The 576,716-nt window shown below is 41.6% G+C and overlaps 40 protein-coding genes and 1 long non-coding RNA gene across 118 annotated transcripts in view; 40 read left to right on the forward strand and 1 right to left on the reverse strand.

The window, feature by feature from the left end:
* The first annotated feature begins 43,669 nt into the window (after positions 1–43,669).
* Positions 43,670–51,156, forward strand: etf1a (eukaryotic translation termination factor 1a). Its single transcript, XM_074674850.1, has 11 exons — positions 43,670–43,843; positions 44,215–44,325; positions 45,713–45,888; positions 46,462–46,601; positions 46,704–46,842; positions 46,995–47,185; positions 48,060–48,189; positions 48,294–48,467; positions 48,557–48,621; positions 48,715–48,862; positions 50,419–51,156. The coding sequence occupies exons 2-11, from the start codon at positions 44,240–44,242 to the stop codon at positions 50,499–50,501; spliced, it is 1,332 nt and encodes a 443-aa protein (XP_074530951.1). The 5' UTR covers positions 43,670–43,843; positions 44,215–44,239; the 3' UTR covers positions 50,502–51,156.
* Positions 51,157–52,577: 1,421 nt separating this feature from the next.
* On the forward strand, positions 52,578–66,105 carry fbxw11a (F-box and WD repeat domain containing 11a). Of its 4 annotated transcripts, none has more exons than XM_074674066.1 (14): positions 52,584–52,736; positions 55,042–55,146; positions 57,099–57,167; positions 57,389–57,608; positions 57,988–58,174; positions 58,458–58,548; positions 58,686–58,823; positions 59,933–60,051; positions 63,026–63,275; positions 63,519–63,637; positions 63,895–64,005; positions 64,100–64,178; positions 64,573–64,737; positions 64,868–66,105. In XM_074674066.1, exons 1-13 carry the CDS (start codon positions 52,698–52,700, stop codon positions 64,732–64,734), a joined length of 1,689 nt encoding a protein of 562 aa, XP_074530167.1. In that variant the 5' UTR covers positions 52,584–52,697; the 3' UTR covers positions 64,735–64,737; positions 64,868–66,105. The 4 variants fall into 4 exon arrangements, with proteins under 4 accessions (XP_074530169.1, XP_074530167.1, XP_074530170.1 ...); XM_074674067.1 differs by lacking the exon at positions 52,584–52,736 and adding an exon at positions 54,514–54,540; XM_074674068.1 differs by lacking the exon at positions 55,042–55,146 and having other exon boundaries at positions 52,578–52,736.
* Positions 66,106–69,901: 3,796 nt separating this feature from the next.
* Positions 69,902–366,233, reverse strand: LOC141793334 (fibroblast growth factor 18-like). 8 transcript variants are annotated; one of them, XM_074673952.1, is made up of 12 exons: positions 365,671–366,233; positions 342,054–342,173; positions 284,577–284,736; positions 170,426–170,529; positions 131,499–131,624; positions 114,338–114,449; positions 111,091–111,203; positions 108,587–108,651; positions 73,762–73,801; positions 73,426–73,606; positions 71,713–71,819; positions 69,902–71,535 (listed from the first exon to the last, which is right to left on the reverse strand). In XM_074673952.1, the coding sequence occupies exons 9-12, from the start codon at positions 73,789–73,791 to the stop codon at positions 71,263–71,265; spliced, it is 591 nt and encodes a 196-aa protein (XP_074530053.1). In that variant the 5' UTR covers positions 73,792–73,801; positions 108,587–108,651; positions 111,091–111,203; positions 114,338–114,449; positions 131,499–131,624; positions 170,426–170,529; positions 284,577–284,736; positions 342,054–342,173; positions 365,671–366,233; the 3' UTR covers positions 69,902–71,262. The 8 variants fall into 8 exon arrangements, with proteins under 8 accessions (XP_074530053.1, XP_074530051.1, XP_074530050.1 ...); XM_074673950.1 differs by lacking the exon at positions 342,054–342,173 and having other exon boundaries at positions 131,499–131,621; XM_074673949.1 differs by lacking the exon at positions 342,054–342,173.
* Positions 119,862–126,475, forward strand: LOC141793039 (protocadherin-10). The gene is made up of 4 exons (XM_074673358.1): positions 119,862–122,665; positions 125,041–125,099; positions 125,246–125,373; positions 125,610–126,475. The coding sequence occupies exons 1-4, from the start codon at positions 120,143–120,145 to the stop codon at positions 125,912–125,914; spliced, it is 3,015 nt and encodes a 1,004-aa protein (XP_074529459.1). The 5' UTR covers positions 119,862–120,142; the 3' UTR covers positions 125,915–126,475.
* Positions 135,181–137,965, forward strand: pcdhb (protocadherin b). The gene is made up of 2 exons (XM_074673648.1): positions 135,181–137,719; positions 137,921–137,965. The coding sequence occupies exons 1-2, from the start codon at positions 135,338–135,340 to the stop codon at positions 137,963–137,965; spliced, it is 2,427 nt and encodes an 808-aa protein (XP_074529749.1). The 5' UTR covers positions 135,181–135,337.
* On the forward strand, positions 138,007–169,980 carry LOC141793053 (protocadherin alpha-C2-like). 8 transcript variants are annotated; one of them, XM_074673384.1, is made up of 3 exons: positions 138,007–140,615; positions 165,380–165,415; positions 166,546–169,979. In XM_074673384.1, the coding sequence occupies exons 1-2, from the start codon at positions 138,207–138,209 to the stop codon at positions 165,389–165,391; spliced, it is 2,421 nt and encodes an 806-aa protein (XP_074529485.1). In that variant the 5' UTR covers positions 138,007–138,206; the 3' UTR covers positions 165,392–165,415; positions 166,546–169,979. The 8 variants fall into 8 exon arrangements, with proteins under 8 accessions (XP_074529485.1, XP_074529481.1, XP_074529487.1 ...); XM_074673386.1 differs by lacking the exon at positions 138,007–140,615 and adding an exon at positions 147,163–150,114; XM_074673383.1 differs by lacking the exon at positions 138,007–140,615 and adding an exon at positions 154,559–157,121 and having other exon boundaries at positions 166,546–169,978.
* On the forward strand, positions 140,849–143,507 carry LOC141793586 (protocadherin alpha-C2-like). The gene has a single exon (XM_074674373.1). The coding sequence runs from the start codon at positions 141,074–141,076 to the stop codon at positions 143,468–143,470; it is 2,397 nt and encodes a 798-aa protein (XP_074530474.1). The 5' UTR covers positions 140,849–141,073; the 3' UTR covers positions 143,471–143,507.
* On the forward strand, positions 143,756–146,588 carry LOC141793055 (protocadherin alpha-C2-like). Its single transcript, XM_074673388.1, has one exon. It carries the CDS (start codon positions 143,956–143,958, stop codon positions 146,359–146,361), a length of 2,406 nt encoding a protein of 801 aa, XP_074529489.1. The 5' UTR covers positions 143,756–143,955; the 3' UTR covers positions 146,362–146,588.
* Positions 150,827–153,553, forward strand: LOC141793541 (protocadherin alpha-C2-like). Its single transcript, XM_074674311.1, has one exon. The coding sequence runs from the start codon at positions 151,082–151,084 to the stop codon at positions 153,536–153,538; it is 2,457 nt and encodes an 818-aa protein (XP_074530412.1). The 5' UTR covers positions 150,827–151,081; the 3' UTR covers positions 153,539–153,553.
* Positions 157,452–160,880, forward strand: LOC141793552 (protocadherin alpha-C2-like). Its single transcript, XM_074674328.1, has one exon. The coding sequence runs from the start codon at positions 158,202–158,204 to the stop codon at positions 160,623–160,625; it is 2,424 nt and encodes an 807-aa protein (XP_074530429.1). The 5' UTR covers positions 157,452–158,201; the 3' UTR covers positions 160,626–160,880.
* Positions 173,216–395,222, forward strand: LOC141793331 (protocadherin alpha-C2-like). Of its 31 annotated transcripts, XM_074673914.1 has the most exons (5): positions 358,867–361,139; positions 364,212–364,422; positions 380,658–380,722; positions 384,305–384,390; positions 392,489–395,222. In XM_074673914.1, exons 1-5 carry the CDS (start codon positions 358,933–358,935, stop codon positions 392,794–392,796), a joined length of 2,877 nt encoding a protein of 958 aa, XP_074530015.1. In that variant the 5' UTR covers positions 358,867–358,932; the 3' UTR covers positions 392,797–395,222. The 31 variants fall into 31 exon arrangements, with proteins under 31 accessions (XP_074530031.1, XP_074530037.1, XP_074530046.1 ...); XM_074673930.1 differs by lacking the exons at positions 358,867–361,139; positions 364,212–364,422 and adding an exon at positions 173,216–175,717; XM_074673936.1 differs by lacking the exons at positions 358,867–361,139; positions 364,212–364,422 and adding an exon at positions 183,046–185,448.
* Positions 176,437–179,401, forward strand: LOC141793815 (protocadherin alpha-8-like). The gene is made up of 2 exons (XM_074674685.1): positions 176,437–178,940; positions 179,384–179,401. Exons 1-2 carry the CDS (start codon positions 176,583–176,585, stop codon positions 179,399–179,401), a joined length of 2,376 nt encoding a protein of 791 aa, XP_074530786.1. The 5' UTR covers positions 176,437–176,582.
* Positions 179,724–182,217, forward strand: LOC141793816 (protocadherin alpha-8-like). Its single transcript, XM_074674686.1, has one exon. The coding sequence runs from the start codon at positions 179,848–179,850 to the stop codon at positions 182,215–182,217; it is 2,370 nt and encodes a 789-aa protein (XP_074530787.1). The 5' UTR covers positions 179,724–179,847.
* Positions 186,406–190,005, forward strand: LOC141793817 (protocadherin alpha-8-like). The gene is made up of 2 exons (XM_074674687.1): positions 186,406–188,923; positions 189,988–190,005. Exons 1-2 carry the CDS (start codon positions 186,566–186,568, stop codon positions 190,003–190,005), a joined length of 2,376 nt encoding a protein of 791 aa, XP_074530788.1. The 5' UTR covers positions 186,406–186,565.
* On the forward strand, positions 196,893–202,717 carry LOC141793819 (protocadherin alpha-3-like). The gene is made up of 2 exons (XM_074674688.1): positions 196,893–199,387; positions 201,839–202,717. Exons 1-2 carry the CDS (start codon positions 197,033–197,035, stop codon positions 202,715–202,717), a joined length of 3,234 nt encoding a protein of 1,077 aa, XP_074530789.1. The 5' UTR covers positions 196,893–197,032.
* LOC141793820 (protocadherin alpha-3-like) lies at positions 221,372–223,946 on the forward strand. The gene has a single exon (XM_074674689.1). The coding sequence runs from the start codon at positions 221,535–221,537 to the stop codon at positions 223,944–223,946; it is 2,412 nt and encodes an 803-aa protein (XP_074530790.1). The 5' UTR covers positions 221,372–221,534.
* On the forward strand, positions 225,230–229,135 carry LOC141793821 (protocadherin alpha-8-like). The gene is made up of 2 exons (XM_074674690.1): positions 225,230–227,699; positions 229,106–229,135. The coding sequence occupies exons 1-2, from the start codon at positions 225,345–225,347 to the stop codon at positions 229,133–229,135; spliced, it is 2,385 nt and encodes a 794-aa protein (XP_074530791.1). The 5' UTR covers positions 225,230–225,344.
* LOC141793822 (protocadherin alpha-3-like) lies at positions 229,101–231,665 on the forward strand. Its single transcript, XM_074674692.1, has one exon. The coding sequence runs from the start codon at positions 229,251–229,253 to the stop codon at positions 231,663–231,665; it is 2,415 nt and encodes an 804-aa protein (XP_074530793.1). The 5' UTR covers positions 229,101–229,250.
* On the forward strand, positions 242,507–245,034 carry LOC141793823 (protocadherin alpha-8-like). Its single transcript, XM_074674693.1, has one exon. It carries the CDS (start codon positions 242,656–242,658, stop codon positions 245,032–245,034), a length of 2,379 nt encoding a protein of 792 aa, XP_074530794.1. The 5' UTR covers positions 242,507–242,655.
* On the forward strand, positions 250,500–253,126 carry LOC141793824 (protocadherin alpha-8-like). The gene has a single exon (XM_074674694.1). It carries the CDS (start codon positions 250,721–250,723, stop codon positions 253,124–253,126), a length of 2,406 nt encoding a protein of 801 aa, XP_074530795.1. The 5' UTR covers positions 250,500–250,720.
* On the forward strand, positions 254,393–256,933 carry LOC141793825 (protocadherin alpha-7-like). The gene has a single exon (XM_074674695.1). It carries the CDS (start codon positions 254,531–254,533, stop codon positions 256,931–256,933), a length of 2,403 nt encoding a protein of 800 aa, XP_074530796.1. The 5' UTR covers positions 254,393–254,530.
* On the forward strand, positions 268,999–275,801 carry LOC141793828 (protocadherin alpha-3-like). The gene is made up of 3 exons (XM_074674698.1): positions 268,999–270,254; positions 274,288–275,499; positions 275,781–275,801. Exons 1-3 carry the CDS (start codon positions 269,112–269,114, stop codon positions 275,799–275,801), a joined length of 2,376 nt encoding a protein of 791 aa, XP_074530799.1. The 5' UTR covers positions 268,999–269,111.
* Positions 270,417–273,678, forward strand: LOC141793580 (uncharacterized). Its single transcript, XR_012598414.1, has 4 exons — positions 270,417–270,754; positions 271,597–271,640; positions 272,490–272,622; positions 273,070–273,678. It is a non-coding gene; the product is annotated as an uncharacterized LOC141793580 (long non-coding RNA).
* On the forward strand, positions 312,131–314,539 carry LOC141793829 (protocadherin alpha-3-like). The gene has a single exon (XM_074674700.1). The coding sequence runs from the start codon at positions 312,131–312,133 to the stop codon at positions 314,537–314,539; it is 2,409 nt and encodes an 802-aa protein (XP_074530801.1).
* On the forward strand, positions 322,671–325,058 carry LOC141793830 (protocadherin alpha-8-like). The gene has a single exon (XM_074674701.1). The coding sequence runs from the start codon at positions 322,671–322,673 to the stop codon at positions 325,056–325,058; it is 2,388 nt and encodes a 795-aa protein (XP_074530802.1).
* Positions 395,223–406,067: 10,845 nt separating the features above from the next.
* On the forward strand, positions 406,068–408,948 carry LOC141793161 (protocadherin gamma-A11-like). The gene is made up of 2 exons (XM_074673649.1): positions 406,068–408,606; positions 408,940–408,948. Exons 1-2 carry the CDS (start codon positions 406,222–406,224, stop codon positions 408,946–408,948), a joined length of 2,394 nt encoding a protein of 797 aa, XP_074529750.1. The 5' UTR covers positions 406,068–406,221.
* Positions 408,949–415,087: 6,139 nt separating this feature from the next.
* Positions 415,088–576,716, forward strand: part of LOC141793146 (protocadherin gamma-C5-like) — a 290,533-nt gene continuing 128,904 nt past the window's right edge. For 2 of the 31 annotated variants that reach the window (XM_074673602.1, XM_074673606.1), the window contains exon 1: positions 415,088–417,563. In XM_074673602.1, coding sequence (XP_074529703.1) covers positions 415,179–417,563 — 2,385 coding nt within the window. In that variant the 5' untranslated portion in view covers positions 415,088–415,178. Of the gene's footprint in view, positions 417,564–420,602; positions 423,102–461,761; positions 464,296–499,841; positions 502,255–504,807; positions 507,246–511,175; positions 513,652–526,739; positions 529,229–537,788; positions 540,342–572,786; positions 575,353–575,948 lie in introns of those variants that run through there. The other 29 variants (XM_074673622.1, XM_074673625.1, XM_074673599.1 and 26 more) reach the window with 18 other exon arrangements.
* Positions 425,733–428,676, forward strand: LOC141793831 (protocadherin beta-15-like). Its single transcript, XM_074674702.1, has 2 exons — positions 425,733–428,283; positions 428,614–428,676. The coding sequence occupies exons 1-2, from the start codon at positions 425,875–425,877 to the stop codon at positions 428,674–428,676; spliced, it is 2,472 nt and encodes an 823-aa protein (XP_074530803.1). The 5' UTR covers positions 425,733–425,874.
* On the forward strand, positions 431,285–446,075 carry LOC141793834 (uncharacterized). Its single transcript, XM_074674704.1, has 7 exons — positions 431,285–433,836; positions 435,455–435,640; positions 436,076–437,746; positions 438,854–439,031; positions 439,836–441,145; positions 442,482–442,537; positions 443,513–446,075. The coding sequence occupies exons 1-7, from the start codon at positions 431,446–431,448 to the stop codon at positions 446,073–446,075; spliced, it is 8,355 nt and encodes a 2,784-aa protein (XP_074530805.1). The 5' UTR covers positions 431,285–431,445.
* LOC141793835 (protocadherin beta-15-like) lies at positions 447,579–450,177 on the forward strand. The gene has a single exon (XM_074674705.1). It carries the CDS (start codon positions 447,715–447,717, stop codon positions 450,175–450,177), a length of 2,463 nt encoding a protein of 820 aa, XP_074530806.1. The 5' UTR covers positions 447,579–447,714.
* LOC141793837 (protocadherin gamma-A11-like) lies at positions 456,381–458,900 on the forward strand. The gene has a single exon (XM_074674706.1). The coding sequence runs from the start codon at positions 456,510–456,512 to the stop codon at positions 458,898–458,900; it is 2,391 nt and encodes a 796-aa protein (XP_074530807.1). The 5' UTR covers positions 456,381–456,509.
* LOC141793838 (protocadherin beta-15-like) lies at positions 476,221–479,047 on the forward strand. Its single transcript, XM_074674707.1, has 2 exons — positions 476,221–478,724; positions 479,024–479,047. The coding sequence occupies exons 1-2, from the start codon at positions 476,331–476,333 to the stop codon at positions 479,045–479,047; spliced, it is 2,418 nt and encodes an 805-aa protein (XP_074530808.1). The 5' UTR covers positions 476,221–476,330.
* LOC141793463 (protocadherin beta-15-like) lies at positions 531,318–535,107 on the forward strand. Its single transcript, XM_074674191.1, has one exon. The coding sequence runs from the start codon at positions 531,593–531,595 to the stop codon at positions 534,056–534,058; it is 2,466 nt and encodes an 821-aa protein (XP_074530292.1). The 5' UTR covers positions 531,318–531,592; the 3' UTR covers positions 534,059–535,107.
* On the forward strand, positions 540,994–543,851 carry LOC141793839 (protocadherin gamma-A10-like). The gene is made up of 3 exons (XM_074674708.1): positions 540,994–541,210; positions 541,295–543,631; positions 543,828–543,851. Exons 1-3 carry the CDS (start codon positions 541,199–541,201, stop codon positions 543,849–543,851), a joined length of 2,373 nt encoding a protein of 790 aa, XP_074530809.1. The 5' UTR covers positions 540,994–541,198.
* LOC141793151 (protocadherin beta-16-like) lies at positions 544,225–546,933 on the forward strand. Its single transcript, XM_074673636.1, has one exon. The coding sequence runs from the start codon at positions 544,401–544,403 to the stop codon at positions 546,852–546,854; it is 2,454 nt and encodes an 817-aa protein (XP_074529737.1). The 5' UTR covers positions 544,225–544,400; the 3' UTR covers positions 546,855–546,933.
* On the forward strand, positions 547,817–550,514 carry LOC141793840 (protocadherin gamma-A7-like). The gene is made up of 3 exons (XM_074674709.1): positions 547,817–548,357; positions 549,651–550,418; positions 550,503–550,514. The coding sequence occupies exons 1-3, from the start codon at positions 547,974–547,976 to the stop codon at positions 550,512–550,514; spliced, it is 1,164 nt and encodes a 387-aa protein (XP_074530810.1). The 5' UTR covers positions 547,817–547,973.
* Positions 551,699–554,314, forward strand: LOC141793841 (protocadherin beta-11-like). The gene has a single exon (XM_074674710.1). It carries the CDS (start codon positions 551,816–551,818, stop codon positions 554,312–554,314), a length of 2,499 nt encoding a protein of 832 aa, XP_074530811.1. The 5' UTR covers positions 551,699–551,815.
* On the forward strand, positions 555,416–558,036 carry LOC141793842 (protocadherin beta-16-like). Its single transcript, XM_074674711.1, has one exon. The coding sequence runs from the start codon at positions 555,541–555,543 to the stop codon at positions 558,034–558,036; it is 2,496 nt and encodes an 831-aa protein (XP_074530812.1). The 5' UTR covers positions 555,416–555,540.
* On the forward strand, positions 559,019–562,149 carry LOC141793843 (protocadherin gamma-A7-like). The gene is made up of 3 exons (XM_074674712.1): positions 559,019–559,545; positions 560,845–561,600; positions 562,135–562,149. The coding sequence occupies exons 1-3, from the start codon at positions 559,156–559,158 to the stop codon at positions 562,147–562,149; spliced, it is 1,161 nt and encodes a 386-aa protein (XP_074530813.1). The 5' UTR covers positions 559,019–559,155.
* Positions 562,900–565,480, forward strand: LOC141793844 (protocadherin gamma-A7-like). Its single transcript, XM_074674713.1, has 2 exons — positions 562,900–563,395; positions 564,683–565,480. Exons 1-2 carry the CDS (start codon positions 563,012–563,014, stop codon positions 565,478–565,480), a joined length of 1,182 nt encoding a protein of 393 aa, XP_074530814.1. The 5' UTR covers positions 562,900–563,011.
* LOC141793845 (protocadherin gamma-A11-like) lies at positions 565,880–568,519 on the forward strand. The gene has a single exon (XM_074674714.1). It carries the CDS (start codon positions 566,066–566,068, stop codon positions 568,517–568,519), a length of 2,454 nt encoding a protein of 817 aa, XP_074530815.1. The 5' UTR covers positions 565,880–566,065.

Raw genomic sequence — 576,716 nt, forward strand, 5'->3', positions numbered from 1 at the left:
TTAAGTGAAGGATGCACAGGGAGCAAAGAAGTCACATCTCTATTACTCATAGGTGGGCATAATATGAATCAAACCAATCAATGTCATCTTTCATTCCCTTTTAAGCCTGGTGTGCCTGCAGGCAGGTCCTTTGCTATTTTCTTGGTGGATTTCTGCTATTATTCTTGAAAATACTCCAGTCTGAGGCTGGCTCATTAGCTTCCTCGCTTACACCATGCCCATGTTCACAGAGATCACTCAGAGGGTGTATGTGGTGAAATATGGTGATGCTTAATTTGTTTCCACAGCACAAAGGAGAAGCAATGTATACAGATACACACAAAGTGTAAACTTGTGTTTTGTGTACTAAACATCAAACAGAGGAAGGCTGCAAGTCTTTAATAACTGATGCTGGATTCAGTGGCTCTATTCTGTACTGCATGCCAAACCTGGACTTCACAGTTCGTTTTAATATTTCTGAGCACGATGCATAGTGGTAGTTTGTTAAATGCTAACAGCTTTACCTTTTAAACATGTGCTGCATAGGGATGTGTACCAAAGCCTGTCTGTAGTACTAAGTACCATTTCACTTAAATCTAAAAGTACCATGATTAGGTACCAAAACACATCCTTGTGACATTTATGAGAATAGATGTGTTAAACTGAAAAACCTTGAGATTTCATCATTTAACAAATTTATATTTATTCACATATAAACACACATAAAAATACCAAAAAATTGGTACCATTGAATACAGATACCGATTGCCAGGTATCAGTACCTGGGCATCAGTACCATATCATTTCAAATGTAAAAGGCACCCATCCTAGTGCTGCAGTGTGCATGTTTCTGAATGTTTGATGGAGGCTGTGCATGATGTGGAGTGAGGTATTGCCCTTGGACGAAGTTTTGTCATCCTCTGCTTTTCTGTCCCATCATTAACTCTGATGACCAAACATCAGAAAAACTGACTGACATTGGATGGAGGAGAAGAAGCTCTACAGCTTCATCCCTGTGTCTAACAAGCAGAGAGCATTTTGATCTTGGTCATGCAGGCTCAACTTACTATTTTACTTTTTGGCCCTTGGAACAGCCTTGGCAATCTTTGTGATTACCACAATCTGGCTCTGCTCGTATCATAATGTAACACAAGATAGAAAATGCATTATTCATTTTGAGTATGTTTTAAATCTGCTTTACACCCTCCTGTCAGAGCTGAAGAGGGGGTGGGGTGAAATACACGGACATAACTCTGTTATTTATTAGTCTTCAAGAGAGGAAACAGATAGGAGCCATAAAGAGAGGATATGATCACAAGACAGTTTTACACTCTTGTAATCACTTTGAAGGATTTGACTGACATCAGGGCAAAGTCAGGGGAGGCCAAGTTAATGCTTTCAGAAAGAGCATACTGAAATATTAATGGTTTATGAAAAAGGAAAGGTCATGACTCAGGATGAGTGCGCTTGCAGTATCCACTTTGATCACACAACATGAAAAAAGTTAATGAAGTGCCACCTACATTTTGAAAAAGATAAGGAAATTTTTTTTTTTTTACTTGACAAAAAGTACATCTCATCTTTTAGAAGTGTGTCATCAGATGTTTTATTATGAAGCTCCTTAACAGAAAAGCTGAGCAGCTCACATGTAACTCCAAAGGGACTGGAGGGTTTCTGAGCTTGACCTATTTAACAACAGCCTGGGAACAAGATGAATCTGCAAGCTCACAATTTTTAAGCTCTGTGTCTAATTTAGACACATTTCTCATCGATTTGGCCCCAGGTTGAGACACTTTCAAGTCTTTATCTACTTATTTAAATAGTCTGACTTAATGTCTGTACAAAGAAGAGCATGTTAGGTATTTGTTAATATAAAAGAGCTCCCTGTCCTGTTGTAATTAGCTAGGTTTTGTGTCAATATTACACTAATTGGACAATATGTTTTCACTTAACGAAGAAAAACAACTGCGCTTGGGGCTTGTGCTGATAAGAAAGATGAGTTTAGCATCATTTTGTAAGTAAGAAAATAGCTTACTTACATGTTTTGCTTATCTTGTTGACTACATTTCGATTCAGTCAAGAGGCTTTTGTTTGTATTTGCGAATAAGCTCGCAGTGTCAGGATGGAAATAAGGACTAAAAGTGGAGCATCTCAATCTGCTCAGTCATTTTTTTTTAGCCAAACTTAGTCCAGTCTCCCTCTTGTAAGCTCTTTATCTCAATGAAGCAGGGAAACCAAAACACTGCAGTTCTGTTGGAGCGCTGTTTGTACTATGAGAGCTTGCAGGAACTCTTCACGGTACCCTACATATGGCATGCTTCATTTCAACAGGATTGTTCACCAGATAGAGAAAGATGCAGATGGTAGAGAAATCAAGCAAGACTAAAAACATTAAGTCTTTTATTACATAGCTCTGTCTCATGATTTTTAAATCTATCTTCAAAGACATACACAGCCACAACAGAATTCATTCACAACAGCTTGCTTTTAAAGAGCCACTTCACAGACTGGACACACTGTTATAGCTTTCATATTATTTCTAGTTTCCCTCTGTTTGTGTTTAAGCTGATGTAATTTGGCTTCTATGTGTTTTGAATAACATGCCACATCAGCAATGCCTCTCCAGCCATTATGTGTGTGTTTGCCTGATCATTGTCTTGAGAGTCCTGAATGAGTACCAGGGTTTAAATCTGGTAGGAATGCATTTCGTCATCAGCGCTGACCTTCCTTTTGTTTTTGTTACCCTCCTCTTCATCTGTAGCCCGCTATCACTGCAGCACTGAATAAATGTTGCTGCTTTGCATGCACAACACACACTAGCCTGTGCAGCTTGTAAGTAATAATTTGGTGCATGAAGTATCATTCATTCACATTTTCTATTAAACATGTATTGCTTGTTAAGCTGCATGTAGAACAGGGAAACTGTGAGCATGATTACATCCCTTGTGATTTACAAGCTGTATTTGTGTCTCTGCTTTCTCATGGATTGTCTATTTTACGTTCTCCATAAGACTGCATTCCCCTGTGTGCGCTTATGGGGATTTTTGCTGCAGGAACACTCTCAGCAAATCATCTGTTTACCTCTCGTGGTATTCATATCAGCATTTTCATGGTGGATGAGGAGGTGTATATTATTACAACTGCTTGAATGTATCATCGGCAATATCGTATGCATTGACTCTTTAGAGTGCAGGAGGAAAGTAAAGCATCATTTGATGGCTTATCATCATCATTATGAACATCAGTAAAAAAAAAAAAAAAATGCAAAGAGTATGAACTGCTGAACGTTTAAATCTACATTTTCTTCAGAATCTAAGTTGTATAAAGAAAGTTTGTCTACAACAGAAAACAGATTTAGTATATATGATTCACACAGTGGGCAGGTGTTTTCATATAAAACACACAAGCAAATGTAAAATGATTAGTAGGGATGGATGACATGGGACAGTGTGGCTCTGCCATTTATCATTGTACGGTTTTGAAGCCAAAATTCCCCCGTCACAGGCGCAGCCATTGGCAGCAGTTGTGCTGCCAGAGTCTGCACAGAGACTGTGAGGGATTCTGGGAGAAACTGAGTGGAGCTAGGTGACCAAAATATATATTTTTTTTTCTTTTGAGAATCTAATCACTTCTTAACTTTACCTCCCGACATATTTTACGATCCCCGACAAAAACACACAAGAACGAAGAGGACTTAGTACATGTCAGCCAAATTATGGGCTCTAATTTCGTAGACCAGGCGCAGGCGCAGGCGCACCTGCCCTGCGCCAGCCTTCGCCGTGCGCACAGGGCGTGACCGGCGCACTTTGCAAGTTTCCTGCATTGCCAAGAGAGGCGCAGTACAGGCGCACATGAGCGCAGAGCTGCGCGTCCACGCCTCCCTCCGCGCAAATGGCAGAGAGGGAGGAGAAAAGCCGTGAGTGGGTTTAACACAGCCGAGCGCTGTTTTCACCAATCAAATGAGCGCCTCTCCTCGCCTTTAAATGCCCTGCGACTGAGGAGCAGCGTCTGATTGGTCTGAGTGATCTCCAGCACCATGGAGAGAGTGTTGGTAGCGGAGACGGTCAGAGCCGCTGTCCCTGCTGCAGGTCAATGGACAGCGGGGCACATCGGAGGACACGAAGCGCGTCACCTTGTGGGCCAGCTCCCGGGACAGATTTAATCTGTTCCTTTGTCATTATCCGGAGTAAAAAATTAAGAGGTAGTTACACAGCTGGCTTATCCATTCAGAATACTTTTGATCCACCTGCACTCCTGGTTTGTCATCGCCAAATAGCAGAGCCTTTGGTGATACACTGTATACTCTCCCAGTGTCTCCACCTCATCCTCCTTACAATAATTTACTCCATCTTTTTAGATCAGGTTAAAAATAAAGACTAAAACAGAGAAATATGGGAAATCACGGGTAAATCCTGAGTGACACACATTTATTTTGTCTCTTTTTTTCTTCGTCTTTTCTCTCCCTCTTTTCTTTGAATTAAATGAAATGAGAGAATCAGATATACTCAGTATCAGATGTTAAGGCTGTTTATTGTTTAATCGTAAGATGTGCATCAAACTTCCAGCTGCCTTCAGGTTAACTTTCCATTATGACAAACGGCTTTTATCTGACATCAGATGTGACGGGACAGTTAATATAGATATAAATGTATATGCTGGTTCAGACAGTTACATTAAATAGTGATTGCTGTGATTGTTTACTGCATCAAAATGTGCCTGACAATCTGGAGACCTGCCTCTGAGGCTTTGATGACATGTGCGCACATGTGCGCCTGTCACCGTATTACAGCTGCGTGGGGTGCACTCCGCCTTGCGCCGAGGATAGACCAGGTTGGAGCTAGGGAGCTTTCAGCGCACTTTTTTGGCACGAAATTGTCACTGCGCCAACATGAATCTGCTGACACCTCCCCCTGGTGCGCCGTCAACTCCCCCTGGCGCGCCGTCACACCCACCTCTGCGCAGACGGTCTACCATTTGTCAAATTGGCAGCGCACGGCGGTGCGCCGCACGAAATTAGCACTGCGCAGGCTGCGCCAGGCTTGTGCCCCCTGCGCTGCGCCACGAAATTAGAGCCCTATATCTTCAAATCACCATAACAATGGGGCGTGAGAAACATTTCTATGAGGTGTATTAAGTTTTAAAGTTTGACCACAGCTCATCTGGAATGGCTGGAGAGCCTTTTTTTTTACCTATACTGCAGCCAGCCACCAGGGGGAGCAGTTTTTGTGGAGACCTCACTTCAGACCGAGTAAGATGATGTCCATTTTCTTTTACAGTCCATGGTCAGGTCCTGTTCAGACAATATGAATGAACCAGTGAGAGTCAACAGTTAAACTGTTTTATTTTGCACTTCAGTTTTTTTTTTTTAATTAACTAAAACTCTGACAGTTATTTTGCACTTTTGTTAATCGTTTTATAACAAATAGTAAACTCAGAGAGTTTAGTGTTTTATTTTGGACTCAACGGCAGAGTGACTGTGCTCTCTTTGTTCAACATGATCTGTCGCTGTTGATTGAAGTTTTATGTATCAAAAGGTGGTATAGGTACTTAGTATCTGTAGGTACTTGAGGGAGTACTCGTACCAGTATTGTTCTACAAAAAAGTGGTATTGAACATCCCTGAGTGGTCATAAAAAGAAGTTACCAATGAGGTGCAATTTCCATATAAGGAAGAAATTGTACCAATAACCACAGTTTAGTTGAAATATTCTTCTTTGGGAGCTCCCAAAAGGCTTCCTCTGTGGGGATTCAGACTCACGGCTGTTGGCTGAGGCATTCAATCAGATTGCACTGGGCCGAAACAAGCAGAGATCACTTTTCTAGCCCGGTTGTTCTCCTGAGTGAACCAGGCAGGCATTCAAAATGTTGAAAGGCAGTAGGTGGCTGATGGAGAAAAGCTGTGATGACTCTCACAGCTTGGACATTCACAAAGAAAAACCACTTAAACTGAGTTAATCAAGACGTCAGTTTGAAATGTTATTTTAAATACAGAAAATTAGACTAAGGCAAAAGCGAGTGTTTCACACTAAGAGGAAAGAGCTCAGTGGGCGTTCAAATCACCAAAAGAAGAGAGGCAAATTACAGAGACAGTTTTTGTTTGCCGACTTGAAAAAGTTACATGAGCTGAACAAAGGAAACAAGATAAGTGTAGGGGACTGAAGATGTGAATTTAATAAAAAAAAAACAAGACTGAACTTTCTGGCAACATGCCGACAGAGCAGTTTAATCCTTTCATCAAAGGCACAAAATTAAGGTAGTGCAAAAAACATATATATCATCTCACTATGCAACTATACCCTCAAAATTAAATCTTATTTGAAACAACAGAAATCTTCTGAGTGTTATATAATACTCATAATGACATGAACAACTTTTAAAAACTTATTTCAAATCACATGGATGGTATAACTGTTGATTAAATTCAAAGTATATAATGTTACATCAACATACACACCTGTTACAGAGACCAGGTGGCCTAGTGGTCTAGGTTGTGCTCCATGAGGTTCACCTAGACGTGGGAAGCCCGGGTTCAAATCCAGCCTGTGGTCTCTTTCCTGCATGTCACTCTCCACTCTTTCCCTGATTCCTACTCTATCCACTGTCCTCTCCTCTCTGATTAAAACCATTTAAAAAAAAAAAACAAAATAACTCCATAAAAGCCCATACACACCTGTTACAGTGCAAAACATGGAGATTGTTTAATACATGGATGCTGTTTTTGTGACATCATCCATTTGTGTCTAAAGCAGCATTTTGAGGCCTGTCAACCTCTGCTGGCATACATATATGTAATATATTGTCTTCATTTCATGTCACTATGCATCTGTCTTTTCCTCTTTGTATTCTGTTCTCAGTCTCACCTTTTGTCCTTATTGTCCTGCAATTTTCATTTATTAAAGACAAAAAAAAATTCTCTCTTTTTTTTCCAACATGTTTTACAGATGCCATCACTGCCATGTTAACATACTGTGTTATTTAACCTAAAAAGCTTGTGTCATGTCTGCCATAAAAATAGAGATAAAAACAGTTTTCATGTTTGAAAAGTGGGAGCTGTTTGTGATGCAACTCCTGAAAGCACTCATAATCCACACCTCTCCATGTAACCAGCTTACTTCCTCACTTTCACCACTCACCACTTACCCTTCACCACATTTAAAGTTGAACCCTGACCAGAAATGTCATCAAAGAGGGTAGTGAAGCGTCAGTTTTAAGTTAGCGAGAAGTGGATTGCTAAATTCAGTGTCAGGTCTAGTTTTAAGTATCTGCTTCTCCATTAAAGCCCTCCTCTATTGACTCAGTTGAAAGCTTTGCTGACCTTACAACACCACAAAATATTCTGTTTGCATTAGCAGGAGGTTCACACAGCAAGTTTAAAGCTGCAATAGCTTGGTAGAGTGGATGAAGCAGAAAACAGTTGAGACTTTGCTAAGAAAAGGTTTTAGCTCATTAATAACACCAAGCTCTGTGCATTATTTGCCCCCTGCTGTCTGAAGGTCTATTTCACCACACAATCATGCCTACAGTTTTCAAGTGTTAAAAATTTTACTACTTGTAGCAGTTTACTTTAGTTTTGTGTTTAACTGTGACTAAGAACTGTTAGCATCTCCTCTCTCTGCTGTGCAGAGCTGAGCTGTGCACCCTCATTCTGACTGAGCAGACCGCATATATGATATGATGAATGGGTGCAAAAGCTGTGCAATCCTTTTGTCGATCAGCCTCAACAGTTGCATTGGGAGCTTGTTACTTGGTCCTGTTGACAAGCGAGATCATTAAATCACTGGTTAGCACTGCAGCAAGATTATGTGGTTTGCCATGTCACAGTGCAACATAAGTTTCTTGATATATTCCTCCTGACACGTTTGTTGATTTCCTGCCTAGATCTACTGTGTGTTTGTAGCACAATTATGGGGGGTCTGAAAATGGATGTGATTAAGTGTGCCCGAAATGTCATTGCACTATGACCTTAAACATGTCACCTGTTCTTTTACATTGGACCAGAAAGACCTTTGTGTGGGTGTTGAAGGAGTAAGAGATATGCAGCATGTAAACAATCAGTGTAAACGTATCATTCACACAGGATGCTGTTTCATATTGCCAACTCTTCTGTTTGTAGTGGTGTTTTGCCCCTTTTTTATTTTTTTTTCGCTGCTGCCACCAATCACCATTTCACTATTGCACTTTTCATACCGAACATTAAGGAAGAAAAACAGCTAAGTCACAGTTCTGCTAGAATAGAAAGAGATGAAGATGTAACACTTGCTGTATTTACACACCCACAAAACAGCTCAAACCTTCTCAAAATGTTTCTGATGGGCTGTATGAATGAACGCAAACAGCCAAAACTTTCACCCTGACTTTACTCTGAACATATCCTGCCAGCCCTCAATTAAGTGCTCCTCAAGAAGGCAATGAGAGAGAAAGCCAATGTGAGAATAAAGCTGAGAATACCTGGGGAAATTCACCATGAGCAGAACTAATGATGCTGTTTATATCATGCATCCAGTGAGAATCCAGACTACTGATACTTAACATGATGGATCTAAACATCCTATCGAAGAAACCTTATCATTTTCAAGATGAGAACAGCGAAAATGTCCTAATATCCATGAAAGAGGCTAGACTCAGGATGCTTCTTGAATTATAAGTGCCGCTTACCTATCTGTGTGTGTGCTTGTATGTGTGTGCCTCTTAATGCTAGAGTAGTAAAATATTTCATTTGGCCCCAGGGCGAACAGAAGCATTAGTACCCTTCTTTCAGGGTTAAGATGGCTTTTTGCATGGCTGTCAGTGTAAAGGTTCATGTTAAAGGTTGGGCTTTAGAAGTAGTGCTATAGGAAGATGATGGGTATGTTCTGTGTAAGAGACAGACAAATTGGAGCCTTAGGCTAGAGAGGTGGGGAGGGTAAGACAAATTGCTGGTGAAATGAAGTAAAGTCTGTTGAGTTAAATCAGCTCTACGCAGTGAGTTGTAGAGAGAAGGGGGAACTGGTTGAATGGTTCTGTCATCTCACAGTGGGAGAGAACAAGACTTGCAGCCTCATCAAGAACAAACTATGTGCCCTTAAATTTTCATAAAGGGGTACTTTAGTGTTTACTGAGTACATAGAACATGTCTTTATGTTTTCATGTGCTGTGTCATTTTATTCCATAAACTTTTGCTATGCTTAAATACAAATGTACAGAATCATATACAGACTGAATAGATAAGATGCTAAAAAGTGTAATAAACCATAAAAAATGAAAGTGTTAGACATATTTTTCTAAATACATAAATCTCAAGGCTGTATCCCTCAAAAATATAGATTTTAAAGACATGCTGACATGTTATCAATGCTTTAACGATTTAAACAATAGTGGTCTGGATCGTAATGTTTTGCTGCTTACGCTTTATACTGGATTTCTGCTAACACATTAATGTAAGGAAACAGTGCTCAGGGACATGTTGAGAACACAGTATGAAAGTGTAACTGCTCAAACAGAGTGTTGGATCTGATTTCAAATCCACCATCAATCCAAACTTAATATGCAAACTGTAGTGTTGGTGCTGCACTGGGCTCGAGGGTTAAGTGATGTCACATCATGTCCTTGTCCTTGTCCTACATAGTCCTCATGTAGATCATTGATATGTTTTTGCAAAACAGAGAAAAAAAATATTTGAATGCAAAAAACAGTTTTAATTTCAGAGGATCAACACTGCCTCCTTCTGCAGCACGCCACCAAATACACAGCACATCTGTTTACTAAACAGCCATCTGCGTGCAACTTGCAACAATACTTTATGAGAGGTATTCAAGCGCCAAAACACACACTTTGATCATACACCAATTTCATTGCAATTACGCCAACTCTGTGGCCTTGAGGAAAAACAGAAATGGAAGCTGCATTAGATAGCAGGTTGTTACGTAGGTGGGTGGAGAGAGGGAATCATTTTCAGAGCACAAGCCTCTAATCAGTATTTAACTTAAAACATTTGCTTGTGGGGCTAATTGAGGATGACAGATGAAGAGAGGCTAGCCTGCTTGCAGAGTGTAATTGGAGGCTAATTCTCTGTGATTTGTCTCATCGCAGTGGGACAGATCAGCAGTCTGGGGACAGGAGATAATCAGGTGAACAAATCACTGTAGTTTGTCTCTAAATTCCTGTTGAACTACAGGACCTCGCGAGCCAATATGATTATAGATAAGAGGAGCAAAACTTCACTGCGTCACATTATCAAGAGCTTTCTCTGCTCTGTCAGAAAAACCCTAACAGCTTTGTCCAATGAGAGCCACTGTTTTTCATCTAACGTAAAGAATTGTACCTTTTTAGGCCTTTTGTGATGTCTCATATCTTATAATATAGGTGGGAATAAACCTTAGCACAGTTAAAGCTTTAAAGGAATAAAGACTGCACAGGTGACATATACCAGTCAGTATGAACTGATTTTTACTTTAAGTCTTGACAGTTAGTGTTGTAGCAGGCCATGATAGAGATACAGAGGGAGAGACTGTGCGTTTGCCTGGTACCAGGTTTAGTTGCTGTGAATCTCCGTATAATATTACACATCTAATGGGGCTGTTAGGAGTTTTAAAGTGATCTTGAAGAAGTCTCCCTTCTAAGTATTTGTCTTACTGTGATCTACACTTTAAAAGAGATTATCAGCGCCAATATTACTGATTACTGGTTATTTTAAATTGCTACTTCTTAGCTTCCTGATCGGGTCCACCAGGACCAGATCGATGTCTAGGTCTCTATGACAACACCACGCCGGCTGACGAAGTTTAGAAGTGAGCAGAGATATCTGTATTTTTCTCTGCTGAAGATGATTTCTATGACTAATTTTGTAGTGATGGTGGACACTGAAGCCTAATTGTCAGACAGAAAAAGGATAGAAGAGCAGAAGAAAGATAAACAGGAGAGAGATACAGCCCAAGCAAAAGGCAAACACAGGGGCTTAGCTGTTTATGATTATGTTAATTCCAACCCACAGTCAGCAGTTATTCTGCAGTGGTCTGTTCAAACTTGAGAGTCTATCAATAAAATGAAGAGTCAGGTTACATTAGCTCTGCTTGGAAGATGACTGGCAGGATGTAGCTAAGCAGGATTCACTAATGTTACACATTACGGACATGTCTTAGAGCACCAGGCTGTCAGCTGTGCTGAATATAAACAGCATCTAAACTACTTACAAACTGACAGTGTTTACTTGTTGTCATGTCAACCTGCAGATATGTTTGAGGACCGGGCTCCTGATGCCACTATATATAGCGGGCTATTGCTAGTTAGCTTAATATCACGCTTCAAGGCATAGCGCCACATAACTGTACTGATAAATACCTTACTTTGGCGCATAATATGTATTAAAAAGTTGTCTTGAACAAAGAAAGTTTGTTTGGATCCAATCCCCATTTAATTCCAAAACACACACTTCACTTAAAGTAATATACAACAGTGTTCATGAGACTCTGGGCCAAAGGTGGCGCGGCAGCAATTAAAACAGATCCTCCTCATAGCATCTTTGAGAAACTAGTTTTGCTTAAAATCAATAAAAGTAGTATTTGAGGGGACTCAGATTGGATTCAGTGCAGAGAGAGTAACTGTGGAAAAGACAATCAAAGGGTAAAGAGTCTTGAGCTTTTGTGTAAGACTCTGGCAGCAAAGGGATCATATGATTCTCACAGTTTCATCATGACTGGAGGAAGTGGCTGAGAGGAAACAGAAAAATGGATGGAGCTGTAGAATAAGACAGAAGAGAGCAATTACAGCCCTTCTCAAACAACCCTCACATGGGGCTGCATGATACTGGAAAACACTGATATCGTAACACTGTTCTTTTCTGAAAATATAAAAGAATTCACAACATAATAATGAAATTTGGCTTTGAGTACTTCCAAAAATTCTTAATGATTAAGTCTGTATAATAGTTTTAATAGTATTATTGGAAGCCTTTTATTAATGATGATACGGAAAACTGAGACGAAGCAAGATAAGCAGGAAATGATCTCTTCAACTAATTAAAAAAGGGCAAATATGTATTTTATTTGGAAATAGACCAATGTCCCATTAGAATAAACAACATTAATTAAGTAACCTGTGTGTTTCTTTGTCTAATCTTTTTTCCAATCTAGCTGATTCTAAAAGTTTGATTATTTCATAAACTTTCATTCCTTTAACTCATTTCAGTTGAGTTATGTGATGAGGCCTTTGAATCAATCTGAAGTTATTTTCCAGGAGATGATGAAGCTTATGCGTTAACATACAAAGACTTGTGGGATCCCACTGGAAGTCATTCCCATGAATTTCAAATAAACATAAACAAAGTGGCTTTCTCATAATGATCTCACCAGTCTTTTGTTTCATCGGTTTTACTTTGAATCATCATTAGACAGAATGAGGACTGTAACCATCTGCTCACTTTCTTTGTTCTTAGTTTGAATCCCACTACAAACACCACTTTGGAACACTTGTGGATTTTTTTGGCTAAAATTTCTGAATAAAACACCATCTAGAGATATCTTAAAAGAAATTTTGATCATGACTGCATGAAACAAACTTAACGAGAGTTCAGTGTTTATGTCTGATTCAACAGACAGAAAAGATAACAGCTGTGAGCACGTTACTGATCGGTAACAGAGGGACTGTTTGAGTTTTATTTGATCTAGTTTCAGTCTAAACAGTGTTAGTGCTAAGAACAAACATGAATTCACAAACAACTTCTTAGTTATTATGATGTCTTGCTTTGTTGTTAAAAACTGTCTGCACAACACCTGTGAAGATCTTTCTTTAGTTCCAGCCAAACAAGGGCCACTTATTTCACCTTATGCCTAGTATTTTCAGGCTTCTGGCATCAGTGTTGTGGAGTCCCAGACCAGTAAACCTAAGTTTTCTATTTAAAGGGAAATTCTGTTTTTTTTGACACCTGGACCTTATTTATAGGTGTGTGAATGCTCATATGCTCCCTCAGACAAACATTGTGCAGCTCGGAGTCTTTCAGAAGTTGTTTATATCCAACCGATTTAAGCCGCACTTGGCGGGGGGCCACGGCAAGGGAGCTTCAGCGCAGGACATAATCTCTGCAAAATCGCTCATTTCGGCTATACTTTTTCATCCATCGCCAGTGTTATCATAAAGTCAGCTTGTCTACCGTCTTCAGGTGGGTCAGCTGACCCAGAGCTGAAGACGGTAGACGAAATGAGTGATTTTGCAGAGATTTTGTCCCACGCTGAAGCTCCCTTGCCGTGGCCCCCGCTAAGTGCCGCCAAAATCGGTTGGATCTAAATAACTGAAGGACTTCGAGCTGCACGATGTTTGTCTGAGTGAGTATATGAGCATGCACACACCTATAAATAAGGTCCAGGTGTCAAAAAAACGGAGTTGCCCTTTAAGGTAAAGGAATCGCAATGGCTGAAAGGCCTTTCGTACACAGTACACAGTAACACTGTGCTATGAATGTATCTGTCTGTAAGCTTTTACTTTTCACATCATATTTATCCATTTATGCGTTATTTAATAATGATAATAATAAATTTTATTTACATGCTGAGGGCATAGGCTGCTGTAAAGCTGCCCATGAGTTTTTAGTAGTCTCATTGATGCACTGATCACACATCCGCGTTTGAAAAATATGAAAAGCAGGATCTGATTGAATCCCTCTAATTGTGAGAAGTCTGACCCAAACACAGAGCCACAGCCACACCACAATGTCCATTTTGCTGTTAACATGGTCTGAGTGGATGTACTTTCAAAGGCATCTGCAAGTGGACACTTGAGGAACTGCAGTTTTTGGCACTTCCTCCTGACTTCTTGTTTCTTGTTGACGGATCTGCCTCCGCTCTGTGTAGAAAAGAGGAGGCACTGGAGAGAGATGAAGATAGAGACAGAGAAACAGAGTAAGACGGAGACAGAGAGAGTGTGTTGGATGTGAGTCTAAATGAAGCAGTTGTGTAAGAAACTGCTGTCAGATAAGGTCTTCAAACCTTAGAGGTCACACTGTTATCATAAGACTGATCTTGAAGAGTGACAGTAGATCAGAAGCGGCGCAGATGATCATGTCACTCAGGATCACAAGGAAGGTCATATAGCGGAGGGAATATCAAGCTGTCAGACAGAAACTCCCCAAACTTTTTGATTTTCTCAATCTAAAACAGCTGTGTCTTGTTGTCTTATTTAGACTAGCTGACACTGACAACATGGAAAAATTGTTCTTCTTAGAGCTTTAAAACTGTTGATGTTCATTTGGTAAAACTGAAAAAAAAATTATTAAAAGGAAATAAATAAAAGTGAGGACCTCATTAGGATTAAATTCAAATGTCTGTCTTAATTTTATTTTGACTATAATGAATATTAACCCCTTACTGCCTGAATTAATTAACAGTTGTAAAAATAGATTGTTTCTATGTGTTTTTGCATTATTACATATGTTAAATTAAGTACCAATTGTTAATATGAGTATAGTACACACAGTTATAGCTAAGTTATATTATATTGTATTATATTATATTATATATAAATATAGACATGAGAAGTTCATCCCCTGACCATTATGTAATGACATAGTGGATCTGATCTTTGGTTCGGGTAGAATAAGAATCAATAGGTGATAATGAGATACAAAGGTCATTTCAGCTGCACCAAGACCTGACAGGATATGTCGCAAATTAGGACGGAGGGTTAACGTGATGAAGCATGCAATTTTCCTCTCTGAGTCTTGGCACCTGGAGAACAGCTGGTCCTTTGGAAAGGTTTTTTTGCACTTCTCTCTTAATGAAGTAAGATCAGTTTGCCATAACATTAATTATGACATTTTTATTCATGCACAAACCAAACACTCCTACACAAACAAACAATTAAGCACACGAGTTGCTGCTTGTGTTCCCTGCCTCCCAGGTGTGACTGACTGTAGCAATCTTAGGTTGGAGCTGCAGTCGCCTTGTAGTCATTAAAATGTCAGCCATGTCCTGACATTTACCTCGTTTCCCATTTATGTAGACGAGGAGAACACAACCTCATTCTCAAACAAAGTCACTGCTGAGAGAGAAATACGAGGATGCATGACAAGTCAATTATTCTTAACCCACCCTGTCAATCATAAGGCCCCATGTGGTAGAGATCTTGGTGTATATCTCACCCTGCCTGTAAGGTCTGTGCACCCCTCTTCCAAAATCTCAGTTTGATTCATTTATTTGTTCTTGTTTTCATCATCTGCATTATTCTCAGCTCTGTCCCATCTGTAAATGTTGGAGAATTGCCCAGAGAGACAAGAGCAAGAGAAGAATCCTTGGAAGCAGATGAGAGTTGAGCTGTCAACAAGACGTATTTCATTCTTTGAGTCTTGTCTATTGGCATGCCAAACAGCCTTGTGAGGTTGTGATTGTATTGCATTATCTGGTGAACGCAGTCACAGGGAGGATTACAAATGGCAAGCAGTCCCCCATTATCACAGCCAGTGCAGAGGAGCACCAGGGAGTCAAAGTCGTACAGAGACACAATCAGAACACACAGACAGCGAGAGAGCGCGGTGGGGGAAATGCCGTCCTCACTGTACTAGTCAGGTACCTGGGATTCCTGTTTTTTCTTGTCAAGCCTTCCCGTAGAGAAGGAGCACTTGACTCCTGAAACAGTCCTTAGTTATAAAAATGTAGTGAAGACTCGTGCGATATGTTTGCTGAAGAGTCATGCTGGGTGACAGCAGAGGAGGCTGTTCCAGCTTCTGGTGCAGAATTAGTAAATCTGGTTTAACATTCAGAACTGGGCTGTGCTTCTTAAATCTTTGAGATAACAGCCCAATGTCAACATTTTGGATACTTTGATACTTTTGCATTCCAAATGCTTTAAAACACAAATACCATGTGTAGGGATGGGTACCGAGTTAGGTACTTTTATGGGTACCGTTTCATGTAAAATCAAAAGGTACCATGTTTACCTCAATGCATCCTTGTGACTGAGGGAGTGAAAGAGTAAGTGATTTTCTATGCTGGACATGAACACAGCATTGCAAGTTTATATATTTAAAAACAAATATGTTAAATTGAAAAATAATATGTATTTTGTTATTAAAGAAACTGATATTTTTTACCACATAAACACAAAAAAGTACCAAAAATTGGTAGAATTACCAGGGTATTGGTACCGTATCGTTTCAAATGTAAAAGGTACCCATCCCTAGCTATGTGTTTGAAAAGCAGCAAAGCCTATGGAAAAAAAAATCCATGGTACTTTTTTCGTCTAAGCTGCTTCCACAAGCAGTCAATAAAATTAATTAAGAAGTTATTTCCTGATCTCAAATAGTGATTAAGCTCCAAGGAATTATAAACACGCCCATACTTTCATATTTTGTATACTGCTGTGTTTCTGCTCTGCCTTCTGTCCCATACTCTGCACTCCTTGCTCCTCTTGTTCACAGGCTGCGTAAGATTAATCAGTTTTAGAGCAACTGTGGAGTTTACATGTTACAGTTACAATACTCAAGCTCGCAGACTGAGTCAAATGAAATAAACTTTTTAATGAGGTGAGAAAAAATATTTGCCTTTTTTGTTATAATTGCAGTAACTTGTTCCCAAGTTGTGACACTTTTTTTTCCTCTGTTTTAAATGGTTCATGAGTTCTGATCGCACATAATCAGCAGCAGCCTCAGACATACTCTGCTGCATGGAGGGCTGCACTTCCAGTGCCCCAACAGTGCTGCGCAAACAAAGCCAAAGCCAGCAACAAGCTCTCACCCACATCACATTATCCTGTCACACGCCTTATCAGTGATAAGGGCTCTGCTGACACACAAATGGAGACAATGGAGAAAAGGAGAAAAAGTGGAAGCAATAAGGCATTTTGAATTGATCAGGCAGACTGCTCAAGGGAGATAAAGTCAATTAAATTCTAATCAAAGCAAAGCATGCCATGCATTTGATTGTAGGAAAATAGGACTGGGCATGTGAGTTTGCTTGTGAAAATGCAGTGATGGTGCACTAATGTACAGTGAAGCTGCTGATCCAACTGATCTGTACTAGTTAAGCTCAACATTAACCTGTGAGAGATTTGAGCTCTGTCTCTGGTGTGTAATGATAGTAAACTACATAGTTTAGATGCAAATACCCTACAGGCATTTAAAGACGCAGAGCAGATGATGTGTTTTTAAAGTTTGATTCTGCTGATACTTTATCAGATAAATTAAGTGGAAGACAAAATCCTGAGAGAAAAAACTGAATTAGAGTTGAGATAAACAGATTTTTTTTCTCTTAGGGTATCTGCAGTGAGTTTGCAGGCCGGCTCCAGAGTCCTGCGTGTCTCTGCGGGCTTTGAAGAGCCTGCAGCCAAAATGGCTTTCCAGTCACACTGTTGTTCCTCAATTAGCACAGGGTGCGTTAAGGCTAGTGTCTACATATTTTAAACCCCAGCAGCAAAAGGGCACAAGATTTGTGCCAAGGAATCAATCTTATAACCCATCGGCGGTGTGTTATTCTGCTGCTGATGAGCATTATGCTAATCAAGGAGGCATTGCAGATTAATCGGCTGGACAACAGAGAGGCGTGACACGGATACAGGGGTGTGTGCAGCGTTGGTATGCAGAGTCAGTAAATCCTAAAAAAAGTTTTAAGTTCTCTGTCACTTCTTTAATTTATGATAAAGGCAGATATTAGGACAGCTGTAAGGCAGTCTTCAGCGCAGAATGCTAAATCAGCTCAATATGCAGGAGGAACCCTGATCAAAAGTGGTATCAAACCTGTCGCATTTGCGTGCTGATTTATGCCTTAGATTGCTGAAGTCAGATGCAGGGAGCAATGCTAAATTAAAAAGGTATTTCTTAGAAGTTGTTTAATTGGCAGTTCCTAAACTAAACAAACAATTAAAAAGTAAGTAAGTTCACAACAGCCAACACAGAAAGGGGTGCTGTGTGTAGACATGAGCCACACATGAGTTGTCTATGATAGACCATCACTCATTCATATCCTGTCAGTGAAAACTCAACCATTGTTGAATTGAAGGTGAAAGAATTGCTTCAGCCTTGTCTCCCTGTCGTGCATGTGCTTCCTCTCTGGGATCTGGAGCGTGGCTGATATCAAAGCTGACTGTGTGAGAGGAAAGGTATCACCCTCCTACTCACATCCAAGCATGAGCAAACACACACACACACACACACACACACACACACACACACACACACACACACACACACACACACACACACACACACACACACACACACACACAAAGGTTAACCCTGCCTGAGGCATTTGTCTTTAGCTCACATACCACACACAGTCACGAGCTCTGTCCATGTTCTTTTATAAATCTTTCACATGGCCAAACCAATAACCACAACACAACCTTGACAGGCTTCTGCCTTATAGAGCAGGCCCTGCTCAGTTTTACAAAAATACAACGTAGTGTGCATTGGTTGATGGCTACAACATCTTGTATCCTCCCTGGCCTTGGCTTTTATGTGATATTTTATTTTGTAGCTGTGTACACTCTGGCTTCAGAGGTGTACTTAAAAAAAAGTGTACTCAAGATGAAAGACAGGAACCAACAGATCTCCTGCTGTATATAAGAAGCTGGGGCATATTTCTTGAAAATGATAGGGGAAAGTGTTTTTTTTTTTGTTTTTTTTTTTGTTTTTAAGAGCTTCATTTTCATTTGGTTTCAATTTCAAACATAGCACATAGGTAAGGTGAATTACTTTACCCTTTCTGTGGTGATCCCTGTTTTAACCAACTCTGGAGTTCCTGGTTTCCCCCTCCCCCTGCTGCAGGCTCGCCACACGTGCCTCATCAGCGCAATCAGCGCCTACTCTTAAGACCTGCACTGACTGACTGAAGGCAGGCGCCAGTGTATTCTTGCTCACCAGGAGGTATTGTGGCCAACTCAGCTTAAACTAAGTATTTTGAGAATATTTTTTTGTAATTGATGGATCTTCAGTGAATTTACCCATCTCTTTTCCCTCTCTTCCAGCGCCTCCTCTACCCTCCTGCCAGCAGCCCAAACACTCATTCATTGCTGCTTTCAGCTACTGGACTTACCTTTTGTATCAATAAAACTACCTCAAAACTGCTTCCCTGCTTCCACCTGCTTTTGGGTCCTGAATTGAATTATAACCTCACACTTTCAGCAGAATAACTGGATATCTTGTGATTGTATCAGTCTAAATTTATGCCACCCTCTACAGTCCCAACGACACCCCTTGTTATTCTGGATCCACTGCAGTGTGTTCAATATTTAGACCTTAAACAGGAGGTAAAGACAAGGAGGTATAGTTTTTGTCTCTTTTTCAACCAGTGTTGTAACATTTTAGATCGGTCATTAAAGCTCTCCTGTACACCATTTTTCAGCTTGTTTATTTCCCATCAGGAGCTGGCCAAAAACACTGGGAGCTTCCAAGCAAACAAAACCCTGAAAAAGAAATTTAGGACTTGCCAAACTCAACTGATACCACAAAATTGTGCTCACTTTCAAGGTCTACAACTAAAATATTGTTACTTTATTTGAAAGGGGTGGAAGTATAGTAAACACACACAGAGGAAAAACAGCACTTTGACCTTTGTGCATCTCTGTAGCTATTAATTAGAGGCCACCTTCCTCCCTCTGAGAGAGCTTGTTGGCAGAGTGGCCTGTTCTCCTGCTCTCTGACTGTCTTTATTATTCGATCACCGCTGGACTTTATCCAATATTGGACCTATAGTGTTTCAGGATGTCCATTTTTTGGCTCTGTTTATATCTGAAGGGATATAGATGTGAAATAAATAATAAAATGTATCACTGCGGTTTATAGGACGAAAAAAAAAAGTTTTTACTTAACCTTACTTTTAATTAAACTAGTAAGGTTAGACTGGGATTTTGTTTTCTGTTGTAGCTGGTATAATGAAATTACATAGATGTGCTTTGAATAGACCCAGTGTGAGGAGGGGATCTCTACTCTCAAGGTTCACCAGCCTCATCAGCATGTACTATGTAAGAAGGGGTTTCTTGTCTCAAGGATCACCTTTCGCATGACTTATAAATATGTAATTCCACATCACCATATACTCTGCACTACTTACAGCTGATGGTCTCAGAGGCTATCTTCAAGGTCACAATCATGCAATCTTGTTTCTCCGACTGTATATATATCCTGTTAACCTGAATAAAGTTGAGAGAGTCGTAGGACTGAACCAAGCACTCGTTTGCTGTCTCCTTTCTTTCTCCCTTTGATAAAAGATTTGGGCTAGACCCAAACTAGAGATCTCTACTGTTGTATTTTTTTACATAGGCCCAACCAAGAATTGTTTTACTTGGGCAAGGCCCAACCAAGGAATTTCTAGTAAAGCAGGAGCCAAGATAGAAGTGTGGAGGTGGAGTTAAAAAGACGAGCAAAATTGACTTGTAATTTAATTTTGTAACCAACATCCTGAACCTAAAGAGTGTGTTAGGTTAATTTCAACCACCGCCAATGAGCTCACTTATTTATGTTATGACTTTATGTCTATGCAGCTCTTTTAATTCCAGTGCTGGTCTATGTCAACTCTATGAATATAAAAAAAGGCTAAATAAAAAAACAGTGAGTCATATCTGCTGGAATCAGCTTAATGTACCTTACCTTGTCAAGTAGAATACAGCTGAGGGACAGAAATGGTACAAAAGAAAAAAGAAGTCACAAAAAAACAATCATCTGCTGTTATTTTCTTTGTGTGCCTCATTTGTAGAACTGAACCAGAAGTTTACAGCATTTTTCTTTTCTGCTGCCAATTACGGCGCCTTCATTGTCATGTTTCAGTGTGACATTTTATGAAATGTCTTTTCCTGTCTTTATTGAATTTTTCCGAATTCATCTGTCTCTGTTGTGAAAATACACGTCTCCTTGGCTCCCCTCCCTCTTACGAGAAGAATCTATCACTTTGCCACACTGATGATTCTTCTAACGACAAACTAAGCTTCAACACATCCTCATTTATCATGATTTTTTTTTCTTTTGAAGTCAGCAAATTACACATGTAATTACCCCTACCACAACAGTCATGGTTTAAAATGAATGGAAGCCACAGAAGCATGACATATTTTTTCATTACTTCCACCCATGTATGTAATCTGGCAACCCCCATACACCAAAATACAAAAAACATCAGAGATACAGACACTTAAAGTTGCACACTTCCACACTTGTACATTGAGTTTGTCTTTAATTATCAACAACAGGAGAGTGGAGATGATTCCTCAGTGGTCCTTCTCAAATTCAAAGCTAGATTTGTTAAAATATCTTTCTTGGCTTTTCAATCAGTCAGTCCATGAATCAAGTCCTGAATTTTATTTCAGAAGAAAGCAGTTCAAATCCAGAGAAACTAAGAAACTCATCCAAATAAGACACATTTAAAATCCCCAAAACAGGAGTTTCTCATTTAATCAACAAATTGTTATTATTTCCATCTTAACTGCAGCCCTAAGGTCAGTATAACGTATATGTATATATTTGCTTTTTGCAAGTAGTATTTGCTGTACTAAAGGCAAAAAAATCTAACAAACTAGTAATTGCTTTTTTCTGTGTAGCTTGGCAGTTTTTTTGATGGAGAAAAGCATGAATATTGTTACAACGTGTAGCATTTATGTTTCTTCATAAGAATCAGTGTGACACAGCAGTCATAGGGATTGATGGGTTCATTTCTCAGAAGATTTTGACGCTATTACTGTTGAGTGTCATTTCTTCCTTTTTGAACAAAACATTGCGCTCCCCGAAAATTACCTTCAAAAGCATTGAAGACGGCAAGCCACTCACCCACCTACGCAGTGTGACGTTTTTTGATCAGGTATCATTTTCACTTAAGTCATTTGGTAAAGAGTTGTCAGATTCGTTTCACACCCACATCCTTTAAGTCAGAGAAAAATATTACCTGGAATCTGCCGTAAAACCACATTTGCAAATATGAATGCCAATGAGAGAATAACATATTCTTGTTTTTAATAGAACTGTGCTCTTTTTTCTGAAAAAAAAAGTAAAATATAGAGATGTGTGTAGAGAATTGCTGGATCAGAAGAAGTGACAGAAGATTGTGAAAGAGAAGGAAAGTGAGAGGTTGTCTGAGATTGATGGAGTTATAATTGAGTTTTGGCTTTAAATGGATCCAACTGTCGTCTCTTGTAATTATCATTCATCAGAGTCACTTCTTTCATCTCTGTTACCCTTCCTCCTCACACGCCTGTCTACTCTCCTGACCTCTTCTGTTCTTCTTCTCTGCTTATCACTGTCACTACATCTTCCCTTTCTATCCACCTTTGAGGTCCAGTCATGCAGTCGCTCCTCTTCATAGACTTCCTTTGGTCATTCTTTGACTTTTTTAACTTATTCTTTTCTGCATATGTACAAAGACATCATCTATTCTGTGGGTTAAAAAGACATCCAGACTTTCAGAATTAAAGTGAGAATTTTGGACTACTTTGATTTCTTGGTGACTTTGTTCCAAAAACTGTTTATCAGTCATGGGTTTTCAGAGTTAGGCGCCTGGAATAGCATTCCTTGCTTAATTATCTATTACATCTGTCTGTTTTACATGCATGCATGAAAAGCAATGGCAAGGAGAGCAGCAGCAAAGACTCTTAAGGGTGCAGAGCACAGTGGGGATCAGTGAGTGACAATACATATGAACTCAGACGTAACATAAAAGGAGGTGCTGGAGCGTGGGTTGGAGTGTTGCAAAGCAGTGTGCATGAAAAGTAGTTTAAATGGAGCACCTGTTTTGCACCAGTAGGACGTGTAAATCTAATCAGGTGAGCTGTTACCTGATTAGATCTACACATTTGTAATAGGTTGGATTGACACAAGGTGGTTATATGTTTGGGTCTCACCTTGTGTATCCTCCATGATACACTGGAATAATTGATTCAAGTGAATGGCAGTCTGTTACCAGATTACAGTCAGTTAAAGAAGTTGTAGGTTGCGTTCGTCCTGTGTTTTAGTTAAATGTCTCTCTTACACCAATAGTGTTAGTGTAGTTATCAGGAGGCACCAGCAGAGGGTGCAACCGCAACTGAGTAATGTAAAGTGACACTGAGCTCTCTCACAGGTTAACACACAAATGATCTTAGTAATGTTTTGTGTCCGTATGTCTGTGTGTCTTGACTAAAATATCCCCTTCTACATTGTGATGACACATTTGCTTCAATCGTTTTCATTCCTTAAACTGGATGTATTTGACTGGTCTGAGGTCTGGCTCCCTACATGTTCCTTCCTGGTGGATCACTTTCTTTGACCTAGCTTACAAAAACTTTGATAACTTTTTTTTTTTTTTTTTTTAATATTTGGGATTCATTTTCTTTCTGTCATGTCCAGACATCTTTTCAATCTTAATTCTGAAATGGTAAGCTATCTTCAAAGCCTCTGTGTGCAGAGGTGTCAAGTAACAACGTAAAAATACTTTTTTACCTTACTTCTGTAAAAATTTGGGGTATCTATACTTTACTTGAGTAACTATTTTTTAAGCCAACTTTTTACTTCTGCTCCTTACATTTTAAGTCAAATATCTGTACTTTCTACTCCGCGCATTTTAAAAATAGCCGCACTACTCCTGTTTCATTCCAGCTTGTCATGGTTTAAAAAAGACACGCACCAAAAACAGTAAAACATATCCTAAAATCATTGCATCATCATCCGGAAAGAGTGAATTTGATTGAGGATGGATGACATGTATAAACATAATATCATTCCAACACCCTATTGGTTTGTACACGATCCATCACACCTGCACATGACACAAATCACGCCACACTTCAGCAACAACATAACAGACATATGTAGCATAGTTTGAGGATGTCCATGGTAGAGACTCAGGAGTGGGGATGAACTATATGATCTACAGCCCCCTGTGGCTTTTGACCTTAATGGTATTTTTCCCCCTTTAAGTTACTTTTACTTGTATACTTTAAGTAGTTTTGAAATTAGTACTTTCACACGTCTACTTAAGTAAAAAGCTTGAGTTGATACTTCATCTTCTACAAAAGTCTTTTTAAATACTAGAATCTATACATCTGCTTGAGTAATGAATGTAAATAATGACACCTCTGTCTGTGTGACAACTATAACTCAGTGAAAAGAAACAAACAGAATAGAAGCCTTAGTCCCATAGTGACAGAGAAATACTTAAGTCTTTACTGAATTACATTTTTGTGCCACACAATAAAGCACTATCAAGGAACAAGTGAGATACTCCCCTCACTTTGTACCAGTTTACATCAACGTCCTGATATTCAGTGTTGTACCTTAGCATATTGATAAATCCCTCCTTCTCTCCATTCCTGTGGTCTTTTTCCTGTGTGAACGCCTCTGTGTAATGTAACAACTACTTCTCTATTAAACCCCCTCTTGTTTCTCTTTTTCTGTCACCTTCATTTGTTTCCTCTTCCTCTGCCTGTCACCTGAGATTGGGTTTGTGCTGTTAGCCCAGTGTGAAATGACAAAATGTTCAGAGTCAATGAGCTGCCTTGATCTCTGTCACCTCTACCAGCAGCCAGCTGTGCCTCCGTGCTGCCATGACAGCGTCACCTTGGAGATTGATGAGAGATGGAGGCATTTCTGCATCACAAGACATCTTCATGAAATGTCCTTACTTGCAGAGATTCTTTATTCTATCACTTCTTTTGTTTCAGTGTTTTCTGTTCTTTTCAGTTTCATGTGCATTTTCTATGGCTATGAAACAGCCGTCTGCACAAGTCGCCTGTCTGTGTTTGTTATGACAACTCAAAACACACTTACTTTAGTGCAGGAGCCAATGGAAGAGCTATGAACAAACAACCAAAAGAGTTCAGGTCAGATATTAAAAATCAATGTGACAAACATGTGCAAAATCTTACCCTACATTTACAAACCTTACTCATTGAACATATTTTAAAATCATCAGTTTTACCAGATCCTCTGTTGTTCAAGACCTGCAAGTCAAATCCCATCCTAGGCCCCATATTCTTTAAGTTTGGAACTAAATACTTGCTTTCAGATCACACTTTTTGTTTAAGTTACATAAAGGAGTCTTGTTTTTAGATTCTTTCTGTCCCTTGGGGGTTGAAAGTTGAAACTGAGGGGGGAAAAACATCAGTTTCTTCACAAACTTTCTAAAAAACAAAGTATTCATCTTAAATATTTGAAAAGTAAGATGATGATATTGAACAATCGTGTAGTCCACTGTGTTGAAATTACCATAATAACTACACTCACCGGTCACTTTACCAGTTACACCTTGCTAGTACCAGGTTGGACCCTTTTGCCTTCGGAACTGCTTTAATCCTTCGTGGCATGGATTCATTAAGGTACTGGAAACATTTCTCAGATGGTTTGGTTCATATTTACATGATAGCATCACGCAGTTGCTGCAGATTTGTCGGCTGCACATCCATGATGACAATCTCCCGTTCCACCACATCCCAAAGGTGCTCTATTGGATTGAGATCTGGGGACTGTGGAGGCCATTTCAGTACAGTGAACTCATTTTCATGTTCAAGAAACCAGTCTGGGATGATTCCAGCTTTATGACATGGAGCGTAATCCTGCTGGAAGTAGCCATCAGAAGATGGGTACACTGTGCTCATAAAGGGATGGACATGGTCAGCAACAATACACAGGTAGGCTGTGGAGTTTAAACCATGCTCAGTTGGTACTAAGGGGCCCAAAGTGAGCCAAGAAAATATCCCCCACACCATTACACCACGAGCAGCAGCCTGAACTGTTGATACAAGGCAGGATGGATCCATGCTTTCATGTTGTTGATGCCAAATTCTGACCCTACCATCCGAATGTGGAGCAGAAATCCAGACTCATCAGACCAGGCAACGTTTTTCCTCAGTTTCCTGTTTTTAGCTGACAGGAGGGTCACCCGGTGTGGTCTTCTGCTGCTGTAGCCTGTCTGCCTCAAGGTTGGACGTGTTGTGTGTTCAGAGATGCTCTTCTTCAGACCTCGGTTGTAACCAGTGGTTATATGAGTTACTGTTGCCTTTCTATCAGCTCGAACCAGTCTGGCCATTCTCCTCTGACCTCTGGCATTAACAAGGCATTTTCACCCACAGAACTGCGACTCACTGGATATTTTCTCTTTTTAGGATTATTCTCTGTAAACCCTAGAGATGGTTGTGCATGAAAATCCCAGTAGATCAGCAGTTTTCAAAACACTCAGACCAGCCCAGATGGCACAAACAACCATGTCACGTTCAAAGTCACTTAAATCACCTTTCATTCTGATGCTTGGTTTGAACTGCAGCAGATCCTGTTGACCATGTCTACATGCCTAAATTCGCTGCTCAACTCAGCTAATGTGATTGGCTGATTCGAAATTTGCGTTAAGCAGTTGGACAGGTGTGTCTAATAAAGTGGCCAGTGAGTGTTTATCCCTCTGATGTCCGTTTTTGTTGCTAATGTATTTTATTATGATTTTGCGTGTGTGTGTGTGTGTGTGTGTGTGTGTGTGTGTGTGTGTGTGTGTGTGTGTGTGTGTGTGTGTGTGTGTGTGTGTGTGTTTTAACTGTCAGCTAACCCCTCTAACTCTCTAACCATAGTCTGAAGACATTATTACCTCCTTTAGTTTATACCCAGTGCCCAAGGACGCCGTATGTCTCAAGTAGGAAAAGATGTTGTACCGGCTAGACACCAGATTAGAATAGATTACCATAGAATGTACTTTATTAATCCCCAAGGGTAAATTCAAGAACTCTCTTCCATTCTCCTTTTTCTTATTATTTTTTCTTTCTCTTTTTATATGGCATGAACAAGTCTTTAACATTTGTTCATTAATACAAGAATTTTCTGCATGCTGATCGTGGCTGTGGTTCCATCCGGGTTTTCTCTCTCGGATGGTTCAATGTGCTTTCAACAACGCTGCTTTCGTCAGCAACTTTCATTAAGCAACATTAGCAGGCACTAAAAGGAGGTGAAGAGGCACAAATGATAATTTTGAATTGGTCTTTCTGAAAGTAAGAGTGTTGGCTGGAGAAAGCTTGCCCTCTGTAAAACATGTTTGAGTATATTAAAACCCGTTCGCAGCTTCTCAGGGGCAAACATAACCTGTCTTTGTTCTCTTTCTTCTTGACTGGGGGACTTCATAATTGGATTTTTTTTTCTTGCCCTTTGCTTACTTGAAATTGCATTTATTCTGTTAAATGTCATCCTGTGGTAGTTCATCTTGCTTCTTGCATTGCATTAGAGTTTTTTTTTTCTTCAGTGAATATCTGATTCTTAGGTTGGCTGCATAATGGATGTAGCTGTTGACCAAAGATTAACTGCCACAGCCAGAGTTGTGTGACTTGAGTCCAAGACTCTGAGTCGACTTGGACACATAGATTTATACACTGGATTTAAAGGATGGAGAGAAGGATTAAAATGTAGTTATTCTGGACTGTAACATAGTTTTGTTTGGTTTTGTTGTGTTTGGTAAGGCCCTGGTCATTTGTTCAGTTCATCACAAGATCTGGTACATGTTTTTTTTGGTAAGTTTTTTTTTTTTTTTTTTGCATGCAGGCTCACATACTGCCTCGTCCATCATCAGCTCCTCCCAGGATGCCTCAAGCGTTGGTGTCTTTTGCTCTCAAAGATTTCTCAGTAAATGCAAACAGGAGCAAAGCAACCTGTTCAATATGCAGAGGACAGAAAGGACAGGGATAAGCCAAACTTTTAACAGACAGATACGTATTAGATGCATCCAGAGAAGTAAACAAGATGTCTGTAACTTGTTTGACTGTGACTGTTTGCCTCACCGTTTGCAAACTGCTCATTATTGTACCTTATGAATTGATTCAACCTCTGGGTCCAATGTGTTTGGTTAGTTAAGTTTCTGAAAAAAAGTGAGTGGGCTCCACAGCAACATCAACAATGTGCCTGGTTACAAAGGTTGGCGATGCAAAAGATGTGACTTGATTGATATATGCTAACACACTAGTAGGATCAGTCAGGCTCTGATGTGGTTTCTGCACATCTAAATGTTCAATGAAGTAAGTCAAGGTCTGTATATTAATGGACTGAAGTGAGTTCTTATAAATCCTTTCCCAAAGGTGACTCAACTTTGTTTCACCTTCTGTTACTCGGACTTGACTCTGTCATAAAACAGGAGACTGCAGACTCAAAGCAGACCTCAACATTTAGACTCAGCTGACACTGGTCTCAACATGTGTTCTCACCAATGGGCTCAGAAAATCTCCATCAGTGCGCCTGCAGGAAAATCTGACTTTCTTTATAGTTTATAGAGATGAGCACTCAGTGGCATATGAGTCTATTTGAACTGTCATCTTATCATTGAGATGTGAAAGGGTGTGCCCTGTTTGACATATCACTCACAGTAGTAGTAACCATGAATATAATTTAAGACACAGCCAGTTCGTGCCCCCCAGCTGTGTTTTTATATGGTTGTTTTTTTATTTCATTTTACTGAGCTACAGTTTCTTAGCAGAGCCATTACCGGCTCCAGGATTTCATAAAAGTTTTCCCTTACAGTCCGAGGGTTTTACACCATATTTGACAGAGTAATAACATCTCACAGATGGTGAATCCATAGCTTATAAGAGTGCCCTTGACTGAATACAAGTTTTATCTAATCAGTTCATGACTTCTTTTGATGGAAAGAGTTTTCCTGACAAAGGAAAGAAATGCTGTATGTCCCTCAGAGTTTTTGAAAAAATTTACAGCTGGCTAATCAATATCTTTTCATTTGTCCGAGAGAAAAAGAGATGTTCAGATACCATAATGAGAATATATGAAGTTTTAAATCATCAGTATGGCGTTTTTTGGTCTGCATGCTTTCCAAAGGTCATTTTTATTGAGTGGGAATTGACTCAATCAGTAATAATGTCTGTGTCCTTGATCTCAGAGGTGACTAAAACTCATTTTGATGCATCTTTATTAAACGTATTAAACCCTGCATCTGTCAGTGCTGCGTTAGTGGTGCAAACTTTCATGCATTAATAATTATTAAGGAAATTAAAAAATAAACTAAACTAAAGCAGTGAGAGAGTTGTGAAGCTCTTTGTTTGCTCCCCATAAAAACTATTTTCTTCAACAGTACAATTACATAACAGAGCACAGCAAAGTAGTTCTGACTGTGTTTGCTTCTGTCTTCTTCTCATATCTTTGTTGTTGATGCCTAAAAATAGCAGCTTCAGGTCTTTTTTCCCCTCTTTCTTTGATGTCAGCAGCAATATTAAACTTACCTTGAGTTTGGTTTCTGTTTTTAAGTTTTGCTGGATTTGGTTTAGCTTCAGTTTGATACAAAACAGAAGTGCCCAACAGTGACCAGAGCCTACGTGAGGTCCAGAGAAACTTATGGCTATTGTATTTCCTCTGCTTTCTTTTCTTTCTGCCATCCCCTATCGATCTGAGTAAACAAATACTGCATGAATTATGGAAGAGGGAATAAGATGAAGGGGAAAAAGAAGGATGTAAGGCAGGAGGGTAATTCTTTGCCATGATCCAGTGTTTGATATCTGACTTGTAGCTCAAATCAATAGTGTGTATTAGATGACAAACATGCAGAGGGTTTAGCTTTTCCTATCTGCATGTGGACACAAACAAATGTCTTTACACTTGCAGAAAACCTCAATACTCAGTCTCAGTCTGAATGTGGACTTATCCCTTTTCCCCTGTCTGCCTCTGTTACTTCATGCCCCTCACATGATCTACTATCAGATAATCTGAAGGATGACTTGTTCTCAAGGGAGGCTTTGTCAATAACCGCTGTAAAATACATATTTAGGTAGAAAGCACAAGCATCAAATCACAAAAAAGAAGACCTGAAATAGTTAAAGGATGATTAAACTCCTTTTAAACACCTGAGAGGACAAGGTTTCATACCTTCTAACAGAGGATTCAGGTTGAGAGGATGAAGAAGAGGTGAAAGTATTGTTTAGCAACTTGCACAGCCTGAAGGTGAAGGGAAAGTAATGAAGCCCTGAGAGTGGAGGCCACAGAACCACTGTTTACCTGACATGTAAGTGGGTAATAGGCAGCAGTCTGGGGACAGTATGTTTGCCATCACAACTGTGTACCTGAGTGAGATGTTGTTACAGACTGTGTAAAACATGAAGTGTCCATTAGATCTGAAAAATAAAGACACAGAGGGCCCACTTCAGACTTTGAGTTGGCAGAAAAATGAGAAGGAAGTGGTTGTCGTTGAGCCCAAACAAAGTCACATTACTTGAAGTTTTTGATGATCAAAAAAGAAGATAGATGGGGGTTGCCATATTGGAAATGTAGGGTCAAAGTTGCTTACAGTCAACCTGAGGCACAGTCAACCTGGAGTCTAATACAGGGGTGGCCAACCTGCAGCTCGCGAGCCACATGTGGCTCTTTGCCTTTCGGTGTGCGGATCTTCGATCCATTCATAAAATTTTATAAATAAAATTATGAGTAATGGTGTGTGGATCAATCTGAAATATTGATATACTGATGCCAACGGTGGGATCAGTGTTGATCAATATTTGGGTGTACAGATTGATACTTAAGTTTCAGTTTCTCTTCTCTAGTACGCATTTAAACATGCAAACACAATAAATCTCGCTTAATTTTATGACATTTTGTTTATGTGTGAGAGGAAGTGTTTTTGTAAGACCATGTGTGGGATGTGGCTCTCCGTATTACCACGGTCATTTTTTGGCTCTTGGTCTCTGACTAATTGGCCACCCCTGGTCTAAGAGGATGAGTTGAGGCAGGACTTTGACTTTGAATAATAGCCAATGATTGCCTGCCTGTAAAGTCAGCCATGCCTCAAATTTGACTCAAAAGCTAAGTATCTTCAAATCAAATAAGTTATAAAAGCCTGTACAGTGTGAGCTACTCAGACAAAAAACAACAACTATTTTTGCAACAGGCTGTAAATGTGTATCTTATTGCTGTTGAGATGGCTTTTTAAAAATAGATAAATAAAAAAGACCCAGGAGGCATCTGGCTTCCAGGGCTTATGCAGCCAACCACAACTGGGCACTCCAAGTACTTCAGTGTTTAGCACTTCTGCATCAGCTTTATCCCAAGAGACAAAAGATTTACAGTGTGTTTTTTTCTTTGTATGCTAAGTTAAACGTTAAACAAAACAGAAACAATATGGAGGGTTTGAATTAGATTTCCAGCACTACTCGGTGCTCATGGTCGTCTCATTTTTCCCCAGTTTCCTCTTCTTCACTCTCAATGGCTCTATCCATCTCCATGTCATCCTCCTTGATCCTTTTTTCGGCTCCATTCTTATATTTGATGGTGACACTTCGGTATAAAAGGGCAGATGGAGGACTTACACATCTTGACTGCAAAGATGAATCACCCGCTTCTCTATTTCTTCTTATTTTCAGTTCTATGAAAGCTTTTCATTTCTGTTTTTTTTCCACTCTCTGTTTATCTTCTCCTCTACTACTAGCAGAGCAGAGTGTTCTTGTTCACCATATCCCACACCAGTGAAAATATACATCTTCTTTAAAGCATTTAAAGCACATCTTTAGTTGAAAAGGGATGGGATAAAATGTATAATGACCGTGAAGATGATGGTAATGTGAATGATTGTGTAACACAGGAAGAGAAACAGGAAACAGTGACTGGGTTTCATTTTCACTAAAATGCATTGGCTATGGTTGGGGCTAACTTGTATTTGCCAACCACTTAATCTGGAACTGCTTTAGCTTTAGCCACATAAGGTTACACAAAAGCAAGACAGTGGGAAAAATATTCAAACTTATACCAACAGACAGCATCATGACATGTCACCTTGTTGCAGTGGCATGTGCAGTTGTTTATCTCATTGAGTGTGTAGATATTTAGACTGTTTTATTTTCTAATGCTAATGTAAATGAATCATTGTGAACAGGGGTAAAAGTAAAAATTACTCCATGTTTTATTCATGGCTATTAATGGATCCGTTCCTCAACCATCTCTGTTCTCTAATGCATTGAGTACAGGATCAGCCTCGACCCCTCTGGGTCATTAGCACAGTGTTTTATTTGAGATGACTTCAGCAGGGTGAATGGTTCCCCTCACAGGGGGCCTGTCTGAAGGTCCCTTTTAACCACTGAGCCCCCCTGTGCTCTGAATGTACAAGTGTTCACCTTGTTCTCCCTGTGGAATTACTTTGATGTCTGTTGTGTGTCTGACTGCGGCGTCTTCACGCTGACCTGATCCTGCTGTGCTGCTGAAAAAAGAAATCAGTTAACAGGATATGTTGTCTCTGTGTATCTCGTCCCTCTATGTCCTTTGTGTGTGTGTGTGTGTGTGTGTGTGTGTGTGTGTGTGTGTGTGTGTGTGTGTGTGTGTGTGTGTGTGTGTGTGTGTTCCTCCCTGTGTGCAAATGTTTTCCGCTCCAGCTTTCTGACTCAGTGCCCAGTAAAAGGACTTCCATCACAGGCAGCAGTGCTGCTCCTGTCTAAAACAATTTGGGTCACACCGAGTAAAACGGAAAAGAGGGTTCCTTTGAGACTCATTGTTGCCCACAGTGCAGAGTCTGAAGAGAGTGGAGAGACAAAGGTGGAAAAAATTGGACGTCAAAGCAGCAGGAAGATCAGAGGGGTGATTGTCAAAGTGAACAAATGAAGTTTATATCCAACACCAAAGACTGTCACAGGAGGAGAAGAGTGAAACACAACTTTTAAAAGTGAGAAAGTGTTTGAACTGGGGGGAAGAAAATGTGTTTTAGATAAACTGTTTGTGTTTGTGAGAAAGATGATGGATTTTCACCTGAGATGTGGATGTCTCCTCTCACCTCTGACACTCCAGCTGATGATACACTGTGAAACTCTTACTGTGTTACAGACACAGTCTCCTGTACTTCCTTCACAAACTGCCATCACTGATGAGCAATGCTGCTGCTCTCTATCTCCCTCACACAAACAAACAAACAAAAAACAGATAAGGTTACTATCTTAACAGTTTTAACATAAAGGCACAGATTTTATTTCTGGATTTATAATGTGAAAAATTGGGACTTTTATCTTTTCTTTTCTGTTACATGTCTGCCTCATGTGTGCACTGACTGAGACACCTACATCCCCCTACTATTTTTTTTCTGTTACTGGTTCTGAAAACTGTTTTTATAGCTCCTCACCAGGCGCTGATCCAACACCACTGAGTTTTAAATATATGTTATTAAGATTTTTATGTTTTAATGGATCCATGCAACCAACCATTGATTATTACTTGATGTTTATTATATATAATTATTACTTTTTGTCAGGACACAGACAAACAAAATGTTATTTTAAATCAGGAGGGGGGCTGTAACATTAAAGTGTGAGATGAGATTGGCAGTAAGACTGACAAACTCGCCAGTAGTACTTTCTGTGCATAGCATTTCTTGTATCAGCATTGGTATCCAGTCAACTCTACCTTAAAACCTGTGAAAACTGTCACTCATCTATCTACAAAGCATGAGTGGATCTTCTCTGTGCCCATAAATAGATAACCCTAATTTAAAAGAATTTTAAAAAGATTTAATTTTATATTAATCACCTCTTACTTTAAAGTTGCTTGGCTATCAGCAGTCTTTCTGCGTGATCAACTGTTGTGAATAAATTCTATTAGCATTACTGCCCCCTGGTGTTCATCTTGTTTTTCTTTACTTTAAATTTGATAATAACAGTTAAGAATAAAAAATTATTACTCCATTAAAAGTTTTTTTTTCCGGTAGTATTCCCAAAATTATTTGCTTGAAACTAACCAGCCTGTAAACAGTCTTCCTTTTAGCCAAAAAGCATGCCTAAAATGTGTTGGCACCCCTGGGGAGTGACTCAAATTTGACATTTTGAAGCAGTAGGGACAAATTCTCACTGGGCTGTGACCATGACATCCTACTGGTCCAATCAGAGCTGAGAACCGTTTTCCCGAACGAGTATGTTGTGCATGAAGCCCCTCCTGTGACCCAATCAAGAAAGGAAAGACATCAGTGTGAGAATCAGTCAGTAGTTCTATTGCTAGCTGACACCTGGTGTTGAGAATGATAAAAGTTTCCCTCTGCTCAATGAAGTCTGACGAAGAGGAGTGATGTGGCTGAGGGGAGCAGGGAGGGGAACATGCAGTTGTGAGTTCAGATGGGAAAAAATGAAGGATGCAGCAGGTAATGAGTATTGAATGGTGAAGTCTTCAGAAATTGAGTTTCACAGAGTTTAACTTGCACTCATTTTCACACTCTGATACCATCCAAACTGGGACAATATCAGTGGACATTGTCTGCAGGAGGTGAAAAGTAAGTAATGGAAACCTAACTGAGTGTACTGCCTCATGTAGGCTGCTGAGGAGAGAATGATTGGAGAGTTAAAGAAGGGGGCGCAACCTGGTGAGAGGAGGCAGCACATCAGGCAGGAGGGAAACACAAGAGCTGAGCAGAGATGGGTTTTTGTTGACACAGAACTTACAGATGTTTGTACAAGTCAAACAAGATGATGGGGAGAAAAGTGGAGACAGTAAAGTGAAAAATGAATATCAAGATTTCAGATGTGCATTTGTTAACAAAACAGTGTTTTCATTTAAAGTGTGTTTTTCTGTGTTTTGGGATTACCTTGCCAGGAGAAGAAAATGTGATTCCGTCTCAGATACAGGTTATTTTAAATGAATGACAGCCATCAACCAGTCACTGCTGGCCAAGGACATCAAACAGATATTCCATCAGCTTTCTAATCATCACTAAGCATTTCAAGTCTTCCTTAATGGCATGAATAGCTTGACAAATTGTCTTTCAGTGGGGTTATGCATGTAAATGTGGTTTAAGGTGGCTTTGCTTGCCATCATTTTTCTTGGTTCACAAAAACAAACAAAACAACAACCCATCAATCTATCTCCTGTCCATTCTTTGGAAAAAATATCTTCTTTACTCAGTGTTCAGTGTTTGATCTGGGTAAAGCACTGAAAGACTGTCATCTATCTGCAGGTGTATTATTCTGAAATATATTGGTTGATAAAATCCTTAAAACTTTATTATTATTATTATTATTATTATTTATAATAGGTGGCCTCTTCTCTTCCATCTTACACATTCATTTTTTTTCTCGATGCCTTGCAATGTGTGTGCCATTTCATCTATTTTTAGAGGTGGTGCGCTGGAAGTTAGCAGGATTTTAAATACAAGGGCATGCTGATTAACTACACTTAGCCATAATCAGAAGTGACATAAGGCTGCAAGCTTAAGGTGTAGATACTTGTAACTTCACTGTATTAGCCTGTTTATGTAATAAGAAGTGGCGTGATTAAGTGCTGAATAAAAAAGAAATCAATGCACAGGGGAAATCTCTTGTGTGTGTTATTAAGAGCTGGGCTGATTTTCAGTAGCCATTAAAACATATTGAATCTTTTACCAGTAGAAAAAAAATTCAGACTCACAAGTATACAACACAACAGTAATGCTTACATAATGGTTCTAAATGCATAATAGCTTGAAGACATTAAGATGTTAAATTAATGTTATCACTTTAAACTGAGGTTGTTATGATCAAGCTTTTATATTTCAGTTTAAGGTGCTGTTATCTGCCTTTTTCTTACCTCTCTTATATTTCTATATTTATTCATTCATTCATTCATTCATTCATTCATTCATTCATTCATTCATTCAGTCATTCATTCATGCATTCATTCGTTTCATGTTTGCTGTTTTTAGCTCGTACTCTCATCTTTTCCCTTTAAAGATAAACTTTATATTGTGTATGGCACTAAAGCATCCAAACCTTGAAAATATCCCCTTGAGCAACATGTAGAAATAAAATTTCTAATTAGTTTGCTGATAAATGCAAGATAACAATAGACAATCATGCTTTTGGTAGCAGTAAAAACAAATGTCTGACAGCCTTAGTTCAGACTTGATTTGGCTTCTGCATCGCTGCAGGATTAACAGCTGTGGCTTTTAGCACTTGGACAAAAACAGTCTTTTAAAACTTGTGCAGAGACTGCGCTCACTTTCATTTGATATCATGTATTTTAAAGGGGGAAGGAAATCTGAGAAGTTGAAAATTTTTATTTTTGCTTTCACTGAGATGTGGACTGTATGATTAAGTTAACTTCTAAGAGTGCAATGGGGTATTCATTTCTCATAATGGTTAACACTTCACCATTTTCTGTGCTTCTGCTCTTCCTTGTTGTCATTGAAACTGACAGTAATTACCATCATTTTCTATAAATCTCAGGACGGAGGTTTTGATGGGTATCAAATTGCTGTTACATGATATGTACAGCTGTGAAATCTACCACCTTCAAAACTGTAAATTTTTCAACTAAAGAAGCACATCAAGTCAAATATTTCAGGTTTGCTTATTTTCCCAAATTTCTTCTCTGGAGAAATGTCTTCAAAAAAACCTAAACTGTGGTTGTTAAAACCTTGTTGTCCTGATATTTTTACAGGTCTGAGGGGAAATAACAGAAACTGGTGTTTTGTTTTCTTTTAATTGAGTCATAAAAGCATCATCACCAAAGTGCTGGAAAGAATCTGAAATTATACCAAGGGCTGTCTGTGATTTTAATCAAACAAGTTCAAGTCTCTCTGGAGTCTGCTCCTACCGGTGTGCTAAAAGAGTTTTAACTGTGTTGTACATGACACTCACTTCGTCAACAACATTTGTCTCTTGAGAAGCTATCACACCTGGAGAACATACTTTTTAAAAACTGTCTCCAAATAACAAATTTATCTGGATCAGAATCTCTATCACCACTGGCTGAAAGGGTTGTGAAATATTTACAGGGACAAATTACTCAGCTGTGACTCTGCAGCTGAAGCAAGTGGTCAAGTGGGTTCAGTGGTTCAATCCCTTATTTCTCCTCACCGCATGCTGAAGTGTCCTAGAGCAGGACACTGAACCCCAAATTGCTGTAAATGGTTTGGGTTAGCTCTGCCATCAGTGTGCGAGTGGGTGCTTGAACAGCTGAAAAGTGCTTTGCATAAAAGAGTAACATGAGTTCTGTCCATGGCCAAGCAGGAGAGAACTGCTTGTTGAGAGAAATGAGAAGAAAACCATGCAACCAGAACAGTTTAAATGGATGGATTAATGGCATCAACGCTCCCTGCATTAAAAAAAAAAAAAAAAAAGCATTCTTAACTTGTAATACTAAGACATCTTGTTTTCTCCTCTGAATAACAGAATTACTGACAAAACAAGAAGCTTGAGGAGGAAAAAGGAACAAGCAAAATAAACAAATTAAAAACTATTTGTCCTTAAAATCAGCACACTCACAACCAGCAAATAAAACAAAGTATCCACTCAGACAGAATATGCAGACATCTTATTCTTTGTGCTTTAGTTTTCTCTGACTCTCTGCTGTCAAAAGAATAAAAGCTCCCCTGAATTGTAATAACAGTCATGAAGTTTGTTGAAAAACAAACGGTCCACATCAGTGTTTTCTCCTTCTTTGCCACTCATCTCTTGCTTTTGTCTCCCTCCTGTGGAGCTTCCTTGTTCTTCACTCATGAAAACTCAGTCTTTACCTCTATCCTAGGCTTTAACACAATTTAGCCTTAATTCCTTTGAGTGTTTTGTACTGACAGCAGTGTTTTTGCTCTATCAGGGAATTTTTCAGCAAATGAGCATAAAGTTAATATTGCTGTCTTTTGTTTTGCTCATGTTTGTTTGTCTTCCTACAACTCCCCTGTCTATCTTTCCTGTTAGTCTTGTTCAGGCCATGATGCTGCCCATGGGCTACTGCTTTTTCCTTCCTCCTTTTGTTGATACACACAAAGATGTAAGCATTCACAACAATAAACAAATACTAATATATACTTCCCCTAACTAATGATCACTACTTACTTCCTGCCCCTCAGTTAGCAGAAAGTATATTCTCTGTATTATTGTTTATTTATTTTAATTTTTGTATATATATTTTAATTCTAATAAAAATTTGCTGAACTTCTGACTTTTAATGACGGTTCCACAATTTTTGTCTAAATAAACTGATGTCTTCCTTTTTCTATTCTGTGTGTTCAGCGTCCTCATTTCAGCATCCTACATGTTAGCAGCAGATATGCACAACACACCAGAGCAGATCCATGCGTAGGTTGCATACATTATTATGATCTTAATCCTACAGGAAGAGAGCTGGAGTTTGATAAGAGAAAACACAAGTCACATAGTTATATTCTGATTTAGTGCAAATCTAAAGAGTTTTTTTTTACTCTTACATGTATGCATTGCACAAGTGAATGTGTCTTTTTTTATCACACCTATCATTATGATACTCCAGAGTCAGCTTGCCTCAGCACATGTATCTTTTCCTTCATTAAACATTCTGTGTTAAATCCATTGTACTGATAATGGTCTTTCTGTAGTCGATTTGATTAATGCAGCTCAAAGAAAATCAATCTTCCACCATCATTCTCCCTGTTTCATCCCCTCTTCCCATCTTCTTTTTTTACTATCAGTCCATCTGTGAGCATAGTGGTGGCTCTGATATAATGATTGCAGACTGCTTAAAAGCTGTGCTGCATGACTGATGGCACGGATTACTGCTTGTACTGGACTCGCTGGTATGAAAACTTGATTTTCCTGAGCCAAGAATTCAGGATCTCCCTGGTGCCACTGCAGTATTTTCTTTGGCACTGTTACTGTATCTGGTGTAGATCCTTCTGAAAACAGCTTAACCAGTTGCTAACAGTTGCTAACAATCCGATGAGGAGCTGTGGTTTGATTGATATGGCAGGTGTCAGATGAACAGTTGCATTTTTACTTATTGACACTTTGCTTTCATGCATTTACAGATGTGTCCATTGATTCTAATGTTTTAACGCATATCAAAGCAGATATACCATCAGGCCCTGGGAAGCTGTGAGATTTATAGCAGCATCTGGTAATCTGTCCTTGGGGAGTGATAGGTGACATGGAGGCTTTATCAACACAATGTGTTGACTGCAACACAGCACTGTTGTCCTCCAGGCTAAAAAGCATTGACATGAAGCATATTGTATTTCAAGCACTTGTTTTATTTTTATTTATAAAAGTTATAGAAAATAAGGCGAGGAAGAGTTTGAAAATCTCACTCAAACTGCGAAGAACTCCTCACTCCCTGAGGCGTGAAAGACAATTAGATTATGCCCTGGGTCAGTGAGTGGAGTAGACAGGCCAGCTGGTCCATATTACCTCTGGGTTTAACCCCTTTCCAATGCATCATTAAGATTGACTGTCTCTCTTGGCCTCTAAATTGAGGTTATTGGTCTTAATCCACTGCACTGATAAACTCCTTATAGGTTACACAGTGTGGACATGCAGCATGTCTCGCCCTATGCCTCAAAGACCTCATTTATATTTATGACAACCTCAGCCCCCCATTCCTGATTAATCCCCTTAATATTGGGACGCAGATCCGTAAATCTCCTCATGCCTCCGTGGAGAGAGTGGGAAAGCTAGGGATGTGGAAAGAATGTCAATTCTGAGATTTGCAAAAAAAAAAAAAAAAACTCACTTGCACCCAAACACCAGAGCTGCTGCAATCCTTGCACTTGTCCTAGGAAAAAAAACTCCCTGTTGAGCAGCAGATGGTGGCAGACACCAACAGTTGTAGATTATTATACCCATACAGCACATCCTAAGAGGATTGGTTTAAGTCATGAGCAAGCTATTGAAGTGCTGACGATTATGATCCTCTTTTTTTTTTCTACAGAGAAACAGATCTCAAGAGACAGACTCATTCTGAGTCAGTGATTAGCTTGTCAGCAGAGAATATGTGCTGCCTAATTCCCTCAGATAAGTTCACAGGTTTCCTCATCTGTGTTGAGAGCTGGACACACAATGGACAGGAAATTTTGTTTCCAAATTTTGAAGGGTCTCACAAGCAGGGGAACTGGTACCTTGGAGTTTTTTATTCATTCATTTAATAGTTGTGAGTAGTTGTCAGCTTTTACAGATGCAGGCTGGATTCCTCGAAGAAGCAGAAGATTCACAACTATCATGGAGGTAAGTTTGTGTATGTCTGGAAGTTTCTGATGGATGTATCTTCTTCTCCTCTGTGTTCTTTCATTGCTTTGTGATGACAAGCCAGCCTCGGTCCATGAATACCCCAGAGGGACTCAAGAGACTCCTCTCTCCTTCAGCAAATGGCCACAGATGTGGAAATAGAGCCCAGCGAGCCCAGTGATATCTGTTTTGGGTCACATTCTCCATATGTCAAGTACACATGTACTCTACATACAAATTTATTTATTTCTTATGGCCTGGTCACTATACCACTATGTATGGCCAGACGTAAAGTCTGTGTTGTATGCTGCTATACAGACTGTAAGTCATCTCCACTATTCCACCATGACCTGTACATAGGTAAAAATGTCTCTGACAGTTTGATACAGAGAACAGAGTAATGTTATTGGGATGGTATCAACATGGACTGCACTTCGAGATAAATGAAACACTTCATGCAGATGGCTATACTGTGTCAGTAAGCAATAATTGCAATCCACATACAGATTTCAAATAAAGTTAAGCAGTTCATTGAAACAGAGCATGTCAAATCTTAAATTTCAACTAAGATAACAGATACCTACTTCTTTTACTAAAGCTGAAGAGATTCTAGAAAGATTTACAAACATGCACAAGTGGTCAAATTTCATATTTTTGGCTTCTTTGTATCAGCCAGATATGAATTTTTATTGGTCTTAATAAAATAAAAGATATGGCATCAACAAAATATGCTCTAATCTTGGTTAGGGTTTCAAATGTTGAATGAAACCTAAAATATGTTTAATGTGTTAATGCTTTAAAACTCAGATTTTGTGTCTTTGCATCTGTTAAATGAAAAACAGTGCAAATATTACCCTTAAACAGGACGTGAAAACGAATTCAACATAAATGTAACTACAAAGAAACTACTGTAAATGACAGGTAGAGGTTTAGGCAAACACGTTGTGATCACATTAAAATGGTAATTTTTAAAAGAAGACCATGATGACCCAAGTCTGTTTGCTGATTTATCTGGCATACCACGAATTGGTTAACAAGAAAACTATACATGTATTTCTCTATCTGCTGGGATTATAATGTCTCTGACCAATAAAGAAGTACAGTTAATAATGATGAATACTCTGTACGTATAGTATTTCTCAGTATTATAACAAAACATACTGTTTTGCTTATACAAACATGAGGATTTAATAACCTTTCATGTGTCTCTCATCTGATAGTTCATATGAGATGAACAGGTGAGAAGAGAAACAGGGCAGCCCCTGTCCACTGCACACCATCGTCATCCATTTTCACGTGACAGATCATTACGGCTCTGATGGGCAGCAGATGGTGATGAATTGGCACTGAAACCTGTGCTGGACAATTTTGGAGGCAGTCAGCTGCATAAACTGCTATATCACTTTTCTCCATGATGGAGTCACTCTGTAAGTGCCAGACACTGGCAGAAGCTCTGCCCGGTGAGAGTAACTCCTCCTATTTCACCAGAGAAAGGCAACTCTTCAGGGAAAAATCACCGGGGTTGTTGCTCAGTGAGAACACTAATGTTTGTTCTCATAAGAATTTTCACAACTCACAAGACACTCGTATCCAGCATATGGTGAATTAATAGTCTAAAAAGTTATGAAAATGAATAATCCACATGGATACTCTTCTGACTGTCCCATGGAAGAGGGACATGATGCTCCATTATTCACTAATAAAAACAAGTGAGATGGTTGTACCATCTATTTGACTTTTAACCAATGCTGTCATCTGGTGGTATAAATGTGTAAAAGCTCTATTGTTCAACAGCAACAAACAACAGGATCCCTAGCTCCGGTGAAAAATGGTACATTTTTGCATGTATGTTTTTCATTATTGCCAAGGATACTCATCAAATAAATACTGTGGTAAATATACCTTAAAACACTCATTTGTATAACACTGAAAAATAGCTATGGTTGCAAGACAAACTAGAAATAAAAGTGTAGGAGCCAATTCCTTAGTTAATATGTATTTATTTATTGAGTTATATTTTTAACCAAGCTGTGTGTGGTGGGTGTGCCTATTGACTGTGATCCCTGCAGGTGGGGAGCGTAAAAGGAGAGCACGTCAGCCTAGAGGTGTGGCTGACTGGGGCACAGTCTTTAGACCTTGCGGGCGTGCACAGATCGCAGTGAAATTTTTAGTTTAAGCTTCTTTATTGAAAAGTTAAAACCAGGACTCCAATAAATGTCCTTATTTATTTTTTCAACCGCATCATCTGGACTCTTTTTTCATCACGCACCACAAGCGTCAGGAACAGTCAGCCCAGGAGTGCTTCACACTTAAGGTTTAACACAAAGGATACCGTGGACACTACAAAAAGATTAATAAGGGTTTGTTAAATATTTAACAATTCCATCTTTTTTGACATCCTCATTCCTCTGATAATCCTGTACAAAATGTTTATCTGACTGCTATACAAAAAGTGATCAGAATGGTACATTCCTGCCAAAATGAGAATAAACATATTGACAAAAGGTTCAGCAGTTTAATGACATGTTGCAGGGCAACTGAAAGCCCTTTTTAAGAATAACACTATACTTACTCTGTACCAACACTGTAATCATTGGCTTATACAAGACTTTACCAGCATCTCAGCCCAATAATTTGCATCTACAAGATCATTCTCCACAACAGTAACTGGGTCACAGAGAAGGTTGACTTATAACCTTGATAGACTTGTTTATTAAGAAAAAAAAGTTTCTTTACTAGTACTAGTTTGAAAGCTGCTGAGCCCGTTTTGGAGTTACTGTGCTGAAACACTTGGAAGAATGATACAGTGAAGAAAACGCCCATATCTACATAATACTGAAGAGAAGTGTTGTGTCGGAAGATGTGAGCTGATTGTGAAAATAATGCAGCTTTCTGTTTTTGTGGTATGCATTGATAAATAAAAACAGTGCTAGCCTTTCATCTTTTTAACTTTACAACTGACTTCTCACTAATGGTATTCAGCTCTTAATCTTAAGGAAAGTTCAAAAGCTGCTAGTTTTTTGCTCTCTGATCTTCATAACTTTATATGTGGCACCATAACAAAAGATGATGAAAACATTAAGCCCATCACTGCTGAAGGAGTAAGTGGATTTAGCAAAGTAAAGAAAGTAAACTGTGTTGATAAAGAAAATTATCTTTTCAGGCTTCAGTTGAATTACCTTTTGCTTAATTTGCGCAGTGGCTAAGTTACTTCTGCTAGTCACCCTGTCCTCAGTCCACAAACTGTTTTTTCTGTGTTTTTTGAATAAGTTCTTTGTTCAGAGAACCGAAGCCAACTTGCCAGTTATTTTTATGCTCATAGCGTTGATTGGCAATGCTATTGATTTATGTTTCTTTCCGTCTTTACATCTTGAAAGGAGTATTTTGACAAAAAAACATGCTCTCTGGGAAATGTGTATGTGCAAATGTCTGATCCTGGCTTCAATACACCAAATAACGTTTTTATTATCATTATTATTTATTTATTTATTTTTCCAGAAAACTGTAGAATACAGTAGATTTATTGCTTACAACACATTCCTGTTAAAAAGTGGTTCGGTAGCTTTTAAACAGCAGATGTCACTGTGCATATCATTCATGCGAAAGACTTTATGCCATTAACAATTTAATAAGTAGGCAATGCGATTCTAAGACAAAAAATTGCAAGAAGAAGCTTGAAGTTCAAACTAATAATTCTGGTACAAATTCTGATAAATGGAAGGGTAAATATGCTTATTAAAAACTTTAATAATGGCGTCACTTCCCCTTGACTACAAATCCCATTATGTCCTGCTATGAACGACCACCCTGTTATGGCGATGGTTTCCACTTCTGTCCAATCGTTTCTTCTGATTTTATGATTGACACAGCATTAGAGGTCTGCTATTGGTTTCTATGTGGTTTCCAGGAAGAGAACGCCACAATCCTAACCACCTCCTACATGTGAGCCCCATCGATAGCACCACGCGCGGCGTGTAGAGAGAGAAACCGGTCGGGAAGGCAACGTCACTCCTCGGACCACCGAATTGACGTAGCGCAGCGGATAGAGAGTGGAGCGGCGTTGTCCGAGGCAGGTACCGTACCGGTTCCGAATATATCAATATTTTTTCAGTCCGAAAAGCCGACACTTAAATTATTTCAGGAAAGCGGGAGGAAAGTAGGTCGTATTAGGTAAGAACAGGGTGGACGCTAGGGCCTGGCAGACTCTAGGCCTAATATTCTCCACGCACTGTGCTAACAGAGGCAGCCCAGGCAGAGTCTTTTCCTCACGGTCAGTCCAGCTGCCAGAACTGGTCAGGTGCCTTAACGGACACCGCGCCACTGGTTTGAAGAGGTATCAAGTCCAGCTGATTAGGACTATTATTTTCTCAGCTTTGATCTTCGGTCTGTCTCTTTAGTTGGAAGCCACCGCATAAGTCATGCTCTTCTTTTTACGCCTTTTCAGGTGCTGAAGCGATTACAGCAGAAAGATGGCGGACGACCCCAGCGCGGCAGACAGGAACGTGGAGATATGGAAAATCAAGAAGCTGATCAAAAGTTTGGAAGCTGCCCGTGGGTAAGCGATCGTTATTTGTGTGTCGATGCTATGGCTGGGCAAACTGTTCTTTCGGATATGGCTTCGGTTGCAGGTGAGAATGTTGACCGCCGCAACAGCTGGAGATCGGATAAGTGGGGCCGAATTTGGGAGTGGTTAGCTTAGCATAGCTAACTTTGCTTACCGTTACTTTTGCTGCTAGCTAGCGGCTAACTGCTAAGTATTAGCTTAAACTGCTGGTGCTTGTTGCCTGCCTGAAGCTCCACAATGGGGTGTTCGTTTTAACAGCTGCTCACTTTGATTTCTGTACGTGTTCGAGTGAATGTTGACATTAGGCAGAATGCTACCCTTAGTCTTTGTAAAAGGTGAATTGTAGCACAATTGTGTTAGCTACACTGCCAATGAGACCCGCTTACAGACGTCATCTCTTCGAAAGAGGCCGCCATGGGTGTCTTTAACAAGAAAGCACGTTGATAGGGAAGGAAGGCCGGCTAGCATACAGCTGGGCATCCACATGATCCATCAGATTAATGCTGAGACTTTTAATGACGTGTACAAGGCCTTTGTTCGCGTTGTTTATTTGATAGTTCTTTATTCCCCAAAGATTGTTCTTGGTCGGTTGCCTCATGGCAAACGAGCTTCTCGGCGTGACATTAAAGCATTACAGGCTAATGGATGATCAATTAAACGATTTACGTTAAGGACATTTCGACTGTGTTATTATACACGACATGTGAAGTGTGGGTGTTGCTGTATTGGCTTACTGCTTTGTCTGCGTCAGCTTGCTGTATAGTGCTGCGCAGAATTTGCTGTCCTGTGCTCCACCGCCTGCCATGTCACAGTTGACCATTTGCCCTATATTCATCCAACTGCTGCTACCTGCCTCTGTGTGTGTGTGTGTGTGTGTGTGTGTGTGTGTGTGTGTGTGTGTGTGTGTGTGTGTGTGCAGTGTCAGCCTGTACTGGTATGCTTTGTCTGTTGATAGGTAGTGAATGGAGTGACAGTGTGGAGCAGTACAACTCAGTCCTCAGCTTCAAGGGCAGAAACTGTGTACTGTGTGGCTGAAAGCCCACCTGGTTTGTCCCTCAACCTTCCAGCCTCTGTCAAGGCAATATTTTGCCAGGGAAGGTTGTGTGTTTTCAAATTGAGGTGACATAAAAATGTGGTCTCATTTTAAACAAAATAAAACAAAAGGGCAAAGTCTAAATTCAACTAAATAAAGTTTGTTTATTTAAGGGTAACAATATAATGCCAGTGTCATTTTGACAGTGTTCTAGTAACATTAGTAGTGGAGCATCAATGTTCATGTGTTGCGAGACATTTCACCCTGCAGTATATTGTGTGTAGGTATATCACATGTATTTGTAAGCATAAGTATCAATGTCTTTCTTGCTCTCTCTCTTTGTAGCAATGGCACCAGTATGATCTCACTGATCATCCCTCCAAAGGACCAGATATCTAGAGTGGCAAAGATGTTGGCTGATGAGTTTGGTACTGCCTCCAACATCAAGAGCCGAGTTAACAGGCTCTCTGTGCTCGGGGCCATCACCTCTGTACAGCAAAGACTAAAACTGTACAATAAGGGTATGTTTTCCTTGAAACCTTTAACAAGCGTATTATGTAAATGTTTATTCAAAAGGGACAGCTGGATAAAAGGAATCACTGTTGGGACATCATAACACTAAAGCTATTCTGATGTTTTCACTCATGTCAGACAAACAGATAAATGTAGTGTTGATTAGTAACGATTTCACTGAATGTGGGGGAAAAAAAGCTGCTCTGTAAACTTTGCTTACAGAAGTTGTCTCACATTTTTGGGCTTCACATGGCATGAAAAAGTTTTAGGTAAAGGGTTTAGTTAAAACAGGCTGAAATGAAAACTGCTTTTGTCCTTGTTCTTCCTCAGCGTTCAATTGTTTTTGCACTTTAAAGATTATTTTTGATGTATTATGACTTCAACTTGAGAAAGCATAAAAAAACTGAGAAATCGCCTGTGTTGTAGAAAGGTTTGGGGCTTTAAGAACAAACAGAAAAAAACAGTCCCTCGTTTTAAAGGTTTTTCTGATACTGGCTCATTTGAACAAAATATTGTTTATTCATTTAAGCCCTAAGTCCGATTTGTCTAATCTGCTGGTCTCCTAATTTCCAACTTGCCAGTGCCACCCAATGGTTTGGTTGTGTACTGTGGCACCATTGTGACAGAGGAAGGCAAGGAGAAGAAAGTCAATATCGACTTTGAGCCTTTTAAGCCAATCAACACCTCCCTGTATCTCTGCGATAACAAGTTCCACACTGAGGTGAGACGTCCTGCCTGGATTCCATGACTGTTTGTGTTTTTCAAAACTTGATCTCCATCAAATTCTAATCTTGAATTCTTTTATCTCTCTCTCTTAACACAGGCATTGACAGCCCTGCTCTCTGACGACAGTAAGTTTGGCTTTATTGTGATCGACGGTAGTGGGGCACTGTTTGGCACACTGCAGGGCAACACCAGGGAGGTGCTACACAAGTTCACTGTGGATCTACCCAAGAAGCACGGTACTAATCCTTAAACACTGAGCTTTTATGATTTTCAACCACACCACAGGGATAATGATAGAATTAGTTCTATATTGCTCAATATGTGTTCAGTATTTTTTTTGTTTGAAGAGAAGTTTTAGTAAGATTCTTGTCTTATTTCTGTCTTTCAGGCAGAGGAGGGCAGTCTGCTCTGCGTTTCGCCCGTCTGAGAATGGAGAAGAGACACAATTATGTGAGAAAAGTGGCTGAGACGGCTGTCCAGCTCTTTGTGTCAAACGACAAAGTTAATGTGGCTGGAATGGTCTTGGCTGGATCTGCAGACTTCAAGACAGAGCTAAGCCAGTCTGACATGTTTGACCCAGTAAGTCTTTGTCCAAGTGTTCTATTATAAATTGTCATCAATTTTGAATCCACCCTAAAAGTCAATAAATAAAATTTGAATTTAAAGCTCAGCAAATATATCATAGAGCAATTTAGAGTTCTTTACAGGTACAGGCTAAAGACCAAAATCACATGGACGATATAAATATACAGGAGTTAGTCTGAAAAAATAGGCTCCCCATTTATGTAGAAGTTATCTGGTTTTGTAGCGTCTGATGTCCAGCAGACCAGAGTCAGCTGTAAAGTTTCTCCTAAGTCTGTGGAAACTACAAGCCGTATCATGACTTATTTATTTCTGCTTCTCAGAGACACAGCCCTGTACACTGAGCTGATTGAGCCAGCCCAATTGAAGCAGGTGTTTCTGATGCATATCACATTAAAATAATAAAAAAAACACTTAATGTTAATCAGGTATTGTGTGAAAAAAAAGGAATTTTAGCTCTTGTTTAGAGCTTTCCATAGTTGTTGCAGTTTAAATAAAAAGAATGCAGGTTTTTATCCCTGTGTTGACTTACAGAATACATCCCAGCATTAGTAATTGAAACATAAATTGTTAAGATATAGCGCTAATGTTTTGCAAATGTGTAATGATTTACAGTCATATTGACTTTTTCATGCCTTACATTTAAACATAAAATCTGTAGAAATGTTGAGTTCTAGCAAACCACTTAAAATATAGTGTCATGAATCTGAGTATCTTAGTTTAGGTCTAAAACTAAAATCGTAGGGGTTTTTTTTAAATACGAAACTTGGGATTGCTGGTCAAATCAACAAATCTGCAGTTATAATAATGTCAGTATTCCTATGTGTGGAATTCCTACAGTGTGACTTACACATGTTTTTTCTTCTTGCAGAGGTTACAGGCCAAGGTTCTGAAGCTGGTTGACATCTCTTATGGAGGAGAGAATGGTTTCAACCAGGCTATTGAGCTCTCAGCAGAGGTCCTCTCTAATGTCAAGTTCATCCAGGAGAAGAAGCTTATAGGTAAGGCATCCCGTTGACTTATTTGAACAACTGTTTTCAGGTTTTACTGGCAACAGTTACAGGGAGTATACACTTCTGTCATTGAATATTTGTTCCTGATATAGGGCGGTACTTTGATGAGATCAGCCAGGACACGGGGAAGTACTGTTTTGGTGTGGAGGACACACTCAAAGCCCTAGAGATGGGAGCTGTGGAGATCCTCATAGTCTATGAGAACTTAGACACAATGCGCTACATTCTTCGAGTGCATGGGGCTGAGAGCAACGGAGCAGAGAATGGTACACATCCACAAATATCCTATTATTAAAACAAGTCCATAAATGTTGTATTATAGTGTTGTGACCTCTGTGTCTCCCTTGGTTTTCAGATGAAAAGACTTTGTACTTAACGCCGGAGCAGGAGAAAGACAAGTCCCACTTCACAGACAAGGAGGTGAGTTCAGCCCAAAAAGGACCAGTATCTTTGACTGAGGTTAGGACTATTACCCATCGTGGCATGTGTTACTGACTCTCATTCTGTTTCTAGACGGGGCAGGAACATGAGCTGATCGAGAGCATGCCACTGCTTGAGTGGTTTGCCAACAACTACAAGAAATTTGGAGCCACATTGGAGATAGTCACAGACAAAAGCCAGGAAGGTTCCCAGTTTGTCAAGGGCTTTGGAGGCATTGGGGGTGAGCACATTGTCAATGTGACTAGAATTAAACCATTGTAAAACATCAAGTTTGTAAATTGGGACTTCTATAACAGCAAGCAGGTTTAAGGCTGATTATATCCTCACATATCGGTCATTCATTTAGGTCAGTGGTTCTCAAACTTTTTTCTGTGATGTACCACCTATAAAATTGATTTTTTTCTGACAAGTACCCCCTAACAAGCGCAAAGCAGTTTTGGTTGAGAAAAGACTTTAAACATAGTACTGTACTAAAGGTGTCTACTGGATATAACATTTAGTTAATGAACTAAAACTTTATTGAATTCAAATATTGATTGAATAAATAGTATTAGCGGAATTTTGCTTGGTTGCTATTTTTTAATTTACAGTTTTGAATCTTGGTACCCCCAGGGGCACACATACCCCCATTTGAGAACCACTGCCTTTTTCTTTTTAATTCCTTCTGTCTTCCCTCTATTGTCTGATTGTATGATAAATAGAATAGGAAACAAAGCCATTGTCCACTTGTCAGTACAACAGTTCTACAATTGAACAATTTAATTTAGCAATACAGCAATAAAAAATGGGTATTTCTGGGGGGGGGGGGGGGGGGGGGGGGGTGGCGCTTGCAATGCTGCAGGCTGTGTGCAAGCAGCTCAATCTAAATTAAATATATGCTGAGCTCAGCAACAATAAGGACATTGATAGCCAGTGCTGTGTGAATTCAGGAATGTCACCAGCTATTAATAGTGACTGGTTTTATTCCACAGACTGAAGATGAAAACCTATACATAGCACTTAACTGTTGTGGTACTTTTACTTAAAAGGATCCATTTTAAACCATTTAGAACTACATGCTGTTTGCATTTATTCCTGTCTTCAGCACAAAAAATGAATAGATCTCAGCACTTTAGCTAAATAGGTTTGTTGTCAAGGGTAGAATCACTTGATCTTGATTTTTATCCAGAAGAGTGGACGCGGTGTTCTTTCCCCTTGTACCTTGATCACTGTTTGGTCAAGAGATGTGTGGTAGAAAGGGAGTGAAGAAATTACAAGTGAAGAAAAATTAAAAACTGTCTAGAGAACAGGATACTTTGTTGTATTGACACTAAATGCTGTCCTCTTAAGTTTGTGCAGGACATCTCTACATATCCATGTAAACATGCCACTTTTGAAACATGTCTTTTTAAATCAAAATATTCTAAATACCGTGTTATTGACATTGTTTTCTTTTTCAAAAAACACTTCCATTCTCACCTATTGTCAACTTTAAACCATGTTAAATCTTAAAAAGATCTTTTAAACAAGTAAGATGTCAAATATTTAATGTAATTAGAAAAAAAGCTGGAAAGAAATAAAAGTTCCCATTACTTTTTTTTTTTTTAAAAGGTATCTTTATCCTTGTAGTTTAAAAGTCTTAGATATCCATGACTCAGAACTTTCATAGACAGTTAAAGAAGTATAGGCCATAGACCTTTATGCATAAATTCTTCTGGTTCACTAGCTAATGAGAATCATCTTTACTAAATATTCTTTTGCAACCACTTGTTCATTTGTTGTCTATGTGTTCCTCAGGTATCTTGCGGTACAGGGTGGACTTCCAGGGCATGGAGTACCAAGGAGAGGACGATGAGTTCTTTGATTTGGATGACTACTAGGTAGTCGGGGACTGATACTGGGAGAAAAAAAGAAAAGCTAAGGAATGAATGAAGAATAAAGGAAAGAAAAATGCCACCTCTCTTGCAGCAAGTGAGAGGTGCAACCGTGTTGACCATATATATATGACAGACACACCTTCCAATTTACCTGTTGCACACACAACTTGCACATACATTTCATCCGAACACAGACAAAATACATCACACAGGCTGAAGAGGAGTGAGATTTTCTTTCATCCAGAGAGGGAGAAAGCCCTTCCTGAATAAATCCCTGCCTTAGAGTGCTGGTTCCTTCCCCTAGTTGGATTGGACTTGACTCATTTTTGTTCTTTTTTTCTCCTCCCCTCCATTTTGAATGAACACAACAGCAAGTTCCCAGATTTCTCGCTGCCCCCAACCCGGTCTGAAGATAAACTTTGGACTTACTCTCCACATATAGAAAATATATTTTCCTTTCTTGCCTCCTCATGACTTTACCCTACATCTCTTTCCTCCCTTACATGCTTTCTCTCTCTTCTTTTTTTTTTTCTTTTTTTTTTTTTTGCATTTCATTTTTTTACTGGTAACTGCTGCTGTTGTATTTTATGAGAGTGGGGGATTTTTTTTACCTGGGTTTCTGTAGAGAAAGGGGGACAAAGTATTAAATTTGAACTGCTGAAAACCATTGATACCTCCTCATGTGCTGTGGTCTCAATCTTGTGCTGTGTTTGTGTTTTTCTGTGGAAGGTCTGAACTTTTCTGACTTCAAATGAATATACTTTGTGAAAGTTGTCAATTATGGCATATATGACTGTTCTCAGGAGTCTGTTGTGTCCAGATCTCATCAGGAGACATACTCGTACTAAATTTATTTTTTAAAAATTATCAGATTATTAGGGAACGGCAAGATATGCTGGACACATTTACATCACAAATACTATATTTTTAAAACTCAAAACATTATTACAAATTCATGCATTACACATTTGATTTCATTTCATTAAATATTTAACAAATTGAGGATACAGTTCTGAGGCAAATATTTCATGTAATATTTGAATGATGTTAAACTGTATTGACACCATCCTGGTTCGTCCCATACAACATAAGATAAAGGTGAGTCTTGATTCATGGTGGTATGTGTGTAGAGGCAATAGAAACAGGACTACTCAGGAAGCTTTGAGTGGTTTTGAATACCCTTTTATGTAATTGATATCGATTCTCAGGACAAGCTTCAAGAATTAAGACTGCAAGCAACTTTGTTGAATCCTACACGGACTCGTTGAGGAAAATTCAGAGGGAAAAATCTGCACAATACAGCTCATAGCAGGTCCTCAGATGACAGCACTGAAACTCAACACGCCGAGAGATGGAAGAAACTAAAAATTCATTAAACGACTGTCAGCCTTCTCTCAGCATAACAGGGAATCGTTAGGCGTTGACAAAGGTGAACTAAGGTGACAGATGAACACATGGATGAAAGTGTGCGTGAGTGCCAGGTTTCCTAAGGTTTCAAGATGACGATCAGCTGACTGTGGGTCTCCAATTATTAAGTTCCAGGTTTGTCGTAGTAAAGTTATCTGAACCTGTGGAAAAATATTTTGGTTAAACTACAACGTCGTGTGGTCCATTTTATTTGTAATCATGTCGACCTTAATCAACCTGTGCAAATAATCTGAATGTCCACTGATGTAAACGTCCTGGAACAACCCGAGCGTCCTTTGAGGAGCGTACCATCACAGCGCATTACTAGCCGAAAGCCTTCTTCACAACATTTGTTTCTGTTTAAAGTAAATGGATAAAAATATATTTCTCCATGAGTCGCAGATTGTATTAAGAAAAGCAGCCAATATCCATCAGCATCACAAAGCAGAGCTATGCGGATGATTGATTTCGCCCGAGCGTATTCCTCTTCAGGATAGCAACAGCATCTTCATCCATTTGCCCTTTTGTTTGGGGGAGTCACCGGGGAAGCCTTGGTAGCACGTTTAGCCAATCAATAAAAGGTAAAGCGATGACACCCCGCCCTCTTGACAAATTCTGTCCAATCAGAGCCCTCGTTTTTGCATGGGCGTTCCCATCCCCCACCCACCCTTTTGACACTGCCCTACCGAAGCTGTGTGGTTGAGCAAAGTGAATGACGTCTCTGCATTTGCGGGCCGCCGACGCAGGGCTGGGTTTCCATTTTCAGAGCGAGTTTCGGGGGGGATCGTCAACATGGAGCCGGAGATGGAGGACAAAACGCTGGAACTGATGGTAAGACTTTTGTCGGTAGGCATCACGGACATGAGAAGTGATCAGTATCTCTCCTGAATTGAACGGGGCGCCGAGGCTCGATTCGACGGCAGGAATGGGCTGAAGCGGCTTGTCGGGAGAGGGAGAGGAGAAAGGAGGGGGGACTAGAAAGCAGAGGGAGGGCCTGAATTTACCGATATATTTTGGTAAGAATCACCGCAATAGTCGATTTGTTGAACTATTCTTACTCGTCAACTTCAGACGGACGTTAACCACGCTTTGTTTGAGACTTAAATTGTGAACAGAGGGGGGGAAATAAGGTTGATGTTGAGTTTTCGGCCGAAGACAGCCGAGGATTCTCGGGGTAGCGTTCACTGCGGTGACGCTGCGCCACTTTAACAGGGCCCTGTCTTATACTTAGCCATCCAGCTAACACAGGCTAGGAGGCGATGAACCACCTAAATTTACGGGTATGTTGTATGATCTAGTTAATCATAAGACGGCTTTTAATGATATCGTTGTGTCTAGTAGTTGTACTGATGCCTTGATGTAAGTTGATGCTTTTAAAATCGGCAGTCTGCTGCCTGTCTGTTTATATTTGTAAAGTGCGTAGAAGGAAGTGTATTGGTTTTTCATTCACATAGCGTTACCACGATTAGCGAGGTAGCAATTAGCCTATTAGCCAGCATGCTAAAATGCTAGGTGCTTGAAAGCCATTTCTTCACCAAACACTCATTTGGTAAGGGCAGTGGACGCCGATTAGATTATGAGACACGTCATCTGTCAATTCAACATTATTTTCAGAGACAGGTAGTCTCATTTCGTTAACATGCATCACCGTTTTCTCGTGAAATAATTAGCCGTCTTGATAAACTAGGCTCTCAGGCTAACGTTAGCTTACTTACAGCTGCTAGTAATATTACCATGTTGTTTTAAAGCAGACGGCAGCTTAAACATGGCACGTGCATGTTTTGTGAGAGAATATATCAAACAGAAATAGTTAAAGTTTGAATTTGTTCAAGACCATCCAGACCTCGGGTCCGCTGACAAACCCTTCAGCTGTATTGTTATACCTTATGTTGACAAAGTAAGTAAGGCCTTGGCTGCAATATCGTTTGTTAACTGTGTGCCATACATACACAACGGGTCAGAAATTCGTCTTAAGAAGCATTTAATGCTTTTATTTCCAAGTGATAGTTATTCTTATACACCCTGGTGTTTATAGACGACAAATGACCATCATTGAGAGTGAATTAATCACAGTAAACACTGAAATTGCTAACGGAGCCAGCCACTGGATGGATGTGATCCAAACTTTGCTTCTTGATTTCCCTTCATTGTTTTTCCCCTCTCTTTCAGGGTATTCTGTTTTTTTTAGCAAACTTTTTATACAAGTGGAACAGGATTTTGCTCCATGCTTGCGTGGTAACTAAAATAAAAAATGAGTAGTGAAAATAGAAACATTCAAAGGGTGAAAGAATTTGTTGTGAGGAAACATGTCAGTCCCTACATGAATGAATCTGAAGTTAATGTCTTTAACCACACACAGCATATTACACAATGAACACTTCGACACATTATACATTTATTACAGTTTTAGTGTGAGTTTCCTCACAGGCTTTAAAATCGTCTTGGTTTTCTGTGTGTTTAGTTTAAGTTTTTTGTCCCAGTGTTATTCACTAACCACTCATAAGAGTGGGGATGGCAGAACAGCGGGTGGGGTCTCTCTCAAAGCCAGAGTGACAAAAATTGACAACTTATCCCATTACCCCTCCCTCTCCTCTACCTATCCCCACCCAGTTCATGTCTAATAATGCTTCTGTGTGTATGTTTATCAGTCTGTTTCTTGTGTGTGGAGGAGTGTGTGTTCCTGCGCTCACTGTGCCAATGTGTGTGTAGCTCTAATACTGGTTTTTCCCCTCACTATCCCCCACCTCCTCCCCTCTTCTTCTCTCCTCACCTCCAATGGTTACACACCCATCTCTCAATCTCAAACCAAACCTTTGTCATTATTTTTCCTATTATTTGTTGTACTCTTATATTTTCCACACTCTACCTGTCCTGTTCCTCACAAACTCCTCTCCACTTACATCCACATGTCCATGCGTTGACCCATTCATTCCTCCATCCATCCATTCATCCACCCATCCATCCTACGATCTCCTTTGATTTCCCCCTCCTGACTTTCTTCATCGACCCCCTTACTCTTTTCCTTTACTTCTCATCTCTGGCCTCTTGCTCCCCTCCTTTCTCTACCTCCCTCACCTTTTCCACTTCGTCTCCTCCTTCCTCCCTTCCTCCCTTCCTCTCTCTCTCTCTCACACAGTGCTCTGTGCCTCGCTCTCTCTGGCTGGGCTGCTCCTCGGTGGCTGAGAGTTTGTGTGCACTCAGGTGCCTGCAGAGCATCCCCTCCACCCGGGCTCACAACCAGGTTCTGCCTCTCTCCTCTTATTTCTGCTGCTCCTCCTCTCCCTTCCCTCCCCTCCCTCCCTCGCCATCTATTCACCTTTCACTTTTCTTCGCCCACTCCACACGACTCCTCATACCACTTTTGTGCGGACAGCACCCACTCACCCCCTCACCCTCCTACCTCCTCACCTTTCGTTGTCCTTTCTTCCCTGCTGGAAGCACATTGCTCTCAGGTTCTTCTCTGGTGTGTCCTCAAACTCTCTCAGTCTAAGACAGATTTGTAGTCCAGTGAGCTGTAACAGCATAATAATTATGTCAAGTGACAGTTACAGCCTAACTAGGCCCCACAACTTCTAAAGAATCAACAATTTATTTTGCTTTTGGAAACTGGAGGCTTTAACAGTTTAATTAATTTTAAAGAAGAGTTCAGTTTGAAGACGGAGCACGAAGGGGGTACCAGAGAATAACCCCCCTCTGAGAAGTAAAGTTTTGTGCCCCTGGAGGTGTGAGGGCTGAGGTGGGGGGGTCTGCCTTCCAGGCTCTGAGAGGCTTTATGCTTGCTTGCCTGCCTGCCTGTCCAACTTTGTCTATCTGTTTTATCTCTCCCCCTTTCCTTTTCTGCTTTGCATGATCATCAAATCCATCCTGGCTCCTTGTCCCGTCTGCTTTGGTCCTGATACCTGACCCTTTTGTTTGTCCGTTTGTGTTTGCTGTGATGACCAGAACACTACCAGAGACCATATGGGAGCAGTTTTTGAGAGGCGTTGGGGTCTAACTTTGAAAATAACATCCAGGGGTAGAGGTTATCCTGTGTTGACAGTCAGCCCTAGTTCTTCCCCTAATGTCAATTTTCAGCCCTGGTTCTCTCTATCAAAACATAAAGATCTAAGTGTCTATATTTTAGTTTTTGTTGCTGAAAGACATTGTAACACGCACCGACTTTTGAACAGGCGTCATAACAGAAAGGATGTATCACTGAACCTATCACAGGATTTTGTGTTCTATGTGTCGATAAGTGTAGATAAGTTTGTTAACATACAGGAGATCAAGAAAAAAAAGTTAAAAATAGAAAAATAACTTTGGCGGACTTTTGCAATCAAAACGATACAATAATGATTGAATAAAATTACCTGTGTGTTTCTTTGTTAAATGTAGTTGTGTCATGAAAAGTGTAGTGAATGCTCTACAGGACTCAAGGGGAAGTTTGGAAACATGCTGATTTTATGATTTGGATGTATAAGTATAACAACATGATGTTTCAAGATGGCTTCTTACATTTTTCCTTCATATACCCAGTCCAACAAAGCAAAACAAAAAAGGGTGAATAGATGTGAGAAGGGTCTAATGTTTTTGTTGTTTTCTCAATGTAAGTATTTTCGGAAAATATGAATTCTGCTTAAATGAGCTTTCTTTGTGTTATTTTAAATATCTGTTATTACTCTGTCGAATAAGTCTTAAGAGAAAGTCTAAGTAGTTTGTGCTGTAACCCTGTTGTAGCTAGAATATGGTTTACTAGTTAAAAACACTGTGCTTTGTAGGAGTTAAGTCATATTGAAGTGGGTGGGATCCAGTCACCTCCCTTTTTATCCTGTCCCCTCTACACACTGTAAAACCACTATCTGATTTTAGTTTCATTACAGTCATGCCTGAGCTGCTGCCAGTGACATACCCAAGATGCTACAGTTTAATTTCCTGTCCAGACTACTTAGCCCACATCACAGACATGCGCGCAAATAGAAACCTTTTGTTACAGCGTCACTTCTTTTCACTTCATATGTGTATGTGTATGCACGGTTGTTTGTGCGCGCACGCTTCAAAAGTCATACTGGGTACCCTTCCTTGGCTGTTTGTGGTACTCTTGTGTCCAGCGCTGTCCACACCGCTGCCCTGGCTCTCACAGTGCCTGTCACACAGAAGTGTGAGAGAATAAAACTCTAACCTTTACCTTGTTTTTGTGTTGTTGTTTTTCGACAGAACACATCAGGGATGGAGTCGCAGAACCTCGTGGATGATCTGTCGCCAAAGAAGAACACAGTTCTCAAGGTTTGTTGGTGTTAATATTTGATATTTGTGAGGTTCCTCTGTAAACCAGGACATATTGACACTTTACACACTGTGTATGCATTTCCTTACACTTGACTAACACTTAGTGTATAAATGAAAAGCTTTGCCTACGTAGTGATAGATTTAATTGATTAAAATCTTCCTTGTTACTTTCGGTCGAATCAACTGAATTAACATTTGATCCGTCTTGGTCTTTACAGCTTAGTAATGGTCCTGTTGTGGGATCCCGCAAGCGTCCATCAGAGGGGAACTACGAAAAGGAGAAGGAGCACTGCATCGCCCTGTTTGACCAGTGGTCGGAGGCCGACCAGGTGGAGTTTGTTGAACGCCTGATCTCCCGTATGTGCCACTACCAGCACGGCCACATCAACTCCTACCTCAAACCCATGCTTCAGAGGGACTTCATCACTGCGCTGCCAGGTACAAACACAGGAAAAAGTTAAAAAGCCACTCATATGTGAGCTCTATCTTAACTGCAGAGTGAATCTTAAGTTGGGCTCATGACTCGTAATATCACCTGGTGTCATTCAAAGTGACTTTTGACATACCCACACGCTTGTGTTTTGCCTTTAAGGTTTTGGAGTGGTATTTCTAGATGGGGTTGAAATAATTTTCCACAGTATGATCTTTTTACAGGCTTTTTTAAATAGAGAATTAAAAATGCAAATACGAACAGGTTATTTTTGAAAAACAGAAAAAATAAATACAGCCACCCTCAGGCACAGAGAAACACAGCAGATGATATTCCATTAATTTTGCAGTGAACGCTCACTCAGCCTCTTCTTTTTCCGCCCTCTAGCACAAGGCTTGGATCACATAGCGGAGAACATCCTGTCTTTTCTGGACGCACGCTCGCTATGCTCAGCAGAGCTGGTGTGTAAGGAGTGGCAGAGGGTCATCTCTGAGGGTATGCTGTGGAAGAAGCTCATTGAACGCATGGTCCGCACTGACCCGCTGTGGAAAGGCCTGTCCGAGAGACATCAGTGGTAAGACAGGAAAAACACACACACACACACACACACACACACACACACACACACACACACACACACACACACACACATGCAGAGGGTTATTAAACCTTCTTCAGTTTGAGGGCAGGAGCCTTAAAAAGCCAACTTTCTAGGAAATATTAAAAGTGTACCTTTTCAAGGTTTAGAGTGAGAGGGAAGGTCATACTCAACCACTCTTTAGTTTGTTCGGTCTCAGTGGTAAATATTTCCAAGCAGATACAAAGCAGATGTCATGCCGATATTTTTTCTGTCCCAGGGAGAAATATCTGTTCAAGAACCGCACGGCAGAAGTCCCACCCAACTCCTACTATCACTCCCTTTATCCTAAGATCATCCAAGACATAGAGGTAAGATACATCAAGATGATTCAGCATAAAATGAGCACCTTTCAATAGATTTTGGTTATTTTCTTCCATTTTTACCGTTCATATTTCTCAATACCTGCCTTTTTGTCTGTTTGACTTACTTTTTTATCCTCCTGCAGACTATCGAGGCAAATTGGCGGTGTGGGAGACACAACTTGCAGAGGATCCAGTGTCGCTCTGAAAATAGTAAAGGGGTTTACTGTCTCCAGTACGATGATGACAAGATCATCAGTGGCCTTAGAGACAATTCCATAAAGGTACGTGTACACTGAACGTCACACCTTGAGGTTGGTAAATTATGACTTGGCCCACACTGCTAGTTTGGCCACTGAGCCCCTCCTCCTATTGGACATTTCTGTTAGCTTAAAGAGCCACAGAGCCCAGGTAGATTTTCTCTTTATTTTAAAAATATGAGTCTTTATTGTCAGTTGAAAAGTAAAATACAAATCATATCACATAGAAGCTTTCTACCAAAAACTAAAGCTGATGGCACCTGTTCTGAACAACAGCTTGTTTCATATCTCCATTGTCTCATGAAATAAACTGTACCATCTCACAAAGATTTGGATTTTATCACATTTCTGTTTGTTACATAGTTGGGTACAATGACAGTGGTTCACTGTGGTAAAGACTGGACATGTTTTGTTCACCCAGTAGTTGATGTAGATAGAAATTGACCTGTCAGTTTTTCTGCTGATGTAGTGAAAACTCTCAGCGTGCATGTATGAGCCACGCTACTGGTTTAACATCATGTGGATGGAATTGACATCCAGTCCATTAGCACCAGTGAGGGGAGAGAGCCACAAGTGATGGCAGTGGGACATCAGTGCATGATTTGTGTGTGGTTGGTTTCTTCCAACCTGGGCTTGTGTATTTATGAATTGAATTTCTTCTTGTGGCTCAGTGCAGCTTATCGTCTTATTGTCTATGGCGCTGAGCTAAACCAGCAGACACTGAGACAGAATACAAGTGAATTAAAGGATAAAAGAGCTCAGCTCCAGACTCGATGCTTTTTTTTTTTTTTTTGCTCTTATCTGTCTGGCCTGGGAGAAGAGGAGATGATGATGAAGAGAAAGGGAGGAGAAGAGCGGATTTGTCTTCTTATTGTTCTCGAGGAGGCTGACGCACACCCAGAGAGGAGCTGAATGGCTCTTACGCAGAGAGCTTTGCACAGCAGTGGGGAAATGGGGCATGAGGAGTGCTATGAGAATAGTCCATTCTTAGCTTGACCCACATCTGAAACCTTTTCATAACCTTTCATAACCATTTTTTACTTAATTTCCTCTGTGTTGTCTCTTTCTCCCATATCTTCTGCCACTCTCTTTTCCCTCCCTTCTCCTCCTCCTGTCCTTTCCCCTCTTCACAGATCTGGGATAAGCAGTCTCTGGAGTGTCTGAAGATATTGACTGGTCACACAGGCTCAGTGTTGTGTCTGCAGTATGATGAGCGGGTTATCGTCACCGGGTCTTCTGACTCAACCGTCAGGTATGATGCACACCTTGTTATTAAGGCAGCGGGCTGTATAAAGGAATAAGAACCCAGATCAAGAGCAGAGAGAAACCATAAACTTTACAAGGCTGACTAACTGAGCAGTGTTGTTTAATATATTGAGATTCAGTGTAACGTAAATCTGCTGTAAATAATTAAATGATACATCATACTTAAAAGCTGATCGTTATGACAGCCTTTGGGCTTCAGATCAAATTTGTCCAAAAGTGGTATTTGGCTCTCGAGGTGCATCAGATCAGAAAACTCTACAAAAAAAACTTTACGCTCAGTGGCAAATGAGTCAAATAAGCACAAAGCAGTGGCAACACTCCAGGTTCATTAACTTTTGCTTCCTCATGTTAAACTTTGAGTGCAGTTATGGTTACAGGAATATACAGAGATAATAAATTGCACAAGCGTAAATAATATCAGATGATAATCACAAATTTCCCCCACAAAAAAAACTGAAGGAAGCTCAAACACTGTAAAGAGCAAAGACTTTAACCTTAAGTGTTTTCTTGTTTTCTGTGGATACACAAGCTGTCTTAAAAAGTACTCATTCACCTCGACAAGTGATTGGTTGACTAACTTTTTAAACTTTTAATACCTGTTTTCTTCCATTCAGCTTTATTTAAAGGTATTCTCAATAAGAAGAAGTTAAAACAGTGATGTCAGTGTCATCAAGCTCGTTTGATTTTAGGAGGGCTCTAACTGACACATGTACTAAAAAAGCTCAATAAACGCATATGTTAAAAAAGAAAAGTTGTTTCCATGATGGACCTTTTTCCCCCTAATGTTGTGTTCACCCTAAAACTAAATAAAAACATTCACTTGTTAAATTTGCACGCTATTTAAATGCTACATTTTTTGTTCAATTCACATGGTTATCTGGCTCCACTTGAAAAATGCAGCTTTCTTGAGAGGGCAAAGGTTTGACATGTTATCAGCGTACATGGTTAATCTTGACTTCATCTCAATGTGTAGTCAGTTCTGTGAATTTGGGCAGTGCTACTTCAATACAACCAACAGTTGGAGTCAAATGACAGACAAAGGGTTTGAAAACTTACCAGAAAATCTGACCCCTGACTCACTTTCCTCAGTGTGAGCTCCTTTTTATTCCTGTTTTTTTTTTATTATAAATGGGAGTGTGGGGAATCGTTTTGTCCCAAATTTGCCAGATGTATGGACCCCCCATTTCTCTGGTCTGTCATGTATCACCATAGGAACTCCTGATTGACTGTTGTGCCACGAATGATTTGCTGATGATCATGTTTACAACTCTTGCAAATGATGCTCGTAGAGGTGCTGAACGCGTAGCAAAATTGTGATTTACCCGCACAGATGATTTTGTTTCTCTGTTGTGAACACAACATGCAATAAGTGAACAGCTTTTTCGATCATTATGATAAAAATCATAAATGTAAATGTAAATTTTATTACATTTATTATTAACTTTATCTATACAGCCCTTTACAACAACCCTTTCGGTGAACCAAAGTGCTTTACAATAGGTGGGGGAAAAAGAGCAATAAATAAAACAATTAGAAATAAATAAAGGCAATAACAGCAATAAAAACAATAAAAGCAATAAAAGAACAACAGCAATAAGAGCAATAAAATACAATAAAATAAAGTAAAACAGAGTAAAAGTGTCACCACAATACTGGGTATTAAAAGCCATCCTAAATAAATATGTCTTTAGTCTAGATTTGAAAACAAAAATAAAGATATGAACAAAATAAATGCCAAAACCAGAAACTGCACTGCTTGTGTAAGATTGCTATTAACTTTTTCTTTTTTGCTGTTGCCCGTTTTAAAATCAGTTAACACGATGCAAATGATCTCATGCAAAGCATGCCTCAGTCACATGCAAAGTTCATCTGGTAAGAAGAAGAATCTGAAAATTAAAGCTTGAAATTAATTTCGACTGATGTAGATAAAACCAAACTTAGTCTAAAAAAAGATATTCTGATCAAAACTCAGCAGAAAGATGGAAAAAAGATAAATTGTGTAATGAGTCGCATTTCCATTCACAAAGATGGTAAACTTGGTGAGAGTGTGTGTGTGTGTGTGTGTGTGTGTGTGTGTGTGTGTGTGTGTGTGTGTGTGTGTGTGTGTGTGTGTGTGTGTGTGTGTGTGTCTCTGTGTGTCTGTGTCTGTGTGTGTGTGTGTGTGTCTGTGTCTGTGTGTGTGTGTGTGTGTGTCTGTGTGTGTCTGTGTCTGTGTCTGTGTGTGTGTGTGTGTCTATGTCTGTGTGTGTGTGTCTCTGTGTGTGTGTGTGTGTGTTTTGTGTTGACTGCTTTGCTGCTACACACAGAAGCCAGCATTAATTGTCTCATTACTTCACACTTCAGCTGAACTAGCTGAGTGGTATCCAAGGAAAATGTGACTTCACTTCCTTAGCAACAGCTTGACAGGCTCTGTGTTTGTAGGTTTGGTTGTCAGCTTTTCCAATGTGTTCTGCATTTGACTCTTAATGCCCAGAGGTGCAGTGCAGTAACATGTTCTACACAGGCGTGTTTGTGTGTGTGTGTGTGTGTGTGTGTGTGTGTGTGTGTGTGTGTGTGTGTGTGTGTGTGTGTGTGTGTGTGTGTGTGTGTGTGTGTGTGTGTGTGTGTGTGTGTGTATTGTTAAAGTAATAAACATAATTCTCTCTCATGTCTCCATGGTTATCCTTTCCTTCTCTCCCATTACACGCCTTTTCCACTCTCCCTATTATTTTCTTTGATTTTCACCATTGTCCCTTTTTGTTCTTTCACCCTTCACCCCACCTCTTCCTATCTTTCCCACTTTTCTTTTCCCTTTGTCATTTTTTCCTTCTTCATCCTACCCCCCTCCCATCCCACTTCACATCCCTATTTTACCTTCCGCTACCTTTTCCTTCCACTTGCTGCTACCTTTGCCCTATTTTTTTACCATTCTGTCATCTCTCCCTCCTTCTGTTTTCTCTCTTCGCCTCTGTCCTCTGCAGGGTGTGGGAGGTCACGACAGGTGAAGTATTGAACACACTGATCCATCACAACGAGGCGGTTCTTCACCTGCGCTTCGCCAACGGCCTCATGGTCACCTGTTCCAAGGACCGTTCGATTGCAGTGTGGGACATGGCCTCTCCTACCGACATAAGCCTACGCCGTGTCCTCGTGGGACACCGGGCTGCTGTCAATGTGGTCGACTTTGACGATAAATACATTGTGTCCGCCTCAGGGGACCGCACCATCAAGGTTACTAGAGCAGTCATTTATAAATCCAAACTAAAAACTCTCATCAAAAGCTTGTTCAAGGAGAAATGTAAGAAATGTAACATGACAGACTGGGGAAAGGAAGGTAGACATGATGGACTGAATCAGGGGTGAAGAATATTCTTTTTTATGTGATCAAGTATGAAAATGTATTTTTGTGAAACTATGGTGTGCTTTATTCAGAGAAGCTAATGAAATACTTGTTTTGGTTGTGTTCCTCTGTAGGTATGGAGCACCAGCACCTGTGAGTTTGTTCGCACTCTAAATGGTCATAAGCGGGGCATTGCCTGTCTACAGTACAGAGATCGTCTTGTGGTCAGCGGCTCATCCGACAACACAATCCGGTAAGTTTATTATATTTTATTGTGGTCTATCTAGCACCACACACAGCTAGAGTTTTGAATTATTTATAATTGATAAATGAGCTTACATATGTGAAATAACAAGAAAACAAAATTAGACTTTGTTCACTGTTGTTTTCAAAGATCAAACCCATTAAGTGTAATTTCTCCATTAAGTTCTGAATGTCCTCACTAAACACTGGATAAACGGTGTGGAAGACACATCTCGCTGTGTGCTGATCAAAGATCTCTTTCTCCAGGTTATGGGACATTGAGTGCGGGGCCTGTTTGAGAGTGCTTGAAGGTCACGAGGAGCTGGTGCGCTGCATTCGCTTTGACAACAAAAGGATTGTCAGCGGCGCCTACGATGGGTCAGTGTCACTAACACACACACACAAGCACGCAGAGGTTGTTGCACAGTCACATTTTGTTCCTGACGTTGTGTCGTCTCATGTTTCTCTGCAGTAAGATAAAGGTGTGGGACTTGCAGGCAGCTCTGGACCCGCGAGCCCCTGCCAGCACATTATGTCTGCGCACTCTAGTGGTGAGTATCACTGGTGTAGCCTCGATGGGACAGGTCTCAGCTGTTAAAATAACATCTTTTCTACACCATTCAAACAATAAATCATTGAATTTCTCAAACTGATCTTTTTTTTTTTTTTTTTTTTTTTTTTTTTTTTTGCTGAGTCATAAGATTTGACAAAAACTGGGCATAACATCCATCCATGTCAAACTGTGACTGGATGTGTGGATTTCAGCTCATACCATCTGTGGTGTCTTTGCTGAACTCTGTTGCATGTTATGAAAAGCTGTTTCCAACACTTTCTCTACAGTTACTGATAAAGTGTTGGGGTTAATAATTCACCTTATCTAAGTGCTGAACCCCCAAATGTCTTTACAGCTTGTTAATATAAAGCCTTTGTTTGTTGTGTCTGCAGGAGCACTCTGGCCGTGTGTTCCGTCTTCAGTTCGATGAGTTTCAGATCATCAGCAGTTCTCATGACGACACCATCCTGATCTGGGACTTCCTGAACGTCTCAACCAACGGCCAGTCAGAGGGACGATCCCCTTCCCGCACGTACACTTATATTTCTAGATAGCAGGTGAAAAGACACATACTCATCTTCAGATAATCTAATTTTTTTGTTTCAGGTTGTGTGCATGCAACTAATAGAACCATATTGATTCAGAATGATTACAGTGTCTGACTGCAGACTCTTTTCTGCACCCTAGGTGGCGCCATCCTCTGATCCATTTCTTGGAGGAGCCCAGGTCTGATTGGCTGATGGGTGCGTCCATCATGGAAAGGAGACCATCTCTTCTCCTTCCTCCTCGTCATCTCTCTGTCCACCTCTCACCCTGCCCCTGCCCCCTCCAGACCCAAACCCTGCTCGTTCTGACAGACTCATGAGCCTGTGCCCATTACCTGCCAGCACCGTGACATGCAATCACACACACACACACACTTACACACACAGGTCAACACTGATGAATATTCCTGACCACAGAACCAACACCACTCTCCTAAGAAGTTCACCCTCTACTAATTTATGTTTTGTGAAGTACACTAATGACAGTATTAACCTAGAAATTATGTCATTCACAAACTCCCCTTTGACCCCTCGTTACAAACTTAAAGCAGCTTCTGCTCCTCAGTTTTCAACTCCTGCCAAACAGGTTTCCATGGCGATGGAATGGCTTATTGACACATATTTATACAACACACACACACACACACAGTGATACAGACACACACACACACGGTGGCACAGTCGGACAGAAGATGACTGGAGCTGTGATGCGGGAGACAGAGACTCTTTACTCGGCTCCAGAAACGGAGGGAAGGATTGGAGATGGAGGGAGTGATGGAGAGAGAAAAAAAAAGTGTCGGGGATGGCCTTCCCGCTCCCTCTCACTCCCATTTCTCCCTGTCTCCCTCTTGCTCTCTAACCCCTTCGACCCCCCACCCCTCCCCTCAAACCCACAGAGATGCACACTCGCTTGGAATACAGGGGCACACACACACTGAAGTTTGTGTGTGTTTGTGTATGTGGACTTTTGAAACAGAGCAGAAGCGCTAAACAGACAGACATGCATGTGAGGTTACTTTGGATAGGGCATCCTGGTACACCTCTGCTTTTTTTTCTCTTTAACTCTTACTTTCTTACTGTTTTTTATTACTGTTATTTTCGCATTTTATTTGAGTATTTTGGTTCTTAGTACAAAAATCATACTAAGCGTAGTCCTTTTTTCTCTCTCCCTCTTACTGTCTTTTTCCTCTTTCTTTCTTGTAACTCAGACCCTTGTTCATCTGTCCCTCTCACTCCATCTTTCTCTCCCCCGTCATCTACGTGCTTGCTTTGGTTATGAGAGAAGCTGGAACTCAAGAGCTCAAATTTAGCTGTAAACGGAGTTGTCTTGTCAAAAATTGTGTTGTATATTAAAAATGATTTTTTAAAGAAGAAAAATGACCTTATTGTGAATAAAGTACTTGACAGTGGTGGAGTGTTGAGCCAACTGTAACATGAATGAGTGTCTAATTGTCTGTCTGTTTTTGTTTGTGTGTGTGTATGTGTGGCTGGATTTGTGCTGTGCCATGTGTCTTTACCTGACATGTTCGGCCTCTCTCCTTTGTGCTCAGACAAACAACAGGAAAAGAGAAGATGTGTTTGGGTAACAAGATTTTAAATATGCTGAATTTAAACTTGCATATGTGGAAAAACCAAAGTAGAAACCGTAAACATCACTGAGAGGAAGATGTGATTGAAAGCTCAGCGGGGGGAAAAAAAAACAGGAAAACATGCTAGATTTAATTTTTGGTCAAACTGTACCCAAGGTCTAAATCCCATTTTAGTTTAAGTTTTTACAATAAACATTTTCTGAAGCAGGTTTGCCGTCATGGACAGGACAGCCAAAGAGAGACAGGAAATGTGAGGAGCAGGGAGAAGAGGAGCTGCAGCAAATAGTCAAGCCTCTGGTGCCCCACAGTTTTCTATCAGAGCTAATGAAATGTGGTTACACGTTAATGTTGATGTGATTCTAACAGGTATTTGACCTCTTGTCATGTACCAGCCACTTACTGCAACAAGACTGCCAGAAAACTCAAAATTACTCCACTAAAACCAAGCTGGAGCGTCACGTCTGATTTCATAAAGGTGTATAAACTTAAATTAAATCTTAAATGCTATTAGATGTGACATCTCTTCCCATAATTAAAAGCAGATGAATATCACACGTGCTCCTTTTAAATATCGACCTTCAGTGACACACCTTCAGCCGGCTGGTTTTCCTTTTGTCAGCCATACTTTATTCTTCAGAAAACTGGATGAATTCAGCCTGTGCATGGAAAAATAATGCACAAATTATGAAAGCAAATAAATGAACTTAATTTACTATTTTTCCTAAACGTTTAAAGAAGAAGAATCATTTGTATCCACTTAGGATTTTTTTATTTTTTTTTTATTCGTGAGCATGTTTCATATGGATATTAAACACCATGAATGTCATATTACTCCATGCACTGATGGCTGAGTTCTCATATCTGTCAGCGAGACTCTGGTTTGACTTCAAACAGTTTAACTAAAACCAAATGTTGGTTAAGCTGCATCATGTGATGATGTTATCCACGTCGAGCAGACGGCCACCAGGTGGGAGTATGACCTCAGTTATCTCCCTCACTGTGAGGTGTTTATGAGACTCTGCCTCTGACTGTTTGGTAGCCAAGTTGTGAGTCGAAATAACCTGTTAGAGAAGATCACATACTTGGCCTTGTAAAGACTGTAACTGTGAAGGAGGAATGTATGTTTGAGATGCTAAAAGTAGAGCTCTTTGAGCTCAGACCTGGCTGGTGTGGCTGATCTGTGTAATACTCCTGTCTGGTTGTTGTACAGTGTGTATTCTCTGGGCTGGGAGAAGGAGGGGAGAGGGTTTTCTAGATTTTTGGGTTCAGTTTAGTGTAGTAGAATGTTTCAGATTCTGGGAATAAGTTGTGTGGGATGGATTTGTGCTTGGTGGAGCACCATTAGTATATGATGTGTGTATGTGTTGGATATGGGTGTGTGTGCTTCCTCTGGGTCTGTGGGATTTTGGCCCATAATTCCTGCAGCTCTCAGGTCACAGCTCCGTTCTCACGCACATATTTGGCATTCCTTCCCCGACATGATTACCATACACCTTCCACTCTGGGTTTGGCTACGCGGAATATTTCCATCATTCCCGAGTGGAGCTGCAGCAACGTTCCAGAAATGAACAACTCACCCCACCACCCTCGACTCGCTCTTCTTTATCCCACCCCCAGTCCCCTACTCTCTCCCACCCCTCTGTCTTCTTTTGCCCCCCTCCAGGAGAGATTCCTGCTGTCTTGCAACAGGAATCCTCTGGTACAACCCTCTTTTTCCCCCTGAGTCAGCTGTTTCTGTCTGCCGGCATGATTGGGTCATTTGGCAGCGACATCTCTTCAGTGACCTCCTGCTAGGATATGGAAGGAAGGGGAGGGATGGGGGGACAGGAGCAGGAAAGATGAGAGCAGTGAAACTTTCTCACTACTGCATGTTTTCATTCCACTGTCCAGACTGATCCTTTGTGTCAAAGATTAATGGCAAAACTTCACATTATTCATGTGAAATTTAGTTGTTGGGTTGAGTTGGTGCTCAGTGCTTGTTAAAGCAATTCCAAAGGGTTCCTCAAGGAGGAGGGCACTTGTTTCAGTTTTTTTCTACAGTTATTAAATATCACTATTTCAGACTGTACCAACAAGATCTATAACCCCAGAGAGTCCATTCTCCTGCAGCCTGTATGCCCTTATGCTGCCTCTGCTTTGACTGGTTGGATGATCTCAGTTTTTACAGTAAGTTCAAAAAATCACAGTTTTTCATACATTTTTGAGGAAGAGGAGAGAGAAGTTAGTTACTGCAGGTTACTGTGGTCAGCTTCTGATCCTTGATATCTGCTCAAAAACATTTTCATATCTGATAAGTTTTCTTATGTTTTCAAAGCCAACTGAAACACATCAGCTCATAATCTGTCAATTATTTTCTGAAGTTCAGGATTTTAAACAGTACAATGTAAAAGAAAAAAAGAAATGAAAATACTTTGGAAGACTGAAGATGAACTGATCTACAAAAAGATAAAACAAAGTTTTTCAGAGTTTTTAAAACCAGATGAGCTTGTGTCGTATCTTTAAGACAATGGATTTGATAACTGCAGATATAACATCATTATAAACGAGCAATTTTAAATATCTTGATGTAAATTGCAGGGAACTGATGGTTGTAAATCTCTTTTTTTGTGTGGCCCAAAAAATGTGTATTTGTCTTTTTTTATTCTACAATATCCCCAAAATTTGTCACTAACCATTTCCGTTTTGTTTTTACACTTATGCTCATGCAGCAACATGAGTGGTTTTTGAGGTTTCTGTCTTTTTTAAAAGGAGGACTCTCGTTGCCACTGTAACTTCCTAAATGCAGCAAAGTGCTGTACTCACAGTAGATTAAGCTGAGATAAAAGTCCTATCTTGTCTTGAAGTTGTGTCTTTTGTTGATAATAAAACACTGACAGGTCTAAACCTGCTGTTTTTGTCTTGAGTTACCACTTGTTGTGATTCAGTGCTCTTCAAATAAAGGTTGTTTGATCGATGCCAGCAGATAAAATCATGAACCTCGGTGAGCTTGAGTCTCTGTCTGTAGGTGAAAGACGTGTAACAGCTAAATGTCAATTGGTGTAACCAAAGTTTCTCCAAAAAAACTCTGACATCGTGCAAAAAAAGTCACAATGGTTATGATTTTAGCAGTCTACTACACTGTAGAAAATTAAATATAAAACGATTTTAAACCAACTGATCCAAAAATAGAGGAACCATTGATGTCTGCAGCATACTGATTTGCTCAGCACAAAAAAAACACTTTATCAAGTTTAAAAATGAAATATCTAAAATAAACTCTAACAACTTATTTCATCTGTACACTTGCAAAACTTCTAGGAAGGTGAATTATTTAATACTTGTCATGTTTTTGTGGTTACACCACTTGACAGTTGAATGGGACTGATTCTTGAATTGGTAGAAATGTCATACAAAAATGCTATGACACAAATAGAAATGCAAACTACACATTTAAGCAAACATGTAACATGTTGTTTTAACATGTTTAAAGCACCCTTCTTTGTCACTGTTTTCTGTGATAAAGTACCTCTGCCAGAAAAGAGGGAGGATGTGGGAAAGTTCAAAGAGGCTGAGACACACAAGAAATGTTTCCGTAAGATTTACTGAGTCAAGAAAGACTGCTGCACACAGAGCTGAAATAAATAAATGAAATAATTTTATCGTAATAATTATAGTAACCATCATAATAAGATTGCTTATTTAGGGGTTCTGTCTTCTTTTATATATATAATATATATAACTTTCAATAAATTGTTCCCTTTAATATTTTTCTCCTGTGTGTATGCATGAGACTTTGGTTTGTTCCACTGAATGTCCTGGTAGCAGCATTCTGTATCCACGGTATCACACAGGTGCATCATCCCCTGGGTCGTTTCTATAGCAATGCTAATCGACAAGGCACCCTCCTCGCAGTGCTCATCCCTTCGCTTGTCACCCTCTGCACCTACAAGCTGAAGGTGAAGTGTCCTCTGGGGTCCAGGGCAAGGGGAGGAGTCGTGAAGAAGGTCTCCAGTTGTCTTTGGTCGGTGTTTGGTTTGGTTTTCTGCGCTCGGATGGCTGTTTTTTGGTGCAGCTTGGTTTTTATACATTCGAGTTCTTTGAGCTTTCAGTCCCTGCGGTGGGTTGTCACGGGTTCATGCAGGGACTGGATGGTCCCTCTCCAGAGTCCCTCGTGATCCAGCTTCACTCATGGTTGTTGGTGCACTCACTCACACACGCAAACACACACTTCATACATTTGCTCTCCTTCTTTTTCTCAGTACAAACATGCATTTATTCTGTGGTTCACGCCATTCCCTCATTCATCCATTTGTCAGAACAATCTCACAGGTTCCCACTGATTTTGCAGTGAGAAAAATAAGTGCGTCACAAGTCAACAATCCATAATTGGTCCATTAGATCTGTGCAGACCGTTCTATCCCTTTGTCCAGTCTGTTGTTTTCTTGTCTTCACTTCTCTGTTTTCCCTTTGTTCAGAGGCTAAGCACCCACTTTCTTGTCCAGTCAGTTCCTCCCAACCTTTCTGTCTCTGTATGGTCCAGTTGTAATCCCACACTTGACATTGTTCAGCTGGTCCAGTAATAGGAAACATGAAGGCCTTGTGGTTCATGTGGTTGTGGAGTAGAGGCCTTCATAGAGCCTGGGACTCTGGCTGCCCTTCAGGTTTCTGCCCTATGAAGGGAAACAGACCATATCCACAAAGCTTCCAGCAGTGGACCAGTAAAAGTCCAGTTTGTCCAGGAAGGGAAGTGAAACTGAGAGGCAGGATCAATAATTTTGGGATTGTAGTGGCAAATTAGTAGGTGTAAAGCTAAACCCCATGAATGATTCATCAAGTTTCTGGTCAATGTTTGTCCCAACAAAGGGAGCTGTTCAGTCGTGTGTGACAGAGGAGATGACTAGGTTAGCCATAAGCAGGCTCAGGTCCAGGCTTTGGAAGACAAGACAGTGGGTGCTAGCGTTAGCCACTACTAGCGGGGCCCGGTAGCGCGAACCCTCTTGCCCCGCTTACTGATGGTGGTGAAGCGGAAGGGTGTGGTGAGGTCAGGCTGCTCCCCGGGCGGAAAACGCTTCATGAAGTGTACATCCTGCTGGTTGGGGAGCGTGTGTGGGCCACGGCGAGGACGGCCTCTTTTAGTGAAGCCCACATACCAGCCCGTGTAGCGCGCTGACATTAAGGCTGTGTAGTGGTTCTCTAGGACTTTTTCCACAAAGACGCAATCTGCACTTCGATTACTGGCCTTCTGAGAGAGCAGAGAAACAACAGGTATCCCACACACACACACACACACACACACACACACACACACACACACACACACACACACACACACACACAGATTTGGAGAAAAAAAAAAAGAGGCTGGTCAGGAAACTGTAAGCGTTTTTGGCAAATATGTCCCAAAAGAAAGAATTCTTACCTTTCCCACCAGCTTCCCGCGGCGGTTCATGCACAGGTAGAAATTTGTTTCTTTGCCCCGGATTCTCACCTGGCTACCGAAGGTATCAGCCTCCACTACGAGCTGGGCTTGTGAAGGGACAGACAGAGGGACAGACAGACATTAGAGCCACAGGCAGAGCAAGGAAACACTGTATGTTCGTGTTTGTAAGTTGTACCATGGGTAATGCAGCTCTAAAGAGATCACTCAAGAATGAGCGGCGAGTGCTCTGATTAGCAGCTTCCTTTAAATCAAAACTGGCATTAAAGCAGATAAGGTGTTGGCATTAAATAACGGTTTTAGGATTCTGTTGCTATTAAAGCTGCTGATAAATCACAGTAAGATGTAAATGTCTCCGGCTGGACAGATGGTTGTCCGATAAGCCCAGTCACACACATGGATGTTACCTCAAATGGGCCTCGTAAAAAAGATAACAGGCAGGAGTAGACGGAGCATGGTGGGCTCAGAGGAGTGGGAGTACACTCAGACTGAGTGTCTGTGATACTGTTGTTTTGAGGTGTGTGCGTGTGTGTGTGTGTGTGTGTGTGTGTGTGTCTGTGTGTGTGTGTGTGTGTGTGTGTGTGTGTGTGTGTGTGTGTGTGTGTGTGTGTGTGTGTGTGCAGGTGTATGCATCTACAGCCTCCCAGGCAAAACTGCTTCATCGCCTCCACATCTTAAGCGAGTGCTTGTGCCTGTTTAAAAATAAATCCTTAAAATGGTTCCTACATGACCTTAGTCAACAAAGGGGTCAAGAGAAATCAATACCTCCCTCCCTCTTGCCCTCTTCCTCTCTCCCCTCATCTCCCGTCTGCTCTTTTGCGTCATGTTTATACCTTCATGCACCCGCCCCTTTTTCAGAGCTTGATTCCTTCTCTCTCTGCTCCCCGTTCCTCTTTTTACAACCTCAGCGCCCACAGTTGGACACTGAGGAGTTGTATTTGTCAATAAACAGACGGGCTTTTACCTCACCGGTCCCATTTTTTGGATTGAGGCGGCTTCTTAGCAACCTGACGTGTTTGTGAATGGAGGAGAAACGCAATCTGAGCCACTGCTGGAGCACACTAAGAAATCTGAACTCCAGCTTTACGGCTGGGCTCTCTTCTGCCCATTGATTCTGTTTGCGGTTTAAGAATGGGTTGGACATCATTACAAATGGAGCAAGGTGGAGGGGAAGAGGCAGTGGGGGATGGACAGAGGGAGGATGAGAGGGAGGGAGAGGAAGCCAACTGTTTTAAATCCAGAGGAGACAACAGGGAGGATGAGAAATCAATGGAGGGATCGATGGAGGAGATGAGTTTCTAACACTCGGTCCGACACTCTACCTGCCAGGCTCTCACACTTTTTTTCACTCACACCTTCTCCCTCGCTTTCTTTCTTTTGCTCCCTTGTGAATCATTGAGTCAGCAGCCAGTCGATGAGGCCTTTGTACTCCCAAGACAAGCTCCACTGCCCCTCTGCCAAAGCCCAGGGAGGCATGTGTGTGAGTGCTTTTGTGAATATGCCTGCACAGTTGCATTCTGTATCCATTCATGCATGCACTTGGTCAACCTTCAAGTCTTTGTACTTGCAGCTGTCAGTGTGTGTGTGTGTGTGTGTGTGTGTGTGTGTGTGTGTGTGTGTGTGTAGGTGTGTGTGTGTGTGTGTGTGTGTGTGTGTGTGTGTGTGTGTGTGTGTGTGTGTGTGTGTGTGTCTTACCATATTTGTCTCCATCTTCTCCTCGAGCGCTGATTCTGCGTCCCAGTACCTGGACGTGTTTTCCGCTGGTACGGCTGTAGAGCTGGTAGACCCGGTGGTGTCGTCGACTCATGGTGTCTCGCACCTGTGTCTGGTTCTCCACATGCACGCTGAAGTTAACCCCATCCACACCAAGTACCTGCTGTAGTTAGACACACACGCACACAAAGCCAGAGTTAGACACTTATAAATGGCACATACACATACTTTAAAGAAACGACCTCTCGGTTAACTTGTGTCATGTCTGCTCTTACTCTGGACAGCCTGTCTCTCTGTGTCATGTGTGCAGACTCTCACCTGTAATGGATTGCACATCACCAGCAACATCTGGATACATCTGGGAAGAGCAGAAACAGATGAGCTTAGAAATATGTAAGCAACAGTGAAAGTTGAAAGAGTGATGTGTGACACCATCATTTCCACTCTTTCTTCTCCGCCGCTCGTCTCTTCAGCATCTCTTTTCCTCATCGGGTGATTACTCACACCGCTGGCACAGCCAGCTGACACAGCCGGCTGACACACAGACGGACAGATGTCCAGGGAGACAGACAACACCCAGAGCGGTGTTTATCGTTATGCTACCAGCCTTCTGTCCAAACCCACTTTCTGACCCGTTCCTGACTTTCACCACGCCAAAATGTGGCCTCCAAATGACCCGATTGGACTGCGGCGAAATGGCAAACATGCCGAGACAACTAGAACATGTTTTGGTTTGGACATCTGAGGGAAAAGGCTGACTTATTTGGCTGCCATGCGTATGTAGACAGCTGGACAGGGCTACAGGTGTACAGTCTGCTCTGATGTGGCTTTGGAGAGTAGCCGGCTGTGGTAACATTTAGAGAATAAGCTTTGAATAAGTGAGAACATGAGCTACTAAAACGTGAGGAAAGATGATTTATGGAGGAACCAACTGGTGTGAAATAATGCCGGGGCAGTAAGATGAATTAATGTGGACTGTCATTGTGAAAAATACCTTTCATGAATTATGTCTGATCATTTATTTCATCCTCTGACTATCTGGACTGTTGGACACATTCATGATTAAGGTGTTTACAGTAAATTCTAACTCTTTCACATCACTTCATTAAAGTGTGGCCCTCGACCTTGGATGCATCACATGTTATTTACAGCTTTAGTTAGGGAGTGACCATGTTGCGCAAAATCTCCTCTGGTAGTCCTTGAACTGCTCTGAATTAGTGGCTCAACACTTGACGATTTTCAGGACCAAGTGTGTGGGCTGAAAACCTATTCCACGAATTTTGTCTTTCCCCACCTCATCTTTTTCTATCTCTCTGCATGCCTCCTCTGTCTCTCCCTCTCTTCCCTGACTTGTTGTCCTCCCTTCCTCTCTTCTACCTTATCTCTCTGTCAGTTCTACCTTTCTCCAATCATTCCCTGCCTCCCAGCTTCCTTTCTGTTTGGGGTTAGTGGGGTGACTCCTCCACACTGTCATGGGCATGCACACAGATGTGCAGATGTGTGCTGGGCGCGCGTATGTGTACAGGAGGCTCAGGCAGCTGACAGCTGGTCCAAAGCAAAGACATACACGCTGCTGAGAGAGAGGGAAAGATAGCGAGGAGGAGAAAGAGGTGGACTGAGAGGTCCACAAAGGGAGAAAGAGAAGGCAGGACAGATGAAGGTGATGTCAGAATAAATAGAGGGGGGATGAAGACAGAGAAGGCTGACTGAAAGTAAAAGAGTTGAAAGATAAAATCAGGGGGAATGGGCAGATGCACAGATGTGAGCAGGTCAAAACCTCAAACATCTCAAAGCGAGAGGGAAAAAAGTGGCAAAATGAGGGACAGTAGTGTAACCACGGAGTGTGGTCTGGCGTGAGAAGCAGACAAAAAGATAAATAATAGGAATGAAAGAGGAGAGGGGTTCAGCTCATGCACATCGAAACATGTGCCTCTGCATCCTGACTCACACACATATACCATCTTTCCTCCAGCTTCTTTCCCCATCTCTCACTCCACATTTCTTTCCTATCGCTGGTGTGTTGGCCCTCGAACTACTCTAATAGATGGAGACACCTCGGGCAACGCAGCAGAGTGTTGGCCCTCACATTTTGTCTGCGCAGCCGAAAAAACCTGAGCGCCTGTGCATTGTGAGGACTCTCAGCTGTTAAAACACCACAGCTGCACAGCCGCCGAGGACGCTGCAGAAAAGTGCCTCGGCACTGGATTCTCCCACTCCCACAAAAGCCACAGACACTCCGTGTTATGCCAGCCACAGAGAGAAAGAGAAGGAGAGGGGAAAGAGAAAGACAGGAGCAGCCAGGGGTGGGGGAGGGATGAGAAAACGAGAGAATAAGAGAGCGGCGGAGTAAAAGTCCTGGAGAGTAAAGACAGAAGGAGGTACGGAGAGAGGGAAAGCCCAGTGCGCCTTGGCGGGCCGCCAAAACAAGCAAGGGTCTGACATCATAAACCTGCGTCCCAGCAGATCCACCATATGGAGGCTGCGGTTAGACGAGCAGGCCTCAGCAGCAAGGACTGGGCAGCAGCATGGAGTGAGAGCGGTTGGCCTGGTGGGACTCAGCACAGTGCAGCGGTTTCAGCTGTGTGTAGCAGTGGTTAGCGTGGTAGGCCAACATTGGAGCAGTGGGCTTCGGCACGGTGCAACACTTTCAGATGTTCAGCAGTAGGCCTCGGCAAAGAAAAGCGGTTAGACGAGTGGGTGTGTGAGTGGTATCAACTGTAATGAGGCCTATAGTGGAACAAGACTAAAGGAAGCAGAAGGCCTCAACATGAAGCTGCGGCTTTTAAAGAAGAGGTAACAAGTTGTTGGCCTTTCTTACAAGACTTTCATTGTGTTGGAGTTGGTAAAACAGGGTGGATAAAGTGATGTGGCTGTGGTAAAAGTGATAGGTAAGAAGGAAATGAACAGAGAGCTGATTGGCACTGAAAGAGCTAAACTAAAGCCAGCAGACTAAACAGTGGGCCTGCTCCTCCTCAGACACTGCCAGGGGCGCTGTCATTCATCAGTTATCAATTGATACTTTTTTATCTGAGCACATATCTGTGGAAAAATGAGGTAAAGGCAAGACAGTGAGACAGATGTAGGTAGTTATGTGGGTATGAGCAAAAGAGGGAGAGGGAGAGAAAGTCAGACAGACACCGGCAGCAGCAGCACACACCCTGTCCAGGTTGTGTGAGGAATGAGAAGTATCTGGAGATGACTGCCATCTGGGAGAAGTACAGCCGACACAAAGAAAGAAAAATAAATCCCCTGGCTTTTAACAAGACACACCTTGAATGGGCAAACTCAAGCCCCCTGAGTCCGTATCCTCCTCCCCTTGATTTGTTCTTGGCACTTTATCATTTTCCTATCCAGCGAGATAAAGCTGGTGTTATTTGACTTGACTTGTGAATTATTTTCAATAGGAAGGGGGGAAAAAAGCGTTTTCTTGGCGATGGGAAAATGGCCTTTTCTAAGCCAGTCTGGCCATCCCTGAAGTAAGTACAGATGGTGATGGAGATGTTTATGGCAGGTTTTATGAGTAACAGGGCCCTGACTCTGACCCAGTGACCCTGAACTGTCAGCCAATCAAAACAGGGCCTTTCGTGGCATGTTTTCTGTGGGGACTGATGAGAAGTGATGTAATCGTTAGACACTGCAACCTTCTCCTCTATCATCTTTATTTTAAGCAATAGGCTTTTGTTATACTAAATAGCTGAATAGAGGTGGATGAAGAAGATTTATACATGATGAAGTGATAAAAGTGACTTACAAGACCGTCAGCGTGGGAAGAAGGGACCACATCGCTTCCCCCCTCCACTATGGAACTCGTCCCAGAGACAGTCTCCTCGCTCGGTCTGGGCCAGTCCGACAGTCCGGAGAGTTTTGAATCCACTGGATGTTACGCAGAGTCAAAGAGTCAGCGGACACTCCCGTTGGCATCGGCGACGGTGTGCCCTGGTTCCCCCGGCGTGGGTGAATGTGCGGGCGCGGGCAGAGTGGGGTATGAGGGCGGGGTAACTGTGCCACCGTGACCGCCGGGCAACCTCTAACAGCTGACCAGACCCGTGCGGAGAGGCGAGAGGGCGGGGAAGCAAAGAAGGGAAGGTAAGGGCTTTAGAGGTTGCGCGCCCCCAACAAGGAGAGATGAACAGGTGAAAGCGCGCGCGCGCATGCACGCTTAACAGATAGCCTACTCCAATCGACCTTGCTGACCCTCAGAAGGATGCTCGGCCCCTGGACAGCTGCCGTGCGTGCGTAATCCAATGCGTAATGCTTCAGCAGCAAGCTCCTGCTCTCCAAAATGAATTCTGTTATTACTGATATGATATCAAAAATGAGTTTAGATTATGTCCCCGCACAGACAGGAGAAGGAGGCAGGTTCAGTCCCAGCAGAGCAGCGTCAGAAGCTGGTGGAGGTGAGCTACCTGTGCTGGCTGATGGAGACAACTGTGAGCTGGAGACGGGCGCTCTGAGGGCGCAGGGTAACGCAGGGCGGCCTCGCTCATGACTGCGCCCCAACGCTGGCTCAACGGGTCTGTGGCTCAGGTGACACCGACCAACAGTGTCCGACAGAGGTGGCGACAAGGTCCCAGTGCGGTCCAGCTCAGAGGGTTGTATGGAGAATGCTGAATGAGAATGGGTGGAGATAATAAAGGGGAAAGAAAGACGAGGGAGGGAGGGGTGGCTGGAGAGGATGGGAACAGCTGTGACTGGGTGGCGGACTCAGCCACCCGCGACACAGCAAGGAAATAACAGCAGCACTTTGCACCTGATTTTCCGGACTTCCCCACTCGCTTCAGCCGCTGTTTTCCGCCTGGCTGCAGCAGTCCTCCCTGCGCCCTCTCGACACAATACCAGCCAAAACACAGCACGATGACATCACCTCCAAAATGTTTGAAGGGGGAAAATGCAATCCGATCTTTTTATTTATTTTTTTTTTAAACGTAGAAAGTTTAAGCAGTCTCTCTGAAGGGGGAAAACACGAAAGTCTCTTCGCTCCGAGAAAAAACAACTCTGCGATGTGTAAGCTGAAGAGTGAAGCTCCCCAGGTTGTGAAGAAATAAAAGTTAAAAACGGGCGCGCTGGAAACGTGTTTTCACAAAACTGCTGTGACAGATCTACTCCAAGTCCAGAACCTGCACCGTCCCTCTTTCACTCTGTTTGCTCTTCATTCACACACCAGAGGAAAAAACAACTCAAAAAGAAGGCAGCCGTGCGTTTTTATCCACTTCACTGGTATCATGCAGATCCTTCTCCCTTTCAAAAATTCCAAGGTTTGCTTTCATTAAAAGCTCTTCTTGAGGGGGGCTGCACAGGAGAGGCGCGTCGCAGGCACAGACCTCACTCCAAGAAAAACCAGAACAAGATTTTAACAGACGCGGATCAATCCTCCCTTCCTCCTCTCCCTCTCCTCCCTCCCACCCCTCTTCTCCCTCCCTCCCTCCCGCTCCTTCTCCCTCTCTCTCTCTCTTTGCCTCACACACGCACATGCACACTTATTGGATCAAAATGGGATTAGTCAGTCGCTATGCCATGCCGACCCAACTTACACTGCAAAAACATTTATTTCAACAAGTGAGCTCCACTTTGTGAAAACAACATCTGCAACGAGGTGACAGATGTCAGCTTGTTTATGAGGCTAAACAATTTCTGTTGTGTTTTTTCATAATCTGGCAAATCTATTTTGGACCATCATCCCGCATTATTTCAAGTAATATTTGTTTGTAGAAATTTCTGACAGAAGTCAAAACATTGGAAACCGTCTGAATGATGTCACGGTATCAGGAGGAATGCATTCCTGCAAAACAAATGAACTGGACTTTTGAAAATATGTGAGTGAAAGAGAAAAGTGGCTGAACCTTCCTCATCAGCAGATGTCCATGAAGACACCTGTCTCAGCCCGGAGGAAGACTCGTCTTCAAACAAAGCGGACTTCTTGTCCTGCATAATCTCCAGTGAAGATAACCTCACCCCTGCACTTTCACTGGCCCCGGACTGTCCTCCACACATACACACACACACTCTCACACACTCTCTCACACACACGCGCACACACCCTTCAGAGCCGCTGCGCTTTCAAGTGATGTATTTTGACTCCCCATTTCATAACTTTTAAGTTAAACCTTAAGAGGGAAAAATGAAACGGAGAATGAGAGACAGTCGGGAGGGCGGTATGTAAGCATGAACACGGATCCAAAACGAACATTTCTCAGGGATTTCGGCAGCAACGCCCGCTCTGCGCTCCCAAAACTCCCTCTCACCACCGCACAACCGCAGACGGTCAGCCAAGCCAACACAACACTACTGCCATACCTTTCTTTCTTTCACACACACATAGAAGGGAGAGTAATAGAGTAAATTTGTGTGTGTGTGTGTGTGTGTGTGTGTGTGTGTGTGTGTGTGTGTGTGTGTGTGTGTGTGTGTAATAGAGGTGGGAGGAGGCTGGCCTCAAACATCAGGGACAGTTATCTTGGCTCAAAGTTTAACTTATTCGTTTCAACATTGTACTTTTAAATCTTTTTCTCTCTCTTACACACACACACAGACACACTCACAGACACATACACACACACACACACACAGAACTATCCAACTGGACAGGCATGAGCTGGGCTGGGTAGGGGTACTGTGGTTGAATGCCTTTCCAGTCATGCTCCATCGACAAGCCTCTGGCCTTCTTTCCTACCACTGGCTCTCTCTGTCTCTGCACCTGTGTCTGGGCGCTTTTTCGCTGCTCACCACACTGCTGCGAGGGACACGAGTGTAAATGTTGTGGAGAGGGATTTGAACCACATTCTGGTGTTGAGGAATGGGCCCGTCTGGTACTCTTAAGCCCAGATGGAAGGATCCAGGGCTGCAGCACATCTTGGTACAATGGCGTAGTAAGTAAAAGCAGGCAGAGGAGAGCAGTTTAATTCACATGTTGAATGCGAAAGCCTGATTAATTTGTGGTGGATGTATTTTCAAAATGATCAAAGTGCCAGGATGATCTTACTTACTGCTTTTAAATCTGTTAACTTGAAATGGTTTGGCTGCTTTGCTCAGAGATCTGGTAACCAGCAAACACTAGCAGCAAGTGACAGGCAGGACTCACAGTTTCCTTTTTAAGTGGAGACGTTTCACAGGTGGTTCAGTTTGCAGTAAATGTTACAGAGCAGCATTAGTTACCCTAAACTCTGAAAGACAAGTTAGGGGACAAAAAAAGCCAACAAGGTCTTCCTTTCTATCCTGTTGTCACATCACTCTTTACCATTTATTTTCTGTCCTCCCTATCTGTCTCTTTAATCTCCCCAGCTGTTCTTTATCTGCCCACTCTGTTCCTCCCTCTGTTTGCAGCCAGCATATTGATTGCCCATGTCTTTGCCTCTGCAGCTCCTGCCTATTGATCCTTGGCTAAGACACACACACACACACACACACACACACACACACACACTCGCACAAACTTGCGTGCGCATACGGAGATGTTTCATTTGACTCTGAAATCAGTGCACTTTAATGCACCTATGCACACTTAATAATAACACACATACTTATTTTGGGGGCAATACACACAAAACACACATCAGGACATCCTTTATTTATTTGCATATACCCTCTGTTGTGCTGAATAGACTTGGCACTGATGGACGCTATGCTTTTGTGCTCCTTGTCGACTCATTAAAGTGAAAAACCTGTTTGTGTGTGTGTGTGTGTGTGTGTGTGTGTGTGTGTGTGTATCTGGGGCCCTGTAGCTGCTGTAGGTCTGAGCCCAGCAGCTTTCTCTTTCTGTATCTGTGTATCTCTCTCTTTCTCCTCTTCGCCTGGGCCTGCAGGCTTCCTCATCCAGGGAGCCTGGTCAATATGGCCATTCTGTCTAGCAATTAACATCGATCAGCACTCGTCAATACCGTCAGCACCCAGACAAAGACCCAGGGTGCATTGCGTGTGCTTGCCCTTTTTCTATCACAGTCCAACAAATCCCCAAACAGCACTCTCATTATATGAGGGCATTCTGGCCTGACCCCAAGGTCACCGTGAAGGAGAGGTGTGGTGTGCTGGACTCTACGTTACGGGTGACTGGAGTGCAGCCTTATGCAGAGTTTGGAGCGTTCTGAGCCGTGGGTCTGTTGTTGACTCATGACAGTCACTCATGTGCTTGCACGTGTGAGTGGGGAGGTGTGAGTGAAGAGTCGGGTTTAGATATTCTCTAGGTTGGATATAGTCAAAGAAAAGTTGGCAGACAGGCAATATCTTCCCCCTGCTGTGTGCTCTAAAGTGTTAGACACAGTGAAAACTTTGAAGAGTATAAATGCAATCCATCATTCTGGTGACACAGAGCAGATTTGGAGTTCTTAGATGTGTCAAGTGCATTGGATTGTGTCCAATTAGAGCTTTGTCTATGAGCAGTATGGGGTATAAAGTGTGTTTGGGAAAGAGAGCAGATCCCTGGAAGGAGAGTAAGACTTGTGGCTTTGATTAATACCTGCAGACATAGACCTTAAACTTCACATCAGATGTTGAGATGTCAGCCTAACATTGGTTTCTGGGATAGATATCCCCGCTCCGTTAATCGTGGGCCAAGTTTAAACTGTTCCCTAATGTGTAAATGTATGAGACAGTTAATAAAGGCCCTTTGATGACACGGGGGCCCATGCAAAGTTGAGGAATGTGTACAGTGCGCCGGGCTTTGAAATGAGAACCTGTTCACCACTTGTCCGCGTCTGCGTGATGAGAGAATCGACAGCTGCGACTAAGCGAGATCAGGAGTTAATTAGCAGGGCCGTTTGTGCAATGGTGAGCCGCTGTTGAGATGAAGAGAAAAGCAAAATATTGTTTTTATTAGCAGCGATGTTGGTGGTGCACAGCCTGCTCCCTTCTTTCGCTTAGCAAGATTAATTCGGCGAATATGAACGTTTACTCTCCTCTATCCCAGAATCTGTTGCAGCTGTTCTATCTATACATATCCAAGCTGAAGCAGTGGAATAACTTTACTTTGACACTTTCAAGTCGGAGGGTTTGATGCTGCTTTGGACTTGTTTCAGGGTGATTATTCATGCAATCTTGGTTGTCATTATAAGGCCAAAGTCTGTTTTTTTGCAGGAAGAAATGTGCCCAGGTAGTCATGTTCTTAGCTTTGTTGAGCAGAAAACGTGGAATGACTTTTATTACTCAAAGAATGTTGTAGCTTTGGGAGTAAAATGTCATTGTTTTGAAGTTTGCCAAAAATAATCTTAAAGTTGAACTCAAATAAATGAGGTCAAAATAACACAATCCACAAATGATCCAGCAGCTACACTGTCCCATCTTTCCCTTTGTACCATCTGGGAACTGCTTGTTGAAAATTTGGACACTTTGCGCTGATAAAGTGGTATGTAAAAACATGAAGACATCAAACTTGGAAGGCGCCATCTCTGTGCACCTGGATCGTATATCAGCATAATCGGGAACTCATGACAGAAGTTCGTGCAGCAGCCAAATATTCAAAAGCCCCGAACCATCCCAGAGGAGTTAAACCAAGGACAGAAATACAACAACAACAGGAACCATGTGAACATTTGATTCGACTTCTCTGTACACAGAGGCTAAGCTAAGCTGATACAGAGTCCTGTTTAACAGAGACTTGCCGCTGTGGTGGCTCTGCGTGCTGTCTGACACTGATTGGCGGGAGCTCTTTAGAGTGCGATGTGAAGATGTAGAGAAGAAGAAGTTAATTGCTTCTGACCGATGAGGTTTTACATAAATATGCGCTGTTCAGTGACTGGGTGGATGTTTGTTTAATTATGGTCCCTGTGGTTGTGTGTGTTTGGTTGAGTGAGAGTGTCATGACCCTCGGTGACAGACTGTACACAGCTGAGTGTTTGGGGTTTGTGGCTGTAGTGTGAATGTGTTACGAGCATATGCAAAGACTGTGTGTTTTATAGCTGCAGTGTGTGGGAGAAGAAAGAGAGTTTTATCCTGTGCTGTCCATGCAAAGTGATGTGAATTGCGGCTGTGGCTTGTGTTGGACGTAGATCTGGCATGTTGTTTTTTCCCCCTCCCTTTTTATGTTTAGCTCTTCACTGATGGATTCCATGATCATGGTAACCTTCACTCCTGTCATCTTTTTCTGTTCATCTCCTACACAACGCCCTCATTTCTTCCCCCTACTCTTCAGTGTAAGTGCCCTTTACTCCTTCTCCCTCTTTGCTACTCTCCTTTGTGCTGCTTCTGCTTTCCTGTCTCATTTCTCTCATTCTTCCTTTTCCTCCCTGCCTGGCCCTTTAGCCTTGCCACCGGGCAAAGGAGGAACTGTAATGTTTATGAAACCCTTTAATGTGCTCTGTAATTACCCTGGCAACATCCACCATCATTACTCATGCCAATAAAGCACCTTCGAATTGACATGTCAAAGTTGGGTAGTGAGAGACAGAAAAAAAAGGTGGGGGGGGGGCATAGCACACAAACTTTCCATCATTCACTCCCTTTCCTTCATTAATCTCTTCTCCCCTCTTGTCTTACCTCAGTCTCCATCTGTTCATCTCTGTTTTGTCTTTTCTTTCATTCTTTCCACCTCCAGCTCCTTCTTCTCTTCCACTGCATCCCCTTCTCTTTGGCTCGCTGTGACTTCTGCCAGATGCCCAGGTGGTGGTCAATTACAGCACAGCTCTTTTTGGAATAACAAAAGCATTCTTAAACTTGGTTCACTGAGCCTATTTTAGGAAGAGCTGTATGCTGGAAACTGGGTGAATGGGCTCCAAGTAGAGAGAGAAATAGTGTAAAGTGGATGCTGTGTGTGTATCATCCGGGCAGGCTGCAGGAGTCGCCTCAATGATGCATGCTTAGACATGTTGTGAGTAACATAGAAATGTTTTCATGCTTAAAACTCGTATAAACTAAGTCAGACTTCGATGGTCTTCCTGCAGCTCCTCCTTCTTCAGCACATCCACCCATACTAGTCCTCCGGTCGATAAACCTCCCACTTAGACAGCTCAGGCCTAGACCCTTCTTGTGTTAGCACCCATGCTAAGACCTCTATCTTTTCTCAAACCCATTTCAACATCAGGCTCTTTATTGTGATACCCTTTCCCCACCTCTGTTCATCTGCAGCTGTAGCCTCTCATTCTCCCTCTGCCCTGGCAAAATCCTCATTTGTAAGACAAATATTACAACAAATTAAGCAGCAAAACAATGGGTGGGTGTCTGCCTGACGTCAGCCTGCATTTCATTAGCAATCGCTAGGCTAACGCGTTCCATATGGAGGAGCCTTCAGGGTAGCCCCCTGCTGCCCAGCCCCAGCCTAGCCCAGCCCAGCATGGCCCAGATCGACTTGGTTGCCACGGTCAGCCCCCAGTTTGGACCCCATCCTGGCCCCCGCCATTATGTCATCTTTAATTTGGACTTGTCACACATCACCTGACACCTACCCCCGTCATGCAGTAACCTTTTGTCCTGTAGGAGCGAAAAAAGCACTCCAGAGGCTTTCTCCCTCTTCTTTTCTCTCCCATTTTTGCCTGTTTTTTTATTCTCCCAATTCTTCTCATTCGTTGTCTCACGCTCCTTTCCCCTTCCTTTCCCACTCTCTCTGTCGGCTCCTGTCACTCTCTCAACCTCTCACTCCTGCCCACCTGTCTTTCCCCTTTGCCATTCGTCAGTCAGACTCTTGTAATTTATTTGTGTGTCTGTTATGAACAAAAAGAAACAACAGCAAAAGCCTCTGACAGGAATGTGATGACACCTCGGTCACCCACAGCCCCTTCTCCCTGACCCCAGACCGACAGATTCATTGACAGAAAGTGACAGACAAAGTAAAGTGAAGTGGTCTGTGAAGAGCTAAACTATAGCACATGAAAAGACTCTGGAGCTCATGTGTTAAACCAAGAATTGGACTTCTGGAGAAAAGCAGGGCCATGAGGCTGCCTCCTGTAATATGAAGAGTGATGAGTTTCTGGGATTTGATAGAAAGTGATGAGAATGAAGATGCAGAAAAGGCAGGATGAGTTATTGTATTCATAGTGTGTACAGAAACAAAGATGTGCTCTGCAGGTGTTTTGTACACAGGATGGTTATATATTTAAATGCATTAACATCTCTCTAGCCTGTGTACCTAGATTTATGATTATGCGTGTCTGCATGTGTTTTAAAAGTCACTCAGTCATGCACTGTTGCGTGTTGGTTGCTGTGCAAACCCATGTGAGTTGCTGGGTGTCTCTGGTAGCTGTCCCTCATCACTGCTCTGTTCCCCCAGGTCTATGCTGTGGTTTCACTCTCCTTCCCTCTTCTGCTGTGCTGCCATGAGCTCAGAGTTCAGCTTTGTTTAACTCTCATTTAAAGCAAAAAAAAAAAAAAACACTGTCCTTGACTGTCCTTGAACTCAATGCTGATGAACAAACCATTGTGATAAATCAGTTCCTACATCATAACACCCTTTTGCGTCTGTGCTAAAACTGAATGGATCAAGTAGTGGCAGCTGGTAGACAACCATTCAGTTAAATGATTCTCTTCAACTCAAAGGCCCAAATTAAGCACGACTTCAGGAAACTGATTTTTATTATGTGGGAGCTAAGCTGGACTCAGATGATGTCCTGAAGCTGCTCTAACTAAAGTGAAAGACGACTTCAGAGACCATAAATACCCAAACAACTTAGTTTTGATTAAACACAGAAAATCAAAAATAAAAGGCAAACTCAGTGGCTGTATGAGTACTTCTGCACTTCAGCTTTAAAGTTGTTTGAACATTTGTGGAAAACTGACAACTCACATTTTCTATTAGGTAAGTGACAAGTACAATGAATTTAAAATAAAAAGCAAAGGATGCAAATACTTTCCCAGAGGGGTCACAGCTGTATGTAGATCAATAAGACATGTTTCATGTTGTTTAACTGATTTTGGTTTTAGTCCTGCGAATTAAACTGTATGAATGTTTGCTTCAAACTAATACAGGCATCAACCTGAGGGATTTTCAGTGTTTTATCTGTAAGTTTAAAGTGTTTTTTGGTTTCAGTGTAACTCTTCCAGCCAGGTCGCTTCTGCACATGCTTTGGCTGCACCAGTACAATATGTGCACCCAGGGATGCAGTCTTTTGGCTTCACATCCCACAGCGGAAGGAAATGAAGACACTGTGTCCATTCTATACACGGACAATGTGGGGGACACTTTGAGTTAACGCTCATCAGGACACTTGTGAACTTGAATGGACGTAATGTCGTATTATCTCTGTATTGGAGTCTCACGGTGCCACACTGTATTTCCAATGAATGCTTTCTTCTTCTTTTGCCTCTTGATGCAGCTTTACAAAGCAGTAACCCAGTCAGTATTTGAGCTCATAACTAATCTCACTGCTAATTTTCACTTATCCACATCTCTGTCCCTTTATCAAGAACAAAGTTGTTAATACTAATAGCTCCTCATCCAGTTGTAAATTTAAAAAGTTATTGTAATTTTGAATCAGGGTGAAGCTATCCTGCTCCCTGCTCGTTTCTGCAGCCATCATTTCAGATGGACCACTGGTCAGTCATACCAAACAAGTTCTCCTCCTCCTCCTCTTCTTCTTCTTCCTCTTCTCTTGGCCCTGACAGTTCATTTTCTTAATCATGCGGATTTATGTCCAAATGCTCATTTCCCTGCATAGTTTAGTTGAATTTGTTATTCAACTCCAAAACAGCTGATGTGGCATCATGACTAACTGCTCTGTTGAAGAATGTGAGCTCTTGCAGATGCTGTACCAGGTTAACAGAGTAGGGACTAACAGTGAGAGAAAATGTAAGAGAACTGTAACACAAGAGTCATTGAACATCTAAAAGTTGTGTGAATTTATTTTAGAATAGATGAATGCATCTAGGCTGTGGACAGAAACCTGAGAGACTGTCAATGTTTTATCTGTAACTCAAGTTTTAAAGTGGCTGTGAGGAGTTTCTAAGTGATCTTGTAAAAGTCTTCCTTCTAGATATATGCCTGATAGTAATCCACACTCTAAAATGAGATTACCAGCACCAATATTACAGGTTATAGATTATTACTGGGGCTGGGCAACTTTTAAAACTTTTAATTGTAATTAATCGCATGATTTCCCTGATTAATCATAATTAATCGCATGAAAGTGCCATAACATCTGTCATGCAAACACTAAATCAGTACTTGTTATACAGTAAAAGTTAAATCACATATTCAGTGCAAATCAAATTTACAAAATGTAAATACAAAATTAAAGCTTATTGCCACTGTCAAGGCATTAAAGTGATAATCCGGGATGGAAAAAGTTGGGTCCTATCACAAGGTTTGGGGCAGAAATTACCCCTACAGCAGTGTTTTTGTGCAGCAGAAGCCCAGGGCGCACGCACCAAACACCCCTTCCCTGCTCATCACGGTTTCCTCTGTACTCAGACGGGGCCATATTTTACTTGACCAAAAACACAAATTAACAGACTCCCACCGAAAAACTCGGATATCGGTCTGCATTCATGCTTTATTTAGAGAATTTTCGGCTCGTTGCTTTCACACAAAAACACCACTAAATAAGGCTCTAGTTCTCATCGTGTCTCTTCGTCCTGGCAGACTACTTGCGTTTGTTTATATCTGGCACGCCGTGCTCGCGGACTGATACACTAAGCGGCGAGCGCCTTCAAGTTCCGTGGCGTTGCCCCTCTTCTCCATGCTTGTTTTGGTTACTCATCGTGTTTTTCCGCCAATTTCACTTCCGGTTCCACCGCGGTCAGCAACAGACATTTACAAAATAATAGCATGTGAGCAACATGCATTAATGTGCGATAAAATATTCAACGGCGTTAATAGATTGACAGGTTAACGCAAAAATAACGCGTTAACTTGCCCAGCACTAGTTATTACCTCTGCCAAGGAGGTTATGTTTTTGGGAGAGTTTGTCTGTCTGTTTGTGAACAACATGACTCAAAAAGTAACAAACAGATCTTGATGAATATTTTTTTAGGAAATGTTCAAAATGGGATAAGGAAGAAGTTATCAAATTTTGGAGGTGATCCGAATCACCGTTTGGAGCCAGGATTTTTTTTTAAAGGATTTTTTATCATAGTGAGATAGGGCTGTTTTCACCATTTGTGTTTATAAGTCCACAATAAATAGTCGGATTGCTTTGCAAAATAATACAAGACAAGGTCACCATAATTTCTTACAGATGTAAAAGTACGATCCAGATCCTGGCAATATTCTGGATACTATGATAAGGAATATGAAATATGTACTGGGTCATCATAATTTTCAACACTGTCAGGTAACAAATTTTCATACAAACCTGCAACTAACATCAAATTGTAGCAGACAGTCTGCTGAAAGGGAGTATAACATTAAAGTAGGACTGAAGTGTTGCGTGACAATCACAATATGCTTGGAGGAGGTCTGCGCTCTGAGTGTTTTTCTAGTTTCAAAACACTATTTCTTAGCTTCCCAGTGAGAAGATATATCTGCGTTTTTCTCTGTTGAAAACGATTTCTGTGATTAATTTTGTAGTGATGGTGGACACAGGAGCTGAACTGTCACACAGAAAAAGGACAGAAGAGCATTAGAAAGCTAAACAGGAGAGTGATAGCACACAGGCTAAAAGGCTAACACAGGGGCTAAGCTGTTTGTGATAATGTTCATTCCAACCCACATGCAGCAGTTATTCTGCAGTGGTCTGTTCAAACTTAAGAGTCTATCAATAAAATGAAGAGTGAGGTTACGTTAGCTCTGCTTGGTAGATGACTGACAGGACATAGCTAACCAGGATTCACTAATGTTACATTACAGACATGTCTTAGAGCACAGGGCTATCAGCTGCGCTAAATATAGACAGCTACTAAACTACTTACAAACTGACAGTGTTTACTTGTTGTCATGTTAGCCTACAGATACGTCAGAGCACCGGGCTGCCAATAGCGATACTTAAAGCCGGCTACTACAACGATCACCTGTAGTGCTGTATCCAGTAAAAAGTTGCCCTGAACAAAGAAAATTGGTTTTGATCCAATCTCAGGTCAGTGTGACCTGTGGTTAAAATAACTCAAGTTCTTAAGGTGTCCTGTCTGATCTCTGATCCATGAAGTTTCATTAACATTGTCCAAACGCAGATATAAACCTGATCGACAAACTTGAATTGTAGCACTTATGCTCTGTTTTTAACAAATAACTGTGAGAATGTGAGCTCTACTTTAAGCATGCAGCTAAAATCACAGTGCTAGCAGAGTCAAAGTAGAGAGGCTGGCTTATAAATGACAGTGGTGGAGTGGTAAATACCAGAGTGGCAACATCAGACATTTGTTTAGTGAGTTTAGAGTGTCTGGTTGTGTGGTGTTCTCAGTAGCAGCATGTTTTCAGTGGCCCTGTCATATGTGTGTTTGAAGGCATCATTTCTTCAGTCCACAAAGTGTTTGTTTGTGTATGCACACGACAGCACCAGTAGCTTGTGCGTCTTTTAGCCCACTATGTATGTGTGCATGTGTGTGTTGGCTCTCTGTGGGGTTGTTGGTTGCTAATGCTGGTTGGAAGTTTATGATCAGTATTTTCCGGCTTGCATGACTTAGCGTGTGAAAATCCATTCACACCCAACACAAACACACACACACACACACACACACACACACACACACACACACACACACACACACACACACACACACACACACACACACACACACAGGAGGAGACATACTGTGTGGATCTTGATGATGTTCCACGGTGTGTCAGTCACTATATGGTAGTCTTGGTAGCGTTGCAGTGTTTTGGGAGTCAGGATATGTGTGTGTTGGTGTAACTCTGTGTGTTTGTGAGTTCAGCTGCATGTCGGTGTGTGTGGAATGAGTGTAAAAGACATCAGACACCACCGTTAATGGGCTTAATCAATGACAGATGAAATTCTTGTTGTTTTTCTCACCGCAGCACTGTCTGCTCCAATAGAAACAAGGCACAGAATGTGCAGAGAGACTGATGGGGACGACTGAGGTTGGAAATCTCACTTACACTCTTAGCCACCGTTCACACACACAAACACACATTCGTGAGTGCTGGTTCTACATTGGCATTAACCTTCATGCGTTTTGCTCCAATGTGGAGTTTACGAATAACATGAAAAATGTGATTACAAATAAACTATCTGTACACTGCTCTTTGACTCGGTTTCACACATTCATCCGAGCTCTCTCAGTCACACACACATACACACACACGTACACATACACTTGCCAAAGTCCTTTCTGTGCTCCAGCTGGGGACCCAGCTGCAGTGATGTCATTGCTTGCTGCCACTTTGCTGATTGTGACTCTTATTGAAAGCAGAGCACTTTGATTTAGCTTCAAGAGCAGTCACCGTGCACAGCCCAGCTCACAAACACACACAACACACAGACACTAAAATAGATTGCACACGTTGAGCTCACACATACACGTACCCTTAATAACATCAGCATATTTTTAGTGAGAGCGCACACGCACACACACATACACACACACACACACACACACACACACACACAGGTTGGATCACATCACTTTAACAGGACTTTTCCAAAGTAGACAAACAGCTTGGATACTCATGAGATGAGATGGAAAGCAGGATGAGAGGAAAGGAGAGCAGAAAGGTTTTGCCCCTAATGACTTGATCCAGAATTAGAGGTAGAAGGAGTGAAAGAGGGAAACAGAAAGATGAGAGAGAAAGACAGATGGGAACGCAGCGTTGACAGTTTGCTTTGAGAGCAGAGATAAGAGAGATGAAGTTAAGCAATGAGGGAATGTCTCCTTTCCCTCTCCAAGCCATCCCCAAATACATCCATCTTCCTCACACGTGTACGTCTGTGCAAACAAACACTTAACACATGGCACTCTCACAAACACACACTTGTAAGTGTGTACAGATTTAGGGTGCAGATGCACACACACAGAAATAATCCATGCCAGAACTTTTTGAAACTATCAAAATCTGATAGAAAGCACTATTCTCCTCTTAACCTCCCCAGCAGATACACACATACACACACTCACTGACAAAATCAGTTACAAGACTCTGTGAAAGTCCTGCCAGTGTAACAAAAAAGCTGCAAACATATGAGAACAGTTCTGAACAGTTTCCCCATATTATGATCCATCTGGACCTGTCCCAGCACCCCCCTTTTCCTTCTGCGCTGGCCTTCGCTCTGCGTCCTTACTGCCAGTGGCACCATGTCAAGTTCTCAGCTCTCCATCACCTCTTCTACCGCCACCCTTCTACCCATTCATGTCCCCTGTCCTTATTAGTTTGCTTCTTTTTAAACCTTTCTGCCCTGTCCCCTTCAACGTCCCCCCTTTCTTTCCCACCCAGCCTCATACTCCCCTCCTCTCCTCTGCCTTGTATACACTCGTCTGTTGGCATGTCCTCTGTCTTTCCAGCCTTTGAAGGCTTTTCAGGCTGCTAATAAAAGACAGGTCCCCACCACAACAAAAGAGCTCAGCGCTGCCTTTGAATAAACAGTTTATTTCACTTTTTTTTTCTCTTCATCATGCACCCCCCTCCTGCCCTCCCCTACACCCTACCAGTGTGTGTTTTTTCACTCCTGGCTAAGGGAGAAATATGTGCACTTGCTATGTTTTTTTCCATGTGATCACAATGCTCTGGAACAGATTAACAGAGGGGAGAAGACGAAGGAGGAGAAGAGAGAGGGGGATAAAATGAGAGAGAGCAGGTAACCGGGACAACGTTGGCCTTCAAACAGTCGGTTCCTCTGTGTGTGTGCGTGTGTGTGCGTGCGCATCTGTCATCAGTCAGTCAATCTAGTTGTCCATATCTCTGGGTCGACTCTGACCATATTGCTCAGGGGTCGTGGGACACATGCTCACCTCCTGTCTCAGCATCTTATCTCCTGAGTGCTGCAGACGCACACTCCTACAAGCACCTGTAGTCTGCGCTCTGAGGTAAACTCTCCCCAAAACCACATTAGGCCCGCTGTGTACACTGGCAACACCTGGCTTTTCCCAAGGGGATTCAAATAAACATTTAGTTGAAGAGAGACCTGTTTTGTTGGATAAACTGGAACAACCTGGCTTTGAATCTGAGCGTAATCCACCACATCCAGGAGAATCACGTCAAAGTTAAGTTGACAATTTGTCCTGTTTACATGTGTAGAAATATTTCTCTGGCGAGAAATGACTTGTAAGGCATATTTGAAAGGGCATATTTTTCCCCCTGAATGTAAATATGTTCTGAGTTTGTTGGAACTGGACCCAGTGTGGCCCTGCTGGCTGGAAAGACACTCTGCTACTGAACGGAGCCACGAAGGCCAGGCCAGGAGTGGGCTGGTCAGGGCAGAGAGCTCCCTCCAGCAGACTTGGATAAACACAAATACGACTCTAAATATTTGAAAAGCATGCGGCGAGCCTTAATGGGTCTCATCAAACCTCAATGTGCATGAAAATCACTTGGAAGATCAGTTTATTTAACACTTGTTATGTGTTTTCTGGTGCTCAGAGAAAATTTAGACACTTTCATGCCCGGGTTTGTTTTCCAGCTTGTTTCTGCCCAACCCACACAAGCCACAGCCAGACTGTAACAAAACCAAACGCTACATCGGACCAAACCACAGCTTGGTACTCCACATCCACCACCAGCCCTCTATGTCAACCTGTAACTGCTGCTCAGTCACTCTGCTCTTTTTCATCAACTCCTCCTCCCACTGTCCTCCTCTGTTCTGCTCCTCGACTCCTTCTCTCTTGTTTTTTCTTGGACTGATAAACTGTGTTGCCGCAGCCTCATAGAAAGGTAAATAAATTGACATTTTTTTGGTCTCTTTCTCTTGGGTGAACAGTAACAGTGAAAGGAGATGTGTGCAGTGTTAACTGTGCAAGTATGTCTGTCTATGTGTATTCATACATACAGTATATATATGTATAAATATGAGTGTGTATGTGTGAGAAGGACCTAACCACAGGCTTATTGGAAGCTGTTAGAGAGCTGGCTGAACAGCACAGAATAGCAGCACCAGATGGGCAATGCAGATGCACGCTGCACATATACACAATGCATTTGTACATAAAACACACACTTTGTACACGGACACATGGTGCGTATTAATATTGACAGATTGACAGAGGGGATATTAATACATACAATACACCCATGCATAAACAGACTTTGAAATGATTGCAAACAAATTGATTACACACACGTACACTTGCACACAGCTGGCATGCACAGCTGCAGCACTCTCTGTAGCCCTACGATGCACCCGATGAATGATAGACGGAGTGAGAGTGAGGACGGGTGACACCAAAGAGCATCCCTTCATCTCTGTCACTCAGCTAATCCCTCTCCCCTCTCATCCATTACGTCACTCCACCCCTGCCAGACACCCCCTCCAACCTTCATCCCGCTCCGTGCGTCAGTCGCTTACTCTTCCCCTTCTTTTTTCCTTCAACCAGATCCATCTTCTTTCCTCGTTTTTTTTTTTTTTTCATTCCCTCCCGCAACTCTCGGTCTCCTTTGTTTGGTTCTGGTCTTGAGAGAAAGTCCTTTCCCTCTTGTTTTCTGTCTGGACTGTATCACATGCAGGAGTAAAAGGAGTAACCTGTTAATATTAAAATACTGCTCACCAGTAAAAGCCCTGCATTCAAAGTACAATCACCAAAGGGAAGCGCACAAGCAACTGAGAGTAAAACTTGTGCTGTTGAAGCCTCTTCTATGTCATTTCAAATCTGCTATTACTATATAATTTCATACTAACTTGTTCATTAATGAACGGATGCCTAAGCCAGCCAAGATGACGCTTCTTTATAATATTTTGTGCTATAAAATGCATAGATTAAATCATATTTCATAAGCTGAGGCTTGTTTTATGATTTCAAAATTTGCTGGGTGAGTTCATTAGGCTGTCAAATAAATGTTGACATGAAAATGTAGAGTAGAGCCTGAGCAGAAGTGTTAAAAGCTGGAGTTCATAAAGCATCCACTTGAGGCTGATGGCAGAAGAGCTGTAAACCACATACACACCCTTTCAAAAAAAGCTGATTTTTACTGCAAAAATAAACATGCTTAAAGGCTGGCTCTAAGAACAGGTTGGGCAGAATTGCTTATTGCTTTTTTAATTTATTTTTTATTATTTTTATTTGTCGGGTGATTATGCCACTCGTTTTTGCTGAGGATGACTAGCCTATAGCCAATCAGAGAGAGACACCTACAAGGGACTGAAAATGAGCTTAAGTTAACAGAGATTAAAAGTGTGACCACCAAGGAGCAAAGTGTTTGGGTGTGTAGGCCAGCAGACATGGAGCACATTCTTGGTAACATGTGGCATGGCCACAAATAGAGGTGTGAAAAAATATTGATACTGGAATATATCATGATACTTTGACCTGTGAAAAAATATCGATATTTCAACTTTTGATATAGATATTTTTGTTAAAATAAAAATGCATATTTTAGGTGAGCTAGAAGTCCAATTCATCTTCCATACCTCCACTGTGGTAGATGACGCTGAGGAGCTACTCCGCTGTATGCTGCCCATAAACCGTACAATAAGTCTAATCTCAAAGTATGTTCATTCATTCGTTCATTCATTCATTCATTCATTTTCCGAACCGCTTATCCTGTTCAGGGTTGCGTATGGCTGAGGCGTATCCCAGCTGTCATTGGAAGGCGGGTACACCCTGGTTTGTTCACCAGTCAATCACAGGGCTGACTCAGAGACAGACAACCTTTCACACACACACTCACGCCTACGGACAATTAAGTGATCAATTAACCTGATGAGCATGTTTTTGGACTGTGGGAGGAAGCCGGAGTACCAGGAGAGAACCCACGCATGCACGAGGAGAACACGCAAACTCCACACAGAAAGACCCACCGGCCAAGCTGGAAATCAAACCGGTGACCTGCAGCGCTAACCGTTGCTCCACCGTGCAGCCCCTCAAAGTATATTCATAGTGTTTCATTCCTAAACTTGATGATGTGGATTTTGATACTGTTAACGTTGATGTTTTCTCTAAATTCTTGGGTCTGTAAGTTTAAAATCATTTCAAGTTTAATTTGCACAGTGTAATAGACTGACAAAGTAATAATCATAGTCATGTTTTGTGCAGTAATATATTCTTCATGAGTCGCATGGTGACACCATGTGACATTTATCAGTTTCACCAACTGATCACGTCTTTCACCCAATAATTTTTTGCAACATTATTTTGTCCCAGTAGTTTGAGTGACAAACTTCACACACTTTATGTTTTCAAGTTAAGTGTATGTATACAACACTGCATCTAACTTTCTTTATTTTAACCACAATCATATAGAAAAGTTGTTTTCATTTTAATAGTTAACTGGGTAGAATATTGTGATATTGTGATATTGTGATATTGTGATATTGTGATATTGTATCGTGACCTAAGTATCATGATGCGTATTGTATCGTGAGGTTCTTGCCAGTGTTCACCCCGAACATCAAATGTCTACATATCTCCCCAACCACAACTTCATCAGATGCGTTTACTCTTCTTTTTCTTTTTCTCGCTCACATAGTGGCGTTTACATTCACTTCTTGGTGAGATGACGTAGGATTAGGTGGTGCTCTGCTCTGTCTGGTAGGATGATCATATTGAAGCCCTGCAGTGCGTGTTGGTCATTATTTTAAAATCTTGTTGTGTGTGTGTCTAAGATTTGAGAGAAGCCTATGAAGAGTCTCCTTATGTGTGTGAATCCAGCAGGGATGGGTACCTTTCACATTTGAAACAATACAGTACCGATACCCAGTACCTGGCAATTGGTACCGGTACTCAACGGTACCATTTTTTGGTACTTCTTTGTGTTTTATGTGGTGAAAAATATCTATTTGTTTAATAATTAAATGTACATATATTTCATTTTGAGATATTTATTCTTCAATATGTAACCTTGCAATGCTGTGTTCATGTCCAGCATGGAAAATCACCTACTCTTCCTCTCCCCCACATCACAAGGATGCATTTAGGTACCGAAACATGGTACCTTTAGTTTTACCTGAATGGGTACCTGGTACTTTTGACAGAATTCAGTTGGTACCTGTAAAAGTACTCAATTCGGCACCCATCTCGAACAATCCAGTTTCAGGAGCTTTTTAAATCCAGTGGTGTGGGCCAGGCTTAACTCAAACAAAGTTGGAGTGAGTCATCTCTTTCAATATGTAGACGATAGGATTCAGAACTCTGCTTCACAGACAGATCAGTGACTTGTGTTGGTAAAGCTCCCCTGATTTCATCCTAGTTGGGTTACACCTCACACTTATCTGTTTCCCAGAAGTCACAGCAGCTTTTCCAGAATTTCTTTTTTTCCCTGAAATGTTCTTTTTGCATCTCCCTCATGGCTAGCAGGAATTTACTACACGTTCCAGCACTACCCCTAGCGTTCTTCCATTTGTCATCCATCAGGCTCGGCAGAGTTATTGGAACGTTGCAGTTGTGCTTCCCGTGGCGTGGATGCGGCCGGCGGGCACGTTCTTGGGGTTGCAGTAAAACAAGAAGCTAATGACACCCCCTATAACCACAGCAAAGGGGGGGCACGCGTCACTGGTGCTAACCCAGGAAATGCTTTGGTTGGCCACAGGGTAATTGGGACTGTCCCATGTAATTTGGGCGGAGAGGCAGGCAAGTTTGGCCGGCACTCATGCACTTGTCTCTCTCTGGCTGTTGGTCAACCACACAGCACCACAGAAACTACCAAAGGATGGATGGAGGAAGGAGGAGAGATGGAGGAGATAAGGAACCAAGAAGTGATAAGCTGGAGTCGAAGGAGTAAGATGTAGAAAAAGAGTAAAGAGAGGCCACATGGAAAAAAAGCAAAGGAAAACTATCAAGATTGAGAGTGTGGCAGAGTGTGTGTGTGTTTGTCTAAAGGAGTGTCACAGTGAGAGTAGAGAAAGTGAAGCGTGGCGTGTGTATGGTGGGCATTATTTTTCCCCACACAGGTTCTCCTGCGCTGAGGCAGATGGAAAATAGGAAAGGGGAGCAGGGGGAAATTCAGCTTAGTCAGGTCTTCTGCTCCAGCAGTGTACTCATCGCTGTGTGTGTGTGTACACACACTTGTGTGTGTGGATGTGTGTGTTTTCTCTGTCTGTCAGGTCCTCTTCACAAGCAGCGCTCACTTTAAGTGGGACAGACAGCTCGAGGACTAAAGAGTTCTGTGTGCTGGCCTGAAACCACAGGTGTGTGTTTTTACTCGTACACTTGTACTTTCTGTTGTGTGTGTATGTGTGTGTGTGTGTGTAAATTTCATTGGTGAAGATTCTTCTGTTTTGGTGTGAGTGGGTTCAGATGTGTTGGTCATGCATCTGTTTTTGTTTGTGCGTTATGTGACTTGTGAATGGAGAGCACCGAACGTGTGTGGTTAGTTGTTAGTTATTAAAACTGTGTATGTTTACATGAGCGTCTTTGTGCTGCAGTTAAACCCTCCTGAACAGGTAACTTTGAACCTGAGTGTGTGTAACGTCTCTCTTATATTTGTAGCGGCTGCTGTGTCATACCTGTCTGTCTGTGCAGATTTTTTCGTATTAGAGGAATTAGACGGCTTGTTCCACATAAAGTCTGCCTGTGTGTGTTCTGTCTGCCTATCTGTCTGTGTTTTTGTCTCTTTTGTGTGTGTGTTGGTGTGCATGAGCAGAAAAATGTCGGCCCTGCATAGGTTTATATGTGTGTGAGCGTGCATATAGAAGTGTGCAAGAATGTGAGCGTGTGTGTGTGTGTTGCAGGCTGAGGGGTCACCGGCAGGTCCTCGTCTCCTCAGACCAGACCAGACGATGAGGAGGGGAGCGGCTTGGTGCGGCACAGAGTGTAGCGATGGTGTGTGTAGCAGTCTCCAATCTAGGACATGGCCTAGGGCTGCGACTAAATGTAAAATGAAACAGCACAGCAGTCGGGCCTTAAATGTTTGTAAATCGGAGACTGACTAAACCGCACTAAACACAAAAACACACACAGAGCAGACTCCAAACAGATCTCCCGCAGAACAGCACCCCCTGACCTGCTTTCCTGGCCCAAGTTTGGCCTGAGTCCAAACCTAGTCAGGTACACACCAAAGGCGATTTCTGCACCAGTGGCCTGCCTCGAGTTTATTTTCCTTTTAAAGGCCGCTGTGTTTTCATGATTAATCAGAGTGAGGGGTTCTCAAGCAGGATTCATGACCATAATTGAATGCATTTTAACTTCAATAAACAAAATATTTAGCAAGTGTTGTTGTTCCTCGCCCCAGATTCTTGCGTAACAGTAATATGTTTAACAAAGCACAGATGCTGTATCAGCCTGAAGACATAGGTCTGCGTTACAGAGGGAGAAAGATGAAGGGAGACTTTTTAAGAATGTCCCTGTCTTTGATTCAGACACAACACACATCCTCACCGAGCCAGAGCCAAGAATCACTCTGACCTTTCTCTGGGCATTGCTTAGCTCTTAAGTCAGCCATGTTTTTCTTTGTGGCATTACTCTGAGATTCTAGGGAAATAGAGGAACAAATAAAACTACAGGGGTGGCAACGAGGAGGAGGTGTACAATGTGATGAACCTGGAGAAAAAAAGACAGATCTGGAGAGATAGATTTAAGAGAGGTGAGGGCTATAGGAAATAAGAAAGACATGTTACCCCGGGGACCAGTAGAAGTTTTAAAGTGATTTTTTTTCTTCTGCAGGTTACAAGTTGTTTTAATTCAGGAAGGACCTGCCAAACAAAAATAGTTCCAGTATCCCTTCACCAGCACAGCAGACAACGCCAAGCCTCTGCACAGCTGGGAAAGTCCAATCTGACTCATTTGTGGATTCCATTCAAAGTCTATGCATCAACAGATGGAGAAGAAGTTCGGCAGTGTAAATACGAGTGGAAGAAGGAAATGCAACACCACGCAGCCACACTCTCCTCTCATCAGTGGTTTGACCAATGAACAGTAGCTTTCAACCAAATGCCACACTGCGGGACCTCGACTGTATGATGAGATGTGAATCAGTTTTTGGGAGGTTTGAAAAGTCATTTTAAAGAGTCTCAATTTACTCAGGAAGTGAACATAGTCTCAAAAGAATTGAGTGAATTTAGCCGGGTAAAGGACAACTTAAATCCATTTTAAGATGTGTTTGGAAGTAGCTTCTAGCTGTATTTTTCCTGTAGCAAGGATAAACACTTGTCATGTTTCCCTTCTGTTATTTCTATGATTAAAAAGGAATCACCATCTTTTATTCTTAGTTTCATTCATTCACTTGTTTTTTGTGTGTTTGTTTGTAGACACGCTTGAGTAAAAGTTACAAGAGAAAAAAGAAAGAAGCAGCAATGGCTGACACACATGAAATGCTGTATAACCCATGTGTGTCCATCCATCCATCCATCCATCCATCCATCCATCCATCCATCCATCCATCCATCCATCCATCCATCCATCCATCCATCCATCCATCCATCCGTCAGTTCAGTTGTTCTTGTCTTCTTCATTCCTCTTTTTTTACACTCTCATCCCTCTTTCCATCCTTCCTTTAATTTTTGTCCTCCTCTTTCATCTCAGGCCAAATATGCCCAACTGTAGCCAATTAGCATTTTTCTCCCCCTCTAGTTTCCTTGTTCACTGGCTCCTTTCTCTCCCCCTGCGTTCTTCTCTCCTCTCTCTGTTTGTTGTGTAAATTAGATTTGGGGGTTCTAGACGGATTTTGTGTTGTTCAAGCTCTCTCTTTCTTCTGGTCTCTTTCTCTTAACAGGAATAAACCTGCTGGCAATTAAACATTTATGGAACTGGCATCCGTCTCTCTTTCCTTTTGCTTTCACCTCTAACCTGGTGCTATCCTGCTCCGTCACTCGCGTTTTCCCCTCGTCGTGTTTTTGCTCTGATGCTCACATTGTCCCCCACCTTCTCACCTTTCAACACCTGCTCAACAGGTCACCCAGTCCCTGCACAAGGTCATCCTCATTCTTTCGCTGCACACATCTCTCTTTCTTTCTCTTTCTCTCTGGGAGAGGAATAGTGGGTGGAATAGGGGAATGATTAGTGAGAACACATTCAGATTTTCCTTCCATGTGTTGTGCCAGTGAAACGCCCGTGTGCCCGCAGCATTTGGGACAGCTGTGCCAGGGAAGAAGTGGTGTTTGCGCCTGTGTGTGTGTGGGCATGCATGAGAGAGTGAGTGTGTGTGTGTGTGTGTGTGTGTGTGTGTGTTCAGGATATGAAAAGGCAGGGTTAAATAGCAACAGAGCGTGAGACAATAAGCTGCACTTGCATAACATAAATGAAGAGCTGTGTAGCTGCTCGTACAATGTGTGTGGTAGCTGGCTGTGTGTTCAGTGTTGAACATGGTGGATGTGCACATGCTGGCTGTTTACACATCACAGATGTTTGTTTACTGATCACGGTTTATCAAGGTGTGCAGATGCATGCAAGTGTGTGTAGGCTTTCAGTCGTGGGAAATCTAATTCTGCTCTTGCAATCCAGATGTGCTGCATGGTGCTGTGAAACCTGAACCCCCCTCACCACAACCACCACCACCAACTATAGCAGCCCCCCCTCCTCCTCTCTTGTCCTCCAAACCCGCCCAGAACTCTGCGTTAAGACACATGTGGAAACAATTCAGTCAATGCCCTGAGCAGGGTAGCCCTCACACACACACAAACAGACGTATACACACACTTAACTTATACACAGAGGATACACACTCTACCCCTCTCATATACTATGCAGAGACGTACACATACCCAGCGTATGCTCACATGTTACTCTCATCTGTCCCCTGTTGAGGTGCTCATTGCATGGCATTTGACAGTGTGTTAACTCTACTGTGATCCTAAACTGCTATCAGGTTGTCTACACTCAATCAGTAAGTCGTGTGTATCCACTGGATGGCTCAGGGTTTATGGAGGAGGTGAGCTGGGGGCTGTGCTTTCAGAACAATATGTGCAGAGGGGTGAAGGCAGATATCTGCTGTTGTTTTACCTCCAGTAATAGACTGTAACACTCTATTAACAAGTACATTGATGCTATTTTGTTGTCTACAGTAATATCATGAGATGTGATAAAAAGTAGGGCTGGGATGATATGCTATTCTTGAAATTCGATTCTGTTGTGATTTTTGGGGTGCCGATTTGATTTAAATTGCAATACTTCAATAGTTGCAATTTTTGCAATTTGTAGTTTGCTTTTTTTAACACCAGACCATATGAAAGAGGTTAAATGATGATGATAATGTCTACAGACTATTTTAGGAGCCATATTTTCCCTTAAAATGCACATCATGTGAGTCAGAGAGAAACATTTCACCCTCCGCTGGAGAAAAGTGGTAACTTTTTTCCAATCCAGTTTGTACACAAAGACTGAAATGGAGAATTTGGATTAAAAAAAAAGAAGAATCTCAATTTTGATATTGTCAATCCAAAAATCCTGGTATATTTTGATTTCTTCTCCCACCCCTGATAAGAAGCTCAAGAAAAAGTTCAGATCTTTGCTGCTGCTGTGACAGCAAACAAGGGGATTCATTACTTTTAATCAAATCATTTAAAAATAGCTCAAATCCTCAATGTACAACTCTGGGATGATAAATTTATCCTAACCAGGTCACTCCTATTATCTGATTTAGATTTTGGAAGTCAAGTGTGGGTGGAGCATATGACATCCAGTACAGATAATCATCAGATAACACATCTTACAGATATACCTCCTCTTAACACAGTGATAATTATGTGATAATTATACTGCACTGCGGATGCTTTCCTGCAAGGAAAACATGAGTGTTTGAACTATTGCTGAAGACCCCCCTGACACATTGTCATGCTTTTTGGGAAAACTTACTTGTATCTTGGCAATTCTTGTGCTAAATGGACTTGGATCTACCTTGTTTTTTTTTATTAACAAAATGTTACATGCAGTCCCTTCAACATAAGCAGCATTAGCAGTTAAAAAAAACAAAAATCCAAAAGAGAGACCAAAAAATGTGATCCATTTTCTGAGCTTTGTTCTAAAACGTTTTTCTTCCGTTTTAAATGATTTGCAAAGATAACTCACTAACAAAAGTGAGACATGCCAGCCATGCTATAGAACTTGCATGCTGTGGCTGTAGTGCAGAGAAAAACACAAACGCTTTAGATTCTTTTTTTAATATGAGCAGTGGTGCATAGCAGCCTCATGTGTGCAGAAGAAAAATAAAAACTTAATTCACCTGGCATTATTCGCAGACTTAGAACATTTTCATTGGCTTAACTTTTTATCACTGGTTTCACAGATGGAAAAAAAGACTTTAATATAATTTGACCTGGCAAAACTTTTTTATTCCCATGGAAGGATTTTTTTCACCTGCACCTGCTTGATGGAGGAAAAATAGTTAGAGTCTCCCTGCAAAATCTGTCACCTCTATTTTTTTAAGACAGAAACAAACATTGATTGGTGTTTCCAAAGACTTCACCTTAAAATCTTTTTGCTAGCTGTGGTGGTGGGTGTTAATTTAGATACAGCATTTATGGAGCGTTTGAACTGAAAGTGACACTGCTTAAAAATGACATGGAATCATATCTCAATTAGAGGAAAAGTTAAACACAGACATTAAACAAATACTGAAAAGGTTCAGTGTACTTTTCTCCTTTCATCTTCCTAATAAACTCGTTGGCAGTTTGAAATGTGATTATCAAAGTGTGAGAAAATGTGTGTGTCAGGTCAGGAGAGAGCAGCGGCTGGCTTGTTTTTGATACAGCCAAAGTGCAGATTGAAGCCTATTTCTGTAATTTAATATTTCTCTGCCTTCACATCTGGAGCTGCATGTAAAAATGGAAAATAGAGGGGTGGGATATGAGACTGACATGGAGAGAGGGAGGAATAAAGAGGAGGGAAAAAATACACTCTCTTCTCCAGTACACACATTCACAGTCTTCACTCACTCACTGCTCACACTATGACCACATTTTTACAGTAACACAGGATGCATACTTGCTGCATGCTCATATACTTCTTGTCTTTCGTTTTCTTTCTCCCTCTCAATCAGTCTCCCCCTTTTTTTGCTCACACTGACACACACACAGACACACACACACACCACTCTGGGTTGACTGGTGTTGTAAGTTGGCGTGAGTGTGTAGGTGATCTGGGTGTGATTACTGCCTGGCTCTCCGACAGCTCTGATGATGACATTCAGGGCTTTGAGCTCCTCTGGCCTGGGCTCGCTCCAAACACAACCAGGCAGTACACACTCTCTCTACCTCGCGACCATGCATACATGTGGCCTAGATACTTCTGAAACACACACACTTTGTGTGTTGTACCCAATGTTCTGCTGCACATTTACGTTCTTGTTAAGGAGTAAGAAGTTTAGAATGGTGAAGGACGTGCTCACCGGTGTGTACTTGTTGCCTTCTTCGGTCAATGTGTCTCTTTGCGTTCAGAGGTGAGATTTGGTTTCTGAGATCACCTCACCTTCCTCTTCCTTTAAACTGTCCCTGCACAAACTGCAGCTCTTTCTTTGAAAGCCGAAAAGCTGAAGAACGAGTGCAACCTGCTCTTGCTGCTGCTGCTCGCTCAGATCTCTTCTATCTGTCTGTGTTGTCACAGCCAATGTCTGTATTCCATTTACTCCAAGTGTCTGTTTGCCTCATTTAAATGCCAAGCTTAGGGAGCAGCTGTGTGTTGGATCGTTGCTATCAAGACAGAGTCAACATATGTACACACACAGAAACACACACACACACACTCACAGGCACAGACACACACACTTCTCTCAGTTGCGGGGCTTCATGCCCAGATTGTGTTAATCCTCTCTGTCCTCCACATATTTCTCTACACCCATCAACGTCAACGCTGCTTTGATGAAGACACACATGCACACTCACACACACACACACACACACACACACACACACACACACACACACACACTTAGTACTCTCCATCATTATCATTGTTTCAGCTGGAGAAGAGTCAGCGCTTTTGTTTGTAATTACAGGGGTTTGAAGTGAAAGGGAAGAATTCTCTCGAAGAGAGAACAGGATGGATGGAAAAAAAGAAAGAGTAGGTCTGAAAAAAACACACCAGCATGTCTGTGACATATTAGTCACATTTTACCGTAATTGTTGTTCGACCTCATCCCACACTTGTAAAAAGAAGAAAAGAGAAATACTTTTGGAATGTGCTTAGCAGTGGAAGACTTCCAAGGTTTTGTCTGGTGTGTTCTGTACAAAGGGCAAGGGGAGCTTTGTGGCTGGCTGGTATGGCTTTAAAAACATTACAGCTATGGGTAGAGGCCTGTTCCGCTTCCTAAGCCTGGGGCTTCGGTTAGGATTGACCCCATCAAAGCAGAATAGATTGTGCCATTTGTAGAGGTACTAAAGAGTCTTCAGCTCAAGTCTTTCAGTTTCCCTAAAATCAAAAAGAATCCCTCGGTGTAAAACCCAAGATAAAGGAAACATGAAACCGACTTGATTCCCTTCCATCTGGACACGTGGTGATAAGCCCGCATGAGGATCTTTAAGACAGAAAAACCAATTGATTGTTAGACTGATTGATTTACTTCTCAACAGAGCTATCGATTCAACATCAAAAAGAATAAGCCTGTCTGTCAGGAGCGTAAGCTTGTTTGACTGAGGAACAGAAAAGTTCAAAAACGACACTGCTGAATGATGACAGGCACGTGGCACACAGCAGATCCACACAGCTTGCAGAGATCCCTCAGGGTTCATAAAACATAAGTCTCGTTAAAGCCTGCGCCCCTGCTGTGACCGGCAAGCCAAGGTCACAGCTCAGGAAAAAGGGTCGTCACGAGTGAAATAAGAGGATGAGGAGGACTAACTGTGGTAAACATCGCTCGTCTGTCCAAGAATTACTCCCTCTGTTTTGACTTTTGTATGCTGGATGAGACCACCTATCTCTTTCCACTCTCTGATGACTTGTTTCTCACACACCATCAAACGTGTTTCAGTACAGCACCGTGAAAACAACACGGCTTCAGCTTTTTGTTGACGGGTGAAAAACTTGTCATGCAAAAAAAATAAAAACATCTCACAGCTGAAACGTGCACAAAACGCACATGCACACATCAACGCGCATAGCTGCTTTCAAACTCATAGCGCTTGGGGAGGTGTGTGACCCATGTACGTCCTCTCTTGACTCCCTGTGTTGCCCAACAGGGAGTGTTTGTGTGGTATCCCAGGGCAACGGCAAGCTAGGGTGGGGGAGGTTGATGTAGAGAGACAGGGCTGCAGCCACACTTTCTACCCCTGGTTTGTTTGCATGTCTGATTACCTTGTGTGTGTGTGTGCGTGTTTGTGTGTGTGTGTGTTTTGTAGAGCATGCAGGTGGGCTGAGGCACGATGTCATTGATTGGCTATGTTTGTGCATGTCTGTGTGAGTGTGTTTCATTTGCGCATGCAGCGTGTGGAAAGTGTTGTTGTCTACAGCCTAACTGTTACTGACAAGCACACACTGACTACTGGAGTCAAAAAGTTAAACGCACTCTATGCTCCTTTCTCTCCCCGGAGGCTCCCTCTTTTTGCCTCTCTAACTTTCTCTCCTCCCATTTTTATTTTCTATATTTTTCTCTCTGTCATACTCTCCTGCTTTTTCTCTCTCCCTGACGATTTCTTTCTTTTGCTCCCTCCCTCCTTCCCTCCCTCCATCTCTGATGATTTTAGCAGAGGTGTGACTCATTGGGCATCGAGCCACAATGTCAGGTAGTGAGGGGAGGGCGGGTATGAGGTGGAGAGAGAAGGAGGCAGAGAGAATGAGAGGGGGAAGGAGAGTTGTTTTAAAAATGGTGAGGTATAGAGTAAAAGTGCAAAGGGGGGTTGGAGATATGCAAAATGGAGAGGAATGTGCATGAGGGAAAGACTGAGAGTGAAAAAGGGAGACTGGGGAGAGGGAGGGGTGTACAGTCAGCACAAGGAAAACATAAAAAAGGAGGGAAATGAATAATTTCTGCAAACGGTTTCCGTCACGATTGAGTTTTTTCCTCCTTGCATGTTTTCATGATTACTGCTCATGTTTTTGGCCATGCAGCGCTCTCTGTAAACTGACCAATGTGTTTATGTGCAAACCTGTTCCTGGGCAGGCCTCCATTCATGGCTTTTCATGCTTTTAAAGTAGCTAATTACCCAGGGGCTCATTACAATACAAGCCCAGCCTACCAGTAAAAAAAAAAAAAAAGACCTGGAGGATAGAAGTGAAGTGTAGGAAGGAGGGATGGTAGGAGAGGAGGGACAAAAGATGAGAAGTGGTGTGATTATGAGGATTTGGTACAGAGAGGGTTACACAGGCACATTCATGTTCATGAGGCTTGTCAATCAGCTGTCTTTGTGGCCCCTGAGGCAGGGGCTCTCCAGTCTCATCTCAGCCTTGGCACACACTCACTCACCCACTCACACACATGCACACACACTTGGCTGATAATACTGACATTTTTTTATTTTTTTCCCTTGTAATAAGAAATTTGCTGAATGATTTTTGTTTCAATATGACCTTAGGTGAAGGTAACACACACACTCTCACACACACGCACACACTTGAGCTTTGACTTCTGTCCTTAATAAACTCTGCATTTGTGCCAAAGCCATGTCTCTGTCTCCTTTCTGTCTCCATTCCCTTCCGTTTACTCTTCCTCGTGTTTTTCTTCCTTCCCTGAAACAGCAGATCATCTTATTGACAATCAAAACATGATGACTGATTAAACTAATCTTTCCTGAAAATCACCAGAAGTGTTACTTGATTTCACTTTTCTTGGCCTGAACCTTCCCATGATGTTATTTCTGATGCTTCAGGTGCAGCTTAAGTAAACTCCTTAAAGCTGCTCTCAACACTGCCACCTTCAGATCACTTCTCTCACTGAACACAGCATTGAATAAGGAAAGCAGAGCCAATTTTCCCTTTATCTCCACTCCACTTTGGGAAGACAAGGAGATGTAAACAAACAGATTCTCAGGATTACGATGCATCACATGCTGTTTTCATTGTGCAGCCACAATCTGATCAGGGTTTACTCCTTCAAACCTACAGTCTTGCAGCGCAGGTCTTTTGGTGTGGTGCTGTTATTACATCTTGGCATGCATCCGCTCATTATGATTAATTGTAGAGGGCCTGATCCATCCAGAGAATTTCAGCAGTGGTGACAGAGGCATGGGGAAGATCAAAGTCATCCTGATAGATTGCTATCGCCACTCCCACCTGTTCCCTCTGGAATTTCCTCTCTCCCCAGCATGAGTGCATGCGCGTGCACCTCTGTTATGTCTATCAGTCTGTTTGTGTTTCTGCATGTGTGCCTGAGTTTGCATCTGTTACCAGGTGGACGTGGACCTGTGTGTGAATGTGTGTGTGTGTAGTCTGTTTCAACACGTCTGCAACTTGCGGGAATCTTATAATCTGGAGTTGGAATATGTGCTCATGTCTGTGTCTGTCTAGCCATGCTCCACCTCTTTCTCTTTCTCTCTTTTCTCTTTTTCTCTCACTCTCTCCCACTTTGACAGCTCTAATAAGTTCAGGAGATCACGTTACACCCCTCAATACATGCCAACTTCTCCCTGTTTTTCTGTTTCTCTCCAGCTCTGTCTTCTCACTTCTTTCCTTTGCCCGTTTCGTATAAATGCTATGTCTCACCAACAGACACTTTCTCACGAACATGAGGCACACACACTCACACACACACACACACACACACACACACACACACACACACACTCACACACACACACACACACACACACACACACACACACACACTCTGAGAGGGAGTGGACACAGCACATGCACGCACTGTCTCTGCAGGCCTCTCAGGTTGCTGACATTTTCCATTTTTGCGCATATAAAGTAATAATAATAATATTAGTGGGTGTGACAGAGCAAGGGGTCCATTCACTGCAACTGCCAGCCTCCTATAAATATCCCCCTTCTTCAGGGGGAATCCGAGAAGCAGCAGAGACCTTCAGTTTACACAGCTGAGGAGCATGTGGACGAAACCCTCTATTCTCTCTCTTTCCCTCTTTTTCCCCCATCCTCGCTCTTCTTTTTCCTATCATTTCACTGCTCTCTGCTACCGTGTGTCTCCAACATTTTTCTTTCTTTGTCCTCTCTTATCTGCTCCCAGCTGCCTCCCTCCTCTATGATTTCTTGCATCCTCTATCTGGCGTGACCTCCCACCTTTCCATTAGCTCTGACATTTCTCTCTTTTTGTGTTTGTTTTCAGTGACAGACATTGTGGTGACATGCTGGGCAAAGTTCAGTGGGTTGGTTTGGCAACTGCAGAGAGTGATGAGGTGAGGCTAATTGCAGGTGGAAGTCACCTTACCTTTCATCACCTCCCTGTTTGGTTGTCTCTTCACTTCCTCCCCCTCTCTCTCTCACCCCCTCCTCCTAAACACACACAAAGAATCACATCTGCTGATGTAATCAAAATAATCTCAGGGGTCATACATGCATGCGCCACACACACACACACACACACACACACACACACACACACACACACACACACACACACACACACACACACACACACACACACACACACATTATTGCACAGGCAATTCAAACACACACATCTACACGAAAATAAATACTTCATGTATCTATTTACAGCAAGAGGTAAACACACTAAATCATAAATGTGAGTCTTGATTTATTTGTGTTTATAAGTCCTGGAGACAGACGGGGATAGTTTGAAACAGTGTCATGGTCTGTCTTTTGCTGGTCTTTAGCTCCCTCTAGTGGATTTTCTGTGCCAACGCAACGATTCAATTTTATGCCATAACGCATGACGTCATTCTGTCTCAATCCGGGTATGCCATGCTCAGTTTCATTAAAGATAAATAACAGATTAATCACTGCAGGGCGGTGTGCTCCTTTGTTTTCATTTTCTGTTTGTTTTTGTGGATGTTCTAACCACAAACTAATACGAAAATCTCGGATGAAACAGAATAGAATTTGGGTAGACCAAAGGTTTCTATTAATGTTTTCCGGACTTTCTTTATTATTGTGACTTAATGTGACAGCTCATAACCATGCATTATAAAATAAATGGCCAGAGCGTTAAACTGCCAATGAGGTCTGAGCGATCATATATCACGTGATCAGTTACTAATAAGAAAAAAGCACACCTTGTGGCTCCGCCATCCTCAAATATGAAACCACCAACATCGTTCCCCTCTTTAGAACATTTATAAATTTTATAAATTTAACATGTTTATTAAACACGTGTTTAGGGAAAAAACTGACGCCAGAAACGAGCGATACAAACTGCTCACTGACCTGTTAAGTCACTTTGTAAAGTTACTTTTATGACACTGTTTGCTCCTCTGGGCAGAGCAAAGCAAACATCAAAGCGAAAGATATACAGGAGATAACACATTAATAATTATTATATTGAAATCTACTTAGTTTATTCTATAAAAGTATGTGTACTTGTACAAATTCTTACAGCAGTCTGTTTTCAGTCCTCTGGTAGTACCTGTTGATTTTATTTTTATTATTTCATTTTCTGTCTTAAAAGTGGATGATGTCTCCCTTACACCTGCGCAAACTCAATTCACCGAGGATTTTTTAAATGAGTAGTTTAGTGTAAGGTCACTATTAATGTGATTTAATGACATCGGTTTAGTTTTATTACAAAGCATTATCCAATCCGTCATGACTATGAGACATAAGTGCAAAAAAGATGCCCAGAATATTCTGATCTCAACTTTTCATAGAGCCACAGGTGAGTCCGTGTCATTGATCTTGTGCTGGAGTATTTTATTCAGTGCTCTGTGTACTTTAAGTCATTTATGCACAAGCTGTGATTGTAGTTAGCTGTAGTAAATAAAGAAACGAGCCAGGTTTGTTACTACTGAATCCATTAAGAAAATCGGACTTCATAGTTTTATAAATGAAATCAAAAGTGATAAAAACTGAAAAAAAAAAAAAAAAAAAAAGATTTTTTTAAAGAAAGTACGGAGCCACCTTTAAAGGGTTGTTCGTTGAGGTCGTTTCCGTGTACCACGTGACATGCATAGTAGCCTACCTGTTGAGAAGCACCTGTCAGCCTGAGTTGTTACGCCATAATCTTGCACAACCAGGAAATAATCCTCTCACTTTTCTGTTTCTTAAAAATGAACTTGTCCTGTGTTTATTCTGTGCTGAGTCCTCTACGGAGCTCCTTTGAGCCAAGTTCCAGAAACACACGACACAAGTCGATCACCAGAGCTGTGATGACTTGATCATGTATTTAAAGACTTCTTGCACCTTAACCTAACGCACCGGTTTAGCTCAATGGTTACTTCTTACCTTGAAGTTTCTATCCATCGGACCGCGGACTGAAGGGTTCGACCATGGGCGCTGTCCGGTGTTTTGACCATTTTAATTCTTCATTTATTTAATCTCTATGGGTTAAGGCGGTTTCCATAAAAAGTACAAGAAAAAAAGGGTTTCAACAAAATCGAGTTGTCTGTGAAGAGGAAACTTTATATTCGTGTCAGCTTATTGTCGCTACAGTGTTTATCCTGACATTCTAACTCTCTAGAGAGATCTGTTTTTCTGCGCGCAGGACGTCATTAGAGAGGGGACCTCAAAACTGAATCACTGCAAACACTTCTCCACTATTATTATCACGATTTATCCTCCTGACAAAAGGTCTCTCACTGGTTCTTGCCAGGACACGTCAGAGGAAATGAGACATATCAGTTCGTCTCCAGTAGGAGTCACTAGCGATGCATATTTGAATAACCTTTCAACACTAAGACAGGTCCTTCAACAAATAACTGGTGTAAGCAAAAGTGATCAAACCATGACAGCACTGAAGCCAAACACAGTACTCACTTATTCTCAGGTTGACGGCCAGTTTGTGGTTTTTGTACATTCCTCCATGGACAGTAGTTCAATTGTAGCCGCTTATGTTGGTGATTTCAGTCAGGGATGGAATCGTTTGAGGCCTGACAAGACAGAAAAGGGAAATCAGTTTCCTTTTGACAAACAAAGCAGAAAAACAACTACGAAAATGAAACAAAAACGAAACAAACAACAAAACATAAATAGATAAATAAATGATCCTTGATTTGATTTAAACAAGACAGTGTCGATGTGCTTCTCCAAGAGGAAACGGTGCCAACTTGAAAGATTCTGTGTGAAGATAAAGGCTCAAGAAATACAAGAAGTCAATGAATTCAAATTCTTGGGAGTCATTTTAGATCCACAGCTCAGGTTTGATAAACACGTGAAGAAAATAGCTAAATCAGTAAAAAGCAATTTAAACTGTTTCAAATTAATAAGGCAGTACATACCAATTCAGGCAGCTCAGATATTCATGCACTCAATGATCTTTTCTCACTTCTCATACTGCATGACAGTTTGGGCTCAGGGTTCACCCTCAACAATCAAAAGTCTATCATCCTTATATAATAAAACCCTCAAAGTAATGGACAAAAAACCTATCCGTTGGCACCACTGCCACATTTTGAGAAAATACAATCTATTGAGCTTTGAAAGCTTCATGCAGTTTTCATTCCTTAAATTAGTTTTCAAATGTATCAATGATCTTGCCCCTGAACCCTTATCCAAATTTATCCAAAGGCAGAACAGCAGCAGAGTTACAAGAAGCAGGGTGAATGGAAACTGTAGCATACAAAAATGTAAGTCAACATTTGGACAATCAGCTTTTTCTTTTAGAGGCTCGAAACTCTGGAATTCATTACCAACCGAAATCAAATTAATCACAGACTTAAAACTCTTTTCTACAAAGGTCAAGTGTTGGCTAAAAGCAAATCAGAACTGTGATCATTCTTAGTTTGTCAAAAACATTTTTTTGTATTTATTCATTTTGAACTGGGTTGTATAATTACTTGTTCTGATGTGAACATGTATTTTATTGTTGTTTTGTAAACTTTTTAAATTATTTTATGCTGTTAAATATTGTACATTTTATGACTTTTAAAGGCCCAACTAGGGACAAGAGTTGGAAATTAGCATTTGCTATAAACTCTCTGTGCAGCACATCAGATTCATACTTAGTGATGGAACTATGTTAAACTGCATCGTCCCTATTAAATAAATAAATTCAATTCAATTCAATTTGTACAATGTATACATCGTCAAGAATGGGTCATAGTTAATAGGCTACCACACCCGAGACCACCAAAGACGCATCTATATGCGTAGTATCCAGTCCCCCTAAATGAGTTTCAAACCACAAAGAGATATACTTAATCCTAGATATAGAATCTGATATTTCCAGGGAAACACTCGGACCTCTGTCCACAGCTGCTGTTATGCGGATCAAAATCCTGCAGATGGCGCTCCAAGATCACAGATCACAGACGGTTAAGTAGCCTCCTACAGATGGTACAAGGTTCAAAGATTCAAGAAATATTATGATCCTGATGATTAAATGTGTCTTTAGTCACATTTACTCAGTGTGATTTGGAGTATATGCCGTGAAGGGAGTCCTCCAGTGAATATTCACTTATCCTATTTACATCAATGATAAAACCTAACAATAGTGTGGACTAACTGTCACGTCTGGTAAACACATTAGCCTTATGATCACATTTTGTCTAAAGTTGTTCAACAAAGTTTGGAATAATACAACCTTCTACTGATATCATGTGTTATAGAGTAGACCTATTGTTTCTGAAAAAACATTGATGATTTGAAAATGAGAAGTTTAAGTGTAAGATCTTTATTAATGGGATTTAACGACATAATCGGTTTGGTTTTAGTATAAAGCATTATCCAATCCGTCATGTAGCATAAGTGCAATAAAGATGCCCAGAATATTCTGATCTCCACTTCAAATAGAGCCAAAGGTGAGTCCGTGTCATTGATCTTGTGCTGGAGTATTCTGTTCGGTTCTCTGAGTACTTAGAGACATTTATGCACAAGATGTTAATTTAGTTAACTGTGGTAAATAAAAAAAACGAGCTAGTTTTGTTACTACTGGATCCATGACGAAAATCGGCCTTGATAGTTTGAAAAATGAAATCAAAAGTGATGGAAACGGTAAATAAGTAATAAAAATGAATAAATAAATGAATAATAACGATAACAAAAGAAAGAAAGAAAGTAAACTGGTCTCTTTGAGAAGTTGTTCGTTGAAGTCGTTTGCGTGTACCACGTGACATGCATAGTAGCCTACCTGTTGAGAAGCACCTGCCAGCCTGAGTCGTTATGCCTTAACCTTGTACAACCAGGAAATAATCCTCTCACTTTTCTGTTTCTCAAAAAATTATTTGTCCTGTGTTTTTTCTGTGTTGAGTCCTCTACGGAGCTCTTTTGAACAAAGTTCCAGAAACACGACACAAGTCGATCACCAGAGCTATGATGACTCGATCATGTATTTAAACACTTCTTGCACCTTGACCTAACGCACCGGTTTAGCTCAATGGTTACTTCTTCCAATGCATTTCTATCCAACGGACCGCGGACTGCAGGGTTCGACCATGGGCGCTGTCCGGTGTTTTGACCCTTTTAATTCTTCCTTTATTTAATCTTAGGGGTTAAGGCGGTTTGCATCATAAGTACATGAAAAAGGGTTTCAACAAAATCAAGTAATGTCTGTGAAGAGGAAACTTTATGTTCGTGTCAGTTTATTGTAGCTTCAGTGTTTATCCTGATATTCTAACTCTTTACAGAGATCTATTTTTCTGCGCGCAGGATGTCATTAGAGAGGGAATCTAAACTTAATCATTGCAAACACTTCTCCACTATTATTATGACGATTTATCCTCCTGACAAAAAAAGGTCTCACTCTGGTTCTTGCCAAGACACGTCAGAGAAAATGAGACATATCAGTTTGTCTCCAGTAGGAGTCACTAACGATTCATATTTGACTGAGATTTATGTTATGCTATGTTACCTTAAATGCAAGAAGTGAGTCAGTGTCTGGTGAAGTTCCAATATTTTTCGCTGTTGTCAGCACGTTATTAGCTCTTCATTGTATACGTGTGTCCTGGACTGAAGGTGGATAAGCTCTGAATAACCTTTCAACACTAATGCAGGTCTTCTAACAAATAACTGGTGTAAGGAAAAGTGATGAAACTACGACAGCACTGAACCCAAACCCAGTACTCACTTTTTCTCAGGTTGACGGCCAGTTTGGATATTTGAAGATTCCACCACGGACAGTAGTTCAATTGTAGCCGCTTATGTAGGTTATTTCAGTCAGGGACGGAATCGTTTGAGGCCTGACGAGACAGAAAAGGGAAATCAGTTTCCTTTTGACAAACAAAGCAGAAAAACAACTACAAAAATGAAACAAAAACGAAACAAACAACAAAACATAAATAAATAAATAAATAAATAAATGATCCTTGATTTGTACAATGTACACATCCTCAAGAATGGGTCATAGTTAATACCACACCCGAGACCACCAAAGACGCATCTATGCATTGAATCCAGTCCCCCTAAATGAGTTTCAAACCACAAAGAGATATACGTAATCCCAGATATAGAATCTGATATTTCCAGGACAACACTCGGACCTCTGTCCACAGCTGCTGTTATGCGGATCAAAATCCTGCAGATGGCGCTCCAAGATCACAGATCACGGACGGTTAAGAAGCCTCCTACAGATGACACAAGGTTCAAAGATACAAGAAATCTTATGATCCTGATCGGTAAATGTGTGTTTCGTCAAATTTACTCAGTGTGATTTGGGGTATATGCCGTGTAGGGAGTCCTCAGTGAATATTTACTTATCCAATTTACATCAATGATAAATCCTAACAATAGTGTGGACTAACTGTCACGTCTGGTAAACACATTAGCCTTATGATCACATTTTGTCTAAAGTTGTTCAACAAAGTTTGGAACAATACAACCTTCTACTGATGTCATGTGTTATAAAGTAGACCTATTGTTTCTGAAAAAACATTGATGATTTGAAAATGGGTGGTTTAAGTGTAAAATCTTTATTAATGTGGTTTAACGACATAACCGCTTTCGTTTTAGTATAAAGCATTATCCAATCCGCCATGTAGCATAAGTGCAAGAAAGATGCCCAGAATATTCTGATCTCCACTTCAAATAGAGTCAAAGGTGAGTCCGTGTCATTGATCTTGTGCTGGAGTATTCTGTTCGGTTCTCTGAGTACTTAGAGACATCTATGCGCAAGCTGTGATTAAAGTTAACTGTGGTAAATAAAGAAACGAGTCAGGTTTGTTACTACTGGATCCATGACGAAAATCGGACTTCATAGTTTGAAAAATGAAATCAAAAGTGATGGAATGTGTAAATAAAATATAAAAATAAAATAAAATAAAATAAAACAAATAAATAAAAAACAAATTTTAAAAAAAAGAAAGTAAACGGGTCTCTTTAAAAAGTCTTTTGTTGAGGTCGTTTGCGTGTACCACGTGACATGCATAGTAGCCTGCCTTGTTGAGAAGCACTTGCCAGCCTGAGATGTTACGCCATAATCCTGCACAACCAGGACATAATCCTCTCACTTTTCTGTTTCTTAAAAAAATAAACTTGTCCTGTGTTTATTCTATGTTGAGTCCCCTACGGAGCTCTTTTGAACTTAGTGCCAGAAACACACGACACAAGTCGATCACCGGAGCTGTGATGACTTGATCATGTATTTAAACACTTTTTACACCTGGTCGTAACGCGCCGGTTTAGCTCAATGGTTACTTCTTACGTTCCAGTTTCTATCCAACGGACCGCGGACTGCAGGGTTCGACCATGGGCGCTGTCCGGTGTTTTGACCCTTTTAATTCAGCCTTTATTAAGTCTTTAGGGGTTAAGGCGGTTTCCATAAAAAGTACAGTAAAATCGACAAAATCAAGTTATGTCTGTTAAGAGGAAACTTTATATCCGTGTCAGTTTATTGCAGCTATGTGTTTATCCTGACATTCTAACTCTTTACAGAGATCTATTTTTCCGCGCGCAGGATGTCATTAGAGAGGGGGACTCTAAACTGTGAATAATAACAAACAAACTTCCACTGTTATTATCACGATTTATCCTCCTGACAAAAAGGTCTCACTCTGGTTCTTGCCAGGACACGTCAGAGAAAATGAGACATATCAGTTTGTCTCCAGTAGGAGTCACTAACGATGCATATTTGACTGAGATTAATGTTATACTATGTTACCTTTAATGAAAGACGTAAGTCTGTGTCTGGTGAAGTTCCAATATTTTTCGCTGTAATCAACATGCTAAGCTCTTCACTGTATTGGCTACGCGTGTCTTGGACTGAAGGTGGATAAGCTCTGAATAACCTTTCAACACTAAGACAAGTTCTCCCACAAATAACTGGTGTAAGCAAAAGTGATAAAACTAAGACAGCACTGAACCCTAAACGAGTTTCAAACTACAAAGAGATATACTTAATCCCAGATATAGAATCTGATATTTCGAGGGCAACACTCGGACCTCTGTCCACAGCTGCTGTTATGCGGATCAAAATCCTGCAGATGGCGCTCCAAGATCACAGATCACAGACTGTTGAGTACTTCGGATGATACAAGGTGCAAAGATACAAGAAATCTTAAGATCCTGATCGGTAAATTTGTGTTTCGTTACATTTACTAAGTTTGACTTGAGGTATATGCCATGAGGGGAGTCCTCCAGTGAATATTCACTCATCCTATTCACATCAATGATAAATCCAAACAATAGTTTGGACTAATTGTCACATCTAGTAAACACTTTAACCTCATGTTCACTTTTTGTCTAAAGTTTTTCAACAAAGTTTTGAACAATACAACCATCTACTGATATCATGAGTTATCATAGAGCATTGTTTCTAAAATATCAGACTGGATTAGTCTGTCTATTAGTTATTTCATATTTATTGGTGTGGCTTTTATTTTTTAGTGTTGACAATGTTATGTCTTTTGGGGACCACATGAAATGACTTGATAGTATACATGTCTATAAAGATTTAAGCTCAAAGGGCCCTTTCTTCGGCAAATTAAATGTGTTTCCCAATAACAGGAAAATAAAAAAAACACCACTTTTGCTTGATAGTTCTTTTTGTTTAGAGGTCCCTCTGTTAATAAGTATCCCGCTGCTAAGAGATGACCCTCTGGTAACAATAGGCCCATTCACACATACACTTTCGAGCTAAATCCGGTAGATGGCGTCATGCGATCATAAATGAAATCAAGATACTCGGTTTATTGTGCACATAATGTGTCGAATTTAACACATCCATCAGCTGCTTAAAAATAAGTTGATAAAACATGTGTTTCTTTGTATCTGAGAATAAAAGGTTACATTCACTACAGCCCTTCGATTAACCAGCCTTGACCCATCATCCCTCCTCCTCCTCCTCCTGTGACCCTAGCTGCAGTGTGAGGAGTAACAGGTCACGGTCAGGTGGATGCTGAGCGGCTGTTCAGAGAAAGTAATGGCTGTCTTCCTGTCGGACAATGGGCTGAGCGAGGCGATAGGGGCGGATGAGACCGGCTTAATGCTCCGTGTAATGCATGTTAATGTAACAGGCACCGAGGGACCGCCGGCCGGAGTGCTTTGGGATTATTTATCACAAAACATTTGTATTCTTCCGTCGGAGAACGCTTGATCCCGGATAGCTGCACACTAATCCTTCACTCCGTTAATTAAAAAGAAGGGGAAACCAATGGAACTGGTGGTGGTGATTTTTTTTTCTTTTCCAGAAATGTAATCATTTCTGGAGAAGCTTAACCATCTGCTTGAGGTTAAGTCTGCAAGCAGATTGTGTTTCCTGCTTATTTAAACCTGAGGATTTTCGTTTTTTTCCTGAAAAGGGGAGGGTGATGCATTTCTGGGGCGGCTTGATGGAGAGATAGGTCTGGGACAATGTGTGTACCCAGGGGAAGTAAAAGTGATACTTCTTACGTAACTACTTTCCACTGTGCGTATTTTAATCATTTCGTATGCGTTTTAATTCAGAGAGAAGTCATGACCTTTGTTATACAGCCAGCACAAATATCAGACTGGACACAAATATTATACAGGACCTTAATCCTTCTCCCTTCAGTCCTCAAATTATTATTGTCAGTTGGCTTAAAAGGAAAATCAAAAGTGTCCTGTGGGAAAACTTGTTGTTTTGAAGTTTTCTTTAAAGAGAAATGATCAAAACATCATTAGACATCATCGTCGCTCGTTTGCCCAATCAGTCTCACAGAGGAGCACTAATCAACACAAAAATTCAACAGAAGATGAAGTTATTAGATTTTAGGGGCAGTCTGACAGAAAATGTTTCGTCTCATGTAAGAGGAAAATGTTCCCTCCAGGAAGCAGAAATTTGTCTTTCTTGTTCTTTCTCCCTCATCTCCCTCTCGACTTTTTTCTTCTTCTTTTTGAGCCGCTAACAAGCCCAGTACTGCCCGGGGGCCGGGGCTGTGTCGTCACTCCCAAGAAGAGACTTTCAGATTTCTAGCCACCGTTGTACATTAGGATGCCACTCGTGTCCGTGTGGAGACGAACCCGAATTCACAAAGGCATCCTTCAGTTTCTCTCTCTTTCTCTTGCGTTCCCTCTCTCTCTGTGGCTCAGTGGTTGTCTAACTGACCAGGATTAAGAGGAAAAAGATTAGATGTGAACAAACATGTGCCGCACTCTAAAGAGGCCTGAGTTGTCCTCTTTGTCCTTTAAAAACTAAAGAGCTCAGTGTCAGTGCTTTCATCCTCTGGAGTGTGATTCCAGTCCTCGAAAACATCCCTGCTCGTCTGCCCTTTTTCATTTGGAATCTGTAAACACCTATGGGATCTATGGTCTAATCCCAATGATAATACCTGATTAGAGACAAGTATGATAAAGGCTTTATGACATTGCTTTTATGTTGATTGTGTTGATACATGTTCCTGCCAACTTAAGTGAATTAAAGTCGTGTAATGCGCTTTTGATTGTGTATATGACCCGCCCCTGACTGTCATTGTAATAATTTTAAGCTCTTAAATGCTGCTCGTACTCATTTAAATGTTGATTAAAATTGAAGGATCATCCTGACCCATCTAATATTCCTTTAGTAACACCCACTTTAGTGTGTGATGATTAATGAATGGGACGGTTTTTGCAATGTGGGCATTCATCTTCAAAGGACTCTCATTAAAAAGCATTTTAGGACCCCAGGAGTCTACTGGCACTGTCCACTAGCCCACTTGAGCCATAGAAACGAGTGCTAAGGCCTGTGTTTATGTTTACTCTACTGCAACGTTGAACAGGGGGACACCGGCTGAATGGTGTGATACTCTTCAAGGCCACATTAGGGTTCTAATAAGTCAAAGTGAAATTATGTCAGCAAACAAGCCTCCAAGGGCCTGTGGGTCACCGTGACAAATCCTTGTCCAGCGTCATCTGTTAAATGCAGCAAAGAAAACGACACCCACAATACTACCTCCTCCCTAATCCAAATCTGGCTCTGACGTCTGGTGTCAAACTTACGCCTTCTCGTCTCTTTAATGGGTCAGATGAACAGGCACAGGGACGTGAAAGGGTTAAACGTCTACAGTAATTAGAGGCGCACTTCGCGTCGGCGTCCTCCAATACGCAGCGAGACTAGCGTCTCCCCCTTCTGCCGCTCTCTCTCTCTCTTCCTTTCTCTCTCTCGCTCTCTCTCTCTCATACAAACACACATACACACACGCCTCCCCACCAGCTCCTCCAAGTGTCTAATACACTGGAAAATCAAAGCGCGAGCCTCCCCCGTTCAGTCACCACCAGTGTTGCGCGCGGAGCACACAGAGGGACAGAGATGTTTTCCTTCCCCAACCCCACAGATTAACTATCAAGGAAAGTTATTCAACTACATAGATGGTGCAGACTTAAAGTTTATTTTTTTATTATTATCATTTTGAATAGACTGTGTATTTTATACACTTTTTAAGGGTTCGGCTGTGCGGGAGAGATGTCTGGGTGAAGTGATTTTACGCACGCAAGTGAAATGGATCACAGACTCTCCAGAGGCAGTTGGGTGCCGGTGACTGGGCTGGTCATATGTCTGCTTCTGTGTGCGTGCGTAGTGGACCTGGTTCTTGCACAGATTCGTTATTCTATTCCTGAAGAACTGGAGCATGGAGCTTTTGTGGGCAACATCGCCGAAGACCTGGGCTTGGACGTGGCCAAGCTGTCAGCGCGTCGCTTTCGAATAGTCTCCGGCGCAAAGAAGCAGTATTTAGAGGTGAACTTGGAGAATGGCATCCTCTTCGTCAATGAAAAGATTGACAGAGAGGAGCTGTGTGAACGAAGCCCGAGCTGCTTTTTACACTTACAAGTGGTTATTGAAAACCCCTTAGAGTTGTACAGAGTTGAAGTGGAGATTTTAGATGTTAATGATAACTCTCCCAGTTTTCCCTGGACTGAGTTTAATCTTGACATCACAGAGTCAGCTGCGCCCGGATCCCGCTTCCCGTTAGAGAGCGCACAGGACCAGGACGTCGGCACTAACTCTCTTCGCTCCTACCAGCTAAGCGCAAACGAGCACTTCGTATTGAATATCCAGACGCGCAATGATGGAAGCAAGTTTGCAGAGCTCGTGTTGGACACCCCACTGGACCGGGAGCAGCAGAAAAAGCACGAAATGGTACTCACTGCCTTTGACGGGGGGTCACCGGAACGCTCCGGGACAGCACTGATAACCATCACGGTGCTGGACGCCAACGATAACGTTCCCGTGTTTGACCGCTCAGTTTACAGGGCGAGTCTGGTGGAGAACGCACCGAGAGGGACGCAGGTGCTGAAGCTGAACGCCACAGACTTGGATGAGGGCTCTAACGGTGAGGTGACTTATGCGTTCAGTGGGCACGCACCCCTCAAAGTGCGGGAACTGTTTAATGTGGACCCGTACACGGGCGAAATTAGAGTGAAAGGCGTTGTGGACTATGAGAAAGCCAGTGTTTATGAACTGTATGTGCAGGCTAAAGACAGGGGACCCTCAGCTGTGGCAGTACATAGCAAAGTGCTTGTCGACATCCTGGATGTGAATGACAACGCGCCCGAGGTCATCCTCACGTCAGTGTCCACACCTGTGCAGGAGGACGCGCCACCTGGCACGGTGATAGCTGTTATCAGTGTCATGGACCGGGACTCTGGAGAGAACGGAAACGTGGACTGCCAAATCCCCAGCAACGTCCCTTTTCAGCTCCACTCATCTTTTAAAAACTATTACACTCTGGTGACGAGCGAGTTCCTGGACAGGGAAGCGGTGTCCGAGTACAACATCACTCTCACAGCACGAGACCTGGGCTCTCCTTCACTCTCTACCAGGAAAACCATCCTCGTGCAAGTGTCTGACATTAATGACAACCCCCCACGGTTCTCTCAACCTTCATACACTGTTTATGTGACAGAGAATAATGCCCCCGGCGCTTCCATTTGCTCTGTGACTGCTTTCGACCCCGATTCTAACCAGAACGCCTATCTGTCTTATTCTATTCTCGAGGGTCAGATTCAGGGCATGCCCGTGTCCACTTATGTCTCAATCAACTCTGATAATGGCAACATCTACGCACTGCGCTCCTTTGATTATGAACAACTTAGAAACTTTCAGATTCTGGTTCAGGCGCAAGATGCTGGTTTCCCTCCTCTCGCCAGTAATGTCACAGTTAACGTCTTTGTCTTGGACCAGAACGATAACGCACCTATTATTGTGTCCCCGCTGCCCAAAAACGGAACCGTGGCAGCAGAGGTGGTCCCCCGCTCAGTGGACGCTGGGTATCTGGTTACCAAAATAACTGCGTTGGACGCGGACGCGGGGCAGAACTCCCGGCTTTCCTATCAGGTGTTACAGGCTACGGACCCTGGGCTGTTCAGCGTTGCGCTGTACACGGGAGAAATCAGGACAATTCGCCGGTTGGTGGAAAAAGACGCAACAAGGCAAAGACTGGTTATATTAGTCAAGGACAACGGGCAGCCGCCGCTCTCCGCCACCGTCTCCATTGTCCTTACAGTGGTAGACAGCGTGCCCGAGTCGCTGTCAGATTTCGGAGATCTCACACTCAGCCCACAGCCCCCCTCCAACCTCGCCCTCTACTTGATCGTGTCACTGAGCACAATATCTTTAATATTCCTGGTGGCAATTATCGTGCTGGCTGCGGTGAAGTGCTATAAGGACAGAGAGACCATCAGCGGGTACAACCTCCCCCCGTTCGCCTGCTGCTGTTGCGGGGGGTTTCAGCCCGATCCGCCCCCGGAGGTGTTCAAAAAATCCAACCTCAACCTTCAGATTTCCTCCGCGGCAAAAGTGCCAACAAACTGTATGGAGGTGAATGGAAACAGTAGCCTCTCTCAGTCTTATTGTTATAAAGTGTGCCTGACTCCTGAATCTGCCAAAAGTGACTTTATGTTTCTGAAGCCGTGCAGCCCGAGCAGCACACCGAGGAACAACGAGGCGAAGAGCGCAGAAAACTCGTGGAACGCGCAGAGCCGGAGCGCGTCTGTGAACAACGGAGCAACCACCCCCAGCGAGGTACGCTGAAATCAGAACGAGACAAAGAGGGAGTGCTGATTAATCTGTTTCGATCAGTGCCAAAATCCAGATAAGCTTTCTTTCTGATAAGCATCTAGACCCTGACATTCTCCCATGAAGGTCAAATCAGACATCACGCCAGTCTCATTTAAAGTCAACTTGAGCAAAAGACAAAGCTCGTAGTCTCCACAGAGCATGTGTCGTGTCCTGTTTTTATAATCGTGACAATAATTTATCCTCATAATGCCACCTAAAGTTGTTTGGCACGCGGGAAATGAAGTGAGACGATGTGAGATTAAATTTTTAGTTGGCATGTTAGTGAAACTGTTAATCTCTGTCTAGCAGGGAGCATATGCTGTGCGCATAGCGTGCCCGATCATCTGTAAAGACTGAAGTGAGATATCAATTACTGCGTGAGAGAGGAGGAGAGGAAGCGGGGATCAAGTTGACTTCTCTATCAGTATGAGTGTTAACATCCAGAGGTGTCATCACGACACATTTCACAGAAAAAAAAACTAATGGGACGCTATTTCTTTATATTCTAGGACTTTTATTCTAGTAGTTTTGACCTACATCATCCAGTGTCATCATTATACACTTGAGGGCGCACACGCACGCGCATACACGCACACACATGCATCCACCTGAGTTATAAAAACAAGATCATGATGGACAAGGTGAAAGCCCGTCTGAATTCATCTGCCCTGATGTCAGACAATTTCTGTTCGACCGCTGAGATTCAAGACGCGCTTTCTTCTTCTCAAACTAACAATACAGGACAGATAACCTCACTAACTATGCCTCAAGGGCATACGCGCGGCCGGACCATTATACTACACACAATGTAGCGTACTCGCAAGAGAGGCTGCCCATTATTGATGAAAAATGGCAAATAGACGGTTTTGGGGAGACAGGGGAGAGGACAACGAGAGGATAGGGGGCAAGGGGAAGGGAGGGGGGAGCAAGGACATGGCTGGAATGAGACGTGGTCCGCCTGTAGATCGGCTCAAACGCTGTCCTCTGAATGTGAGGAGAGAGAGGGGTGGCTTCATATTTGTTGAGCAAGGGAGTGGGGAGAGGAGGGGTGAAATCGAGGGAGAGAAGGAGGAAGGAGACAAGGAGAAAGGGAGTTTACGGCATGTCTACACAAGTGTTTTCTATTTCTAATAGACTGGGCACCAGACCGGAAATCAGTGCATGCTGCTCATTTATTTTCATGGAAACGTTGAGGGACAAAGACCTCTGATACCAGACTCGACCTGGCACACTGACAAATGTCACCTCGGTCACTGGCACACACACACCTCTGGCCACAAGAGGCATTTCGAGGTCACGGTGATTGTTCCGCCTGCAGCAATGCTCCTTCTGGAGACTGTGTCCTTCCTTCCTGCTTGTCGTTAATTGGCGTCCCTCTGCGTAAAGACCTCGCGAGGTCGTCAGTGGCACATGCAATCTAAAAGGCAAATGACTGAGAAACTATTACAGCGTTACACGAGGCCAGCCAATAGCAGGCCTGCTAATGAACTGAAGGTGAAAAGAAGGATTAAACACACGATCAGGCGTGTAAGACACGCAGGACAGGTGCGTGCACGTGAACGCGTGTGAATGCACGTTTTAGTCCCTTGGGTTGTGCACATACAGCTGCAAGGACCGTAAACTTTTCAAGGCTCTCTGTGAGACTTTTAATTAAAAACCTTGCTCGAGGAGCGTTAGGCAAATATTAATGTAAAATGATGCATAAAATCCACAAAACAATGACGTGTGTAATTTCTTAATTTCCTCCCTGGCACGGTTTCCTTTGAAGATTAAAATCATGTTTCGTTTCATCCCGGTGGGGTTCTAATTGGTTTTGTGCGCACTTGGCAAGGGGTGTATTTTGAATACCGATTCCAATAATACGCTTACGTCGCATTCTCCTTGTTTACAATTTCAAGTGAATTAATAGAGCTTGGAATCCATACCATGAAGTAAATACCACGCGGTAGCTCTCCATCATCCCTCCCTCTGTGCTACAAGGGGTATGAACTAAACTCAGAGACAGGAGAGCTGAAGCTGAGGGCAAGAGCACCTCTGCTCATAAAAAATGAAGTTCATCAAAACAGCCACAAGGTGGCAGTCACGATCCATGTGAAAGGACTCATGTCTCCATTTCAGGACGAATACAAAGATAGACTGCTCCTCATGTCAATTATATCTCACCTCTACTGATTCAAGAGGACAGAATGAGAAGACGTGATTCTCTGTAACTTTTTTGAAAGGCATTTCTCTAAACAGATCTCGACAGTGACTTTAAACTGCCATCTGTCTCCAAGAGTTTTTAAAATCATCTTTCGGGAGCCAAAATTAAATTCTGTCATGTTGTTTTTTTCCTGTAGCTGAAGCAGCCAAACACAGACTGGACCCTCACAAAGAACCAGAACTCCTCCATTAAAAGGTATGAACCTGACCTTTGCTATCTTACACTCAATGCAATATCTCATTTGTTTGAAGATGAATAAATCTGTAAAAAAAAAAAAAAAAAAAAAAAAAAAAAGATGTTCCAGGAGTAGTATGTGCTGTAATTTGACTTTTTTTCTGTAGTTATAACTCTATCAACATGGATGGCACCCTCATGCGCAAGGCCATGCATGCAGACCCAGAAAACTATGTTACCTCCATGGCACCTGGGCAGTACTGGACCTGGGGAACACACATGAGAGGCATGAAAGGTGAGAGGGACTTACACCCAAAATACACACAACCTAACCATTTTCCATGATCACACAAACACAATTTTTGCACAATATCTTTTGTGTTTTATTTAGACATTCTGTTTCCTTTATCCGGAAGTGTTTTGTAAAAGTAGTTTGACCTCATCTTAATGAACACAGAGTATTCAGGGTTACTTTCTGTTAATAAGTGGTCTTCTCTCCTCCACTTTACCCCCATCTATGTCACACTACAGACTATAAGATGTCCCCGTCAACTAGTGGTGTCCCCCCTCGTCCCTGGACTCCTCGCTGCACACCTCCTCCCCAGCAGCAGCAGCCATCCATCCCCTCCCACCCTCACCCACACCCACCACCAGACTATCACCACAACATGTACATCCCTGGGACCCCATCAGGCTTTTGCACCCTGAGGCCTACAGCACAGCGAAGTGAGCTGGATGTCCACAACTCATTTTCCACTTTTGGCAAGAAGCGTCGCCTTCAGATGTCCCCCCAGGGGGAGGCTGCGATGATAAATAATGATCTTTACAATGATTGATGCGTCAAAGACTGCCTGAATGGATGATTAATAAGATGGAAAGCCTCACCTCAACGCTGAGGAGGAGACCATTTGGTATATATAATGGACATTTAATTAAGGTGGACTGAAAAACAGAGGATGTGCAATTTATTGAAAGAGAGGGATAATGAATGAACAATTCATTTAGGCTAAAACGCTGATGGAAAATTAAGTCTTATGTCTATTTATGTGACATGCCACTTGATAAAGGCCAATATATGTGTCTGCCTATAATTACTGTTGTTGTTATTATCCTTATTATGATCATTGTTATTATTTAGACAATCAAACTGGTGCAGCAATTACATCCCACATGTTTTGAAAAAGCATTTGTGGACAAATTCTTTGCACATCCTTATGAATTTATATTTTAAAGTGTTTTTCTTTTCTACGTCTGTTTGCTGACAGAGCTTGTGTGAATATGGCAAATAGTGCGATAATGTATATGCAAGCTGCAACATGATGCAGGTAACTGTAAAGGCCAGGGGTTTTCCCTACACATGTACTGTATACATTTATGAGAATAAACTATTTTTTTCATATGTTTCTTTTCTTGACTCTCAAGCATGCATGTGCAGCCTGCCTGTGGTGATTCATTAGCTTCCAGGCCGATATCCAAACCCTCTTACACATGCACTCACTTGAATACATTCAGCTGATCTACATGCACAGAAGCATTCACATGTGAGTTTCTTGGATTTGTGTTTAATAAGCTTGGGTCAATTATTTTGGGGTGAAAAAGTTCCACAGCCACTCTTACAAGGGTGGAAAGCTTTTCGCCTTGGTAAGCTGTTTTCCATGGTGAGGAATAAACACAGTAAAATGCTAACATATGCTAATTGGAGTGCTTGCATTTCCATTTGCCCGCAGAGAATAGTGGGGTTCATTAACTGAACAAACAGAACCTCCACTCTCGAAATATCACTTTAATTAAGACCACGAACACGAATACAAGCGTCAGGGGAAAGAGGGGGGCTCAGCTCCAAATGCCACACCTGGATGTGAGCTCAGGGCCTTATGACTTCTCTCTCTGTGCCCTTTTACATCTTACTTCTCAGGGAATTAGTTTCTACCATCAACAGATGAGAGATGGCCACGGGCCAGAAATGAACAGGGTAATTAGGTCGTGGTATGGCTCGGATTGAAAATAATTCCATTAATAAGGAAACGGTGTCCGTAGAGAGCAAGGAGGGTAGCAGGATCACCTTCTCTGCTGTAAGGGGATCCATAGGGACGGCTGGAGGAGCAGCCAGATTTAGGTCACTGAGACTTACTTTCAGATGTTAGTGAGGAAGGGAGCTGTATTCTTTAAGTAGAGGAGTAGGATCAGACTCTGAAACAAGAACATATTTTAAGGTATAACTTAAAAAAAAAGTAGTTCAATAATAATAATAATAATAAAAATATTGTTTGGTGAAATCAATGCCATACATATGTTTTAAGACCAGAAATTCAAATATGTCTGTTTATTTCTGGCCTCATGGATGGTGAAACTATAACAGTCAAAGTGTTGATGACGAGAAAAACTATCAAATGTGGCAAACTGCAACATGGTCCTGTGTAAAGAGCATCTTGTGTCACTTCACTTTTACTTGTCATGGTGGGCATTTGCAAGGGGAGCTGTCCATGTCACACAGTGCTGAAATTGTTTGGGTTGGTTGTTCTTCCTGCATAGATGTAATTGCACCAGTTGTCCGCCAGATGGCGCCTAATATACAATTCAATGAAGACGGAAGCAGTTTGTTAAAACTGATGCTCTCCAGGTACATCTTTTCTCCTCTCCACTTTACACACTAAGTTTAAACCCACACAAGTCCACATATAAAAGTACTGAACAAATTCATCAGACCACCACCCAGTGTAAGATGTTTTCTGCCCCTGCTCTAAATGAACAGTGCTATATCGCTGATTACCATAATGTTTCTTTAATGTTTTTTTAATGGTTATACCACCAGTGTATGCAAGCGCTTCAATCAATATGAAATATGTTAAGCTTAATATAATTATTGTTGTTATCCATGAATATTCAAATATACTGCTTAACAATAAAGCAGAAAAATGGTTGGGTACATTATTATTTCTTTTTAGTTAAATAGAAACTATTTAGTTGCATTCCTGGAAGGAAACATTATTTTTGGTGGTTGTAAGTTATTTTTGATTAATTTCTGACAACTCAAAGAATTCTAGCGTGCTGCCTCAGATTTAGGTATAAAAATGTAAATTCAATTTGAATTTCATCACTCCTGTTCAAAATGGTAAAGTGTAGGAAACTCACTAAAAGAATAACAGTTTAATTTAAAGTACTTCATGATGCTGGATGCTTTTAATGACGGGGTGTAATAAATTTGTTCAACACTACATATCAATATAGGTTTATGTAAATATGGTATATTATTATCACTATACATGGTACATAATGGTAAAAAAAAGAATAAGAAGATTTGACCAAATTGTAAGCAGAACATAATCTGTCCTAATGTTGTGGTTATACAGACTAAGTATCCTTTGTGAGTGTTACACCAGAAGAAGTCTGCCTTTAAGTGTTGAAGCTGGTTGTGCTGAAGCTCATGAGAAGAACTTTGTGTGGTTAAAACAAGTCTTTACTTTTAGGTAACTGTTGCTTTGCATAACATCTTATCTGCAAAGTAGCCGCATTTTTCTGTAAATGGAGTAGAGAAAAAAGGTGATCCCAAAAAAGGTATCAGAGATGTAAATCAGGCAAAGCTCATGAAAAGTAACACTGAAGTGAGCAACAAACCACCTGAAGCATATTTTTAAACCATGAGAATCTCATCACTGTGCACTATGATTCATTTGAGGTATTTTTTACCATATTCAAATGCCATGCTACAGTTCTTCAGTTTCAATAAAATAGACAGAAAAACAATTGATATTTTTTTCTGATCACAATCATCAGGATTTCTGAGGATAAGCATGACCACAGACTACAATAGGCAGCTTGAATTACTGTTTCAGTAACACCTCTCCCCCAGCAGAGGGCATCTTTGAGTAAGAATTGCCGCCAACCATACAGAAAGAGTCTAAAAGATTAGATTTTTATTCCTTAATTCACAGAGCAGGTAGGTTAGATATTTAAAATAAGGACTACAAGAAGAAGACGCTTAAATTCATGTTCTAATTATTTTATGTTTTCTTTCTTTCTTTCTTTCTTTCTTTCTTTCTTTTTGAGTAGGGCAGGCACAGTAGCAGAGAATAAGTATGTTTTCTTTTCTCTCTTCTTTGAGATAGATACTGTATTTGTAAAACCAAATATTAAGTAAATTGTATTATGTACAATGTTTTCTGTTCTTAGTATGAGTGTGCGCTTTCTTTTTTTTTTGCTCGTGGGTGTGTGTCTCGAGAGGCAGTTTCCCATAGTAATGTCAGAATATTCATAAATACAGTATAGTCTCTCTTTGTCAGTAAGTTTTTCTGCACACTTTTGAAAACAGTATTTGGAGTCATTGCAGTGCAATTACATACATGATTTAATAAAAACTGGTAGAGGGAAAAAACAAACACATGACTTTTGATACAGGTTAGCTGACTTTTACAGTTGTTCAATGTTTGATAGGTCCTTTTTGAATTTTCTTTTTGAAAACTTGAGTAAAATGTATTTGTGCTTTATTTGTTGAATTAAATCAGTATGTAGAAAGTTTGGTGTGTCTGTCATTGCTCAATTGACTGACTATTTATTTATTCACTGGGTTAATGGCTTGATATGTTTTCGATGGAAACATGCATTCAAATAGTATGCCTTATTTAATATCGTTTTATCTCAATAACAAATGAGTAATTCTTCTTGGTACAAAAGTTCAACCAGACTTGCATTTTGAGGAGAGAGATTTTGAACTGATCAACTTTTAGACAAAAGTCAGTTTGCCTGGTTAGTTCGGTCTTTAAACTTGTGAGGAAAGTACTTTATAAACTGTTTTTGACTATGAATACATAGGCAGTTTCAATGCACTCAAGAAAGTAGCACCCTTCGGTATCAAATGCAAATTCATTCATAATTTTTTTTTTATTGCTCTTATGTCATAAATGGTTTAACTTTTCAAGTGTTAAAGAAATGGTAGCTTCCAAAGCGTTCACTGAAGTTTTCATTCAGCTTAAATGTACTTGAGGAATTAACAGTGAGACATGTCATGAAGTTGTTTGGGGGAAAAATGAAAATATGGCACATTTGAAAAAGGATCTGACTGGTCATCAACAGCTGTTCTTTACCAATAATAACTTGATAAAATAAAAAAAATCACCATATGTAATGTGGTTAAAAACAACCAGAACTCTAACAATATATACCAAAATCATAATGACCCTGTTTTAAAAACAATGTGATGTAAAAAATACTGGAATCATAACCATGACCTCAGAAGCATAATGGAGCAAAAGAATTCAAGGTGACAAGGGAGACTGTGGCACTGTTCCTCTGTTATTTTGTCTTTGTTGGAAGTAAACAAAAGGGAGAGAGTGAACTTCAGTCACCCAGGAGAAGTGATGGAGAAATATGAAGTGAAAATTTGATTTTCATTTTGAAAAATCATCCCTAAGCACAAATGTGAATCATTATATTTAAAAAAAAACATCAATTTATCAGCCAGCTCCACAGTTTAATAAGGATAACTTATTTACTAAGGTAGAGGTGGCTTTTTGCAGAATTTATAATTACATGTGAGACAAAGGGCTAATTATAAAAAAGGGTCTGTTTGGCTGAAAAACATCATTGATGGGTTGAGTTGAATTATTATCAATTTATTTTTCCGTGTTCTACTAGAAGCATAACCTAAAATGATATTGTTCTTTCCACTGCTTGGTTTAGTATCTTTTCCATAATCCCAACTTGAAATAGCACACTTAAAGATGTAAATACACTGTGGGTTATCTTAACCAAAGACAATATTGATTTCATGCTTTCAGGCAGCAGACTTGAATTAGAGGGTGAATAAGGCTTTCGAAATCCAAAATCTAAATTAAAAAATAAGCTATATTAGCATTAAGTTTTATGTTTTTATTTTAAAAACACTGCCAAAGCCTGTTTTTTTTTCTTTTAGGTAATCATTCAAATTACGTTCACCTGCTTTTCTTAATTATTTTCTACTTTGTTCTGGAAGGTTGTGGTGAGGTTGTACAAGGCAAGTCGGAGTTCCCCTACATTTGCTTCACCTAGTGAGTTTTCTTTGTTAGGAACAGGAGGCAAGTGTGGTTTGTGCCACTCGTGTAGTTTTCTCTCCTGAGCACATTTTGTTTTAGAGAAGCAAGTTAGGTTTGTTTCTGGATATATCTTTTGCGAGTTGGTGAAAAGTTAGGCCTGGTTTTGTTTAAATATGTTCATTTATTTGGCACAACTACTTTGTCCAGTCCACATCCTCACCTTTCATGTCAACCAGTTTTCTTTTGTTGTGAAAATAAACACTTTCTTAATCTGTAATAACGTCACTTTGTTTTTGTCAGTTTTCTTTTTGAATGTGTTTAACTTCTCTGCAGTTACTAGGGAAACAAAACTGAGACTTTTGGATAAGAGGTATGTGAAAGTAGAGGGAGATTGCCTTTGTGTATTACTAACCTGCGAGTCTGACAGTATGATGGATGGTTCTTGTCTGCAGGTATCGCCACAGCAGGATTCCAGCACCCCTGGTTCTTGACTGGGTTTGCTCCCAACAAACTTCAGTGACCACACCAAACTCACCTGCTGATAACAACATGGAAAAAATCAGTCATTAGAGCATAGACGTTTCAAACTATCAGACACAGTTTGTTTCTTCAACTTTCACTCATTTAACAAATAGTGTTAGTTACGTACATTTGATACAAAACCAAGATATTTTTATGGATAAAAAGATCAACCCCCAATATTAATCATTTCATTTTACCATGATACAGAGTATAGATGTTCATTTCACACAATATCTTTAGAGTGACTTTTTTCTGTCAAGATCAGAACATGTGCTAAAAAACAATTCAAAATAATCGACTATAGGTATTTTGACACGAAGAACCAGAAAAAAACTCCTTTCCACTTCATTCTATCAACAAAGACAACTGTATAATGTTCGTCGCAAACCTGCATCTCCTATTTACAAGATGCACTAATTTAAGCCTTTATATTAATAATACAGTGACCATACTACTCCAGACCTTGACATGTTAACTTCATGCAAACAGTGAGTTTGATTTATGTTAACTTTAATGCACTAACAAGAACACAGTCCTTTGTTATGTTTTTGAAAACAGCTATATTCCTTTTACACTCTTTAGCCATATGTCAACTTTTATAATTCAGTGACTTAACGACACATATATATATATATATATATATATATATATATATATATATATATATATATATATATATATATATATATATATATATATATATATATATATTAGTGGTTTCAGACCGCAAAAATACAGGCTAAAAATTCAAGACATTCAAGATGGCATGATTCTGACAGTGTTAATGTTGCTTTATATTTGAATAAAGTAAAACCTCTTGTTAGTCTAACTGATAGGCCCTGGAACAGACTCTGACACAAGTTTCGACGACTGTTTTTTGAGTTATCTCGTTCAGTTTTGTGCAAAAACAATAACAAAAAACTCCCTTGTTTCATTGGCATATTTAACCACTGGCCAGCAGCCGTACAACAACTTTACTTTTAGGGCTTCCATCATATGTGCATTCTCAGTAGAGGACAAAATCTTATAGGAGATGCAATGATTTAGGAAAATGTAAGATTTAAATTGCTTGCTGCTGTAGTGAAACCTGCTGTAAATTCATGACCGTATTGCATGAGAAAGGGTCAAATGTCATGTATCAAGACTAGATCAGATAATTTATTTATCTCTCCTTGTTACCTGTCTCGTGTTGCTGTTTTACGTAGTCACTTAACGTCGTCTCTTGTTTAACTTCCTGTCCCTGTTTCCCGCGCCCCGTGTCTTGTGTCCCCAGGCTTGCCTCCTTCCTCCTGCTCCACTTTGTGTTGTCTCTGCCTCTTTTTTGACCAGGTTTTCTCTGACTCACTTCTTTGCCTGTCGACTTGGAAACCTCTGCCAAAGTTTTTTAATCACCCATGGACCGACCTCGACCTGAACATCTGCATAAATGCCTGGACGTAATACATGAAGTTCGCGACTACATCACTGCACAGGCTATTTCCTGCTATTTCAAAATAAAGGCACTTCCTGTTGACGCTGACATTATGATACAAAAATATTACAATTTGCTGGTTATTTCAGACAAATTCATGTCAAGTGAACATAATTTCAACGTTTCATTGTTAAATTAGTGAACAAAGACACATATTGACCTGTATTTTACTACATTTTTCCAGAAAAAAATCCCTCCCTTCTCACAAAAGATCACCTGTTAAACTGTTAAAGGATTCAGTTAAATTCAAAGATAAAAAATAAATAAAATAAAATAAATAGGACTGGCAAAATGCAGCTGCATGTTTTTTTTTGTTTGTTTGTTTGTTTGTTTGTTTCTTTTTCTAGTTTGTGGGAAAAAAAGAAAGTATAAGAAAGTATAGTAAAAAAGAAAGCCCCATTCCTATCTTACAATGACTATCAAGGTAAAATTATACAAAATGCAATGGACAAAAGAGGAACTTATACACTTTTGGAGTGGCAAATTCACCTTGCGTCTGTGTCTGTAGACCACAAATATTTTCTTCCTTACAAAATGATACTGATAACACAGCACAGGTAGGCTACTGGTGGCTTGGTTAGCATCATTCTGCTGAGGTAATTGTGACTTGACACTTTATTTTTGTTGTTTTTGGGATTACTGTGTTGAGATATTTTGAATCAACTTTACAGAAACAACCTCTGATAATATTAATCACCATGCAATCAATAACAAGAGGATTTTTGGTTCAGTAAATTGTTATGTCACTTGATCATTGTTTATTTTCCCTTTTAAAATTTCTAAGGGAAATTGAGGAAATCCTTACTAAAAAGGAACCTTGGTGGGCTTCTGATGTTGACAAAGGTATAGGTGGTCAGTACAAGGAACATTAATACACTTTAGGCTTATGCTAATTTGTGCTCAAATTAACACAGCACCATTGTTAAGTCACACTGCCATTTAGGAATAAGAGGAAGCTGTCATTTGTTAAATAAATAAATAAATAAACAAATAAATAAATAAATAAATAAATAAATAAATAAATAAATACAAAGCAAAACATTATAGATACTGTAACACCATGAAGTGGCCCAGAATGGTAAATTGACCAGTGGCAGCCCATGACCAAAATTACGGTGGAAACGGATTTGATTCAGTGTGAAAGAGTTACACCAAATGACTGTTACTGTACCGTTATTTTACTTCTAATCAATTTCAGTGTAGGTGTTAACAAGGGGCAGTGTTTTTGAGAGTCACATTAGGTGTCAATATGACGCGTGATGACGTGCCCGTGATTAGGAGAGGGATGCATTGACTATAACACAATGAGCCTTGCTTCAATCTGATTGGCTAATCTGGACTGGTCTTTTTTTCTCTAGGGGAAGCAAGGCGCAAACAGACAGGGCAGAGGGCAGGAGACACTGTAATATGAGCGCCTGACAAGCGAGGCGCTGTTTTGCTCTTCACGCTCTGACAAAGTACGCTGATGTAGTGTTTTAACAACAAGGAAATGACAAAAATAAAAATGATATATTGTGGTGAAGCTTGAAAAACGTTTTTTTCAATATTTCATTTGGAAAGCCAGGTTTCCTTTGGAAAAAAAAAAACGCTGCTGATACTGACCCAAGACTTCGGCCTTATCTCACTTGTATCGACTAAAAATACATTGACTAGTTTTAATAGACTCGCACCCTGTTAAAGCTTTCTCTTATTTGGCACAAACTGCTCTCAGTAGTTAAGCAATGCTCCTCCATTCTTTCATAGAGAATGAAAGAAAGAAAACTTAATGAAAATTGCTTCCCATCAAATTCTGTGACAGTATTCACAGTTTATACGAAATATTAACATATGTATCAGAAAAAACGGCCATGATGAGGAAGGATGTGGCATTTTACATACCATAAACCAATTAAAACATGCAATGAAACTGTTTACATCAAGAAGCAAATCCTGATCTCAAAAAAAGAAAGAAAACAGACCTTCATAATCAGAGCTATGAAGCAGTCTCCCTGAAGCCGGTTTTTAAACTCTTGCTGTACCATGTTCAGTCTCTGTCACATGGTGTCACTGTCTACCACGAAAGCATAGAGTATCCCTCTCCTCAAGACTTGACACACCTATTTCTGAAGGACTGGGCATGGGTTTGTGGGAGACACATATATTTTTTGAATTAACAAAACGAATCGCACACGTCCTGGGATTCGTCAGATATCTGAATTAGAATTAAAAAGCAGCCATAATTGTATTTTCTGGACATTTTTTTTTCAGCAGACGAAAGGATGCAATTTTGGACCTGTGCCTTTGTCTTGAGTGCAGCATGGCCCAGAGCTTTGTCTGTGACTCGGTACTCCATAGCTGAGGAGATGGAGAGGGGCTCTGTTGTGGCTAACCTGGCTGCTGATTTGGGACTTGAGCTCGGAGGTCTGGCACAGCGAGAGGTAAAACTTGACATTTTTCACAACAAAAAATATTTAGATGTCAATAAGAAGACAGGGGAGCTGTATATCGTGGAAAAGATGGACAGGGAACATCTTTGTCCGACTAAAACAACCTCTTGTTTTCTCAAGCTTGATGTTATCATTGAGAGCCCCTTACGAATCTTCAACATTGAGCTTGGGATAACGGACATAAATGACAACGCTCCACATTTTCGACGAGACCGGGTAGAGCTCGATGTTTCAGAATCCGCAACACCGGGAGAGAGGTTTTCCCTGCCTAATGCAGTGGATCCAGATGTTGGCATAAATACGATAAAAACATACAAACTCAGTGTCAGTGAACATTTCACAATCGAAATTCAAACGGGCAGTGATGGTACTCAGTATGTTGATTTGGTGTTGGCTAAATCATTAGACAGGGAGGAGAAAGCGGTTCATAATCTAATCCTGACTGCTGTAGACGGCGGCGTCCCTGTGCGCTCCGGCACTGCCAACATTATTGTTAATGTGCAGGACACAAACGATAATCCTCCTCGGTTCGACAAGCAGATCTACTCTGTAAACATGACAGAAAACTCCCCCATAGGAACCTTGGTGATGAAGCTTAACGCCACCGATCTGGATAAGGGTCTTAACTCAGAGATAGTGTATTCATTCACCCTTTACACGTCAGAGAAAACACAGGACGTCTTTGCACTGAATCCGAACACAGGAGAGATAACTGTGAAGGGCACCATCGACTATGAGGACATGAAGTTTTATGAGATGCATGTTGAAGCCCGGGACAAAGGGACACATCCCTTACTGGGTCAGTGTACAGTAGTGGTGCATGTGACTGATATGAATGATAATTACCCTGAAATTACCATACAGTCCGTCAAAAATACTGTGGCTGAAAACATTCCTGTAGGAAGTGTCATTGCTGTTGTGGGCATAAGTGACAGAGACACAGGCGATAATGGAAAAGTAAGTTTATCCATAAATCAGAACCTTCCCTTTATTCTTAACCAGTCATCAGATAGACCTATGCATTACAAACTCCTTGTGTCTGCGCCTTTAGATCGTGAGTCAGTGCCGGAATACGACATCTTACTAACTGTAACAGATGCAGGAACTCCCCCTTTATGTGATAACGAAACAATACATTTACATCTGCTGGATGTCAACGATAATGCGCCACAGTTCCCTCAGTCCTTTTATACCATACGAGTGATGGAGAATAACGCACCTGGAGCCCTGCTCAGCTCCCTCACTGCGTTTGACCCTGACCTCCATGAAAACCAGTATCTAGTTTATTTCATCCTGGAGAAGGAGATAGCCAACACCTCCATGTCCATGCTCTTCTCCATCAATCCAGAGAACGGAAATCTTTACGCACTGAAAACTTTTGACTATGAGATTGAGAAGGAGTTTCTTTTCCACATCGAGGCCAGAGACTCTGGCTCTCCTCCTCTCAGCAGTAATGTCACAGTCCACATCATCATTGTGGACCAGAACGACAACGCTCCAGTCATTGTGTCTCCGTGGCGCGCCCACGGCTCTGTGGTGGAGGAGAAGATCCCCAGGTCCACAGATAAAGGCTCTCTGGTTGCTAAAGTCATAGCCTTGGACACAGACTCTGTGCACAACTCTCGGATCACTTACCAGTTTCTGCAGGTGACTGACGCCACCTTGTTCAGTCTGGACCAGTACAACGGAGAGATCAGGACTATGAGGATGTTCAGCTACAGAGACCCACGCCACCAGAGACTGGTTGTTGTAGCCAAGGACAACGGGGAGCCCGCTCTGTCTGCTACAGTCACCATCAAGCTGTCCACAGTGGAGACTGCTGTCAAGACCTACTCTGACATGATTGAGGAGCCTCTGGGCTACGACATCTTCTCAGACCTCAACCTGTATCTGGTCATCGGTCTGGGCTCGGTGTCATTCCTCCTGCTCATCACCATCCTGGTCACCATCGTGCTCAAGTGTCAGAACAGCAAGCCCAGCAAAGCAGCTCCTCCCTGCAGGAACAGTGTGATCAGTGAGAGGAACTCCACCATCGCAGACTCCACTCTGGTCTCCAACGATGCCTACTGGTACAGTCTGTTTCTGGCAGAGACCAGGAAAGGAAAGCTGGTGGTCAGACAGCCTGTGCCAAAGGGCTCCAGATACATCGTGTCCAGTTTACCAAGAGGCACAGGACTGACAGACACTAGTGACTCAGCAGCATCCACTCTGCAGGTAAGACTGTCAATGAACATCTTACTTTCGATTTATTTTTATACTATTTATTAATTTTTTTTTCTTTTTTTGCGTTCAACACAAATCCAGTTTCACCAAAATCCAAAGTCTTACAGGTTACTATTACAATGAAAAATAAGATGAAAAAAGCCCAAGACACTTAGTTCAAACGTTTATATGCTTGAATCTATCCGATTTAAGCACACTGCCGTTAAAATGCGAAAGGTGGCGCTGTTTTCAAAGTAAAATAATTGCCCATTTACGCCATGACAGTGACTAGTACTGAACAGAGCTCATCTGCAACCGACCGGACAGCTCCGTGGTGCTGAAATTTTTAATTTTCACACAAAACGAACCTTTCTTTTCAAGCGTCAAAAACTCTGGATTTGTGCTCAATGTGTATGCATGGGATAGATAGAATCACAGCAGTTCGTAGTATTCCAGTATTCCGAACAACACTGGTCAGAGTGGAATTCACGCGCACACAATGGGACGCTTAATAACAATGGAGCCCTGCAAGAGGTACGTGCTGCTCGCCTTTCTTGTCACTTTCGTTGGAGAAATATTATCTTCAGTGACTCATTATTCGATACCCGAGGAAATGAAAGAAGGATCAGTTGTCGCAAACCTTGCCGCTGATCTGAGCCTTGATGTCCGGACACTAAAGCAACGAAAGCTGCGACTCGACATTGTTTCAAATAAGAAATATCTGGATGTGAACAAAGATACTGGTGAGCTGTACGTTGTGGAAAAAATTGATAGAGAACATATATGCCCCACGAAGTCATCCGCTTCTTGTTATCTAAGATTGGAGGTTATACTTGAAAATCCAGTACGAATCTTTAACATGGAAGTCGAAATTTTTGATATAAACGACAACGCCCCACAATTTAGAAGAGACGTCATATATTTAGACATCTCTGAAGCAACTGCAAGGGGAGAGAGATTTTCTTTGAGTAATGCAGTTGATCCTGATGTTGGGAGTAATTCAGTGAAAACCTATCATCTAAGTGAAAGTGAACATTTTAATATCGAGGTTCAGACGATGAGGGAGGGGTCAAAATTAGCAGAGCTCATTTTAACAAAGGCCTTGGATAGGGAGCAGCAGGCTGTTCATAATTTAATCCTCACAGCTGTAGATGGAGGCTCACCTGCTCGGTCTGGTACTGCAAGTGTAATTGTTCGTGTTTTAGACACAAATGATAATGCACCCACTTTTGATAATACCAGTTATACGATAAAAATTTTAGAAAACTCTCCCATAGGGAGCACTGTTGTTCACCTGAATGCAACAGACTTAGATGAGGGATCGAACTCTGATGTAACTTACTCATACAGTTTATACACATCAGAGAAAACACAGGAAACATTTCACCTGAACCCTTCCACAGGTGAAATTACTGTTAAAGGAATGCTAAACTATGAAGACTTCAGGATTTATGATATGGAAGTTATAGCTACAGACAAAGGAGCCAACAGTCTGTCAGGACAGTGCAGCATAAAGATTCTGGTAAAGGACATGAATGATAACCATCCAGAAATCTCTATTAAATCATTTCAGAGTCCAGTCAATGAAAACATAGAATTAGACACAGTGATAGCTGTAGTGAGTGTGAGCGATAAAGACTCTGGTGATAATGGAGTGGTTGATCTTCATATTCCAGATAATATGCCTTTCAAACTGAGACAGTCCTCTGATAACTACTATGAGTTAGTGGTGTCAGAGCCCTTAGACCGTGAGAAGGTTCCAGAATATGACATCACCTTCACTGTGACAGACAGAGGTTCTCCTCCTCTGTCTGACAATGAGACTATGACGTTAGAGCTGCTGGATGTCAATGACAATGTTCCACAGTTCCCTCAGTCCTTTTATACCATACGAGTGATGGAGAATAACGCACCTGGAGCCCTGCTCAGCTCCCTCACTGCGTTTGACCCTGACCTCCATGAAAACCAGTATCTAGTTTATTTCATCCTGGAGAAGGAGATAGCCAACACCTCCATGTCCATGCTCTTCTCCATCAATCCAGAGAACGGAAATCTTTACGCACTCAAAACTTTTGACTATGAGATTGAGAAGGAGTTTCTTTTCCACATCGAGGCCAGAGACTCTGGCTCTCCTCCTCTCAGCAGTAATGTCACAGTTCACATCATCATTGTGGACCAGAACGACAACACTCCAGTCATTGTGTCTCCGTGGCGCGCCCACGGCTCTGTGGTGGAGGAGAAGATCCCCAGGTCCACAGATAAAGGCTCTCTGGTTGCTAAAGTCATAGCCTTGGACACAGACTCTGTGCACAACTCTCGGATCACTTACCAGTTTCTGCAGGTGACTGATGCCACCTTGTTCAGTCTGGACCAGTACAACGGAGAGATCCGGACTATGAGGATGTTCAGCTACAGAGACCCACGCCACCAGAGACTGGTTGTTGTAGCCAAGGACAACGGGGAGCCCGCTCTGTCTGCTACAGTCACCATCAAGCTGTCCACAGTGGAGACTGCTGTCAAGACCTACTCTGACATGATTGAGGAGCCTCTGGGCTACGACATCTTCTCAGACCTCAACCTGTATCTGGTCATCGGTCTGGGCTCAGTGTCATTCCTCCTGCTCATCACCATCCTGGTCACCATCGTGCTCAAGTGTCAGAACAGCAAGCCCAGCAAAGCAGCTCCTCCCTGCAGGAACAGTGTGATCAGTGAGAGGAACTCCACCATCGCAGACTCCACTCTGGTCTCCAACGATGCCTACTGGTACAGTCTGTTTCTGGCAGAGACCAGGAAAGGAAAACTGGTGGTCAGACAGCCTGTGCCAAAGGGCTCCAGATACATCGTGTCCAGTTTACCAAGAGGCACAGGACTGACAGACACTAGTGACTCAGCAGCGTCCACTCTGCAGGTAAGAGAGTCTATTAATGCCCCTCTTTTAATTCCTTTTGTAGTTTTTTTTTTTTTTTTGTAAAACATGAAGTCACTTACACATAGTTTCGCAAATCTATGTTTATTAACTTACAAATGCAGCGAATATGCACTGTTTTATCTGCTTCGTGCACACTGCTGTTGAATTCCATAAGGTGACGCTGTTTTCAAAATAAAATGCCAGCCCGTGAACGTCGTGAAAGTGAAAAGTAGCCTACTGAGCAGAGCTCATCTGTGTCCGACCAGACAGCTCCGTGGTGCTGAAGTTCGAAATATAGACTCGTCGTTTTTTTTTCAGCGTCAAATACTCTCTGGATTTGTGTTGCATGGGATGTATGGGATAGAGGCAATAACAACAGTTTCCACTATACCGGTATTTTGAAATACATCAGTCAAAGTGCCGTACACACGCACACAACAATAGGACGCTTTGTAACAATGGAGCCCTGCAAGAGGTACGTGCTGCTCGCCTTTCTTGTCACTTTCGTTGGAGAAATATCGTCTTCAGTGACTCATTATTCGATACCTGAGGAAATGAAAGAAGGATCAGTTGTTGCAAACCTTGCAACCGATCTAAGCTTGGATGTTAAAACATTGACGCAGAGGAGGATGCGTGTAGACATCATAACAAATAAGAAATATCTGGATGTGAACAAAGAGACTGGGGATCTGTATGTTCTGGAAAAGATTGACAGAGAATATATTTGCCCCTTCAAGACATCAGTGTCTTGCTATCTCAAATTGGAAATTATTCTTGAAAATCCTGTACGTATTTTTAATATCGAGGTAGAAATTTTAGACATGAATGACAACGCCCCTCAGTTTCGGAGAGATGCAATTCATCTGGACATCTCCGAAGCAACGCCAAAAGGAGAGAGATTCTCCCTTAGTAATGCAGTTGATCCTGATATAGGAACGAATTCGGTGAAAACCTATCATCTGAGTAAAAGTGAACATTTTGATATTGAGGTCCAGACTGGAAGAGACGGGTCAAAATTTGCCGATTTGATCTTAACAAAGGCCTTAGATCGAGAGAAGCAGGCTGTTCATAATTTAATCCTTACAGCTGTAGATGGAGGCACGCCTGCTCGGTCTGGTACTGCAAGTGTTATTGTTCGTGTTTTAGATACAAATGATAATGCACCCACTTTTGACCAAACCAGTAAAACTATAAATATTTTAGAAAATTCTCCCATAGGAAGCACTGTTGTTCATCTGAATGCCACAGACTTAGATGAGGGATCAAACTCTGATGTAACTTACTCATACAGTTTATACACATCAGAGAAAACACAGGAAACATTTCACCTGAACCCTTCCACAGGTGAAATTACTGTAAGAGGAATGCTAAACTATGAAGACTTCAGGATTTATGACATGGAAGTTATAGCTACTGACAAAGGAGCCAACAGTCTATCAGGACAGTGCAGCATAAAGATTCTGGTAGAGGACATGAATGATAATCATCCAGAAATCTCTATTAAATCATTTCAGAGTCCAATCAATGAAAACATAGAATTAGACACAGTGATAGCTGTAGTGAGTGTGAGCGATAAAGACTCTGGTGATAATGGAGTGGTTGATCTTCATATTCCAGATAATATGCCTTTCAAACTGAGACAGTCCTCTGATAACTACTATGAGTTAGTGGTGTCAGAGCCCTTAGACCGTGAGAAGGTTCCAGAATATGACATCACCTTCACTGTGACAGACAGAGGTTCTCCTCCTCTGTCTGACAATGAGACTATGACGTTAGAGCTGCTGGATGTCAATGACAATGTTCCACAGTTCCCTCAGTCCTTTTATACCATACGAGTGATGGAGAATAACGCACCTGGAGCCCTGCTCAGCTCCCTCACTGCGTTTGACCCTGACCTCCATGAAAACCAGTATCTAGTTTATTTCATCCTGGAGAAGGAGATAGCCAACACCTCCATGTCCATGCTCTTCTCCATCAATCCAGAGAACGGAAATCTTTACGCACTCAAAACTTTTGACTATGAGATTGAGAAGGAGTTTCTTTTCCACATCGAGGCCAGAGACTCTGGCTCTCCTCCTCTCAGCAGTAATGTCACAGTCCACATCATCATAGTGGACCAGAATGACAACGCTCCAGTCATTGTGTCTCCTTGGCGTGCCCACGGCTCTGTGGTGGAGGAGAAGATCCCCAGGTCCACAGATAAAGGCTCTCTGGTTGCTAAAGTCATAGCCTTGGACACAGACTCTGTGCACAACTCTCGGATCACCTACCAGTTTCTGCAGGTGACTGATGCCACCTTGTTCACTCTGGACCAGTACAACGGAGAGATCCGGACTATGAGAATGTTCAGCTACAGAGACCCGCGCCACCAGAGACTGGTTGTTGTAGCCAAGGACAACGGGGAGCCCGCTCTGTCTGCTACAGTCACCATCAAGCTGTCCACAGTGGAGACTGCTGTCAAGACCTACTCTGACATGATTGAGGAGCCTCTGGGCTACGACATCTTCTCAGACCTCAACCTGTATCTAGTCATCGGTCTGGGCTCAGTGTCATTCCTCCTGCTCATCACCATCCTGGTCACCATCGTGCTCAAGTGTCAGAACAGCAAGCCCAGCAAATCAGCTCCTCCCTGCAGGAACAGTGTGATCAGTGAGAGGAACTCCACCATCGCAGACTCCACTCTGGTCTCCAACGATGCCTACTGGTACAGTCTGTTTCTGGCAGAGACCAGGAAAGGGAAGCTGGTGGTCAGACAGCCTGTGCCAAAGGGCTCCAGATACATCGTGTCCAGTTTACCAAGAGGCACAGGACTGACAGACACTAGTGACTCAGCAGCATCCACTCTGCAGGTATGAAAAAATACACAATCTTTGTCTTTATAAGCTTAAATGAAATGGGGATTTCACCTTCACTTTGCACAATGAAACCCTTGCATTGCCATGATGCTGCTTGGCTTCTACAGAGATTTTAACAAAAACTGAGGGAAAAATATCAGGAATATGAAGACAAGCATGTATTCACTGTTACTGTTACATGTTGACATTTTTAAAATTTGCAAGAGATGGCGCTGTTTTCAAAGTAAATTTCCGGTAAAGAGACACCATGACGGCGATTTAATTTCATTTTAGTAGATCATCCGAACGGTGGAGAGCTCCGTGGTGCTGAATCTCCAGGCTGAAAAAAGCGGTTTCCCTCTATTACGCCTGGGTGTTTTCTGGATTACTCTTAAAGAAGCATATTCGAAAAATAAGCATTTCTAATGTTTTTTCAATCTAACTGAAAATTTGATCATGTTGGTCAAGGTGTTGTAAAGCAAACAACATCAGGACGCTCTGTGACAATGGAGCCCCGCAAGAGGTACGTGCTGTGCGTATTTTTTGTTTCTTTCTTCGGTAAAATATCATCTTCAGTGACTCATTATTCAGTACCCGAGGAATTAAAAGAAGGATCAGTCGTTGCTAATCTTGCGACCGATCTGAGCATGGACATTAAAACCCTGACGCAAAGGAAGATGCGCCTTGACATCATTTCAAATAAGAAATATCTGGATGTGAACAAAGAGACTGGGGATCTGCATGTCGTAGAGAAGATAGACAGAGAATACCTTTGTCCATCAAAGTCATCGGCATGCTATCTCAAACTGGAGGTGATACTTGAGAATCCACTACGAATTTTTAACATAGAGGTAGAAATTTTAGATATAAATGACAACGCCCCTCAGTTTCGGAGAGATGCAATTCATCTGGACATCTCCGAAGCGACGCCAAAAGGAGAGAGATTCTCTCTTAGTAATGCAGCTGATCCTGATATAGGAACGAATTCAGTAAAAACATACCGATTAAGTGAAAGTGAACATTTTGATATTGAAGTTCAAACTGGAAGGGACGGGTCGAAATTTGCTGAATTGATATTAACAAAGGCCTTGGATCGAGAGGAGCAGGCTGTTCATAATTTAATTCTCACAGCTGTAGATGGAGGCACACCTGCTCGGTCTGGTACCGTGAGAATCGTTGTACATGTTTCAGACACAAATGATAACGCACCGACTTTTGATAAAACCAGTTATAACATTAAAATAATGGAAAACTCTCCTCTAGGGAGCCTTGTTGTTCATCTGAATGCTACAGATTTAGACGAGGGGTCGAATTCAGTAATCATTTACTCATACAGTTTATACACATCAGAGAAAACACAGGAAACATTTCACCTGAACCCTTCCACAGGTGAAATTACTGTAAGAGGAATGCTAAACTATGAAGACTTCAAGATTTATGATATGGAAGTTATAGCCACTGACAAAGGAGCCAACAGCCTGTCAGGACAGTGCAGCATAAAGATTCTGGTAGAGGACATGAATGATAATCATCCAGAAATCTCTATTAAATCATTTCAGAGTCCAGTCAATGAAAACATAGAATTAGACACAGTGATAGCTGTAGTGAGTGTGAGCGATAAAGACTCTGGTGATAATGGAGTGGTTGATCTTCATATTCCAGATAATATGCCTTTCAAACTGAGACAGTCCTCTGATAACTACTATGAGTTAGTGGTGTCAGAGCCCTTAGACCGTGAGAAGGTTCCAGAATATGACATCACCTTCACTGTGACAGACAGAGGTTCTCCTCCTCTGTCTGACAATGAGACTATGACGTTAGAGCTGCTGGATGTCAATGACAATGTTCCACAGTTCCCTCAGTCCTTTTATACCATACGAGTGATGGAGAATAACGCACCTGGAGCCCTGCTCAGCTCCCTCACTGCGTTTGACCCTGACCTCCATGAAAACCAGTATCTAGTTTATTTCATCCTAGAGAAGGAGATAGCCAACACCTCCATGTCCATGCTCTTCTCCATCAATCCAGAGAACGGAAATCTTTACGCACTGAAAACATTTGACTATGAGATTGAGAAGGAGTTTCTTTTCCACATTGAGGCCAGAGACTCTGGCTCTCCTCCTCTCAGCAGTAATGTCACAGTCCACATCATCATAGTGGACCAGAACGACAATGCTCCAGTCATTGTGTCTCCGTGGCGCGCCCACGGCTCTGTGGTGGAGGAGAAGATCCCCAGGTCCACAGATAAAGGCTCTCTGGTTGCTAAAGTCATAGCCTTGGACACAGACTCTGTGCACAACTCTCGGATCACCTACCAGTTTCTGCAGGTGACTGATGCCACCTTGTTCAGTCTGGACCAGTACAACGGAGAGATCCGGACTATGAGGATGTTCAGCTACAGAGACCCACGCCACCAGAGACTGGTTGTTGTAGCCAAGGACAACGGGGAGCCCGCTCTGTCTGCTACAGTCACCATCAAGCTGTCCACAGTGGAGACTGCTGTCAAGACCTACTCGGACATGATTGAGGAGCCTCTGGGCTACGACATCTTCTCAGACCTCAACCTGTATCTGGTCATCGGTCTGGGCTCGGTGTCATTCCTTCTGCTCATCACCATCCTGGTCACCATTGTGCTCAAGTGTCAGAACAGCAAGCCCAGCAAAGCAGCTCCTCCCTGCAGGAACAGTGTGATCAGTGAGAGGAACTCCACCATCGCAGACTCCACTCTGGTCTCCAACGATGCCTACTGGTACAGTCTGTTTCTGGCAGAGACCAGGAAAGGAAAGCTGGTGGTCAGACAGCCTGTGCCAAAGGGCTCCAGATACATCGTGTCCAGTTTACCAAGAGGCACAGGACTGACAGACACTAGTGACTCAGCAGCATCCACTCTGCAGGTAAACAAATACTTTTAACCTAAACAAAAAAAAAACAACAAAAAAAAAGAAAGATAAAAGGAAAAATAGAATTTTTTTGACAGGCCTAAAGTTTTGAGATAGTTGAAATCAAAATTATGAATATACATACACGTCAATATGTGCACCAGGTTCTTGTTCAGAAAATTCTTCAAAATTGCACAGTGGTCAAACTAAACTGAAAGGTTATTTCCTCTTGTGGTCCTTTAATGCAAACCCACCCCCAAAAAGGCTGCATATGATAAACGCTTTGCTTAGTTCAGCTCCAGTTAAACATCTTGTTGTCTTGCTTGATGCACACTCTGACAGAGTGTAATGTGGACAGATGGGGCCCTGCTGACTGCAGGGTGAATAGCTCCCGGTGCTGAACCAGGGGAAATTCATGTTTTCTTCATCTTACACTCTGTCCACAATACTTTGCAACTGAGACAAAACATGAGAAATAAGGATATGTAACTCACAGCATAGGACCATTTGGACTTTAAAACATTGTAGTTGTGTCTGTAAAGATTAATTTAAGACTCCTCTTTATTTGAGACTTGTGCCTCTTGGTTTTTGTAACTGTTGGAGAGAAGATTGATTAACTTGCCTTAAATTGGTATGCCTATAGAAACCAGGATTGATAAAAAGGGAATCCTATTTGAACTTTAAATGCTAGATCAATGATGATTTAAGGATATGGGATGCATTATTACATGAAATAATTACGTATTTTGCGTAATGTAAACCTATACATAATACTAGTGCAACATCTAATGAAGGAGTTTGTTTCTAACATGGCTGTTGTTCCTCAGGGACATGTACTCTTACTGGCATCACTGTCAACAGGACAGGAGGTTATGGTTCTTCTGCCTTAAATGCTCCTCTCTTGTGTCAATATGATTTACCTCTTGCTAGTCATGCACGAGTGTCTATTAATTAATCAACCAGTTATACTCAAACAATCACCTCCATCATTGAGAAACAACCCTCGTTTACAACAACATCGAGTCATTCATAGAAACAATAATTTCACATTGATACAAACAGATGTATTCAAATGTACACCTTGTGATCCGAAGTTGAACTATCTTGCAAGACCCACGGGGTGGCGCTGTTTCCTACGTAAAATGACTGCTCATAGACGCCATGAAAGAGAACCAGTTTCATCAGTAAGGATCTGAGCAACCGGATAGCTCCGTGGTGCTGAAACTCCACTCGGAAAAGTCGCTCACCTCTTCTCGCGCCCTGACACAATCTCTGGATTACAACTGTCTGAAAGTGTTTTAAGTCGAAGCCTTGTTGGCAACGTATTTCTAAAAACGTACGTATATCGTTTAAATTGCCGTCCACACGCTCACAACACTGGGACGCTTTTTAACAATGGAGCCCTGCAAAAGGTACGTGCTGCTCGCTGTTCTTGTATCATTCGTCAATGAAATATCGTCTTCAGTGACTCATTATTCAGTGCCCGAAGAAATGAAAGAAGGATCAGTCGTTGCAAACCTCGCAACCGATCTGAGTTTGGATGTTAAGGCATTGAAACAGAGGAAGATGCGACTCGATATTATTTCAAATAAGAAATATCTGGACGTGAACAAAGAGACTGGGGAGCTGTATGTTGTGGAGAAGATTGACAGAGAATATATATGCAATACTAAGTCATCAGCATCGTGTTATCTCAGACTGGAAGTTATTTTGGAAAACCCATTACGAATTTTTAACATAGAGGTAGAAATTCTGGATATAAATGACAACGCCCCTCAATTTAGAAGAGACGCCATTCATCTGGATATATCTGAAGCAACGCCAAAAGGAGAGAGATTTTCCCTCAGCAATGCAGTTGATCCTGATGTTGGAACTAATTCGGTAAAAACTTATCATTTAAGTGAAAGTGATAATTTTAATATTGAGGTTCAGACAGGAAGAGAGGGCTCGAAATTTGCTGAATTGATTCTGACAAAGACCTTGGATCGAGAGCAGCAGGCTGTCCATAATCTAATTCTCACAGCTGTGGATGGAGGTTCACCTGCTCGGTCCGGCACTGCAAGTGTTATCGTTCACGTATTAGATACCAATGATAATGCACCTACTTTTGATAAAACCAGTTATAACATAAAAATATTAGAAAATTCTCCCATAGGGAGCCTTGTTATTCACCTCAATGCTACAGACTTAGATGAGGGATCAAACTCTGATGTAACTTACTCATACAGTTTATACACATCAGAGAAAACACAGGAAACATTTCACCTGAACCCTTCCACAGGTGAAATTACTGTTAAAGGAATGCTAAACTATGAAGACTTCAAGATTTATGACATGGAAGTTATAGCCACTGACAAAGGAGCCAACAGTTTGTCAGGACAGTGCAGCATAAAGATTCTGGTAGAGGACATGAATGATAACCATCCAGAAATCTCTATTAAATCATTTCAGAGTCCAGTCAATGAAAACATAGAATTAGACACAGTGATAGCTGTAGTGAGTGTGAGCGATAAAGACTCTGGTGATAATGGAGTGGTTGATCTTCATATTCCAGATAATATGCCTTTCAAACTGAGACAGTCCTCTGATAACTACTATGAGTTAGTGGTGTCAGAGCCCTTAGACCGTGAGAAGGTTCCAGAATATGACATCACCTTCACTGTGACAGACAGAGGTTCTCCTCCTCTGTCTGACAATGAGACTATGACGTTAGAGCTGCTGGATGTCAATGACAATGTTCCACAGTTCCCTCAGTCCTTTTATACCATACGAGTGATGGAGAATAACGCACCTGGAGCCCTGCTCAGCTCCCTCACTGCGTTTGACCCTGACCTCCATGAAAACCAGTATCTAGTTTATTTCATCCTGGAGAAGGAGATAGCCAACACCTCCATGTCCATGCTCTTCTCCATCAATCCAGAGAACGGAAATCTTTACGCACTCAAAACTTTTGACTATGAGATTGAGAAGGAGTTTCTTTTCCACATCGAGGCCAGAGACTCTGGCTCTCCTCCTCTCAGCAGTAATGTCACAGTCCACATCATCATAGTGGACCAGAACGACAACGCTCCAGTCATTGTGTCTCCATGGCGCGCCCACGGCTCTGTGGTGGAGGAGAAGATCCCCAGGTCCACAGATAAAGGCTCTCTGGTTGCTAAAGTCATAGCCTTGGACACAGACTCTGTGCACAACTCTCGGATCACCTACCAGTTTCTGCAGGTGACTGATGCCACCTTGTTCAGTCTGGACCAGTACAACGGAGAGATCAGGACTATGAGGATGTTCAGCTACAGAGACCCACGCCACCAGAGACTGGTTGTTGTAGCCAAGGACAACGGGGAGCCCACTCTGTCTGCTACAGTCACCATCAAGCTGTCCACAGTGGAGACTGCTGTCAAGACCTACTCTGACATGATTGAGGAGCCTCTGGGCTACGACATCTTCTCAGACCTCAACCTGTATCTGGTCATTGGTCTGGGCTCAGTGTCATTCCTCCTGCTCATCACCATCCTGGTCACCATCGTGCTCAAGTGTCAGAACAGCAAGCCCAGCAAAGCAGCTCCTCCCTGCAGGAACAGTGTGATCAGTGAGAGGAACTCCACCATCGCAGACTCCACTCTGGTCTCCAACGATGCCTACTGGTACAGTCTGTTTCTGGCAGAGACCAGGAAAGGGAAGCTGGTGGTCAGACAGCCTGTGCCAAAGGGCTCCAGATACATCGTGTCCAGCTTACCAAGAGGCACAGGACTTACAGACACTAGTGACTCAGCAGCATCCACTCTGCAGGTATGGGGAAAAATCTATTCATCAGCGTTTTTTGTGATCTACTTTTGACATTCATCATCTTTACAAATTAATTTCAGTTATTTGTTTTGTTGTTCTTCAAAACTTAAAACAAGAAAAAGCAGGCTTCAGTAGTTTCAAATTCCTTATATCACAATTTTGAAAATTGAACCCTTAATTTAAGTTTATTGTGCACAGCTAACAAAGGCTGAAAAAAACAACAACATAATTAATTCCTGAAAATTTCAACATTAACTTATTGAGCAAATATTCAAATGAGTTATGTGGGAGGAAAATTAAATTAAATTAAATTAAATTAAATTAAATTAAATTAAATTAAATTAAATTGAATTAAATTAAATCAAGAAAGAACCACATGTCTTTTTTCAACTTGACCATAAATCTGATAAGTTATTCCTTCTTTTCGAAGTACAACAATTTCTTGTAGTTCCAGCATAGTTTTTTTTTTTGCATGCACTTTGCATTGTAAGTGCAACATTTAAAAAACAGACATAATCGAAAATAATCGACCTCTTATGTGCTTTTTTTCTGTCATTATTTGTAAACTATCTAGTTTAAAGATATAACACACATGCTCATTTTGGGAAAAAAAAAACAATTCTTCCAGCAGTAAAAATTTACATCTATTTTATGTCAAGCGTTTGTATTACTATCCCTCAACGCTGATACACCAGTCTTAAATTTACTAAGAGTGGCGCTGTTTACTTGAGAAATACTGATGTGATCCTCATGATCTACGGCTTCGTTGTGGGACGGGCTACAGTCCTAACACCAACCTGGTGTTCAATCGGTGAAGGCGTGAAAGAGGGATTTGCGTGATCACGCGAACAAACGTTACTGGATTTTTTAGTTAATAAGCCTGGGTGATTTAAGAGCAAAGTTTTTTTTCTGCCTGTGGTTATTTCTTCCGGGGCGACAGGCGTGCTTCTAGTCGATGATTAAATGAACAATGTTGGAGTCTGATCTAACAATGAAGTCGTTTACAAGGTACGTGGTGCTTCTCATTATTTTTTCTTTTCATCATCACGTCACTTGCTCCGTGACACACTATTCAATACCCGAGGAGATGAAGGAAGGATCAGTCGTCGCAAACCTTGCTTCTGATCTGAGCTTGGACGTCAAAACGCTACATCGCAGGAGGATGCGACTGGACCTTATCGCCAACAAAAAATACCTGGATGTGAACAAAGAGACTGGAGAACTATTTGTTGTAGAGAAAATTGATAGGGAATTTCTTTGTACAAAAACGCTGACATTGTGCTACTTGAAAATGGAAGTCATACTCGAAAACCCATTACGCATTTTCAACATAGAGCTAGAAATTTTGGATATAAACGATAACGCCCCACAATTTCGGAGAGACGCCATTCATCTGGATATATCCGAGTCAACGACAAAGGGGGAGAGGTTTTCATTAAGCAACGCTGTTGATCCGGATGTAGGGAGTAATTCAGTTAAAACTTACTCTATAACTGAAAATGAACACTTCACGATTGAAATTCAAACTGGAAGAGACGGGTCAAAGTTTGCTGATTTGATTTTGAAAAAGACTTTGGATCGAGAGCAGCAGGCTGTTCATAACCTCATTCTCACTGCTGTGGATGGAGGCACACCTGCTCGGTCTGGCACAGCAAGTGTTATCGTTCACGTATTAGATACAAATGATAACGCACCCACTTTTGACAAAAGTATGTATAGTGTTAACATAATGGAAAATTCCCCCATAGGGAGCCTCGTTATCCGTCTGAATGCTACAGACTTAGATGAAGGATCTAATTCTGATTTAACATACTCATACAGTCTATACACATCAGAGAAAACACAGGAAACATTTCACCTGAACCCTTCCACAGGTGAAATAACTGTTAAAGGAATGCTAAACTATGAAGACTTCAGGATTTATGATATGGAAGTTATAGCTACTGACAAAGGAGCCAACAGTCTGTCAGGACAGTGCAGCATAAAGATTCTGGTAGAGGACATGAATGATAATCATCCAGAAATCTCTATTAAATCATTTCAGAGTCCAGTCAATGAAAACATAGAATTAGACACAGTGATAGCTGTAGTGAGTGTGAGCGATAAAGACTCTGGTGATAATGGAGTGGTTGATCTTCATATTCCAGATAATATGCCTTTCAAACTGAGACAGTCCTCTGATAACTACTATGAGTTAGTGGTGTCAGAGCCCTTAGACCGTGAGAAGGTTCCAGAATATGACATCACCTTCACTGTGACAGACAGAGGTTCTCCTCCTCTGTCTGACAATGAGACTATGACGTTAGAGCTGCTGGATGTCAATGACAATGTTCCACAGTTCCCTCAGTCCTTTTATACCATACGAGTGATGGAGAATAACGCACCTGGAGCCCTGCTCAGCTCCCTCACTGCGTTTGACCCTGACCTCCATGAAAACCAGTATCTAGTTTATTTCATCCTGGAGAAGGAGATAGCCAACACCTCCATGTCCATGCTCTTCTCCATCAATCCAGAGAATGGAAATCTTTATGCACTGAAAACTTTTGACTATGAGATCGAGAAGGAGTTTCTTTTCCACATTGAGGCCAGAGACTCTGGCTCTCCTCCTCTCAGCAGTAACGTCACAGTTCACATCATCATAGTGGACCAGAACGACAACGCTCCAGTCATTGTGTCTCCGTGGCGCGCCCACGGCTCTGTGGTGGAGGAGAAGATCCCCAGGTCCACAGATAAAGGCTCTCTGGTTGCTAAAGTCATAGCCTTGGACACAGACTCTGTGCACAACTCTCGGATCACCTACCAGTTTCTGCAGGTGACTGATGCCACCTTGTTCAGTCTGGACCAGTACAACGGAGAGATCAGGACTATGAGGATGTTCAGCTACAGAGACCCACGCCACCAGAGACTGGTTGTTGTAGCCAAGGACAACGGGGTACCTGCTCTGTCTGCTACAGTCACCATCAAGCTGTCCACAGTGGAGACTGCTGTCAAGACCTACTCTGACATGATTGAGGAGCCTCTGGGCTACGACATCTTCTCAGACCTCAACCTGTATCTGGTCATCGGTCTGGGCTCAGTGTCATTCCTCCTGCTCATCACCATCCTGGTCACCATCGTGCTCAAGTGTCAGAACAGCAAGCCCAGCAAAGCAGCTCCTCCCTGCAGGAACAGTGTGATCAGTGAGAGGAACTCCACCATCGCAGACTCCACTCTGGTCTCCAACGATGCCTACTGGTACAGTCTGTTTCTGGCAGAGACCAGGAAAGGGAAGCTGGTGGTCAGACAGCCTGTGCCAAAGGGCTCCAGATACATCGTGTCCAGTTTACCAAGAGGCACAGGACTGACAGACACTAGTGACTCAGCAGCATCCACTCTGCAGGTATGGGGAAAAATCCTTTCATCAGCGTTTTTTGTGATCTACTTTTGAGCATTCATCAAATTTACAAATGATTTATAGTTAGTTTCTTTAAAAAAAGAAAATTAAACCAAGAAAAGGCAGGCCTAATATTTACAAATTCCTTATAACACAATTTAGGAAATCGAACCCTTCCTTTAAGTTTGTTGTGCACAGCTAACATAGGCTGAAAAAAAAAACATAATTCATTACTGAAAATTTCAACACCTACTTATCACGCAAATTTTCAAATGAGTCCTGTGGTAGTAAAATTTGAATTTAATTATTAAATTTAATGAAGTTGAATTAAATTAAATTATTAAATCAAATTAAGTGTATTTAAGTTAAGTTAAATTAAATTAAATTAAATCAAATCAAATTAAATTAAATTAAATTAAATTAAATTAAATTAAATTAAATTAAATCAATAAAGAACCATAATGTGTATCCTTTTAACTTGACCTTACATCTGATAAGTTTTTCCTCCTTTTTCAAATACATTTTTTATGTTGTTCCAGCATACATTTTTCTGCATGCACTTTGCATTGTAAGTGCATCATTTAAAAAACAGACGAGTGACACTGGCACCTGATAGAACGCATAGGAACGATCTAGGAAAAAAATGAGATTCGTGCCTTCAGCTGTTTGGCATTGCTTTTACGCACACACTATCGTGCGTAAAAGTCACTACGCACAGAGACACACGTATAAAGTACTACCTACTTGATACATTTACACTCTTTCCGGGCAACTGCAAAATTCTATTTTAAACGTTTCTGATTAGATGCTCAAAGAAGATTATAGAATCAAAAAAGTATCTATTCATTTTCCAGAATTTCTGAGGCCAAACATCAAATGGACGATGATGAATCTGAGTCAAAAACATCAACAAAATAAGTATTTCTAGCTCTGTTAAATTATGATAAAAGTATCCTCATAATCTGACTGTGTAAACAATGGGATAGCTTTTATCAGTTTTTAAAGCTGCAAAGCCTTAAACTAGACTGATATCGTCGCTGCTCTCCATGAAAACCTCCACGATGAGGTCATAACTCTCACAGCAGTTCATTGGTGGAAGTGAGACGGGATGATTTTATTTAGGAACGACACTCATGCTTACAGTGTGTAGAAACGTTAAGTAGCGATTCAACATTTGGACAGTTTTCCTGTTTAAACACGTCAGGGGCTTGGATACTGTGACTCCGTAATGGCGCAAAACACTCAAATCGTATTCGGTGGAGGATTTGTATTATTTTTAACACTGCTCTTTGCGATCACGGATACTGTTTTGACCGTCAGCCATTATTCTGTACCCGAAGAAATGGAAGAAGGATCAGTCGTCGCCAATTTAGCAACCGACTTGGGACTAGACGTGAAGACACTCAAGGGAAGGAAGATGCGCATCGACGTCGTAGGTAATAAAAAATATCTCGACATCAACAAAGAAACTGGTGAGCTCTTCATATTAGAAAGAATAGACAGAGAGTTTTTATGCCCTTCGAAGACAACCACATCATGCTTTCTGAGGTTGGACGCTACGATTGAAAACCCTATCCGGATGTTTAACATTGAAGTGGAAATCACGGATATTAATGACAACGCTCCTCATTTTCGACGAGGGACAATGCATTTAGACATTTCTGAATCCAGCCCTGTGGGAGAGAGATTCTCTCTGAATAACGCTGCAGACCCGGATGTTGGAACAAATTCAGTGAAAAACTACCACCTCAGCTCAAACGAACATTTCTCCATCGAGATTCAGACAGGAAGAGACGGGACTAAGTTTGCTGATTTGGTTCTGAAAAAAGCTTTAGACAGAGAGCAGCAGGCTGTTCATAACCTCATTCTCACTGCTGTGGACGGTGGAGTCCCCACGCGCACAGGTACAGCCAGCATCATTGTCCGCGTGCTTGATGTGAACGACAACGCCCCTTCTTTTGACAAAGACAAATATGAAGTCGAAGTGATGGAAAACTCCCCCATAGGCAGTCTAGTTATCAAACTAAACGCTACAGATTTAGATGAGGGCTCTAATTCTGACATTGTTTATTCATATAGTTTGTACACTTCAGAGAGGACGCAGCAGATGTTTAAATTAAATCCTAATAATGGTGAGATCAGAGTGAAAGAGATGATCAACTTTGAAGACTTTAAGCTTTATGAAATGGAAGTAATTGCAAGTGATAAGGGGCCTAATTCTTTATCTGGACAGTGTAAACTAACAATACAGGTGACAGACATGAACGATAACCATCCAGAAATTTCTATAAAATCATTTCAGAGTCCAATCAAAGAGAGTGAACCCATAGACACAGTGATAGCTGTAGTGAGTGTGAGTGATAAAGACTCTGGTGATAATGGAGTGGTTGATCTTCATATTCCAGATAATATGCCTTTCAAACTGAGACAGTCCTCTGATAACTACTATGAGTTAGTGGTGTCAGAGCCCTTAGACCGTGAGAAGGTTCCAGAATATGACATCACCTTCACTGTGACAGACAGAGGTTCTCCTCCTCTGTCTGACAATGAGACTATGACGTTAGAGCTGCTGGATGTCAATGACAATGTTCCACAGTTCCCTCAGTCCTTTTATACCATACGAGTGATGGAGAATAACGCACCTGGAGCCCTGCTCAGCTCCCTCACTGCGTTTGACCCTGACCTCCATGAAAACCAGTATCTAGTTTATTTCATCCTGGAGAAGGAGATAGCAAACACCTCCATGTCCATGCTCTTCTCCATCAATCCAGAGAACGGAAATCTTTACGCACTGAAAACTTTTGACTATGAGATTGAGAAGGAGTTTCTTTTCCACATCGAGGCCAGAGACTCTGGCTCTCCTCCTCTCAGCAGTAATGTCACAGTCCACATCATCATAGTGGACCAGAACGACAACGCTCCAGTCATTGTGTCTCCGTGGCGCGCCCACGGCTCTGTGGTGGAGGAGAAGATCCCCAGGTCCACAGATAAAGGCTCTCTGGTTGCTAAAGTCATAGCCTTGGACACAGACTCTGTGCACAACTCTCGGATCACCTACCAGTTTTTGCAGGTGACTGATGCCACCTTGTTCAGTCTGGACCAGTACAACGGAGAGATCAGGACCATGAGGATGTTCAGCTACAGAGACCCACGCCACCAGAGACTGGTTGTTGTAGCCAAGGACAACGGGGAGCCCGCTCTGTCTGCTACAGTCACCATCAAGCTGTCCACAGTGGAGACTGCTGTCAAGACCTACTCTGACATGATTGAGGAGCCTCTGGGCTACGACATCTTCTCAGACCTCAACCTGTATCTGGTCATCGGTCTGGGCTCAGTGTCATTCCTCCTGCTCATCACCATCCTGGTCACCATCGTGCTCAAGTGTCAGAACAGCAAGCCCAGCAAAGCAGCTCCTCCCTGCAGGAACAGTGTGATCAGTGAGAGGAACTCCACCATCGCAGACTCCACTCTGGTCTCCAACGATGCCTACTGGTACAGTCTGTTTCTGGCAGAGACCAGGAAAGGGAAGCTGGTGGTCAGACAGCCTGTGCCAAAGGGCTCCAGATACATCGTGTCCAGCTTACCAAGAGGCACAGGACTGACAGACACTAGTGACTCAGCAGCATCCACTCTGCAGGTATGAGGAAAAATCCTTTCATCAGCGTTTTCTGTGATCTACCCTGAACACTCATTAAATGTACAAATGATCTTTAGTTAGTTTCTTTTTCTAAACAATTAAAAACAAGAAAAGGCAGGCCAAATATTTACAAATTTTATATCACAATTTAGGAAATTGAACCCTTCCTTTAAGTTTGTTGTGCACAGCTAACATAGGCTGAAAAAAAACATAATTCATTACTGAAAATTTGAACACCAACTTATTGGGCAAATTTTGAAATGAGTTATGTGGTAGTAAAATTCAAATTACATTAAATCAAATCAAAAGAATCATAATATGTCTCTTTTTAACTTGACCTTATCTGATAAGTTTTCCTTCTTTTCGAAATAAATTTTCTATGTTGTTCCAGCATAGATTTTTCTGCCTGCACTTTGCATTGTAAGTGCATCATTTAAAAAACAGACGAGTGACACTGGCACCTGATAGAACGCATAGGAACGATCTAGGAAAAATTGAGATTCGTGCCTTCAGCTGTTTGGCATTGCTTTTACGCACACACTATCGTGCGTAAAAGTCACTACGCACGGAGGCACAAGTATAAAGTACTACCTACTTGATACATTTACACTCCTTCCGGGCAACTGCATAATTTTTTCTAAAACGTTTCCAGAGAGATGTTCAAACAAGATTACAGAATCAAAAAATTATCCATTAATTTTCCAGAATTTCTGTAGCCAAACATCAAATGGACGATGATGAATCTGAGTCAAAAACATCAACAAATAAAAATTTCTAGCTCTGTAAAATTATGAAAGCAGTATCCCCATAATCTGACTGTGTAAGCAATAGGATGGTTGTTGTCAGTTTTATAAAGTTGCAAAGCCTAAAACTAGTCTGATATCGTCGCTGCTCTCCAGGAAAACCTCCACGATGAGGTCATAACTCTCACAGCAGTTCATTGGTGGAAGGGAGGCAGGATGATTTTATTTAGGAACGACACTCCTGCTCACAGCGGGTAGCAACGTTAAGTATCCTTTAAACATTTAGGAATTTTTCCCTGTTTAAACACGTTTCGAGCTTGGATACTGCGAATTCATAATGGCGCACCGGACGCAAATGTTACTCGGTAGAGGATTTGTTTTATTTTTAACATTGCTCTCAGCGATCACGGATACTGTTTTCACCGTCACCCATTATTCTGTGCCCGAAGAAATGGAGGAAGGATCTGTCGTCGCCAATTTAGCAACCGACTTGGGACTAGACGTGAAGACACTCAAGGGAAGGAAGATGCGCATCGACGTCGTAGGTAATAAAAAATATCTCGACATCAACAAAGAAACTGGTGAGCTGTTCATATTAGAAAGAATAGACAGGGAGTTTTTATGCCCTTTAAAAACAACAACGTACTGTTTTTTAAAACTGGACGCGACGATTGAAACCCCTATCCGGATGTTTAATATCGAGGTCGAAATAATTGATATCAATGACAACGCTCCTCATTTTCGACGAGGGACAATGCATTTGGACATTTCTGAATCCAGCCCTGTGGGAGAGAGATTCTCTCTGAATAACGCTGCAGACCCGGATGTTGGCACAAATTCAGTGAAAAACTACCACCTCAGCTCAAACGAACATTTCTCCATCGAGATTCAGACAGGAAGAGACGGGTCAAAGTTTGCTGATTTGGTTCTGAAAAAAGCTTTAGACAGAGAGCAGCTGGCTGTTCATAACCTCATTCTCACTGCTGTGGACGGTGGAGTCCCCACGCGCACAGGTACAGCCAGCATCATTGTCCGCGTGCTTGATGTGAACGACAACGCCCCTTCTTTTGACAAAGACAAATATGAAGTCGAAGTGATGGAAAACTCCCCCATAGGCAGTCTAGTTATCAAACTGAACGCTACAGATTTAGATGAGGGCTCTAACTCTGACATTGTTTATTCATATAGTTTGTACACTTCAGAGAGGACGCAGCAGATGTTTAAATTAAATCCTAATAATGGTGAAATCAGAGTAAAAGAGATGATCAACTTTGAAGACTTTAAACTTTATGAAATGGAAGTAATTGCCAGCGATAAGGGGCCTAATTCTTTATCTGGACAGTGTAAACTGACAATACAGGTGACAGACATGAACGATAACCATCCAGAAATTTCTATTAAATCATTTCAGAGTCCAATCAAAGAGAGTGAACCCATTGACACAGTGATAGCTGTAGTGAGTGTGAGCGATAAAGACTCTGGTGATAATGGAGTGGTTGATCTTCATATTCCAGATAATATGCCTTTCAAACTGAGACAGTCCTCTGATAACTACTATGAGTTAGTGGTGTCAGAGCCCTTAGACCGTGAGAAGGTTCCAGAATATGACATCACCTTCACTGTGACAGACAGAGGTTCTCCTCCTCTGTCTGACAATGAGACCATGACATTAGAGCTGCTGGATGTCAATGACAATGTTCCACAGTTCCCTCAGTCCTTTTATACCATACGAGTGATGGAGAATAACGCACCTGGAGCCCTGCTCAGCTCCCTCACAGCGTTTGACCCTGACCTCCATGAAAACCAGTATCTAGTTTATTTCATCCTGGAGAAGGAGATAGCAAACACCTCCATGTCCATGCTCTTCTCCATCAATCCAGAGAACGGAAATCTTTACGCACTGAAAACTTTTGACTATGAGATTGAGAAGGAGTTTCTTTTCCACATCGAGGCCAGAGACTCTGGCTCTCCTCCTCTCAGCAGTAATGTCACAGTCCACATCATCATAGTGGACCAGAACGACAACGCTCCAGTCATTGTGTCTCCGTGGCGTGCACACGGCTCTGTGGTGGAGGAGAAGATCCCCAGGTCCACAGATAAAGGCTCTCTGGTTGCTAAAGTCATAGCCTTGGACACAGACTCTGTGCACAACTCTCGGATCACCTACCAGTTTTTGCAGGTGACTGATGCCACCTTGTTCAGTCTGGACCAGTACAACGGAGAGATCAGGACCATGAGGATGTTCAGCTACAGAGACCCACGCCACCAGAGACTGGTTGTTGTAGCCAAGGACAACGGGGAGCCCGCTCTGTCTGCTACAGTCACCATCAAGCTGTCCACAGTGGAGACTGCTGTCAAGACCTACTCTGACATGATTGAGGAGCCTCTGGGCTACGACATCTTCTCAGACCTCAACCTGTATCTGGTCATCGGTCTGGGCTCAGTGTCATTCCTCCTGCTCATCACCATCCTGGTCACCATCGTGCTCAAGTGTCAGAACAGCAAGCCCAGCAAAGCAGCTCCTCCCTGCAGGAACAGTGTGATCAGTGAGAGGAACTCCACCATCGCAGACTCCACTCTGGTCTCCAACGATGCCTACTGGTACAGTCTGTTTCTGGCAGAGACCAGGAAAGGAAAGCTGGTGGTCAGACAGCCTGTGCCAAAGGGCTCCAGATACATCGTGTCCAGTTTACCAAGAGGCACAGGACTGACAGACACTAGTGACTCAGCAGCATCCACTCTGCAGGTATGCAAAAAATAGTTCACCTTACAAAAGTTGCACAGTCTTTTCCTGAAAAACAAATATGACTACCAGTGACTACGGCAGTAAAAATAAAATCTTTACGACAAATTTAGAGAATTCAAATTAGTCTCTGTATTAGTTTCACACAGATGTTTTGGAGCGCTTCAATAGCTCCTAACTTCCTCCAATGTTTTTATTTCTCTCTCTTTTTTTAACATATTCTGTAAAACTTTTTTAAACTCTACTTTTTTTTCCCGAATGTTATCTATACATTGCATCATTCTTGAGAAGTTCATAATCACGTATATTTATATATATATATATATATATATATATATATATATATATATATATATATATATATATATATATATATATATATATGTATAATTTTTTCAGCCTTGATATTTTCTCCTGCTTAATAACTTATTGGAGCTTCTTGACTGTTATGGGATGGACTTATAATTAAATTAAATGGATCGATATTTGACAATCAGCGAGCATAATCATAGCGTTGTGATTTCAATGAGCTTGGTATTGGATTTACGTACAGACGACTGTGCGTAATGGTCATGGAAACTACATTTACGCACGGCAGTCTGTGCGTAAACCCTCTGCCAAACATCATGGAAATATCATTTCTTATTAATATCAGCATTGAGATTCCCTGTGTAATGGTGTCGAATATTTTGAAGCTGAAACATTTTGTAGAGTCACAAAATTGCTTTGAGATTCTGTCAGTTTAATTAGCCCATTGATGTTCAGAAATACTTAAAAATCATAAAAATACATACTTTGATCTCTTTAAACTGTGATTATACCTTGTGTAATTCAGCAGGCTACAGAAGAAAGTTGCAACGCTAAAGTTTTGACTCTTGTCGTTGCTTCGTTATACAACTCATTTTTATTGCAAGGCTTTAACACATTTCCAAAACAATATATATTAAAAACGTCCACTTCATTGGAACAAGATTGTGTGCTCGTGGTGTAATAACATTATATGAATAATAATAATAAAAAAAAACAAACAGAAGTAAAACTCTTGTCGCTGCTCACCAAGAAAATAAACTCTCGGATGACGCATTCGTGCTCATGACGCTTCAAGTGCGGAGGTGGGATCAGACATTTTTGTAGCGTGTACGTCACCCCTGATTTTCGTGTCAACATTTTTAAATATATCCGCACCCTAGTTCCTCCTTGAACAAGAGGACGGAACAGTCCACGTTTCAGTACTCTAAAACCTTTTGATAAAGCATTTTCGTGATGGCGCAACACGTTCACCAGTTTTTTGGAAAAGGGAATATGTCCGTGTTTCTCGTTCTTTCTGTTATCTTGAATGCGGTTTTTGCTGTTAATCATTACTCTGTTCCCGAAGAAATGGAGGAAGGATCTGTCGTCGCCAATTTAGCAACCGACTTGGGACTAGACGTGAAGACACTCAAGGGAAGGAAGATGCGCATCGACGTTGTTGGTAATAAAAAATACCTCGATATCAACAAAGAAACAGGAGAGCTGTTCATATTAGAAAGAATAGACAGAGAGTTTTTATGTCCTTTAAAGACAACGTCATGCTTTCTGAGGTTAGACGCTACGATTGAAAACCCTATCCGGATGTTTAACATTGAAGTGGAAATCACGGATATTAATGACAACGCTCCTCATTTTCGACGAGGGACAATGCATTTGGACATTTCTGAATCCAGCCCTGTGGGAGAGAGATTCTCTCTGAATAACGCTGCAGACCCGGATGTTGGAACAAATTCGGTGAAAAACTACCACCTCAGCTCAAACGAACATTTTTCCATCGAGATTCAGACAGGAAGAGACGGGACTAAGTTTGCTGATTTGGTTCTGAAAAAAGCTTTAGACAGAGAGCAGCTGGCTGTTCATAACCTCATTCTCACTGCTGTGGACGGTGGAGTCCCCACGCGCACAGGTACAGCCAGCATCATTGTCCGCGTGCTTGATGTGAACGACAACGCCCCTTCTTTTGACAAAGACAAATATGAAGTCGAAGTGATGGAAAACTCCCCCATAGGCAGTCTAGTTATCAAACTAAACGCTACAGATTTAGATGAGGGCTCTAACTCTGACATTGTTTATTCATATAGTTTGTACACTTCAGAGAGGACGCAGCAGATGTTTAAATTAAATCCTAATAATGGTGAAATCAGAGTGAAAGAGATGATCAACTTTGAAGACTTTAAGCTTTATGAAATGGAGGTAATTGCCAGCGATAAGGGGCCTAATTCTTTATCTGGACAGTGTAAACTGACAATACAGGTGACAGACATGAACGATAACCATCCAGAAATTTCTATTAAATCATTTCAGAGTCCAATCAAAGAGAGTGAACCCATTGACACAGTGATAGCTGTAGTGAGTGTGAGCGATAAAGACTCTGGTGATAATGGAGTGGTTGATCTTCATATTCCAGATAATATGCCTTTCAAACTGAGACAGTCCTCTGATAACTACTATGAGTTAGTGGTGTCAGAGCCCTTAGACCGTGAGAAGCTTCCAGAATATGACATCACCTTCACTGTGACAGACAGAGGTTCTCCTCCTCTGTCTGACAATGAGACCATGACATTAGAGCTGCTGGATGTCAATGACAATATTCCACAGTTCCCTCAGTCCTTTTATACCATACGAGTGATGGAGAATAACGCACCTGGAGCCCTGCTCAGCTCCCTCACTGCGTTTGACCCTGACCTCCATGAAAACCAGTATCTAGTTTATTTCATCCTGGAGAAGGAGATAGCCAACACCTCCATGTCCATGCTCTTCTCCATCAATCCAGAGAACGGAAATCTTTACGCACTCAAAACTTTTGACTATGAGATTGAGAAGGAGTTTCTTTTCCACATTGAGGCCAGAGACTCTGGCTCTCCTCCTCTCAGCAGTAATGTCACAGTCCACATCATCATTGTGGACCAGAACGACAACGCTCCAGTCATTGTGTCTCCGTGGCGTGCACACGGCTCTGTGGTGGAGGAGAAGATCCCCAGGTCCACAGATAAAGGCTCTCTGGTTGCTAAAGTCATAGCCTTGGACACAGACTCTGTGCACAACTCTCGGATCACCTACCAGTTTCTGCAGGTGACTGATGCCACCTTGTTCAGTCTGGACCAGTACAATGGAGAGATCAGGACCATGAGGATGTTCAGCTACAGAGACCCACGCCACCAGAGACTGGTTGTTGTAGCCAAGGACAACGGGGAGCCCGCTCTGTCTGCTACAGTCACCATCAAGCTGTCCACAGTGGAGACTGCTGTCAAGACCTACTCTGACATGATTGAGGAGCCTCTGGGCTACGACATCTTCTCAGACCTCAACCTGTATCTGGTCATTGGTCTGGGCTCAGTGTCATTCCTCCTGCTCATCACCATCCTGGTCACCATCGTGCTCAAGTGTCAGAACAGCAAGCCCAGCAAAGCAGCTCCTCCCTGCAGGAACAGTGTGATCAGTGAGAGGAACTCCACCATCGCAGACTCCACTCTGGTCTCCAACGATGCCTACTGGTACAGTCTGTTTCTGGCAGAGACCAGGAAAGGAAAGCTGGTGGTCAGACAGCCTGTGCCAAAGGGCTCCAGATACATCGTGTCCAGTTTACCAAGAGGCACAGGACTGACAGACACTAGTGACTCAGCAGCATCCACTCTGCAGGTATATTGAAATCATGCTTTGAATTAAGAGAAAGTTAAAGGGTTCAGGTTGCAAGAAAATCATTTGAAAGTCAAAACAACTCAAACTTTTAACCTTTCTTGGCGGCCACTGCATCATTATCATGATAGAAAATTAATAAAGAGCTGAAAAAAGATTTTTGATTTTTCTCAAAGTATAAAAAATATTTAAAAGTTTTTCTACCATTTGACACCCTCACAATTTTTTTATATCCTCCTTAAAATATCTACAAAGTGTCTCAGGTGTGTTTTTGATATATATTTGGCAAAATTAAAAAATATGCTGTAAGTCTTTAAGTGAACTAGCCCAACTTTAAAAACAACTAAACCATAAACCCTTTAAAGTCATACCTGTAGCTTTTTAAAACATTCTGTTTATGTTTTAGTCGTTTTGCGTATTACTACCTGCTGAAGAATCTTTTTAACTGTCACTTTTGTTGTGACATTCTTGTGTTTATTTGGCATATGTATTCATAGAATTGTTTCGTGAACCATTTAATGGGTACATAAGCCACTTAAAGACAGTTTAGCTTTTTGAATGATTTCATTTTCTTGTCCCTGACCTGTTGTGTCATTAAGTACACATGCTAATGTGTATCTTTAGCTGGATGTCTGTTATCATAACCTGTCATTTTCAGCACACATGGCCTGTGCTACCTGGGTAGTTGCAGGTCTCCTTTCACTGTCGACAGCTTACTGATGGAGAATGCATTCAGTCTGCAGTGGTGCAGAGCTGCATGTGATGGGAGTATTCAGCTCTCTGTGTCTCATTTGATAAATTAATGTAAACTGACACTGTCATGTTGTCTTTTTAATCTATCCATCTGTTTGGTAAGTATACTGCTGATAAACAGTTAAATGTACAACCATGTGTAACCCTTTTTGTCCCATAAAGCAGGTTTAGTACGCTGCAGAATCTGTTGTAAACATTCACACTAACATGTTAATTTTGTGTTGCTTTCAGAGACATTTTAGTTTTAGCTCCACATTTCTATGATCATAGGGAAAATACACCAATTACATTTCCTTGTTCTTGAAATAATCTGACCAATGAACTGCTTGTTTTTTTTTCTCCCCACTCTAAAGTACCCTAAATGAGGGAAGTCCACTCAGCAGCTGGAGGTATGCAGAAGTCTCATTCCCCTGCCCCGGAAGTCCTTTCATCAATAATCCTACAAAATTTAATGTCTGATTTATTTTCTGTGGTTGTTTTAGTTTCGGTGGATTATTTTGGTCTTGTTTTATTTAATTTTTTCTGGAGAGGGAGATTTTTTTTTTTGTAAAGGGGTTACTTAGTTGACATTACATGCAGTTTACTGGATCTCAGATTTTAACATCTTCACGCCTAAATTTTGGTAACTGAAACTCACATTAGAGTCTCCCCTTTATAGCCCCACTGTGTTTTTGCAATATAATTACCACAGTAGTTTAAACTACTAGGGCCTGTGCTTTAGAATAATATCACCAAAGACACTTAAATGTTTAAAACATATAATCTGGCTCTCACAATTTACCCATCCTGTCCATACAGGCCCTAAGACAAACACATAGGATGATAAATCTTTTCTCTTTTCACACTGAAACATGCTGCACTGCCTGAAGGTCACTGATCACAGTTCTTCATCACCCTCACCTAAACTATTTCATCATCTGCTGACTTGATTTGTTCACAAGTTAGCTTTTAAATACATGCTAATACACGTGTTTGGAAAATATCCATGGTTTTAACTTAATCACAACATTCACAAAATGATCCAGTGCATGTAAAGGTTAATTTGTGTCCATCCCCTACTGACCCATCACCCGTAGATTAGAGAGGATGCTATTTGAATGTTTATTTAGTGGATTGTGCTGTTTCTGTATAATTTGGTCGTTAAACTTGAATCCAACTGAGTGTTACTGACTTCACAGAATGTCACTTTTGAATTTCCAGTCTTCTGTAGTGTGAATTGTGACCTAATTCTTCAAGCAGGAGAGGCACAAAGTGAAACCAGTCACCCAGTTACCTAGCAACCACTCTCCTCCGCATAATCTAGGAGCATGGTATTCATTGATAAACCCTCCACCTCACCACTACATGTTCAAGGATCTGCCCAACCCCTCCACCCTCTCTCTGTCTTCTGCCTGAAGCCCCCTTTTTCTGAGTGACAGACGTCGGCTGCATGAGATGCTATGTCAGTTTGCAGACTCACACGACTGTCAGTGCAGTGGTTCTTAACCCCATTTTTCTTTCTCTTCTGTCTCATTTGCAGGCATCCACCACCAGCAGTGGCAGCTCCGCATAGAGCCACACCTCTAGCTGCGCACTGGATTTACACAGAGAAGAGAGCTTTGTAGAGGGAAAAAAGAAACATGCCCATGAACCCCCACGTTTGTCCTGCTAAGTCTGATCACCCACACATCTGACAGTGTCTGGCTGCCATGCTTCAACACCAAATTGGACTACAGTGGTGAATCAATAACACTACCCCCCACCCCACCCCACCCCACCCTTTTTCTTCTTCAAGCACATGATAAGCCAATCAACAACGCCTCCTGTCCATTCAAATGCATGAAAAGACTGCATGGCTTCAACCACACCTCACACTCAAAATTCTTGTGTGCAGATTTCAAAAGGAGATACTCACAAACAAGCAGACTATCCATAAAAACTGCATCGGATGATTTCCAGAGAAGCCTCAAAAAGACTCAGAATGGACACAGGAATGTTGACATGCCTTTAAGAGACTGTTTTCCCTCTCTAAAAATGAAACATGTTGGATATTACATTTACACCTCTGTGCTTTGTGTGAATTTATAAGCTTTGATGTATACAAGTTATTTAAGAAGTGATACAGCACAATTAACTAAGTGTCAAAAAAGCACCGAGCATTGAGTTCAAAGTGTGAAACATAAGGGATGCAGTGTTTTATAAGTATGGTAGCTTTAGATAGTTTTAGGTTTTGTACTTGACTTTGTGCTTTTCATGTAAACTCAGCCTGAGATTATCAGTGTGAGTGGGTCAGATTAGACTAAGATGACCAGTGCACCAAACAGACAAATGTGAAGCCTTTAGGTGATGCGTATCTGCCTTTCAGTCGTTTCTGCATGGATCAATCAAAGTGCTTTGATAGCTTTAGATATTTTCAGAGCTAATTTTCCACAAAAGAACAGAGGCCTACATATTAATGGGACCACAATGAAGATGCATTAAACTTGATTTATGAATCATAAGACCTTCAGAGAGAGTGAGCACATCTGTCATCTCATACATGCTAGTTTCAAGGCAAAATGAAAATACAGCCAGCAGAGGGATATGAATGTGTATTTAAGAGTCAGTTGGTTTGACATATGTGTAAAGTTTGCTTGACTGCTAAATTGACTGGATTATTCATTTGAAGGATATGAGCACTGGACTGAAGTAAACACAGAGAGTCTTTGAAAACAGAACATGTAACATCTTCAGTTAACTGCTGTACATACTAACACATAATGATTTCTTGTATCTTTCATTTTTAAAGCCAAATTCTGGATGTTCCTTGTTTTTGTCATTTCCTGAGACTATATAGGTTGAAAACTCAGAAATGAACATGACGTCTGAATTTGTACTCTACATTTCACCAAATGAGAGCCGTGTTCATGTGTATTCTGACTGCTGTAGGTATCTGTATATGCAACATGTAATCAGAGTTACAGATATAAGTGTGTGTATATATCATATGTCTGAATCTACAGTATTAAAATGCCTTTCTTTTTAGTTCAAGAGCAGAATATTTGAAAGGGACAATAACCCTGTGCCATCTGGTTTATAAGCCAAACTGTATGTGAAACTGTAAAATAGCTGGGCCTCATGTTGTCAAACTCTTACAACACAGCTCACATTATATTACCTGTATAAAGTTGTAATGATTGACAGGCAAACGTATACAGTCAGTGCTTTTCTACAGTGATCATCTTTGGTGCAGTATGTTGTAACCTGTGTAATGTGAACTTACTCTATGCTATGGTCTGTTCTGTATGATATATTAAACACAAAAGCAAAGTACAGCCAATAACTCAGTCCTGTACTTTTTTATTTATTCAGTTTTGCATGACAAGCTTGAACATCTTTGAATCATATGTGTGTTTCTAAGGAGGATTTGTTTACTGATGTGGTTGACAGACTTCAAACCTTCAGTGACTGTTTTGTCAGATAAAGTGTGCTGAAAGCATAAAGATGCCAGTAAGCAGTCAAGCATATTAGCTTATGATTAGTTCAAGGTTTTTTGACAACATTGTCTACAAGATATTAATTACTCATTATCTTGAGTCCCTAGCAACTTTTATGGCATACAGAGAAGGCTTAAAGTTACAATGTATTAGATTTGTGTTGCAAATATTGCTAATATTACTGTCAATAATTAAGAATTTTTTACATTTTTTGAAAGTGTATTCCTTCCTGTCTGTCCATTTGTTGTTTTCTCTAATGGTACTGACAAGTCAGTCATTTGATTTTTCCCTCTGTATTTTAGTTGCAACTGTAGACCCCAGACACCATAGTCTAAGGCCTCTTGGGGGGCCAGAGCATGCAACATTGAAGGAAATGTACAACAGCTGACAAAGGATAAACATAGAATTCATAAGATTGTAATACCTAAGACGTCACCAGTCAGAAGTCACAAAGGTTCACGTGGAGTCAGTGTGCGCACTCGCTGATACTACGTCGGACCCCGTAATTTGCTCTGGCCCCCTGCCAAATGGGGCTAATGACGAGGTATTTAGCCACATGTGATGTTGTGTTTCTGCTAACAAAAGTGTGTTAACAAATCTGTGTCTTGACCTGTGAATGTTTTTGGAAAGTGCCTTTTTCGTTTTTTTATGTTGCTCTATATAAATTATGGTTGGTTGATTGATTGAAAGTGTCAGAAAGGTTTGATTGTTTAAAGTGCAAAAATGTTTTTTAACCCCTTGATACCCTGTCAGGTCTTGATACAGCTGAAATGACCTTTGTATCTCATTATTACCTATTGATTCATAATCTCCACATACCAAAGATCAGATCCACTATGTCACAATATATTGGTCAAGGATGAACTTCTCATGTCCATATATACAATATAACTTACTTATAACTGTTGTGTGTCCTGTACTCAATTTACAATCTCCACTTGATTTAACATCTGTAAGAATGCAAAAATACATAAAACAATCTATTTTTTATAATTGTGAATTAATTCAAGCAGTGAGGGGTTAACAGAGACAACTTCTCTTCCAGGATGCTTTGAGGTAAAGTTTCTATTTTTATTTCATTGTTATCCTTTGAAATGAAGAAGGGATGGTGATTTGAAAACAGGACCAAGCGCTGTCTGGAAGAAAATGTACCTCTGCATCCTCCTGAGTGTGTTTCTCTTGAAGATTCTTAACCGCCATGCAGCCTACAGATCACACGTTAACACGCTGAACTTTTCCCTTTCTACAATGTAAGTATTGGTCAAAATAAAATTGTAGTTGTTTGTCAAATTATTACTGTCTACTCAAAGGTATTTCGATCAAATGGTCAAGGAAAATGTAGCACCCTCTGTCTCACTCCCTGGGGTGTTGGAATTATCCATTAGTCATGGACTTAAAGAAGTGCACCAGAGTTTAACTTTAAACATGAAGTCACAATTTTCCCCATGAAAGTGAGGAATTACTGAGTGTTGTTAATAAATAACAAATAAAGCAAATGTATGAGTTAGCCTGTCAAATAAAGCTGTGTCAAAAAATATATTGTTTATTTCTGTTCAAAGAAACTTCTCCCTTGTCCCTATTTCCAATGTGTGCTCATAGACAATGGCTGTTGATTTTCCATGAATACGAAAACAAAGTATGGACTAGACTTGTCCTCAGATGACTTTTGTTAAGATTTACTTATTAATTATTGATGCATTTATCAATATTTATAGCACATTTAATTTAACAACAAATCACTTTGACTTTGATCAGTGTCCTGAAACTATGATCTGTCCGGGCAAATTAAGTTAATCAACATTATATCCCCTGACAAAGTCTCGCCTTTCTCAGATCATATAACTCCTTAGTGACAAGTCATTAACTTCTAGAGAAAAATTTGATGGATTCGAAACACATGCAACATTTTCACAGGATGACATTTATAGTAGTGCCTGACAGTACCTTTCTCATGTGAGACTGCAGTGTGGACAAAGTGAAGGGTCTCATCTGTGCTGGTGTAAGTCAACATATCCTTCATGTGCAAGGTCATCATGATGATATTTATCCTACAAATAACAAAGAAAAAAATCAAATTAAAAAATCATTTTCAAAAGACCCTCAATATTTATACAAATTTATAAACAAATGAAACCCTGGCACAGTTTACTAGACTGTACACAAAGGTCACACACAATTTTAACAAATACACATTTTATTTCAGTATTCAGACAAAAGGTTAAAATTAACACTGTTTTGCAGACAGTGCATTTTTTCATGTTGTTTTTTCCTGAGGGTGGAATAATGAATGTCTGTCTGCCTTTGTCTTTGCTCAACATGACCTCATCTCCCTGGGGAGATGAGGTCATGTGTGAGCTGGGGGCTTCATGTGGAAGGTTTATATATTTGAATTCAGCTTCCTCTATTCCTCTAAAAAAAAATGTGGCACCTTTTTGTAAATAAAAATGTAGATTTTCAAACATAACAAGACCACTGTTGGCCATACAGGATTCGTTCTTATACAACTTAAAAAAAACAATCTCAGTTTCTGTCTCACAGACACATGGAGACCCTCTCTCTGCCTGCTGTCTGCTGCTCTGGCTCACTCACAGAGTTTCACACTAACACAGCAATGCACCAATGTGGAACAAAGCACTAGAACAACCACCAGCTGGCACTAGTAAGCTAACATTTGTATGGTACATCATGACAGTGTTTTTATTTCATGTAAAGACGTATTTCTGTAGTCCAATTTCAGATAAATATGTCTGGCATTCGTATAAGAAAATCAATGTTTTTACATCTATATATATATATATAGGTCTATATATATTTCTTTAGAGGTCTTGTCTTTGCTAAAAGAAAAGGCTCTACTAACACCATCAATGCTAACATAATCTTTTAAATAAACCATAAGAGGGGCTTTAAAAAAGGACAGTTCATATGTTCATGTTTTAGAAATATAACACCAGCAGTGCATGCAGATACAGCTGACTCTCTTTGTCTGCAGTATCCACAGCCCCTGCATCCCTCCCCCTCTGCCTCCTTCCTCGCAGCCTCCTCACAGCTTGCTTTCAGCACCATGGACAGTGACCTGCCTGCTAGAGCTGCGTTGCTATGGTGACGCGCTGTCTGTTCTGTTGGAGCACGCGGTGTCCTCTGAAGCTGCTTGGTAATTTGTTATTCTGACGTGCCCCCCAAACCCACCCTCCCCCGCTGCACTACATCCACAGTTTGCTTCAATCAGATGAATGTTCTATGCGGAGATTTTTGTACCGTTGCTCTCAAACAGTGCGTAATGAAGGTAATACGCTGCTGTGAAACAGCCTAGTAGCAGCGGTGAAGCAGAGAGGAGCGATGAGGGCAGACATGGGAGGGGTTGTTGCAGAATGCGGCAGCGCTCGGGCACGCGCACGACTGTGACTGGCCTAGTTCCAGTAGCAATACGTAACACGTGGGAGGGGTGTGGAGGTTTTTACTATGTAGGTCAGATTGCTGCCTCGTTGCTGTTGGTGTTTTCATTATTTTTCCACCTCTTTTATAATTAAGTCTGTTGTTTCCAGTGCTCTGCAGCGGTCTGAAATGCTCCTGTAAGGCACAGTTATGCTTTAAAATATAGGGCAGACATTGTTAATGGGACAATTCAATAGAGCTGCAGAACTGCAGTTGCGGGCTTGATCCACGAGAAGTCACTGCTCACCTCTGATACAAGAGCAGGAAGTGGGAGTGTGCTGAGTGAGGCACATAAAATCTGAAAGTCCACAGCTTCAACTGCATAAGTAGCAACCCTGTAGACCATTCGGTTAGCTTATCGTCATTTATAATACATATATCTGAAATATATATATGTAATGAAAAGTCACAGATTTACAGAGCCAAAGCTTTATGAATGTCAATCAGTGAGTGTAAAGAAACTGTATTTGCTTTTTCGTTTTATCATTTTACTAGAAATATCCATCTTTTCCAGTATTTCTTCTTTAATCAATCTGATTTTAGTGTTGTTGATCTAATCCCTTAGTTCTCACCGTTGTGCACACGCTGCAGATTTGATGAAGCCTCTGTTTAAACCTTAGCGTGTCCAGGTTGGATTTTAAGCTGTGCGTTTTTATAGTGAACAATGTGAAAGTCAGATTTGTGCACTGATGTGTGTAATCCTGAATCTTATTTAAGGACTTAAAATAAAGTACGACACTTGCTATTTTTCAGTTCTTGACTGTATCACTTCTTTGAGAAACTCAAAATCGAGATATAACCCGGTTACTGTTAAATTCATCTCAATTTTTTTGACAAGTGATCCCTGAGATGACTGCAGAGAAAATTGGTGTTGGCAAAAGTATTACGGATTTTGGTGGCAAATATGAAGGGGCTGGGTGTAGATACAAGCAATCCATTTAGGAAAATACATCGAAAAAAAAAACATCCACATTGGGTACATTTGGGGAAGAGAAGCTTCTCTTTCTTACTGAACAATTTCATTGTGTTGATTCATGTTGACACAAGCATGCACTCTTCTAATAAAGGCATCTTCAGTATCTGGCAAGTACAGCTGGAAAGTTTATCTCCTGAGCTCAGATGTAGGTTGGTCTTAAAGAGAAATGTCGCAGTTACAATGGAAGAAAGTATATCGCCATTGCACCATCGTTACATCAACGATGGGTGGTGCTGTGACACTATTTATCTGCACGGTGATTGGGAATTGAGAGGGTTTTTTTTCACATGTGCATTCAGTAAGAGGCCGAAGAGACGGGTGGAGACAAATGACCGAACAGGCTTCTTTATGCCACAATGATGGTTCCTGCAGAATTTTGTTTTTTATTGTCGAAAGGAGGAAACTGATGAGTTAGGGGGAGTTTTCTGACGGATGTAACCGCTTATTTAAAGGCTTCTGACGACACAATGGCGATAATGGATACAAAAAACCGACTGATGGATGTGCAGACGTCTTTTTGTCTGACCCTGATGGTTTTCTCTTATTTGGAAGGAATATCTGCTCAAATACGGTATTCAGTTCAGGAGGAGTCAAAATTGGGGAGTCCGGTTGGAAATGTAGCCAAAGACATTGGATTAGACCTCGGGAGAGTGGCTGACAGGAACCTTCGCGTTGTATCGGGAACAAAGCAGGATCTGTTCAAGGTAAACCCGAGAGATGGAGTACTGTTAGTGAACCAGAGAGTAGACAGAGAGGAGCTGTGCGCAAAAACTGCTCCATGCATCACAAACCTTAAAGCAGTTGTCGAAAATCCTCTCGAAATGCACCAGGTGATTATAGAGATACTCGATGTTAACGATAATTCCCCGAAATTTCCAGAAGAAAACTACACATTAGAGGTGCTGGAATCCGCTACAGTTGGGTCTAGATTTCAAATGGAAGGAGCGCACGACTTGGATGTAGGTCTGAATTCCCTACAGTCATACAAACTAAACCATAACCAGTATTTTCGACTGGAGACTGAGGAGTTTGGAGAGGAAGGCAAGGTTCCATTTCTTATATTACAACGACCACTGGATCGAGAGCAAGCAGATCAGCACTGGTTACAACTGACAGCGACAGATGGAGGTAAACCACCTAGATCTGGAACTCTAAATATCACTGTTGTTGTATCTGATGTAAATGACAACTCACCAGTGTGTGACAAACAGAAATACACAGTTACAGTGAAGGAAAACGCACCTGCAGGGACATTTCTGCTGACTGTGAACGCATCAGACTCAGATGAAGGTCTGAACGGTGAGATAGAGTATTCTTTACGGAGTAAACTCAGGGGACTTTCAACTGAGCCGTTTGATCTGGACAGCAAAACTGGCAAACTAACAGTGAGAGGACGCCTCGATTACGAGGAGAAGCAGGTCTATGAGATTAAAGTGCTGGCTGCTGATAAAGGTGTTTGGTCTCTCTCCACACACTGCAATGTTATTGTCAGAGTAGAAGACATGAATGATAACCCTCCAGAAATAGACATCACATCCCTTTCAAGTCGCATTCCAGAGGATGCTTCTCCTGGCACCGTGGTCGCGTTGATGGGCGTGACAGACCTTGACTCGGGTGTGAACGGACAGGTGGTCTGCAGTGTGCCGAGCCATTTACCCTTTGACTTAAAGCCATCCCCCGACGGACAGTCCTACTCTTTGGTCACCAAGGATTACTTAGATAAAGAAACAACACCTATGTATGAAATAACAATTACAGCTAAAGATATGGGAAGCCCTGCCCTGTCTTCTACAAAGGTGATACAGGTAGATGTCATGGATGTCAATGACAACAGTCCACGTTTTACCCAGAGCCCATACACTTTTTATATTTTTGAAAACAACGAAGCCGGAATGCCTATTTTCTCAGTAAGCGCTTCTGACGCTGACGGAGGTAAAAATGCAGTAGTCACCTACACACTCGACCGCAGAAGTCCGGGGGCAACTTTAGCTGCGTTTCTGAACATAAACGAGGCAAATGGGACAATTACTGCGCTGAAAAGTTTCGACTTTGAAACAGTGAAAACGTTTCAGTTCCACGTTGTGGCCTCAGATTCTGGAAGTCCACAACTGAGCAGCAACGTCACAGTCAACGTGTTCATTCTGGATCAGAACGACAACGCTCCAGTCATCCTGTATCCACTCAGCTCCAACGGCTCTGCTGAAGGGGTGGAGGAGATTCCCCGCAATGCCAACGCAGGACAGGTGGTGACTAAAGTCAGAGCCTATGACGCTGATATAGGATATAACGGCTGGTTACTCTTCTCCCTGCAGGAAGTCACTGAGCACAGTCTCTTTGCTTTGGACCGCTATACAGGACAGATCAGAACACTTCGCTCATTCACAGAGACAGACGAGGCTGAGCACAAACTGCTCATACTGGTCAAAGACAATGGCAACGTCTCCCTCTCAGCTACAGCTACTGTCATTGTCAAAGTTGTGGAGCCCAAAGAGGCTTTTGCTGCTTCTGATGTGAAAAGTGCCACAAACCATGATGAGGAGAGTAATGTGACTTTTTACCTCATGATCACTTTGGCCTCAGTCTCTGCTCTTTTCATCATCAGCATCATCGTGCTGATTGCAATGCAGTGCTCCAAATCCACAGACTATACCTCCAAATATCTGCAAGAGACTAACTATGACGGCACACTGTGTCACAGCATCCAGTACAGATCTGGAGACAAACGCTACATGTTAGTGGGACCCAGGATGAGTATAGGATCTACTATAGTCCCAGGCAGCCATGCTAACACACTGGTGCTCCCTGACAGGAGGAGGGCCTCCACTGAGGTAAGAGCCTGTTATTTAAATGATGATTACAAGTTTCATGTTCTTGTGCTAGTTTCGCTCAATGACATGAGTCTCTGTTACTATCGAATCGGATGCAATTCATACACTGATCTTTACCAAAAGTTTTCTTTTCTTTTTGTTTTACTAAAGAGCTTTACTTTTAACATTTTATGGATTAATTTTGTTTTTTTTGATACTGGCATTTTTTTTTCTGTGACATATCTCTGAGAATGCGCTGTAAGAAGTTTACACCTTGAGCTTTGAAGGTTTTGGTAAAATATTTGTCCATTCTTCACTTTAAGATAAACTGATCACATTTAGAACCTTAGAGGATAAGCGCTTCTTCAGATCGCTGGCCATGGTGCTGAAATTAATCCGGCTATGGGGTTCACAAAGAGTAAACCCCTTGAAGAAAAAAAGAAGAATGGGGACAATCTTACAAGGGATCTCTACTTATTTTCACGAACATATTATGATTTTCAACGAACACTTGGCTAACTGGACAAATTTAAAATTCTAAACACTCGCTAACAAGCTCAGGGACTTCAATGCTGCAAACCTAATGTAACCTTGCGAAAATGCTCCCCAGCTTGTTTAATTATAATGGAAAGTAATGCCTATTTGTCGTGTGGCCTCCGGGTGTCAGTATTACACTGAGGAACGACAGGTTTCGGTGTCCCTCCCCTCAAAAAGCTTTTGTTCGTCCTGTACAAGCAGAGGAGACATTGGAATCAAGCTCGCCGACAGATGATAGAACAGCGATGTGTGTGTTTTGTGTTTCTTTTTTTATCCACCGTGCGACAGGATAATATAGTATAGTATTAAAGTGAGGAGTGTCAAGTGTTACAGTTTATGTTGGACAGCAATGGAGAGCAGAAAACAGTCTCGGGGAAAGCTGTGCTCCTGGTTTGCTCTGCGCTTGTTTCTTCTGTTGTTCGTCGGAAATCTGGCTTTGGGAGAAATACGCTACTCTGTTCCTGAGGAGGTGAAAGAAGGAACTGTTGTTGGAAATGTTGCCAAGGATCTTGGACTGGATATCAGCTCTTTGGTTGGCCGACGTTTCCGTGTTGTCTCTGAATCTAAGGATGCGTTTTTCGAGGTAAACCGAGACAATGGGGCTCTATATGTTCATAAGAAAATCGACAGAGAGGAGCTCTGTCAGGAGGGGAGCGGGGCCTGCATAATGGAGCTAAAAGTAATTGTCGAAAATCCTTTGGAAATACACTATGTAGTGGTGGAAATCACTGATGTAAACGACCATTCTCCTAATTTTCCAGAAAAACAACAGATAATTGAGATAGGCGAACACACATTACCAGGAAAACGGTTTCAGCTTCATGCTGCTCGTGATCCTGATGCTGGAGTGAACTCTGTTCGTACATACACTTTGACCACAAATGAACATTTTGAGGTAGATATTCGTCAACGTGATGAGGATAAAATACCATTTTTAGTGTTGAAGAAATCATTAGACAGAGAGCTAAAAGACAAACATACACTGCTGCTTACAGCAGTAGATGGAGGTAAACCTCAGAGATCAGGAACATTAAATGTTACTGTTATTGTTCTTGATATCAATGATAACCGTCCAATGTTCAGTCAGGAGGTTTATCAAATTGAAATACAGGAAAATGTTTCACTTGGCACTTCAATATTTAGACTGAATGCCACAGATCCAGATGAGGGCTCCAACGGGTTGGTTGAATACAGCCTCGTCAAAACGCTAAAGAAAAAGGTGTATGAGCTTTTTGAATTGAACAAATTGACGGGGGAAATAAGAGTTAAAGGACCCGTTGACTTTGAAGAAAACGACGTTTATTCACTTGATATAGAAGCATCAGATAAAGCCACGCCACCATTAACTGGTGAGTGTAGAGTTATCATAAAAATAAAAGACATTAATGATAATCCACCTGAGATAGAAATCACATCACTGTCAAACACAGTGCCTGAAGATTCAAAACCTGGAACTATTGTTTCTCTAATCAAAGTTAGAGATAAAGACTCTGGAGTTAATGGCAAAATAATAACGAGCATGAACAACGATGTACCATTTGAACTCAAACCATCCTATAAAGAAAACACTTACTCAGTTGTCACAAAGGGAACACTGGATCGAGAGCAGGTGTCTCATTATGAAATAACAATCAAAGCCACAGACTGTGGTGATCCTCCTTTATCGACTTTTAAAACTCTCAGCATTCAGATATCAGATGTGAATGACAACAGTCCACATTTTGAACAAAACCTATTACACTTTTATCTGGTAGAAAATAATGTTGCTGGAGAGACAATATTCTCTGTGAGAGCAACAGACAACGATGTGAGCGAAAATGCAGCGATTACATATCATATTGTGAGAGAGGGGAGTCAGAATGACGTCACATCTTTCCTGAACGTCAACTCTGAAAACGGACACATCACCGCGCTGAAAAGTTTTGACTTTGAAACAGTGAAAACGTTTCAGTTCCACGTTGTGGCCTCAGATTCTGGAAGTCCACAACTGAGCAGCAACGTCACAGTCAACGTGTTCATTCTGGATCAGAACGACAACGCTCCAGTCATCCTGTATCCACTCAGCTCCAACGGCTCTGCTGAAGGGGTGGAGGAGATTCCCCGCAATGCCAACGCAGGACAGGTGGTGACTAAAGTCAGAGCCTATGACGCTGATATAGGATATAACGGCTGGTTACTCTTCTCCCTGCAGGAAGTCACTGAGCACAGTCTCTTTGCTTTGGACCGCTATACAGGACAGATCAGAACACTTCGCTCATTCACAGAGACAGACGAGGCTGAGCACAAACTGCTCATACTGGTCAAAGACAATGGCAACGTCTCCCTCTCAGCTACAGCTACTGTCATTGTCAAAGTTGTGGAGCCCAAAGAGGCTTTTGCTGCATCTGATGTGAAAAGTGCCACAAACCACGATGAGGAGAGTAATGTGACTTTTTACCTCATGATCACTTTGGCCTCAGTCTCTGCTCTTTTCATCATCAGCATCATCGTGCTGATTGCAATGCAGTGCTCCAAATCCACAGACTATACCTCCAAATATCTGCAAGAGACTAACTATGACGGCACACTGTGTCACAGCATCCAGTACAGATCTGGAGACAAACGCTACATGTTAGTGGGACCCAGGATGAGTATAGGATCTACTATAGTCCCGGGCAGCCATGCTAACACACTAGTGCTCCCTGACAGGAGGAGGGCCTCCACTGAGGTAAGAGCTTTGAGGTTATAGTTTGACATTATGCTGACCATGTTATTTCAAACGCTGTCAGTGGTCCTGAAAAGTTGTTGTTTTGAATTTTTTAATTTCTTCAAAACACTTTACTGGTTGTCAAAACTGGGTCAGGTCATTGTTCACAGTTTCAGTTTTCTGTTATGAGAGAGTATTTCTAACTAATCAAGAGTCCACTTTCTGCTGTGAAACAATTGTTGATGTGTGTGTGTGTGTGTGACAACAGAACACAGAATTTTAAGTAATAGTAAATTTGGCTGTACACAGTTTTATTTTGATCGTAACTGAGATGTAATGTTGCCAGCAGATTCACCAGGGATCATGTTGAAGATAAGACTGATATTAACAAATTTATCAGTTAAGACATTCGAATGAAAGTTTTGAAACACTCCTGTGATGATTATCTTGTCTTGATAAACCAGCTGACCACTTCCAATTGATGAAGAGAGAGTCACATTTCTGTCCAGCAATTTCAGTCATGAAAGGCAAAAAAATATTTTCACGAAAGTTGATTACCTTATTCACTTTTTTAATAGCATATTATGGTTTCAAATTATCATCATCATCATCACTATTATTATTATTATTATTATTATTATTATTATTATTATTATTATTATTATTATTATTATTATTATTATTATTATTGTGCCGTTTTCACATTTCTCTGGCCATGGGGTGTCACTGTAACATTGGCAAAATATAGAAGAGGTTGATGTCCCACCCCTTACAAAGCTTTTGTTTCACATGCGAGAGTGGGGCTGGCGTTTTAACCTGCAATCCTGCCGATGTACATAGATTTTGAGTTTGGAAACGATACACAAAGGTCGGACATATTCTCCGTCACAGTGGCAGGCTTTTGTGTGGCTTGACAAGAGGATCGTTTATGATGGGGACACACCGAGAACACCGATCGACGGACTGCTATTCGTTTTTGTTTGGTGTGTTTCTGCTGTTGTTTTTGGAAAATCGGGCAGACGCGCAGAGTAGATACTCTGTTCCCGAGGAGGTGAGAGACGGGACTGTTGTTGGAAATGTTGCAAAGGATCTCGGTCTTGAAGTGGCCTCGCTAGCTGGCCGGCGGTTCCGTGTTGTTTCTGGATCAAAGGATGCGTTTTTCGAGGTAAACCGAGACAATGGGGCTCTGTATGTCCATAAGAAAATCGACAGAGAGGAGCTCTGCCAAGGCAGCGGTGCCTGCATAATGGAGCTAAAAATCTTGGTCGAAAACCCTTTGGAAATGCATCATGTTGTGGTAGAAATAAATGATATAAACGATCACTCTCCCACTTTCCCCGAGAGAGAACAGATATTTGAAATAGCAGAGCATACATTAGCGGGGAAGCGGTTTCAGCTTCATGCCGCCCGTGATCCTGATGCTGGAGTGAACTCTATTCGCACATACACTTTGACCACAAATGAACATTTTGAGGTTGATATCCGCCAAAGTGACGAAGATAAAATACCATTTTTAGTGTTGAAAAAATCTCTAGACAGAGAACAAAAGGACAAACACACGCTGCTTCTTACAGCATTAGATGGAGGTAAACCTCAGAGATCAGGAACATTAAATGTAACTATTATTGTTCTTGACAGTAATGATAACCGTCCAATGTTCAGCCAGGAGGTTTATCAAATTGAAATACAGGAAAATGTTCGAGATGGTAATTCAATCTTTAAACTGGGTGCCACAGATCCAGACGAAGGCTCTAATGGTTTGGTTGAGTATTTTCTTGGGAAAACACTGAAAAAAAGGGTCTATGACATATTTGAATTGAACAAATTAACGGGAGAGATTACGGTTAAAGGACCCGTTGACTATGAAGAAAATGACGTCTATAAACTTGACATAGAGGCATCCGATAAAGGAACACCTCCATTAACAGGGGAGTGTAGAGTCATCATAAAAATAAAAGACGTCAATGATAATCCACCTGAGATAGAAATCACATCACTGTCAAACACAGTGCCTGAAGATTCAAAACCTGGAACTATTGTTTCACTACTAAGTGTGTCGGATAATGACTCTGGTGTCAACGGAAAGGTTATTTTGGGATTAATAACAGAGTTGCCGTTTGAATTAAAACCATCATATAAGGAAAATATTTATTCCATAGTCACTAAAGAACTCTTAGATCGAGAGCAGGTGTCTCATTATGAGATAACAATCAAAGCCACAGACTGTGGTGATCCCCCTTTATCGACTTATAAAACTCTCAGCATTCAGATATCAGATGTGAATGACAACAGTCCACATTTTGAACAAAACCCATTACACTTTTATTTGGTAGAAAATAATGTTGCTGGAGAGACAATATTCACTGTGAGAGCAACAGACAACGATGTTAGCGAAAATGCAGCGATTACATATCATATTGTGAGAGAGGGGAGTCAGAATGACGTCACATCTTTCCTCAACGTCAACTCTGAAAACGGACACATCACCGCGCTGAAAAGTTTCGACTTTGAAACAGTGAAAACGTTTCAGTTCCACGTTGTGGCCTCAGATTCTGGAAGTCCACAACTGAGCAGCAACGTCACAGTCAACGTGTTCATTCTGGATCAGAACGACAACGCTCCAGTCATCCTGTATCCACTCAGCTCCAACGGCTCTGCTGAAGGGGTGGAGGAGATTCCCCGCAATGCCAACGCAGGACAGGTGGTGACTAAAGTCAGAGCCTATGACGCTGATATAGGATATAACGGCTGGTTACTCTTCTCCCTGCAGGAAGTCACTGAGCACAGTCTCTTTGCTTTGGACCGCTATACAGGACAGATCAGAACACTTCGCTCATTCACAGAGACAGACGAGGCTGAGCACAAACTGCTCATACTGGTCAAAGACAATGGCAACGTCTCCCTCTCAGCTACAGCTACTGTCATTGTCAAAGTTGTGGAGCCCAAAGAGGCTTTTGCTGCTTCTGATGTGAAAAGTGCCACAAACCACGATGAGGAGAGTAATGTGACTTTTTACCTCATGACCACTTTGGCCTCAGTCTCTGCTCTTTTCATCATCAGCATCATCGTGCTGATTGCAATGCAGTGCTCCAAATCCACAGACTATACCTCCAAATATCTGCAAGAGACTAACTATGACGGCACGCTGTGTCACAGCATCCAGTACAGATCTGGAGACAAACGCTACATGTTAGTGGGACCCAGGATGAGTACAGGATCTACTATAGTCCCGGGCAGCCATGCTAACACACTAGTGCTCCCTGACAGGAGGAGGCCATCCACTGAGGTAAGGGCTTGAGCTAATGGAAATATGTGATTATTTGCTTCATGATTATTTACTGGCTTTGCCTAATGACATTAGTCATTCTTTTTAATTCACTATTTTTTGTTCTCTTATTAGATGTTGTTCATACAAATATCAGTTCACCAAGAGGCGTTGTTCTTTTGGCTTTAAGATGAACATTTTATGGTTACGTTTCATTAGTTGTAATTTAGTATTTTGTCCGTAACATTTCTGTATGAATTTGTTGTAAGAAGTTAATACATGGCAATTTTTAAACTGCTTATTACCTTTTTGTTTATACTAAACTGGATGAACTGATCTCATTTACCATCTTAGAGGACAGGCACATGGTCAGATCGCTGGCCATGGTGCTGAAACGAATCTGTCAATGAGTTCACAAAGCGCAAACCTTTTTAAAAGAAAAAAAGAAAAATGGGGATAATCTTACAAAGAAATTATTCCTTTTCACACGAACATATGATGCATTCAGGCAACACTTGGCTCCCCGGTCAAGTATAAAAACCTTAACACTCCTGTTTAGACAGCTCGCAGACAAGTGCTGGAACTTTATGCTGCAAACTTCACTTAACCCTGTGAAGATATTCATCGGACATATTTTTCAAAAAGAGAGTAGGCCTACATAATGACTTATTTCGTGTGGCCTCTGGGTGTCAGCACTACACCGAGGAAAGGCAGGTTTCGGTGTCCCTCCCCTTAAAAAGCTTTTGTTCGTCCTGTACAAGCAGAGGAGACATTTGAATCTAGCTCACCGACAGATGATAGAACAGCGATGTGTTTGCTTTTTTTAAATCCAATACGCAATGGATTTAATATAGCATGTTTTTAAAGTAACAGGTGTAAAGTGTTTAAATTTGATGTTGGACAGCAATGGAGAGCAGAAAACAGTCTCGGGGAAAGCTGTGCTCCTGGTTTGCTCTGCGCTTGTTTCTTCTGTTGTTCGTCGGAAATCGGGCTTTTGGAGAAATACGCTACTCTGTTCCTGAGGAGGTGAAAGAAGGAACTGTTGTTGGAAATATTGCCAAGGATCTTGGACTGGATATCGGCTCTTTGGTTGACCGACGTTTCCGTGTTGTCTCTGAATCAAAGGATGCGTTTTTCGAGGTAAACCGGGACAATGGGGCTCTATATGTCCATAAGAAAATCGACAGAGAGGAGCTCTGTCAGGAGGGGAGCGGGGCCTGCATGATGGAGCTAAAAGTAATAGTCGAAAATCCTTTGGAAATACATTATGCACTGTTAGAAATCACCGATGTAAACGATCATCCTCCTACTTTTCGGGAAAAACAGCAAACGATTGAAATAGCAGAGCATACATTACCAGGAAAGCGGTTTCAGCTTCATGCTGCTCGTGATCCTGATGCTGGAGTAAACTCTGTTCGCACATACACGTTGACCACAAATGAACATTTTGAACTCGATATTCGTCAACGTGATGAGGATAAAATACCATTTCTAGTGTTGAAGAAATCTTTAGACCGAGAACAAAAGGACAAACATACACTGCTGCTTACAGCAGTAGATGGAGGGAAACCTCAGAGATCAGGAACATTAAATGTAACTATTATTGTTCTTGACAGTAATGATAACCGTCCAATGTTCAGTCAGGAGGTTTATCAAATTGAAATACAGGAAAACGTTTCACTTGGTACATCAATATTTAGACTGAATGCAACTGATCCTGATGAAGGTTCTAATGGGTTAGTTGAATACAGCCTCGTCAAAACTCTGAAAACAAGGGTCTATGACATTTTTGAATTGAACAAACTGACAGGGGAAATAAGAATTAAAGGAGCCGTTGACTTTGAGAAAAACGACGCGTATTCCCTCGACATTGAGGCATCAGATAAAGGAACACCACCATTAAACGGTGAGTGCAGAGTTATAATTAAAGTAAAAGACATCAACGATAATCCTCCGGAAATAGAAGTCACATCACTGTCAAACACTGTTCCCGAAGACTCAAAACTTGGAACTGTTGTGTCTCTGATTAAAGTGAAAGATAAAGACTCTGGAGTCAATGGAAAAATTATTTCTAGCATAATATCAGACGTGCCCTTTGAACTCAAACCGTCCTATAAGGAAAACACTTACTCTGTTATCACTAAAGAACTTTTAGATCGAGAGCAGGTGTCTTATTATGAAATAACAATCAAAGCCACAGACTGTGGTGATCCTCCTTTATCGACTTTTAAAACTCTCAGCATTCAGATATCAGATGTGAATGACAACAGTCCACATTTTGAACAAAACCCATTACACTTTTATCTGGTAGAAAATAATGTTGCTGGAGAGACAATATTCTCTGTGAGAGCAACAGACAACGATGTTAACGAAAATGCAGTGATTACATATCATATTGTGAGAGAGGGGAGTCAGAATGACGTCACATCTTTCCTGAACGTCAACTCTGAAAACGGACACATCACCGCGCTGAAAAGTTTCGACTTTGAAACAGTGAAAACGTTTCAGTTCCACGTTGTGGCCTCAGATTCTGGAAGTCCACAACTGAGCAGCAACGTCACAGTCAACGTGTTCATTCTGGATCAGAACGACAACGCTCCAGTCATCCTGTATCCACTCAGCTCCAACGGCTCTGCTGAAGGGGTGGAGGAGATTCCCCGCAATGCCAACGCAGGACAGGTGGTGACTAAAGTCAGAGCCTATGACGCTGATATAGGATATAACGGCTGGTTACTCTTCTCCCTGCAGGAAGTCACTGAGCACAGTCTCTTTGCTTTGGACCGCTATACAGGACAGATCAGAACACTTCGCTCATTCACAGAGACAGACGAGGCTGAGCACAAACTGCTCATACTGGTCAAAGACAATGGCAACGTCTCCCTCTCAGCTACAGCTACTGTCATTGTCAAAGTTGTGGAGCCCAAAGAGGCTTTTGCTGCTTCTGATGTGAAAAGTGCCACAAACCATGATGAGGAGAGTAATGTGACTTTTTACCTCATGATCACTTTGGCCTCAGTCTCTGCTCTTTTCATCATCAGCATCATCGTGCTGATTGCAATGCAGTGCTCCAAATCCACAGACTATACCTCCAAATATCTGCAAGAGACTAACTATGACGGTACACTGTGTCACAGCATCCAGTACAGATCTGGAGACAAACGCTACATGTTAGTGGGACCCAGGATGAGTATAGGATCTACTATAGTCCCGGGCAGCCATGCCAACACTCTAGTGCTCCCTGACAGAAGGAGGGCCTCCACTGAGGTAAGAGCTTGTATCACTATTAATTTTAAATTGTCCTCCATCAGCAGTTGCAATCACTTTCATTGAGATACTTTAACACAATTGTTGTCAAATCACCTCAATTTCACAAACGTTTCAAAATTAAATCAAACCTGAGATGTATTTTTTTTTATTCTATCATCCTCTTCTTGAATATAGAAAAAAATTTAATCGGTATCTTCACTAAAAAATATATATTTGACATGGCCCAAAACCTTCCTTTCTGCGACTAGGAAATAACATAACATGTCCAGTTTGGTACTTTTTAATAAGCAGCATTACTCTCAGGCTGATCAAAAAAAAAAAAAAAAAAAAAAAAAAAAAAAAGTTGTTCAAGCACAGTTGTATCGCTTGAAGCTCTGTCCATGGTCCTGACGGTAACACTTGGTCGTTTCGGGTATTTGCAAGTCAGATGAAAAAAGTTGATGACTGTTTTTCATCCTACCTTGCTCTTTTTTTCCAAGCGTATCTTAAAAACTACTCCGGGGGTTTCCATTTTAATTCGAGTGATGGAATTTGATTAGATTACCAGTCATAATGAGCAGCGCTGCTTAGTTCTCTTAAGTTGTATGAGTTGCGATGGAGCTTTCTGATACGCCTTCACTACCATAGTTACTGTGGTAGATTGTTGTAGTCAGTTTTTTTTTTTTTTTTTTTGCCGCGTTACCACGACAACGAGCAGGTTTTTTTAAATTTTGATTCTGTAGCCCAACGAAGAAAGAGGAGGTTCTGTATTTTAATTCCAATATCTGTTTTTTTTTTTTTTTTTATTAAGGAGCTAATACTTGCTAACATATTTGTATTGTGGTTTACGTTATAGTTTCCTCTGAAACGTGGTTATAATGGATTAGATCCACAGGGTGTCAGTGTGATATCAGCACATACGGTTGGGTTGTCTGGCCCTGCCCCTTCCAGTGGATTTGCTCCCTTTGACAGGGATGAGGTTGTACAGTCATCAGGAGAGAGCATTGCCGTTGTTTCACTCTCACATCACTTGAACACAAAAGACATTTCTTAAAGTACGCTTGTCATCAAGATATTTTCCCCTTTTTCGTATGGACCCGTAAGTGGAATTAACAATTCTGTTCAACCTGAAACGATGGGGGGCGAAGGACAAAGGCGAGGAGCACAGCCTTGGTGGGTAGTCCTCGGTTTTTCTGTAATGCTCAGCTGCGTGAAGCAGCTTTCAGCACAGATTAAATATTCGGTTCCAGAGGAAGTTAAAGTGGGCTCAGTAGTTGGAAATGTTGCGAAAGATCTCGGATTGGATATCAGTTCGCTGGTGGAGCGACGGTTCCGTATTGTTTCAGGAACCAAAGATGCTCAGTTTGATGTCAATCAGAACAATGGAGCCTTGATTGTGCATAAGAACATTGACCGAGAGGAGCTCTGCGAAAATGTTGCTCCGTGTTTGATAAACCTGAAAATTGTAGCTGAGAATCCGATGGAAATACATTATGTGGGAGTCGAAATAATCGATGTAAATGATAATTCACCGCGCTTCAAGGAGAAAGAAAAAGTGTTTGAAATTCCCGAGTCCACTCTTCCAGGCAGACGTTTTCAGTTACCATCTGCACACGACCCAGATGTTGTCATCAACACAGTTCGTGTGTACAAATTAAATCAAAATGAGTATTTTAGCATACAAATCAGAGACAGAGGAGAAGACAAGATCCCATTTTTGGTTCTTCAAAAATCTCTGGATAGGGAGAAAGACCGTGAGCACAATCTAACACTAACAGCAGTCGACGGTGGAAATCCTCCGAGATCAGGGACTTTAAATATCACAGTCATTGTTCTTGATTCAAATGACAATCACCCTACATTCAGCCAGGAGGTTTATTCAGTGTCAATACCTGAAAATGTAGAAGCAGAAACAAGCGTGATTACAGTAAAGGCCTCTGATATTGATGAGGGTGCTAATGGAGAAATTGAGTATTTCTTTGGTGGTCAGCTTGATCGTGAGATATATGACATATTCAGTTTGAATAAAAACACGGGTGAAATTAGAGTAAGAGGAGAAATAGACTTTGAGAAAATTGACGTTTATAAGTTAGACGTCCATGCCACTGACAAGGGGCAGCCTCCTATGAGTACCGACTGCAGGGTGATCATAAAAGTGCTGGATAAAAACGACAACAAACCACAAATTGAGGTGACATCTCTGTCAAACATGGTTTCTGAAAATGCAAAGCCTGGAACTGTGGTTTCTCTTATCAGTATCACAGACCAAGACGCCGGTTTAAATGGTAAAGTAATATGCAGTCTATCAGAAAATGTTCCTTTCGAATTGAAACCATCATATCAAGAAAATATGTATTCCCTCATACTGAAAGAGCCTTTGGATCGAGAATCAGTCGCACATTATGAGATAACAATAACAGCTACGGACTGTGGACAGCCTCCTCTGTCATCAATGAGGACTCTCTCTATTGAGGTATCAGACGTAAATGATAATGCGCCAAAATTTTTGCACAATCCGTTAGAACTTTACTTGGTTGAAAATAATATACCAGGTAACACAATATTTTCAGTCACGGCTACAGATAATGACTTAAATGAAAATGCTGCATTAACGTATCACATTGTTAGAAATGAGGGGAGTCAGATGAAAGCTGTAGCCTTTTTAAATATAAATTCAGAAAACGGACACATCACCGCGCTGAAAAGTTTCGACTTTGAAACAGTGAAAACGTTTCAGTTCCACGTTGTGGCCTCAGATTCTGGAAGTCCACAACTGAGCAGCAACGTCACAGTCAACGTGTTCATTCTGGATCAGAACGACAACGCTCCAGTCATCCTGTATCCACTCAGCTCCAATGGCTCTGCTGAAGGGGTGGAGGAGATTCCCCGCAATGCCAACGCAGGACAAGTGGTGACTAAAGTCAGAGCCTATGACGCTGATATAGGATATAACGGCTGGTTACTCTTCTCCCTGCAGGAAGTCACTGAGCACAGTCTCTTTGCTTTGGACCGCTATACAGGACAGATCAGAACACTTCGCTCATTCACAGAGACAGACGAGGCTGAGCACAAACTGCTCATACTGGTCAAAGACAATGGCAACGTCTCCCTCTCAGCTACAGCTACTGTCATTGTCAAAGTTGTGGAGCCCAAAGAGGCTTTTGCTGCATCTGATGTGAAAAGTGCCACAAACCATGATGAGGAGAGTAATGTGACTTTTTACCTCATGATCACTTTGGCCTCAGTCTCTGCTCTTTTCATCATCAGCATCATCGTGCTGATTGCAATGCAGTGCTCCAAATCCACAGACTATACCTCTAAATATCTGCAAGAGACTAACTATGACGGCACACTGTGTCACAGCATCCAGTACAGATCTGGAGACAAACGCTACATGTTAGTGGGACCCAGGATGAGTATAGGATCTACTATAGTCCCGGGCAGCCATGCCAACACTCTAGTGCTCCCTGACAGGAGGAGGCCATCCACTGAGGTAAGCGTTCAAGAAACAAATATTTGTTGTTTATTGTCACTCAAATTTCAACCTCACTTGGCAATTTTTTTGAAGGTATTATTTTCTTCCCCATATGTTTGGTTAGTTTGAGTCACCTGTTAAGTCTTTTCTTTCAACAAATAACGGTAGCGGTCATCCACAGACTATTGCTCTACTTGAGTTGTTTCCTGATGAGATGCACTTACCTTAGTTACTCTGGTTGTCTTACTCTATGCAGTGTGATTTTCATATGGCTGGTCTTTACAGCAAAACTCTGGCAAGGATCAGATAGTTTCATTAATTTTCTTTCACTCTGCCATAATCTTCATGTTTTATGTCTGATATACGCTGGAGTACATACATAAAAAGAGGCTTGATAATGAATTTCATCGTGGCTGCTGTCCGTGGTACTGAATAAAAAAAGTTAACTTTTCGGCGTTACAGTTTATTTCTGAATATTTACTCATGAACGTGTAGCATTCCCTTTGTAAAGTTTGGGGGTGAAAACTACAACCTCCAGGCAAAAAGTAACAGGGATACGATTTTTTTGAAGGCTTTATATTGCGTATGATGAGAAGAATGCAAGAACTTAACCGATTTCGTTTACAGAGAAACTTTTTGTCACTGCTGTCCATGGTGCTGAAATGCTCATAGGATTGAAATAATTTTTTTGTTCGGTATTGATAACGAGTTTGTGTGTGTGTGTGTGTGTGTGTGTGTGTGTGTGTGTGTGTGTGTGTGTGTGTGTGTGTGTGTGTGTGTGTGTGTGTGTGTGTGTGTGTGTGTTAGTGTGTGTGTGTGTGTGTGTGTGTGCGCGCGAGAGAGAGAGAGAGAGAGAGAGAGAGAGAGAGAGAGGCAACAGACACAGTACCGACGTTTTTGAGCCGTTTTCCCTGATTTTCCCGCTGACTTCCTTAGTCAAAACAAACATTTTTATACGAACATCACGCACATAATGCAGTTCAGTTTATTCTCAGTAGTTAACTCTGGGTGTCACTATTACATCGAGAAACCTCATACCGAGTTGTCCCTCCCCCTGTCAGAGCTTTTGTTCCCTTCTGAAGAGAGCAAAGACCGTGTAGGACTCCAGACCGTCACTCGATGTGAACGCGCTCTCCGTTTTGAAATTATGTGGTCTTAATAAGCGTGTTGGACGTTAAGGACTGTGTGGAGAAATCGTAAGTTTCAGTGGATTTTTGTGTTGTTGGATAACGATGGGGATTGAAACCAACACACGAGCAATGGGCAGCGACTGCCTTGCTTATTTGTCTTTGCTGATGCTGTTTGGGACTCAGGCTTCAGCTCAGATTCGGTACTCGGTCCCGGAGGAGGTGAAGCAGGGAACTGTTGTTGGAAATGTTGCGAAGGATCTCGGACTTGACATCGCTACTTTGACTGATCGACGGTTCCGTGTTGTGTCTGGAAGTAAGGAGGCTATATTTGAAGTCAACCAGAATAATGGGGCTCTGTACGTCCACAGCCATATTGACAGGGAGGAGCTGTGTCAGGGCAGCGGTACGTGTCTAATGGAGTTAAAAATCCTTGTTGAAAACCCTTTGGAAATACATTATGTAATCGTGGAAATCACTGATGTAAACGACCACTCTCCGATTTTTCCTGAAGCAGAGCAGATATTTGATATAGCTGAGCACACGTTGCCAGGAAGACGATTTCAGTTGCACACTGCTCGTGATCCTGATGCCGGGGTGAACTCTATTCGCACATACACTTTGACCTCAAATGAACATTTTGAAGTAAATATTCGTCAAGGAGAGGCGAGTAAGATACCATTTTTAGTGTTAAAGAAATCTTTAGACAGAGAACAAAAGGACAAACACACGCTGCTTCTTACAGCAGTAGATGGAGGTAAACCTCAGAGATCAGGAACATTAAATGTAACTATTATTGTTCTTGACAGTAATGATAACCGTCCAATGTTCAGTCAGGAGGTTTATCAAATAGAAATACAGGAAAATGTTCCACTTGGCGCTTTAGTGACTAAAATGAAAGCAACAGATCCAGATGAAGGGTCTAACGGGGAAGTTAAATACAGTCTGGGAAAAACCTTGAGCCCGAAAGTCTATGACATATTTGAATTAGACAAAGTGACAGGGGAGATAACAGTCCGTGGGCTGGTGGATTATGAAGAAAATGATTTATTTGAGCTGGACATAGAGGCGTCAGATAAAGGAACACCTCCGCTCACTGGTGAGTGTAGAGTCATTATTAAAGTAAAAGACGTAAATGATAATCCACCTGAAATAGAGGTCACATCATTGTCAAACACAGTGCCTGAAGACTCAAAACCTGGGACCATTGTTTCATTGTTAGGTGTGAAGGACAGCGACTCAGGAGTTAATGGAAAGGTTATTTTACAAATCTCCAACAATGTACCCTTTGAACTCAAGCCATCCTATAAAGAAAACACTTACTCTGTTGTCACCAAACATCTTTTAGATCGGGAGCAGGTGTCTCATTATGAGATAACAATCAAAGCCACAGACTGTGGTGATCCTCCTTTATCGACTTTTAAAACTCTCAGCATTCATATATCAGATGTGAATGACAACAGTCCACATTTTGAACAGAACCCATTACACTTTTATCTGGTAGAAAATAATGTTGCTGGAGAGTCAATATTCTCCGTGAGAGCAACAGACAACGATGTGAGCGAAAATGCAGCGATTACATATCATATTGTGAGAGAGGGGAGTCAGAATGACGTCACATCTTTCCTCAACGTCAACTCTGAAAACGGACACATCACCGCGCTGAAAAGTTTCGACTTTGAAACAGTGAAAACGTTTCAGTTCCACGTTGTGGCCTCAGATTCTGGAAGTCCACAACTGAGCAGCAACGTCACAGTCAACGTGTTCATTCTGGATCAGAACGACAACGCTCCAGTCATCCTGTATCCACTCAGCTCCAACGGCTCTGCTGAAGGGGTGGAGGAGATTCCCCGCAATGCCAACGCAGGACAAGTGGTGACTAAAGTCAGAGCCTATGACGCTGATATAGGATATAACGGCTGGTTACTCTTCTCCCTGCAGGAAGTCACTGAGCACAGTCTCTTTGCTTTGGACCGCTATACAGGACAGATCAGAACACTTCGCTCATTCACAGAGACAGACGAGGCTGAGCACAAACTGCTCATACTGGTCAAAGACAATGGCAACGTCTCCCTCTCAGCTACAGCTACTGTCATTGTCAAAGTTGTGGAGCCTAAAGAGGCTTTTGCTGCTTCTGATGTGAAAAGTGCCACAAACCACGATGAGGAGAGTAATGTGACTTTTTACCTCATGATCACTTTGGCCTCAGTCTCTGCTCTTTTCATCATCAGCATCATCGTGCTGATTGCAATGCAGTGCTCCAAATCCACAGACTATACCTCCAAATATCTGCAAGAGACTAACTATGACGGCACACTGTGTCACAGCATCCAGTACAGATCTGGAGACAAACGCTACATGTTAGTGGGACCCAGGATGAGTATAGGATCTACTATAGTCCCGGGCAGCCATGCTAACACTCTAGTGCTCCCTGACAGGAGGAGGGCCTCCACTGAGGTAAGACATTTATTAAAATCTGTAGAGATGTCCCTCGATATGACCTATTGAACATTTTGAACCTTTTTTTCTGAATCCGAAAGAAATGTGGTGCGTATAAATCATTTACCTTTGCCAAACTGGACCATATTGCATGTGGACTGCAGCTTTTTCCTAAAGTTTAGAAAAAACACATGTTCATTGTTTCATTCCAGCTCTGTTATCGGTGATTTCATGTTGGCATAAAGATTGTTTATTTTCGTCATGCTTACCAGTTTTCTTTGATACACACTTTATTTGTTTTTCCTGTGAGGCAAGTTGGTATCTCATTTCTTTTGATGTTGACACTTCGATGGTATTTAGTTTAATGTTCATCACAATGTGAGGTATCTTGCTGTCCGTGGTGCTGAAAAATTTCACAAGTTTTCAGGCACTGAAATGCTGTGTCACAGGTTGTTTTGTCAGCAGATGTCGTTTTAGAGATATGAACATGACCAGCTCTTACCTTTTAGTCATTTTTAAACGGTTAATATTCCGATATCATGCTCGTTTTCTCTGGCTACTTAATCCTACTCTCAAGCCCGAAGTGGGCCACTTGGTGTCAGTGTTCAGCAGGGTTACAGTGGGGGGTTCGGCCAATGCGTGAGCAAAAGCAGACTCTGCCCCTTCCACAGTGTATTTTTTCAGTTCGACTACAAACGATACCATCGGATCTGCTTTGGATCTTTACCTTTCTTGTGCAAACTTCGTTTTCTGGAATACAGTCTGAAACAACAAGAGGTGACGTTTGTATAAGCAAATTGTGGATATTTTTTTTTCAATGAGTACCCCACAGAGGACAAAGGACAAAGAGGAAGAATGATGTCTTCGTCGCGCACCCTGCTCTTCTGTCTGCTGTTTTGCTTGGGTGAGCTGATTTCTGCGCAAATAAAATACACGACTCCAGAGGAGGTGAAAGTGGGAACAGTTGTTGGAAATGTTGCCAAGGATTTAGGCCTTGAAGTCAGCTCCTTGACTACTCGGCGTTTTCGTATTGTTTCCGGAGCTCAGGACGCGCTGTTCGAGGTAAACCCGAGCAATGGGGTTTTGTATGTTCATAAGAACCTGGACCGAGAGCAGATGTGCGATAGAAATGCAGCTTGCTTGAAAGATCTGAAAATCGTTGTTGAAAATCCACTTGAGATCCATTATGTCACGGTGGAAATAACGGATGCAAATGACCACGTGCCGACGTTTGTCGAGAAAGAAAAGGTCATAGAAATTGCAGAAAACACTTTACCAGGGGCTCGATTTCAATTGCCGGGCGCCCGTGATCCAGATGTTGGAGTAAATTCTGTTCAGCGGTACAGGCTCAGTCAAAACGATCATTTTAATTTGGAAATTCGAGACAGGGGAGAGGATAAGATCCCATTTTTAGTGCTGCAGAGGCAGCTGGACAGAGAGCAGAAAAAGAACCACAGCCTGATTTTAACAGCTATTGATGGAGGCACTCCACCGAAATCAGCTAAGCTAAATCTAACAATAAAAGTTCTTGATACCAATGATAACAGGCCCACTTTCACGAAAGAGGTTTATTCTGTAACACTGCAAGAAAATGTTCCTTTAGATACTTTCGTAATAAAAGTCAATGCCACTGACGTAGACGAGGGGACTAACGGGGATATCGAGTATACCTTCGGAGGCGACATTAATTCAAAGATGCTGGAACTATTTAGCCTGGACAGAGAAACAGGCGAAATCAGAGTGAAGGGTCAAATAGACTTTGAAACAGCTGATGTTTACAAGTTAGACGTTCAAGCCTCTGACAGAGGTCAACCCCCGATGACAACCGACTGCAGAGTTATCATAAAAATCCAAGATGTCAATGATAATAAGCCAGAAATAGAAGTGACATCAATATCAAACACGGTCCCCGAGGATTCAAAACTCGGGACCGTGATCTCTCTTATCAGTGTAACAGACAATGACTCCGGCTTGAACGGTAAAGTTAAATGCACACTGGCTGGGGATGTACCATTTGAATTAAAGCCGTCATTTAAAGAAAACATGTTTTCACTAGTGACAAAAGAAACACTGGACAGAGAAACTGTGTCACACTATGACATAACAGTAACAGCTATGGACTTTGGCGATCCTCCGCTCTCAGCAGTCAAAACTTTGAATATTCAGGTGTCAGATGTAAATGATAACACTCCAGAGTTTTCACACAGCCCACTTGAATTATATTTATCAGAAAACAATGTTCCCGGGGAATCAATCTTTTCTGTGAGAGCTTTCGACAAAGATCTAAATGACAATGCTGCAGTGTCTTACCATATAACAAGAGGAGGGAGCGGGAAAAATGATATGGCATCTTTCCTGAACATCAACTCTGAAACTGGAGATATTCTGGCGCTGAAAAGTTTCGACTTTGAAACAGTGAAAACGTTTCAGTTCCACGTTGTGGCCTCAGATTCTGGAAGTCCACAATTGAGCAGCAACGTCACAGTCAACGTGTTCATTCTGGATCAGAACGACAACGCTCCAGTCATCCTGTATCCACTCAGCTCCAACGGCTCTGCTGAAGGGGTGGAGGAGATTCCCCGCAATGCCAACGCAGGACAGGTGGTGACTAAAGTCAGAGCCTATGACGCTGATATAGGATATAACGGATGGTTACTCTTCTCCCTGCAGGAAGTCACTGAGCACAGTCTCTTTGCTTTGGACCGCTATACAGGACAGATCAGAACACTTCGCTCATTCACAGAGACAGACGAGGCTGAGCACAAACTGCTCATACTGGTCAAAGACAATGGCAACGTCTCCCTCTCAGCTACAGCTACTGTCATTGTCAAAGTTGTGGAGCCCAAAGAGGCTTTTGCTGCTTCTGATGTCAAAAGTGCCACAAACCATGATGAGGAGAGTAATGTGACTTTTTACCTCATGATCACTTTGGCCTCAGTCTCTGCTCTTTTCATCATCAGCATCATCGTGCTGATTGCAATGCAGTGCTCCAAATCCACAGACTACACCTCCAAATATCTGCAAGAGACTAACTATGACGGCACACTGTGTCACAGCATCCAGTACAGATCTGGAGACAAACGCTACATGTTAGTGGGACCCAGGATGAGTATAGGATCTACTATAGTCCCGGGCAGCCATGCCAACACACTGGTGCTCCCTGACAGGAGGAGGGCATCTACTGAGGTAGGCTTTAAAAAAGAAACAACTTATTATTTATCTTCTTTTATGTGAAATGACTTGTTTTTTCTTCTGCCTTAGTTTTTTTTCTTGGCTTGTTTAATTATATGTTTTTATTTATTCATTTATTTAGCGTATGTATTTATTAATTTTTATTTTATTTTATTTTATTTTTATTTGGTTTTTTTATTGGGTGTGTGTGTGTGTGTGGGGGGGGGGGGGGTATTGGAAAAATAATTTTGGATTTAAAGCTCAACTGCCTTGTCGATAAACTTAACAATGGTCTCAATTTGGTTGTTAAAGCATCAGTCGTTTTGGTAGACTCATTCGCCATTTGTGGTGATTTTTTTCTGTTTCTGGTGTTAGTAGAAAAAAAATGAATTTGATTAATTTTCTCACTTACACCATTTCATTATCTTTCGTGCTCGCCATGTTTGTGCTTTAACACATAAGTCAGTGATGTACAAGGGGCATACACTACACATTTACATGACTACCCGTTGTTCAGTGATCATTCAATGAGACCGATGAAACAGACAAATCAGTTACTAAATTAAAACCAGAGAAAAGCTGTGAGAAAATTTGTTACTGCTTTCCTTGTTGTGGAGAGCCCAAGACATTCTGGCTGCAGTCCTCTACCATCAGGCCCTTGCTCCTGCAGACCTCTACAGAGAAATACCTCCAAAGCCAGAAAGGCTTAACCCATGGGCGAGGAATTATCACACTAATGACAGTGGAACTCAAGGGGACTTTGCATGTTGGTCTGTGGTCTGGGTCATCGAGCAAACGGCTGGCGAAAAAATTGGAGTGTTTGTGCTCATATTTTCCCACAGCAGGCCTTTGTGCACCAACAGAGTTGTGTTAACACGGAGCTGCTTCTGTTCAGAGGGGCTGAGCTTTAACTTGTTACCACTGTCCATGGTGCTGAAAGGCAAACGCTAATCTGTATAAAACAGAGGCAATACTGTCGTTCATCTGATTCTCTTACGAGTGTAAAGTTGGGGAACACGAAGGATGGGTTAAAAGGCAACCCTTTTTTGTATGTTTTTTGAGCCGTTTTCCCTGATTTTCCCGCTGACTTCCTCAGTCAAATTAAACATTTTAATAGGAACATAACGCACATAATGCAGTTCAGTTTATTCTCAGTAGTTAACTCTGGGTGTCACTATTACATCGAGAAACCTCATACCGAGTTGTCCCTCCCCCTGTCAGAGCTTTTGTTCCCTTCTGAAGAGAGCAAAGACCGTGTAGGACTCCAGACCGTCACTCGATGTGAACGCGCTCTCCGTTTTGAAATTATGTGGTCTTAATAAGCGTGTTGGACGTTAAGGACTGTGGGGAAATAGTAAGTTTCAGTGGATTTTTGTGTTGTTGGATAACGATGGGGATTGAAACCAACGGACGAACAATGGGCAGCGACTGCCTTGCTTTTTATTTGTCTTTGCTGATGCTGTTTGGGACTCAGGCTTCAGCTCAGATTCGGTACTCGGTCCCGGAGGAGGTGAAGCAGGGAACGGTTGTTGGAAATGTTGCGAAGGATCTTGGACTTGACATCGCTACTTTGACTGATCGACGGTTCCGTGTTGTGTCTGGAAGTAAGGAGGCTATATTTGAAGTCAACCAGAATAATGGGGCTCTGTACGTCCACAGCCATATTGACAGGGAGGAGCTGTGTCAGGGCAGCGGTACGTGTCTAATGGAGTTAAAAATCCTTGTTGAAAACCCTTTGGAAATACATTATGTAATCGTGGAAATCACTGATGTAAACGATCATGCTCCTATTTTTCCTGAGAAGGAACAGTCATTTGAAATTGCTGAGCACACGTTGCCAGGAAGACGATTTCAGTTAGAGACTGCCCGTGATCCTGATGCCGGAGTGAACTCTATCCGCACATACACTTTGACCTCAAATGAGCATTTTGAGGTAGACATACGCCAGAGTGATGAGGAAAAAATACCATTTTTAGTGTTGAAGAAATCTTTAGACAGAGAACAAAAGGATAAACACACGCTGCTGCTCACAGCAGTAGATGGAGGTAAACCTCAGAGATCAGGAACATTAAATGTAACTATTATTGTTCTTGACACCAATGATAACCGTCCAATGTTCAGTCAGGAGGTTTATCAAATTGAAATACAGGAAAATGTTCCACCTAATACATTAGTTTTAAAAATAAATGCATCTGATCCAGATGAAGGGTCTAACGGGGAAGTTATTTATAGCTTTGGGAAAAGCTTGAGGAGAAAAGGCAATAACATATTTGAATTGGACAAAAGTACAGGTGAGATACGAGTTAAAGGATTGGTGGACTTCGAGGAGAACGACGTTCATAAACTCGATATTGAGGCATCAGACAAAGCATCACCACCGTTAACAGGTGAGTGTAGAGTCATTATCAAAATTAAAGACATTAATGATAATCCTCCTGAAATAGAAGTCACATCGCTGTCAAACACAGTGCCTGAAGACTCTAAACCTGGAACTATTGTTTCACTTCTTAGTGTGTCAGATAAAGACTCAGGAGTTAATGGGAAGATTATTTTACAAATCTCCAACAATGTACCCTTTGAACTCAAACCTTCCTATAAAGAAAACACTTATTCTGTAGTCACAAAAGGAACACTGGACCGAGAGCAGGTGTCTCATTATGAGATAACAATCAAAGCCACAGACTGTGGTGATCCTCCTTTATCGACTTTTAAAACTCTCAGCATTCAGATATCAGATGTGAATGACAACAGTCCACATTTTGAACAGAACCCATTACACTTTTATCTGGTGGAAAATAATGTTGCTGGAGAGGCAATATTCTCTGTGAGAGCAACAGACAACGATGTGAGCGAAAATGCAGCGATTACATATCATATTGTGAGAGAGGGGAGTCAGAATGACGTCACATCTTTCCTCAACGTCAACTCTGAAAACGGACACATCACCGCGCTGAAAAGTTTCGACTTTGAGACAGTGAAAACGTTTCAGTTCCACGTTGTGGCCTCAGATTCTGGAAGTCCACAACTGAGCAGCAACGTCACAGTCAACGTGTTCATTCTGGATCAGAACGACAACGCTCCAGTCATCCTGTATCCACTCAGCTCCAACGGCTCTGCTGAAGGGGTGGAGGAGATTCCCCGCAATGCCAACGCAGGACAAGTGGTGACTAAAGTCAGAGCCTATGACGCTGATATAGGATATAACGGCTGGTTACTCTTCTCCCTGCATGAAGTCACTGAGCACAGTCTCTTTGCTTTGGACCGCTATACAGGACAGATCAGAACACTTCGCTCATTCACAGAGACAGACGAGGCTGAGCACAAACTGCTCATACTGGTCAAAGACAATGGCAACGTCTCCCTCTCAGCTACAGCTACTGTCATTGTCAAAGTTGTGGAGCCCAAAGAGGCTTTTGCTGCTTCTGATGTCAAAAGTGCCACAAACCATGATGAGGAGAGTAATGTGACTTTTTACCTCATGATCACTTTGGCCTCAGTCTCTGCTCTTTTCATCATCAGCATCATCGTGCTGATTGCAATGCAGTGCTCCAAATCCACAGACTATACCTCCAAATATCTGCAAGAGACTAACTATGACGGCACACTGTGTCACAGCATCCAGTACAGATCTGGAGACAAACGCTACATGTTAGTGGGACCCAGGATGAGTATAGGATCTACTATAGTCCCGGGCAGCCATGCTAACACACTAGTGCTCCCTGACAGAAGGAGGCCATCCACTGAGGTAAGAGCTTCGGAAAAAGTAAAACATAATAATTTTTAGGCCTATTGCTTTATTGCCATTACGTTTCAGCTCTGTAAAAGCTTTAGTTTCCAGCCCCCTGACAATCACTTCTGTTTTGACAAATGGCGTTATTTCTGTTCTAATTTAAGGTTGTATGTGAAGATGCACATGTGATCAAAACGCTTCTTGCTTTATTGTGTTATCTCATCTGCTGATTTCTTAGCCAGGTCACCATTTCAAAAGAGATCTAGACCTCACTAGGTTTCTATCTGATCGAATAACTGGATATGATAAAATATATTTCCGTCTGTTCAATTTCCTCACTCCTACCAAAGTCATGAACGAAAGCTTTAGTTGCTGTCTTTCCATTTTCATTCCTATAGATGTACTGGTTGTTAGGGTTAACCGTTCTTGGAAAGAAAGGTTTGGTGAGAAACGGAATCTTGGTGCTGAAACGAAGTTGCAAACGAAGAATTTTGTTCAGAACATGATATAGAGGAAAGTGCATTAAGATAAATTATGTGCCCATTCACTTCGTGAGTATAAGCACATTTAGCTTACATGCGGATCCATATAATCCAATATACCCACACAACGCGTGTTTGCCGCGTAATTAAAACATTTAAGTCTTTTGGTTAAATCTTGGAATCTATGAAAGCCTACTTCACGGCTCCCGTACAGTATATTTGCAACGAGAATAAAATAATACGTTTATAGCTTGTTACTATTTTTGACCTCTGGGTGTCAGCATTACATTAGAAAAAAAACATGAAGCGTTGTCCCTCCCCTCACAAAGCTTTTGTTTGCCCTGTGATAAAGAGAAGACATTTGAGTCCAGTCGCGAACCGATGGAACCGTGTTGGACCACTAGATGTGCTTCATACAATTGTTTTAATGAAGACATTTAAATAAGGATCGTGTTTTTGTGTTTGAAGAGGTTATTTTGGAACGATGGGGCTGCTGGGCAAAGCTGGGGGAAAGCTGTGTTCCTGGTTTGCTCTGCGCTTGTTTCTTCTGTTGTTCGTCGGAAATCGGGCTTTGGGAGAAATACGCTACTCTGTTCCTGAGGAGGTGAAAGAAGGAACTGTTGTTGGAAATGTTGCCAAGGATCTTGGACTGGATATCAGCTCTTTGTTTGATCGCAGGTTCCGCGTTGTCTCTGAATCAAAGGATGCGTTTTTTGAGGTAAACCGGGACAATGGGGCTCTATATGTCCATAAGAAAATAGACAGAGAGGAGCTCTGTCAGGAGGGGAGCGGGGCCTGCATGATGGAGCTCAAAGTCATCGTTGAAAATCCTTTGGAAATACACTACGTAGTTGTAGATATAACTGATGTAAACGATCACTTTCCGGATTTTCCGGAAAAGGTACAGGTATTTGAAATAGGAGAACAGACATTACCAGGAAAGCGGTTTCAGCTTCATGCCGCTCGTGATCCTGATGCTGGAGTTAACTCTATCCGCACATACACTTTGACCACAAATGAACATTTTGAATTAGATATCCGCCAGAGTGATGAGGATAAAGTACCATTTTTAGTGCTTAGAAAAATGTTGGACAGAGAACAAAAGAATAAACATACACTGCTGCTTACAGCAGCTGACGGAGGTAAACCTCGAAGATCAGGAACATTAAATGTAACTATTATTGTTCTTGACAGTAATGATAACCGTCCAATTTTCAGTCAGGAGGTTTATCAAATTGAAATAGAGGAAAATGTTGCTGCCGGAACTTCAGTTATTAGAGTGAATGCCACAGATCCAGATGAAGGCTCCAATGGGTTGGTGGAATACAGCCTTGGAAAAACTTTGAAGAAAAGGGTTTATGAATTATTTGAGTTGGACAAATTAACAGGAATAATTAAAGTTAGAGGAGTTGTTGACTTTGAGGAAAATGATGTTTATAAACTCGATGTTGAGGCATCAGACAAAGGAACACCGCCATTAGCAGGTGAGTGTAGGGTCATTATCAAAATAAAAGACATTAACGACAACCCTCCAGAAATAGAAGTTACATCATTGTCAAACACAGTACCTGAAGATTCAAAGCCTGGGACTATTGTTGCTCTGATCAAAGTTAAAGATAAAGACTCTGGAGTAAATGGAAAAATAATAACGAGCATGAACAACGATGTACCCTTTGAACTCAAACCTTCCTATAAAGAAAATACTTACTCTGTAGTCACAAAGGGAACACTGGATCGAGAGCAGGTGTCTCATTATGAGATAACAATTAAAGCCACAGACTGTGGTGATCCTCCTTTATCGACTTTTAAAACTCTCAGCATTCAGATATCAGATGTGAATGACAACAGTCCACATTTTGAACAAAACCCATTACACTTTTATCTGGTAGAAAATAATGTTGCTGGAGAGACAATATTCTCTGTGAGAGCAACAGACAACGATGTGAGCGAAAATGCAGCGATTACATATCATATTGTGAGAGAGGGGAGTCAGAATGACGTCACATCTTTCCTCAACGTCAACTCTGAAAACGGACACATCACCGCGCTGAAAAGTTTCGACTTTGAAACAGTGAAAACGTTTCAGTTCCACGTTGTGGCCTCAGATTCTGGAAGTCCACAACTGAGCAGCAACGTCACAGTCAACGTGTTCATTCTGGATCAGAACGACAACGCTCCAGTCATCCTGTATCCACTCAGCTCCAACGGCTCTGCTGAAGGGGTGGAGGAGATTCCCCGCAATGCCAACGCAGGACAAGTGGTGACTAAAGTCAGAGCCTATGACGCTGATATAGGATATAACGGCTGGTTACTCTTCTCCCTGCAGGAAGTCACTGAGCACAGTCTCTTTGCTTTGGACCGCTATACAGGACAGATCAGAACACTTCGCTCATTCACAGAGACAGACGAGGCTGAGCACAAACTGCTCATACTGGTCAAAGACAATGGCAACGTCTCCCTCTCAGCTACAGCTACTGTCATTGTCAAAGTTGTGGAGCCCAAAGAGGCTTTTGCTGCTTCTGATGTCAAAAGTGCCACAAACCATGATGAGGAGAGTAATGTGACTTTTTACCTCATGATCACTTTGGCCTCAGTCTCTGCTCTTTTCATCATCAGCATCATCGTGCTGATTGCAATGCAGTGCTCCAAATCCACAGACTATACCTCCAAATATCTGCAAGAGACTAACTATGACGGCACACTGTGTCACAGCATCCAGTACAGATCTGGAGACAAACGCTACATGTTAGTGGGACCCAGGATGAGTATAGGATCTACTATAGTCCCGGGCAGCCATGCCAACACTCTAGTGCTCCCTGACAGGAGGAGGGCTTCCACCGAGGTAAGAGCATATGAGACTTAATACTGGCAGTTGTTCATCTGTTCATTGATTATATCGGGGTGTCAGATTACTTTTTTTGTGAACTTTATTATTTTTTGTAATAATTTTTTAACCAGTCTCTTTGTGCCACTTTATAATTTTCGTTAGTTTAATTCGGCAGTGTGTAAAAGCTCTTTAGATGACGCGCTGTATGTTTGGTTTAGAGTCACTATCCATGGTGCTGAAGTGCTCTGAATGTTGTCAAGCAAGCCGCAAGCTTTCTTATTGTTGAGCGAGCTTTTGTTGGTTTTGCAGTTCATAAAAACAATATTTTCCAGTGTCCATATTTATATTAGGATCACTTAAGATCTATCCACATGTCATTAATATTGTTTTAACCATGTATCATCGTCGAAAATACGTTGCTGCTATTTTTGTAATAATGTACTTCAAGCTAAATGTTGCTTTTGGGGAAGACATCTGCTGTTGTTTGCATACATTACAGTCCATCATTATATTGCTATGAAATGGTTGAGGACCAGATATTTTAAAACCCATGATATGAAGGTTTTAGTTTATGCGTGATAAAAAACTTTCTTTTGGACGGGAATGAGTCATCATTTACTCATTACTTTATGATTAGATAGATGGTGTTTATGTTCACCCCAAAGTGAAGATACTTATCTTATGGGGTGTTTGGTTTGAAATTGTATCGTTGAGGGGTTCAGATGAATCTGTCTTTGTGGTAGCCTATAAGCGCATGGTGGCAGTAAACAACCAGAAATACGCACCACATCGGTTCACCATTTAAAGATGTGTAAGACTGCCCATGAAGCATTCAGGAGGGCAGACCATTAGCCTCCGTACTGGATTTTATTTCAAGGGTCTCCTCGTCCTCATGAACGGAGCACATCGTGAGGCGTGAATGTTTTTTTTTCTGGCTTGGCTGGGCATATAAACAGGGAGCGGACTTCCTTGTATTAGTTAGTTTTATCCATCGACACCAGACAATGGAGCGAGGCGAACGGGGCCCATTGCAACAATGGAGGAGATGCGCCTCCCTTTTTCTGGCTCTGAGTTTGATTTTCGTCGAGGCTTCGGGACAGATAAGATATTCAATATCGGAGGAGATCAAACAAGGCACTTCTGTCGGAAATATAGCAAAAGATCTTGGATTAGATCCGACCATTTTAAAAGCGAGGGGCTTTCGCATTGTTTCTGGCTCAACGGACTCTCTTTTCGAGGTAAACCAGAACGATGGGATTTTATATGTAAGCCGTAACATTGATCGTGAGGAAATATGCCAGCGGACCAGCGTGTGTTTAATAAATCTTAAAACTGTGCTTGAAAACCCACTGGAGATCCATTATGTTGCAGTGGAAGTGCTGGACGTAAATGATCATGCTCCATCTTTCCCCGAGAACAACAAAAGGCTGGAGATTTCAGAGTCCACTCTTCCGGGAACTAAATTTCAGTTGCACGCTGCGCTTGATCCAGATGGGGGCGTGAATTCAGTTCAGCAGTATAAACTCAGTGCAAATCATAACTTTCGTCTGGAAGTGAAAGAACGCGGAAAAGATGGAAAAGTCCCAATTTTACAAATACAGAGTCCGTTAGACAGAGAGACCTACAGCAGCCATAAACTAATCCTCACGGCCCTGGATGGAGGTAAACCTCCTAAAACAGGGACCATGGAGATTCTGGTCGATGTTTTAGATGTGAATGATAACGCGCCTGTTTTCACAAAAGATGTTTATTCTGCAGAGATTAATGAGAATTCACCAGTAGGAACCATAGTCATCAGAGTGAATGCAACAGATCAGGACGATGGTCTGAATGGGGATGTGAGTTACTCGTTTGGCAATGTGAATAGCAAGGTGCGCGAGCTTTTTGATGTCGACCCGAGCACAGGTGAGATAACGGTGAAAGGACAATTAGACTACGAAGTGGATGATAGTTATGAGATAGATATCCAGGCATCTGACAGCGGTGCTGTTCCACTAAGAACGGAGAAAGGTATTACTGTAAATATTAAAGATGTAAACGACAACGCACCTGTGATTGAGGTAACATCTCTGTCCAACACAATTTCAGAGGATTCCAGACCAGGCACTACGGTAGCACTTATTAGCATCAGTGATTTGGACTCTGGAGTGAACGGAAAAGTGATCAGCTTTGTAAAGGACAGTGCCCCTTTCGCACTGACTCCCTCAATACAAGACAATATGTATGCTATAGTGACAAAATCCCAGCTTGACAGGGAAAACAAATCGATGTATGACGTAACAATTGTCGCCAAAGACGCAGGTGAACCAGCCCTGACTACTGAGAAGACGTTCAAAGTTGTTGTATCAGACGTAAACGATAACAGTCCCCTGTTTACATCACCACAATACAACTTTTATATAACAGAAAACAATCCCGCAGGTGGGTCAGTGTTTTCCTTGTCAGCGTCAGATCGTGACGAAGGTGACAATGCTCTCATTATTTATCATATTGTAAGAGATGCAGGGAATGAAAATAAAGTGACGTCATTTTTAAACATCAACTCTGAAACTGGAGATATTTTGGCTCTGAAAAGTTTCGACTTTGAAACAGTGAAAACGTTTCAGTTCCACGTTGTGGCCTCAGATTCTGGAAGTCCACAACTGAGCAGCAACGTCACAGTCAACGTGTTCATTCTGGATCAGAACGACAACGCTCCAGTCATCCTGTATCCACTCAGCTCCAACGGCTCTGCTGAAGGGGTGGAGGAGATTCCCCGCAATGCCAACGCAGGACAAGTGGTGACTAAAGTCAGAGCCTATGACGCTGATATAGGATATAACGGCTGGTTACTCTTCTCCCTGCAGGAAGTCACTGAGCACAGTCTCTTTGCTTTGGACCGCTATACAGGACAGATCAGAACACTTCGCTCATTCACAGAGACAGACGAGGCTGAGCACAAACTGCTCATACTGGTCAAAGACAATGGCAACGTCTCCCTCTCAGCTACAGCTACTGTCATTGTCAAAGTTGTGGAGCCCAAAGAGGCTTTTGCTGCTTCTGATGTGAAAAGTGCCACAAACCATGATGAGGAGAGTAATGTGACTTTTTACCTCATGATCACTTTGGCCTCAGTCTCTGCTCTTTTCATCATCAGCATCATCGTGCTGATTGCAATGCAGTGCTCCAAATCCACAGACTATACCTCCAAATATCTGCAAGAGACTAACTATGACGGCACACTGTGTCACAGCATCCAGTACAGATCTGGAGACAAACGCTACATGTTAGTGGGACCCAGGATGAGTATAGGATCTACTATTGTCCCGGGCAGCCATGCCAACACACTGGTGCTCCCTGACAGGAGGAGGACATCCACTGAGGTAGGACATTAATTTGCAGAATGTCTGAGACTTACTGTTGTGGTTTGGATCAAAGAATATATTGTTGGATAATTTGAAGTTAGTCGGCCTCATATGAGTTTTTTAATGCCTTGGTTTTGTCTGTCTGCTGCTCAGGTAGAAATTGTCCACCTCTGTCAGTAAAAAACACATTGAAATCAAAACTTTAGCAGCCTCTGTTATTAGAATTGCTTGGGGATGGTGCTTATCAACAAGGCTCCCTGACAGGAGGATATGTAGAGATGTTATATGTGTCAAGGTTGAGGTAAAGTGCTTAGTGTTTTGTCATTATTGTTTTCAACATGATTCTTTTCTCTCTTTTAATTTTTGAATATGTATATATTTTTTTCAGCATTTTTATGATGATGTCTCAACATCAGTATGTGTTGTGCGAGAGCTGTAATATGTTCTCTTGGATACTCATGTCAAACATGCTATTTGTTCCCAAGTTTTGTTGAGCAATTTTAGCACAATGATGTTTCTATTTAATGTTCAGCAAAAAAAAAAAAGATGAATTTGTCTCAGAAAAAAATAGAATAATGAAATCATTCAATTTCCTGCTTTGCTTTTGGGAAACCTGGGGTACAAACCTTTGCAAACATCCACCAAAAAATGTCTCAGAGTAACAGGCCTCGTCTGAAATGAACTTCTGTATTTTTAAGTGGTGTCACTCCTCATTGTACCAAATGAACACCTACTAAGATGCCGCAAAAACAATGGAATAGTGGTGCATATAGAAGTTGCTATCCGTGGTGCTGAAATGAAAGAACTTGTTTTTTCCAGGGTGCATTATAAGACTAAAAACGGTAATAATGTTGCTTAATAAGAACATGAGGCCTGACAGTGCTGCCATAGTGAATGAATAGTTGTTGTTTCATTCACTTTACTGATGTAAAAGCTGGTATCCTGATGAATAACTATTTAAGGTGTTTGTCATTATTGTGAAGAAGGTACAGAAACCAAGAGGATCATTAAAGTGTAGCTATCAGAATGACGGGGGGAAATAGTTTTGAACAGCTATCCATGGTGCTGAAAGGCACTGGTCTCTTTTAAGCAAGATGAATATATTTCATATGGTGTAGTATTTAAACTACAATCATGTAGCAGTTTCAAATGTCAGATTTTGTTAAAATCTACCTCCCTATCTAACGTCTGTGTTCCGTGGAACTGTAATATGAAACCAAGAATGTCAGTGACCTGACCAGATTATAACGCGTTTGTTGTTCTGACAGTCTGCTTATTCTTCGCCGCTGTCGTGATATTTTCCGTTGTGCTTTTGACGTTACGTCCATAAATTAGCAATGCCCTCAAATGGCTTGTTTTAACTGCTTTAAATGTTCCACTTGGTGTCACTGTTACATCAAAAAGAAAAAGGAAGACCTTGTCCCTCCCCCATCAAAGCTTTTGTTCGACTCCTCACAGCGGAGGATACATTGTGTATGAGCTAGCGAGACAAATGAGAACGTTTGGTGTATTTTGAGTTCTCAAGATGCTAAGCTGATCGGGCGAGCACGTCTGAATTTGTAGCAGAAAAGAATCCTTTGGGTGCATGAAAGCTAAGATGAGGATGGATGACGGAAGGCTACTACGATGTTGGTTTGCTTTTTATTTTTCCTTCCTGCTGATCTTTGGGGAGCAGGCTCTGGCTGAATTGAGGTACTCTGTTCCAGAGCAGATGAAAGAAGGAACCCTTGTTGGAAATGTGGCTAAGGATCTTGGTTTGGACAAATCTTCTTTGATTGATCGACGGTTCCGTGTTGTATCAGGATCTAAGGACGCTTTCTTTGAGGTAAACCCGGACAATGGAGCCTTACAAATCAAAAAGAAAATCGACAGAGAGGAGCTATGTGAGGGAAGTGGTGCATGTTTAACGGAGCTAAAAATCGTTGTCGAAAATCCTCTGGAAATTCACTACGTAGTTGTTGAAATTACTGATGTGAATGACCACGCTCCCAGTTTCTCTGAAAAAGAACAGAGATTTGAAATAGGCGAACTTGCATCTCCGGGAACACGATTCGAACTTCACGCGGCCCGTGATCCTGATGCGGCAATAAACTCCATTCGCACATACACATTGACATCTAACGAGCACTTTGAAATAGAGACAAGTCAGAGCGATGAGGATAAGTCACCGTTTCTGGTCCTGAAGAAACCATTAGACAGAGAACAAAAGAAGGAACACACACTGATTGTAACAGCAGTCGATGGAGGAAAACCACCAAGATCAGGAACTTTAAATGTTTCTGTTGTTGTTCTTGATATTAATGATAACCGTCCTGTGTTTAGTCAGGATACCTATCAAATAGAAATTCGCGAAAACGTTCCAGTTGGTACAACTATAACGAAAGTAAATGCAGTAGATCCAGATGAAGGGGCGAATGGAGTAATAGAGTACAGACTCAGCAAAACATTAACCCGTAGAGTTTATGATATTTTTGAACTAGATAATTCAAGTGGACAAATTAAGTTAAAAGGAGAACTAGATTTCGAGGAATCCGAGATTTACAAACTAGATATTCAAGCGTCTGACAAAGGAACACCTCCATTAATTGGAAGATGTAGAGTCATAATAAAAATAAAAGACGTCAACGATAATGCACCACAAATAGAGGTCACATCACTCTCAAACACAGTACCTGAAGGCTCAAAGCCTGGGACTATTGTTTCACTCATAAGCGTGACAGACAGCGATTCTGGTGTGAATGGGAAAATCATTTCAACCATTAATAACGATGTACCTTTTGAACTAAGACCATCTTACAAGGAAAACACTTACTCTGTTGTTACAAAGGGCCCACTGGACCGAGAGCAGGTGTCTCATTACGAAATAACAATCAAAGCCACAGACTGTGGTGATCCTCCTTTATCGACTTTTAAAACTCTCAGCATTCAGATATCAGATGTGAATGACAACAGTCCACATTTTGAACAAAACCCATTACACTTTTATCTGGTAGAAAATAATGTTGCTGGAGAGTCAATATTCTCTGTGAGAGCAACAGACAACGATGTGAGCGAAAATGCAGCGATTACATATCATATTGTGAGAGAAGGGAGTCAGAATGACGTCACATCTTTCCTGAACGTCAACTCTGAAAACGGACACATCACCGCGCTGAAAAGTTTCGACTTTGAAACAGTGAAAACGTTTCAGTTCCACGTTGTGGCCTCAGATTCTGGAAGTCCACAACTGAGCAGCAACGTCACAGTCAACGTGTTCATTCTGGATCAGAACGACAACGCTCCAGTCATCCTGTATCCACTCAGCTCCAACGGCTCTGCTGAAGGGGTGGAGGAGATTCCCCGCAATGCCAACGCAGGACAAGTGGTGACTAAAGTCAGAGCCTATGACGCTGATATAGGATATAACGGCTGGTTACTCTTCTCCCTGCAGGAAGTCACTGAGCACAGTCTCTTTGCTTTGGACCGCTATACAGGACAGATCAGAACACTTCGCTCATTCACAGAGACAGACGAGGCTGAGCACAAACTGCTCATACTGGTCAAAGACAATGGCAACGTCTCCCTCTCAGCTACAGCTACTGTCATTGTCAAAGTTGTGGAGCCCAAAGAGGCTTTTGCTGCTTCTGATGTCAAAAGTGCCACAAACCATGATGAGGAGAGTAATGTGACTTTTTACCTCATGATCACTTTGGCCTCAGTCTCTGCTCTTTTCATCATCAGCATCATCGTGCTGATTGCAATGCAGTGCTCCAAATCCACAGACTATACCTCCAAATATCTGCAAGAGACTAACTATGACGGCACACTGTGTCACAGCATCCAGTACAGATCTGGAGACAAACGCTACATGTTAGTGGGACCCAGGATGAGTATAGGATCTACTATAGTCCCAGGCAGCCATGCCAACACACTGGTGCTCCCTGACAGAAGGAGGGCCTCCACTGAGGTAAGACATATGAGACTAAATACTGGCAGTTGTTCAGCTGTTCAATGATTATATCGGGGTGTCAGATTACTTTATTAGTGAACTTTATTATTCTTTGTAATAATTTTTTAACCAGTCTCTTTGTGCCACTTTATAATTTTCGTAAGTTTAATTCGGCAGTGTGTAAAAGCTCTTTAGATGACGCGCTGTATGTTTGGTTTAGAGTCACTATCCATGGTGCTGAAGTGCTCTGAATGTTGTCAAGCAAGCCGCAAGCTTTCTTATTGTTGAGCGAGCTTTTGTTGGTTTTGCAGTTCATAAAAACAATATTTTCCAGTGTCCATATTTATATTAGGATCACTTAAGATCTATCCACATGTCATTAATATTGTTTAAACCATGTATCATCGTCGAAAATACGTTGCTGCTATTTTTGTAATAATGTACTTCAAGCTAAATGTTGCTTCTGGGGAAGACATCTGCTGTTGTTTGCATACATTACAGTCCATCATTATATTGCTAGGAAATGGTTGAAGACCAGATATTTTAAAACACATGATATGAAGCTTTTAGTTTATGCGTGATAGAAACTTTCTTTTGGACGGGAAAGAGTCATCATTTACTCATTACTTTATAATTAGATGGTGTTTTTGTTCACCCCAAAGTGAAGATACTTATCTTATGGGGTGTTTGGTTTCAAATTGTATCGTTGAGGGGTTCAGTTGAATCTGTCTTTGTGGTATAAGCGCATGGTGGCAGTAAACAACCAGAAATACGCACCACATCGGTTCACCATTTAAAGATGTGTGAGACTGCCCATGAAGCATTCAGGAGGGCAGACCATTAGCCTCCGTACTGGATTTTATTTCAAGGGTCTCCTCGTCCTCATGAACGGAGCACATCGTGAGGCGTGAATGTTTTTTTCTGGCTTGGCTGGGCATATAAACAGGGAGCGGACTTCCTTGTATTAGTTAGTTTTATCCATCGACACCAGACAATGGAGCGAGGCGAACGGGGCCCATTGCAACAATGGAGGAGATGCGCCCCCCTTTTTCTGGCTCTGAGTTTGATTTTCGTCGAGGCTTCGGGACAGATAAGATATTCAATATCGGAGGAGATCAAACAAGGCACTTCTGTCGGAAATATAGCAAAAGATCTTGGATTAGATCCGACCATTTTAAAAGCGAGGGGCTTTCGCATTGTTTCTGGCTCAACGGACTCTCTTTTCGAGGTAAACCAGAACGATGGGATTTTATATGTGAGCCGTAACATTGATCGAGAGGAAATATGCCAGCGGACCAGCGTGTGTTTAATAAATCTTAAAACTGTGCTTGAAAACCCACTGGAGATCCATTATGTTGCAGTGGAAGTGCTGGACGTAAATGATCATGCTCCATCTTTCCCCGAGAACAACAAAAGACTGGAGATTTCAGAGTCCACTCTTCCGGGAACTAAGTTTCAGTTGCACGCTGCGCTTGATCCAGATGGGGGCGTGAATTCAGTTCAGCAGTATAAACTCAGTGCAAATCATAACTTTCGTCTGGAAGTGAAAGATCGTGGTAAAGATGGGAAGGTCCCAATCCTACAGTTACAGAGCCCGTTAGATAGAGAGGCCTACAGCAGCCATAAACTAATCCTCACGGCCCTGGATGGAGGTAAACCTCCTAAAACAGGGATAATGGAGATTCTGATCGATGTTTTAGATGTGAATGATAACGCGCCTGTTTTCACAAAAGATGTTTACTCTGCAGAGATTATTGAGAATTCACCAGTAGGAACCATAGTCCTCAGAGTGAATGCAACAGATCAGGACGATGGTCTGAATGGAGATGTGAGTTATTCGTTTGGTGATGTCAGTAGCAAGGTGCGTGAGCTGTTTGATGTTAATCCAAGCACAGGTGAGATAACAGTTAAGGGACAAATAGACTACGAAGTGGATGACAGTTATGAGATAGATATCCGGGCTTCTGACAGCGGTGCTGTTCCACTAAGAACAGATAAAAGCGTTACTGTGGTCATTAGGGATGTGAATGACAACGCACCTATAATCGAGGTGGCGTCTCTTTCCAATACAATATCAGAGGACTCCAGACCAGGTACTACGGTAGCACTTATCAGTATCACCGATTTAGACTCTGGAGTAAACGGAAAAGTGATCAGCTTTGTAAAAGACAGTGCCCCTTTCACACTGACTCCCTCAATACAGGACAATATGTATGCTATAGTGACAAAATCCCAGCTTGACAGGGAAAACAAATCGATGTATGACGTAATAGTTGTCGCCAAAGACGCAGGTGAACCAGCCCTGACTACTGAGAAGACGTTCAAAGTTGTTGTATCAGACGTAAACGATAACAGTCCCCTGTTTACATTACCACAATACAACTTTTATATAACAGAGAACAATCCCGCAGGTGGGTCAGTGTTTTCCTTGTCAGCGTCAGATCGTGACGAAGGTGACAATGCTCTCATTATTTATCATATTGTAAGAGATGCAGGGAATGAAAATAAAGTGACGTCATTTTTAAACATCAACTCTGAAACTGGAGATATTGTAGCGCTGAAAAGTTTCGACTTTGAAACAGTGAAAACGTTTCAGTTCCACGTTGTGGCCTCAGATTCTGGAAGTCCACAACTGAGCAGCAACGTCACAGTCAACGTGTTCATTCTGGATCAGAACGACAACGCTCCAGTCATCCTGTATCCACTCAGCTCCAACGGCTCTGCTGAAGGGCTGGAGGAGATTCCCCGCAATGCCAACGCAGGACAAGTGGTGACTAAAGTCAGAGCCTATGACGCTGATATAGGATATAACGGATGGTTACTCTTCTCCCTGCAGGAAGTCACTGAGCACAGTCTCTTTGCTTTGGACCGCTATACAGGACAGATCAGAACACTTCGCTCATTCACAGAGACAGACGAGGCTGAGCACAAACTGCTCATACTGGTCAAAGACAATGGCAACGTCTCCCTCTCAGCTACAGCTACTGTCATTGTCAAAGTTGTGGAGCCCAAAGAGGCTTTTGCTGCGTCTGATGTGAAAAGTGCCACAAACCATGATGAGGAGAGTAATGTGACTTTTTACCTCATGATCACTTTGGCCTCAGTCTCTGCTCTTTTCATCATCAGCATCATCGTGCTGATTGCAATGCAGTGCTCCAAATCCACAGACTATACCTCCAAATATCTGCAAGAGACTAACTATGACGGCACACTGTGTCACAGCATCCAGTACAGATCAGGAGACAAACGCTACATGTTAGTGGGACCCAGGATGAGTATAGGATCTACTATAGTCCCGGGCAGCCATGCTAACACACTGGTGCTCCCTGACAGGAGGAGGCCATCCACTGAGGTAAGGCATGAAACTTAATTTAGTCTGATAGTCTTTTGCTGAGTCGGGTTAATGTCACTTGTTTATATGGCTTAGAGATTACCTTTGCAGTGAATGTGTTCTCCTATAATGAATTTCCACAAGCTCCTTGGTACTTTTGTGATTTGAGTTTAGCAGTCTAATCTAGTGTTTGTCTCATCATTTCTCTGCTTACAAAAGTGATGCTTTGGGAACAAAACCTTTGTTAACTAACTAAAATGCATCGACCTTGCAGCACACACCTCAAGTCTTCCTGGGACGTCTTTAGATTCTGAAATTCTCCAACAAACTGTCAAAAAAGAAATGATATATGTGTCATTAAGAGAATAAAACAAAATGGTTTCAGACTCTTTTGGGAAAATTTGGACAACTAGTTTTTTGTCAGTTAATTCATGATTTAATGAATTGATTAAATATGCCTCATCTTAAATGCAGTTGGTTGATTTCTTGGTGGGGTATTGATCGTTTCTGCAGCGAAGTGACAGTGAAGGTACACAATGACAGAAGTGCTTGGTGTCCTCTTGTATCGCTATCCAAGGTACTGAAATGTGTTTTTCCGTGGATATGGGGAAGAAATAGCATGAGTAAAGAGACTTAAATACATAGCCTACTGTAGAAATTGTAAGTTTGAGTTACCCTGAGTTGGAGAGAAGCTTGGATTTCACCTTTCTGTAGCCTTATATTGTCATCATTCAGACAGTTTTACTGTAGACTGTCATGAGTAATGATGAAATGAAATTAGATAATTAGCCTTATATGCTGACCAATAATGCGACTAACAGTATTTATCAATGCCTTGCAAAAAGCCCAAGAAATAAAAGTCAGAAGTAATTTGGATGTGCCAAAGAGAGGCTCGTAGCTTTAAGAATCGCTATCCATGGTGCTGAAGAGGAAGCCGTAAGGATGGCTAACTGTAAGAAGTTGTGTTTGAATAACATTTGCTCTGAAGTTTTAACTTAATGCATTTTCACAAAACCTACACAGGTTCCTGATGTGTAGCAGAAGAAGTAGAATTGCTCCAGCAATGCCAGAGTCGTATTCACAGCATGACACGTTTGTTACGGTTTTTCCCGACCTGCTTGTTTCTCAGATACTTTTGGTGTATTTTCAGGTGTGGTTTTTAATGACTTTATATTCATGCCTGGTGTCCACGTGGTGTCACTGTTACATCAGTAAGGCCAATGAAGTTTTTGTCCCTCCCTCTAACCAACCTTTTGTTCGCTTCCTCACAGCAGAGGAAACATATGATCTGGGCTACGACTCGGAATATGAATACTTGGTTCAGGTCTCTATAAGAGCGATGCTAAACTGATCAGGAAAACGCATTTAAGTTGCCGCAGGAAAAGCTTACGAGTCATTACTGTTGGTAAACGATGGAAGGACGGAGACAGTTTCAGTCGAAGGACTACGTTTGGATTGCTTTTTATTATTCGTTGCTGCTGATCTTTGGGGAGCAGGCTCTGGCTGAGCTGAGGTACTCTATTCCAGAGGAGGTAAAGGAAGGAACCCTTGTTGGAAACGTGGCTAAGGATCTCGGTTTGGACAAATCTTCTTTGATTGATCGACGGTTCCGTGTTGTGTCAGGATCTAGGGACGCCTTCTTCGAGGTAAACCCGGACAATGGAGTCTTACAGATCAGTAAGAAAATCGACAGAGAGGAGCTATGTGAGGGAAGCGGTGCGTGTATAACGGAGCTAAAAATCGTTGTCGAGAACCCTCTGGAAATTCACTACGTAGTTGTTGAAATTACTGATGTAAATGACCACGCTCCCAATTTCTCTGAAAAAGAACAGAGATTTGAAATCGGCGAACAAGCATCTCCGGGGACACGATTCGAACTGCATGCGGCCCGTGATCCTGATGCGGCAGTAAACTCCATCCGCACTTACACATTGACATCTAACGAACACTTTGAAATAGAAATAAGTCAGAGCGACGAGGATAAGTCACCATTTCTGGTGCTGAAGAAACCATTAGACAGAGAACAACAAAAAGTACACACACTTATTGTAACAGCGGTCGACGGAGGAAAACCTCCGAGATCAGGAACTTTAAATGTTTCTGTTGTTGTTCTTGACAGTAATGATAACCGTCCAGTATTTAGTCAGGATTCTTATCAATTAGAAATACGTGAAAACGCTCCAGTTGGTACAACTATAACGAAAGTAAATGCTGTAGATCCAGATGAAGGGACGAATGGAGAAATAGAGTACAGACTCAGCAAAACATTAACTCGAAAAGTTTATGATATTTTTGAACTAGATAGTTTAAGTGGACAAATCAAGTTAAAAGGAGAACTAGATTTCGAGGAATCAGAGATTTACAAACTAGATATTCAAGCCTCTGATAAAGGAACACCTCCATTAATTGGAAGATGTAGAGTCGTTATAAAAATAAAAGACGTCAACGATAATGCACCCCAAATAGAGGTCACATCACTCTCAAACACAGTACCTGAAGACTCAAAGCCTGGGACTATTGTTTCACTCATAAGCGTGACGGACAGAGATTCTGGTGTAAATGGGAAAATAATTTCAACCATAAATAACGATGTGCCCTTTGAACTAAGACCATCCTATAAAGAAAACACTTACTCTGTAGTCACAAAGGGAACACTGGATCGAGAGCAGGTGTCTCATTATGAAATAACAATCAAAGCCACAGACTGTGGTGATCCTCCTTTATCGACTTTTAAAACTCTCAGCATTCAGATATCAGATGTGAATGACAACAGTCCACATTTTGAACAAAACCCATTACACTTTTATCTGGTAGAAAATAATGTTGCTGGAGAGTCAATATTCTCTGTGAGAGCAACAGACAACGATGTGAGCGAAAATGCAGCGATTACATATCATATTGTGAGAGAGGGGAGTCAGAATGACGTCACATCTTTCCTGAACGTCAACTCTGAAAACGGACACATCACCGCGCTGAAAAGTTTCGACTTTGAAACAGTGAAAACGTTTCAGTTCCACGTTGTGGCCTCAGACTCTGGAAGTCCACAACTGAGCAGCAACGTCACAGTCAACGTGTTCATTCTGGATCAGAACGACAACGCTCCAGTCATCCTGTATCCACTCAGCTCCAACGGCTCTGCTGAAGGGGTGGAGGAGATTCCCCGCAATGCCAACGCAGGACAAGTGGTGACTAAAGTCAGAGCCTATGACGCTGATATAGGATATAACGGCTGGTTACTCTTCTCCCTGCAGGAAGTCACTGAGCACAGTCCCTTTGCTTTGGACCGCTATACAGGACAGATCAGAACACTTCGCTCATTCACAGAGACAGACGAGGCTGAGCACAAACTGCTCATACTGGTCAAAGACAATGGCAACGTCTCCCTCTCAGCTACAGCTACGGTCATTGTCAAAGTTGTGGAGCCCAAAGAGGCTTTTGCTGCTTCTGATGTAAAAAGTGCCACAAACCATGATGAGGAGAGTAATGTGACTTTTTACCTCATGATCACTTTGGCCTCAGTCTCTGCTCTTTTCATCATCAGCATAATCGTGCTGATTGCAATGCAGTGCTCCAAATCCACAGACTATACCTCCAAATATCTGCAAGAGACTAACTATGACGGCACACTGTGTCACAGCATCCAGTACAGATCAGGAGACAAACGCTACATGTTAGTGGGACCCAGGATGAGTATAGGATCTACTATAGTCCCAGGCAGCCATGCCAACACACTGGTGCTCCCTGACAGGAGGAGGCCATCCACTGAGGTAAGACATGCTTTTATGCAAATGTGAGCCTCCAATATCCTCTCTTAAATAAGCATGTCATAGCGTTGTGATTTTATTCGTTTAATGTTCTTACATTAAACAAACAGTACTGTGTTTGTCCTCTGTAATTGCTTTCCTGGCATCCTGATCATTTGTCACTATGGAGCAAGGAAGTTGTGTTCAACTTATTAATATTTTAGTTTAATGGGCGGAAGAGGTGCTTGTTCTATGCTGCAACGACTCTTATGATCAGTTTTTTCTTCTGATTTAAAGAAAAAGGTTTTATCATTTTCAAGAGGGTTTAACAAAAGAAAGGACAAATTAAATTTTGATGAGGTTCGTAGCGCGCTTTGTATCACTATCCATGGTGCTGAAATGCACCGACTGACTTTCATGCAGCGTAAACACAACAGAAACACATGAAGCAAATGCCTCGGTCATCTTTTTCCTGTTATATTGTGCAACTATTCTAGCACCGGTAACCTTTGCAGCAGGTGATGAAGGACTTTTGTTAAAGGCTCAAAAGAAGTTACAGCTATTTGAGCGTCTAAACTTGAAATTCCACGTGTCACTAGCCTTGTTGATTCCAGTTTAATACTAGACTACATGTCTTTATAAATAATAATATTAAAATTTATATTTATAATAATAATAATTATAATAATAATGGTAACAGTAATAATAATAATAATAATAATAATAATAATAATAATATTAACAATACATTTTATTTGAAGGCGCCTTTCATGACACACAAGGTCACCTTACAACAAAAAATAAAAGCATTTTAAAACACCATTAAAACAAATCATCAGCATCAAAACAAGTGAGGTGCGCAGAGCCCAACAGTGTTTGTGTGGACCCGTCTTTATTCCACTTATTCCTTTCGAAGAGGACTTTTTATTCGGATTTTTTCCCCTTTTTACAATCGATTTAAAAACTCTCCGTTTCGTTTAAGGTCATATTATGAACACATTTTGATATTATATAAAACAGAGCATTGCAATGTGAATTTCGGCCAACTGGTGTCAGTATAACAACAAATATTTCTACGAAGTGCTTTCGTCACAGCCACTAGACCATCCCCTTCCCCTTTAACCATTTCTAACAGCACCGTTTGCGTGGAGACAGCTTAAATCCTGAATCAAGCCTCAAAAACTCGAACGATCTGTGGCGAAATGTTTGGATTATAGCAACGAATCTGGCGGAAGGGATATACATTAGACTCCGAGTTTAACTGTCTTCAGATGTTGTGAATTTAGAGGTTTATTAGTGGCATCATGGAACAAAGACGCCAGGCACGGAGGGAGAGGAGGAGGTTGGTTGCCTGCATCATGGTTTTGGTGACGTTTTGGAGCAGAGCCTCGGGACAGTTACGATATTCTATATCTGAGGAAGTGAGCGAAGGAACTGTGGTTGGAAATATTGCAAAGGATTTGGGTCTTGACAGAACCACGCTGAGAGAAAGAGGGTACCGTATTGTCTATGGAACGGCAGAGCCTCCTTTCCGAGTCAACCAGGACAACGGCATTTTGTATGTGAATGGAAAGATTGACAGAGAGGAAGTGTGCGACCGAAGTAAGGTTTGTGTCGTCGACTTAAAAGTCGTCTTACAAAACCCACTGGAGGTCCACTATGTTGCAGTGGAGATTCTGGATGTTAACGACCATGCACCGAGTTTTCTTGAAAGGGAAAAAATGTTAGAAATTTTTGAATCTGCATTACCGGGAGCAAAATTCCAGTTGCAAGCAGCGCGTGATGCTGATAGTGGTTTATTTTCCGTTCAGCAATATAAGCTAAACCAAAACGAACACTTTCGTTTAGAAGTTAAAGATCGTGGCGAGGACCGTAAAACCCCGAGTCTAGTTCTTCAAAAGCCACTTGACAGAGAATCTGCAAAAACGCATGAGTTACTCCTGACGGCCTTTGATGGAGGTAAACCTCCGAGGTCCGGGAACATGACCATAACTGTCGATGTTCTGGATGTCAATGATAATCCCCCACTCTTCACCCAGGAGTCATATACCGTGCATTTGAGAGAAAACTCTCCTCTTGGTACAACTGTTATTCAAGTTAATGCCACTGATTTGGATGAAGGCTCAAATGGTGAGGTTGTTTATTCATTTGGAAATGACGTAGATGCACGAGCACGTTCGCGTTTTGATTTAAATCCAACTACAGGAGTCATTACTGTAGCAGGAGAAATAGATTTTGAAGAATGTAACAGATACGAAATAGATATCCAGGCATCTGACAAAGCTGTAGCTGCACTTGCAACAGACAAAAGTGTTACCATACGTATTACTGATGTGAACGACAATGCTCCTGAAATTGAAGTAACATCTTTTTCACATGCTCTCCCTGAAGATTCAAAACCAGGAACCACCGTGGCTTTGATTAGTGTCAAAGATTTAGATTCTGGTCTAAACGGAAAAGTTATGTGTTATCTGAGCCAGGATCTGCCTTTTACGCTCACACCCTCTTTACAGAGCAACATGTATTCACTAGTCACAAAGGTGCTTTTAGATCGAGAGCAACAAGCCCAGTATTATGTTACAATTACAGGAAAAGACGCAGGTGAGCCATCTCTCTCATCAAATAAAACGATAAAAATTGATGTTACAGATGTCAATGATAACAGCCCAGTGTTTGCGCAGAGCCCATATACTTTCTACATAACAGAAAATAACAGCCCGGGAGCGTCTATTTTATCAGTATCAGCCCTCGACAGTGATGAGGGAAGTAATGCTCTTATCTCATATCATATATTAAGGTCGAGTAACGGAGAGAAATCTCTGGTCTCATTCCTTAACATTAACTCTGAAACTGGAGATATCGTAGCGCTGAAAAGTTTCGACTTTGAAACAGTGAAAACGTTTCAGTTCCACGTTGTGGCCTCAGATTCTGGAAGTCCACAACTGAGCAGCAACGTCACAGTCAACGTGTTCATTCTGGATCAGAACGACAACGCTCCAGTCATCCTGTATCCACTCAGCTCCAACGGCTCTGCTGAAGGGGTGGAGGAGATTCCCCGCAATGCCAACGCAGGACAAGTGGTGACTAAAGTCAGAGCCTATGACGCTGATATAGGATATAACGGCTGGTTACTCTTCTCCCTGCAGGAAGTCACTGAGCACAGTCTCTTTGCTTTGGACCGCTATACAGGACAGATCAGAACACTTCGCTCATTCACAGAGACAGACGAGGCTGAGCACAAACTGCTCATACTGGTCAAAGACAATGGCAACGTCTCCCTCTCAGCTACAGCTACTGCCATTGTCAAAGTTGTGGAGCCCAAAGAGGCTTTTGCTGCTTCTGATGTGAAAAGTGCCACAAACCATGATGAGGAGAGTAATATGACTTTTTACCTCATGATCACTTTGGCCTCAGTCTCTGCTCTTTTCATCATCAGCATCATTGTGCTGATTGCAATGCAGTGCTCCAAATCCACAGACTATACCTCCAAATATCTGCAAGAGACTAACTATGACGGCACACTGTGTCACAGCATCCAGTACAGATCTGGAGACAAACGCTACATGTTAGTGGGACCCAGGATGAGTATAGGATCTACTATAGTCCCGGGCAGCCATGCCAACACTCTAGTGCTCCCTGACAGGAGGAGGCCCTCCACTGAGGTAAGATCAATGGAATGCATGGATAATTGATTTCGGTTACCCTCACACTATTTCAGTTTGTGTAAAGGGTATTAAAGCAATACAAACGCCAAAAACACTGAATAAGCTACATAAAAAAGTAAAATTGAACAAACCTCATTTTCGGTTTAATGGAGATTTTTAGTTTGAGTGTTAATTAAATTTAATGACAACTTTACTGACTTGGGCCATGTTTCAAAAAATATATAAAGCTCGTTATATGTGTAGGGGAAGACAATGGAACCTTTCTGGTGCTCTCAGTTAAAACGCTTCTTGCATTCTGCCCAGTAGGCATCTCTTCCTTATGCTCTGGGCCCCCTAGCATTGTCCCTGTGAATCATGTGTTGTGTAAAGGTTGTTGGACCATGATCATAATAATGTATATTAGCTATGGCTGATAATTTTGATCTCGGAGCTTTGTCTTTCTGCTGCTTTAATGTTGCAGGATGAGTAAAATGCAGTAGGCTGTGGGACATTGTAAAGCTTGTTCTTTATGATGCTGTTCTGCCTAAAACAATGTAAAGATTCTCTTTACTGCTGTTGTTATTTTAGAAAAAAAAGCGTCTGTAAGGCTAGGAACAACGTCATGAACGCTTGGTGTCAGTGTTGTTCAGTGATTTTGTGCTTCCTTTACGTCATGAGCTTTATTCCGACGGAGCCCTTTCATTCCCTCTCACAACAACCCTGAGCGTTAGATCGCGATAAGCAGCACAGCTTGGATTTTCTTCAATAGTATTTTAAGGACAACGTTCAGAAAGGGGTAAGCATTTATGATGTGCATTGATTTCACGGAGTAGAAACTGGACAGTTTTTATCGGCCTGAAGTCATGGAACAAAGAGGGCGCACAGCACGGGGGGAGCGACAGCGCTGGATTGTCTTCTTGGTGGTTTTGGATTTTCTGTCGAGCGGGGCTTCGGCACAGATCAGGTATTCGATATCTGAGGAGGTTCCGGATGGATCAGTTGTGGGGAATATAGCGAAGGATTTGGGACTTGATAAAGCTGCACTCAGAGACAGAGGATATCGCATTGTAGCGGGCTCAACTGAGACCCTGTTCCAGGTGAATGAAAATGATGGGATTTTATACGTGAAGAGAAGAATAGACAGAGAGGAGGTGTGCGACCGGAGCAGCCCATGTTTGATCAATCTGAAAACAGTGCTAGAAAATCCACTAGAGATCCATTACGTGGCAGTGGAAATACTCGACATAAATGATCACGCTCCTGTGTTTCCAGAGAAAGAGAAGACACTGGAGATTTCAGAGTCGGCCTTACCGGGAGCGAGGTTTCAGTTACAGGCTGCGCGCGACCCTGATGGAGGCCAGTTCTCCATTCAGCAATACAAACTCAGCCATAACGAAAATTTCCGGTTAGAAGTGAAGGACAGAGGTGCAGACCGTAAAGTACCATTCTTAGTCGTGCAAAAGCAGCTGGACAGAGAAACAGTCGGGAGACATAAGCTACGCCTCACAGCTGTTGATGGGGGTAAACCAGCTAAGTCTGGTGCTATAGAAATCATTGTAGATGTGCTTGATGTGAATGACAACTCCCCGGTGTTTGCCAAAGAGTTATATTCTGCTACACTTAAAGAAAACGTCCCAATAGGCACTGTAGTGATTCAAGTTAATGCGACTGATTTGGACCAAGGTGCAAACGGTGAAATTATATATTCATTTGGAAAAGAGGTTGATTCGAAACTAATGGACTTGTTTAGTGTGGACGCAAACACAGGAGAAATTAAAGTTACCGGTCCGATAGATTTTGAAAATAGTAAAAGTTATGAAATCGATATTCAGGCGTCTGATAAAGGACAAGCTCCTCTAACAACTGACAAAAGTGTTATCATCACTGTCGTCGATGTTAATGATAATGCACCTGAGATAGAGGTGACATCATTCTCAAGCTCAATCAGGGAGGATTCAAAGATAGGAACTACAGTAGCTCTGATCAGTGTCAGTGATTTAGACTCAGGTATCAACGGTAAAGTCATCTGTACACTCTCTGACAACACTCCTTTTACTTTATCTCCGTCTTTACAAGAAAACATGTTTGCTGTTGTAACTAGGTCACACTTAGACAGGGAAATCGTTTCCAAATATGATGTCACGATAATGGCAAAAGATTCAGGAGACCCATCCTTCTCATCTGAAAAGACAATCAGTGTCTCAGTGTCAGATGTGAATGACAACAGTCCGGAGTTTTCTTCAACCCCCTATGTATTTTACATCACTGAGAACAACAGCCCTGGAGCCTCAGTGTTCTCAGTGAAGGCATCCGATCGTGATGAAGGCGAAAATTCTCTCATTTCATATCATATTGTAAGGGAAGAGACGAAAGACAATAAAGTGACTGCATTTTTAAACATCAACTCTGAAACTGGAGATATTTTGGCTCTGAAAAGTTTCGACTTTGAAACAGTGAAAACGTTTCAGTTCCACGTTGTGGCCTCAGATTCTGGAAGTCCACAACTGAGCAGCAACGTCACAGTCAACGTGTTCATTCTGGATCAGAACGACAACGCTCCAGTCATCCTGTATCCACTCAGCTCCAACGGCTCTGCTGAAGGGGTGGAGGAGATTCCCCGCAATGCCAACGCAGGACAAGTGGTGACTAAAGTCAGAGCCTATGACGCTGATATAGGATATAACGGCTGGTTACTCTTCTCCCTGCAGGAAGTCACTGAGCACAGTCTCTTTGCTTTGGACCGCTATACAGGACAGATCAGAACACTTCGCTCATTCACAGAGACAGACGAGGCTGAGCACAAACTGCTCATACTGGTCAAAGACAATGGCAACGTCTCCCTCTCAGCTACAGCTACTGTCATTGTCAAAGTTGTGGAGCCCAAAGAGGCTTTTGCTGCTTCTGATGTGAAAAGTGCCACAAACCATGATGAGGAGAGTAATGTGACTTTTTACCTCATGATCACTTTGGCCTCAGTCTCTGCTCTTTTCATCATCAGCATCATCGTGCTGATTGCAATGCAGTGCTCCAAATCCACAGACTATACCTCCAAATATCTGCAAGAGACTAACTATGACGGCACACTGTGTCACAGCATCCAGTACAGATCTGGAGACAAACGCTACATGTTAGTGGGACCCAGGATGAGTATAGGATCTACTATAGTCCCGGGCAGCCATGCCAACACTCTAGTGCTCCCTGACAGGAGGAGGCCATCCACTGAGGTAAGACATGAGTCTTCATCAAGTCTGGTATTTGCTACTTATCTGTGTTAATGTCACTTATTTATATGGCTTACAAATTACCTTTGCAGTGATTTTTTTTCTACTCAAATGAGTCTCCACAAATTCCTTGGTGTTTTTGTGATTTGAGTTCAGCAGTCTAATTCACTATTTGTCGCATCCTTCCTATAAAAAGCTCTGTGGGTGATGCACAGTTCACTTTACTCTAATATTTTCTAATCTTTGACTCTGTGACACATAACCTCAAGTCTTCCTGAGACGTTTTGAGGTCCTGAAATGTATCAAAAAACTGTCAAGACAGAAATGATGATAATAATATGATTAAGGGAATATACAAAATAGTTTCAGCCTCTAAGTGGAAACGTTAAGACAAATACTTTTCATGTCAGAAAAGAAATCATAGTTTAATAAATTAACAAAAATAATTGTCTTGTCTTAAATGCAGTCGATTTCTTGGATGTATTTGTTGTGGCTTTAGCAAAGCAACACTAATTGTGGAGCTACAAGATGCCCAAAGTGCTGCGTTTCGACTTGGATCACTATCCAAGGTACTGAAATGTGTTTTTCGGTGGTTTTGGGGGAGGAAAGTGAGTAAAAAAAACTCAATGACACACTGTAAAGATGGTAAATTTAAGCCACCCTAATTTGGAGGTAAGCTTGAATTACACCTTAATGTGGCCATATTTTGCCATCATTAAGACAGAAATTTTTATTGTAGACCCTCGTGAGTCATGACGAAATTACATTAAATCATTAATCTGATATGCTGAGCAATAATTTGCAAACAGTATTTTTCATTTCCTTGTCAAAAAAAACAAGAAATAAAAACAGAAGCAATGTGGACGAGCCAGAGGGAGGCTCGGACCTTTAAAAAACCGCTATCCATGGTGCTGAAGAGGAGTTTGTAAGCATAGCTCAAACCTGCAGAAAATGTGTTTTAATTACACTTGCTTTTAAATTTTAACTTATACATCTGACAAGATACTAACTCCCCCAAAACATACACAGGCTTTAACTGTGTATGAAAGGGAGTAAGTAAAATTGCTTGAGCAGTGCCAGAGTCCTTTTCACAGCATGACCCGTTTGTTATGGTTTTTCACAACCTGCTTGATCTTAGCTACCTTTGGTACATCTTCAGGTGTGGATTTCGAATTGGAGCTGTAATTTTGCATTTTTTAATGACTTTAAATTCATGCCTGTTGTCCACGTGGTGTCACTGTTACATCAGTAAGGCCAATGGGGTTTTTGTCCCACCCCCTTACCAACCTTTTGTTTGCTTCCTCACAGCAGAGGAAACACATGATCTGGGCTACGAGTCGGAATATGAATACTTGGTTCAGGTCTCTATAAGAGCGATGCTAAACGGGTCAGGAAAAGACATTTAAGTTGCCGCAGGAAAAGGCTTTTCCGAGTCATTTGTGTTGGTTTACAATGGAGAAACGAAGGCAATCTCGGTCGAAGGACTACGTTTGGTTTGCTTTTTATTATTCGTTGCTGCTGATTTTTGGAAAGCAGGCTCTGGCTGAGCTGAGGTACTCTATTCCAGAGGAGATGAAAGAAGGAACCCTTGTTGGAAATGTAGCTAAAGATCTTGGTTTGGACAAATCCTCTTTGATGGATCGACGGTTCCGTGTTGTGTCTGGATCTGATGGCGCGTTTTTCGAGGTAAACCCGGACAATGGAGCCTTACAGATCAGTAAGAAAATCGACAGAGAGGAGCTGTGCGGGGAAAGCGGTGCATGCGTGACAGAGCTAAAAATCGTTGTTGAAAACCCTCTGGAAATTCACTATGTAGTTGTTGAAATTACTGATATAAATGACCACGCTCCCAGTTTTACCGAGAAGGAACAACAATTTAATATAGCTGAACATACATCTCCAGGAACGAGGTTCCAGCTACATGCGGCCCGAGATCCTGATGCTGGAGTAAACTCCATCCGCACATACATATTGACAACAAATGATCATTTCGAAATCGAATTCAGTCAAAATGATGAGGATAAAATACCATTTTTAGTGCTAAAGAAACCATTGGACAGAGAACACAAGAAAGAACACAAACTAACTGTGACGGCGTTCGATGGAGGAAAACCTCCAAGATCAGGAACTCTGAACGTTTCTGTTGTTGTTCTCGATATCAATGATAACCGCCCAGTGTTCAGCGAGGATACATATTCAATAGAAATATATGAAAATACACCAGTCGGAACATCTGTTTTTACAGTAAATGCTACAGATTCAGATGAAGGGACGAATGGAGAAGTAGAGTACAGCCTCAGTAGAGCACTTGCACGAAAAATTTATGATGTTTTCGAATTAGATACTTTAAGTGGACAAATTAAGTTAAAAGGAGAGTTAGATTTCGAGGAATCGCATATTTATAAACTAGATGTCCAGGCGTCTGACAAAGCAACACCTCCATTAACAGGCCGGTGTAGAGTCATTATAAAAATAAAAGATGTGAACGATAATGCACCTGAAATAGAAGTCACATCACTGTCAAACACAGTACCTGAAGATTCAAAACCTGGAACTATTATATCTCTTATTAAAGTGAAGGACAAAGACTCTGGTATAAATGGCAAAGTTATCACGAGCATAAACAACGATGTTCCCTTTGAACTGAAGCCTTCTTACAAAGAGAATACGTATTCAATTGTGACGAAAGGACTCCTGGATCGAGAGCAGGTGTCTCATTATGAGATTACAATCAAAGCCACAGACTGTGGTGATCCTCCTTTGTCGACTTTTAAAACTCTCAGCATTCAGATATCAGATGTGAATGACAACAGTCCACATTTTGAACAGAACCCATTACACTTTTATTTGGTAGAAAATAATGTTGCTGGAGAGTCAATATTTTCTGTGAGAGCAACAGACAACGATGTGAGCGAAAATGCAGCGATTACATATCATATTGTGAGGGAAGGGAGTCAGAATGACGTCACATCTTTCCTGAATGTCAACTCTGAAAACGGACACATCACCGCGCTGAAAAGTTTCGACTTTGAAACAGTGAAAACGTTTCAGTTCCACGTTGTGGCCTCAGATTCTGGAAGTCCACAACTGAGCAGCAACGTCACAGTCAACGTGTTCATTCTGGATCAGAACGACAACGCTCCAGTCATCCTGTATCCACTCAGCTCCAACGGCTCTGCTGAAGGGGTGGAGGAGATTCCCCGCAATGCCAACGCAGGACAAGTGGTGACTAAAGTCAGAGCCTATGACGCTGATATAGGATATAACGGATGGTTACTCTTCTCCCTGCAGGAAGTCACTGAGCACAGTCTCTTTGCTTTGGACCGCTATACAGGACAGATCAGAACACTTCGCTCATTCACAGAGACAGACGAGGCTGAGCACAAACTGCTCATACTGGTCAAAGACAATGGCAACGTCTCCCTCTCAGCTACAGCTACTGTCATTGTCAAAGTTGTGGAGCCCAAAGAGGCTTTTGCTGCTTCTGATGTCAAAAGTGCCACAAACCATGATGAGGAGAGTAATGTGACTTTTTACCTCATGATCACTTTGGCCTCAGTCTCTGCTCTTTTCATCATCAGCATCATCGTGCTGATTGCAATGCAGTGCTCCAAATCCACAGACTACACCTCCAAATATCTGCAAGAGACTAACTATGACGGCACACTGTGTCACAGCATCCAGTACAGATCTGGAGACAAACGCTACATGTTAGTGGGACCCAGGATGAGTATAGGATCTACTATAGTCCCGGGCAGCCATGCCAACACTCTGGTGCTCCCTGACAGGAGGAGACCGTCCACTGAGGTAAGACATATACTATTTAGCAGCTTGGCAAAAAATTTAAAGATATCCATCATGTTTACATTGTTTTGGTTGAAGCAAAATAATGAAAAACAAAAAAAAGGATAAACAGAAATTTGTCTTATAAGAGAGGCGTCCCAACACAGAAATGCTTGAATGCAGTTTTGAAGTTTGTCTATCTCAGGTCCAGATTCCCGGACTAAACATTTAGCCTATGTGGCTTTCAAGTTGTGTCTCAGTATGGGGACTGCCTAGGCTGTTGTCAGAAACTCGATAATTGAGATTACCCAAGGCTCGTTGAATTTTTTTTCAATACATGTATATTTCTACAGTCATGCTTTCGTGGCAAGTTTCTTCTTCCCCAAACCACTCGAGTTTTTAAGGTTCTATGGTATTTTGTTTGTGATTTACAGAGAACTTGTTGGCTGTTTCTTGTAATTCTGTAGTATAGAACCTCCACTTTAAACATCTTTATCATATGATTAAAAAACACCTATCGTTAATAATAATTCAGCAGTCGTTCAAGCAATACCCAGATTCACTGCATGTCTATAACTTGGTGTGTATGGATGATAACTGGTTTTGAAGATGCTCACAGGAAGCTAAAGCGAGGACTGATTTTTAATAATGGCTGTAGCAAGGCACGACTGTAGAATGACTGAAATGTGCAAATTCACAACAAGCATGCTACAACAAACAAGTGACGGTACAAATATTTAAGAAAAGTCTGACGGTGACACATAAGAAACTTAAACTCAAATATCTATGAAACTGAATCATTAGGTGATGCATTTATAGTATTTGGTGAAGAATCAAAAATATTTCACAGGTGCATTTTTAGAAAACAATAACAAAAAAAATCTGTCCTTTAAACATGTGCAATGCGGAATCTTTAAACAAATATACGGTTGTTTGTTGTTGTGTATTAGATCAGAAAAAGTGTCTCTGTGTGTGTTGGCAGTAGTCGCTGTCCGTGGTGCTGAATATTTTTGCCTGATGTTTTCGTTTTTGCTGCGAATGGAACGGGAGTTGTTTCCTGTGCAAACATCACATAAAGATGAAAGTAATGCAGTTCAAAATGATGAATTAAAAGTTTCAAGTGCTCCGATGAAACTTTCGAGAACACATAGTGTGATGTGATGTAAAGAGGAGTTTCCGCTCGCTCGTTCATCGAGGACTTTTTCTTCCCTTCCTGTGTTTTGATAATCCTGGTATGTAAATCGTCTTTAGACACCAACAAATTTCTATCTTTTATCTGCTGAGCTACAAACAACACGAATTATCTGCAGTGAAGTGTTAGCTCGCGTGGTGTCAGTGCAATGCAAAAAGTCAGTGGTGCACGAGCTTGTTGTGTCGTCACTGAACAAAGGTTCCACCTCCTGATTTCACCCTCGGTTTAACGCTCGTAGAGGATCATCTGCTCTCTCAGCGCTCTTTGATAACATCCCGGCTAAAACTATTCTTGCTTCGTATGAAGACAGTGAATGCTGTCCTTAAGGAAAGTGCTGGATTCTGTCTTTCGAAACGCAGTTGCTGATCTGTAATGGATTGCTGATGTCTTTTGGTTTTACCATGGAACAAAGAGGATACGCCGCACGAAGGGCGCGGGGATTTTTGCTCGGCTGTGCGGTTATTGTGCTTGTGTGTCGCGTGGCTTTTGCGGAAATACGGTATTCAATCTCTGAGGAGGTAAACGAGGGAACTGTGGTTGGAAATATTGCAAAGGACCTTGGTCTGGATAAGAGCACACTCAAAGGCAGAAAATATCGGATTGTTTCCAGTAATGAAGATCCTCTTTTCCATGTGAACCAAAACGATGGCATCCTGTATGTGAGCAGAAAGATTGACAGAGAAGAGGTGTGCGGACAGAGCAGTACGTGTTTGATGAATCTAAAAACTGTGCTAGAAAACCCACTGGAGGTTCACTATGTTGAAGTGGAGGTGCTGGATGTAAATGACCATGCTCCTTTATTCCAAGAAGAGGAGAAAAGGTTGGAGATTTCAGAGTCTGTGATGCCCGGAGCACGATTTCAGCTAAAACCCGCAAAGGATCTAGACAGTGGTCAATTCTCTGTTCAACATTATAAACTCAGCTCTAACGATCACTTCCGATTGGAGGTTAAGGATAAAGGAGAAGATGGTAAAATACCAGTACTGGCTGTCACAAAATCTTTAGACAGAGAAACTAACATAAGGCACTCATTAGTTCTGACTGCATTTGATGGAGGAAAACCACCGAAAACAGGTGATATGAAAATTTTGATAAATGTTTTGGACAATAATGATAACGCACCTGTTTTCCATCACGATGTTTATTCTGTGAGGCTCCTTGAAAATTCGCCCTTAGACACAACAGTAGTACAAGTAAATGCAACTGATCTGGATGATGGACTGAACGGTGAAGTTTTTTATTCATTTAGCAACAGCATTAATCAAAAAATATTAAATCTTTTTCAAATAAACCCATCAACTGGTGAGATCACCGTTAAAGGACTGATAGACTATGAGGAAAAGGACAGATATAATATTGAGGTGGAAGCATCAGATAAAGGTTTTGCTCCTCTCACTACAGAGAAAAGTGTCATTATCAAAATAGTTGATGTTAATGATAACGCACCTGAGATTGAAGTTACCTCATTTTCGAGCTCCATACCTGAAGACTCCAGACCTGGAACTACTGTTGCTCTTATCAGTGTCAATGACCTGGACTCTGGTCTCAATGGAAAAGTTATTTGTTCTATAAATGAGGATGTTCCCTTTACTTTGTCACCATCCTTGCGAGACAAAATGTATTCACTTGTCACCAAATCTCCTTTGGACAGAGAGAAACAGTCACATTATGACCTGACAATAACTGCTAAAGACGCTGGTCAGCCTCCATTATCATCTGAAAAGACAATAAGCGTCGTGGTGTCAGATGTGAATGATAACCGTCCAGAGTTTTCACTCAGTCCTTACACTTTCTATGTGACTGAAGCTAATGAGCCAGGTACCTCTGTGTTTTCAGTCAAAGCTTTTGATCGAGATGAAAATGACAACGCGCTCATTTCATATCATATTCTCAGAGATGGGGGAGAGGAAAACAAGATGGCTTCATTTTTAAACATCAACTCTGAAAATGGAGATATTTTGGCGCTGAAAAGTTTCGACTTTGAAACAGTGAAAACGTTTCAGTTCCACGTTGTGGCCTCAGATTCTGGAAGTCCACAACTGAGCAGCAACGTCACAGTCAACGTGTTCATTCTGGATCAGAACGACAACGCTCCAGTCATCCTGTATCCACTCAGCTCCAACGGCTCTGCTGAAGGGGTGGAGGAGATTCCCCGCAATGCCAACGCAGGACAAGTGGTGACTAAAGTCAGAGCCTATGACGCTGATATAGGATATAACGGATGGTTACTCTTCTCCCTGCAGGAAGTCACTGAGCACAGTCTCTTTGCTTTGGACCGCTATACAGGACAGATCAGAACACTTCGCTCATTCACAGAGACAGACGAGGCTGAGCACAAACTGCTCATACTGGTCAAAGACAATGGCAACGTCTCCCTCTCAGCTACAGCTACTGTCATTGTCAAAGTTGTGGAGCCCAAAGAGGCTTTTGCTGCTTCTGATGTCAAAAGTGCCACAAACCATGATGAGGAGAGTAATGTGACTTTTTACCTCATGATCACTTTGGCCTCAGTCTCTGCTCTTTTCATCATCAGCATCATCGTGCTGATTGCAATGCAGTGCTCCAAATCCACAGACTATACCTCCAAATATCTGCAAGAGACTAACTATGACGGCACACTGTGTCACAGCATCCAGTACAGATCTGGAGACAAACGCTACATGTTAGTGGGACCCAGGATGAGTATAGGATCTACTATAGTCCCGGGCAGCCATGCCAATACTCTAGTGCTCCCTGACAGGAGGAGGCCATCCACTGAGGTAAGACATGTAGCCTACTTCATGGCTCTCTTGCTTTGAAAACCTAATTATGGTGACCCTAAAGGCAAATTTTTGATTACTCTTTGCCAGTGGCGTGGCGTGGAGATTTTTTTTGAGGAAGCCAAGTGAGACAAAGCCTGTTATCTGTATTTTTTTTAGGGAGTGGGGTACATAAAAGGCTTTGTTGCAGTTTGTATCGCTATTTCATGTAACGGACCTGTTAGAGCGCCCAGAGAGCGCTCGTTTTACTTACTTTGAACACCGACACACGCCCTTTAGCTCTCCCACCCTCACTCACTCATTCACACATGTACATTGTCTTCTTGACTTAGCTTAAACATCGTATTAATTAATTCAACCGCCCACTTAAACACACAACCGGCCGCTTCATGCACACTGCTAATGTGCTAACCTCTCTGATTTCATTTAGTGGCTCGAGGATGACGATACTGTGATTTGATTGGTTTGAGGCCAAAGACAGGGTGGCTTCCCTTGACACAGTCTTGGTCAATCACTGATGAGCAGTGTCATGACCACGGCCTCATCTGATTGGTTAATCATTCTTGTTTTTCTTCACCAAGGGATGCCAACTCTGCTTGGCTTCCTTGCGGACAACAGCGTGCAGTATCGTATTTTCACCACGCATTCGCCACAGAACATTTACGAGGGCGCTGTTTTACACATTGTAAAATGCTCAATAACTAGAGGAGAGGAATAAGGAAGAGATGACGGTGACAAAACACAGAAGAAGTATCGAAACTGTTAAAAAGGAATATTTTCATTAAATCACAGCTACAGTCTAAAAAAAGAGAGGAAGCATGGCTTCCCTTGGCCTCCGGGAGAAAACGCCACTGCTCTTTGCCCTTTTATGCTTTTTTTTTTTTAGTTATTTCTCTCTCTACTTGGAAAATGAGAAAAAACTTAGGCTACGTGATAAATGCACACTCATTAATGAATAAATGAATAAACCCATGCACAAATTTACTAAATGGTGAAGTTCTGTAAAAACTGAGGCTTGTTTGCCTCTTGTGATAGAGGTGTGTATGTTCAGAGCTGTTAAAATGTGTTTGCAAATTAGCAGTGAGCACTTTGGCTGGTGTACCCTTTGGAATTGCACTTGATATACTTTTTCAGTGCTGAACCAGGTATCATTATTGTGGTCAGACTTTCATTTTTTGTGACTGCAAAAAGTTTATCTTTCTCTCTTCAGTTTTGGAGCACTTCCATGACCACATCATCTTTTGCATGTGGGGTAGGATTTTGTGTCTAAAGGTGTCAAAATAAAGGATCACATTGGTTGAGGTGGTACAAGTCAATGGGTGGATTTCAATAAAGGCTGTCACTTGTTAAGATAAAGGAAAATGTGTAATAAGAGCAGAAAACGAATGGTAATGAAGTAAAACATTTCAACTCCACATAAGGGCGATTTTTAAATCAGATAAATCTGTAGTGAAAAGGTAACACGTAGATATGCCAGTGTGTTGATCTACAACAGGAGGCATGATAGTCAAGATGTCTCCACACTGACTTCTTCTAAAAATGATTTCCTTAGTGAATTTTTGAATTATTTTTTGCTATTTTTCAAAACAAAAGCAAAACAATTGGTGTGAATGTGCATCTTAGTTAAGACATTGATGCTTGTGTGTTGTGACAGGTGACGTTAATTGCCAAAAGTTCCCTCAACACATAAAAGCAAGACATTACAGGAAATCTGTGCAACATTTATCACCAGCTACGGATTCAAAAGCCTAAGCGAGGATTGCGATCCTTGTTTGCTGTCCATGGTGCTGAAATATTCAGTCTTGTTTATCTCTCTAAGAAGAGCCTGCAACTAACACCACTCTCTATGCTGATGGTATTTCGGTGACTGATTTAGTGAATCTTTCTCACGGGAAATAGATGATTGCAAAAGCTTTCAAGAATCTTCTGAACTTTTCAAACGTGTTTTTGTTAGCTTCTTTACATTACTTTAGTGAACCATTTCTGTTTTACAGAGGTGTACTGCAGCTTGTGATCTCCATCTCGTGTCTTTGTTGAGTTAGGATAATGATTCGCAGCACGAACCAAACGTTTGTCATTTATCCACTGAGCCACTGTTCTGCAGTGAAGTGTTTGCTCGCGTGGTGTCAGTGTAATGTAACAAGTCAGCTGTGCACGAGCTTCTTGTGTCGTCGTTGAATAAAGGTTCCGCCTCCTGATAGCAGTCTCATTTCCATGTCGGTACCATATCTCTGTGCTTGGTGTTGGCTTTGTTAACAACCTGATGTCGATCATTTCTGATTGTTTTGAGAGAGGGTCGACATTTACAATAGGTAAAGAGTTGGGTTCTGTTCTTGAATAAGATAGACGTTTATTGTGATGGATAGCTGAACATTTCGGGCTTTACCATGGAACAAAGAGGATACGAGGCACGAAGGGCGCGGGGATTTTTGCTCAGCTTTGTGGTTGTGCTTCTGTGGAGCCCGGCTTCAGCGGAAATACGATACTCAATCTCTGAGGAGGTAAACGAAGGGACTGTGGTTGGTAATGTAGCGAAGGACCTTGGATTAGATAAGAGCACGTTAGAAGACAGAAAATATCGGATTGTTTCAAGTACAGCGGACCCCCTTTTCCACGTTAACCAGGATAATGGCATCTTGTACGTGAGCCGGAAGATTGACAGAGAAGAGGTGTGCTCACAGAGCAGTTCGTGTTTGATGAATTTAAAAACCGTGTTAGAAAACCCGCTGGAGGTTCACTATGTCAGAGTGGAAGTGCAGGATATAAACGACCATTCTCCAACTTTTCCAGAGAAAGAGACGACATTGGATATTTCAGAGTCGGTTTTACCCGGAGCACGATTTCAGCTGAAACCTGCACGAGACAGTGACAGTGGTCATTATTCTGTTCAGCAGTATAAACTCAGCTCTAACGAGCACTTTCGATTGGAAATCAAGGATAAAGCTGACAATGGCAAAATTCCAATATTGGTTGTTGTAAAATCTTTAGACAGAGAAACTGCACGGAGCCACTCTTTGTTACTGACAGCACTGGACGGAGGTAAACCCCCCAAATCCGGCCATATGAATATTGTAGTGAATGTTTTGGATATTAACGATAACACTCCTGTTTTTACTCAGGATTCATACTCTGTGATGCTTGATGAAAATTCTCCCATAGAAAAAGCAGTCGTACAGGTGAATGCAACTGATTTAGACGAAGGACCTAACGGTGAAGTTGTTTATTCGTTCAGTAAGAGTATCAATCCAACTGTGCTAAATGTTTTTCAGATAAATACTTTGACAGGTGAGATCACCGTTAAAGGCCTGATTGATTTTGAGGAGAAAGATGTATATGAAATTGAAGTAGAGGCATCTGATAAGGGTCTCGCTCCTCTCACTACAGAGAAAAGTGTCATTATTAAAATAGTTGATGTTAATGATAACGCACCTGAGATTGAAGTTACCTCATTTTCGAGCTCCATACCTGAAGACTCCAGACCTGGAACTACTGTTGCTCTTATCAGTGTCAATGACCTGGACTCTGGCCTCAATGGAAAAGTTATTTGTTCAATTAATGACGATGTTCCTTTCACTCTGTCACCATCATTACAAGAAAAAACCTATTCACTTGTCACCAAGTCTCCTTTGGACAGAGAGAAACAGTCACATTATGACCTGACAATAACTGCTAAGGACGCTGGTCAGCCTCCATTATCATCTGAAAAGACAATAAGTGTCGTGGTGTCAGATGTGAATGATAACCGTCCAGAGTTTTCACTCAGTCCTTATACTTTCTACGTGACTGAAGCTAATGAGCCAGGTACCTCTGTGTTTTCAGTCAAAGCTTTTGATCGAGATGAAAATGACAACGCGCTCATTTCATATCATATTCTCAGAGATGGAGGAGAGGAAAACAAGATGGCTTCATTTTTAAACATCAACTCTGAAAATGGAGATATTTTGGCGCTGAAAAGTTTCGACTTTGAAACAGTGAAAACGTTTCAGTTCCACGTTGTGGTCTCAGATTCTGGAAGTCCACAACTGAGCAGCAACGTCACAGTCAACGTGTTCATTCTGGATCAGAACGACAACGCTCCAGTCATCCTGTATCCACTCAGCTCCAACGGCTCTGCTGAAGGGGTGGAGGAGATTCCCCGCAATGCCAACGCAGGACAGGTGGTGACTAAAGTCAGAGCCTATGACGCTGATATAGGATATAACGGCTGGTTACTCTTCTCCCTGCAGGAAGTCACTGAGCACAGTCTCTTTGCTTTGGACCGCTATACAGGACAGATCAGAACACTTCGCTCATTCACAGAGACAGACGAGGCTGAGCACAAACTGCTCATACTGGTCAAAGACAATGGCAACGTCTCCCTCTCAGCTACAGCTACTGTCATTGTCAAAGTTGTGGAGCCCAAAGAGGCTTTTGCTGCTTCTGATGTGAAAAGTGCCACAAACCATGATGAGGAGAGTAATGTGACTTTTTACCTCATGATCACTTTGGCCTCAGTCTCTGCTCTTTTCATCATCAGCATCATCGTGCTGATTGCAATGCAGTGCTCCAAATCCACAGACTATACCTCCAAATATCTGCAAGAGACTAACTATGACGGCACACTGTGTCACAGCATCCAGTACAGATCTGGAGACAAACGCTACATGTTAGTGGGACCCAGGATGAGTATAGGATCTACTATAGTCCCGGGCAGCCATGCCAACACTCTAGTGCTCCCTGACAGGAGGAGGCCATCCACTGAGGTAAGACATGTAATGTATGCCTCTCATATTTGAGAAATGTAACATCAGGGACACTGTGATCACTTTTTCTTTACATTTCAACCACTTTTGATATCGTTTCACTCATGTTATCTACCTTTATGCAATTAAGCAACACACTCGTCTCTCTCTCGTTTATTTTTTTTATCTTAATGAGTCTCTTTGTGGATATGTTTCATGAGTCGTGAAGTTTTGTCTTCTGACAAAACTGTATGAAAATAAGGACAGCCTGTGGTCTGGATCTGGATTCATTACCATCAATCACAAGAGTTTTTGGAAAAAATGTTTGAATGTAATTTTGTTCAGGGCTTTAGAGGTCTTGTCTGATATATTATTTTTCTTAAAGTATCTCAATTTATCCGCAAAAAGACGAATTTTGAAAGTTTTATGAAAACCTTGCATGGTTTGGTAACTGTTTGGCTTGTTTGCCTACTTCCATCATAACGTAGCACATAGCTGTGGATTGGTTTGCTGTTGATTCCTTGATATCACTGTTGAGATTTTTCTGTCCATCATAAAGCCAAGCATCATTGTCATAGTTAAACTGTAAGGACTTGTATCACATTAAAAGTGAAGTTTTTCTATCACTCTCCAGTTTGGTCACCGCTGACATTACCATATAGGAATTAATTTTTTTTGCCTTAAAGTAAAATAAACACACTTAAAAATATAAAAACAAGGTAATAGATCATATCAAATAGATGTATCTTGTTTATATAAGGCTGAAACAAATGAGAAAAAGTGCACGAGGGCACATTACAATTGATTCAATTTAAAAAAATAATTCAAAACCAACATCGGTGGGGTTTTATACTGTTTGGATATAGATTTGGTAAATTCATAGCGACAAAGTCAAAATAAAGTTTCTTTATCAGTGCACTATTAGGATCAAAAAGGTTATAATATTCAGGTTTACAATCCAAAAACATCATAACAAAGGACACATAAAGTCAAGATATATCTCCATTCAATTTCAGTTCTCAAAAAGCTATCCCTATAATTATTAGTGTTGCTATTATTTGCTTTATTTTTTATTTGTACATGAACAATAACCTGAGTGAAGGTGTATGTGAACTCAGTTGTTAATTTTGCTTTAAAGTGAGAGCACAATTGATTTTACATCAAAGGGCAGTTGAATGACTGCAGACATAAAGGAAAAACGCCACAGGTGGTTTGTAAAACTCGGACAACTTTCAGCAACTGGAGTTGTCATTTTGTCGCTGTCCGTAGTGCTGAAATGTTTGGTCTCATTTACTAATTCATGGTTGAAGACAAATGCTACAGCTGTAGTCCTGGTTTTTATAGAGATTAGATGACTACAACTTATAACAAAAAACTCCCAGTTGTTTTTAGATGCTCACTAGAATCATCTTGACATCGAGTAAAGTCCTTTGAAGACGTTTTCAGCTCTGACTCTTTAAAGTAAGTCTTTAAGATTCGTCTGTCACCCAGGAACACTCGGGCCTCTAATTTCTTTCCCTGCGACTTAATTATGCCCATACTGTTGTTTAGAGGGCAAACGAATAATTCAACTTTTTTGTTTTTCACCTCGTGGAGTTACCTGCAGTGAGGTGTTAGCTCGCGCGGTGTCAGTGTAATGTAACAAGTCAGCTGTGCACGCGCTTGTTGTGTCGTCACTATAAGTTCCGCCTCCTGAGCCCACATTCGCTTCAACGGTAGAAGAAGAGCGTCTACTGTGCTTATTGTTGCCCTTGTTAACGTCTCGTTTATCTGTATTACTGATGATGTAAGGAGAGAGAGGACATTCACAAACGTGGAGACGCGGATTCTGTCTTGTTGTTGAATGGATTGCTGAGGACTGGGCTTGAACCATGGAACAAAGAAGCTTTGAGCCAGGACGGGCGCGATATCTGCCGGGCTGCGTGGTTATTGTGCTACTGTGGGGCCTGGCTTCAGCCGAAATACGGTACTCAATCTCTGAGGAAGTACACGAAGGAACTGTGGTTGGAAATATAGCAAAGGACCTTGGATTGGATAAGAGCACACTCAAAGACAGAAAATATCGGATTGTTTCCAGTAATGAAGATCCTCTTTTCCATGTGAACCAAAACGATGGAATCCTGTATGTGAGCAGAAAGATTGACAGAGAAGAGGTGTGCGCGCAAAGCAGTACGTGTTTGATGAATTTAAAAACCGTGTTAGAAAACCCACTGGAGGTTCATTATGTTGAAGTAGAGGTGATGGATATAAATGACCATGTTCCTGTATTCCACGAAGAAGAGAAAAGGTTGGAGATTTTTGAGTCGGTGTTACCTGGAGCAAGATTTCAGCTAAAACCCGCCAATGATCTAGACAGTGGTCAGTTCTCAGTGCAACAATATAAACTGAGCAGCAACGATAATTTCAGATTGGACGTGAAAAAAAAGGGTAATGATGGTAAAGTACCAATTTTGGTTGTTATAAAATCTTTGGACAGAGAGGCTGCACAAAGCATCTCATTAGTTCTGACCGCAGTTGATGGAGGGAAACCTCCAAAATCCGGCGAAATGAATATTAAGATAAATGTTTTGGACGTGAATGATAATGCGCCCGTTTTCTCCCGAGATGTGTATTCCGTAATGCTCAATGAAAATGCTCCGAAGGGTACAACGGTAGTACAAGTAAACGCAACAGATTCAGACGAGGGTCCCAATGGCGAAGTAGTTTATTCATTTAGCAACAGTATAAATCAAAATATACTGGACTCTTTTCAGATTAATCCAACAACAGGTGAAATCACTGTTAAAGGGCTGATTGATTATGAGGACAATGATGTTTATGAAGTTGAAGTCGAAGCTTCGGATAAAGGTTCCGTTCCTCTCACTACAGAGAAAAGTGTTGTTATTAAAATAGTTGATGTTAATGATAACGCACCTGAGATTGAAGTAACATCATTTTCAAGCTCCATACCTGAAGACTCCAGACCTGGAACTACTGTTGCTCTTATCAGTGTCAATGACCTGGACTCTGGTCTCAATGGAAAAGTTATTTGTTCCATTAATGAGGATGTTCCTTTCACTCTGTCACCATCCTTACGAGACAAAATGTATTCACTTGTCACCAAATCTCCTCTGGACAGAGAGAAACAGTCACATTATGACCTGACAATAACTGCTAAGGACGCTGGTCAGCCTCCATTATCATCTGAAAAGACAATAAGCGTCGTGGTGTCAGATGTGAATGACAACCTTCCAGAGTTTTCACTCAGTCCTTATACTTTCTATGTGACTGAAGCTAATGAGCCAGGTACCTCTGTGTTTTCAGTCAAAGCTTTTGATCGAGATGAAAATGACAACGCGCTCATTTCATATCATATTCTCAGAGATGGAGGAGAGGAAAACAAGATGGCTTCATTTTTAAACATCAACTCTGAAACCGGAGATATTGTAGCTCTGAAAAGTTTCGACTTTGAAACAGTGAAAACGTTTCAGTTCCACGTTGTGGCCTCAGATTCTGGAAGTCCACAACTGAGCAGCAACGTCACAGTCAACGTGTTCATTCTGGATCAGAACGACAACGCTCCAGTCATCCTGTATCCACTCAGCTCCAACGGCTCTACTGAAGGGGTGGAGGAGATTCCCCGCAATGCCAACGCAGGACAAGTGGTGACTAAAGTCAGAGCCTATGACGCTGATATAGGATATAACGGATGGTTACTCTTCTCCCTGCAGGAAGTCACTGAGCACAGTCTCTTTGCTTTGGACCGCTATACAGGACAGATCAGAACACTTCGCTCATTCACAGAGACAGACGAGGCTGAGCACAAACTGCTCATACTGGTCAAAGACAATGGCAACGTCTCCCTCTCAGCTACAGCTACTGTCATTGTCAAAGTTGTGGAGCCCAAAGAGGCTTTTGCTGCTTCTGATGTGAAAAGTGCCACAAACCATGATGAGGAGAGTAATGTGACTTTTTACCTCATGATCACTTTGGCCTCAGTCTCTGCTCTTTTCATCATCAGCATCATCGTGCTGATTGCAATGCAGTGCTCCAAATCCACAGACTATACCTCCAAATATCTGCAAGAGACTAACTATGACGGCACACTGTGTCACAGCATCCAGTACAGATCTGGAGACAAACGCTACATGTTAGTGGGACCCAGGATGAGTATAGGATCTACTATAGTCCCGGGCAGCCATGCCAACACACTAGTGCTCCCTGACAGGAGGAGGCCATCCACCGAGGTAGGACAAGTACCGTATGCTTCTTTTGCTTTGGAAATGTGATTTCAGGGACACTGTGACCAGTGACTTTTTTTTTTTAACTTATTCAACCACTTCCGTGTACTTTTCACTCATGTCATCTACTTTTGTGCAATCGAGCAACTCACTCTTTTCACTTTTTTCAAAAACTTTATCAGACTCTTAATGGAGAGGTTATGTTTCATGGGTCATAAAGTTTTGTCTCGTGACAAAACCTTATGAAAATAAGGACAGCTTGTGGTGTGGATCTGTATTAGCTACCAACAGTCACAAGAACTTTTGGTAAAAAAAAAAAATAATGGATGTAATTTTGTCCGGGACTTCAGAGGTCTTGTCTGATAGATTATTCTTTTAACTGAGTATTTCAATCAAAAAGACTAAATTTGGAAATTTTTATAAAAACCTTGCATTGTTTGGTATCTGTTTGGCTTGTTTGCCAACTTCCATCATAACGTAGCAAATAGCTGTGGATTGGTTGGCTGTTGATTCCTTGACATCACTGTTGAGATTTTTCTGTCCATCATAAAGCCAAGCATCATTGTCATAGTTTAATTATAAGGACTTGTATCACATTAAAAGTGAAGTTTTTCTATTAGGGATGTCCCGATATTACATTTTCGGTACGATACCGATATTGCAGCATTGAGTATTGGCCGATACCGATATTAATCCGATACGATATCACCATTAAACATACATACTTTTATTACTTATTTTTTAGTATGTCTGTCATGTTAGAAAAGGCTTGATGAAGTGATATTATTAAAACAAAGAACAGTAGTCAGCAACAGTAGGTATGAGGAAAAACTGACCCATTTATTATTAACCAATGGGTAACAGACACTGCTTATATTGTAGTTCTTATATCTGAGATTTTAGATGCAATCTGATACGATACCGATGTTTGTTTTTTGCTGATATCGGACCGATATCCGATATCAACATCGGACTGAGACACATCTATTTTCTATCACTCTCCAGTTTGGTCACCGCTGACATTACCATATGGGAATTAATTTTTTGCCTTAAAGTAAAATAAACACACTTAAAAATATTAAAACAAGGTAATAGCTAATATCAAATTGCTGTGACTTGTTGACATAAGGGTGAATCAAAAGAGAAAAAGTGCACGAGGGCACATTACAATTGCTTCAATTAAGAAAATTAATTTAACACCAACATCGGTGGGGTTTTAGAGTCCTGTTGGATACAGATTTGGTAAATTCATAGCGACAAAGTCAAAATAAAGTTTCTTTATCAGTGCACTTTTAGGATCAAAAAGGTTATACTATTCAAGTTTTCAATCCAAGAACATCATAAGAAAGGACACATAAAGTCAAGATATATCTCCATTCAATTTCAGTTCTCAAAACGCTATCCCTATAATTATTAATGTTGCTATTATTTGCTTTATTTACTCGGACAACTTTCAGCAACTGGAGCTGTCATTATGTCGCTGTCCGTGGTGCTGAAATGTTTGGTCTCATTTACTAATTCATGGTTGAATACAAATGCTACAGCTGTAGTCCTGGTTTTTATAGAGATTTGATGACTACAACTAATAACAAAAAACTCCCAGTTGTTTTTAGATGCTCACTAGAATCATCTTGACATCGAGTAAAGTCCTTTGAAGACGTTTTCAGTTTAAGATTCGTCTGTCACCTAGGAACACTCGGGCCTCTGATTTCTTTCCCTGCGACTTAATTATGCCCATACTGTTGTTTAGAGAGCAAACGAATAATTCAACTGTTTGTTTTTCACCTTTTTGTTTTTCACCTCGTGGAGTTACCTGCAGTGAGGTGTTAGCTCGCGCGGTGTCAGTATAATGTTACAAGTCAGCTGTGCACGCGCTTGTTGTGTCGTCACTTAGTATAAGTTCCGCCTCCTGAGCCCACATTCGCTTCAACGGTAGAAGAAGAGCGTCTACTGTGCTTATTGTTGCCCTTGTTAACGTCTCGTTAATCTTTATTACTGATGATGTAAGAAGAGAGAGGACATTCACAAACGCGGAGACCTGGATTCTGTCTTGTTGTTGAATGGATTGCTGAGGACTGGGCTTGAACCATGGAACAAAGAAGCTTTGAGCCAGGACGGGCGCGATATCTGCCGGGCTGCGTGGTTATTGTGCTTCTGTGGGGCCTGGCTTCAGCCGAAATACGGTACTCAATCTCCGAGGAAGTACACGAAGGAACTGTGGTTGGAAATATAGCAAAGGACCTTGGATTGGATAAGAGCACACTCAAAGACAGAAAATATCGGATTGTTTCCAGTAATGAAGATCCTCTTTTCCGTGTGAACCAAAACGACGGCATCCTGTATGTGAGCAGAAAGATTGACAGAGAAGAGGTGTGCGCACAGAGCAGTACGTGTTTGATGAATTTAAAAACCGTGTTAGAAAACCCACTGGAGGTTCACTATGTTGAAGTAGAGGTGATGGATATAAATGACCATTCCCCAAGTTTTCCAGAGGAAGAATCGGTATTGGAGATTTCTGAATCTGTAGTCCCAGGTGTCCGTATCCAGCTAAAAGCTGCACGAGATTTAGACAGCGGTCATTTTTCAGTGCAACATTATAAACTCAGCAATAACGAGCACTTCCGTTTAGAGGTAAAAGACAAAGGAGACGAAGGTAAAATACCGATATTGGTTGTTCAGAAATCTTTAGACAGAGAAACTACAAAACTTCACTCGCTTGTACTAACTGCACTGGATGGGGGCAAGCCTTCTAAAACTGGAATTATTAAAATTATAGTAAATGTTTTAGATGTAAATGATAACGCACCAGTTTTCACAAAGGATGTTTATTCTGTGATGCTCAATGAAAATGTCCCCATGGGTACAAAAGTCATCCAAGTTAATGCAACTGATATGGATGAAGGACAGAACGGAGAGATAATTTACGCATTTACGAACAGTATAAATCAAAAAGTATTAAAACTATTTGAAATAAATCAGTCAACTGGTGAGATCACTGTTAAAGGAAAGATAGATTTCGAAGAAAAGGACAAATACGAAATTGAGCTTCGCGCAACAGATAAGGGTCTGGCCCCTCTGGCTACAGAGAAAAGTGTCATTATCAAAATAGTTGATGTTAATGATAACGCACCTGAGATTGAAGTTACCTCATTTTCAAGCTCCATACCTGAAGACTCCAGACCTGGAACTACTGTTGCTCTTATCAGTGTCAATGACCTGGACTCTGGTCTCAATGGAAAAGTTATTTGTTCTATAAATGAGGATGTTCCTTTCACTTTGACACCATCATTACGGGACAAAATGTATTCACTAGTCACCAAATCTCCTCTGGACAGAGAGAAACAGTCACATTATGACCTGACAATAACTGCAAGAGACGCTGGTCAGCCTCCATTATCATCTGAAAAGACAATAAGCGTCGTGGTGTCAGATGTGAATGACAACAGTCCAGAGTTTTCACTCAGTCCTTATACTTTCTATGTGACTGAAGCTAATGAGCCAGGTAACTCTGTGTTTTCAGTCAAAGCTTTTGATCGAGATGAAAATGACAACGCGCTCATTTCATATCATATTCTCAGAGATGGAGGAGAGGAAAACAAGATGGCTTCATTTTTAAACATCAACTCTGAAACTGGAGATATTTTGGCGCTTAAAAGTTTCGACTTTGAAACAGTGAAAACGTTTCAGTTCCACGTTGTGGCCTCAGATTCTGGAAGTCCACAACTGAGCAGCAACGTCACAGTCAACGTGTTCATTCTGGATCAGAACGACAACGCTCCAGTCATCCTGTATCCACTCAGCTCCAACGGCTCTGCTGAAGGGGTGGAGGAGATTCCCCGCAATGCCAACGCAGGACAAGTGGTGACTAAAGTCAGAGCCTATGACGCTGATATAGGATATAACGGCTGGTTACTCTTCTCCCTGCAGGAAGTCACTGAGCACAGTCTCTTTGCTTTGGACCGCTACACAGGACAGATCAGAACACTTCGCTCATTCACAGAGACAGACGAGGCTGAGCACAAACTGCTCATACTGGTCAAAGACAATGGCAACGTCTCCCTCTCAGCTACAGCTACTGTCATTGTCAAAGTTGTGGAGCCCAAAGAGGCTTTTGCTGCTTCTGATGTGAAAAGTGCCACAAACCATGATGAAGAGAGTAATGTGACTTTTTACCTCATGATCACTTTGGCCTCAGTCTCTGCTCTTTTCATCATCAGCATCATCGTGCTGATTGCAATGCAGTGCTCCAAATCCACAGACTATACCTCCAAATATCTGCAAGAGACTAACTATGACGGCACACTGTGTCACAGCATCCAGTACAGATCTGGAGACAAACGCTACATGTTAGTGGGACCCAGGATGAGTATAGGATCTACTATAGTCCCGGGCAGCCATGCCAACACTCTAGTCCTCCCTGACAGGAGGAGGCCATCCACTGAGGTAAGACTGTTTTGGAGAAGTTGACAATTTGCTTTACTCCATCTTTAGTAAGAGGCACAAGAACAATTCAATCAATGCATTTTTTTTACTTTGTTTTCTCATTTGTATTCATTGATGTTCCACGAATGTAGTATTTACACCATGAACATGGGTAAAGTGGAAGAAATCTGGTGAAGACTTTTCTCCTGCTTTTTCCTTAAACTTCCTTAATCCTTAAACTTGTGGGAGTAATTTAGCCTGGACTATGCAAACAGCACTACAGACTGAAACTGACAACTATTCTTGCTTTATTTAGATAATTCATATATTTAGCTGTTCCTTATTTTTAAAATGTCGGATGAAGTTTCCAATTGTAGCAGTATTTCATATCACATTTTCTATGACAGGGAAAAATAAGACTTTTTTTCTTTTAAATGAATAAGCTGAGTACTTATAGCAAACAGTGCACAATAAGCATGCAATAACTGTTGGTAGTCCACACAGATCCAAGGATAACATGTGACATTCATGTGGTTTGATATTGTGCGAAATAAGCCTGTGTTTATGGTGTCTTTTTGTACAACGTGACAGAGTGGGCTACACTATTTGCAGTCGAAGCAGAAACTGTCAAGCGGTGGTAATCTCTGTCCATGGTGCTGATCATCTTTGCTTTCATTTGCCAGTATCCTTTCATGGATAATCAACGTTTTCATGGTGTTGTTGTCCTTATAGCATAAATATGACTTCATATGTACGCATTTTTTGAGAGGCTTTTCTGTCTCTGTGCTAAGAGTGAGTAACCTCATGTTTTTGATTTCCTCACGGCTGATTTAAATCGGTGTTTCAAGGAGAAAATAGAGTCACTTCAGCTTAATCGTTACTGGCTTTAGATCTTTTTGTAGGACGGAGTTGTGATCGCATGGTGTCAGTGTGGTGAAAAGAAAACCTTACATGAGCGTGTCGTCAGAGCACCTTGGTTCCACCTCCTGTTAGCTCTCTCTCAGTTCGACGCTAACAGTCGTTTCACAGCTTTGTGCTGCATCTGGGATACACTACTTTGACGCAGAATTGTCGTTGTTGGAAGAGGATGATTATGTCCTTAAAGACTAATGATAGATTTAATGAAAGAATTGCGGTTTTTTTCGTGTAAATAATTGCGGATTATTTCGGGATTCACCATGGAACAAAGAGGACACGGGAGACAACGGGCGAGGGGATGTGTGCTCGGCTGTGTGGTTATTGTGCTTCTGTGGTGTGGGGCTTCTGCCGAAATACGATACTCTATCTCCGAGGAAGTAAACGAGGGAACTGTGGTTGGAAATATAGCAAAGGACCTTGGGTTGGATAAGAGTACGCTCAAAGACAGAAAGTATCGGATCGTCTCTAACAATGAAGATCCTCTTTTCCGTGTGAACCAAAACGATGGCATCCTGTATGTGAGCAGAAAGATTGACAGAGAAGAGGTGTGCGCACAGAGCAGTTCGTGTTTGATAAATCTGAAAACAGTGTTAGAAAACCCGCTGGAGGTTCATTATGTTGAAGTGGAAGTGCTGGATATTAATGACCATTCCCCTAGTTTCCTTGAAGAAGAGAAAATGCTAGAAATTTCTGAGTCGGTGTTGCCCGGAGCACGATTTCAGTTCAAGCCTTCACGGGATCTAGACAGTGGTCATTTTTCAGTGCAACATTACAAACTTAGTCCAAACGAACATTTCCGTTTAGAAGTAAAGGACAAAGGGGAAGATGGGAAAATTCCGATATTGGTTTTGCAAAAATCATTGGACAGAGAAGCAAGTGGAAGTCATTCTTTGTTGCTGACGGCACTTGATGGGGGCAAACCTCCGAAAACTGGCGAAATGAGAATTCTTGTCAAAGTTTTGGATGTGAATGATAACCCACCTGTTTTTTCTAAGGACGTTTACTCTGTAACACTATCTGAAAATGCTCCATTGGGGACTACGATTGTTCAGGTTAATGCAACTGATTTGGATGAAGGTCAGAATGGAGAAGTGTTTTATTCTTATGGGAACAGCGTAAGTCATAAAGTATTTCAGCTTTTTGATATAAATTCATCTACAGGTGAAATAACTGTTAAAGGGTTGATAGATTATGAGCAAAAGGACAAATACGAAATTGAAATCAAGGCATCAGATAAAGGTCTCGCTCCCCTTACTACAGAGAAAAGTGTTATTATCAAAATAGTTGATGTTAATGATAACGCACCTGAAATTGAAGTAACATCATTTTCAAGCTCAATACCTGAAGACTCCAGACCTGGAACTACTGTTGCTCTTATCAGTGTCAGTGACCTGGACTCTGGTCTCAATGGAAAAGTTATTTGTTCCATTAATGAGGATGTTCCTTTCACTTTGACACCATCATTACGGGACAAAATGTATTCATTAGTCACCAAGTCTCCTCTGGACAGAGAGAAACAGTCACATTATGACCTGACAATAACTGCTAAAGATGCTGGTCAGCCTCCATTATCATCTGAAAAGACAATAAGCGTCGTGGTGTCAGATGTGAATGACAACAGTCCAGAGTTTTCACTCAGTCCTTATACTTTCTATGTGACTGAAGCTAATGAGCCAAGTACCTCTGTGTTTTCAGTCAAAGCTTTTGATCGAGATGAAAATGACAACGCGCTCATTTCATATCATATTCTCAGAGATGGAGGAGAGGAAAACAAGATGGCTTCATTTTTAAACATCAACTCTGAAACTGGAGATATTTTGGCGCTGAAAAGTTTCGACTTTGAAACAGTGAAAACGTTTCAGTTCCACGTTGTGGCCTCAGATTCTGGAAGTCCACAACTGAGCAGCAACGTCACAGTCAACGTGTTCATTCTGGATCAGAACGACAACGCTCCAGTCATCCTGTATCCACTCAGCTCCAACGGCTCTGCTGAAGGGGTGGAGGAGATTCCCCGCAATGCCAACGCAGGACAAGTGGTGACTAAAGTCAGAGCCTATGACGCTGATATAGGATATAACGGCTGGTTACTCTTCTCCCTGCAGGAAGTCACTGAGCACAGTCTCTTTGCTTTGGACCGCTATACAGGACAGATCAGAACTCTTCGCTTATTCACAGAGACAGACGAGGCTGAGCACAAACTGCTCATACTGGTCAAAGACAATGGCAACGTCTCCCTCTCAGCTACAGCTACTGTCATTGTCAAAGTTGTGGAGCCCAAAGAGGCTTTTGCTGCTTCTGATGTGAAAAGTGCCACAAACCATGATGAGGAGAGTAATGTGACTTTTTACCTCATGATCACTTTGGCCTCAGTCTCTGCTCTTTTCATCATCAGCATCATCGTGCTGATTGCAATGCAGTGCTCCAAATCCACAGACTATTCCTCCAAATATCTGCAAGAGACTAACTATGACGGCACACTGTGTCACAGCATCCAGTACAGATCTGGAGACAAACGCTACATGTTAGTGGGACCCAGGATGAGTATAGGATCTACTATAGTCCCGGGCAGCCATGCCAACACTCTAGTCCTCCCTGACAGGAGGAGGCCATCCACTGAGGTAAGAAACGTGAAGTTATTGGAACATTTTTTCTACTTGTTAACAACATGGATACAGTTTTTAGCCTTTTTTTGTCATTTACACATTTAATTTACTAAACGTTGCTTTACTCCCATATGAGGGCAGCACATACTGAAGATATTGCATAGTTGTGCCTTAGAATAGAAGCTGGTGGAAAATAAGGAAATGTTATGGTCCTGAAACAGCCTTGCCATTGAGAGTATACTTGAAGGAGAGGGGAAAGCTTGCCAAACCCCTTTGTTGGCTAAATGATTCGTTTGTTGTCTTGCTTGTTACAATCATACCTTGTTGTAGAGTTCATAAGACTGTGGTCTTGTGTTTGCAATGTAAATTACTGAACTAGTCTTCTGATGATTCCTTTCACATTTTTCTATAGGACACATATCTTCATTATGGATTAACTTGTACTTAAAGGCTTAAATACAAACCTTATTTACATATCCAATCTGCATCACTTTTCATTACAACTAGGTTAGAATTTAGACATTATTGGCGATGACATTCAAACCTCGTACGATCGTCAAAACTTCAGGCAAATTGATGAAAAAAAAATCATATATAAAGTATTAGGCAAATCACAAAATGTGAACCATCTTCACAAAAATAATACATGAAAACTTATGGTAACATAACCTGACAAAATAGGAGAATACTTAGAAAAGGTTCATTTTCCCAAATGCATGTGTTCGTCTTTATTTTTTTATTTTTTTGTATAATATTCAAGCTAAATCTAAAAATCTAAATTCATGGCAAACATCATCTGTTGAATCAAGTCTTACAATGTGGCATCATAAAAAAGGAAGCCAAGCCATAGTTTATTGTTTACTGTAGTTCAATTCAGAAGAAAATATTTTAAAATACTTTCTTGTACTGTGGGTACACAAAGCTCAAGTCAGGGCTGTTGTCCATGGTGCTGAAACGTTTGATCTTGACAAGCAAGTTGACAAGCATTACATCCTATACTACCTCGGTGGTTCAATAAATTAAATTTAAACGCAGGAGATGCAAATGTCCACGTGTTCTTTGAAGAATACTCATTAAAAACAAAACATTTTCTCTGTCTTTACTCTGAAATAAATTTCGGGGTTCCTTACACTCACATTTTAACAAGCTTTCTCCCCCGCCAACGAAAAACCTCCATATACATGATTTGGCATGAAGAAAACGTTTCCATGAACTTCATGTAAACTAAAAGTATGTTGAACATTTTTTATAATACTTAATACCCCTTCTCTACTTAAAAAAGCATCTACAGACTGGAATTAAAGACCTTTCATTAGTTCTCAAATCCTTATTATTGCATTAAAAGAAGCTAAATCTTGCTTGATCTCAGATTGACATATTGTGACCATGTCTGAAGAGAGAAAAAATGACCTGCTGAAGAGATTGACATGCAGTCTCGATCATTCATGAAGGCTCTGTTATCTCGTATGACTTTTTTTTTTTTTTTTTTTTTGCATTTTGACCATAGTGCACATGTTGCTGATAGGAATTTGAGAAAAAAGAAAACAAATGAATTCTTCACCAGAAGGAGCTGGATGAGCTGTGGTGTGAAAATCGCTGTCCACGGTGCTGATTGTGTTTTATCCAGTCCCACAGTTTGTTTCATGACGCATTGATTTTTTTCCTGGTTATCTTCAAAAACTTGGCGGAGGCTCGTACACGCGTTTTCTGTATTTCTCAGAACTTGTAGGAGGTTTTTTCCCATATATTTCAATGAAGCTGTGTGCCACATGTGAACAGTCTCAACACCGGTTTCCATTTACAGCAGCGTTTTTGTGAATGTGTCAGAAGATCATCGATAAACTGCACACAAAGATAAACTGACCACAAGAATCCATTGTTGCTTGCTTGATTTTTATTCTGATTTATTTTTTATTTTTTGCTGCAATAAGAGTTTTGATCGCATGGTGTCATAGCAGTAGAAAAAGTCAGCATTAGTGCGCGTGTCGTCAGAGCATTTTTGGTTCCACCTCCTACCAGCTTCCTCAGTTCGATGTTAGCACAGTCGGGTCGGGGCTCTCCGCTGTGTGGAATTACACTCTGTTCTGACTCTCAAAGGTTGTCGAAAGAAGGTAGGCTAATGAATATTTGGGCAGCGTCTGGACGCATAGTTGATCAAGCACTTTTGTTTTATTTTTGCAAACTGGAAGCCGGTGATACCAGGATAAACCATGGAACAAAGAAGATGCGGGAGACGGGCGCGGGGATATTTTCTCGGCTGTGTGGTTGTTGTTCTTCTCTGGAGCGTGGCCTCTGCACAAATACAGTATTCAATATCTGAGGAAGTAAAGGAAGGAACTGTGGTTGGAAATGTCGCAAAAGATCTAGGATTGGACAAAAGTACATTGAAAGACAGAAAGTATCGGATTGTTTCGAACAATGAAGATCCTCTTTTCCGTGTGAACCAAAACGATGGCATTCTGTATGTGAGCAGAAAGATTGACAGAGAAGAGGTGTGCGCGCAGGCAAGTACGTGTTCAATCAATCTAAAAACCGTTCTCGAAAGCCCACTAGAGGTGCACTACGTCAAAGTGGAGATTTTAGATATAAATGACCATTCCCCGACTTTTCTAGAGCAAGAAAAACGGTTGGAAATATCTGAGTCGGTTTTGCCTGGAGCACGATTTCAACTTAAACCATCACGGGATCTAGACAGTGGTCATTTTTCAGTGCAACACTATAAACTCAGCCAAAACGAACACTTCCGTTTGGAAGTCAGAGATAAAGGAGAAGACGGTAAAATACCAATAATTGTTCTGCAAAAATCTTTGGACAGAGAAGCAAGTGGAAGTCACTCTTTGCTACTTACAGCACTGGACGGAGGCAAACCTCCGAAAACTGGTGAAATGAACATTCTTGTCAAAGTTTTGGATATCAATGATAATCCACCCATTTTTTCTAAGGACGTTTACTCTGTATCACTACCAGAAAATGTTCAAATAGGAACCACAGTCACAAAAGTTAATGCCAGGGACATTGATGAAGGTCAGAATGGAGAAGTGTTTTATTCGTTTGGGAACAGTGTGAGCCATAAGTTATTTCAGCTTTTTGACATAAATTCATCTACAGGTGAAATAACTGTTAAAGGATTGATAGATTATGAGCAAAAGGACAAATATGAAATTGAAATCGAGGCATCAGATAAAGGTCTCGCTCCTCTCACTACAGAGAAAAGTGTTATTATTAAAATAGTTGATGTTAATGATAACGCACCTGAGATTGAAGTTACCTCATTTTCGAGCTCCATACCTGAAGACTCCAGACCTGGAACTACTGTTGCTCTTATCAGTGTCAATGACCTGGACTCTGGTCTCAATGGAAAAGTAATTTGTTCTATTAATGAGGATGTTACATTTTCATTGACACCGTCATTACAGGAAAAAATGTATTCACTCGTCACCAAATCTCCTTTGGACAGAGAGAAACAGTCACATTATGACCTGACAATAACTGCTAAAGACGCTGGTCAGCCTCCATTATCATCTGAAAAGACAATAAGCGTCGTGGTGTCAGATGTGAATGACAACAGTCCAGAGTTTTCACTCAGTCCTTATACTTTCTATGTGACTGAAGCTAATGAGCCAGGTACCTCTGTGTTTTCAGTCAAAGCTTTTGATCGAGATGAAAATGACAACGCGCTCATTTCATATCATATTCTCAGAGATGGAGGAGAGGAAAACAAGATGGCTTCATTTTTAAACATCAACTCTGAAACCGGAGATATTTTGGCGCTGAAAAGTTTCGACTTTGAAACAGTGAAAACGTTTCAGTTCCACGTTGTGGCCTCAGATTCTGGAAGTCCACAACTGAGCAGCAACGTCACAGTCAACGTGTTCATTCTGGATCAGAACGACAACGCTCCAGTCATCCTGTATCCACTCAGCTCCAACGGCTCTGCTGAAGGGGTGGAGGAGATTCCCCGCAATGCCAACGCAGGACAAGTGGTGACTAAAGTCAGAGCCTATGACGCTGATATAGGATATAACGGCTGGTTACTCTTCTCCCTGCAGGAAGTCACTGAGCACAGTCTCTTTGCTTTGGACCGCTATACAGGACAGATCAGAACTCTTCGCTTATTCACAGAGACAGACGAGGCTGAGCACAAACTGCTCATACTGGTCAAAGACAATGGCAACGTCTCCCTCTCAGCTACAGCTACTGTCATTGTCAAAGTTGTGGAGCCCAAAGAGGCTTTTGCTGCTTCTGATGTGAAAAGTGCCACAAACCATGATGAAGAGAGTAATGTGACTTTTTACCTCATGATCACTTTGGCCTCAGTCTCTGCTCTTTTCATCATCAGCATCATCGTGCTGATTGCAATGCAGTGCTCCAAATCCACAGACTATACCTCCAAATATCTGCAAGAGACTAACTATGACGGCACACTGTGTCACAGCATCCAGTACAGATCTGGAGACAAACGCTACATGTTAGTGGGACCCAGGATGAGTATAGGATCTACTATAGTTCCGGGCAGCCATGCCAACACACTAGTGCTCCCTGACAGGAGGAGGCCATCCACTGAGGTAAGACATAAACATGTTGCAAGGGCAATGTCCAGTGCTCAGAAGCTTTAAGAATGTGTGATGTCTAATGTAGCATTAACTTAGATGTATGATGTTAGTCGGTGTGTTTAAACAGACGCCGTGGGTCCTTTAATCTGAGTTTGCAGATATTTTGCCTTATCAGTTTTGTGCTAGTTGCTCACTGCTGTGTTACACCCGGAATCTTGCTGTTGTTGATATGAACACTTGAGGTGTTTGTTTACTGACCTGAAATAATTGATTTCGGGAAAGTTACCCATTGCCTTTCCAGCTTCTTATTGTAAAGATAGGCAAATACCTTTTGACTGCATTCAACAAATTAATAATGAAACCATAAACAATGTTTTTCCTTGTTTTTAGTTCCGTTTGTTATTTTTTCATTGTAGTATTTATAATCACTACACTGATGGGCTGCAATTTACATGAAAAGCAATGAGAAAGGGACTGTGAAAAACTCTGTCTTGGCTTTCCAAGCCTTCCCTGGTTTTAAGAATAGCCACTGTTTGCAAGTATATGGGTAATGCTGAAAGACACATATCAATCAAGTTACATCAAAAAGAGAAAATATCTTCACCGTCTTAAGAAAAAAAAAGAGACAAAAAACTTTTCGTGATTTTCAATCACATTTATGGAGAACATTGGGCAGAGGGCTTTGCCAGAGACTAAAGAACATTGTTGCTGTGAGAAAAGTGGGCGGTAGGTCTTAATCGCTATCCGTGGTGCTGAAGTGCACTCAGTGTTTTCAAGCATACTGAAGCAAAAACGAGCATCCAACTATTTTAGATGGTTCAGTTTAAATTTTTAGTTTGAAGAAATAAATACAAGGAAATTGAGAAGTGCAGAGTTTGCATGAAGACAGTTGTGTTGTCTTGCACAGCCCTGGGTAATCATTTTAACACTAGAGCATCAGCACTGGTCTTCCCGAGAGAAGGGGAACACGATAAGAGTTGTAAATAGAAAAACAAAACAAAACGAAACAAAAAAACGATAGCCTTGTATTTTTTTTTTTTTTGATGTAGATCCTGGAATTCAGTTGCATTTTTGTTGTATCGTCTGTACTTTGATTCATACTGGCAGGGAGTGTACTCCAAGTTCGTCCATGCTTACATTTTCAGAGTGCATTAAAAATCAGATAAACTTGAAGTTGTTTTTCTCCATGTAAAGTTTTCCTGCATTGTGGCATCAGCTCGCACGGTGTCACTGCTTGCTCGAAGAAACGACTCTGTGAAACATCCTCTACGTCACGTGAGAGGTTTGGTGGTTTTTCGCGACTGGGTGTACTCCTGCTTTGTCGAGCGATGGCTTCCGACGTTTAAATCGTTTCCCTGAACCAGTATTTGGCTGCTGTTCATATTGGTTCAAAATGCGGGCTCTTTTACAGACAAACATTTGACAAATTCATTTTCGTTTTCTTGTGTTCCTTTTTCTTATTCCACAATGTCTCGACGAGGATACAGCTGGTGGTTGGAGCGCCTGTTCTTTCTCATTGTTACCTTGGATCTTACTTCAAATGTTGCTTCGGCTCAGCTTCGATACTCTATTGCTGAAGAGCTGACGGTGGGTGCTGTTGTTGGAAATATCGCTAAAGATTTGGGGCTGGATAACACTGCTCTGAATGCCAGAGGCTTTCGCATCGTATCTGGAGCTACTGAACCTTTGTTTGAACTCAACAATTATGGCATCTTGCACGTTCACCGAAAAATAGACAGAGAGGAGGTGTGCGAAGGGACCAGCAGCTGCATTATCAACATCAAGACTGTGCTGGAGAACCCGTTAGAGGTGCACTACGTCGCAATTGAGGTTTTGGATGTAAACGATCACTCCCCCACCTTCCCCGAGAACGAGACACGTTTACAGATATCTGAATCAGCTTTACCCGGGGCGCGTTTTCAGCTACAAGGTGCCAGAGATCCAGACAGTGATACGTTTTCGATCCAGCAGTACAGACTCAGTCAAAATGAGCACTTTCGACTGGAGGTGAAAGGTGGTGGAGAGGATGGAAAAATTCCTCTTTTGTATTTACACAAGCCGCTGGACAAAGAAACAGCTAGAAGTCACAGATTGATGTTAACAGCAGTTGATGGAGGGAAACCTGCAAAATCAGGGACCATGGCAATTATTATTAATGTTTTAGATGTCAATGACAATATGCCGGTTTTTACAAAAGAATCATATTCTGCAATGCTTAAAGAAAATGCACCTATTGGAACCACAGTCATTCAAGTCAATGCCACAGATTTAGATGATGGTTTGAATGGGGAGGTAGTTTACTCATTTGGGAATAATGTGAATAATAGGTTACGTAAACTTTTTGAGGTCAACCCTATTACAGGTGAAATAATTGTCAAAGGACTGATTGATTTTGAAGCAAAAGACAGGTATGAAATCAATATTAAAGCTTCAGATAAAGGACCAGTGACCCTGGAAACAGAAAAGAGTGTGGTCATAACTATCGTGGACCTGAATGATAACGCACCTGAGATTGAGGTGACATCCTTTTCCAAAGCTATCCCTGAAGACTCTAAACCTGGAACAACTGTAGCTTTGATAAGTGTGCAGGATAAGGATTCAGGTGTCAATGGAAAGGTGATCTGTTATATAAGTGAGGATGTACCATTTACATTGACCCCTTCATTACAAGACAATATGTATTCTATAGTTACAAAATCTTTGTTAGACAGAGAGCAGCAGGCTCAGTATGATGTGACTATAATAGCTAAAGATGGAGGGGAACAACCTCTGTCGTCTCAGAGAACAATAAGTGTGACTGTATCAGATGTGAATGACAACAGTCCAGAGTTTTCACTCAGTCCTTACACTTTTTATGTTGTTGAGAACAATGTAGCAGGAGCCTCTCTGTTTTCAGTCAGCGCTCATGACTGTGATGAGGGTGATAATGCTCTGATTTCATATCATATTGTGAGAAATGGAGACGAGCACAAATCACTGACCTCATTCCTGAACATTAACTCTGAGAATGGACACATTACAGGGTTAAAAAGTTTTGACTTTGAAACAGTGAAAACGTTTCAGTTCCACGTTGTGGCCTCAGATTCTGGAAGTCCACAACTGAGCAGCAACGTCACAGTCAACGTGTTCATTCTGGATCAGAACGACAACGCTCCAGTCATCCTGTATCCACTCAGCTCCAACGGCTCTGCTGAAGGGGTGGAGGAGATTCCCCGCAATGCCAACGCAGGACAAGTGGTTACTAAAGTCAGAGCCTATGACGCTGATATAGGATATAACGGCTGGTTACTCTTCTCCCTGCAGGAAGTCACTGAGCACAGTCTCTTTGCTTTGGACCGCTATACAGGACAGATCAGAACACTTCGCTCATTCACAGAGACAGACGAGGCTGAGCACAAACTGCTCATACTGGTCAAAGACAATGGCAACGTCTCCCTCTCAGCTACAGCTACTGTCATTGTCAAAGTTGTGGAGCCCAAAGAGGCTTTTGCTGCTTCTGATGTGAAAAGTGCCACAAACCATGATGAGGAGAGTAATGTGACTTTTTACCTCATGATCACTTTGGCCTCAGTCTCTGCTCTTTTCATCATCAGCATCATCGTGCTGATTGCAATGCAGTGCTCCAAATCCACAGACTATACCTCCAAATATCTGCAAGAGACTAACTATGACGGCACACTGTGTCACAGCATCCAGTACAGATCAGGAGACAAACGCTACATGTTAGTGGGACCCAGGATGAGTATAGGATCTACTATAGTCCCGGGCAGCCATGCCAACACACTAGTGCTCCCTGACAGGAGGAGGGCCTCCACTGAGGTAAGACATAAACATGTTGCAAGGGAGATGTCCAGTGCTCAAAAGCTTTGAGGTTGTGTGTTGTTTAATGGAGCATGAACCTTGATGTATGATGTTAGTGGGAGTTGTTTACAGATGCTGTAGGTCCTTCATCCGAGTTGCAGATATTACCAAGTTTTTGGTCATCAGTTTTAAGACATTAATATGGAGCAAAAGTGGTAAATATGCAGATGTTTGTGATATTATTAGATGTTGGATGATTTTTAGAGTTATTATCTTAGCAAAATGTTTTTGATTTTTTTTGTGAGGGGATTCCATTTTGTCCTCTTTTTTATTAAAAGGGAATCTAGTTTTCAATACACACAAAGACTTATTATAGTTTGCTTCTTCTCTGTGCAAAAGCTGCAAAGAGATACATGATGTCCTCCTGGCTTCTCCTTTCCTAGGACTTTGTTGTCTGCATTTAATATCCTGGTCTATTTAAATGAACACTCAAGATTTGTGCTCATTTTCTTTCAAAAGATATGATTTATCAAAATCAGTAAGAAAAAATAAGCTAAAGCCAGTATGGAACTTTACAAATAAACATTATACATAAGAGTTCTTATTTAAAAGTCATCAATATAAGTATTATAATGATAAGAAATAAAAGTCTTTAGGATGATTTTGTGTTATCAATGTGTTGCCATCCTCACTGCAGAGGCATTTTTCACTTGGGCATCAAGCGAAGAAAAAAGCTGCAGCATATATTGAAGGCTCTTTCCTTGGTGCTGGAATATATGAATGTTTTCATAGAGGTGAGACACATCCTAAATAAGTAACTGCATAGAAAAGAAATAAAGATTTATCTCGAAAGGAGAGTAGTCTGTGTGTAGAGTGTTTGCGGCAACTTTTGGGGAAACATGACGGTAGAGAGTCTTGCCAGAAATGATTAATATTCGTGATCAAATTTAATTAATTCATGCTGACTTTGATACACTGATGGGTAACAGTATTGGTCGTGATCATCATTGCATAAGAGGCAGAACATCTGAGGAGACACTAAGGAGACACCGTGGATTAGAGAGAAAAGGGGAAAGTCGGTCTGCTTGGAGTCACTATCCATGGTGCTGAAGTCCACAGCCTGTTTTAAAGCATACTGCAGTGATGCTCAATATTATCCTGTTGGTATATCATGTCTGACACATTGTTGTTGCAACTTTGTAGTGTCAGCTTTTTAGATAATTGTTGACAACCACATTGCTCCAATATACACCTTTCTCTCTCTCTCTCTGTGTGTGTGTGTGTGTGTGTGTGTGTGTGTGTGTGTGTGTGTGTGTGTGTGTGTGTGTGTGTGTGTGTGTGTGTGTGTGTGGCGGGGGGCAGAATGGACATCTAGAGATGTAGGAAGGTCAGACTGCAGTCATAGCATCTCTATTGTGAATACTCGGAATTGATGAGATCCATATCTAAATGATTTAGGAAACAAAGGGGACAGAAGTTTGCATCTGTTTCATTAAGAGACAGACGAGGCTGAGCACAAACTGCTCATACTGGTCAAAGACAATGGCAACGTCTCCCTCTCAGCTACAGCTACTGTCATTGTCAAAGTTGTGGAGCCCAAAGAGGCTTTTGCTGCTTCTGATGTGAAAAGTGCCACAAACCATGATGAAGAGAGTAATGTGACTTTTTACCTCATGATCACTTTGGCCTCAGTCTCTGCTCTTTTCATCATCAGCATCATCGTGCTGATTGCAATGCAGTGCTCCAAATCCACAGACTATACCTCCAAATATCTGCAAGAGACTAACTATGACGGCACACTGTGTCACAGCATCCAGTACAGATCTGGAGACAAACGCTACATGTTAGTGGGACCCAGGATGAGTATAGGATCTACTATAGTTCCGGGCAGCCATGCCAACACACTAGTGCTCCCTGACAGGAGGAGGCCATCCACTGAGGTAAGACATAAACATGTTGCAAGGGCAATGTCCAGTGCTCAGAAGCTTTAAGAATGTGTGATGTCTAATGTAGCATTAACTTAGATGTATGATGTTAGTCGGTGTGTTTAAACAGACGCCGTGGGTCCTTTAATCTGAGTTTGCAGATATTTTGCCTTATCAGTTTTGTGCTAGTTGCTCACTGCTGTGTTACACCCGGAATCTTGCTGTTGTTGATATGAACACTTGAGGTGTTTGTTTACTGACCTGAAATAATTGATTTCGGGAAAGTTACCCATTGCCTTTCCAGCTTCTTATTGTAAAGATAGGCAAATACCTTTTGACTGCATTCAACAAATTAATAATGAAACCATAAACAATGTTTTTCCTTGTTTTTAGTTCCGTTTGTTATTTTTTCATTGTAGTATTTATAATCACTACACTGATGGGCTGCAATTTACATGAAAAGCAATGAGAAAGGGACTGTGAAAAACTCTGTCTTGGCTTTCCAAGCCTTCCCTGGTTTTAAGAATAGCCACTGTTTGCAAGTATATGGGTAATGCTGAAAGACACATATCAATCAAGTTACATCAAAAAGAGAAAATATCTTCACCGTCTTAAGAAAAAAAAAGAGACAAAAAACTTTTCGTGATTTTCAATCACATTTATGGAGAACATTGGGCAGAGGGCTTTGCCAGAGACTAAAGAACATTGTTGCTGTGAGAAAAGTGGGCGGTAGGTCTTAATCGCTATCCGTGGTGCTGAAGTGCACTCAGTGTTTTCAAGCATACTGAAGCAAAAACGAGCATCCAACTATTTTAGATGGTTCAGTTTAAATTTTTAGTTTGAAGAAATAAATACAAGGAAATTGAGAAGTGCAGAGTTTGCATGAAGACAGTTGTGTTGTCTTGCACAGCCCTGGGTAATCATTTTAACACTAGAGCATCAGCACTGGTCTTCCCGAGAGAAGGGGAACACGATAAGAGTTGTAAATAGAAAAACAAAACAAAACGAAACAAAAAAACGATAGCCTTGTATTTTTTTTTTTTTTGATGTAGATCCTGGAATTCAGTTGCATTTTTGTTGTATCGTCTGTACTTTGATTCATACTGGCAGGGAGTGTACTCCAAGTTCGTCCATGCTTACATTTTCAGAGTGCATTAAAAATCAGATAAACTTGAAGTTGTTTTTCTCCATGTAAAGTTTTCCTGCATTGTGGCATCAGCTCGCACGGTGTCACTGCTTGCTCGAAGAAACGACTCTGTGAAACATCCTCTACGTCACGTGAGAGGTTTGGTGGTTTTTCGCGACTGGGTGTACTCCTGCTTTGTCGAGCGATGGCTTCCGACGTTTAAATCGTTTCCCTGAACCAGTATTTGGCTGCTGTTCATATTGGTTCAAAATGCGGGCTCTTTTACAGACAAACATTTGACAAATTCATTTTCGTTTTCTTGTGTTCCTTTTTCTTATTCCACAATGTCTCGACGAGGATACAGCTGGTGGTTGGAGCGCCTGTTCTTTCTCATTGTTACCTTGGATCTTACTTCAAATGTTGCTTCGGCTCAGCTTCGATACTCTATTGCTGAAGAGCTGACGGTGGGTGCTGTTGTTGGAAATATCGCTAAAGATTTGGGGCTGGATAACACTGCTCTGAATGCCAGAGGCTTTCGCATCGTATCTGGAGCTACTGAACCTTTGTTTGAACTCAACAATTATGGCATCTTGCACGTTCACCGAAAAATAGACAGAGAGGAGGTGTGCGAAGGGACCAGCAGCTGCATTATCAACATCAAGACTGTGCTGGAGAACCCGTTAGAGGTGCACTACGTCGCAATTGAGGTTTTGGATGTAAACGATCACTCCCCCACCTTCCCCGAGAACGAGACACGTTTACAGATATCTGAATCAGCTTTACCCGGGGCGCGTTTTCAGCTACAAGGTGCCAGAGATCCAGACAGTGATACGTTTTCGATCCAGCAGTACAGACTCAGTCAAAATGAGCACTTTCGACTGGAGGTGAAAGGTGGTGGAGAGGATGGAAAAATTCCTCTTTTGTATTTACACAAGCCGCTGGACAAAGAAACAGCTAGAAGTCACAGATTGATGTTAACAGCAGTTGATGGAGGGAAACCTGCAAAATCAGGGACCATGGCAATTATTATTAATGTTTTAGATGTCAATGACAATATGCCGGTTTTTACAAAAGAATCATATTCTGCAATGCTTAAAGAAAATGCACCTATTGGAACCACAGTCATTCAAGTCAATGCCACAGATTTAGATGATGGTTTGAATGGGGAGGTAGTTTACTCATTTGGGAATAATGTGAATAATAGGTTACGTAAACTTTTTGAGGTCAACCCTATTACAGGTGAAATAATTGTCAAAGGACTGATTGATTTTGAAGCAAAAGACAGGTATGAAATCAATATTAAAGCTTCAGATAAAGGACCAGTGACCCTGGAAACAGAAAAGAGTGTGGTCATAACTATCGTGGACCTGAATGATAACGCACCTGAGATTGAGGTGACATCCTTTTCCAAAGCTATCCCTGAAGACTCTAAACCTGGAACAACTGTAGCTTTGATAAGTGTGCAGGATAAGGATTCAGGTGTCAATGGAAAGGTGATCTGTTATATAAGTGAGGATGTACCATTTACATTGACCCCTTCATTACAAGACAATATGTATTCTATAGTTACAAAATCTTTGTTAGACAGAGAGCAGCAGGCTCAGTATGATGTGACTATAATAGCTAAAGATGGAGGGGAACAACCTCTGTCGTCTCAGAGAACAATAAGTGTGACTGTATCAGATGTGAATGACAACAGTCCAGAGTTTTCACTCAGTCCTTACACTTTTTATGTTGTTGAGAACAATGTAGCAGGAGCCTCTCTGTTTTCAGTCAGCGCTCATGACTGTGATGAGGGTGATAATGCTCTGATTTCATATCATATTGTGAGAAATGGAGACGAGCACAAATCACTGACCTCATTCCTGAACATTAACTCTGAGAATGGACACATTACAGGGTTAAAAAGTTTTGACTTTGAAACAGTGAAAACGTTTCAGTTCCACGTTGTGGCCTCAGATTCTGGAAGTCCACAACTGAGCAGCAACGTCACAGTCAACGTGTTCATTCTGGATCAGAACGACAACGCTCCAGTCATCCTGTATCCACTCAGCTCCAACGGCTCTGCTGAAGGGGTGGAGGAGATTCCCCGCAATGCCAACGCAGGACAAGTGGTTACTAAAGTCAGAGCCTATGACGCTGATATAGGATATAACGGCTGGTTACTCTTCTCCCTGCAGGAAGTCACTGAGCACAGTCTCTTTGCTTTGGACCGCTATACAGGACAGATCAGAACACTTCGCTCATTCACAGAGACAGACGAGGCTGAGCACAAACTGCTCATACTGGTCAAAGACAATGGCAACGTCTCCCTCTCAGCTACAGCTACTGTCATTGTCAAAGTTGTGGAGCCCAAAGAGGCTTTTGCTGCTTCTGATGTGAAAAGTGCCACAAACCATGATGAGGAGAGTAATGTGACTTTTTACCTCATGATCACTTTGGCCTCAGTCTCTGCTCTTTTCATCATCAGCATCATCGTGCTGATTGCAATGCAGTGCTCCAAATCCACAGACTATACCTCCAAATATCTGCAAGAGACTAACTATGACGGCACACTGTGTCACAGCATCCAGTACAGATCAGGAGACAAACGCTACATGTTAGTGGGACCCAGGATGAGTATAGGATCTACTATAGTCCCGGGCAGCCATGCCAACACACTAGTGCTCCCTGACAGGAGGAGGGCCTCCACTGAGGTAAGACATAAACATGTTGCAAGGGCGATGTCCAGTGCTCAAAAGCTTTGAGGTTGTGTGTTGTTTAATGGAGCATGAACCTTGATGTATGATGTTAGTGGGAGTTGTTTACAGATGCTGTAGGTCCTTCATCCGAGTTGCAGATATTACCAAGTTTTTGGTCATCAGTTTTAAGACATTAATATGGAGCAAAAGTGGTAAATATGCAGATGTTTGTGATATTATTAGATGTTGGATGATTTTTAGAGTTATTATCTTAGCAAAATGTTTTTGATTTTTTTTGTGAGGGGATTCCATTTTGTCCTCTTTTTTATTAAAAGGGAATCTAGTTTTCAATACACACAAAGACTTATTATAGTTTGCTTCTTCTCTGTGCAAAAGCTGCAAAGAGATACATGATGTCCTCCTGGCTTCTCCTTTCCTAGGACTTTGTTGTCTGCATTTAATATCCTGGTCTATTTAAATGAACACTCAAGATTTGTGCTCATTTTCTTTCAAAAGATATGATTTATCAAAATCAGTAAGAAAAAATAAGCTAAAGCCAGTATGGAACTTTACAAATAAACATTATACATAAGAGTTCTTATTTAAAAGTCATCAATATAAGTATTATAATGATAAGAAATAAAAGTCTTTAGGATGATTTTGTGTTATCAATGTGTTGCCATCCTCACTGCAGAGGCATTTTTCACTTGGGCATCAAGCGAAGAAAAAAGCTGCAGCATATATTGAAGGCTCTTTCCTTGGTGCTGGAATATATGAATGTTTTCATAGAGGTGAGACACATCCTAAATAAGTAACTGCATAGAAAAGAAATAAAGATTTATCTCGAAAGGAGAGTAGTCTGTGTGTAGAGTGTTTGCGGCAACTTTTGGGGAAACATGACGGTAGAGAGTCTTGCCAGAAATGATTAATATTCGTGATCAAATTTAATTAATTCATGCTGACTTTGATACACTGATGGGTAACAGTATTGGTCGTGATCATCATTGCATAAGAGGCAGAACATCTGAGGAGACACTAAGGAGACACCGTGGATTAGAGAGAAAAGGGGAAAGTCGGTCTGCTTGGAGTCACTATCCATGGTGCTGAAGTCCACAGCCTGTTTTAAAGCATACTGCAGTGATGCTCAATATTATCCTGTTGGTATATCATGTCTGACACATTGTTGTTGCAACTTTGTAGTGTCAGCTTTTTAGATAATTGTTGACAACCACATTGCTCCAATATACACCTTTCTCTCTCTCTCTCTGTGTGTGTGTGTGTGTGTGTGTGTGTGTGTGTGTGTGTGTGTGTGTGTGTGTGTGTGTGTGTGTGTGTGTGTGTGTGTGTGTGGCGGGGGGCAGAATGGACATCTAGAGATGTAGGAAGGTCAGACTGCAGTCATAGCATCTCTATTGTGAATACTCGGAATTGATGAGATCCATATCTAAATGATTTAGGAAACAAAGGGGACAGAAGTTTGCATCTGTTTCATTAAATATGGAAAGATAGAAACTGTAGTGTTCCAACAGAAGAACAGAACTGGTTGATTTTTTTAAAAAAGAATAAGAATATAGTGAGACTGTTAACTGTAGAAGTTTGCTAACAGATAGTACACCTAAGCATAAACAGTAGGTGCTCTAACATAAGAGGAATATATGGTACAGGCGAGAACACGTAGCTTTAACAAGTAATTGAAATTAAAAAAGAAAAAAATAACTTTTCCTTTTATATACAATGTATGTATGTATCTCACGTGATTTACTTATAAATATGTTTCGTAACTTGTAATTTCATTGACACTGACGGTTGAATTAGAGCACTTTCGTTCAACCTGACAATTACAGAGTGAATTAGTTTAACAAAAAGTTGGGTTGAGAAGGTTTTCCTCCTTGTAAAGTGTGTGTGCATTGTAGCATCAGCTCGCACGGTGTCACTGCTTGTTCAAATGAACGACCCTCGGTTTAACATCCTCTACGTCACGTGAGAGGTTTGGTGGTTTTTCGCGACGGGGATGCACTCGTGCGGTGGAGGGCGATGGCTTCCGACATTTAAATCGTTTCCCTACGTTTCTACACTATTTATGTGTCGTTCTAGTTGGTTCGAAATGCTTTTTCTTTACAAGACAAATATTTGACTGGTTTATGATCTTGATTGTTTTTCCGTTTTGTATCTAAAATGTCTCGACGAGGATACAGCTGGTGGTTGGAGCGCCTGTTCTTTCTCATTGTTACCTTGGATCTTACTTCAAATGTTGCTTCGGCGCAGCTTCGATACTCTATTGCTGAAGAGCTGACGGTGGGTGCTGTTGTTGGAAATATCGCTAAAGATTTGGGGCTGGATAACACTGCTCTGAATGCCAGAGGCTTTCGCATCGTATCTGGATCTACTGAACCTTTGTTTGAACTCAACAATCATGGCATCTTGCACGTTCACCGAAAAATAGACAGAGAGGAGGTGTGCGAAGGGACCAGCAGCTGCATTATCAACATAAAGACTGTGCTGGAGAACCCGTTAGAGGTGCACTACGTCGCGATTGAGATTTTGGATGTAAACGATCACTCCCCCACCTTCCCCGAGAACGAGACACGTTTACAGATATCAGAATCCTCTCTACCTGGGACACGTTTTCAGCTACAAGGTGCCAGTGATCCAGATAGTGAGACGTTTTCTGTTCAACATTACAGGCTCAGTCAAAATGAACATTTTCGACTGGAGGTAAAGGACAGAGGAAAGGATGGAAAGACACCTCTTTTGTATTTACATAAGCCGCTGGACAAAGAAACAGCTAGGAGTCACAGATTAATGTTAACAGCAGTTGATGGAGGTAAACCTGCAAAATCAGGAACCATGGCAATAATTATTAATGTTTTAGATGTCAACGACAATATGCCAGCTTTTACAAAAGAATCATATTCTGCAATGCTTAAAGAAAATGCACCTATTGGAACCACAGTCATTCAAGTTAATGCCACAGATTTAGATGATGGGTTGAATGGGGAGGTGGTTTACTCATTCGGTGATAATGTAAATAATAGGTTACGCAAACTCTTTGAAGTTGAGCCTCTCACGGGTGAAATTGTGGTCAACGGACCTATTGACTTTGAAGCACAAGACAGATATGAAATTGATATCAAAGCCTCCGATAAAGGACAAGTGCCCCTAGCAACAGAAAAGAGTGTGATCATCACAATAGTAGACCTGAATGATAACGCACCTGAGATTGAGGTGACATCATTCTCCAAAGCTATTCCTGAAGACTCTAAACCTGGAACAACTGTAGCTTTGATAAGTGTGCAGGATAAAGATTCAGGAGTAAATGGAAAGGTGATCTGTTATATAAGTGAGGATGTACCATTTACATTAACGCCTTCATTACAAGACAACATGTATTCTATAGTCACCAAATCTTTGTTAGACAGAGAGCAGCAGGCTCAGTATGATGTGACTATAATTGCTAAAGATGGAGGGGAACAACCTCTGTCGTCTCAGAGAACAATTAGTGTGACTGTATCAGATGTGAATGACAACAGTCCAGAGTTTTCACTCAGTCCTTACACTTTTTATGTTGTTGAGAACAATGTAGCAGGAGCCTCTCTGTTTTCAGTCAGTGCTCATGACTGTGATGAGGGTGATAATGCTCTGATTTCATATCATATTGTGAGAAATGGAGATGAGCACAAATCACTGACCTCATTCCTGAACATTAACTCTGAGAATGGACACATTACAGGGTTAAAAAGTTTTGACTTTGAAACAGTGAAAACGTTTCAGTTCCACGTTGTGGCCTCAGATTCTGGAAGTCCACAACTGAGCAGCAACGTCACAGTCAACGTGTTCATTCTGGATCAGAACGACAACGCTCCAGTCATCCTGTATCCACTCAGCTCCAACGGCTCTGCTGAAGGGGTGGAGGAGATTCCCCGCAATGCCAACGCAGGACAGGTGGTGACTAAAGTCAGAGCCTATGACGCTGATATAGGATATAACGGCTGGTTACTCTTCTCCCTGCAGGAAGTCACTGAGCACAGTCTCTTTGCTTTGGACCGCTATACAGGACAGATCAGAACACTTCGCTCATTCACAGAGACAGACGAGGCTGAGCACAAACTGCTCATACTGGTCAAAGACAATGGCAACGTCTCCCTCTCAGCTACAGCTACTGTCATTGTCAAAGTTGTGGAGCCCAAAGAGGCTTTTGCTGCTTCTGATGTGAAAAGTGCCACAAACCATGATGAGGAGAGTAATGTGACTTTTTACCTCATGATCACTTTGGCCTCAGTCTCTGCTCTTTTCATCATCAGCATCATCGTGCTGATTGCAATGCAGTGCTCCAAATCCACAGACTACACCTCCAAATATCTGCAAGAGACTAACTATGACGGCACACTGTGTCACAGCATCCAGTACAGATCTGGAGACAAACGCTACATGTTAGTGGGACCCAGGATGAGTATAGGATCTACTATAGTCCCGGGCAGCCATGCCAACACACTAGTGCTCCCTGACAGGAGGAGGGCATCCACTGAGGTAAGACATAAACATGGAGCAAAGGGTGGTCCACTATGCAGATGCCTATGATACTGTTTGCTGTTGGATGAATTTTAGCGTTATTATCTTTAAAAAAAAAGAAAAAAGTGCTCCCATTTTTAAAGGATGCCATTTTGCCCTAAGTTTATTGATAAAAAGAAAGTAGTTTTCAATAGGCACAAAGATCGTTCGTATTTTGCTTCTTCTCTGTGCAAAAGACGCACAGAGATACATGATGTCCTCCTGGCACCTCTTTTTTAAGAACTTGTTTTTCGCTTCAGGTTCCTGCTCTACCTGACTGATCACTGAAGGTGTTTGTACTTGCTGTCGTGAAAGTGAGTTATCAAAGTCAGTCAGATAAATATTTCGCCAAAGCCTGGAGGGCACATTAGAAAGGAACAAGTTGCATGAGAGTTCCTATCAAACAGTCATCAAAATAAGTTTGTTTTTTTTCTTATATACAAGAACTAAAAGTCATAAGTATGATTTTTTAATATGGTGTTTATCTTAACTGTAAGGACAAATTTACTGTAGAGCATCAAGCGAAGAAAAAAAAAAGCTGTGGCATGTATTGAAGTCTCTACCCTTGGTGCTGAAATATATAAATGTTTTAGCATGAATATGGGTAAAAGTTAGATGCATCATAGACAAGTTACTGCACAGAAAATAAATAAAGATTTCTCTTGTAAAGAGAGAAGTCTGTGTGTATACTGTTTGGGGCAACTTTTTTGAGACACATAATGGGAGAGATTTTTTTTTACCAGAGATGATTAATTCATGCTGACTTTGATACACTGATGGGTAACAGTATTGGTCGTGATCATCATTGCATAAGAGGCAGAATATATGAGGAGACACTAAGGAGACACCGTGGATGAGAGAGAAGAAGGGGTAGCAAGTCTGCTTGGAGTCACTATCCATGGTGCTGAAGTGCACTAACTTTGTTCAAGCATACTGCAGTGATGCTGAGGATTTTCCTGTTGGCATTGTATTTCTGATACACTTTTGCTGCAACTTTGTAGTGTCAGCTTTTCAGATATTTGTTGACAACCAAATTGCTCCAATATACACCTTTCTCTCTCTCTCTCTCTCTCTCTCTCTCTCTCTCTGTGTATGTGTGCGTGTGTGTGTGTAGCAGGGTGAGCATCTGGTGATGTAGAAAGGTCACACTTCAGTCATAGCATCTTTGCTGTGAATTCTTGTAACTGATGAGATCCAGAGCTGAATGATTTGGGAGACAAATAGGACAGAAATAAGCATCTTCTTATCGTAGCTGGAAAGACAGAAACTGCAGTATTCTAACAGAAAAACCCTTATGGTTGAGAGTGGGACTGATAACTGCAGAAGTTTGATAACAGGTACCTGTGTGGTTGGCTCACATACAGCTCATCCTGTTAACTGATCAGTATAACACAGTGGTATGATTATTGAGTGCTCAGATGGAAGGAGAATATCTACAGAGGTATAAAGGAGTGGCTTAAAACCAGTTACTGGCACACAATCAAAACGCGCATTTTTTTTTTCTCAAACAAAAGGATGTGTTTATCTAACGCAGTTCAGTTGAACCTCTGGTGTATCATCTGTTTAGATTTTTTTCTTCGTTTGTTTTTTACTTATGCTATCAGGAGAATGGTTACTTTTTGAGCAATCAGCGTTTATTTTATTGACTTATCTATGTTGATTTAACTTAAGATGGATTTTTCTTCATGTAAAATCTGCATGGTGGCATCAGCTCGCACGGTGTCACTGCTTGTTCAAATGAACGACCCTCGGTTAAACATCCTCCACGTCACGTGAGAGGTTTGGTGGTTTTTCGCGACGGGGATGCACTCGTGCGGTGGAGGGCGATGGCTTCCGACGTTTGAATCTTTTCGCCTTATGTCTACACTATTTATGTGTCGTTCGAGTTTGTTCAAAATGACTTTTCTTTCCAAGACAAATATTTGACTGGTTTATGATCGTGATTGTTTTTCCTTTTTGTATCTAAAATGTCTCGACGAGGATACAGCTGGTGGTTGGAGCGCCTGTTCTTTCTCATTGTTACCTTGGATCTTACTTCAAATGTTGCTTCGGCTCAGCTTCGATACTCTATTGCTGAAGAGCTGACGGTGGGTGCTGTTGTTGGAAATGTCGCTAAAGATTTGGGGCTGGATAACACTGCTCTGAATGCCAGAGGCTTTCGCATCGTATCTGGAGCTACTGAACCTTTGTTTGAACTCAACAATCATGGCATCTTGCACGTTCACCGAAAAATAGACAGAGAAGAGGTGTGCGAAGGGACCAGCAGCTGCATTATCAACATAAAGACTGTGCTGGAGAACCCGTTAGAGGTGCACTACGTCGCGATTGAGGTTTTGGATGTAAACGATCACTCCCCCACCTTCCCCGAAAACGAGACACGTTTACAGATATCAGAATCTGCTTTACCCGGGGCGCGTTTTCAGCTACAAGGTGCCAGAGATCCAGACAGTGATACATTTTCTATTCAGCAGTACAGACTAAGTCAAAATGAACATTTTCGACTGGAGGTAAAGGACAGAGGAAAGAATGGGAAAATTCCTCTTTTGTATTTACACAAGCCGCTGGACAAAGAAACAGCTAGAAGTCACAGATTACTGTTGACAGCAGTTGATGGAGGTAAACCTGCAAAATCAGGGACCATGGCAATTATTATTAATGTTTTAGATGTCAATGACAATATGCCCGTTTTTACAAAAGAATCATATTCTGCAATGCTTAAAGAAAATGCACCTATCGGAACCACAGTCATTCAAGTAAATGCCACAGATTTAGATGATGGTTTGAATGGGGAGGTAGTTTACTCATTCGGTGATAATGTTGATAACAGACTTCGCAAACTTTTTGAAGTTAACCCCAATAGGGGTGAAATTATCGTTAAAGGACCGATAGATTTTGAAGCGCAAGACCGGTATGAGATTGATATCAAAGCTTCTGACAAAGGACCAGTGCCACTGGAAACAGAAAAGAGTGTGATTATAGCTATTGTAGACCTGAATGATAATGCACCTGAGATTGAGGTGACATCCTTTTCCAAAGCTATCCCTGAAGACTCTAAACCTGGAACAACTGTAGCTTTGATAAGTGTGCAGGATAAGGATTCAGGTGTCAATGCACTGTAAGACCCAACAGTAAAAGCTTGATAAAAAAGTTGAGTTCCATCAACTCATATTTTCAAAAAGGCTATTTGACCTCTATTTGTTTGAGTTGCTAGAACGAGATTTTATTTTTGAGTAAATATTACTTAATCACTTTAAGTATTTTTGGTCAATGTACTCAAATTATTTAATTCATCTAACTTTCACTTTCGGTGACGTCACGGTCACGCACGAACGTGCTCTCAGCGAACCGTCTGAGAAATCCGCCATCTTTGCTCGTCGCATCAGAGAGCTAGATCGTTAGAAACTCGCGGAGAGAACTTGAGAACGTTGTTGGTAGATAAATTATTATATTTTTCTTTCGCCGTTGTATTTTTTGTCGTTTGTTGGACCTTACAAAGGCTGCGAGTTAGATTTCCTGCGCAGGTATTAGAGATATTTCTTGTTATCCGTCTCTGCTGTGCTGGCACACTGACCGCTGCTGCCTTAATGTTGTACAAAGGCGGGCTTTTCTGGTAAGTAAAATCTTCTTTTTCAACAATTCAACACTATTTTATGTATTTTCTGCATTAAGTACATCTCCTATGTCTGAAGTTACTTCGTGTGTGAACAAAAAAGCATTTTCATACCAATTTGATTACTTTACTCTCTTAATGTTTGCCCCATACATGTCAGAACATTTTAAACAGCTGCTCGGGGAATTGAGAGTTAATATTTTTTTGACACATAAAGGGGTAAATCTTTACTTAGTTTTAAAATGTTAGGTTTGAATCAGGCCACTAATTCATTTCCAGACACTTAAGGGTTAATGACCGGCGCTACCGTTGTCCTTAGTGTCTCTCAGGACAGGTTCTGATGCAGACAACATCAACGGTTATCACAAGGTTTTTCCAGGGGTTTGTCTCCTTGTTGTATTTGTGCTGCATTTTCAGATGGTGAGTAAAATTAAGCAGACTGTGTGGCAATATATTCGCCATGACACTGTGCGCAGTGAGTCTTACCAAATCTAACAGGTGTTAATGAACAGTTTTAAATATAACTAGTATGTTAAAATATGCCTGGTTTAGAAGCAACAGTTTTTAAGCCCAGAGTTTAAAGAGCCCCTCAGTGTATATTTTAGTTGTTCATTCAATGAATTTAAACAGTTAAGATTTTAAAAAGAGCAAGCTGGGACATTTTTCTGCCCTGGGAGATGATTTTCTCCAAACATACTTCAGGGTTTTTGACTTATTTTTAACTCTCATTTGCAATGAACACCTTCTCTGAAAACACATTTTATTGGATTTTTTTTATTTTTTATTTTATTTTTTTTTCAAATTTAACTGCTTTCTAATTTTACAATTCTTTTGTTGTATAGTTTCAAATGGAAGCAACGGACTGATGCAAGGAGTCTCCAGTCAGGTACTGAGTTCATTATGTCTATAGAGTGTGTAAAATATCCCTTTTTGCACAGTGGCTGTCATTTGAAATCTAATGTGCTGCAGCGAATTTAATCCAAATCATGTTTACTGACATGTAATTCCAAACTTTGTAAGTCAGAATTGCTATTCCCCTGTGTTTAGAGTTCTAATAGCAAGCGCCACAACACAACGTATGTCCAGCCACAAATGAAGTTAAAAGAGGTCAGTTTTTCCAATGGACACAGAACAATAAGTAAAGCATTGTTTTCTTTTTTAACTTCAGCTAATAAATGTAGCCTGTAGGGGTCCCACCTTGTGATCTGCTTCGTGGCACTTATATTTCTATATTAACCAGTAGTGTGTCATCTTATATTTAGCATTATGAATCTGTCATGTCATGATTTTAGCCTTATAGCTACATTTATCATAGCTGGAGTTAAAAAAGAAAACAATCATTTACTTACTTCCACAGCTTCTGTGTCTGTTGGGATAACTGACCTCTCTTTAACTTCTGTTGTGGCTGTACTTCCGTTGTGTTGTGGCGCTTGAATTTGTGTTGTTCTGTGGGCAGTCATGTTGTGGAGTTTGCAAATTGACACCTACTGGCCACAGTACATGTCAGTGTGTAAATTTGTTGAAAACTTATGAAACAAATTTACACACCGAAATAGTTGTGACTATTGAAAATGAGTAAAAAGTCAAAATTGTATCCAGTAATTTAAGAATACATTAAAAACAACATGAGATGATGGAATGTCCAATTTATGTCACATTGTGCTTTTTACATTGTAAGTTATCCTTTCTTTACAGCTACATATGTTTTTTTTTCTATTTATTTTGATTTATTCAGTGTGTCACAGAATCACAAACATCAACCTGAAGACTGCAGCTCTTCGTCTTCAGAGTTAGTGGGGGAAGAAAGCTGCTTTCACAGAGAAGAGGCAGGAGTCTTAGATAGGCTCTCCAGCTCCTATGACCTCCAGGTGAGGGTTTTTTTGTACTTTGTGCACGTTAATAGTGGAACTTGGAGTTTTGATGAACCTCTGTTGGAGATCCTATGACTTTATACTACAGCAAGGCTGAATGATTGACCAACGTTGTTTTATTACTCTTCACTTTGTCATGTGAAAATTGGTAAGCATCACCCAGCTGGACTGCAACCATTGTGAGGTATTTCCTTTGATCAGTAGCTGTATGCCTTCCCTATCAAGAATCTAAACCTAAGGATGCTTTCTCATGGCGCCAGAACAAGTTGATGTTAATGCTCAACATGTTGCTGCCCCCCATGCCCTTCCTACATAGCTGTATTAAGAGTACTCTGGATTTATGTTTCTGGATTCAATGTTTGTTAGGGGTACACTTTCGCTCTCAGGCAACCATGTTATGTTTCTTTGGTGTTCATTTTATAACAGTTCTGTTATTTTCTCTAGGTGTCACAGCCAGATGGACCACAGGTTGATGACATACCGTCAGTGAGGCTCCTCTCAGTCACTTCCAGTTCAACAGATACTGAGGTCTTCTGCCTTGATAAGGTTGCTGCTGTGCTTGAGAACATAGCTGCCACTTTCCAAGACTGACTGAAGGGTACGTTGTGCTTTTTGGACTGATATATGTACTGCTCTGAGATACACAACGGACTTCACCCATACATCTGACTTGAAACAAATTCTTGATGGACCTGGAGGATGGAGAGTCAAAGCCTGGGGTCTTGAGCCCTAATAGTGACCTTTTGTCAACTAATTGTTTTCAATTTTGAACCACAAAAGTTCAACAAATTTGACTGTTACTCCCCAGAAGACTGTGTACTAAATCTTTATTATGTGGTTTGAAAATATTGCTGTTCAATTTTAAGTTGAACTCCTTACTGTTTTAGGCGTGTTTGTTGAGTCAAGATATGAAGCAAAATGAGCTCAATGATTTTGCAGAAGTTGCTACTTCTTTAGTGTTAAAAGTGCCCATGGGTCATTATGCAGTTCTATTTTTTGATTAACTGTGTGTCTCTGTAATTACTGGACTAGTGTTTTTTAAGTTAAAATGTTTGGGGGGTTTTTTGCCTGTAAGTGTAAGTTTAAGTGAGGTTGTGTGATTTAAAAAAAACCTTGAAGTTTTCAAGTAACTAACTGGTTTGCTGAACATTTTTTTTCAGAAGTGTTGGTTGGTAATGTTTCAGTCATTTAATAAAGTGACTTGCATTTGAGCTTTTTGTGTTCACTCACAGTTTGTGTAAGTTAGGTGTGTTTTGAGTTACAGCAACTTAAAAATTTTTATGTAATCAGTTTCAAAGAAATTTTTAAGTACTGCACATGCTTTTTTGATTTTAACTGACTGAAATCTTTTAACTATAGGTGAGTTAGCATAGGTTAATTAAAATTAAAAAAAATAAGTTGGATTTACATAAACAAGTGTGGTGAAGCTAAACAAAACATTTCAGTTGATAGTACTTAAACCCTCTTTGTTATCTAAACTCAAATAAAACGTACAAAGTTACTTAATAAAAAAAGTTATCCCTACTTGTTAAATTAAGTTAGTGTCACTCAGAATTGCCTTGTTACTTTAACTTACAAACCTGAGTTAGCATAACTTAAATTTTTTTATGTAATCAGTTTCAACAAAATTTTTTAGTTCAGTGAACTTATCGGGTTTTACAGTGTGGGAAGGTGATCTGTTATATAAGTGAGGATGTACCATTTACATTAACACCTTCATTACAAGACAATATGTATTCTGTAGTCACCAAATCTTTGTTAGACAGAGAGCAGCAGGCTCAGTATGATGTGACTATAATAGCTAAAGATGGAGGACAACAACCTCTGTCGTCTCAGAGAACAATTAGTGTGACTGTCTCAGATGTGAATGACAACAGTCCAGAGTTTTCACTCAGTCCTTACACTTTTTATGTGGTTGAGAACAATGTAGCAGGAGCCTCTCTGTTTTCAGTCAGTGCTCATGACTGTGATGAGGGTGATAATGCTCTGATTTCATATCATATTGTGAGAAATGGAGATGAGCACAAATCACTGACCTCATTCCTGAACATTAACTCTGAGAATGGACACATTACAGGGTTAAAGAGTTTTGACTTTGAAACAGTGAAAACGTTTCAGTTCCACGTTGTGGCCTCAGATTCTGGAAGTCCACAACTGAGCAGCAACGTCACAGTCAACGTGTTCATTCTGGATCAGAACGACAACGCTCCAGTCATCCTGTATCCACTCAGCTCCAACGGCTCTGCTGAAGGGGTGGAGGAGATTCCCCGCAATGCCAACGCAGGACAAGTGGTTACTAAAGTCAGAGCCTATGACGCTGATATAGGATATAACGGCTGGTTACTCTTCTCCCTGCAGGAAGTCACTGAGCACAGTCTCTTTGCTTTGGACCGCTATACAGGACAGATCAGAACACTTCGCTCATTCACAGAGACAGACGAGGCTGAGCACAAACTGCTCATACTGGTCAAAGACAATGGCAACGTCTCCCTCTCAGCTACAGCTACTGTCATTGTCAAAGTTGTGGAGCCCAAAGAGGCTTTTGCTGCTTCTGATGTGAAAAGTGCCACAAACCACGATGAGGAGAGTAATGTGACTTTTTACCTCATGATCACTTTGGCCTCAGTCTCTGCTCTTTTCATCATCAGCATCATCGTGCTGATTGCAATGCAGTGCTCCAAATCCACAGACTACACCTCCAAATATCTGCAAGAGACTAACTATGACGGCACACTGTGTCACAGCATCCAGTACAGATCTGGAGACAAACGCTACATGTTAGTGGGACCCAGGATGAGTATAGGATCTACTATAGTCCCGGGCAGCCATGCCAACACTCTAGTGCTCCCTGACAGGAGGAGACCATCCACTGAGGTAAGGCATGAACATGTTGCAAAGGATGGTCAACTATGCAGATGCTTATGATACTGTTTGCTGTTGGATGAATTTTAGCGTTATTATCTTTAAAAAAAAAAAAAAAAGTGCTCCCATTTTTAAAGGATGCCATTTTGCCCTAAGTTTATTGATAAAAAGAAAGTAGTTTTCAATAGGCACAAAGATCGTTCGTATTTTGCTTCTTCTCTGTGCAAAAGCCGCACAGAGATACATGATGTCCTCCTGGCACCTCTTTTTTAAGAACTTGTTTTTCGCTTCAGGTTCCTGCTCTACCTGACTGATCACTGAAGGTGTTTGTACTTGCTGTCGTGAAAGTGAGTTATCAAAGTCAGTCAGATAAATATTTAGCCAAAGCCTGGAGGGCACATTAGAAAGGAACAAGTTGCATGAGAGTTCCTATCAAACAGTCATCAAAATAAGTTTGTTTTTTTTCTTATATACAAGAACTAAAAGTCATAAGTATGATTTTTTAATATGGTGTTTATCTTAACTGTAAGGACAAATTTACTGTAGAGCATCAAGCGAAGAAAAAAAAAAGCTGTGGCATGTATTGAAGTCTCTACCCTTGGTGCTGAAATATATAAATGTTTTAGCATGAATATGGGTAAAAGTTAGATGCATCATAGACAAGTTACTGCACAGAAAATAAATAAAGATTTCTCTTGTAAAGAGAGAAGTCTGTGTGTATACTGTTTGGGGCAACTTTTTTGAGACACATAATGGGAGAGATTTTTTTTTACCAGAGATGATTAATTCATGCTGACTTTGATACACTGATGGGTAACAGTATTGGTCGTGATCATCATTGCATAAGAGGCAGAATATATGAGGAGACACTAAGGAGACACCGTGGATGAGAGAGAAGAAGGGGTAGCAAGTCTGCTTGGAGTCACTATCCATGGTGCTGAAGTGCACTAACTTTGTTCAAGCATACTGCAGTGATGCTGAGGATTTTCCTGTTGGCATTGTATTTCTGATACATTTTTGCTGCAACTTTGTAGTGTCAGCTTTTCAGATATTTGTTGACAACCAAATTGCTCCAATATACACCTTTCTCTCTCTCTCTCTCTCTCTCTCTCTCTCTCTCTGTGTATGTGTGCGTGTGTGTGTGTAGCAGGGTGAGCATCTGGTGATGTAGAAAGGTCACACTTCAGTCATAGCATCTTTGCTGTGAATTCTTGTAACTGATGAGATCCAGAGCTGAATGATTTGGGAGACAAATAGGACAGAAATAAGCATCTTCTTATCGTAGCTGGAAAGACAGAAACTGCAGTATTCTAACAGAAAAACCCTTATGGTTGAGAGTGGGACTGATAACTGCAGAAGTTTGATAACAGGTACCTGTGTGGTTGGCTCACATACAGCTCATCCTGTTAACTGATCAGTATAACACAGTGGTATGATTATTGAGTGCTCAGATGGAAGGAGAATATCTACAGAGGTATAAAGGAGTGGCTTAAAACCAGTTACTGGCACACAATCAAAACGCGCATTTTTTTTTTCTCAAACAAAAGGATGTGTTTATCTAACGCAGTTCAGTTGAACCTCTGGTGTATCATCTGTTTAGATTTTTTTCTTCGTTTGTTTTTTACTTATGCTATCAGGAGAATGGTTACTTTTTGAGCAATCAGCGTTTATTTTATTGACTTATCTATGTTGATTTAACTTAAGATGGATTTTTCTTCATGTAAAATCTGCATGGTGGCATCAGCTCGCACGGTGTCACTGCTTGTTCAAATGAACGACCCTCGGTTAAACATCCTCCACGTCACGTGAGAGGTTTGGTGGTTTTTCGCGACGGGGATGCACTCGTGCGGTGGAGGGCGATGGCTTCCGACGTTTGAATCTTTTCGCCTTATGTCTACACTATTTATGTGTCGTTCGAGTTTGTTCAAAATGACTTTTCTTTCCAAGACAAATATTTGACTGGTTTATGATCGTGATTGTTTTTCCTTTTTGTATCTAAAATGTCTCGACGAGGATACAGCTGGTGGTTGGAGCGCCTGTTCTTTCTCATTGTTACCTTGGATCTTACTTCAAATGTTGCTTCGGCTCAGCTTCGATACTCTATTGCTGAAGAGCTGACGGTGGGTGCTGTTGTTGGAAATATCGCTAAAGATTTGGGGCTGGATAACACTGCTCTGAATGCCAGAGGCTTTCGCATCGTATCTGGATCTACTGAACCTTTGTTTGAACTCAACAATCATGGCATCTTGCACGTTCACCGAAAAATAGACAGAGAGGAGGTGTGCGAAGGGACCAGCAGCTGCATTATCAACATAAAGACTGTGCTGGAGAACCCGTTAGAGGTGCACTACGTCGCGATTGAGGTTTTGGATGTAAACGATCACTCCCCCACCTTCCCCGAAAACGAGACACGTTTACAGATATCAGAATCTGCTTTACCCGGGGCGCGTTTTCAGCTACAAGGTGCCAGAGATCCAGACAGTGATACATTTTCTATTCAGCAGTACAGACTAAGTCAAAATGAACATTTTCGACTGGAGGTAAAGGACAGAGGAAAGAATGGGAAAATTCCTCTTTTGTATTTACATAAACCACTGGACAAAGAAACAGCTAGAAGTCACAGATTACTGTTGACAGCAGTTGATGGAGGTAAACCTGCAAAATCAGGGACCATGGCAATTATTATTAATGTTTTAGATGTCAATGACAATATGCCCGTTTTTACAAAAGAATCATATTCTGCAATGCTTAAAGAAAATGCACCTATCGGAACCACAGTCATTCAAGTAAATGCCACAGATTTAGATGATGGTTTGAATGGGGAGGTAGTTTACTCATTCGGTGATAATGTTGATAACAGACTTCGCAAACTTTTTGAAGTTAACCCCAATAGGGGTGAAATTATCGTTAAAGGACCGATAGATTTTGAAGCGCAAGACCGGTATGAGATTGATATCAAAGCTTCTGACAAAGGACCAGTGCCACTGGAAACAGAAAAGAGTGTGATTATAGCTATTGTAGACCTGAATGATAATGCACCTGAGATTGAGGTGACATCCTTTTCCAAAGCTATCCCTGAAGACTCTAAACCTGGAACAACTGTAGCTTTGATAAGTGTGCAGGATAAGGATTCAGGTGTCAATGGGAAGGTGATCTGTTATATAAGTGAGGATGTACCATTTACATTAACACCTTCATTACAAGACAATATGTATTCTGTAGTCACCAAATCTTTGTTAGACAGAGAGCAGCAGGCTCAGTATGATGTGACTATAATAGCTAAAGATGGAGGACAACAACCTCTGTCGTCTCAGAGAACAATTAGTGTGACTGTCTCAGATGTGAATGACAACAGTCCAGAGTTTTCACTCAGTCCTTACACTTTTTATGTGGTTGAGAACAATGTAGCAGGAGCCTCTCTGTTTTCAGTCAGTGCTCATGACTGTGATGAGGGTGATAATGCTCTGATTTCATATCATATTGTGAGAAATGGAGATGAGCACAAATCACTGACCTCATTCCTGAACATTAACTCTGAGAATGGACACATTACAGGGTTAAAGAGTTTTGACTTTGAAACAGTGAAAACGTTTCAGTTCCACGTTGTGGCCTCAGATTCTGGAAGTCCACAACTGAGCAGCAACGTCACAGTCAACGTGTTCATTCTGGATCAGAACGACAACGCTCCAGTCATCCTGTATCCACTCAGCTCCAACGGCTCTGCTGAAGGGGTGGAGGAGATTCCCCGCAATGCCAACGCAGGACAAGTGGTGACTAAAGTCAGAGCCTATGACGCTGATATAGGATATAACGGCTGGTTACTCTTCTCCCTGCAGGAAGTCACTGAGCACAGTCTCTTTGCTTTGGACCGCTATACAGGACAGATCAGAACACTTCGCTCATTCACAGAGACAGACGAGGCTGAGCACAAACTGCTCATACTGGTCAAAGACAATGGCAACGTCTCCCTCTCAGCTACAGCTACTGTCATTGTCAAAGTTGTGGAGCCCAAAGAGGCTTTTGCTGCTTCTGATGTGAAAAGTGCCACAAACCACGATGAGGAGAGTAATGTGACTTTTTACCTCATGATCACTTTGGCCTCAGTCTCTGCTCTTTTCATCATCAGCATCATCGTGCTGATTGCAATGCAGTGCTCCAAATCCACAGACTACACCTCCAAATATCTGCAAGAGACTAACTATGACGGCACACTGTGTCACAGCATCCAGTACAGATCTGGAGACAAACGCTACATGTTAGTGGGACCCAGGATGAGTATAGGATCTACTATAGTCCCGGGCAGCCATGCCAACACTCTAGTGCTCCCTGACAGGAGGAGACCATCCACTGAGGTAAGGCATGAACATGTTGCAAAGGATGGTCAACTATGCAGATGCTTATGATACTGTTTGCTGTTGAATGAATTTTAGCATCATTATCTTCTCTGGGGAGCACTTTTTTTTTAAGTGCTCCCTTTTTTAAGGGATGCCATTTTGCCTTAAGTTTATTGATAAAAGAAAGTAGTTTTCAATAGGCACAAAGATCGTTCGTATTTTGCTTCTTCTCTGTGCAAAAGCCTTACAGAGATACATGATGTCCTCCTGGCACCTTTATTTTTAAGACCTTGTTTTTCGCTTTAGGTTCCTGCTCTGCTTGACTGATCACTCAAGGTGTTTGTATTTGCTGTCGTGAAAATGATTTATCAAAGTCAGTCAGATAAATATTTAGTCAAAGCCTGGAGGGCACATTAGAAAGGAACAAGTTGCATGAGAGTTCTTATCAAGCAGTCATCAAAATAAGTTTGTTTTTTTCTTATATACAAGAACTAAAAGTCATAAGTATGATTTTTTATATGGTGTTTTTCTTAACTGTAAGGACAAATTTACTGTAGCATCAAGCGAAGAAAAAAAAAGCTGTGGCATGTATTGAAGTCTCTACCCTTGGTGCTGAAATATATAAATGTTTTGGCGTGAATATGGGTAAAAAGTTAGATGCATCATAGACAAGTTACTGCACAGAAAATAAATAAAGATTTCTCTTGTAAAGAGAGAAGTCTGTGTGTATACTGTTTGTGGCAACTTTTTTGGGACACATAATGGGAGAGATTTTTTACCAGAGATGATTAATTTTTGTGATGAAATTTGATTAATTCATGCTGACTTTGATACACTGATGGGTAACAGTATTGGTCGTGATCATCATTGCATAAGACGCAGAATATCTGAGGAGACACTAAGGAGACACTGTGGATGAGAGAGAAGAAGGGGTTGCAAGTCTGCTTGGAGTCACTATCCATGGTGCTGAAGTGCACTGACTTTGTTCAAGCATACTGCAGTGATGCTGAGCATTTTCCTGCTGGCATTGTATTTCTAATACATTTTTGCTGCAACTTTGTAGTGTCAGCTTGTCAGATATTTGTTGACAACCAAATTGCTCCAATATACAACTTTCTGTGTGTGTGTGTGTGTGTGTGTGTGTGTGTAGCAGGGTGAGCATCTGGTGATGTAGAAAGGTCACACTTCAGTCATAGCATCTTTGGTGTGAATTCTTGTAACTGATGAGATCCAGAGCTGAATGATTTGGGAGACAAATAGGACAGAAATAAGCATCTTCTTATCGTAGCTGGAAAGACAGAAACTGCAGTATTCTAACAGAAAAACCCTTATGGTTGAGAGTGGGACTGATAACTGCAGAAGTTTGATAACAGGTACCTGTGTGGTTGGCTCATATACAGCTCATCCTGTTAACTGATCAGTATAACACAGTGGTATGATTATTGAGTGCTCAGATGGAAGGAGAATATCTACAGAGGTATAAAGGAGTGGCTTTAAACCAGTTACTGGCACACAATCAAAACGCACATTTTTTTTTTCTCAAACAAAAGGATGTGTTTATCTAACGCAATTCAGTTGAACCTCTGGTGTATCATCTGTTTAGATTTTTTTTCATCGTTTGTTTTTTTACTTATACTATCAGGAGAATGGTTACTTTTTGAGCAATCAACGTTTTTTTTGTTGACTTATCTATGTTAATTTAACTTGAGATGGATATTTCTTCATGTAAAATCGGCATTGTGGCATCAGCTCGCACGGTGTCACTGCTTGTTCAAATGAACGACCCTCTGTTAAACATCCTCCACGTCACGTGAGAGGTTTGGTGGTTTTTCGCGACGGGGATGCACTCGTGCGGTGGAGGGCGATGGCTTCCGACGTTTAAATCGTTTCCCCTCGTTTCTACACTATTTGGATGTCGTTCGAGTTTGTTCAAAATGACTTTTCTTTCCAAGACAAATATTTGACTGGTTTATGATCTTGATTGTTTTTCCTTTTTGTATCTAAAATGTCTCGACGAGGATACAGCTGGTGGTTGGAGCGCCTGTTCTTTCTCATTGTTACCTTGGATCTTACTTCAAATGTTGCTTCGGCTCAGCTTCGATACTCTATTGCTGAAGAGCTGACGGTGGGTGCTGTTGTTGGAAATATCGCTAAAGATTTGGGGCTGGATAACACTGCTCTGAATGCCAGAGGCTTTCGTATCGTATCTGGAGCTACGGAACCTTTGTTTGAACTCAACAATCATGGCATCTTGCACGTTCACCGAAAAATAGACAGAGAGGAGGTGTGCGAAGGGACCAGCAGCTGCATTATCAACATAAAGACTGTGCTGGAAAACCCGTTAGAGGTGCACTACGTCGCGATTGAGGTTTTGGATGTAAACGATCACTCCCCCACCTTCCCCGAAAACGAGACACGTTTAGAGATATCTGAATCCTCTCTACCTGGAACACGTTTTCAGCTACAAGGTGCCAGAGATCCGGATAGTGATTCGTTTTCAATTCAACAGTACAGACTGAGTCAAAATGAGCATTTTCGACTGGAGGTAAAGGACAGAGGAAAGAATGGGAAAATTCCTCTCTTGTATTTACATAAACCACTGGACAAAGAAACAGCTAGAAGTCACAGATTAATGTTAACAGCAGTTGATGGAGGGAAACCTGCAAAATCAGGGACCATGGCAATTATTATTAATGTTTTAGATGTCAACGACAATATGCCAGTTTTTACAAAAGAATCATATTCTGCAATGCTTAAAGAAAATGCACCTATTGGTACCACAGTCATTCAAGTGAACGCCACGGATTTAGATGATGGGTTAAATGGGGAGGTGGTTTACTCATTCGGAAATAATGTTGATAACTGGCTACGCAAACTTTTTGAAGTTGACCCCCAAACAGGTGAGATTGTTGTAAAGGGACCTATTGACTTTGAAACACAAGACAGATATGAAATTGATATCAAAGCCTCTGATAATGGACAAGTGCCCCTAGCAACAGAAAAGAGCGTGATCATAACAATAGTGGACCTGAATGATAATGCACCTGAGATTGAGGTGACATCTTTTTCCAAAGCTATTCCTGAAGACTCTAAACCTGGAACAACTGTAGCTTTGATAAGTGTGCAGGATAAGGATTCAGGTGTCAATGGAAAGGTGATCTGTTATATAAGTGAGGATGTACCATTTACATTAACACCTTCACTACAAGACAATATGTATTCTATAGTCACCAAATCCTTGTTAGACAGAGAGCAGCAGGCTCAGTATGATGTGACTATAATAGCTAAAGATGGAGGACAACAACCTCTGTCGTCTCAGAGAACAATTAGTGTGACTGTCTCAGATGTGAATGACAACAGTCCAGAGTTTTCACTCAGTCCTTACACTTTTTATGTTGTTGAGAACAATGTAGCAGGAGCCTCTCTGTTTTCAGTCAGTGCTCATGACTGTGATGAGGGTGATAATGCTCTGATTTCATATCATATTGTGAGAAATGGAGATGAGCACAAATCACTGACCTCATTCCTGAACATTAACTCTGAGAATGGACACATTACAGGGTTAAAGAGTTTTGACTTTGAAACAGTGAAAACGTTTCAGTTCCACGTTGTGGCCTCAGATTCTGGAAGTCCACAACTGAGCAGCAACGTCACAGTCAACGTGTTCATTCTGGATCAGAACGACAACGCTCCAGTCATCCTGTATCCACTCAGCTCCAACGGCTCTGCTGAAGGGGTGGAGGAGATTCCCCGCAATGCCAACGCAGGACAAGTGGTGACTAAAGTCAGAGCCTATGACGCTGATATAGGATATAACGGCTGGTTACTCTTCTCCCTGCAGGAAGTCACTGAGCACAGTCTCTTTGCTTTGGACCGCTATACAGGACAGATCAGAACACTTCGCTCATTCACAGAGACAGACGAGGCTGAGCACAAACTGCTCATACTGGTCAAAGACAATGGCAACGTCTCCCTCTCAGCTACAGCTACTGTCATTGTCAAAGTTGTGGAGCCCAAAGAGGCTTTTGCTGCTTCTGATGTGAAAAGTGCCACAAACCATGATGAGGAGAGTAATGTGACTTTTTACCTCATGATCACTTTGGCCTCAGTCTCTGCTCTTTTCATCATCAGCATCATCGTGCTGATTGCAATGCAGTGCTCCAAATCCACAGACTACACCTCCAAATATCTGCAAGAGACTAACTATGACGGCACACTGTGTCACAGCATCCAGTACAGATCTGGAGACAAACGCTACATGTTAGTGGGACCCAGGATGAGTATAGGATCTACTATAGTCCCGGGCAGCCATGCCAATACTCTAGTGCTCCCTGACAGGAGGAGGGCCTCCACTGAGGTAAGACATGACATTTAGCTTTAGGTCAGGCTTGGTGTAGCTACTTGTTCCAGGAGAGAGTGTGATTTGAGAGAAGTTGCTGGATCGACATGGATCGTATTAACTCAGCACAGGAGATGATATGACCTCAAAATTTCTTCCTACAAACAAGTGAAGCATTTGACATATGACAATGTGAACACCAAGTCCTCCTTCAGCGATACAGAAGTGAGGTGTCTGTGTATTAGTCAGGTTAAATTCAGAGAGCATAATGTGTCAGTGTGTATCAAATGGTCTCATTCACACGTGTTTGTTTTGCTTTGTTTAGTTTTTGCTCTCAGTGCCTATCTGCTGTGGTTGTTGCGTGTAGAAACAGAGTATGTGACCGACTGACAGAGTTACTTGAGGTCTGTGCTCACTGATGTCGTTGAGGTGATTCAGTGGTCCATGAATGGTTGCAGCCACAGCAGAGAGGGGGGAGAGCGCGCCAGCGGCTAGTGTGCAGTGAATCACAATGTGAGGCGAGTCAGGTGGGGCTGTGGCACTTTGCTCCAGTAGGAATCTTCATTCACTTCAGGCCTGCAGAACATAAAGAAAAACTCATCATTGTTTATCTTCTAATTTGCTTTTTGAGCTTTTGATTGAACACTCACAGGCAGCAGTTTATACAATCGGTGTGTAATTTTCTACACACACTAGCCTCTGTGCAGATGATCCCTTTTGAGTGAAATATAGGTCAGTTTTTATCACATGTGTGAAGGTCTGCATGCTGGTATCCTGATTCTCTGCTCAACACTGCGTTGCCCATAGCAACGCATGAGGAGATCCACCTCTCTGAGTCTACTGGTTTCAACAGACGAGCATGCACCCAACGCTCTTAGCAACAGCAGCGGAAGTGGATGCAGGCAGGGAGGGAGAAAGGGAGGGAGGGATAGAGAGCAGTAGAGGAGGGGGGAGGGGACATGGTTTTTGTATGGTTGAACCATAAACATCGCACAATATTTAATGAAAATGGGTTTATTTAGATAGAAACACGTGGATTATGTGAGTGGAATCTCTATTGTAATTCAGGCAACAGATGGTGTCGATAAATAAGCAATAGTAAAGGCAGGAATAGTTGAGCTTCTAATTAGATATTTTATGACATGGAGATTATCTTTTCTCTCAAACAACTGGGTCAACCTTAGATTTCCTAGCTTGAAAATGTCTGTCGGAAAAAAAATAACATGCTTTTTAAACTGTCATTAAATTTGTCTTTGTGGAAAGCCGGCGGCATGTTTGGCCCCACGTGGCAGCTTGTGAAATAACACAGTTAGCCTCAGTGGAGCATGGGACACAGACAGGGGCTCAGCTCAGAGCCAGAGTCAGGCAGCTGCTCACTTTCCACAGAGGCTGAACTCACTTTCTAGTTTTCATATACAGCAATATCTGCCCTTACATGTGTGTATGCATATTTTATGTGCCAGTGTTTGTGTGTGTGTGAGGAATCATGTGTTTTGTGATAGCAGCAGTGCTAAGCTGTGCCTGGACAGCAGATGCCCAGAGAAGATTTATTAATGTGATTAAAAATGAGAACATCACAGTGAACGTAAAAAGAGCTGGGTCACAACCCAGCCCTGTGACAATGTGAGCTGGACAAATGTACACCCTGACACTTTCTGTGTACACTGCTGGGGCATTGTGGGAAGAGAGAAACAGAGGAGAAAGGACTGTTAGAACAAACTGTTAGCTAGAAACTGCATTTTATCATCCACACCAATCTGATTTATGCATTTAAATATGTTTCTTGTTTGCTGCCCATGTATTTAATTTGAATCATTATAAGCAACAGGAGCAGTGTGTGTATTACTGATTATTTTTTTGTGTATTTTCATCCTGTGTGCTGACTTTGGTGGGGGTGTGGCTGCTTGCTTCAGCGGCTTTGTCTGTCTGCTTGGCTGGCTCAGCAGATCAGTGCAATTGTGTTTGCATGCTGAGTGTCTGCACAGAAAATCACTCACAGCGCAATGGTCGTGGTGTTGTGTATGTCTGAGTATGTTGTCTTTGTTAAGCGAGTGAGAGCATTTCTCCATGTTCGACTGTCTTCACTGTCACGAGGGGAGAGGGGGTTAGAGGACAGGCTTAATGTCAGAAAGAGGAGAGAGGAGGAGACACAGCTGCTCCAGAAACACTGCATGTACTGTCAGTTCAGCAGTTTAGGTTAATTAGCCCAAATGTATTCGGCTACTCATTTAATGCTCATTCAAATTCAGATAAACAGAGTGTTTACAGCCTCTTTGCTTTCTAACTCTCTCTGCTTCCCCAAACCATCATTTTTTTCTTAGCTGCTGCATTATAAATGTGATTTTATAAGACACTGTTCGTTGCAGTACTCCCTGTTCTCCTCTGCTGCGGTTTTTGTTTCATACAGACGACTTGCCTCTAATTCCAACATGTTTTCCCGCCATGTTTCCTCACCATTCCTCTCCTCCTTCCTTCCCCTCCATATTGATATCACTGTTTGCCCCTCCCCCCACCCCACTCTTGGCCTCCTTTTCCCGCTTTCATGTGGCTGTCCTTCGTTTCCTCTTTCATATGCCACCCTTTTCTGTTTCATGTTCATTTTCTGTCTCTCTCTGTAGTCCAGCTCCTCCTGTACTCTTCCACATGCTCTTTAGCTTGGCATTGCTGTGCCGAATGCCTGTAGGGTGGTTGCTGTGGATGCTGCATGTGCTGTTGTGTGTCAGTAGGGCACATTCTCCCTTATTGCTCCAGCTTTGTTGGAGGATGGCGCCACTCACATTGAGGTCAGCAGCAGTGATGGTAATCTAATTTACAGACACGGTCGGGTACAACGAAAACAGCGACTATCTTTGTCTTCACACACGCTTGTGCTCATGGATGCACATGGAACACCACATCACACATACTCACATATGCCTAATCTGACTTATTTAAAGGCTCATTCACAGAAAAAAAGGGGGATGAGGGAAAATAGAGCACGAAGACAGCAGGCTGGCGTAGCAGAGTATCTTACTGAGATGAAGAAAGACATCCACTGTGGGACAATAACATCAACCAAGAGCTATGAGCTCGAAATAAGACGACTAAAAATATTTTTACAGGACATTGCTTTTTTAATGATTTTAGAGTTTCTACAAAATGATCTTTTGAGCTTCCTCATCAGCACATCTCTGTCATGTCTAAATCTTTTTCACCACAGAGACAAACGTATAAAACAAACACATCTGAGCAACCACTGACACTGTCTGACCCATGCCACTGAGCTGACACACTTGTTGTGTGACTGTTGATTGATTTTTCTTGTGTTGTGATTGAAATTTTCTGCATTTTTCTGCTACTTTTTATGGCCTGAATGATATACAAACAATATGACTTTCTGTACAATTAATTGTATTTATTAGCTTTTTTCTTTGTTCTTACATCAGTTCAGTGATTTAAAGCCGTATATTGTTCTGTTGGACTCATTAATCTCTTAGATGACCTTTCACATTACTTAAACATCAGGCTCTGTGCTTGTTTTTACTCATACGTTTCTTTTTTTGCTGCTGTGTTCAATCAGAAAATAAATCTTTGAGCATTCATGTTGCCTCAGAAGAACCTTGTGCTATTTTTAATGAAGCCACATTGTGGAGGCAGGTAATTAGCCACTTATATAAAGCTCATCAGTGACAAATAACCCCAGCAGCTCTAGATTTTAGCAGAGAGAATGTGAGCTCAGCCTGAGGCCTCCCACTGACCAAACTGACTCTTCACAGGAACAATCAAAATATTTCTGCCTCACCAAACGTTTCCTGTGTTGGTTTAACACATGAATTAAGACGAGAGAAGTCTGACTTGCACCACAGTTAAAACTCTTACTCTGTCATCTTTTTTACCCTTATTTTTTAGGCGTAACCTCACTGGAAGCACCCAGAGCAGTCCAGAGCATTTATTTTTCTGTGTCACAGGTTATAGATTTTTGACTGTAGAGTTATGTCCACGTATAAAGTTGTTTGTGGTAACAGAAAGAAGACTGGTATGTTAGCTTTAGTGATGGTGGGGGAAAAAAAAGATACTGTTTTGGATAAGTTTGCGATGTCCAGCATGCAAAATGCTCTCCAGATGCTACTGCACACGTGTAACGTGCTGGTGTCTATGTAAAAAAAGAGGTTGTTACAGTGGAATGTCAGCAAGCACTAGCACTGCTGCAGTGCAGTGTTCAGAGTGATTGGTCAATAAACTGTTTGTGTAGTGCTTTGTTTTTGACACTGAGTGGCTGTAAAGGGCTGAATAATATAATGACATCTCAGTTTTGCATCAGACTTCGAGTGAATTCCAGTTTTACAGATCGTAACTGCATTAAAAGACCTACTTTTCATCTGTTTTGTAAGAAAGAAAAAGAAAAAGCAGCACTTGTCTGATACAGCACACAAAATGCTTACTTGACAGATATTTAATTAGCTGTTAAAAACACAACAGATGTGCTACTTTTTGCCTCTGGTTTAACAGAGAAAATGTGAATCAAGCTGCCAAACATTTCATCGTGGGCTGCATGCTCAACTGTGGGCGAAGCCTCCCTAGCACAGCTCCTTTTGCTCTTGTCATTTATCCTTGAACATTACAAGAATGGTGCAGAGCCATGTGTGGCTCTGATGTGAACTGCCCTGGGGTAGAGTCACTACTCTTCAGTATATAGGTCAAACCTGGTTCATGTGGGTTTTACTTCTGAGCATATTCTGTGAGTCTGTGGTTATACTCGTATCAGGAAATAGTGAAGATGGATGTAAAAATGATCCGAACCGTTCTTTTTATGGATTCTCGTCTCACTCTCTCTTTCATGCCTGGTTGTTGTGTGAGTGGGTCTGACCCTTTCTCCTCTCCACCACTTGGTTATATAAGCCCTCAGTTTCATTACGTCTCAGTCCATTGACTCATGGCTGTGTGGATGAGTCCTGTGGGTTGGACCTTCCTGCTCTCATTTTAGAATTGCTTCACTGCAGCAGCACTGAGACACTGGGGCCTTTCTCCAGGGTCTGGGTCGGGTTAAACTTCATGAGCATTACTGGCATTGCATTAATGAAAACCATTTGCGCAGACTGTCTTCATGTGTCATTTTAAATCCATGCTGGATGATAAAAGCTTGGCTTAGGGTGCTGCATTATGCTGATGTGCTTTTCTTGCTTTTCTTTTGAATGAACTGATTTTTTTTAACAAATGATACAATAACAGTGTCAAACAACATGTGGGGTTACCTATTTTCCTGTCTGATGTAATAAACCAGCGTTTGTTAGCCTCATTGAGTGCATTTAGCTCCTGTGCAGTGTCTAAATATATATCTTTTTTCTTTCCTGAATCAACAGAGATCAGAACAGATGTAAGTCTGCACTGTTCCTGTTTGGCATCAGTGCTTATACAGCCACAACATCTGCTGCTGTGCTTAGGTCGCCCCTGCACGCCTGGAGGATTGAACTGGCGGAGGGGTCAGTAAGAGGCAGCATGCAAGACAGACAGCTATTAAGATGAGAACTACTCAACGCACATCTGGCTGAAAATCCACTTTAATTTCCCCCTGTTGCTAACCTGAACGTGTGAGTTGGATTTGTGAGTCAGGTTGTGGTCTGGTGTAGAAAAAAGTAGATGAATTGGTTAGGGAAATCCAGAGTTAGCTGTTCCCACTTTGGCTGCAGCCTTGGTAAGAGGATTGCCCTCTTACAGCAGTGCTTGCTGGGGTAGATGGCATGAAAGGCCACAAGTGCCATTCACTTGTCTGATTAATTCCCTATGTTGTATTTATTTCTGGCTGATGGGATCAGATGTGGGCTTTTACAGGGATCCAGTCTCTTGCTGTGGGGTTCCTCATACCCCTGTGGCTTTTGCCCCTTCCCAGCGCCCCACTCAGCATTTTGGATAATTACCTGGCTGTCTTTGTGTGATATCCCTCCATATTTCTTACGGTTACTTGTTTTTTCTTGTTGCTGGCAGGAAGCGCAGACAGATAGACGAATATGAGGATTAAGACAGAAGTTATTTTCTGTTTTTTGTCCTCTGATGATATGAAACTGTTCATTTAGGGATTAAACTTTTTATGAGGTGGTTTCGCCTAAGTTCAAGAGTTCAAAAAATATGACTCTGCATCTGAAGAGCTGGGTAACACTTTACTGAAGAGGTCTGCAAATTTCATCACTCTTAGGTAATAATTAGACAAAGTTTTTTTCTTATTTCTTTGAAATTAGCACATAACTTCTTTAAAATACTGTCCAAATTTATTGTCGCAATTTACAATTGGTAGGTTACTGTTTTTTCCAGTTTCTTTGAAATTTACTCCAAATTGCAAGGTATGATAATTTGCAAATAATTCATTTGAAATTAAATCACAACCCACCACAAATGCTTTTAAAAGATGCCCAACATTTCTGCTATTTCCAGAGAAGCAGGTGATAAATAGCTGCTTAGTTCTTGAATGCAGAAGTTAGGTTCATTGTTTCCTCTGATAATTACATTTGAAATGTTGAGTGAATAATTTCAATTTCCAATAAGCAGTTGATGGTTATCTATTTGTTATTTAATTTCACCAAGTTCTTTAGTACCAAGTTTGTTGACATGCTTTATTGAGATCACACGCAAAATGATATATCTTTATGATTAGGCTTATACGGTTTTACATGATACAACTGAAGGCTTCAGGTGTGATATTCTCCAAGAGTGGGGTTGTAAATTGTCCTTACCTGATTGTGATTGACAATGCGAGTACAGGCGCACTGAAAAACAGAATCTGGCCAGAAGTTATGTGCTAATTTTCACCAAATTCTCATGAAATTTCGTGGGTAATTTCAAAGAAATGAGAAAAAATTTAGTCTAATTATTACCTAAGTGCAATATATTTGCGGACCTCTAAAGTTAAGTGTTACCAAGAGCTGTAAAGGTATCTGCAATCAGATCGGTTAATTTTGCCTGATAACAGTTACAAGCAGCTATATGTGTGTAATGTCTGAGAATGTAAATAAAGGACACATTATGGAGTCTCTGCTTTCATCAGGTGTTTGTGATGCTGTGATAGAGTAAATGTTGTAGAGTAAATAAAAAGAGAGGGCCTTTTTCTCTTAGGTAAGAGCTGCAGGTTGAGACGTCTTCGTCTGAACGTCATTTGGCTCTCTCTGGTCATCTCTTTGAGTGTGAACCATCGAGCTGTTCTGTTCAGTTCAGTGCGTGACTCATCTCATCCCACATGTAGCTTTTCATTTGGTGAAGTTGTTCTGCTGTGTTTATTTTTAGGTCAACCATCTGTCATACCAAAAAAAGGGATTCAGGAACTTTGGCCTTTTGCATTAGAGCTTGTATTAGTCTATTATGTTATTAGGGGATGTGGCTGCGTGATGTCCTTTAGCTACACACATCTGACTTGTTTATTTGTTGTTTACATGCATTTTGATCTCGCCCTCTCTGTTCCTGTTTCCCGCCATCTTATCCAGTTGTAGCGGCATATGAATAAAACAATGAGACATGGGTGTGGAAAATGAGAGTTAATGCTGTAAGCCTGACTCATATCCCACTCTCTCCTCCCACCGACTCACTCTCCTCTTCCCTCCCTCTTCCTCTGCCTTTGTTCTCATTATCACTACCCCTCTTCTCCCTCGTCTGCTTCCAGTTCAGTCTTTACCTTCAGACTGTTGCTTGTTTTTTTCACTCCATCTCTGTTTTTCATATCCCCCTCGTTCTCAGTCTTACACAAAGAATCGCCTTTTCTCATTTTCTCCATCCCTCTCCTCTTCCTCCTACGCATCCGGATTTTCTCTGGCTGGTATTCTCTCTTATGCCCCCTCCTGTCTCCAAGTGTTACTGCAAGCTTAAAATAAATGGCTGACACACCTTTTCGAGGCTGCTGTTTCCCCAACACTCTTTGTCTGATTTCCATGGTTTGCTTTCAGATTGACCTTGAATACACAGCTTTAGTTGCTGGTACTTTTTTATCATGTACTCTGCTTTTTCCTCTATCTCTCTTGGAAAAATGGTTGTCTCCCTCTGCTGTATCTCCTCTTTCTCTCTGGGAACTGGAGCAGTGAGTTCAGCTGAATAAGAGAGAGCAGATTTCTTGTCTCTCCTTGTGACTGCAGCTAAAGTAGGGAGATGGGTCGCACATCCAAATGTAAGCATTGCTCCAGTTTTAGGAATTTGACTCTTTTGAGTGTCGGTCCTTTAAGCTAGCCAGGCTCCCTTTGAACTGTCATAACCACTTTAATTTCAGTGTAAGACACAGTGATAAGGTCCAGCTTTATTTTTTATAATCATAATAATCTCAAATTAAGATTTCATTTAGTTATTTGTGTCTTTATTTTCCCTTTATACGTTTCCCTTTATTACATTTTTTACGCAATTGATCAAGCATGTGAGAATAAAACAATTCCAGCTTGTGTGTCTCAGGTTGAGCTTTACAAATGCACAATAAAAGGTGATCTTTTGTACCCTGTTACATGGCAGCCAATCTTTTTTATTTTCTCATTTCACTTATTTTATTGTATTTTAGGCTCTTTACAAAAATATAGATTGTTTTTTGGCATATTGTGTTGTCATATTTCCAATCACCTGTATGGATTTGATCATTCCACTGGCTACACATGATGCAAGTTTACTCTGTTGCTTTGTTATCAATGCTCCCCTACTTTTACTCTGCCCTTGCTCTGTGTTGTTATGAGGTATTTCTTTATTTCATACAGAAAAGATGACGGACAGCTGGTTCATGGAATAAAGTTTTGGAGCTTGGTATCGATTCAGTTTGTGTGTGAGAGAAGGTAGAAACAAGAGGGGATAATTAGTGAACAGAGTGTTGGTTTAATCAATCAAGGCAGATTTTGGTGCGTTAGTGCATCTCGTATGAAAGACTTTAATATGTCAGATTAACATCAGAGGTATTTAATGTTTGATTTAAGACTATCCTTCAACATTATGCCCTTTACTCATTGTTATTGCAGAAACATCCTATAATTATAGGCTGTACCATGGTGCAGTAGTTAGTGCTGTTGCTGGAGTGTGCATGTTTTCCTTGTGCATGCGTGGGTTCTCCAGGTACTCTGACTTCCCACAGTCCAACAACATGTTCCTCAGGTTAAGTGGTAATTCTAAATTGCCTATAGTTATAACTGTGCGTGACCAGTCCAGTCCAGGGTGTACCTTGGAATAGGCTCCAGCCACCAGCGACCCTGAACAGGATAAGTGGTAGAGAATGAATGAACATACTGTAGTTGCTAATAACTGAGTGCCATCCTGAGCCTGTGTCATCTCACAGCTTGTTGTATACATCTCACTGTACTGCTGTTAGTGTCTTGCATCGTGTATTTCTATGTTTAGTTTGTTTTGGTGTCATCAGGGTTGCCAGCAGATAACAGGATCAGGTATAAGATGATGAATTGAAGGAAAACCTAAATCTCTCACACACCAATCTAAATTGTCCACAGTGGGTAGAGGTCTGGATAATTTAGGCATCACATTACAGATAATGAAGTGGGAGTCTGCTTAATATGAGTAAAAGAGCAAAGCTGAGCAGAGGCAACAAAGGCTTTAAAAACATGATTCAGAAATAGCAAAGAGTTTGGTGTTTTTGTTTACAGCATACTGTAAATGAGGTCTTTGTAATCGGACAAAAATAATTGTTCCCCGAGCCCTTGTTTACTCCCTAATGTTGGTCTTAATCCTGACTCCATTTGCTTTGTCCTCTGAGAAGTAGAGCAACAAATTCTTCATTTATGGGGCAAAAACATGTTATGTACGAAGACTAAGAAAATAAAAATATTTGTGATCAGTGAAATAGAAACACCTGTGTGGTGTGATTTAATTCTGTCAAAACCTTCTCTCCATTCTTCCCTGTGTCAGTATTCCCAGTTGTCCTGGATTAAGTCCTCTTTGAAGAGTGTAAAGTAATAATTCTACTATGTTGCTCCTCTAATGCGATTAGGAGGAATCATCTTAATGATGCCGTGAAGTGTGGAGCAGCACAGGCAGCAGGCAAGGATACAGCTCAACCTATATCCAAGGCTCATGCCCAGACTTCTTTGTAGCTGTGTTGTTCACACTGAGCACTGTTACTGTCCATATCTGTGTCAGTTTTCTGAAAGCCACATGTCATTCATCTTTTTCAGTTTTCTCCTCCCTCTTCTTAGATTAATTAAAGCTGTTGGTGGGATGCATTTGCTGGTCAAGATATTTTGTCGGTGTTAGAGAAACAACTCAGTTCACATGCTGTGCTATACTCGGATATAACTTTTGAAAAAAAAATGCATGCATCACTATGGTGCAGGCCTGCTGCATCAGTTTATAATACCTTAGCATCCAGATTTTGTACTTAACAGACTGGCCACTATTTGTTTTTGTGTATTTATCCTTAACCCAGTCACATCATGTAAAGTTAACCTGTTTGGTCCCACCAGCAACAATTGTTGCCAAAGTGTATCACTGTCATTTTCTACTCACGAAAAAAAATATCAGTGTTATTAATGCAACTTTTTTCACTTATATGCTAGTAGACAATCTAAAGATTTTGGTTTATAAAAAAATAGTTTCCAAATGGTTCCTGTCACATGACATCATCTGCTTCCTGCTCCTTACAATGGAAAGCATAGAAGATGCAAGTCAGTTCTGGAAAGAGCCAATTTTCATAAATTTCTTGTGATTTTCCCCCAAACATATTTTTAATTATTTAATCATTAAAGTATCTAGAGTAACCCTCCCCCCAAAAAATTGTACCTGGGGTAAATATTTTTTGTTCATAGGCCTATTTCTGTGAGTGGCAACAAAAGTTGCCGGTGGGCACATAGCTAGTCGAAAACTAAACCCTGCCTGCAGCATTGCTCATAATGTACTTCATAGGTGCAATTTTCTTAATACACAAGTACTTACCACAGCCAATGACCAAATGAAACAAGCTGTGAGACCACCAGCAACAATTGTTGCCAGTCATAAAAATCCTATATTCCTCAAAACAAAGTACAAAATGGAAATGTCTTTAAAATTGTCAATAACATTGCTCCACATCCATTAAAAAAATGTGTTCAACCTTACTCGGAGCGAACAACCCAAACATCTCGCTCGACAGTTCACAGAAACTGTGCTGTCCTAAAAAGATCCTCTGCCTTTGCTCAAACAGCTTTTTCATTCAAAACCATTAAACACTGGAATCAGCTCCCAGACAGTCTGAAATGTTCTGTAGATTTAAACATTTTTTCTAGAAATCTAAAGAAATATATTCTTGATAACCAACTGTGTCAGCATCAGTCTGGCTGGTTTTGTATATAAGATTTGACACTGATGTATATTAATTTTAAATGAGCTAATGTATTGTGTTTTGTAATAGTTTTTAACATAAACAGTTATATAATTGCATTGTGATTATTGTGAACCTGCCCAGGGACTGCAGATGGAAATTAGCATTTGCTAAATCTGGTACAAAGCATCTTTTCTATTGAAAGATTAATGTATTTGTACATGGTCCCTGTCAAATAAATAAAATAAAATAAAATAAAATAAATAAATAAATCATTTCATAACACGATTCAGAGGGACTCAACTGATAAAATTATATGCCTTACAACTCTAGAAAAAAATATGGGCATAAATAGGTTAACTTTTGTTGATTTCCATGTAGCTGTTAAAGTTTTGATGCTGATGAAAGTGGAAGATGGTGTTTGCCACTCTGAGAAACCGACAGCAGCTGAGCTCAAGCTCAAATGATGGGTGGGCAAGTCATTACTTTATAAATAGTTATCTTCATTTTCAGTGGAAAGTGGAGCAACGTCACATAACCATTTCAGCCGTCCCAAACATCAGATTCTCTGCAGGCCAGCACTCTCCTCCATTATTCAGAGCTTTTTTTTATTTAAAGAAATGGGCCAAGCCCTGGTGCTGCAGCCTTGCACCTGCAATGCACTTCACTTCACTTCACTTCACACACAGCACTGCATGACGGATAGAAGAGTAAAAATAGATGTTACACAAGTCCATGATGATCTATATTGCTATGAAATGCTGATGCAAAGGAAGATAAACGATGAGCTTGTCTTTTATATCAAGAAACTGTTAAGTCTGTGTAATCTTCAGGTGTTGCTGTTGGGATTATCGCTTTGTCTTTCCCTCTTTGTTTTGATATGAATCAGGCTCGATGAGAATGTGCAGGTACTGTACATCTCTTCTCCAATCTGGGAGAGTTGACATTTTAATTTCCGCAGGTAGAGGCAGTGTGTGGCAGACACCGCAGCTGCTCGTATATCTGTTCCTCTGATACGATTTTTGTAGTGTGTGAGCCTGCTAATCTAATATAAGGCTTTATAGCATTGCCTGTCTCTGACATCAGCTTGTGTGTGCCTCTGCAAGCTGCTGAAGAAAAGGGAAAGGGTAAAAAAGCTCCTCCTTGTGGTGAAATGAGGAAGTAACATGCCAGTTATTTTGAGCTATATAGTATGTGTGTCTGTGTGTCAATATATTCAATTATTTAGCATGTTTCCACCACTCTGTGTGTGGTAGTATATTGACTGACGGTATTGACTTCGTGTTAATACTGATACACAGATAGTAAGCTCTGTCCCATTTTGTATTCTGATAACAGTCGAGCACAGTTCATGGCCTCTCTCCTCCTGACTGTTTGATTGACAAATCTAGGTTATCATGTCTGACTGAAGCTAGATTTACTTTTAATCTCACAAACATTGTTGGGTTCAGGCTGTAACTGTGAATGTGTGTTTGTAGGTGAGAAAAAAAGGATGGAAAAAAAGGGGATCAATAGGGTAATTTGGAGGGTGTGTGTCCTGTCTTTTCTGTTGTTTCTTTAAAAAGGGTTCATGTGTGCAACACTCAAAGCATTTCAGTAAACACAACAAAATTTTGAGCTCAGATTTCCAGAGATTAGCGAAAGCAAAAGCCATGTCCTTGGTATATGAGTGCTCATGAACAGAGGATGCGGATGAGAAGGAGGGGGGTTCAGGGTGGGGCTCTGACAGAGGCTGCATCTGCGTCACCATGGATACAAGAGGGGGGATAGTGAATCAATTGTGGGTGCTCCCTGTGAAAGCAGAGATCTATGGAGCACTGTCTCCAGGCACATTGTTGAGCCAATCAGAGTTTCCATTACAGTCACATTGATCTTAGCCAGCCAATCAGATTCCCATGCTACCTTTGCTGTTGCTAAACCTCACATCCTGGTCTCTGTGTTTTCTATCACAGGCTTTTTGCTTGATACACTTTTCTTAAATGCCTTTGAAAAATCAGACAGAGGTGATGTCCTCACTACACTGACACCCTTATAGTAAATCATGAAACAACAGATAAGTGCTTTTGCTTCTCCTCTTTCTCTCATCATTTATTTTTCTTGCACTTAGCTCTCCCTAACACATGAAGATCACAGACCCTGATTACGCCCCTCTCTATCTCACCTCTCTGTTTAACCTCACAGAGATCATTACATCCATCCTGTATGTAGGATCACCTTTAAAAGTTACACACTGCCTGAGTTGACTTTATGTAATAACTTAGACATGGCACAGCTCCATTAAGATTGTTACACAAACAACATCTGTGAACTAAAGAGAAAAAAAGACATGAATGGGCCTATGTAAGTGTCTAAAAATACATTAAAGTTTGGACCGGTCAAAAAATAGACCTGAAACTTTCCAAGAATACCGAGTATGTGATGGCTGTATGAACATCTGAGTGTTACGGCCCTATTTACAAAATTGTCTCAACTTATGATCATTTCAAATATAATAATTAATCTGCAACACCAGCACCCTGTTTCCCCTTCCAGTTGTTTCACAGCAGAGTAACTAATTATGTTATTTTCGGGCATTGTGCCATTACTTTCCAAATGAGTGAACACTGCGTTGGTGTGACTGTGGATTTAACTCAAGGGGTATGTGCATGTGTGAATGTTTGGGCATGCTCCATATTTGTTGTGTCCTGGTTTCCATCTTGTTCCGGCTCATGTTTCTCTGGACCCGCCCCTGTCCTACTTACACCAGGAAAGCAGTGGAGGCGCGCACAGATTTGGAAATAAATGATTAAGTGGTTGTTGGATTAAACACTGAGAGTGAATCATCTTCTACCCACCTCTCTCGTTTTTCATGAATACATGAAATTATGAGCATATACATTGGAAAAGCTTTCTCAAAATGAAAATTTCAGAAGGCAGCAAGAGAAAGAGGCAATTCTCCAAAGTACATCTTGCTCTATTTTTAGACTTTTTTATATCTTCCTAGTGCCAGTTCCTTTTCTCCCTCCCCCCATTTTATGACAGAATTGGGGTTCCTATTTAACAAACTCACTTCCATTTGATCTATTCCTGTTAATTTTTCCCCTCTTTTTACCCCTCTTGATTCTTTAGAAAATCTAAGTGGTTAGCTCAGTGCAGAATATGGGTGTGGTTCTAGCCGCAACACAGCTGCTCATCTGAGAATCCCCCGAGACCCTGGACCAATAATTAAAGTGTAGCACACAAAGGAAAATCTAAATAAAGGAGAGGTCTGAACACAAAAAAACTGATATGGTGCAAGAAGCAGAGAAACATTCACAAGGAGTAGGTTGCCCCCTTGTGCCATGATATGCTCTCCTCCAAGCAAAAAACAGCCCAGTGACATCAGCACCTCGTCACATGAAGCAGGATGTAGTGTGCGGACTGCGGGAGTGGGGGTGGTCTCCAGAGTCCTGGCCCAGGGTGGGTGCAGTGGGCTGGGTTTGGCTGGATCCAAAGGTCAGGCGCTCTGTGGGGGTGTGGGGGTGGAAGAAGAAGCAGGCGCTGCTGCTGCTGCTGCTGCTGCTGCTGCTGCTTTAGTGGATCTGTCAAAGTGAATATGCTGCTGCAGCTCTCCATTACTGATGCATGAGTGCAGACGTGGACGGTGTGGAATGGTTCACAAAGAAGAGTGTTTTGAGGTTGCTTGGATTTAGCTAAGTGTGTGTGTGTGTGTGTGTGTGTGTGTGTTTTAAATCATAATCTGTAAGAGCTACGTAAACAGAAGCTGGTTAAGATGTAAGTGACTTTGAAGGATCAGAGTATTGTCTTCATTACGGTACACATTGTTACAAAGACATTATATATAGACCTCCTCTCCATCAGCAAGTGTGTGTGTGTATGCACACATGTACCATGTCTGTGCCTGAGATGTCGTTGCTATGGAGACACAAGAGCTGTGCAGAAGGAGAGAGGAAAGGAGGGAGGGAGACTCGCCTTGGAGCATGTTCAGATAGCACCCTTCCCCCATCTACTCACACATAGTACACACCCCTCCTAACACACACTTGTTCACAAGCACACACCACCCATGACCATGTAAAGGACGATCATGAAATCATAATATGAAGGAGGCACAGGAGCTAATCTGGTAGCTATATGTGCTGCTCGCCCTTTAATAATGCAGGGAAAATGCTTCAAAAGCTGCTGTCGACTGCTTCCGCCCATGCTGCCTTCCTCCCTCACCTCCCACTCGCCGCTGCCTCTGCCCCTTTGATCCCTTCTGTTGCTCCTTTAACCGAGTCACGTGACAGCTGCACTACAGTCAGGGCAGTAATGGGCAAAAATATATTTAAACACAAGATTTAATATGCACAGCCCCCTGTGTTTGAAGAGCAAATATCGTGTGTATGTCTAAACTGTCTTTACTCACGATTAATTATTCAGTATTTGATTATCATGTCTCCAGGACATATGACTTTAATGACTGCATACAGAAATTATAAATAAGAGCTGAAATCCTCTGTTCAAGAGAATTTTACACATTTTAATAAACTACAATTAAACTGAATAAATTAAAGAAACACACATATAACTTGTTGGTGTGACTAAGTGTAATTTCTGATTCATTGATTCTGCTTAAGCGCATACAGAGCTATTTATGGATTAATTGACCCCTCTGCAGATACTTCCTCCTGGTGCTGTATTTGGCATTTAAAGAGGAGGTCAGACTCCTCGTTACACAATCAGTTTTGCTTTCCCATGACCTAGTGAGCATGTCCAGCCTCCAATATTAGTCATACGCTGCAATTTGCAATTCTATTCTTATTGGGGATTGTAATGCACATACTGTAGCTTAGTGTGACTGTTCAGTACATGTGTTTATTTACATTTTCGAGATATTTGCATTGATTTGGCATGGATTAGTCTTTTGGCCTGTGAAATAATGTAACAGTGTCAGCAGGTCACAAGGCAGATGTGGTAAGATGTGTGCTTTTTAGGAGGTACAATCTCTTGACAGTGCTGAGTAAACTGTAGTCTCAGTGCTCTGTGTTGTCATGTTTATTGTATGACAGAAATAATCCAGACTGGCCCTGCGAGGTCAGTGCAGAACAGACAGTGACCTACAAATAAACTATGAATCATTGAATTTCATCACGTCTGCTCTGAAGAGCCAGGTGGTCTTTGTGTGTGTGTGTGTGTGTGTGTGTGTGTGTGTGTGTGTGTGTGTGTGTGTGTGTGTGTGTGTGTGTGTGTGTGTGTGTGTAACCTGCATGTACATTCTGCTTTTGTATAATTTCTCTTGACACACATTAGGGGAACAGAGTGCACAGGTCATCCTTTGTGTGCTATTATTATTATTGCATTTTGGGGTTAACGGATGACAGCGGCTCAGAGTTTGATGGTTATTAATATTTTCAAATCAAATCATGTTTCCTGCTGAATAGAAATAGGACAGGAGTCCCTGAACCCAGGGCTTAATCCTGGGATTACAAACGAGGGAATGATCATAAGCTCATGACTACTGTCTCTGTGGAGACGTGAAGAGAAAATAAACTAAAAACCTCCAAATACAGCACCACACAGCTTGAGGATGTCACAACTGAGTTTATATATGGTACACGAGCAAAGAGGGATCAAGTGAGATTTATGTATCGGCCCCAGGTGAAGGGAGGGGAAATTTATTGTGTATCCTGAAAGTTTTGTGCAAACATTCAGCTTTCTATTACTTCAGGGAATACCTGGGTTTTCAAGGTAATCTCAAGAATAGGATTTTAAATAATCTTTTAAATGTTTTGATTCTTTTGAAACTTAATTGATTAAATTAATTGACTGAATCTACACAGTTATGTCTGGACTGAAGAGTTGGAAAAGGAGTGGAACAGAAAGGAGAAATAGGCCAGAAGAAAGTGTGGTGGTGTGTGTAGAAGTGACAAATGGACTGACTTATATAATGCGCTTCAAGTTTTCTGACCACTCAAAGTGCTTTACACTATGGCCACATGCGACCCATTTCACACACACACACACACACACACACACACACACACACACACACACACACATACACACACACACACACACACACATTCACACACACATACACACACACACACACACACACACACACACACACACACACACACACACACACACACACATACACACACACACACACACACACACACACACACACACACACACACACACACACACACACACACACACACACACACACATTCTTACACCAATGGCTATGCCTACAAGAGCAGTAAATGAGTGTTTTGCCCATGGACACTTCAACATGATAACTTCTGATGAGTAATTAGTACTTTTGAACCACAGCCACCCACAGCTGTGTTAGTGTGTGTGTGTCTGAGAGGGAGAGGTTACAGAGTGCTTTCAAGTGGAGGATAGTTTTGACAGATTTACTCTCAGGACAGCGTGCCGTTTGCTGTCCATGGTGCTGGAATGAAACTTAAAGTGCTTTAATTTCAGTTGCACTGTGAAGCAGCACACTTCATCTTTTATCTCTTTTTATTTTGGTTGCAAGTGGCCTATTTTACCACTTGGCGCCGCTGTTGATCTATTTGAGATAGCTCTATTATTTGGTACAACGAGGCCCCTCCCGTTTTCAAGCGACTTGGACGCATCAGTCCTGTCTTTGTTATAAAGAGAGGACGGTGGAACAAACAGAATTTTCCGATCTTACTCGGAGCTCTCCTCTAATGATACTTTGACTTAAATCTGCATGTTTTTAAGGCAAATTTATTAAAAAAAGGAATTATGACTTCGCCTTGGAGATGGAGCTATTCTGGAATATATCTTTGGCTTTTCCTTTTGGGTTGTAATTGGAAAACGGTGTGTGGACAGCTCTCTTATTCCATCTCCGAGGAAGTAAACCCCGGGACTCCCGTCGGAAATATCGCTAAGGATCTAAACCTTAATACACAGGACTTGGAATCACGTATGTTTCAGATTGTAACTGGATCCAAAAGGAAATTCTTCGATGTAAATCTCAAGACTGGTGTTCTGTATGTCAGTGAAAGAATAGACAGAGAAGAGCTTTGCGCAGAGGAGTCAAAATGCTCTCTGAGTGTAGAAGCTGTGATAAATAACCCTTTAAAGCTTTATCGTGTTGACGTAGAGATTTTAGATGTTAATGACAACGCCCCGTTGTTTGTAACTAAAATGCAGAACCTGTTTATTGCTGAGAGTACTTTACCCGGAGTGAAATTCGCTTTGTCTGAAGCAAGTGATGCAGATGTAGGAAGAAACGGAGTCAGTACCTACAAATTGAGCCAAAATGAACATTTCTCATTGGCAGTGCACAAATCAGGTAGTAGTGTGTCTGCTGAGTTGGTGCTGCAGAAAGCTTTAGACAGAGAGAAGCAGCCAGTGCTTAAAATGACGCTGACCGCTGTAGATGGAGGGAATCCTTCAAAATCAGGCACCTCGCAGCTCATAATCAGTGTTTTGGATATTAATGATAACATTCCGATATTCAGCGAGACGCTGTATAAGACAAAAATCATCGAAAACACGCCACGCGGCACTGAAGTAATCACCGTGAATGCTACCGATGCAGACGAGGGCCTGAATAGTGAGATTGTGTATTCATTGAGAAGCAAAGATCAAGATCACGTGCTTGATATCTTTGAAATTGAAAGTCAGACAGGTGTCATTAAGGTAAAAGGAAAAATAGATTTTGAGGAAAAAAAGGCGTTTGAGATACGTGTGGAAGCGAGTGACAAAGGCCAGCCTCCGATGTCTGCACACTGTAAGGTGCTGGTTGAAGTGCTGGACGTTAATGACAACGCTCCCGAAATATCTGTGACGTCACTCCACACCACTGTAAGAGAGGACGCTGACATTGGCACTGCAGTTGCTCTGGTTTCAGTCCTCGATAAGGACGGTGGGAAAAACGGGGAAGTGTCGGTTACAATTAAAAATAAAGTCCCACTTAAACTCGAAACAAACTACAAAAACTATTATTCGTTGTTGGTTGATGGAGCTTTGGACAGGGAGAGAGTCTCAAACTACAACGTCACCATAGTCGCTGCTGATAAAGGAACCCCGTCACTCTCCAGCACGAGCGTGTTCACTATACATGTTTCTGATGTCAATGATAACCCACCGCTGTTCTCAGAGCCCCAAATTAATATTTATGTAAACGAGAACAGTCCAGTTGGAGCAACAATTGAAACTGTGACGGCTCATGATTATGATGTTGACAAGAACAGCGCGGTGAGCTATTCATTGCTACGGGACGATAGTAACTCTAAACCTTTATCAACAATGATACATATTAACTCAGAGACTGGAGATATAGTCAGCCTTCAGTCTTTTAACTATGAGGAGTTAAAAACCTTTCAGTTCAAAGTTCAGGCCACAGACTCTGGTGTTCCTCCTCTCAGCAGCAACGTGACTGTCAACGTTTTGATCCTGGATGAGAATGACAATAATCCAACTATTCTGGCGCCTTATTCTGAGCATGGCTCCGTTAACAGTGAGAGCATCCCCTACTCTGCTGAAGCGGGATACTTTGTGGCAAAGATCAGGGCTGTAGACGCTGACTCTGGATACAACGCGCTGCTTTCTTATCACCTTTCTGAGCCCAAAGGAAACAACCTCTTCCGGATCGGAACCAGCACCGGAGAAATCAGGACTAAGAGGAGAATGAGTGACAATGACCTGAAAACTCACCCCTTGCTGGTCTTGGTTTCTGATAACGGAGAACCCTCCCTGTCAGCTACTGTGTCTATTGATGTGGTGGTGGTTGAGAGCACAGCTGACATCCAGACTCAGTTCAGACATGTGCCCATGAAGGAGGAGAGCTTCTCTGCTTTGAACCTCTATCTGCTCATCGCCATAGTGGCGGTGTCAGCCATCTTCCTGCTCAGCCTCCTCACTCTAATAGCTGTCAAATGTCACAGGACAGACAGCTCTTTCAGCAGGTACGGAGCCCCAATGATCACCACCCATCCTGACGGGAGCTGGTCTTACTCCAAATCTACTCAGCAGTATGACGTGTGTTTCAGCTCAGACACGCTCAAGAGTGACGTAGTGGTTTTCCCCGCCCCGTTTCCACCTGTAGATGCTGAACTCATCAGTATCAATGGAGGAGACACTTTTACCAGAACTCAGACTTTACCCAACAAAGAAAAGGTAAGAAGACAAATATAAAACAATCTGCATATTATTCGTTATATCCTACCATCTTCCTCCCTTTGTATTATATCATAATAAGAATCTTATGGTTTGCTTTATTATGCCTTATGTATGATGGTCAATAAGCTTCTGCTTTAAAAGGTTAAGAACAATACTCCTCAGTTTTATTCATGTAGACGCTCCTCGTGTGGTGTATATCGCTGTCCAAGGTACTGAATTTTGCGCCCACATTAGCCGTGTTGTGCGGAGGGTAAAGACATATTTTTCTTTGACGCTGAAATACAGATTGTGTTTTGTTGGCTGCTTGAACTATTGCAATTAACAAGAATAGTGAATTATTAATAAACCAATTATTTGAGAATAATGCCCATGGGCTCACAATGATTCGTTCCTCTTTGGTTAATGATTCCTTTTAAAAAAATAGATTTGCTGAGCTCCAAGGGATGAATGTAGTTCTTTAAATTGTCCACATGGGGACATTGTAGACCATCACATTTTGATCTTCCTCTTGGTTGCTTCAGGCTCCTCCCAGATTGAAAAGAGGATGATGATGATTCTCAGGGCTTTGTTACAAAGAGACGCAGTGCAAGAATGGATGTGTGGTACATTTTGTCTGGCACCTTTTCGAGGCAAGGAAATTAATTTTTTGATCTGAAGTATTTCGTTTCGGAGAGTGAACGCCATATGATCAGTTCAAGCTGGATACAAATATGTTGATGCGGAGGATACGGAGCCCTTTCGGGATCTATCTGGTCGTTCTTCTTTTGGATTGCTGCTGGGAGGCTGTATGTGGTCAGCTCTCTTATTCTGTATCAGAGGAGGTAAACCCGGGGACCTCTGTGGGAAACCTCGCCAAAGATCTCAATCTTAATGTTCAGGATTTGGAGCCTCGCATGTTTCAGATCATCAGTGGATCAAAGAGAAAATATTTCGAGGTTAACCTGAAAACGGGTGTGCTCTATGTCAATGAAAGAATCGACCGTGAGGAGCTGTGTGCCAAATCCACAGCATGTACAGTGAATGTGGAGGCTGTGATTAACAACCCACTGAAACTGTATCGCTTTGAGGTAAATGTTGTAGATGTAAACGATAATGCGCCACATTTTCCCGACAATTTGCAGACTCTAAACATTGCTGAAAGTACTGCTCCTGGAGGGAGGTTCGGGCTCATTGGAGCGTCAGATCTCGATGTTGGAAAGAATAGTGTTAGCACATACAAGCTAAGTCCAAATGATTATTTTTCTCTAGATGTCAGTCAAGGGGAAGACAGCGTGTCCGCACACCTGGTGCTTCAGAAAGCTTTAGACCGAGAAAAGGAGAGCAAGGTCAGACTTAAACTTACTGCAGTCGATGGTGGGAATCCACCAAAGACAGGGTCATGTCAAATTATTATAAATGTTTTAGATAATAACGATAATGCCCCAGTTTTCGGCAGGTCTTTGTACAAGACCAAAATTCTTGAAAACTTGCCAATTGGATCTACTGTAATCATACTGAACGCAACAGACGCGGACGAGGGTTTAAACAGTGAAATACAATATTCTTTGAGAAAAAAGGGTCAGGACCGTGTTTTAAATCTATTTGAAATTGACTCAAAAACTGGAGCGATATTAGTCAAAGGTAAGATTGATTACGAGGAAAACCCTGCCTTTGAGATTCATGCACAAGCCAGTGACAAAGGTCAGCCCCCGATGTCTGCAGAATGCAAAGTGCTAGTCGAAGTAGTGGACTTCAATGATAACGCTCCTGAGGTCTCTGTGACTTCTCTACTCAGCACAGTAAAGGAGGACGCAGAAGCAGGTACTGCTATTGCACTTGTCTCAGTGTTGGACAGAGATGGAGGGAAAAACGGTGTAGTCAAAGCTGTAATAGCAAATGATGCTCCCTTTAATTTAGAAACAAATTATAAAAACTATTACTCCTTAGTGGTTAATGCTCCTCTCGACAGGGAGACTCAGGCTCTGTACAACGTCACGATTGTAGCCACGGATGAGGGGACTCCACCTCTCTCCAGCACCAGCATAGTGACCGTTCATGTTTCTGATGTCAATGACAACCCACCTCGATTCTCAGAGCAGCTCATAAACGTTTTCGTGAAAGAAAATAGTGCAGTAGGAGAAGTCATTACAAAAGTGAAGGCAGAAGACGCTGACATCAATGAGAATGGCCAGGTGAGCTACTCATATTTACAAAGTACTAGTGACTCCATACCTTTATCTACCATGATTAATATCAACTCAGAGACTGGAGACATAGTCAGTCTGCAGTCCTTTAACTATGAGGAGTTAAAAACCTTTCAGTTCAAAGTTCAGGCCACAGACTCTGGTGTTCCTCCTCTCAGCAGCAACGTGACTGTCAACGTTTTGATCCTGGATGAGAATGACAATAATCCAACTATTCTGGCGCCTTATTCTGAGCATGGCTCCGTTAACAGTGAGAGCATCCCCTACTCTGCTGAAGCGGGATACTTTGTGGCAAAGATCAGGGCTGTAGATGCTGACTCTGGATACAACGCCCTGCTTTCGTATCACCTCTCTGAGCCCAAAGGAAACAACCTCTTTCGGATCGGGACCAGCACCGGAGAAATCAGGACTAAGAGGAGAATGAGTGACAATGACCTGAAAACTCACCCCTTGCTGGTCTTGGTTTCTGATAACGGAGAACCCTCCCTGTCAGCTACTGTGTCTATTGATGTGGTGGTGGTTGAGAGCACAGCTGACATCCAGACTCAGTTCAGACATGTGCCCATGAAGGAGGAGAGCTTCTCTGCTTTGAACCTCTATCTGCTCATCGCCATAGTGGCGGTGTCAGCCATCTTCCTGCTCAGCCTCCTCACTCTAATAGCTGTCAAATGTCACAGGACAGACGGCTCTTTCAGCAGGTACGGAGCCCCAATGATCACCACCCATCCTGACGGGAGCTGGTCTTACTCCAAATCTACTCAGCAGTATGACGTGTGTTTCAGCTCAGACACACTCAAGAGTGACGTAGTGGTTTTCCCCGCCCCGTTTCCACCTGTAGATGCTGAACTCATCAGTATCAATGGAGGAGATACTTTTACCAGAACTCAAACTTTACCAAACAAAGAAAAGGTAAGAAGACAAATATGAAACGTCAGTGTGCTTTTGTGGTTGTTTCCTTAAGGCTGTAAGCCTAGAGAAAAAAAAGTTTGTTTATTTTTTTATCCTCCATTCGATGATCTACAGGGGTTAAATTTCTTTGATTATTATCGTTTTTCAGTCTCGTGTCTATCTGCTGAAATCTGGGAAATACACAAGTCAGACGTAGGACAGTACTAAAAAGCTGCTTACATCTTTAACCGTATATCATGCATATACCCCTGTCCATGGTGCTGAAATGTCAACACTGTCGTTTGGAATTGCCTTTTTTTTTTTTTAAATGTATATATAATTTGGTATATGGGAATAAGGCGGAGTTACATTTACAGTCACAAACTTTTTTTCCTCAGTTTAACTCTCGCTTTCTGATAAGGGAAAATATACAGCTTCATCACCATTACGGACAACACTTCAAACGGCTCTGTGAATATATTAGCAGTCTGCTTTTTTCCCTTTTTAAGAAGCTGGGGACATGAGTCAAATGGGTTTTTTTTTCGTTGAAAATTATAATTTCCTTGTATTTTTAGTTCTGTCTGAACATATTGCTAAATTCTATTTTGCATTTTCCAAACTTTTTAGCTCTATAGGAACAGCAGGTGGAGTATACACGTGTTAAATGAAACGATTTGAGACACAAACTTGACTGTAAAAGACGGGATTACATCTCCTGACTTCTGTAGTCGCTTGGCTGATTTGAACAGCATGGTATGGTTGTTGTCTGGATTTCAACAGTGGTTACTCATATCTGGATTGCTGTCAGTGGTTAAATGCAGTTTAAATATATCACCACATGAGGACACTGTAGACCACGACTTCTAGACGATTCTCCGGAGATGGGAGACTCCTCCCAGAAATAGAGGCTCATGATGAGGTTTCTCTGGGCTTTGTCACAAAGAGACGCAGAGCGAAAGAGAAAAGGGTTGAAAAATATTGATGATAGAAATGCAACAAAGTGGAATCGTAATGTCCGTGCGCATTGTGGTCGATTGATGGGAGAGGCTGGACAGGAGTTAATGCCTCTTTTGAGCTGGATATAATGATGTCTTTGATGAAAGGAACGAGCCTTTGTCGGATTTATCTTGTGACCGTGCTGCTGAATTGTTGCTGGGAGGCTGTGTGTGGACAACTCTCATATTCTGTTTCAGAAGAGGTAAACCCGGGGACTTCTGTTGGAAATATCGCCAAGGATCTCAACCTTAATGTTCAGGATTTAGAGTCTCGTATGTTTCAGATCGTCAGCGGATCAAAGAGAAAATATTTCGAGGTCAATCTGAAAACGGGTGTGCTCTATGTCAATGAAAGAATCGACCGTGAGGAGCTTTGTGCGAAGGCTGCCAGATGCACCGTCAACGTAGAGGCTGTGATCAACAACCCACTGAAGCTGTACCGGTTAGATATAACTATAACAGATACTAATGACAATGCTCCTGTTTTCTCCGAGGCGTTACAGTCTCTTGACGTTGCAGAAAACACTTTACCTGGAGTGAAATTTGGGTTAATAGAGGCAACGGATTTGGATGTTGGAAAGAACGATGTCAGTACATACAGGCTAAGTAAGAATGATTATTTTTCTTTAGAGAATCACAAAGGGGAGGAGAGTGTCTCTGCAGTGTTAGTGCTGCAAAAATCCTTAGACCGGGAGAAGGACTCTGTTTTAAAGCTCACACTGACTGCAGTCGACGGCGGGAGCCCAGCACGATCAGGTACCTCAAATATAATTATCAATGTTCTCGATATAAATGACAACCACCCTGTTTTTAGTAAGTCCTTATACAAAGTTAAAGTATCAGAAAACTTACCAATTGGATCTACTGTAATCGTACTGAACGCAACAGACGCGGATGAGGGTTTAAACAGTGAAATAGAATATTCTTTGAGAAAAAAGGGTCAGGACCGTGTTTTAAATCTATTTGAAATTGACTCAAAAACTGGAGCGATTTTAGTCAAAGGTAAGATCGATTATGAGGAAAACCCTGCTTTTGAGATTCATGCCCAGGCCAGTGACAAAGGCCATCCTCCGATATCTGCTCAGTGTAAAGTGCTGGTTGAAGTGGTGGACCTCAACGACAACGCTCCTGAGGTCACTGTGACGTCACTACTCAACACGGTAAAGGAGGACGCAGAAGCAGGTACTGCTATTGCACTTGTTTCGGTGTTGGACAGAGATGGAGGGAAAAACGGTTTAGTCAAAGCTATAATAGAAAATGATGCTCCCTTTAATTTAGAAACAAATTATAAAAACTATTACTCCTTAGTGGTTAACGCTCCTCTCGACAGGGAGACTCAGGCTCTGTACAACGTCACGATTGTAGCCACGGATGAGGGGACTCCACCTCTCTCCAGCACCAGCATAGTGACCGTTCATGTTTCTGATGTCAATGACAACCCACCTCGATTCTCAGAGCAGCTCATAAACATTTTCGTGAAAGAAAATAGTGCAGTAGGAGCAGTCATTACAAAAGTGAAGGCAGAAGACGCTGATGTCAATGAGAATGGCCAGGTGAGCTACTCCTATTTACAAAGTAACAGTGACTCCATACCTTTATCTACCATGATTAATATCAACTCAGAGACTGGAGACATAGTCAGCCTGCAGTCTTTTAACTATGAGGAGTTGAAAACCTTTCAGTTCAAAGTTCAGGCCACAGACTCTGGTGTTCCTCCTCTCAGCAGCAACGTGACTGTCAACGTTTTGATCCTGGATGAGAATGACAATAATCCAACTATTCTGGCGCCTTATTCTGAGCACGGCTCCGTTAACAGTGAGAGCATCCCCTACTCTGCTGAAGCGGGATACTTTGTGGCAAAGATCAGGGCTGTAGACGCTGACTCTGGATACAACGCGCTGCTTTCGTATCACCTCTCTGAGCCCAAAGGAAACAACCTCTTTCGGATCGGAACCAGCACCGGAGAAATCAGGACTAAGAGGAGAATGAGTGACAATGACCTGAAAACTCACCCCTTGCTGGTCTTGGTTTCTGATAACGGAGAACCCTCTCTGTCAGCTACTGTGTCTATTGATGTGGTGGTGGTTGAGAGCACAGCTGACATCCAGACTCAGTTCAGACATGTGCCCATGAAGGAGGAGAGCTTCTCTGCTTTGAACCTCTATCTGCTCATCGCCATAGTGGCGGTGTCAGCCATCTTCCTGCTCAGCCTCCTCACTCTAATAGCTGTCAAATGTCACAGGACAGACGGCTCTTTCAGCAGGTACGGAGCCCCAATGATCACCACCCATCCTGACGGGAGCTGGTCTTACTCCAAATCTACTCAGCAGTATGACGTGTGTTTCAGCTCAGACACACTCAAGAGTGACGTAGTGGTTTTCCCCGCCCCGTTTCCACCTGTAGATGCTGAACTCATCAGTATCAATGGAGGAGATACTTTTACCAGAACTCAAACTTTGCCCAACAAAGAAAAGGTAAGAAGACAAATATGAAACGTCAGTGTGCTTTTGTGGTTGTTTCCTTAAGGCTGTAAGCCTAGAGAAAAAAAAGTTTGTTTATTTTTTTATCCTCCATTCGATGATCTACAGGGGTTAAATTTCTTTGATTATTATCGTTTTTCAGTCTCGTGTCTATCTGCTGAAATCTGGGAAATACACAAGTCAGACGTAGGACAGTACTAAAAAGCTGCTTAAATCTTTAACCGTATATCATGCATATACCCCTGTCCATGGTGCTGAAATGTCAACACTGTCGTTTGGAATTGCCTTTTTTTTTTTTTTTTTTTTTTAAATGTATATATAATTTGGTATATGGGAATAAGGTGTAGTTACATTTACAGTCACAAACCTTTTTTCCTCAGTTTAACTCTCGCTTTCTGATAAGGGAAAATATACAGCTTCATCACCATTACGGACAACACTTCAAACGGCTCTGTGAATATATTAGCAGTCTGCTTTTTTCCCTTTTTAAGAAGCTGGGGACATGAGTCAAATGGTTTTTTTTTCGTTGAAAATTATAATTTCCTTGTATTTTTAGTTCTGTCTGAACATATTGCTAAATTCTATTTTGCATTTTCCAAACTTTTTAGCTCTATAGGAACAGCAGGTGGAGTATACACGTGTTAAATGAAACGATTTGAGACACAAACTTGACTGTAAAAGACGGGATTACATCTCTTGACTTCTGTAGTCGCTTGGCTGATTTGAACAGCATGGTATGGTTGTTGTCTGGATTTCAACAGTGGTTACTCATATCTGGATTGCTGTCAGTGGTTAAATGCAGTTTAAATATATCACCACATGAGGACACTGTAGACCACGACTTCTAGACGATTCTCCGGAGATGGGAGACTCCTCCCAGAAATAGAGGCTCATGATGAGGTTTCTCTGGGCTTTGTCACAAAGAGACGCAGAGCGAAAGAGAAAAGGGTTGAAAAATATTGATGATAGAAATGCAACAAAGTGGAATCGTAATGTCCGTGCGCATTGTGGTCGATTGATGGGAGAGGCTGGACAGGAGTTAATGCCTCTTTTGAGCTGGATATAATGATGTCTTTGATGAAAGGAACGAGCCTTTGTCGGATTTATCTTGTGACCGTGCTGCTGAATTGTTGCTGGGAGGCTGTGTGTGGACAACTCTCATATTCTGTTTCAGAGGAGGTGAACCCGGGGACTTCTGTTGGAAATATCGCCAAGGATCTCAACCTTAATGTTCAGGATTTAGAGTCTCGTATGTTTCAGATCGTCAGCGGATCAAAGAGAAAATATTTCGAGGTCAATCTGAAAACGGGTGTGCTCTATGTCAATGAAAGAATCGACCGTGAGGAGCTTTGTGCGAAGGCTGCCAGATGCACCGTCAACGTAGAGGCTGTGATCAACAACCCACTGAAGCTGTACCGGTTAGATATAACTATAACAGATACTAATGACAATGCTCCTGTTTTCTCCGAGGCGTTACAGTCTCTTGACGTTGCAGAAAACACTTTACCTGGAGTGAAATTTGGGTTAATAGAGGCAACGGATTTGGATGTTGGAAAGAACGATGTCAGTACATACAGGCTTAGTAAGAATGATTATTTTTCTTTAGAGATTCACAAAGGGGAAGAAAGCGTGTCTGCAGAGTTAGTGCTGCAAAAATCCTTAGACCGGGAGAAGGACTCTGTTTTAAAGCTCACACTGACTGCAGTCGACGGCGGGAGCCCAGCACGATCAGGTACCTCAAATATCATGATTAATGTTCTAGATATAAATGATAACCACCCTGTTTTTAGTAAATCCTTGTACAAAGTTAAAGTAACAGAAAACTTACCAATTGGATCTACTGTTATCATTCTGAACGCAACAGACGCGGATGAGGGTTTAAACAGTGAAATAGAATATTCTTTAAGGAAAAAGGGTCAGGACCGTGTTTTAAATTTATTTGAAATTGACTCAAAAACAGGAGCGATTTTAGTCAAAGGTAAGATTGATTATGAGGAAAACCCTGCCTTTGAGATTCATGCACAAGCCAGTGACAAAGGCCATCCTCCTATGTCTGCTCATTGTAAAGTGCTGGTTGAAGTGGTGGACCTCAACGACAACGCTCCTGAGGTCACTGTGACGTCACTACTCAACACGGTAAAGGAGGACGCAGAAGCAGGTACTGCTATTGCACTTGTTTCGGTGTTGGACAGAGATGGAGGGAAAAATGGTGTAGTCAAAGCTGTAATAGAAAATGATGCACCCTTTTCGTTAGAAACAAATTATAAAAACTATTACTCCTTGGTGGTTAATGCTCCTCTCGACAGGGAGACTCAGGCTCTGTACAACGTCACGATTGTAGCCACGGATGAGGGGACTCCACCTCTCTCCAGCACCAGCATAGTGACCGTTCATGTTTCTGATGTCAATGACAACCCACCTCGATTCTCAGAGCAGCTCATAAATGTTTTTGTCAAAGAAAATAGCGCAGTAGGAGAAGTGATAACAACAGTGAAGGCAGAAGATGCTGATATCAATCAGAATGGTCAGGTGAGCTACTCTTTTTTACAAAGTACCAGTAACTCCATACCTTTATCAACCATGATAAACATCAACTCAGAGACTGGAGATATAGTCAGCCTGCAGTCTTTTAACTATGAGGAGTTAAAAACCTTTCAGTTCAAAGTTCAGGCCACAGACTCTGGTGTTCCTCCTCTCAGCAGCAACGTGACTGTCAACGTTTTGATCCTGGATGAGAATGACAATAATCCAACTATTCTGGCGCCTTATTCTGAGCACGGCTCCGTTAACAGTGAGAGCATCCCCTACTCTGCTGAAGCGGGATACTTTGTGGCAAAGATCAGGGCTGTAGACGCTGACTCTGGATACAACGCGCTGCTTTCTTATCACCTCTCTGAGCCCAAAGGAAACAACCTCTTTCGGATCGGAACCAGCACCGGAGAAATCAGGACTAAGAGGAGAATGAGTGACAATGACCTGAAAACTCACCCCTTGCTGGTCTTGGTTTCTGATAACGGAGAACCCTCTCTGTCAGCTACTGTGTCTATAGATGTGGTGGTGGTTGAGAGCACAGCTGACATCCAGACTCAGTTCAGACATGTGCCCATGAAGGAGGAGAGCTTCTCTGCTTTGAACCTCTATCTGCTCATCGCCATAGTGGCGGTGTCAGCCATCTTCCTGCTCAGCCTCCTCACTCTAATAGCTGTCAAATGTCACAGGACAGACAGCTCTTTCAGCAGGTACGGAGCCCCAATGATCACCACCCATCCTGACGGGAGCTGGTCTTACTCCAAATCTACTCAGCAGTATGACGTGTGTTTCAGCTCAGACACACTCAAGAGTGACGTAGTGGTTTTCCCCGCCCCGTTTCCACCTGTAGATGCTGAACTCATCAGTATCAATGGAGGAGACACTTTTACACGAACTCAGACTTTACCAAACAAAGAAAAGGTAAGACAAATCTTCAAGAATATTTGAGTAGAAATCTTTTGTTAATATGTTGAGTCAAGGTCCAATTGTTTGTGTTTTTGTTTTATTCAAATTCATACTGTTAAGCTCCGGAATACTACAGCTTTTATTTGGAGTGCGTCGCTGTCCGCGGTACTCAGGCATGCTTCAATAACATGTCTATAGTTTATCGAGTATTTTTCTAAATAAAAACAGGTCCGGTTGGCCTACATATTTTCCATGAATTGAAATATATTTATGCATGATGTGCTACACAAGTGCAGTTTTTCTCGGTTAAAATAATACGTTTATTTTCAATAGACAGTTGCCCGGGTCATTGGATAAAGCAAAGCAAAGCAAAACAAAACAAAACAATCAAAACAAAAATAAAAATAAAAACTGAAAAAAACAACATGCATCTATCAAAGAATTTTTTTCTGTCTACAACCTATCAAATTTATAGTTCAGGTGTAGAAAATCTGCCAAACGGAAGTGATTTTTAAAAAATGTAGAACCATTTTTTGGTGATAAAGGTGATTTAAAAAAAAAAAAAAAAAAAAGAAAACTACTATAATCAGTGGCCTGAAAAGTCAAGTCTTATTTGAAAACTTTTTCTTCTAATTTTCTTAGAGAGGTCCGTGATTCTAAAGATCAGAGAACGGATCAGACATACCAGTGTTTAGTTGAGTTTCGCATGTAGTTATGATTGATGTCCACGAGGGGATGCTGCAGACCATCACATGTAGATACACTGTTTGACGTCTCAGGGCTCCTCCCAGGTTTAGTGGATGATGTGTTCGTGGGCTTTGTTACAAGGAGAGGTAGAACGACAAAGAGTGGTCCTCTTCGACGCTGGGCAAGATGTCTAAACAATAGTCCAGGCTATTTCCTGCCTCTGGGCTGCTGTATCGTTCTTTCAACTTAACCCAAGTGCTCTTTCTCCGCTGGTGGAATGATGTATTTTCTGAGCAGATCGAGCTCTGTGTGGATATATCTCTTGGTCGTGCTGCTGGATTGTTACTGGGACGCGGTGTCGGGGCAGCTCTCTTACTCCGTCTCAGAGGAGGTAAACCTGGGGACTGTGGTCGGAAATATCGCCAAAGATCTGAACATCAATGTCCAGGATTTGGAGTCTCGCATGTTTCAGATCGTTGCTGGATCAAAGACTAAATATTTCGAGGTAAACCTAAAGACTGGTGCTCTGCATGTTAACGAGAGAATAGATCGAGAGGAGCTGTGTGGAGACGAGGATAAATGTTCACTGACTATAGAAGCAGTTATTAGTAATCCATTGAAACTATACCGTATTGAAGTTATTGTTCAGGATGTTAATGATAATTCTCCCTCATTTGTCAGTACATCAGAGGTAATTGACATAACAGAAAACACAGCGACGGGTGCAAAATTCCCCCTGCGTCCGGCTGACGATGCAGATGTGGGTAAAAATGCAGTTAATGCCTACAGGCTAAGCCAGAATGAACATTTCTCTCTCGTTACACATAAAGGAGAAAGTATCACTCCGGAATTACTGCTGCAAAAAGCTCTAGACAGAGAAAAACAATCTGTGATAAGCCTCACATTGACTGCTATCGATGGAGGAACACCAGCTAAATCTGGGACAATGATCATCATAGTAAATGTTTTGGACAATAACGACAACGCTCCTGTTTTCAGTCAAACACTTTACAAAGCGAGTGTGTTTGAAAACGTTAAGGTAGGCACGTCCATAATAACATTAAACGCCACTGATTTAGATGCAGGGCTCAATGGACAAGTGTCATATGCTTTTAGCAAACTCGGTCGAGGAAAACAGACGGATATGTTTGATATAGATGCAAAAACTGGAACTGTGACAAATAAAAAGAATATTGACTTTGAGGAAAACAATGCATTTGAGGTCAGAGTACAAGCCAGTGATGGAGCTTCCTCTCCTCTCACCTCTCATGCAAAACTACTGATTGAGGTTTTGGACGTTAATGACAATGCCCCTGAAATTTCAGTAACATCACTGCTAAACTCTGTGAAAGAAGATGCTCAAATAGGCACCGCAATTGCACTGGTTTCAGTGATTGACAAAGATGGAGGAAAAAATGGGCTGGTGAAATGTAAAATTTCTAATGATGTCCCATTTAAATTAGAAACTAATTACAAGAATTACTATTCTCTAGTTGTAGACGGACTCCTTGACAGAGAGAAAACATCTCAATATAATGTCAGCATCACTGCTACAGATGAGGGGACTCCACCTCTCTCCAGCACCAGCATAGTGACCGTTCATGTTTCTGATGTGAATGACAACCCACCTCAATTCTCAGAGCAGCTCATACATGTTTTTATCAAAGAAAATAGTGCAGTAGGAGAAGTGATAACAACAGTAAAGGCAGAAGATACTGACATCAATCAGAATGGTCAGGTGAGATACTCTTTTTTAAAAAGTAACGGTGACTCCATACCTTTATCTACCATGATTAATATCAACTCAGAGACTGGAGATATAGTCAGCCTGCAGTCTTTTAACTATGAGGAGTTAAAAACCTTGCAGTTCAAAGTTCAGGCCACAGACTCTGGTGTTCCTCCTCTCAGCAGTAATGTGACTGTCAACGTTTTGATCCTGGATGAGAATGACAATAATCCAACTATTCTGGCGCCTTATTCTGAGCATGGCTCCGTTAACAGTGAGAGCATCCCCTACTCTGCTGAAGCGGGATACTTTGTGGCAAAGATCAGGGCTGTAGATGCTGACTCTGGATACAACGCGCTGCTTTCTTATCACCTCTCTGAGCCCAAAGGAAACAACCTCTTCCGGATCGGAACCAGCACCGGAGAAATCAGGACTAAGAGGAGAATGAGTGACAATGACCTGAAAACTCACCCCTTGCTGGTCTTGGTTTCTGATAACGGAGAACCCTCTCTGTCAGCTACTGTGTCTATAGATGTGGTGGTGGTTGAGAGCACAGCTGACATCCAGACTCAGTTCAGACATGTGCCCATGAAGGAGGAGAGCTTCTCTGCTTTGAACCTCTATCTGCTCATCGCCATAGTGGCGGTGTCAGCCATCTTCCTGCTCAGCCTCCTCACTCTAATAGCTGTCAAATGTCACAGGACAGATGGCTCTTTCAGCAGGTACGGAGCCCCAATGATCACCACCCATCCTGACGGGAGCTGGTCTTACTCCAAATCTACTCAGCAGTATGACGTGTGTTTCAGCTCAGACACACTCAAGAGTGACGTAGTGGTTTTCCCCGCCCCGTTTCCACCTGTAGATGCTGAACTCATCAGTATAAATGGAGGAGACACGTTTACCAGAACTCAGACTTTACCAAACAAAGAGAAGGTAAGAAAATATCAATGTCATATCAATATCAATCAATTGTCAATGTCGCTGTCTGTGGTCCTGAACTTGAATTGTTGTTTCTTTGTACTCCTATGCGTAGAAATGAGTCAGAATTGATGCAAGTTGACTTGAAAACGGTTGTTGGTCTTTGAGATACATGAGTGTTAAATGATCAACAAGCTTTTGAAATATTATTTTTTTCCATTTCAAACAACAGTTTTCAGAGTTTTTGTGGGCCTTTTGTGTCTGTGGTATTGAATTGCTTCAGAATGCTGCACTGAGGGGCATTTTGCTGTCCATGGTGCTGAAAGCAAACTACTGCATATTTGTGGATGGTAAATACTTTGACAAATGGAAAAAATATGTATTTATAAACTAGTCATTTTTTGCTGTTCTCTCGAAGTTGACATATAACAGTAAGGCATTATATCATTGTCAAGTACTGATATAATGATATATGATGGATGTCATTCTTTTAGCAGAGTGTCTGTACAAGTTAAGTCTTTACAATAAGTTAAACCTGGTTTAATTTTATGAGCTTTCAGTTCGCGTTCTTGCCTATTCTGCGTCACCAGCAATGTTTTATTATTGCATTCATTATCTTCCTGGAGATTAAAAGGGATTGTATTGTCAAAACAATAATACCTTTTTATAAAGTTAGAAATAAGTCAAAATACTAAAATCACATCGAGGTAAACTAATAATTTAGATGGCATTTAATGACAAAATGTCAGTTGTACAGAAAGACATATCTTTTGTAGATATTAAAGTGGAGAATGAAACACGGAAAGAGCTTCGGTAATATGAGTCATAACTTGATTCTTAATGTAGTTTTCGCGAGTGTCCACAAGGGGACGTTGTAGACCATCACATCTGAAATCTCTTTTTGTGACTTGGGGCTCCTCCCAGATCGAAACGAAGCTGGTGTTTGTCAGACATTTGAACAAAGAGCCTTGGACAGCGGAGGAGAACTGTGCGTAAAAACCTTGACTCATTGCGGAATTAACATGTCGAGAGTCTCTCCAGGCACTCGACAGACTCTATTTTAATAACTTGATAAGAGTGACCTAATTGACCAAATTCTTCCTTATGCTGTCTTTTATCCACGGGTGGAATGATGTATTTTCCGAGCAGATCGAGCTCTGTGTGGATATATCTCTTGGTCGTGCTGCTGGATTGTTACTGGGACGCGGTGTCGGGGCAGCTCTCTTACTCCGTCTCAGAGGAGGTAAACCTGGGGACTGTGGTCGGAAATATCGCCAAAGATCTGAACATCAATGTCCAGGATTTGGAGTCTCGCATGTTTCAGATCGTTGCTGGATCAAAGACTAAATATTTCGAGGTAAACCTAAAGACTGGAGCTCTGTATGTTAACGAGAGAATAGATCGAGAAGGACTGTGCAGGGACGAGGCCAAATGCTCCCTTATTGTCGAAGCGGTTATTAATAACCCTTTGAAGTTGTATCGAATTGAAATTATAATCCTGGATGTAAATGACAACAGCCCAGTATTTCGAAGCACGTCTCAAAATATCAATATCACAGAGAGCACAGCAGCAGGGGCGAAATTTCTGTTGAAACGAGCTCATGATGCAGATGTCGGAAAAAATACAATAAACACATACAAGCTAAGTCAGAACGAACATTTCTCTTTAGTTACACACAAAGGAGAGGGGGCAACTCCAGAATTATTGCTTCAGAAAGCGTTAGACCGAGAGAAACAATCTGTGGTGAGACTAAAACTGACTGCGATTGATGGTGGAATTCCTGCTAAATCAGGAAGTATGGATATAATCGTGAATGTGCTAGATAGTAATGACAACGCTCCTGTTTTCAGTCAAACACTTTACAAAGCAAGTGTGTTTGAAAATGTCAAAGTAGGAACATCAATAATAACACTAAATGCTACAGATTTAGATGCTGGTCAAAACGGAAGGGTAACATACTCTTTTATTGAAATAGATCAGGGTAAGCATGCTGATTTGTTTTCCATAGACGAAAAAACTGGTACTGTAACAAACAAAATGAATATTGATTTTGAGGAAGACAATGCATTTGAGATCAGAGTTCAAGCCAGTGATGGAGCTTCCTCTCCTCTCACCTCTCATGCAAAACTACTGATTGAAGTTTTAGACGTAAACGACAATGCCCCTGAAATTACAGTTACATCACTGCTAAACTCTGTGAAAGAAGATGCACAAATAGGCACCGCAATTGCACTTGTTTCAGTACTTGACAAAGATGGAGGACAAAATGGGCAAGTGAAATGCAAAATTTCCAATAACGTCCCATTTAAGTTAGAGACAAATTACAAGAATTACTATTCTCTAGTTGTAGACGGACCACTTGACAGAGAGAAAACACCCCAGTATAATGTCAGTATCATTGCTACAGATGAGGGTAGCCCACCTCTCTCCAGCACAAGCATCATTAAAGTACATGTCTCAGATGTGAATGATAACAAACCTGTATTCACGGAAAACGTGATAAATATCTTTGTGAAAGAAAACAGTCCAGTTGGAGAAGTTGTTAAAACAGTTTCAGCTTTTGATGCTGATATCAATCAGAATGGTCAGGTGAGGTACTCCTTTTTACAAAGTAACAGTAACTCCATACCTTTATCAACCATGATAAACATCAACTCAGATACTGGAGATATAGTCAGCCTTCAGTCTTTTAACTATGAGGAGTTAAAAACCTTTCAGTTCAAAGTTCAGGCCACAGACTCTGGTGTTCCTCCTCTCAGCAGCAACGTGACTGTCAACGTTTTGATCCTGGATGAGAATGACAATAATCCAACTATTCTGGCACCTTATTCTGAGCACGGCTCCGTTAACAGTGAGAGCATCCCCTACTCTGCTGAAGCGGGATACTTTGTGGCAAAGATCAGGGCTGTAGACGCTGACTCTGGATACAACGCGCTGCTTTCTTATCACCTTTCTGAGCCCAAAGGAAACAACCTCTTCCGGATCGGAACCAGCACCGGAGAAATCAGGACTAAGAGGAGAATGAGTGACAATGACCTGAAAACTCACCCCTTGCTGGTCTTGGTTTCTGATAATGGAGAACCCTCCCTGTCAGCTACTGTGTCTATTGATGTGGTGGTGGTTGAGAGCACAGCTGACATCCAGACTCAGTTCAGACATGTGCCCATGAAGGAGGAGAGCTTCTCTGCTTTGAACCTCTATCTGCTCATCGCCATAGTGGCGGTGTCAGCCATCTTCCTGCTCAGCCTCCTCACTCTAATAGCGGTCAAATGTCACAGGACAGACGGCTCTTTCAGCAGGTACGGAGCCCCAATGATCACCACCCATCCTGACGGGAGCTGGTCTTACTCCAAATCTACTCAGCAGTATGACGTGTGTTTCAGCTCAGACACACTCAAGAGTGACGTAGTGGTTTTCCCCGCCCCGTTTCCACCTGTAGATGCTGAACTCATCAGTATAAATGGGGGAGATACTTTTACCAGAACTCAGACTTTGCCAAACAAAGAAAAGGTAAGAGAGTTAAGCCCATTTGTTGTAAATATAATGTTCATTATGAAAGCAATTTTGTATTTACTTTTAATGAAGAGCACCTGCCTTGAGTCTTGGCCCTTTCTTTTTTACCAGACCCTCAACTTATTTTTTGTGTCCAAAACACACACACACACACACACACACTATATATATATATATATATATATATATATATATATATATATATATATATATATATATATATATATATATATATATATATATATATATATATATATATATATGAGAAGCAAAATCCACACATTGTTTACAGAGGGCTACTCTGACCTGTTTCGTGTGTTACGTTCAGTTTTTCCCCTGCAAACATGGGTAATCTGATCCTTTTTACTTTTCATAAAGTAAACCCTGGTGATGAGGAAAATATTGTTGTCCAGTTTCTACAAACTCATGAAGTGAAGAAGGTGACAACTTGTGTTTTCACCGTGTTAGACACTGTCCATGGTGCTGAAAATTTGTCTTTCTCTAGAAGCTAGGACTGCAGCTTAAACAAGTAAACTGTGATACAACAATGGTTTGACCTGAGTTAACAAAGTTTAAACTTTGGCAATGACACTAATAATGTACTGGGCTTAGTTTTTGATTTTCGATTTGTTGTTGCACGGTGTAATTTTTTTATTGCTGGTGTGTTGTTGAATTAATCTGCAGTGGTGGCTGTTCCCTGTACACTGGGTGTCTTAACTATTTGTTCCTGCGATGGAAACAACTTGTTTATATTCCATACTTAATTTTAATGAATTTAAAAGTCATTTTTTAAAACATCATTAAAATATCTGGAGATATTTTGTTTTTTACAACATTCATAGTACGGTTCATATTATGTTCTTGTCCCTTGTTACATGTCAAAGACGAAAACATATTAATCCTATTCTAATCTTGAAACCCTAAAAAAAAGAAGAAGAAGAAGAAGACTTCTTTGTTTTCAAGTTTCAGTGCAAAGAAACCTGTAATTTATAAAATGATTTACTGTAGCCAAGCTTTCACTAAAAACGGCTTTTGAAAAGTCATATTGCTGGTCCCGTGGTGTGTAATGTAACTAGCTAATTTGACCATGGGAGGGCACTGCAGACCATAACACAGACAGAACCGTATCTAAATTCTGAGGCCCCTCCTAGATCAGGAACGTGATGATGCGTTGTTGGGCTCGACACAAAGAGACGCAGAGGCACAGTGAGAAGGCTGAGGCATTTTCTGCTCTGAGAGGATATTTGAAGAAAGAGGAACACAGTTTCCGTTAATACTTGTCTTTCACGAGACTTTTTTTCTATGTTGGTTTCACATCGGCTCGGACTATGTTTTTAAATGACAGGAGTCCTGTGGTGGCATATTTGTTACTGCTGCTACTGGATTGTTACTGGGAAGCGGTGTCGGGCCAGCTTTCTTACTCCATATCAGAGGAGGTGAATCCGGGGACTGCTGTGGGGAATATAGCAAAGGATTTAAACCTCAGCCTCGAGGATCTGGAGTCTCGTATGTTTCAAATTGTTTCCGGATCCAAGAGGAAATTTTTCGAGGTAAATCTAAAGACTGGTTTTCTATTCGTCAACGACAGAATAGACAGAGAGGAGCTCTGTGGGAAGGCGACGAAATGCACAGTGAGCGTAGAGGCTGTGGTTAACGCTCCATTGAAGCTTTATCGGTTAGAAATAAACATTATAGATGTTAATGACAACTATCCGATGTTCAGTACAAATTCACAGAGCATTGAAGTAGCAGAGAGCACACTGCCCGGAACCAAATTTCTTGTGTTGTCAGCATACGATGCCGATGTAGGAAAGAATGGCATCAGTACTTATAAGTTAAATCAAAATGATCACTTTTCATTGTCAGTGAACAAAGGAGACAGTGTGTCTGCTGAGCTGGTCCTCCAGAAACCGTTAGACCGAGAAAAGCAGCCTGTTATTAAACTCACACTGACTGCTGTAGATGGAGGAACACCTCCGAAATCTGGCACGTCACAGATTATTATCCGCGTATTGGATGTCAATGATAACGTTCCCATATTTACTAAATCCTTGTACAAAACGAGCATTACAGAAAATGTTCCCATTGGTGCATCCGTTGTTACAGTAACCGCAACAGACGCGGATGAAGGACCAAACGGGGACGTATCCTATTCACTGAGCAGCAAAGACCAAGACCATGTTTTGGAAATATTTCAAATTGACGGAAAAACAGGCTTACTGACAGTAAAGGGAAAGATAGATTTCGAAGAGCACCCTGCTTTTGAAATCCGTGTTCAAGCTACTGATAAAGGCTATCCCCCTATGGCGGCGCAGTGCAAAGTATTGATCGAGGTGGTGGACTTGAACGACAACACGCCTGAAATATCTGTGACATCATTACTCAACAGAGTAAAAGAGGATGCAAAAATAGGCACTGCTGTTGCACTTGTGTCAGTACTAGACAGAGACGGAGGTAAAAATGGAGTAGTTCACTGTGATATTAAAAATGGAGGCCCCTTTAAGCTCGAAACAAACTATAAAAACTATTACTCTTTGGTAGTGGACGGACAGCTTGACCGAGAGAGTGCTTCACAATATAACGTGACGATCACAGCAACAGATGATGGAGCACCTGCTCTCACCAGCACGACCGACATCACTGTTTATATTTCCGATGTCAACGACAACTCACCCAGATTTTCAGACACGTCACTAAATATCTATCTAAAGGAGAACAGTCCTGTAGGAGCTGTTTTAAAAAGGGTCACAGCAGAGGATGACGATATTGATCAAAATGCCCAGGTGAGCTACTCGATTATAGAAAGCCAAAGCAACTCACTGCCTTTATCAGCAATGATAAACATCAACTCAGAGACAGGAGACATAGTCAGTCTGCAGTCCTTTAACTATGAGGAGTTAAAAACCTTTCAGTTCAAAGTTCAGGCCACAGACTCTGGTGTTCCTCCTCTCAGCAGCAACGTGACTGTCAACGTTTTGATCCTGGATGAGAATGACAATAATCCAACTATTCTGGCGCCTTATTCTGAGCACGGCTCCGTTAACAGTGAGAGCATCCCCTACTCTGCTGAAGCGGGATACTTTGTGGCAAAGATCAGGGCTGTAGACGCTGACTCTGGATACAACGCGCTGCTTTCTTATCACCTCTCTGAGCCCAAAGGAAACAACCTCTTCCGGATCGGAACCAGCACCGGAGAAATCAGGACTAAGAGGAGAATGAGTGACAATGACCTGAAAACTCACCCCTTGCTGGTCTTGGTTTCTGATAACGGAGAACCCTCCCTGTCAGCTACTGTGTCTATTGATGTGGTGGTGGTTGAGAGCACAGCTGACATCCAGACTCAGTTCAGACATGTGCCCATGAAGGAGGAGAGCTTCTCTGCTTTGAACCTCTATCTACTCATCGCCATAGTGGCGGTGTCAGCCATCTTCCTGCTCAGCCTCCTCACTCTAATAGCTGTCAAATGTCACAGGACAGACGGCTCTTTCAGCAGGTACGGAGCCCCAATGATCACCACCCATCCTGACGGGAGCTGGTCTTACTCCAAATCTACTCAGCAGTATGACGTGTGTTTCAGCTCAGACACACTCAAGAGTGACGTAGTGGTTTTCCCCGCCCCGTTTCCACCTGTAGATGCTGAACTCATCAGTATCAATGGAGGAGACACTTTTACACGAACTCAGACTTTACCAAACAAAGAAAAGGTAAGACCATGATGACATATGGCACTGTGGATGTTGTACAAGATTGTTATGTCCGAGCAGTCTGAGAACCAGTGTTCTTTACTTTAACCAGAGAATTTTTTGTTTGTTTTTCACCTTTGTTCGAAACCACGTCAAAAACGAACAATTAAAATGTTGGACGTTGAAATAGTTTTGTTTTTTTTTTAATCTTTTTTTTTTTTAATTTAAACGTTGGACATATATTGATCCGGAAAGATAAATTTTGCTATCCATGGTGCTGGAAAAAAGTTGCTGCTCTCGTTGATTTTTTTCTTGGCAGATGGAAGGGGTTCTTTTTCTCAACTTCAGTTGTCAGGGCTTCACCTATATTCTCTGTTTCCATGCTGTTCAGTATAACTGGAAAATATTATTTATGATTTATTTGTACTAACAACGCGAAAGAAGCTTTTTATGCACTTTCACTTTGTGTATTTGTCAGTTAAATGGAATTTGGTATGTGCAAAAACCGAATCGGTATTCCAGGCAATTTAGACTTGTTTTGTAATCATAAAGCCAATGGTACATTTTGCCTCTCTAATAAATGGATCGTATTGAAAATACAGGGTGGCGAACAGTAAAAGTTGTGCAAAATCAAAGTGACCGTCTGTGAAATATTTTTAATAAGTTTTTGAGAGTGGGGTTTTTCATGTCTTGAAGATTTATGTAGTTATTAAAAAAGTCCACAAGGGGACGTTGTAGACCATCACATCTGAAATCTCTTTTTGTGACTTGGGGCTCCTCCCAGATCGAAACGAAGCTGGTGTTTGTGAGGCGTTTGAACAAAGAGCCTTGGACAGCGGAGGAGAACTGTGCGAAAATCCTTTTCTTCTTGTGGTATCGACAGAATGAATGGCCCGCCGGTTGTTTTGGAAGATTCTAGTTGTTTTAACTGATAAGACCGACGTCATTGTCCAAATTCGTATGCAGTCTTTAATCCAACGGGTGGAATGATGTATTTTCCGAGCAGGTCGAGCTCTGTGTGGATATATCTCTTGGTCGTGCTGCTGGATTGTTATTGGGACGCGGTGTCGGGGCAGCTCTCTTACTCCGTCTCAGAGGAGGTAAACCTGGGGACTGTGGTCGGAAATATCGCCAAAGATCTGAACATCAATGCCCAGGATTTGGAGTCCCGCATGTTTCAGATCGTTGCTGGATCAAAGACTAAATATTTCGAGGTAAACCTAAAGACTGGAGCTCTGTATGTTAACGAGAGAATAGATCGAGAAGGACTGTGCGGTGGTGAGCTCAAATGTTCTCTTAGCATAGAAGCGGTTATTAATAATCCTTTGAAATTGTATCGGATTGAGGTAATCATACTGGATGTAAATGATAATGCTCCGACATTTCAAAGAAAGTCACAGGTAATAAACATAACAGAGATAACAGCAGCGGGAGCCAAATTTCCTCTATATCCTGCTCACGATGCCGATGTGGGTAAAAACACGGTCAATACGTACAAATTAAGTCAGAATGAACATTTCTCTCTCGTTACGCACAGGGAGGAAGGTGTTATCGCTGAACTCCAGCTACAGAAAGCTTTAGACCGAGAGAGACAATCTGTGATACGCCTCACATTGACTGCTATCGACGGAGGAACACCAGCTAAATCTGGCACAATGATCATCATAGTAAATGTTTTGGATATTAATGATAACGCTCCTGTTTTCAGTCAAACACTTTATAAAGCAAGTGTGTTTGAGAACTCAAAGTTAGGCACCTCGATAATAACATTGAATGCTTCTGATTTAGATGCAGGGCCTAATGGACAAGTGTTGTATTCTTTCAGTGAAGTAGGCCGAGGGAAACAAACTGATTTATTTTCTATTGACGAAAACACAGGGACTGTAACAAATAAAAAGAATATTGACTTTGAGGTAAACAACGCATTTGAGATCAGAGTTCAAGCCAGTGACGGAGCTTCCTCTCCTCTCACCTCTCATGCAAAACTACTGATTGAAGTTTTAGACGTAAACGACAATGCCCCTGAAATTACAGTTACATCACTGCTAAACTCTGTGAAAGAAGATGCACAATTGGGCACCGCAATTGCACTTGTTTCAGTTTCTGACAAAGACGGAGGAAAAAATGGGCTGGTGAAATGTAAAATTTCTAATGATGTCCCATTTAAATTAGAAACTAATTACAAGAATTACTATTCTCTAGTTGTAGACGGAAAACTTGATAGAGAGAAAACATCTCAATATAATATCAGCATCACTGCTACAGATGAGGGAAGCCCACCTCTCTCCAGCACAAGCATCAATAAAGTACATGTCTCAGATGTGAATGACAACCCACCTCGATTCTCAGATCAGATCATAAATGTTTTTGTGAGAGAAAATAGTGCAGTAGGAGAAGTGATAACAAAAGTAAATGCAGATGATGCTGATATCAATCAGAATGGTCAGGTGAGCTACTCTTTTTTACAAAGTAACAGTAACTCCATACCTTTATCTACCATGATTAATATCAACCAAGAAACTGGAGATATAGTCAGCCTGCAGTCCTTTAACTATGAGGAGTTAAAAACCTTTCAGTTTAAAGTTCAGGCCACAGACTCTGGTGTTCCTCCTCTCAGCAGCAACGTGACTGTCAACGTTTTGATCCTGGATGAGAATGACAATAATCCAACTATTCTGGCGCCTTATTCTGAGCACGGCTCCGTTAACAGTGAGAGCATCCCCTACTCTGCTGAAGCGGGATACTTTGTGGCAAAGATCAGGGCTGTAGACGCTGACTCTGGTTATAACGCGCTGCTTTCTTATCACCTCTCTGAGCCCAAAGGAAACAACCTCTTCCGGATCGGAACCAGCACCGGAGAAATCAGGACTAAGAGGAGAATGAGTGACAATGACCTGAAAACTCACCCCTTGCTGGTCTTGGTTTCTGATAACGGAGAACCCTCCCTGTCAGCTACTGTGTCTATTGATGTGGTGGTGGTTGAGAGCACAGCTGACATCCAGACTCAGTTCAGACATGTGCCCATGAAGGAGGAGAGCTTCTCTGCTTTGAACCTCTATCTGCTCATCGCCATAGTGGCGGTGTCAGCCATCTTCCTGCTCAGCCTCCTCACTCTAATAGCTGTCAAATGTCACAGGACAGACAGCTCTTTCAGCAGGTACGGAGCCCCAATGATCACCACCCATCCTGACGGGAGCTGGTCTTACTCCAAATCTACTCAGCAGTATGACGTGTGTTTCAGCTCAGACACACTCAAGAGTGACGTGGTGGTTTTCCCCGCCCCGTTTCCACCTGTAGATGCTGACCTCATCAGTATCAATGGAGGAGACACTTTTACACGAACTCAGACTTTACCTAACAAGGAAAAGGTAAGAAAATATTAATGATCACATCCATTGTTCTTCATTTTAGTTGTTTAGAAGTATAGTAAACAAGTTTTTAGGGGGGTACACATACAAGTTCAGTTTTGTTTTTTTAGCCCTTGTCATCTTGACCCAATTTAGAGCATTAAAAAAAAGAAAAGGAAGGATTTAAAATACTAAGGTTGATCTTCCAGAAGTGTCCATTTTGGCTGCTTCTTTGCCTTAGTAGTTTTACGTCGCTGTCCGTGGTCCTGAACGTGAATTGTTTGCTGCTTTTGAGTTCCATACTTCTTAGTTTCAGCTATGTGTTTGGAAGACCACTGAAAGTAGTCACTAACCAGGTTATACTTTTTCCTCATGTAAAGGGGTATTGTGTCTTAAACTGAACCGACATACACAGCACTAAGAGTCTTGCTTTTTAAACTAAGGTCGCAACTATCTAGTCAAAATTTTTTTCCATTTTTAAGACTTAAGAATATTAACACAAGACATATCTGACAATTACAGGCTATATGACTTCAGGATGTTTTTTAATATGACTCAAGAATGCCTCATCGCAAAAACAAGAAGTCTTAATTTGATGCCCTGAAGTACTGACATCTACATGAGCAAAGAGATAAAAAAGTTGAACTTCTTTATACGGGACGTCACTCTGTGTCGTTATTTTGATATGGATTTAAGCTTGGCAGTATTTCTGTTGTTTTTCAATGGACAGCTTTGATTCAAGTGTGTTTTCTAGCCTGCTGGTCGAGCATAGCGAGGCTCTGTCCGTGGTCCTGAAATAATAAACGTTTGCACCCAGTTCGCCGATATAGATGTTTTGTTCGACTGCATTCATTTCAAATCTTAGTAGTTTTGTGAAATGACCACAAGGCTACACTCTAGACCGTAACATCACCAGCTGGTCGCTGATGTGCAGAGGCCCCTCCCACATCCGAGAGATCCTTTTCCCTGTGCTTTGTTAGAATGAGACGCAGGACGAAGTGGGTGGATAAAGACGACATACAGACATCAAATCTGTTCCTCGGAGCGATGATTTGGTCTGAATAAGCGAAAGACACGTCGATATAGGGATATATGTTTTGTGCTTGTGGTAAAGAAGCATGCATCGGCAGGAGAGGAATCGCTCCGTTTGGATTTATCTTGTGCTTTTTGTTTTGGAGTATAACTGGAGAGCGGTATCCGGGCAGCTTTCTTATTCCGTCTCAGAGGAGGTAAACCTGGGGACTTCGGTTGGAAACCTCGCCAAGGATCTTAATCTAAATGTGCAGGATTTGGAGACCCGCATGTTTCAGATAGTTGCTGGATCAAAGAAGAAGTATTTTGATGTAAATTTAAAGTCTGGTATTTTCTTTGTCAGTGAGAGAATAGACCGAGAGGAGCTCTGTGCCAAAGCTGCAAAATGCACGATGAATGTCGAGGCCGTGATAAACAGCCCACTGAAACTTTACCGTATTGAGGTTAATATACTTGACGTTAATGATAATCCCCCGTCTTTCAGCGCTAAATCACAGACTATCGATATAGCAGAGAGTGTTTTACCGGGAGCCAGATTCCCTGTGCTGTCTGCATATGATGCTGATGTGGGGAAAAATGCGATCAACACATATAAGCTTAACAGCAATGAGTATTTCTCTCTTGCTGTGCACAAAGGAGAGAGTGTTTCAGCTGAGTTGGTCCTTCAGAAATCATTAGACCGAGAAAAACAGGCTTTAATCAGACTCACTCTTAACGCTGTCGACGGAGGAACACCATCAAAATCAGGCACGTCAGAAATCATAGTTAATGTTCTGGACATCAACGATAATATCCCAGCCTTTACGAAAACATTGTATAAAACAAGTATTAAAGAAAATGCACCACTTGGCAGCACAGTATTAACAGTTACTGCAACCGACGCTGATGAGGGGACAAACAAAGACATTGTGTATTTTCTAAATACTAAAGATCAAGACCATGTCTTAGACATGTTTGAGATTGATCCAGGGACAGGAATCATAACAGTTAAAGGCAGAATAGACTTTGAAAAGAACCCTGCCTTTGAAATTCGCGTTCAGGCTGCTGACAAAGGCACGCCTCCATTAACAGCGCAGTGTAAAGTACTGGTAGAAGTGGAGGATCTGAATGACAATGCGCCTGACATCACAGTGACGTCACTCCTCAGTACAGTAAGGGAGGACGCTGAAATTGGCACCGCTGTTGCACTTGTTTCTGTTCTTGACAGAGATGGGGGCAAAAATGGTGAAGTCAAATGTGAAATCATAAACTCAGTTCCCTTTAGACTAGATATTAACTATAAAAATTATTTTTCATTAGTTATTGGAGGAGCTCTGGACAGAGAACTCATCTCCAGCTACAATATCACTATCAAAGCAACAGATGAAGGCAAGCCCCCACTCTCCAACACTACTGTAGTTCTTATTCAGGTTTCTGATGTTAATGATAACACCCCTGTATTTTCAGAGACAGTTGTTAACGTGTATGTAGAAGAAAACAGTCCAGTGGGAAAAGTTTTAAATAGAGTGTTTGCAACTGATGCTGATGTAAGTGAAAATAGCCAAATTACCTATTCATTGATAAATGAGAATAACTTACTGCCTCTATCTACCATGATAAACATCAACTCAGAGACTGGAGATATAGTCAGTTTGCAGTCTTTTAACTATGAGGAGTTAAAAACCTTTCAGTTTAAAGTTCAGGCCACAGACTCTGGTGTTCCTCCTCTCAGCAGCAACGTGACTGTCAACGTTTTGATCCTGGATGAGAATGACAATAATCCAACTATTCTGGCGCCTTATTCTGAGCACGGCTCCGTTAACAGTGAGAGCATCCCCTACTCTGCTGAAGCGGGATACTTTGTGGCAAAGATCAGGGCTGTAGACGCTGACTCTGGATACAACGCGCTGCTTTCTTATCACCTCTCTGAGCCCAAAGGAAACAACCTCTTCCGGATCGGAACCAGCACCGGAGAAATCAGGACTAAGAGGAGAATGAGTGACAATGACCTGAAAACTCACCCCTTGCTGGTCTTGGTGTCTGATAACGGAGAACCCTCCCTTTCAGCTACTGTGTCTATAGATGTGGTGGTGGTTGAGAGCACAGCTGACATCCAGACTCAGTTCAGACATGTGCCCATGAAGGAGGAGAGCTTCTCTGCTTTGAACCTCTATCTGCTCATCGCCATAGTGGCGGTGTCAGCCATCTTCCTGCTCAGCCTCCTCACTCTGATAGCTGTCAAATGTCACAGGACAGACGGCTCTTTCAGCAGGTACGGAGCCCCAATGATCACCACCCATCCTGACGGGAGCTGGTCTTACTCCAAATCTACTCAGCAGTATGACGTGTGTTTCAGCTCAGACACACTCAAGAGTGACGTAGTGGTTTTCCCCGCCCCGTTTCCACCTGTAGATGCTGAACTCATCAGTATAAATGGAGGAGACACTTTTACCAGAACTCAGACTTTACCCAACAAAGAAAAGGTAAGAAAATATCGAATCATTCATCTAAAATCGCTCTTTATCACTTGGTTTAATGTATAGTTTAACCATCATTGTAGTAACAAAATATCCCAAATTTGATTTTTTATTTCTTGCTTTGTTCATTTTGGCTCAATTTAGAGCAGGAAAAATTGCCCTGTTTGGCTGCTTCCACACTTTTGCATTTTGATGTCGCTGTCTGTGGTCCTGAACTTGAATTGTTCGTCTTTTCTACCCTCTATCACCATGGAATGTTGCACTGTATTGTAGCCATAATCTTGATCAGTAGGCTCCTATTTTTTATGTAAGATGTGTGTTTCTTATCTTATAATATGTAGATGGATTTAAAACATAAACGTAAGCAGCAGAAATCCATGGTTCCCGTTCATATTATATCTGATATGAACCTTTATCTTTGTAGTTACATCATTTAACACATTTTAATGAGCTTTACAAATAATGGGTTTTACTTTTGACCTCAAATGTGTCAAGATAGAATCTGCTGAATTTATCAATTCAAGTGTCACGGAGTGAACTGATTAATTGATTTGATTTTACTTTTATTAAATTATTTGAGGAGGCAGCTATGAAGTCGATGTGGAGTTCTTTAACTTTGGGTTGAAGTGTGAATACCGTGGCGTTGTACCCCTCTTCTTTAAATTATTTGGGGAAAAATCAACATGACATTTCATGATTAAGTTCTATGAGCGTTTCTAAGTGATGGAGGTTAGGCCTGTTTTATGGTTTGAAACGTGCGCAGTTCTTCAAAGTTCCACACAGCGGCGCTGTAGACCGTAACACAGAATTAATGAGGCTCCTCCCCGAGTAACAGCACGGCGACTGAGGCATTACAAAGAGACACGGGAAGAGAAGAGACGGCACAATGGAGCCTTCGTGTCAAGGAATAAGAAAATCTAAATAGCTCTGGCTTAAACTTTGTCAGATCGCTCGATGTCACGGTGAACCTGGTTGTGGATGTATTTGTCGTTCCTTCTCGCTGGAACTATGCATTTACTAATGAGAAGGAGGTCTTTTGTTACATCTCTGCTCCTGGTGTTGTTGGGTTGTTTCTGGGAAACGGCGTCTGGGCAGCTCTCTTACTCCGTCTCAGAGGAGGTAAACCCTGGGACTAATGTCGGAAATATCGCCAAGGATCTGAACCTAAATCTGCAGGATTTGGAGTCCCGTTCGTTTCAAGTTGTTGCAGGATCTAAGAGGAAATATTTTGAGGTAAATCGAAAGACTGGATTTCTATATGTCAATGAGAGGATAGATAGAGAGGAGCTTTGTCCGGGGGAGCCGAAGTGCACTGTAAGCGTGGAGGCTGTGATTAACAACCCGTTAAAGCTTTACCGTATAGAGATCGAAATCAAAGATGTGAATGACCATTCTCCGTCTTTTAGCGCGAAATCGCAAATGCTAGACATCGCAGAGAATACCCTGCCCGGGTTTAGATTTGCGTTGTCCGAAGCAAGCGATGCTGATGTGGGTAAAAATGGTGTCAGTGCATATAAGCTTAGTCCAAACGAGTACTTTAGCCTGGCGACACACAAGAGGGAAGAGAACATATCTCCGGAGTTAGTGCTGCAGAAAGCCTTGGACCGTGAGAAAAAGCCCCATATGCGGCTCATGTTGACTGCTGTAGACGGAGGAACGCCGTCAAATTCAGGCACATCAGAAATAGAAATAAATGTACTGGATAGTAATGACAACGCACCAGTGTTCAGCCGCACTCTTTACAAAGTACAGACCTTTGAAAATATCCCCATTGGCACATCAATCTTCACTTTAAATGCAACCGATGCTGATGAAGGCACTAACAGTGAAATCGTTTATTCCCTACGCAGTAAGGATCAGGATCATATTTTGGATATTTTCAAAATTGACCCTGACACCGGCATCATTTCAGTGAAAGGAAAAATCGACTATGAGGAAAGGAGAGCTTTTGAGATCAGAGCAGAGGCGAGAGACAAAGGCCAGCCTCCGATGTCTGCTCATAGTAAGGTGCTGGTGGAGGTCATCGATTTAAACGACAACGCTCCTGAAATCACTGTGACGTCACTGCTCAGTACAGTGAACGAGGATGCCAGCGTAGGCACAGCTATTGCGCTCGTGTCAATTCTAGACATAGACAGTGGAAAAAATGGAGAGGTCAAATGTGAGATTTTAAACACTGTCCCTTTCAAATTAGAGACAAATTACAAGAACTATTATTCCTTAGTGGTTGATGGACAACTAGATAGAGAGATTACTTCTCAATACAATGTGACTATTTCTGCCACTGATGAAGGGAGTCCTCCTCTTTCAAACATCAGTGTGATAGCCGTTTATATTTCTGATGTTAATGATAATGCACCCAGTTTCCCGGAACCTATAATAAATATATATGTGAAAGAAAACAGCAAAATAGGAACAGTAATTAAAACCGTGACTGCAACTGATGCTGACATCAACAGCAATGGCCAAATAAGCTACTCAATTATAGGTGGCGATGGTAATTCTCTTCCTCTCCAAACAATGGTAAACATCAACTCAGAGACAGGAGACATAGTCAGCCTTCAGTCTTTTAACTATGAGGAGTTAAAAACCTTTCAGTTTAAAGTTCAGGCCACAGACTCTGGTGTTCCTCCTCTCAGCAGCAACGTGACTGTCAACGTTTTGATCCTGGATGAGAATGACAATAATCCAACTATTCTGGCGCCTTATTCTGAGCACGGCTCCGTTAACAGTGAGAGCATCCCCTACTCTGCTGAAGCTGGATACTTTGTGGCAAAGATCAGGGCTGTAGACGCTGACTCTGGATACAACGCGCTGCTTTCTTATCACCTCTCTGAGCCCAAAGGAAACAACCTCTTCCGGATCGGAACCAGCACCGGAGAAATCAGGACTAAGAGGAGAATGAGTGACAATGACCTGAAAACTCACCCCTTGCTGGTCTTGGTTTCTGATAACGGAGAACCCTCCCTGTCAGCTACTGTGTCTATTGATGTGGTGGTGGTTGAGAGCACAGCTGACATCCAGACTCAGTTCAGACATGTGCCCATGAAGGAGGAGAGCTTCTCTGCTTTGAACCTCTATCTGCTCATCGCCATAGTGGCGGTGTCAGCCATCTTCCTGCTCAGCCTCCTCACTCTAATAGCTGTCAAATGTCACAGGACAGACGGCTCTTTCAGCAGGTACGGAGCCCCAATGATCACCACCCATCCTGACGGGAGCTGGTCTTACTCCAAATCTACTCAGCAGTATGACGTGTGTTTCAGCTCAGACACACTCAAGAGTGACGTAGTGGTTTTCCCCGCCCCGTTTCCACCTGTAGATGCTGAACTCATCAGTATCAATGGAGGAGACACTTTTACACGAACTCAGACTTTACCCAACAAAGAAAAGGTAAGATGTTCATTAATTGTACACTTAAAGGGGGACATTTGTAACCAAAATATTAAGTTCACTTGTTTCTGTTGATTTCAAAGTTCATCCTCGTGTTCTTCACTATTTTACATTAAATATCAAGGATCTGAAAAGCTGGATAATATTTGCATTGAAGACTCTGAATGAGCTTGATAAAACATTTTGGCAAATAGACAAGATAGCTGCAAAGGTATGGTTATTGTTTGCTTGTGTCGTCGCGGTTTATTTAAATAATCTTTTAAAAAAGTTGAAATTTGTCATTGCTTAGGCACTTTGCAGTTGTCTGAGTTTTAATGAAAGTTGAAGTGTTCGCTTTCCATGGTGCTGAATCAGCTCTTTCGTTGTGTCTGGATACATTGAGATTTGGGGACTGTCCGTGGTGCTGAAAGTGATCAGTACCGATGTGTTGAACATAAAAGATGACAACAATATTTGTTTAGTCAGAGCGGGGAATGTTCACAAAAAATGAGCCAATTTCAAACAAATATCTTTCATAAACACATTTTCCTGAAGAATGTACTAACCAACCCAGTAGTCTTCTTAAATCAACTACTTTAACTATTACAAATTTTATCACCCATACTGTGTTCTGTAACTTTATCCTCTATTTTCAAATTCATATTCATGTATCCAAAAGAGTCACGAGAGGTCGCTGGAGACCATGCAAATATCTTGTGCTTTTGATTCAGAAACTCCTCCTCCATTCATGACAAAAGAGAACACGTCACCATCTGGCTGTGCTTTGTGGTAGCTGCGTTCAGACGAGTGGAGTCGTCCACAGAAAGGATCATAACCGAGAATGGATGCGTACAAGTAGCCTTTATTTCAGCTGAAAGTCCATAAGGGAGAAGATAGGATTTCTGGCTTCGTGCTGAATGAGCAATGGCTGTCCGGGAGGAATGGGAAAATATCGCGGGTTTGTTTTTCACTCTGCTTTGTCTCTGCGACTGGTCCGTGGCTCAGATATCCTACACTGTGTCAGAGGAGGTGGACAAAGGAACAGCGGTGGGAAATCTCGGAAAGGATTTAAATCTCAGTGTTCAGCAGCTTCATTCTGCGGGTCTCCAGATTGCGTCTGGAAATAACAAACGGTATTTTGACATTAACAATGATTCTGGAGTACTTTTTGTGAGCGAGAGGATAGATCGGGAGGAGCTTTGTCCTAACACGGTAAAGTGCTCGTTGAATATAGAGGCCATATTGAACAACCCTCGCAGCCTCCATCGAATTGAAGTTGTGATAACTGATATTAACGACAACGCTCCGTCCTTTATGGAAGAAATGGCTACAGTAGACATGTCTGAATCTTCATATGTCGGTGAAAGGCATCCCTTACCTATAGCTCGTGACGCAGACGTGGGTGTTAACTCGGTAAAGACTTACAGATTATCAGCAAATGAATACTTCTCTCTGGATATACAGGGCACTGGTGCACAGAGCGTGTCTGCTGAGTTGGTGCTGCAGAAAGCATTAGATCGGGAACACCAGGCTGTGATTGAGCTCACACTGACAGCGATAGACGGAGGAAAACCTCCCAAAACAGGGACTTTGCAGATAAAGGTTAATGTCCTGGATGTAAATGACAACCCGCCGTTGTTCAGTAAATCTCTATACAAGGTTCAGGTTGTTGAAAACGCAAATATTGGCACAACAATATTGGAGCTAACAGCCACTGATTTAGACGATGGTGTAAATGCCCAGCTTGTATACTCTTTTACAGAAAAGGGACATTTAAAACCAGATGAAAAATTTGCCCTGGATGAAAATACTGGAGAAATTACAGTGAAGGGTAATATTGATTATGAGGAGAATCAAGCATTTGAGATTCGGGTTCAGGCAAGAGATAAAGGCAATCCTCCTCGCGTCGCGCATAGTAAAGTTTTAGTTGAAGTTCTTGATGTCAATGACAATGCTCCTGAAATCTCAGTGTCATCTCTCATGAGTCCAGTTAAAGAAGACGCTGAATTAGGCACAGTAGTGGCGATGGTGACTATCACTGACAGGGACGGGGGTAAAAATGGGCAGACAAACTGCAAAGTCTCAGATTCACTGCCTTTTAAATTAAAATCCAACTATAAAAACTATTATTCTTTGTTGGTCGACGGGCCGCTTGACAGGGAGAGCGTTTCCAAGTATAATGTATCAATAACTGCAATTGATGAGGGAAATCCTGCTCTGTCAACCACGAGCGTCATTACTGTCCAAATTTCTGACGTTAACGACAATCCTCCTCTGTTTACCGAACCTTTGATAAACATATATGTAAATGAAAACAGCCCAGTTGGTAAAACAATCCATACACTAACGACGTTGGATTTGGATTTAAATGAAAACGCAAAAGCAACGTATCGGCTAATAAATAATTCCCCAAAAGCCACACAGTATGCGTCAATGATAAACATCAACTCAGAGACTGGAGATATAGTCAGCCTGCAGTCTTTTAACTATGAGGAGTTAAAAACCTTTCAGTTCAAAGTTCAGGCCACAGACTCTGGTGTTCCTCCTCTCAGCAGCAACGTGACTGTCAACGTTTTGATCCTGGATGAGAATGACAATAATCCAACTATTCTGGCGCCTTATTCTGAGCATGGCTCCGTTAACAGTGAGAGCATCCCCTACTCTGCTGAAGCGGGATACTTTGTGGCAAAGATCAGGGCTGTAGACGCTGACTCTGGATACAACGCGCTGCTTTCTTATCACCTCTCTGAGCCCAAAGGAAACAACCTCTTCCGGATCGGAACCAGCACCGGAGAAATCAGGACTAAGAGGAGAATGAGTGACAATGACCTGAAAACTCACCCCTTGCTGGTCTTGGTTTCTGATAACGGAGAACCCTCCCTGTCAGCTACTGTGTCTATTGATGTGGTGGTGGTTGAGAGCACAGCTGACATCCAGACTCAGTTCAGACATGTGCCCATGAAGGAGGAGAGCTTCTCTGCTTTGAACCTCTATCTGCTCATCGCCATAGTGGCGGTGTCAGCCATCTTCCTGCTCAGCCTCCTCACTCTAATAGCTGTCAAATGTCACAGGACAGACGGCTCTTTCAGCAGGTACGGAGCCCCAATGATCACCACCCATCCTGACGGGAGCTGGTCTTACTCCAAATCTACTCAGCAGTATGACGTGTGTTTCAGCTCAGACACACTCAAGAGTGACGTAGTGGTTTTCCCCGCCCCGTTTCCACCTGTAGATGCTGAACTCATCAGTATCAATGGAGGAGACACTTTTACACGAACTCAGACTTTACCAAACAAAGAAAAGGTAAGATGTTCATCAATTGTACACTTAAAGGAGGACAGTTGTAACAAAAATACTACGTTCACTAGTTTCTGTTGATTTCAAAGTTCATCCTTGTGTTCTTCACTTTTTGCATTTAATATCAAGAATCTGAAAAGCTGGATCATATTTGCATTGAAGTTTTTGCTTGAGCTTGATAAAACATTTTGGCAAATTGACAATATAGCTTAAAAGGTATGGTTATTGTTTGCTTGTGTTATGGCGGTTTATATAAAATAATCCTTAAACAAAGTCGAATTTGTAATTGCTTAGGTACTTTGCAGTTGCCTGAGTTTCATGAAAGTTGAAGTGTTCGCTTTCCATGGTGCTGAATCAGCTCTTTCGTTGTGTCTGGATACATTGAGAATTGGGGACTGTCCGTGGTGCTGAAAGTGATCAGTACCTATGTGTTGAACATAACAGATGACAACAATATTTGTTTAGTCAGAACGGGGAATGTTCACAAAAAAATGAGCCAATTTCAAACAAATATCTTTCATAAACATATTTTCCTGAAGAATGTACTAACCAACCCAGTAGTCTTCTTACATCAACTACTTTAACTATTACAAATTTTATCACCCATACTGTGTTCTGTAACTTTATCCTCTATTTTCAAATTCATATGCATGTATCCAAAAGAGTCGCGAGAGGTCGCTGGAGACCATGCAAATATCTTGTGCTTCTGATTCAGAAACTCCTCCTCCATTCATGACAAAAGAGAACACGTCACCATCTGGCTGTGCTTTGTGGTAGCTGCGTTCAGACGAGTGGAGTCGTCCACAGAAAGGATCATAACCGAGAATGGATGCGTACAAGTAGCCTTTATTTCTGCTGAAAGTCCATAAGGGAGAAGATAGGATTTCTGGCTTCGTGCTGAATGAGCAATGGCTGTCCGGGGGGAATGGGAAAATATCGCGGGTCTGTTTTTCACTCTGCTTTGTCTCTGCGACTGGTCCGTGGCTCAGATATCCTACACTGTGTCAGAGGAGGTGGACAAAGGAACAGCGGTGGGAAATCTCGGAAAGGATTTAAATCTCAGTGTTCAGCAGCTTCATTCTGCGGGTCTCCAGATTGCGTCTGGAAATAACAAACGGTATTTTGACATTAACCATGATTCTGGAGTACTTTTCGTGAGCGAGAGGATAGATCGGGAGGAGCTTTGTCCTAACACGGTAAAGTGCTCGTTGAATATAGAGGCCATATTGAACAACCCTCGCAGCCTCCATCGAATTGAAGTTGTGATAACTGATATTAACGACAACGCTCCGTCCTTTATGGAAGAAATGGCTATAGTAGACATGTATGAATCAACATATGTCGGTGAAAGGCATCCCTTACCTATAGCTCGTGACGCAGACGTTGGTGTTAACTCGGTAAAGACTTATAAATTATCAGCAAATGAATACTTCTCTCTGGATATACAGGGCACTGGTGCACAGAGCGTGTCTGCTGAGTTGGTGCTGCAGAAAGCATTAGATCGGGAACACCAGGCTGTGATTGAACTCACACTGACAGCGATAGACGGAGGAAAACCTCCCAAAACAGGGACTTTGCAGATAAAGGTTAATGTCCTGGATGTAAATGACAACCCGCCGTTGTTCAGTAAATCTCTATACAAGGTTCAAGTTGTTGAAAACGCAAATATTGGCACAACAATATTGGAGCTAACAGCCACTGATTTAGACGATGGTGTAAATGCCCAGCTTGTATACTCTTTTACAGAAAAGGGACATTTAAAACCAGATGAAAAATTTGCCCTGGATGAAAATACTGGAGAAATTACAGTGAAGGGTAATATTGATTATGAGGAGAATCAAGCATTTGAGATTCGGGTTCAGGCAAGAGATAAAGGCAATCCTCCTCGCGTCGCGCATAGTAAAGTTTTAGTTGAAGTTCTTGATGTCAATGACAATGCTCCTGAAATCTCAGTGTCATCTCTCATGAGTCCAGTTAAAGAAGACGCTGAATTAGGCACAGTAGTGGCGATGGTGACTATCACTGACAGGGACGGGGGTAAAAATGGGCAGACAAACTGCAAAGTCTCAGATTCACTGCCTTTTAAATTAAAATCCAACTATAAAAACTATTATTCTTTGTTGGTCGACGGGCCTCTTGACAGGGAGCGCGTTTCTAAGTATAATGTATCAATAACTGCAATTGATGAAGGAAATCCTGCTCTGTCAACCACGAGCGTCATTACTGTCCAAATTTCTGACGTTAACGACAATCCTCCTGTGTTTACTGAATCTTTAATAAACATATATGTAAATGAAAACAGTCCAGTTGGTAAAACAATCCATACGCTATCGACGTTGGATTTGGATTTAAATGAAAACGCAAAAGCAACGTACCGGTTAATGAATAGTTCCCCAAAAGCCACACAGTATGCGTCAATGATAAACATCAACTCAGAGACTGGAGATATAGTCAGCCTGCAGTCTTTTAACTATGAGGAGTTAAAAACCTTTCAGTTCAAAGTTCAGGCCACAGACTCTGGTGTTCCTCCTCTCAGCAGCAACGTGACTGTCAACGTTTTGATCCTGGATGAGAATGACAATAATCCAACTATTCTGGCGCCTTATTCTGAGCACGGCTCCGTTAACAGTGAGAGCATCCCCTACTCTGCTGAAGCGGGATACTTTGTGGCAAAGATCAGGGCTGTAGACGCTGACTCTGGATACAACGCGCTGCTTTCTTATCACCTCTCTGAGCCCAAAGGAAACAACCTCTTCCGGATCGGAACCAGCACCGGAGAAATCAGGACTAAGAGGAGAATGAGTGACAATGACCTGAAAACTCACCCCTTGCTGGTCTTGGTTTCTGATAACGGAGAACCCTCCCTGTCAGCTACTGTGTCTATTGATGTGGTGGTGGTTGAGAGCACAGCTGACATCCAGACTCAGTTCAGACATGTGCCCATGAAGGAGGAGAGCTTCTCTGCTTTGAACCTCTATCTGCTCATCGCCATAGTGGCGGTGTCAGCCATCTTCCTGCTCAGCCTCCTCACTCTAATAGCTGTCAAATGTCACAGGACAGACGGCTCTTTCAGCAGGTACGGAGCCCCAATGATCACCACCCATCCTGACGGGAGCTGGTCTTACTCCAAATCTACTCAGCAGTATGACGTGTGTTTCAGCTCAGACACACTCAAGAGTGACGTAGTGGTTTTCCCCGCCCCGTTTCCACCTGTAGATGCTGAACTCATCAGTATCAATGGAGGAGACACTTTCACACGAACTCAGACTTTACCAAACAAAGAAAAGGTAGGAATATTTTTCAGCCATCTGTCACTTTTATGCCGGGGATTGTTGAAAACACATTGCATTCAGTTCAAATGTCATTTTGCTGTGCAGCTTTATGAAAATATGTACATCATGGGACCTAGCTAAATTACAAATCATGTAATATAATTGTTTTGTAGAATGAAATGGTCAATGAAAACTTTGACACATATTTCACAACAGGTTGAAAATGTGATCTGTTGGTTTCTCACTTATACTTACAGTGAAAGGCGCTGTCCGTGGTACTGATCAGCGTGTCTCGTTTTCTTGCACATGCCTTACTTCATGTACTGTGATTTCTTGAAGTACCATTGTTTATCAGCGAATCAGAACACGGACTGCCTGAATGTGTAAGACATAAAAGACAGTACCAGTTTGTCAAATGGGCGTTAACAATATGTCTTTTGGAGGGTTGTTGCTTAAAATGTGCAGTAACTTAAGCAAGGACAGTCTTCTATTGTCGTTGATTGATTCAAGCATTTATTTATCCATTCATTAATGCTTTCAGTCAGAGAAAAAGAAAAAAATGCGTCTTTGATTTCGTTCCCTGAAAATATAGTTTGTGTTGTGCAATGAAAGATATTTGCTCGTAATGTGTGGTTGGTAAATATCTGCTGCAATGTATTGTAAGAGCACAAGATGTCGCTCGAGACCACACTTCCTTTTGTGTTCTTTGATGATCCACAACTCCTCCTCCGCAAAGTACGTCACAAGAAGCGCTTGACGCTTGGTTGGGGCTGGGCTAGTAAACCACTCCGCTCCAAAGATGGTTTCTACATGAAGAGGGCTTTACTCTCCTGTGGATATTATCTCATTTTTGTGGATGTTTGTCCTTGTGTTGTTTGAATTTATGATCTAAACCGAGAAGATGAGCCGTCCTAAACATAGAGAGGCCGGATGGATCTTATGCGCCATTCTTCTTTGTCTATCGGACTGGTCTGCTGCTCAGATTTCCTACTCTGTTTCCGAGGAGGTGGACAAAGGCACAGTGGTGGGGAATCTGGCTAAGGATTTAAGCGTTCATACACAGCAGCTGGAGGAACGAGGGTTCCGGATTGTATCGGGATACAGCAAGAAATATTTCGAGGCGAATTTAAGAACGGGAGCTCTGTTTGTGAACGAAAGGATAGACCGTGAGGAGCTTTGTCCCAATTTACCGAAATGTTCCTTAAATATAGAGGGGCTTCTCAGCAATCCTATGAATATTTTTCGAATAGAGGTCAGTATTATTGACATCAATGATAATGCGCCATCATTCCTTGAGCAGATCCATGTGTTTAATATCTCCGAGTCCTCTTCAACAGGGGAGAGGTATCCGCTCCCCATGGCTCAGGATGCAGATACTGGCAGTTTCTCGGTGAAAACGTACAAGTTGAGTCCCAATGAGCATTTCTCTGTAGATGTTAGCAGCGGGGGAGACAGTGTGTCTGCTGAGTTGGTGCTGCAAAAAGCTTTAGATAGAGAAAAACAACCGATTATTAAACTAACACTAACTGCAATAGACGGAGGAAAACCTGCGAGATCCGGCACTATGCAAATCACTGTGAATGTGATAGACGTAAATGATAACACGCCATCTTTCAGCAAGTCGCTTTACAAAGTAAGAGTCAGTGAAAATGCACCGATCGGAACAACAATCTTGACACTAAATGCAACAGATCTAGACGAAGGATCAAATTCAGAAATCACATATTCTGTAATGAAAAGTGGAAATGCTGACTCTTCGGGTAAATTCAGAGTTAATCCAGAAAGTGGCGAAATTATTGTTAATGCTAATTTGGATTATGAGGAAAGCAATGCATACGAATTAAGAGTAAAGGCAACAGACAAAGGCTCGTCTCCACGTAGTGGTTATACAAAAGTGCTTGTCGAGGTTGTGGATGTTAATGATAACAAACCAGAAATCTCCATAACTTCACTGATGAGTCCAGTAAAGGAAAGTGCAGAACTCGGCACAGTAGTTGCATTGGTGACAGTGACAGACAAAGATGGAGGCCAAAATGGCCTTACCACATGTAAAATTAAAAACTCAGTTCCCTTCACTTTAGCTTCAAATTACAAAAATTACTACTCTTTAACAGTAGATGGTAAACTTGACAGAGAGAGTGTATCTCAGTACAATGTAACAATAACTGCTGTGGATGAGGGAAGCCCTCCTCTTTCCAGCACAGCTGTACTCACCGTGCAGATTTCTGATGTTAATGACAACCCTCCCCAATTTCAAGATGCCAATATTAATGTTTACCTTAAAGAAAACAGCGCTGTGGGAGATGTGATAGCGAAAATAACTGCGTTAGATGCAGATGAACATGAAAATGCTAAATTAAGTTATTCATTCTTTAAAAATAATACAAACGGTTTTTCAGTTTCATCCTTAGTGAATATCAACTCAGAAACAGGAGATATAGTCAGTCTACAATCTTTTAACTATGAGGAGTTAAAAACCTTTCAGTTCAAAGTTCAGGCCACAGACTCTGGTGTTCCTCCTCTCAGCAGCAACGTGACTGTCAACGTTTTGATCCTTGATGAGAATGACAATAATCCAACTATTCTGGCGCCTTATTCTGAGCACGGCTCCGTTAACAGTGAGAGCATCCCCTACTCTGCTGAAGCGGGATACTTTGTGGCAAAGATCAGGGCTGTAGACGCTGACTCTGGATACAACGCGCTGCTTTCTTATCACCTCTCTGAGCCCAAAGGAAACAACCTCTTCCGGATCGGAACCAGCACCGGAGAAATCAGGACTAAGAGGAGAATGAGTGACAATGACCTGAAAACTCATCCCTTGCTGGTCTTGGTTTCTGATAACGGAGAACCCTCCCTGTCAGCTACTGTGTCTATTGATGTGGTGGTGGTTGAGAGCACAGCTGACATCCAGACTCAGTTCAGACATGTGCCCATGAAGGAGGAGAGCTTCTCTGCTTTGAACCTCTATCTGCTCATCGCCATAGTGGCGGTGTCAGCCATCTTCCTGCTCAGCCTCCTCACTCTAATAGCTGTCAAATGTCACAGGACAGACGGCTCTTTCAGCAGGTACGGAGCCCCAATGATCACCACCCATCCTGACGGGAGCTGGTCTTACTCCAAATCTACTCAGCAGTATGACGTGTGTTTCAGTTCAGACACACTCAAGAGTGACGTAGTGGTTTTCCCCGCCCCGTTTCCACCTGTAGATGCTGAACTCATCAGTATCAATGGAGGAGACACTTTTACACGAACTCAAACTTTACCTAACAAGGAAAAGGTATGTGTTTAGTTTTACATTGATCAAGCTTTTTCTTGTCATGATTTTATTTCTTGTTGTCTACTTTCATGGTTATTCCTCACCAGGAAAGACATGAATTTTATTCAGTGTCAATAGAGCAAAGTGGTTTGTGTGGCTAATGAGACCCTTTCCCCTTTTGCTGGGTTTTGCAGTCCTTGAAGCCCTGTCTATAAATTTCTTTGAGCTGTAAGAGGATGTTAACAGGTCGCTCTCCATGGTGCTGAAGTAAATCTATGAGGCCTCTTTACACTGTTGGTTTCATTGTATGTTCTGGTGTCCAAAACATTGTTTGAATGGCTCAGAGTTTTAAATTATATAAATAATTTGTGTCAGTAATTCAGTCACATTTTTTTTTAAAACACGTTTTGCAAAACCAGTCCAAAGCCGTCGTTTTCCAACAAACATTGGATCACTTATCTTTCTTAATACAAGATTTTCCACAAAATTTAAAGATTCTTGTTCTACAATTGACTGTTTGGATTTAACAAGACTGTACAAAAGAAAAAAATATGTATCGTATATTTTATTGATTTTTTGATTATTATTATTTATCTAAATCAAGTTTTTATCTTTTTTTTTAAAACCCCGGACTTAGTGTTTGTTATAGTCAATGTTGGCCTGTCCAAATTCAACCACGTGATGTCGCTCGAGACCACGGCTTTGAGAAGTGAAATATGTGTAAAACTCCTCCCTGCATGGGAAACGTAATGCCGTTATCGACCCTCCCTACGACACACTCGGCTCGTCCTGTGGAGAGATGGTACTGCCGCTGTCGCTGTAACGTTGTGTTTATGTGGAATATCTTCATTAATCGGAGCGGAATACAGTGATTTTCTTACAACCATGGGAAATGAGGAATATGTCTGGATTCGTGTTGTTGTTCTGCTGTTTCTTTGTGACTGCTCTGCCTCGCAGTTATTCTACTCCGTATCCGAGGAGGTGAACAAAGGCACTGTGGTTGGGAATATCGCAAAGGACCTTAACCTGAATGTACAGGAGCTAGAAACCAGGGATATTCGTATTGTTTCGAGTTACAGTAAGAAATATTTTGACGTGAATTTGAAGACCGGGAACCTCTTTGTTGACGACAGAATAGACAGAGAGGAGCTTTGTCCGAACACAGCGCAGTGCTCCTTAAGAATACAGGCTGTTTTAAGCAACCCCATGAATGTTCACCGTATTGAAGTCAGTGTGTTGGACATTAATGATAACTCGCCAGAGTTCGTCGAACAGGCTTATTCGTTGAATATCTCAGAAACAACATCACCCGGTGAACGATATCTTCTCCCTGCAGCAATAGATGCAGACATAGGCAGTAACTCGGTGAAGAGCTACAAGCTGAGCCAAAATGAATATTTTTCGCTTGATGTGCAAAGCGGTGGAGATCACGGTGTGTCCGCTGAGTTAGTGCTGCAGAAAGCTTTAGATCGAGAGAAACAAGCTGTAATTACACTCATTCTGACTGCTTTAGACGGAGGAAAACCTGTTAGATCTGGTTCATTGAGGGTTAACGTTAATGTAATTGATGCCAATGATAACTCGCCGATATTTAGCAAATCACTGTATAAGGTGCGTGTGCGTGAAAACGCTTCCCACGGGACAGTTGTTATAAAGTTAAATGCGACGGATCCAGATGAGGGACTGAACAGCAAAATCCTTTATTCACTGGTCAAACGAGGGAATATCGATCCAGCGAACCTTTTTAATCTTGACCCTGAAACAGGAGAAATCACAGTAAAAGGTACTTTAGATTATGAAGAAACACCTGCTTATGAGGTGAGAGTTCAGGCAAAGGACCAAGGTTCCACTCCTCGCAGTGCTCATGCTAAACTACTGATTGAAGTTATTGACATGAACGACAATGCTCCAGAAATATCTGTGACGTCACTCATGACACCTGTGACAGAGGACGCAGAGATTGGGACAATCGTTGCCTTGGTAACAGTGAGTGATAAAGACGGAGGAAACAATGGTGTCACTAACTGTAAGGTAGTGGGCTCTGTTCCCTTTAAACTCAAGTCCAACTACAAAAACGACTATTCATTGGTAGTAGATGGAGCACTGGACAGAGAAAACACCTCTGTTTACAACGTCACCATTACAGCCACAGATGAAGGCAGTCCTCCTCTGTCCAGTGTCAGGATCATTACTGTTCATGTTTCTGACGTCAATGATAATGCACCTCGTTTCATGGAGCCTGTGATTAATGTTTACGTTAAAGAAAACAGTGCCACAGGTTCAGTTATTTACACAATGAGTGCTTTTGATCCTGATCTGGACAGTAATGCAAAAGTGACTTACAAGCTTTTAGACAGCTCTCCAAAGTCAGTTCCTACTTCATCATTCTTAAACATCAACTCAGAGACTGGAGATATAGTCAGCCTGCAGTCTTTCAACTATGAGGAGTTAAAAACCTTTCAGTTCAAAGTTCAGGCCACAGACTCTGGTGTTCCTCCTCTCAGCAGCAACGTGACTGTCAACGTTTTGATCCTGGATGAGAATGACAATAATCCAACTATTCTGGCGCCTTATTCTGAGCATGGCTCCGTGAACAGTGAGAGCATCCCCTACTCTGCTGAAGCGGGATACTTTGTGGCAAAGATCAGGGCTGTAGACGCCGACTCTGGATACAACGCGCTGCTTTCTTATCACCTCTCTGAGCCCAAAGGAAACAACCTCTTCCGGATCGGAACCAGCACCGGAGAAATCAGGACTAAGAGGAGAATGAGTGACAATGACCTGAAAACTCACCCCTTGCTGGTCTTGGTTTCTGATAACGGAGAACCCTCCCTGTCAGCTACTGTGTCTATTGATGTGGTGGTGGTTGAGAGCACAGCTGACATCCAGACTCAGTTCAGACATGTGCCCATGAAGGAGGAGAGCTTCTCTGCTTTGAACCTCTATCTGCTCATCGCCATAGTGGCGGTGTCAGCCATCTTCCTGCTCAGCCTCCTCACTCTAATAGCTGTCAAATGTCACAGGACAGACGGCTCTTTCAGCAGGTACGGAGCCCCAATGATCACCACCCATCCTGACGGGAGCTGGTCTTACTCCAAATCTACTCAGCAGTATGACGTGTGTTTCAGCTCAGACACACTCAAGAGTGACGTAGTGGTTTTCCCCGCCCCGTTTCCACCTGTAGATGCTGAACTCATCAGTATCAATGGAGGAGACACTTTTACCAGAACTCAGACTTTACCAAACAAAGAAAAGGTATGTGCTTAGTTCTACATTAATCCAGCTTTTACCTTTCATAATATTATATCTTGTTGTCTTCTTTCGTGATTGTTCCTGACCAGGAACGACATGAATGACATACAGTGTTGACAGTGTAAAGTTTTTTGTGTGGCTGATGAAAGCCTGTCACCTTGTTGTTGATTTTGTAGCCCTGTCAATAAATTTCCTTGAAGCTGTAAGAGAATGTTAACGGGTCGCTCTCAATGGTGCTGAAGTAAATCTATGAGGCCTTTTGATACTGCTCGTTTTCATTGCAAGTCCTAGTGTCCAAACCTACCTTGTTTTAATGGCTCAATGTTTTCAGTAATATAAACACGTTGTGTCAGTAATTCAGTCACATAATTTTTTACAAACAACATGTTTTGCATAACCAGTCCCAAACCCCTGTTGTCCAACAAACATTTGATCACTTGTCTTTCTGAATACATGATTGCCCACAAAACTTAAAGATTCTTGTTTAAAACTCGACTGTTTGGACTTAACAAGACTGTGAAAATAAAAAAAAGAGTATTTGTCATATATTTTTTATTTATTAATTCATTCATTCAAATTAAGTTTTTATTTTTTTTAAAACGCCGGACTTTGTGTTTTTTATAGTCAATGTTGGCCTGTCCAAATTCAACCACGTGATGTCGCTCGAGACCACGGCTTTGAGAAGTGAAATATGTGTAAAACTCCTCCCTGCATGGGAAACGTAATGCCGTTATCGACCCTCCCTACGACACACTCGGCTCGTCCTGTGGAGAGATGGTACTGCCGCTGTCGCTGTAACGTTGTGTTTATGTGGAATATCTTCATTAATCGGAGCGGAATATAGTGATTTTCTTATAACCATGGGAAATGAGGAATATGTCTGGATTAGTGTTGTTGTTCTGCTGTTTCTTTGTGACTGCTCTGCCTCGCAGTTGTCTTACTCCGTATCCGAGGAGGTGAACAAAGGCACTGTGGTTGGGAATATCGCAAAGGACCTTAACCTGAATGTACAGGAGCTAGAAACCAGGGATCTTCGTATTGTTTCGAGTTACAGTAAGAAATATTTTGACGTGAATTTGAAGACCGGGAACCTCTTTGTGGACGACAGAATAGACAGAGAGGAGCTTTGTCCGAACACAGCGCAGTGCTCCTTAAGAATACAGGCTGTTTTAAGCAACCCCATGAACGTACACCGTATTGAAGTCAGTGTGTTGGACATCAATGATAACTCGCCAGTTTTCATCGAACAGGCTTATTCGTTAAATATTTCAGAAGCAATGTCGCCAGGAGAACGGTATCTCCTCCTGATTGCGGAAGATGCAGACATAGGCAGTAATTCGGTGAAGAGCTACAAGCTGAGCCAAAATGAATATTTTTCGCTTGATGTGCAGAGCGGTGGAGATCACGGTGTGTCTGCTGAGTTAGTGCTGCAGAAAGCTTTAGATCGAGAGAAACAAGCTGTAATTACACTCATTCTGACTGCTTTGGACGGAGGAAAACCTGCTCGATCTGGTACATTGAGGGTTAACGTTAACGTAATAGATGCCAATGATAACTCACCGATGTTTAGCAAATCACTTTATAAAGTGCGTGTGCATGAAAACGCTCCTCGAGGAACAGTGGTTATAAAGTTAAATGCGACGGATTCAGATGAGGGAATGAATAGTAAAATATTGTATTCATTTCTAAAACAACGCAATGCAGATCCATCCCATATGTTTGATCTTAATCGAGAAACAGGAGAAATTACTGTTAAGGGAAGTTTAGATTATGAAGAAACACCTGCTTATGAGGTGAGAGTTCAGGCAACAGACCAAGGCTCCTCTCCTCGTAGTGCACATGCGAAACTACTGATTGAGGTTATTGATGTGAATGACAATGCTCCAGAAATATCTGTGACGTCACTCATGACACCTGTCAGAGAGGACGCAGAGATGGGGACAATCGTTGCCTTGGTTACAGTGAGTGATAAAGACGGAGGAAACAATGGTGTCACTAACTGTAAGGTAGTGGGCTCTGTTCCCTTTAAACTCAAGTCCAACTACAAAAACGACTATTCATTGGTAGTAGATGGAGCACTGGACAGAGAAAACACCTCTGTTTACAACGTCACCATTACAGCCACAGATGAAGGCAGTCCTCCTCTGTCCAGTGTCAGGATCATTACTGTTCATGTTTCTGACGTCAATGATAATGCACCTCGTTTCATGGAGCCTGTGATTAATGTTTACGTTAAAGAAAACAGTGCCACAGGTTCAGTTATTTACACCTTGAGTGCTTTTGATCCTGATCTGGACAGTAATGCAAAAGTGACTTACAAGCTTTTAGACAGCTCTCCAAAGTCAGTTCCTACTTCATCATTCTTAAACATCAACTCAGAGACTGGAGATATAGTCAGCCTGCAGTCTTTTAACTATGAGGAGTTAAAAACCTTTCAGTTCAAAGTTCAGGCCACAGACTCTGGTGTTCCTCCTCTCAGCAGCAACGTGACTGTCAATGTTTTGATCCTGGATGAGAATGACAATAATCCAACTATTCTGGCGCCTTATTCTGAGCATGGCTCCGTGAACAGTGAGAGCATCCCCTACTCTGCTGAAGCGGGATACTTTGTGGCAAAGATCAGGGCTGTAGACGCCGACTCTGGATACAACGCGCTGCTTTCTTATCATCTCTCTGAGCCCAAAGGAAACAACCTCTTCCGGATCGGAACCAGCACCGGAGAAATCAGGACTAAGAGGAGAATGAGTGACAATGACCTGAAAACTCACCCCTTGCTGGTCTTGGTTTCTGATAACGGAGAACCCTCCCTGTCAGCTACTGTGTCTATTGATGTGGTGGTGGTTGAGAGCACAGCTGACATCCAGACTCAGTTCAGACATGTGCCCATGAAGGAGGAGAGCTTCTCTGCTTTGAACCTCTATCTGCTCATCGCCATAGTGGCGGTGTCAGCCATCTTCCTGCTCAGCCTCCTCACTCTAATAGCTGTCAAATGTCACAGGACAGACAGCTCTTTCAGCAGGTACGGAGCCCCAATGATCACCACCCATCCTGACGGGAGCTGGTCTTACTCCAAATCTACTCAGCAGTATGACGTGTGTTTCAGCTCAGACACACTCAAGAGTGACGTAGTGGTTTTCCCCGCCCCGTTTCCACCCGTAGATGCTGAACTCATCAGTATAAATGGAGGAGACACCTTCACCAGAACTCAGACTTTACCAAACAAAGAAAAGGTAGGCCACTTCAATTGAATTTCCAGGAATTGTCTGATCTTTGGCATTATTCTATTAAATTTTGAACTTAAAGTCATCATGAAATGTCATAGCTGTTTATAAAACGTATGAATGCAGATCAACAAAACACTTCAATATGCACAGCACTATTTGAAACACTTAGGGGAATAGGTAAAAATATATTTTTTGGGTGACTGCAGCAAAGATCTTCGAAGGCAGATCACCAGCCTTTTTTTGCTAAACCATCACATTGTGGATAATGGGAAAAGTTATTTTGCCTTGTCTCAGAAGACCTCTCCGTGGTGCTGAACTTATAATCTGTGCTATTACGCTACAAAACACATTTCTTTGTATATGGGTGAATTACCACATCAGTATTTAAATTGATTTTAATTGGTTTAAGTCTAAACTGCAACAGCTTTTGGTCTTTTTGATCATTCGGATTTGTGACGTTTTCTTTCTGCTGTGATATCACATTGGTCATCAGTTTTTACAGTTGAGTGGTGTGGTGTGTTAATGGTTGTATAAATTGCTCGAAATTATGTTGAGAATATGTGGTTTCCTTACCATATCAGTGACGGATATTTGTTAAGGACGTATGAAATGAATACTTATGTGGGCCTTTTGGTAGTGGAGCAATGATCTCTTAATTACTTTATTTCAGATTAAACTCCACTTTGACTTTGATTTTTTTTTCAATATCTTGCACAGTCACAAAAATATTCAAATGTTTATTCATTCGGGATAGTCACAATTCAAATGTTTGCATAGGAAATCTTAATATCTACACTGGTGTTCTGTTTTTGTTTTTGTTTTTTCTTATCTGACTGTGTGAGATTCTGGTCTGTATTTTCGTACCAATAATTCACCACATGATGTCGCCTGAGACCGTAGTCTTGAGGTTGTTTGGCTGTTCTTAACTCCTCCTCCCTAAATGAGACGAAATATACTCGTCATCGGCCATTTATACATCCGCGGAAGCTGCTGTGGTGAAGAGGACAGGAGCCTTCCAACTTTAACATTTTTGTTCCGGTATATCAGCTCTGGGGATAAATGATCGCTTCTGCTCAGTTCTTCTGTGACATCAAAGATGAAAATTCGACGTCAAAATGGATATTTGTGGACTCCTATCGTCGTGTTTCTTTGTCTTTGTGACTGCTCTGCATCGCAGTTATCCTACTCCATATCCGAGGAGGTGAACAAAGGCACTGTGGTTGGGAATATCGCAAAGGACCTTAACCTGAATGTACAGGAGCTAGAAACCAGGGATCTGCGTATTGTTTCGAGTTACAGTAAGAAATATTTTGACGTGAATCTGCGGACCGGGAACCTCTTTGTTGATGACAGAATAGACAGAGAGGAGCTTTGTCCAAATGTAGTAAAATGTTCGTTAAAAATACAGGCTGTTTTGAACGATCCGATGACTGCACACCGTATAGAGGTGAATGTTTTAGATATTAATGACAATGATCCTGCTTTTATTGAGAGAACGTACTCTTTAAATATTTCCGAGTCGTCTCTCACGGGAGAGCGGTATCTTCTCCCAATAGCAGATGATGCAGACATAGGCAGTAACTCGGTGAAGAGCTACAAGCTGAGCCAAAATGAATATTTTTCGCTTGATGTGCAGAGCGGGGGAGAACACGGTGTGTCCGCTGAGTTAGTGCTGCAGAAAGCTTTAGATCGAGAGAAACAGGCAGTGCTCTTACTCCTCCTGACAGCCGTAGATGGTGGAAAACCTCCTAAATCAGGGTCATTAGGAATACGTGTAAATGTTTTAGATGTCAATGATAATGTACCCACATTTAGCAAATCGCTTTATAAAGCGCGCGTGCGGGAGGATGCTCCACCTGGCACTGTTGTGATAACATTAAATGCAACTGATTTGGATGAGGGAATGAATGGAAAAATTGTGTATTCATTAATCAAAAGAGGAAATACAGAACGAACAAATACTTTTGACATAAATGCAGAAACAGGAGAAATAACCGTAAGGGGAAGTTTAGATTATGAAGAAACGCCTGCTTATGAGGTGAGAGTTCAAGCGACAGATCAAGGCTCCTCTCCTCGTAGTGCTCATGCTAAACTACTGATTGAAGTTATTGACGTGAACGACAATACCCCAGAAATATCAGTGACGTCACTCATGACACCTGTCAGAGAGGACGCAGAGATGGGGACAATCGTTGCCTTGGTAACAGTGAGTGATAAAGACGGAGGAAACAATGGTGTCACTAACTGTAAGGTAGTGGGCTCTGTTCCCTTTAAACTCAAGTCCAACTACAAAAACGACTATTCATTAGTAGTAGATGGAGCACTGGACAGAGAAAACACCTCTGTTTACAACGTCACCATTACAGCCACAGATGAAGGCAGTCCTCCTCTGTCCAGTGTCAGGATCATTAATGTTCATGTTTCTGACGTCAATGATAATGCACCTCGTTTCATGGAGCCTGTGATTAATGTTTACGTTAAAGAAAACAGTGCCACAGGTTCAGTTATTTACACAATGAGTGCTTTTGATCCTGATCTGGACAGCAATGCAAAAGTGACTTACAAGCTTTTAAACAGTTCTCCAAAGTCAGTTCCTACTTTATCGTTCTTAAACATCAACTCAGAGACTGGAGATATAGTCAGCCTGCAGTCTTTTAACTATGAGGAGTTAAAAACCTTTCAGTTCAAAGTTCAGGCCACAGACTCTGGTGTTCCTCCTCTCAGCAGCAACGTGACCGTCAACGTTTTGATCCTGGATGAGAATGACAATAATCCAACTATTCTGGCGCCTTATTCTGAGCACGGCTCCGTAAACAGTGAGAGCATCCCCTACTCTGCTGAAGCGGGATACTTTGTGGCAAAGATCAGGGCTGTAGACGCTGACTCTGGATACAACGCGCTGCTTTCTTATCACCTCTCTGAGCCCAAAGGAAACAACCTCTTCCGGATCGGAACCAGCACCGGAGAAATCAGGACTAAGAGGAGAATGAGTGACAATGACCTGAAAACTCACCCCTTGCTGGTCTTGGTTTCTGATAACGGAGAACCCTCCCTGTCAGCTACTGTGTCTATTGATGTGGTGGTGGTTGAGAGCACAGCTGACATCCAGACTCAGTTCAGACATGTGCCCATGAAGGAGGAGAGCTTCTCTGCTTTGAACCTCTATCTGCTCATCGCCATAGTGGCGGTGTCAGCCATCTTCCTGCTCAGCCTCCTCACTCTAATAGCTGTCAAATGTCACAGGACAGACGGCTCTTTCAGCAGGTACGGAGCCCCAATGATCACCACCCATCCTGACGGGAGCTGGTCTTACTCCAAATCTACTCAGCAGTATGACGTGTGTTTCAGCTCAGACACACTCAAGAGTGACGTAGTGGTTTTCCCCGCCCCGTTTCCACCTGTAGATGCTGAACTCATCAGCATTAATGGAGGAGACACTTTTACACGAACTCAGACTTTACCTAATAAGGAAAAGGTGAGTTGTTGAATCTGTTTTTATGAGTTACACATATTTTTGATACAGGCTGCTCTTATATAAGACACCTCTTTCTCTTGCTTGGTTTGTGAGCTGGAGAAAAACATTTCTTGAAAGAGAAAATCACCTGAAGGCCATCAACTGCTTATAAAATTCAATACAAGGACCTATCTAGCCTTAGTTTTGAACCTATTTTAAAAGAGACCTGATGTAGAAAGAAAATCTGAGAGGAATGCTGCCCTGGTTTTTAAATGGTGCTGTCCTTGGTCCTGAACTCAAGCCAATCTCTTGTTTGTGTTTGGCATCACAGAAGTAGTATACATACTTGAAATAATGACAAGGTACATTCTCAGTTTTCAATTATCCAATCTGCCTCATATGGGTGTTTTAATTTTACATGGTTTTCAATGTAGCAATTGGTTTATTTAATCCCAAACATGATTTAAACTTAGACTGTGTTGATACAATTGATTTTGTTCTTAACCTCGCTACATTGTGACTACTATTTGAGGCTTTGAGGTATTTTTCATGACGTAATTTTCCAATACTTACATTGATATTACTTCTGATAGGGTTAACTATGTTTCGTGTACAGAATAGCTTAGTTGCGTGACTTTGCATGTTGTATTTGCTACTTTAAAACATCAGTTGTGTCTGCGTGACACCTGTTATGATGCAAGACACACAGGATGTTTTCATGTGCCACCTGAATTGTAATTATAACCTTGTTTGAACGCCTGGGGTCGCTGATGACCGCACGTTTCTATGAGGTTGCTGTTTCAGTCTCCTCCTCCGCGCGAGGCGTCACCAGTCTGCGAGTGCTTTGTGAGAGGAGGACGAATGGCGTTCAGACGGAGACATCAGGAGTGTGTAGGATATCTTATGTTGGCTGGTCGAGTGTCGTTTAATGGATGAATTCTTTCTGGTTTCTCGTCGGTTTCTTTGGAAGCAGCAATGGGCAGTGGACGGAATAACGGAATCCTTTGTTGGCTCTTCATTTTGTTTTCTTGTGACTGGTCCGCAGCGCAGATATCCTACTCTGTTCCCGAAGAGGCGGACAAAGGGACTGTGGTCGGGAATCTCGCAAAGAGTATGAATGTAAACGTCAGAGACCTGCAAGCGAGGAATATAAATATCGTGTCCGGATACAGTAAGAGATATTTTGAGGTTAATTTCAAAACGGGGGATCTTTGTGTTAATGAGAGAATAGATCGCGAGGAGCTTTGTCCGAGCACGATCAAATGCACACTCAACTTAGAGGCAATACTGAGTGATCCTATGATTCTTCACCGCATTGAGGTGGTAATCACCGACATAAATGATCACGCACCAAGCTTCGTAGAGAATTCATATTCTCTTAACATTTCTGAAATGTCTCCGACAGGCGAACACTTTCTACTGCCCCTCGCTGTTGATGCAGATACGGGGAGCAATTCAGTAAAGACTTACAGGCTCAGTCCAAACGAATATTTCTCCTTAGATGTGCAGGGCGGCGGGGAAGATAGTGTTTCTGCTGAATTGGTGTTGTTAAAAGCTTTGGATCGTGAAAAACAAGCAGTTATTAAACTTAAATTGACAGCTGCAGATGGAGGAAAGCCTCCTAGAACCGGAAGCCTGAATGTAAATGTAATCGTTTTGGATGCAAATGATAACACGCCATCATTTAGTAAAACACTGTACAAAGCAAAGGTAAACGAAAACGCGCTGCTTGGATCATTAGTAATACAACTCAGTGCTACTGATTTAGATGAAGGCGACAATGGGAGGCTCACTTACTCTTTTGTCAAGCGTGGCAACTTTAACCCCGCAGCTATGTTCCGAATAAATGAGGAAACTGGGGAGATCACGGTCAAGGGAAATTTAGATTACGAAGCACAGCCAGCTTATGACATTCATATACAGGCAACAGACCACGGGGTTTTGCCTCGGAAAGTTAATGGGAAACTGCTTGTGGAGGTGGTTGATGTGAACGACAATGCCCCAGAAATAGTGGTGACGTCACTAATGAATCCTGTTAAAGAAGATGCTGAAATAGGCAGCGTGGTGGCTTTAGTGACAGTGAACGATAAAGATGGAGGAAAAAACGGACAAACACAATGCAAACTTGTCGGTTCTACACCATTTAAGCTAACCTCAAATTATAAGAACTATTACTCGTTAGTTGTAGACGGACCTCTTGATAGAGAAGAATGCGCGTCTTACAATGTGACAATATCTGCCGCTGATGAGGGGACCCCGCCTCTATCCAGCACAGGCGTTATCACTGTTCACATATCTGACGTCAACGATAACCCTCCGCGGTTTCTTGAGCCTGTGATAAACGTTTATGTGAAGGAAAACAGTCCCGTTGGAGATATACTCTATACGATAACTGCGGTTGATCCTGATATAAAAGAGAACTCAAGAGTGACATACTCTATAAGTGGGGATTCAAGCAGCATTCCGATCACTTCGGTTATAAATATCAACTCAGAGACAGGAGAAATAGTCAGCCTGCAGTCTTTTAACTATGAGGAGTTGAAAACCTTTCAGTTCAAAGTTCAGGCCACAGACTCTGGTGTTCCTCCTCTCAGCAGCAACGTGACTGTCAACGTTTTGATCCTGGATGAGAATGACAATAATCCAACTATTCTGGCGCCTTATTCTGAGCATGGCTCCGTTAACAGTGAAAGCATCCCCTACTCTGCTGAAGCGGGATACTTTGTGGCAAAGATCAGGGCTGTAGACGCTGACTCTGGATACAACGCGCTGCTTTCTTATCACCTCTCTGAGCCCAAAGGAAACAACCTCTTTCGGATCGGAACCAGCACCGGAGAAATCAGGACTAAGAGGAGAATGAGTGACAATGACCTGAAAACTCACCCCTTGCTGGTCTTGGTTTCTGATAACGGAGAACCCTCCCTGTCAGCTACTGTGTCTATTGATGTGGTGGTGGTTGAGAGCACAGCTGACATCCAGACTCAGTTCAGACATGTGCCCATGAAGGAGGAGAGCTTTTCTGCTTTGAACCTCTATCTGCTCATCGCCATAGTGGCGGTGTCAGCCATCTTCCTGCTCAGCCTCCTCACTCTAATAGCGGTCAAATGTCACAGGACAGACGGCTCTTTCAGCAGGTACGGAGCCCCAATGATCACCACCCATCCTGACGGGAGCTGGTCTTACTCCAAATCTACTCAGCAGTATGACGTGTGTTTCAGCTCAGACACACTCAAGAGTGACGTAGTGGTTTTCCCCGCCCCGTTTCCACCTGTAGATGCTGAACTCATCAGTATCAATGGAGGAGACACTTTTACACGAACTCAGACTTTACCTAACAAGGAAAAGGTGAGTTAATTGTATTGTCATAAGTCTGCGTAGATTACTTATACTTAATGTTATTTTAGATTTTTTTTTCAGAATTTATTTTATTTTTTTATACCTTCAATACTGTTTGGCATTTCGTTATAAAGCCTACGTATTTCTCTTGTAATGGCGCAAGAATAGTAAATCTCAGTTATTTTGCGGTTTTGTTGACGCTGTCCGTGGTCCTGAACTCGGCTTCATGTCTGAGAACAGACGGTGCTGCGCACACATTAAATTGACATTGTTTTCCTCAAGTTTGCCTTTGTCACCTACCATTGATTACGAATAAGTTATGCAATATTTACGTGTATGAGCTTTTAACTCGTTTTTACAGATTTTTTTTGTCAGTACACTGCCTTAAATGTGGGAGAAAACAGGCTGTGTTCAGTTATTATTTGTGTCCTCATACGGTAGCACCAGTGAAACAGCTGGTGTCGCTGGAGACCACAGCATCCGTGGAGTTCTTTTTCTTTTCCCAGACTCCTCCTCTCCGAGGCATCAGCAGCCCGGTAGTGCTTTAAAGGATACGCACAAATGATTGTCTGGCAAAGAGATCTTCGCATTTTGTGAATCTTAAGCGTGGATATGGTCAAAAATGATCATTTCTTCCTTCCGGGAAAAGCGATGGGACGTGTAGGACTAACCCCCACATTGTGGATATCCGTCCTGGCTTTGCTTTGTTTGTTTGATGGCTCCACGGCGCAGCTTTCATTCTCCGTTTCCGAGGAGGTGGACAAAGGGACGGTTGTGGGAAACCTCGCCAAAGAATTACAAGTTAATGTTCAGGAATTGGAAAAACGGGAATTACGAGTTGTGTCCGGGAATTCGAGGAAATACTTTGATGTGGATTTGAAAACTGGTGCTTTGCGTGTTTATGACAGGATCGATCGTGAGGAGCTTTGTCCGAATACGGTAAAATGTTCTTTGAATATAGAAGCCATTCTCAGTCACCCAATGACTCTGCATCGCATAGAGGTACAAATTATCGATATAAACGACAATGCGCCATCCTTCCGAGAAAAAGAGAAGACTTTTAATATTTCTGAATCTTCTTTCCCCGGAGAGCGGTATCTCCTTCCCATGGCAAACGACGCAGACACGGGCAGCAACTCGGTAAAAAGCTACAAGCTGAGTCCGAATGATTATTTCTCACTGGATGTACAAAGCGGCGGAGAGCACAGCGAGTCAGCCGAGCTAGTACTGCAAAAATCTTTAGACAGAGAGAAACAGTCCGTTATCCACCTTACTTTGACTGCTCTGGACGGAGGAAAACCAGCCCGGTCAGGAACATTAAAAATTATTGTAAATGTTATTGATATTAACGATAATGTCCCTGTGTTTAGTCAGCCTCTTTATAAGGCCCAGGTAAAAGAAAATGCTCCACCTCAGACATCCATACTGACAGTAAGTGCTACAGATTTAGATGAAGGGATAAATGGTGAGGTTATATATTCATTTATTGAGAGAGGAAATTTCAACCCTGAAACCTTGTTCTCAATAAACCCAGACACAGGGGAAATAACTGTAACAGGAAAAGTAGACTATGAGGAGAATGCAGCATATGATATCCGTGTGCAGGCAAGAGACAAAGGCTCACCTTCTCGGAGTGTGCATGGTAAAGTCTTAATACAAGTGACTGACATTAATGATAATAAACCAGAAATCATTATTACCTCTCTCATGAGTCCAGTTAAGGAGGATTCAGAATTAGGTACAGTAGTGGCTTTAGTGACTGTGACCGACAAAGATGGGGGTAAAAATGGTCTCACTAGTGCAAACATTTTGGGGGAGGTGCCTTTTCAGCTCAAGCTCAACTACAAAAATTATTATTCACTGACAGTTGATGGCCCTCTGGACAGAGAGAGGGTTTCTCATTATAACGTTACAATCATAGCCACAGATGAAGGAAGTCCTCCTCTGTCCAGCACAGGTGTGATTCCTGTTCATGTTTCTGATGTCAATGACAACGCACCTGTGTTCTCTGAGCAAGTGATTAATATCTATGTAAAGGAGAATAGTGCAGTGGGAGCTACTATCTTCACAGTAACTGCAGTTGACCCTGATGTTGGAGAAAATGCAAGAGTAACTTATTCATCACTAGATGGCACCTCCAAAAGTATCCCTATCACTTCAGTTATAAACATCAACTCAGAGACTGGAGAAATAGTCAGCCTGCAGTCTTTTAACTATGAGGAGTTGAAAACCTTTCAGTTCAAAGTTCAGGCCACAGACTCTGGTGTTCCTCCTCTCAGCAGCAACGTGACTGTCAACATTTTGATCCTGGATGAGAATGACAATAATCCAACTATTCTGGCGCCTTATTCTGAACACGGCTCCGTTAACAGTGAGAGCATCCCCTACTCTGCTGAAGCGGGATACTTTGTGGCAAAGATCAGGGCTGTAGACGCTGACTCTGGATACAACGCGCTGCTTTCTTATCACCTCTCTGAGCCCAAAGGAAACAACCTCTTCCGGATCGGAACCAGCACCGGAGAAATCAGGACTAAGAGGAGAATGAGTGACAATGACCTGAAAACTCACCCCTTGCTGGTCTTGGTTTCTGATAACGGAGAACCCTCCCTGTCAGCTACTGTGTCTATTGATGTGGTGGTGGTTGAGAGCACAGCTGACATCCAGACTCAGTTCAGACATGTGCCCATGAAGGAGGAGAGCTTTTCTGCTTTGAACCTCTATCTGCTCATCGCCATAGTGGCGGTGTCAGCCATCTTCCTGCTCAGCCTCCTCACTCTAATAGCTGTCAAATGTCACAGGACAGACGGCTCTTTCAGCAGGTACGGAGCCCCAATGATCACCACCCATCCTGACGGGAGCTGGTCTTACTCCAAATCTACTCAGCAGTATGATGTGTGTTTCAGCTCAGACACACTCAAGAGTGACGTAGTGGTTTTCCCCGCCCCGTTTCCACCTGTAGATGCTGAACTCATCAGTATCAATGGAGGAGACACTTTTACACGAACTCAGACTTTACCTAATAAGGAAAAGGTAAGGAGGCGATATGACACAGTGATATTAATCTGCTTCTATTATTGCTTTCAGAATTTTTCTTTATCTATTCTAAAGACAGGTGACCTCAAGGGTCATATTTGTAGCTGTGTTCCTTGACAATACTGCGCTGATTTTTTCATGTTTTCTGCTGTCCTTTTAAAACTGGTAGTTTTTCACCTACTGATCTTCTGATTGTGAGATTTGGTATGGAATTATCTTGATCTACTGTGCTCTGTTGGGAGGGTTGTTTTGTGTTTGGTTGTGGACTGCAGAAATTTTGGATTTCCAACTGTTTTTTATCTTCTTTTTTTTAATCTTCTCTTGTCAACATTTGAATGAAGGTTTAACACTCTTCTTAGACTACTCGTTGACATTCATAGTTTTTTTTACTAACCTATCAATAGAAAAGCAATTTATTAGTAGGCTTTTGATTTGTAATTTTGTCGAATATTTAACTCTTGACATTGACAGTACCACAAGATGTCGCTATTAGCTCACAGAACTGAGACATTTATTTTCTATGTGGCGCTCCTCCCATTTCGTCTTTAGGAGAGGTTTGTAATTCTTTGTTCGTCGCAGCAGCATGATCCATCCTCGCTGTTCCGAGGGGCTCTGATCGGGGTGTATCATTATGTTGCTGCTGGACTGAATACTTTTTGTAAATTTGTTCATATATTGGAGGCTATGGACAGGATGCAACGAGGGACTACTTTACGGCATCGGATTTATTTGTTGTTTGTTGTATCCCACATATGGAGTTATGCAGCAGCACAGATTGTGTATTCTGTTACGGAGGAGTCGAGCCCGGGTACCTCTGTGGGGAATTTGGCCAAGGACTTGCATCTAGATGTACAAGAACTCGAGACTCGAGGTTTCCAGATTTCAGGGCCAAACACGAGGTATTTCGAAGTGGATGTTCGGACTGGGATTCTTCTGGTGAAAGACAGAATAGACCGAGAGGAGCTCTGCTCTCGTAACGCTAAGTGTTCGCTGGAGGTGGAAGCCATTGTGAACTCGCCGCTCAATTTGTATCGTTTCGAGGTTAAAATTGTGGATATTAATGACAACGCACCTACATTTCGGATACCGGGGATTGTGCTGAACGTGTCCGAGTCTGCTTTTCTCGGAGAAAGATTCACACTGGCGAAGGCGTTTGATGCAGATGTGGGCGGCTATTCGGTAAAGGGCTACAAGCTGAGTCAAAATGAATACTTCGCTCTGGATGTGCAGAATGGTGGAGAGCCGACTGTATCTGCTGAAATGGTGCTACAAAAAGCTTTGGATCGGGAAAAACAAGCTATTATAAAACTAACACTGACAGCTTTTGATGGAGGAAAACCCCCTAAATCCGGCACGTTACATATTACAATTAATGTGCAAGACGTAAATGATAATATTCCAGTTTTCGACAAGCCGCTGTATAAAGCCAGAGTGTCCGAGAACACACCGCAAGGTGCCACTGTGATATTGGTGCATGCTAAGGATTTAGATGAGGGCCTTAATGGAGAAATATTTTATTCTATTATTAATCATGACAGTGATAATGATGTGGAAAAATTTGGCATTAATTCCTTGACGGGGGAGATCGTTGTTCAAGGGGAATTAGATCATGAAAAAAGCAACGCAGTGGAAATTCGGGTCCAGGCCAAAGACAAGGGGCAAATTCCGAGAGCGTCACACTGTAAAGTACTCGTTGAAATTACGGATGTTAATGACAACCCACCAGAGATATCAGTGACATCTTTAGTCAAAATTGTGAGGGAGGACGCGCCCATAGACACTATGGTGGGACTCATAACCGTGAGAGACAAAGATGCAGAAAACAATGGCGTTGTTCATGTTCGGATAGTTGATTCTGTGCCGTTCAAAATAAAAAACACCTATAAGAACCATTACTCTCTGGTTGTCGATGGATCTCTTGACAGAGAAAAAGCCTCGCAATATAATGTAACAATCACAGCGACCGATGAAGGCGTCCCACCCCTTTCCAGTACAACAATAATAACAGTCCACGTCTCTGATGTAAATGACAACGCACCTCGATTTAAAGAGCCTGTGATAAACATTTATGTCAAAGAGAACAGCCCAGTCGGTACTGTTTTATATACTCTAACAACGGAAGACCCGGATGTAGATGCAAATGCAAAAGTAACGTTTTCAGTGATGAGTAACAGTCATAAAAACAAAGAGGTAGGATCAGTCATAAACCTGAACTCGGAGACTGGAGATATAGTCAGCCTGCAGTCTTTTAACTATGAGGAGTTAAAAACCTTTCAGTTCAAAGTTCAGGCCACAGACTCTGGTGTTCCTCCTCTCAGCAGCAACGTGACTGTCAACGTGTTGATCCTGGATGAGAATGACAATAATCCAACTATTCTGGCGCCTTATTCTGAGCATGGCTCCGTTAACAGTGAGAGCATCCCCTACTCTGCTGAAGCGGGATACTTTGTGGCAAAGATCAGGGCTGTAGACGCTGACTCTGGATACAACGCGCTGCTTTCTTATCACCTCTCTGAGCCCAAAGGGAACAACCTCTTTCGGATTGGAACCAGCACCGGAGAAATCAGGTCTAAGAGGAGAATGAGTGACAATGACCTGAAAACTCACCCCTTGCTGGTCTTGGTTTCTGATAATGGAGAACCCTCCCTGTCAGCTACTGTGTCTATTGATGTGGTGGTGGTTGAGAGCACAGCTGACATCCAGACTCAGTTCAGACATGTGCCCATGAAGGAGGAGAGCTTCTCTGCTTTGAACCTCTATCTGCTCATCGCCATAGTGGCGGTGTCAGCCATCTTCCTGCTCAGCCTCCTCACTCTAATAGCTGTCAAATGTCACAGGACAGACAGCTCTTTCAGCAGGTACGGAGCCCCAATGATCACCACCCATCCTGACGGGAGCTGGTCTTACTCCAAATCTACTCAGCAGTATGACGTGTGTTTCAGCTCAGACACACTCAAGAGTGACGTAGTGGTTTTCCCCGCCCCGTTTCCACCTGTAGATGCTGAACTCATCAGTATCAATGGAGGAGACACTTTTACACGAACTCAGACTTTACCTAATAAGGAAAAGGTAAGGAGGCGATATGACACAGTGATATTAATCTGCCTCTGTTACTTGCTTTCAGAAACTTTTTTATCTATTCTGAAGACAGATGCTGCTTGTCAACCGTTTAAAGACTAAAAATCTTGTCACATTTTAGTTTCATGGCTACAGAGTCTGTTTCAGTGACAAGTCCCTTTTCCTTTCTTTGTTTCTTACATCAGTGCTGTCCATGGTTCTGAAATCACAACTGGCCTTTTTCAAGCTTGCATTGCCCGCACAAGGCAGCGTTGGGTGGTAGCTATACTGTCAAACTTATGTGGAACGTTTATAAGTATTGTTCTTATGGTAATGCTTTTTCTGCGTTGAAACATTTAAGCAAATAACTCGTGAAAATATCAGGTAGGCTAATTAGACTAATGATAACACAATTTGCGAGCAGTGTCACAAAAAGCAAAACAATGTCAAACCCTCAATCAACTAACTCTGCATAACACGTTAGAGAGATGATGGCGTGCAAGCACGTCTGCATATTACAAGTGCATATTTGTCATCTGATATGCCACTGTCGATGGTGAAGTAGAATAATAAAACAAAAAAATGACCCATGTTTATGTTATTTTATCATGTTATAATTTAAAAGCTTGAGACATAAGCTTGGAGTAGGCTACAACACATTGAAAGATATCAGTTAAGTGTTTTCAGCAAAACAAAAAATAAACTGTTCCGTTATTTAGGCTATCTACCTACCATTCTACCTACTGAGCTAGGGCTCAGAGTAACAAACGTCACCCGTGATCAAGTTTTCAACGGTTAGCTCCAAAGCAATCGAGGGGATAGAGCACTGATCTCACGCCGTTAAAACCAGAACCAGTGACGGCTGTTGCATTGTCACAATAATGGGAATGTGTTACTGTTAAAATGCCTTATTTTGTGAATGAGAACTACGAGGTTCCGTGAATGCGTCAAGGGCGATGATCGGTTCAGCTGCCAACGTCTCTGTGTTATGTGTTTTCTGAAGATACTTAAAGGGCGCGCTTGTCCGAGAGTAAAATGGAGAGCGAAGTGTTATTTTTTGGCGTGGTTATGGCCAATACTAACCGGTAAGAGCTGTTCATTAAGGCCTCGATAATTACTGTGTAGGAGAGGTGTGGTGGTTGAGGCGTTGGAGGGATTTTACCCTTTGTCAAAGTCAAATGTTGGCAGTTATGATAACGTTTTACCCTCCCCTATATCTCCCATGACGATACAAAAGCCAGGTATTCATAATCGACTCACCATCTGAAGACTGAAGGTTGTTCTCACAAAGATGTCACAGCTCCTCGGAACAGCAGGTGTAGTTCCCCGGTCTTGATGGACATGAGCGGGAGAAGGTCCAGTAACGTCTCGAGCGGTCGTCCGTTGGTTTGTTTCCAATACTCAACCGAGCTAGCTTAAATGCGGTTGCGTTGAAGCTCCCATTCGACAGAGGAGTTCAACTTAAATTTGCATTTCTATCAAAAGGTTAAGCGATAAGTAGCCATGAAAATTGTCCGAAAATGATCAGACATGCACTTCTGACCAGTATCAAACAGATCCCTGATGTGGAAAAGACATTTTCCATAAATGTTTGGATGCTAAGCGAGACCACTAAGATAACACTAGTTGTTGGTTTTCATGTTAAAAACTAGCCTAACCGGATGAAAACTTACGCTAGTGGCAACAAAGTGGGTGAAACAAGTCAGCTCGTTTGATGCAACAGAAACGCAGTTAGGTCACAGGTAGATCAAAAGAGTCCCAATGTAAACAAGTCATTTAAAAATCCACTCTGGCGCGCTTTGTTCGGTACCAACTTCCTGTCAGGATCGGGGCTGTACGCTCAGTGCTGCCGCCAGAGTTTGGAGGCTGAACCGAAGCTACTCTGAGATGTTAGCTAACCAAAGCAGTTGGCCACGAAAGAAGGAAAACAGTGGATTTAACGTGAGATGAGATTGTTTTCCAGCTTATCAACGCAATTGCTCCCTGAGTAAGTCTTGTTTTTCTTTCAAGCACCTTACATCGACCTCCTTGTCATATGAATCTCATTAAATAGTCTATTCTTCTCTTGAACCCTTGATTTTTTTAATTTAGGCTCGTTAGCTTGGCTGGAAAACAGAGTAAACAGGGTTTTCATCACGGTTTATGGCGTCTTTTGGTGAAATATGGTCGTCCGGAAGTTCGGAAGTATTAAGTTGGTTGATGAAAGCAGGCTTGGTGAACGCACTTGCATTTTCCCTACTGACAGCACATGCATTTCGTGATGGCTGGTTGTTTCACTTCAACATTTATTCAGGCTTAAGCTTTCAGTGCGTTGTCCTGCTGCTTGTTTGGTGCACAGAATTGCTCTTGTTGAGCCTTTAACCAGAGAGATGCTTCCTTGCAGTGATTTCCCAGTTTTATTGTTGCATAGTGAGAATAAAAATGTAACAGCAACCTTAATTTTGTCCTTCATCACTTTTTTTTAAACTGGTTTATCTTACAAACCCTAGGATCTGTTTTATAATCAGGCTGAAGTTTGTTTTAGTTATATCGGAATATGTGAAGTTGCTCGTTTGATGCATTCCGTTATATTCTTCACAGCTGACATTTTAATAGGTGAAGGTTGAAACAAATTATAATTTACCTCTAAGTTTTGTTCGTTTGTTTGAATTAAGATGTCACATTCTGCCAGTGAGCAAACATGCTGACCATAATTCTGAACACTGTAGAAAGGCAGCTAGCTTGAAATGCATTATTCTTATTTGTCTTGGATCAGGGGTAAATGTGTTATTATTGCCATTCTGATGTCAAATCATCCTCTGTTTATGTGGCCCATAAGCATCAGAAAGGTGAAATTTGCCTCAGATTAGAACTGTCGCCATAGTATATTCTCTAATCTGTTATATTCTACATTTTCAGTCTTTGATGTTGGCACTGTTCATATTTGTTCTACTTTGCAACTGAATTTGTCTCTTGAGATATTCTTACCAGCCTCTCCTGAGTCACACACGATTCTTCCTTATGTTTGCTGCAGGAGCTTTTAATTCTCTGTTGTTTGTTTGTATTTGTAATATCTCTACACCCTTTTTACACAATGAACCCTTGTTTGAAGCTTTACACTTATTGAGACAGAAAGCTGGGTTGAGGAAATGTAATACTTAGATTTTTCACACTCTAGTTTTTTATTTATTTTTTTATTATTATTATTTTATAGGATTTTTAAGCAAGGCCCTTTAATGCCTTTGTGAAGCTGACATACACACGATTTTCATTTCAAGGCTCCTTTTACCTCTCCCTTATCCTCCAACATGCTGCTTGTTGTATTTCCCCTCCCCCTCTCCTTTACTTGCACTTGCTGAGAAGGGGAGCAGCTGAGAGAACTAACAGGGAATTAAGGTCCATCTCTGCAGACATGTGTCCTATCAGCATTGGAGTGATTTAAATAGAATCTAATATATTTTAATTTACAACATGTGTTAACAGAATAGAGGTTACCCTGATTTGTTCATTCCAAGTAGGACGCAGATGCTTCGTGTATTGATTTAATTTGTCAGGGATTGAATGTTGTTGATTTTTTATTATGTACATTAGTGTTGCACTTGATATTATTATCATGGCTCCTAGCTGGTGGACTGTTACTCTTTAGACTCATACTCTCGAGGAAGCTCAGTGTTTCTACATGGTGTTGTATCTGTGATGCTTTGAGTCACTCAGACAATGTGACCTCATTTCAGGGAGTGGTACAGCAAAAACAAGCATGCCCTGATATGGCATAATTCCGTTCGTGCGGTCGGTGTAGTGGCTTTAAACGACTGAACCAGGGCTTTCTGTGCTCTCAAACAGACTTTACACATTACAGGCGATGCGTGTCGCGTATGTGTAGCATGTAAGTGGGTCATGGTGTGGTTTAAAGATGGCAGCGCGCTACTGCGCCATTTGAGTAAACCTGTATCCAGCTTCTCGCTCTTTCCCCCGGCTGTCTCTGCTGTATGGGATGCATAGTGTCTCCATACAGTGTTTCCTGAAACAATGCCTGGAGCTGCCTCTGCGTAAAAGTGGTTCTGTATGTGTTCTGTGTGCTGCAGCTCTTCGTGGCTGTGAGAAAGAGGGGGAGGGGCAGGTAATTTTCCGCTACTCTCTGCTGCAGCAGCAAAGGCAGCGACAGCAGGGAGCTTCTGTACCGATCGAGGTATCAGCCGTGCTCGGCTCAGCTCTCCCTCATACCGTGCTCTGCTCTGCGGCTGGGCGGTGCCGATATACACCTACTGTCAATCACAGCCGAACCGGTTGGGCGGGGTAAGGGGTCAGGGTGGATGAGGAGGACAGGCTGGTTTATCCGCGTAAGCATCAGTTCATCGTGTGTGTGCGTGTTTGTCATGCTGCAGAAACCAGAGCAGGAATTTAATTCATTTACACACTGCAGCAATTAAATTTTGTGAGTCTCTTTCAAACCATGGTATTGATGATACCATAAAAATTCCTATCAGTAGACCTACAAACATATTTGTTTATTCTTTTGCAGTGTGCATAACATGAAGATGTGAGAACTGTGCATATAATAAAAGCTTGTAACTCAGTGCAGCAGAATGCATTAAATTATTGATCATACAGGTCAATACCTCAGTTTAGTGGGACAGTTAAGTGGTTCATGGTTGGTAGTTTGCAGTGCCACAGTGAAAGCATTCAGCAAGGTTTTTTTTTTTCTGGTGGATTACACTGACTGGTTTTCCAGAGTGACCTAAAACATGACACAGATATTTCCCTCTGTCACAGTATAAGCTGACAGAACAGCAGATAAATGAATGACTTTAATTCCATATTCATCCCTGTGTCTTTCTGTGTAGCAAGCATCCTCTGTAGCACTTCCTGTTTTTCTCCCTTCACAAGGGTGTGTCTTTTGTGTGTGAGGATGGGTGCTGCTGAAGGTGGTTGCCATGGAGACTGTTCTGAGCCGTAATGAAATGATGAAGTAGTCTGCTTCCAGGGTGCTGCCAGTATGTACCCACCCCCCACCCACGCATCCATCCATCCCATCCCCAGCATGCATTGCAGGAAGGAAACAGGGTGGACACAATGGGAAGCAGGAGAGATGTAAAGACAAAGAGAAAAAGATGCTAAGCAGAGATGTGCAGCATCTTGAGCAGAAACGCCAAGTCAGATGCAGAGCAGAGCAACTGAGCAGGCAAGGAGGGAAAGTGTCTGAGATTAAGGATTCAGTTCTAAAAAAGGCAGCGGGTTTTAGTGGAAGTCACAAACACGGCAGCTCAGACTCAAGCCTTGAGCATGTGATAGTGAGAAAAGTGGAGCTTCTAAGGATGAGATGGACAAAAAAACACATTAAATACATGCCCTGCAGCTGAGTGAGAACATCACAGGCTTACAATTGGTCACAGATAAAAGGAAGAACTTATCACCAACACCCCTCCCTTTCTACCCCACTTCCACCAACCAAGTCCTCCATCCATGCTCCCTCTTAGTGGCATCGGGATGTATTTGCAGTCATTAGATTAGCTTTGTCATGCTCAGAACCGCCGGTTGCATCCTCTCCCATCCGGCAGGGATACAAAGCCAGGGCATCCTAAGAGGGAAGTATCCAAAGCCTGCCTGCTTTTCCTGATAGCTTTGTTCAGTGCCACAACAAGAATCTGTTTGATTTATGCACAGGCTGAACCAGGACAGCCAAGGAGCTGTTTAACCCTCGCAAGGACCCCAAGGGAGGGATTTATGCTTCTTTTAGTTCTCTCATGCCCTTTATTTTTGAAAGTAATCAGTACACAAGGGATCAGCACAAACAAACATACCCAGAATACTGCCTCCACCCGCTTTACTGTGTCCACCTGAGTAAAAGGATTGTGGTTATCATGGGACTTTTGTTTGGGGGATTTAAAAAATGGGAAAGTTTGTGTGCATAGAGAGAAGCAGGATGAGGAGAAGGTATGAGGATGGTGGGTTTTTATAATGTTATAACATACTTGGGGGTTTATTTTGATATATTTCCATTTCATTTAAAAAATGATATGTTTGTGAAAGGAAGACGGAGAGCTCTGCTGGCTTAAACAATGTTAGGTTTTGTTTGATAAATGCATAGATGACTGCCTCGTGAATCTGTAGTTTCCACCCGCAGTTTGTTGAATACTGCGATATCTGGTAAAATGCCCCACCTAATCTTTTCTATTGCGGTCACTTTATTGGAAACATGTCAGAAAATGACAGCCACTGCAGTCTGATGTCTGTGCCCTCTTTTACTTTTCTCTCTCTTGTCCTACCTACATTTCTCTCTCTCTCTGTCTCTTTCTCTCTCTCTCTCACACACACACACACAGTGATTGCAGGGATTATGCTTTAGTGCTCTGGCTTAATGTGGAAGTCTTTGTGGATGGGCAGTGGGGTGAGGATCACGTGTCCAACCCTTGTACTACCGATTTATTCCAACAGAGGGACCAATTACACTGTCGGTCCCACCTCTGAAGCTTCTTGCTCTGCCTGCGTCTCCCACCCATACAGTAGGACTCAATTTGTAGTTCTAGAGGCACCCACTTTAAACCTTTCTGTTATTTCTCACTGAAGCAAACCTAGTAGAGAGCCATTAAGAGACTGGGGTTGAAGAGATAATTTTGTTGTCATACATATTTTATCATCTGCTTTCAGAAACCAAAGAACAACATGAACAGATCTGGATGGGGCCTTTGATTGAGTCTGTAATGACCTGAAGATCACCAGGCAAAAAAAGATCCTCTTATTGTATTTTGTTTTGAGAATCTCACATCCACATCCTCCATTATCTTTTTTTAAATGCATCCCTCACAGATGCATCTTCTCCTAAAAAGCCTGATTTTTATTTCTCCAACTTTGTCCCTTGTTTTAAATTGGGTTGTTCTGTAAACAGCTCCGCTTTGTGTCACCTTCTTCTTAAACTACAGAACACATACAAATGAGAATAGGACCATTTATGTCTTTAATATTCTACTTGTACAAATTTAATCTTACATATTTGCCTTCTGCCCCATCTCCTTTCACAGGCTTGCTGAAAAACATGAGGATAATGAATCAGATGATTCAGGGCAGTATATTTGGAATAAAGATGTTAATAATAGTCTTTCCACTTTTAATCTTAAGATTAAAAACTAAGTCACGTAAGGTATCTGTGAACCAGTGTGTGTCTGACTGATATTTTAAAACAGGCACGTTCCTGCTCCCTGCAGTCACTGCATCTGTTCATGTAAGTCCTTGAATCATGTCCTCTACCCTTTAAGAATGATAAGGGGCAATGACAAAATATGTACTGACAAGTTTTCACACAAACTATGCATGTCCTTGGACTCTGCCCATGTGTGTGCGTCTGTGTATGCGGCATGCGGGCACCGTAACAGTTGCACGTAACAGTTTGTTTGTGCATGTGTAACAGAGAGAAAGGGAGACGTAAGGAGTCCTGCTTCATAATAAACCAGCTCTGACCTGCTCCTCTGTGGATCTCTGCTGTCATCTGACTCATTAAAAATAGGGGGGATTCCAGATAACAGACTCTAAGGGGAAGTAATATGAATGGCTTTTAGAGTGGCCGCTTACAGTATTAATGAGGTTGGGTCTTGGTGAAGAGGGTGTTATTAATATGGTGACCATCTTGCATAATTGATACAGCAGAGAGTGGTATAATATTCTGGCAGAAAAGGAGAACAAAAAAGGATTCTGCCCCACAAGAAAAAGTTTATGCCTTGATTTTCCTTTTTTTTCCCTTTCCTTACTTAAAACATTTATCCCTCAATAAGAACTGCCAACATCCAACGGTTTTGATTGTTATGCACTGTCATCCTTTGAAAATACAGAAGCATGAATAATAGAAAGCCTTTGAATTTAATTGAATTGGATTTCAGCACCAATTAGCTAATTGGCTGTTTTAAATCAGCATTTGTTGATGTGTGACAGGCATCTGTCTGCAGGTAGCACACCGATGATAGCTTCATCTGCATCACCCTTGAGTAATAAATGAACAAGTCACAGCTCAGTGCCGTGCAATTAATGCTGGAACAGATGGATGTATTTGAAACAAGTTTGAGGGAGATCTGTAGCATTTTGACACTTTATACAGTCATACTGCTGCTGCTGCTGAGTGGGTGGGTTGCTGGGTGGAGGGCTGGACAGGTGCGAAGGTCATGTGTAAATCCAGCCCTCTGTTTGTTGCTGACGAGATAAGCGCTGCTTGTTTTCATTTGTGCGGAATTGACAAACGAAGAAGGCCACACCTCCCACCGGGTAAATCTGTTAAATGTCACGGTCAGCATGGCAGACTACATCAGAGACTGTCGGCCTCAGTTGAAAGAAACTCTCTGTTATCACTGCTGCTCATTGGAATAATAATGCAGGCTCATAACCCTGGGAGATTTTGCAGAAGCATTGCATAAACGGCAAAAAATGAAATACTCACATGTCATATTTCAGAGTACAAGCGACTTCCTGTATTTTTCCCGTAATGATGCCCTGAGAGATACCACAAACACAGCGACATTTTGCTGCTTCTCTGTCTTCCCATTTCCCCACCTCCTCATCACCTCCCAGTGTGAAGATTTGCTGCGTATCTCCCCATCCACCAGCAGCATCTAGTGATTCACTGTCTTCTACCCCTCTCCTGGGATGCCAAGTGCAGTCAGAGCTGTGGGCAGACTGGGTGTGGGTGAGAGTGGCAGCGCAGTAAAAGAGATAAGAGATGGCGTGGGCGATGAACATTCATCTTTGTCCCAGTGGCTGGGGTCAGTCCAAAGGCACTGGGAATCACAAGGCCACTCCTGTTTCATGTATGCATGTTCAATCTCACTGTTACGTTAGCACTGAATTTTGAATCCACGCTCTTGTCGTTTTTTCTTATTCCTACATGAAACTGTGAACACTGAAATGCAGATTGAGTTTGAATGTGTTTTTGTGTTTGGATAAATTTGAACTCTGTCAATGAATCTGTTATCTGGAGTGTGTGGGGATATTGCCTCATCCAATTATGGTGGATCCAATTAAAATTCTTATTAAGGACCCAAGTTCTGAGTAGTGAGGAGAAAGCTGAAGCGGGATGAGTTGGGTGTTATTGTCACCACCTCCAACACTACGCATGCTCACTGTTTGCAGTTTGACTTTTGTCAGAGCATCTCATTTGAAAAAGTGATCGTGTTCAATTTAATCCCTGTTATATGAAACTTCAACATAAAACTTTAGTTGTGATTGAATTATGAAAGAGGTTATAAATAAGGAGTTCAAGCCCTTCTCACATGTCACTCTTATTTGCTATTTTAGCAAACAGCGTTGTCTTTACTCTGTGTGTGCTTTACCCTCAGCTACTGTCTGACAGGCGAGGTCAGCGCCCTGCTTTTTTTAGTCCAGATGTGAAAAGGGGTCACATCTGGAGCGTCTTGTCTGTGACCGCCGGGTTATCACGGTCACCGCTCATGACATCACATGCTTTGTGTTTTATGTGTGAATGGACCTGTGGCGCAAAGGGTTGCGCAGCAGTTTAATATCGGTGTGAGTGCAAAGCCTCGTCAGCTGTCAGTGCGAGGAAAAGAATGATATAATGCTGGGGAAGTAAATGAATTGTAAGGTTTGTGTGTGCGTGTGTGTCTCCAGGGTCTCTGCACCTTTCACTCGTAAACAGATAAACAGACCCAAGGTAAAACACCACAACTGCTGTCATGGTGTTTAAAAAAGGGAGACGAAACTCCTCACTATCTTTTTCAACATCGCACCTCTGACCATCTGTCTTTTTTTCTCTGATTCCAACCCCCTTTTCTGGGAGTATGTGCATTAAAACTAATTCGTTCGTTCTTTTCACAGCTGGTTTAATATGTTAATCGGTTTAATTTAATGTAATGCTATGTTAAAGCCTGCATGTGACGGAAATTTGTCTCTCCGTTTAGCTTAAGGGTCTCTAGTTAGTAATCGTTGGCTTGCATCAGTGAGGAAGTCTAATCTTCAGGCTTGTTCATAAATCAGTTCCCAGCGCACAATGAAAAGGGCGGTGGCGCTGACAAAAAAGGAGGAAAAAAACAGGAGGAAGGATTGTGTCGAATCAGTTAAACGGAGATCGGCGCGCAGATGACATTGTATGCTCCGTGTTCAGCTTCCAGATTTGAAGATTGATAAAACGGCTCGTCTTTGGAGATTTTTTTGTTGTTTCATGTGAGGCTCGATCATTTCATCGGAGGTGCTGAAATGCAGTCAGCACCGTTTGAGCGCACGGCTCCCCCTCCCCTTTTGCCCACAGACACCATCACCACATCGCAGGAGAGAGCGAGGGAGGGAGAGGGAGCACCAGGCAGCATCAGTGAAAGTCAGCTCTGCTTGGAGGAGAGAGAAATTTGAAAACAGCACACAGACGCCAGAGGAAAACATGGACGCACAGGAGAAAATTCCCTCTAAACAGGCACCGGGGAGGACGTGGTGCTCAACCTGCACATAGCCCGAGTTCTGCGCGGACTTTTCCCCCGTTTTTAATGAGGCGGGTGGGGACGCACACCGAGCTGAGAAGGCGGAAAGATTTCTCCAACCCGTCTGCAAATTCTGCCTCCCTGCGATGGCTGTGGCGGCGCGATGCTGTTACAGTGTAAAGGAGAGTGTGCCTTTTTCCTTGTATTTGTTTTTCTTCGTACTCAGTGGCCTTACAAATGCACAAATTCGGTACTCCATCCCGGAGGAGCTGGAAAACGGGGCATTGGTCGGTGACATTGTGCGGGATTTGGGTCTTGACGTGAGAAAACTTTCCACAAGACGTATCAGGATCACATCGGACAGTGGCCGCAGATACTTCACCATCAATCACAAAACCGGGAAGCTGGTGGTGAGTGACCGCATCGACCGAGAGACATTTTGTGAATTCAGTGGCACCTGTTCACGCAACTTGGAGGTGGTTTTAGAAAACCCACTGGAGGTGCACAACGTGGAGGTGGAGATTTTGGACGTGAACGATAACGCGCCACAGTTCCCTCGTGATGAATATCAGCTGGAGGTGTCAGAGTCCGCTCTCACCGGGTCCAGGTTCCCCATCGAAGGAGCTCAGGATGCGGATGATGGCTCCAACTCTGTCAAGCAGTACCGCCTCAGCCCAAACGACCACCTCGCCCTGGACTCTCATAAACCCTTCTCCAACGATAAGCACATCGAGCTGATTCTCAAAAAGCCCTTTGACCGTGAGCAGATGCCCTCTCACCAGCTAATCCTGACCGCAATGGACGGCGGCACCCCGCAGAGAACGGGCACAGCCAAAATCAATGTACGCATCCTTGACGCCAATGACAACGTGCCTGCGTTTGACAGCTCTGTGTACAAAGTGAAACTATCAGAAAACTCTCCCAAGGGGGCTCTTGTGATAAAGCTGAATGCAACAGATCCTGATGAGGGCTCAAATGGGGATGTTTTTTACTCCTTCAGCAGTTACACACCAGAAAGAGTCAGACAGATGTTCTCCATGGACACAGACACAGGGGAGATCCGTGTCAAAAATAACATAGACTATGAGGAGACAAACTCTTATGAGATGTACATACAAGCCATGGATAAGGGCCCAGCTCCTGTGGCAGTGCACTGTAAAGTAGTTGTGGAAGTTTTGGACGTTAATGACAACATTCCTGAGATTGTACTGTCTTCACTCTCCAGCCCTGTTCGAGAAGACGCCCGGGCTGACACCATGGTAGCATTGATCAGTGTGAATGACCGTGACTCTGGACAAAATAAACAAGTTACCCTAGAGATCATGCCCAATTTACCTTTTAAAATCAAGTCCTTCAGGAACCACTACACCATTGTCACATCTGCGTTCCTGGACCGGGAAACAATCTCATCTTACAATGTCACTGTCAACGCTGTGGATGGAGGAACTCCACCTCTGTCTTCTCAGATGACTTTTAAGGTGGACGTTGCAGATGTGAATGATAACCCACCTCGCTTTCAGCAGACATCTTACACTGTTTACATCACAGAGAACAATGCTCCAGGTGCCCCTTTGTGTGTTGTCAAAGCCACAGATGCTGACACTGGAGAAAATGCTCGCATCACCTACACTGTCCTCAACGACAACAACCATGGTATCCCTGTAGCCAGCTACGTCAGCATCAAACCTAAAACAGGTGAGGCCTATGCCTTGCGAGCCTTTGACTTTGAGAAGCTGAGGGAGTTTCACTTTCAGATCAAAGCACAGGACAATGGTGTGCCTCCCCTCAGCCGTGTGGCCACAGTGTATGTTTACATCATGGATCAGAATGACCATACACCCAGGATTGTCTACCCGCCTGCCAACGGGAGCCGCACCACAGAGAAGCTGTTAAAAAACACTGAGGCAGGGACGCTGGTTAGCAAGGTGATAGCGTGGGACGGTGATGCCGGGCAGAACGCTTGGCTCCTCTACACCTTGGAGCAGACCAACACAGACACAGACCTGTTCAAGGTGCATGAGCACACAGGTGAGATCCGCACCACCAGGAAAGTCATAGAGGACAACTCCACCACCTTTGTTTTGACAGTAATGGTGCGTGATCACGGCCTCCCACCACTGTCCTCCACTGCCACCATCCATGTGAACGTAACAGAGCCTCCACCCAAAGTGGCCCCGGACCCCAAGCGCATCATCAGGCCTAACAGTCCCCTAATGTTCTCCAGCGTCACTATCTACCTCATTATCGCCCTTTGTGCCACAACATTTGTGTTCCTGGTCACCGTCTTCGTGCTGGCCATTGTGCGTTGCCATGCCTACTGTACCCAGCCTGGCTCCTGCTCCCCATGTTGTGTGTCCAAAAAGAATGTTCCAGAGGGGGGTGCTCCAGCAGGTGGTGGAGGGGGTGGGGGAAGACCTGCAGCTGGAGGAGGTGCTGCTGCTGCTGCTGCTGCTGCTGGTGGCGGAGGGCAACAAAACAGCAATGTGGCCCTCCGCCGTGACCTCAAAGTGGAACCTCACTATATTGAGGTGCGGGGAAACGGGTCTTTGACAAAAACGTACTGTTACAAGACATGCCTGACTGCCACGTCAGGGAGTGACACTTTTATGTTCTACAACACGGGGCGGCCGCACAGTGGCACCTGGGGCTCAGGCTACGTCACCAGCCACAGCGGGCAGAGCCAGATATTTGTACGGCGTCTCAGTATGCCAGATGCAACTGCCATTCAGGTGTGTCTCCTCTGGGATATATGTGTTTATGTTTAGTTGCCTCATAACAGTAAATGATACACAAGCACATAAAGCTCCTTAAAGAAGAATTCTCTGAGAGTTATGGCTCAGGTTTAGCTCAAGGGCGTTGTTCTTGCAGTAGGATTGCAGTTGACATTTATAGCTTAAAGCTGCTGAAGCGTCTTCTCTCTCCTTCTTGCGTAGGATGCTTTAAAAACTCATTTTTCTTGCTGCTTTCTGAGATCGATTTTTCCACTTCAAAGTAGAATATGAACATTTTTGTGCATGAATGTATCAGTTGTGTTTCACTCTTAGTATCGACTTGGCCCTGTAGCTTAAACAGATCCAAAATATGACAGTTTTGTTTATGTGTGCTTTAACGTTAAGCTTTATTTGGGGTTATATGAGAGGGCCATTTCTCATCAGGTCTCTAACTTGATACTAGATCGAAGGCAGGCATATACAAGTGTGGGTAGCTTCTCTGGATTGTGTATTTATTTCAGTGGGTAGGTGGGTGCACTCTGACTTGCTGGATGTGGTATCTTTGTGTATGTCCCACGCCTGCCAGAGACCAGTTGTTAGTTCTTGAAAATGTGTTTTTAAAGACCACCTCTCCATCTTTCTTTCTCTCTGTTCCCTGTTACTTAGTTATTGTTTTTAGAAGTAGAATGATTCAGTAGTTCACCTATGACCCCCACCCTATCAGTGTTATTTGCCCACTCTGGCTTTCTGGCAACAGTTTTCAAGTCCAGCGGGTCCAGAGGGTATTTAGCGGTCATCTCTACAGAGAAGTAAAGTCTGGGAAACAGTGCAGGCTTTGCCGAGTACAAGGCCACCAGTCCCACTGCACCAAAATATCCTCTTCTGGTCACGTACCTCTCTGGTGCTGAGCAGCAAGCCAGAGTTTGGGAATTGGTCAAAAATGTTGGCAAGAGGAAGAGTCTGTGTCAGAGTTTAATTAAGATAAGAGCTTCATTTTAGAGATTCCTGGTTTTTATTCAGTGTAAAGGTTGTTGGTTACATGCACAGTCGTTTGCATCACTTTTGTTTGTAGTTAACCAAACCGTGTTATTAGGAAAAAACAAGCGTGAATTGTTCTCTGCATAATAGTGTTTTCTCCAGAGCCTGCTGGAGCCTGTCTCTGCAGTGCAGAAAAGAAAAAAGAACAAGCAATAAAAAGAGGAGCAGAGAAATGTTTAAGGTAATTGTTCTGTTATCATTTGACATGTTCCTCATTAATGCCAGTCATGTTTGTTCTTGCTATGTTATTAACTGGCAGCGATGTGTTTTTCAGCACTGTGTGTGGATTGGCTAGCCCCGCGCAGATGAGGCAGGGGATGAAAGGTGATTGGACACAGTGTTGATGGCGGAGGTGTGAGCTCTGTATCCATGCTAGGAGCGTTCACTCAGAGGGAGAGAGAAGAAAGGAGGGGGAACTGCGAGAAAACGATCGAGTGGCCAAACCAAACGCTTTCCAAATCCAGTTATTAACCATGTGCATCTAGGAAGAGAAATTAGTGAACTAAAAACCCTCTGAGTTTCATTTCCATCAGACTTTGATTTCTGATTCGCAAATGCTGGTACAGAAGGCATTGAATGTGTGTGTCGGAGCTATGTTGTTTTTCTGTTCTCCTGTGCAACTGTCTTATTTTGCATGTGCATCTTCCCTTGAGAGTAAACCAGAGATTGGACATGTTAAGATTCCAGATGCTTCTAATATGGGTGTGTGTGTGCTAGTGTGAGTTTGTTTATATTTACCCCCATGAACACCATACGGACAAGCAGACCTCTCCCTTTGGCCACTGTCCTGCTGCAACAGTGCGAACATTTAGCAAAGCTGTTTAGCCTCATTTGTGGACAATCTGCTCCTATTTTGTTTTTGGTTTTCTTCTCGTTTCACCTTTTTATTTAGCTTTGCACAAACATCATCTTCTTTTCAGTACCAATCTCAAGGATGAATCCAGATACTGATTGCTTTTTTTGATGAGGGTTTATTTTTTTGTAGATATTTAGGTGCACCCTGCGTATCCAATATGGATAAGTGTCTCTAATGCTGCAGTGCTCTCCATCCCTGTAGACACTTTGCTCTGTTTGAATGGCTCCTGGAGGAATACCAGGCTTCTCTCATTAAGACCAAATATTGGATTTCAAGGGTGATAAATGTCTACTGCAGACTCATAGAGGTCAATGCAGCTGCAGCAGCAAGTGAACATCTGTCATATCTGAAAGGAAATGGGATTGTCTCATCTGAACTGCATGGGCAAGCAGGAAGTGGAGTGTTTTCAGTCAGATTGGTTTAACTCTGTGAATGCTTGAGGTTAAAAGTATGGAGAAGATGTATCCTCGATTCATTTATGGGGTCAACTGGTGGAGGTTGTCATGGTCTAGCATCCCCAAAATGCCCCTCCTTATCCGTCTTTTGCGAGTCTGATGCAGGGCTCAGGGGGTTCATGTGATATCTGCCCTCCCCTCCCCCCTTCTTCCTGCACCTGTGACCTTCACAGGATGAAATGATGGAGGGCGGTGGTTGGAGGGTAAAATGTAGACCAGGCTCTTCAGTTACCATAGTGAGATGTAACAGATTGAGTCAGGCAAAGTGTGTGCCTGTACACTGTGAGGTTTTGATCAGTGTAAAGAGGATGTAACAGAAATGAGACAATGAAAAGCACAGATGCAAGGTGCTGAATATAAACAGAAGCAGAACAGAGGGAGGGGTATGATGGAAAAACACAGAAGGAGGTAAAAACAGGAGAACAGAGAGTTTTGAAATATTTCTAGTTACAGACTGAACCACTACATGCCTAGCGTGAGTGGACAAACCTTGGACATGCAACCGTGGCCCACAATGTAGTCTGCTGTGGACTCTGGGCTGCTGCAGTAAAATCTCTGAAACTCTTTTGTTTTTGTGTAAAGAAATGATAAACAGGAGGAGATATATGCACCCACATCTTACAATTCATCGCTCACTTCTCTGCAAAGCTGTCACTGCTCTGACTGTGTGTGTGACTGAGATTGTGCCTGTATGTGAATGCGTGACGCTCATGCACTCGCAGTTCTTGCCATGACTTATTAATGAGCTCGTATTGGTTTTCTCCTGTACTTAAGACTCAATTCTTCTCTTTCTCTCTTGCAGCCCAAAGTGCAGAGTGGGGACTGGAGATATTCAGCCTCCCTGAGAGCAGGCGGTGTAATGCAGAGGTAAGAAACCTCTTTTTTAAGCCTTATCTCTTATTATGTTTTGTTAAAGACTAAAAAACCTAAATGTCCCACCTGATATTAACGTATTGTTCACCATTTCATAACTCATGTTAAGCACAGCCCACCCTTTTCTAATATTAAATACTGCCTTAGACCATTTTGAATGAATTGTAGCCATTTAACACAAGTATTCAGTTCATTCTGGGAGACTTGCAACATATCCCAAAGTAGTACTTCAGAAAATGGTTCTCTATATTATTCAGGCACATTGCAAAATTTTAGATACATGCATAAGAACAAATAATAAGTGTGAATTAGAACAAGGTAAAAGTTATTATACTGTCATTTCAAAGCTTCCCATCCTCTTACCCAACAGCAAAAACCAAAGATGGTAATTTTATATGAGAAGTCACCCTGCTATCAAAAGGCATGCTGTTACCTAACTATTCTCACAATGACTTGAAAAAGCACTCGTAGAAAGGTGGTGATGTTACCATCTGAAAAGGCTTCTTGTTGTTGATGTTCATGTTGAGCTGACATTGAAGTCTACTGCAAAGTCTAATCCACTCTTGACATTTCACTAAATCCGTTTTAGTTGCTCAGGAGCCAGGGGGGAATATACACAGAGTGAGTTTGACTTTATAGAGTAAACTTAATAAACACGATAGAATAGTGTCCCTTTAACTTGCCCACCTGGAAAAATTTTGAGCAAAATGATAAAAGAAAAGCTGTTTCATAAGAACACATAGATTGAAAATCTAATTTTACTAAGCAACATCACATCAGAGAGAGCGATGCAAAGGGCAGCAGGCCAAGCGCCAAAAACAATCACAGCAGTGCCAACAGTCAGCACAACACAACAACCTCAAGTGTGAGACTAAACACAACAGCTATACAGGCAACCACCCAGCTCATTTTTTATTGGACTGCCAGGTGAGACGTTTAGGTTCATCTCTTTGCCAATTCCAAGAAAAATATTCTGTGTAACTTTGGGTCTTGGCTGTTGCTCATGCTAAACAAGATGATGGTGGCATCATTTCCACCTTTTTGCTGTTTAATATTTTGTTTGGTTTTTAGAACAAAGTCCCTTAATAGCGCTGTGTGATTTCAAACTTCTTGGGATGTGGAATATGTGATTGGTGATAAAGTAAGGACAAATGAAATATGATCCCTCGTTATTTCCACGGACAGATGGAGGACTGACAGGAGGGAAAAGCAGACAGAAAAAGCTCAGTGATGTGTGAAGGGCAGATAGTCAGGTGAAAAGATGGCCTATCAGGAACGTGAGGACTCCTGCATGGCCACACCCGTGATCGCATAATCCATAGGACACTGTACCATCACCTGCTGAGGGATCAGATGGACCAAACCAATTTAAGGGTCATGCTTATGAGTTGGCATCATAATTACAAAAGCTCTAGTCTTTAATGAGTTTTCTACCCACCTTCCTATTGTCCATCATGTCTTCAGTATTAAATATCATATCAGCCTATGTCTAGAATAAATTATCAAACATTACATACTGACCATATATGTGCACACTCTGATGGCTTCAGATTAAAGACTGAGTGCCATCTGACTGTTGCTAATGATATACAAATTCCCCATAATTACAGCAGGGATTAATGAGAGTTAATGGGCTTGTGCTAACCAGTCTAACATGCTAAATCTGTCCCGTGACTCACAACCTCTGATGTGTTTTAAGTTGACAATCCTCCATGTCTCACTACCACACTCCACTAATTGTGTGTTTATAATCACAGCTTGTACTGGAGATTTTGGACACAACATCCAAATACCATGTAATGGACATGACCTATTTGATGTAACATTTCTGGCTGAATGTTGGGCGTTTGTAGTCGAGTGGATTTTGTCTGAGTTTAGTCGATGATCACTGTATTGCTGGTTAAAGTCACTTCAGTGCTAAAAATGATGAGAGAGCCTTAGGAAAGAATGAGAGGATGAGCAATGAGAGGAGAGGGCTGACATTAGCTGAAAAGTGTATCATCCCTAGTGTTGCCATTAATATTTCAATAGTGTGCCTTGGTGATGCAGTTGCTAAGCAGCACTTAAAATGGCTTCCACCTCCATCACTTTTGTTATTCTTGCAAGACCACTTTAGTAATGGATCAGAATCCAGACATTTTATAAATGCTCTCTGCATCATTTGAATACCAATTTCTCACAAAGATCTTTCAGTCTTCATAAAGTCCAAAGATTGGACAGGTGGGTCTATTTAGGAAGAGATGCCTTTACTATCACAGTTTCAGCTGATTTATCAGTTTCCGTATCTCATTTATTGATACCCTCCAAAAAAAGGGAGAATGAAGACAAGCTTCAATCTGCTTATGACATCTTACATCTTATATCAAATTATTACATGGGTGGGGCATCCATCTCAGAATAGAATAGTGAATGTGTGGTTAGACATCCTGTTAATGGATGCAAGACTTTGAGAGTGTCTTGTTATTTGGATGAACTGGCCCTTTCCAATGGATCTTGGATCATTTCAGACAGCAAGCTGTTTGCAAAGACACACCCATATGTTGATGACTCAGATCTAAATTTAAGAAAGATTACGACTATCAAGAATTTCCTCTCCCTCTTTTCAAGTTAAGGTGGAGGCAGTAAGAGAAGAGTGTTTTTGTAGCAGTCGATGGTGCTCTGCACTACGGAGAGTGTGGAGTTTTTCACTTGATGGGAGGGTGCTGAAACCCTGAGTGTGAAAATGTAGGAACAGCCATCTTTAATCCATAATCCAGAGAATGTCGGAAAAATGTAGAGTGAATATTTTAATCCTAATCAGAATTTTACATTTCTGGGAGTGTGGTTGCTGCACCCCTAACAGGTCCCCACACAGCAAATATGGCAGTTTCATTCTGTAATGTCTTGCATATTCAGATTGGAAATTTATGTTTGTGTGTAGGGGTTTTTTATTTAAGTCGCATGACACAATCAAAACATCATTTCCTAAAGTTTAAATTAGGTATACACAATACATCTGTATCATCATCAGTATCGTCTGGTTGGTCATTTTTTTAAACAAATGGGTATCGGCCAATGTATAAAAGTAGACCGAAATTTACTCATTAGCTGCCAACCATTTTCAGAGCATCTTGAAGGATCTTTCGAGACCCAAATAATATTGTTTTCTATGACCATGTAAACACCAAAACTACCTAAGAAGAGTGGACCCTCTTCTTTCATGTCTCTCTTCCTGTTTTTGATCCAAAAAACAGACAAAGCATACTTCTTGATCATCTCGGGCGCTCCATCCTTTGATCCTCTCCATGGTCGTCTTTTCTCATGATTGTGCCACTCTTTCTCTCTGAACTACCTCAACACATCATCTTAGATTTTTTGTTTGTTTGTTTGTTTGTTTTTTTGGTTTAACCAATATGGATATCTGTATAATATAATAATATATTATATCCAATATTAATATTGGATATCTGTATCGGCCAAAATTTTCATATTGGTGCATTCCTACTTGAAATAAAATCTTTGTTTATTTAGTATGTAGAATGTGTGAGCATACATTTGCTGCATGTAATGTATGTGTTTTTGTGTTTTCTGTTTCAGCTCTGTGCATATGGAGGAGTCCTCGGTGATGCAGGGAGCCCAAGGCGTCCTGGTTCAGAACTGGCCCACTGCTTCCAGTGCTGCTGGTAAGAACCAGTCATGTTACGTTCACCAAAAACAATCATAATCAACTGAAACACTGTCTTGTTTATGGTAATAGCTAAATAAAATGACACAAGAGGCCTGCTTGGCATACTCTGAGCAAGCCTAATCCCAAGGCTCTAAAATAGTAGAAAGCATTTACAGTTTAGTCCCTGGATCTCTGTGCAGCACGTATGACACAGATTCACACAGTGTAAGCTAGGACTGTCTTATAACAAGAACTCGACATTCCTTGAGAGTTTGTCAAGGCACGAAAGAGTGAAATAATGAAGAAAATAGAAATATCAGCTACAAGATCGCCCTTGCCCACTCCTAACACTTCCCACTGCTGCAGGGAGCGGAAATGACACATGCTACGGAGGCGTAGATGGATATCGCTGTGTGTTGCATCAGGAAGGGAGACAATACAAAGAAAAAGAGGGAGAGAGGGAGATACAGTCAAAAGTTGATTGGATTATCAGCAAAGTGTTTACAGAGGCCTAAGCCATGGAGCCACAGTGGGCCAACATTAGTGAAGAAGAATAATAACATCTCCTCCCTTCTATAAGTGGATTTCTCTTGTTCTGTAGCTCTTATACACACACAATCTCAAAGAAGTAAGAATGTGGGGTTGTGGACAAAAAAGATTCAAATTTTTAAGATTGCAATATGCATCAAATTAACTTCCAATAGTATCATAAAGTGCTTTCACCCGTCTGTGTATACTTTACATATAATTGCTTTACGCAAAGCTGCTGAATGCTAACTTTTCATGAAGATATGTTTTAATATTTCTCCCTCATAGAATAATCTTAAGCCGTCAGGCATTTCAGTTGCATAAAATTGCAAATTTAAGTTGAAACTCAAAGTGTTCAAAAACAAAACAGTAATTATTAGCAGTCCTGCTGTGAATCAGCTGCAGGCAAACGATGCACATGAACTAAGCTTGTTGCTTGTGAGCAAATCAGTCTAAATTTAACATTTCACACCTTCAGCAGCTTTATTTCTGTCTAGCAAACAAATATTTCAAAGGTAGATAAGACTTTAATGGGTTGCCAGTCATGAAGATTGCTCATTCATTCTCTGAATGTCATTTAGCTAGTGATGGCAGTAGAGAGTGGCTCTTAGTGATGAGGACTATATTCAACAGAAGATGAAAAGACCAAGTGTTGCATCCATCTGGCCATCATCAGGGTGAAAAAGACCTCGGGCAAAGAACTGTAAAGGAGCTTTTAGGAAAATAGTGCAGTTAAAAACATTCACACTGAAGCATGACAAAACTCCAAATGACAGCTCACTTAGTGGGTGACATTTTACCAACAGCTTCAAGTGAATGCCACATACCCTGCACTTGAGTTAAACTAAACTACATACATGGTTATGATAACCTCTGCACTGAGGAGATATTTATGTCATGATGGCAGGCCCAAAAAGATTAAAAGCGGATTGGGATGAGGGTGGGATTCTAGAGTAAAATGCAGAGGGAGGAAGGTGAGATATTGAGAGGGGTGTATCTACGATGACAGGACCAGAGCAAAGATGGCGCAATTAAGTTAGATAAAGAGGTGATTTGTTTTAATTAAGAACATGGAGACGGCCTGGTTGGTCTTTTATAGACAGGAGGCAGCGGGCTGGGCAGGCAGACAAACTGCCCACACACTAACTACTGTCCCTTCCTTTCCACACGCGCACACACAGCCTCCTCCGCTCTGCCATCGATTTCTTGCCTTGGCTGAGGACTTACAGCCTGGAGGCACTTCAAAACATGAAAGATAGAAAGATGGATGGAGTGATAGAGAGCAGTACAGGCAGCAATGACGTCTTTAGGGTGGGTCAGTGGTAACAAGATCAGATGGTGAGGATTTAAGGTGGGCTAATTAAGCTATGCACAGTGTGTGCATGCTAATCTTGCCATACCTCAGGGCCAGCTGTTCCTTCTTCATCTCATTGTTGGCCAGGATTAAAAATGGAAATATTAGCTGAGGGCTGTATAAGCTTCAGGTTAGATTTTTGGGGTTGGATTAAGGATGGTTGCAGGTTAAGAATGTCAGATTAGATGAAAAGCATTTACGTTTGGTAAAAAGCTGTGACTGGGGGAAAAGATTTGTGCTCTGGATTTATGTTGCCTCTTTTTATTTTGTCTTTAAAAACAAGATATTGATTCAATGTGGCCTGTCACATCACTATGACTCACAGTCTGTGCTATTTATAGCTAAATCATCCTGTTTGTTAGGCAGGCTGTGGACCTGAGGTAGGGAGCAGGAGTATATGGGAGTTTGGTTTGTTGTTGTACCGACAGGGTGCTGTTGTGCCTCACAGTCTATTTTGCGCTTCAACATAAGACTGAGGTAAAGCGACAACGCCCCTGGTTTCTTCCTCTGATTTTTTCGAGTGTGTCGATTCGAGAGTTGCTTTTCCGTTTGTGTGTCCCTGTCAGTGCATCTTCTTCTGCGTATGTGCCTGTGTATGTATCTGTGTGCTTGCCTGGCTGTGTCACCATAAGTGTGTTTTGGCTGCTTGCGTTTGTGTGCCGCTCCTGCTGTGACAGATGGAGTGCAGCCCACGCCCAGATTAACAGACCCACATTAATGAAATCAGGGTTTCTGCTCACTGGTGAATTCTCTCTTTCTCTCTCCCACTTCCTCAGTGTGCTTTTTTCTCCCTCCTGTTTCACAGCACTCTCTCAAAACCAAGGGCACACAGGGATTCAAAGAGAATGGTGCTGAATCTCAGCCAGATTACAAAGCAAGAAGTTTGAAAGGAATGAGAAAATAAGAAGGGGAAAAAGGGATCAGGTGGATAATGAGGTACAGAAGCAGTGGACAGAAACTGTTTGGGCGTGACAGTGAGTGAATCTGATTGATTGTAGCAAAGTCTGCAAATGGAAGAGAGAGAAAGCTGCATGAGGCGGCTGTTGCTAGGGGAGAGTGGTTAGACTAGACAGAGAGGGAGAGCTTGCAGCATTATTCTCCATCAGCACAAGCACTGTCACCATGACTCCTACCAATGTCCTACGAGGATGTAGTTTCCACGGCAACCATTCATGGGCCCCTTATATTGGCAGGGGAGAGGGAGAGAGGAGAGAAGGAGGGAGGGAGGTGGGGTTGTTATTTAGCCAAGAGTGCAAACATATGGTGGGGGTACAAAAGGTGCTGAAAAGAGGGGAGTGGAGGGAGGTGACTGTGGCGTCAGGTGAAGGACAGGATTAGATGTGCTGACAAAAAAAATGCACAAACACAAGCAAAAGCTGAAACTGAGCACAAGAGAGTGGACAGAGTAAGCAGAGGGAGGGGTGTGTTTTCGGACAGTTGGAGGTAAGAGGTGCAAAGTGGAGGAGTGCGTAAGAGAAGGAGAAAGAGTGACCTACATTCACTGGGGCGGTGGTGTACTGCAGAGGTGGATGTAGGTTTGCTGTTTTTCTTACCTCTCCAAATTGCAAACATATAAACTGAAGCTACAGGGGCGCAGAGAGGGACAGATTTGATTTAATTTAAAGGAAATTGACCGTATCACACCTGTCGAGGTAAAATAGAATCAAGGGTGGGGTCAGCAGGCCCTCATGATCAAGCCCTTCACGTTATGAAGGCTTGGCTTGCTCTGTGGCATCGTAAAACATACCTCACCTGTTTCCTTAGACTGCAGCATTATCACAGGTAGTATAAAGATATTATAAAGATTTTCTCTGAGTGTTACATAAAAAACAGAGATGTAGGTTAGGATGAGATTAAAAAAAAGTAGTTAATTTAATTCGAGGAGGGATAATGTACATTAGAGCTACATCCTGTTAGTTGTGTTTAATGGCATAAGAAATTTGGCACAATCGGAAAGGAAAGGTAGACAAGTCTAAAAGCTGCCGCTGTTTCTCTCTCTGAATCCCTTCCACTCCATCTGTTTCCTGTTTTTCACTTCTATCATCAACTCTCCCTTCATTTTCACTGTATCCCTGTTCCCAGCCTGCGCTCTCTGCCTGGGTCTCTTGGATATCTTTCCAGCTCCGACTCTCTCTTCCTCACCTGAGAATAAATCAATTTCCAACCCTTTATTTCTTTGTATCCTAGCATGTACCCACATACTTCACACAAAACAGACCCAAATAGACAGAAATTCCACAATTACTGAACACTATTTGGTCTATTTTTATTGTGTTGAGCCCTGTCACTTGGGGATGCTTGTGTCCACCATCTGCCACATGATCCATCTGGGAGCAGACAGCAAGGTGCTCAACCTGGCGTGAAACCCAAACAGGCACACACACAAACAACTCAGAAAATTATTCCCCTCCAAAATGCATATTCATGGGCTTAATTGTTCTTAAAAAAACAGAAACCAGCCTTCAAATCACATTTTATTCTAACGTCAGCTTTAATTCTCTACAAATTTCTTTTGTTTTTAGCAGACTGGGAATTAATGGTTATTCATGCAGGTATAAAACAGGTTGTTTTCTTGCTCACAGGCAATTCAGATGCAAAAATAGGAGTGAGGTTTTGAAAGGAAAAGCAGCATCTATAGACTTTCTTTTCCAAAATGAGAACTCTCTGCACGGCACTCAAACATAAACAGGTGCTGTGTGGAGCAGGGTGTGGTCCCAGCTGACTATCATAACAGTCACAGATTTCTCTCTTACTGCAGCATGGTGGGGAAAAACAGAATCCCACCTTCAGACACTTTTTCCTCCCTTTTCCTCCCCGACCCCCTCCAACCTCATTCTAGGTGGTGAGCATCGTGTTTCATATCTGCATCCTCGCACATCCTGGCCCCTCTTCTTCTTCCTCCTCCTCAGTTCCTTATGTAACGCTGCACTGCGCTCCACTGCGTTTCTGCCCAACTGGCCGATGGTAGGGTGAGACAAGGGGATGAATAAAGTAGACGTGGCAAAATGGAGCTTTGGTGATTTTAAGCGGCTGTGAAAACCTCGGGCGTATCAGGGCAGCGGAGGGACAGTCGCACGCAGTGATGCGGGACTGGAGACTGCTAAGATTAGAACTCAGGGGGAGATGTGGAAGAAATCACAATCTGCGATGCAAGATGATTTATGAGACTGACTTGTGTAACTCTAGCATTTCAAACAGAGAGGGTTAAAAATCACACAAGTCACAGATACATAGAGAGATTAATGAAGTTAGAGGCAACAAATAAACCACACTCGTCTCTAACATGCCCGGCAGTTATCATTGATGGACAAGTGGTTTAACACCCAATCACATTAATGTTGGCATAAACACTGATTGGTGTGATAAAGCTTTTTGTCAATAACTGGGAGGGACGGGTGAGAGCTGGCTGAGTTTCACGCAAGATTAGTTTAAAGGTCATGGGAAATGAGGGATAGAAAGAGAGAGTGGGTGGCAGGGGATAAGAAGAGGAGGAAGGTAGGAGAAGAGAGATGTAACCGCCCTGCAACAGCCGTCAACAAATGAGATGGAGCAATGGATGTGCTGGGACCAGTTTTGGGTTTTGGGTTACTTTTGTTGTGAAGATGGAGTTGCGGCAAGTTAAGTGTGAAAATACAAGGTTAACTTTAGAGCATCATATGGTTAACATTGTGTGCACCACCATAGCGGCATAGGGTATTAGAAATGCATTGAAAAAAAAAGAAAGGAAAAAAAGAACCCCTCAAAGCAGTGTAGACGATTACGATTTGACCTTTTATGTTTCAGCTGAGCTGAACACAGCATGACTGCAGAGTGTGCCATGATTTGTTTGGTCTTTTTATTTAAACACAGTCTGATACATTGACCCTTTCGAGAGATTTACACTGCCCTGACTTACCCCTCTCTGTTTTCTGCTCTCAGCGTGACTCATCACTCTTGGGGGTGTTGGTTTGTTTATGTCTGTAAGTTTGCATGGGGCCACTGGTGTCTCATCAAGTTAGACAGGTAATTTCTAGGAGGTAGGAAAAAGCTCTAAAGCATATACTCCGGTGCACACCAGTCTTCTGGATTTATGTGGTAGTTTTTGCTCATTTTCCCCTGTTTTTACGCTTTTTGTGTCTGCAGAAACAGGGTCATGTTTCTGTTCAGGGAGTCACATGAGCTCTTATCAACCAGAGGAAGGCTCTAGCCTGTTAAAAGAATGTGACTCTGGCTGTTTCTGTGTCTCCTTGTGGAGGAAGCAGTGACTGGATCTAGTCTGTCCCATCCTAATCTCCTCAGTCTCTTTGTCAGCTTCTGTCTCCTCTGCGCAGCTCTTGCATCTGTGTTGTAGCAGTCGGTGGAAGAGAGAGAGCTTTTGGGAGAATAGTGATGTGAAACAATTCAAATGCATGACCCACTTAGTTTCCGTGTGACAGTCCCAGTCTGATTCCATAAATATATTTGTGGGAAATAAACACAATTACAAAAATGACAAGCATGACTTGGGCTGCCATGCACTATTGTTTTTGTAACTGAAAAATCTGACACAGTTTTTCACAATGTAGAATTTGTTTGCTTGGTCTATAAAATTATGTTGAAGAGAAAAAGAGCTCATTTCCTCCATTTCCTAAGTTTTGGGTAAGGTCTTCAAATACTTAAGTTTGCTAATTTCACAACAATACAAAATACAAGCTATAGAAAGTTATTTATAAAGTAGAGAAATAAGCTATTCTCTCAAATTAGACAACGTCAAACCCTTAACTACCCAAGGGAAAAAAAAACTTTAATACCATTGTTTGTCTTAAGTTGGACAGTTTCCCAGCAGACGGAGGAGATTTACAGCAGCTTCTTCCTCTATGACTGATCAGAATTGTACGCTGAGCAGAAAACATCATGTTTGCCATGGATTTACTCCACAAACAGCTCCCACTGGGGGTTGGTAATTCAAAACTGAAAAATATGGAGAAGAAAACGAGAAAGATAAGCTTGCAAAATTTTAAGTTAAAGCAATAATGAAAACTGAAGAGTGAATTTTCATACAATATGTGTAAAGTAAAATTTGAATTTGAGTAAATTATGACAGTATTCATGACTCATGTAATGGGAATGCATTACAACACGTGGGGCTCAACCTTTGTCTCTGTGGTGTGATTGTGAATTAATGTTTTTTCCACATCACTTGCATCATCACAATTTGGGCAAAACTGAGCAACCAAATATACTGATTTGAAAACTACCTCTCCATATTTTAAAAACCTTTAATAAAGTACATTAATTTTGTCCAAGAGATGCAGCCAAGAGAAAACTTGGACCAAGCTTATTTTGGGACTTGTACTGAGGGAGAATAAGACTGAAAGCTGACATCCTCTACCCCGGGTTTGCATGAGGACAGGCTTCTTCTTCCAGACACTGCTCCTTCTGGTTGGATGGCACCACGCTCAGTCAAATCAGCCCTTTGGAAAAACAAAAATCAGAAAAGGAGACAGAGTGATACAACAAATATGCTAGGCAAGAGTGGCAAGTAGGTCATCGTTGTGGAGAGAATCAAAGAGATACTGCTGGTAGACTGTGCAGGATTCTCTAGTCACAAAAACATATAAGGTATTTGTTGGGTTAAAAAAAACTGTTTTATTGATTAAAAACATACTACAGCATGATTTAATCACCTTTCTCAGCCTTTAACATAATGATGAAGAACTAATGTTTCATCCCAGTGCCAGTGATGTTACCTCTGGGCTGAAGGGAGCCTTTGATTCATTGCACATTTAACAGTCTTGTCTTGGACGGCTTCCATTAAGTTTCACCACCTCCAACCTTTTATAGCATGTCATGGCTGCTCCTCATGGGAAGCCACTCATTACTGACCGATTAGAGTTTTACAGTGTCTGCTGTAGACGTCAGTGAACTCTACACGCTGTCGGTAGACTCTACACGCTGTCGACATTTTGACACAGTGGGCTGGATTTATGTTTGTTCAGCTAGACTACAGGTGTTGAGATAGTTTGACTCAGTTCGCGTATATTTACTGAAATCAAAAAGGGAAGGATCATCCTAAAAATTAGTTTCCTTGCTTCAGTAGTGGATCAACAAAACCAAACCAAAACCTGTATTTATTAGAAATCATGATAAATATACAGTGTAAAAAATAAAAAGGTTTTCAATGGAACTTTTCCATCAAACATCTCTTCATTTTTTCACCTATTGATTTTTTTAAAGCAAATAACCCCTTATCCGTCTTTTTTGTTTCTTTCAGATCCTGAAGGGGGCGAGGTCTCCCCTCCAATGGGTGCAGGCGTAGACAGCAACAGCTGGCACTTTCGCTATGGCCCCGGTGGTCCTGGAGCACCACCACCACACCTGAAACCCGGTGAGGTTCCCCCAGAAGCCTTCATCATCCCCGGCTCCCCAGCCATAATATCCATCAGACAGAACCAGGGCGGAGAGGACGACAAGAGTGATTTCATCACCTTTGGAAAGAAGGAGGAGGCCAAGAAAAAGAAGAAGAAGAAGAAGGAGAAGAAGGACAAAAAGGACAAGGGGAAGGATGACGGAGATGAGTAGAGGATAAAAAGTGAAATAGCAAAGAAGTGAAGGGTGTTGTTAAAACAGAGGTACCAACCAGAGTCCACTGGGCAAATGTGGAGGCTATTTTAGATTTACAAATTCCATTGTATTACCTATATACACAGAGGATATTCTAAAGTTCATTCTGTTATGAAACTGGCCTTACCAAGATTTATCTTACCCTCAGTCCCTGCTGAGGTAAATTAATAATCTTGCCTTGATAAAGAATAAAAGGATTGATTTTTGCTCCATGCCCCTATGTGCCTAAACACCCTGAGTCAACTCATGTCAGTCATCTTTTCCAACAAGAACGGATCACTCTTTGTCCTCCCCTTGGATCTTTTCTTCCTTTACCCACTGGGCACGTTGGCACCTCTGTCTTACCCCCTCCCCAACTATGATGTGTAAACCTTTCTCCCTGAGAGAAGACAAATACTTTGTACTAGAACAACAAAAAGCTCTGTGCCAGCCGAGGAAAAGAAGTTCGACAAAGAAGATTGAAACAGATGTAAGTCATCTGGAGCTGGACACACACACTACTTGTAAATAGCACAGGAGAGAGTCACTCAAACCAAGGCTTACATGACACTGCTGCAGATTCCTCTGGTATTAACCAACAGTGTTTCCTGAGATCTCGATGAAACCACATGCACACACGCATGCTCACACATTCAAACATGCATACACACACAAACCATGACAAAATAGACACGGAAAGCACTTGGGACCTAGAAGGAGGGAGAGAAATAAAAAAGAAGGGGAAATCAACTCACATCTTCTTTAAATCTAAACACTGCAAGCTTTTTACCCTGCACAGTCGCTGATGTGATGCGCATGTGTACATCAACTCTCTCAGGATGGAAGCAGCATCCTTTGCAATCACTCTGAATTTGCTCACTGCATTCGCAAGGACACAAAGAGCTTCATCTCTAACAAGAAGCCCGACTGAGAAATGCAGAGAGCAGCAGAAAGATGGAGATGAGAGGATATCTCACACTCTCCTAAGGATCGCCGAGGGGAAGAGTCCAGCTGAGCTGGCTTCTGACTCCGCTTCAGTCAGCGGACTCTGATGAAACTTAAAAAAATATTTGGAGAGTCTCGAGACTTTAACACCATCTCTTCTCCCCCTGCCGCAGCAAAAGCCTGATGCTTTCTGCTTTGAATGTTTGGTAGCAACCAGTCCTTACCTGATAACTTTGAGTTTACAACTGCTCACCTGCTTGTACTGGCCCCAAGCTGCCACGAGCCATCCTCCCTTTCCCAAACTGCCTTTTCCCCCACCGTCACCCATCCCACCGACTGCCTCTTCACGTGTTGATGAAGTTTGTGGACTTTATCGGCTCTCTTTTAAGAGATTCACTATCGCGTTCTCTGGCATATTTTTTTCCTTCCTCATAGCTTTAATCACATTTTGCTTGTCATGCCCATCCCCATTTTTCCTCAGACTCTACACCTTACCCTTGCACAGACCCCCTGCAGACCCTGCTGCTCTGAACATTGTGGTGTGCTGAGAACAGCATGGAGTAATGTGGATGAGGCCAGGGGAAGCCCTCTCAGGGGTGCTGGGGGGGTCTACGCCCTGAACACTTGTCAGATGTCTCTTAAAGTGCACAACGGTTCAGTGCTTTTAACTTGCGAGTACGACAGTATGCTGTTCATTTCCTGTTTGTAGCCACAGATGAGAGGGGACCAGGTGGGATGAGGCCGATTACAGGGATGGAGGACCAGGAGAAAGTGAGGTGACAGGTGCCGTGGGCTGGCCCTCTGCCTCCATGTACAAGAGAAGAAGGTTGTTCTCCAAATTGATTGTTTATATGATCATCCAGTCATACTTTAGCTTTTATGTAAACTGTAAATGTAGCGTAGAGTTTTCATAGATTGTCTCTACATAAGTTATTGAAACCTGCTAAAAATTCGGGCATCTACAGGGATTCCCATCCTTCAGCTATATCCCACCAATCCTCTCTCAGGAGGTCTCGAGTAAAGGGTGTTCCTCAAGACCTGCTTCTGTTGGTTCCCCCCTCCTCCCGCCTGTAACTTGTTGCCACGTCCCCAAAGTTTTGCGGCTCTGTATGACGTCACTCCATTAAGTGGCTGCTGCATGTACTGCTCTAAGGAAACACATACTATATAGAGAAATATATATATAAATAGATAGATGGCTATGATTTTATTCTTTTGTATCATCATTTTTCTTCATTACTTGCACAGGAGATATTTCTATGTACTTCTGTCAGCCAAACATCTATGTACTACAATCTTCACGCTCCACAGATGTTGTATGGCATCCACTAAACCTCTTTAGATATTTGTAAATGCTATAGTGTGATACCTTTCAACGCAAGTTTATTATTTTTCTTTTATCAACTATGATTTCAGCTTTTGAGAACAAGCAAAGTAAAAATAAAAAATGTAAAAAAAAACACTCTGTGTCCAGCTTTGACATGACGATCTAACTAACACTGTAATATTGTAACTGAAAAATGTATGATCCTATGATGAGCTATCACTTCCCTTTCACTCTAGAAAAAAATGAAAAAGGACAAAAAAATATCCAGTGTAAAAAAAACGTATATGTATTGTATGCTTGTGTTTAGTGAGCGTTCATGCTGTCATTCTTTCCCGATGTGTGGTGGTGAACTATGGTGGAAATGTGCGGTCCTGACCGGACTAGCCCAGATCTGTTGTAAAACCTTTTTTTTTTTTGTACACCCGCTCATCAACTGTGACAGTGAAGTAGTGAATTTCATTTATTTTATTTACTTTCTGACTTTTTTTATTTTACCTAAATGGATACAGTGGTAATGTGTTTTGTTAATAAATCACTAATAAAGTTTTCTTTCTTAAAAATAAAGGTGAATTTATTGTGTTGGGAATGCTGGAGTTTGTGTGAGGGTGTGTGTTTGTGCACACACTGTTACCACCTCAGGGCCAGAAACAGGGATCAAAAGTAGTTCAAGAGTAAATAATTAAACTGAAATACTGAGGGTGATCACATAACTAAAAGAAAATATCAGTGTAAGAATCATCAGTGATGTTCGGAGTGCTGGATGAGTTAAAGTGTGTTGTGATGGCAAGGATACATGCAGTAAACCAAACAAAGAAAGGTTAAAGGATGAGGAGGCAGGAACAGGCCTTCCCGAGGCCCCACCCAGCCGGGCAGATAAAACAGATAACCCCTCCCATGGCCATTTCCGTGCCATCTCAAGGAACATGCAGGCATAAAAAGTATGAGGAGGAGTCACAACACCTGTGGCCACCTTTAGTCATAACAACTGACAGCTTAAGATGAGTGAAAATACCAAATATGAAGGGAGGTAAATCTGTACTGTCATCTTTTCTCATCTCACAGTGGACACTTCACAGTAGAGGGTCAATGCAGCATTCCAGAGAGGAAGGGGGAGGGGTGATCAGGAGAAAGAGTAGGCCCATATCTTTCTTGCATCAGCTCACAAGCTTTTTTCAGACTGTCCTCTATGACGTGTTCACATCCCTCCTCTTTCTCTGCACTGACAAGCACCCAGACGAGACATGGACACAATGACCTCCTCAGCTCTGAGGTTTCAGTTCACCTTGTCGAGAGCCGTGGTCACAGATGGTCCAATCAGTCCCCTGTGAAAGGAAGCTTTCAGACATAATGGGATTCAATAGAGTGGATTAGTACTTATTGTATCCCAGTGGGTGAGGGAAGGAGAAAGATGACAACAGAGCCATACCAGCCGGGCTGACCCAGATAAAGTACGGCACTGATAATCAATACTAATATCCAGGCATCTACTTTGTCAGCCAGCTCAATATTTTCTAAAGGGACAGAGAGAACTTCAGTAAACAGGACATTTATGTTAAATAATCCAGAAAAAAATCATTTGTTATGGTTGATTGTTTATGTGTCTGTGCCTTCCTGTTTTTTACGCTGATGCTGCTCTTGAAATACATCAGGCATCAGAGGAAGGGAGTAAGCAATGAAAGAGGTTCAAGAGTTCATTCTTTAAAAAAAAAAAAAGAAAAAGAATGCTGCATCCTGTCCTTTTTTTCACTATCTCCAGCAGACTGACAGCACTTGTTTCTATGGTTACAGATATTTAGGGAATAGTCTCTATAGCAACAGCTTGACGTGCTTAACAGGAAGGAAAACAGTGGGGTACAAAAGGATGGGGTCAAAGTGTGTGTTTGTGTGTATGGGTGTGTCCTTTCATGAGAAATGGCGGTCTGCTGTTGAATGGTGCAGGGGCATATGAAGTGTGTTGGACTGATCACTGACACTTTACTGCTCAGAACACTATATCCTTGAAAGGACAACACTCGGGCAAAAAACAACACCCACACTCTTAAAATGACTACAGTTATGTGTTCCCAGGAGCATTCACTGAAAGCACCCTGGTCTGACTTTGGATTTTGGCACACTTAAGTTGTGCAAATAAATTAACAAACAAGCAAACTGGCTCAGTGTGCAGACAAGTAGCCTGCAGTGTTTGGTCTGCAGAGCTGTGAAGCTCTGGCTAATGAATATGGATATATAATATGGCAGAGTGAACACAGCCTGTCGAGCAGAGCAGTGGGCCACTGCGCTTGGCCTTGTTAGAGGCTGTACAGTCCACAGACACTCGTAATGAAAACCACTTTAAAAATCACCAGGCATTAGTGTAAACATATTCATGTTAAAACTACATTGTTGAACGCCACCGTAGTGTTCAGTGCATGCCAACTTCTTATATGCTATTTTAAGAGGTCAAATGTTGACAGAACAACTAAAATATTCTTTAAAAGTGAAAAGATCTTAAAACCTACATGTAAACATATAAAAACAAATAAAGGTACACTGGAGCGGAAGTGTGCATGTGTTCGTTTTAGTGGGTGTTGTCTTGCCAGCTGCTGTGACTCAGCAAACCCGTCATCCTGCTGAGGAAGGAAAATGGAGCGACTTGGAAGCAGTACAGATGGAGATGGAGAGATTAATGTGTACCATAATTCTGGCCTGTGGCAATAATAGCACTGCAGGTAATGCTGGTGGGCCCCAGTGTGTGTCTGAGAAAAAATGCAAAATGGTTGATGGAAAAGGGAGCAGACATGAGGCATAAGAATAGGTAAAATCATCTAAACCTGTCACAATGATGATTCCTGCTTTGCACAGCATCACTGAGCTGACGCATTCTCTTAAGAAGAATCTATTTATAAAAATCATGACTTAATCAGCAGCCTCTGGCACATTTGCATGTATAAGGGCACATAAATGATCATCTTGTGGTGTGCAGCATCGCTAAAATAAAAAATGAATTTGCTGTAGTCAGGAGTAGTCTGTTTCTACTCTTTTTTAGTAGTCAAACACACTACTCCTGCAACACAAAGTCACAAAAACTAAGTAGAAGTTGTGTTCCACTTCCACAAAAACCTGTTCAAGAGCACATTTATGACGATTTGTTGGTTGACACACTTTTCATATATATTTTCTTTCAGGAATTCCGGGCCCCATGAAAAGGTATTACATCGCCTCATCACCACTGCTCAATGTTCATGTTAAGATGTCAATGCACTGATGACTTATTAAAAGCTTTATAGGACTACAACATTCTCAAAAATTGGGATACATTGGGATATTGCTGAGGAAGTTTTGGCACTCATTCAATTCAGTTTTCCTGGTAAAACTAAAATAAAACAAAATAAGAAATAAATGATATTAAATCTGGTCTAATCTGGGAAATCTACCCCTCTAACCTGTCATGGATATAGGTGTACTTTCCCTGTATTCTGTTAACCTTGCCAATGCTCTCTCTCTCTCAGCTCTGGATATAAACCATGAAATGTTTTACTGTAAGGCAGCAGTCCCCATTCACAGCTTCATTGAACTGCCTGGGTGTGCTGCAGCTAGGTCACCCAAGAGGGTTCAGTCAGGGATTTGAACCTTTTCTCAATCTCTCTGGATGTTGGTATTCCCCATCACCACACCATGGGCCTGCCTGCCTTTGTCAAGGTTGGTTTATTTTTCATATCTCTAGCCTTATGGTTATTCAAAGTCATGGTCCAGATATCAGAGCAGAAAGGTAAGTCATCCAAGCAACTACGGGAAAGGCCACAGCAAGGATGTAGAACCAGTCCGGTGCTGCAAGTCCATGGTTCATGCTCTGGTAAAAAAAAAAAAAAGAAAAGGTCAGAACATTCTTGTTTAATTTTTTAAGACCATGGACATGAAACCAACCAAGAACCATCCTGCTACAAGGCAGCAGTCCCAACCATCTAACTGGTATACTGTACACAAAAGTCCATACTTTGGTTTTGTGAAACAGTGCCTAAAGTCTGTTAAAAAAGGCAAAGTCTTTTTTTTTATAATCAAAATCATTTTAGTAAAACTTTTTTTTTTCACTGTGTTGCCTGTTTTTGCCTTTTGTATCTACTATATTTAGTATTTGGTTCTACTAATGTTGTAAAATTTCCAACTTGGATAATTAAAGGGTTATGTTATGCTATGTTGTGTTTTCTTTAAATACATTATTTTAGTTTAAAAGTAAACAAAGCTAGAGAGTAAGAAATAATGCTCATTTGTTCAGCCGGTTATACTTTCCAGGCAGTACTTGAAGATACTATATGTCCATATCTATCTATCTATCTATCTATCTATCTATCTATCTATCTATCTATCTATCTATCTATCTATCTATCTATCTATCTATCTATCTATCTATCTATCTATCTATCTTTACACACACGCACACACACACACACACACACATATATATATATATATAAAGATATATATATATATATATATATATATATATATATATATATATATATATATATATATATATATATATATATATATATATATATATATATATAATTATTATCTAAATCCCTGATTTAAACCCTTCTATTTTATTTTACTTTAATTTTATTTTTTTCAAAGAATCTGTACATTAATACAACAGCAGTCTCCTCCTGTGTTGCATTCATCAGATCAGCCAATGTGATTTTGGAGCATTATTCTTTTTATTCATTTATTTAAGGATAGTCATAATCCACACACATACACACACACATACACACACACGCACACACACACACACGCACACGCACCCCCCCCCCCCCCCCCCCCACACACACATATATATAAATATATATATATATATATATATATATATATATATATATATATATATATATATATATATATATATATATATATATATACATATTTATGATACAGTATGGCAGCACAAAGTGCAGCCTTTACTTTCCATTTGTCAGTGTGATATCTGCAGTAAAATAGGACTGAAATTTTTCAGCTACCATGTAGAGGTCATTTGGAGGCAACTGTGCCAGCGGCTGTGCTCCGTTTTCAGGTCCATTACTGCTTTGTACTTCCACGCTGCAGGCAGAAATGTTTCATCATTTCTAGTAAGCTGTGGCCAACATCTAACGGATAAAGATGCTGTCTGGATTGGTGAGGTAGAGATTTTTAAACTGCTTACACTGAGGTCCATGTTATTAGGCACCACTTCACAAAAGCGAGTAGGCCTACACGACAGCAGCAGTTCATCACCTCCTCTCTTCATTCACATCATTTTCACTAGTCCTGTACGAAGAGTGCCAGACATGAGGCGCCATCTTCTGGTCAAAGTCTTGCAGCACGTTTGATTAGAGTGACAAAATAAATGAAAAAGCTTTCTTTCTTTCTTTCTGTCTTTTTTTCTTTCTTTCTTTCTTTCTTTCTTTCTTTCTTTCTTTCTTTCTTTCTTTCTTTCTTTCTTTCTTTCTTTCTTTCTTTCAAAATGATATTTATCATTTCACCAATTTCACCAACACTAGGAAGAACAGCAGGAAAATATGATTGTAACAGAGTTCGTCTTTTGATGTTGGATTTATTTGACATCATTTTCATTCGTTTCCAAACTTTTGTCTTAGAAGTCATTGTCTCTTTTGGCTGAAGGATTGTTGGGTTTTAGTTAGTCCACCTTTCAAGTAAATTTCTTGAAAGATGGCTTTGTATCACAAAAATACAATCAGACCCTCAGGATCCCTTGTCCTGTTGTATTACTTTGCTTTGTTCTTGCTTGTTTGTATTCACAACATTAAAGAAATAATACATTAACCAACAAACTCACAACGTAAAAAATGTATTTATTGCGACACAGAGCAAACAAGCCTAGTCTAGCCTTGCCCAAGGATGATAAATATTGCTAGTGTAATGTTTACATAAAAAATACACAGCAATTTACCATTAAAAAAAAAAATCACATACTGAATGTTTTTTTTCTGTAGTACAGGGCAAATAATCAGAACAGTATTCGATAGCTTTTATTCAAACTGGATTATTAAACAGTTTCAGCAAGTATCACCAGTAAAAGAAAATTAAAGTTTCCCATGTACATACTAGGCACTCTAGTACATACATCGTCAACATGGCACTTTCGTCAATAGGTCAGGTGACGGTGGTAGTTCCTGTTAAGTACATTTTGAACGTTTAATCTGAAGTTTGGTTGTAAAATTATCATTATCATCTTTTTATTATTATATTAATCTTTATTAAAAGCTCAAATACGACGTGGCAACTGATCAAATGGCATTTTTTTTAAAAATATTTGAATATTGTAATGACTTTTTTTGAATTGACGGAAGTCATCACCGTTCATCTCCGGTACGTCATGTCACGTGACCCCCACCAGCCTTTAAAAAGGCTGTGGTCCCTACACACCTGTTTGGCGAAGTGACGTTTCACACGCAAATCCCAGTGTCCTCCGTTAAAAATCGTTGATTTGAAGCTTTGTTTTAAAGTCTGACAATTTCGCTAAAAGGGTTAGAAAGACAGTGTCAGTTGTAGAGGACTCGGTCAGACACAAATTAAACACAATTTTCCTCACCTCTCTTTCCACACATTTCCCTTCTTATGAGCAACGCCGCAAACTGGAAACGGCAAAGTCAGTCAGTAACTTCAGAAGTAGGCCTAAGCCAAAATTTCGTAGTTGTGCTTAGTTGTCTTGTTTTACAGTTTTGTGACTTCAACGGGCTTCATTCTGGTAAGTTTGGTTTGTTGTTTTTCAGTATCCATTTAAACAGTCATCAGTAACTGTCAGTTTAACTTCAGAGTAACTGAAGCATACCTAGCTTAAATTTTAAGCTAGCAACAGTCAGCATGCACGTTAGCTGCTGCCGTTTGAGTCGAGTCCACAAATACAAACTCATTAAATGAGATCAAAGGCTCAAACATGTACCTGTTTTTTTTTTTAAATACTTTTTTTTTGCCGATAGTAACTCAATAATTATTATTGTACATGCTAAGTTTTTCATAGCGCATCAGTTAATCATAAAGTAAAGAAACACTTTCTGTAGCCTAAATGCTTTTTGAACATTAAGCCAAGTCCTGGGAAATATATTTAATTGATTGTAAGAACAGTGTTGATTCAGTAGTAATACAGCTAATTTCGCTTATTTATAAAACTTTTTTAGGTGGGAGGGCATTTTATGGATTCAATATGCTGTTGTTTCAATACGTAGACTGTTTCAATCATCAAATGCTGCAGTACTTCTAATCGCTGCCCAACCCAGTGGACTGTTAGTCACCAGAGTTGATTTGATAGTAATGTTTCAGTTTGTGAAAGGGAAGAGTTGCACTCTATTGATTGAAACTGTCTTGTATGTTAATTTCAACTTACTTTTTATTTATTTATTTATTTATTTATTTATTTATTATTTTAATAAAGGAAGTAGTTTAACAATCGAAACGTTGACATTGTTTAGTTGATCCTAGATTAAAGTTGATATTTTTTCATTGACTTTAATTCTGTTTTGTGTTTAGTGTATTTCATCAGTGCAATACACTTCAACAATATTTAATTAAAATAAAATATACTCAAAAAAATGCTTGGATTTTTGGTGTTTTGTTTAACTGCAGATAGAGTGGAGTGGACAAACCTTTTTTTTTTAATGACCTTTGAGGTGTCCTGACAGGACGAAGACAGGTGTTTAAAACCTGTTTTTATTATTATTATTATTAATTGATTAATTAATTATTATTATTATTATTATTTTTTCAAATGTTGAACTTTCAACTCTCTTGTGGATGCGTCTAATTATTACTGGGCCATTAAATCTTCATGGGCTGCACATTCATCTCAGGAATACAAGAACATTTTCTCCATTTATTGAGTAAGGACTAGTTGCTGTCAATGTGATATCGAAAAAATACATTTGATTTTTTATAATCATGCAACAACATGCAGTCCTACGTCACTGGTCATGCAAATCTCATAGCCTATAAGAAAACATGAGACAATACGTCATTTAATGTCGATCATCAAAGCGTCTCAGCTGCTGGCAAAGCTGAATAGAGAGGGGAAAAAAAGGAGAGCGTATGTTGAGGGAAAATTGGGGCTCACGTTAAGCAACGTGCTCAAAAAAATTATAGACTTTATTTTCGTAGAGAGATAGGTGCAATGAAATGAGGACACTTGGTTGAAGATTGTTGTTTGTGTGCTGTAGAGTTTAATTGTAGCGAAAAGAACGTGTCATCTCCTGCTTGTTTTGAATCAGTTTTACTCGGCTTTGAATGTCCATTTTATTTATGTTGAGAGAACAGCAAAATCTAAAACTGTTGGCTGTTCTTTCAGCATTAATTTTATGAACACTTTAAACCGAGTAAAACTGTGTCCTGTGTCCACAGTCATCCCTTTTTTTATTTTTTTGAAGTGAATTATATTTTTGCTATTTATAGGTATGAATATGATACATGTATGACTATGGACTATATGAACAATTATCAGATTTAACCGTTTACAAACAGGTTTTTGTGTAATCTGAGGATCACACAAAAATATTGCAATATTCAGTTAATTGAATGAATAAATCTCAGTTATATTCAGTGATTTTTTTTAGTAAATATATATTAAAATATCTACTTTTTTTTCATTTATTCTGTTTTTCAATTACAAATTGTGATTTAGTTGGTGTTTAACCTCTCTCTTGTTTATGTACCAGTTTGTAAACAAGTTATCTGCTAAAATACTCTCATGCAGATTTTTATCATCAGCCTTCAATAAAAACTGTGTTATTTAATTTAAAGTGAGGTCTGTAAAATTGGTTAACCCTGAATAGTCTGGTGTTCAGATCTCAATGGTGCACAGGCAGCATGCTCACAGGCAGTAGTGAAGTGCAGTTTCTGCTCCCAATCTATTTATAGCCTGCTTTGACTCCTCCCCCTTCAAGCTGCTGTGGTGATTCTCTACACCCTCTACAGGTCCCATGGAGGCTTAAACCTTGAGTTTCTCTAACAATTGATGACAAACACAAGAGTATGTTTTTGGGAGGATTTTTGTGTTTGCTGGGTGTATAATTATCTAATCAAGACTTAGAAATTAGTAGACATTTATTTTTGCACTGTGTATGTACAGATGTCTTTTACAGTCAGGAACATTGTGGACTTTATTCTGCTTTAATAAAGTTGAAATGTAATGCAATATTAATGCTGCATATTTATGTTTTAAGGTTGCTAAAATGGATTAGGAGTAATTTACACCAAGCTGCACCCACCACTTAAAGGCCTCTGGACTTCCTGGAAAATCTGTGCCAGAAAACGATTCCTCAATGATGTGAAAATCTTCCTTCTGCTCATCTTTGAAGACTGCTTCATTGGTGAGTCAATAAAGGCAATTCTCTTTCAATCAGCATCGCAAAGGAGAAATATATATCTGTCACTCTACTGAACACAAGAAATCAGGATTTGATTAAATCCTCTTTTGCGTCTGTTATACATCATGCTTTGCATCACTGGCGTGACATGAGTGTCATTTAATCACTGATTTTTCTGAAATGAAGGTTTATGATGCTGCAACTGTGAATTTCTAGAATTGGAGAAGTTGTAACAAAACTGAAAATGTGGACTCTCATTATTGAGAAAGAGTTGGAGAAAGAGTTAGAGTTACACAGCTCTAAAGTTTTGCACAGCCTGAGGGATTTGTTTGGAAGCTGAGTGAACTAGACAATGGGAGATGATGCTGCTGTGAGCCATCTGGTTTTGCTGATGCTTGTCTTTTGAGTGATGAATGGCAGAAATTTAAGAGGCCGGTGCTTTTTTATAGCTTGGTGGCATACAGAAAAATACCCATCAGGTGGGTTTTTGTTAAACTGCTTACAACTTTTATGCAATTTGACAAATGTTCTTTTCAATCAGCAGTCAGTGAACACATCTTATCCATTCAGGTCCTTTAGTTGGAACTAGCTGGTGTTCATCTTAATTATTTGCTTTGGGAGCTTTTGTTGCACCTGCTATGGCCTTTTTGGCCATTTTGGGCTGATTGCTGTCCGCTTTCTTTCTTTGCATTGCTGTGACACACTATGCACTTCTTGATGGCAAAATACACAAGAGTAACTGTGTACCAGATTCAGTATGCATATGGTGAGGACTGGGACTATGACTGCTACTACTATACTGACCTGCATAAGACCTGTTACCCAAATCATAGTTATACAGAACTCTATATTTTTATTTATTAACTCTGTTTTTACATTTCAGCTGCAAATCTTGCTCTCTTTGTCAATAGAGGAACTGAAAAACATTGCAATTACCTTGTATATGCACACACCTGGCATTTAAAGCCATTTTTTGTGGCATATGAGTTCTTGTTGATAAATATGGAGCCATGATGCATTCTGGGACAGTTTAAAGTAATAATTAGACTAAAAAAACAACTAGAGAAGAAGCCTTCCATGCTATATGAGAACCCTGTTGTATCTGTCCATGGTCCTGAAACCGAAGATGCAGCCAGAAACTTTCTTTAAGCGTGACTCTTATACACAATACCTTTACTTCTACTACTACCACTGGCTACAACAGAAACCACTACAATGCTGTTAGAAATTCTTCTACAGCTATTACTTATATTCCCTCTCTGTAATGAAAAAGAAGAAGAAGAGGAAGAGGAAAAAAAAACTAATGCTGTACTTTTGTGGTGTACTGTTTCATTTAAGCAGCATGAACTAAACAAGTCTTTTGTGTTTGATTTGCTGTCATCCACGTATTACAGTTATCAAATTTTGAAACACGTTTTAAACTAGTCACAACATCTAAGGTGTGTTCCAAACTTATTATTCTGTAAATTCAGCTTCTGGTCTGTTTTGATCATGTGCCACAAGGTTGGTATTGACAATTGGCGGACTAAATGTGGGTTTAGACTGCGTCGAGGACACAGTAGGTGTAAAGAGTAAAAAGCGACTCAGGGTGCCGCTGTCGGCCAGCGCAAAAGCAGCGCAGACTTCTCCTCCCACTGGCTGCAGTAACGTCGGGTACATGACTCCAAAGAATCCCGTCGTTACAAACAGCTTTGCATCGCATTTGCTGTTGTATGTTTGCAACAGAAGATTATTTGACTTTAGTTGATGTGATTTTTTTTCAATACAGTTATTTGTAGAGAAGAGGGAGTTATTTTCGCCAGGATGGGAAACAAAGGATTTTCGGCACTCCATCCGATCCTTTGCTTCGCTTCCTTCTTTGTATTGCTGCTCCTCGTTCATGGAGACCTGAGTTATTCTGTTCCAGAGGAGATGAAACGCGGGTCTGTAATCGGAAATGTAGCCAAAGATCTTGGTCTTGATCTGAGGACCTTCTCTTCTCGAAAGGCCCGTTTGGATTTTGAGGGATCTCGAAAAAGGTACTGTGACATCAATCTGAACACCGGAGATTTGATCACATCGGAGAGGATGGACAGAGAAAGCCTTTGTGGCAATAAACCTTCGTGTGTTTTACAAGTAGATCTGGTTTTAGAGAATCCTCTTGAGCTCCATCGTCTTAGTCTGCATATCCAGGATGTAAACGACAACGCACCGAAATTTAAAAAGAATATGATTGACATGGAAATACGAGAGTCTGCAGAGAAAGGAAACCGTTTCTCCATCGAAGAGGCCCATGACGCAGATATAGGTCAAAACGCTGTTCAGAGATACAGCCTACAAAAGAATGAAAACTTCATTCTCGCCGGCGGCAACAGCAAGGTTGAGCTTGTGTTGGAGAATAAACTTGATCGAGAGAAAGAAAAAGAGATCAATCTGCTCCTCACAGCTTTAGATGGAGGCTCTCCTCAGAGATCAGGTACTGTAGTCATACACGTCACTGTCCTGGATGCTAATGATAACGCCCCAGTGTTCAGTCAGGCCGTTTATAAAACCAGTCTGCCTGAAAACTCTCCTCCTGATACCTTAGTGATTAAAGTAAGTGCTACAGATGCAGATGAAGGAGTTAACGGAGATGTGACGTATGACTTTGGTCACATGGCTGACGACGATATAAATGTATTGTCTATTGATGCCAAAACTGGAGAAATTAGAGTTACTGGTGTTATTGACTACGAAGAAAGTAGTTCATATGAAATAAAGGTGGAAGCTAAGGATGGTCTAGGTCTAACGTCGTATGCAAAAGTTATCATAGATGTTACTGATGTGAATGACAACGCTCCAGTGATATCTATAAAATCACTGATCAATCCCATACCTGAGAACGTGTCACCTGGTACAGAGGTGGGAATCATCAACGTGCAGGACAGAGACTCTGAGACTAACAGACAGGTGCGCTGCTCCATTCAGCAAAACGTTCCTTTTAAGTTGGTTCCTTCTATTAAAAACTATTATTCTCTGGTGAGCACAGGACAGCTGGACCGTGAAGTAGTGTCTGATTACAACATTACAATCAGTGCCACTGACGAGGGCTCTCCTCCTCTGTCGTCGTCTAAAAGTGTTCAGTTATCTGTAGCAGACATCAACGACAACCCACCTGTGTTTGAGGAGCAGTCGTACAGCGCATCTGTGAGTGAGAATAACAAACCTGGCTCCACTTTATGTTCGGTGAGTGCTCGAGACCCCGACTGGAGACAGAACGGTACAGTGATGTATTCTCTGTTAGGCGGTGAGGTGAACGGAGCCCCGGTGTCCTCCTATGTGTCTGTGAACGGAGACACGGGGGTGATCCACGCTGTGAGGTCGTTTGATTATGAACAGTTGAGGAGCTTCAAAGTGCACGTGATGGCCAGAGACAACGGCTCTCCTCCTCTGAGCAGCAACGTGACCGTTAGTGTGTTCATATCGGATGTGAACGACAACTCTCCTCAGATCCTATACCCCGGGCCGGAGGGCAACTCGTTCATGACCGAGCTGGTCCCCAAAGCTGCCCACGGAGGCTCTCTGGTGTCCAAAGTGATAGCGGTGGACGCGGACTCCGGACAGAACGCCTGGCTGTCCTATCACATCGTGAAGTCCAGTGATCCGGGACTTTTCACTATTGGTGTCCACAGCGGAGAGATCAGGACCCAGCGGGACATTTCCGAATCTGACAGCATGAAACAGAACCTTATTGTGGCAGTGAAAGATAACGGACAGCCCTCTCTGTCTGCCACCTGCTCCATGTATTTACTGATTTCTGATAACTTGGCTGAGGTGCCAGAACTGAAGGACATTTCTTATGACGAGAAGAACTCCAAACTGACCTCTTACCTGATCATCGCGCTGGTGTGTGTGTCTACGTTTTTCCTGACCTTCATCATCATCATCCTGGGTGTGAGGTTTTGTCGCAGGAGAAAGCCCAGATTGTTGTTTGACGGAGCAGTGGCCATCCCCAGCGCTTATCTGCCTCCAAATTACGCAGATGTAGACGGCACAGGAACTTTACGCAGCGCTTACAATTATGACGCCTACCTGACAACAGGGTCTCGAACCAGTGACTTTAAGTTTGTGTCATCCTACAATGACAACACACTGCCTGCTGACCAGACTCTGAGGAAAAGTCCATCAGACTTTGCTGACCCGTTTGAGGACCTAGATGCCTCACCAGAGGTAAGGGCCGTTCAAATCCAAGTGGTTCTTTTGCATTAATTTTTTTTCCCTCCTTTTCTTCAAATGATAGTTTTTCTATTCGGAATCACTTAGCTGCAACATGTGTTTCTACATTTTGCACTTTACAAGTTATTTATTTATTTATTCTTTAGGAACATGATTTTTTTTAGCACAGAAGTAGTTGACCCTTTACATGTTTTAGTCTTGAGGTTGCAAATCATGTCACTTTACTCGGGCTATCATCACAGCGGCCTTCATAACCACAACGCTCCTTCATTTACGCTTTTATTCAAATCCCCCCATCTCCTAATCTAATGCTGCGTTTCGGTGTAGATATACTGATGTGATCATTTATGTGTTTCGTTACGAAAGTGTTAAATTTGGTTATTTGTCATGTTAGTTTTATGTTAAAGAATTAATCACTGGGCAGTTTTGATTGATCATTGGCTTTTCTACCTGATCATTGTCGAGGTTAAGTTGTCTGAGGAATGGCCTGAGGCTTAAACAGTGCATTTGCTGTTTCATATTGGTGGCGTTGTCCATGGTGCTGAACAAACGCTGGCTCTCCGTAACAGCTGCGTCAGTGGATGTTTTCTTTTTTTCTTTCTCAGCTATTCTGTCTACCTTCCTCCTACCACCACTTTGCTTTTGAAAAAAATAAACAATAAAACGCAGAGCCCGTTATAATAATGCATATGGAGTGTAGAAAATATGTATGGGAATCCCAAACGTCTTTTAGGTTCCACGATTTATTTTGTAATTTCAGAAATTTCTTTAATGAAGAACAATTTTATCGTTTACAATCTGTCACACACTTAGCGGATTTCACGGTGGTGTAATTAACGCCTTTCGGTCGTTGTCAGTGTCTAATTAAGGCAAATAATTCAATCTACATTCTAAAAAGTGTATGTGAATTGTTGCCTTGTAAAAAAAAGGGGAGGAATAATGACGGGTTTTGAGATGCATCTTCCAGTCGTTGTCGATGGTGTAACATTAGTTTACAAAAAGAGATGAGCATCACATATACGATGACTGTTCAATTGAGCTCACGTGACTAAAACAAGTTTTACACATTGTTGAGAGTATTTCATTGCACACCAGTGTAAAGATAAAAAGTGACTCATGGTGTCGCTGTTGGCTGCCAAATATCAAACACTTTTCACTCCACCCCTGGTTGCTGCATGGCAGATGCAGGTTTTCAATACACAGTGGGATATTTTCGCCCAGGTTTTGTCGTGAACGGTGTGGTAAAAGTTTGGATTATACGACGTCTGTAAATGGCTTATAGTTACTGTTACTGGGTTGCATAAGAAAGATCTAGCAGGAACAAGGAGAGAGTTGTTGTTTTTTTTTGAGAGAATGGGAGACAAAGGATTTCGAGCGCTTCCCCTGATCCTCTGCTTCGCTTCCTTCCTTGTATCGCTGCTCCTCGTTAATGGAGACCTGAGTTATTCTGTTCCAGAGGAGATGAAACGCGGATCTGTAATCGGAAATATAGCCAAAGATCTTGGTCTTGATCTGAGGACCTTCTCTTCTCGAAAGGCCCGTTTGGATTTTGAGGACACTCGTAAAAGGTACTGTGACATCAATCTGAATACCGGAGATTTGATCACATCGGAGAGGATGGACAGAGAAAGCCTTTGTGGCAAGAAACCTTCGTGTGTTTTACAAGTAGATCTGGTTTTAGAGAATCCTCTTGAGCTTCACCGTCTAAGTCTCCATATCCAGGATGTAAACGACAACTCGCCGAAATTTAAAAATAATATGATTGAGATGGAAATAAGGGAGTCCGCGGACAAGGGAAACCGCTTCTCTATTGAAAAGGCCCATGACGCAGATATAGGTCAAAATGCTGTTCAGAGATACAACCTACAGAAAAATGACAATTTTATCCTCGCTGTTGACAGCAATAAGGTAGAGCTTGTTCTGGAGAATACACTTGATCGAGAAAAGGAGAAGGAGCTTAATCTTCTCCTTACAGCTTTAGATGGAGGCTCTCCTCAGAGATCAGGTACTGTAGTCATACACGTCACTGTACTGGATGCTAATGATAACGCTCCAGTGTTCAGTCAGGCCGTTTATAAAACCAGTCTGCCTGAAAACTCTCCTCTAGATACTGTAGTTATCAAAGTTAGTGCCACAGATGCAGATGAAGGGGTGAATGGAGATGTAACGTATGACTTTGGTCACATGGCTGATGACGATATAAATGTATTTTCTATTGATGCCAAAACTGGGGCCATTAGAGTAACCGGTGTTATTGACCACGAAGACAGTAATTCATATGAAATAAATGTTGAGGCCAAGGATGGTTTGGGTCTAACGTCGTATGCGAAAGTTATCATAGATGTTACTGATGTGAATGACAACGCTCCAGTGATATCTATAAAATCACTGATCAATCCCATACCTGAGAACGTGTCACCTGGTACAGAGGTGGGAATCATCAACGTGCAGGACAGAGACTCTGAGACTAACAGACAGGTGCGCTGCTCCATTCAGCAAAACGTTCCTTTTAAGTTGGTTCCTTCTATTAAAAACTATTATTCTCTGGTGAGCACAGGACAGCTGGACCGTGAAGTAGTGTCTGATTACAACATTACAATCAGTGCCACTGACGAGGGCTCTCCTCCTCTGTCGTCGTCTAAAAGTGTTCAGTTATCTGTAGCAGACATCAACGACAACCCACCTGTGTTTGAGGAGCAGTCGTACAGCGCATCTGTGAGTGAGAATAACAAACCTGGCTCCACTTTATGTTCGGTGAGTGCTCGAGACCCCGACTGGAGACAGAACGGTACAGTGATTTATTCTCTGTTAGGCGGTGAGGTGAACGGAGCCCCGGTGTCCTCCTATGTGTCTGTGAACGGAGACACGGGGGTGATCCACGCTGTGAGGTCGTTTGATTATGAACAGTTGAGGAGCTTCAAAGTGCACGTGATGGCCAGAGACAACGGCTCTCCTCCTCTGAGCAGCAACGTGACCGTGAGTGTGTTCATATCGGATGTGAACGACAACTCTCCTCAGATCCTGTACCCCGGGCCGGAGGGCAACTCGTTCATGACCGAGCTGGTCCCCAAAGCTGCCCACGGAGGCTCTCTGGTGTCCAAAGTGATAGCGGTGGACGCGGACTCCGGACAGAACGCCTGGCTGTCCTATCACATCGTGAAGTCCAGTGATCCGGGACTTTTCACTATTGGTGTCCACAGCGGAGAGATCAGGACCCAGCGGGACATTTCCGAATCTGACAGCATGAAACAGAACCTTATTGTGGCAGTGAAAGATAACGGACAGCCCTCTCTGTCTGCCACCTGCTCCATGTATTTACTGATTTCTGATAACTTGGCTGAGGTGCCAGAACTGAAGGACATTTCTTATGACGAGAAGAACTCCAAACTGACCTCGTACCTGATCATCGCGCTGGTGTGTGTGTCTACGTTCTTCCTGACCTTCATCATCATCATCCTTGGTGTGAGGTTTTGTCGCAGGAGAAAGCCCAGATTGTTGTTTGACGGAGCAGTGGCCATCCCCAGCGCTTATCTGCCTCCAAATTACGCAGATGTAGACGGCACAGGAACTTTACGCAGCGCTTACAATTATGACGCCTACCTGACAACAGGGTCTCGAACCAGTGACTTTAAGTTTGTGTCATCCTACAATGACAACACTCTGCCTGCTGACCAGACTCTCAGGAAAAGTCCATCAGACTTTGCTGACCCGTTTGAGGACCTGGATGCCTCGCCAGAGGTATGACATTTTTATCTCGATCAGTTTAATCTTTTTAATTTGCTGCCGGTATGGTGTGATCTGCTCTGTTATTCATGAACTTTTAGTCAAGTTTTAGACATTTTTTCAAGCATTTACTTGTTGGCCTTCAAAGGCTTTGGACAATTAACTAGTTTTTCCCGATGTAAGACATCGCTTGGAGTTTTATGGATCATTGTCTGTAATGAACATTATTCTTTCCATTAAGGCGTCCATCTTCAAATGAACTTCATTCAATCTTTAGAGATATTCTTGGTTTTGCGGTTGTATAAGGAATCAATGCTTTTCTGGATAAAACTAATGTTTAAAAGTCTGAAATGAAATAATTTCATTTGTTGTGTTGGTATTTGAGAATGGTGCTGATCTTGCTCAGCTTTTTCTGGTTTTGGAGTTTATGTTGATGAGCAGCATGTTTTGTTTGCTACCAGTGTCCAACATGTGTCTGACAGATCAGAAAATGACTCTTTCTGTTTCTGATCGTTTGGTGGGTTGATGTTTCTACATCTGAAGCCTTTGAGGGGTTCAGTATTTCTAACCTAATGATACTTATGCCAACTAACAACTAACTTAAGTTACTGTTCTCCATCTCCTTTTGAAAAATGATAGCATCAGTGGTAGATGGGAAGCCATATGTCTCATCATGTGAGCATGTTTGACCATTTGTAACAAGTGATCAACTGAAGGGGACTGTTTGTAATTGTTTTCTTAGCATTCATTAACAATATATGTAGAATATATCACTGATCCTACATGAAAAGGTGTCCAGGCTTGATTTCCAAGAGGAACACTCATGGATCCAGGAGGATTTTTCCAAAAAGCCCTTATTCTTGGACAGTCCCAAAATATATAGGTGTGGTCCCCCACCATATCACAGTTTCTCCCACATGTATTTGTAGAATTCTACTTAAAAGCACTCATTATCAGTGGAGTTTTAAAGAACCTTATTTTAACTTTCCAGTCAAACTGCTTCTACAACTGGCTTCCAGTCCATTTGTGCCATCTAGTACATACACTATCTTAATCATCATCTTCTATTATTTGATCAAATCCAAGCTCCCATTTACCTTCAGCATGTAGAGTATTATCTGACATGTTTGCCATTAGATATACATGTGGAATATATATTTTTTCTTCTTAGTTGTTGTGCTGTGTTCAACCAGGTTAATAAAATATGGCGCCACAGTATTTGGTTGTTTTGTTACATTACCCTTGTCAGTATGTAAAGTGACACAATTACTGATCCGTAGATTTTTAAAATGGTCCCCAGAGGGCGGTCCAAATTGTTGTAGAAAATGTGAAAAGTATTCAAGAATATTACCATAATAATAACAAAAAAAACATTAAAAAAACAATACAGATTATATTATTTGACCTCCAAATTTCATGAAAGCTTTGGTTTTGGTAGACATCTTCCTCCCCAGATAGAGACTTTAGTTAAATGTTCATTGCTGTATTATTTCAAAGCTTACATAGTGGTTATCTTGTTGGTGGCTTTAGCTGATAATCATATCAGTGCCTCAACACAGGGTTTTACATGAACAGGTTGAATTGACTTCTGTAGTGATATTTCTATTCCTGATTCGACCTGCTTTTCACATATCAACGAAAATCTTGGACTTTTAGTCTACCATACTTGATTTTGCTGGTTCAGTTGATTGAAGTCTTGAAAGTAACAACTTGAGAGATGATATTTGCCTTACAATTTTTGAGTTAGAATTAGTAATTCAGTTAATCTGGCCTTCAATTTTTTTTGTTTTGTTTTTAAAAGTGGGTATATAATGTTTATTATTGACATATTTAAGATGTCCATGAGTCTTCAGACATATATCAAAAAAAAGGATCTTATCTTTGGTTTATGAAGCTTTTTTAATCCACTATTTATGGCTCAAGATTAGAGTGGCATTGTTGTTGCATAGATTATTAAGTCAGTAAGTAAATAACGAAAATAATTAAATAACACCTGAAATACAAAGTATAGACTGGTAAAGATGAAGTAGCCCACAAGAAAGAAAAAGATTGTCCATGTTTTGAGATTTGAACCACATGCTCTAACTAGTGAATTAAGTAGTAATTTCATATAAAATGTAAGAAATAAATGCTGTTTATCCTCTGAATAACTGGTTTTATTTTTCAACTTTTTTTTTTTTACCAGTTGGAAATATCTGCTGCTAAAACTTCTATACTTTAAGGAGTACTTTTTATTCAGTTTTTTTTACTTGAAACTGAATATTATTGCTTCGTGCTTCTTGCATTTTTGCAGAAATTTCACAGGCTGTTTCTCCACCGCTGTCCATGGTGCTGAAACGTGCATCTTTGTTACGCTGTTTCCGGGCGCTTTTCTTTTTGTATCTGAAAATAAACAAACGTCATCCAAAGTTTGTAAATGGTGAGTTTAAGGACATAACAATAATTATCGTATAGGGACGCATTTTCATTTGTCCTATTTGTAGCCACTGCATTACAGTAGTATCACTGTACTGAAATATCTGGTTCATGACCAATTTAAAATTTTCTAAGCACGGAGTTGTCACTTAGCATTTGGAGCCGAATATTTTCCAGTTTTCCACTGTCAGGAAAAAATGTGACTCATGGTGTCGCTGTTGACTGATAGAAACTTAATGCCGACCACTCCACCCACCGTCACTGACTATCGGTCTGATTTTTTTCCACTGATTCACTAAGTCATACAGACATAGGTTTGTGTGCAAATCCTCGTCTTCTGTTACAGTTTTTGAGCTCGTGTTCGGCATTTGTGTGATATCGTTATTGACTTCCAAGTTTGAAAGCCGCCATATGGTGTTTGTGCCAACATGGGAGACAAAGGATTTTCCGCGCTCTGTCCGCTCCTCTTCTTCGCTTCCTTCTATTTATCGTTGCACCTCACAAATGGAGACCTGAGTTATTCTATTCCAGAGGAGATGAAACGTGGATCTGTTATAGGAAATATAGCTAAAGATCTCGGACTTGACCGCAGAAGCTTTTCGTCACGACAAGCACGTTTGGATTTTGAGGGATCTCGGAAAAGGTACTGTGACATCCATTTGAATACCGGAGATTTGATCACATCGGAGAGGATGGACAGAGAAAGCCTTTGTGGCAAGAAACCCTCATGTGTTATAAAAGTAGATCTTGTTTTAGACAATCCTCTTGAACTTCACCGTCTAAGTCTTCACATTCAAGATGTGAACGACAATGCGCCTCAATTCACGGATAATTTAATTGAAATGGAGATAAGGGAGTCAGCAGAGAAAGGAAACCGTTTCTCCATCGAGGAGGCCCATGACGCAGATATAGGTCAAAATGCTATGCAGAGATACAGCCTACAGAAGAATGACAATTTTATTCTTGCTGTTGACAGTAACAAGGTTGAGCTTGTTTTGGAGAATAAACTCGATCGGGAGCAAGAGAAGGAGCTCAATCTGCTCCTCACAGCTTTAGATGGAGGCTCTCCTCAGAGATCAGGTACTGTAGTCATACACGTCACTGTACTGGATGCTAATGATAACGCTCCAGTGTTCAGTCAGGCCGTTTATAAAACCAGTCTGCCTGAAAACTCTCCTCTAGATACTTTAGTGATCAAAGTAAGTGCCACAGATGCAGATGAAGGAGTGAATGGAGATGTGACCTATCACTTCGGTCATGTATCCGAGGAAGATGTAAATGTGTTTTCGATTGATCCTAAAACGGGTGAAATCAGGCTCACTGGCGTTATTGATTATGAAGACAGCAGTTCGTTTGAAATGAGAGTTAAAGCAAAAGATGGTCTAGGTCTTACCTCGTACGCTCAGGTTATCATAGATGTTACTGATGTTAATGACAACGCTCCAGTGATATCCATAAAGTCACTGATCAATCCCATACCTGAGAACGTGTCACCTGGTACAGAGGTGGGCATCATCAACGTGCAGGACAGAGACTCTGAGACTAACAGACAGGTGCGCTGCTCCATTCAGCAAAATGTTCCTTTTAAGTTGGTTCCTTCTATTAAAAACTATTATTCTCTGGTGAGCACAGGACAGCTGGACCGTGAAGTAGTGTCTGATTACAACATTACAATCAGTGCCACTGACGAGGGCTCTCCTCCTCTGTCGTCGTCTAAAAGTGTTCAGTTATCTGTAGCAGACATCAACGACAACCCACCTGTGTTTGAGGAGCAGTCGTACAGCGCATCTGTGAGTGAGAATAACAAACCTGGCTCCACTTTATGTTCGGTGAGTGCTCGAGACCCCGACTGGAGACAGAACGGTACAGTGATTTATTCTCTGTTAGGCGGTGAGGTGAACGGAGCCCCGGTGTCCTCCTATGTGTCTGTGAACGGAGACACGGGGGTGATCCACGCTGTGAGGTCGTTTGATTATGAGCAGTTGAGGAGCTTCAAAGTGCACGTGATGGCCAGAGACAACGGCTCTCCTCCTCTGAGCAGCAACGTGACCGTGAGTGTGTTCATATCGGATGTGAATGACAACTCTCCTCAGATCCTGTACCCCGGGCCAGAGGGCAACTCGTTCATGACCGAGCTGGTCCCCAAAGCTGCCCACGGAGGCTCTCTGGTGTCCAAAGTGATAGCGGTGGACGCGGACTCTGGACAGAACGCCTGGCTGTCCTATCACATCGTGAAGTCCAGTGATCCGGGACTTTTCACTATTGGTGTCCACAGCGGAGAGATCAGGACCCAGCGGGACATTTCCGAATCTGACAGCATGAAACAGAACCTTATTGTGGCAGTGAAAGATAACGGACAGCCCTCTCTGTCTGCCACCTGCTCCATGTATTTACTGATTTCTGATAACTTGGCTGAGGTGCCAGAACTGAAGGACATTTCTTATGACGAGAAGAACTCCAAACTGACCTCGTACCTGATCATCGCGCTGGTGTGTGTGTCTACGTTTTTCCTGACCTTCATCATCATCATCCTGGGTGTGAGGTTTTGTCGCAGGAGAAAGCCCAGACTGTTGTTTGACGGAGCAGTGGCCATCCCCAGCGCTTATCTGCCTCCAAATTACGCAGATGTAGACGGCACAGGAACTTTACGCAGCGCTTACAATTATGACGCCTACCTGACAACAGGGTCTCGAACCAGTGACTTTAAGTTTGTGTCATCCTACAATGACAACACACTGCCTGCTGACCAGACTCTGAGGAAAAGTCCATCAGACTTTGCTGACCCGTTTGAGGACCTGGATGCCTCACCAGAGGTATGATATTTTTATATTTTTTGACACTCTCGATTAGTTTAATCGTTTTAATTTGCTTCTGGTATGTTGTAATCTAGGTTTGACATTTCTAAAATCAGCGTTTTGACTGTGGACCCTGGAGTTCAGAAATTTTCTGATTTGCTGCTGGAATGGTGTGATTCTCTCTTTTATTATTGAACTGTTTGTCAAGATGAGAATATTTTTCGAACAATAGCTTTTTGGCCTTTAATGGCTTTGGACCATCAACCAGTTTTTCTCAATGTAAAACAGGGCTTGGGGTTCTTTGGACCATTTTATTTAGAAAACCTCTTAATATGATGCTATTCATTCAGGGATCCATCCTCAAATGAACCTTCCCAAATTACGCAGATGTCGACCGCATAGGAACTTTACGCAGTGCTTTCAATTATGACGCCTACTTGACAACAGGGTCTTGAACCAGTGACTTTTAGTTCTAGAGAGAGAAACCCAGACTCAAGCCGTTTGTAGCTTTGCAATTCACCACTTATAATTAGTGAGAAAGTGTGCAGATGCTGACCGTGTGACCCTGTTTACCCATATCCATCATAAATTTTGACTTCTTTTTAGCTTTTTACATTTCAGTCTCTTCTGCTTCTCATCTGTCCTTATCCTTCGTCCTCAACGTTGTTTTCTTCGAACTAACTAATCTATCATTTTTGTGATCATAATGATGAGCTGTTTACAATATTTCACCAAAGTTTTGTGGTTGTTAACATAGACTGTATAGAGAGTGGACTGGGTGGCTCCTCTATTTACCATCGTACGGTTTTAAAGCCAGAATACCCCTGTCACAGGCGCAGCCATTGGTAGCCGTTGTGCAGCCAGAGTCTGCGCAGTTGAGGCTATAAGGGACTGGAAAGAATCTGAGTGGAAAACACAGGACAACATTCTGTTTCAAGTCTAATCTCTTCTTAGCTCTCCCTCGCAACATATTTTACAATCTCCGAACAAAGTACATAAGAACAGCAGCTGTCAATCATTGTTAAAGTTATGTAAAGCCTAGTTTTTAACCTTTGTTGATGAATGAAAACACAACTTCGGAAAAAAAGAGGACTTGAATACAAGGCAACCAAATAGTATCTTCAAATCACCACAACAATCGGATGTGAGAAACGTTTCTACGATGTATGTTTATTTTTTAAAGTTTGACCGCAGCCCATCTGGGATGACTGGACAGTCGGATTCTTTGACCTTTACTGCACCCAGCTACCAGAAGGGACATTTTATGTGGCCACCTCACTTCTAGCCAAGCAATGACGTCCTTTTTTAAAACAGTCTGCGGTTGTTAATCAGAGTTTTATTTTTTTACATTACATTGCAGACAGTTTTCTTAGCATAGTTTCGGGGGATGCTTCTTTTATTTTATTTTATCTTTTTTACAACATAAGCTTCAAGTAATTCAATTTTATTATTTTTTTTGTTCCTCTCTGTCTGCCAATCAAAATTCTTTATTTCTCCCTCTGAAGACTTTGTTTTTCTATATTTTATCTCAGCTCTTCAAAATATTTAATTTTCTGTTGCTGTCTTTGCTTTTATGAATGTCAAAGGCCTAACAACCAGCTCTTTGAGCTGTATTTTGCTTTGTGGTTGTTCAGCAGGACAGCCAATAATTTTTATAACTCGCATATGTTTACGATTTCTGCACGCAATCAGTTTTATTTCATTTCAGTAGTTCCACATTTAATAAAAAAAAAATGGATTCGTTTTGCATTTTGATTGGATATAAAATTCTTGTTGTTGGCTGCATATGTTCTTATCCTACAGGTCAAAATGGTTTTCAGAATATTTGGAAAATTATTCTCTATGTAAAGTGAAATTTGTCTTTGTTTTAAATGAATTAAAAACACTTTAATTTCAACTCTTCTTCCGAGGTTAACATCTTATGATGATGCGTTTTGTTTGGGGATTTCGTTTTAGAAGTTTACATCCAGAGATTTTTCATTTTTGTCTTACAGACCTGTTTAATGTGGATTCTTATCTTAAAGAAGAAACTGTTCAAATACAGTTAATTTATAGGTGTTTCAAGTTATCTCTTGTTCTCTTTGAAATACTTGGTTGCCACATATTATTTGATTCCCCCTCTTTATCTGTTGACACAGTTCTCTTGTCCTGCATATCCATTGGGCTGTTTTTTCTGTTGTTTTGAGAGCCCTTAATAATTAATCAATTAATTTCACATCTGGAAAAAAAGTCATTGCTGTGATAAAGCAGCAGTCGTGTTTTTTTTAAATGTCATGTCACAGAAGTTTTCATCCTGAATATGATCAGTGTAACGCTTTGAACGTACAAAACAATTTCAACTAGCTGTTGTGACAAAATAGTTTCATAACAAAGAGCTACTCTGTGAAATCTTTTCCTGAATCTCGTCATAAGGTCCAAGATCAGTTGCCAATATAAAGCTGTAGCCTATAGGGATAGCAAACATGGAAACATCGGTTCACTCATATGATGAGAACTGTCCATTGTGCTGAAAAACTGCTCTTTCTTTTTTTATTTCAGTGAACTTTTCTTTTTTTTTTTTTACTTTTCACTGCTTTGTTGTATAATAATAAAAATGAAAATTGGTTGATAAATGTTGCAATATTTAGGCTATAGAAGCTAGTAATAGTTAAAATAACGCTGGGGAAAATGACAATGAACAATCTTAAACATGGCGCCACTCTTTCGTTATTTCCTTGTGTTTCTTTGGGTGTCGATAGCAGATACCTGGCATCTTATCCACTCCTAGTAATAAAATCTCCATCCTACGTCTATAAACGTTGACCTTAAAAACAAAAAGAGGTGACATTGTTAAATTATGAAAATATGCTACGACAATAAAACACCCTTCACGTGAGTTCACGAAGTTATTATGATAGTGTTGGTGTCAAGAATACAGATTAACACACCAGTGCAAAGATAAAAGGTGACTCATGGTGTCGCTGTTGTCTATCAGATGACGGGCACTAACCACTCCACCCACAACTGCACAACAGCATTTGCAGATTTTCGAAAGAAGCCGAGCCTTTTCGGGCATGTGTTATCGTGTACGTTGATGTTAACGTTTGGATTTTGAACGTTAGTAGAAAAAAAAAACATTTTAATTGTCTTATAAGTGTCGGGACGGTGTAAGAAGTCATGTTCTGTACAAGGATGGGAGACAAAGGATCATCAGCGCTTGGTTGGATCTTGATTTTTGCTTCCTTCTTTGTATCGGTGCACCTCGTTAATGGAGACCTGAGTTATTCTGTTCTAGAGGAGATGAAACGCGGGTCTGCAATCGGAAATCCAGCCAAAGATCTCGCCCTGGATCTGAGGTCTTTTTCCTCTCGAAAGGCCCGTTTGGATTTTGAGGGAACTCTGAAAAGGTACTGTGACATCAATCTGAACACCGGAGAATTGATCACATCGGAGAGAATGGACAGAGAAAGCCTTTGTGGCAAGAAACCCTCATGTCTTATAAAAGTAGATCTGGTTTTAGAGAATCCTCTTGAGCTCCATCGTCTGAGTCTCCATATCCAGGATGTGAACGACAATGCTCCAAAATTCAGAGAAAATTTGTTAGAGATGGAAATAAGAGAGTCGGCCGACAAAGGAAATCGCTTCTCTATCGAGGAGGCCCATGACGCAGATATAGGTCAAAATGCTGTTCAGGGATACAACCTACAGAAGAACGACTATTTTATCCTCGCTGTTGACAGCAACAAGGTTGAGCTTGTTTTGGAAAACACACTTGATAGAGAGAAGGAGAAGGAGATCAATCTGCTCCTCACAGCTTTAGATGGAGGCTCTCCTCAGAGATCAGGTACTGTAGTCATACACGTCACTGTACTGGATGCTAATGATAACGCCCCAGTGTTCAGTCAGGCCGTTTATAAAACCAGTCTGCCTGAAAACTCTCCTTTAGATACTGTAGTGATCAAAGTAAGTGCTACAGACGCAGATGAAGGAGTGAATGGAGATGTGACCTATCATTTCGGTCACGTGTCTGATGATGATATAAATGTGTTTTCAATTGACCATAAAACGGGAGAAATTAGAGTAACTGGTTTACTTGATTATGAAGACAGCAGTTCGTTTGAAATGAGAGTTCAAGCTAAAGACGGATTAGGTCTTACCTCATATGCAAAAGTTATCATAGATGTTACTGATGTGAATGACAACGCTCCAGTCATATCTATAAAATCACTGACCAATCCCATACCTGAGAACGTGTCACCTGGTACAGAGGTGGGCATCATCAACGTGCAGGACAGAGACTCTGAGACTAACAGACAGGTGCGCTGCTCCATTCAGCAAAATGTCCCTTTTAAGTTGGTTCCTTCTATTAAAAACTATTATTCTCTGGTGAGCACAGGACAGCTGGACCGTGAAGTAGTGTCTGATTACAACATTACAATCAGTGCCACTGACGAGGGCTCTCCTCCTCTGTCGTCGTCTAAAAGTGTTCAGTTATCTGTAGCAGACATCAACGACAACCCACCTGTGTTTGAGGAGCAGTCGTACAGCGCATCTGTGAGTGAGAATAACAAACCTGGCTCCACTTTATGTTCGGTGAGTGCTCGAGACCCCGACTGGAGACAGAACGGTACAGTGATTTATTCTCTGTTAGGCGGTGAGGTGAACGGAGCCCCGGTGTCCTCCTATGTGTCTGTGAACGGAGACACGGGGGTGATCCACGCTGTGAGGTCGTTTGATTATGAACAGTTGAGGAGCTTCAAAGTGCACGTGATGGCCAGAGACAACGGCTCTCCTCCTCTGAGCAGCAACGTGACCGCGAGTGTGTTCATATCGGATGTGAATGACAACTCTCCTCAGATCCTGTACCCCGGGCCGGAGGGCAACTCGTTCATGACCGAGCTGGTCCCCAAAGCTGCTCACGGAGGCTCTCTGGTGTCCAAAGTGATAGCGGTGGACGCGGACTCTGGACAGAACGCCTGGCTGTCCTATCACATCGTGAAGTCCAGTGATCCGGGACTTTTCACTATTGGTGTCCACAGCGGAGAGATCAGGACCCAGCGGGACATTTCCGAATCTGACAGCATGAAACAGAACCTTATTGTGGCAGTGAAAGATAACGGACAGCCCTCTCTGTCTGCCACCTGCTCCATGTATTTACTGATTTCTGATAACTTGGCTGAGGTGCCAGAACTGAAGGACATTTCTTATGACGAGAAGAACTCCAAACTGACCTCTTACCTGATCATCGCGCTGGTGTGTGTGTCTACGTTTTTCCTGACCTTCATCATCATCATCCTGGGTGTGAGGTTTTGTCGCAGGAGAAAGCCCAGATTGTTGTTTGACGGAGCAGTGGCCATCCCCAGCGCTTATCTGCCTCCAAATTACGCAGATGTAGACGGCACAGGAACTTTACGCAGCGCTTACAATTATGACGCCTACCTGACAACAGGGTCTCGAACCAGTGACTTTAAGTTTGTGTCATCCTACAATGACAACACACTGCCTGCTGACCAGACTCTGAGGAAAAGTCCTTCAGACTTTGCTGACCCGTTTGGGGACCTGGATGCCTCACCAGAGGTATGACGTTTTTCGATTTATATAATTTCACCGTTCAACGAGAAGAAATTGTTATTGCAGCAAATGTCGTATGCTTTTTGCATTACATTTTTGAGTGTGAAGTAGTTTCAAGCTTCATCAGAAGTCTTGAAAACACATGTATATACTTGTAAATTATGTAGTTATGACCATAATGACCGCTGTCTTAATGTTGGGCTGTGGCTCCAACTAGAAAATACAATCATCACATCAAGCAAATTTTGAACGGTCATAATTTCTGTCAAATTTTCTTTAGTCTTTTGAACCTATTTATATTCCCTTAAAACGTTTTATGACACACTTCTGTCCTTTTTCACTGCAAAGGTATACTGAAAAGTTGTTGAAATCAATCAAATGTGTGATTGGTATTTTAAGGGAGTGGTTTTGACACTTTATGTGTTACATATATCCTTACCCCTATAAGCTTTTGCTTAATTTGCTGTGTTAACACAGTTGTTTACATTCACAAAGAGAAGATAGATAACGTTCAGCCTTTCAAATTCATGATATTTTCTGCGATAGAATAAGTACTTCAAGTACTGTCTAAATAAATCAATTTGTTCAAAAACATTTTTTTTCCAATCTGTAGAAAACAGAGTCACCTGTTGACAGCCTTGCAACTCAATATTTAGAATCAGTGAGGAATTGGATAAATTCTGAAATGACCATTTAACCTTACTTATCCAGATGGTTGTGTTGCAGCACTCCATAGCTTCCCTAAATTCCTGCTGTAATCCTTCCTTTTTAAGCTTTTTACATTGCAGTCTCTTCTGTTCATCTGTCCTTATCCTTTTGTCCTTAACTTCAATTCTCTTTGAACAATCGAGTGGGGTTTTTTTTTAATAATGAGCTGTTTCCAATATTTCTCTGAAGTTGTGTAGTTGCACAGCTTTTTTGTTTCATCCGTCCAGTTTCTCAGGAACTTAGTCTCCGTGGCTCTTTTTCAATTTACTGCACTCTATTAACCTTTTTACTATATGAGCTTCACCAAATTCCAGGGTTTTCTGTCTCCCAATGCAGTTCTTTTTCCTCCCTCTTGAGACTACTATCTGTCCAAACTTTAAAGTAGCTTTCCAAAATATTTCATGTCCTGCTGGTGAATTGCTTTAATCCATTTCAAGATCTTCACAACCAGCTCTTTGAGCTGTGTTTCACTTCGAAGATGTTCAGCAAGAAAACCAATAATTCAACAGTTTTTAACTGTGTGTTTATGATTTAGAGCATTTCATTTCAGTATTTACACACATTTTGTACAAAAGATTTTTTCTATCTTATTTTTTTCTTTTGATTGGATATTAATTGATTGGCATTGGCTGCAGATGTTCTTATTTCAATGTGGGCATCAAAATGGTTTTGAGGATCTTTGGAAAAGTTATAAAAATGTACTGCTAATCTTTGACAGCCAACAATTTATCTTTTTTGGCATGTAATTAAGAGTATTTGGATTGCAACTTTTTCTGGTGTTAACATTTTACAATGATTCATTTGTTAAGGGAAATTATTTCAGAAATTTGCATCTAGAGATTTTAGATTTTTGTCTTCCAGGCCTGTTTAATGATGTGCATTCTTATACATAACCTGGAGCTGTCTAATACAACATTGATGACTAATTTACTTTAGAGCTATACAGGTATTTCAAGTAATTTATTTTTCTCTTTGAAATACTTGGTTGCCACATATTGTTTGATTCTCTTCTCTCAATCTATTGACAGCTCTGCTCTTCTTTCCCCTCACTCTCATTGGGCCCTTTTCTTTGTCGTTTAGATTGGAACTCTTTTTAAATTACTTTGATTTATTTTCATCTGAAAAATTCATTGATGTTGTTTAAAAGCAATTTTTATTTTTCCCCTCATGTCTGAGTATTCATCTTGAATATGGTCAGCAATATGAATGTTCAAAACATTCTCAACTTCCTGTTTTGAAAAAAAGTAGTTTTCTTATCCAATGTAAACTTGAATTGATCTCCCCTTGAGTCATGATTCAAGATCGGTTGCCAACATGAAGCTGTATGGGTTCAGCAAACATAGAAACACAAGTTCTCTTTTGTAACGGAATCTGTCCATGGTGCTGAAACACTGCTCTTGCCTTTTACCTCAGGGAGAACCTTTCTACTCATACTGTTATCATCACTTTGTCGTGTGATTGTGCAAATAAAAAAAAAAAAAAAACAAGACTGATAAAACAAATACTCACTCCAATATTTATAGAAGCCAGTAATAATTCGGATAATGCTGAGGAAAATAACAACAATGAAGAATCTAAATAACTCGCATAGGACGCCACTCTTTCGTTAATTCCTTGTTGCATTACTTTACTTATCGATATCATATACTCAGAAGCTCAACCTGTCCTATTATTTCAGTCTGTGAACAGAAACCTTACAGAGATAAACCGTGGTGACTTTTTTCAAATATTTTTTAATTGCAGGGTAGAGATTTAAAAAAGAGTGACAGACAAACACAGTTTGCGTTAGTTCACGTAGTTATTAAGAGATTTTCGACTGTGAATACAGATGAATACACCAGTGCTAAGCTTAAAGGTGACTCATGGTGTCGCTGTTGTCTATCAGATGACGGGCACTAACCACTCCACCCACTACTGCACAACAGCATTTGAAGGTTTTCGAGAGAAGCCGAGCCTTTCCAAGCATGTTTTATCGTGTACGTTGCTGTAAACGTTTGAGGATTAATTGGTGAAAGAGAGAAAAAAAACACCGATTGTGTTTTAAGTGTAAGGAAGGCGTAAAAAGAAGTAGATGGGACTCGTTTTCGGTCACAGGATGGGAGACAAAGGATTTTCAGCGCTTTGTCGGATCTTAATTTTTGCTTCCTTCTTTGTATCGCTGCACCTCGTTAATGGAGACCTGAGTTATTCTGTTCCAGAGGAGATGAAACGTGGATCTGTCATAGGAAACATAGCTAAAGATCTCGGACTTGATCTGAGGTCTTTTTCTTCTCGAAAGGCCCGTTTGGATTTTGAGGGATCTCGGAAAAGGTACTGTGACATCAATCTGAATACCGGAGATTTGATCACTTCGGAGAGGATAGACAGAGAAAGCCTTTGTGGCAAGAAACCCTCATGTGTTATCAAAGTGGATCTAGTTTTAGAGAATCCTCTTGAGCTTCATCGTCTAAGTCTTCATGTCCAAGATGTGAATGACAACGCGCCCAAATTCAGAGAAAATTTGATTAAAATGGAGATATGGGAGTCCGCTGAAAAGGGCACTCGCTTCTCTATCGAGGAGGCCCATGACACAGATATAGGTCAAAATGCTGTTCAGGGATACAACCTACAAAAGAACGACTTCTTCATTTTATCAGTTCAGACCAGCAAAGTTGAGCTTGTTTTGGAGAATAAACTTGATCGGGAGAAAGAGAAGGAGCTTGATCTGCTCCTTACAGCCTTAGATGGAGGCTCTCCTCAGAGATCAGGTACTGTAGTCATACACGTCACTGTACTGGATGCTAATGATAACGCTCCAGTGTTCAGTCAGGCCGTTTATAAAACCAGTCTGCCTGAAAACTCTCCTTTAGATACTGTAGTGATCAAAGTTAGTGCTACAGACGCAGATGAAGGAGTTAACGGAGATGTGACCTATTATTTTGGTCACACGTCTGAAGACGACGTGAATTTGTTTTCGATTGATGCTAAAACAGGAGAATTAAGAGTAACTGGTGCAATTGATTACGAGGAAGGAACCTCACACGAAATGAGAGTTCAGGCGAAAGATGGATTGGGTCTCACCTCGTACGCTCAAGTGATAATAGATGTTACTGATGTGAATGACAACGCGCCAGTCATATCTATAAAGTCACTGACCAATCCCATACCTGAGAACGTGTCACCTGGTACAGAGGTGGGCATCATCAACGTGCAGGACAGAGACTCCGAGGCTAACAGACAGGTGCGCTGCTCCATTCAGCAAAATGTTCCTTTTAAGTTGGTTCCTTCTATTAAAAACTATTATTCTCTGGTGAGCACAGGACAGCTGGACCGTGAAGTAGTGTCTGATTACAATATTACAATCAGTGCCACTGACGAGGGCTCTCCTCCTCTGTCGTCGTCTAAAAGTGTTCAGTTATCTGTAGCAGACATCAACGACAACCCACCTGTGTTTGAGGAGCAGTCGTACAGCGCATCTGTGAGTGAGAATAACAAACCTGGCTCCACTTTATGTTCGGTGAGTGCTCGAGACCCCGACTGGAGACAGAACGGTACAGTGATTTATTCTCTGTTAGGCGGTGAGGTGAACGGAGCCCCGGTGTCCTCCTATGTGTCTGTGAACGGAGACACGGGGGTGATCCACGCTGTGAGGTCGTTTGATTACGAACAGTTGAGGAGCTTCAAAGTGCACGTGATGGCCAGAGACAACGGCTCTCCTCCTCTGAGCAGCAACGTGACCGTGAGTGTGTTCATATCGGATGTGAACGACAACTCTCCTCAGATCCTGTACCCCGGGCCAGAGGGCAACTCGTTCATGACCGAGCTGGTCCCCAAAGCCGCCCACGGAGGCTCTCTGGTGTCCAAAGTGATAGCGGTGGACGCGGACTCCGGGCAGAACGCCTGGCTGTCCTATCACATCGTGAAGTCCAGTGATCCGGGACTTTTCACTATTGGTGTCCACAGCGGAGAGATCAGGACCCAGCGGGACATTTCCGAATCTGACAGCATGAAACAGAACCTTATTGTGGCAGTGAAAGATAACGGACAGCCCTCTCTGTCTGCCACCTGCTCCATGTATTTACTGATTTCTGATAACTTGGCTGAGGTGCCAGAACTGAAGGACATTTCTTATGACGAGAAGAACTCCAAACTGACCTCTTACCTGATCATCGCGCTGGTGTGTGTGTCTACGTTTTTCCTGACCTTCATCATCATCATCCTTGGTGTGAGGTTTTGTCGCAGGAGAAAGCCCAGACTGTTGTTTGATGGAGCAGTGGCCATCCCCAGCGCTTATCTGCCTCCAAATTACGCAGATGTAGACGGCACAGGAACTTTACGCAGTGCTTACAATTATGACGCCTACCTGACAACAGGGTCTCGAACCAGTGACTTTAAGTTTGTGTCATCTTACAATGACAACACACTGCCTGCTGACCAGACTCTGAGGAAAAGTCCATCAGACTTTGCTGACGTGTTTGGAGACTGTGATGACTCTCCTGAGGTAGGAACACGTGTCAAATACTCCATGTTTTCTGAACACGGGCATACTTTTTTTTCTTTTTGTTTTTATATAATGTCATTTATTTTGACCGCATTTGATTCTCATATACATCAATATCAATAGTGCTTTAGGAGGCGGTTTGTAGATGTGTTCATCTTTGGGCATTTTTTATTCCACTAGATTCACCTACAGCGTTCAGAAATCCTTTGAAGTCTGGAGGAATTTTCAATCTAATACCAATTTAGTTATACAGTGTGTCCATATTGACAATGTGACTTGTTCTTGGGTATTTCTCTTGAAAAGTTTTGTTTGTATTAACTGTGCTTTTAGATGCTGCTTTTCTTGGATTTCATGTCTCTGTCCGTGGTGCTGGAGCTCTGTCTAGCTGCATAGGTTCGGGATAACATGCAATTTGTCTTTTTTAATTAAAAGCATGACGAACCTATGGATCGAACAAATACAATAATGCAAACGTAAGTAAAATTCAACCTCAGAACATTTTCAAATTTCAAGGAACATTTTTCTTATTATTATATCATTATTTTGAATATATAGGTAAAAGCCAATCTCTCCCTCAGGCAGATCAGGTAGAATTTTAATTATGAGCATCCTGTCATGCAGGTCTCCTGAATTACCTTTTCTAGTGGTCTAGATAGCTGATTCAATACATGGTCACTCCAGGGAATTATTTGATTTTTTAGATTTGTATCAGAAGAAATCCCAGACTTTTGTTTTGTTTGACACCCCCAGTGAGTACTCTCCTCCTAATTACACAGACCTTACAGTTATGACACTTATCTAAACACTTGTCTAGCACAAGTGACTATAAGTTTGTGTTTTCCTACAATGACAACACACTGCCTGCCGACCAGACTCTGAGGAAAAGTCGATCAGACTTTACTGACAGGTTCAGATAATCTTTACTGTCGTTTTTATTTACATAACCTTTTCTTCTTCTTCATTTACACCTACATACTTTTTTTTTCTTCAATTTTTGCAACTTGAGCACCATTCAGCTCTTATAGTGCTAAGCTCTTTCAGATGATGTTTCTATTTTTTATCAACAGCATGGATAACAGCACTCTTACCTCACACAATTCTGCTACCTATCAAATAATTTGCAAAGCTTCTAGTAGTGCCACATAAAAAAAGACTGGGGAAGGGTGATAGTGGATTTCACTGTTGACAGTTTGACATTGTCTTAAAATGTCAGATTTTTTTTTGACATATTCTTTTAATACATTGACAAGGAACCATGGTCTTGATGATTGACACCTTCAAGGTATCCATGGACAGGATTTTTGTTCTCTTGTTGGCCTTAACACCTTTTTATTTTGCACAATTTATTTGTATATTCCTGGATTTATTTTCCTGAAGTAATTAGGAGGAAGAGGCCACTTCCCGAAAAAAAATACTGCCTTATTAAAAACGCGTTGTCAATTGCTGATACTTATAAATCAAGTTTGTAGTAAATTGAGTGTTTTGAAATGTACAAACAAAACATTCATAAAGTATCACCACAGGAGCCCGTTTATTGAGGAGTAAGGAAAGAAGCCAATTCCACTAGCCTATGTAACTGATCAACAGGTCAAGTAGATGTAAAAGTTCAAACCTACACCTACAAAACTACACCTCTTTGTGACGTTGGTACATAGAACATGTGATGCAGTAAACATTTAAACACAAGATCCCAGAGTTTGTTTCACGGGGTTCATTTGCAACATCTCTCCGTCTTATTACATTTGCTTGATTATGGACAGATGTGGATGGATGAAGACGATTTAATCCAAACAAAATGAGAAACTTTGTTAATCAAAAAACCATAACAGAAAAGAAGAAGAAGAAGAAGAACAACAACAACAACAACAAAACTCAAAATGAATGTTACTAGACTACTGCCAATAATGTGACAATCCATGCAGTTTTTAATAAATACCTTATTTTTAGCCTGGTATCTGGTATAATTTAAACAAAAAAAACCTCAACGGTCAATTGAAAAACATTGAGATAATTCAGTTCATGAAGTTTTATCACACATCAGAGCTTGTACAGTTAATTTGACTCATGGGGTCAGCTCCTGTGTTTGCTGAATACAGTTTTGAGGCAAAGAGTGAGAATGAGGCTTTTAGAGTGGTTTTCTAAAAGGTTTGTTTTTGTGGTCAAGGCAGAATTGAGAGGCAGACATGTTTGATGCAGGGGATTACAGACTTGATATTTAACACCGACCTTTGTTGAAAAAAAATATTGTCCTGCAATATTTTCTCTTTACAATAAGGAGGTCAATGGTAAAGTCATCAGTGCAATGGCTCATTTGTGACTGAATCAAATCCATTGTCTTATTGTGGAGATATTGCTAATAATTATTTTCTTAAGATTATTTTGATTCATATTTTGAATTCAGAAACATGGGGTTAATATCCCTAGCATGGCAGCTCCTAACGAATTCTGAACAGAAACTAATACAATTAACACAATTAATGTTAGGTTTTCATTTGTGGTTCTCTGGTAAGCAGTGAAAAGGTCTATCGTCCATAAGATTTGTCATTTTATTTTATTAGGTCGTTTTAAAGTTATTTTAAATCAAACCTTCAGGGACCAATGATGTCCTCAATTTTTGTTCTAGTTGGGTGTTTGGTGGTCTCTTTAAACGGGAATGATATTTTCTAAGGAGAAGTTGAAATGTTTTTTGCTTACCTCAGGATTTTTAATTTGTAGGATAAATCAGAGGACTGTTTTCTTGAGAAAATTGTCAGGGCCTTTTTGATGCCTAACATATCAATGTTACCCTGTCCGTCCTCCAATCAATTTATAACATTTTGATACAGTGTTAGCGTTTTATTTCGCATGGATTTGTCAGGAATGGTTTTACAGAGAGAGAGCTCAGAGTTGATCTTTTACATGCAGAGCTATAAATGAACTCACAGTGTCGCTGTTCGCCTGCAGAGGAAACACGTCCCACCCCTTGCTTTGTTGCTCCAGTCTTAATTTTCTGCTCGGCATATTCCACCCTCGGATGTGTCTCCTTCGGTCGTTCGCTTCTCATTTGTAATTTCCAGTACGACTGATACTCCGTATGTCATATCAGACGACAGCAAAGATTTTCGTACAGGAATAAAAAACAGCATCAAACGTTTCGGACTTATTTTCTATTCTCCTGTCGGGATGGCACACAAAAGACATTTGGTGACGGGCCTGCTCGCATTCTTCCTTCTGCTGCTTCACGTCTGCAGTGGAGACGTGAGTTTTTCCATTGCCGAGGAAATGAAACCTGGATCTATCATTGGAAACATTGCAAAGGATCTCGGGCTGAATGTGGGGAAACTAACCACTCGGAAGGCCCGTATTGACAGCGAGCTGAACCGAGCACGGTACTGTGACATAAACCTCAACACCGGAGATCTGATTGTAGCTGAAAGAATTGACAGAGAAGAGCTCTGCGGTCAAAAGGTGTCTTGTATCCTAAGATGTGAGTTAATTTTAGAGGCCCCTCTTGAATTGCACCGCATAGTCCTTCAAATACAAGATATAAACGACAATTCTCCTGTTTTTGCAAAAAATGAAATCAAGATAGAAATCCACGAATTTGCTGTGAAAGGATCTCGGTTTCGTCTTTTGGAGGCACATGATATTGACATCGGGCAAAACGCTGTTCAAAGTTATGCTTTACAGGCAAACGATTACTTGGTGCTGAAAATCCAGACAAAATCAGACGGGGGTAAATATGCAGAACTAGTGTTGAATAAAGAATTAGATCGAGAGGAACAGCATGAGTTGAGGTTAGTGCTCACTGCTCTAGATGGAGGCAGCCCGCAGAGATCCGGCACCACAACGGTGCACGTGACTGTGCTTGATGCTAATGATAACGCCCCGGTGTTTAGCCAGACTGTATATGAGGCCAACCTACCTGAAAACTCACCTGTAGGCACTGTAGTAGTGACAGTGGCTGCAAGGGATGCAGATGAGGGTCTAAATGGTGAAGTGACTTATGAATTTAGTCGTATTTCAGAAACAGGTAAAAGGGTATTTGCTTTAAATCAAACGACAGGTGAAATTACACTAAAAGGGCGTTTGGATTTTGAAAAGGAATCTATCTATGAAATCAGAGTAGACGCCAAAGATGGGTACGGCCTAACCTCAGATTCTAAAGTTATAATTGAAATCACAGATGTTAATGACAATTCACCTGAAATAAATGTAAAAACACTATCTAACCCTATACCTGAGAACGTGACTCCTGGGACAGAGGTGGGCATCATCAACGTGCAGGACAGAGACTCTGGAACGAACGGACAGGTGCGCTGCTCCATTCAGCAAAATGTTCCTTTTAAGTTGGTTCCTTCTATTAAAAACTATTATTCTCTGGTGAGCACAGGACAGCTGGACCGTGAAGTAGTGTCTGATTACAACATTACAATCAGTGCCACTGACGAGGGCTCTCCTCCTCTGTCGTCGTCTAAAAGTGTTCAGTTATCTGTAGCAGACATCAACGACAACCCACCTGTGTTTGAGGAGCAGTCGTACAGCGCATGTGTGAGTGAGAATAACAAACCTGGCTCCACTTTATGTTCGGTGAGTGCTCGAGACCCCGACTGGAGACAGAACGGTACAGTGATTTATTCTCTGTTAGGCGGTGAGGTGAACGGAGCCCCGGTGTCCTCCTATGTGTCTGTGAACGGAGACACGGGGGTGATCCACGCTGTGAGGTCGTTTGATTATGAACAGTTGAGGAGCTTCAAAGTGCACGTGATGGCCAGAGACAACGGCTCTCCTCCTCTGAGCAGCAACGTGACCGTGAGTGTGTTCATATCGGATGTGAATGACAACTCTCCTCAGATCCTGTACCCCGGGCCCGAGGGCAACTCGTTCATGACCGAGCTGGTCCCCAAAGCCGCCCACGGAGGCTCTCTGGTGTCCAAAGTGATAGCGGTGGACGCGGACTCCGGACAGAACGCCTGGCTGTCCTATCACATCGTGAAGTCCAGTGATCCGGGACTTTTCACGATTGGTGTCCACAGCGGAGAGATCAGGACCCAGCGGGACATTTCCGAATCTGACAGCATGAAACAGAACCTTATTGTGGCAGTGAAAGATAACGGACAGCCCTCTCTGTCTGCCACCTGCTCCATGTATTTACTGATTTCTGATAACTTGGCCGAGATGCCAGAACTGAAGGACATTTCTTATGACGAGAAGAACTCCAAACTGACCTCTTACCTGATCATCGCGCTGGTGTGTGTGTCTACGTTTTTCCTGACCTTCATCATCATCATCCTGGGTGTGAGGTTTTGTCGCAGGAGAAAGCCCAGACTGTTGTTTGACGGAGCAGTGGCCATCCCCAGCGCTTATCTGCCTCCAAATTACGCAGATGTAGACGGCACAGGAACTTTACGCAGTGCTTACAACTATGACGCCTACCTGACAACAGGGTCTCGAACCAGTGACTTTAAGTTTGTGTCATCCTACAATGACAACACACTGCCTGCTGACCAGACTCTGAGGAAAAGTCCATCAGACTTTGCTGACGTGTTTGGAGACTGTGATGATTCACCTGAGGTAGGACTGGTGCAGTGTCTTATTATAGTTCTCATTCCCCTTTAGTGTTTCAGACCTTTAAGCTCCTTGTTTGCCTTTGATATGCTATTACACATCTTACGACATGCTTGTACATTCACATATTTGATAATGCGCTACGTAATTGAACCCGGAGCAGTCCTATACCTATTGTTTCAATCCGTTGCGCGTGACTTCCTTATCATGAGGTCAAGAATATGACCGATGACCTGTTTTTTTTTTTTTCCTATTTCATTCTTTTTATTACATGATGAAAAGACGTCTCCTTGGGAGAGTTTTTATTCTTTCTTTCTTTCTTTCTTTCTTTCTTTCTTTCTTTCTTTCTTTCTTTCTTTCTTTCTTTCTTTCATGTCACTCATTACTAAGTGGTTTGTCATAACCAAATTCTACTCACTGTCTGTGTGTTTGCACACACATGAGTTTATTTTATTTTTTATCTCTACCCTAAACATAATAAGAATAATAAGAAAAAAGGAAAATTATCATGTTTATTTTTAGTGCTAAGTTCGTGGTTCTAAATGCTCATAAAAAGTTGTTTAAATAACTGCAGTTTGTACTCATTTGCTTTTAGATGTGACAAGTTGTGTTCCTTTAGTTCCTCAAAATTTTTTAAGTTCACACATTTTCTTGTGTCTATTCATGTAGTTGGCTACGTTTGAGACCAATTGGTTTTCTAGCGGTGCTTCAGTGACAAACAAATCTACCCTGGAATTTTTAAATCAATCTCTCCAAATGTGTTTACCAGTAATGATCATACTGTACAATTCTTTTGGTACGGTGCTAACCAGTTTTATCAATTTATTACAATGTGTATTTAAAATCCCACTATAACACTGCTGAATTGGTGGTTTTGATGCTTACTTGTTGAGAAGGTTGTAACAAGGAGAATTTATTCCCCGTCACGTTTATTCTAATGTGTTTTAAAATGCGACACTGATCGTGTCCTCATGGTGAAAGCTGGTACACATGCCACTCATACTAAGTTTCCAAATGTTGTTTTCTATATGTTTTCCCTTAAATGTTTAACAGGATTAGTTTTATGTGATGTGGTCGATCTGTCCTATTAAGTCTTGGGTGCAAACAGGACGAGGCTTTTGGTCAACAATGAGCCATTCAAACGCTCTCCATGGTGCTGAACTGTGCGTTCTCCTTTTGCACCTATCAAACCGATCACCACACTCGCAGGAAGACAGTTTCACCCCACGTTTTACCTTCTAGTACACAGAGTTTGTCGTCTTGTTGTTTTCTCTGAACTATAAATGTGGAACCATCGAAGTCCAGGTATTGTTTTGTAATATTTCAAATTGACTCACGGCGTCGCTGCTGACTAACAGATGTGAAGGAGTAAAATTCTCCACCCACTACACAGGGAGCAATTGTGACATTTTTACTGGAGCTGCCATTGCTACAAAGGCGGTGTATACATTTCGCTCCATGGTTTGGTATATCATATGAAAAGTAAGGTTCATTGACCGGTCGTCTTTGGAGGAGGAAGGTAAACATGGAGCTCTTAGGGATGTCTTGGATTTTTTTACTACATAGCTTTTCAGTCGTAGTCCACCTCACCAGTGCAGACCTCAGCTATTCCGTCCCGGAGGAGATGAGGCCCGGATCTATTGTTGGAGATATTGCCAAGGACCTCGGCCTTGATGCAGGGAAATTATTCGCTCGTAAAGCCCGTGTTGATGCCGAGGAAAGCTACCAGCATTACTGTGACATTGATCTGAAAACGGGAAATTTTGTCATCAGGGAGAGGATCGACAGGGAGGAGCTGTGCGGGGAGAAGGTTTCGTGTATGCTTAAATTTGAATTAGTGCTGGAGAATCCTTTGGAGCTACATCGCATTTCACTTCTCATCCTGGATGTAAACGACAATCCACCCGTTTTTCAAAAGGATACAATTAAGCTGGAGATCAGTGAATCTGCAGACAAGGGAGCCCGCTACCGTGTAAATGAAGCTCATGACGCTGACGTCGGACAAAATGCGGTCAAACAATACAATTTGGAAAACAATGAACACTTTATTTTATCTGTTCAAGACGATACTGATGGGTCCAAAAATGTAGAGTTGGTTTTGGACAAAGAGCTAGATCGTGAAAAAGAAAACGATTTCATGTTTTTGCTGGTTGCCATTGATGGTGGCAATCCACAAAAATCAGGAACAGCCAGCATACACGTGACTGTTCTGGATGCTAATGATAACTCCCCTTTGTTTGATCAGGCAGTTTACAAGGCCAGTCTACCTGAAAATTCTGCTGTTGATACTTTGGTTGTCAAAGTGAGTGCTACTGATGCAGACGAAGGAGTCAATGGAGAGGTGACGTATGATTTTAGCCGCATCTCAGAAAGGGCTAAAAAGGTTTTCTCATTGGATAGTAGAACTGGAGAGATAAAAGTTAAAGGGACCCTCGACTTTGAAAGCAATTCCAAATATGAAATGCGAATTGATGCCAAAGACGGTTATGGACTTTCCTCTGACTCTAAAGTAATGATTGAAATAACTGATGTGAATGACAACGCTCCAGTAATTTATCTAAAATCTCTGACCAATCCCATACCTGAGAACGTGTCACCTGGTACAGAGGTGGGCATCATCAACGTGCAGGACAGAGACTCTGAGACTAACAGACAGGTGCGCTGCTCCATTCAGCAAAATGTTCCTTTTAAGTTGGTTCCTTCTATTAAAAACTATTATTCTCTGGTGAGCACAGGACAGCTGGACCGTGAAGTAGTGCCTGATTACAACATTACAATCAGTGCCACTGACGAGGGCTCTCCTCCTCTGTCGTCGTCTAAAAGTGTTCAGTTATCTGTAGCAGACATCAACGACAACCCACCTGTGTTTGAGGAGCAGTCGTACAGCGCATGTGTGAGTGAGAATAACAAACCTGGCTCCACTTTATGTTCGGTGAGTGCTCGAGACCCCGACTGGAGACAGAACGGTACAGTGATTTATTCTCTGTTAGGCGGTGAGGTGAACGGAGCCCCGGTGTCCTCCTATGTGTCTGTGAACGGAGACACGGGGGTGATCCACGCTGTGAGGTCGTTTGATTATGAACAGCTGAGGAGCTTCAAAGTGCACGTGATGGCCAGAGACAACGGCTCTCCTCCTCTGAGCAGCAACGTGACCGTGAGTGTGTTCATATCGGATGTGAATGACAACTCTCCTCAGATCCTGTACCCCGGGCCGGAGGGCAACTCGTTCATGACCGAGCTGGTCCCCAAAGCCGCCCACGGAGGCTCTCTGGTGTCCAAAGTGATAGCGGTGGACGCGGACTCCGGACAGAACGCCTGGCTGTCCTATCACATCGTGAAGTCCAGTGATCCGGGACTTTTCACGATTGGTGTCCACAGCGGAGAGATCAGGACCCAGCGGGACATTTCCGAATCTGACAGCATGAAACAGAACCTTATTGTGGCAGTGAAAGATAACGGACAGCCCTCTCTGTCTGCCACCTGCTCCATGTATTTACTGATTTCTGATAACTTGGCTGAGGTGCCAGAACTGAAGGACATTTCTTATGACGAGAAGAACTCCAAACTGACCTCGTACCTGATCATCGCGCTGGTGTGTGTGTCTACGTTTTTCCTGACTTTCATCATCATCATCCTAGGTGTGAGGTTTTGTCGCAGGAGAAAGCCCAGACTGTTGTTTGACGGAGCAGTGGCCATCCCCAGCGCTTATCTGCCTCCAAATTACGCAGATGTAGACGGCACCGGAACTTTACGCAGTGCTTACAATTACGACGCCTACCTGACAACAGGGTCTCGAACCAGTGACTTTAAGTTTGTGTCATCCTACAATGACAACACACTGCCTGCTGACCAGACTCTGAGGAAAAGTTCGTCAGACTTTGCTGACGTGTTTGGAGACTGTGATGACTCTCCAGAGGTAGGGACATCTTAAGCGTTCATTTCTTGCCAGCAATTCATACATGAGTTTAGATTTTATTCCGTTCATACCCCTACAAACATGCTTATTTACATCAAATCATACCATCACAGGTGGCGTTTCATTAACCTTTTTTAGTTTACTTTGGCTATTTTACTTAGTAAAGATGTGTTTTGATTTCTTTGCATAAGCCTCTATGATTATGGAGTGACAGTCTTCCATTTTTTTATGCTTTTGGGTAAGCAGTGTGAACAAAAAAAAAGCTTAGAAAGCTAAAGTATTATTTATCTTGTCATGATTCCGAAGCTCTCTGCTGTGAAAACACATACATATTTACCTCCTTTCCTAGCAGTGCCTCTCAACAGCTGTGCCCTTTAACAGGTAAACTGTGTGTTGTGATCTGGAATAAGATGACTTTATTTACTATCTCTTTCAGTTTGTAGTTTTGTAGTCTCCTGGCATCCACAGTGATGAGTTTTATGTGTCCCTTGGCTCGTTACATTCCACTCTGGTATCTGTCCATGGTGCTGAAATTTCGCCTTCTCTTTTATATTTGAGCTGTTGCCAGTGCTGTGATGAAAATGAACATAAAAATAAGAAAATAAATAAATAAATAAATATAAAATAAAGAAAACTTACAGTTTTACAAAACAAAAAACTAATTTGCACTTAAGAATCCTAAATACATATTAAATGTTTGATCTGTGTTAAGATTTGCAACATAATGCAGACTTGATAATTTTTCCTTTCAAAAAATGTGTAATACCCGCAATCTGCTCCAAGAGTCGCTGTCTACCAGCTTTACATGGCTGTGATACGTTTTCTTTCTCTTCACGCATGCACATTATTAAATCACGAGTGCTGGTTCGGTGTTAAACGTAACACCCAGGACTTCTGTTGATGGGATTATTCTTGCTTCTTCAAGGGAATCACACCGGAGCATGATTCGTGTTTGAAGATTTTTTTCATATTGTGAATTTGGTGGTGAATTCCAGCAGAATGGGACACAAAGCTTTTTCCGTGCTTGGCCTGGTTAGCTCTGTGGGAGTTTTTTTTCTCGCGCTGCATACCGTCTGTGGAGATGTGTCCTATACCCTTCTCGAGGAGATGAAACGCGGCTCAGTAGTCGGAAACATAGCGCAAGATCTTGGACTTGAGGTGGGGAAACTGAGTGCTCGAAAGGCACGTATTAACGCAGATGGAAACGGCAAACGATACTGTGACATTAATCTCAGTACAGGAGATATCATTGTTGCAGACAGGATCGACCGAGAGGGGCTTTGTGGTAAACGGCCATCATGCGTTTTAAAACAAGAACTTGTTTTAGAAAACCCATTAGAACTGCACCGAGTTAGTGTTCACGTTCAAGATATAAATGATAATTCACCACAGTTTAAAAAGAACACAATAAAATATGAGATCAGGGAATCGGCAATGAAGGGAAGTCGTTACCGTATAGATGAGGCCCACGATGCTGACATTGGTCAAAACGCTATACAGGGTTACACTATCGACACAAATGAAAACTTCAGATTAAATGTTGTTGCAAAAAGCGGAGGAGGAAAATACAGTGAATTGGTTCTGGATAAAGAGTTGGATAGAGAAAAGCAGCATGAGCTAACAATAGTGCTTGTAGCAACTGACGGAGGTTCACCACAGAGATCAGGCACTGCAGTCATACACGTCATTGTACTGGATGCTAATGATAACGCCCCAGTGTTCAGTCAGGCCGTTTATAAAGCCAGTCTGCCTGAAAACTCTCCTTTGGATACTGTTGTAGTAAGAGTCAGTGCAACCGATGCAGACGAAGGAGTAAACGGGGAGGTGATGTATGAATTTGATCACATTTCAGATGAAAGTAATAATGTATTTAGTTTGGATCAGACAACTGGTGAAGTAAAAGTAAGTGGATCGATAGACTTTGAGGAGCTGTCTGCATATGAATTGCAAATAACCGCGAAGGATGGTCTTGGTTTAGTGTCGTCAGCTACATTACTAATTGATATCACAGATGTCAATGATAATGCCCCTATTACGTTAATAACGTCCTTGGCTAATCCCATACCTGAGAACGTGTCACCTGGTACAGAGGTAGGCATCATCAACGTGCAGGACAGAGACTCTGAGGCTAACGGACAGGTGCGCTGCTCCATTCAGCAAAATGTTCCTTTTAAGTTGGTTCCTTCTATTAAAAACTATTATTCTCTGGTGAGCACAGGACAGCTGGACCGTGAAGTAGTGTCTGATTACAACATTACAATCAGTGCCACTGACGAGGGCTCTCCTCCTCTGTCGTCGTCTAAAAGTGTTCAGTTATCTGTAGCAGACATCAACGACAACCCACCTGTGTTTGAGGAGCAGTCGTACAGCGCATGTGTGAGTGAGAATAACAAACCTGGCTCCACTTTATGTTCGGTGAGTGCTCGAGACCCCGACTGGAGACAGAACGGTACAGTGATTTATTCTCTGTTAGGCGGTGAGGTGAACGGAGCCCCGGTGTCCTCCTATGTGTCTGTGAACGGAGACACGGGGGTGATCCACGCTGTGAGGTCGTTTGATTATGAACAGTTGAGGAGCTTCAAAGTGCACGTAATGGCCAGAGACAACGGCTCTCCTCCTCTGAGCAGCAACGTGACCGTGAGTGTGTTCATATCGGATGTGAATGATAACTCTCCTCAGATCCTATACCCCGGGCCGGAGGGCAACTCGTTCATGACCGAGCTGGTCCCCAAAGCTGCCCACGGAGGCTCTCTGGTGTCCAAAGTGATAGCGGTGGACGCGGACTCCGGACAGAACGCCTGGCTGTCCTATCACATCGTGAAGTCCAGTGATCCGGGACTTTTCACTATTGGTGTCCACAGCGGAGAGATCAGGACCCAGCGGGACATTTCCGAATCCGACAGCATGAAACAGAACCTTATTGTGGCAGTGAAAGATAACGGACAGCCCTTTCTGTCTGCCACCTGCTCCATGTATTTACTGATTTCTGATAACTTGGCTGAGGTGCCAGAACTGAAGGACATTTCTTATGACGAGAAGAACTCCAAACTGACCTCTTACCTGATCATCGCGCTGGTGTGTGTGTCTACGTTTTTCCTGACCTTCATCATCATCATCCTGGGTGTGAGGTTTTGTCGCAGGAGAAAGCCCAGACTGTTGTTTGACGGAGCAGTGGCCATCCCCAGCGCTTATCTGCCTCCAAATTACGCAGATGTAGACGGCACAGGAACTTTACGCAGTGCTTACAACTATGACGCCTACCTGACAACAGGGTCTCGAACCAGTGACTTTAAGTTTGTGTCATCGTACAATGACAACACACTGCCTGCTGACCAGACTCTGAGGAAAAGTCCATCGGACTTTGCTGACGTGTTTGGAGACTGTGATGACTCTCCTGAGGTAGGAACAAGTACTGCGGTTTCCATCGATGTTATACTTATTTACCTTTTGACATTTCACATATTTATTTTTATATTCATGTCTGTGCTTGACAGACACTTTTTTTGGGTATATATTTTATTTTTCTTTTCAGGCTGAGAGTATAGGGTTTTACAGTCTTATGGTTTTGAATGGACACAACACCTTCTACACCCTGGTTTAATTATTTTACTTTATTTTCCATGTTTTATAAAATTTACAACCGCAGGTAGAGTACTTTCTCTTTTTTTCTGCTTATATTTTGTTTTGCAGACTACTGCAAAGCCAGTTTCTGTTTCATTATGTAAAGCCTACAGCAGTTATGCTGTCACTTACTTGGCCTGGCTATTCCTTTACTTCAACTGTAATCTTTATGGTAGCAATTTCTTGATGTAAACCTAACCAGCCTGAGATTTTTTGTTTTTGTTTTGTTGACAGTAGTTAGGGAATAAGTTAAGCTGACTATCTGAGTTATTTCTAGTTATTTTGGCTAAGAGTGGATAGTTTACTGTAAATTCCCCATTGTGTTGTTGAAAAGCTTGTCTCCTTTTGTGCCAATGAAACATACAGTAGGACTTTGGACTTTTTTTCATCTCTCAGCTTTCACAATACTACAACATGTAGACATGGATTGTATTTGAACATATGGAAGAATGTGTAATGGACTTCCAGTGTTTTGTTTTGTTTTCTGTTTTTCCTCTTTTTGGGGATCATTGTTATAGTTCGGGAAAGGGAAGTGTTGGCTTCAGTTTGTGTTATAGGTTTTGCAATAACTGATTTCTTCCTGACTTCCTGGGCTGAACTTTAAAAACCTACTGCAACGATTATCACAGGTTAGATTCATATGTGAAGTCTTAAAACAGTTTAGGAACGGCACCTGTTACCACTTGCTGCATGTTTTATTGGAAAATAAAACTAATTTGCTCCAAATAACCTCTTGCACTGAGAGGTATGTCATTAATATCAAAGAGGTATGCAATGAGGGTCCCTTGATGGCACTGGTGTTGTATTTATAATTTCTGTGACGCCATAAGATCTGTCGGACAGTCACACATTTTGTACACTTTCAACTTTCCAACAACCCTGTACATTAGCAAACATAATTTTAATTTATAAATTTTCACCAACATTAGAAACAATTTCTAAACAGAAAAATAGACAAGCATGCCTATTATCCCACTTTCCAAGAGTTTTATTTACAGTTCATTTTATTTCTAAGTACAGATCCAAATACACACTGCAGGGTGAGACAGGAAAAATGTTCCACATAACTGGACTGCAAATTCTTACCGAAAACTGTTCTCATCTGTTTTTGTAGAATGGACTTTTTAGTGGACCACAGGTCTGGTGTGATGACAGTAAATGTGAGACTTGGTAACAACAAAGCTATTTGAGGAAGACTTTTGATCATATAACACACAGCATTGGCACTTTTTGACTGTCATGATGAGAAATAATTGTCTTTTGGTTTTCAGTTTGTTTGGCAAGCCTGCATGATTTCTGTTGATGCTTTGGCTCGTGCATCTTGATTCCTTGTTTTGGTCTTGGATGTCTCATTACATGTTTCATCAGCTTATCTTTACCCTACTTTGTTTAAATTGGAGTATTTAGTGACATCTTGAGCACTTTCAAGCTACAGTTTCTCTTCAGTTATGTTTCCTCTTCATGTGTTTGGTTTCCCCCTCACACTTTCTTGTCTCAGTTTTGCTTCTCTGGCATTAAAGCTAGTCTAATGTGACACTTAAAAGGAAATGACTTGTAAAAAGGGAACAATGTGCATTTTGTGTCTCTGATATTTAATATCACTGAGTTTATTCTTTTGTTCAGGGTGCAAATTTCTCACACTTTTTGCAATTATTGAGAGTCTCTGAAGACATTTATTTTCAAATGAAACTAACATTTACTATTTATTTTTGAATGACCAAATATCAAAGTATGATATCTAGGATGTGTATCTTTTAATAGATATATAATTTTGGGGGTGTTTATTTTCACAGAACTTTCTTTCACAGAAAAATGATGAAAATGTGATGCTGAAAATATTCAGTTATCAAAAATAACATAGGATCTTAAACAGAGTAGGCAATAGCAATGGGATCCTGGTTACTTTTGTTACCTGTGTCACACTCCATTTCCCCGTGTCATTTTTGTGGAAAAAAAAAGTCACTCAATAACGTCCATTATGGGTTTGATATTGTAAAGATATCAGCCTGTTTTCAGTTTACAGTGCCATATTTCTTTTGAACTCTTGGTGTCACTGTGCACCAATAAAGGCCATCAGTGGCAGCGTCTCCATTCTTTTCCACCATTGCAAAGCGTTATTGTGGTGCCGTGTGTTTGTCGGTGAAGGACCATATATAAAGCCCAGAGTGTGCAGATATTCGGGTTGCTTCTGTCGTCGGGTATTACAGTCTTTGATCATCGAGAAAGAATTAACCAGGGTGAAATGAAGCCCTGGTCTAACATGGAGAACAGGACGAACAGAGGATTTCGTATTTCTCGACTCAGTGTTTTTGTCCTTTTCCTCATCCTGCATGCTGTGTATGGAGATGTGAGCTATTCTGTGGCGGAGGAGATGAAACGCGGCTCTGTTATTGGAAATGTAGCCAAAGATCTTGGCCTTGGGATTGCGACACTTTCTGTGCGTAAAGCTCGCATCGAGACGGACAGGAACGACAAGCGCTATTGTGACATCAATGTAAGCACTGGGGATTTAATTGTGGCTGACAGGATCGACAGGGAGGGTCTCTGTGGTAAGAAGGCGACGTGTGTATTGAAAGGGGAGCTTGTCTTAGAAAACCCCTTGGAGCTTCATCGAATAAGTATCCATGTCCAGGACATAAACGACAACGCCCCACACTTTAATGAAGACGTGATTTCGTTTGAAATCCAAGAATCAGCGGACAAAGGAGCTAAATTCCTGCTCACTGAAGCTCATGATGCGGATATAGCAACGAACACTGTGCAGCGATACACTTTACAGAATAACGAGCATTTCACAATTAGTACAGACACAGATGCAAGCGGAAGGAAACACTCCGAATTGGTTTTGTTAAAGGAACTTGACCGAGAGAAAGATAAAGAACTGAAATTAGTGCTCACAGCTATGGATGGTGGTTCTCCACAAAGATCAGGCACAGCGATAATTCACGTCACTGTACTGGATGCTAATGATAACGCCCCAGTGTTCAGTCAGGCCGTTTACAAAGCCACTCTGCCAGAAAATGCGCCTTCAGATACAGTAGTAGTTACAGTGAGCGCCACGGATGCAGATGAGGGAGCCAACGGTGAGATAATGTACAATTTCGATCATGCGTCTGACGAATACATTTCTTTGTTTTCTCTAAATCATAAGACTGGAGAAATTAAAGTAATTGGGTCTGTTGATTATGAGACAGATGAAACGATTGAGCTGCGAGTGAGAGCAAAAGATGGACCAGGGCTCACTTCGTATTGCACAGTAATTATAGCTATAACTGATGTAAACGACAATCCACCTGTAATTACTCTAAAATCTCTGACCAATCCCATACCTGAGAACGTGTCACCTGGTACAGAGGTGGGCATCATCAACGTGCAGGACAGAGACTCTGAGACTAACAGACAGGTGCGCTGCTCCATTCAGCAAAATGTTCCTTTTAAGTTGGTTCCTTCTATTAAAAACTATTATTCTCTGGTGAGCACAGGACAGCTGGACCGTGAAGTAGTGTCTGATTACAACATTACAATCAGTGCCACTGACGAGGGCTCTCCTCCTCTGTCGTCATCTAAAAGTGTTGAGTTATCTGTAGCAGACATCAACGACAACCCACCTGTGTTTGAGGAGCAGTCGTACAGCGCATCTGTGAGTGAGAATAACAAACCTGGCTCCACTTTATGTTCAGTGAGTGCTCGAGACCCCGACTGGAGACAGAACGGTACAGTGATTTATTCTCTGTTAGGCGGTGAGGTGAACGGAGCCCCGGTGTCCTCCTATGTGTCTGTGAACGGAGACACGGGGGTGATCCACGCTGTGAGGTCGTTTGATTATGAACAGTTGAGGAGCTTCAAAGTGCACGTGATGGCCAGAGACAACGGCTCTCCTCCTCTGAGCAGCAACGTGACCGTGAGTGTGTTCATATCGGATGTGAATGACAACTCTCCTCAGATCCTGTACCCCGGGCCGGAAGGCAACTCGTTCATGACCGAGCTGGTCCCCAAAGCCGCCCACGGAGGCTCTCTGGTGTCCAAAGTGATAGCTGTGGACGCGGACTCCGGACAGAACGCCTGGCTGTCCTATCACATCGTGAAGTCCAGTGATCCGGGACTTTTCACTATTGGTGTCCACAGCGGAGAGATCAGGACCCAGCGGGACATTTCCGAATCTGACAGCATGAAACAGAACCTTATTGTGGCAGTGAAAGATAACGGACAGCCCTCTCTGTCTGCCACCTGCTCCATGTATTTACTGATTTCTGATAACTTGGCTGAGGTGCCAGAACTGAAGGACATTTCTTATGACGAGAAGAACTCCAAACTGACCTCTTACCTGATCATCGCGCTGGTGTGTGTGTCTACGTTTTTCCTGACCTTCATCATCATCATCCTGGGTGTGAGGTTTTGTCGCAGGAGAAAGCCCAGACTGTTGTTTGACGGAGCAGTGGCCATCCCCAGCGCTTATCTGCCTCCAAATTACGCAGATGTAGACGGCACAGGAACTTTACACAGTGCTTACAATTATGACGCCTACCTGACAACAGGGTCTCGAACCAGTGACTTTAAGTTTGTGTCATCTTACAATGACAACACACTGCCTGCTGACCAGACTCTGAGGAAAAGTCCATCAGACTTTGCTGACGTGTTTGGAGACTGTGATGACTCTCCTGAGGTAGGAACACATGCCACTCTCTGTGGACGTCTTCTGCGTTTGTAATCTGGACAAGATTAGTAAAAAACAAAACAAATTTTCCGTCACACGTCACTTTATTTTAATTGTTTTCCCTCTGAAAGATAAGTTGACATTTACAAATTTTGTTCAATTTGTGGTGTTTTTGGTCTCTCAGATTAGTGTTTTTTTTCAAGTATCGGCGAATGCTTTGGATGCAACTGCTGCTTTCCTTTCCTTGGTCGTTTTTTCTTTCAAGTTCGAGAGGAAACAGTTTTCAGCACAGTGATTGCACTCTACTTTGTGGCTTGGTAGATAACACAAGACAACAGTGTCTGAATCAGTAGCTTTAAGTATATATCATCTTTCACTGACATCACAGTACCTGCTGACCTGACCCTGAGGGAAAGTCCAATATATTTTGTGTTGAGAGACTGATGTCTCTCCTAAAGTAGGTACATTTTAGATTGCTAAACCTAGTCTGAAGTTTTAATGAAGCGCTTATCCTTAGTTTGTTTTTCTAGTTCTACTACTTTTTTCTAAGTCTTATAGGGCCGTCAATTTAATCTGCATGTGTCTAGCCTCAAAGGTCTGTTTTACAGGTGACCACGTTTCCTCAAAGATCATCATTGTCAGCCTATTTCCGCTTTTGTGAACTATCTGTGTCACATGTTACCCGGAGTTTTTGGAATTACTAAGGCCTTTTCTGAACTCCTACTGTGGCTCATTTGGGTTACCCCATGAATGAGTATCGCTGTCCTTGGTGCTGAACTCTACCTCGTGTCGTGGTGCATTGTTGGGGAGGTTTACATTCCTTTTCTGCTGATTTTATCCTCTTCACTGTACCTGCTTATTGTTTTACCGAATTTGAGGCGGATAAAGGCTGAACTATGGCACAGTTTATCTGTCCTTTGTATTAGTTTTTCTCTTTTATGGGGCTGAAGCTCGTTCGCTTAAATTGGCTGTGTAACATGTAAAATGTTTGCTTTGTGAGTCTAAGAAGAAAAAAAAAACACCACTGATCTAATTAGCTACACATCTCTGTGAATAGTTTATGTATATTACATAGTAAAGCTTTGGTGAACAGAAGCTAACACTGCTTCATTCTTTGAAAGAAAAAAGTTCATGGTTCAAAAACTTAGATACATTTCTCTTACAGTATGTCGTCATCACATATGATTAATATTAGAGCTATGATTTCCTCTATAGAAAAACATAATCTCCACAGAACTATAGAGAAATGTGGTTTAGTGTAGTGCATTTTGTTACAATGACGCTTTTAAGCGCCTGATTTTGATGACCTTTTTTTTTTTATATATAGCCAAAGCAGTCACACGGTGCTCCTCACAGAGACACATTAAAAGCAAATCATCTTGCTTTCTTTACTATTTTTAAACTAATGTCTTCGAAATGAGCCAGTTCAGAGGTACGCACAAAAAAACATTTCGATCTTCCTGCCATACCTGACAAATACTCATGGTGTCAGTGTGCACTAGCAAACGAAAAGGCGCGGTTACTCTCCACCCTTCTGTCTCAGCGATTAGTAAAGCCTGCTTGTGCTATTGTGGCACAGGGTGCAAAACTGCTCCGTGTACGTCTTTGTTTTTCGTTGTGGAGGAAATTATTGTTGATTTCTTTTTACCTCTACAAAGATTTACATTTGCTAGTGCACGTCCTTGAAGGAAAGATGGAAATTGGCAAACTCAGGCTGCATTGCGGCCTGGCTTTTATTTTCCTCGCCCTCCACCCTGTCTTTGGAGACGTAAGCTACTCGATACCGGAGGAGATGAAACGTGGATCTGTAATTGGGAATATCGCGAAGGATCTGGGACTTGAATCGGGCAGACTGTCTGCTCGTAAGGCCCGCATTGATACAGAGGATAACAGTGTGAAGTACTGCGGAGTGAATCTCAACACCGGAGATTTGATCGTTCAAGAACGGATCGACAGAGAAGGTCTTTGTGCTAAAAGAGCATCATGTGTCCTGAAACAGGAACTGGTCCTGGAGAATCCATTAGAGGTACACCGTATTAACATCCGTGTTCAAGATATCAACGACAATTCACCTCAGTTTAAAGAAGAGTCACTTAAGATTGAAATTCACGAGCTGGCGGTCAAGGGTGCGCGTTTTCTCCTCGGGGAGGCACACGATGCAGATATTGGGGAAAATTCCGTGCAGGATTATTCTCTTCAGCAGAACGATCATTTCAAATTAAACATAAACACAAAAGCAGGTGGACGAAAATTTAGTGAATTAGTGTTGGAGAAAGAGTTAGACCGAGAGGACAAAAGGGAGCTCCAGTTATTGCTTACTGCATTTGATGGAGGCTCTCCTCGGAGATCAGGTACTGTAGTCATACACGTCACTGTCCTGGATGCTAATGATAATGTGCCAGTGTTCAGTCAGACCGTTTATAAGGCCAGTCTGCCTGAAAACTCTGCTCTGGACACACTGGTGATCACAGTGAGTGCAACTGATGCAGACGAGGGAGTGAATGGTGAAATAACTTATGAATTCGATCATGTCTCTGGCGGAAATAACAACGTTTTCTCTCTGAACTCTCAAACAGGCGAGGTTAGAGTGGCTGGAGTTATTGATTATGAAAAGGAAAAATCCTATGAACTGCAGATAAGCGCCAAGGATGGACTTGGATTAGTCTCATACGCAACATTGATTGTTGATATCAATGACATAAATGACAACGCTCCAGTGATATCTATAAAATCACTGACCAATCCCATACCTGAGAACGTGTCACCTGGTACAGAGGTGGGCATCATCAACGTGCAGGACAGAGACTCTGAGACTAACAGACAGGTGCGCTGCTCCATTCAGCAAAATGTTCCTTTTAAGTTGGTTCCTTCTATTAAAAACTATTATTCTCTGGTGAGCACAGGACAGCTGGACCGTGAAGTAGTGTCTGATTACAACATTACAATCAGTGCCACTGACGAGGGCTCTCCTCCTCTGTCGTCATCTAAAAGTGTTGAGTTATCTGTAGCAGACATCAACGACAACCCACCTGTGTTTGAGGAGCAGTCGTACAGCGCATCTGTGAGTGAGAATAACAAACCTGGCTCCACTTTATGTTCAGTGAGTGCTCGAGACCCCGACTGGAGACAGAACGGTACAGTGATTTATTCTCTGTTAGGCGGTGAGGTGAACGGAGCCCCGGTGTCCTCCTATGTGTCTGTGAACGGAGACACGGGGGTGATCCACGCTGTGAGGTCGTTTGATTATGAACAGTTGAGGAGCTTCAAAGTGCACGTGATGGCCAGAGACAACGGCTCTCCTCCTCTGAGCAGCAACGTGACCGTGAGTGTGTTCATATCGGATGTGAATGACAACTCTCCTCAGATCCTGTACCCCGGGCCGGAAGGCAACTCGTTCATGACCGAGCTGGTCCCCAAAGCCGCCCACGGAGGCTCTCTGGTGTCCAAAGTGATAGCTGTGGACGCGGACTCCGGGCAGAACGCCTGGCTGTCCTATCACATCGTGAAGTCCAGTGATCCGGGACTTTTCACTATTGGTGTCCACAGCGGAGAGATCAGGACCCAGCGGGACATTTCCGAATCTGACAGCATGAAACAGAACCTTATTGTGGCAGTGAAAGATAACGGACAGCCCTCTCTGTCTGCCACCTGCTCCATGTATTTACTGATTTCTGATAACTTGGCTGAGGTGCCAGAACTGAAGGACATTTCTTATGACGAGAAGAACTCCAAACTGACCTCTTACCTGATCATCGCGCTGGTGTGTGTGTCTACGTTTTTCCTGACCTTCATCATCATCATCCTGGGTGTGAGGTTTTGTCGCAGGAGAAAGCCCAGACTGTTGTTTGACGGAGCAGTGGCCATCCCCAGCGCTTATCTGCCTCCAAATTACGCAGATGTAGACGGCACAGGAACTTTACGCAGCGCTTACAATTATGACGCCTACCTGACAACAGGGTCTCGAACCAGTGACTTTAAGTTTGTGTCATCCTACAATGACAACACACTGCCTGCTGACCAGACTCTGAGGAAAAGTCCATCAGACTTTGCTGACGTGTTTGGAGACTGTGATGACTCTCCTGAGGTAGGACCACCTGTCAATTTCAGCTCCTTCCTTAGTTTGGTCTCTCAGTTCTATGTTTTGTACCTCGATTGAGAATGTAACAAAAGGCAAACTTGATTTTGCGATATTTGCGGAAACGCACAAACTTGATGGTCTTTTTGAAAAAGATACTTTGAAAATTCCATTAACTTAGTACAAAAGATTGTTGGCTTGGGAAGTCATGTGCAAGACCTTGCTTTTCCCTACCATTATCTTCTATGAAAGTGTAATTTCTTAATTACATTTCCTGGTGTGGTTCTCTATAATTTGAGTCTGGAGGAATGTATGTAAATGTTTGAAATGTTTAAGTCGTTTTTCCCTGCTTTCAGAGAGTCCAGTGGTTCCTTTCAGTCTAGTGTCTGTCTCCACACTTTAATGCTGCATGCATGAGATGTAAGATTTTTATCGTCACAATTTTCCTTTAATCTGAGCAGAATATACTTTTTTAACTCCATGAATCTGACTTTGAAAGGCTATACGCCTCAGGTCTTTCATAAGAGAGATTTGTATGTCCTCGACTTTACACCCTGAGCTTAAGGTTTGCAGTTTTTTATTTACATTTAGTATAGTGTAATTCCAGAGTACACTTCAATGAGTGCAACTTTACTGCTGTTTTATTTAGTGTCATGTTTCCTGACTGAGTCTGCATTTGTTTCAGCGTTGAGTTGATTCTTGGTTGCAGTGCCCCTGTCCTTGGTGCTGAAAGTCAGCGTTTTTTCCCTCCCTTTTTCCCCTTTCTTTGATACATTCGATCTGTCTTTATTTTGTTCTTTTGCAACTAGAAAAACATTTATGTTTGTGTTGTACCCTTTCAAACATTCTAAATTGATTAATTTAAAGTCATATACAGTACAGGAAATGAGCATATCTTTCTTGAGAAGATCATCACGATAAAGTAGAAATTATTTCCTCTGAACTCAAGCTTGGCATGCAACTTCATCCCACCAAGATAGACTTTCCTATTGTTCATCCTGATATAAAGAGATGTTTGATTTTAAAGTTGAACATTTTTTACTGATATATAAGTGCCGACACTGTCAACTGAAGTTTTTGGTCATTTCATTTCTAAATTTAACAGTTCTTGGTTGTTTTGAGCATTAATTTGCCTGCTTGGCTGCATTGTTTTTTTTGTTTACTAAACATGGTGCGAATCAAAAATTTGTATTCACTGAGAGAAATCTTTCAGATAGTCACAAACTAAATGTTCTCTTGAGAAAGTTTTCTTCCTGCAATATGAAATATGTGTTGACAAACAACAGTACAACAGTATTTATGTAAAAATGTTCAAGCTAAAGTCCAACATATTTCTAAAAGAAATTTTCTTTTTTCTCTTCAGGACCTTTTAAGAGAGTTTGATAATGAGACAAAATTTGCACTTGTTTGGAAGCTTATTTCAACAAAGGTTGACCATTAAAAAGAGGCTGAAGTGACCAATAAAATGTCAGACATTGAAAAAAAAAATCAGAGCAATCTTTGATTGTGAAAAGTTTTCTGTACATATTTCACACTTCCACTTTCGAAGTGATTTCATATAGTGTTACTGAAAAAAAACAGCCTCAAACTGAAGTTAATGGACAAAACTAATTGGGAGCAGTTTATTAGATGATAAATCTGTTGTCTTACCCATGAAAAGGAAAACAAACCGGTTAGTGGATTTTAAATAAACTGCTGTGTTTTATTTGTACTCACGGTGTCACTATTGACCAGCTTTGGAGTCAGATGTTCTGGCTGCTTTGCACACCACCCTTATTTCTACCGACCAGCCCTGTGTTCCTTTGTAGCCCTCAATACCGACGGCATATCTTTAGAGAGCACATCTATTTAACAAAAAACTATTTTACCGTGAAGACTCATGATCATATTATTTATTTGTTCTCCCAGAGGATATGATGGATAAACGGATTGTTCTTCAGAGCTTCTGCTTTGTCCTTTTCTTTGTCGTGGTGCATTTCGCACACGGAGACCTGAGCTATTCTGTCCAGGAGGAGCTGAAGCGCGGATCTGTAATTGGAAATATTGCCAAGGACCTCGGCCTGGAGGTGGGCAGACTGTCTGCTCGTAAAGCTCGTGTTGACATGGAGGGAAACGATAAACAGTACTGCGGAGTTAACCTTCAAAGCGGAGATTTGTTCGTGTCTGAAAGGATTGACCGAGAGGAGCATTGTGGAGAAAAGCCTTCGTGTGTTCTCAAATTCGACTTGCTTCTGGAGAATCCATTGGAGTTACACCGGTTGTCTCTGCAGGTGCAAGACGTGAACGACAATGCACCAATTTTCCCGAAGGACGTGATAAAGCTAGAAATCACTGAAATAGCTGCGAAAGGAGCCAGGTATCGCGTCAATGCAGCGCAAGATGCAGACATAGGCAAGAACTCAGTCCAGAGCTACGTTTTGCAACAAAATCCTCACTTTGTGTTCAGTATTCAGACAACAACTGCTGGCAGGAAATATGGCGAGTTGGTTTTGGATAAAGAGTTAGACCGAGAGGAGCAGCAGGAAATGAAATTACTGCTCACAGCTGTGGATGGAGGCTCTCCTCAGAGATCCGGGACTGTGGTCATACACGTCATTGTACTTGATGCTAATGATAACGCCCCAGTGTTCACTGAGAGCGTTTACACTGCAACGATAGCAGAAAACTCAGCCATCAATACTCCAGTTATCACCGTGACTGCATCAGACGCAGACGAAGGTGTAAATGGAGAGGTAACATATGAGTTCAGTCGAATCTCTGACAAATCACAAAAGTTTTTTGCACTAGATGAGAAAACTGGAGTGATCAGTGTAGCAGGAAGCATCGATTATGAAGACGGAAAAAAATATGAAGTGTTTGTTGAGGCTAAAGATGGATATGGTCTCTCATCAGAGTCTAAGGTGATAATTGATATAAATGATGTAAATGATAATGCTCCTCTGATTTATATAAAATCTCTGACCAATCCCATACCTGAGAACGTGTCACCTGGTACAGAGGTGGGCATCATCAACGTGCAGGACAGAGACTCTGAGACTAACAGGCAGGTGCGCTGCTCCATTCAGCAAAATGTTCCTTTTAAGTTGGTTCCTTCTATTAAAAACTATTATTCTCTGGTGAGCACAGGACAGCTGGACCGTGAAGTAGTGTCTGATTACAACATTACAATCAGTGCCACTGACGAGGGCTCTCCTCCTCTGTCGTCATCTAAAAGTGTTGAGTTATCTGTAGCAGACATCAACGACAACCCACCTGTGTTTGAGGAGCAGTCGTACAGCGCATCTGTGAGTGAGAATAACAAACCTGGCTCCACTTTATGTTCGGTGAGTGCTCGAGACCCCGACTGGAGACAGAACGGTACAGTGATTTATTCTCTGTTAGGCGGTGAGGTGAACGGAGCCCCGGTATCCTCCTATGTGTCTGTGAACGGAGACACGGGGGTGATCCACGCTGTGAGGTCATTTGATTATGAACAGTTGAGGAGCTTCAAAGTGCACGTGATGGCCAGAGACAACGGCTCTCCTCCTCTGAGCAGCAACGTGACCGTGAGTGTGTTCATATCGGATGTGAACGACAACTCTCCTCAGATCCTGTACCCCGGGCCGGAGGGCAACTCGTTCATGACCGAGCTGGTCCCCAAAGCTGCCCACGGAGGCTCTCTGGTGTCCAAAGTGATAGCGGTGGACGCGGACTCCGGACAGAACGCCTGGCTGTCCTATCACATCGTGAAGTCCAGTGATCCGGGACTTTTCACTATTGGTGTCCACAGCGGAGAGATCAGGACCCAGCGGGACATTTCCGAATCTGACAGCATGAAACAGAACCTTATTGTGGCAGTGAAAGATAACGGACAGCCCTCTCTGTCTGCCACCTGCTCCATGTATTTACTGATTTCTGATAACTTGGCTGAGGTGCCAGAACTGAAGGACATTTCTTATGACGAGAAGAACTCCAAACTGACCTCTTACCTGATCATCGCGCTGGTGTGTGTGTCTACGTTTTTCCTGACCTTCATCATCATCATCCTGGGTGTGAGGTTTTGTCGCAGGAGAAAGCCCAGACTGTTGTTTGACGGAGCAGTGGCCATCCCCAGCGCTTATCTGCCTCCAAATTATGCAGATGTAGACGGCACAGGAACTTTACGCAGTGCTTACAACTATGACGCCTACCTGACAACAGGGTCTCGAACCAGTGACTTTAAGTTTGTGTCATCCTACAATGACAACACACTGCCTGCTGACCAGACTCTGAGGAAAAGTCCATCAGACTTTGCTGACGTGTTTGGAGACTGTGATGATTCTCCTGAGGTAGGAACTTGCCGTTGTCCGATCTCCTCTACATCGTATTCATGCCTGGTTCCCACGTCACCAGTACTTTGACTAAATATTCAAAATATTGCAAAAACGTTTTGTTTTATTAACGAGTTATCAGGGAAGGATAACTATTATCTTGATCTGTCCTGAATTCAATCTTAAAATTGTTCTCCCCTAACAATTATTTTTTTACCTAATGTTTATCTTGTGATATTGATTGTTGTTTTCGTTTATTATTGGTCAGTTGGGAATTTCTCTCACGCCTGCTGCACATCTGATTGGTCTGGTTTTAGTCTTCATTGCTAAGAACTTTACTAAACCCTGGTGGACTTTGTGTTGACTTGAATTTCTTTCTGGAGCATTTTCGAAGGGTTTACAAGTTTAAGTGTATTTTGCTTGTCTTTTAACACAAAGTTACAGTTGGTTTCATCCTTTGAATCTTAAAGCATTCATAGATTTTTCTGTTTTGACTACATATTTCTTTCATTTTTCTTTATTATTTTTATGTCTGTGAAGTTCTTGATATCAAACCACAGTTAAAGATATCCTGTGCTTTATACATTTTCCATTTGTCACACTGACCGATTCAATATAAGTCAGTGAAAATCAACTGGTTTGTCTTTGCTTATATGTGCCAGTTGAGCTGTGAATGTGCTTTTGGTCTTGAGGAGGGACATTCTCAGTTACATATCTCTGTCCTTGGTGCTGAAGCTTGATCTTGCTAGATCCGGTCTAATGGATACAATGTTATATTCCCTTTAAATTCAGAGCTTAGGTGACCTGTCTGAAGGTTCTCTCAAAGCTCACAGTGCGGCAGATCAGTGATAAATTTAATTTTAATAATCTTTCTCACCGGTCTAGGTGGCTGAATTAGTGGTCTTTCCAAAGATTTATTGTGACATTGATTTTTCTCAAATCCTTAACTTTTTACATTCTTAAAAAGGCAGTGTTTATGGTCATGCTCTCTGTAATCACAGACTAGTTAGTCACCCATCGTAGCATCTGCAAACGTTGAAGCTGGTGTTAGCCTCCTAAGTTTAGAAGACAGGTTATCTCACTCTATTTCAGTCAATTTTGAATTTTCCACACTTTGTCAATCGCATTATGGTCACTTACATCCCAGAATCTGGATTTTTGTCAGTCATGTATGGAAGCCACCCCACCTTATTGTAGCCTAACATTTATTTTGGGTTTCTACGATCTCCATGATTAACAAATCCATAATAATTGCTGAGTGACTATGAAGTCCAGTTGTTGGTAAGACTGTCCGGGACAAGGATTCACCTTTTAACTTTTTGACATGAATGCTGGATTCATTTTACATTTTATGATCCCTTGACATTTTAGTTGGATTTTTGAGTAAGAAATAGGCTTTAGTGTGATTTTTTGATATTTGCACAAGGTTTATGCATCCTCTAAGAGGTGTTGAGTGAAGTATCGTCTATTGTTGTCAATCATTAAAGGGGCATGTTGTGTTGGTGCAGAGTTTCTCATCAGTGTGATCACATCCTTCATATCTTTTGAATTGTAAGTCTGTTATTCCTGCGACTATCTTCGTGTGAAACATTTCTCACCAGTTGGAGCTTGAGACATTTTTTTTCCAGACAAAATATAATCAGTAACTTTGAGCAGTTTGTGTGGGTATCAGTCTCTCTCGATTCTGAAGTCACATGTTCATTCTTAAGTAAGATGCAGTGCTTAATATTAGATGACCTGACTATATAATGCTGATGGTTGTCAAGCGTAGACTAGGTTTGAGTCTCTTACATGACTCAGCCCCTTTTCTAAACATGTTTTTTCTTGAACGACCACACTCTCTGCTGTTTTAATACTGTTGATCCAATTCGTGCTGTACAGGCTCGTTGTTTGTTGCAGTGTGCAGTCTCAGGGGGAGACTCACGATGTCGCTGTTCACCATCTGTAGTACAATGAGTGTTGACATCCACCCTGCTCTGCCAGCGTATAGTAGGACTGAAGTGCTGCTGTTGATCGTCCAGTGACAGACGGGCTCGGTTTTTAGTCTGCTTTATATGAAGGTTAAAGTCTTTTTTTTTGTATTTTCCTGTACTCTGACTGGGACATCTTAACTGTTTCGTTTCCATGATGGCTTACACGGTTCTTGCTTTACAATACTGGACTGTTGGTTTGCTGCTCTTTTCTCTGCAATTCACCAATGGAGATATAAGCTATTCATTCCCGGAGGAAATGAAACGCGGATCCGTAATCGGTAACATCGCCAAGGATTTGGGCCTCGAAACGAGTAGACTTTCTTCTCGAAAGGCTCGCATTGACACCGAAGAGAGCGACAAACGTTTTTGTGATATAAACCTTCGTAACGGGGATCTTATTCTTGCAGAGAGGATCGACAGAGAGGGCCTTTGTGGGGACAAAGCATCCTGCGTTTTGAAGCAAGAACTGATGTTAGAGAACCCTTTAGAACTCCACCGAATTAATCTGCATGTCCAAGATATAAACGACAACTCTCCTCAGTTTAATAAAGAATTAATCCAAATAGACATAAGAGAGTCAGCAGATAAGGGAGCTCGTTTTCCGATAGAAGAGGCGCATGATGCAGACGTAGGCAAATATGCAGTTCAAACCTACAGCCTCCAAAAGAACGATAATTTTATTCTGGGCGTTGGGACAAATTCTGTGGAGCTTGTTCTCAACCAAGAGCTCGACCGTGAAAAACAAAAAGAAATTAATCTGCTCCTTACAGCTCTAGATGGAGGCTCTCCTCAGAGATCAGGTACTGTAGTCATACACGTCACTGTCCTAGATGCTAATGATAATGTACCAGTGTTTAGCCAGACCGTTTATAAAACCAGTCTGCCTGAAAACTCTCCACTGGGTACTGTTGTTTTGACAGTGAGTGCAACTGATGCAGATGAGGGATTAAATGGAGAAGTTACATATGATTTTGGACACATTTCTGACGATGTGAGGTCAGTATTTACTATTGATCACAAGACAGGGGAAATAAAACTAACTACAGCTGTGGATTTTGAAACGACATCATCGTTTGAACTGCGTGTGACAGCAAAAGATGGCTTGGGCTTGACCTCGTATGCTAAAGTAATCATAGATGTAACTGATATAAATGACAACGCTCCAGTGATATCTATAAAATCTCTGACCAATCCCATACCTGAGAACGTGTCACCTGGTACAGAGGTGGGCATCATCAACGTGCAGGACAGAGACTCTGAGACGAACAGACAGGTGCGCTGCTCCATTCAGCAAAATGTTCCTTTTAAGTTGGTTCCTTCTATTAAAAACTATTATTCTCTGGTGAGCACAGGACAGCTGGACCGTGAAGTAGTGTCTGATTACAACATTACAATCAGTGCCACTGACGAGGGCTCTCCTCCTCTGTCGTCGTCTAAAAGTGTTCAGTTATCTGTAGCAGACATCAACGACAACCCACCTGTGTTTGAGGAGCAGTCGTACAGCGCATCTGTGAGTGAGAATAACAAACCTGGCTCCACTTTATGTTCGGTGAGTGCTCGAGACCCCGACTGGAGACAGAACGGTACAGTGATTTATTCTCTGTTAGGCGGTGAGGTGAACGGAGCCCCGGTATCCTCCTATGTGTCTGTGAACGGAGACACGGGGGTGATCCACGCTGTGAGGTCGTTTGATTACGAACAGTTGAGGAGCTTCAAAGTGCACGTGATGGCCAGAGACAACGGCTCTCCTCCTCTGAGCAGCAACGTGACCGTGAGTGTGTTCATATCGGATGTGAACGACAACTCTCCTCAGATCCTGTACCCCGGGCCGGAGGGCAACTCGTTCATGACCGAGCTGGTCCCCAAAGCTGCCCACGGAGGCTCTCTGGTGTCCAAAGTGATAGCGGTGGACGCGGACTCCGGACAGAACGCCTGGCTGTCCTATCACATCGTGAAGTCCAGTGATCCGGGACTTTTCACTATTGGTGTCCACAGCGGAGAGATCAGGACCCAGCGGGACATTTCCGAATCTGACAGCATGAAACAGAACCTTATTGTGGCAGTGAAAGATAACGGACAGCCCTCTCTGTCTGCCACCTGCTCCATGTATTTACTGATTTCTGATAACTTGGCTGAGGTGCCAGAACTGAAGGACATTTCTTATGACGAGAAGAACTCCAAACTGACCTCTTGCCTGATCATCGCGCTGGTGTGTGTGTCTACGTTTTTCCTGACCTTCATCATCATCATCCTGGGTGTGAGGTTTTGTCGCAGGAGAAAGCCCAGACTGTTGTTTGACGGAGCAGTGGCCATCCCTAGCGCTTATCTGCCTCCAAATTACGCAGATGTAGACGGCACAGGAACTTTACGCAGTGCTTACAACTATGACGCCTACCTAACTACAGGGTCTCGAACCAGTGACTTTAAGTTTGTGTCATCTTACAATGACAACACACTGCCTGCTGACCAGACTCTGAGGAAAAGTCCATCAGACTTTGCTGACGTGTTTGGAGACTGTGATGACTCTCCTGAGGTAGGATAAAGCTATAGTTTGAGTTTCGTTTGTTTTGATCAGTTTCCTGCACATCCTGCACAATTTTCCGTAGTTTAAGACAACTGCAATGCTTGATGCATACCATTATCTTTTGATGCAGACATTGACGATCAGAAATGTTCTGTCTATTGGTCACTATCCCTGGTGCTGAAAATTTGTCTCCTGTATAGATAGAAAAATATCTTGCTTCTTGTTCTCAGTTTCAAGTTACATCTTGAATTACTAACTTGTTTCTTTTTACAGCATCTTGTTTCAATTTGCCACATTCAAGAGCATTTTAATTTATGTGGTTTTCTTTGCTCTGAATCTACAGCTTTTTGAGCTTTTTGAGCTTGTCTCTAATGTCTCTGGGTATTTAGGGGTTTGGTTCTGAGTGTTCATGGGATCTGAAACTTCAAGGACTCTTCTGATGTAGCAACATATCATATACAAGTTGACCTCTATTGCTATATTAAACTCTAGCTATCAATTAGGTATGTTATTAGTTCAAAAGTTTGAAGAACTGTACTGCTCTGTTATTTTAAGGTCAAAGTTAATATCTTCTTCAGACTGAAATGGGCTGATTCTTTGTTTTTCCCTGAACTGAGCATGGACCTGTGGTTTCAAGCATGCAGAACATTGGAAATAAAGTTGTTCATTTACTGATTTTCTTTCATGATCTGAGAGAAAATTCTACCCCTGCAGCAAAACTCAAGTGCATTTTTTGTTTTAAATTGGCCAACCATGCATGTGATTTAGAATAGTTCTACAAGGAAACTAAAGTTTTCAGGCAGTTGTAGTCTCTTGTAACATACCATCAGAACACTGAGTCCATCAGACTTTGTTGACATGTTTGGAGACTGTGATGACTCTTCTGAGGTGGGATCATGTGGCAAATTTTCAAATCCCTTGTGCCTCGGTATTGGACAGGTCAAGAATATCACAAACCACCTAATGTCAACAGAGGTCAAGCAAAAGCACATCTTGTTTTGTTTTTAGTGTCCTTGAGGAAAATTAATTTTCCCTAAACTTTAAGCTTGGATGTGTTCCTATTTAAATCCCAACAAGTATGTGTACAAGAATGTGTTTGAACAAAAGATATGTGATGCTACTTTTTTTGAATAGACTGTGATAACTCTCCTGAGGAAGGGACATTTGCCAAGCCCCAATGGCTTGTTGACTTGTTTTGCAGCAGTGATCTGATCAAATGTGAGGCAGCAACACAGAAGGGCTGTGGTCCAGAGTTTGCCCCTGTTGTGTCATTATTTGGAAAATCATAGGCTTTCAAGTTGTTTTAAGCTTCAACTGACTGCAGATTTTTTTCTTCCTTCATTTGCAGTTCTGCAGTTTCATTGAGCAGACGCTTTTATCCTAAATGATGCATAACACAAGCAAGAATTAAGACAAAAAAGCAAGAATTTAGACATTTATTCATCAAAGTGGGAATTTAGATATGTTTTACACTAAAATGTGATGTTCTTTCAGTGTATTGATTTATTCTAGTCCCTTTCTTAAGGTTGGGGGAACACTGGTGTAAGTACAACTTTGGTTATGGATCGGTTTTAGGACAGTTTACTAAGCTGTACTTAGAAATTCTTCACAATTTCTGTTGATACATGATATATTTAGCATTTGTAGTAGTTTCTGAGTGTAGTGTTGTGATATGGTTTTGTAAGGGTTTATTAAGCACTGGGGTTTGTGCTCTCTTGCAGCGCACATGTCATAGCAAGCAATTGAAAAGTATTTGTTTTTGTTGTTTGTTTATTTGATTTTGTTTTCTGACTTTTCCCTCTTTCCCAAAGGTGGTTTCCTTTTTTTGTTGTTGTTTTGATCGGTTTTGTTTTAAAGACAAAACAGACCTTCAGTACATGTTTTCTTTATGTTTACACTCTAAAATGGTGTGGTGTGTCTTAAGCACCCTAGTGCTTACAGTTATTCTACCTGCAGGACAACAAGGTCTTCGATCAGTGGTTTTATGTGTGTGTCATCTTTCAGTCAGTCAGACATTACTCCCTTTTTACCAGACTTTAGAAAAAAATTAAACTGACTTTGCTCCTGCATGTGGGGCAGCAGTTATCCAGGAATCTCATTCAAACTGTAATTTTTCCTCCTTCTCAGATTGACAGAGGCATGTCTTGTGCTTTTTTAAATACATCTTCTCAGCAGAATTTTATTCATGTTTAGTCTCAACAGTTTGACTTACATGTGATCTTTTTTGTCTATTTGTGTTGACATTGATTCCTGAAAAAAGTTGTTTTCAGGCTTCTCTTTTTCAAATAAAAAAAAACGGTTTTTACTTTGAAACATAGCGGTGAAACATCACAGCTTTTGTGTTACATCCGTTTTCTCCTCATGATAAACTCACTAATACCAGTCAGACGGAGCATCTCTTCCATCATACAGTAACTTCTTTCCCCCACATCCTATCTGAAGTTAACAAAGTTACAAACAACAATAACCCCTCTTGATACTATTGTCTAATACAGTTATATGATTATCTACTTTGCATGTTCATTGTTGTTTCAACCTTATGTTCTCTTTGGACATGAGCTTCCTCCTTTTAGTGTCCAGTGAGTTTCGCTGTCCTTGGTACTGAACTGTACTTAACGTTGCGATCGATTGTAGCTGTTGTTTACCTTTTTCAGCTTTGCTGCCGCTATGCTTCTTCATTCTCTGATTTTCTTTAATAATTTGATGATAAATTCTTAAAAATATGATTCCTTTATATCATAACGCGCAGAAACAGAACCCTCTATGCAGCTGTTATACCTGACAAATACTCATGGTGTCAGTGTGTACCAGCAAACGAGAGGACACGTCATTCTCCACCCTTCTGTCTCAGCGATTGTAAACCCTGTCTCAGCTCCTGCAGCTGACAAAAACTGCTTCATGCAGGGCCGTTTGGATTGTTTTCTCGTCTTTATAAGGCAGGGAAGAATCATTGTTGATATAGTGTACTTTATTTACCATTATTTCAGCTTTGTACGTGATTCTTTTTTTGGTTTTTGGTAACAAAATGGGATTCACCCAGTTCGCTCTACACGGCCTAGCTGTATTTTTCCTCGCCCTCCACCCCGTTTTTGGAGACGTGAGCTACTCGATACCGGAGGAGACGAAACGTGGATCTGTTATTGGAAATATCGCGAAGGATCTGGGACTTGAGTCGGGCAGACTGTCTGCTCGTAAGGCCCGCATTGATACAGAGGATAACAGTGTGAAGTACTGCGGAGTGAATCTCAACACCGGAGATTTGATCGTTCAAGAACGGATCGACAGAGAAGGTCTTTGTGCTAAAAGAGCATCATGTGTCCTGAAACAGGAACTGGTCCTGGAAAATCCATTAGAGGTACACCGTATTAACATCCGCGTTCAAGATATCAACGACAATTCACCTCAGTTTAAAGAAGAGTCACTCAAATTTGATATTCGAGAATCAACGGAGAGGGGGACACGATTTCCTCTTGACGAGGCACACGATGGAGACATCGGAGAAAATGCTGTTCAGGGCTACTCTCTGCAGCAGAATGATCATTTCAAATTAGAGATAAACACAAAAGCAGGTGGACGAAAATATAGCGGATTGGTTTTGGAAAAAAAGTTAGACCGAGAGGATAAAAAGGAGCTCCAGTTATTGCTTACTGCATTTGATGGAGGCTCTCCTCGGAGATCAGGTACTGTTGTCATACACGTCACTGTCCTGGATGCTAATGATAATGTACCAGTGTTCAGTCAGTCCGTGTATAAGGCCAGTCTGCCTGAAAACTCTGCTCTGGACACACTGGTGATAACAGTAAGTGCAACTGATGCAGACGAGGGAGTGAATGGTGAAATAACTTATGGGTTCGACCATGTTTCAGGCGAAAATCACAACGTTTTCTCTCTGAACTCTCAAACAGGCGAGGTGAGAGTGGCTGGATCTATTGATTATGAAAAAGAAAAGTTTTATGAAATGCAGATAAGTGCCAAAGATGGACTAGGGCTCGCGTCATACGCAACACTTGTAATTGATGTCACTGACATAAATGACAACGCTCCAGTGATATCTATAAAATCTCTGACCAATCCCATACCTGAGAACGTGTCACCTGGTACAGAGGTGGGCATCATCAACGTGCAGGACAGAGACTCTGAGACTAACAGGCAGGTGCGCTGCTCCATTCAGCAAAATGTTCCTTTTAAGTTGGTTCCTTCTATTAAAAACTATTATTCTCTGGTGAGCACAGGACAGCTGGACCGTGAAGTAGTGTCTGATTACAACATTACAATCAGTGCCACTGACGAGGGCTCTCCTCCTCTGTCGTCATCTAAAAGTGTTGAGTTATCTGTAGCAGACATCAACGACAACCCACCTGTGTTTGAGGAGCAGTCGTACAGCGCATCTGTGAGTGAGAATAACAAACCTGGCTCCACTTTATGTTCGGTGAGTGCTCGAGACCCCGACTGGAGACAGAACGGTACAGTGATTTATTCTCTGTTAGGCGGTGAGGTGAACGGAGCCCCGGTATCCTCCTATGTGTCTGTGAACGGAGACACGGGGGTGATCCACGCTGTGAGGTCATTTGATTATGAACAGTTGAGGAGCTTCAAAGTGCACGTGATGGCCAGAGACAACGGCTCTCCTCCTCTGAGCAGCAACGTGACCGTGAGTGTGTTCATATCGGATGTGAACGACAACTCTCCTCAGATCCTGTACCCCGGGCCGGAGGGCAACTCGTTCATGACCGAGCTGGTCCCCAAAGCTGCCCACGGAGGCTCTCTGGTGTCCAAAGTGATAGCGGTGGACGCGGACTCCGGACAGAACGCCTGGCTGTCCTATCACATCGTGAAGTCCAGTGATCCGGGACTTTTCACTATTGGTGTCCACAGCGGAGAGATCAGGACCCAGCGGGACATTTCCGAATCTGACAGCATGAAACAGAACCTTATTGTGGCAGTGAAAGATAACGGACAGCCCTCTCTGTCTGCCACCTGCTCCATGTATTTACTGATTTCTGATAACTTGGCTGAGGTGCCAGAACTGAAGGACATTTCTTATGACGAGAAGAACTCCAAACTGACCTCTTACCTGATCATCGCGCTGGTGTGTGTGTCTACGTTTTTCCTGACCTTCATCATCATCATCCTGGGTGTGAGGTTTTGTCGCAGGAGAAAGCCCAGACTGCTGTTTGACGGAGCAGTGGCCATCCCCAGCGCTTATCTGCCTCCAAATTACGCAGATGTAGACGGCACAGGAACTTTACGCAGTGCTTACAACTATGACGCCTACCTAACAACAGGGTCTCGAACCAGTGACTTCAAGTTTGTGTCATCTTACAATGACAACACACTGCCCGCTGACCAGACTCTGAGGAAAAGTCCATCAGACTTTGCTGACGTGTTTGGAGAATGTGATGACTCTCCTGAGGTAGGACCACCTGTCAATTTCAGCTCCATCCTTAGTTTGGTCTCTCAGTTCTATGTTTTTACCTCGATAGAGAATGTAACAAAAGGCAAACTTGATTTTACGATATTTGAGGAAACGCACAAACTTGATGGTCTTTTTGAAAAAGATACTTTGAAAATTCCATTAACTTAGTACAAAAGATTGTTGGCTTGGGAAGTCATGTGCAAGACCTTGCTTTTCCCTACCATTATCTTCTATGAAAGTGTAATTTCTTAATTACATTTCCTGGTGTGGTTCTCTATAATTTGAGTCTGGCGGAATGTATGTAAATGTTTGAAATGTTTAAGTCATTTTTCCCTGCTTTCAGAGAGTCCAGTGGTTCCTTTCAGTCTAGTGTCTGTCTCCACACTTTAATGCTGCATGCATGAGATGTAAGATTTTTATCGTCACAATTTTCCTTTAATCTGAGCAGAATATACTTTTTTAACTCCATGAATCTGACTTTGAAAGGCTATACGCCTCAGGTCTTTCATAAGAGAGATTTGTATGTCCTCGACTTTACACCCTGAGCTTAAGGTTTGCAGTTTTTTATTTACATTTAGTATAGTGTAATTCCAGAGTACACTTCAATGAGTGCAACTTTACTGCTGTTTTATTTAGTGTCATGTTTCCTGACTGAGTCTGCATTTGTTTCAGCGTTGAGTTGATTCTTGGTTGCAGTGTCCCTGTCCTTGGTGCTGAAAGTCAGCGTTTTTTCCCTCCCTTTTTCCCCTTTCTTTGATACATTCGATCTGTCTTTATTTTGTTCTTTTGCAACTAGAAAAACATTTATGTTTGTGTTGTACCCTTTCAAACATTCTAAATTGATTAATTTAAAGTCATATACAGTACAGGAAATGAGCATATCTTTCTTGAGAAGATCATCACGATAAAGTAGAAATTATTTCCTCTGAACTCAAGCTTGGCATGCAACTTCATCCCACCAAGATAGACTTTCCTATTGTTCATCCTGATATAAAGAGATGTTTGATTTTAAAGTTGAACATTTTTTACTGATATATAAGTGCCGACACTGTCAACTGAAGTTTTTGGTCATTTCATTTCTAAATTTAACAGTTCTTGGTTGTTTTGAGCATTAATTTGCCTGCTTGGCTGCATTGTTTTTTTTGTTTACTAAACATGGTGAGAATCAAAAATTTGTATTCACTGATGGAAATCTTTCAGAAAGTCACAAACTAAATGTTCTCTTGAGGAAGTTTTCTTCCTGCAATATGAAATATGTGTTGACAAACAACAGTACAACAGTATATATGTAAAAATGTTCAAGCTAAAGTCCAACATATTTCTTAAAGAAATTTTCTTTTGTCTCTTCAGGACCTTTTAAGAGAGTTAGATAATGAGACAAAATTTGCACTTGTTTGGAAGCTTATTTCAACAAAGGTTGACCATTAAAAAGAGGCTGAAGTGACCAGTAACATGTCAGACATTGAAAAAAATCAGAGCAATCTTTGATTGTGAAAAGTTTTCTGTACATTTCCCGCTCTATCCACTTAAAGAGTGATTTCATTTAATGTTACTGAAAAAAAATCCGGCCTCAAACTCAAGTTAATGGACAAAACTAACTGGGAGCAGTTTATTAGATGATAAATCTGTTGTCTTACCCATGAAAAGGAAAACAAAACGATTGGTGGATTTGGATTAAACTGCTGTTTTTTATTTGTACTCACGGTGTCACTATTGACCAGCTTTGGAGTCAGATGTTCTGGCTGCTTTGCACACCACCCTTATTTCTACCGACCAGCCCTGTGTTCCTTTGTAGCCCTCAATACCGACGGCATATCTTTAGAGAGCACATCTATTGAACAAAAAACTATTTTACCGTGAAGACTCATGATCATATTATTTATTTGTTCTCCAAGTGGATATGATGGATAAACGGATTGGTCTTCGGAGCTTCTGCTTTGTCCTTTTCTTGGTCGTGGAGCATTACGCACACGGAGACCTGAGCTATTCTGTCCAGGAGGAGCTGAAGCGCGGATCTGTCATTGGAAATATTGCCAAGGACCTCGGCCTGGAGGTGGGCAGACTGTCTGCTCGTAAAGCTCGTGTTGACATGGAGGGAAACGATAAACAGTACTGCGGAGTTAACCTTCAAAGCGGAGATTTGTTCGTGTCTGAAAGGATTGACCGAGAGGAGCATTGTGGAGAAAAGCCTTCGTGTGTTCTGAAATTCGACTTGCTTCTAGAAAATCCATTGGAGTTACACCGGTTGTCTCTGCAGGTGCAGGATGTGAACGACAATTCACCAATTTTCCCGAAGGATTTGATAAAGCTTGAAATTGGAGAATCTGCTGCCAAGGGAGCCAAGTACCGCATCAACGCAGCACATGATGCAGACATAGGCAAGAACTCAGTCCAGAGCTACATTTTGCAACACAATCCTCACTTTGTGTTCAGTATTCAGACAACAAGTGCCGGTAGGAAATATGGCGAGTTGGTTTTGGATAAAGAGTTAGACCGAGAGGAGCAGCAGGAAATGAAATTATTGCTCACAGCTGTGGATGGAGGCTCTCCTCAGAGATCCGGGACTGTGGTCATACACGTCATTGTACTTGATGCTAATGATAACGCCCCAGTGTTCACTGAGAGCGTTTATACTGCGACGATAGCAGAAAACTCAGCCATCAATACTCCAGTTATCACCGTGACTGCATCAGACGCAGACGAAGGTGTAAATGGAGAGGTAACATATGAGTTTAGTCGAATCTCTGACAGGTCAGGTAAGCTTTTTTCACTGGATGAGAAAACTGGAGAGATCAGTGTAGCAGGAAGCATCGATTATGAAGGCGGACAAAAATATGAAGTGTTTGTTGAGGCTAAGGATGGATATGGTCTCTCATCAGAGTCTAAGGTGATAATTGATATAACTGATGTAAATGATAATGCTCCAGTGATATCTATAAAATCTCTGACCAATCCCATACCCGAGAACGTGTCACCTGGTACAGAGGTGGGCATCATCAACGTGCAGGACAGAGACTCTGAGACTAACAGACAGGTGCGCTGCTCCATTCAGCAAAATGTTCCTTTTAAGTTGGTTCCTTCTATTAAAAACTATTACTCTCTGGTGAGCACAGGACAGCTGGACCGTGAAGTAGTGTCTGATTACAACATTACAATCAGTGCCACTGACGAGGGCTCTCCTCCTCTGTCGTCGTCTAAAAGTGTTCAGTTATCTGTAGCAGACATCAACGACAACCCACCTGTGTTTGAGGAGCAGTCGTACAGCGCATCTGTGAGTGAGAATAACAAACCTGGCTCCACTTTATGTTCGGTGAGTGCTCGAGACCCCGACTGGAGACAGAACGGTACAGTGATTTATTCTCTGTTAGGCGGTGAGGTGAACGGAGCCCCGGTGTCCTCCTATGTGTCTGTGAACGGAGACACGGGGGTGATCCACGCTGTGAGGTCGTTTGATTATGAACAGTTGAGGAGCTTCAAAGTGCACGTGATGGCCAGAGACAACGGCTCTCCTCCTCTGAGCAGCAACGTGACCGTGAGTGTGTTCATATCGGATGTGAACGACAACTCTCCTCAGATCCTGTACCCCGGGCCGGAGGGCAACTCGTTCATGACCGAGCTGGTCCCCAAAGCTGCCCACGGAGGCTCTCTGGTGTCCAAAGTGATAGCTGTGGACGCGGACTCCGGGCAGAACGCCTGGCTGTCCTATCACATCGTGAAGTCCAGTGATCCAGGACTTTTCACTATTGGTGTCCACAGCGGAGAGATCAGGACCCAGCGGGACATTTCCGAATCTGACAGCATGAAACAGAACCTTATTGTGGCAGTGAAAGATAACGGACAGCCCTCTCTGTCTGCCACCTGCTCCATGTATTTACTGATTTCTGATAACTTGGCTGAGGTGCCAGAACTGAAGGACATTTCTTATGACGAGAAGAACTCCAAACTGACCTCTTACCTGATCATCGCGCTGGTGTGTGTGTCTACGTTTTTCCTGACCTTCATCATCATCATCCTGGGTGTGAGGTTTTGTCGCAGGAGAAAGCCCAGACTGTTGTTTGACGGAGCAGTGGCCATCCCCAGCGCTTATCTGCCTCCAAATTACGCAGATGTAGACGGCACAGGAACTTTACGCAGTGCTTACAACTATGACGCCTACCTGACAACAGGGTCTCGAACCAGTGACTTTAAGTTTGTGTCATCCTACAATGACAACACACTGCCTGCTGACCAGACTCTGAGGAAAAGTCCTTCAGACTTTGCTGACGTGTTTGGAGACTGTGATGACTCTCCTGAGGTAGGATAAAGTTATAGTTTGAGTTGTGTTTATTTTGATCAGTGTCCTTCACATCCTGCACAAGTTTCTAAAGTTTAAGGCAACTGCAATGCTTGATGCATACCATTATTCTTTGATGCAGACATTGACGATCAGAAATGTTCTTTCTAATGGTCACTATCCCTGGTGCTGAAAATTTATGTCTCCTTTATTGATAGAAAAATATCTTGCTGCTTGTTCTCAGTTTCAAGTTACATCTTGAATGATTGACTTGTCTCTGTTTACAGCATCTTGTTTCAATTTTCCACACTCAAGAGCATTTTAATGTATGTGGTTTTCTTTCTCTGAATCTACAGCTTTTTTGAGCTTGTCTCTAATGTCTCTGGGTATTAAGGGATTTGGTTCTGAGTGTTTATAGGATTTGAGACTTCGAGGACTCTTCTAATGTAGGAACATGTCATATACAATTTGACCTCTATTGCTATATTAAACTCTAGCTATCAATTATGTATACTATTAGTTCGAGAGTTTGAATAACTGTGCTGCTCTGCTATTTTAAGGTCAAAGTTAATATCTTCTTCAGACTGAAATGGGCTGGTTCTTTGTTTTTCCCTGAACTGAGCATGGACCTGTGGTTTCAAGCATGCAGAACATTGGAAATAAAGTTGTTCATTTACTGATTTTCTTTCATGATCTGAGAGAAAATTCCACCCCTGCAGCAAAACTCAAGTGCATTTTTTTTTTAAATTGGCCAACCATACATTTGATTAAGAATAGTTCTGCAATGAAATTAAAGTTTTCAGGCAATTGTAGTCTCTTGTAACATACCATCAGACCATTAAGTCCATCAGACTTTGTTGACATGCTTGGAGACTGTGACGACTCTTCTGAGGTGGGATCATGTGGCAAATTTTCAAATCCCTTGTGCCTTAGAACTAGACAGGTCAAGAATATCACAAACCACCAGAGGTCAAGCAAAAGCACATCTTGTTTTGTTTTTAGTGTCCTTGAGGAAAATTAATTTTCCCTAAAGTTTAAGCTTGGATGTGTTCCTATTTAAATCCCAACAAGTATGTGTACAAGAATGTGTTTGAACAAAAGATATGTGATGCTACTTTCTTTGAATAGACTGTGATGACTCTCCTGAGGAAGGGACATATGCCATGCCCCAATGGCTTGTTGACTTGTTTTGCAGCAATGATCTGATCAAATGTGAGGAAGCAACACAGAAGGGCTGTGGTCCAGAGTTTGCCCCTGTTGTGTGTTTGGAAAATCTTGGGCTTTCAAGTTGTTATAAGCTTCGACTGAGTGCAGAATTTTCTTTCCTTCCTTCATTTACAGTTCTGCAGTTTCATTGAGCAGACGCGTTTGTCCTAATGATGTACAACACAAGCAAGAATTAAGACAAAAGAGCAAGAATTTAGACATTTATTCATCAAAGTTGGTATTTAGATATGTGTTACACTAAATTGTGATGTTCTTTCAGTGTATTGATTTATTCTAGTCCCTTTCTTAAGGTTGGGGGAACACTGGTTGAAGTACAACTTTGGTTATGGATCGGTTTTAGGACAGTTTACTAAGCTGTACTAAGAAATTCTTCACCATTTCTGTTGATACATGAGATATTTATCATTTGTAGTAGTTTCTGATTGTAGTTGTTGTGATATGGTTTTGTAAGGGTTTATTAAGCACTGGGGTTTATGCTCTGTTGCAGCGCACATGTCATAGCAAGCAACGGTTTTTTCGTTGAAACCTAGCGGTAAAAATCACAGCTTTTGTACTACATCTGTTTTCTCTCCATGATAAACTCACTAATACCAGTCAGACAGAGCATCTCTTCCATCATACAGTAACTTCTTTCCCCCACATCCTATCTGAAGTTAACAAAGATACAAACAATCATAAAACCTCTTGATACCATTGTCTAATAGATTTATATGATTATCTACTTTGCATGTTCATCGTTGTTGCAACCTCATGTTCTCTTTGGACATGAGCTTCCTCCTTCTGTGTCAAGTGAGTTTCGCTGTCCTTGTTACTGAACTGTACTTAACATTGTGATCGATTGTAGCTGTTGTTTACCTTTTTCGGCTTTGCTGCCGCTATGCTTCTTCATTCTCTGATTTTTTTTTAATAATTTGATGATAAATTCTTTAAAATATGATTCCTTTATATCATAATACGCAGAAACAGAACCCTCTATGCAGCTGTTATACCTGACAAATACTCATGGTGTCAGTGTGTACCAGCAAACGAGAGGACACGTCATTCTCCACCCTTCTGTCTCAGCGATTGTAAAGCCTGTCTCAGCTCCTGCAGCAGACAAAAACTGCTTCATGCAGGGCCGTTTGGATTGTTATCTCGTCTTTATAAGGCAGGACAGATCATTGTTGGTATAGTTTACTTTATTAACCATTATTTCAGCTTTGTACGTGTAAAGTTTTTTTTGTTTTTGGGAAAAAAATGGGATTCACCCGGTTCGCTCTACACGGCCTAGTTGTATTTTTCCTCGCCCTCCACCCCGTCATTGGAGACGTGAGCTACTCGATACCGGAGGAGATGAAACGTGGATCTGTAATTGGGAATATCGCGAAGGATCTGGGACTTGAGTCGGGCAGACTGTCTGCTCGTAAGGCCCGCATTGATACTGAGGATAACAGTGTGAAGTACTGCGGAGTGAATCTAAACACCGGAGATTTGATCGTTCAAGAACGGATCGACAGAGAAGGTCTTTGTGCTAAAAGAGCATCATGTGTCCTGAAACAGGAACTGGTTCTGGAGAATCCGTTAGAGGTACACCGTATTAACATCCGCGTTCAAGATATCAACGACAATTCACCTCAGTTTAAAGAAGAGTCACTCAAATTTGAAATCCATGAATCTGCAGACAAGGGTGCGCGATTTCTCTTGGACGAGGCTCGCGATGGAGACATCGGAGAAAATGCTGTTCAGGGCTACTCTCTGCAGCAGAACGATCATTTCAAATTAAATATAAACACAAAAGCAGGTGGACGGAAGTATGGTGAACTTGTTTTGGAGAAAGAGTTAGACCGAGAGGATAAAAGGGAGCTCCAGTTATTGCTTACTGCATTTGATGGAGGCTCTCCTCGGAGATCAGGTACTGCAGTCATACACGTCACTGTCCTGGATGCTAATGATAATGTACCAGTGTTCAGTCAGTCCGTTTATAAGGCCAGTCTGCCTGAAAACTCTGCTCTGGACACACTGGTGATCACAGTGAGTGCAAATGATGCAGACGAGGGGGAGAATGGTGATGTTATTTATGGATTTGATCATGTTTCAGATGAAAACCAGGTTTTCTCTTTGAACTCTAAAACCGGAGAGATACGAGTAGCTGGAGTAATTGATTATGAAAAAGAAAAGTCTTATGAAATACAGATAAGCGCAAAAGATGGACTGGGGTTGGCATCACACGCAACCCTTATAATTGATGTCACTGACATAAATGACAACGCTCCAATAATATCTGTAAAATCACTGACCAATCCCATACCTGAGAACGTGTCACCTGGTACAGAGGTGGGCATCATCAACGTGCAGGACAGAGACTCTGAGACTAACAGACAGGTGCGCTGCTCCATTCAGCAAAATGTTCCTTTTAAGTTGGTTCCTTCTATTAAAAACTATTATTCTCTGGTGAGCACAGGACAGCTGGACCGTGAAGTAGTGTCTGATTACAACATTACAATCAGTGCCACTGACGAGGGCTCTCCTCCTCTGTCGTCGTCTAAAAGTGTTGAGTTATCTGTAGCAGACATCAACGACAACCCACCTGTGTTTGAGGAGCAGTCGTACAGCGCATCTGTGAGTGAGAATAACAAACCTGGCTCCACTTTATGTTCGGTGAGTGCTCGAGACCCCGACTGGAGACAGAACGGTACAGTGATTTATTCTCTGTTAGGCGGTGAGGTGAACGGAGCCCCGGTGTCCTCCTATGTGTCCGTGAACGGAGACACGGGGGTGATCCACGCTGTGAGGTCGTTTGATTATGAACAGTTGAGGAGCTTCAAAGTGCACGTGATGGCCAGAGACAACGGCTCTCCTCCTCTGAGCAGCAACGTGACCGTGAGTGTGTTCATATCGGATGTGAACGACAACTCTCCTCAGATCCTGTACCCCGGGCCGGAGGGCAACTCGTTCATGACCGAGCTGGTCCCCAAAGCTGCCAACGGAGGCTCTCTGGTGTCCAAAGTGATAGCGGTGGACGCGGACTCCGGACAGAACGCCTGGCTGTCCTATCACATCGTGAAGTCCAGTGATCCGGGACTTTTCACTATTGGTGTCCACAGCGGAGAGATCAGGACCCAGCGGGACATTTCCGAATCTGACAGCATGAAACAGAACCTTATTGTGGCAGTGAAAGATAACGGACAGCCCTCTCTGTCTGCCACCTGCTCCATGTATTTACTGATTTCTGATAACTTGGCTGAGGTGCCAGAACTGAAGGACATTTCTTATGACGAGAAGAACTCCAAACTGACCTCTTACCTGATCATCGCGCTGGTGTGTGTGTCTACGTTTTTCCTGACCTTCATCATCATCATCCTGGGTGTGAGGTTTTGTCGCAGGAGAAAGCCCAGACTGTTGTTTGACGGAGCAGTGGCCATCCCCAGCGCTTATCTGCCTCCAAATTACGCAGATGTAGACGGCACAGGAACTTTACGCAGTGCTTACAACTATGACGCCTACCTGACAACAGGGTCTCGAACCAGTGACTTTAAGTTTGTGTCATCTTACAATGACAACACACTGCCTGCTGACCAGACTCTGAGGAAAAGTCCGTCAGACTTTGCTGACGTGTTTGGAGACTGTGATGACTCTCCTGAGGTAGGAACATATGTCAAATTGGGTCCGGTTTATTTTGCTCTTTCTCTCTCTTGAAGAGATAAGGCTGCAATGAAACTGAATTTTCTTATGTGTCATGCATTTTAAATTTTTGTCACATAACATTGTCTTTGATGCAGACACTAATGATCTGAATTTTTCAGCCTCTCTGTCACCCTCCTTGGTGATGTCAATGGATATTGCTGTTATGGATAGAAAAGTAATTTGCTGCCTTTTCTCAGTTTGAACTTTGTAAGTTTATGCCACCTTGGTCAATGTTTGCATGTCGCTCAAGAACGTTTTAGCTCCTGTGGTTTTCCTCGTCTAGCAATCTACAGCTTTTGTTGCTAAGCTTTAAATTATTCCAATCTTCTCTATAGAATAAAATGGAATCTACTTTATTTATCCTCGAGGGGATATTCAGGAGTCACGGGAGCAATCAAGGAAAGAAAAGTAAGAAAGTGTATAGAAAGTGCAAAAAGGTCACACTGCCTGCTGACCAAACTCTGAGGAAAAGTCCATCAGACTTTACTGACATGTTTAGAGACTGTGATGACTCTCCTGATGTTGGAACGTGTATCCAGTTAAGTTGGGTTCATATTGCCCAGCCCCCTGCACAGATATAGATGAAGCCATGCATGGAAACTAAAGTTTCCAAAGTTTCAGGCAATTGCAAATTATTGCAGCATACCACTGTCCTGTGATGTAGACACTGATGATCTAAAACTTTAGGTCTCTTTTTCACTGTCCTTGGTGCTGACTGTAGATATCGCTGTCATGTATTTTCAGCTTTTGCTGTCTTAGTTTATACCATCCAGTTTCAATGTTGCCACGTCACCCAAGAACGTTTTAATTCATAATACTTACCTTGTTCAGCAATCTACAGCTTTTTTGGTTAAGCTTGAACTTTTTCCTCTCTGGGTCTTAGAGGTGTGTTTTAGAGTGTTAAGAGACTTTCAGGACTCTTCTGATATAGAAACATGTTCAACTTGGCCTTCTATCTTGCTATGATAAACTGTAGATATAAACCCGTTTTGCCATTAGGCCACTCAACAAGAAGTTTGAAGAGCTGTGGTGCTATTGTCAGTTTAAGGTTAAAGTTAATATCCTCTGCAGACTGAGCTGGGCTGGTGTTTTATTGGTCCCTGAATTGAACTTGGACCTGTGTTTTAAAGCATTCCCAGTATTAAAACAAACGTTGTTCTTTTTCTGATTCTCTTTCATTGTCTGTGAGAAGGTCTCATTCCTGCAGCTAAACTCAACTGTAGATTTTTTGCAAAGGCCAATCATGCACATGATTTAGCTGTTGCTAACACTGAATAGTTTGTAATCAAACCTTTTGTATGAAGTCTTTGAGACATGAAGGACTTTTATGATCTTACACATTTTCTAGGAGTTTTCAAAATCTAAGATTTGTATGTGTGCTGGAAAAATCTGTTCCTTTTGAGCACATTTTGAGATTCCTTTCACAATTTGGGTCTCAACATTATTTTTCCTCAGTCTCCTTGTCCTCATTCAATGTTTTCTTGCTGGTTTTCCTCTGCTTCAATTTCCATCAGTTACGGCCACATCCCTTTTTGGTTAATGTAAATGATATACTGGACGAAAAAATTATTCCAATAATTAACCTCACATTTTTGTATTTTTCTGCTTAATCTGCATGAACTGTCTTTGCTCCTCTTTAGCAGTGCTAAAAAATATCTGTCTCTGTCCTTGGTCCTGAATGCCTTGTTCTTCTCAGCATTCGGTGGGAAAAAAATCTGTATTTTTGATAATTTTATTGAATAGCATAAATGAGTTGCACTCTGATTTGAATTGTGCTTTTCTTTAAGTAAAACATAGCTAATATAGTTCTATTTTCCCCCATCACTTAAGATGTTAACAGGATTTATCTAGGAGTAAACACTGTCAGTTAAAAAGGAAGTCATTCATATCACATTTCATGACGTTTAAGTCAGACTTAAGTTATTGATATTAAAGTTTATTTCCCAAGCTTATTTTCCAAAGCAGGGACAAAATGACTTTTTTTTAGCTAACAACAGCAGCGAAGAAAAAAAATTGAAATTGTGGATTGTCTCACACAGGTTTTTTCAGACAGTTTTATCTCTTTGTTTGCGTCTTACTGCTGAAAGTCAATATTTCTTTGCATTTATCACACTTTTACATTCATCAGCTAAAGTATATTTTCTGATTAAAATTTTTTTAGAGCTCTTTTGCTTATCCAGCTGGTGGACAACTTTTCGAAAAAAGTAAAAAGATAAAAACTTTTTTGACCTTGACAGGCATTCAGTTTTTCCTACCTCCAACATCTACTCAGAGTTAGACAAACAGGAAAAAAAGTAAAAATATCTGAGACCTTGTCTGAATAGTGTACAACTACAAAAAAACAACATTTTTTTTTTTTGAACCAACTAATTCTATGGCATTTAACTTTGAACAAATGGGACCCAAATTTGGTCATTTTTAAATGTCAATATTGCCTGCCTTGTATTCATCTATTAAAAAAAAAAAACAACTAATTTTTTTAATTTCCACAAATGATTAGACCAGAAACCAGCAGCCCCTCGTTTGCAAAGGAAGATGAAGGGGTGACATTTAAACAAAAAAAACAAATGAAACTTTTGGATACCTTATTTAACAGAATACTGACAAAGTAATGTCAGTGTAGTATTTTTTCGTGGGGTTTCAAATAAACTGCTATGTTTTATTTGTACTCACGGTGTCACTATTGACCAGCTTTGGAGTCAGATGTTCTGGCTGCTTTGCACACCACCCTTATTTCTACCGACCAGCCCTGTGTTCTTTGTAGCCTTCAATACCGACGGCATATCTTTGGAGAACAGTTCGATCAAACAAAACGCTATTTTAATGTAAAAACTTCTGTTCGTATTATTCATTTGTTCTCCCAGAGGATATGATGGATAAACGGATTGTACTTCAGAGCTTCTGCTTTGTCCTTTTCTTTGTCGTGGTGCATTACGCACACGGAGACCTGAGCTATTCTGTCCAGGAGGAGCTGAAGCGCGGATCTGTAATTGGAAATATTGCCAAGGACCTCGGCCTGGAGGTGGGCAGACTGTCTGCTCGTAAAGCTCGTGTTGACATGGAGGGAAACGATAAACAGTACTGCGGAGTTAACCTTCAAAGTGGAGATTTGTTCGTGTCTGAAAGGATTGACCGAGAGGAGCATTGTGGAGAAAAGCCTTCGTGTGTTCTCAAATTCGACTTGCTTCTAGAAAATCCATTGGAGTTACACCGGTTGTCTCTGCAGGTGCAGGATGTGAACGACAATGCACCAATTTTCCCGAAGGATTTGATAAAGCTAGAAATTAGAGAATCTGCTGCCAAGGGAGCCAAGTACCGCATCAGCGCAGCACAAGATGCAGACATAGGCAAGAACTCAGTCCAGAGCTACATTTTGCAACAGAATCCTCACTTTGTGTTCAGTATTCAGACAACAAGTGCTGGTAGGAAATATGGCGAGTTGGTTTTGGATAAAGAGTTAGACCGAGAGGAGCAGCAGGAAATGAAATTACTGCTCACAGCTGTGGATGGAGGCTCTCCTCAGAGATCCGGGACTGTGGTCATACACGTCATTGTACTTGATGCTAATGATAACGCCCCAGTGTTCACTGAGAGCGTTTATACTGCGACGATAGCAGAAAACTCAGCCATCAATACTCCAGTTATCACGGTGACTGCATCAGACGCAGACGAAGGTGTAAATGGAGAGGTAACATATGAGTTTAGTCGAATCTCTGACAAATCACAAAAGTTTTTTTCACTGGATGAGAAAACTGGAGAGATCAGTGTAGCAGGAAGCATCGATTATGAGGACGGCAAGAAATATGAAGTGTTTGTTGAGGCCAAAGATGGATATGGTCTCTCATCCGAAGCAAAGGTAATCATTGATATAACTGATGTGAATGATAATGCTCCTCTGATTCATATAAAATCACTGACCAATCCCATACCTGAGAACGTGTCACCTGGTACAGAGGTGGGCATCATCAACGTGCAGGACAGAGACTCTGAGACTAACAGGCAGGTGCGCTGCTCCATTCAGCAAAATGTTCCTTTTAAGTTGGTTCCTTCTATTAAAAACTATTATTCTCTGGTGAGCACAGGACAGCTGGACCGTGAAGTAGTGTCTGATTACAACATTACAATCAGTGCCACTGACGAGGGCTCTCCTCCTCTGTCGTCGTCTAAAAGTGTTCAGTTATCTGTAGCAGACATCAACGACAACCCACCTGTGTTTGAGGAGCAGTCGTACAGCGCATCTGTGAGTGAGAATAACAAACCTGGCTCCACTTTATGTTCGGTGAGTGCTCGAGACCCCGACTGGAGACAGAACGGTACAGTGATTTATTCTCTGTTAGGCGGTGAAGTGAACGGAGCCCCGGTGTCCTCCTATGTGTCTGTGAACGGAGACACGGGGGTGATCCACGCTGTCAGGTCGTTTGATTATGAACAGTTGAGGAGCTTCAAAGTGCACGTGATGGCCAGAGACAACGGCTCTCCTCCTCTGAGCAGCAACGTGACCGTGAGTGTGTTCATATCGGATGTGAATGACAACTCTCCTCAGATCCTGTACCCCGGGCCGGAGGGCAACTCGTTCATGACCGAGCTGGTCCCCAAAGCTGCCCACGGAGGCTCTCTGGTGTCCAAAGTGATAGCGGTGGACGCGGACTCCGGACAGAACGCCTGGCTGTCCTATCACATCGTGAAGTCCAGTGATCCGGGACTTTTCACTATTGGTGTCCACAGCGGAGAGATCAGGACCCAGCGGGACATTTCCGAATCTGACAGCATGAAACAGAACCTTATTGTGGCAGTGAAAGATAACGGACAGCCCTCTCTGTCTGCCACCTGCTCCATGTATTTACTGATTTCTGATAACTTGGCTGAGGTGCCAGAACTGAAGGACATTTCTTATGACGAGAAGAACTCCAAACTGACCTCTTACCTGATCATCGCGCTGGTGTGTGTGTCTACGTTTTTCCTGACCTTCATCATCATCATCCTGGGTGTGAGGTTTTGTCGCAGGAGAAAGCCCAGACTGTTGTTTGACGGAGCAGTGGCCATCCCCAGCGCTTATCTGCCTCCAAATTACGCAGATGTAGACGGTACAGGAACTTTACGCAGTGCTTACAACTATGACGCCTACCTGACAACAGGGTCTCGAACCAGTGACTTTAAGTTTGTGTCATCCTACAATGACAACACACTGCCTGCTGACCAGACTCTGAGGAAAAGTCCATCAGACTTTGCTGACGTGTTTGGAGACTGTGATGACTCTCCTGAGGTAGGAACATGTGTCAAATTGAGTTGCGTTTATTTTGATCAGTTTCCTGCACATGCATGGATGAAGCCATGGATTGAAACTGAAGTTTCCAAAGTTTAAGGCAACTGCAATGCTTTAAGCATAACATCATCTTTTGATGCAGACAATGATGATCTGAATTTTTCTGTCTCTCTGACTTCCCTGGTGCTGAAAATCTATTTCTCCTTCATGGATAGAAAAATACCTTGCTGCTTGTTTTCAGTTTCAAGATCTATCCTAAATGTGTAACTTGTCTCTGTTAACGGCTGATGTGTTTGGAGACTGCGATGACTCTCCTGAGGTAGGGATATGTGTCAAATTTAGCTTTACCCCTCATACCTTGGTATTAAAGAGTTAAAGTAGATATATCATAAACAAAAATGTCAACAGAGCTGCAGAAGTAGTGTAGACTGGAGACAGTAGTAACACTTTTAACGTTACTCTCGGTTACTCAGAGAATATTTGGACTAAATCTTTGCATATTAAACCTACATCTGTCTGCTAAATGCCCATGCCATTTAAAGATGGCTGCGTATAACATATTAATCAGAATATCCATTTTAATAGAGGAATTCAGATGTTGCAACTGACCCCAAACCTGGGGACAGTTGCAACACAGATCAGGGACGGTTGCAACATATAAAAAAAAAACATCAATTTTTTACTAATCATTCTCAGGGTTTTGTCTAAATAGGACAAATACTAATGTTATGACCCAGAGTGGGCTCAAATTCAATTTTCTTTTCTGTACAGCTTAAAGATATTTAATTTGTTTTGTTTTGTTTAAAACATTGGCCTACCTTTAGTCAATGTGCAGATGTTACTGAAGCTATAAAAACTCAATATTGCATTTTGGGACAAAAAGAATGTGATATTATTTGCAATATTATTTTTTGATGCCGTGCTTGCAAGATTCTTTTTTTTTCTTGAGGAACCTGAACAATGTCGTGTGGCATATGTCAAAGACCTTGGCCACTGCCCTCACTGATTTGCCCTCAACTGTAATAATATCTGAGGCTTGTTCCAAAATACTGAGGGGAACCCCTCTGTTAGTGACTCTCTCCCTCACTCTTTGCATACTGAAAATAAACAGAATACAATTTATCTTTTTTAGATGATTCATTCACTCTATGACAAGTTTATATGACACATACAACATACAACAATAACTAAGTGCTAATTTTTGCTTAACAAGTTATTTGGGAAATCATTCATCATGAGCAATAAAATATATTAATTTTTCCTATTTTGAACTAAAAATCTTAAAAAAATGTGTTTGTGTGGTCTCTTCTAATATGACTATCCTAATAGCATGGGGACAGTTGCAACAGTTGCAACTGTCCCCATGGTACCAGTCATGATAATAGCCATGTGCTAGCTAGCCACATTGACATTAACACATGCTCACCATGTCATTTAATAGTCAACAAACAGTGAATCAAACTAGATAGGTTTGGATTCATTCATACATAAGGTCAGGACAGTATGACAAAAAAAACAGCTCATGAAAAAAGCTACTGTCATACCTCCAAAACAACTTTACTTGATAGAAGCAGGACCAGATGCTCAATATGGCCTCTCTCTTCTTGGTGGGTAGAGGGTCTAACTGAGCATGTGCAGTGTGAGTGTCATCACTTTAGCATGTTTCTGATTAGAGAAATAAGGCTTGGTACAACCGTCCCTTGTTGCAACTGTCCCCAGTCTCCCCTACAAATTTGCTGTGACTTTTGTGTCTTTGAGGGATGTTATTTGTAACAAGAATCCTAGCTTCTTTGTTTTTCTTTTTAATTCCCAATTGACTATGGGTGCAATGATATCTGGTGCATGTTACCCTTTGGTTTTAGTTTGTGTATGTTTCCTGAATTTTGATGAAAACTGATGCAGTCATTTCACTCAGCTTTGTGACTTGGATTTTGGAGCATTTCTAAAGTGTTTATCTTTGTTTGAATGGTGACTCCACTATGAAATCATTACCAGGGTCTCTTTCAACTTCTGGTCTTTTTTGAAACAACACACACTCCTCTTTCTTGTGTTTTCTTTTCTTCTTTTTCTTCGTTCCCCTTTACTTCTTTATTGCTCCTTAATTGTTATGATCCCCAGTTTTCCTCACCTCAGATTTGCAGCAATATTTGGTTTCTCCAGTATTTAGAGACTGTGATGACTTTCTGAGGGAAACAAGTTTTACCAAGCTCCATTTGACTTCATTTGCTGCAGTGATTGAAACATTTTTGATGAAGTAGCCCCGGATTACTGTCAGAAAACAGAGTTCTTAAAAAGTTTGACGAGTGTCTTTTATTGATTCAAATGAAGCCTTTAACCGTATGGTAATTGATCATTTCCCTAAGATCCCGATTACTTTTTGAACAGGTTTATAGAAACAAACAGTATCTCATACCAGCAGTTCATCAAAGTTTGAATTGAAACAATACAAATTGTGTTACTTTTTGTTGTATCATGCTTTCGAAATTTTGTCATGGTTAACAAAGCATGAGGCTTTGAGCTGTGCTGCATAGTGTCCATTTCAAGGCTTTTTTTGGTATTTCTTTTGTGACAATGGAAATTTTGTGTTTAATTATCCTTAAAAAAATCTGCTTCTTCCCTCTTTCTTGCAGTGTGTTTCCAGTGCTTTGCATTTCTTATCATTTTTATTGGCAATAATATGACAATCTTTCAACTTTTTCCTCCTTTAGTTCTTTCTTTCTTTCTTTCTTTACTAATCCTCTTTTTTTGGTATGAGAACTGAAAGTGATATCTGATGCGTTCTGTTTCAGCTTCCATCTTTTCAGTTTGGCCTCTTTCTCTATGTTTTTAAATTTACCATCACCCCATCAAATTCTTTTTTTTATTTTTTCCTTTTTTCTATTCACTAACACACAAATAACAAAATCAAACATCTTAATCTCACCCTTACATCTGATCCCCTTTTTGATTAGTAACAAACCTGAAAACATTAAAAGTCATAACCACACTCTGATAAATGAATATGGATGGCTGGTTTGCTTTTTTCACTTGCACCCCATGTTTTCAGGCTGTACTTCACTCACTGGGCTCATGCTTTGTCTATCGCTGTCCTTGGTGCTGAACTTTGTTTGAGCCTGCAGTAGATTTTAGAGACGCGGTCTGTGTGTTATGCTGCTGTTACTGACTTTGCTGAATTGTTCTTTTGAAATATTTTTTCCATTTTAGTGCTTGACCCCTAAAATTCAGGTTTTCTTTTTTTTTTCTTTCTTTATTTTAGATAAATTACTTCTGCAGCTTGCTCATCATTCCTTAGACCAACGTGGTCTCACTAAAATTGTTGCTAGCTGGTTGTATTACATGGCCTCAGTTGTTCTTGGTTTTGGGTTTCCGAGTAGGTTTGTTTTTGCTCTGCTCTGTTTCCATTGTTGGTATCTTGTCTGCCTCAGCAGTTTGATTGAGTCTGCTGTACCTTACATGAAGTGGGTATGTTGTTAATGATAACTTAAACAGTGGTAAACACATCAACACATTACATCACTGCTTTAAAGAAAATCTCAAGTTATGTTATCTGATTCTAAGATTGAAGTTGTTAAGGGGAAAAAAGTGAGTGTTCCAGTTTCATGAAAGCATACAAGTATATTTATTTGTTTGTTTGATTTCCCCCTGCAAGTTGACAGAATACTCAGTCTATGAATAAGTTTGTTTTTACTGCAGAACTGTCACTGTTAGAACATGAATTAAAGGGAAGTTCTGTCTGTCAGTTTGCTGTTCTGGTCACATGATGATGTTTTACCGAAAAAGAGAGACGAGTTACGTGTTTTTATTTGATGGAGGGGACCGATTTTTTTAATGCACAAAAACAAAACTCTCCATTTCCCTGTTATACCTGACAAATACTCATGGTGTCAGTGTGTACCAGCAAACGAGAGGGCACGGTCATTCTCCACCCTTCTGTCTCAGCGAAAATAAAGCCTGTTTCGACTTCTGTGCTGCAGTGATATACAACTGCTTCACATTGGACGGTTTTGGGAATCTTTTTGTTGATATATACTTTTTTCACGCTTAATTTGACTTTGAATGAGGGTGATTTTCCAGCAGTTACAATGGGAAACAGCAGATTAACGCTGCATTGCGGCCTGGCTTTTATTTTTCTCGCCCTCCACCCCGTTTTTGGAGACGTGAGCTACTCGATACCGGAGGAGATGAAACGTGGATCTGTTATTGGGAATATCGCGAAGGATCTGGGACTGGAATCGGGCAGACTGTCTGTTCGTAAGGCCCGCATTGATACAGAGGATAACAGTGTGAAGTACTGCGGAGTGAATCTCAACACCGGAGATTTGATCGTTCAAGAACGGATCGACAGAGAAGGTCTTTGTGCTAAAAGAGCATCATGTGTCCTGAAACAGGAACTGGTTCTGGAGAATCCTTTAGAGGTACACCGTATTAACATCCGCGTCCAAGATATCAACGACAATTCACCTCAGTTTAAAGAAGAGTCACTCAAATTTGAAATCCAAGAATCTGCAGACAAGGGTGAACGTTTTTTGCTCGGAGAGGCACACGATGGAGACATCGGAGAAAATGCTGTTCAGGGCTACTCTCTGCAGCAGAATGACCATTTCAAATTAAATATAAACACAAAAGCAGGTGGACGAAAATTTAGTGAATTAGTGTTGGAGAAAGAGTTAGACCGAGAGGATAAAAGGGAGCTCCAGTTATTGCTTACTGCATTTGATGGAGGCTCTCCTCGGAGATCAGGTACTGTAGTCATTCACGTCACTGTACTGGATGCTAATGATAATGTACCAGTGTTCAGTCAGTCTGTTTATAAAACCAGTCTGCCTGAAAACTCTGCTCTGGACACATTAGTGATCACAGTGAGTGCAACTGATGCAGACGAGGGAGTGAACGGTAAGATAACTTATGAATTCGATCACGTTTCAGACGAAAATGACAACGTTTTCTCTCTGAACTCCAAAACTGGCGAAGTTCGAGTGGCTGGAGTTATTGATTTTGAAAAGGAAAAATCATATGATCTGCAGATAAGCGCCAAGGATGGACTTGGGTTAGTTTCATACACAACATTGATGATTGATATCACTGATATAAATGACAACGCTCCAGTGATATCTATAAAATCACTGACCAATCCCATACCTGAGAACGTGTCACCTGGTACAGAGGTGGGCATCATCAACGTGCAGGACAGAGACTCTGAGACTAACAGACAGGTGCGCTGCTCCATTCAGCAAAATGTTCCTTTTAAGTTGGTTCCTTCTATTAAAAACTATTATTCTCTGGTGAGCACAGGACAGCTGGACCGTGAAGTAGTGTCTGATTACAACATTACAATCAGTGCCACTGACGAGGGCTCTCCTCCTCTGTCGTCGTCTAAAAGTGTTCAGTTATCTGTAGCAGACATCAACGACAACCCACCTGTGTTTGAGGAGCAGTCGTACAGCGCATCTGTGAGTGAGAATAACAAACCTGGCTCCACTTTATGTTCGGTGAGTGCTCGAGACCCCGACTGGAGACAGAACGGTACAGTGATTTATTCTCTGTTAGGCGGTGAGGTGAACGGAGCCCCGGTGTCCTCCTATGTGTCTGTGAACGGAGACACGGGGGTGATCCACGCTGTGAGGTCGTTTGATTATGAACAGTTGAGGAGCTTCAAAGTGCACGTGATGGCCAGAGACAACGGCTCTCCTCCTCTGAGCAGCAACGTGACCGTGAGTGTGTTCATATCGGATGTGAATGACAACTCTCCTCAGATCCTGTACCCCGGGCCGGAGGGCAACTCGTTCATGACCGAGCTGGTCCCCAAAGCTGCCCACGGAGGCTCTCTGGTGTCCAAAGTGATAGCGGTGGACGCGGACTCCGGACAGAACGCCTGGCTGTCCTATCACATCGTGAAGTCCAGTGATCCGGGACTTTTCACTATTGGTGTCCACAGCGGAGAGATCAGGACCCAGCGGGACATTTCCGAATCTGACAGCATGAAACAGAACCTTATTGTGGCAGTGAAAGATAACGGACAGCCCTCTCTGTCTGCCACCTGCTCCATGTATTTACTGATTTCTGATAACTTGGCTGAGGTGCCAGAACTGAAGGACATTTCTTATGACGAGAAGAACTCCAAACTGACCTCTTACCTGATCATCGCGCTGGTGTGTGTGTCTACGTTTTTCCTGACCTTCATCATCATCATCCTGGGTGTGAGGTTTTGTCGCAGGAGAAAGCCCAGACTGTTGTTTGACGGAGCAGTTGCCATTCCCAGCGCTTATCTGCCTCCAAATTACGCAGATGTAGACGGCACAGGAACTTTACGCAGTGCTTACAATTATGACGCCTACCTGACAACAGGGTCTCGAACCAGTGACTTTAAGTTTGTGTCATCCTACAATGACAACACACTGCCTGCTGACCAGACTCTGAGGAAAAGTCCATCAGACTTTGCTGACGTGTTTGGAAACTGTGATGACTCTCCTGAGGTAGGAACATGTGTCAAATTGAGTTGCGTTTATTTTGCTCTGTCCCTCTTGAAGAGATAAGGCTGCAATGAAACTGAATTTTCTTAAGTGTCATGCATTTTAAGTTTTTGTCGCATAACATTGTCTTTGATGCAGACACTAATGATCTGAATTTTTCAGCCTCTCCGTCACCTTCCTTGGTGATGTCAATGGATATTGCTGTTATGGATAGAAAAGTAATTTGCTGCTTTTTCTGAGTTTTTACTGTTTAAGTTCATGCCACCTTGGTCAATGTTTGCATGTCGCTCAAGAACGTTTCAGCTTTTGTGGTTTCCCTCGTTTAGCAATCCACAGCTTTTGTTGTTAAGTTTTAAATTCTTCCAATCTTCTCAATAGAATAAAATTGAATCTACTTTATTTATCCTCGAGGGGATATTCAGGAGTCACGGCAGCAATCAAGGAAAGAAAAGTAAGAGTGTATAGAAAGTGCAAAGAGGTCACACTGCCTGCTGACCAAACTCTGAGGAAAAGTCCATCAGACTTTACTGACATGTTTAGAGACTGTGATGACTCTCCTGAGGTTGGAACATGTGTCCAACTAAGTTGGGTTCGTTTTGCCCACCCCCTGCACAGATATAGATGAAGCCATGCATGGAAACTAAAGTTTCCAAAGTTTCAGGCAATTGCAAATTATTGCAGCATACCACTGTCCTTTGATGTAGACACTGATGATCTAAAACTTTAGGTCTCTTTTTCACTGTCCTTGGTGCTGACTGTAGATATCGCTGTCATGTATTCTCAGCTTTTACCGTCTTAGTTTATACCATCCAGTTTCAATGTTGCCACGTCACCCAAGAACGTTTTAATTCATAATACTTACCTTGTTCAGCAATCTACAGCGTTTGTGGTTAAGCTTGAACTTTTTCCTCTCTGGGTCTTAGAGGTGTGTTTTAGAGTGTTAAGAGACTTTCAGGACTCTTCTGATATAGAAACATGTACAACTTGGCCTTCTATCTTGCTATGATAAACTGTAGATATAAACCCGTTTTGCCATTAGGCTACTCAACAAGAAGTTTGAAGAGCTGTGCTGCTTTTGTCAGTTTAAGGTTAAAGTTAATATCTTCTGCAGACTGAGCTGGGCTGGTGTTTTATTGGTCCCTGAATTGGACTTGGACCTGTGTTTTAAAGCATTCCCAATATTAAAACAAAAGTTGTTCTTTTTCTGATTCTCTTTCATTGTCTGTGAGAAAGTCTCATTCCTGCAGCTAAACTCAACTTTAATTTTTTTGCAAAGGCCAATCATGCACATGATTTAGCTGTTGATAACACTGAATAGTTTGTAATCAAACCTTTTGTATGAAGTCTTTGAGACATGAAGGACTTTTATGATCTTACACATTTTCTAGGAGTTTTCAAAATCTAAGATTTGTATGTGTGCTGGAAAAAAACTTTCCCTTTGAGCACATTTTGAGATTCCTTTGACAATTTGGGGTCTTGACATTATTTTTCCTCAGTCTTCTTTGTCCTCATTCAGTGTTTTCTTGCTGGTTTTCCTCTGCTTCAATTTCCATCAGTTACGGCCATATCCCTTTTAAGTTAATGTAAATGATATACTGGATGAAATATTATTACAATAATTTACCTCACATTTTTATATTTTTCTGCTTCATCTCCATGAACTGTCTTTGCTCCGTTTTAACAGTGTTAAAATATATCGGTGTCTGTCCTTGGTCCTGAATGCCTAATTCTTCTCAGCATTTCGTGGAAAAATATCTGTCTTTTTGATAATTTTATTGAATAGCATAAATGAGTTGTACTCCAATTTGAGTTGTGCTTTCTTTAAATAAAACATAGCTCATGCAGTTTTCCCCATCACTTAAGATGTTAACAGGATTTATTTAGGAGTAAACACTGTCAGTTGAAAGAGGAGTCATTCGTATCACATTTAATGAAGTTTAAGTCAGACTTAAGTTATTCACATTGAAGTTCATTTCCCAAGCTTATTTTCCAATGCAGGGACAAAAGGACTTTTTAAAGCTAACAATAGCAGCAAAAACAAACAAACAAAAAAAAGGTAAATTGAAATTGTGGATTGTCTCACACAGGTTTTTTCAGACAGTTTTATGTCTTTGTTTGCATCTTACCGCTGAAAGTAAATATTTCTTTGCATTAATCACACTTTCACATTCATCAGCTGAAGTTTATTTTCTGATTAAAATTTGTAGAGATCTTTTGCTTATCCAGCTGGTGGACAACTTCAAAAAAGTAAAAAGATAAAACATTTTTGACCTTGACAGGCATTCAGTTTTTCCTACCTCCAGCATCTACTCAGAGTTGGACAAACAGGAAAAAAAAAGTAAAAATATCTGAGACCTTGTCTGAATAGTGTACAACTCCAAAAAATAAAACAAAAAACAAAATATGTTTTGAATCAACTCGTTCTAAGGCATTTAACTTTGAACAAATGGAACCCATATTTGGTCATTTCTAAACATATTGCCTGGCTTATATTAATTAATTTAAAAAACAAAAAAAAACAAAAAAAACAACAACTTATATTTGTTTTATTTCCACAAATGCTTAGAACAGAAACGAGCAGTCCCTCGTTTGCAAAGGAAGATGAAAGGGTGACACTTAAAGAAAAAAAACGACGAAACTTAAGGTAACCTTATTTAACAGGATATTAACAAAGTAATGTTAGTGTAGTATTTTTTTCGTGGGTTCCAAATAAACTGCTATGTTTTATTTGTACTCACGGTGTCACTATTGACCAGGTTTGGAGTCAGATGTTCTGGCTGCTTTGCACACCACCCTTATTTCTACCGAGCAGCCCTGTGTTCTTTGTAGCCCTCAATACCGACGGCATATCTTGGATAAAGAGTTAGACCGAGAGGAGCAGCAGGAAATGAAATTATTGCTCACAGCTGTGGATGGAGGCTCTCCTCAGAGATCCGGGACTGTGGTCATACACGTCATTGTACTTGATGCTAATGATAACGCCCCAGTGTTCACTGAGAGCGTTTATACTGCGACGATAGCAGAAAACTCAGCCATCAATACTCCAGTTATCACCGTGACTGCATCAGACGCAGACGAAGGTGTAAATGGAGAGGTAACATATGAGTTTAGTCGAATCTCTGACAGGTCAGGTAAGCTTTTTTCACTGGATGAGAAAACTGGAGTGATCAGTGTAGCAGGAAGCATCGATTATGAAGGCGGACAAAAATATGAAGTGTTTGTTGAGGCTAAGGATGGATATGGTCTCTCATCAGAGTCTAAGGTGATAATTGATATAACTGATGTAAATGATAATGCTCCAGTGATATCTATAAAATCTCTGACCAATCCCATACCCGAGAACGTGTCACCTGGTACAGAGGTGGGCATCATCAACGTGCAGGACAGAGACTCTGAGACTAACAGACAGGTGCGCTGCTCCATTCAGCAAAATGTTCCTTTTAAGTTGGTTCCTTCTATTAAAAACTATTATTCTCTGGTGAGCACAGGACAGCTGGACCGTGAAGTAGTGTCTGATTACAACATTACAATCAGTGCCACTGACGAGGGCTCTCCTCCTCTGTCGTCGTCTAAAAGTGTTCAGTTATCTGTAGCAGACATCAACGACAACCCACCTGTGTTTGAGGAGCAGTCGTACAGCGCATCTGTGAGTGAGAATAACAAACCTGGCTCCACTTTATGTTCGGTGAGTGCTCGAGACCCCGACTGGAGACAGAACGGTACAGTGATTTATTCTCTGTTAGGCGGCGAGGTGAACGGAGCCCCGGTGTCCTCCTATGTGTCTGTGAACGGAGACACGGGGGTGATCCACGCTGTGAGGTCGTTTGATTATGAACAGTTGAGGAGCTTCAAAGTGCACGTGATGGCCAGAGACAACGGCTCTCCTCCTCTGAGCAGCAACGTGACCGTGAGTGTGTTCATATCGGATGTGAATGACAACTCTCCTCAGATCCTGTACCCCGGGCCGGAGGGCAACTCGCTCATGACCGAGCTGGTTCCCAAAGCTGCCCACGGAGGCTCTCTGGTGTCCAAAGTGATAGCGGTGGACGCGGACTCGGGACAGAACGCCTGGCTGTCCTATCACATCGTGAAGTCCAGTGATCCGGGACTTTTCACTATTGGTGTCCACAGCGGAGAGATCAGGACCCAGCGGGACATTTCCGAATCTGACAGCATGAAACAGAACCTTATTGTGGCAGTGAAAGATAACGGACAGCCCTCTCTGTCTGCCACCTGCTCCATGTATTTACTGATTTCTGATAACTTGGCTGAGGTGCCAGAACTGAAGGACATTTCTTATGACGAGAAGAACTCCAAACTGACCTCTTACCTGATCATCGCGCTGGTGTGTGTGTCTACGTTTTTCCTGACCTTCATCATCATCATCCTGGGTGTGAGGTTTTGTCGCAAGAGAAAGCCCAGACTGTTGTTTGACGGAGCAGTGGCCATCCCCAGCGCTTACCTGCCTCCTAATTACGCAGATGTAGACGGCACGGGAACTTTACGCAGTGCTTACAATTATGACGCCTACCTGACAACAGGGTCTCGAACCAGTGACTTTAAGTTTGTGTCATCCTACAATGACAACACACTGCCTGCTGACCAGACTCTGAGGAAAAGTCCATCAGACTTTGCTGACGTTTTTGGAGATTGTGATGACTCTCCTGAGGTAGGAACATGTGTCAAATTGTGTTAAGTGTATTTTGCTCTGTCTCTCTTGAAGAAGAGATAAGGCTGCAATAAAACTTAATTTTCTTTAGTTTCAGGCATTGCAAATTTTTGAAGCACAACATTATCTTTGATGCAGACACTTATTATCTGAAACTTTCAGTCTCTCCGTCACTCTCCTTGGTGTTGACAATGGATATTATTGTCATGGATAGAAAAGTAATTTGCTGCTTTTTCTCATTTTAAACTGTCTAAGTTCATGCCACCTTGTTTCATTGTTTCCATGTTGCTCAAGAATATTTCATCTTATGTGGTTTTCCTCGTTTAGCAATCCACAGCTTTTTTTGCTAAGCTTTAAATTATTCCAGTCTTCTCAAAAGAATAAAAATGGAATCTACTTTATATATCCCCAAGGGGAAATTCAGGAGTCACCGCAGCAATCAAGAAAAGAAAAGTAAGAAAGTGTATAGAAAGTGCAAAAAGGTCACTACTGCCTGCTGACCAGACTCTGAGGAAATGTCCATCAGACTTTACTGACATGTTTAGAGACTGTGATGACTCTCCTGAGGTTGGAACATGTTTCCAGTTAAGTTGGGTTCATATTGCCCAGCCCCCTGCACAGATATAGATGAAGCCATGCATGGAAACCAAAGTTTCCAAAGTTTCAGGCAATTGCAAATTATTGCTGCACACCATTGTCCTTTGATGCAGAAACTGATGATCTGAAACTTTCACTCTCTCTGTCACTGTCCTTGGTGATGACAATGGATATTGCTGTCATGGATAGAAAAGTAATTTGCCACTTGTTCTCAGTATTAACTGTCTTAGCTTTTTCCACCTGGTTTCAATGTTTCTATGTCACTCAAGAACATTTTAGTGTATGTTGTTCTTCTCGTTTAGCAATCCACAGCTTTTGTTGTTATGCTTTAAATTATTTCAATCTTCTCAACAGAATAGAGTAGAAACTACTTTATTTATACCTGAGGGGACATTCAGTCGTTGGTGTCCAGTGTTAGCTCTGTTAGCCATGTCTGTGAATAGCGTAATGCTACTCTGCCTTCTGGTGTTCCCTCTGTTTTTGGCTAGCACAGCTAGCTTGTCCATCTTATTGTAGACAGATCTTACGTTCCCAATAACGATGGATAGAAAGACAGGTTGATGTCGTCACTTCTTGGCTCACACCTCAGCACCAGCATGTTGTCCTCAACTCCTCCTTCTCACTTTGTAGGAAATCATCAGGCCTTGCACAGGTTAGCACTGACATACTACAGGTTGCTAACAGCTGATTTCACTTGTAAACAATGTGGCCACGGTTACATGTAGGATCTCCAGACTAACACAGGAGCAAAAATTAAAAAAAAAAATTACTGAAGACACAACCAGTTTGGTGTCCATGACCAACAAATGAACCATAACAAGTAATGACCCACTCCAGATGCAGAGAAACTGGAAAGAAAAGAAATGGATATGGAAGAGAGAGCTGCCGCGAAAGGCAGTCACAATGGGGTGACGCCTAGTGTTTAAGAGTGTTTTGAGACTTTAAGGACTCCTCTGATGTGGGGACATGTACAACTCGACCTCCATTGATATGGTAAACTAATCCAGGCATGTTGTTAGGTTACATGACAAGAAGTTTGAAGAGCTGTGGTGCTTTTGTTAGTTTGAGGTTAAAGTTAATATCTTCTGCAGACTGAGCTGGGCTGGTGTTTTATTGGTCCCTGAATTGAACACTGACCTGTGTGTTATAGCATTCCCAATATTACAAGTTGTTCTTTTTCTGATTCTCTTTCTTTATCTGTGAGAAAATCTTATTTCTGTGGCTAAACTCAACCTTTAAATTTTGCATAAGCTAACCATGCACATGATTTAGCTTTTGCTAATGATGAATGGTTTGTATTTAAACTTTTTTGAATGAAGTATTTAAAACGTAAATGACTTTTATTAAGACACACAATTTCTACAAATTTCAAAGCCTATGATTTGTATGTGTGTTGGAAAAAATCTTTCCCTTTGAGCACCTTTTGAGATTCCTTTGACAATTTTGAGTCTCAACATTGTATTTCCTCAGTCTGCTTTTTCTCATTCAGTGTTTTCCTGCTTGTTTTCCTCTGCTTCAGTTTCCATCAGTTACGGCCATATCCCTTTTTGGTTAATGTAAATGTGATACTGGAAGAAATATTATTCTAACACTTTACCTCACCTCTTTGTATTTTTCTGCTTAATCTGCATTAACTGTCTGCTCTCCTCTTTAGTGGTGATAAAAAATATCTGTCTCTGTCCTTGGTGCTGAATCCCTGATTTTCCTCAACATTTAAGGGGGAAAAAAGTCTTTTTGATCATTTGATTGAATAGTATTCATGAGTTTTCCTCTGATTCAGTTTGTCCTCAAGAGAAATGAAGTTAATACAGTTCTATTTTTTTTCCCATCACCTAAGATGTTAAAGGATATCTTTAGGAGTAAATATTGTCAGTTGAAGGAGGAGTCATTTGTATCACTTTTAATGAAGTTTAACTCAGACTTAAGTTTTTTTTCTTTTTCTTTTTTTTTCACTGAAGGGTGCAATTTCCAAAGTTTATTTTCCAAAGCATGGAGAAAAAATGACTGTTCACAACAAAAGCAACCACAACTTAAATTGAAGTTTTGGATTGTCTCAAAAAAAAAATTGTCTGACAACTTCCAATCTTTGGTTGCTGCTGGCAACTGCTTAAATTTAATACTTCTTTGATGCATTTACCACACGTTCACATTTATTCGCTGAAGTGTATTTTCTGATGAAAATTTAGTGGAGATCTTTAGCTTATCGAACTAGTACACAACTTTTTGAAAAAGTACAAAGCTAATAACTTTTTGACCTTCGCAGACATTCAATTTTTCCTACATCCAGCATCTCCTCAGAGTTAGACAAACAGAAAGAAAAAAATATATATTTGAAACCTTGTCTGAATAGTGTACAACTACAAAACAACAACAACAACAACAACAACAACAACAACGACACCACCAACAACAAAATGTGTTTTGAATTAACTGATTCTGAGGCATTTGACTTTGAATAAATGGGACCCATATTTGGTAATTTTTAAACAACAATATTGCCTGGCTTATATCATCAATTAAAAAAAAACAAACAACAACAAAAAACGTATACATCTTTTATTTTCACAAATGCTCAGAAAAGGAGCCCCTTCTTTGCATGGGAAGATGAAGGGGTGACACTTGAGAAAGCCCTATGAAACTTTTGGATAGCTTATTTAACAGGATATTTACAAAGTAATGTCAGTGTAGTATTTTTTCGTGGGGTTTCAAATAAACTGCTATGTTTTATTTGTACTCACGGTGTCACTATTGACCAGCTTTGGAGTCAGATGTTCTGGCTGCTTTGCACACCACCCTTATTTCTACCGACCAGCCCTGTGTTCTTTGTAGCCTTCAATACCGACGGCATATCTATAGAGAACACTTCGATTAAACAAAACGCTATTTTAATGTGAAAACTTCTGTTCGTATTATTCATTTGTTCTCCCAGAGGATATGATGGATAAACGGATTGTTCTTCATAGCTTCTGCTTTGTCCTTTTCTTTGTCGTGGTGCATTACGCACACGGAGACCTGAGCTATTCTGTCCAGGAGGAGCTGAAGCGCGGATCTGTTATTGGAAATATTGCCAAGGACCTCGGCCTGGAGGTGGGCAGACTGTCTGCTCGTAAAGCTCGTGTTGATATGGAGGGAAACGATAAACAGTACTGCGGAGTTAACCTTCAAAGCGGAGATTTGTTCGTGTCTGAAAGGATTGACCGAGAGGAGCATTGTGGAGAAAAGCCTTCGTGTGTTCTCAAATTCGACTTGCTTCTAGAAAATCCATTGGAGTTACACCGGTTGTCTCTGCAGGTGCAGGATGTGAACGACAATGCGCCAATTTTCCCGAAGGATTTGATAAAGCTTGAAATTAGAGAATCTGCTGCCAAGGGAGCCAAGTACCGCATCAGCGCAGCACAAGATGCAGACGTAGGCAAGAACTCAGTTCAGAGCTACGTTTTGCAACAAAATCCTCACTTTGTGTTCAGTATTCAGACAACAAGTGCTGGCAGTAAATACGGCGAGTTGGTTTTGGATAAAGAGTTAGACCGAGAGGAGCAGCAGGAAATGAAATTACTGCTCACAGCTGTGGATGGAGGCTCTCCTCAGAGATCCGGGACTGTGGTCATACACGTCATTGTACTTGATGCTAATGATAACGCCCCAGTGTTCACTGAGAGCGTTTACACTGCAACGATAGCAGAAAACTCAGCCATCAATACCCCAGTTATCACCGTGACTGCATCAGACGCAGACGAAGGTGTAAATGGAGAGGTAACATATGAGTTCAGCAAAATCTCTGACAAGTCACGAAAGCTGTTTTCACTGGATGAGAAAACTGGAGTGATCAGTGTAGCAGGAAGCATCGATTATGAAGACAGAAAAAAATATGAAGTGAGTGTTGAGGCCAAAGATGGATATGGTCTCTCGTCAGAGGCAAAGGTGATTATTGATATAACTGATGTAAATGATAATGCTCCTCTGATTTATATAAAGTCACTGACCAATCCCATACCTGAGAACGTGTCACCTGGTACAGAGGTGGGCATCATCAACGTGCAGGACAGAGACTCTGAGACTAACAGACAGGTGCGCTGCTCCATTCAGCAAAATGTTCCTTTTAAGTTGGTTCCTTCTATTAAAAACTATTATTCTCTGGTGAGCACAGGACAGCTGGACCGTGAAGTAGTGTCTGATTACAACATTACAATCAGTGCCACTGACGAGGGCTCTCCTCCTCTGTCGTCGTCTAAAAGTGTTCAGTTATCTGTAGCAGACATCAACGACAACCCACCTGAGTTTGAGGAGCAGTCGTACAGCGCATCTGTGAGTGAGAATAACAAACCTGGCTCCACTTTATGTTCGGTGAGTGCTCGAGACCCCGACTGGAGACAGAACGGTACAGTGATTTATTCTCTGTTAGGCGGTGAGGTGAACGGAGCCCCGGTGTCCTCCTATGTGTCTGTGAACGGAGACACGGGGGTGATCCACGCTGTGAGGTCGTTTGATTATGAGCAGTTGAGGAGCTTCAAAGTGCACGTGATGGCCAGAGACAACGGCTCTCCTCCTCTGAGCAGCAACGTGACCGTGAGTGTGTTCATATCGGATGTGAATGACAACTCTCCTCAGATCCTGTACCCCGGGCCGGAGGGCAACTCGTTCATGACCGAGCTGGTCCCCAAAGCTGCTCACGGAGGCTCTCTGGTGTCCAAAGTGATAGCGGTGGACGCGGACTCCGGACAGAACGCCTGGCTGTCCTATCACATCGTGAAGTCCAGTGATCCGGGACTTTTCACTATTGGTGTCCACAGCGGAGAGATCAGGACCCAGCGGGACATTTCCGAATCTGACAGCATGAAACAGAACCTTATTGTGGCAGTGAAAGATAACGGACAGCCCTCTCTGTCTGCCACCTGCTCCATGTATTTACTGATTTCTGATAACTTGGCTGAGGTGCCAGAACTGAAGGACATTTCTTATGACGAGAAGAACTCCAAACTGACCTCTTACCTGATCATCGCGCTGGTGTGTGTGTCTACGTTTTTCCTGACCTTCATCATCATCATCCTGGGTGTGAGGTTTTGTCGCAGGAGAAAGCCCAGACTGTTGTTTGACGGAGCAGTGGCCATCCCCAGCGCTTATCTGCCTCCAAATTACGCAGATGTAGACGGCACAGGAACTTTACGCAGTGCTTACAATTATGACGCCTACCTGACAACGGGGTCTCGAACCAGTGACTTTAAGTTTGTGTCATCTTACAATGACAACACACTGCCTGCTGACCAAACTCTGAGGAAAAGTCCATCAGACTTTGCTGACGTGTTTGGAGACTGTGATGATTCTCCTGAGGTAGGATAACGTTTCAGTTTGAGTTGCGTTTATTTTGATCAGTTTCCTGCACATGCATAGATGAAGCCATGGATGCAAACTGAAGTTTCCAAAGTTTGAGGCAACTGCAATGCTTGAAGCATAACATTATCTTTTGATGCAGACAATGATGATCTGAATTTTTCTGTCTCTCTGACTTCCCTGGTGCTGAAAATCTATTTCTCCTTCACGGATAGAAAAATACCTTGCTGCTTGTTTTCAGTTTCAAGATCTATCCTAAATGTGTAACTTGTCTCTGTTTACGGCTGATGTGTTTGGAGACTGCGATGACTCTCCTGAGGTAGGGATATGTGTCAAATTTAGCTTTACCCCTCATTCCTTGGTATTAAAGAGTTAAAGTAGATATATCATAAACAAAAATGTCAACAGAGCTGCAGAAGTAGGGTAGACTGGGGACAGTTGCAACACTTTTTACGTTACTGTCAGTTACTCAGAGAATATTTGGACTAAATCTTTGCATATTAAACCTACATCTGTCTGCTAAATGCCCATGCCATTTAAAGATGGCTGCGTATAACATATTAATCAGAATATCCATTTGAATAGAGGAATTCAGATGTTGCAACTGACCCCAAACCTGGGGACAGTTGCAACACAGATCAGGGACGGTTGCAACATATAAACAAAAAAACATTAATTTTTTACTAATTATCCTCAGGGTTTTGTCTAAATAGGACAAATACTAATGTTATGACCCAGAGTGGGCTCAAATTCAATTTTCTTTTCTGTACAGCTTTAAGATATTTAATTAGTTTTGTTTTGTTTAAAACATGGGCCTACCTTCAGTCAATGTGCAGATATTACTGAAGGTATAAAAACTCAATATTGCATTTTGGGACAAAAAGAATGTAATATTATTTGCAATATTATTTTTTGATGCCGTGCTTGCAAGATTCTTTTTTTTCTTGAGGGACCTGAACAATGTCGTGTGGCATATGTCAAAGACCTTGGCCACTGCCCTCACTGATTTGCCCTCAACTGTAATAATATCTGAGGCTTGTTCCAAAATACTGAGGGGAACCCCTCTGTTAGTGACTCTCTTCCTCACTCTTTGCATACTGAAAATAAACAGAATACAATTTCTCTATTTAGATGATTCATTCACTCTATGACAAGTTTATATGACACATACAACATACAACAATAACTAAGTGCTAATTTTTGCTTAACAAGTTGTTTGGGAAATCATTCATCATGAGCAATAAAATATATTAATTTTTCCTATTTTGAACTAAAAATCTTAAAAAAATGTGTTTGTGTGGTCTCTTCTAATATGACTATCCTAATAGCATGGGGACAGTTGCAACTGTCCCCATGGTACCAGTCATGATAAAACGCTATGTGCTAGCTAGCCACATTGACATTGACACATGCTCACCATGTCATTTAATAGTCAACGAACAGTGATTCAAACTAGATAGGTTTGGATTCATTCATACATAAGGTCAGGACAGTATGACAAAAAAACAGCTAATGAAAAAAGCTACTGTCATACCTCCAAAACAACTTTACTTGATAGAAGCAGGACCAGATGCTCAATATGGCCTCTCTCTTCTTGGTGGGTAGAGGGTCTAACTGAGCATGTGCAGTGTGAGTGTCATCACTGTAGCATGTTTCTGATTAGAGAAATAAGGCTTGGTGCAACCATCCCTTGTTGCAACTGTCCCCATTCTTCCCTACAAATTTGCTGTGACTTTTGTGTCTTTGAGGGATGTTATTTGTAACCTGAATCCTAGCTTCTTTGTTTTTCTTTTTAATTCCCAACTGACTATAGGTGCAATGATATCTGGTGCATGTTACCCTTTGGTTTTAGTTTGTGTATGTTTCCTGAATTTTGATGAAAACTGATGCAGTCATTTCACTCAGCTTTGTGACTTGGATTTTGGAGCATTTCTAAAGCGTTTATCTTTGTTTGAATGGTGACTCCACTATGAAATCATTACCAGGGTCTCTTTCAACTTCTGGTCTTTTTTGAAACAGCACACACTCCTCTTTCATGTGTTTTCTTTTCTTCTTTTTCTTCTCTCCCCTCTACTTCTTTATTGCTCCTTAATTGTTATGATCCCCAGTTTTCCTCACCTCAGATTTGCAGCAATATTTGGTTTCTCCAGTATTTAGAGACTGTGATGACTTTCTGAGGGAAACAAGTTTTACCAAGCTCCATTTGACTTCATTTGCTGCATTGATTGAAACATTTTTGATGAAGTAGCCCCGGATTACTGTCAGAAAACAGAGTTCTTAAAAAGTTTGATGAGTGTATTTTATTGAATCAACTGAAGCCTTTAACCGTATGGTAGTTGATCATTTCCCTAAGACTGACTGCCTGATTGCTTTTTGAACAGGTTTATTAGAAACAAACAGTATCTCATAACAGCAGTTCATCAAAGTTTGAATTGAAACAATACAAATTGTGTTACTTTTTGTTGTATCATGCTTTCAAAATTTTGTCATGGTTTACAAAGCATGAGGCTTTGAGATGTGCTGCATGGTGTCTACTTCAAGGCTTTGTTTGGTATTTCTTTTGTGACAATGGGAATTTTGTGTTTAATTATCCTTTAAAAAATCTGCTTCTTCCCTCTTTCTTGCAGTGTGTTTCCAGTGCTTTGCATTTCTTATCATTTTTATTGGCCAAATATGACAATCCTTCAACTTTTTCCTCCTTTCTTTCTTTCTTTCTTTCTTTACTAATCCTCTTTTTTTTTGGTATGAGAACTGAAAGTGATATCTGAAGCGTTCTGTTTCAGCTTCCATCTTTTCATTTTGGTCTCTTTCTCTATGTTTTTGAATTTACCATTACCACAACAAATTATTTAAAAATTTTTTTTTTTCCTTTTTTTCTATTTGCTAACACACTAATAACAAAATTGAACAACTTCACTGCCTTACATCTGATCCCCTTTTTGATTAGTAACAAACCTGAAAACATTAAAAGTCATAACCACACTCTGATAAATGAATATGGATAGCTGGTTTGCTTTTTTCACTTGCACCCCATGTTTTCAGGCTGTACTTCACTCACTGGGCTCATGCTTTGTCTATCGCTGTCCTTGGTGCTGAACTTTGTTTGAGCCTGCAGTAGATTTTAGAGACGCGGTCTGTGTGTTATGCTGCTGTTACTGACTTTGCTGAATTGTTCTTTTAAAATATTTTTCCATTTTAGTGCTTGACTCCTAATATTCAGGTTTTCTTTTTCCTTTCTTTCTTTATTTTAGATAAATCACTTCTGCAGCTTGCTCATCATTCCTTAGACCAGCGTGGTCTCAGTAAGATTGTTGTTAGCTGGTTGTATTACATGGCCTCAGTTGTTCTTGGTTTTGTATTTTCAAATAGGTTTGTTTCTGCTCTGCTCTGTTTCAATTGTCGAAATCTTGTCTGCCTCAGCAGTTTGATTGAGTCTGCTGTACCTTACATGAAGTGGGTATGTTGTTAATGATTATATAAAGAGTGGTAAACACATCAACACTTTACATCACTGCTTTAAAGAAAATCTCAAGTTATGTTTTCTGTTTCTAAGACTGAAGTTGTTCAGGAAAAAAAACGAGTGTTTCTGTTTCATTAAAGCATACAAGTATATTTATTTGTTTGTTTGATTTCCCCCTGCAAGTTGACAGAATACTCACTCTACAAATAAGTTTGTTTTTACTGCAGCACTGTCACTGTTAGAATATGACTTAAAGGAAAGTTGTATCGGTTAGTTTGCTGTTCTGGTCACATGTTGATGTTTTACCAAAAAAGAGAGACGAGTTACGTGTTGTTATCTGATGGAGAATACCGATTTTTTTTTAATGAACAGAAACAAAGCTCTACATTTCCCTGTTATACCTGACAAATACTCATGGTGTCAGTGTGTACCAGCAAACGAGAGGACACGTCATTCTCCACCCTTCTCTCTCACCGACAATAAAGCCTGTTTCGACTTCTATGCTGCAGTGATATACAACTGCTTCACATTGGACGGTTTTGGGAATCTTTTTGTTGATATATACTTTTTTTCACGCTTAATTCGACTATGAATGCGTGTGATTTTCCAGCAGTTACAATGGGAAACAGCAGGTTAACGCTGCATTGCGGCCTGGCTTTTATTTTTCTCGCCCTCCAGCCCGTTTTTGGAGACGTAAGCTACTCGATACCGGAGGAGATGAAACGTGGATCTGTTATTGGGAATATCGCGAAGGATCTGGGACTGGAATCGGGCAGACTGTCTGCTCGTAAGGCCCGCATTGATACAGAGGATAACAGTGTGAAGTACTGCGGAGTGAATCTAAACACCGGAGATTTGATCGTTCAAGAACGGATCGACAGAGAAGGTCTTTGTGCTAAAAGAGCATCATGTGTCCTGAAACATGAACTGGTTCTGGAGAATCCATTAGAGGTACACCGCATTAACATCCGCGTCCAAGATATCAACGACAATTCACCTCAGTTTAAAGAAGAGTCACTCAAATTTGAAATCCAAGAATCTGCAGTGAAGGGTGCTCGATTTCCTCTTGATGAGGCACACGATGGAGACATCGGAGAAAATGCTGTTCAGGGCTACTCTCTGCAGCAGAATGATCATTTCAAATTAAATATTAACACAAAAGCAGGTGGACGAAAATATGGTGAATTGGTTTTGGAGAAAGAGTTAGACCGAGAGGCTAAAAGGGAGCTCCAGTTATTGCTTACTGCATTTGATGGAGGCTCTCCACGGAGATCAGGTACTGTAGTCATACACGTCACTGTCCTGGATGCTAATGATAATATACCAGTGTTTAGCCAGACCGTTTATAAAACCAGTCTGCCTGAAAACTCTGCTCTGGACACATTAGTGATCACAGTGAGTGCAACTGATGCAGACGAGGGAGTGAATGGTGCTGTGATATATGGATTCGACGATGTTTCACATGAGAACCAGGTTTTCTCTCTGAACTCTAAAACCGGAGAGATTCGGGTTGCTGGATCTATTGATTATGAAAAAGAAAAATCCTATGAACTGCAGGTAAGCGCAAAAGATGGGCTTGGGTTAGCCTCGTACGCCACCCTTATAATTGATATCACTGATATAAATGACAACGCTCCAGTGATATCTATAAAATCACTGACCAATCCCATACCTGAGAACGTGTCACCTGGTTCAGAGGTGGGCATCATCAACGTGCAGGACAGAGACTCTGAGACTAACAGACAGGTGCGCTGCTCCATTCAGCAAAATGTTCCTTTTAAGTTGGTTCCTTCTATTAAAAACTATTATTCTCTGGTGAGCACAGGACAGCTGGACCGTGAAGTAGTGTCTGATTACAACATTACAATCAGTGCCACTGACGAGGGCTCTCCTCCTCTGTCGTCGTCTAAAAGTGTTGAGTTATCTGTAGCAGACATCAACGACAACCCACCTGTGTTTGAGGAGCAGTCGTACAGCGCATCTGTGAGTGAGAATAACAAACCTGGCTCCACTTTATGTTCGGTGAGTGCTCGAGACCCCGACTGGAGACAGAACGGTACAGTGATTTATTCTCTGTTAGGCGGTGAGGTGAACGGAGCCCCGGTGTCCTCCTATGTGTCTGTGAACGGAGACACGGGGGTGATCCACGCTGTGAGGTCGTTTGATTATGAACAGTTGAGGAGCTTCAAAGTGCACGTGATGGCCAGAGACAACGGCTCTCCTCCTCTGAGCAGCAACGTGACCGTGAGTGTGTTCATATCGGATGTGAATGACAACTCTCCTCAGATCCTGTACCCCGGGCCGGAGGGCAACTCGTTCATGACCGAGCTGGTCCCCAAAGCTGCCCACGGAGGCTCTCTGGTGTCCAAAGTGATAGCGGTGGACGCGGACTCCGGACAGAACGCCTGGCTGTCCTATCACATCGTGAAGTCCAGTGATCCGGGACTTTTCACTATTGGTGTCCACAGCGGAGAGATCAGGACCCAGCGGGACATTTCCGAATCTGACAGCATGAAACAGAACCTTATTGTGGCAGTGAAAGATAACGGACAGCCCTCTCTGTCTTCCACCTGCTCCATGTATTTACTGATTTCTGATAACTTGGCTGAGGTGCCAGAACTGAAGGACATTTCTTATGACGAGAAGAACTCCAAACTGACCTCTTACCTGATCATCGCGCTGGTGTGTGTGTCTACGTTCTTCCTGACCTTCATCATCATCATCCTGGGTGTGAGGTTTTGTCGCAGGAGAAAGCCCAGACTGTTGTTTGACGGAGCAGTGGCCATCCCCAGCGCTTATCTGCCTCCAAATTACGCAGATGTAGACGGCACAGGAACTTTACGCAGTGCTTACAATTATGACGCCTACCTGACAACAGGGTCTCGAACCAGTGACTTTAAGTTTGTGTCATCCTACAATGACAACACACTGCCTGCTGACCAGACTCTGAGGAAAAGTCCGTCAGACTTTGCTGACGTGTTTGGAGACTGTGATGATTCTCCTGAGGTAGGAACATTGAGTGATGTCATTGATGTTATTTGAACAGATGATTCATAAGAATTCCACTGTAGTTCACAGTGGTTTAAGTCTTTGGAATACCTTGTTTTTTTCTCTGTGTTGCTTTCACCTCAAGTTTGGATTGAATAGCTTTCAGTGCCACATTGAATAAGGATTCCTCATTTAAAATACTTGTGATGTTTCAGGTTGACATACATTTTGAGCTGTGACAAAATCTGGTATTTGAAGTTTCACTCATCTCTTGGACTTTGTCTTTGCGTTGGATCTGGAACCATTATTATTTTCTGCTTAAATGGCCTTCACATGTATTAGTCCATGCCTAGATATTCTCCCATTATTCTAAGGAAAATTATTTAATCTCCTCGGTTTCTTTATGGAAAGGTCTTCAAGAGCTTTGATATAGATATTGTCACGTGTGTGTGTGTGTGTGTGTGTGTGTGTGTGTGTGTGTGTGTGTGTGTGTGTGTGTGTGTGTGTGTGTGTGTGTGTGTGTGTGTGTGTGTGTGATCCCTTGTTTTTACTATTTGTTTACAGTCCTGGGGTGTTTCTTACCTCTTCTCCTTCTAAATTACCTCTGCTTCTGTGGTGTTGTGACATTGCAGGTCCAGTTCTCTGATTTGTTTTCTGAAAGGGCAAATATATTTTCAGTGGTCTCAATTTGTGTCTTACTTTTTGTGACCGTTGGGTCTCCTGAGATAGGGACATGTTTAGTATCACTTGTCAAAGATAGTTTTCAGGTATAATGATGTTTCTTTTTTCTGTCTTTGTGATGATCATTAAACTTAAAAACATTTTAATAGGTGTAATTGTTCAAAATTTTGAATTCTCCTATTTCATCTTTTACTTTGACACATTCAATCACAAAAGTATTTACCTTCTTATTCAAATAAAATCATTCACTGAACATGCTAGTTTGAGAAAGTTGGAGAGCAAGGCTGAATAACTTTTTTTTCTTCCTCAAATCTATCCTCCATGTATGATACACGGACAGCAACTCTGGCGTATGATCTTGGTTGATCATTTTTGTGCGACCACTACTCAAGTGTCCGGTCACTATGTATTTGTTTGAAGTTGATTGATGTCCTTCAGACTATGTTGTTTTTGTCTAATTAATGACATCAGTTGTGTCACTGTCCTCAGTGCTGATTAATTTATTTATTTGCTACTTTCCAATTTTTCTTAGTATAAATGCATTTTCCTAAAGAGCTGTCTTTTTGTGTGTGTGTGTCTTTCAGAGTGTCGGGCTTTCATCTGTTGTCATTCTGTATTGCTTGTACTCACTAAGTGATCATCTCTCTAAATGACTTCTGGGATATTTATCAGAGCAGAGAACAAAAATGGGGATACTGTTTTTTTATTTATCTTTTATGCTTGTGGACTCGTTCCTTGAGTTGACTGTGTGTAGTAGAATTGTTTAGTTTGTTTAGTAGTAATTTAGCATTTATGGTTGTGAAGTCTATCTGGGCAGGGTTGAGAATAAGTGATCAAATTTGTGTTTTTCTGTTTGGACAACATGTGGCCTAATGTCCAGACACCAAGGAAAGATAAACAACCAGTGCTGTTGTGCTTTTGTATTCTGGCATCTTAACAGAACTATATAAAATGATAGGCTTGCTTTCAGTTTGGTTGGTTGATTATTTATTTATTTATTTATTTATTTATTTATTTATTTATTTATTTATTTATTTATTCTATTAAATGCTTTTTTTATTTGTATTTTTTTTTCACTTTTTCTTTCTTTCTTTCTTGAGGTGCATCTACTTTGGAGATTCTCAAACAGAAAATATGATATTTCTTATCTCACTTTTTCTTTATTTCTTGGTAAATATTTAATGTTGCAAAAGTTGGAATCTGATTATTTCTTGCATGACCTTATCCTGTCCTTGCTTTAGAGATGTGTTGAAGTGGTCTCTCAAAAGTTGAATATGAGTTAACAACTGGTTCATTAGCTTTTCAAACAAAATGAGGTACCCACAAAATGCTGCTGTACTTTTACACAGACTGGTTGCTGAATAAGAATATCTGTTCAGATGCCTTAAGGTTTGCACTCTCACGGTGTATTTTATACGATATGTCAAGTTGTTTTCAGACCATCCTTTGAGGTTGGAGGAAGCTGAACTTTTTTTTATTTTATTTTATTTTATTTTATTTTTTGTCATTGTCACTTTTGTTTTGCATCCCTCACTAATATTCCAGTGGGAGAGATTTGCACCATCTCATCTGTAATCATAACAAGTAATGTAGTCTGACACCCAGAGCTGTATTGTAATGTGGTAAACCATTTGATAGTGTACTAATTAAGAAAACTTATTTAATAAGATGATTCTTCTTGTGCATTTTAGATTAAAAATGCAAAAGCAAATATTAGTAGTTATATTGATAGTTAAAATGTATTGGTATCATCTGTCATTTCTTTATTCCACTCATGGTGTCGCTATTGGCCAGTCTATCTTAAACATTTCCACTCCACCCTCTCATATATAGACAAATAAAGGGGTAGTCTTTAGCTGCCGTTGTTCCTAGGATGAGACCAGGAAAACCATAGACTGCTGACGTTTTCTCTTGAAAGTGCATATACAGGACTTTTTTAAACCAGATAAAACAGAAACATTTTCGCGATGGGACTGAGGCTGATTTGTATCCTTCTCTCTCTTATGTGGCACACCGTGCATGGAGACGTGAGCTATTCCGTCCAGGAAGAAATGAAACGCGGATCTCTCATTGGAAATATTGCGAAGGATCTCAACCTGGACCCTAAAAGGCTTTCCGCTCGAAATGCCCGCGTCGATGCAGCAGGGAAACGTAAACGTTTTTGCGACATCAATCTAAATACTGGAGATTTGGTTGTTGCAGACAGGATTGACAGGGAGGAGCTTTGCGGCGAAAAGCTGTCGTGTGTTATAAAACGCGACCTTGTGCTGGAGAACCCACTGGAATTGCATCCCTTTACTCTGCACATTCAAGATATCAATGACAACTCACCACAGTTTAAGGAAGAATCCTTTAATATAGAAATTCGTGAGTCTGCAGTGAGGGGAGCTCGTTATGTGATAGAGGAGGCGCATGATGCGGATGTAGGACAAAACTCAGTCCAGCAGTACAGCCTTAAGAAGAACGAGAATTTCATTTTGGCTGCCCAGGAAAACACAGTTGAGCTTGTTCTGGATAAAGAGCTTGATCGAGAGAAACAAAAAGAGCTGAATTTGCTCCTCACAGCTTTAGATGGAGGCTCTCCTCAGAGATCAGGTACTGTAGTCATACACGTCACTGTGCTGGATGCTAATGATAACGCCCCAGTGTTCAGTCAGGCCGTTTACAAAGCCAGTCTGCCTGAAAACTCTCCTCTAGATACTGTAGTGGTCAGAGTGAGTGCTACTGATGCAGACGAGGGAGTCAATGGAGAAGTCACATATGAATTTGGACATGTTACTGAAGATGTGAAGAAGCTGTTTAGTATTGACCGGAAACTCGGTGACATTAAATTGACTGGTGCTCTTGACTATGAAGCTGTTTCGGCGTATGATTTGAGGGTAAGAGCAAGGGACGGTCTAGGATTATCGTCTTACACAAAGGTAACCATTGATATCACCGATGTAAATGACAACATACCTGTTATTTATGTGAAATCTCTGGCAAATCCAGTACCTGAGAACGTGTCACCTGGGACAGAGGTGGGCATCATCAACGTGCAGGATGCAGATTCTGATAACAATCAACAGGTGCGCTGCTCCATACAGCAAAATGTTCCTTTTAAGTTGGTTCCTTCTATTAAAAACTATTATTCTCTGGTGAACACAGGACAGCTGGACCGTGAAGTAGTGTCTGATTACAACATTACAATCAGTGCCACTGACGAGGGCTCTCCTCCTCTGTCGTCGTCTAAAAGTGTTCAGTTATCTGTAGCAGACATCAACGACAACCCACCTGTGTTTGAGGAGCAGTCTTACAGCGCATCTGTGAGTGAGAATAACAAACCTGGCTCCACTTTATGTTCGGTGAGTGCTCGAGACCCCGACTGGAGACAGAACGGTACAGTGATTTATTCTCTGTTAGGCGGTGAGGTGAACGGAGCCCCGGTGTCCTCCTATGTGTCTGTGAACGGAGACACGGGGGTGATCCACGCTGTGAGGTCGTTTGATTACGAACAGTTGAGGAGCTTCAAAGTGCACGTGATGGCCAGAGACAACGGCTCTCCTCCTCTGAGCAGCAACGTGACCGTGAGTGTGTTCATATCGGATGTGAACGACAACTCTCCTCAGATCCTGTACCCCGGGCCGGAGGGCAACTCGTTCATGACCGAGCTGGTCCCCAAAGCTGCCCACGGAGGCTCTCTGGTGTCCAAAGTGATAGCGGTGGACGCGGACTCCGGACAGAACGCCTGGCTGTCCTATCACATCGTGAAGTCCAGTGATCCGGGACTTTTCACTATTGGTGTCCACAGCGGAGAGATCAGGACCCAGCGGGACATTTCCGAATCTGACAGCATGAAACAGAACCTTATTGTGGCAGTGAAAGATAACGGACAGCCCTCTCTGTCTGCCACCTGCTCCATGTATTTACTGATTTCTGATAACTTGGCTGAGGTGCCAGAACTGAAGGACATTTCTTATGACGAGAAGAACTCCAAACTGACCTCTTACCTGATCATCGCGCTGGTGTGTGTGTCTACGTTTTTCCTGACCTTCATCATCATCATCCTGGGTGTGAGGTTTTGTCGCAGGAGAAAGCCCAGACTGTTGTTTGACGGAGCAGTGGCCATCCCCAGCGCTTATCTGCCTCCAAATTACGCAGATGTAGACGGCACAGGAACTTTACGCAGTGCTTACAACTATGACGCCTACCTGACAACAGGGTCTCGAACCAGTGACTTTAAGTTTGTGTCATCTTACAATGACAACACACTGCCTGCTGACCAGACTCTGAGGAAAAGTCCATCAGACTTTGCTGACGTGTTTGGAGACTGTGATGACTCTCCTGAGGTAGGGACCTGAATCAAATACTGTCTGGTCTTTTTATGCTTTTGAGATCCGACCAGTTTCTTTGTGACATCAAACTTTTGATGCTCGAAAGGTCAGGAATTATTTCCATCCTTTCAAAAAATCAAGTCAAGCTTTAAGTCTTACACCAGCTTTATAAATTATTAGTTGATTTTAGGATTTCCTTCACATGCACATGAGAGTTTTAAATTCCCCCATCAGTTAAGCAAGATATAAGAAAAGATGATTTTTGCTGAAACGTGTGATGTGGGTTTGTTGTGGTTTTACACTTCGCTGTGTTGCATCAGTTTTTTTGTAGGTCCAACTGGCACATACTTTTTTTCAAGAATCTCAGCAATTTTTTTTCTTGTCTATCCTATCTGCTCTTGAAAAGTGTTTAAGGTCTTAAAAAAACGAGGACTATTTGGTGGTTTCCCGTAGAACGTCCAATATTTCCCATCATTGGTTAGCATGTCCTGAGCATCCACTTTTTCTTTGCCTTCTATACTTTAACCCCTTTTAACATCAAACTTTAACTCTAGTGAGACTCTACTTGTACAATTTCACTGATATTTTCAAGACACCCACATGGCCTGCAGTTTTTCAAGTTAGTGGTTGTATTTTTGTTTTCTATGCACTTGCTGCATCTGAATTAGTTTTCAGTCTCTGTCCTTGGTGCTGAACTTGTCTGTGGATGCTCTGTTTTGGTCAACATTGCACCTGTTGTGCTGCTTTGCATTTGTTCAAATTACTTCAGAATTATTTGAGATATATGATTGTAGTTTTCATCAGAAAGACATGATTCATGTCCTGAACTTGAGTCTGAGTACAAGCTTTTCTTTTCTCTCGTTGCACTCTTGAGCTTTCAAGTTCCGTTTTACAGAGCTCAGTACAGATTAACATATTTGGAGGCTTTACGTGAGTTAGGATTGTTGCTTAAGTGTACTTGGTTTTATACTTTTCTGTTAATTGCTTTATTAAACTTCTAAGACATAATAGACTTCAAAGAGATACATATTGCCACCCCCTTCCATTTGAATTCATCAAGAAATGGAATCACCTCCAGGATCATCTTTTTAAACTTTGTTTGACAGTGTGTCTCTACAACATCATGCTCCCCTTTACTGGTTTCAGTCACTGACCTTTGTACACATGCTATTGCTTCAAGTTTTTCAGACAGTGTTTTATTGAGTTCTGATTCTTCCTGATACAATCAAGCTTTTTTCTCCTTATCAACTATGGGAAAAAACTTGCTGTGGTCATTTGCTTTGCTGTCTGTGGCTCTAAGCTTCTTTTGTCCCACTTCAAGACTTTCTTTGTCTTAGTACTACTTCAAGTACATTTTTTTAAGGTTAATTAGTTTTTCCTTATCACTTGGTATCTTTTATTTACTGTTTGATTTTGGTTTTGCTTTATTGTTGTTATATGAGTTTGTGGGTTCTGTAATGTGGATTTATTACATGACATTACCTGAACTTTAATCAGTTTTGCTTTTGATTTCCTGCTAATCTTAGTTGATGAAATGATTGCTTGATTTGTGTCTGGAGAGAATGTGTCAAATGAATTAAAAGCCCGTCTGACAGCAATAGACAAAAACATTTTTTGTCACTTTAAAATGACAACACATTGCTTGCTGACCAGTCTGAAGAAAAGCCAAACAGACTTTGCTGAGAAGCCTGGAGACTCTGATGACTCCTCCAAGTCACACATTTTTACCAGTTACTTATCTGTGTTGGTATATAAACAGTTTTAGATAAAATAAAATAGGTTTCCTGATAAGTTCAATTGGTAAATAGTTTACAAGAACTTTCACTGTGCTTGGTTAAAGAAACGTATGCCCTTAGTTCATACAGGTCTTGGTGGGAAGGTGTTTTCATTCTTCTCCTCACATGTATGTGGTATCGTGCGTTTGAGCAACTTCAACAAAAGTCACATCCTTGGCACTCTTGAGATTTATTTATTAATCTTTTTTTCTGATCCCCATTAGCTTTTACTAAGTTGTTGCAAGGCTCTTGCTTCATACTTCTTTTGATCATATTTATTCATTCAAACGTAAACCTGTGATCCATGATATATCCCTGAGCCTTTTCTATTCTATCAATTGATTCAGCAGGATGTGGGAGCGTTTGTGTCTCAAGATATTATTTTGTGCCCCTGTCCTTGGTCCTGAAACTCTCTTTCAGTCTGTGAACACCTTTTTAAACACAGCATTTGCCTTTCCCTCTTTTGCTAAATCTAAAAATGGATCATAAACATTGTTAAGTTTAGATGATTGATTCCTTTTTTCAGAAATGATGTACTTTTACCTGCTGACAAGTTTTTGAGAAAAGATTCACCTGGATTGCTGAGGAACTCACAGTACTGATGGAGTCTTTCTAAGTTTTGTTAGTTTATATGGATTTTTTATCATAAACTTTTTTGTGGTTATGTGTTGATAAAAATGCACTTTATCCGTTTCCATAGTTCTCTTAGATTAAAGATAAGCTGAAGTTAGTTTTTTTTTTTTTTTACTTATAGTGAGAAGCATTTTCATTTTATTATGAAATTCTCCAAAGATTTAAAAGATTTTGAATCCTATTGTTGTAAGTCTCTTTTTGGTTTGTTTTCATAGCTCTAATCTGTGTTCTTGATAAACCTATGTTCTGCTTTTCCTGCTCTTAAATCTTGAAGGGGTTCAGGATGCTAAATGAGGCTCACTAATGATAAAGCATTTTCAGGGAGGTGTATGCTACTTGTTTTCTAGCAGTGGAGTCATGGATCTAGTTGTTGTGCATTATGTTGGTGGTTGTTTTCTCGAGGATATAGTTTTGATTTGTTTTAAATTTGTCTGTTGGTAAAGTGATGCTTTGGTTTAAGCCAACACTGGATCAGGGTAAATCATTCATAAATGATCTGAGGTTGTTTGTTTATTCAGCCTTTTTGTTTTAATTCCCATCTGAATGGGCAACAACCTAATATGACAGTGAATTTCAAGAAAAAGTAAAAGAGTTGCTTTAAAAACAAAAACAAAAAAAAACAAAAAAAACAGGGAACCTGGATATCTGGAATCTGAATTAACAATGAGGCTCTTTGTAACATATGATTTGGTTGGTTTGTGTTTTTAATAGGTTAAGAATCTACCTTGATTCTCGTTTTGGTCTTCTGAAAGGTGACCTAATTATTGATCGATAAATTAATTGATTAATTATTTTAGACTTTTTTGTCACACAGAATCTTAAAATTCTGTAGTGCTGGCAGAGGATTGTCCCCTGAGCAACTTTTTTTTTTACTGCTTTACTTTTGTGCTGAGTTTCCTTATCATTGATTACTGTTGTTTGTCCTGCTAAACAGTGATGGATGAAGTTGTTTCAAAGGCAGAATTTAAAACTGTTGCTGCACCTTTTAGAGATGTTTCGAAATTTGATTTATCCTAGAAGCAATAATACAATCATACATTTGAGTGGCCCCTTGCCAGCAGTTTTAGCTCAGCACAACAAAGCCAGCTTATCATGTACATCAGGGGGCAAAGATGAACTGGATGCTTGTCTGCTCCTTCTTATATGGATGCCTGTCATGAAAAGTTGTTCTACTGTCCACTTAGAGAACAGATGCAGCAGTAAGTGAAAGTCACAATAATAGAAATATGACATTTGGGTACATGCTGTGTTTAGACCTGTCATCGATGCTTTGACGAAATGCATAGTACATCTTGTCAGATGTTGTTTTAAAGTTTGAAACAGTTATTTTGTGACTATGATTAGTCACATGTGCTGTTTATGTGGAGATTTAATGGAGAGAATTAAGTTAAAAAAAGATAGAAAAACTACTGTGGCCCTGTTTTTGTTGTCTGTGTTATTTTTGAAATTGACTCACGGTGTCGCTGTACACCAGCTCTACAAACGCTTGAAGTCTTCTGTCCATTGTGGAAAGAGGTTCTGACGCCCATTTCGTGGTCGGGGACTACATGTAGACTTCGCTCTTGTTATCCCTGTTGTAATTCAGGCTTCATTTGACTGTCGATTTGAAAATTCCGAGGAGTTTACATCTGACGATGGATTCAAACCTAAAAGTGTTTCAGCTGTGCGGTTTGTATTTCCTCCTCGTAACCTCGAGTGGCGCATATGGAGACCTGAGCTATTCTCTTCCGGAGGAGATGAAACGAGGATCGGTCATTGGAAATCTAGCCAAGGATCTCGGGCTGCAGACGGGCGCTCTCTCTAACAGAAGAGCCCGTGTTGACACGGATGGGACTGATACTCGGTACTGTGACATAAACCTGAATAACGGAGAGCTGATTGTGACAGACAGGATCGACCGAGAGGGGCTTTGTGGCGAAAAAGCTTCGTGCATCTTAAAGGAGGAGCTTGTGCTGGAGAATCCTCTCGAGCTCCATCGGATTACTCTTCATATACAAGATATCAATGATAACTCACCACAATTCAACGAGGAATTAATTACTATAGAAATTCAAGAGTCTGCAGTGAGAGGAGCTCGTTTTGTAATAGATGAGGCACAAGATGAGGATGTAGGACAAAACTCAGTCCAGCAGTACAGCCTTAAGAAGAACGAGAATTTCGTTTTGGCTGCTGATCAAAACACAGTTGAGCTTGTTCTGGATAAAGAGCTTGACCGAGAGAAGCAAAAAGAGCTGAATTTGCTCCTCACAGCTTTAGATGGAGGCTCTCCTCAGAGATCAGGTACTGTAGTCATACACGTCACTGTGCTGGATGCTAATGATAACGCCCCAGTGTTCAGTCAGGCCGTTTACAAAGCCAGTCTGCCTGAAAACTCTCCTCTAGATACTGTAGTGGTCAGAGTGAGTGCAACTGATGCAGACGAGGGAGTCAATGGAGAAGTAACATATGAATTTGTGCATGTAGGTGACGATGTGAAGAAACTGTTTAGTATTGACCGGAAACTTGGTGACATTAAAGTAATCGGTGCAGTTGACTATGAAAGCACGTCATCGTTTGAAATACGTGTTAAAGCCAAGGATGGGTTAGGCCTTTCTTCTAACGCCAAGGTTATAATTTCAGTCACTGATGTGAATGACAACCCACCAGTTATTAACATAAAATCACTGATGAATCCCATACCTGAGGACACAACACCTGGCACAGAGGTGGGCATCATCAACGTGCAGGACAGAGACTCTGAGACTAACAGACAGGTGCGCTGCTCCATTCAGCAAAATGTTCCTTTTAAGTTGGTTCCTTCTATTAAAAACTATTATTCTCTGGTGAGCACAGGACAGCTGGACCGTGAAGTAGTGTCTGATTACAACATTACAATCAGTGCCACTGACGAGGGCTCTCCTCCTCTGTCGTCGTCTAAAAGTGTTGAGTTATCTGTAGCAGACATCAACGACAACCCACCTGTGTTTGAGGAGCAGTCGTACAGCGCATCTGTGAGTGAGAATAACAAACCTGGCTCCACTTTATGTTCGGTGAGTGCTCGAGACCCCGACTGGAGACAGAACGGTACAGTGATTTATTCTCTGTTAGGCGGTGAGGTGAACGGAGCCCCGGTGTCCTCCTATGTGTCTGTGAACGGAGACACGGGGGTGATCCACGCTGTGAGGTCGTTTGATTACGAACAGTTGAGGAGCTTCAAAGTGCACGTGATGGCCAGAGACAACGGCTCTCCTCCTCTGAGCAGCAACGTGACCGTGAGTGTGTTCATATCGGATGTGAACGACAACTCTCCTCAGATCCTGTACCCCGGGCCGGAGGGCAACTCGTTCATGACCGAGCTGGTCCCCAAAGCTGCCCACGGAGGCTCTCTGGTGTCCAAAGTGATAGCGGTGGACGCGGACTCCGGACAGAACGCCTGGCTGTCCTATCACATCGTGAAGTCCAGTGATCCGGGACTTTTCACTATTGGTGTCCACAGCGGAGAGATCAGGACCCAGCGGGACATTTCCGAATCTGACAGCATGAAACAGAACCTTATTGTGGCAGTGAAAGATAACGGACAGCCCTCTCTGTCTGCCACCTGCTCCATGTATTTACTGATTTCTGATAACTTGGCTGAGGTGCCAGAACTGAAGGACATTTCTTATGACGAGAAGAACTCCAAACTGACCTCTTACCTGATCATCGCGCTGGTGTGTGTGTCTACGTTTTTCCTGACCTTCATCATCATCATCCTGGGTGTGAGGTTTTGTCGCAGGAGAAAGCCCAGACTGTTGTTTGACGGAGCAGTGGCCATCCCCAGCGCTTATCTGCCTCCAAATTACGCAGATGTAGACGGCACAGGAACTTTACGCAGTGCTTACAACTATGACGCCTACCTGACAACAGGGTCTCGAACCAGTGACTTTAAGTTTGTGTCATCTTACAATGACAACACACTGCCTGCTGACCAGACTCTGAGGAAAAGTCCGTCAGACTTTGCTGATGTGTTTGGAGACTGTGATGACTCTCCTGAGGTAGGGACCTGTAATATTTAAGCGTGACTTATGCGGTTGTGTTTTCAGTTTAGTTGAAGTTTTCAGTTTAACAGATCTCTTTAATCATACACTTTATGTCTTGTGTTTTGCTTGGTGTGAGACACGCTTTTTTAAACTAAGTATTCTACTTAATAAACCTTTTGTTGTCCTTTTTGAGATATGAGGCCTTTAAAAATTCCCCTTTCTTAGCCTTCACCAAATTTTAGCTCAAAGTTTAACTTTTAAGACTGTTTCCTTTGTAGTTAACCTTAGTTAAAACATCTTCAAATAAGTGCAGCTCCCTTTTTTGTTCCCTGCTATCGTGGCATTTTTGTGTTTTGCTCCGAATCTAAAGATAGAGTGTTAACTCTGTCCTTGGTGCTGAACCTCCCTTTTACTTTTTGGCTGTTTTTATGCCAACTTAGCTTCTGTTCTTTTTTTTCCACTTTCAGAAAAAAAATATGTATTTGTGTTTTTTTTTATTCAAGTTGTCCCTTTTTTTTGAATGTGTGCCATATTGAGGGAGAATAACACTCAATATAGCCACTCGGCTGTGGCTCGGGTAAAGTCGTCACCTCTCAAATAGAAGGTTGGAGGTTTGATTCCAGCTCCTGCAGTCATATACCAAACTGTCCTTGTTCACGACACTGAACCCTGAATTGCTTCCACTGTTGGTCAGTGGTGTTTAGGTATATTAGTTACAAATAATGTTTCCCAATTGGAACCTCGGCCATCAGTGTGTGAATGTGATGTGGGTGGGTGAATGAAGCTGGCAGTGTAAAGCGGTTTGAGTGGTTGGAAAAACTAGAAAAAAGTGTTATATAAATACTGGTCCATTTAACGTTCACCATATTTGCTGCCTGCTGACAAGTCTGTAAAGCAAAAGCCCATCCGACTTTGAGGTTTCTAGAAATTGGAAAAACCTTCCTCATTGTGCAATATGTTGCACAATGAGTTAGTCCAAAATTAGTCCAAAAAGATGATAGACATTTATTAGAAATGTATAAATGACACATAAACCTACACATTAATTCTTGAAAGCAGCTGTAAGTTGTTTCTACTGCAGGCCTGGAGTTGTTCTTTAAGGTCCTCTGATTTAATGTGTTTTTTGAGATGTTGTGTTTGAGTTTATCAAACTGAAGTATGTTTAGTCAGATTAAATCAATTCATACCTAAACAGCAATTTTTTTTTCACTTTCTATCTTTATTTGGATTACTGTATCTTTTTTCTTTGAGTCATAGTTACAAACTTACAAAGTGCGTTCCTGATGTTTGCCGTCAACATATGTTCTTGCAAAAAAAAAAAAAAAAAAAAAAAAAACCTAACAAAATCTCTAAAGACATCCGTGGCTCATACCAAACAATGTCAGAGAGCAGAAAATTGAATTGCTCATTACTATCAGTTTGACATAAAGTAAAAGTAAAGTTTTCGACACAATGCTTGTACCTGTGGTATTTCAATCATGGAACAACAATCCAGTCATTGTGTTTTTACTTGTGGTGTATGCTGGTGTCTCAGTCCTTTTCTCAAAGATTATTTTCAACCTTTACTGGATCACTTTGAAGCTCCAGTTTCTGCCAGCACTAGATCGAGGTTTGTTATTCATTATTGTTGTGTTTGTATTCATGTATGTTGGCATGTTCAAAGGGGGACAAGTTGTCTTTTTTCGTGATTTCATTTTCTTCTGCTGTTGGTTGTTTACCACCTCGTTTTTTCCACAAAGATTTGCAGTAAAACACACATAGTCTACAACTGAGTCTTTGCAATAAGTTGTCTGAGCTTCCCTCCACCTGGGGTCTCTTTTACTTCACTTAGAAGTGATAGCTTCATGACCGACGTGGTTTTTGTGTCCCTGCTTGTTTACACTTTGCTGAGTTAGATCGAAGTCTGTCTTGACTATTTCTTTTGGCAGCAGTACACTTTGATTAAAAACAAGATACTTTGAATTAAAATCACAAACAAGCTTTGTTTGAAGGTGAGCATATAATATTTTTTACAAAGGCTCTACAAGTGTTGTCTGCCTTGGTTTGTTCTTCAAAGAATGTGGTACTTGCTGATGTGTTAAGAGATTGATAATTTTCCTGAGGTAGGAATTTGTGCCATTAATAACTATCTCTTACAGCTTTGTTGTCAGTTGATGTAACCCTGCAGTTTATCAGTTTGTTTACAAAGGTTTATACATTTATTTGGTTGATAAAGATTAGATTATTTTTTGAGTTACAGAAAGAAAACACATACAATCTATTTGTTGGATCACCTGTCAGATATCACTTGGTTTTTCTGTATTAACTTTACAAATGAGCATTTGATCATTTTTGCTTGAACCTGAGAGTTTTCTTTTGTTCTTATGTTCCCTCTACTAATTTTATTTCTGATGGTTTCTGCCTTAGTTTTTTTTTTTTGGGAGACAATCTGTTGTAGAATTTTAAACTGCATCTGTCCTTTAGGTGTTAGTTTTGTTTTATTGATGGCAGAGTTGTACACATAAACCTTTTAATTTGATAGAAGTGGTAGAGGAGAGTTTTCTCTGAGCTTGTTCACTTAGTTTTTGCTTAATGGTCTTTCTTGATTTTTTTTTTTTCTGCAACACATTTGACACAGAAAGGGGTTTCTAAGTCACAAATGACCCTTTTTCCAATATCTTGTGAAAATGTCTCCTATTATCCCTGTAATTACAAAAAAAAAAAAAAAAAAAAAAACTTTAAACTGATGGTTTTGTATAACAGAGGCTGTGCTGAGATGGAAAGCTTTACTTTTTGATAGACTTGGAAATTTTGATATAGATTTAGTTCACTGACATTTAACCAACAGTAAATTTTGACAGAATATTTATTCCAACAATGACAAATTCATGCTAAATGTACTCGCATAATGGTTTTGATTTCGTGAGTTTGCTGAAATTTGAATTCATATCTTGACTGCAATATTTTTGACTACATTTGGAACTAAAGAGAAGAAGGTTGCATTAAGCTATGCATTGAAATATTTTAACAGATTCTCCTGAGGTAGGGACATGTACAGTTTCTGTGTGTCTTAAGCAGTTGTGTTGTCAGATGAGTCGGAGTTTTCTGTTTAACAGATCTTTTACTCATATACTGTGTTACTACTTGTGGTTTGCTTAGTGTGAGACATGTTTTCTAAACTCAGTATCCTACTAAAAGTCTTTTGTTGTCCTTTTTTAGATATTGGGCCTTTGAAAAATTCCCTTTTCTGAGCCTCAACCCTATTTTTAGCTCAAAGTTTAACTTTTAACATGTTTTCTATATGGTTAGCTTAAGTAATAACATCATACAATAAGCCCAGCTCACCTTTTTTGTTTCCTGCTATCTTGGCACTGGTGGGTTTTGTGTCTTGTGTAGGGCTGAAGTTAGAGTGTTATTTCTGTCCTTGGTGCTGAACCCCCCTTTAACTTTTTGGATCTTTTAATGCCGACTTCGCTTTTGTTCTTTTGTTCCCATTTCAGAAATATATTGATTTGTTTTGTTTTTTTTCCTTTTTTGTCTTCGGGCTGTACCTTTTTTGAATGTGTGCTTTATTAAGTGAGAATAACACTCAATATAGCCACTCGGCTGTGGCTCAGGTAGAGTCCTCACTATAAACATGAAAGGCTCTGATTGTGTTGTCTGCCTTGGTTTGTTCTTCAAAGAAAATCTGTTGTGGTACTTGCTGATGTGTTTAAAGACTGATTTTCCTGGGGTAGGAATGTGTGCCATTAATAAGTATAACAGTTTGTTGTCAGTTGATGTAACCCTGCAGTTCATCAGTTTTTCTTCAGAGGTTTATAAGTTGATTCAGTTGATAAAGATTAGATTATTCTTGAGTTACAGAAAGAAAATCCACACAACCTATTTTGTGAGCTCGCCTAACCTGTCAGATATCACTTGGTTATACTGTATTAACTTCATGAATGAGCATTTGATCTTTTTTTTTTTTTTGCTTGAACCTGGGAGGTTTTTTTTTTTGTTCTTATGTTCCCTCTACAAAGTTTTTTTTTGTGATAGTTCTGCTTTAGTTTGTTTTTTTAAAGGAAACCTGAAGTAGAAAATTAAACTGCGTCTGTCTTTTAGGTTTTTATATGTTTTGTTTTATTGAAGACAGTGTTGTACGCATAAGTTTTGAAGTTTGATAGAAGTGGTTGAGGAGTGTTTCCTCAGAGCTTGTTTTCTTAGTTTTTGCTTTAAGATCTTGCTTTTTTTCCCCCCACAACACATTTGAAACAAAATGTGTTTCTAAGTCACAAATGACCCTTTTTCCAATAACTCGTAGATGTCTCCCATTCACCCTGTACCTTAAAAAAAAGAAAGAAAAAAAAACTATGAAACACAATTTCAAACTCATAGTTTTGATAACAGAGGATGTGCTAAGAAGGAAAGCTTTACTTTTTTGATAGACTTGGATTTTTTTTTTTAACATGGATTTAGTTCTTTGACATTTCACCAACAGTAAATTTTGATGGAGTATTCATTCCAACTGGCAAATTGATGCTAAATGTACTGATATTTGAATTCATATCTGTGCTGCAGTATTTTGTCTACATTTTGAACTTCAGAGAGAAGGGCATATTAAGCCAAACATAGCAATATTTCATTGCTAACATATAATCTTAGCAGATCGCACCCTGTTGTAACAAACTAATTCCACGCAGGTATTGGGACTATTTCTTTAGAGTTAACAAATTTTATCAGCCAACATTGAAGTTGACTGGAACAATATGATCTCTGTGAAAGAATAATTAAATAAAAAGAGAAATAGAACATCACCATCACTTCGTAAGATAACATCAATCTAACTCTACTATTATAAACGATAGTTCATATATATATATATATATATATATATATATATATATATATATATATATATATATATATATATATATATATATATATATATATATATATATATATATATATATAGTAATCTTTAAAAGGTTTGGATTGATCTCCGACCTTTTTGTGACTTTGTCTCAGAATTACTGAGAAAAATACACAGCAGAACTTGTTGAGCCTAGTTTACGAATTTGCAATGACTGTCACAGCTGATGATTTTTGAACTTCCAATTTGATGTTTGACCTGTTTTTGTGAAAACATTTTTATTTTTTAAAGGTGTTATATTTAAATCTAACTCACGGTGTCGCTATACACCAGCCTTACAGACTGCCTCACTCGTCTTTTCTTTGTGGACGGACGTTGTACGCCCATTGCGTCCAGAAGGAGCATAGCGCTGAGTAACTGTGCATTATAGTGTGTTGGATGACCCAGTGTGTGTCGAGTCGAGCCTTTGTCGTCAAATAATACGATTCAAGTTGATAGATTTAACCATGAAGGTGATTCCGTTGTGCAGCTTCTGTTTCCTCCTCGTAACCTCGAGTGGCGCATATGGAGACCTGAGCTATTCTCTTCCGGAGGAGATGAAACGAGGATCGGTTATTGGAAATCTAGCCAAGGATCTCGGGCTGCAGACGGGCGCTCTCTCTAACAGAAGAGCCCGTATTGACACGGATGGGACTGATACTCGGTACTGTGACATAAACCTGAATAACGGAGAGCTGATTGTGGCAGACAGGGTCGACCGAGAGGGGCTTTGTGGCGAAAAAGCTTCGTGCATCTTAAAGGAGGAGCTTGTGCTGGAGAATCCTCTCGAGCTCCATCGGATTACTCTTCATATTCAAGATGTGAATGATAACTCACCACAATTTGACGAGGAACTGATTACTTTAGAAATCCGTGAGTCTGCAGACAGAGGAGCTCGTTTTGTGATAGAGGAGGCGCACGATGCGGATGTAGGACAAAACTCAGTCCAGCAGTACAGCCTTAAGAAGAACGAGAATTTTGTTTTGGCTGCTGATCAAAACACTATTGAGCTAGTTCTGGATAAAGAGCTAGATCGAGAGAAACAAAAAGAGCTAAATCTGCTCCTCACAGCTTTAGATGGAGGCTCTCCTCAGAGATCAGGTACTGTAGTCATACACGTCACTGTACTGGATGCTAATGATAATGCCCCAGTGTTCAGTCAGGCCGTTTACAAAGCCAGTCTGCCTGAAAACTCTCCTCTAAATACTGTGGTGGTCAGAGTGAGTGCTACTGATGCAGACGAGGGAGTCAATGGAGAAGTCACATATGACTTTGCGCATGTCACTGAAGATATTAGGAAGCTGTTCAGTATTGACCGGAAACTTGGTGACATCAAAGTAATTGGTGCAATTGACTATGAAAGTACGTCATCGTTTGAAATACGTGTTAAAGCCAAGGATGGGTTAGGCCTTTCTTCTAACGCCAAGGTTATAATTTCAGTCACTGATGTGAATGACAACCCACCAGTTATTAACATAAAGTCACTGATGAATCCCATACCTGAGGACACAACACCTGGTACAGAGGTGGGCATCGTCAACGTGCAGGACAGAGACTCTGAGACGAACAGACAGGTGCGCTGCTCCATTCAGCAAAATGTTCCTTTTAAGTTGGTTCCTTCTATTAAAAACTATTATTCTCTGGTGAGCACAGGACAGCTGGACCGTGAAGTAGTGTCTGATTACAACATTACAATCAGTGCCACTGACGAGGGCTCTCCTCCTCTGTCGTCGTCTAAAAGCGTTCAGTTATCTGTAGCAGACATCAACGACAACCCACCTGTGTTTGAGGAGCAGTCGTACAGCGCATCTGTGAGTGAGAATAACAAACCTGGCTCCACTTTATGTTCGGTGAGTGCTCGAGACCCCGACTGGAGACAGAACGGTACAGTGATTTATTCTCTGTTAGGCGGTGAGGTGAACGGAGCCCCGGTGTCCTCCTATGTGTCTGTGAACGGAGACACGGGGGTGATCCACGCTGTGAGGTCGTTTGATTATGAACAGTTGAGGAGCTTCAAAGTGCACGTGATGGCCAGAGACAACGGCTCTCCTCCTCTGAGCAGCAACGTGACTGTGAGTGTGTTCATATCGGATGTGAATGACAACTCTCCTCAGATCCTGTACCCCGGGCCGGAGGGCAACTCGTTCATGACCGAGCTGGTCCCCAAAGCTGCCCACGGAGGCTCTCTGGTGTCCAAAGTGATAGCGGTAGACGCGGACTCCGGGCAGAACGCCTGGCTGTCCTATCACCTCGTGAAGTCCAGTGATCCGGGACTTTTCACTATTGGTGTCCACAGCGGAGAGATCAGGACCCAGCGGGACATTTCCGAATCTGACAGCATGAAACAGAACCTTATTGTGGCAGTGAAAGATAACGGACAGCCCTCTCTGTCTGCCACCTGCTCCATGTATTTACTGATTTCTGATAACTTGGCTGAGGTGCCAGAACTGAAGGACATTTCTTATGACGAGAAGAACTCCAAACTGACCTCTTACCTGATCATCGCGCTGGTGTGTGTGTCTACGTTTTTCCTGACCTTCATCATCATCATCCTGGGTGTGAGGTTTTGTCGCAGGAGAAAGCCCAGACTGTTGTTTGACGGAGCAGTGGCCATCCCCAGCGCTTATCTGCCTCCAAATTACGCAGATGTAGACGGCACAGGAACTTTACGCAGTGCTTACAACTATGACGCCTACCTGACAACAGGGTCTCGAACCAGTGACTTTAAGTTTGTGTCATCTTACAATGACAACACACTGCCTGCTGACCTGACTCTGAGGAAAAGTCCATCAGACTTTGCTGATGTGTTTGGAGACTGTGATGATTCTCCTGAGGTAGGGACCTGAATTACATACTGTCTGGTCTTTTCATTCTCGTTTAATATAGATATACCAGTTTCTTTGTGAAATCAAGCACGTTTGACACCAGACTATGATGCTCAAAGCTCAGGAATTATTTTCATCCTTCAATAAAAAGCCAAGCTTTTAATCTTCCAGCTTGTGAATGATTTAGTGACACATGCACATGAGGATTTTAGATTATCTCAAAAGTTTGTCAGGATACAAGCAAAGTTGATTGATGCTGAAATGTGTTGTGAATTTGTTGTGGTTTTACACCTCACTGTGTTGCATAGGACTTTTTTTGTAGGAGCACACTGGCAAACTTTTTGGAAGAATTTTAGATATTTGAGTTGTTTCCTCTGTTCTGGAAAAGTGTTTAAGGTTCTAAAGAATCTAGGAGTATTTTGTGGTTTCCTGTAGAACACCTCTTATTTCCCAGCCTTAATTAGCATGTCTTTGGTATCATATACTATCCTTTCATTTGCCTTCTATAGTTAAACTCCTTTTTACACCATCCTTTAACTCTAGTGAGACTCCACTTGTTTTGTTAATACAGTTTCACTGATGTGTTTAAGACATCCACATTGCCATGCAGTTTTTTTTGTTTGTGGTTGTGTTTTTCTGTTTCCTATGCATTAGCTGCAGCTGGATCAGTTTTCAGTCTCTGTCCTTGGTGCTGAACCACTCTGTTGTTCTGTGGATGCTTTTTTTAGCAGAGCAGTGGCCATCCCCAGCGCTTATCTGCCTCCAATTTACACAGATGTAGACGGCACAGGAACTTTACGCAGTGCTTACAATTATGACGCCTACCTGACAACAGGGTCTCGAACCAGTGACTTTAAGTTTGTGTCATCTTACAATGACAACACACTGCCTGCTGACCAGACTCTGAGGAAAAGTCCATCAGACTTTGCTGATGTGTTTGGAGACTGTGAGACTTTTTTGAGTTTGTTTACCTCCCATTTAAAAACAAGGCATGTCTGCCAACAAGATGGACTAGATAGAAACTCTGAGCTCTTTGTCTCTGTTTGAATCAACTTAGTTTTACTTACTTAGTCTTACTTTTTAGTACACCTGTAGTGGGTTAAATTTATTTCCCCCCTTTTTGAGATCGAACTTTTATCATTTTTAAAGATACGCAGCTCAATTCAGTATCAACTTATCGACAAGTCAAGGCACATCATTCATAAATGTAACAAAACAAAATAAAGGTTTCAGGCATTCTTATCTTCTGCCATGGGTGCAGCTTTATCTGCTTCTTTGCAGCCAAACAGAGGCACATGCCAGCCCCTCCTCCATCCAGCCACTGAGGAGAGGTACCAACCAAAGAGGTGAAATGTAGATATTATTTCTATCAAAACAAACATTAACACACCATCTTTCGCAAAAGGTCAAAGAGTTGCATGAGAAAGGTCAGATGCATCATCAAAAAAAAAAGAAAAAGAAGAAGAAGAATAAAAAAAAAAGAATCATCCTTTTCAATCTTTCCCAAGATGAAGTAGTTATTTCATTAGCATCATGTATCCACTGACAGCCCCATAAAGGCAACATCAAGGTAAACATTTAGCAAGTGAAATTTTGAGAGAAAATGTTATGGCTTCCATCATGTTCCAGCACACTTTTTTTTGCTGCTTTCAGGCCAATGTGTACTAAACATTTTTAGAGAGTGATATATACATTTAATAGAGATGAGTCATTCAGGAGCAAGACAACAGGGGTACATGGCACTTCAAAGTCCATCATGTTGGTAAACAAAGCTAGCCATGAATTTTTCCCACTTAATTTGTGTGTGTCTGTGTTTGAGCCTGTGAGTTACATGACAGCTAAGCATGGGCTTTTTTAACAAGAATAATTAAACTTTGCAACTGACAGTGTCTCAGACACTTAAGTTGTATGTCTAGTTTTCCTTTATATCGTTCTATCCTCTAGTATTCTTTTTTATTTACCATTGCTGATGCTCTCTATCCCACACCATATGAAATAATGAGCTGTTGCCTTTCTTTTTTCCATTCTGTCTTATATAAGTGTAGCCTGACAAGAGGTGTTGTTTCCTCCTTATGTTATTGTATTCCTTCGCGATAAGTTGTGTCAGCCTTATTGGCATCAAGATAGCTCTGATTATTTCCTCTGTCCTTGGTGCTGAAACATGATCCTCTGTTTTTGGACAGTTTGTTCTCTTTTGTGTCAGAAATTTGGCCACTTTTAGATGAATTGACACAGATGTTCTTTTGAGTGTAACTTTCTAGAAGTTTAGGGAACTTTTTAAACTCTCTTCAAGGGTCTCTGTCTTTTGCTCTCTTTATGTGGAAACTGAAGATTTCAGGATATGACTACACAGGCCACTCATTCACAGGCCTTTATCAATTATTTTTTAAAATGTATTTATTGATATTGAACGTGGGACCTGCTTTATGACCAGATTTTTTTCATTTTATTCCTTTTCTAATAGTAGGTTGCCTTGCATTATACTTCTTCTATAAACAGACCTACCCATTTGTTTAGCTGCAATTGCTTATTTCTTTCAATCATTGTCCCTTCCACTTTGTTTCTTCAGTTTGTTTCATCAGACTTTAAGTGATTTTTTAACCATATTACTTTTTTTTCTCTTGCTGTTGTTCAGGTTTATGTATGTATTCCTGACACCACAATCTATATAGTGCAGCTGAAAATGTTTTTTTTTTTCTCATACTTAAGTATGTGTGCTCTCATCTGCATACCCTGCTATTCTCTTGGTGTTGTTCTTTTCTTAATAATCTTATGTGTTTAAAATCAGTTTAAAATAACCATTGATTAGTAACATACAAGTGGCTTTTTCAGAAACTCATGAACTATCATCACACTTACGTCACCGTTATAACATGTATTATCCCATAACAGGTAAGCATATGAATTATATGTAACTGGATAAGACAGTAATTAAAGTGTTACATTTTCAAGCCACTGTCTGCAGCAGAGAGGTTACAGGTTGATGTAGTTACATTTTTTAAGCTTCTGTCCCTGCTACAGTAAACCCTCCATGATTAACCACTGCTGCAGAGGACAAAACATTGCTTAGATGTGTTGTTCCTCATCAGTGCTTGAGTATTTGCTTCAAGGTGATGTCAGACACGTGCCATTTAATCTTGTTTTTAAATCAACAGACCAAAACTCGCAGGTATCCTCAGGCCTTATATATTGACTGTTGTTGCACGTTTCTGAAATGGAACTTCAACAACTTCTGCTGACAAGACTTCAACACTACTTTCTCTTAATTTAGTCTCGCTTGATTTGTGTCTCTTTGCACTTCGCTCTCGACACAGCTCTGCTGTGAACCATCATACATTTTGGTCAGTGGTCCAGTATATTAGTTTATAAGGTTGAAATGAAATCTGGATTAATGATTTCTTTTTCCAAATTGAACTCATAAACTGAATTAAACATGCTACTCTCCTGTTTTTTTTTTGTTTTTGTTTTGTGTGTTTGTGTATGACATCAGCTGTTGTTTGGAGCTCTATACATGTCTTAAAGTTGTTGCTTCAGACAGTCAGATTTGCTTTGCTATGATTTGCTTCGCTTGTGTGCTCTCCGGTCAGACTAATTTGAATGTGCCTAACACATATTACAAATGTAGAGGGAAGAGAGAATGTATTATGCAATTACAGTTCACTCAGTTTGTAGCATACTGTCTTTCTTGTGGACATTGATGCAGTAATTTTGTGACCTCAGTGGTTTTCCTTGAACAAATGAGCTTTAGTCAAACAAACATAATGAGTCATATTTTTGGTTGTCCCTTCAGTGTGTGATCATGTTTGTTCTCACATTATAACTTCAGAGTCACCTTGCTTATCAAAACACAGTGTGACTTATATACAAGTAGGTTAGTTTATATTGACAGAATAGGGGACTTCACCTTTGTGATAACCCACATACTGTTTCTGATAAATGTTAACAGAGCTGTTCAGATTCTCGATAGATATCTGATACTGAATGGGTTTGGTTTGAACTTCTTGTGTCTGGGCTCTGCTGCAATGTCTGGTTGATTTATCTTAAGTTAGATAAGGTGGTGGATCTAATACATCAGTAGATGTGTTACTCTTCCTGAAAAAAGGTACCACCTCCTTGATTTTGCATGTATGTTTTGAGTTAATTTTTTTTTTAGCTTTTTAAAGGAGGAAAAGGCTCCACTTTAAACCACTTTGATGTGTCATGTTTCCCCTTTTAAATCACCATCATATTAGTGAATAACAGATTTATACAAGTGTGTATCAGAATACTACAGGGGTTTTTCAAGATTTGTATCATTTAATCTAACAATAACCAAAATACAGAGCCTAATATCTGCCCTGTTAAGATGAAAAATTGATCATTCTGCTCCTGAACTTGAAACTTTTCCTGACTCAGCACCACAGAAAAGAACTTCCCTCCATGCCAACCCTCTTTTTTGTATAAATTCCAGGTGAGTGCAAAAAGTGAAAAAGAACTTAGCTATTTTCTGAGCTCATAACACTGTGATGATGTATGTTGCCAAATGTAAAGTTATTTTTCTGTATGAGAAAAAAAAGGAATCAGTACGTGAACATGCACTGTCTTTTTAATGAGTGGGTAAACTTAGCTCTACTCTTAAACTAATAATAATAATGATAATAATAATAATAATAATAATAATAATAATAATAATAATAATAATAATAATAATAATAATAAAGAATAAAGAATAAAAAAAACTCAAAGGAGAAAGCTGAGTATCAATGCTGCTTGCAGATGACAGTGTCACAGCTAATCTAAGGGATTTGTACTGCAGGGTGAATATCTGAATTCATAGTTATGCATTTCTTTACCTGGAACAGTGGGATGTCATTTAATATACACCACTACTAATCCATGTAAAATACTGTTGACAACCTCTACCCTTTACTATCCACCTACAGACACCAGTGCTCAGCCTGAAAAACTTTTCAAGCTATACAGAACTGCAATTCATAATCACAAGCACTGAGCCTCCTATTTCTAAAGCGGAAAAATATATATACAAAGAAAAAAAATTAAAATCAAACTGGAAGTATTTCTTTTGATGAACTTTTGCTGTTGTCTAGTCTGCAAAGTGACAACACAGAAAACAAAAGACATGATTTCAAGTGCAGAAATTTTGCACACTGACCCTACACAGACACTCAATTACCCAAAGAGAAAACATAAAGTTTAATAAACTACATCGCAGAAAATATGGATTAATAAATAGTACAAATCCAACGCTTGTTTGCTGTGTGTCCTTCGTGAATAGTCTTTTAATCTGTCCAAAGAAAATTGAACATATAGCTACATGTTCTCTTTTTGTGTATTCTACTTGGTCTCACGGTGGCGCTATAAGCCAGGCTTTCGCTGTTTGGATTCCTCTGTCCTCTGGTGTGGACGCACTGCCTTGTGCTCCTGACTCCAGGGAGGAATAACCCGTTTGGATTCGTAACCACACTTCATGTTTTGTTGCTAAAGCGTTCTTATTCTCTTTGAGGACACCTCTTTGATCATGGATCCGAAAATACTTGTCGTTCAAACGTGCAGCTTCTGTTTCCTCCTCGTAACCTCGAGTGGCGCATATGGAGACCTGAGCTATTCTCTTCCGGAGGAGATGAAACGAGGATCGGTTATTGGAAATCTAGCCAAGGATCTCGGGCTGCAGACGGGCGCTCTCTCTAACAGAAGAGCTCGTATTGACACGGATGGGACTGATACTCGGTACTGTGACATAAACCTGAATAACGGAGAGCTGATAGTGGCAGACAGGATCGACCGAGAGGGGCTTTGTGGTGAGAGGGCGTCGTGTGTCCTAAAGCAGGAGCTTGTTCTGGAGAATCCTCTCGAACTCCATCGGATTACTCTTCATATTCAAGATGTGAATGATAACTCACCACAATTTAAAGAAGAGTCAATTGTCTTAGAAATTCGTGAGTCTGCAGTGAGAGGAGCTCGTTTTGTGATAGAGGAGGCGCACGATGCGGATGTAGGACAAAACTCAGTCCAGCAGTACAGCCTTAAGAAGAACGAGAATTTCGTTTTGGCTGCTGATCAAAACACTATCGAGCTAGTTTTGGATAAAGAGCTTGATCGAGAGAAACAAAAAGAGCTCAATCTGCTCCTCACAGCTTTAGATGGAGGCTCTCCTCAGAGATCAGGTACTGTAGTCATACACGTCACTGTGCTGGATGCTAATGATAACGCCCCAGTGTTCAGTCAGGCCGTTTACAAAGCCAGTCTGCCTGAAAACTCTCCTTTAGATACTGTAGTGGTCAGAGTGAGTGCTACTGATGCAGACGAGGGAGTCAATGGAGAAGTCACATATGAATTTGGACATGTTACTGAAGATGTGAAGAAGCTGTTTAGTATTGACCGGAAACTCGGTGACATTAAAGTAATAGGTGCAGTTGACTATGAAAGCACGTCATCGTTTGAAATACGCGTTAAAGCCAAGGATGGGTTAGGCCTTTCATCTTATGCTAAGGTTATAATTTCAGTCACTGACGTGAATGACAACCCACCAGTTATTAATATAAAATCACTGATGAATCCCATACCTGAGGACACAACACCTGGTACAGAGGTGGGCATCATCAACGTGCAGGACAGAGACTCTGAGACTAACAGACAGGTGCGCTGCTCCATTCAGCAAAATGTTCCTTTTAAGTTGGTTCCTTCTATTAAAAACTATTATTCTCTGGTGAGCACAGGACAGCTGGACCGTGAAGTAGTGTCTGATTACAACATTACAATCAGTGCCACTGACGAGGGCTCTCCTCCTCTGTCGTCGTCTAAAAGTGTTCAGTTATCTGTAGCAGACATCAACGACAACCCACCTGTGTTTGAGGAGCAGTCGTACAGCGCATCTGTGAGTGAGAATAACAAACCTGGCTCCACTTTATGTTCGGTGAGTGCTCGAGACCCCGACTGGAGACAGAACGGTACAGTGATTTATTCTCTGTTAGGCGGTGAGGTGAACGGAGCCCCGGTGTCCTCCTATGTGTCTGTGAACGGAGACACGGGGGTGATCCACGCTGTGAGGTCGTTTGATTATGAACAGTTGAGGAGCTTCAAAGTGCACGTGATGGCCAGAGACAACGGCTCTCCTCCTCTGAGCAGCAACGTGACCGTGAGTGTGTTCATATCGGATGTGAACGACAACTCTCCTCAGATCCTGTACCCCGGGCCGGAGGGCAACTCGTTCATGACTGAGCTGGTCCCCAAAGCTGCCCACGGAGGCTCTCTGGTGTCCAAAGTGATAGCTGTGGACGCGGACTCCGGACAGAACGCCTGGCTGTCCTATCACATCGTGAAGTCCAGTGATCCGGGACTTTTCACTATTGGTGTCCACAGTGGAGAGATCAGGACCCAGCGGGACATTTCCGAATCTGACAGCATGAAACAGAACCTTATTGTGGCAGTGAGAGATAACGGACAGCCCTCTCTGTCTGCCACCTGCTCCATGTATTTACTGATTTCTGATAACTTGGCTGAGGTGCCAGAACTGAAGGACATTTCTTATGACGAGAAGAACTCCAAACTGACCTCGTACCTGATCATCGCGCTGGTGTGTGTGTCTACGTTTTTCCTGACCTTCATCATCATCATCCTGGGTGTGAGGTTTTGTCGCAGGAGAAAGCCCAGACTGTTGTTTGACGGAGCAGTGGCCATCCCCAGCGCTTATCTGCCTCCTAATTACGCAGATGTAGACGGCACAGGAACTTTACGCAGTGCTTACAATTATGACGCCTACCTGACAACAGGGTCTCGAACCAGTGACTTTAAGTTTGTGTCATCCTACAATGACAACACACTGCCTGCTGACCAGACTCTGAGGAAAAGTCCTTCAGACTTTGCTGATGTGTTTGGAGACTGTGATGATTCTCCTGAGGTAGGACCATAATCATTTCTCCGGCCCACAATTTCAGTGTCTTGCGTAGTTGAACAACTTTCCTCGCTCTCTCTGGTTCTATTCTCTGTCCTTGGTGCTGAAACCAAAATAGTTATATACAGGTTATCTTCCAGTTTTTACAGGTCTGCCACATTCTTGTTATTCCCTCCCCCTGAGTCATATTTGAAGAACTTTTGAAAACGTCTTCAAAATTTAATTTTACTTTTTTATGCTTATAGCATTAACACTTTTGTTAAACTCTAAGTAGCTTTTGTATCTAAAGTAAGCTATTCTCCTACTTACACGCCAAGTGGAGCTTCTTTGTTTGTACTGAGTATTAGTTTTCTAAGGGATTTCTGATGAACAGTGTTAAATCATCACAGCAAAGTGTTAAAGTCACAGACATCTTGAAGAAAACATTTTTTTTAATTTATGGCAAATGCCTGTGAAATGTATTGTGTTTGTTTTGTCTTATTTATTCTGAGATTTTGCTTTTTAAATTGTTGTGTAAAAGAAATCCTTTGTGATAAACTCTAAAATTCTCAGAAAAAACACTTCAATGCATCATTGTTTATAATATTTTCTTCCAAACTAGAAAAAGAACAAGCACATTTCTGGTTGAGCTGCATCTTCTTCCTGAATTTTGAGTTTGTCATTGGCTTTCTCATTGATCTCACTCATTTGTTTTCTTTTACATACAAGTAGTGATCTGTCATTAAGAGTAAATCAAGTTTTAAAATCTCACAGCAGAGTGAGGGTGAGTGCTCTTTCAAAAAATTATGTCATGCAAATTGTTTAGGAGTCATTCTCTGTCACACATACCAGGATGCAGTGTGCAGTGGGGGATCTATACAGTTGCTTGCAGCACTGAATCCTGGGTGTTTTCACCTTTAATTTGACCTGCAGAACTGAATATTTTAATTCATCTGCTGCCTTGTTCAGAGACGGGCTACTATGATTGATGTGCCGTAATTGGAAATTCAAGACTCTAGAAGTGAATGCAACTGTGAGAAAAATGTTTTCTGTTTATTTGCGCCATATTAGAGGGTCAATACTGAATGTAAAACGTAATATGATCAAATACATAAAAAAACTGCTTCAAAATAAACAGTAAAAGAGGACAAAAAATGAAGGAACAAGAGGAGGTGTAGAATATTTTATGAAGAAATAAGGAAAGTAAATTATAGCTTATGGAGGGTTTCATTGCTGTTGTGTGTGTCATAAACCACCTGGTGGCAGAAGCTGCTCCTTCACCTGCCTGTGTATACTTTGGGTTCCTGTGACTCAAACCTGATAAATTTAGAGAGACATCTGTGTGTATTTGTTTGTACTTGGAGCAAAGTGTGTTGATCATACCCCGAATATCTCCACATGCAGTGCTGAGCATATTTATTAGACCGACACCCAGAGTGAGGCGTTTGCTGCCCCTGCCCTAAATTAAGAGAAAATAGTTAACTACCAAAACACTTTGTATGTTTATGTAAAAGTTAATACACCAGGATGTGCAAGCTCGTGATCAAAATTATATTTTCACAGCTAAAATATATTTTTTGTTATTTATAAATTCTCAAATGTACTTTCTAACCATAAAAAGAGCAGGAAAGGAGTAGAGCACCTTATTACTTTTGATTTGAATCACAGTTAACTACTTGTGTTCCAAAACAGAAACATGCGTTTTAGTGGTTGTTTCTTATTTCTGATTAATTTCTGGATTCTCTGGGAATTCCAGTTTTCTTGCTCGAATGTGGGTTAAGGAAAAAAAAATCTCTGAAACACAAAGAATCAGAGTTAAAACACTCTATGATGCTGGAGGTTTTCTCCTTTTAATGACATGTGGTCTTGGTCAGTGAGCAGAGTAGCATGAAAGTGACATTTGTTTCACTGACACATTTACCACTGCTGTAATATTCCTCTTCGGCTCTTAGTGGCGCTCTTTTACAGTGCCTGACTCGTGGATGCTCGTGTCTGACTCTATCTGTGTCAGTGGAACTGGAGTACTGGGTTAGAGCAGAGAGCTGTGCAGGCATGCGTGTTTGTGTATGTGTAGGTATTTATGAGGGAGAGAAGGAGAGGGAGACAGAGAAGCTGAGTGTGGGTGGGTGTGTGTCTGTGTCTCTCTCTGTGTGTGCGTGTGTGTGTGTACTCGGGCGAATATATGGATGAGTCAGTGAGAGAGAGAGGAGAGATAGAGAGAGAGACAGAGAAGCAGAGCGCAGTGGTGAAATGGGGCTAGAGAGAGAGGAATCCAAGCTGACAGCCTCCCTAATAGAGCATGATTAATTCAGCCAGAGACGCAGGGAATCGCTGGATTACAGCAGCATCTTCTATTCGACATTTTACTGTATTTGTTCAAGATTAGGCAAAATGTCGATTGAAAATCTTTTTGAGAGCTCATGTTTGAGAACGGACAGTCGAACAAACTTAAAATGGTGGCTGCATTTTTCACTGCTTGCCCTCCTTTTTGGTGTTTCCTCCGGAGAGGTCCGTTATGTTCTACCCGAGGAGATGCAGCGAGGGTCGGTTATTGGCAACGTTGCGCGGGATCTGGGGATGAAAGTGTCGGAGCTTAATGCACGTCGAGCCCGTGTTGTTGCAGAGGGAACGAGCCAGCTGTGCGAACTGGACGCTGCGTCAGGAAATCTTTTGATCAGCCAACGGATTGATCGAGAGGAGCTCTGCGCGCAAGCCAGCGTCTGCACCCTACAGTACCAGCTCTTACTCGAAGATCCTCTCCAAGCATACAGCTTAGTGTTGGACATTCGAGATATAAATGACAACAGCCCAGAGTTCGCTGCTGGGGAAATTAAACTGGATTTAGTAGAGTCCACAGTTCTGGGCCGACGCTTTCCCTTGGAGAGCGCGCATGACCCCGATTTGGGAACTAACTCTGTCCGCGAATATAAACTGAGCCCAAATGATCACTTTGCACTAGAGATGAGCACCCAAATAAACGGCAATGCTTATCTGGAGCTAGTTCTCAAAAAGCCTTTGGACCGGGAGGCACAAGCTGAACATGTATTGAAAATCAATGGGATTGACGGGGGGAATCCGGTCAGATCAGGAACCGCTTCTATATATGTCCGTGTTTTGGATGCCAATGACAATGTCCCAGTTTTCAGCCAACGAGTGTATAAAGCCTCTGTGCACGAGAACTCGCCCATAGGGACCCTTATAGCAGCACTTAATGCCACGGACTTAGATGAAGGGGTCTATGGAGAGGTATCTTACTCTTTCAGTCACCTGTCAGACAAGATGGGAGGGGTTATTGAAATCAACCCTCTGACTGGAGAAGTTCGTGTGGCAGGTCCCATTGACTATGAAGAGGCCAGTACGCACGAGCTGGATGTTCAGGCCAAAGATGGAGGAGGCCAAGCCTCTCACTGTAAACTTGTGATTAACGTCATCGACGTAAACGACAACAAGCCTGTGATAGAGGTTAAGTCAGCCTCTGCTAACGTGGCTGAGGACTCCAAACCAGGAACTATGGTCGCTCTGATGAATGTTTACGACCTGGACACTGGGAATAGTGGGCGCGTCACGTGTACGATTGCAGACGATGTCCCTTTTAAGTTTGTATCAGAGGTCAAAAACTATTACATGTTGGTGACAGATGGGATGTTAGACAGGGAGTTTCAACCTGAATATAACATCACAGTGACAGCTACTGATGCAGGCTCTCCTTCACTCTCTACAGTCAAAGTTTTAACAATTGTGGTTAATGATGTTAATGATAACCCCCCAACTTTTACGCAGCGTGAGTACAGTGTTAACCTCTTGGAAAACCAACCAGTTGGCACATTTGTGATGAAAATGAAAGCAGAGGACATTGATGACGGATCTAATGCAAAAACACTATACCAAATATCAAGGGACACCAACTCAGAGGTGTCCTCCTTTCTTACCATCAACTCAGAAACAGGGGAGCTCTTCACCTCACGCCTCTTTGACTACGAACAGTCAGTTCACTTCCAAATTAAGGTGACAGCTCGAGATGGAGGCAGTCCTTCACTCTCCTCCACCTGCACTGTTAATGTTTTTATCAAAGACCAAAATGACAATACACCTGTCGTACTGTACCCTGTCCAAACTCCAGGGTTCATTGCTGAAGATGTGGTGCCAGTTGAAGCACCCAGAGGTTACCTGGTTACTAAGGTTGTAGCTGTGGATGCAGACTCCGGTCACAACGCATGGCTTTCCTACAGAATCATCAAAGCAACGCAGCATAACCTCTTCATGGTTGGCCTCCATACAGGGGAGATCAGAACTGTGAGACCTTTCATGGAGGAAGATGAATCAAAGCAGTCTGTTGTCGTTTTGGTGACAGATAACGGGGCTGAATCTCTCTCAGCCACTGCTACAGTCAGTATAGTCATTGGTGACGGGCTGCCTGTTTTGAACGAACTCTTTGAGTTTGCAGATGACTCACAGGAAAGTGATAATCTAACGCTGTATCTGATCGTTGCACTGACAGCAGTTTCTTTTCTCCTAATCCTTTTAATCAGTGGCGTGTTTTACTTTAAGCTCTGCAGGCGTGGTTATGTTTATCGTTCAACCACTGCCAGTCTCCCCGTTTTCCCCACGGCTTACTGCCCCCCGAGTTTTACCGACTTCAGCCGTTGTGGGACCCTACTGAAGGACGATCGCTATGACTCCTTCCTGACCACTGGGTCTTGGAGAGGCGATTTCCGTTTCAGCTCAAACACAGACACCGACACGCTGAAACAAAGAAGTGCTGCCTATCAGAAAAACACCCTAAGGCGTGCAAGCACAGACAGAGCTAGTCTTAAAACGAGGGCAGGTGGACCACATCCATGTTACGTGGTGACATGAAGATCCAACTTTAGACCCTGTAAATATGTTGTTGAATGATCCTGCGAGGGGATTTTAAGTGGGGTCCTCTAATTGTCTATTATAATTTAACGGTTGTGAAGAATTTCTTGAGACATGCATATTGTGGTTGTCTGTGCCTATAACTTCAACTTTTTTTTCACAAGTATCCATGCATGACAATGTGATCTGTAATCAGCATCTTTGGTTGATCTCTTTGGGTTTTAACCCAAACCTTCAGCCCCTCAGACCTTTTGACCTGATCTTGATCATAGTTAGTTATTTAAACCTTGTAGACTATCCTTCCCTTGTATGTTTTTTTCTTTTGGTGGAAGTAGTATCTTGACACAAATAAAATCATCATTATATTTACCAATTTTGTTTGTGGTTAGCTTCATCTGTGACAAAGTTTGCTACGAACCTAATAACATTAGTTTGGCCTTTGTGTTTGCCTGGCTTTATCTCTTCTATTCTTCTATTTTCTGTCTAATAAGTTGTCTCTCTGTTTTGTATTTCCAGAATAACTTGGTCACAACCTTGCATTTTTTCTTATTCATACTTTACAAATGTGTGTTTGAAGACATACCTGTGTATAATATTTGAATAACAGCAGCTTGATTAATTCTTTTCTATTTTGAAGTTAAAAGCTTATAACTGGATCATAAATTTGGGTAGAGGTATGATTAGCTAAGCACATGTAACACGTCTTGTTTCCTGTACTTTGAGTGGATTGTAGACTTTTCTGATAACTTTATCACTGTGTATCTTCTGAGAGCCATACAGAAACTCTGGACCTCACTGTCAATCCTTTGTGTTCTTGGTGGTAAATAGCTTTGCTTTTATGTTTGAGAGTAAACCTATATTCTCACTATTTTTTTTTTTTTACTCAGAATATGCTACGGCCAAGTTTTATAATGACACAGTTTTGTCTGAGTGTAACACATGGTTTGTTGTGTGACAGAGACCTAATAAAAACTTTGCACTACGTTGAATATAACAAGATTTTGATCTATGAACTATGCCTGTATGTTGATAAAGAAAATAAACTTAAAGAGGAGATTGTGTTTTACTCTTCCTTGTGCTCTTCCTCAAACAAAAAATCAAAGATCATTCAAATTAGAGAATCACAAAGAAAATAAAACATTCTCCTTAACCGAGACACACAGAACTGATGCCAACAACATATGTAGAATTTGTTTGATTTTTTTAACTTGGTGCCAAAAAATATAATTCAACCACTAATCTGAAATGGACAGTCCCAATAATACAGTACAGCAACATGTCTCATGAATCCCAAAACCTTGACTGTGTGAAAGATGCTCTTTTTCCTGAAAGCTAAAACAGTTTCTGTTCTCATTTTACTGTGGAGAAACTACTTCTGATTGTGACAGGTCAGTTATTTTTAAAAGCTGGGTCACTGCCAAAAATATAATTTGATTATAAATATCCTTGCGTAAATGGTTTTATATTTGGATAGCAAATGAGTTTCTGTCAGAATAAAATATATTTTTAAAAATTCACACAACACCAAGGAAAGAGAAGAGGAGAGCTGTCAAGAGAACGATAGAAGGCGTCTTTCCCTCTGGATTTTTTTACATTATATTATTAATCTGAACACACACATATTTAGACATAATATGATTCCACATGATAGCAAAAGTAGCACTTTAAGTTAATGTTGTTGTATACAGACTGAAGTTACATATAGGTCAGTTTAAGAGCCTTATAAAACAACAACAAAATGGTGGCGTGTTAGAGTGTGTTTGTACCACATAAAGTGTCTATTTGTGCACTTTCCTGCCTGCCACTGTATGTGTCAGGGTGGTGAAGTTGAGAGGTTTTGTCATCAAACGAATTCCTCTGTGAATCCATGTGCGCTTCTGTTTGTGTTACAGCTGCAGGCTCATCTGTGCTCCTAATTTCAGCCATGAAAGGAGGGGAGGGGGAGAAACTCGCAGTGCTCAATTTTTTTTCCTTTCTTATCTGGGTCACAAGAACACTGCAGTGTGGATGACAGCATTGGAGAGGGAAAAGTATGTCGGTTTAATAGCATAGCTGATTTTAAATGAGCCAGGCTTTGTGATTTCCCCATTCTTACTGACTGAGAATACGTCTGTTATTGAAACATCTTGATCAAATACTGCTGACTCATTATTTACATAATCCCAGGAGTGGGAATTTGCCATTGCACATTTAAGATACTCTTCTGTGTGTGGATTAGTTTGTATAGGGACAAAATCACGCCCTGCTGGAAAGTTTGCACTTCATCTTGTTCCCTGGACATGTTGTTTAACTCTATATGTTTTTATCGAAGGGGAGAATATGATGGACTTGCTATTGAATTTGAAAGGTCTGTTCCAGGGGCTTGCAGATCAATGTAGCTTTATTTGGAGTAACCATGTTTGAATTTGATGACATGGGGTACAGTAGTCCGATCTGGATGAAATAAAAGCAGAGCTGTCATTCTGCAACATGGTTTGAATGTGTCTTGGTAAACGCAGTGTCTTAAGTTCACTTTTTACATCTTGCTTGTGTTCTCTTTTTCATGGCAAGTACCTCTCAGGAGAATAATATGTCACATGAAAAAACTATTTTATTTTGGTCACTGTGGATATGTGACGCTCATGAATGTAAAATGTGTGACAGGATGTGACATGTGTTTTTTTATCATGATTGTTACTAACTGTTTTGTTTCTTTCTGCTTTCTTTTCTGGGTGACCTCCTGAACTCTTCCTACCATCCAGCAGGTAAGATACTTTCCATTTGCTTTCTCTCCAAACCTCTCACTGTACAGAACTTTTGATCACTCTCTTTTTGGATCATCACACCTTCATTAACACAACAGCATACAGTTTAACACCCACAATCAACATGACACACAGTTGACCTAAATAAGCTTCTACATCTCTGTCTCTTTGATTCCCAGTCCAAACTGTGTACAACTTTGTACAACTGTCAATATTCATTGGTTACAATCTTGCATCACAAACTGAAGTCTTAACTTTCAGTCTTGCAACACAAGCTGCTGTGTTGCTCTTGTTTGTGTCTGCTTCAAGATTCAGCCATAAGGCTTTAAAATGATGGCCTCTGCTGTAGAGTCATTGAATAATGCTCAATCGTGGTGTGCAGGGTGTTGTGCTGCGAAAAACAGTGTTGGCTTATATTATGTATATTTTATATGACCCAGTTTAAAAAAAAAAGAAAGCTACCTGGTTAGAAATGATCTTATAGCACAAGGTTTGTGCTCATGCTGGTGGGAAATGTGTCAGTAAGGTTTTGCAGCTGTTTCCTCCTATACGTTAATTCTCCTGGATAAATATAGGTCGCTGGATTTATCACCCAGATTGGATCAGAAGACAGGAGATTATCTATCTATCTATCTATCTATCTATCTATCTATCTATCTATCTATCTATCTATCTATCTATCTATCTATCTATCTATCTATCTATGGACACTCGTACATTGTTTTGTCACTTGTAAATGACAGTTTTTTTAATTATAATTTGATACTTTGATATTTATTCATTGAGGCTTTGTGCTTTGATTTTGCTACAGTAGATCTTTAACTTCAAAGTTTATTCAGAGCATTTTAAAGGTTAGTACACACACACGCGCACACACTCATAATTCTGTTGTTTTAGTTTCTCCCTGTTGGTGGTGCTGTTGCCTAAGCTGACTATTTGTCCAACACCGAGTTATCACAAGTCACCGCCCGTCTCTGAAGCCTTTAAGAGACGGTTTGCGTATGTACATTCGCTAAAACTGGACTATAAGCAGCAGGACTGTATTGATTTGCCAAAAAGGTCTACAAGGTAAAGGTCTTTACTAAAAGAGAGGGAGACTCTGGGTTTATTTTTATGGACCTGTTTTTTTGGAAGAAATGGATATTCTGCAGAGAAAAAGCTCCTCGCTGGATTTGAGAGTCTCCATTTTGCTTTTCTGCTTTATGGCTGAGGTCAGTGGACAAATACGTTATTCTATACCAGAAGAAATGAGGAAAGGGCTGTTTGTCGGAGATGTTGCCAAAGACCTGGGCTTGGATGTTAAAAGGTTGGTTTCTGGTCGGGCTCGGATTGTTATAGACGATGAAAGCAAATATGTCGCGCTGAATCAGAACAAAGGGCACATCGTTGTCAATGAAAGAATCGACAGAGAAAAACTATGCGCCAAAAAGTCGCCTTGTAGCTTCAGTTTAGAAATTGTCCTCGAAGACCCACTTGAATTGTTTTCCGTTACCATCGAAATACAAGATGTAAATGATCATGCCCCAGCCTTTCCCAGAAAAGAGATTAATTTGGAAATTAGTGAATCTACGCCTACGGGTTCAGTTTTCTTGGTAGACAGTGCAGCAGATCCTGACGTAGGTATAAATTCGCTTCAAAGTTATTCGTTAAAGACAAACGAGCATTTTACTCTGAAGCAACACACGCGAGCAGACGGCAGTAAATACGCCGAGCTGATGCTGCAGAGCAGCTTGGACCGCGAGAAGCAGGGCGAACACACGCTCATACTGACGGCTGTAGATGGAGGGGAGCCGCAGAGGTCTGGGACAGTAAAGATACACGTATCTGTTCTCGACGCAAATGATAATGCACCTGTTTTCACACAGTCGGTCTACAAAGAATCTGTCCCTGAGAATGTTCTACGAGGCACAATTGTAGCCAGAGTCAGTGCCGTAGATGCGGACCAAGGCTACAATGGTAATGTCACGTATTATTTCACTCACTTAGAGGAGGACTCCTCCTGTCCCTTTACAATCAATTCAAACACAGGCGAAGTCAAACTCACCGGTGAAATCGATTATGAAGTTTCTACAAACTATGAAATAAACCTTCAGGCAAAGGATCCATGGGGTGTGGTTGGTACCAGCAAATTGACAATAGAAATACTAGATGTGAATGATAACAATCCAATCATTGCAATGGCTTCATACTCGGGTAAAATTTCAGAGGATTCCACACCCGGCACTGTCGTGGCGTTGATTAGTGTTCAGGATAAAGACTCCGGCAAAAATGGGCAAGTTCATTTAAGTGTCGATGAAAGTCTTCCATTCAAAATTAAATCATCTCTCAGGAACTATTACACATTGGTCACAGAGCAACATCTCGACCGAGAAAAGCGTTCCACGTATAGCATCACTATCACTGCCACGGATGAAGGCTCTCCTGCTTTGTCAAGTGTAAAAACTGTCAATTTAAATGTTACTGATGTTAATGATAACGCCCCAGCTTTCAGTCAAAGTGTTTATAGAACACAAGTGATGGAAAACAATTCTCCCGGTGTCGCTTTGGTGCAGATCCGCGCCACTGATCCAGATCAGGGTCAAAATGCACGGATATCATATTTCCTCGTTGATGGCGAGGTCAATGGACATCCAGTCTCCGAATTCTTCTCCATCAACACAGAGAGTGGCGTGCTTCAGTCCTTGCGGTCACTTGACTATGAACAAGTCAAAGAGTACAAAATACCAGTTAAAGCGCAGGATGGAGGTTCACCGCCGCTAAGTACTAACACATCAGTCATTATACAAGTCCAGGACCAGAACGACAACCCCCCTCAGGTACTGTATCCAGTGCAAACTGGAGGCTCAGTGGTGGCTGAGATGGTGCCCCGTTCAGCAGATGTGGGCTATCTGGTGACTAAAGTGGTAGCTGTTGATGTGGACTCTGGACAGAATGCCTGGCTGTCGTATAAACTGCAGAAAGCCACAGACAGGGCGCTGTTTGAAGTGGGCTTACAGAATGGAGAAATCAGAACTATCCGCCAAGTGAGTGATAAAGATGCTGTCAAACAAAGACTGACTGTTATAGTGGAGGACAACGGGCAGCCGTCTCGTTCAGCTACAGTCATTGTGAACGTGGCGGTGGCGGACAGCTTCCCTGAAGTGCTGTCAGAGTTCACTGACTTTCCACACGACAAGGAGTACAATGACAACCTGACTTTTTACTTAGTGCTGGCTTTGGCTGTGGTCTCCTTCCTCTTCATCACGTGTTTGGTGGTTATCATATCAGTGAAAATCTACAGATGGAGACAGTCTCGCATCCTATATCACTCCAACCTGCCTGTCATTCCATATTATCCCCCACGTTACTCAGACACTTTGGGCACAGGGACTCTGCCACACGTGTACAACTACGAGGTGTGCAGGACGACTGACTCCAGAAAGAGTGACTTCAAGTATTCGCAGCCAATGACTCAAAGTTTGGTTAGTGTGGATGACGCTGGAACTGAAACTCTGCAGAAAGGAGAGCAGTCACCAGCCATATCTCGCACCTCCACTTTGGTAAGTTCAGCTCCTTCTTTAATCGTACCTGCCCTTACACCTGTAACCCAAATTAATCCATGTTAAAAGGTTTACATTCACAATATTGTGCTAAGGGTCGCTATTATAGCTGAAAGATTCTGAATTTAACAACTTGACACAGGACTGTGTAAGGTTGACTGTTTCTGGCAATTTGTTCACTGTCCATGGTGCTGAACCGCTGCTTTGCCAGAAGACACTGGCTGACGAGAATATTAGAGATCCAAACTATTGCTGCAACAACAGCTTCTGTTGTTGCTGCTACTACTAGAATTATTATTATTATTATTATTATTATTATTATTATTATTATTATTATTATTATTATTATTATTATCATTATTATTATTATCAACAACAACAACAACAACAACAATAATGATAATAATAATGATTATAATATATTTGTTCAATTAGTCATTGTTCTTCCCCAGGGCAAATGATTATGTACCTTTACGAGATGTAGACTATTTTTTTGGCCATGTTTCCCGCAGAGAAAACCAATGCCAGAACCATTTTCTATCATTAATGGACTATGACCTGCCTCCCTAAAATGTTGAAGTTGAAGTTTTGCATTTTAGCCTCCAAGTGACGCTGTTGCCTGGTAAATCAATTCCACCATTCAATGTAAGCCCGTGCTGAACCCTCCCTTTTTACTGCGTTTTACAAGAGGAGGTGATCCGTGTTTTATAAGCGCTGGGACTCAGTGGACACAGTTGCAGTTTTTTTCTTTTCTTTTTCTTTTACCTCTGTCGCCAAACGAAATCAAGCAGGAGTGTATTTGTTTTCTTCAGCGTGTTGAGATCCCAGTTTTGTCGTCTGGAATACCACAATTCAGCATGGCATCCAGAGTAAGTCGTCGAGACAGGGATGTAAAATGGCGAATGCAAGGGACGGTATGTGTGTTTAGTTTTCTTCTCATCCTTGTTACTCAGGCAGGGGCACAGATTCGGTATTCAATTCCAGAAGAGATGAAAAGGGGTTCTCTCGTTGGAAACGTCGCACAAGACCTCGGTTTGGATCTGAAAAGGCTTCGTTCTGGGCGGGCCCGTATCGTGACCGGGGAAAATATCCAGTACGCTGAGCTGAAGACAGACAAAGGGACTCTGGTCGTGCATGAGAGAATAGATCGAGAGCAGCTGTGTGGAGATTTAACACCGTGTAGCTTTACCTTCGAGATTTTATTGGAAAACCCTATGGAGCTTCACCCCGTAACAATAGAAGTTTTGGATGTAAACGACAACGCTCCCACTTTTCAAAACAGCCATTTGGAATTTGAAATTAGCGAATCTGCTGCTCTCGGTTCCCGTTTCACCCTGGAGAGTGCGGACGATGCTGACGTAGGCGCAAATGCTCTGCAGAACTACATCTTAATTGAGAACGACAATTTTGTGTTAAAACAACACATCAATCCAGACGGCAGCAAATATGCCGAAATGGTGCTTCAGAAGTCATTAGACAGAGAGGAGCAGCCACGGCTGTCTTTAAAGCTGTTGGCTGTGGACGGGGGAAGCCCTCCGAGATCGGGTACAGTTAATATTGATGTCATGGTTTTAGATGTTAATGATAACGCTCCGGTGTTTAATCAGTCTGTTTATAGAGCAACAGTGGTCGAAAATGCTGCTAAGGGCACCTATATTGTCAGTGTTAATGCAAGCGACAGAGACAGCGGTTCCAATGGTGTGATAAAGTACTCCATTTTAAAATCAAAAGCAGGAATAGCTAATCTTTTCGACATAGATCAGTCCACTGGGAGAATCTATGTGGCAAAGGAAATAGATTTTGAAAAAGACAAAAAGATTGAACTGAGGGTGGAAGCTAAAGATCAGGGTGGACTGACAAATTCCAGTAAAGTTGAAATTGAGGTAATCGATGTAAATGATAATGCTCCAGTTATAAACGTTATGTCATTCTCAAGTCCTGTGTCAGAGGATTCCCCCGCTGGTACCACCATTGGCATAATAAATATCAAAGATGCCGATTCAGGTGATAACGGACAAGTGACGTGTTTGATCGAGGGCAAGGTCCCTTTTAAAATAAAATCTAATGTCAGGAATTATTATGCACTGATCACTGACGCGCCATTAGATCGCGAAAATCTGTCAGAATGCAACATCACTGTTGTTGCCTCTGACGCAGGAAGCCCTCCCCTATCGACTAAAAGAACTTTTTATCTAAAGGTCTCTGATGTAAATGATAATGCTCCCGTATTCCAACGAGGCCCTTCCATTGCGTCAGTAGCAGAGAATAATTCCCCGGGTGTATCTCTATTAAGAGTTCATGCTGTAGACCCAGATGAAAACCAGAACGCGCGTCTTTCCTATATCTTGGAGGAGCGTGACATCGGTGGATCTCCAGTGTCTGCTTATGTTTCAGTTAACGCAGAGAGTGGAGTCGTGCACGCTGTACGCTCATTTGACTATGAACAGATGAAACAGCTGGATTTTGTTGTAAAAGCCCAAGACGGTGGCTCTCCTCCACTCAGCAGCAACGTGACAGTGAAGCTGATAATCCAGGACCAGAACGACAACCCCCCTCAGGTCCTGTACCCAGTCCAGACTGGAGGCTCAGTGGTGGCTGAGATGGTGCCTCGTACAGCAGATGTGGGCTATCTGGTGACTAAAGTGGTGGCTGTTGATGTGGACTCTGGACAGAATGCCTGGCTGTCGTATAAACTGCAGAAAGCCACAGACAGGGCGCTGTTTGAAGTGGGCTTACAGAATGGAGAAATCAGAACTATCCGCCAAGTGAGTGATAAAGATGCTGTCAAACAAAGACTGACTGTTATAGTGGAGGACAACGGGCAGCCGTCTCGTTCAGCTACAGTCATTGTGAACGTGGCGGTGGCGGACAGCTTCCCTGAAGTGCTGTCAGAGTTCACTGACTTTCCACACGACAAGGAGTACAATGACAACCTGACTTTTTACTTAGTGCTGGCTTTGGCTGTGGTCTCCTTCCTCTTCATCACGTGTTTGGTGGTTATCATATCAGTGAAAATCTACAGATGGAGACAGTCCCGCATCCTGTATCACTCCAACCTGCCTGTCATTCCATATTATCCCCCACGTTACTCAGACACTTTGGGCACAGGGACTCTGCCACACGTGTACAACTACGAGGTGTGCAGGACGACTGACTCCAGAAAGAGTGACTGTAAGTTCGGCAGAGCTGGTAGTCAGAACGTGCTGATCATGGACCCCAGTTCTACAGGAACCATGCAGAGGATACAGAGTGAGAAGAGCATCCTGGATGAACCAGACTCTCCTCTGGAGGTTAGTGCCACAACTGGACATAGTTGTTATTTAATATTTAATTCACACTGCAGACTTTACGCAAATCAGTTATTTCACATCCAGCACCATGGACAGCACTAAAGTTTAGCCATGTGTTTTAGAGCAATCCAACACTCCCCATGTCCTCATTATTTTTCTTTTTAAGTGACCATCTGATCCCTTACCTCTAAATTAGTTCATTGATACATGGGACAAGTGAATGTGTTGTTTGGCTGCAGAGCTAGAGTTTAATCATTAAAGCTTTGAGGATGTTTTCGTAACTAATGAGGGAGTTTTACTCTGTTCCTAAAGCGACTCTGTGCCTTTACTTTTACTTGGTAATTTGACTTCAAACGTACTTTTTGACTTCAAGGTTTGTTTGTTCATAGGTATTGTAATCTTCTTCTTTTTTTTCTTAAAAAAAAAAAAAAAAACTTGAGGAAGATAGTTAAGTGTGTGGAAGTGTTTCTTCAGTGAGAGTTAAGGTGCTGCTGTGATGGTTTCCATGTGATGTTCTCACTTTAGACTCTAAGGGACGCTGTTGGTCAGCAAAAAAAATCCTTTATCTGGTCGTCACTCGGTACATCCCCTGATGACTGCAGTAGGCTCTCTATTTTAGGTTTGAGGGACGAAAGTGAGAGCGTTGTCTTAAAGATTCGCTTGTAAAGGTCGACAACGTGTTTATATTTTGACAGAAGACGATAATTTTTTGTAGATTTTCTCCGACCATTTCTTCTGGATACATACACCTTTGTTACTATTTTTTTCCATGATGGCATCGGAAAGATACAAATGCGCAAGATGGCGAGTGTTTGACGGATTAGGACGGACCATACAAACGCTGATCTTTCTGCTTCTTGTGGCTAACATGGTGGACGGGCAGATTCGTTATTCCATACCAGAAGAGATGAAGAAAGGCTCTGTTATCGGCAACGTTGCTCAGGATCTAGGTCTGGATCTGAGAAGGCTCCGTTCAGGGCGGGCCCGTATCGTGAGTGTTGAAAATATCCAGTACACCGAGCTGAAGACAGACAAAGGGACTCTGGTCGTGAATGAGAGAATAGATCGAGAGCAGCTGTGTGGGGAAACAACACCGTGTAGCTTCAGTTTTGAGGTGATTTTAGAAAACCCTATGGAATTACACAGAATAACTGTTGAGGTTTTAGATATTAATGATCATGCTCCTATTTTCCCAAATATTGATAAGCCTATCCGCCTCGAAATAAGTGAGTCAGCTGTCGTTGGAACACAATTCCCTCTGCAGAGTGCAGACGATCTGGATGTTGGACAAAACGCTTTACAAAATTACATTTTGTCACCGAACGAACATTTTATATTAAAGCAGCATGTTAATCCAGACGGTAGTAGATATGTTGAAATGGTGCTTCAGAAGCCTCTAGACCGAGAACGACATCCACAGTTATCATTAAAACTGATCGCAGTTGATGGAGGAACACCACAGAGATCTGGTACGGTAAATATAGATATCAATGTTTTGGATGTTAACGATAATATTCCAGTTTTTAACCAATCAGTTTACAAAGCGTCTGTGACAGAAAACACAATCAGAGGCACGAAAATAATCACAGTAAATGCTACAGATGCTGACACTGGTTCAAATGGACTCATTAGTTACAGTTTATCCAAAACCAAAGGGGGAGGAGCAGATATATTTAGTATTGATGAAAAAACAGGAACAATTTCTGTTAATGGTCTGATAGATTACGAGAAAGAAAAGAAATACGAGGTGAGGGTGGAGGCCAGAGACCAGGGGGGCTTGACAGGAACAAGTAAAGTTATAATTGATGTATTTGATGTTAATGACAATGCTCCAGTGATAAATATCATGTCATTTTCCAGCCCCTTGTCTGAGGATGCTTCTCCTGGTACAACAGTTGCCATTTTGATTATCAAAGATGCAGATTCTGATAAAAATGGGCAAATTAAATGTTCCATAGACGGCAAACTGCCTTTTAAGATCGAGTCATCTCTAACAAACTACTACAATTTGATTTCAGATCAACATATTGACAGAGAAACTGTCTCAGAATATAACATCACAATAACAGCCACAGATCTGGGTTCTCCTCCTCTTTCCACATCTACAAAACTACACCTCAGGATTTCTGATGTCAATGACAACGCACCATTATTTGACAAGATGATCTATTCTGCTTACGTCACAGAGAATAATTCACCTGGAGTATCAATATTTGCTGTAAGAGCGCGAGACTTAGATTGGGGTCAAAATGCGAGAATCTCGTATCTTTTGGAGGACACGCAAGTCAGTGGTAGTCCAGTGTCCTCTTATGTTACTTTGAACTCTGAAACTGGAGTTCTGAGCGCAGTTCGTTCAATTGACTATGAGCAAATCAAACAAATTCAGTTTGTGGTCAAAGCTCAGGATGGAGGCTCTCCACCACTCAGCAGCAACGTGACAGTGAAGCTGATAATCCAGGACCAGAACGACAACCCCCCTCAGGTCCTGTACCCAGTCCAGACTGGAGGCTCAGTGGTGGCTGAGATGGTGCCCCGTGCAGCAGATGTGGGCTATCTGGTGACTAAAGTGGTGGCTGTTGATGTGGACTCTGGACAGAATGCCTGGCTGTCGTATAAACTGCAGAAAGCCACAGACAGGGCGCTGTTTGAAGTGGGCTTACAGAATGGAGAAATCAGAACTATCCGCCAAGTAAGTGATAAAGATGCTGTCAAACAAAGACTGACTGTTATAGTGGAGGACAACGGGCAGCCGTCTCGTTCAGCTACAGTCATTGTGAACGTGGCGGTGGCGGACAGCTTCCCTGAAGTGCTGTCAGAGTTCACTGACTTTCCACACGACAAGGAGTACAATGACAACCTGACTTTTTACTTAGTGCTGGCTTTGGCTGTGGTCTCCTTCCTCTTCATCACGTGTTTGGTGGTTATTATATCAGTGAAAATCTACAGATGGAGACAGTCTCGCATCCTGTATCACTCCAACCTGCCTGTCATTCCATATTATCCCCCACGTTACTCAGACACTTTGGGCACAGGGACTCTGCCACACGTGTACAACTACGAGGTGTGCAGGACGACTGACTCCAGAAAGAGTGACTGTAAGTTCGGCAGAGCTGGTAGTCAGAACGTGCTGATCATGGACCCCAGTTCTACAGGGACCATGCAGAGGATACAGAGTGAGAAGAGCATCCTGGATGAACCAGACTCTCCACTAGAGGTTAGTTGAGAAACGGAACCTAGTTCCGATTACTTATCTCTTTTTCTGAAACATTCACTCCAAATGATGCCATACACCACATTCAGCACCATGGACAGCACCGTGATCAGTTTTTGCCTTAACACTAGTGCTGAATCTTTCATACCGTCAGTAGATTCTAAAATACTCATCCACAGTGTCAAAGTTTCTGGAGATATGCATTGTTACTTTTCATCGTAATTGCACTTATTTAATGAATTTAATGAATAGCATATACAAACGGATATATATAAATGAAAAGTAGAGATGTAAGTGGAAAAAAAAGAATGCATGTGAAACCTAGTGGACCAGAAAAAAATCATGTGCTCCTGATATGTGTCTATAATTTTGCACTATAATCAGAAATCACACATATCACCCACTCTTTGGCTCCTGGATCATTCTTTCAAATATCACAAAAGTGATCAGGCTTCTTACCTCACTGGGAGTGCATCTTCTTTAAAGGAAACGCTACACACTCATGAGCATAGTTGTATTTCACAGTACGCTTTGATCTCCAAATAAGTCCATTATTACTTGGGTTGAATAAATGTATTGTGTGGCTGCTGAGCCGCGGTTCAATCATTTATGCTTTGAGGAGGTTTTAATAGCTCTTGAGGGTGTTTTACTCCGTTCCAAAAGCGACCGTGTGCTTTCACTTTGTCTTGGTTACTCAAAAAAGTTTACTTTTAACGTACTTTTGGACTACAAGGTTTGTTTGATTGTAAGTATTGTACTCAAAAAGACATTAGCTGTAATAAACTCATTCTACAGAAAAGGGTGAGCGTTGGGTGTATTAATGTGTGTCTTCAGTCAGAGACTGCAGTGATGGCTTCAAACGTGAGATTCTCATTTTGGACTCTAAGGGACGCTGTTGGTTAGCAAAAAAATATCCCTTTCCCATGTCGTCACTCAGTCCCTCCCCCGATGACTTCAGTAGGTTCTCTGTTTTATTGAGGTTTGAGGGACGTAAGAGAGAGCGTCTTCTCACAGATTTGCTTGTAAAGGTCGACATCGTGTTAATATTTGGTCAGTGCATGGATTTTTGTAAATGATCTCGAGCTTTATTTCGTCAGGATATATACACCTTTTTTCCTTTTCCTCGTTTTCATGATGGCATCTGGAGGATACAAATGCGCAAGATGGCGAGTGTTTGACGGACTGGGACGGAAAATACAAACGCTGATCTTTTTGCTTCTTGTGGCTAACATGGTGGACGGGCAGATTCGTTATTCCATACCAGAAGAGATGAAGAAAGGCTCTGTTATCGGCAACGTTGCTCAGGATCTAGGTCTGGATCTGAGAAGGCTCCGTTCAGGGCGGGCCCGTATCGTGAGTGTTGAAAATATCCAGTACACCGAGCTGAAGACAGACAAAGGGACTCTGGTCGTGAATGAGAGAATAGATCGAGAGCAGCTGTGCGGAGAAACAACACCATGTAGCTTCAGTTTTGAGGTGATTTTAGAAAACCCTATGGAATTGCACAGAATAATTGTTGAGGTTTTAGATATCAATGATCATGCTCCCATTTTCCCGAATATTGATAAGCCTATCAGTTTCGAAATAAGTGAATCAGCTGTGGTAGGAGTACAATTTCCTCTGCAGAGTGCAGAAGACCTGGATGTCGGGCAAAACGCTCTAAATGATTACATTTTGTCACCAAACGATAATTTTATATTAAAGCAACATGCTAATCCAGACGGAAGCAGATATGTTGAAATGGTGCTTCAGAAGCCTCTAGACCGAGAACGACATCCACAGTTATCATTAAAACTGATCGCAGTTGATGGAGGAACACCACAGAGATCAGGTACAGTAAATATAGATATCAATGTCCTAGATGTAAACGATAATGCTCCAGTTTTTAACCAATCTGTTTATAAAACATCTGTGACGGAAAACACAATCAGAGGCACGAAAATAATCACAGTAAATGCTACAGATGCTGACACTGGTTCAAATGGACTCATAAGTTACAGTTTGTCCAAAACCAAAGGTGGGGCGGCAGATATATTTAGTATTGACGAAAAAGCTGGAACAATTTCTGTAAATGGTCTGATAGATTACGAGAAAGAAAAGAAATATGAGGTTAGGGTGGAGGCCAGAGACCAGGGTGGCTTGACAGGAACCAGTAAAGTCATAATTGATGTATTTGATGTTAATGACAATGCTCCAGTGATAAATATCATGTCATTTTCCAGCCCCTTGTCTGAGGATGCTCCTCCTGGTACAACAGTTGCCATTTTGATTATCAAAGATGCAGATTCTGATAAAAATGGGCAAATTAAATGTTCCATAGACGGCAAACTGCCTTTTAAGATCGAGTCATCTCTAACAAACTACTACAATTTGATTGCAGATCAACATTTTGACAGAGAAACTGTCTCAGAATATAACATCACAATAACAGCCACAGATTTGGGTTCTCCTCCTCTTTCCACCTCTACAAAACTACACCTCAAGATTTCTGATGTCAATGACAACGCACCATTATTTGACAGGACGATTTATTCTGCTTACGTCACAGAGAATAATTCACCTGGAGTATCAATATTTGCTGTAAGAGCGCGAGATTTAGATTGGGGTCAAAATGCGAGAATCTCGTATCTTTTAGAGGACACGCAGGTCAGTGGTAGTCCAATCTCCTCTTTTGTTACTTTGAACTCTGAAACTGGAGTTCTGAGCGCAGTTCGTTCATTTGACTTTGAGCAAATCAAACAAATTCAGTTTGTGGTCAAAGCTCAGGATGGAGGCTCTACTCCACTCAGCAGCAACGTGACAGTTAAGCTGATAGTCCAGGACCAGAACGACAACCCCCCTCAGGTCCTGTACCCAGTCCAGACTGGAGGCTCAGTGGTGGCTGAGATGGTGCCTCGTGCAGCAGATGTGGGCTATCTGGTGACTAAAGTGGTGGCTGTTGATGTGGACTCTGGACAGAATGCCTGGCTGTCGTATAAACTGCAGAAAGCCACAGACAGGGCGCTGTTTGAAGTGGGCTTACAGAATGGAGAAATCAGAACTATCCGCCAAGTGAGTGATAAAGATGCTGTCAAACAAAGACTGACTGTTATAGTGGAGGACAACGGGCAGCCGTCTCGTTCAGCTACAGTCATTGTGAACGTGGCGGTGGCGGACAGCTTCCCTGAAGTGCTGTCAGAGTTCACTGACTTTCCACACGACAAGGAGTACAATGACAACCTGACTTTTTACTTAGTGCTGGCTTTGGCTGTGGTCTCCTTCCTCTTCATCACGTGTTTGGTGGTTATTATATCAGTGAAAATCTACAGATGGAGACAGTCTCGCATCCTGTATCACTCCAACCTGCCTGTCATTCCATATTATCCCCCACGTTACTCAGACACTTTGGGCACAGGGACTCTGCCACACGTGTACAACTACGAGGTGTGCAGGACGACTGACTCCAGAAAGAGTGACTGTAAGTTCGGCAGAGCTGGTAGTCAGAACGTGCTGATCATGGACCCCAGTTCTACAGGGACCATGCAGAGGATACAGAGTGAGAAGAGCATCCTGGATGAACCAGACTCTCCACTGGAGGTTAGTGCCACAATTGAACATAGTTTTTATTGAATTTCTAATTCACACGGCAGACTCTACGCAAATTTGTTACTTCACATTCAGCACCATGGATAGCACTCAAGTTTATCCATGTGTTTTAGAGCAATCCAACACTCCCCATGTCCTCATTAGATTTTGTTTTTAAGTGACAATCTGATCCCTTGGATAAACATTTTTTTCAATCTTAGCATTCGTGAAATGCAGTGAAGACTTTTAACAGCTCTGACTCCATTTTAAGAGGACGTCTTTGATCTTGAATAATGTAAAAAGAACTATTTGTTTTCTATTTTCACACTCTGGACCCATTTTTATGTTTATGAAACTATCTCAGTTATATATAAGTAATTGGATGTATAAAAAAGGTGTTTGTGTTCTGATGTTAAGGGGGGGTCAAATGATTGGCAGTACATTCACGGTAAGTCAAGTAACATTCTAAACTTAATTTAGAGTGACAGCTATGATTTCATGGGAGTTTTCGGATACTTTGGTAGGTAGCAACAACGCAGAATGCTCTAGATAATTATTAACACACAACTAAACTCAAACAAATTTGTTATTTAAAAGTACCGATGCACGTAAAACAAATACAGTGTGCACGATTTAGTGGACCAGCAATATCGCCAGTTACCAATGATGTGAATATTTTTTAAAATATGACACTTTCTCAGTATAACAAAAGTGTCCAGGTAAGATCACATATTACCCAATATTTGACTGTCGGATCATTCCTTTCACATTTGTAAATAGATTATAAAACCAGTGCGTCTGTCATGAAAGAAAAGCTACACAAACATAAGCACATTTTAACACATTACAGTACGCCTAGATCTCTAAACGATTCGTTTAAATACATAGAAAATGCAGATTTGTCGCCGTTGGGCTGTAGGGCTGTGGTTCAATCGTCAAAATTGCAGAATATGTTTTCCGAGCTGGTGTGGTTGTTTCAGTGGGTTCTAAAAGCGACTGCTCTGTTGGTATTTAATTGTTCTGTTTAAAAGTACCCTTTCCTCTCTAAAGCAAACTGTTCATTTATTCACTATATAAACATTGCTAAAATGAACTCAGTCTACATAAAGCAGCTTGAGGAAGATAGTTAAGTGTATTGATGCGTGTCTTCAGTCAGAGTTGAAATACTGCAGTGATGGCTTCAAACGTGGAGTTCTCATTTTAGACTCTAAGGGACGCTGTTGGTTAGCAAAAAAATATCCCTTTATCATGTCGTCACTCAGTCCATCCCCCGATGACTTCAGTAGGCTCTCTGTTTTATTGAGGTTTGAGGGACGAAAGAGGGAGCGTCTTCTCACAGATTTGCTTGTAAAGATCGACATCGTATTTATATTTTGTCAGGGACTGGATTTTTTTTTATCTCAATCCTTATGTTCTTTGGATACAAACACATTTTTGAATTCTTTGTTTTCATGATGGCATCGGAAAGATACAAATGCGCAAGATGGCGAGTGTTTGACGGACTGGGACGGAAAATACAAACGCTGATCTTTCTGCTTCTTGTGGCTAACATGGTGGACGGGCAGATTCGTTATTCCATACCAGAAGAGATGAAGAAAGGCTCTGTTATCGGCAACGTTGCTCAGGATCTAGGTCTGGATCTGAGAAGGCTCCGTTCAGGGCGGGCCCGTATCGTGAGTGGGGATAATATCCAGTACACCGAGCTGAAGACAGACAAAGGGACTCTGGTCGTGAATGAGAGAATAGATCGAGAGCAGCTGTGCGGAGAAACAACACCGTGTAGCTTCAGTTTTGAGGTGATTTTAGAAAATCCCATCGAGTTGCACAGAATAACAGTTGAGGTTTTAGATATTAATGATCATGCCCCTATTTTCCCGAATATTGATAAGCCAATCCATCTTGAAATGAGTGAATCAGCTGTCACTGGAACACAATTTCCTCTGCAGAGTGCAGAAGACCTCGATGTCGGGCAAAACGCTCTAAAGGATTACATTTTGTCACCAAACGATAATTTTATATTAAAGCAGCATGCCAATCCAGACGGAAGCAGATATGTTGAATTGGTGCTTCAGAAGCCTCTAGACCGAGAACGACATCCACAGTTATCATTAAAACTGATCGCAGTTGATGGAGGAACACCACAGAGATCTGGCACAGTAAATATAGATATCAATGTTTTGGATGTTAACGATAATGCTCCAGTTTTTAACCAGTCAGTTTACAAAGCATATGTGACAGAAAACACAATCAGAGGCACGAAAGTAATCACAGTAAATGCTACAGATGCTGACACTGGTTCAAATGGACTCATTAGTTACAGTTTATCCAAAACCAAAGGTGGAGGAGCAGATATATTTAGCATTGATGAAAAAACGGGAATAATTTCTGTTAATGGTCTGATAGATTACGAGAAAGAAAAGAAATATGAGGTGAGGGTGGAGGCCAGAGACCAGGGGGGGTTTACAGGAACAAGTAAAGTAATAATTGATGTGTTTGACGTTAATGACAATGCTCCAGTGATAAACATCATGTCATTTTCCAGCCCCTTGTCTGAGGATGCTCCTCCCGGTACAACAGTTGCTGTTCTAAACATTAAAGATGCAGATTCTGATAAAAATGGACAAATTAAATGTTCCATAGACGGCAAACTGCCTTTTAGGATCGAGTCATCTCTAACAAACTACTACAATTTGATTTCAGATCAACATTTTGACAGAGAATCTGTCTCAGAGTATAACATCACAATAACAGCCACAGATTTGGGTTCTCCTCCTCTTTCCACCTCTACAAAACTACACCTCAAGATTTCTGATGTAAATGACAACGCACCATTATTTGACAGGACGATTTATTCTGCTTACGTCACAGAGAATAATTCACCTGGAGTATCAATATTTGCTGTAAGAGCGCGAGACTTAGATTGGGGTCAAAATGCGAGAACCTCGTATCTTTTAGAGGACACTCAAGTCAGTGGTAGTCCAGTCTCCTCTTTTGTTACTTTGAACTCTGAAACTGGAGTTCTGAGCGCAGTTCGTTCATTTGACTTTGAGCAAATCAAACAAATTCAGTTTGTGGTCAAAGCTCAGGATGGAGGCTCTCCACCACTCAGCAGCAACGTGACAGTGAAGCTGATAATCCAGGACCAGAACGACAACCCCCCTCAGGTCCTGTACCCAGTCCAGACTGGAGGCTCAGTGGTGGCTGAGATGGTGCCCCGTGCAGCAGATGTGGGCTATCTGGTGACTAAAGTGGTGGCTGTTGATGTGGACTCTGGACAGAATGCCTGGCTGTCGTATAAACTGCAGAAAGCCACAGACAGGGCGCTGTTTGAAGTGGGCTTACAGAATGGAGAAATCAGAACTATCCGCCAAGTAAGTGATAAAGATGCTGTCAAACAAAGACTGACTGTTATAGTGGAGGACAACGGGCAGCCGTCTCGTTCAGCTACAGTCATTGTGAACGTGGCGGTGGCGGACAGCTTCCCTGAAGTGCTGTCAGAGTTCACTGACTTTCCACACGACAAGGAGTACAATGACAACCTGACTTTTTACTTAGTGCTGGCTTTGGCTGTGGTCTCCTTCCTCTTCATCACGTGTTTGGTGGTTATTATATCAGTGAAAATCTACAGATGGAGACAGTCTCGCATCCTGTATCACTCCAACCTGCCTGTCATTCCTTATTATCCCCCACGTTACTCAGACACTTTGGGCACAGGGACTCTGCCACACGTGTACAACTACGAGGTGTGCAGGACGACTGACTCCAGAAAGAGTGACTGTAAGTTCGGCAGAGCTGGTAGTCAGAACGTGCTGATCATGGACCCCAGTTCTACAGGGACCATGCAGAGGATACAGAGTGAGAAGAGCATCCTGGATGAACCAGACTCTCCTCTGGAGGTTAGTTCATGACTGATCTTTGGATTCCTTTTTTTTTCTTTGTGTGTGTGTGTGTGTGTGTGTGTGTGTGTGTGTGTGTGTGTGTGTGTGTGTGTGTGTGTGTGTGTGTGTGTGTGTGTGGGTGGGTGGGTGTGACGAAGTCTCTTCAATCTGTTACTTCACATTCAGCACCATGGACAGCGCTTATCTCACTCCGTAAGTGTGGATACCTTCGTACCTCCAACTGATTCTTAATTGTTATATTTTTTATCATATTCTCTTGATTAGCAGTTCAATACGTTCCTATACACATATTAATCTTAAAAAAGCTCATGAGACCTTCAGTCATAATAACACGAAAACCAACCAACAGCCTGAAATGCCTAAATTTGAACTCTGGCTTGATGAGTAAGTTCCCCACGTATCAACAGTTTGAAGTGGAGTGAGGAACTACAACCGAAATTTTATAAATATTATTTAGGTAAAAGACTTTAAAACACACTGGAGAATAAATTACTGAAGAAACGTAAAAGGTGACCCTTGATATTGACTTAAAAAAATCTACATTTCATCAACATAACAAAAAACCTTCACATCGCAGCGGCTCGTGCGTCACCCAATTTTTACTCCCATATCCCTTTCCTATATTTTCATCGAGGTGATTGTAATACGAATCGTTGGACATACATTCGCAAATACATGCACAATACAATACACTTTGATCTCCAAATGTGTCTATTGATAGGCTACAAGAATACATTGCTGTTTGGTTACCGAGTTGTGGTATAGGATATATTTTCCGGGCCCATTACTCATTTTTGTCTTTGGGGATAAATGTTGTTATAATTGTACTCTCGAGAAAATTGCTAGAATGAACTCATATTGCAAAATAATAATAATAATAATAATAATAATAATAATAATAATAATAATAATAATAATAATAATAATAATAAGTTAAGGACGATTGTAAAGTTTAGTGATGTTTTTTTTTAGTCAGAGTTACACTACTGCAGTGATAGCTTCACGTGGTGTTCTCATTTTGGACTCTAAGGGACGCTGTTGGTTAGCAAAAAAATATCCCTTTATCATGTCGTCACTCAGTCCATCCCCCGATGACTGCAGTAGGCTCTCTGTTTTATTGAGGTTTGAGGGACCAAAGAGAGAGCGTCTTCTCACAGATTTGCTTGTAAAGATCGACATCGTGTTTTTATTTTGTCAGGGACTGGATTTTTTTTTTTAATTTAATCTTTATCCTTATGTTTTTTGGATACATACACCTTTTTGAATTCTTTGTTTCCATGATGGCTTCAAGAGGATACAAATGCGCAAGATGGCGAGTGTTTGACGGATTAGGACAGAAAATACAAACGCTGATCTTTGTGCTTCTTGTGGCTAACATGGTGGACGGACAGATTCGTTATTCCATTCCAGAGGAGATGAAGAAAGGTTCTGTTATCGGCAACGTTGCCCAGGATCTAGGTCTGGATCTGAGAAGGCTCCGTTCAGGGCGGGCCCGTATCGTGAGTGGGGAAAATATCCAGTACACCGAGCTGAAGACAGACAAAGGGACTCTGGTCGTGAATGAGAGAATAGATCGAGAGCAGCTATGTGGAGAAACAACACCGTGTAGCTTCAGTTTTGAGGTGATTTTAGAAAACCCTATGGAATTACACAGAATAACTGTTGAGGTTTTAGATATTAATGATCATGCTCCTATTTTCCCGAATATTGATAGGCCTATCCGTCTCGAAATAAGTGAATCAGCTGTCGTTGGAACACAGTTTCCTCTGCAGAGTGCAGACGATCTGGATGTCGGGCAAAACTCTCTACAAGATTACATTTTATCACAAAATGGACATTTTATTTTAAAGCAGCATGCTAATCCAGATGGAAGTAGATATGTTGAAATGGTGCTTCAGAAGCCTCTAGACCGAGAACGGCATCCACAGTTATCATTAAAACTGATCGCAGTTGATGGAGGAACACCACAGAGATCAGGCACAGTAAATATAGATATCAATGTTTTGGATGTTAACGATAATATTCCAGTTTTTAACCAATCAGTCTACAAAGCATCTGTGACGGAAAACACAATAAGAGGCACGAAAGTAATTACAGTAAATGCTACAGATGCTGACACTGGTTCAAATGGACTCATTAGTTATAGTTTATCCAAAACCAAAGGTGGAGGAGCAGATATATTTAGTATTGACGAAAAAACAGGAACAATTTCTGTAAATGGTCTGATAGATTACGAGAAAGAAAAGAAATATGAGGTGAGGGTGGAGGCCAGAGACCAGGGTGGCTTGACAGGAACCAGTAAAGTTATTATTGATGTGTTTGATGTTAATGACAATGCTCCAGTGATAAACATCATGTCATTTTCCAGTCCCTTGTCTGAGGATGCTCCACCGTCCACAACAATTGCCATTATGAATATCAAAGATGCAGATTCTGATAAAAATGGACAAATTAAATGTTCCATAGACGGCAAACTGCCTTTTAAGATCGAGTCATCTCTAACAAACTACTACAATTTGATTTCAGATCAACATTTTGACAGAGAAACTGTCTCAGAATATAACATCACAATAACAGCCACAGATTTGGGTTCTCCTCCTCTTTCCACCTCTACAAAACTACACCTCAGGATTTCTGATGTAAATGACAACGCACCATTATTTGACAAGACGATTTATTCTGCTTACGTCACAGAGAATAATTCACCTGGAGTATCAATATTTGCTGTAAGAGCGCGAGACATAGATTGGGGTCAAAATGCAAGAATCTCGTATCTTCTAGAGGACACGCAAGTCAGTGGTAGTCCAGTCTCCTCTTTTGTTACTTTGAACTCTGAAACTGGAGTTCTGAGCGCAGTTCGTTCATTTGACTTTGAGCAAATCAAACAAATTCAGTTTGTGGTCAAAGCTCAGGATGGAGGCTCTCCACCACTCAGCAGCAACGTGACAGTGAAGCTGATAATCCAGGACCAGAACGACAACCCCCCTCAGGTCCTGTACCCAGTCCAGACTGGAGGCTCAGTGGTGGCTGAGATGGTGCCCCGTACAGCAGATGTGGGCTATCTGGTGACCAAAGTGGTGGCTGTTGATGTAGACTCTGGACAGAATGCCTGGCTGTCGTATAAACTGCAGAAAGCCACAGACAGGGCGCTGTTTGAAGTGGGCTTACAGAATGGAGAAATCAGAACTATCCGCCAAGTAAGTGAAAAAGATGCTGTCAAACAAAGACTGACTGTTATAGTGGAGGACAACGGGCAGCCGTCTCGTTCAGCTACAGTCATTGTGAACGTGGCGGTGGCGGACAGCTTCCCTGAAGTGCTGTCAGAGTTCACTGACTTTCCACACGACAAGGAGTACAATGACAACCTGACTTTTTACTTGGTGCTGGCTTTGGCTGTGGTCTCCTTCCTCTTCATCACGTGTTTGGTGGTTATTATATCAGTGAAAATCTACAGATGGAGACAGTCTCGCATCCTGTATCACTCCAACCTGCCTGTCATTCCATATTATCCCCCACGTTACTCAGACACTTTGGGCACAGGGACTCTGCCACACGTGTACAACTACGAGGTGTGCAGGACGACTGACTCCAGAAAGAGTGACTGTAAGTTCGGCAGAGCTGGTAGTCAGAACGTGCTGATCATGGACCCCAGTTCTACAGGAACCATGCAGAGGATACAGAGTGAGAAGAGCATCCTGGATGAACCAGACTCTCCTCTAGAGGTTAGTTGAGAAACGGAACTTAGTTCCGATTACTTATGTCTTTTTCTGAAACATTTACTCCAAATGATGCCATACACCACATTCAGCACCATGGACAGCACCGTGATCAGTTTTTGCCTTAACACTAGTGCTGAATCTTTCATACCGTCAGTAGATTCTACAATACTCATCCACAGTGTTAGAGTTTCTGAAGATATGCATTGTTACTTTTCATCGTAATTGCACTTATTTAATGAATTTAATGAATAGCATATACAAACGGATATATATAAATGAAAAGTAGAGATGTAAGTGGAAAAAGAAGAATGCATGTGAAACCTAGTGGACCAGAAAAAAATCATGTGCTCCTGATATGTGTCTATAATTTTGCACTATAATCAGAAATCACACATATCACCCACTCTTTGGCTCCTGGATCATTCTTTCAAATATCACAAAAGTGATCAGGCTTCTTACCTCACTGGGAGTGCATCCACTTTAAAGGAAACGCTACACACTCATGAGCATAGTTGTATTTCACAGTACGCTTTGATCTCCAAATAAGTCCATTATTACTTGGGTTGAATAAATGTATTGTGTGGCTGCTGAATCGCGGTTCAATCATTTATGCTTTGAGGAGGTTTTAATAGCTCTTGAGGGTGTTTTACTCCGTTCCAAAAGCGACCGTGTGCTTTCACTTTGTCTTGGTTACTCAAAAAAGTTTACTTTTAACGTACTTTTGGACTACAAGGTTTGTTTGATTGTAAGTATTGTACTCAAAAAGACATTAGCTGTAATAAACTTATTCTACAGAAAAGGGTGAGCGTTGGGTGTATTAATGTGTGTCTTCAGTCAGAGACCGCAGTGATGGCTTCAAACGTTAGATTCTCATTTTGGACTCTAAGGGACGCTGTTGGTTAGCAAAAAAATATCCCTTTCCCATGTCGTCACTTAGTCCCTCCCCCGATGACTTCAGTAGGTTCTCTGTTTTATTGAGGTTTGAGGGACGAAAGAGAGAGCGTCTTCTCACAGATTTGCTTGTAAAGGTCGACATCGTGTTAATATTTGGTCAGTGCATGGATTTTTGTAAATGATCTCGAGCTTTATTTCGTCAGGATATATACACCTTTTTTCCTTTTCCTTGTTTTCATGATGGCATCTAGAGGATACAAATGCGCAAGATGGCGAGTGTTCGACGGTCTGGGACGGAAAATACAAACGCTGATCTTTGTGCTTCTTGTGGCTAACATGGTGGACGGACAGATTCGCTATTCCATACCAGAGGAGATGAAGAAAGGCTCTGTTATTGGCAACGTTGCTAAGGATCTAGGTCTAGATCTGAAAAGGCTTCGTTCAGGGCGGGCCCGTATCGTGAGTGTTGAAAATATCCAGTACACCGAGCTGAAGACAGACAAAGGGACTCTGGTCGTGAATGAGAGAATAGATCGAGAGCAGCTGTGCGGAGAAACAACACCATGCAGCTTCAGTTTTGAGGTGATTTTAGAAAATCCCATCGAGCTGCACAGAATAACAGTTGAGGTTTTAGATATTAATGATCATGCTCCTATTTTCCCTAATATTGACAAGCCTATTCGCCTCGAAATAAGTGAGTCAGCTGTCGCTGGAACACAGTTTCCTTTGCAGAGTGCAGACGATCTGGATGTCGGGCAAAACTCTCTCCAAGATTACATTTTGTCACCAAACGATAATTTTATATTAAAGCAGCATGCCAATCCAGACGGAAGCAGATATGTTGAAATGGTGCTTCAGAAGCCTCTAGACCGAGAACGACATCCACAGCTATCATTAAAACTGATCGCAGTTGATGGAGGAACACCACAGAGATCTGGTACAGTAAATATAGATATCAATGTTTTGGATGTTAACGATAATGCTCCAGTTTTTAACCAGTCAGTTTACAAAGCGTCTGTGACAGAAAACACATTCAGAGGCACGAAAGTAATCACAGTAAATGCTACAGATGCTGACACTGGTTCAAATGGACTCATTAGTTACAGTTTGTCCAAAACCAAAGGTGGGGGGGCAGATATATTTAGTATTGATGAAAAAACAGGAACAATTACTGTTAATGGTCTGATAGATTACGAGAAAGAAAAGAAATATGAGGTGAGGGTGGAGGCCAGAGACCAGGGGGGCTTGACAGGAACCAGTAAAGTAATAATTGATGTATTTGATGTTAATGACAATGCTCCAGTGATTAATATCATGTCATTTTCAAGCCCCTTGTCTGAGGATGCTCCTCCTGGTACAACAGTCGCAGTTTTAGTTATAAAAGATGCAGATTCTGATAAAAATGGGCAAATTAAATGTTCCATAGACGGCAAACTGCCTTTTAAGATCGAGTCATCTCTAACAAACTACTACAATTTGATTTCAGATCAACATTTTGACAGAGAATCTGTCTCAGAGTATACCATCACAATAACAGCCACAGATCTGGGTTCTCCTCCTCTTTCCACCTCTACAAAACTACACCTCAAGATTTCTGATGTCAATGACAACGCACCATTGTTTAACAAGGCGATTTATTCTGCTCCAGTCACAGAGAATAATTCACCTGGAGTATCAATATTTGCTGTAAGAGCGCGAGACTTAGATTGGGGTCAAAATGCGAGAATCTCGTATCTTTTAGAGGACACGCAAGTCAGTGGTAGTCCAATCTCCTCTTTTGTTACTTTGAACTCTGAAACTGGAGTTCTGAGCGCTGTTCGTTCATTTGACTTTGAGCAAATCAAACAAATTCAGTTTGTGGTCAAAGCTCAGGATGGAGGTTCTCCTCCACTCAGTAGCAACGTAACAGTGAAACTGATAGTCAAGGACCAGAACGACAACCCCCCTCAGGTCCTGTACCCAGTCCAGACTGGAGGCTCAGTGGTGGCTGAGATGGTGCCCCGTGCAGCAGATGTGGGCTATCTGGTGACTAAAGTGGTGGCTGTTGATGTGGACTCTGGACAGAATGCCTGGCTGTCGTATAAACTGCAGAAAGCCACAGACAGGGCGCTGTTTGAAGTGGGCTTACAGAATGGAGAAATCAGAACTATCCGCCAAGTGAGTGATAAAGATGCTGTCAAACAAAGACTGACTGTTATAGTGGAGGACAACGGGCAGCCGTCTCGTTCAGCTACAGTCATTGTGAACGTGGCGGTGGCGGACAGCTTCCCTGAAGTGCTGTCAGAGTTCACTGACTTTCCACACGACAAGGAGTACAATGACAACCTGACTTTTTACTTAGTGCTGGCTTTGGCTGTGGTCTCCTTCCTCTTCATCACGTGTTTGGTGGTTATCATATCAGTGAAAATCTACAGATGGAGACAGTCTCGCATCCTGTATCACTCCAACCTGCCTGTCATTCCATATTATCCCCCACGTTACTCAGACACTTTGGGCACAGGGACTCTGCCACACGTGTACAACTACGAGGTGTGCAGGACGACTGACTCCAGAAAGAGTGACTGTAAGTTCGGCAGAGCTGGTAGTCAGAACGTGCTGATCATGGACCCCAGTTCTACAGGGACCATGCAGAGGATACAGAGTGAGAAGAGCATCCTGGATGAACCAGACTCTCCTTTAGAGGTTAGTTCGCTGACTTACCACACCTTCTTCGGATATATTTTATCTTTTTTTTGTTTGTTTTCTTAATGCGCCTGTCTTGTTGTTGCACAGTTGATGTTCCTCTGTTTAGAAGTGAATTTCAGCACCACTTCTGGCGGACAGCTCCTTTTAGAGTGTAGTTACTTGGCTGTGCTCTGCATCAGTTAGTGATGTATGTTCATTCTTTAAAGGACTTGACAGAAGTTTTTAACACGTTTCAAGCAATCAAAAAGCAAATCAAGTCGTACTAGTCTAAAAATATATACTGACCGTCTGCCTTTGTTTAATATTATTAGGAGTGGAAAGGCACATGGAACTTTGGATATTCAGAAATGATTTCAGATTACCCCACCCTTTTTTCTTCACAGCATTTTTCTTGGTCTTTTAGGCATTTTGGTTATATGTTTTAATGATATAGAAATTAACAGTAGCATACAGAGTCAACAGCCATTGAAGATATAAGACTCTCTCCAAGAGGTAATAGAACTATATTAATACATTCTCTTTGTTTCCAAGATCATTCGTGTCTGAACCATTTTCCATATAGTGTTGTGTTCAGCACCATGGGGAGTGCATCATTTTTTTTCAAGGAAAAATAAAAGAAAAACAGCTTTTACTTCGATTTGTTGCAAAAAGTGACAATTTGCTGGTTTTCTCCAGCGTCCCAATTTGTATACCTAACCTCGGCACCTTGGACTGCCTCTCAGCTGTACTTCATTCATATAAAAGCTTAAACAAGCCAGAAAAAGGTGGTATTATAATAGATTATTTCTGATATAAATCGAAACTAACATTGTAAAATCCATGGTGCCATTTGATTTATTATTATTATTATTATTATTATTATTATTATTATTATTATTATTATTATTATTATTATTTTTATGGAAACATGGTTTCATTTAGTTTTTCTTGCACATACGTCACCTGCTTGCTGATTACAATCAGTGTCTGCTCTGCTGCAATCATTTTGTCTTAATGATAACTCTGTTACTCTCAGGTGATATCAAGTAGTATTTTGATAAGAATTAAAGGCGATGTTTTATTGGACATGGAGTTGATCTTTTATTTGGATCAGGCTAACAATAGACATACAGTTTTCAAGTCCTTGTTGGTAATAATACTTAATTTCAGATATGCAGCATTAAAACAGTTTTAAAATGTTCCTCTAAGGGACGCTGTTGCTCACAGAAAAAAATAATATGCAGTCTCAAAAACACTGCTTTCTCTACCGCCTCAGCTTAGAGGAGGGGCTGTATTTGGTGGAGAATAGGGCGGTGATATAACCAGAGAAGGAAACATCTGCTGTTCTTTTCGATCTTTTTCAGCGTTTATTGCGTTATTCAGTTACATCGAGGATTCCTTTAGGGGGCTGTTTGTTTAGTGGTCTGACATGGCTGCTCACAGAGCACTGCAGCGTTTTAAACTGCATTTTCTATCAGTCTCGCCGTGGCCTGGATGGATCGTTGCTTATTTGGTGTTCTTTAGTTCAGCTGTAAATTGCCAGATTCGTTATTCAGTCCCGGAGGAGATGAAGAAAGGCTCTGTTATCGGTAATTTAGCACAGGATCTAGGTCTGGATCTGAAAAGGCTTCGTTCTGGCCGAGCCCGTATCGTGGCCGGGGAAAATACCCACTACATCGAGCTGAAGACAGACAAAGGGACTCTGGTCGTGAATGAGAGAATAGACCGAGAGCAGCTCTGCGGAGATGTGACACCGTGCAGCTTCAGCTTTGAAATTATTTTGGAGAACCCTATCGAGTTGCATCGTATCATGGTTGAAATCCTGGACGTGAATGATCACCCGCCTTTGTTCCGGAACAGTCATGTACGGATGGAAATCAGTGAATCTGCTGTCATCGGCTCTCGCTTCGTGTTGGAGAGTGCGGATGATCCAGACGTAGGAATAAATGGACTGCAAAATTATGTCCTAAGCACAAGTGGCAATTTCGTGCTGAAACAACATGCTAACCCAGATGGCAGTAAATTTGCAGAAATTATTCTGCAGAAACCGTTAGACAGAGAGGAGCAACCCCGCCTGTCGTTGAAGCTTATAGCTGTGGATGGTGGAACACCACAGAGATCTGGTACTGTAAATATTGATATCACTGTGTTAGATGTAAATGATAACCCTCCAGTTTTTAATCAGACTGTTTACCGAGCTACTGTCTTGGAAAATTCAGAATCAGGGACTCACGTCATAACTGTAAACGCTACGGATGCTGACAGCGGATCAAATGGTGAGGTAACTTATGCATTTTCTAATTTAAAAGGGAATTTGGCTGATATATTTAAAATTGACAGAACCACTGGCACAATAACAGTGTCTGGACAAATAGACTATGAGAAGGATAAAAAATATGAAATCAGAGTTGAGGCAAAAGACCAAGGGGGGTTAACGGATCTCAGTAAAGTGATAATTGAGATTGTCGATATAAATGACAATGCACCTGTTATTAACGTCATGTCCTTTACTAGTCCTCTGTCAGAGGATGCTCCTATTGGCTCCACCGTCGCTGTATTTAATGCTAAGGACGCAGACTCAGAAAGAAATGGACAGATAATTTGCACGATAGAAAACAATTTACCATTTAAAATAAAATCATCTTTGACTAATTATTACTCGCTCGTTTCAGATTCTGGTTTTGACCGTGAAAAAATTCCTGAATACAATATTACCCTGACTGCCACAGATTCAGGGTCCCCGCCACTGTCGAGTGCAATAAAGTTACAACTTACTTTATCTGACATCAATGATAACCCCCCTCTATTTATGAATTTGATGTATGATGCAGTTATTGCAGAAAATAATCCCCCTGGAATGTCGATAATAAGTGTTAGCGCACAAGACTCTGACTGGAATCAAAATGCTAGAATATCTTACTTCTTAGAGGATACAAAGGTCAGTGGTTTGCCTATTTCTACTTTCGTTTCTATGAACTCTGAAACAGGAGTCCTCAGTGCACTGCGTTCATTTGACTTTGAGCAGATCAAACAGCTTCAGCTTGTGGTTAAAGCTCAGGATGGAGGCTCTCCTCCACTCAGCAGCAACGTGACAGTGAAGCTAAAAATCCAGGACCAGAACGACAATCCCCCTCAGGTCCTGTACCCAGTCCAGACTGGAGGCTCAGTGGTGGCTGAGATGGTTCCCCGTGCAGCAGATGTGGGCTATCTGGTGACTAAAGTGGTGGCTGTAGATGTGGACTCTGGACAGAATGCCTGGCTGTCGTATAAACTGCAGAAAGCCACAGACAGGGCGCTGTTTGAAGTGGGCTTACAGAATGGAGAAATCAGAACTATCCGCCAAGTAAGTGAAAAAGATGCTGTCAAACAAAGACTGACTGTTATAGTGGAGGACAACGGGCAGCCGTCTCGTTCAGCTACAGTCATTGTGAACGTGGCGGTGGCGGACAGCTTCCCTGAAGTGCTGTCAGAGTTCACTGACTTTCCACACGACAAGGAGTACAATGACAACCTGACTTTTTACTTAGTGCTGGCTTTGGCTGTGGTCTCCTTCCTCTTCATCACGTGTTTGGTGGTTATTATATCAGTGAAAATCTACAGATGGAGACAGTCTCGCATCCTGTATCACTCCAACCTGCCTGTCATTCCATATTATCCCCCACGTTACTCAGACACTTTGGGCACAGGGACTCTGCCACACGTGTACAACTACGAGGTGTGCAGGACGACTGACTCTAGAAAGAGTGACTGTAAGTTCGGCAGAGCTGGTAGTCAGAACGTGCTGATCATGGACCCCAGTTCTACAGGGACCATGCAGAGGATACAGAGTGAGAAGAGCATCCTGGATGAACCAGACTCTCCTCTGGAGGTGAGGTGCAATCAGTCTTTTTTATCTTAAATGAGCTTCAGCAAACATATTTTTTTGCTTGAACTTATCTTGCAGTGCATTTAAATACGTTCTTATATTTTTTCATTTTATATTTTAAAATTCAGCATCATCCACCAGAGATTCCTGTTTTTTTTTTCTTTCTTCAATTGACTAAATGCATCTTAAACATTTTTTCTCACCACCTTCAAGACTGACAAGATCCCTCTCGCACAATTGTCTGTTAATAGTCTCGTTATCAGTATAGTTTTTCAGCAGCAATCTTTAGAGCAGATGTGTTCATGGTTAATTTCCAACACACTTGGTGTTCCCGTTCTGGACTCTAAGTGACGCTGTTGAACAACATTATAGAGTGAAAGCATCTTGTCCTTTCTGCAGCTCTGGGCTGGCTGTAGTCTTTGTAATCTACTGCCGGCGTAATCACTGACGAAGCGTCAGGCAGAGCATTCTTCTCCCTACTGAAGTGCGTTTTGGAACACAGTGGTTACCTTGTTTTCTTCAGTGCTGGATAATGACGAAGCATATCTGTAAAAGTGGAATTTCTTATTTTTAAATCCGAGGGTCTTATTTTCACTTCGTAAACCGGACCTTTTTGAAATGGCGTATAAGCAGCAGCTCTGCAAATGGCGTATGAGCATTGGGCATCAGCAAGTAACGGTTCTCATTTTACTGGTCTTCTTTGACATCGCTGCTGGTCAGATTCGGTACTCCATACCGGAGGAGATGAAGAAAGGCTCGATTATAGGAAATGTGGCGCAGGATCTTGGTTTGGATCTAAAAAGGCTTCGTTCTGGTCGGGCCCGAATTGTTACAGGAGACAACAACCAGTACACCGAGCTGAAGACAGACAAAGGGACTCTGGTCGTGAATGAGAGAATAGACCGAGAGCAGCTCTGCGGAGACGTCACACCATGTAGTTTCAGCTTTGAAATAATTTTGGAAAATCCAATGGAGCTACATCACATAACGATTGAAGTGTTGGATGTGAATGATCACCCTCCGGTTTTTAAGAAATCAGATATTAAGTTGGATATAAGCGAGTCTGCCATCGTCGGAGCGCGATTTGTGCTCGACAGTGCAGAGGATCCTGATGTTGGCGTCAATGGGCTTCAGAATTATATTTTAAGCTCAAACGAAAATTTCGTGTTAAAGCAGCATGTGAATCCTGACGGGAGTAAATATGCAGAGATCGTGCTTCAGACGCAGCTAGACAGAGAGGGGGCTCCGCATCTCTCTTTGAAGCTGATAGCAGTCGATGGAGGGAGTCCACAGAGGTCTGGTACAGTAAATATAGACATAAAGGTATTAGATGCAAATGACAATGCACCTGTGTTCAACCAGTCCGTTTATAAAGCTACTGTGATAGAGAATGCAGCAAAGGGTACTCATATTATTTCTGTAAATGCTACGGATGCAGATAGTGGATCAAATGGCTACATTACATATTCAATATCAAACGCCAGGAGCAACATAGCTGATCTGTTGTCCATAGATCCGGTAACAGGCGCCTTGAATGTGTCTGGTCCAATAGATTTTGAGAAAGACAAAAAATATGAGATACGGATCGAAGCAAAAGATCAAGGGGGCTTAACTGATTCAAGTAAAGTAGTGATTGAAGTTGTTGATGTAAACGACAACGCCCCTGCTATCAGCGTGATGTCATTCACTAGTCCTGTGTCAGAGGACTCTCCTCCTGGTACAACTATTGGCATCATAAATGTTAAAGATCTGGATTCAGGTGAGAACGGACAAGTTAACTGTAGGATTGAACAAAATGCTCCTTTCAAGATTAAATCTAATTTAAGGAACTATTACACTTTGGTCACTGATACAGTATTAGACCGTGAAAGTGTTCCAGAGTATAACATCACTGTAGTTGTGACAGATGCAGGAATGCCTCCTCTCTCTACAAAGAAAACTTTTCATTTAAAGGTCTCTGATGTGAACGATAATGCTCCTGTGTTTCCACAAAGTGTTTACAGTGCGTTTATACCAGAGAATAACTCTCCAGGTGTGTCTGTTCTCACACTGAGAGCTAAAGATCCCGATGAAAACCAAAATGCCAGAATATCCTATATTCTGAAAGATGCGAATATCGGCGCATCTCCAGTTTCTGCTTATGTTTCAGTGAATGCAGAAAGCGGAGTAGTGCACGCAGTGAGGTCATTTGACTTTGAGCAGATCAAACAGCTTCAATTTGTGGTCAAAGCCCAGGATGGAGGCTCTCCTCCTCTCAGCAGCAACGTGACAGTGAAGCTAATAATCCAGGACCAGAACGACAACCCTCCTCAGGTCCTGTACCCAGTCCAGACTGGAGGCTCAGTGGTGGCTGAGATGGTGCCTCGTACCGCAGATGTGGGCTACCTGGTCACCAAAGTGGTGGCTGTTGATGTGGACTCTGGACAGAATGCCTGGCTGTCGTATAAACTGCAGAAAGCCACAGACAGGGCGCTGTTTGAAGTGGGCTTACAGAATGGAGAAATCAGAACTATCCGCCAAGTGAGTGATAAAGATGCTGTCAAACAAAGACTGACTGTTATAGTGGAGGACAACGGGCAGCCGTCTCGTTCAGCTACAGTCATTGTGAACGTGGCGGTGGCGGACAGCTTCCCTGAAGTGCTGTCAGAGTTCACTGACTTTCCACACGACAAGGAGTACAATGACAACCTGACTTTTTACTTAGTGCTGGCTTTGGCTGTGGTCTCCTTCCTCTTCATCACGTGTTTGGTGGTTATTATATCAGTGAAAATCTACAGATGGAGACAGTCTCGCGTCCTGTATCACTCCAACCTGCCTGTCATTCCATATTATCCCCCACGTTACTCAGACACTTTGGGCACAGGGACTCTGCCACACGTGTACAACTACGAGGTGTGCAGGACGACTGACTCTAGAAAGAGTGACTGTAAGTTCGGCAGAGCTGGTAGTCAGAACGTGCTGATCATGGACCCCAGTTCTACAGGGACCATGCAGAGGATACAGAGTGAGAAGAACATCCTGGATGAACCAGACTCTCCTCTAGAGGTTAGTTTATTTGTATTTCTGTCCTGACCTTTGTCCCCGACTTTTGGCTACAAAGTACAACTTTATTGCATACCAATCAGAATTTAGGCCTCCATCTCTTTGTTTACTGATTGAAGGAGATATTCTGTGATTCGTAAATAAAAAAGTGTTGCAGTGATAATTATTCCGTTTTAGAAGTAGTTTTTGATCTGTCCCACATTTGATTGTTTTGCGATTAGTTAAGTTGTTGGACCCATGTTGACGTGATGATTCAATGGACCGTAACCAAATTCTGAATATAGTCACTAAATGAGAAATATCTTTTATTTCCATGTGTCCTGGCTTATGCGCTTTGTTGACTGTGTTCGCAGTGTGTTTTATTCAGTACCATGGACAGTGACATTCCTGAAACCGCTGTGAAATTATCACTTACTTTTTACTGGGTCATTAAATGTCCTTACGTAGTATCTGAAATGCATTACCTGATGTTCCTCTTCTTCCTCTTTTTCTTCTTCTTCTTTTTTTTAATAGTCTGACATCCCCTTATATCCAAGTTTGTGCTTACGTCAACCATATTCTTAACTTCTAAGAAACATGGGCTCAGCTGAGAATTGTCTCTTGTGATGAACGTTTCCCTCTCGGTGAGAGAAGTTCCCGTTTTGCACTCTAAGTGACGCTGTTGGTCTGGGAAAAGATAGAAGTGTTATCACCCAGCCCATTTCCCACCCTCACTCCCGCACTGTAGCATGAGAACAGATACAGTCACTCGTGTGAAAGCAGGGAGTGGGGAAGCTGTTTTTGCATTCAGCATTCTTTGGAATATTCCAGGAGTACATTATTTTTCCCTATAGGAGCTATGCAGTTTGTGTGAGGTGAACATACAGCTATTAGTTTTGTTTTTGGACACTGGACGGATCGCATTTTTTTCCTGACATGGCAACCCAAAGACAACCCCCCTCTCAAGGCGTAAGATGGCGAGTATCCTTTTTGCTGCGATGTGTGGTAGGGTTAACAATACTGCTTTGTTGTATTGGTAATGAAGTAGAAGCACAGATTCGCTATTCAATCCCCGAGGAGATGAAGAAAGGATCTCTAATCGGTAATGTGGCGCAGGATCTTGGTTTGGATTTGCGTAGGCTTCGTTCTGGCCGGGCCCGTATCGTGAGTGGAGAAAACATCCAGTACACGGAGCTGAAGACAGACAAAGGGACTCTGGTCGTGAATGAGAGGATTGACCGAGAGCAGCTGTGCGGAGACGTCACACCATGTAGCTTCAGTTTCGAAATAATTTTGGAAAATCCGATTGAACTTCACCGCGTCACTGTAGAAATTATTGACATAAATGATAATGCGCCATTTTTTCCAAATACTGACGTGCATTTTGAGATAAGTGAATCTGCTACACTTGGATCGAAATTTCCGGTCGAGAGCGCAGTGGACCATGATGTCGGATTAAACGCATTGCAAAATTACATTTTGTCCCCAAATAACAACTTTATTTTGAAACAACATACAAATCCAGACGGCACTAAATACGCCGAACTGGTGCTACAGAAAACAATAGACAGAGAAGAGCACTCAAGTCTCTCTCTTAGAGTAATGGCTGTTGACGGTGGAAACCCGCAGAGATCTGGTACAGTGAATATAAATATATCAGTTTTAGATATAAACGACAACGCCCCTGTATTTAACCAGTCTATGTATAGGGCTTCTGTCAAGGAAAATGCCTCAAAGGGGACATATGTTACTACAGTGAACGCAACTGATGCAGACATTGGCACTAACGGGGAACTAATCTTCAGTTTTTCCAAAGTAAAAGGCAGCACGGTCCACATGTTTAGTATTGATGAAAACACAGGGGTTATAACAGTTGCTGGACTTATTGACTTTGAAAAAGAGAAAAAATATGAACTTAGATTAGAGGCAAAGGACCGAGGAGGTTTCACTGGGACCAGTAAAGTAATAATTGATGTTACTGACGTCAATGACAATGCCCCAGTCATCAACATCATGTCATTTTCTAATACCATATCGGAAGATTCTCCTCTCGGTACAACAGTAGCTGTTCTCAATGTCAAAGACGCTGACTCAGAGAAAAATGGACAGATAAAATGTACCATAGAAAAAATGCTTCCTTTTCAAATCGAATCTTCTTTAACAAACTACTACAATCTGGTGGCAGATCAGCTTTTTGACAGAGAGGTTATTACAGAGTACAACATCACGGTTATAGCTATAGACTCCGGCTCTCCTCCTCTCTCAAGCTCTGTAACACTGCATCTTAGAATTTCTGACGTAAACGACAACAGGCCATTATTTGAAAAAACATTATATTCTGCTTATGTAAAAGAAAATAATCCCCCGGGCATGGCAATAACAACTGTAAGCGCGCAGGATTCTGACTGGAATCAAAACGCGAGAATCTCCTATTTTCTAGAGGACACACAAGTAGGCGGTAACCCAGTGTCCAACTATGTGTCCATAAACTCTGACACTGGCGTCTTGCATGCTGTACGTTCGTTTGATTATGAACAAATGAATGAAATCACACTAACTGTCAAAGCCCAGGACGGAGGCTCTCCTCCACTCAGCAGCAACGTGACAGTGAAGCTTATAATCCAGGACCAGAACGACAATCCCCCTCAGGTCCTGTACCCTGTCCAGACTGGAGGCTCAGTGGTGGCTGAGATGGTGCCCCGTGCAGCAGATGTGGGCTATCTGGTGACCAAAGTGGTGGCTGTTGATGTGGACTCTGGACAGAATGCCTGGCTGTCGTATAAACTGCAGAAAGCCACAGACAGGGCGCTGTTTGAAGTGGGCTTACAGAATGGAGAAATCAGAACTATCCGCCAAGTGAGTGATAAAGATGCTGTCAAACAAAGACTGACTGTTATAGTGGAGGACAACGGGCAGCCGTCTCGTTCAGCTACAGTCATTGTGAACGTGGCGGTGGCGGACAGCTTCCCTGAAGTGCTGTCAGAGTTCACTGACTTTCCACACGACAAGGAGTACAATGACAACCTGACTTTTTACTTAGTGCTGGCTTTGGCTGTGGTCTCCTTCCTCTTCATAACGTGTTTGGTGGTTATTATATCCGTGAAAATCTACAGATGGAGACAGTCTCGCATCCTGTATCACTCCAACCTGCCTGTCATTCCATATTATCCCCCACGTTACTCAGACACTTTGGGCACAGGGACTCTGCCACACGTGTACAACTACGAGGTGTGCAGGACGACTGACTCTAGAAAGAGTGACATGAAATATATGCAACCGATGAGTCAGAGTTTAGTCAGTGTGGATGGAGCTGGAGCTGAAACACCACAGGGAGAGAAGCAACTTTCAGGGACCTGTTCTCAGATGTCAACTTTGGTGAGTTAAATTTGCACTATTTTTTGTACACTTGTCGACCCCCTGTCTTTTTTTCTGATACAGTCAGAAAAACTTGCACAATGCTTTAAATGGCTCTCATTGGTAACTGTCCATGGTCCTGAAATGGACCATGGGATGTATTTTGATTGAGACCTTTTTGTTTGACTGCAGTGATGAAAAATAATGTATTCTTGGCTTGCTTTTTTTTATTATTATTTTTGTCCAAGTGGTATCCCTCAATATAAAATTGTTACCTTCAGCTGATTATCAAAAACCTCCTCACTGCACTTGGGTTTGTTGTTTTTCACTTTTATTTATTTATTTTTTTTTTTAAATGGGTCTCTTCTCCCTTTGAATTAACTACTTTTTTACTGTAAAATTAAACGCAATATATGTACACACATCAATAACCCACAAAATTCCATGACTCAATGTTTTCTTCTTTGGTTTTAAGGACCAGTACCTCTACTTGAACGTTTTTTTGTTTTGTTTATTGTATAACTCCCTTTTTTATGTATATGAACGATCCCTTCCCTTTTCTGAATAACTTCTAGTTATTTAATAGTTTTGAAGCCCCTTTTTCATTTTTTCTGTGATTCTTTAATAGCGGTTTTAAACACCGAGAGGCTTAAATTGACATGCTTTATGTAATATTGATGATACAGTTCAGCTGCTGATTTGGAAAGGGTCTTGGAAATTGGAAAAGAAAAGGTGCCCTTTACTTCTTTATTTAGCTTATTTTTCGTAATGAATTAGCAAAACTGTGGGCCTAAACATTACTTAAGTTTTCAACTGGCTCTTGCAGCTCTTTCTTTCATTTGCCCCGCACATACACTACCGTGGATGGGCTCTGAGGGCCGCTGTTGATACATGACTGAATAAGTATCTATCCAGTCAGAACTGCGGTCCGCCCCTTGGATTCATTTCAGTGTTTTACAGCTCGGAGAGAAGACGGTCTGGTCTGAGGTGGTCTAAAGGCTTACATATATAGTGGACTGTGTTGGATTAAAATTACCATCATCTTCATGGTTTGAGGATATTATTGCAACATACACTGAACGGATTACTGCGTCTGTATCTCTGGATGTATGATGGCTTGTATGTGGATCACCGCTCGAGGAGGCCCGTGGCAAACACTGGTTGTTATTCTTTGTCTTTTCGAGCTGAGCTCAGTGAGAGGACAGGCTCGATACTCTGTACCGGAGGAGCAGGCAGAAGGCTCTTTTGTTGGAAACATTGCTCGAGATTTAGGTTTGGATGTTGGGAGGCTCATATCAGGTAAAGCTCGCATTATTACCAAAGGCAGCCGACAATACGTAGATTTAAACCGAGACAAAGGCACGCTTGTCATTAAAGAGCGAATCGACCGAGAGGATCTATGTGGAAAGACGACGCCCTGTAGCTTCAGCTTCGAGTTGATTTTAGAAAATCCAATCCAGCTTTATCGAGTAACAGTGGAGGTGGTGGACATAAACGATAACAGCCCGTCCTTCCCAAAGGATGAAATTCAGTTGAAAATTGTTGAAACTGCTGCAGTAGGCAGGCGGTTCTCTCTTGAGAGCGCAGATGACGCCGATGTCGGTGTTAATGATATTCAGAAATATACACTCAAACCGTCAGATCACTTTAAAATAGAAGTCCAGAACCAGCCTGATGGAGGAAAATTCATCGAAATGGTTTTACAAAACCCGTTAGACCGAGAAAAAGAGGAGACTCACACACTCGTGCTGCTCGCTTCAGATGGAGGAGAGCCCCACAGATCAGGGTCAGTGCGTATTCATATCACTGTGCTGGATGCTAATGATAATGCACCAGTATGCAGCCAGCCTGTTTATAAAGCAGAGGTCAAGGAGAATTCTCCTGAAGGAACAGTGGTGACCACAGTAAGTGCCACTGATGAAGATAAAGGTGTAAATGGAGAGGTGTCTTACTCCATAGCTCATGGTGCTCGGGAGACGAAACAGCTTTTTGATGTAAACGTAAAAAGTGGAGAAATTAAAGTAACAGGTAAATTGGATTATGAAAAATCCAAGACCTATCAGCTAAACGCCAAGGCCAGTGACCACGGGGGATTTACAGACACGTGTAAAGTTATTATTCAGATAATTGACGAAAACGACAACGTCCCTTCAATCCAGATGATGTCATTTTCTAACTCTATATCCGAGGACTCTCCTCCAGGTACGACTATAGCTGTTGTTAATGTTGACGATGAAGACTCTGAAGTAAATGGGATCGTCAAATGCTCCATAACATCTGATGTTCCTTTCAAAATCGAGTCTTCATTAACAGGTTATTACAGCATCGTTACTGAAGATTTCCTAGACAGAGAAAGTGTACCCGAGTACAATATCACCCTCATGGTCTCTGACCAAGGCTCTCCGCCTCTTTCTAACAGTAAAATCATTAATGTGAAAGTTTCTGACGTCAATGACAGTCCACCAAAGTTTACACATCCAGAGTACGTTAAGACAGTACAAGAGAACAACTCTCCTGGATCTTCAGTGTTCAGTCTCAGTGCTCGTGATGCTGACTGGGGGCAAAACGCTCGTGTTTCCTACTTCCTGGAGGAGAAAGAAATAAATGGGGTCACCTTGTCCTCCTTAGTGTCAGTAAATTCAGAAAGTGGTGTCATTCACGCAGTGAGGTCGTTTGACTATGAACAAATCAAGTGGTTTGAATTTAATGTGACAGCTCGTGATGCTGGGTCTCCTCCTTTGAGTTCAGTGGCTACAGTAAAAATAGTGATCCAGGACCAGAACGACAACCCCCCTCAGGTCCTGTACCCAGTTCAGACTGGAGGCTCAGTGGTGGCTGAGATGGTGCCCCGTTCAGCAGATGTGGGCTATCTGGTGACTAAAGTGGTGGCTGTTGATGTGGACTCTGGACAGAATGCCTGGCTGTCGTATAAACTGCAGAAAGCCACAGACAGGGCGCTGTTTGAAGTGGGCTTACAGAATGGAGAAATCAGAACTATCCGCCAAGTGAGTGATAAAGATGCTGTCAAACAAAGACTGACTGTTATAGTGGAGGACAACGGGCAGCCGTCTCGTTCAGCTACAGTCATTGTGAACGTGGCGGTGGCGGACAGCTTCCCTGAAGTGCTGTCAGAGTTCACTGACTTTCCACACGACAAGGAGTACAATGACAACCTGACTTTTTACTTAGTGCTGGCTTTGGCTGTGGTCTCCTTCCTCTTCATCACGTGTCTGGTGGTTATTATATCAGTGAAAATCTACAGATGGAGACAGTCTCGCGTCCTGTATCACTCCAACCTGCCTGTCATTCCATATTATCCCCCACGTTACTCAGACACTTTGGGCACAGGGACTCTGCCACACGTGTACAACTACGAGGTGTGCAGGACGACTGACTCCAGAAAGAGTGACTGTAAGTTCGGCAGAGCTGGTAGTCAGAACGTGCTGATCATGGACCCCAGTTCTACAGGGACCATGCAGAGGATACAGAATGAGAAGAACATCCTGGATGAACCAGACTCTCCCTTGGAGGTCAGTTTTATTTTGTATTTCCGTATTAGTTTTATATCTATTTGTCAAACTCACTTCAGGATTTCGCTTGACGTTGTATCTGCGCCCTTCAACAACACTTACTTGTAATGGCTGCTTTACGCAATCACTGTCAAGTGTTTTTATAACTGATGCTATATGTAGTGTCTCAAATCGCATCAATTTATAATTGCTCCAATATGTATCTTCTCTTACTACCTCAATTTTATCAAACTCATTAGTGATTCCTGGTGGTTGTGTCGCGGCTCGTTCAGCCTATTTATTGTCGTCGAATCATGTGACTTGTGTTGCAAAAGCTGTTTTAATTAACCCACTCACAGTTAGACTGTCACATATAAGCTGCAATTATTTTCCCGAAAAAGATTCTTGTTGTTTTTATTCATCTATTTTTTCATTCAATTTTGTTTTTGCTGTCATTCTGCAGAACAGTAGTAGGTATCTGGAGAAAAATGTGTGTTGCATGGTGTTCCTTGTTTTGAACTCTAAGGGACGCTGTTGGTTAATACACCAAATCTGTGTAAGACATCACAGCACAGTCCCCTCCTTCATCAGCAGAGCGTTGTCGAGGAGGGGAATTGAGGGGTGTGTGAGCTGATACTCGACGGATACTGACTTCCATTATTTATCTTCTTCAGAAAATTCATCATCTTCCCTCTTTGGTGTTTTAGTTGCGCACTGTATTTAGATTTGTTTTTGGATTTCTGTGAGGGACATTTCCGTTTTTTTCTCTAGCCATGGCCCGTGGATTACCTTCCTACACTTGCTGCGTGAAATGGCGCTCTGGCTTCGGACAAAAATGTCTGCTTCTCTTTTTTCTCTTTTATCTTAACACTGTGGTCAGCGGACATATCAGATACTCAATCCCCGAAGAGATGAAGAAAGGATCTCTAATCGGTAATGTTGCTCAGGATCTTGGTCTGGATCTGAAAAGGCTTCGCTCGGGTCGGGCCCGTATCGTGACTGGAGAAAACATCCAGTACACAGAGCTGAAGACAGACAAAGGGACTCTGGTCGTGAATGAGAGGATTGACAGGGAGCAGCTCTGCGGAGACGTCACACCGTGCAGCTTCAGCTTTGAGATGATTTTAGAAAACCCAATGGAGCTTCATCAGATAACAGTGGAAATAACAGACATTAATGATCACTCACCGACGTTTAAACGAGATAGAATACAATTTGAAATCAGCGAAATAGCAAATACAGGCGCCCGCTTTTCATTGGCAAGTGCAGAGGACCCTGATGTTGGTGTGAATGGACTGAGAGAATATTTTCTGACCGAGAATGAGAATTTTGTTTTGAAACAAAGCTCGAATGCAGATGGGAAGAAATATGCGGAAATGGTCTTA

Source organism: Halichoeres trimaculatus, unplaced genomic scaffold (assembly GCF_033239565.1).
Source record: "Halichoeres trimaculatus isolate MK-OKI-2021-1 unplaced genomic scaffold, fHalTri1.1 fHalTri1_scaffold_7, whole genome shotgun sequence".
Taxonomy (NCBI): Eukaryota; Metazoa; Chordata; class Actinopteri; order Labriformes; family Labridae; genus Halichoeres; species Halichoeres trimaculatus.

Coding starts and splice junctions, on each gene's coding strand:
- etf1a (XM_074674850.1), top strand. CDS start 44,240: ATGGCGGACGACCCCAGCGCGGCAGACAGGAACGTGGAGATATGGAAA. Junction 48,190..48,293: donor CCAGGAGAAGAAGCTTATAG/GTAAGGCATCCC, acceptor TTCCTGATATAG/GGCGGTACTTTGATGAGATC. Junction 48,622..48,714: donor CCCACTTCACAGACAAGGAG/GTGAGTTCAGCC, acceptor TTCTGTTTCTAG/ACGGGGCAGGAACATGAGCT.
- fbxw11a (XM_074674066.1), top strand. CDS start 52,698: ATGGAGCCGGAGATGGAGGACAAAACGCTGGAACTGATG. Junction 57,609..57,987: donor CTTCATCACTGCGCTGCCAG/GTACAAACACAG, acceptor TCCGCCCTCTAG/CACAAGGCTTGGATCACATA. Junction 60,052..63,025: donor TCTTCTGACTCAACCGTCAG/GTATGATGCACA, acceptor TGTCCTCTGCAG/GGTGTGGGAGGTCACGACAG.
- LOC141793334 (XM_074673946.1), bottom strand. CDS start 77,226: ATGTGGTCCCTTCTTCCCACGCTGACGGTCTT. Junction 73,607..73,761: donor TGATGTGCAATCCATTACAG/GTGAGAGTCTGC, acceptor GTCTAACTACAG/CAGGTACTTGGTGTGGATGG. Junction 71,820..73,425: donor AGAAGATGGAGACAAATATG/GTAAGACACACA, acceptor TCCCTTCACAAG/CCCAGCTCGTAGTGGAGGCT.
- LOC141793039 (XM_074673358.1), top strand. CDS start 120,143: ATGGATCACAGACTCTCCAGAGGCAGTTGGGTGCCGGTGACTGGGCTG. Junction 122,666..125,040: donor GAGCAACCACCCCCAGCGAG/GTACGCTGAAAT, acceptor TTTTTCCTGTAG/CTGAAGCAGCCAAACACAGA. Junction 125,100..125,245: donor CAGAACTCCTCCATTAAAAG/GTATGAACCTGA, acceptor TTTTTTCTGTAG/TTATAACTCTATCAACATGG.
- pcdhb (XM_074673648.1), top strand. CDS start 135,338: ATGCAATTTTGGACCTGTGCCTTTGTCTTGAGTGCAGCATGGCCCAGA. Junction 137,720..137,920: donor CAGCAGCATCCACTCTGCAG/GTAAGACTGTCA, acceptor ATCCGATTTAAG/CACACTGCCGTTAAAATGCG.
- LOC141793053 (XM_074673380.1), top strand. CDS start 138,207: ATGGGACGCTTAATAACAATGGAGCCCTGCAAGAGGTACGTGCTGCTC. Junction 140,616..166,545: donor CAGCAGCGTCCACTCTGCAG/GTAAGAGAGTCT, acceptor TCTCATTTGCAG/GCATCCACCACCAGCAGTGG.
- LOC141793586 (XM_074674373.1), top strand. CDS start 141,074: ATGGAGCCCTGCAAGAGGTACGTGCTGCTCGCCTTTCTTGTCACTTTC.
- LOC141793055 (XM_074673388.1), top strand. CDS start 143,956: ATGGAGCCCCGCAAGAGGTACGTGCTGTGCGTATTTTTTGTTTCTTTC.
- LOC141793541 (XM_074674311.1), top strand. CDS start 151,082: ATGTTGGAGTCTGATCTAACAATGAAGTCGTTTACAAGGTACGTGGTG.
- LOC141793552 (XM_074674328.1), top strand. CDS start 158,202: ATGGCGCACCGGACGCAAATGTTACTCGGTAGAGGATTTGTTTTATTT.
- LOC141793815 (XM_074674685.1), top strand. CDS start 176,583: ATGGAGAGCAGAAAACAGTCTCGGGGAAAGCTGTGCTCCTGGTTTGCT.
- LOC141793816 (XM_074674686.1), top strand. CDS start 179,848: ATGATGGGGACACACCGAGAACACCGATCGACGGACTGCTATTCGTTT.
- LOC141793817 (XM_074674687.1), top strand. CDS start 186,566: ATGGGGGGCGAAGGACAAAGGCGAGGAGCACAGCCTTGGTGGGTAGTC.
- LOC141793819 (XM_074674688.1), top strand. CDS start 197,033: ATGGGGATTGAAACCAACGGACGAACAATGGGCAGCGACTGCCTTGCT. Junction 199,388..201,838: donor GAAGGAGGCCATCCACTGAG/GTAAGAGCTTCG, acceptor ATTGTGAGAGAG/GGGAGTCAGAATGACGTCAC.
- LOC141793820 (XM_074674689.1), top strand. CDS start 221,535: ATGGAACAAAGAGGGCGCACAGCACGGGGGGAGCGACAGCGCTGGATT.
- LOC141793821 (XM_074674690.1), top strand. CDS start 225,345: ATGGAGAAACGAAGGCAATCTCGGTCGAAGGACTACGTTTGGTTTGCT. Junction 227,700..229,105: donor GGAGGAGACCGTCCACTGAG/GTAAGACATATA, acceptor TAACGCTCGTAG/AGGATCATCTGCTCTCTCAG.
- LOC141793822 (XM_074674692.1), top strand. CDS start 229,251: ATGTCTTTTGGTTTTACCATGGAACAAAGAGGATACGCCGCACGAAGG.
- LOC141793823 (XM_074674693.1), top strand. CDS start 242,656: ATGGAACAAAGAAGCTTTGAGCCAGGACGGGCGCGATATCTGCCGGGC.
- LOC141793824 (XM_074674694.1), top strand. CDS start 250,721: ATGGAACAAAGAAGATGCGGGAGACGGGCGCGGGGATATTTTCTCGGC.
- LOC141793825 (XM_074674695.1), top strand. CDS start 254,531: ATGTCTCGACGAGGATACAGCTGGTGGTTGGAGCGCCTGTTCTTTCTC.
- LOC141793828 (XM_074674698.1), top strand. CDS start 269,112: ATGTCTCGACGAGGATACAGCTGGTGGTTGGAGCGCCTGTTCTTTCTC. Junction 270,255..274,287: donor ATAAGGATTCAGGTGTCAAT/GCACTGTAAGAC, acceptor CGGGTTTTACAG/TGTGGGAAGGTGATCTGTTA. Junction 275,500..275,780: donor GGAGGAGACCATCCACTGAG/GTAAGGCATGAA, acceptor TTTTCGCTTCAG/GTTCCTGCTCTACCTGACTG.
- LOC141793829 (XM_074674700.1), top strand. CDS start 312,131: ATGTCTTTGATGAAAGGAACGAGCCTTTGTCGGATTTATCTTGTGACC.
- LOC141793830 (XM_074674701.1), top strand. CDS start 322,671: ATGTTTTTAAATGACAGGAGTCCTGTGGTGGCATATTTGTTACTGCTG.
- LOC141793331 (XM_074673913.1), top strand. CDS start 374,942: ATGGCTGTGGCGGCGCGATGCTGTTACAGTGTAAAGGAGAGTGTGCCT. Junction 377,525..380,657: donor CAGATGCAACTGCCATTCAG/GTGTGTCTCCTC, acceptor TCTCTCTTGCAG/CCCAAAGTGCAGAGTGGGGA. Junction 384,391..392,488: donor CACTGCTTCCAGTGCTGCTG/GTAAGAACCAGT, acceptor TGTTTCTTTCAG/ATCCTGAAGGGGGCGAGGTC.
- LOC141793161 (XM_074673649.1), top strand. CDS start 406,222: ATGGGAAACAAAGGATTTTCGGCACTCCATCCGATCCTTTGCTTCGCT.
- LOC141793831 (XM_074674702.1), top strand. CDS start 425,875: ATGGGACTCGTTTTCGGTCACAGGATGGGAGACAAAGGATTTTCAGCG. Junction 428,284..428,613: donor ACTGTGATGACTCTCCTGAG/GTAGGAACACGT, acceptor CTGTGCTTTTAG/ATGCTGCTTTTCTTGGATTT.
- LOC141793834 (XM_074674704.1), top strand. CDS start 431,446: ATGGCACACAAAAGACATTTGGTGACGGGCCTGCTCGCATTCTTCCTT. Junction 435,641..436,075: donor AGGAGCTGTGCGGGGAGAAG/GTTTCGTGTATG, acceptor TTGTTTGATCAG/GCAGTTTACAAGGCCAGTCT. Junction 442,538..443,512: donor GACAGTAAATGTGAGACTTG/GTAACAACAAAG, acceptor TTGTCGGTGAAG/GACCATATATAAAGCCCAGA.
- LOC141793835 (XM_074674705.1), top strand. CDS start 447,715: ATGGAAATTGGCAAACTCAGGCTGCATTGCGGCCTGGCTTTTATTTTC.
- LOC141793837 (XM_074674706.1), top strand. CDS start 456,510: ATGATGGCTTACACGGTTCTTGCTTTACAATACTGGACTGTTGGTTTG.
- LOC141793838 (XM_074674707.1), top strand. CDS start 476,331: ATGATGGATAAACGGATTGTACTTCAGAGCTTCTGCTTTGTCCTTTTC. Junction 478,725..479,023: donor ACTGTGATGACTCTCCTGAG/GTAGGAACATGT, acceptor ATGTGTTTGGAG/ACTGCGATGACTCTCCTGAG.
- LOC141793463 (XM_074674191.1), top strand. CDS start 531,593: ATGTCGATTGAAAATCTTTTTGAGAGCTCATGTTTGAGAACGGACAGT.
- LOC141793839 (XM_074674708.1), top strand. Junction 543,632..543,827: donor AACCAGACTCTCCTCTGGAG/GTTAGTGCCACA, acceptor CCTCTAAATTAG/TTCATTGATACATGGGACAA.
- LOC141793151 (XM_074673636.1), top strand. CDS start 544,401: ATGATGGCATCGGAAAGATACAAATGCGCAAGATGGCGAGTGTTTGAC.
- LOC141793840 (XM_074674709.1), top strand. CDS start 547,974: ATGATGGCATCTGGAGGATACAAATGCGCAAGATGGCGAGTGTTTGAC. Junction 548,358..549,650: donor TGGAATTGCACAGAATAATT/GTTGAGGTTTTA, acceptor GTGACAGTTAAG/CTGATAGTCCAGGACCAGAA.
- LOC141793841 (XM_074674710.1), top strand. CDS start 551,816: ATGTTCTTTGGATACAAACACATTTTTGAATTCTTTGTTTTCATGATG.
- LOC141793842 (XM_074674711.1), top strand. CDS start 555,541: ATGTTTTTTGGATACATACACCTTTTTGAATTCTTTGTTTCCATGATG.
- LOC141793843 (XM_074674712.1), top strand. CDS start 559,156: ATGATGGCATCTAGAGGATACAAATGCGCAAGATGGCGAGTGTTCGAC. Junction 559,546..560,844: donor TGCACAGAATAACAGTTGAG/GTTTTAGATATT, acceptor CTGATAGTCAAG/GACCAGAACGACAACCCCCC.
- LOC141793844 (XM_074674713.1), top strand. CDS start 563,012: ATGGCTGCTCACAGAGCACTGCAGCGTTTTAAACTGCATTTTCTATCA. Junction 563,396..564,682: donor TCGAGTTGCATCGTATCATG/GTTGAAATCCTG, acceptor GTGACAGTGAAG/CTAAAAATCCAGGACCAGAA.
- LOC141793845 (XM_074674714.1), top strand. CDS start 566,066: ATGGCGTATAAGCAGCAGCTCTGCAAATGGCGTATGAGCATTGGGCAT.